The sequence below is a fragment of the Fistularia commersonii genome, chromosome 30, assembly GCF_037954325.1.
Source record: "Fistularia commersonii isolate RoL2024-O1a breed Wild chromosome 30, RoL_Fcom_v1.0, whole genome shotgun sequence".
Classification (NCBI taxonomy): Eukaryota; Metazoa; Chordata; class Actinopteri; order Syngnathiformes; family Fistulariidae; genus Fistularia; species Fistularia commersonii.
The window spans coordinates 992,537-1,558,011 of record NC_141313.1 but is presented as its reverse complement, the minus strand read 5'-3'; the positions used below and the strand labels follow the sequence as shown (position 1 = coordinate 1,558,011).

Sequence of the window (565,475 nt, the reverse complement as noted above, 5' to 3'; positions counted from 1 at the left end):
ACAGCGCATGGTAGATGTTCTGGAGATAGAGTCACGCTGAGATGGTTTGGACAGAAGTGGTTTGGTGAGGATCTGAGGTCGGAGCTGCCAAGCCGGAGGTCTGGAGAAGACCAGAGAGGAGATTTATGAATGGAGGACATGAAGTTAGTTGATGTGGGAGAAGATGCAGAGGAGAGGCAGATGATTGGCTGTGATGACCCCTGAGGAAAAGGAGAGTTCCTAGCTGCACCCTTTGAGGGGTCGGGTCAGATCAGGAGTGTTGCCCCTGACTTTGGGTCCAGGTAGTCCTTTTAATCACGGAGATGAGTTTCCTCTACCTCCTCCCTGGGTTTGACCTTCAGTTTGTCCCTTTTGGACTTTTGTCCAACTGTAATTCAGCCGGGTGCTTTTGCAACCCGTCTGCCAAGATTTTTCTTTGTTTGCTTCTCCTGGGTTTGCATCGAAATGTCATCCATCCCACATCTGTCCTGTTCGATTTGCACCTCCCTTCCTCGCATGGTGAAATATCTTGTAAGTTTGTAATACGTTTGAGTCGGGGACTAGAACAATTACTCGCATATTACTGATTCAGTAATATCAGTAATTCAGTACGCTCAGAGGCACAATCTCAAAAATTGCAACCAGACGTATCACTAATCAGTTCTGCCGCTGATGCATCGGCATGTACGATTTCCTCAGAGGTTTTCAAGAACCAGCCGTGCCACCAGGTGATTTGATACGTCTGATTCTTGGCTTACAGGCGCACCCGGATCTCATATCGACATTCTTTTGTAAATCAGTAAAAGAAGGCGATACGCTTCTTTTACTTGAAGGTGCATTTGTTGCTCGTATGCCAAAACGGGTGTGTCCGTATACCTAATTTGCTGATTTGACTTTTTTTTAGCCTCTCAAATGAGCCAAGAAATTACTAGAAGAGAAGTCATTAATGCAGAAAAAGGACCGTTTTTCATTAGCTCTTTTTCTGAGGAGGCCTCTCCAGGGTTGGACTGAGATCGCAAAGCGGCCACAAAAATCAGATAACTGATGGGTACATTGAAGGAACTTTCGGGCCGAGTGAAATGAAGAAATATACGCAGATATTTCCGACCCGACAGAAGAGTTATGGACGGTATTCTTGAAGTCATATTTTACATACCTGACTTCTTTGACAACGGTGGTTGTACGATGAAGTGGCAGAGAGGTGCAAGACATGTATGCAAGTTTTGAGACCTTGGTGAGTTGTGCCAGAGAAGTTCCTGGTGAAGGCGGGAGTGCATCTGGGGTCAGCTCTGAGTCCTTTCTGGTATGCTATGGTTAGATAGGAATCATCCCGGAGCACAACGTTTGCAGGTGAAGGAACATCTGGAGAGGGACGGAGACGAGATCAGCCGTGTCGTCTCAATTTAAGGACACTGAGGGGAAGGTAAGATGGAGGCAGGTGATTGGCGGTGACACCTGATGGGAGCAGCTCAAAGGAAAAGCAGATACCTTGCTTTTTTCATTGGATGGTTAAATTTCAGCCATTTTTACTTGTTTAAGTCTTTCTCGGTGTCTGCCTTTGTGTATGTCTTATGTCATGCTGCTTCCTTGACATTTACGTATCCTCACCTCAAATTGAAGGATGCTGCACGTCAGGTAATACCGCGGCCAGAAACTCCATGACCTAGTTTAGCCAGAAATGAGGTTAAGTGCTCCCTCAGGACCAGAGCAATAGTAGCCGGCTCAGACGATCAGTATTTGCAGCCAGCGCCGGATGAAACTATTTACAAACATTATCCTTGGGTGGTGAAGGCGCGCCGCTTCGGGAGGCAGGGCCGGCGCGAATATCGCGCTTTGGGTCGACGGCGGATCCAACTCATGAGCTGAAGTGCGGTTCGTTCACACCACGTAAACTTCGGAGTCCTCGCGAATACAGATATCGAAGAACGACTTGGCAGAGCAAAGGAACCGCACCGGAGGCCTAACCTTCACCGTGACAGCTGGTAATTGCTACCGGATGGGGTGTCCTAGCCATAAGCTGACTCCGTACCAAAACTTCTGGAAAGAGAAGGTCACACTCAGGCTGCATTTATGTTAGCGGCTGCACTCACGCTCTGTGACGGATTTCCGAGCTATGGCCAATTTTTCCCGGGGGTTTGCCAACTCACATTAGCTTTAGGAGAAACCCCACAACCCACATTTGGACTCTACACCGTCCTTTACACTTACGCCGATTGCAAGGTATGAATAAACTGCTAAATCCTTGCCTTTCCAGTGACGCGGCGCCGGCTTTGACAGGAAATACATCCCTCCGCTTCGATGCTTCAAGCTGGTGGACGTCCAAATGACATCAGAAGTGAAGCGGCTCCTAAGACATCTGGAGAAGGAAGCTACCTCGCAGATCGGTCACTTGTCCGGCGTCTCGCAAAGGTTGCCAAAGTAGCCTCGGCCATCTGTCAGCTGTTTTACGACCAAAGAAAAAGTAAAAATTAAAGATGAAGCGGAATTAATCGGATATAAATGAGCAATGTGCCCTTCTCGGTTTGGAAATCCATTCATTTTTGAATGCCCCCCTGGATGCCCTGCGGAACTCTCCAGAAAATACCTTGTATGTTCACGCAGCCCTTTGGACGGTGTCCAGCTGCGAACCTTGAGATGTGACTGAAGCTGCGCCGGTGAGTCAGACGGCTCACAAAAGGCACGGCTGTCACAAACGGCGAGCAGGTAGACGTATCGCCTCCGAACAGAAGATCTCACCCACATTAGCGCCATATCTGGCACCGCGGCGGCGCTCTGCGTCCGTAGGTGGACGCGCTGTTACTTAAAAACCCGCGGAATGCATGATTCACGGCGATGGCCGAAACATCATGTTTCACGTCAACGTTTACGCCGATTCAAAGTCGTGATCGAATCCTACGTGTCTACATTTTTCTTCAAGAAGTCACCACGGCTATGTAAGAGTGGCCCCGATCGAAGAAATGCTGAGAATGTGGACTCTGGTGTTTTTAACAAGTACGATAATAAATATTCTGCAGTGACTGGAATATTTTGTCCATCTGGGGATCCGCGGCGGAGTTTTTCCTCATATCATCCATTCTGCTGTCACTCGACCTTCAGCTTCTCCCTTGCAGGCCCTGCATTGTGAAACACACACACACACATTTGTGAAAATCAGCTGTACGCCAGAGAGAGCAGACCGTCCATTCACAGGGACAACAAGAAGTCCACCTCTCTTCTCGGTCAAATGCAGACGTGAATCTAAATCTAAATCTATCCCCCGTCAGTCGATTCCGGACCTCCTGCACCACAATCGAGCATACAAGTCACTTCTCCGCGACGGTGACCACCCAGTGCGGTTTTCGGCGGAGACCAGGCTTAATATCGACACCCCTCATGGACTTTAGGATTGTTCCACAGACCTGCTCCCCATTACTCCACTTTCCGTCTCATTAATGGACCTGCCACGTTCGGAGAATTGATTGATGACATCCTTGAGGACATGTTAGATGAATCGGTGTTTGTGTTCCCGCCTCGCCCTCCGAGGAGGCCCCAGAATATGTCAAGCATGCCGGTTTAGCGAGGAACTCGTTGAGATTCAGCTCCACATCAGGGCGAGGGTTCATTAAATGCAGCGAATGCAAGCCTCCGCCAAAGGAGCCGGACGAAACACGATGATGCCAGGATGGAGGCCGGAGTTGACCGGCCTGCTCCACAGGAACGGCTAATTTCTGCGGTTTGTTCATATTCAACATCGGTAAGGTCGTCATTGCCGCCACTTTGAGATCTCTTTGAGATCTGGTGGTTCAGGTTTTGCAGCCAACCCTTCTCAGTGTTCTGCAAACACAAGGAGCGACTCTTCGTGCCTTCTGTCGAGGTCGCCCGATCGCGTTTCCCCAGAATCCTCTTCCTTGTGTTGTAATCGTATAATCGTACTGTCGGCTCGGCTGAATTTGTCTCCGCCTGCTCCATCTGTGACCGTGGTGAGGCTTCTCCTTCCCATCTGCCAGAATGTCCGTGACCTTTCCCCGTCGCCCTTGGTCCCAGTCCAGGAAAACTAATGTGTGGTGGACCCAGGTCCGCCCAACACCCTCCTCGTCAACTCGGTGACTTTTCCATCGGTCGCTAAAGTTTCTCCGCCGCTTCTGTCCTTGACAAGGAGTTCCAAGTCACTGGATCCTGGACACTGCAGCCTCGAGGTCCCGCAGGTTCCCAACAATCGGTTTGGCGGATCCTCGATTATTAACCGGGACAAGTGGTATTCTTTACCCCCAACCCTCCAAAAGACTCCCTCAAGAGGGAACGCCGTTAACCTCCACGCTGGTCAACCTGAGTTCACCCACCCCCTGAAGGTGCACCCTACATGTACCCTACGTCTCCTAGCTCAAGCCGGTTGACACTAATCCTTCGGGCAAAAACCCCCTCCCTTCCCACAGCTCATCAAAAGCCGTCCTGTCCAAACACTACGCTGATTATGGGATGTCTTCAGGCGAGGTGAAGGTCCTGTGAATCTCTGAATAATCCCTCCTGCTTACTCTTGTTTGATCTTTCCTTCCCGACTGCATAGGAGGGAGGAGTTGCAGTGTTTCCCCGCAAAGGTCGATGAAGTCGGATTCGATCGAAATAGCGTCAGATCGCAACGAAGTGACACTTTCCGGGTCTGGGCGGCCTTCTGCCTCGAGCTGTCGGCCTGGACAAGAGTGTGAGGGACGGCACAAATGCTAACGGGACTATCTTTACTACCAACAGTAGCAGCTACGTGGATATTAGCGGACATGCTACAACCGTAATCTGTTGCCAAAACAACAATACAACTCGAGGTCTCCGGATCTTCTCCCGCCCTGTTGAGCCGCATTTTTGTAATAACGGTGCATTTTGTAATAAACGTCCAAAATGTGATCACTTTTTCATTTCATTTTGTAATAAACTGCCGCATTTTGTAATAAACTGCCCCGACGCATTTTGTAGTAAATTTTCCCGCATTATGTAATAAGTTATTACATTTTTAAAGATTAGGTAAAAAATGTACTTGCAACTTTTATATTCTCTCGGAAATGTAATAACAATTCTAAAGCATAGTTTATTTGTTTGTTAATTATATTTTATTTTACTTAAAAGTATTTGTAAAAGCTAGGCGTATTATTAGCATCACTGTATTGGCCTAGTAGCAGTACTTAGCAATTACTATCAGTACACTATTCAAAGGTTGCATTAACAGAGAATAGTCTATAAATTCCATGTTATTATTATGTAATAACAATTCTAAAACATAGTTTATTTGTTTGTTAATTGTATTTTATTTTACTTTAAAGTATTTGTAAAAGCTAGGCCTATTATAAGTATCACTGTATTAGCCGCATTTGGTAATATTCTATAAATTCCATGTTATTACATTTCCTAGAGAATAAAAAAGTCGCGAGTGCATTTTGTAATAATCTTCTCAAAATGTAATAACTTATTACATAATGCGGCAAAATTTATTACAAAATGCGTTGGAGCAGTTTATTACAAAATGCAACTCTATTACAAAATGAAAAAAAGTTATTACATTTTGGACGTTTATTACAAAATGCACCGTTATTACAAAATACGTCTCAACAAGCCCTGGCGCCTGATTGGTCGATCTCTACCAGGACACGTCGTCTTCTCCGACAAGTACATCTTTGCTAAATCCTTTTGTGAACTACCTCTAACAGTCAAAACTCAGACGTTTCAAGATTTCCACTAAAAGTTAACTTTCGGGAGCGTCTAAAACCACCAGTAGTTTCTCTTTAATCCAACTCTCGTCGGTTCCTTTGTGTTCTCCAAACCTGTGAGGCGTGAGTTGTTGGGAGGTCCGTGATTAGTTTTCTAATCCCTGGCTGTGCCATAGTGAATACTGAGTCACATCCCCTGCTTCCCCCCCTCCCGTGTGTGTGTGTGTGTGTGTGTGTGTGTGTGTGTGTGTGTGTGTGTGTGTTATGATGTCTCTGCTTGATTGCAAAAGTGTGCGAGTGCCAGACTCCTGCTGCTTTTGTTGACAACAGCTTTAAAACAAGTGCCCTTACTTTCACATAGAAATCAGATCATGTTTTCTGCATTGTCCATCTGTAGCTGTTTTTATAGATTATGTTATAAAAAAAAAAAAAACCCTTGTTTTAATTTTAGATTTGCACTTGTTTAATTAGAATCAGCTTTATTAGTCCTGTTTGCTTGCTGATACAAGGAACAATGAACCTTCTCATGTGGACCCACACAGGTTTAGTTTGAAAACTGAATATGGAACAAGCGAAGCTTAAAACCATACAATATATAATTTAATATTGCACACATGCAAAATCAAAATTCAAATGAAAAAGAACACATCAATGGCATTCATTTCTTAGATAAAAATGAAATAAAAATGGAATGCCTCTTTTTTTTTTCTTTTGCAGCCTTCTGAATTAAATTTCAACAGTAACATTTTTCCACAGGCTAATAATGAATGTAAAAATAAAACGACAGGCCAATTCACTAATATTATCTTTCCATGAAGGTGAAACCATTCAAGGAAAAAGTGCATCAAGAAAGTTTTAATTATCGCTCAGTTTGCAACGCACTTATCTGATCTCCTGTGTTTGTTTTTTCATTTTTCATAGGATTAGCACGGCGCTACTATTAGCATCAGGTTGCTATGACTACCGTCAACAGAAGAGCACGCTGGGATTTGTAGCATTAGCATTACATGCGCTGTAAGCTAGAACTTTATTTGGCCCGCGGGTCAGAGTTTGACACCAACTCAGACGGGTAACGTTGTAAAATGATCACCCAGGAAACCGCGACCCTTTTCTTAATTTCGATTTATTTGTCCGAAGTTAAATTCCTGAAGAAAAACACGACAGATGAGGTCTAATTTTCCTTTCGCGATCAGCGAGTCACATCCTTCGTGTTGCATCAAACTGTTCCTTCTAGGTCAAATGAATCTTCGGAAAGGCGATTCATCCTTCCGGGAAGATCTCTGAGCTCACACACACACACACACACACACACACACACACACACACGATGTAGGTGTGTGTGTGCAAAGGGAGGGGATAAATGCTGCGAGGCCGACCGGCTGTGAATCAAAAAATCAATTCCGGCTGCAGAAATCAAAACGGGCGGAGGAAAAATCCTTCGCCGCACCTTTCCGAGGCATCTCGGACGGTCGGCGAAAGACCCGGCGCATCTTCTTTCCGTGGAGGTCGAGGCTCCGCGAGACCCGCGGGGGTCCGACACACACCCGACTGTAGGATGTGAAAAGCAGGTACATGACTAGCATGACTAAAATATGAGCCTCAGCCTCAGTCTTGCGGTTGTTAGTGAATAATTCTGCCCGTCAACCTGTCAGTGTCAGTATGAATCATGTACACATGCGCGCACACACACACACACACACACACACACACACACACTGCTGCTGATTCAGCTCGTTCAGTACAAACAATGCTAAAGACGAGCGTACTTTAAGGAATTTAATCATCTCTGGCAGGAGTAAGTGAGCGCTGCATTGATATGCAGCTCCGGCCGGCTTCTGCGGCGCGTCTTAGCACGTCTGCGCCGCTGATCGGACGATGTGGATGCGTGGAAAACGTTAAAAGCGGTAGGACGCGCTCCCAAAGCTTAACCAGGGAGGTGGAAACGCTGTTTTTACGGCAGCTGCCCGCACAGTTTGGGTGGATTCATGATCTTATTGGTTGTTAAGACAGCTGTACATCAAGGGAACCCGCCTGGGAGGAATAATTAGCATAAATATGCTTTACTGTGTGTCTCATATTAGAATGTGTCGTTAAAAAAACATGAAAAATCATAATTTCTTTAAAAATTGAAATTATAAACACAAAACCCGCATAGCTTTTTTACTCGCGCAATGCACGCTGAGTTAATGATGTATTAATCTTGGCTTTTCGCTAGCGTTAGCTTTCACTCAATACGGCACACATGCTAATAATGCCGCATTGTGCGGCAAGAGAAGTGAAAGGAATGCTAAGCTACACAGCAACAAGGGAAGACATGAGTGGGAAATTGCTTGTGGACGGACGCATTTGACGCATTTAGCCGAGTTAAGGTAAACTGCTAAAAGAGCTCACGGCTCCTGCTAGCTTGAAACGTCACGCCTGCAGTTTGCTTTCACAAAAGGTTCTCACGAAACGACGCCGGACGTTCTCCTGCGACAACATTAGCAACCCGCTCCTGCAGAATTAGCGGTTCATCAGCACCAACATCCGATAACAAAAAATGGAACACCTGCCAACGCTTTCTCTCTGTTAGCATAGCAACACGCTCTGCGCGCACACCACCAATTTTTCCGACTTCCGCCTCTGGACGTCTTCTTCCTTTTTGTTTTAGCAGTTATTAGAACCCAAGAAGTCTCTTGAAGAAACGTCCTCAAGTGAAGAAATCCAAGTCCAGTTGCCACGACAAGAAGATTTCAAAGTATTCTCCACGACCCGCACGACCGGTCAAATTGTTTTGTTGCGGTCGTGCACGAATGAAAACACTAATGAATCGCACTACTAGGAAAATGTGATTAAATGTTCTTTTTATTACTTTCAGCGGGGCTACAGATGGAAATTAGCTTTCTGGCAAGAACGTAGTGAAACCATCTTTGCTCTATTTGAAGCTGTTGTTTTTGCGCAGCCTCGTCTGATTAATAAATAAATGAATGGAAGCGGCTGTGGAAGCTGTAAATCTATTTCTAAGCGCCGTCTCATTTTGTTACAACCGGCGACGACCGTGCCAATAATCTCCGCTCAAAACTAAACCCGTTCCCAGCGGGTCCTCGGATTTCGGGCAGCATTTTGTTATTTCATTTTGTTTTCTGATGGTCGTCCCGGCAGCACAGAAGCTTTTTGCCCCACATCCAAGACCATGGAAATGCTCTTCAGCTTTTTGCAGAGGTTTTTGAAAACCGTCTAGGAAATGTAATAACATGATGCATTATGGAGTAACAATTCGAAAGCATACTTTATTTGTTTGTTAATTGTGTTTTATTTTACTTTAAAGTATTTGTAAAAGCTGGGCCCATTATTAGTATCGCTGTATTAGCCTAGTAGCAGTACTTAGCAATTACGCCATTTTGTAATAATCTTCTAAACTTGCAACTTTTTAATTCTCTAGGAAATGTAATAACATGGAATTTATAGAATATTCTCTGTTAATGCAACCTTTGAATAGTGTACTAATTGCTAAGTACCGCTACGAGGCTAATACAGTGATACTTATAATAGGCCTAGCTTTTACAAATACTTTAAAGTAAAATAAAATACAATTAACAAATAAAGTATGCTTTAGAATTGTTATTACATAATGCACCATGTTATTACATTTCCGAGAGAATAAAAAAGTTGCAAGTGCATTTTGTAATAATCTTCTCAAAATGTAATAACTTATTACATAATGCGGAAACATTTATTACAAAATGCATTGGGGCAGTTAATTACAAAATGAAATGAAAAAGTTATTACATTTTTGGACGTTTATTACAAAATGCGGCTCAACACGCGGCTTAAACTACGACGCGGCTAGAATTTTTTATTATTTGTCTTTTTCATCTGCCGTGTCAAGAAAACTGGTATGTATTTCTAGCGGCTTATATTCAGGCGCGCCCAATAGTCTGGAAAATCGCTTGCTCTCGTCGCGTCTCCAGAGATTCTCCGGTGTCCGATTGGTTCATCTATCAAGCGACGAGTCACGGACCGACTAGAATAAACCGTCATTTCCGGACGATAAGCCGCGACTTTTTTCACGTAAACAACGATGCGGCTAATATATGGACTTTTTTGGGTGGGGGACGCTAACGAGCTTCTCGCCGCTAAAACGTCTATCCTCGTCACATCGGACCGATGAAATGACCGGGAAATTCGGAGTCCGTTCAACTCCGACACCGAAGAAGACGACTTTGACGGTTTCAGTGTGCAGGAGGAAGCCCGAGATAGCGATCGGCTAAACCAGGGGTCGGCAACCTTTAACACCCAAAGAGCCATTTGGACCCGGTTTCCTCGGAAAAGAAAACGCTGGGAGCCGCAATTACTTTTTGACGTCTAAAATAAAGGTACCGCTGTATATATTGCTTTTTATTACCTTTACACTTTGTATAAACAAGTGTGTAGCGTGTTGCTTCTGAAATTCACAAAGTATTACAGAGAAAATTAAATCTTATTTATGTAATGAACTCATTTTGAGCTTTGGGCTTTCAGAGCGTGTAGCGGAGCCTTGACCTGAATTTTAAAAATAAATCAGGAAAAAAAAAATCACTGTGTCAGTAAACAATTAAAAATAAATATTTGCAAAATATCTTCACAAATATTTATTTTACCTGGTTTATTGGACTTCTGCTCCTTGCACAGCATCTGCAAATCGGGACTTTACCGGCTGGCGGGTATACCGGCTTCCGCGAGTGTGACGTTATTTTGAGCGGCGAAAAATAATAAATATCATTTTATTCAATATTTCAAGATCACAATAATCTTCCAACTTAGAACTAAAGGTCAAAAAAAGGAATTAAACAAATGAAATACGCTTCAATTAAATATTTATAATTTATTTTCCCAAGCCACTCGGAGCCGTGAGTTGCCGACCCCTGGACTCGCCGGTGCGTCTTATATTCAGGTGCGCTCAATAGTCCAGAAATTACAGTAAATATCCCTTCGCCGGGGATCCAACTGGACGGACTCTCGTTCCACCAGCTGAGCGTGAATCAGTGCTGCTTCCTAAGTGGACACTTGGATTTCACACAAGTGTGTTGGACTTGGAGTTACATCGGTCTGCAGTCTGCAAGATACGATACAACGGCATCTTTTGCTCAGGGAGCCACTCGCTCCACTGGGGGTTCAAAAGAAAAAAAAACACTCCTCAGACTGGAGAATATTTGCATCCCAACATTCATAACAGAAGCGACCGGGGTTTTGCCGTGAGCGGGAATTCCTGGTAACGAGACCATTGGAGATTTGGATCTGAAGATCGGGGTTCATCCGGGAGGAAAAACAAGTTCCCTCAAGACAGCGATAAACAAAAACTAGTGACAAAATGAGTAAACATGGGCCGGTGGAAGGTCCACAATGGTCGGCGCTTGAATCGAATGCAGACCCTCGTGGGTTTGAAGCGAAGAACAAATGTTTCTCATTTATAGAGTTAAACATATTTCTCAAAAAAATACCAAAATTTCAACTCTTCTTCCTTTCCTTGAAGAGGTGTTTCTCCAGTCCCGCTTCCTCGAAATCATCAACTCCGGGGATTTATTCCAAGCAGATAATGCAGTCTAATTAAAGACACATTTAGCAAACGAACTAAAAGCTCAAACAACCGCACGCAGATTCAAATAATGAACGCGATCCGCTACATGTGGCGGTGAGAGTTCTTTTCAAAAACAAACCAAGCGGAGCTGGAAATGGTGCAGCGGGACGTCTGCAGGAGCATCGCCCGCCAAAACGGAGAGTTAATATTTCATGTTCCGGTTGCAGCCGTTGGCGTGCCTTCTGGTGCCCCGAGCACCTGCCCGTGCACCTCGCCGGACGGACTCGACAAGCTGAAGTAGCGGGGAAGAAGCTGTGAACTAACAGCTCCCTTTGTTGGCCATCATTAGAATAATAATACGAGTGAAAATATACAATTAAATGATGGCAGACAAGCGTTTGGAAGTGTTTCTAACTTCATGTCTTCTTTCACTCCATCCAACAAGTGGAACTGAGAAATACAAATGATCCCTAAATGTCCAGGAAGAGGAAAGCAGCAGGGTGTACATTTCAAAAACAACTTATTGAAAGACTTGAGCGAAAGCGACGTCTTTGGAAAACGCATGAAGACGAGCGATCGGAGGCGGCGGTTTGACAGACGGACCTTCAGCCTGGAGAACACCCCAAAATAATTAGTTACGAAGGCGTGGACATAACACGAGCGGTCACTGCAAGGATTATATCTTCTTCTCTTGGCTGTGGTCACCAGAGAATCCACCTTCTCCATCTAGCCCTATTCTCTGGATCCTCCTCCCTCACAACAACTCACTTCATATCCTCTCTCACATCTATAAATCTTCTTTATTCTCCTCTAGTCTACATGTGGCAACTCCAAGGCCCGCGGGCCAAATAAGGTCCGCCACATCATTTTACGTGGCCCATGAGAACATAGAATAAACTACATTTCCTCTAATTCATGCCGAGTGACGGCGTCCCGCCATTAGATCGCAGTGAATCCACATCAATGTCATTTTCAACAAGTGGAACTGAGTTAGCATTCCAGAAAGATAACAAATTGTACAAGGCGCTGAGCATACCATCGGGAGCAACTCTGGGTTTAGCATTTAGCCGGAGGACAGTTCAACAGGCGGGCATGAGGAGCCGGGAATCGAACCGCCGACCCTCCCACCGGTCGGCTCCGACCACTACCGAGTCGCACACAGATTTAATATCGATAAAGGGATCCACTGACTTGTATTGCGGGCAGAAAGGGCTCAAATCATTTCATCGCCACTGCTTATTCGTTTTAAATATTGTTGATATATCAGAGCCTTGGTTTCCTGTTAAAACAAAAGCCACATTGAACCTCTTTGACTTCATTATTTTGGAACATCAGAACTCCCCCGCAGTTGCATTAAACCGTTACACCAATATTTAGAAAAGGTCTCCTTTGAAGCGCGGTATAGTTACACCATCACTGGGATGCAGGGTTTTGATATATTAGGTCATGAATTAGCTTAATGAGACATCGGACATCACCCCTGCCTGGTTGTGTTTAGAAATCCCCGCGTCTCGAGACGTATTTCTTTTTAAAAGGGTATATTTTGAAGGGACCGAGTTTCTAAAAAAAAAAAAAAACTGTGTTTACAGGATTGCCTTCATTTGTCTTGGCGTGTCAGCGAGGAGGCCGAGCGTGTCCTTCATCATCCCCGCAGCCCCGACGCTTTAGACGTGCGTCTTCTCCTGCCTCCGGGCCGCCTCGCCGGTGCATTCGTGCAGCCTCGCCGAAGAGATGCATCGCCTGCTTCCAGGGTCTCTCTGCGGTCGGGACAACTGTGAGCATACAAGGGAGGGAGAAGGGAGGATTGCTGTGAGACGTCATGTATTACACAACCCCTCCAAGGGTGAATCAAACTCCAAATACAGTGCTTGTTGTCGTGTTGAGATGTGAAACTAATGTTTGAGAAGCAAAAAATGCTTGAGACTGAACTCAAGTCCCCTTGGCAGGAGTCTTTAGGCAAGGAAAGGGTCTGCAACATTTGGTGTGCGATACAATAACGTGAGTTAACATGTGTTTCTGCCCGGTGGTTTGTTTGATTGCTTGTTTTCATGCTAGTATTTATTCTGAATTTGGAATTGAACTGGGTTCGGCATCGTCACGAGTCACGTCCCTGCAGAGGCTCTCTGGGAGCGACTTGTATGCCCTATGTATGTTCATGCCAAGCTGAGGCGTTTCAGGAGCTGCTGTTTGACGGGGACGGTTTAAGTCGGGCTTGGTTAGCTTGTGAAGTGTCACAGCGCGGGCGGAGCATCTGCACCGATCTGCAGTCACTCCAGAGAAGATCTTCTTATCTATAAGACCCATTATAACCCACTTTTACTTTTGCAGTTCCTGTAACCCTTTCAGGAACTAGGCCTTTTTTTCCCAAGCATTTGTAAAAACTAGGACTTCACCTCCAAGAACCATCTTTGCGCCTCCGCAGGGTCTTTAAGGATCCATAGGATGTCATGACGTAGATGATCGGCGATATAGACCGCAGTGTCATTCAAAAAAAAACAAAAAACAATGGTGGTCACTGTTCAAATGTTTTCTTGTAGCAGCAGCAAGGAAAGAAGCAAAGAAGAGGTACAAGGTCTTGTGGCCTGCTTCACCACTGAGGGGCTTCCAGGGTTTGCAGGGGAACGTCAACATTTTGGCCAGAGTTAGCGAAATTAGCTAATGGGGTTGTTCACGCGTTGAAGTCCATGGTTATAATTCCCGTCATGCAGAACATAAAACGCAGTGACAGCTTCCACCTCCATATTGTCTGTTTTGTCTTTCTCCTCTGTTTTGGTTTTTGAGTGTAGAGCTCAAGGCGCAGGTCACACCAGCCCCTACTGAGGTTCCTCTGGAGGAAGCTACTTCCTTTCCCCAGCACGATACTCTGGACAGGAGCAACAGCAACACAACAAATCCTAGGTGGAGAAACTAACGTTGGCCATTTGGTGACCATGGAGGCCTTTCTGTTCTTGAGTCTGAATGGGTTTCCTCCGGGATCCTTCGTAGTCAAAGCACATGCAGGAGGTCATTTGGAGACCCTAAATTGCCCAGACAGAAGGGGGCAATAGTTGTATGTCTCTACAATTGGCCCTGCGACCGGTCCAGGGTGAACCCCGCTTCTCACCCTATGGTAGCTGGGGTTGACCCCGGCACGCCGGCGACCCTTTGGAGACCCTACATTGCCAAGACAGAGGGGGGCAATAGTTGTATGTCTCTACAATTGGCCCTGCGACCGGTCCAGGGTGAACCCCGCCTCTCACCCTATGGTAGCTGGGGTTGACCCCGGCACGCCGGCGACCCTGACTACAAGAAACAAAGAGCTGAGAAAGAATAAAACTCAGAAGGGAACATCTGCCACTGACACAGGGACCGTATGTATCCATGCAGTTCGCAGTGCAGTCACAGCGCAGCTCGGAGGAAAGTCAGAACCGAGAAAACGAAGCCACATCAAACACATCTGAGGCGATGGCGGCGCCTCTCCGAGGCCGGCTTTCAGCGGCCGATCGTGCAGTCGGGTGGTGACGCCGATAAGAAAATAAGCCGTGGGTCGGACGCCTCCTCCGAGTTCCTCGGAGCCCGACCGGCGCTCACCTCCTCATAAAGATACGCTCGCCAATCGGCTCAAAGTCGCTTCGACGCCCAGATAACGGGGTTACGACGGCAGTAATATCAACATGTGTCTTGAAAGTAAGCGTACAAGCACTGCAGTCGGAATATACTGCGGCGGGTTTACTGTCAGAGCCAGCCGGGAGCTACTGCTGTATTATGTATTAAAAAAAAAAAAAAGGAAGTTTGTGCAGACGTGGAATGAATTTGCCTCCAAATCTCAGGCGCCGTTCTACGGCTCGCATACTTTGTGCATTTAGAGGAGAAATGACAGCATCCTAAACCCAGAGAACGCCGCAGTCATAAAGCAGCAACATGGGAGGAGGTGGAGGAGGCGGCATAGCGACGTTTTCCCTGATCCCCCCCAAACCACCCCCAACCCCCCCGAGGGGAAGCTGCTCCGCACGCAGCATTGCAAAGTCATTCAATTATTTTCATCAGGTTCTCCAGCCTGGAGCGCCAAACCGCTAGCGGCGGCGCTGCGTTAGCGGTCACGTGACCGACGCGGGTTTCCATCCATTACATTATAAGGAAGAACGGCAGATGTGATGTTATTGCCTTCCGAAACTTCCAGGAGGTCCTCAGGTGGAAAATTTATCTGGGTTTTCTTTGTTTTCTGGATGATTAAAACAAAAAATCCTGCAGGATGGTGCTGGGGAACGCGTTCTCATGACAACATCCTTGTATTTGTGTGGTTTGAAACCTTCGCGTCTTCGTCAAACGGATGAATTGCATGTTTACTTCGTGTTTTACCGACAACTTTGCAAACAACGTAGCTATATTTCAAGGAGTGAGTTTTGCAAAAGGAATTGATTTGTTGGAAAATATCAAATAGCGGGTAATCCACACCGGTTGGGGACATTAGACGAGGCTAGGCACCTGTTAGCATGTGAAGGAACCAACCATGTTCGAGTATTTGAGCGCGATCAGGTGGTTTTGTTGGCTACCGACGCGACCGCGAGCCCCCGTCACCATCGACCAATCAGAGAAGGGGAGTCGGGACACAGGAAATCGCACCGGAAGACAAAAGCTATTGGAATTAGCTTTAAAAACGTCGTCGGCAAACGGAGGAAAGAGCAGCTCGCTGCGCTGACAACCACCACCCGTTGGGCGGCCATGTTTGTTTACAGTTTAAAGTCTTGAAGAAAAACGCAGCTAACGTGAACTCCAAGCGTGTCCGACATCGTCTGCAACAATGACGGAAGCTCTCGACGCGTCACCCGGCTTCCAGCGTCTGCAGGAGCGAGGATTTGAAGAAGACAAGCGAGGAAGTCTTGGCCCCCTCCTTCGTCACATATTGAGTCGGCGCTCTCAAACTTGCTAATCCCGCCGTATCCGGTCGCGCCGAGTGATCAAAGAGCATATTAACCGCCGAGAACCGTCAAACTGCTCGTCCTCTTTAAGCAGCAGAAGAAGCAGCAGACGTTTGACTTCCACTTCCTTTATGCATCGCAAACTCAATGCTTTTTTTTCGCCCCTCGCCAGATATAGGATTAGCTTCCCTCTGTCCATGAAATTGAGCAAGCAGGGTGACGGGGAGTCCTGCTGTACATCTGGCAGCGCTCGACGGGGGAAGAGGAAGATAATACGTGTCACGGACCAGAAGGAACTCTGCTAAATAGCGTCATGGCAAGACGCATCTACGCGTCAGAGTCTGGTTTCGCCGCTAGTGTCCGAGCAAGATTAGCATCCCGCGAACCTTGCACGAGCTTTAAGCGAAACGCAAGGGGAGTCTCCGTGGTCCAGAAACCAGCAGAGGTTTCTTCCGGTTCCTTCCACAGTTCAAAAACATGCGTTGGAGGCACGACTTCATCCAGACGCGTGAATGGGAGGATGTCTCTCGCAGGCAGGGGAGGCAGGAGAGGCCGTGCCTCACTTGGCAATCTCGGAAAGAGAAAAAATGTAAAATGAAAAAAAGAATGAGGTATTTTTTGCGTTTCACTTCACCAGCTTTTTATTCAGAACGGCTGGATTTTCACATTTACCGATCAAATACTGAGAAGAGACGTGCGGTGAGGCTGCCAACTACTGAGCCTCAATGACGGCTAACTGCTAGCATGCCTTGCACTAAGACAGGATTGCTGTCTCTCTGTATGTCCCCCCCAAAAAAATGTTTTACCACTGTTGCTCTATGAAAATCATTTCCAAGTTGTCAACATCTGCATGTGTGTTACAAGTTTCTTGTGCTGATCGATCATAAAACGTCTGCAAAGAGCCACTAAGTGAGGCAGGCCGTTCTCCTGCCTCATGGCTTGTGATTCAGCGCCTCACCAGCTACGAACCTCATCGCACGTCACTGCGCTACATGGACGGTCCGGGGCGAACCTCGCCTCGCGCCCAGCGGCTGTATCGAAAATGAAGGTATGAATCCTTGCTAGCAGCGAGCGTTGACTCCAAGCGGCGCTTCGATTTGTTTCCCGAGTGCTTTTCTGCACTTCACTTGCGATGAAAGGTGGCAGCTCAAATAAAACACAGAAGGTATTTTATATTTACGATGTTTATCTTGATTTTTAAATGCTACCTAGAGACTTCTCCGGTACACATTGCAATGTACCCTTAGGTTGTATCTGCAAACCCAGCGGGGTGAGAAAGGCACAACAACATCCATCAATTGCCGTTTTTGTCATTTTGAATCATTTTAAAAAAAATTGCATCATCATTTGAAAAGACTGCCGCTTTAAAAATCGATCCCATCGCAGCGGGTTTTCATTCATGCTGTCAGATTGCAATAAGAATACATGTTTGGCCCCCCTCCCCTCCCTTCAGCGGGTCGGGTGGTTTAACCCAACATGCAAAAGAAGCGCGCTTTCATTTCCACTTTTCTTCCAGGGACGAAAACGTATTTGGGGAGATTGAGAATGCTGATGAAGTCTCGGGGGAGGAAGCCCCGCGCCTTTGTTTTGGTGGAAGCGCGACGCGCAGGGTTTCTTTCCCGGCAGATATGAAATCGAGAAACAGGAAATGTGTAATAATTATGCCTTCCAAGCTGACGCCTTTTAATCCCGAACTGAAGAGGGAACATATGGGGATTACTATTGCCTCGCAGTCGCCGTGGCAACTTGAGAAGGAAGATAAAAATGAAAGACGGCGGGCTCGCCGGCTTGGAATTTTTTGTTTCTGCGATCGCTGGTGTCGGTCGCTCGCAAACGCCGAAGGGAAAGCGAGAAACGAAGCCTCGGCGGGGGAAAAAAAAAAACGTGATTTGTCGCGTTCTTGACAGGCGTCGCTCTCAAGGCCCGCCGGGGCCGAGAGGCGGCGCCGCAACCGAAACGCTCGTACAAGTGACCAGAGATGGCGGCGAAACCACAGCGGAAGGAAACGTAAAACACATTAACACACTTTTGATCCAAACGGGTGAAACTCCTGGCGGCTCTGCAACGTCAGCAAAGCTCAGTAGCTGCTTTCCGGTCCGCTTCACGCAAATAATGACTTTACAATCCCAGATCGAGGCAGTTCGCGAGGCTTCGTTACCCCCGCTTTGTTTTCACTATTCTAACAACAGCCGACGGAATCGAGGACTCCTCTGGGGTCGGAAACAACCGCGGAGGTTCTCGTTCTTCTTGTCGGGATCTTCTCATGGTGAAGACGCCTCCGGTTGTCACGACAAGAAGATCGACAAGAGCACCGGGAGCTACTGGAGGAGGACTTCAGGGTCCAGGGATGGACCCGCCAACCTCCCGCCCGGAGGGACGCCGACTCCACCGACTGTACCAAAGCCGCCCCCCATTAACGTCAAAGCTACTCGGCGAGAAGCGAAGAAGGTCTTCCGGAAAGAGGCGTCACGTGTAGCCTGACTACGACTGCTGCATTTTGGCGTGATCTTCCACCCCAGTCAGCTGAACGAGTCCTCACGTCACATGATGGAAGCTGGGCGGAAGGAAGTGTGAAAATTAGAGATGAATATCTTTGTGTTCTTAAGAAGGTCAAGGGAGGATTCGGGGAAATCCTCCGACGAGATGAGCTTGTGGATCCCATGGTTTGTTTGGTGACTTCTTCCATTCCCATGAGGATGAAGCTCTTCTGGAATTAAAGGTCGGGGAGAATCGGGGCAACGGAAAGTTGGCGGATCATGACCTTCGTATAACGCCAACACATTTCTAAATATATTTTAATTCTTCATCTCTGCCATTGAACCTGTAGCCTACCTGGACCCACATCTGGAGACTTACAAGCAGGAGGAACCCTGAGGAAACCCATCAGGATCCAACCAGGGACCTTCTTGCTGAGAAGAAGAAGCGCTAAACCGCTTCACCAGCACATTATTGAAGCTTCTAAAATACAGTCCGAGAACCGAGAACAAGTTCTTTCCGGTGGTGACATTTCATATTTTTGCAAAAAATTTGCCCAAGAAGGTACCGCCATCTTTTGGGACTCTCTTTTGCATCATTCGGGCTCCTCCTTCCAAGAGCTACCCGCCATCTGCAGGTCTTTATACGCCTCACCAGGAGTTCCACAGTGGGAACGGGAACACTTTTGCACTTCCACGTTGACCGCACCTTCCAGATTTCTAACGACTCGAAGGAAATAAAGCCGTGGAGAACTCCTGGCTGCTAGCACACTGATGCAACAATCGGCTCAAGAGACAAGAAAAGTCTTGTTTTGGTTTGAAAGGCCCCTTTATTGGGTCATAAAAAGGTTTTATTTCCATCAGGGTGGTCCTTCGAATGAACCGCCTACTTCACGCCGCCACTCATGAAAGAACATCCAACATGTTCTCTCTTTGCAAAATTTCTGGACGTTAAAGACAGGCTTTGGGCAGAAACCTCTTAACGCTTCCTCCGGCGGAGACGATAAACCGACAGCGAGTTTCAAAAATAAATTCCCCGTTGACCGCCGAGGCCAGGTGAAGATCATCCGGAGAGGCCGACATCTGAGGAACTGTCAGAATCTCACCGCTTGATCCCGACGCTTTCGCGGAACATGGGGAGAAGGGGAGGGCGGCGGCAGCAGGGGAAGTATTTTGTAATAAAAAGGGTCTTGCAGCTCTTTAAAATTCAAACCGGAGGCTCCTCTCTGGCTCTCCCAGTCCGACTCCTGCGGTTTTACAGATTGTTGTGCCGAGGTTGAGGAAGCAGCGCAGACGGAGCTCCTCGGTCACTGCAGAAAACTACTTGTGATGCTTTGCTCTTGGACGGGAACGGAATCCTGTCTCGGCAAACTTTTGAAAATTAAGAACCTGAAAGATCTGCGCCTAAGAAGAAAAAAAAGATGGTTTCACCTCGCGGCTCTTCGGAGGATTTACGCATCACTGATAGAGGATTCCTTCCTGCCAGATACAGACAAACCCTTTGCGCAAGTAACCAAGTGACTTGAAGAACTCCGACATGGCAACTCCTCCCTCCCCAAGGACACGTCTGTCGCTGAGGGAGCAGAGTATCTGCTGCAAGGAAGAAGGTCCCTCTGGAACTTCTCCAAGTGATCAGAAAAGTTTTGAAACCCCATGTCGGCAGAGCGGCAGTGGAGATGCAAAGCATACAAGTACTCCCAAAATTTTGCCGGAGGACGGTTAAAAAGGAAATTGACTTCTCCTCCAAAAACAATTTATCTCTGGGATTCCCCAAGGAGAAATCAAATGAAGTCCAGGAATTGTGCTTTGGGTTTGGTTAATTATGAAAAAGTGTCTGCTGCCAGAAAAGAAGCAGTCATTCATCCATCATCTAAACCACTCACCCTGCGCTCAGTGCACGGGTAGCCTATCCGCAAGGTCGTTGGGCGAGAGGTGGGGTTCACCCTGGAGGCATGCGACATACATGACAGAAAGCCTCTGCCACAAAAAAAGGTGATTATGGAGAAGCTCATGCTGAGAAACAAAAAAAAAAAACAACTTCTGGCCCATGGGTTTGGTTGGTGTTCAGAACCACCAGGAACCTTTGTTTAAACACGATGACAGTTTGACAGCTCACAGAATTAAAAGGACCCCCAGGGAAGGTCTTCACTCAGTCAGAGGACGTTCAGCTCCCATTCAACCCGGTCTTCTTGTATCAAAGGTATGCAAGTGTGAACTCGGGCCGTAAACACAAGGATTATGTCATGCAGCAAACGGGCGAGCGGGGATCATTTGTGATCCGTGCCCGCGGTCCACAAAAGGAAACTTATCCGTAACAAAAACATCTCTGCTGCTTTCAGCGGCATCTGCTATGTTACCATTTTAAAAGTCTTAACTATTTTAAGTGCTGCACTTGAGCTCAAATGGTCTGTGGAAACATCTCACATCCTGCATACCATCTGTACCCCCCCCCCCCCAAACCATTAGCTGGCCAGATAAGCAGGCAGGAGTTTATCTTGTAATTGTTGCAGCATGAAGTTCTAGATTTCACCAAGACGCCGGGGGACCTCTCGCCGGTCTGGCCCGCCGCCATCAGTGTACAAGTCTCGCCCCCCCCCCCCCCACCCCCCTCCAGATAAGCGAAGACGGTGATATCCTTAATGCATGGCTTGACTGAGTGAGCCTCATCCCGTATGGAAGGGGCCGGACAGAGTTTGCCAGAAGAGGTCAATCCACTGACATCTTTGGGGAACAGGAATTCAATAAAACGGTGTCAGAACGACATTTTTACAGCGTTAATAAGCGGCAGGACCAGAATGTGCCCGATGTACTCGACCCCTGAGCGGTAGGGAGTTCCTGCTGTTTTCTTTTTGGTACTCGCAGCAGTACAAGTCAAAGGCAGTGATTTTAGCCGGGACCCGCTGATCAGATGCAAATGGGTTTTTAGAAGAAATGCCTTTATCGTCACGTTCAGTTACACATAAAGCACAGCATCAGCAAAACCTCACCACTGCTTTTAACCCATCATGGATGAACCATGAGCAGAAGGCGACTGTAGGAGCAGCACCAGGGGAGCGGTTAGGAGTTCAGCTTCTTGCTCAGCAACACCTCGACGGGCCGGGAGCAACCGGGAACGTTCGTTTCCGAGGACGACCGCTCGAACCCCCTGCGCCACTCGTACTCTTGATATTCTTTTGCACATTTCCCCCTCCGAAATCGTCCAATAACAACACCGGCAGCAGACGGACGGGTCCAGGGCGCCTGGAGGTCTGACTATCTTTGCTCATTAGCTTCCCGGTCGCCGGCCTCCCGCGGGAGTCGGTGCCTCGTAGCCAACTCACAGTTCTCCGCGCCGGCGCTCCAGTAACCCTTGGAATATTAAAACCAAATGAAAATAAAATGCAATTTGCCTTTTTCTTAATGGTATATCTTGTTCAGAAGACAGCGCACCAGTAGTACCACAGTAATTCAGTTAAGAGTCTCTGTCTGGAAGTAAAACTGGTTTCTGGGCCGACAGCAGATCTGGAAACCAACGTGGCCTCTGAATTTGAAATAAAGCACAAGAAAGGTTGTCGTCTCCTCTTACTCGGTGTTATTTTAGTACGTGGCAGGTGTCGACGCAATTTTGGCCTTTTTTGTTGTAACAAAAATAATCCCTTCCATTAAATGGTCATAAAGCTGCAGACTCATTAAATAAAGTGTTATTAAAGAAAATGTCTTGGGGGGGGGGGGGGGCGGGGAAGATTAGTTATATTTTTAGTTAGAACACCATCACTGATCAACAGCAGCTCAAATAATTCAAAACACTGGAAAGATGAAAGCAGCAGCACACTGGCTGCACAAAAATAGTTGGAAAAAAAAAAGTCTTTTCATTACAGTAAAATTTTAGATGTCAAGTACATCCTTAAAAATGCACAACTTATTAAAAGCAAAAGCAATTAGAATTAGAAAGTGAGCCTTCATCCTCCCGGACAACAGAAGGCTGAAGGACAACATCTAATATGAAAGTTACAAACACGGAGAGAACATACCGTATTTTCCCAACCATAAGGCGAACTGTACTAAAAGGCGAAGTCTCAGTTATGTGTGCCATTACTGTATTTAACACACATATAAGGCGCACCTGATTATAAGGCGCACCTGATTATAAGGCGCGGGTTTTATATACAATCCACGCCAACACTTCCCTCTTAAATGTTCTCATGACGTCCTCTACTACGGCTTTTCATTGTAATCCGCTGGAAGTTTCTGCGCTACTGTAGTCCTGGAAATGTTCGATTTTCATTTCTTCCGCTAGCGTTACCGCTTTTAGTGGAACGCCGACCGTCCAAACGCTCCTCCCACTCGTTTTTTTGCACGAGTCTTTCGTCCAACTCAGGCCGCCTCGCCTTGCGTCCGTGGAAACTCAGCTGCTTCTTCTCGACCTGTCGTAGCTCGTTTTCCGGCTTCTTCCACTTGCAAACCGTCGATTCATTAACCTTAAATTCTCTCGCGGCTGCTCGATGTCCATGTTCCTTCGCGTAGCCGATGGCCTTCCGTTTAAACTGAGCTTCATAAGCGTGTCTCTTTGCCATTTTCAGGGTTGTTAAAACACCAATGTTCTGTATAACTCACATACCGGTTCTTTTATATACAATCAACGCCCACACTTCCCCCTTTAACGTTCTCATGGTGTTCTTAACTACGTCTGCCTTACAACAACAGACACAAGGCGCACTGCACTATAAGGCGCGCCGCACATTTTGAAGAAAACCTAAGACTTTTATGCGCGCCTTATAGTCGTGAAAATACAGTAAGCGTGTCACTGCAAGCATTATTTCTTCTTCTTTGGGCTTTTCCCTTTGGAGGTCAAAACAGAGAATCCACCTTCTCCATCCAACCCTATTCTCTGGATCCTCCTCTCTCACACCAACTACCTTCACATCCTCTCTCACGACGTCCGTAAATCCTCTTTGGCCTCCTTGAGACTACATGTGTCAAACTCAAGGCCTGCGGGCCAAATGTGGCCCGCAAGAACATCTGAAAGTAAGTAAGTCAAACACATGCATTGACCATAAACGACATTTACCACAATTCACACCGATCATGTTACCGTGAAGTGACGGCATCGCAGTGAATCCACATCAATGCCTTTTTAAGCAAGTAGAATTGAGAAATCTAAGTGATCCCTACATGTCCAGGAAGAGAAACGATGCTGCAGATGGAAGGCTGTTTCAAGAATGATGGGAAGGCCAGTACATGTTTGCACCTCAAGGAGAAACAGCGGTATGTCTCTTGTGTTACAAGGCAGCGTCGGTTGTCAAAGAGTATAATCTACTTCGGCATTTTGACACCAGACATGTATGCCAAAGTAAGCCTTCCAGAAGAACAACAAATTTTTAAAGATTTAAGAGCTAAACTCCGACTGCAGCGGAACGTGTTCACGAAAGCCGCGTCTAAAAACACCACAGCAGTGAAAGCTAGATTTATTGTGGCTGAAGAGTGGCTGTTACATGTGACCCTTTGAGGGCAACCATGATGCTGATGTGGCCCTCGGTCAAAATGAGTTTGACACCCCTGATCTAGACCTCTAATTCCACCATCCGTCTACCGATATATTCACTGTCCTCTATTCCTTACGCAACCATCTACCATGTTCCGTCCCTCTGATGGCCTCATTCCTGATCCTCTCCATCCTGGTCGCTCCCAAAGAGAACCTCGACATCTTCATCTCCACGACCTCCAGCTCTGCCTCCTGTGGTTTGGTCTTTGTCACTGTTTCCAGATCACACATCATGGCTGCTCTCACCACTGTCTCCTCCACCTTTCCTTTCCCTCTGGCTGATAGTCTTCTACCTCATAGAACCCCTGACACTTTTCTTCACCCATTCCAGCCTGCACTGCAAGCTCTATATACCAAAAGAAATGTTAAATGACAGAGTGGACCAAAGGGCTACACAGCCAACTGAATGGGTAACCAAGACTTTGCATTTGCACAAAGACGAATGTGGATGTTCATATTTTTTAAGCAGGAACCAACCCCAAAGTCTACACTTTCTACTTGCAGGGCTCAGCAAGTAGAAAGTGTAGCCTGACAACGGATCGCGGTTTCTCGGCACAGAAACAAACGCCTGCCCTCCAGATTCCTCCCTGGATCCCCGCTGGACGACCGGGCGACCGAAGCTCTCCTGCTTCGGAGTGTTTCACAGTTTCAAATGAGAAGGACTCCGTATGACCAGGACTCCCTTCCAGGCTACATTTGGACACATGCTGCAGTGGGAGCGTGCATGTGTTTGACTCTGCTGCCAAGACATTTAAAAACACCTCGGACAGAAAAAGCATTCCTCAGAGGGACCCCATACACCCGCTTTCCATTTCTTCAATGCTTCCATTGTGCATTTAAAAAACAAACAAGCATAGCAATGAGCTCAGGAGGGAAAAGAAAAGGGTTAATCCGCCGGTAGTGGGAACCACCGAGAGCGGAAACAACAACGGAGTGTTTGTACGGACCAACGAGGAGGTGGAGTTAGTGCTCGGAGACCCCGAACCACAAGGAAGGTCGGTTCCGACCCAGCCTGGGAGTCGGCCGATGTTGTTACGGTCGGCAAAGCTAATTTGGGCGCGCTAATTTGGTTTTGCTATCATGGCGTCATTTCGGTGCTTTCCAGGCCAGCGGTCGACAACCTGTGGCTCCCGCAAATTATTGAAATAAAATGTATTTTATTTCACTTGGTTCAGTTTTAAATTTTGAAGATTATGGCGATCTTGTAACATTTAAAAAAAAAAAAAAAAAAAAAAAAAGTGCCGCTCTTTCTGCAAACGCTGACATTTTTGGTTTGCTGCCGGTGGAAAATCCAAGTTCATAAATAAAAGAACTCAAATAGAGTATTTTGTTTAAAAGTAGCCTCCAACCCAACATCTTTTTATTTTTCCCCAGAGTTCAAAATGTTTTGTTGCATGTCATTTTGTTTTCTCAGGATTTGTTCATTGATTTAAAAAAAAAAAAAAACACACACATTTTGTTTCTACATAGCATAAAGGTAAAAAATAAAAATAAAAAAAAATTTTAAAAAATGCTGTTAATTCATTTTAAATTCCCGAAGGGTTGTGTGGCTCCCAACCTCTGCTCCGGAGGAACGCATTTAATTTTCAAACGTGATCGCAAACAGAAGTGAAAACAGAAAAGGAGTTCATTACCGGGTGCCGGTCAGAAGCTCGGGCGGGAGAACCGGCCGGATCGTCTCACGTCCCGGTGATGACCTCTGACCTCCCTGGTGTCTTCATACCGGCCCTGCAGGCGGTCGGGCTCAGCTGAGGAGGAGGAGCCGTGGAGAACTCTGGAGCTTCGGTATCTTCTTGTTCCTTCACCTTATCTTTGTCTAGTAAACAACCTGTGAAATCATCTGATCTTATGGAAACATGCATTCATCCACAAATCCGGCCAACTCAGGGTTTCAGGTGAACCTCCTTCTTGTGGACTTGAGATGGAAGCGCTAACGGCTACGCTAACCCCTCGTGTTGTCGCCGCATCCCCGCTCCGAGGTCGTGAAGAGGTCGTCCGCCGAGGCGCCGCTCGGGGACGGGAGCGGAAGTCATCTTTAAAAAACCCAATTTATTCATTTGACGGGATTATTTCAATCCCGTGCGCGCTCACGGCGAGTTCAGCCGTGGAGCGGGAGGGCGCTAGGAGGGCGCTAGTTGTTCTGCTCTGACCTCGGCCTGCAGAAGCCTGTTCAACCCGTCCTCTCCTGCCGGGTTCTACATCCGCTAATGGACGGCTATTAATTAGCGGCGTCCGATCGATAGAGCCGTTCGGCAGAAGAACCTCCACTTCGCTCCCCTGTAGAGACGTGAAATCTCCCGTCATCCGAGACGGACGATTAAATAAAAGATCGCGCGTACGCGGGGGAATTAGCAGCTAGCTCTGCGGCAAAAGGGGTTCCCTCGCCCGTTACACTGAAGTAAAGGAGGGGGAAAGAAAATTCAATTTCCGTCTCCGTTATTCATCATGGAGCAAACTGGGCTCCTGCGATCCCTGATGGATGAATGTAAAATCCACTTCGGGCGCCGAGGGTGACGTCGATTACGCGCGAGGAATAAATGAGACAACAGGAAGAAGGTGGTTTGGTTTTTGTTTTGTTTTTTTTTTTTGCCTTATATTTGCAACACAGGCAATGGCGTTTAATGCAACGGTCGTCACCGCCGTTGAGTCGGAGCGCTCGTATTGCTTGGTATACAGGAAGAACACGCGGCGTCACACATGACGAACGCAAACAGGCGGCAAAGACGGACAGAACCGGAGGGAGGCTGACGGACGGGGGTTTTCGGAGGGGAGTCGGGAGATGCATGATTTATTCCCTCCGTGACGCACCGACTGCATGCAGTGACACTGTGATCCTCGGAAACCATCGACAGAAAAGAGGAAAATCCTCCCTGCTTTTTCATGACGACGCTGTTTCGACGAGCACGGAAATACTCAACACCTTAAACCAAAAAAAAAAAAAAAAAGGAAGATCCTGCTTTGTTACAGCTTTGCTTAAACCATTTTTTTGCATATTTTAGCTGAAAATATGGAGTTTAAACGCTGAGATCCGGGAGCACGGACCGCTGGGGAAAAGGAGGCCGTTTGCAATATGACGGGAAGTAAATCCATTCCCGTTCAAACTGTCATGGAGGCCACAGGCAACGACACACACACACACACACACACACACACTTCCTGATTAAACCAGCGGGTGATACCTGCCTGAGAAGAGGGAGAGTCCTGTTCTCATTAATCTGAGCTTCGTCGGTGAACGCGTGTTGACCTTTACTGTGGTTACGTCGTTTCCGGTCTGTAACACGCTACTTATTTCACACGCTTTGAACACTGCGGCTAATTTATGGATTTTTTTTTATTTATGGATTTAGCGGCTTCACGCCGCTAAAACATTTAGCCCGGTCACATCGGACCGATGAAATTAGCGTGAAATTTCGAGGCGGTTCAAAATTCCGACACGGAGGAAGACGACGAACAATTTTAGTGCGCGGGAGGAAGACCAAGATAGCGATCGGCTAACAGCTAAAACATGTTTCTGTGTAAATATTTCATGTTACAACAGATTTATTTTGTTATTTTTTGCCGCCGCGGCTTATAATTCAGGTGCTCTCAACAGGCTGGAATTACAGTATGTTTCGCACTTTGGTGACTTTCAAGTTCTTCTCTGGCATATGATCTCAATACAACATAAGCTACGTAGCGCTAACAGGTGGTAAGAGCAGAATCGGGGCAGCGGTGGAACTTGGGGGGCTTCTGATGGGGCCGGGCTCGCCTCCAGCGACGCCGCCATAAGCTGAGTCTCTATTCAGAATATTTTTGAGTATTAAAGCTATCGTTGTAGAACTTCAGCTGTTAGCATGTAGCTGTTAGCGCTCCCGGACCTCAAAGCGGTCAAGGCAGAAGGCCTCCCGCGTCAAGCTAGGGGTGACCTGCTCTACAAGGCAATGAGATCTATCTTGACTCACAGAGAACTTGTTGAGCTTTTTAGAAATGTTTCCAAATGCATTTTGGATGGGATTAGCGCCTCTTGGGACAACAATAGCGTGAAACCTTAGAACGACGGCTTTTGTTTTCGGCGCGGCGGCTCTTTCCTCGCCCCGCTTTGAACGGTACGGAGACGCAAGAGAAAGCAGATCATTAGCATTTCACAACAATTCACTCGGCCCATTGACAAGGTGGTCAATCTGAAGGCAGATCCGGATTCCGACGTCACACGCCGCTGATTTTCTCGCTAAATCGTTATTTTAATTCCTTCGCGTGAGATGTAATTGCACTCGGCGACGCCGCCGTGCTCCCAGATGTCAGCAAACCCCGGGACACTTTAACCGTTCCGACGGCCCGATGTCTGTAAATAAGACGGAAGCTGCAATAGAGCAGAATGATCTTCTAACCGGCATCATGTCTTATACACATAAAACCAACATAGACATTATCTGCATAAGTATTTAGATGTCACATACTGTACATCACTGCCATGCATTGCATTTAGAGAATTCAGACCTCCGCGAACTGAAAAAAAAAAAAAAAAGAAAAAAAAAATAGAGAAAACTCCCATTTTTGTACACTAGTTGCATTTTGTCAAGAGCCTCCAGCGCGTCACGGCCCCGACAGACCAGGTAGTTTGGCTCTAAATTGACAGCACAGTGAGAACGAGCACCCTTATATCCTTCCTCCGCCGGCTTTCGCAGGATTATCTGGAAACGGCCGAAGCCTTTCCGACGTTGAGCTTCGAGTCGATTCCCCGCTGCCGCTGCCGACCCCGACCGTAAAAACGGTTTAGCTCCTCTTTAGGTCCGCGGATCGTCGTACTGGTTTGATTGTATAAATCGGCAAACAACCAAAGAGCAGGCCTCCGGGTCGGTATTCCGGGTCGTGGAGGATCTGCGGAGAAACGCGGTAGCTTCGTTTCCAACCAGAGCTCCGTTCCTTTGAGAAGATTTGAAACCAAAACAAAAACACTTCAGTTTTTAAAATCCCAGGGAACCGGTTACTCCCGGAGCGTCCCGAAGCCGAAGTCGTCACTGGAAGGGGCCGGAGCCGAAGCTCCTGTCCCACTGAGAACTCTGCTGCCCTAATCGGTCCAGGAGTTTGTCCACCGAGTCCTCCTTGTTCTCCAGCTTCAAGTACCGCCTCCCGCCGCCGAGGTCCAGCCGAGGCCAGCTGCCGCGAGTCTGCTCCTCGACGGGATCCGCAACCTGGCCGGGGATGTCGACGTGGACCCTTGAGGGAGGGTGTCTCCCGGCGACGTCCTGCTGAGGCGTACGCCCGTCCTCTGCGGAGATGTGGACGCTCTCCTCCGGACGCCGGACGGTCCGGGCTACGTAAGGGTTAGTCCTGTAGCTCATACTGTGGCAGCGCCTGGGCTGAGCGGCGGAGATGTCCACCTCGTCCACCTCCAGGGTGGACATGGAGCAAGCGGACACCAGGCAGTCGCTTAGCGTCACAAGGGGGACGGGCCGGGAGTCCGGGTCGGGTTCCCGTTCCGCGGCGAGCTCGGCGTCGACGTCCGTCCGGCTGGAGTTGCACGACCCGGAGTGTACGGAAGGAGGCGTCTGCGACTCTTGATGGTGGAGGGCTTCCGTGCGGAGGACGGTTTGCCGGTAGATGCGCTCGGCGCCGCTCTTCCGGTCGCCGGCCCGTCCGGTCTGGAGCAGCGGCTCGGAGCTGGCCAGCTGCGGCACACATAAGATGTTGAGGTGCGCCGCCGGTAAACTGCCCACCCACTGATAGTGTCTCGCCATGGAGTTGGCCACCGCCATGTCTTTGAGGTCGGCCGAGGGCACGGCGGCCGACACCGAGCAGATGACGCTGCGCATCTGCGCGAGCAGCATCTGAGTCTCGCGGTCCCTGTTCTCGTAAAGGACCGTGTTGGCGCAGATCAGGATGAAGAGCCCCACGCCCATGATCACCGGACCCAGCAGCTTCATCCGATCGCTGTGAATGAGAGCGGAGGTGGACAGGAGGCCCTTGGCGCGAAGACTCCACCCCGTCTGGGACTCGGCGATACGTTTCCCCTCGCCGCCGCCCAAGATGGAGGACCCCGTCATCCGGTAGGGCCAGTATCCCGCCACGGCCAGAGCGGTGCCCACCACCACCACCAGGACTCCCAGCACCAGGAAGGCTCCGGGCACCGAGCGGATGCGGAGCTTGCCTCGTATCACCCGGTCCTTCTTCTTCCGGCCCCGTAAGGTGAACCGGCTCTTCCGCTGCCGGGAGGGCGAGGACGGCGCTACGCCTCGGGACTTTTGAGATCTCATAGCGCAGGTCGGCGCGGCGATTCTGATCCTGGTCACGGTCGGTGCTGCGGGAGGAGAAGCATTTCAGAGTAAGTACGAATAACGCGTACATATCATACCCGGATCTGAACGAGGGTCAACGCAGTTGGACACATCAGGAGATCCAATCACGGGGAACTCTTGCTTGTGTAACAAAATCTGGGGAACGCGGTTTACATTTCTGTGGCAACGGGGAAGCAGAAGAAAACAAGGTAGGAGGTGCAGAGGATGGACGCCCTGCTCAGCACTTTACCCACGGTGGTCAAACCCCAGCCGGCAGAAGGACAGAACTTTCAACGTCAGTGCCGCTCGAAATGGGATCGGATTCAAGTGTGAACTATCAGTTCAAAGAGGGGTATTTGTTGAACTGTCGAAATCTAGGAGTTTGTCTTTGCTCAAGCTAATCGTCGACAAAGCGATCCGTTTTGCCATCGTCTCAGTAAAAATGTCCCGAGGCGTCACTAACATGACTGAACGCTCCGCCGATCCAAGAAACTTTTGTTGGCCGGAACGTTCACTCATCATTCATGTGTTCATTCTGGAAGCTGCTTGTCCTGCGGCCGCGGTCTGGTCGGGGTTGGAACCTATCCCGGGTCGAAGACGTTTCATTTCACACCAGATGCCTCGGTGAGCGTGACGTCGCTGCGAATCTGGCATTTACAAATGTCCCTGAGATTTATTGTGAACCGAGGCTCGGATGCCGCCAAGTCATCCACGGCGGCCGGATACAGAAGCGGGCATCTGGCTTTGAGCGGGAGTCGGTCGTAGATACGGTCGAATAGTTTCCTCTTGACGTGCGACGGCTCATTTATTCTCCCGTTCGACCGCAACAAACGTTGTCAAATGTCGCCGCCCGCAGGTACTTCAACGTTAGCATGCTAGCTTAGCGATACTAGCGGACGGCGCAGAGTTCGCTTACCGGTTCCATTTCAAGCAAACACGGTGACATTAGCGGCACGTGGACCGAGGCCATGTCGCCTTCCTGTTCTGTTCCTCGGTAGCGCTAAAGCATACCTAAAGCATACCTAAAGCATACCCGCTGCGTTTGGGTACGCTCCTACGCAAGGAAATTTGCCGGGCCGCTAAGTTGCATGTTATTAGCATACTACACCCACCTCAGGTGTACTCGTGTCGCCCATTTGTCAGCGGCTGTTTATAGGGACGAGTCAACGCTAATCGCCGGGGAGAGTCATAACTCCTCTAAATACCCCCTTCCTCGGCTAATAAATCCAACCCGGTCCAAACAAAGCGGGGGAAACATTTGCACTTGTGCCGTTCTTCTCCCTTCCTGCCGGCTCATGAACACAGCAAAGCGAAACAAAAAAAAAAACATCACGAGTGTTTGGTTCTGAGAGGAACGGCGGCTGTAAGAAGTTTACCTCACCGCTCAAATGTTCCTCCCTCTGCTTTGTGTAAATATTCATCCGTGGAGAGCCGAGGGCGCAGGCACATCGTATTTGTGTTCTTTGGAACAGACGACAAACAGCTCTCGGTTGTCTTAACCTTATTTGGAAGGCGACAAACCGGCGGACGATCCGCGCTCACCTGGGAAATCATTCATTGATTCACTGTGGACACGGCTAGCTCGCCGTCAGGGGTCACAGGGGTGAGCAGGAGCTGGACACGTATTGAAGACATACAACTGTTCATTTACCCTGCGGAGGTTCTGAGTCATCAGGCATTCTTGTCCAAATCTTCATGTCGAGGCAACCGGACTTGAATTTCTTCACTTGAGGAGGTCTCCACCTTCATCCCAGAAATTCAAATCCGGTTGCCTCGACAAGAAGATCCGGACAAGAACGTGCATTCGTTCATTCATTCACACCTCAGGTACGGAAGGGGTCCTCGGACCTGCACCGGTACGCAAAGAAAATCTTTCTTGGTACAAATGATAGTTTTTACTGTCGCGCCATTTCACACGTCGGCCACCACAAGCTGGCCCTCGGAAAAAAAACGAGCCGGAAACAAGAATCAAAAAGAAAGCGGCGTCTAAAGGACGATATCAAGATTCCTACCTAACTTACGGCTTCACCGCAACAGGTGATGGACACCAAAACGAGACGACAGAGTCGGAGGGTCGCTGAGTCCCGTCGCCCCCAGATGGGACCGTCTGGCAGCGGGGAAACGATATAAAGTCTCATCGTTGTGTTCAGATTCAACACTGACAAAAGTTTTTGTTCTTTGAGCCTCCGTGCCTCTTAACTGGTCCGCGGAAACGTTTTCAAGCATCAAACCGGTCCCTTCCCGTTGGGATGTTTTCGCCGCTGCACCGGCGTTGGGCTCCGTTTACTGGTTCAATGCTCTGGATTGAAGGAGTCCTGGCAGGACTTTATCACAAACTACACAGGAGCAGGTCAGTGAGGCTACCTGCTAGCTATGACAACCCATTTTGTATTTTATGATCGCAGGGAAGCCAAAATCCATAACCACTAAATCTTGAGTTTTATACGAATCATTACTAAAACTTCTACCATCGACCAAACATTTATGCTCTTCCGGTTTCTGCATAGGTGAAATACAAAGCGGAGAAAACATCCGATGGGGAGATTTGATTTGTCGGACCATTCCGACAGCACAGAGGATCCAGACTTGTATGTTCAAGTATCTGTCGTAGCACAAGTGCAAAATATCCTGTATGTTCGATGACGAGCCACGGTTCTGTTCACAGATCTGAGCCGGCCTCGGTCATTTCAGTCTGTTTTCTTTTCTACGTAACATCCGCGGCCGCACCTTGACAACTCACGGGATTGTGTCAAGAGGTAAGCGCTATTTTTCTTTACCCTTTCCTGCCACAAAGAACTTCCGGACCCAAAATGGTAAATGGTCTCCGCTCATTGAGCACTTTCACACCCTGCGGTTTCAAAGCGCTAGCTAGATAGCATTCACCCGGTCCGACACACAGCAAGGAGCTCGGCGGTCCATCAGGAGCAACTTGGGGTTTTCTTGCCCGAGGACACTTTGAATTTTCAACCGCCGACTTTCTGATTGGAGAAGAGAGAAAAAATGGCCACAGAAACTCCCGTTCCAACAAGTGAGGCTCAGATTATGCGGACAAGATCTCCGAGGGACTCGTATGCTTTCTCCTTTTGGTTTTGTTACATGAAGAAAAACAGTCCAGTTTCTTCTACGGAACTGAAACAAGAACATGAAATGCAGAGGTTCAATCCAAATAATCTGAACTATGGGATTAGACCTTTTTGGAGGCCGGAGTTCGGACCGTCGTCCGGGAGATTCAAAAATGTAAACTTTGGTAATTGAGGGAAAATATCCGATCAGGACGGCGACAGATTTCATAAAATGAAGCTCGATTCGATTGATTTTTACGGAACGATGTTCGCAGACGACACCGCGATGTGCAGCGAGAGCAGGGAGCAGAAGGAGGAGAACCTAGAGAGGTGGAGGTATGACCTGGGAGTGGAGATGAAGAAGGTGGACTTTAGGGTATCAAGGGTCAACAGACCAGAGCAATGATGGAGATGTATGAAAAGGGTTAGAAGGAAAGGGGTAGAAGACGGAGGTGAAGAGCAGCCATGGTGTCTGGTTTGGAGACACTGAGGGGAAGACAGGAGGTAGAGATGGAGATGTGGAGGTTCCTCTTTGGGACTGAGGAGGATGGAGAGGATCAGGAAGGAGTCCATCAGCGGGACAGTACATGTCAGATGCTCTGGAGAGAAAGTCACACTGAGATGGTTTGGAAACAGAGAAAGGAGGGAGAAGATCTGGGTAGAAGGATGCTGAGGGCTGAGGAGGTCTAGAAGAAGACCAGAAAGGAGGTTGATGGATGGAGGGGAGGAGGACATGAAGGGTTGGATGGGGGCAGATGATTGGCTGCAGCCCCTGCAGGGAGCAGGGTAGATGTGTCCTGACAGGAGAACATTCAAAACCGAGGTTCAGACCAGAACCCTCCGGTGACGAGTCAGCCATCAAAACTACCGGGTCCCTCGAGATCTTTCCAGAAGACTCCTGATCCTGAGCCACGACAAAAAGCCGTAGATGTCCTGACCGGACAGAGGAGAACCAGCGCCGCTGCTTCCACGGAGAGCAGTATCTCCTGGAGTTCCGACCATCACCTCTGCTCCTTCCAAAGACTGTGAAAGTGTCGAGCTCCGGTGTGACGTTCAAACAGTGGAGAAGAACTTCCACCCACATGGACGCGGAGGATTCCTTCAGGTCCTCCTGCACAGAACTTCACGTAGGACCGATGGAAGCCTGCAGATCTTCTCTGCTGCAGGAGGATCCTCTGCACCTCGGGAGGGAGAAGACTGGAAAGGAGATGTTGGAGCCACAAGTGCAAGCATCTCCTCCGCGGGGACGAGGGAGGGGGAGAAGATCCACGGGGCGTGGATCTGCGCGGATCGTGGGTAGGAAGGGCGGATTTAGAAAGAAAATAAAAAATATATATATATGAATTACCCGAGTGGAGGTCAGCGGTGGAATCTCGCCGCGTGGAGCTCCGAGTCAGACGAGGTTCCGCGTCCACGCTGCGCGTCCATGGAGCCGCGGCGGTGAGGAGGCTGCAGCCCGGACGGACGCGCTCAACTTCCCCGGGCGGAGATCCGGCGCCCCGGCGGAGGGCGGCGGAGGGCGGCCGCCGCCGGAAACTGTTGCAGCTGCTCGGAGCCGCTCGGGAGACGCATGAGAGCCGAGGCGTGGCGTGGCGTGGAGTGCGTGGGTGCAGGAAAGGTCCCCGCTTCCAACTTCAGCTCCTCCTTCTCCTTGTCCTCCAGCCGAGAGTCTGCAGCCTCGGTCCGCCCGACGCGCCAGCAGAGCCCGGCTTTTCAAAATAAGAGCCGGCAGGAACACCTGTGCAGGACCAGAGCTGGAAACCCATCGGTGGGAGCAGATGAATCCGGGTTCCAGATGTCCAAGAGCATTGGATGTTCTCCGGTAGGGATCTTCTACCTCCAACCCTGCAGACGAGATGTTCCGAAGTTCTCCATCAGGCTGTGAGGGCTTGCAGGTGGTTCATCCTCAGTAGGTCTTATGAGGAGATGGAGGTGAAGAAAGAGGAGGAGCATCTCTTCAGGTCAGGACTCCATGGTCCACCATGAAGACCTGAGTGTCCACATTCTGGACGGAGCGACCTTCACACACACACACACACACACACACAGGTTGAAAATGAATATAATAGTCAAGTTTGTGTTCCTCAGCAGCAGAGGAGCAGATGTGTCCCTCAGTGTTCCTCAGGATGGTGGAGGACATGGAGATGAGCTGGTGTTCTGTTTTTCTCTGTTCTGGAAGAATCCCTCGCCCACTCAAGTAAGGAGTGGATGCCTGAGGTGTTTTACGAATCCATGTTTTTATAACCTATAAAAGAAAAACACCGGAGTAAAATATGATTATTGTATATTTTCATTGTTGTTTGTCTCCATGTGGCCTTGTGATTGACAGGTGAGGCTCCCAGGTGAGCCCCGCCTCCCGTCCAATCACAGCTGGGATAGACTCCGCCTCCCCTGCAGGAGAAGCAGAATAAAAACATTATATTTTCAATTTTTTTTTTTGGTTTGTTTGTATCACTATAACACATTTCTACAAAAAAAAAAAAAAAAAAAAAAAAAATTGTGATAAATTTTCATAGCAAAATTGCATTTTATATCACTCAGCAGTTCAGATTAAACTCTCCCATATGAAATCCTTGAATAAGTCCATCACGATGAAGTGCAAAGCAGTATATTTGAATAAAAACATTTTTAATTAATAAGAAAATCCATGAGTGATAGCTACGTCAACATCAAGCACCGCTCTGCTCCTGCCTGGTGAACCATCTCGTCACCACCTGGAGGGTCAACATGTTTAAAACTGGAAGGACATTTTCATACAGCCTGAAACTGTTAACAATATAACAGAAAAAAACTGTTATCGGTTGCATTTCAGCTGCACACACACACACACACACACATTTGTTTTTCTTGCTTTATTTATATCAACATGAACATTTGAAAGCGTTATCAAAATCGAATTCACCTCTAATTGTACAAGCCGATCCACAGACAGTGAATCATTTAAAGAAAAACCACACAACTACCTTCCAAACATCCACTGCAGCTCCGCTCAGGAGCTCCTGGTCTGAGGAAGCCTGCGAGAAGCCTCCAGAGCCAAGAAGCAGGAGCCGCTCTTTGTCTCCACCTAGTGGACAACCGTGCAGCTGCAGCTGGAGGGATGACTGGCTGAAACCGACTGCTAATTTGAGTAAAACTACAATAAAAATAACATTAATAAGGCTACAAATTACATCTTGAGACCAAATAAGCAAAGCGGTGTATTAAATCTGCAAGAGTAGTCAATTTTTAAAAAGAAAAATGCATCAGTAGAAGGTGTAGATGTGTGCTTACAAGCTCCGGGTATTCGTGCCGCAGAAACAACAGCTGAATAAGGCGGTCATGATGTCACACGGGGTTTTTTAACGAAAACTATTTTATATTTGACATTCTCGTCCTGCGGACGAGATCCGGAGGGGAACAGAATGAACGACCCGGAGCCTTTAGGTCCTGTGAACACAGCGCCGATATATATATATATATATATATAATAATCACTAATGCGCAGTTTGAGTATTGTCATTTTCTTGTCATATTTACAATAAAAAAAAACTGAATTTGGATCATTTTGGATCACTTTGATTCTGTTATAATCGCATCAAGGTATAGTTTTCTTTTTATTGCCTTCGATAAAATAAGCGTCTGTTTTAAGATCGAGGAGAAAACCCACACGGTCGTAATGCGGTTTACATCAAGGATGTTGATGATAGAACGGTGTAGAATCTTACTAAATATAAAATACCCAGGGGTGTCACTATATCCTAATGGATTGTGTTAAAAATTTTATTGTTCATTATGACCCCGAATAACTGAAAAGTTCAACTATCTGAAATAAAAAGAAAGGACGCATCCAGTTCCGCGGCGCGCGGCCGCGCTCGTTCCCAACGCTAAATAATGACGACGTTTTCCTTTGTGTCCTTAAAAAGCAAAAACAGAAGTCAGTGGGTCCTGCCGGCTCTCAGCAGCAGATGGGGTCGGGCAGGCTGGACAGCCTCAGGTCCTGCTCTGCGCTAAAGTCCTCCGACTGCCAGTGAGAGTCCATGAAAGCGTCGTACAGTTCCTCGCTCAGCTCCATGTATTTCTTGTTGGTCTCGTAGATGTCCAGTTCTGGGCTGGGATCTGTAACACACACACACGAGTTACCGGCATGTAACGACCCCGGTCATGCCATCGCCGTTTGTCGACTGCCTGATAGCGTGAAATCCTTGGTTCGGGGATTAGTTTCACAAGGAGGCGCACAAAGCACACTGCATCTTGTCACCAGGAACAAATCAGGAACACAATACAGCGGAATACAATATTCCTTCAGCCGTCCCCACACTGGGGGAATTTCAAAAACCCCTTAAACAGTGATTTTGTGACTCTGTCACATGTGATCCACCTTTATGTCGCTCTCATCTGGGTAAGAATGTTCACTATATTTCAACCGGACAAGAAATAATATCAATTTCCCCTGCCAGCGGTGAGAATACTGCGGTCGGCCACGGCACGGCGCTCCACGGCAAGCGCGACGTTAATTAGACATCTGCCATTTCACACAGAATGAGGAAAAGAAAGCGAGCGACGAACCTTCCAGGCCGTCGTCCTCCAGGTCGTCGATTTCCTGAAAGAGAGGAGGCCACGTGTGAGCGGTCCGTGACTTACGAACTGATATTTGGAGGGCCGTCTGCGAGCGGGCTCAGAAGTCACCTGCTGCTGCGGGGGGGCGTATTGGGAGTAATCATACTGCCCGTAGTTGTAGCCGTAGTTGGCCGCCGTTTGGTCGTAGCCCCAGGAAGAGTAGTAGCCCTGGTAGGCCTGTTGGTACTGGTTGTACTGGTCGTAGGTGGGAGCGTACGTGGTGGCGGCGGTGCTGGACGGCCAGGACTTGGCTTCTGTCTGCTGGGGCCGGTTCCTCAAACTGCGCGGGCAAGCAAAAGACGCGTTAAGAATGACGACGTGCTCGCGCGGCCTGGTATTTTCCGGGCTCTGGGCGCAAACTCACTTGTTGGCGGCCAGGCTCAGCCTCAGGGGTTTGCTGCCCAGGCCCACGGCCCCCTGACACTCGTCCAGAGCCCGCTTCTGCAGCCGCTCGTCCGGGAACTGGACGAATCCGCAGCCCCTGAAAGCAAAAAAAAATTGCACCTGATGCACGAGGTTAACCCGAAGCTGTGACCGGCGGCCTCGGTGTTTCAGTAAAGAAAGGTTTCATTTCTGCCTTAGACCCCGAACGGCATCAGCAGAGGCAGTGAAGACGGGGAAAATGCCGTGACAACTCACTTGGAGTTGCCCATGCTGTCCAGCACCACCTTGCCCCCTCTACATGTAGGGTAGCGATTGTAGAAGAACTCGTAAAGCATCCCGTCGTCCACCTCCGGTGTGAGGTCTCCCACGAACAGAGAGTACATCTGACTGCAGACACACGGGACGAGGCGAGAAACCCCCTGTGGATTCGGTCTGATTCTGGGAGCGGTTTAACATTTCCAGGTGACAAACTACTTACCCGGTTTCCTGTTTTCCAAACGTAGCTCGGTTCAACTTGAATCTCGTGGGCTGGGAAAGACATTTCATGCCGTCAGTATCATGAGTTAACATCCATTACAATCACCTTTTTTTTCTAATACAAGAACGTTTTGAAGAAAACTATCAGTACACTGTAAACTCCGGACTATAGAGCGCACATTTCTATCAACCGCACCAGAAAGGCCTTAATTTCTCAAAAAACGACAGTGCGCCTCATACATGGATCAATATTGAGCCGCAAGAGGTCTCGCAACTACAGGAAGCAGCCGCCGACTCCATTTTCTCCCATAGAAGAAGTAGCGCACGGCGGATGCTGGGATATATGACTGCACAAAGCGTGCATTTTTATTTTCATTTGTGTGTGCATGTGTGTGTGTGTGTGTGACGCGCGCATCGCCGAAGTCGCAGCGGTAAAAACGATAAAGGGGAATTCCAGTCCTACCACTTGTGTGTATAAAGACCCCTAAATGGCACCTTTCAAGGCCCACGCTTACATTGCAGAGTTTAAACTGAAGGCGATCAGTCACGCAGTAGAACACGAATAGAGCAGCAGCGACAGAATCCAACATTAACAAATCAATGGTGCGGAAGTGGAGGAAGCAATAAGATGACCTGCGCCAAGTAAAGAAGACTAAACAGTTTCTGAGGAAACAAAGCGGGACGGCTGCAGTTAGAGGACAAACTTGAACAGAGAGCAGCAAGTAGAAGCGTCACCACGGTCACTATTCAAATGAAGGCAACAGCGCAGCATGCAAACTTAACACCAATGAATTTAGAGGCGCTCCTTCTCGGTGCTTTCATTTTATGAAACGCTTTGAAATGTGACAAATGGAGTTGGAAATACACTGTTTTCAACGAAGGCAGTGCAAATACCAGTAAGAGCGACCGGTACGTACGGTACCGTATTGTGAATGCACTAACTTCTTTTGGGAGTGAATGGAGTTGTCAGAACTTTGGTTTGTATTCTATTAATAAAGTCTGACTGACTTATCGGAGTGTTTTGTTGACATTCCCTTCAGGCCAGCTTCATGTAGTGGATGCATAACGCAACCCCAGCCACTACTGTAGCTTCTATTATATGCCCCTTATAATGTGGTGCACCTTATATGATTTTTTTTTTTTTAAATAGCCAATTCATTGAAGGTGTGCCTTATAATCCGGAGCGTCTTCTGGTGTGGAAAATAAGGCAATTTTTAAAAGAAAAAATAAAATTATACATAAATAAGCCGCATTTGTCTATAGGTTTCGGAAGTCCCGGTTGAAACATGGGCTTTTAACACAACAAGATGTTACAGGTATATATTTTTGGGAAAACTCTGAATGAAATGAATGATGGTATCATCTTCAACTACCCATACACAATGTAAATGCTTTTTTTCAGAACATCAAATATATTTCTGCACATCTTTTTCATGATTTGGGTGTGTGCAAAAAGCACAAAATGGCTGATCTGAAGAATTATTGTAAACTGGTTCGCTGAAAGGAAGCTACCGTAATTACACTATAAAAATCCATTAATTGGCTGCATGGTTGTAAAAGCTGCATTTCTTACAGCGTGTGAAACAGTGGCGGTTTAGATGCTGGAATTACAGTATATTAAACAGACGTTTTCCTCATCTTGACATTAACCTCCTCTCAGTAACCCGGCGTTAGTGTGACTGTTCTCCTACCGGGTTGGCTCCTGGTAAGGCTTTGCCGTTGATCTTTCGAAGACACCTCTCAGCTGTGGCCTCATCTGTCATCTCCACAAAGCAGTACCCCAGAGCGCCCCTAGTTGATGAAACACGGTTCAACTCAGCACAACACACCTCAAATTAGGTATCAACGGGAAGAGGCTGTTCTCACCCAGTCATCTTGTTGCGGATGATGCGCACACTAACAACCTGCTCGCCCATGGTGGAGAACGCTCTGGTAATGAACTTCTCGTCCATGTAGGCATCGAGCTGCGGCAGAAACACAGTAAATACAAGGCTGACCTTCCGCTTGGTAAACATCCAGGCTTCTCAGAAGCTTTATACTGTCTGGAGAATGTCATAAAGTGTATGCAGCATTCTGCATCCAGTCTGGTTCGGAAAGACATCCAAAAAGGCTCCCAAAAACGTAAAGGAAAAGGAAAGGCTCCCAAGTGGCTGTCGGGAAATGAAATGCTTAAAATTAAACAGATTCAAAGAATATATAACATTTGAAAAATCCAATATAGTATATCTGTTCTAATCACATTTTATATCAGCTATTCTTTACCTTCTAAATGTTAGGAAACTAGCGGAGCAATGTATCGGCATACATTTCCATCAAGAAGCAAACATTTGAACAGTTTATATTTGGTTTGGGAGAAAAAGGTCGTGTACAGCTCATCACATACACCAATATTCAGCGTTTACTTACTTTTCAGTGATCACCCGGGGGGGCTTGTAAACCACTATCAACCGTTTTTTACAAACATTTTCCCACTTAATATAGACAAACTGTGAGGTTGTTGAGGAAATAACCTCAGGATTGTAGGACTTTAAAATATTGTCAGTTCAACCAACAGTTGTTTGAGGCCTTCTGCTCTCGCTGACAGGAAGTGGGGTAAAATGAATAATCAACTGCTTTTCTACCCGATTTCGGATGTCTATAGGTCAAAATGCTCAGTTTAATGCTACTAGAGGCCTTTTAAAGTTATTAAAATTAAAGATCGGTTGCACATATATGGTATCAATGAATGAATAAATGTGTTATTATGTGCGAGTGTTCAACGGCAGGTAAGTGACTTTATAAGGTCGAAAGACCATCACCTTCTGTGGGATGTTTACGTATTTGAAATATAATAAATGTAGATTTTGAACAAATAAAAAGCAAAATGATTATAAAATGGCTGGATTACATTAGGCAGATGGACTAATACTTCAATGAAACGTCACAAATACACGTAACGGCCGATGAGTTCATGAGTAACTTTGAAAATAAACACTCATTGCCATTTCTAAAGACTACCTGGGGACACTTTTGTACACGTTAACCTCGAAAACTGTCGTCAAATTAATATAAAATGTGAATATATCGAGTTCTTCATGTTCCTCGGCAGTTTGTCCCGCTATTGAAAAGAGCAGGCTAGCTAGCCTTCTTTCAGATTAGCATCGATACCACGAGCGAAGGCTAGCTAACTACAACGCACAGATCCGACTAAAAACCACAAGAAATATATTAAATAACTCACATTTCCCATCCATAGTGTGCTCATTGTAACACCCGGCGTGCGAATGTTCAACAATAAACTTCGAAGATGGGCTAAAACGCGACTTCACCATGTGAGCCGCATGCTAACAACGCGAGGCCCACAGGCGGGAGTGCGCGTGTGTGTGTGTGTGTGTGGTGGGGACGTCCTTGCGTAATGACCTCATGTGATCAACGTCGGTACGTAAGTGCGTCACACGGTGGCGCTTTCCATGGTTCTTTCGAGAAAATTGACATGTTGTATTGCTCAAAATCATTATTTTGAAACATTATACGCACTACACGAATTAAAAACAGTGACTTCTATGCGCTGTTTATGTGATTCATCTTACTCTGAGCTGTCTGGCTTCCTCCGATTGTCCAAAAACATGCAGAAGATTAGTTGGCGGCCTTTAATTGTGCAGATGTGTGAATAACAGGGTGAATGGTTGTTTCTCTCCAGAAGATGTGTGAATGTGGGAGTGATTAGTTGTATGCCTCTATATGATGCATGAATGACAGGGTGAACGGCTCTTAACGCCACCTGTCGGCCAATGACAGCTTGGATAGATTGGCTGCAGCCCTCCTGCAGCCCTGCATGCAGAATAAACATTTTAGATGGTGAGTGAATGAACAAATGAATGTCAACAATACCAATATGGTGAACATGCCTCTGGAAATTGGCATCCAAATTCGACAGGGACTCAACAGTTTTGTTCACTTGTTTCAGATAATATTATCATACATCAACAAGATACCAGAGACATTGATTTTCCTATTAACCGGAATTACCTTTCATATGATTTTCTACAAACGGAGTAGCGCTGCAATAGGAGCTAATAAAAGTAATTCCACTCTTTGCTAATTTCATGTGAAGTGCTCAGAACTCCAGTCCATCTGGTTTCAGGCATGCAAATTATTTCTAGGATAAAACCTCAGCCTAGATTGACTCCAAACACTCCACGGAGGGCAAATGAGACAGCCAAGTCTTAAAATATCATAAAATATCATCCGGAAGACGCCAGGGCTCCACACCAGTATCATATATTGTACTGTAATGGCACAAGAGGGTACTGCAAATGCAATAAACATGCATAAATCATGATGTTGTAATGTATTGCGGGAGGGGAGAGGCTAAATATGACGATACAGTCATTTGGGACAGAGACAGAAGGCTCTCAGGAAATACAGAATCTCCTGTTTACGTTGTTTCTTTTAATGCTTTCCAGTGAACAACAAACCGCATCCCCGTGGAGGGGGGAGTCAATTTAGCTCAGTTTAATAGCGTCCGGAAATTCAGAATTTCAAATGGATACAAGCAGGAGGGGGCAGATACAACGTTGTTATTTTGTATATAGCCCATTCAAGCTTTGGTAGGCCACGTGTTTTTCTACCGTGATGAGCGCCAGAACAGACTGCCGAGAAGAGAATGGAGCATGAAGTGGAAAAAAAAAACAAAAAACAAAACAGAAACTCAAGCCGGCAGATCTTTCCTGCTTCGATGAGAAGATTAGATGGGAGGAAACCACCTTCAGCCCTTTATGAAACATATTCTCAATGCAATAAAGAGGAAGACAGTACTCGCTCCAACAGATTAGCTAGTATTTATACTTCATATACAGGATCGTAAGGCTTGGTACATTCAGGACTCAGCATTTTACAGACCAGAGAAATCCATCGTTCGAGGTGGTACTTCACATGTTTCCATCTCCTTGGACCGTTAGAAGAGCCGCTCTTATGTTGGGATGCTGAGCAGTCTGTTACGGGTACAGTGTATAAAGAGTATCTTTAAAGCTGCACTAATCAATGTGTGAAAAACAATCAATAATGATATGCTAATGTCGTTTGTACCGACCCACCGAGAGCACGGTCGAGCTTCTCAGCTCGTGATGTTTTGGATGTTTTAGACACGGTCTGTCCATAATGACACACACACACACACACACACACAACTCCAAAATAACAGTAACTCCTCCATACATGTTTAACAATGTCAGATAAGGGTCTCCAGCCACCAATCGCTGTGATTCAAATCAAGAATATGTCCAGATCACGCACAAATAAAACAATTCAAGTGAAAATAACGAAAAGGCGGGATGAGAGACAAGATTTGTGCAGGTTGATGACACAGACAACTGTGTTCAGAGACAGAGCCACCATTCATTTTCCTAAAAAGCTGCTCAGCATCTCGTTTTTTTCAGTAAGTGGACAGGTGGGATTCAATCTTGCAGCTCTCCCTGCCTTTCAAAATGCTCTCAGACAAAACATGCAGGTTAATTCCACAGGTTGGACACCGGGAATGTCTCATGTCTCTTCTCCTGTTCGACCCTTCTGATTGATCTAGTCAACGCATAGGATACGTTCTTTCCACATCACTGAAAATACCAACTAAAATCCTACATTCCCAGATGTGCTAATGTAAGCGAGATGGTTGTTTTATTCACCAATCATGAGAACACAACGTACGGCTGGATTCTTGGAGAGCCTGCGCGAGGGACAGGTGCCGAACTAACTGCTTGGGTAACCTGGCGATCAGGGTCGAAAAAGGCAACATCACAAGTCATATATAAAGTGTGCAGAGAACCATTTTAGAGATTGATTAACTTCCCTTCAAACCGTAGGAGCTACACCTTCACTGCCTCTGAATGAGAGGCGTTGAATTCCGAGGACGCGGACAAACGACGCAGAAAAACACCGGGATGCCGTCATATGAAGGAATAGTTAAAAGCAAGTCCGCTGCCTAGATGTGCAATGAAAAAGTAAATGCTTTGTCGAAGAGCAGCTGCAGAAATGACCCCACCCCACCCAGACTTGCGGTAACCCTGACAACCAAACTCCCGATACAAACGGCAAAACCAACCCGGACGTAGAAGACAAAGTGAGATAAAGGTTGTACAGTGTGAAGGAGTGTGTAACATGTTGTGCAGTTGGACATCTGGAGGACAGCATGGACACAGCAGACAGTTTAGAAGTCTAGATCCTAGACCCGGGGGAAAAAAAAGGGGATGAGGATGACGAGGTATATGAGGCTGCTGGGTCCAAATGCTCCTCACGCTCACGCACACTCCGTTCTCAGTCCATCTTCTCCTTGTGAACCAGCTTAGGAGCGTCAACAAAGTCCTGGCCGTTAAACAGGATGATGGTGGCTGTAATTGCACTGGCGGCCCCCCAGAACATCACGTAAGCCAGGGTCTCCGTCCAAGTTTCACCTGGAAATCCATAAGCACTGAGTTGCGGGACAAAGAATGAACGAGTACTACTTCAAAAAAATAAAAATCAATACCGCGCATCCAGGAAATGTTATCACATCCAATGCCGACATAAAGTTAGTAGATTATTGGCCACTCAAAACACCAAAGGGGAAACCTGTCCAAGCAACTTCGTGAAACTACATAGCGTGGTTCTTCTGTTACTCTCGTGTTATTTTCATTATTTTTGTTGTAGGTTACCTTATTTTTATGCTTCGTTATTGTTGTTCGGTTATCTTATTTTAGGCTTCATTGTTGTTACATTACCTTATTATGTTACGTTGTTTTCGGTGATCATATTGTTATGCTAAATTGTTAGTTATTATTGTTATTTATTATTGTTGTTTGTCTTATTTTTATATTACATTGTTTTGTTGTTAGGTGATCTTATTGCTATGCTACATTGATGTTATTGTTAGGTTAACTTATTGTTATGTTAGACTGTTGTTGGGTTACCTTATTGCTATGCTACACTGTTTTGTGGTTGTTAGGTGATCTCATTGCCATGCTACATTGATGTTGTTAGGTTACCTTATTGCTATGCTACATTGATGTTATTGTTAGGTTACCTTGTTGTGTTACACTGTTATTGTTGGGTTACCTTATTGCCATAATACGTTGATGTTAATTTTAGGTCACCTTGTTGTTGTGTTACACTGTTGTTGTTGTTTGGTTACCTTATTGCTATGCTACATTGTTTTCGTTGTTGTTAGGCTACCTTATTGTTATGTCACACTGTTGATGTTAGGTTACCTTATTGTTATGTTACACTGTTGTTGTTGGGTTACCTTATTGCTATGCTACATTGTTTTGTTGTTGTTAGGTGATCTTATTGCTATGCTACATTGATGTTGTTAGGTTACCTTATTGCTATGCTACACTGATGTTATTGTAAGGTTATCTTGTTGTGTTACACTGTTATTGTTAGATTACCTTATTGCTATGCTACATTGATGCTATTGTTAGATTACCTTGTTGTTATGTTACACTGTTGTTATTTGATCTTATTACCATGCTACATTTAAGTTATAATGCGATCACATCCTGCTTTGTTGTATTAAATTGTTACCTATTATGTTTGAAGGCGCTGTTAAACTACCATGTACCTATGTTGCGATTTAACTTAACAACATGATGTTATTATGACATTATTTCAATCATTCTCACTGATATCGTTGCAGTACATTGTTATCTCATGTTACTACACTGTTATTGCATTAACTGGTTTCTAGTTCCTGCAAAATAGACAGAGCAGCTATGCTACGTGTAGGACTTACCAGCCATGAGAAGACACACGATGCACATTGAAAAAGCTACAACCATGATGATGGGCAGCTGCGAAACACAACCAAAGTCACACATTAGTGTCCGACTCCCTGCTGCTCCTGATTCAAACAAAAGAAGACGCTGCTGGACTGACCGTGAGAAACTTCCAGTCCTTCTGCACGCGGAGAGGACTGGAGGACTCGCTCTCGTCAACGGTGAAGTTGCCCAGAAACAGGTCGATGGAGTCCTGAATTTGCCACACAGACCAAAGGATTCTCAATGACGCTGTTAGAAAAGCTGCCTTGAGTAAAATGATCCAAACTGTGGATTCCTACATTGTGTTTCCAGCTCATCATGTCATATAGCGCTGGAAAAACTGTTACTGTGTTACACACATAGATAGATGCCGTGGATAATTTAAGTTTGGCTTTTTTTTTTTTTTTTCTTTTTTCATAAATAAATGAAGGACTTAAATAGACATTGAGTATTTAGCTTAAAAGTAATCTTCAACCCAATGTCTTTTTTCCAAATATTTTGTTGCATGCAGAAATGTAATTTTGTTTTCTCTGCAGTATTTAATTGATTTAAAAAAATGCAACATAAATTGTGTTTATACATAGCATAAAGGCAAAAAAATAACGTTACGTGTCGTGTTGATTCGTTTTAAATTTCAAAATGATTGTGTGGCTCCTGGTGATTTCTTTACTGTTGGGAAACGGGTCCAAATGGAGTGGTAAAGGTTGCCGACCCCTGGTCCAAACGGTTCCAGTTTAGTTGTTAAACTTGAATTTAAATACATGTAAAAGCCTCCCTCTTGCATTTGAATAAAATAAATCAGACACAAAAAACAACAACAAAATAATCTGAAAAAATGGGAAAATGTCATCTTTTTTTTTATATTTTCTAACTGATCAGTGAGTCCCTGTCGATTATTTAAAAATAATTTCTTGCTTAATTTTTGTTGCTTTGGCGAGATATTTTTGAAGATTCTTGGTCATATTTTGGATTTTTGTTTTTTGTTTTTTTTTAATTCCCCCGCCCTTTTTCAGAAACATCATACTTGTCTGAAGCCATCAGAGAAGTTGTTTTTGTAGTAGCGGATCATGGAGTTCCAGCCGTCCATCAGCAGCCCCCAGCGGGTCCTCTTCCCCGTCCTGATCGAGGACAAAAAGACTTCCGTGAAAAAGCAGGACGGACAATTAATACCCTGACGACGCCGACGGCGCGGTGATTCCCCGGGACGACGCGGGTTAGTGAGCTGATGTGACGGCGTGAGGCGTTTTTGTACCTTGTGAAGTCTGTTTTCAAAGCTCCAGTTCCTGCGTACTGCACAGCACATGCATTGGCATTGTCAGCCCATGCTGGTTAGACGCACACACACACACACACAAAGACACACACAGAAGAGTTAGGGCACGCGCTCACACCGACACACCCCCAGGCTACAGTTATGTTGGATTCTAATCACGCGGGTCAAGCTGATGACCTGGTATTGGCGTTACCATTTTTATAGATCTTCTCAAAGTCGGCCTGCTCCTCCATCCTCTGGCCCGCATTCAGAACCCCCATCCTCTGACGACACATTAGCAGAAACACAGTATTCAGCGCGCAATTTTATCCTTTTAAGCAAGCAGGAATTACTCTAATATTCTGTATAAACATTTGCTAAGTCTCTGGAAACTTTCTTTTGGGTGTTAAGACACATCGTAACCAGTACTCGTCTGCAACGACCTGGAGACTTGGAGGTTCTTGCTAGAGTTCTGCACAGGAACCCCAGTTGACTGAATATATGAATGATTTTCTGCTTCCACTGCTTCCTTCTCTCACGCATCCTCAACTTTAGGAACACAAGACCGAAAATGGAACGGATTTAACATCCACCGAATGTAAGACGATCTGAATGTAGCAAGCGCAACATGCATTAGCTTGACGGATCTTCTCGTCTGAGAGTGAAAATGAATATGGGAATCCTGTAAATAGTATTAATTCTGGTTGGCGATGATGTCATAAATATAAACTTCTCAGTATATTTCGGACGTTTAGCGATGTGACGGTAAGAGACGGTTGAGTATCGACTCTCAGACCGACCTGGAGCTGGGACTGCAGGGAGCGTCGGGCCAGAAGGCTCTGGATCACGTTGGTCCGATCCAGGCAATCCATGCAGTTGCTGCGGAAAACCCCCTTCTGCTGGACCAGCGCCTTCCCGTCCGAGTTGACCATGAAATAACTGCAGACAGAGAGCACGCTCAGACGACACCTTCACGGCTAGCGTCGCCGCGCCGGAATCCGGCCGCCGCTCGGACACCTGTACTCGTCCTGCGTCTCCGCCACGGCGTCCACCAGGATCTGGAGACGATCCCACCTCATGTGGCTGCACTCCTTGTGGAAGTCGAAGGCGATGTAACTGAGGACCAAGGAGACAAGGGGACCGTCAGGGACATCAGGCATTGAGGTGGGATAAAGTCAAGGTTTCTGCTGGTAAAAAGCAGTTTGCTGGTTTCTTGGGCGGAAAGTTGGCTTTCTTCGGCGACCTAAACTAAAACGGTACCCCGTCCAAATGCTGCGGCTCGTAAATCTGTGCCGATTTCAGCGAATCGCTGTGAATTCTTACCACTTTGCACTGTAGTGATGGGAATTCCGGCTCTTTTTAGAGAGCCGGCTCTTACGACTCGGCTCAATAAAAAGAACCGGCTTTTTTTTCAGCTCCCAAACGGCTCTTCAGATTTTTTTGTTGCTTTAATCGACATATTACCAATAAAAATGTAACATTATGCACAAAATGAATTAATAATTAATAAAAAAAATGTATTATACTACTATATTATAATAGCCTTTATTTTTTCGCTCTACAGTGAAATTTTGACTAATTTAAACTTTTAACTTTTTTATACTGAGCAACTTTAAAGTCAAGGAACACAGAATCCCTGAAAAACACGCAACTCAACAAAATGTAAATTAAAAATATTTACTTTTCAAGTGCAACAACAAATGAACTATGAAATACAAGAATTAACTTTTAGCTTTTTTATACATAACAAATTTAAAGTGAAACATAGGATCCTTGAAAAACACATGAAATATAAATTAAAATATTTACAGATCTACAAAAAATAAATTATAAAATACAAAACAATTTTAGCTTTTTATACACTCAACAAATTTAAAGTCAAACAACAACACAGAATCCCAGAAAAAAAAAAATGCAAAACAACAAAATAAAATAATTAAAAATAAATTAGAAATATTAACTCTTCAGTGCTATAATTAACTATAAAATACAAGAACTTTTAATTATTTACCCATCAACTTTTAACCAATTCAGACTGAAAAAACACAGAACTCCTGAAAAACGCGCAAAAAATATAAATAATATAAATAATAATAATAATTAATTATTTATAATATAAATAATAATAACAAAAAGAAAAAGATCAGAAGTCTCTACTAAAGATTGGATTTAGAAACACCAAGTACAGACACAGAGACGACACCACCCGTATTGACCAATCACGGGCGCCTTCAAGAGAACAAAAAGCGTCTCTGATTGGTGGGGAGCCAGCTCCTGATTGGTGGGGAGCCGGCTGCCCACCAATCAGGAGCCGGCTCCTGTGTTCACTTCGAAGAGCCGGCTCATAAAGCCGCTACGTTCGCCAACGACACATCACTTCTGCACTGCAACACTATGACATGCATAAAGAGGGCAAACTGAATCTTTATATCGTTTCGGCCAGCAGATTCAAATGATTGATTAATTTGATCAGAAGGCCGAGAACTCAAACTAATCACTCGTCCGAGCGAAACCCAACGACGGCCATAAACTGCTTGATATATGTCAGCATTTTCAAGACGGATAACCGCATGTTATCCATCTTTCCATGCCGAAACATCGTGGCTCATCCGGAAGGCATTGTTTTTCTCGTTTTTATAAACAAGTATCTTTCTTTGATGGTTCGACATCACTTTCAAGTCTGAAAAACAGTAATAATTCTTGTGTTTCCCTCCCGAGCGGCTGCTCCTTCTCATCGGTTATTAGATTTGACGGTTCAGGACGAAGATCGTTGATTTCTCCACTCCGACTTCCCAGCCAAAGAAATAAAAACAACAATGAGCTACTGCTTTGGCCGACAGCAGGGGGTTCTTTGCTAATTTCTAGATTTTTTCCGGGGGGAATAACGAGCTTCACGCCGCCAAAACATTTAGCCTGGTCACATCAGACCGATGACATGAGCATGAAATTCGGAGGCCGTTCAATTCCGACACCGAAGAAGACGACTTTGACGGTTTTGGAAGAAGGAGACACCCATCGGCTGGAGGAGGACAAAGCGTGGATGGAAAATGGATGCATGGATGGACTTTTCCTTGTATTTTTTATCATTCCTCTATTTCATCAGAAGTGTTAAGAAAAAGCTTTTCCAGTATGTATTTGTTGATGTTACCGGTATATATTTAAATAGAAGTTAGCCTGCGGCTAATAGACAAGTGCGGTCTATATATGTACACATGTATTTATTTTGTTATTTTTAAATTTGAAACGTTTTTCTCACATCATATAGAGCTATCCAACCATTCTTGCTGTCATGTAGAGACAGCCAACTCATTCAATCGTCGTATAAAGAGCTAGAGCGGCACAGGCAAACTACGGCCCGCGGGCCATATGTGGCACGTTGGGCTTTTTGACCCGGCCTGCCGAAACTTGAAATTAGATAAAATTATATCTAATTTATTGAACCTTTTTTCTGAAATACCCACGTTCCTCATGTGGTGTGTTACTTTTTATGTCACTTTTTCGCTTTGCCCGTAATCCTTCTGTAAAAATGAGCGGATCAAGGGACCAAAAAGCGAACGGGGGGAGTGCCGAGTATTTAAAAAGGACTGGACGAAAAAATATGTCTGATACGGCGAGAAAACTACGGCGGTTTTTCAAAGAATACGACATCCGCCGTCAGTTCGCCACAAAGCACGCTAACTATGCTAGTGAGCGGTCAACGCAAGAACAGGCAGCTGAAGCTAGTTTTATGCTGGCCTTCAAATTAGCGGTTAGCCATGTTTGTAAACCTCCAGAGGACGACAACGGAAACAAAAAGAGTCAACGGTTGAAAAGAGAGTTCATTATCAAGACGCTTACTTGATCATCCCGCTGTTCATACCAGACACCATCTTGGCAAACGCCTGCTCCAGGGGCTTTTCCGAACCCTTCTGATTCACCTGGACACAAAGAACACACACACACACATTGGCATCTTCGTGAATTTTGCTAATTTAATAACGAAAACACAAAACTCACCAGGTTGAGGAGTGTTTGCTTCCCGTAGATGAGGAGCTGCGAGTCGAAATGCCTCTGGAATCCGTCCATCTAAACCAAGTTTTCAAGTTATTACTGTCAGATTGTCGGCGGCAAAGACCGACCGCAGGTCCGCTCTTACGTGATGCGTTGTTTTGCTGATTTTCGGTTTGGGCTTGTATTTGAGGTTGGGTCTCTGACTCCAGTAAAACGGCATGGAGCCTCGGGTCTGCCGGGGGGGGGAAAAAGAAATAAAAAACGATGAAATCTCTCATTTTTGGGACGCGGTGAAACCCAGGTTTGCACGTTTCACTTGCCTGGACAAAAGAAGCCTTGGCTCCCTCGTACAAAACGATCTGCTCCGTCTCCACGAAGTTGGCGGCGTGGCCCTCGGAGTCGATGCCTGCAGAGCACAGGGAGCGTTCGTCATTCACGCCGACCAGTTAGAACACGATTCCAAGAGGAAAAAGGCTAAACTCACACCAGTTAGTCACAGAGTCAGACAATCGTTCACTGCTGATTATATCAATACGCAACAAACACTAAAAATACTGTGGGGAAAAATTCCTGCAAATTCGAGTGAGAAGGACGAATAATATAATAATATAATAATAAAAATAATAAATAAAAAAAACATAATAAAATAAATAAAAAACAAATAATAAAATAAAAAAATAATAAAAATGGACGAGGCAACAAAAAAACAACACATAATTGGCTAATTTGTAAAATTGTGAAATAAATAATGAAAGCAAAGGGGAAGATGTCATCTCGCGGATAAGCTAAATTCAATATCTTTTCGCATTAAAAAATAAATGTGTACTTATTTTCGCTGTGCTAATAACTTCTTTGCATTTCATTTAACATTTTCCATCTGCGCATTTGTTATCTTAATAACAATAATAATTAGAATTATAAGTCTGTGAATGTTCTCAGTCCTGTTCTAAGAGAATTTCTAAGAATAAGTAGTTGTTTACAATCTGACCATTGAGTGTTATTTATATAGGAATTAATTAACTATAGCTGTGTGAGTCATTCAAAATAGCTTTTAAATAATGGGGAAGATTTCTAAAAATAAGAAAATAAAAAAATCAACTTCACTGAGTCTTTAGGGACTCATACATCAATTTTTATACATTTTCATCCATAATTCAGTTTCCATGACTAATATTAGCACTCAGATATTTGATATTATACTAACATGCTACTGTTAATTGGAGTTTGGAAATCCGGTCTTTCAATGGGGATGCGGTTTCACACACACACACACACACACACACACACACACACACACACACACACACACACACACACACACACACACACACACACACACACACACACACACACACACCTCTGACATAGTATCTGACTCCGGCCCGGAAGCAGCTTCTTCTGGATATGAGGATCCACTCAAAGATTTTCCCGTTGATACGACACGGTTTAATGACAATGACTGTCGGACGTCAAGGGAAATCCTTTCCTGATGGGTTTATATATCGCACAAAAAAATAACGCATCTCCAAAATCAGTTTGGGTGGAAAGGATACAGCCGTGGATGATCGGCAGCGCAAACCTGTGGAGCTGCGGGGGGATATTAGCACAATTAAATCAAAAACGGTAAATGGACGCCGGTTAAAAGGGAATGGCGTCTGTGTTTACCTCTGGCTCGGAGGCCAGTTCCCTCAGAAGGTTTCCGTTCCACACGAACCGCTGATCCGCCTGGAGGCACGGCAAACAAGGGGATTCGCTCGGATAAATGAATAATCAATCAGGATTTTAGCCGCGACAAACCAGCACTGTTTAACACCGTACAAAACAATAGATGATTCAAGTATGCTAATATCCGCGCGCTCACCCTCTCCAGCAGGCTCATCTCGTGGAAATCCGGGCTGGTGTTTGCAAGCCTCTGCAGGGTGTGCGTCAGGTCGAAGTCGGTGCAGAAGTAGAAGCCGTCGGTGGTCAGCACGTTGTTGATCATGGCAAGGAAGGCCTTGTTTTCTTGGGTCTTTACAATGACAGAGAGCAACGTATTTCACAAATTGCAAGGGAAAGGGAATTGCTCAGGAAGTTTGATGCTATCATGCGCCAGTGATATGCGGTCAGGGGAGGCAGGAGAGGCCGTGCCTCACCTGCCAACCTTGGCAAGACAGAAAGGTAAAATTTCAAACGTATTGATCAGTGATTTGCAGTATAAAGGGTATTTTTCATTTAACTTTACCAGTTTTAGATTGTTTTTCTTCTTAAAAATGGCTGGATTTTCACATTTCTGTTCAAATACTGATTCGTGCTATGAGGCTGCCGACTGTTGAGCCTCAGTGACGGCTGGCTGCTAGCATGCGCTGCACTAAGACCGGATTACTGTCTCCCTGTATGTTGCTATCAAAATGCCTCAACATTTTTGCTAGATGAATTACATTTGCAATTTGTCAAAACCTGCTTGTGTGTTACTAGTTTCTTGTGCTGAGCGACCATAAAGCAGCGGCGAAGAGCCACTAAGTGAGGCACGCAGTTCTCCTGCCTCATGGTAGGGGGCGCTCATGATTCCAGGGATTCTTCTTGCGACTCCTCGGCTGCAGAACCCTCACCAGCCATAAACCTCACTGAGCGTCACTGACGTGCACATTAGCATTAGCATAAACAATCACGCTTATAGTAAGACCAGGATCTAAATATTCTTTCCTCTGCGACGCTTTACACAAGGAAGGTGGAAAAACAGCGTTTCTCCGTGCGGCATTTGCAGGGGTTTTGGTTTGGATCAAATTTTGAGTAAAAAAAAAAACAGTAATTGCAGCCACCTCATTCATCAGCTTGCTAATGGTTTGAAATATCTCTTAAAAAAAACGCACAGCGCACGCAGCTGGGGGACGCCAATGAATGGCGTGCTTTCGGAGCTTTGCGCCCGCTGAGCTAATAGGATCTGACCGCAAAGCTAGTTAGCGGAGGGCGAAGGCCGGTCTTCGACCTCCATCGCTCTCCTAACTCACACCATCTGCTTTCTCGCACCGCTTACACAACCGTCCATTGTTTCTGCAGACTTTCCCTGTGAAACATATAATTTGTCCCTTTCAGCTGAAACAAAAGCAGCGGCGGATGAATAACAAACTATCTGCCAGGCTGACATTTCAGATGGAACACAACAGGATTCCAGTGTGCAAACAATGACGGAGTCTTTAAATGAATATCCTTAAATAAGCTTCTTTTAATTTGCAATTCCTCTGCAACTGCGTCACAGTTATAAATCAGTAAGCTCAACGGTAATTCAATTTTTAAAGATCCAACAAACAAAATGGGATCAGTTCAAAGACTTAAATCTGGTATTTCCCATATTTGGACCGGGAGCAAGTCTAGAAATCACTGCAGGACCGAGAAATCGATTTGAAATCCCAATATCGGTGCATCATCCGAAATTCTCACGAAGAACGTGGAGAAACATTTACTGAAATGACTCGGTTGTTGAAGACAAAATTAGAGCTTCAAATGCTAAAGCGTAGCTCTTGTAATTGGATCAGCGTTTTAAAATTTCATGAGCGGGATTAGAAAACAAGCAGATGACGCACATGTCACGACTGCTCCGATGTTAAATTGATAACTTCATATATTACTAACAGGGGGGAGACGGAACATGATACGTCCCTTAAAATCAATATAAAATGAATGAGTGAATTCCTACAGTTCCATATTTGCAAGGATGTAAGTGACGGAAAACGAGCAAACCAGTAGGTGAACCTCTTCAGGAGGAGCTCCAGTGAACACCTCAGGAGGTCTTTCCTACCGCAGAGAATCTTAAAATCTTAAAATCTTCAAAATAAAAAATTAAAAATATCACCCACTTACTGTAAATTGTAATAATTTATCCGTATATATGATCATAACTGTGCGATATTTCATGATAGATACATGTACAATATTTTTCATACTCTTATGCACTCCTTATCTTTCACTTGTTACTTAAGACACTTTATAGTTTATTTGTATTTCTTACTCTCCCTATTTCTCTTTTTTTTTACTGTTTATACAATTTCCTACTATTATTTATTATTGTTATATTTTTCTTTTAACTCTGGCACAACAATTTCCTTCAGGATAAATAAAGTTGTTCTTATTCTGAAACAAACTGCACCATTTGCTCGATTCTCAGAAAAATTTAAAAACAACGAATTAAAATTAGCATTAAAATGATATTTTTCCCCTCCGAAAAAGTCCCACGGATGATTAAATTATGATTTTAATTATCAAATTGATTTGAAAATCGTAGATCGTCTAAAAAAATAAATTAAAAAACGTGAAATCGTCACATGGTATCAGGATCTCCGCCTGGACCAAGCAGTTCAGATCGATATTTTTTGGATCCTAAAGTCTCCTTGGTAGCGATTCCACCCCTAAATATGATCAAACTCATGCTTGCTTCGATTGTTTGGCACTACCCTGTCCGGTGACACTACATCTTCACCGTCTTCACGCCCCTGACCTGGATCTCCGACAGGTGCAGCACCGTCTTCTTATAGGAGATGATGTCGAAGTCCACGGCCTTCCAGACGGCGTGACCGAGCAGGCTGCCCACGTTCCTCTTCCTGGTGATGACGATCAGGTACATGCCTGCGTGGACAAAGCGCCGTCAGGGGGTTTGACGGGGTTTTTGTGTCGCCGCGGGGTTGAAGCACCTACCAGCGACCAGGCGGATGGTTCCCATGATGCCACAGATGGGCCTGGTGACGGCAGAAGGAGACACAACCTTCTTCCCTGAGAAGATACCGCGGGATTAGACCACATGAGTACTCCCTGTCGGCGTCTTGGGTCAGAAGATGTTTTAGCATTTCGGTCACGTTTTCACTTAAAAATATACCGTCATTTCCGGACTTTGAGCCTCTGGAGCTCAAGACGATACGATAAAAGTTAGGTTGGGTTTCGTCTTTTTTATCTCGAAAGGTACCGTAATTTCCAGACGATAAGCCAAGACTTTGGGGGGGGCTAACGAGCTTCACGCTGCTAAAACATTTCTCCTCGTCACATCAGACCGATGAAATGACCGGGAGATTCTGAGTCCGTTCAACTCAGACACCGAAGAAGACGACTTTGACGGTTTTAGTGGAGGAGGAAGCCCGAGATAGTGATTGGCTAGCCGGTGCGGCTTATATTGAGGTGCGCCCTATAGTCCAGAAATGACTGTAAATGTCCTACATGTGAGATATAAAACACAAATAACAGTCATCGCTGATTTGGAATTTGTGGCAAATGTTTCGTGTGAGAAGCTTGGGTGATGCATTCTGTAAGACCTCCATTCATGTAGATGTTTCTGTTCCTCTACCTGTGAGGGTCATCTCGTTGGAGACCCTGTCAATGACCAGGACGGCGTCGGCCCCTTCATCGCAGGCCTCGATGAAGAACTTCTCTGGGGTCGTGTGCCTGGGAGACAACAAGGTGATGTTTTCATTCCACCACTGCGGACGACTTGAGAGGGAACTTCTAAGTGTCTTCTCCGTCCCTGCTCTGTCCATGTCCAAACCATCTCAGTGTGACTTTATCTCCAGGACATCTACCATGTGCTGTCTCTACTGATGGACTCCTTCCTGATCCTCTCCATCATCCTCGCGCCCAAAGAGGAACCTCAGCATCTTCATCTCTGCTGCCTCCAGCTCCACCTCCTATCTTCTCCTCTATCCACACCAAGTGCCACATTCGTTGAAGCTGTCCCGTCACCTGGAAGATCTCCCTGACCACCAAGAGCCTTATTCAACACCTCCCTGAAGACCACACAACTCTGCTCCCTCTTCATCTTCCACCAGTTTGTCCACTGCTCTGCCTTTGTCCTCTTCATCTTCCTTGTCCCATTGTCTCATATTCCGTCATCTATACAAGATGTAGTCTACATGTGTGGTCCTACCTCTTCTCTTATGAGCTTCCCTATGTTCCTGCATCATCTGGCGACAAAGTGTCTTCCCCACAGCCATCTCCATCCTTTTTGCAAAGACTACCACCACCTGTCCCTTTGTGGTCGTATCCTGGAGATCAATCGTGCCCATCATTTCTTCACCACCTCTATTTCCTGCACCAACATGTCCACTGAAGTCTGCACCAATTACCACTCCCTGCTTCACTTCATCTGACTAATCCAGAGGGTCTCCTTCTCCTCGAGGTCCCATCCCACCCGTGGGGCGCATCGAGCATCACACCTTCAGTTTCATTTTCAGGCTCAGTCTATCTGACACTTCCCTGCTAGATGATAACTACCGCTTCATTTCTCTTCCAATTCATGCCAGGATAGAAAAGCAAATCCTGCTCCTTCGAGCTTCTGGCCTTGCCACCTTTCCACCGAGTCTCCTGGACACAAAGTATCTCCAACTTCCTTCTCTGCATCATGTCAAGCAACTCCACCTCCTCTTCTTCTTTGACCCATAGTAGCCCAAAGTTCACCGATACCCAGGAAGTCAGTGTTTCCCGACCACATTAGTATGCCACGAGAGATTATCAGGTGTGTCGTGGAAAAATGCCCACTTTGGCCTGATTGGTCCAAAAATGATTCATTCCATGGAAATAAAGTGTCTTGGTACGTCCATCTATGTGGGCAGCGTGCAGTGACAGGCAACAGGAAGTGAGGAGACCTGCAGCTGCTCAGACGGCAGAGGAATTAGCCATGCTTCGAATGAGACAGCGGCAGCGCACGTCATATTTCATTAAATAACATTTGAAAAGGAAAGTCCATTCTGAGCAGCGATCAGAAGAACGTAAAAAAACGGGAGTTCAAGACGATACAATGAAAGTTAGATTCGGTTCCTGCGAGTGTGTCAGCTTTGCGTTCGACCAAACAGGGCCAGATTTCACACGGAGTAAGTAAATCGAGATGACAGTTTAATTGTATTTCATTAAAAGCGTTTGTGACATATTTATTTGGCGTTGTCCCCTGCGGCGTAAACAACGATGCGGCTAATTTAGGGGATTTTTGTGCTAACGAGCTTCACTTCGCCAAAACATCCAGCCTCGTCACATCGCCCCGACGAAATGAACGTGATATTATGAGGCCGTTCAACAAGATGGAGCAGGACAAAGCCAGGATAGAAAATGGATGGATGGACTTTCCCTTGTGTTTTTTATTATTCATCTTTTTCATCAGCCAGTGTTCAAAAAAAACAAAAAACAAAAATTCCAGTAGGTATTTGTGGATGTTACCGGTATGCATTTAATTCAACGTTTAAAAAAAAAAAAAAAATCTGTATAAATATCTGATGTTAAAATGTGGACACCTGCGGCTTCTGGACAAGTGTGGCCTGGATATGGACACATAAACGCTGCTCAAAAAAATAAAGGGAACACTAATATAACACTTCCTAGATGTGAATGTATGAAATATTCTTATGAAATAGTTTGTTTTTTATATCGTTGAATTTGCTGACAACAAAATCACACCAAAATGATCAATGGAAATCAAATGTATGAAGCCCTGGAGGTCTGGACTGCAAATAAAAGTGTGAAAACAAACGACAGGCCGACCAAACGTTGATGTAACGTCTTTAAAACAAGTCAAAATGAGTCCGTGTTGCTTCCTGAGTGGACAGTTTGATTTCACACAAGTGTGATTGAATTTAAATTACAATGTGTTGTTTAAATGTTCCCTCTATTTTTTGGAGCAGTATATTTATTTAGGTATTTTCAGCCGGTGCGGCTTATATTCAGGTGCGCTCAATAGTCCAGAAATTACGGTAAAATATGTGAATTTGTGTCAAAATCTTCTTCTCTTGGCAACTGGACTTGAATTTCTTCACTTGAAGACGCCTTCAAGTTGGTTGAACACGAACGTCTTCAAGTGAAGAACTGTGGAAGCCTCTCGGACGAGGAGGGAAAGATCTGCAAGTGCAGAAAATCAAGTCCAGTTGCCAAAACAAGGACATACCGACGAGAATTCACCGTGACCTGGAGGACTGAGAACCTTCACGGACAGGTAAAATATGTGCCGTGGCTCAAAAAAGCAAAAAATCCATGCACAGGTTTATTTCTGCTCTTCCTGACACAAATATGGACAGAAAGTAAGAGTCCAGCCCCTGGCAGCCCTTCTGAGTATGCTTGGAAAATATCCATTTCAGCGCCTTATTTCCCCTTGACTTGAAGCTGCTCCCTGCGGAGGAATGTTTAACTTTGATTTCACCACCTCCACCCTCTCCTAAAATAAAATAAAAAACATGACAAGCAAGAAAGAAGTACAAGGCAAAGCGACACTCCCAAGAGTTTGTTGTGCTGCTGGCTAGCATCCAGACATTGAGCTGAGCTGCTCCGGAGATGTTTGAAGGGTCAAAATAACACGTGTTGAAAGACAGCAAAAGGGCGAGGAACCACCGAGACATGGTGGATAAAACGTCAGAGCAGCAGAAATATCGCTAACTAGAAAAGTGCAACTATCGTTTGCATAAAAGGGACATGGAATATCAGAAGAATCATCAACCTGGAGATGCAGGGGTGTTGTCCTTGCAGAGCAGCGTGCAAAGGACACGGTTCAGCAAGGGCATTCATTATTACTACTACTTCTTTCTTCTTCTACCTTCTTCTACCTTCTTCTTCTTCTTCCTTCTTTTACCTTCTCTTCAAAACTTCTTCCTCTTCTACCTTCTTCTTCTTCTTCTTCTTCTTCTACCTTCTTCTTCCTTGTTCTACCTTCTTTTACCTTCTCTTCAAAACTTCTTCTTCTTCTACCACCTTCTTCTACCTTCTACCACCTTCTTCTACCTTCTACCACCTTCTTCTACCTTCTACCTTCTTCTTCTACCGTCTTCTTCTTCTTCTCTACCTTCTTCTTCTTCTTCCTTCTTCTTCCCCTTCTTCTGCCTCCTTCTTCTGCCACCTTCTTCTACCTTCTTCTGCCATCTTCTTCTTCCTTCTTCTACATTCTTCTTCTACATTCTTCTTCTACATTCTTCTACCACCTTCTACCTTCTTCTTCTTCTTCTACCTTCTTCTTCTACCATCTTCTTCTACCGTCTTCTCCCATCTTCTACCTTCTTTTACCTTCTTCTACCTTTTACCTTCTCTCCAAAACATCTACCATGTGTCGTCCCTCTGATGGACTCATTCCTGATCCTCTCCATCCTGGTCACTCCTGCTTGGATACTTTTGAGAAAATGCTGCTCTAGCACTTAGCTTGCGGACCAGTGTCACTGATATGTCTGATGGGTCTTCAAAAATCGGGAAAAACCAATGCATCTCTAAATTCCTGTGGTGGTAACTGGACTTGGATCCAAGTACACTGTGCTGGGATCAACACCAAGATGGACCAGGACCTTCTGAACCCTCCAAACAACCAGGAAATATCCACCGCTAGAACAGGTTTCAATCCTTTGTCTGGCTTTACCTTTTCACATTCCAGTCCAGGCAATCCCACAAAAGTTGCTCGTTTGTCCCCGACGAACGATATAGCTGTTAGCATAGCATTAGACCTAGTTTGTGCCCATCAACTCTTACATTTACATAACAAGCCACCATAACCTGGACCCGCGAAAAACCCTGGCAGTTATCTTAGGAAACTCCCCACAGGCCATTAGAACAGAAGACGCCTCCGGGGTGAGAAACATCTACAAGTGAAGAAATTCAAGTTGGATGACTGAGAACCTCCACAAACAGGCTAAAGTAGACAGTGAAGTCAAGCGGTGGTGATGATGGCGTCACCAGACTAACACGCAGATGGAAAAAAAAGACCTTGGCGACGGATAAAGCAATCTCTGGTTTGGCCCAAATGTTCAGCCACACAAGCGGGCTATTGTTGAATAATCCACCGCGTTTCCACAAAGCAGGTGTAGCAACGCATTTCAAGGGTAAACATGCCATTTCAACCGATGAGTTGATCTTAAACCCTACTTATATATGTTTTATTTATTCATATGTTCTTATCGCTATGTATTTATTTCTGTTCATCTCATCTTTTTTTATTGACTTCACCGTGCGGATCACGCGGTTTCCTCCGCGATCAATAAAGTATTTCTGATAAAGCATCATTGATTAATCAGCAGAACTGTTTCAATAGGATAAAAAAAAACTACTCCTTCCTTTGTCACTTTTCATCCTTTTTTATGTAAACTGATAAGAATCTTTTCCCTTTTTTTGCAAATCAATTAACTCACTGACATTTTTCAACTGAATTTCTGATCGGTGTCACTAACTTTCAACGCAGCTTTTTGACTGAAAACAACATTTCAAGTCATTTCAAGGTAGTTTTCAGCCCATTCCAAATACACTGAATCTAATTTGTAACATCTCCTAAATCCAGAGCATGTTTCTGTATCAAAAAACATGGCAGCATCCATGTCACGTGTCAAACTCTAGGCCCGCGGGCAAAATGTGGCCCGCCGCGTCATTTTATGTGGCCCGCGATAACGTCTCAAAATAAAACGTCTTTTGTGTGGGTTGTCAACGTATGCTAAAGTATGCTAAAGTAAGCCTTCCAGAAAAACAACAAATTGTCCGAGGATTAAAAGCCAAAGTCTGCGACGGTGAAAGCTAGCTTTATCGTGATTAAAGAAAAATCGCACAAGCTTATTCTGCTTTTCCGCTCCTTTAAATTGGGACAAAAAAGGTTCGAAAAAAAACAAATTCAGAGTTATTTAACATTAACAAGTTACAGATGCCTCGGCGTGACACGCTAATTAGAGAGGCGTCCCTGTGGGCCTCACAAGATAAATGTGATGATCATGAGATGACTTCTATTTGCCAGCATTTACATTCTCCAAATCTTTCTCGCCGCTTGCATTTTAATTTGAAATACCGCCGACAAAAGCTGTCTTAGGTTATGTAAAAGAAGTATTGATTCAGTTTGTAACCCTGTACTTGTGATTGTAAAATGTGCAAACAGATTTATTTTAAAGCATACGATAATCTGTGTTTGTGATTTATCTGAAAGTTGAATGAGAAAATGCATAAGCATGATTCAAAAAATGAATGAGCTGAAAATCAGCAAAATTCAAGGAATTCAGAAGGTAGAAATTGGGAAGAATCCTTTTTCCAGATCTTCTCTGTAATTACCGGTGGATCGGTAAATCGGTCTTGAACCCAACAGGCCGCTTTTTAAGTCTCTGAAATTCTAAGAATTTCTTGGGGAGTTGAGATCAACAAAAGCTCTTTTTTTTTTTTTCCCCTCCCCGCTCGTGCAACCGGGGCTTACAGAGCAGTCTACTTTTTGAATTCACGTTAGAAACTGACGTCTCTGTTCTCGCCTGCCTCGTAATGAGCTTTCACCGCCAAGACGGCGTCAAAGCACGGCGCGAAATATAGCAAACGGTAAAAGAAATGCAGATGCAGACCCTCAGCGCGGCTGTGTATGAGTCATTACAAGGAAATAGCAATTACAGTGATGCGGAAAAAAGAGGCTACGCATCCCCGGGGGGGGGTTTCAGTGAAAATCTGGTGGAGGTCAACAGCGGGTCATCGGCTGCAGTGAGCACACTCACCCAAATCCGACCTCTTCAAAACACCCAATGGATGTTTACATGGTATAATGTGACATTTTGCAATGTGTGCAAAACATGCACAGATATGACTTTCTACAACACGACCATTGTGGAAGTAGATGCATGAACATGGAATATGAATGCTGTAGGAGCTTCAGAGGAACTAGTATGTGGAAATGTTGAGTGACTCGCCACTTTCCCTGCAGTTGCAACACCTTTCACCTGGAGTCAAACAGTTTGTTATTTAAGAGAATAAACAGAATTAATGTCATTGTGCATCCAAACCAAAGAGATATACTAGCTTCTGGTAGGGTACCATCAACATGAGTGGGAGCAGCTGCTAGCTTCAGAACTGTCTCCCTGTTCCCACCGCAATAAAAACCTAAAGCACACTGTCTGGGAACAACTACGATGAATCCTTGTCTTCCTGAAACATCTAAAACCCCGCTGGAGTCACAAAAAAAACCCTCAGAATCCACGAAAGAGGAGAGAAACTTAGCTAATTCCTGCTCGACCAGCCGAGCCAGTCAGCGAACTTCGGCCGCCGGCTTTCTTCCGGCCATGACACCGCCCTCCCCTTCTCCCGGATCCCTTTTGCGTGTCCCCGACAGTATTTAAAAAACAAAATCAAGGAGGGTAAAAGAGACTTGATATGTTATTTGTACTTACAAATTGTATCTCTCATAGGCGGTCGCCATCTTCGGTCCGTCTACTCGACCTTAGTGACGACAGCGGCGCGAATGACAGCTCGAGCGGGTTGCCAGATAAAAATAATGCGGCCGTTTAAAAAGTTTATTCGCAAAAAAGCGGATTTTACTTCCAATCTGGCGCCCACAAAAGGCGTGGCGCTGGCCTGAGTTGTAGTTTTTGTAGTTCTTGCACTTTGGGATCTGGGAAAAGTTAAACGTGGAAAACGTGCACCCATCTTTACTTATATTTATGTATGTATTTATTTATTTTCTCTGATAGTGAATTTTTTTTTTTTTATTTGTTTTGTTTGTTTATGTATGCATTTATTTATTTTCTCTGATAGTTATTTTATTTAATTTGTTTTGTTTATTTATGTAAGCATTTATTTATTTTCTCTGATAGTTGATTTAATTTGTTTGTTTGATTGATTATTTATTTGTTTGTTTATTTGCTTACCTACTTACTTATGTATTTATTTTCTCTGATAGTTTTTTTTTGTTTATTTATGTGTGCATTTATTTATTTTCTCTGATAGTTGATTTAATTTGTTTTAATTTGTTTGTTTGTTTGTTTGTTTGATTATTTATTTGTTTGTTTATTTACTTACCTACTTACTTACTTATGTATCTTCATGGATAGTTAAGTGATTTTAATGGCTGAGTCATAGATGCTAACCAAAATTCTAATGTAAATACTTTAAAGTTCAAGATACGAAGAACTTATTGTCATGTCCGTGGAGGTTCTCAGTCATACAGATCATGGGGAATTCTTGTCAAAATTTTCTTGTCATTTCTTCAAAAGAAGAAATTGAACTCCAGTTCCCAAAACATGAAGATTTTGATAAGAATTGTTTATCCTCATGTGCACAATCTGGAAACGTGTTTTCCTGTACAATGAAGCTCTTACTTTGTCGTCAGAGCTGCATAAATGAATTGTAATAAATATACTGTCATAGCCCGATGTAACAGTGCAGGGAAACACAAACAGTGCTTGGAAATGTAAGCATGCACAGAAATGTTAACAGCATTTGGCAATGTAAACAGTGTTGGCAAGATGTGCAAGTTAGAGTTGAGTCCAAGTTTGAATTTGTAACTCACAAAGTGCAGGTTTGCACAATTGAATGGACAATTTCATTTTATTTTATTTTTTTTTGTATTTCGATAGCTTTTTTTCCCCGTAATATTTATGTTTATGTAAAACATAAATAGACTAACATGGCCGGATCATGACCAAAAATATCAGAATCAGAGAGCTTTTATTGTCACTGAATATTGCTGTCTCAACTGAATTGTTAGTGCTACTCCTGTGGTACAACACATACTTAAAAATATAAAAGAAAGAACGAAGAAAAAAAGTTTCATATTATAAGATATGTAGAAAAGCCTACAAGAAAGTTATAACATATTGTGTGAAAAAATATGGTGGTGCTTGTACTGCACTGGAAAGTGTCTAGACAACATGAAGGAAAATAGAAGGATCTTGTTTTCAAATAAAATCGTATAACTGCAAAAGTAACAATAAGAGTAGAACAGAGGAAAACAAATGTACAACTTAAGAGGCAAAAATACATAAATATATATAAATCGATTGGTTTTTGATCCGGATAATTTTGGTGGATTTATAAGGTGCCTACATTAAAATAAACATATAAGACTATCAATATCAATTTTGTTAATGCGGTTGAAAACGTAATTACTTTTTCCAACATGACGTAATTTAAACCCCTCTTTCCCCCATTTTTGACAGTTTTTTTCCAACCTCAAACACCGCTTTAATTAATTTGGAACAGGCACTTCTTTGGACACCTATTTTTTTTATTTGAAGGACCCCTACAAATAAGACGCGCCTTGTCACTTCCGGTCTTTTCTTCGCAGCCTTGCTCGGCAGAAGTCATGCCGACACGCAGGACAACCGTCTTCACCTATTTTCGCGTCCCACGGCATATTAAAGAAGGTAATTATTCCGGTACGTGTTCAATACATCCATTAAAACCCCTCCATTCTTCTTTTGGCCGCGTCTTGGTTCCCGTGGGGTGAATAACACGAGTGTCGCGGGATGGAACACGTGGATTAGCAACATGTGGTCGGGGGTAGAAGAGCAACCAGCTGAGAACTTTTTGTGGCCCCTCAGAACCTGGAGGGTGAAGGCCAAAGACCTGGACTCCTCTGGAGAAAGACACCACTGGCTGCGTGGACGAAGTGAGCCAGAATTGCCATGTTTGCTGCAAAATGATAAACGGTAAGCCGCAGAAAATTCTCGATTTCAGTTCATGGTTGCATCATTCTCATTATGGTAATCCTAGTAGTATCTAAGCGTTCAGAAGTTCAAATTGTATTAAAATGAAAGATATTCAAGTTCTAGGCAATATATCTCAGCATTTCCATGCCAATCATTCATCTAAAAATCACATTTCCGGTATCATGAACCAGCCTTGCTATACATTTTCGTCTTGCATTTGATGTTTCTGACTCCTCAGTATGAAACCTTTTTTACCTGACAGACATGTGTATCTTCTTCCAAAGATCTAGCATGCTGTGGGTGCAACATCTCCACAAGAACTGACCGGATTGATCGGTAGATGAATGTCCATAGCCGATAAAAGATGGTGAGTGCTGGAACTAGTATTTCCCTAGTTCACTAGTCACAGTGCTTGTTTTTAAATATATTCCATCCTTTATCACATGAATACAATCACGCATTTTGTTGCTGCAGAAACATCTTGAAGGGTAAACTCGTGCTTTTCTTGGATTTCCTAAACTAACTGTTAATAACCAGGAAAAACACTTGAGCAAGTCAAAACCTACAAAACAAATTGATAAGGGATTGATTACGGTACTTTGTAGCTTTCGGTTCAGAAGGAACAGTGGCGCAAATCATGTGGAGTGATGATTCATAGACTAGAGTCTCTGAATAATGCATGAAGCTGTTTCACAGTGTACTGACCACATGATGACCGAAAACTCACACAGCCAACAACCTCAGCATTCATCTTTGTATTAGACCTTGTTTATGATTTTGCACTGTCTTTCTTCAGGCATTGAAGAGGTGACATGCTGCTGCTGCGGCTGGATTTGACGGTACGTGTGTGTGTGATATCACATTTGTGTTCAACATGTGGAGTGATGATTCATAGACTAGAGTCTCTGATGTAGGCGTGAAGTTATCTTTCGAGGACTGACCACACGTCACTGAAACCCATTCAATGCAAATCACGGCTAAAACGCAATCTCTTCAAAAAGTCTTTTGAAAGACTCAAATCAAATTCCGCAATAGGATGATTTTTAGGAATTGGCTCATTTACATAAAGTCAATTAAACCAAAATATGGCTGAGATAACTGTCATGGCCAACTTCAATTCAAGACAATGTTTCATATTAAAAATAGTAAAACTGCACTTTGTCCTGGATGCTGCAGTGTACGTAATCCAAACCAGCCCTGGTTTGTAATGTAAACATCCATTTACAAGCCTGAGTTGCAGTCTGCAGGAGACGAGGCTCGGCAGAATTTGAAAAACACGTGATTGCTTAAATGGGTTTCTAAATCTTGAACATGCTACCTGCCTTTTCCCAAACCTGAGTTAATCCCTGGACTGTCTTTTTGTCCAGGTCGCCGCAGGGAGCAGATCACTTCCAGCCAAGTAAGTATTGGATCACGTTGGACATCTGGGGTTTAGAACGTGTTGATGATGATTCATTTATTCGGTTCGACTGAAGATCATGAAGTCTTACTCGCAGCGCACTGAGACACAGCGCCTGCGCCTTCTTCTGGTCTCGACCTGCTCGGAACAAATACTGACACGCTTGTTTGTCGCGTCAGGTGACCGGAGATCCAGGGAGACGCGCTGGAAGTCGAAGCCATCTCGGGTGAGCAGTGAAGCGACAGGGAATCCATTCAGTTCTAAAAGCGGTTTTGTAACTGGTGGTGTAACATTAACTCTTGTTTCCATGCAGCTTTGTCCACCCTGTTGCCGTGTCTGGATATCAGGACTGGAGGAAGAGGCCATCTGCCGGTCTTTTACACATGAAGAAACCCTTTACTGTGAATATGGAAGTTTCTAATAAAGGTTTACTGCATATGATGTAATGGGTGATTCTTTGTAGATCCATCTGCACATTTATAAATGACCTGGGGTTCTTATCTTAAAACCCATAATTGAATTCAAACTCAACAAAAGAATTCATCCAACCTTTGTGAATATTGGCTGCTCCTGCTCTTTCTTAAGATAAATATTTGAGGACTTATATTCCCAATAAGTTCACTTAGAACTAAAAGTATGGAAAGGAAATCAATAATAACCGTGAATCTTTGTCTTCACTTTGAGACTTTTTCAGTAGACTGTTATCGCAAGCTTCCAATAACAGTTTCCTCATGACCTGGAGGGCTTATTCTGGTTTCACATAACACTTGGAGAGCTCGCTTTTCATGTGCACATCTCTAAATGCCTGAGTCACAATCATTACAGACGAGTAATTGGAAATGCATGACGTTTAAACAGCAAATAAATGCACTGTCTGCAGGAAAAGGGGTTTATTTTTTAAACTAGTTATGCATTATATATTAGGATTATGGAAACCAAAACCCAAGGAGCAAATTGAGGGCACACGGATTAACATAGCAACCCTGAGAGGTCCAACATCTGTAAATAATTATCAAAACAAAACTACAAAGTGTAAATAAATTAAATAAGGGGAGAAGAAATCAAATTTGGTGCGATGCACTCGGCATTTATACAATAAACCAAAAATGAGCTGCACTACACCTTGAGGGAGGGAGGGGTGGCAACCTTCTCCATCAAACCCTATTTCTGCATCCCCCCCTCTCATACCTAATACCTTCATATCCTCATCAAGTTAATTATAAACATAAAATGCCTCACCACACACATTCAGGTAACTGGATACCAGACTAGCAAAACGGATTAATGCGCCATAAATATCTGTCTAAACTCCAGGAGACAAGAGACCGAGGGCCCGATTTATGAAAGGTCACAGTCGGGAGCTGCCTCTTCAGGGAGTTCCCTCTGCTGGGAATGTCCTTCTCAGTTTACTGCCTACTGCAGGGACTCTCCTACTGATCTGTGGACTAGAGAATCTCTTGACAAGCCTCCCTTCTAAATGAAAATGTTCTCATTTGATATTTGCAATTCAATTTTCTTACCTTACTGCTGTTTGATGTGCTGAGAGAGAGGAACTCTGGAAGTCTGGAGTGGCCGAGAAGTATGTTGGAATGGTGCAGGACATGTATGCTCGCTGTGAGACTGTGATTAGGTGTGCTGTAGGTGTAACATAAAAATTCAAGAGGTAAAGACACTGGTTCAAGCAAGTTGGAATGGGTGGAGAAAAGTGTCAGATAGAAGATTATAAGCCAGAAAGAAAGGAAAGGTGGCGGAGACAGAGGTGAGATGGTATCCAAACAGTGACAATGACCAAAAGATAGGAGGCAGACCTGGAGGCCACAGAGATGAAGATGTTGTGGTTCTTTTTGGGGGTGACCAGGATGGAGAGGACCAGGAATGAATCCATCTGTCCACCCCAACACTCCGAACCCCCGGCTTCCAAACCAACCGGTCTTGGCTCTTCTCGGTCTCGGCTCCTCGGTGGTGGAACTAACTCCCGGAAAAGGTCAGAACCGCGGGGTCGCTGCCCATCTTCCGCTGCGAGCTGAAAACGTACCTCTTCACCAAACACTACCCCACTAACCGCATGTAGCCCCCCCCCAAAAAAAAAAAAACAAAAACAAGAAATGAAGGTATGTTTGTACAGTATATGGTTTTGAGATGGCTGTTTGGCAGAGTGGCGACTTCTGAATGACGACTACTGGTACTTTGGATCTTCGGTTATTGAATTGCAATTTTTGTAAGTCGCATTGAATAAAAGCGTCTGCTTAAAGACTGGAATGTAATGTAATGTGTGGATGTAGCGAGAGACGATACAGAGAACAGGGTTAGAAGGTTGATTCACTGTGGAGACCCCTGAGGGGAAAAGCCCAAAGGAAGAAAAGACTGCTGTTTGATGTACCCTGCTGCTATTCCAACTTATTTTCCCCCAACTTATTAATAAAGTAATCTATGTGTGTATATATGTATATATTTATCTATCTATCCTACTTTAATAATTGTTAAGAATCTCCTCCTCTTCCTTTGTTTGGGAGACGCGCTTTTATTTTGAAAGGGTGACTGAACGACTTCCGGTTTCCCGGCGCTTGACGGAAGCCCTGGCTCGGACCTGACAGCGCCACTTCCCCCCCGGCAGTCCGCGGCTGATGCTCCACGGAGCCCGACTGTCGCTCCGCTTCCTCGGCTTCAACTGCTCCTTTTGTTTGTTTGTGTTTTTGTTTTGGAGGGGGAGGGATCCGAGAGCCGAATCCCACCGGGTTCATGACTCGGAGCGACGGATACCCCGAACTGGGTCCGGAGAAGCGAACGCTTGGCTTCCCGAAGCTAACAGCCGCTAGCTAGGCGGATCCGGCGCTAGCTAACGTCGGCTAAGGTGATCCTCCCAAATTGTTCGTCACGTTGGTAAACGTACAACGAAAACCCTCACGAAACATTCATATTTATCTTGTAAATGTAAGCGAAGCTCGGTGATAACAGTCCGGGTCGGTTGTTTGCTGGGCGGGGGTCCGAACAAACCGTCCCCGTCAGCGGCGGAGGTGGGAGAGCAGGTCGGCGTTAGCTAACTGGCGGGGATGTTGACGTGGAAAAGGGGGAGGATTCGAGGGATTCAACAAAATGTAAATTCCTCTTTTTTTCTTTATAGGTAAACACTCCAAGACGAGTTGTTTGGGGAGATAAAAAAAACCAATAAATCCTGGATGTGAGGAGTCTTGAGCCACCTAACTTCGGTGATGTGGATCTGCTGAGAGCAACCTGGAGGCTCCGGATGTTGCCCCGATGAAGCCGTGCAGGCCTGGTGGTTCCTCAGCAAGGTTCTGGGGATTGTAATGGTCTTTTCTCCTCCACTCACACACAAACAGGCTCACACAGGTGTGTCTGGTTTGTTTAACCTTCCCCAGTCCTTGTAAAACTCCCCATACATGCTTTCCCAGTAAGCCAGCTGAAAGCCGAGGAGCCGACGACCTGCCGATTTGACCCCGAGGCCTGCAGGAGAGGTGGCATGGCGGCTGCCGTGGGCCGAGCCTGGGGCTGGCTTCGCTCCTGGGGAGCCCGGCCTGCGCCGCAGGAGACCGCAACGGTGTTCATGCCGGGCGAGGATTACGGCCCCGGGAAGTCCGGCGGGTTAAAAGGGTGGGCCTCGTGGCTCTGGGGCGGCTGGAGGCGTCGAAGCCATCCCATGGAGGAATTCTGGGAGGCGCAGGAGAGGCTCCAGCCGGCGGAAGTGGAAGATCTAACGGCGGGGAAGCAGGAAGTGGTTCCCAGATGGTGGAGCAGATATCTTCCCACGCCGTACTTACCTTGGAAGACAGCAGCCAGCAGACCGAGACAACGGAGATGCGACGCCGACGGGGACTTCTCAGACTACGGGACCCCACCTCCCTCCCCCACGCCTCCGTCTCAGATCAAATCCCCTTTCCGGTTCTTCGTGCACGGCTGGAACGTGGAAATCCTCCCCGAGCATCACGAGATCTGTTTCAACTTCCTGCGCCATCTGTTCGACCTCTTCGTGGTGGGCTTCCTGTGGACCGTGTCCCCTCCCGTCAAGCTCGTCCTGGAGGTGTTTGGGATCCAGGGAGCCCTGAGGCTCTGGCTGCACGGCATGGCCATGTTCTTCGTCTCCACCGCGGGAATGGGCGGACTCCTCTGGCTGATCCAGGAGTACCTCCCGGAGTTCGCGTTGATCTACGGCATCGTGCAGGCAATCGTCATCTCCATCAGCGTGAAGCAGAGCGTGCTCCTCGGCGGCGTGCGGGTAAAGGAAGAAGAGGAGGAGGAGGAGGAGGAGGAAGACAAGAAGGAGGCCGCTGGAGTGAGAGACTGTCAGGCCGGTCTGGGAGACAAGGAGAAGCTGCTGCATGTCAAGGGCAGGATGAAGACAAGCTAAGTTTTTAGGTGAGTGCCTTCCCTCTTTCTGTGAAAGTCAAATACAAACCCACTCACTCCATCAGATCACCATCCATTCTAAATATAAAAATCGGGCGTAGGTATTAAATAATATATCATGCGACATTTCAATTGCGATCATTCCACCAAGGAGCTCCACTGAACGCCGCAGGTCTTTCCTACCTGAGGCTATCAGACTTTTTAATTCCTCTTCCTTCAGCCGCAGGGAATCTTCAATCTTTGTAGTTACTGCTAACAATTAAGACAATTCATAGTTCATTATATTTCTTATTCTTCCTCCTTTCTACTATTATCTATTACTGTTATGTTTTTTGTACTTGAAACTCTGGCACAACAATTTCCTTCGGGATTAATAAAATTGTTCTCATCTCATTCTGTCACTCCGGAAATGCAAATTCACATTCTAAGAACTGCACAAAGGCAAAAATGATCGTTTTCTATTTTCACATCCGATGAAATCATTTTTTAACATGTCTTTTACAGTCAGCGGTGCTCCTTCGTGCTAACACACAAACAGGCATGGCGCTATTCTGAATGTGTAACACCAGTGTGAAATTGTGTGTGTGTGTGTGTGTGTGTGTTTGGGGTGTGAAGCTGAAACCGGTGCGGGAGGAGAGTCGTGGATAACCGTGTTTATCGGCCCGAGGCCTGCGGTCGGCGTCAGTAACTGGAGCTCTTGTGTTCTGATCAGCTTCACAAACCACAGATGGTGGAGCTGTGAAGATGCAATCCTGTTGAAATGTTTACCGACTAACTATGGCTGGGTAAAAGTCAGCCAGCCTCTTCGGGGTCGCCGTACATGCCGGTGTGTTTCTCCAGCCGCTCCCAAACCCAGATACATGCTTGCCTTTTGTTAATTTACTCTCATGATTCATTCGCTTTTTTTTTTTTTTTTTTTTTTTTCTTCGTTGCTTTAACATCATCGAAACTATTCTCCGGGTAAATGTAAAGTCACCTCTTAGATCCAACGCAAACGCTCGTGTGGTTGATTTAGTTGTGCACGTGTGTTGTCGCCCTCAGGTGGCGCCGCCCCGGACCGACCGGCAGCCGCTTCACTCCACGTTACATGAACAAATTCAGTCCAGTCGTCACTTTACCGTCAACGATCGGAGCTCATCCCGGACTGGATGGAGATGGCTGCAGAAGATCCTCCGAGCGAGGAGTAACTTCCAGGAAACCTTGATGGACCGAGGAGGAGGACGCAAAGGGAGGCGTCTTAATGTTGGAACTATGTTTGTTGTTTTTGTTTCTGGTTGTAAATCCTGCTTCTAAGACACTCCCTGGGTTTATTACCCCGTCTGTCGTCAGTCGGGATGTTTCGGGCAAAGAGGAAACCGATGCTTTCAAGACAAGTCACTGCGCTCACGATAACTGATCCGGTATGATGTTCCACGCCGTTCGAAAAGGGCTGAATCCGCGCTCGAAGCGGCGGGTCGGCGAGAAGAAAGCTGAGGTGTTTTGTGGTAGATTTGTGAGATGACGTTCAGATGGATGATCGTCGGCCGAAACCTGCGGTGTTTCCTGATTGAAAAGTCCAATCCGGTGGCAGGCGGGTCATTTTTTTCACTTTAAGGCTTAGAAATGTACTTTTCTAACCACGTGCCACATTGCAGCGCATATATTGTAAATTTTCTCCCGAGCTCGTGGATGGTTTTACTGATGTATGATGTTTGGTCGAGATTCAAACTCATTCCTTTTTTTTTTTTTCCTGCGTTTGTTTTGTTTCAAATGTCTGTAAAATCTCTAAATGTTCGATTGGGGGATTGTCGCTCGCTCTCACAGACGAGCTCCGCTTTTTACCTTAAAAGCTACGATTGCTGTCGAGTTTCCGTTGCAGTTCAGAGACCACGTCATGTAGAAAAGTCAGAGGAGTTTGTCAAATCCAGCCACGTGGAAGCGGCGTGTTTCCTCAGGGCAGGACGTGAGGGAGGAGCCGAGGTATGTTCTGGGCGGCCGTCACACCCGTTCTCCGTCGGTTCGGCCCAAAACTCCCATTCCAGACGAACCCAAACACACGTTAGCTGTTAGCATTAGTGCTCACGTTCCACCTGCAGGGTTTGTTCAGTGTCAAGAGCAGGTTTATTCCCCCTGATGTGACAGCTTTTATTTATATATGGCTAGACTGGGAAATATGTGCATCTATCTGTAACTAGGAGGGCGTGTCTGAGGCGCTTCTCAGATTCACATGGATCACGATCTGCGGTTCAGGATAAGGTTTTGTTTTTTCACAGTAAAACCACTTGTTTTCAAAATCAGGGAAAATGTGCAGGAGGATGGGGGGGAGTGGCAAATACCCACCTTTTTGAAAATCCCAACGGATCCTGAGCCAAAATATATATATATTTGTTAGAAAATGTAGAGAAATTGGTCAGCAGACATCTAGGAAGTTGCATGAAAATGAGCAGAGCTCAGCTTTTAGATCTGTGAAATGAAACACGCCCATTAGATGTGTTCACATCGTGATTTACCTGTTAGAAATGTGTGTGTGACCCGGCCCTGCGACCGACACGCCAGACTTTATATTTAGGTAACATAGTCGTCGCTGGTCTGTCTAGATATTGAATTAACTGCCACATCGAAGCAGCGGCGTCTGTACGCGACTGTATTTTTTGCCTTATGCACATCGGTGCCACGTCGTCGTCCAAGTGTGTACTGGGAACGTTTCCCCCGGGTGACCCCTTCCATCCAAAAGCACAAAACCCCCCCCGAAGAGCAGACGTGCCGTTTTTTTTTTTTTTTTTTATTTTTCTTCCTTCTTTTTTAGTGTGTGTTTCACCAGCATGTTTTGCACGTAGCAATTTTGGTGGCGCCGCGGTCCCTCCAGCACATTGCGAGAATATAACACTCCCACAGGTTGGAAGATATTCACAAAATCACTCCAGCAGTTGGGATTTGTGCGCATGATTGTGTTGGACGGTAATAATCCCACCGCCGAGGCGAAAACACTCCCGTGTTCTCAGGATTGCGACGCGTGTCTCTCGAATGAAACCGGAGATTATTTTCAGACCTTCGCCAGACGATTATGAAAAAACAAATTGGACAATTTCATCGTGAATGTAGGAAGAAGTGTCACACCAAACCGCTAACTATTGCCTTTTATTCAACACTAATGTGGAGGTTTTCTTATAAACTGATGATTCCTATTTTTATATGATCACGTGAAACACACACAGGTAGAATTCGAGGTAAATACCTGATACTATATATTCTATGAATGGCCACTTTAAACTCCCCTCCGAGGTCACATGGTTGTTTGTGAAATAAAGGAGGTTGTTTGCTTAGATTGTCTTGTCTTATTTCCACCGAAATTAACTGAAGATTTAATTGTAAAGAAGAAAATGGACAGTTTTAAATGGTATATCTGGTTGTGTGTGTGTGTGTGTGTGTGTGACGTCATTGTAGAGTGAAACAATAACACCTGCGAGTCACAGTTCAAAACTTTAATCGACATTAAATTTCTCTGGTTTTGATGAACAGTATATACAGAAGTGCGTTACCACGACGACGACAATGTACATGTGTGTCACTTGAGTGTGAGACCGAAGACGGTGCCGCACGCCGACGCCTCAGCGATGTTAAAGCTAGGGGGGGGAAGGGGGGCGGTCATGCACCCCGGCCCGGGGGACCCCTTTCCACCCAGGGGACCCCTCTCCACCCGGGGACCCCTCTCCGCCTGCACCCCAAAGTAAGACCGCTTCCTTGCGGGTCGTCTTGACCTCGACGTCTTTCTGTAGAAAAACAGCTTCTTCCTTGCAGCTCTGCACGGGCAGATCTTCTCAGGTTATTCTCTCCTGACTTTTTACAGACGTGTTTGTTTCAAACTCAAATTTCCTGGTGTTTCTAGGCAGCGCCGTTCCTAATTTTAGACCTCCGGAACCCTTTGAATTAAGATTTTGAAGGAAAATGCTTCTAAATATCTCGTCATCAATCTTTTTTTTCATGTTTCTAGGTAATTTCCTGCAAATAGGCCTTTTTTTTTCCCATCTCAGAAATGTCACGGTTTTCTTTTCAGGTCATAAATCCGCTGAGCGAGGTGCTGTGAGAACATTTAAAACCCTGCGCTGCTTCGCGTCTTTCCACGAAGCTCTCCTCAGTCCCACGCCTCCCACCCTTCTCTCGGATTGTCCGGTGGAAATGGAAACAAAAGATTATAACGTTAAAAAGATACCAAGGGAGTAACAACCAGTATATTCAGAAGTCAGTACACCAACTTTAAGTCAAGATGGAGCACAGAGTGATTTGATTCGTGCGGCTCCAGAGGTCAACATCGAGAGCTAAACGTCCACGGAGGAACCCGACGAACCGCCGCGACGCCGTTAGAAACCCCCAACATTTCAAAAACCGCCCACGGGAGGAGGATCCCAACGCTCGCAGCAAAGCAGATCCCCTCCAGGACCTGGACCCGGATCAGCCGTGAGCGTTATCACTCCAAACATGACGTGTGTTAATACTCTCAAAGAACCCGGTTGTTCTGTGCCCGCAGATCGGAAAGGTCGGCTCCGAGCGGAGACGGGGATGCACTCAGGTGTGTTCGGACCAAAACGAGCCGTTTGAACAATAAATAAATAGATAAATAAATAGAAGTATATCGATAACCTCTGCGGGGCGGCGACCGACTACATTCTGGGCCGGGCGGTTCGTGGCGCTCTCAATGGATGGATAAATTATGTCAGAGCGAACGGGAATACAGAATCCGCACACTCGAGGGTTGCGAGCTGGAATACGAACATTTCCACTTCTGAACGTGCACATTTCATTTGTTTGGCAGTTCAAGAGAACAAGTAATGGATCCGCGGGTCGGTTGCTGCTGCAGAAAGATCCACGTCTGCATTTTACGTCTCAAACCACCATTATGTCACAAGGTAAATCTGACCCTTCTCTAACGTGGGTGGAAACCCCCTGCCCATCTTTCCGGTTCCCCGTCCTCCGCGTTTTGATCCGAACACACCTTCAGACCCGGGACAGACTTGCTTTTTCACGCCGGGACGGTTCACCAAACACAAACCCAGAGGAAACGCAAAAAAAAAAAAAAAATAAAAAAAATAAAACCAGTCTGGACGTCAAATTTACAATTAAAAGCTGAAAATAAATTAGAAAATAAAAACATCGCCATACTATATTGCTGAATTAGGTGTATTTTACACGGACTTTACTACGGCTCCCGACGTCCACACGGCGACCCCGAGCTGCTGGAGGCGGCCGACGCAACCAGTTTGATTTTTGCGTCCGCCTCCTTTTACAACCGGCTGCACGGTTAGACGCACGTGTGGTGATTAGTAATCCTATTTATTGATCCGTTTAAACATATGGAAGAATAAAAGAACCATTTTAAGACCCTGCTGTATGTTCATGTAAGGAAAAGTTCATTTAAAATGGTCTTATTCTGTAGCTTGGGGGTAAATCGGACTTAGTTTGCCCTGAGGAGGAAAAAAGCACGACCGTATGATTAAGTGGAATAATTTAAAAAGAAAAAAAACACAGAGAAAAAACACACGGGACAGGTAGAACTAATGGGGAAAAATAAGGAAATCATTTTCTGCTAATATCTAAGAAAAAATGGTTTATTCTTTTACACAAATCCAAATCTAATCTAGGATTGATTTTTGCTTTTCATGTTATTCTTTCACTCATTTCTCTGACCTTATCACATATTATCTTTTGAGCTGTATTGTAATTTTATTTCTGTGTACAACATTAACCTGGTTTCTCATGCCCTATGTTTAATTCTAATAGCCATTGTTGCGGTTGTGAAGCAGACTAGTCCTTTAAAAACAGCTGTATTAAAAGGTGGCTTCTGGTTTATTCAAATGCGTGTGTGAAACTCAAGAGTTTTATCAAAATGCTGCAAGAAATGACTTATTTTAAAATTTGGAAGAAGGGCTTCCGTGGATTTGTGTGTCCGTGGACACAAAACGTCATTCGGAAGCGTGATCTTTTGGAAAAAAGGTCAGATCGGAGAAGCTGAAACGTTCCTGCAAAGTGGCGTCGTGTTGAAACTTCCTCCCCGCGGGGCGAATAAAGGCACATTCTAGTCAACCTCATCCTGATAGTGATACTGAAAGAGGGGGCGAGTTAACGTTTTGTTTTTTGTTTTTTTTTTTGTTCCTCCTGTATCTCCTAGGTCTCGGATCCGCAGCATGCTTTGCCGAATGTATCCACGGGAGGCCGTGTTTTTTGGGGTCTCGTCCAGCAGCGGGGGGGCGCCGGCGGAGCGGCGTCAGGCCAGTGTGAGCGACAGCGACGGAGCTAAACTAAAACAAAGAGTGCAGGCTTGTAGGATGTATTTGTTGTGATGAGGAACCCCCGGCCTCCACCCATCCCGACCCCGACCCCGACCAGACCTCTGCCGGTGCAGCGATCACTAGTGCGCGTGGGACCTTCCGGAGTTTGGGGGCCCCGCGGTGCCGCCGCCCCCCTTCTGTCCGTGATCCCTCCGGCCGTGTCCGAGGATGCAGTTGGCGCTGCCGCAGCCCTCGTCGTCCTCGTCCCCTTCGCTCTCCGACGACGACTCGCCGAACTGCCGCGGCTTCTCGTAGACGCAGCAGCCTGCAACGACAAGCCCGGTCAGGCTGACGGCGTCGCCGAGGTGGACGCGTGCAGAGACGGACGCCAGGTGAGAGTCCCGTTCCAAAACTCATTTGTTCATCTGCGGTATATAAGCCGCGACTCCTGGTACGCTTTGAAACGACGATGCGACTGATTTCTTCTTCTTCTTCTTTCAGCTTTTCCCTTCAGGTGTTTCCACAGCGAGTCCACTTTCTCCATCTAACCCTATTCTCTGGATCCTCTCTCTCACACCAACTACCTTCATATCTTCTCTCACGACGTCCATAAATCTTCTCTTTGGTCTTCCTCCAGACCTCCTGCCTGGCAGCTCCAACTCCAGCATCCGTCTACCAATATATTCTCTATCCCTCCTCTGTCCATGACCCAACCATCTCCGTCTGGCTTCTCTGACCTTCTCTCCAAAACATCTAGCATGTGCTGTTCCTCTGTTCCTGATCCTCTCCATCCTGGTCACTCCCAAAGAGAACCTCAACATCTTCATCTCTGCAACCTCTAGTTCTGCCTGCTGTCTTTTGGTCATTGGAACAGTTTCTAGTCCAAACATCATCGCTGGTCTCACCACTGTCTTGTACACCTTTCCTTTTATTCTGGCTGATGTTCTTCTATCTCTTGGTACCCCTGACACTTTTCTCCACCCATTCCAACCTGCTTGGACCGTCTCTTCACCTCTTCTCCACACTCTCCTACGCTCTGGACTGTTGACCCCCAGTACCTGAAATCCTCCAGCTTCTTGATCTCCACTCCCTGTAGCCTCACCGCTCCACCCGAGTTCCTCTCATTCACACACATATATTCTGTCTTGCTGCGACTAACTTTCATTCCTCTCCTTTCCAGAGCATACCTCCACCTCTCTAGATGTTTCTCTACCTGCTGTCTGCTCTCACTGCAGATCACAATGTCATCCGCAAACATCATGGTCCATGGGGATTCCTGTCTATTCCTGTCAGCCTGTCCATCACCTGATATATGGATTTTTTTTTTTTTTTTTTGCGCTTATGCTATTCATGCCGCCAAATCAAATTAAAAAGCGACCAGCTGTAGTGGGACAAAGGCGGGATAGAAAATGGATGGACTTTTCCTCGTCTTATATATTATTTATCTTTATCATCAGCCGTGTTACAGCCACTGTTGTGTTTCCAGTATGTATTTGTGGATGCAACCGGTATGTATTTAATTAAAAGTGTTAATATATCATGTTACAACATGGACACCTGTGCTTTATAGACAAATATGGCCTATGAATATACAATTATTTAGTTATTTTCAGCCGGCGCGGCTTGTATTCATGTGCGTTAAATAGTCCAGAAATCACAGTACTTTGACCAGGGTTTCTGTTGTATCGACTGACCTCATTTAATGCATTTTAATGCCGCTTTAAGCAAATGTATGGCCGCGTCCGACCGCAGATACGTTCATTTCAAACAACGTCAATCATTTGCCGGAACAGATTCGGCACGATAGCCTGACAATGGGTTTCAGTCGGTGTGCGATTATTAGTGCAGATTTCCTAGTTTGCTTTATCTCTGGTGCTGTGAGGCTGTAAGAAATAGCTCATTGAAGGCTTCGGCTTCTCAATAATTACTGAGCATCACATTTCTAAAGATCATTAAATCTTTAAAATAAATAAATTGCAAATAACTTTTGCCCTCCATCAAGTGTATTTACATTTTTAATGCCTCTTGACACTGAATGTAATGATTTTAATGCCATTTAATTTCTGCAAAATCTATTCAACAGCTTTTATTGCTTTTTAATGATCGGCAGAAACCCTGTTTGATACGTCGACGCATCGATATATTTGAAATGTGCTTTTGGGGTTGGATTCTCACAGCGAGCCGTAAGACACACACGGGTTCCGGTTATCAAACAAAACGAGAAGGGGATTAAGAATCCGCTCTTTTAGACGTCCTGTTGCAGAAGATAATCTCGGATTTAAACACAACTTAGCAGGGGATCCACAAAATCTGCGAGAAATGCCTTTCCTGATTTCCGTGACTGTGTAAGCGCACAAATTAACCGCAAATAATCCTTTGCCTTTGACATTATGTCAAAAACATTGGCTAAATCTACAACTCAACGATATGCCGAAAATTAAACAAGCAGGTTAAAAAAATGCAACTTTTTAAAGCATTTGATAACTAAAATGGTGCATTTTTAAATATGAGGCAGAACTCACACTTTGAGGACCTCCTGCCCAGGTGTTCGTTGTCCACCGTGTCGCTTGACCACTCCACCTTCTTCTCAGTCTTCCTTTTCCTCAGCTTGATGGTCAGGCTGCGTCCTTCCTGAGACACACACACACACACACACACACACACACACACACACACACACACACACACACACACACACAGTGACAATTATTTGGGGGTGATTTCCCTCCCCTTTCTTTTTAGCAACAATTGTTTCCATTTTGATGCCTCTTTGGTCCATTCATACAAATTTCCCAATTTCAAATTTTATTTTAGACAAATATTTAGCTGTATGAGCTTATTTTCCATTTGCAGCTTGTTGCCACATCTTGGGGTTATTTTTCATAAAAAACTCTTTGAATCATTTTTTTCTTTATCCGGGTCATTTATCAGATGTTTTTGTAAGACACCAGCAAGATGAAGTTCTGGTTTATGACAGTTTTTTTTAATTTATGTTATTGTACTTGAGGTTATCTTACTTATTTAAATAAAATAGCGAAATTGAAGTATTTTACTGCACATTTTCAGTTTCTGTCCCCTGAGCCAACATAAACTACATGTCATTTTAAGGGGATTCATTTTAAGGGGCACCACAAGCTGATTTTCACTCAGAGCGATGTCACGACCTGCTAATTTCACTAAATATCACAATTCCCTGACTCTTGTCGGGTTTTAGAGTGACTAATCTTCTATTTACAGCATGCATTTTCTTGTGATTGTGCTGCAGCAGAGCAGGATCGTGGTCTGTGGAAACACGCATCACATCCACCGTGCAGGGTGTCATCGAGTCCGTTATCCAACCGTCGGTGACAGCCAGAGGAGCGGCTCCGCGTCAGCCTGCCTCCTTGCAACCGGTGCACGACACAGACAGCCGTCAAAAGCCGCTAAAAACGGTAAAAACCTACATCTAACGGACCCGCCTCGACTACACCTGACCCTGCCAGTGTGCAGCGGGGCCTTGTCTCTGCACCGCAAGCAGCTTAAAGAGCTTGTACGTGACCGTCAGTTAATCGCCCCCACCCAAACAAATAAAAATAAAGCTACCGGAGCTACCGGACGCCCTTCCCCCCGCCCTCCGGTTACCTGTTGGGGCGGCGGCGGCGTGCTGGTCTGCACGGTCTCCGTTATCGTCTCACTTGACGTCCCAGGAACCTCAGCCATCCCCGCAAGCTGCTGCTGCTGCTGCTGCTGCTGCTGCTGCTAAAGCTAAAGCTAACGCTAACGCTAGTTAGCTTTTTAAAGATGCGCGGGGGAGGGAAAGAACGCAGTCCGCCGGCGGCGTCACAAACCAGCGATGCCCGATTTCGGGTTCCCTGAATTCGCAGCGAGGGTCCGAACGAGAGGGGTTTGGCCGGGGGATGAGATGTTGTGCCCTCCGATGGGATGTGGCCAGCGCAGGGAGTCAAGGTGCAACATGAGTTAGCTAAACCCAAAGCGGAAGTGGGGTGTTTTTATGACGCTTACAGCGGGGACTCTCACTGATGTAAATAGCGGCGCCTTTCTTTCACAAACCCGTAACTTTATCAACATAGTGAAAAAAAACGTTCATATATTTATCAGCTATTTTTGAAAAATATTATTTTATTTTTAGATGTATTATTTTGAAACGCAGGCAGGATGTTTTACTTGTTTTCGCTGTCGCGGGGAAGCTATTTCCGGACGGACCACTTGCACTTCCGGTCCGTCACATTTAGTGGTCCGTCAACAAACAGCGTCCCTGACAGGTAAACCCTTCTTATAATGTCAACAAAAAACGCGCTTTTAAACGAAACAAATGACATTTAAATGAAACAAACGCAGCGCTTTATATGATCGAGTCATGTGCGGAAGAGTGATGGGTGACATCGGATAAATGTAAGCAGGTTCCGGGTCGTGTTTTGAGTCCTCGGCGTGGTGAAGCTACTGTAAGTGAGAACCGGAGTGTGGATCTTCACCGAGGTGTTTGTCCCCCTAAAGCCCGGCCGAATGCGCCTGCAGGCCGGCGTCCAGGATGTGGAGAGCAGGCCGGGGCCTCGGCGTGAGGCTGCCAGCTTGCGGAGGTCCCTTCAGGCTGTCCTCATCCTCCTCCTCTGCACAGCGGGGCCAAGCAGAGAAGCTGAGGCGCAGGAAAGAAAGGGATAAAGGCATCCTGTCAACGCCTCAAAGTGTGAGTCAACAAGAAATAAGTATTTTTCTCTCTTTTTAACGGCATGGTGGAAGGCAGGGGTCTCCCAAGCTTTCTCCCACGGAGAGGAACTACTCACGCTTTGCAGACTTTAGTTTTCCCCCCCCCTGCCCATTTTGGTTTGTTTATTTTATTCTTGTCATTGTCACACTATTTGTATTGTCATTTAGTTTTGGTTGTCTGTTTTTCACCCTTGTCCATTCTTATCCCTGACGCTCTGCTGTCTATTAGTTCCTGGGTGTCTTTGCTATCTTTTGTCCTCTAACTGTCATCTTTATTTTTGACATTTTAACTGTTATATTGCTGTGACAAAAGAATTTAGATTAAAGTTCAAGCTTATCTTACCCCCTTTTTGCAGCCCAAACAAGCTCAATAAGCGTTGCAAAATGTCAACGTCCGTGTGTCACATTTTGTATCAAAACATCATGAAGGAGTTGACAGACTTGTTACTCTGGAATGAAAACCATTTGTGCCAGTTCCTGCTGATTTACTGCATCTGAAGACACCACACACACACACACACACACACACACACACACACACACACACAGATTCGACTTTTCCTTTGCAAACAACACCTTTGAGTGCAGAGAAAGTTTCTCCCCAGTAAAACTCAAACGTTTCCAATTCTGCGATATCTCTGAAGTAGACGTTGATCATTTACGTAACTCGCTCGGGAAATATCTCGAAACTTTATCTGGACAGAATCTGGAAAAATCACTTAACTATTACCTGATCTAGAAATGACTTGACATAATTAACCATATACATTCTGTTCATTTATTTATTCTTTTCGCAGCCGCTGCTTCTGGTTCGATGCACCTGCACGTGTAATATCTAGATATTCCCTGAAAATCAACAAGAATATAATTTTTTTTCCACAGAGAAATATTTAAAATCGGGTGTTTTTTGTTTCTCAGGCCGCTGAGGCTTCTGGGGTGAAGTGGAGCGAGAGGGAGAAGATCCTGTACTCTGCGCCAACCCTTCCCGGCGAAAAGAAAGGTGTGTAACGTCCCGCCGCCGCTTTATCGACACGCCAAAAAACTTCACGGATCTTCTGTCCGCCTTGCAGACACCGCCCTGCCGTTCCCCTCCTCCTACAGCCCAGAGTTCGTGGAGTCGTCCTGGTACCAGTGGTGGGAGAAGGAAGGTTTCTTCAGCCCGGAGCAACATGTGAGATCTCTCAACGTCACGATGGGCCCGTTGCTCCCGAGTCGTATTTTATCTTCTAGATCAGCGGTCGGGGACGAAATATCTCTTCCGGTGACGCCGTATGGCTCCCATAAAATTCCAAATAAAAAAAAAACAAAACTGTTTGGAGCTGATTTTTAAAACACTTGTGATATTTCTTCATGATACTGTCATTTTAAAGTAAACAGAAATTCGATTTGAAGGTAAATTTCACGGGTCACCCGTCGCTCGGGTCGGGAACCGACGGCTTCCGAGCACGTCTGGGTCGTTGTGAAGGTGAAGAAATTAATTTTATCAGAGAGCCAACTAGTTTGTCCTTGTAACAGAAAAGATGGCGAAAAGTAAAAAAAAAAAGACGACGATTACCGTGATTAATAATCATTTTTAAAATCATGATTTTCCAGGCTGCGTGGATAAAGGAATGTCTAATATGCAGTGATAAAACCGCATCGATGAAACGGTCAAATACCAGAGGTCGCATTAAAAGTAATACATATTTGATTTATTATACGTTAAAAACACTGTATGGCTCTCAATGAAATACATTTAGAAATATTTGTCAAAAATATTGGAGCTTCTTCCTCCCAGCCAGAAGGTTCTCCAGGTTCCTCCACAGTCCAAACACATGCAGGAGGTTCTCTGGAGACCCTACATTGCCCAGAAACACGAATGATTGTATGTCTCTACATGACTTGTGGATGAGAAGGTGAATGGTTGCATATCTTGATATAACGCGCCAATGGGAGGGTGAACGTTTCCATCCGGGATCCCGGCCTGCATGCAGAAGGAGGAACATTCGAAAATACCGGAAAGCGTAGTTTGTTTTTCTTTCTTTTTTCAGTCACGTATGTCGTGAAGGAGTGAAACTAAGCCTCTGTTTTTCGCCGCCGCCTCGTCTTTCAGGAGAAGTGCGACCACGCGAAGGACGAGACCTTCTCCCTGTGCATCCCTCCGCCCAACGTGACGGGGACGCTGCACCTCGGACACGCCCTCACCGTCGCCGTCCAGGACGCCCTCGTTCGACGGTATAACCTCTCCCGTCCGTGACGCCGAGCGCGTGGCGTGACGGTAACACGCAACGCCCGTTGTCGTTTTCCCCCAGGAAACGGATGCAGGGCCACCGGGTGCTCTGGGTGCCCGGCTGTGACCACGCAGGCATCGCAACGCAGGCAAGACACACATATCCATTTATATATATATATATATATATATATATATATATACTGCTCAAAAAAATAAAGGGAACACTTAAAAAACACATCCTAGATCTAAATGAATGAAATATTCTTATGAAATACTTTGCTCTTTACACAGTTGAATGTGCTGACAACAAAATCACACCAAAATGATCAATGGAAATCAATTGTATCAACCCATGGAGGTCTGGATTAGGAATCACACTCCAAATTAAAGTGTAAAAACAAACTCCAGGCTGATCCAACTTTGATGTAATGTCCTTAAAACAAGTCAAAATGAATGTGTGTTGCTTCCTGAGTGGACACTATGATTTCACACAAGTGGGATTGACTTGGAGTTACATTGTGTTGTTCAAGTGTTCCCTTTATTTTTTTGAGCAGTATATATACACAGTAAAGCCTTATTTTTCGCGGGGGTTACGTTCCAAAAAGAACCCGTGATAGGCAAAATCTGTGAAGTAGAAACCTTTTTTTTTTTTTTTTTTTACAATTATTAGACAATTAAATACTCTATTATACATTGAAAAGAAAGAACAAACCATTTTACAGGCTCAATCATTTGTTTCACAAATAAAAGTACTGTACTTTAGAAACGTGTTTTTCAACAAATAACTTCTGTACTGTCAAATAATAATTTTAATCATCAATGTGAACAGAAGGCTTCAAATAGCAGAGATTAGCTCCGCCCACCGCGACTTGAGTAATTGGATTAAACGGGAGAAAATTAATAATGATTGTGAAAAAAATTGCGGACAGTTGCAACCCTTTTTTCATCCTTATTAAAACTTATCGCCGCTGTCGTCCTTATGTTTTTTTCTTCCTTCTTTAGGGAACGAACGGAAGATTCATTCATTCCGTAATGCCGACCTACAGCCGCATAGCTTTTAGCTTCCCTTAGCATGTCCAGAAGTTTAACTTTATCTGCCATAGATAGCATCTTCCGCTGCCTTTTGGGCCCTTTTGTCGCTCCAGAGCGTTTTGTCAACATTATGGGTTTTAGAGAAACTCGAAACTGCGAGAGAATTTGCACATATGTCATGTAAATTTGTCAAGCTGTTTTACGTACGTGTACATATTAAACTGCAACGTTATTGACGCACAGGTAGAGAAGAAGAGGAGTGACTTTTTAGCCAATCAGAATGCAGAACACAATGCACCATGCAAAGCCGCGAAGTAGTGAAACCGTGAAAAGTAAACCGCGTTATAGCGAGGGATCACTGTATATATATTTATTCTCAACAAATACACATGAAATTCATATTATTTCATGATAATTATGTTGATAATACCCCAGTTTTCAAGTGACAGCTTGTTTAAATTCAGATTATTGCCTGTCATTTAATGCAAACGCTCTCTTTTGCAGTTATATGCAGTGTGTGTGTGTGTGTGTGTGTGCGTGTGCGTGTGTGTGTGTGTGTGTGTGCGTGTGCGTGTGCGTGTGTGTGCAAATAGTCGTAATAGAAAACAGTAAGCAAGTCAGGATTTAGCCACAAATGAAAAACAACAGAAAAAAAAAACAAAATATCAAAAAAATACAAAGGAGAAACAAAGAAATGGCTGGTGCAGGGATTGTATTGTGTCTCTAAACGTTATTTTTCGGATAGTTGACCTTCAAACAAGGCTTGGTTTGCTGCAGACGGTGGTGGAGAGGAACCTGCTGAGGAAGAAGGGGAAGCTCAGGCAGGACTTCACCAGGGAGGAGTTCCTGCAGGAGGTCTGGACGTGGAAGGAGGAGTGAGTCTTCCTCGCTGATCTTGACCCGTTGTGCGTTTATATATATGTGTGTGTGTGTGTGTGTGTGAGGTTTGCCGTTTACCTTGTGTGTGTCCAGGAAAGGAGAGGAGATCTACCACCAGCTGAGGAGGCTTGGAGCGTCTCTGGACTGGAGCAGAGCCTGTTTCACCATGGATCCAGTGAGACGTCCACCTTGACCTTCTACACCTTCACACAGAATTATTCTTTACAATATTAATACAATTCATGTGTTGTATCAAACACCTATTTTTTTGCTTATTTCTCTTTTGCGTTTTTTCAGAAATAACGCGAGAATAAATAAATAAATGAGCAATAATAATATTACATTACATTACATTTGGCAGATGCTTTTATCCAAAGCGACTTACAATAGAGGACATAAGCACTGCAAATAACACTTGCAAATACAAGATGCACAGGAAATATACAGAACAGTAAGCTGGGGTTAGTTTATTTTATTTTATTTATTTTTTTAGACAAAAACGTACACATAAGTACACACACACACACACACTGCATAGCCTAACTTGGTGCCTCACCTGATCTGGGGCGTCAGCGCAGTAAAAAGTCCTGAAAGAGAAACGTTTTTACCTGTTTCTTGAAGGTTGAGAGAGATGATGCTAGTCTTGTTGCTTCCGGAAGTTTGTTCCACCACTGAGGTAGTAGAACTGAGAACCTGAGATGGCTTAGAGCGAGCAGAAGGTGCTGCTAGTAGGTTTGTATTAGAGGAACGCAGCTCTCTGCCCGGATCATAAGGTCTTATGTTTAATAAGTAAATTAGCTGTTAGCTAGCTAGCTTAAAGTCAGTAAAGTTAAAAGTCAAAAAATAAGAAACGAGGGAAAATAAAAGAACGACATGTTGAAACGAGACTTTAACCAAAATTGAAGTTTTTTTCCGGGGAAACGGAGGAGTGGCAGCAAGAAGATCTGACCTCGGGGATTCAAGTGGAACCATGCAGACGTCTTCAAGAGTCCAAACTCCAGGAAATATTCATCAGATAACTTACCTTCTCCCGTGTGTGTGTGTGTGTGTGTGTGTGTGTGTGAAGGGCTTCAGTCACGCGGTGACGGAGGCCTTTGTGCGTCTGCATGACGCCGACCTGATCTACCGCTCCGAGGCTCTGGTGAACTGGAGCTGCGCCCTGGAGTCGGCCATCTCCGACATCGAGGTGAGACTCCTGAGAACCAAAATAATATTTTACTTTGCAGGAATATCATTATTATTTGTTTTTTTTTTTTTTTTCATGAAACTGTCCAATAAAATCAAATTTGTATTTTTTTGGTCAGCTTTTATTGAATGAATAATTCTGTTACATTTATTTTTATTTTCCACTGCAAAAAATATATTTTGATTATTAAAGTTCCACTTTTTTGTGTCATTATTACACTTGTGAAAACTTAAAAACTTTCTGAAATCAATTCGTCTTTTTCAACTGCAGTCGCTGTAAATTAATGTGTCTCAAAGTAAAATAAATGTACCGGTAGTTAAAAAAACCTTGATCACATCCAGTACAAACAGTATGTTTTCAGTTTTTATTCAATGAATTATTCTGTACATAAAATTGTGCTAATTTCCCAATAAATCCCACTGCTAAATATATCATTTGATTATATTTCCACTTTTATGTGTTATTATTTCATTAATAAAAATTAACAAAAAACTCTTTATCATGTACATTTTTTCAATTTTTATTCAATGAATTATTCTGTACATAAAATTATACTAATTTCCCAATAAATCCCACTGCTAGATATATAATTTGATTATATTTCCACTTTTACGTGTTATTAGTCCATTAATAAAGATTAACAAAAACCTCTTTATCACATACATTTTGTCAGTTTTTATTCAATGAATTATTCCGTACATTACTGTAGATACTGTAAATACTGTTTTCAATAAATCCCACTGCTAAATATATATTTTGATTATATTTCCACTTGCATGCGTAATTATTCCTCGAGTAAAAACTTAAAAAACACTTCTTGATTACATGAATTCATCTTTTTCAACTGACGTCACTACAAATGAATTTGCTTCAAAGTAAAATAAATTTAGTCTAAAAAAAACTCTTTATCACATACATACAGTATGTTTTTAATTTTTTATGGTTTTGATTGATATCATTTCGATCTGAATTGATTTTTCTGTGCTTGGAATTATACTCATTTCCCAATAAATCCAACTGCTAAATTCAGATTGTGATTGTATTTCCAATTTTTTGTTTTATTTTTCCACCGGTAAGAACTTAAAAAAACAATTGTCATACACGTTTTTTATTGTTTCTATTGAATTAATGGTTTTGTACATAAGCGTATTCTTGTTTCCCAATAAATCCCACTACTAAATATAAATTTGATTATATTTCCACAATTTTTTGTGTTATTATTCCACTCACAAAACTTTATCACATGAATTCATCTCTTCCAACTGCAAATAAATGTCCTTTAAGAAATTTAAATAAATTATTTCTCACCAGAATAATCATCTTATTAGGAGATGCACGACAAATCCGAAGCTTTGGACGTTGGAATGCTACAAAAACCCTGATTCCAGTGTTGCATCTTCTTGTAGCTTCCCCTGCAGATGTCGACCGATCGGTGACGTGTGTGTGTGTGTGTGTGTGTGTGTGTCAGGTGGACATGAAGGAGCTCCCTGGCAGTTCCATGCTGTCGGTTCCTGGTTATGAGGATAAAGTTGAGTTTGGAACCCTGGTGACCTTCTCGTATCCCGTGGACGGTCAGGGTGAGTTTCTCCGTCCCGTCCAGAAGGTGATGGATTCTCTGCTTCTCCTTTCCATTCACGCCGGTTGTGTTTGTCTCCCGCCGGGCGAAGGAGGCGAAGTTGCCGTTTCCACCACCCGTCCCGAGACCATGCTGGGCGACGTAGCCATCGCCGTCCATCCAGAAGATCCTCGATACAAGGCGAGCGGCGGTAGATGTTCTGCATGCGTCCTCCAGGGAGGAGCCAAATATTTCCAACATCTAATACAGGGGTGTCAAACTCAAATTCCCAGAGGGCCAAAATTTAAAAAAAGAACATTGTCGAGGGCCAGACCAATTTTTTTTTATTAATTTATTTATGTTTTTATTATCTTTAAGATACAGTAAACTACTGTATTAACCATCCTAATATATTACAATTGAATTTTTGCTTAAATACTGAAACCAGAACAGGTTTAAAAAAATAATAAAAACAAAAACTGAAAAAAAATATCAGGCTTCTATATCTTTAACTTTATTCATTTTAATTGTAACCTAAATCTTTTCATCACAGACCATCAAGGCCAACACCTAAAAAAAAATATCTCTTTCAACTTTGAACAGACCATCCCATCAGTAAATAAAATAATATTTATCTATAAATTGTTAAAACTGACAAGAAGGACTGGTATAATACTGGTGAAATAATAATCATAATTAAATAATAAAAAATCAAAAACGGCCACATAAAACCCAGCGCTTGACGCGTTCCATGTTTAGCGCCTTTAGCGGTACGTGCGCTGTATAACGGGCCGGCGGGCCAGATGTGATACATATTTGAAATCATCTCGCGGGCCAAATATAATTGTAGTGCGGGCCAAAAGTGGCCCGCGGGCCTGAGTTTGACATGTCTGATCTAATATCTGGTTTCTTTTGCAAAGAAACAAAAACGAGGCAATGGTAGCAAACAAAGTCGTAGCATTTTTCTTCTTATTATTCACAAGACGAGGAATGGCCAAAAAAAAAAAAAAAACTTTCCTGCGCGGACGATAGTTTTCTTCATTTCCGCTTGCAGGGTTAAATTCTATTATTATCGTGAGGCTAAACTCAACGCTAACAGCGGCTTTGTCGGATGTTCAAACAGATTTAAAAAAACACCTGAAAGAATCATTAAGCTGATTATCACCCTCTCCCTGAAGTATTATTAAATAGAAGAGTCCGATAATTGTCCAACAGCGGGAAAGTTTCAACCGCCCACAGCAGAAAGTGGACCGTGCAAGAAAATCAGAAATAGCAAAACTAAAAATAAACAAGAAATAGCGTTAGCGATATATGTATAAGATAAGAAATACTTCATTGAAATTCTTTTGTCACAGCAGCGCAACAATGACAATAATCAATAAATATGAGTATAAATATGGAGACATTTAAAAGATAGCAAAAGACATCCCTAAAAAAAAAGATAGCGAAATGAACAGGGGTAAAAATAGACGTCAGAATGGGGAAAAAAAACAATAGCAAAGGTGAGAATAGACAACTAAAGCGATAACGTTACGACAAGGTTAAGAAGGGAAACAGAATTTCTTAAACAGTGAGGCTCTTTTAACGGGTTGCAACTAAACAATATATAACAGTATCTTCATGGGTCTCCACAGTGAACCTCTCCATCTAACCCCCTTTTCTCTGGATACTCCTTTTTTCACACCAGCTAACTTCATTTCCTTTTTGACGACATCCATTAATCATCTCTTTGGTCTTCTTCTGGACCTCCTACCTGGCAGCTCCACCTTCAGCAACCTTCTACTCAGATCTTCACCATGTTTTGGACATGAACAGAAGACTGTTCATGTCCAAAACATCTCAGTCATCACTTTGGTCTCGGTCATACATGTCCTGCACCCCTGTGACAAATTCTTCTTTTCCTTTGGGCTTTTCCCCTCAGGGTCTCCACAGCGAATCCACCTTCTCCATCTAAGCCTATACTCCGGATCCTCCTCTCTCGCACCAACTACCTTCATATCCTCTCTCACAACGTCCATCAATCTCCTCTTTGGTCTTCCTCTGGAACTCCAATTCCAGCATCCGTCTACCAATATACTCACCATCCCAACCATCTCAGTCTTTGTCCAGAACATCTAACATGAGCCGTCCCTCTGATGGACTCATTCCTGATCCTCTCCATCCTGGAAAAGAGAACTTCAACATCTTCATCTCTGCGACCTCCAGCTCTGCCTCCTGTCTTTGGGTCATTGTCACTGTTTCTAGATCAGGGGTGTCAAACTCATTTTCACCGAGTTCCACATCAGCATCATGGTTGCCCTCAAAGGGCCACGTCTAACAGCTACTCCTCAGCCACAATCAAGCTAGCTTTCACTGCTGCAGTGGTTTTGATGCGGCTTTCCTGAATATGTTCTGCTGCCGTAGTAGTTTGGCTTTTATTTCTTGGACAATTTGTTGTTTTTCTGGAAGCCTAACTTTGGCATACATGTTTGGTGTCAACATGTAGACATAGATTGTACTCTTTGACAACCGACGCTGCCTCATAACACAAAAGACATACTGCTTTTTCTCCTTGAAGCACAAACATGTACTGGCCTTCCCATCTTTCTTGAAACTTCCATCTGCATCAACTTTTCTCTTCCTGGACATTTTAGGAATCCTTTGGATTTCTCAATTCCACTTGTTGGAAATGATGTGAGTTCACTGCGATCTAATGGTGGGAAATGTAGTTCATGGTCAATGCACTATTTGAAGGTATTCTCGCGGGCCATATAAGATAAAGTGGCGGGCCACGTTTGGCCCGCGAGCCTCGAGTTTGACCCGTGCTCGAGTGCATTTTCATGACCTCTTTTCCAGACAACTTAGAAACAGTACATTGTAATATTTGTTCTCGTTCCGGATGATGGAAATGGCACTTCCTGAGTGGCGTCTGTCCTTGCAGGACCTCCACGGAAAGCGTTGCCGCCACCCGTTCGTCGACAGGCTGCTGCCCATCGTCACGGACGCGTCGGTGGACATGGAGCTGGGAACAGGTGACCCTCGACCTCCCGCTCGCTCCGGAGCGCCGACCCACCTCCCGCCGCCGCCGCCGTCGGCGTTGAAACCTCCGCTTTGGATCGCAGGCGCCGTGAAGGTCACCCCGGCTCACGACCACGCCGACTTCCTGTTGTCTCAGAGACACTCGCTGCCGGCGCTCAGCGTGATCGGCGGCGACGGGAGGATGACGGCGCTGTGCGGACGCTGGCTGGAGGTACGAAGACATCTCCGTTTTTCTATTTTGTAGTTTTAATCCGATTCTGAAATTGAAATCATGAAAAACGTTTTTTTTTTTTTTTTTTGATAATCCGATAATTTTTTGATAATACAATAACAATGGTTTGTTATTGTTATTTTCCTGTTCACAGGCTTTGAATTTAGAAGTTCAAACTGAGCATTTAATAGTGAAAAATATATAATTTTTCAAACGTTCCTATATATATTTCATCATTTTTTTTCCAGACTGACTTTTTCTCCATTTCTTGTGGTATTCGAATATGGAAAACAGAGTGGAATATGGAAAACTTGAGGATCTGAATCAAACTTTTTAGATTTGTGTTAAAAAATTGTGAATAGTGAATAATATGTAATTTTTCAAATGTTCCTATATATGTTTAATCTTTTTTTCCAGACTAAATTTTTCCCCATTTCTTGCGGTATCCAAATATGGAAAACAGAGTAAAAACTTTTTAGATTTGTGTTAAAACATTATGAATACTGAATAATGATTAATATATAATTTTTCAAATCTTCCTCTATGTGTTTAACCTTTTTTTTCCCCAGACTAAATTTTTCCCCATTTCTTGTGGTATTCAAATATGGAAAACGGCGTAAAAACTTTTTAGATTTATGTTAAGACGTTGCCATGAAACATTTCATAAAATAGTTGATTTGCATTTAATGTTAATGACTCAAAGAATGTCACATTTTCACCTCGCCAAATATGGACCTCTTTGCAAAGACTCTGGAGCCTCCTGGCCTTGAGGATCTGGATCAGACGTGGGCAAACTACGGCCCGCGGGCCTTTTACGGCACGTCGAGCTTTTCAATCCGGCCGGCCAAACTTGAAATTTTGTTATTTAAACCTCATTCTTTTACCTTTTCCTTGAAATACGTGCTTTCCCCCAGTAGATGGTGCACTCCGAGACACGGTTGGAGTGCGGCGTTTCGCTTTGCGCTTTGAACGCTTCTGTAAAAGTTAGCGGATCAAGGAAAAGGGAAAATGAACAGCGAGTGCCGAGCGTTTAATAAGGACAACAAAATATTTTTTTTCATCGCAGTCCGATCGACGGCTGTGTGCCTGAAACGCCAAGAAACCGTTGCGGTTTTGTAAGAATACAATGTCAGCCATCGCTTTGACACGAAGCATGCTAGCTATGCTAATAAGCGGTCGCCGCAAGAACGAAGGCTACGGCTAATTTAAGAATGTTCACCGACAAGCTGCGATGCTCGAGTCCAGTAACAAGGCAAGTTTTATGCTAGCGTTCAAAGTAGCGATTAGCCATGTTTTCCTCAGGGGGGGACGGCGGCGTATAAGATGCTGTCCCTGTTTTGCTAGACCTTCATATTTGATGAAGGTCTAGCAAAGGTCATTGCCAAACAAACCGAAATGTCCAAAAATAAAATACGTCACCGATCCCTTGTTTTTAAAAAACAGAGTGACATCTTTTAGCTCTTAGCTGATCGCTATCTTGTTCCTCCTCCTGCGCACTAAAACCACTAAAATCGTCTTCTCCCGTGTCGGATTTGAACGGCCTCAGAATTTCACGCTCATTTCATCGGTCCGATGTGAGGTGAACCTCGTGAGCCCAAAAACAAATTTATAAATCGGCCGCATCGTTGTTGAAGCCGCAGTGTCGTAGTCCAGAAATGACGGGAAATATTTTTCCACTATATTTTGATCCCAGATAAAAATAGGTCACAGTTCAAGTGTGTGTTGCAAAATAAAAATTCCGCGAGTGCAGTCGGAGATGTGAAACCGGAGTATTTTCCCTTCACACGGGGACTTTCTGCGCACAGATATAATGAATTACTTTCAAACGGACGGGTTTATTTCTTATTTACGTCTTTGCTGACTCGCTCAGTGACGCTCGGGATGCGAGGCGTCGCTCAGAGCCGGGCGTCTGCTGCTGTGTTTGCAGGGAGTGAAGCGTTTCCACGCCAGGCAGCAGGTGTTGGACGCCCTGGTGGAGAAGCAGCTGTTCAGAGGGAAGAAAGACCACGCCATGATGCTGCCCGTCTGCAGGTAGAAAGCAGGACCTCCAGAAGAAGCACCGAAATAGCCGGATGATTATTTGGCAACGCGCAAATTAACTGATCTGGCTTATGTCGTTACAAACAGGCAAAATTCGCCAATTATCGCTGTGAAGAATCTCTATTTTCTCTGGCGGAAAGTTGAGTATCCAATTCTTCGTGAGACAGTTTGTCATCAGCCGCTGATATTTTACATCCCGGGGAAATAATCAGATGATCGATTTTTAGTGAAGATGAATTTGAGTTAAATGTTGCTCCCTGCAGAGCCCGAGAGGAGCCCCGAATCACCCGCCAACCCGTAAATCAGAAAGAAGGAGTGGTAATAAATAGGTACCAGTGGTCCAGAGCAACGGAGCAGGAGAGTTTTATGAGGAAATATAAATTCTTGGATGCAGAGTTTGGAAACCATTTGCAAAGCTCAGATGTCATCTCTGTTCATCTCGGGTGCAGCATCAGGAGGAATCATACCGCAAGTCGTCTTCTTCTTCTCCTTTGGGCTTTTCCCCTTCTCTTTGGTCTTCTTCTAGACCTCCTGCCTGGTATCTCCACCTTCAGCAACCTTCTACTCAGATCTTCACCGTGGTTTGGATATGAGCAGAAGACTGTTCATGTCCAAAACATCTCAGTCATCACTTTGGTCTCGGTCATACATGTCCTGCACCCCTGTGACAAATTCTTCTTTTCCTTTGGGCTTTTCCCTTCAGGGGTCTCCACAGCAGATCCACTTTCTCCATCAAACCCTATTCTCTGGATCCTCCTCTCACACCAACTCACTTCATATCCTCTCTCACGACGTCCATCAATCTTCTCTTTGGTCTTCATCTAGACCCCCAATTCCAGCATCCGTCCACCAATATATTCACTATCCCAACCATCTCAGTCTATGTCCAGAACACCCACCATGTGCCGTCCCTCTGATGGACTCATTCCTGATCTTCTCCATCCTGGTCGCCCCCAAAGAGAACTTCTTCATCTCTGTGATGTCCTACTCTGCCTCCTGTCTTTTGGTCATTGTCTCCATTTCTAGACCATCTCACCACCGTCCCCTCCACCTTTCCTTTCATTCTGGCTGATAGTCTACTATCTGACACTTTCCTCCACCCATTCCAACCTGCTTGAAGCCATCGCTTCACCTCTTTTCCCCACTGTCTGTTTCCTCCAACTTCTTGATCTCCACTCCCTGTAGCCTCACCGTTCCACCCGAGTTCCTCTCATTCACACACATATATTCTGTCTTGCTGCGACAAACCTTCATTCCTCTCCTTTCCAGAGCATACCTCCACCTCTCTAGATGTTCCTCACCTTGTTCCCTGCTCTCACAACAGATCACAATGTCATCTGCAAACATCATGGTCCATGGAGATCCCTGTCTAACCTCATCTGTCAGCCTGTCCATCACCACTGCGAACAAGAAGGGTTCCCTGATGAAGAATCATACCAACATATTATATCTATTATAATTTGGACTCCAAAGAAGCCGCTTAGAAGTGTAGAAGGAGCAGAGTGTGTCGTGCCGTTTGAACCCGGGTGTGTTTTCGGCGCTCACTCCCTGCGTCTCGTGCTAAGCTAACCCGGCCGCTCTGCTCCTCAGCCGCTCCGGAGACGTCATCGAGCCCCTCCTGAAGCAGCAGTGGTTCGTTCGCTGTAAAGAAATGGCCCGGAAGGCCATCCAGGTAACCATGGCAACCGAGAGGGGGGGGGTTCAACACGCCGTCGAATTGGCAGGGATGATTTAAATCTAGAAAAAATGTCCGTGTGCGTGGAAAGGAGTCGATTACTGTTAATTTATTAGCTAATTTGACAACTCGACTAGACTGCGGAATAAGCAGCGCAGATCAAGGTTGAGTGAATAAATTTGTCCTTTTTGGAAATTGATTCCCACAAAAAAAATATGCAAGATTTGACTTCAGAATTGTGTAAATTTAACAATTAATTACCTCAAAATCTGCACAAATTCACCTGCAAATATGGACTGAATCAAAATAGTCTTTTTTTTTTTTTTTTTTTTTTTTTCTTTAATTACAATTTATTTTTTTCCGGAGAATTAGGAACAGCATTACATTTTTTTTTTTTTTCTCCAAAATAAAGGAGTGATGTTCCATAAAGCTCCCTCTGTCCCGAAACCTGGTATGAATTATTATTAATGAATTGTTTAAATAATGAGTGTGTGTGTGTGTGTGTGTGTGTGTGTGTGTGTCAGGCGGTGGATGAAGGTCATCTGGAAATCATCCCTCCCTTCCACACCAAGACGTGGCGGTCTTGGCTCTCCAACATCAGGTATCCCGCTGCGACCTTTGACCCCGATAGCGTCCATATTTGGGGAACAACGGCGACCCGTGTGCGTCGGCGGCGGCGCGACGCCGCGGGTGAAGTCACGCCGCCGAGACGATGAAGGAGTCCTGTGTGGTCGACAATGCGCGTCTTGTTTTTGTCCGCAGCGACTGGTGTATCTCCAGGCAGCTGTGGTGGGGTCATCAGATCCCGGCGTACAGAGTGGCGCTCGCCGCCGATCCGAGCCTCGGGCCCGTACGTACATCCACGCCATTTCTTCTTCTCGTCTTCGACCCGAACGTCCGTGTGACGCGCCGGCGGGTGTTTTCTGTTTTGCAGGACGCGTGGGTTTGCGGGCGGGACGAGGACGAGGCCCGACGAAGAGCCGCCGTCGCTTACGGCGTGAAACCCGAGGCCGTGAGCCTGACTCGCGGTGAATGCTGCCTCCTCGTTCGCGGTTCGAAGGGAAGCCTTCAAGGCGTCGCAGCTACTCGTCGATACGCCGCTGCCGCTCGTATCGATCGATCGATATGTCTCCGGCGTAAATCTCGTTTTCTCTTTGGCCGCTACCGTCGGGGGTCGCCGCGGCCAATCACCTACCTCCATCCGAGCATGTCCTCCAACCGTAAACCTCCTCCCTGGTCCTCCTCTCGCCCTCCTGCCCGGCCTCTCAATCAGTTATACGACCTTTCGAAATGCTAAATGTATTGAATATTTTTCAGGAAGCAGAGCTGGAGGTCGCAGAGAAGAAGATGTAGAGGTTCTCTTTGGGACGGCACATGTTAGATGTTCTGGACATTGGGAGATGGTTGGGATGGTGGATATATTGGTAGACGGATGCTGGAATTGGAGGTCTAGAGGAAGACCAACGAGAAGATGTGTGGACGTGGTGAGAGAGGAGGATCCAGGGAATAGGGTTAGACGGAGAAGGTGGATTCACTGTGGAGACCCCTGAAGGGAAAACCCCAAAGGTAAAAAGAAGAATTTGTCACAGGGGTGCAGGACATGTATGACCAAGACCTAAGTGATGACTGAGATGGTTTGGACATGAACGCACCTCTGTTCATGTCCAAACCATAGTGAAGATCTGGGTAGAAGGTTGCTGAAGGTGGAGCTGCCAGGTAGGAGGTCTAGAAGAAGACCAAAGAGAAGATGGATGGACGTCGTGACAGAGGATATGAAGTTACCTGGTGTGAAAAAGGAGTATCCTGAGAATAGGGTTAGATGGAGAAGGTGGATTCGCTGTGGAGACCTTTAAAAGGAAAAGTCGAAAGGAAAAAAAGAATTTGTCACAGGGGTGCAGGACATGTATGACTTAGTCAAAGTGATGACTGAGATGGTTTGGACACGAATACTCTTCTGTTCATGTCCAAACCGTCGTGAAGATCTGGGTAGAAGGTTGCTGGAGGTGGAGCTGCCAGGCAGGAGGTCTAGAGGAAGAGCAAAGAGAGGGGGATCCAGGGAATAGGGTTTGATGGAGATGATGGATTTGCTGTGGAGACCCCTGAAGGGAAAAGCCCAAAGGAAAAGAAGAAATCTAAAACGTTTCTCAAATTTCTGAACGTTTTCCTTCACGTATTCACTTTATGATTAACAGTCGGGGTTTCATTCCTGAAAAACAGCAGGTTTTTACTCAATGATCAATTCCTGTCAAAATCCATTTCAGGTTTCTTCAGTTGGAATTTGTACAATTTGACCTCACAGAATACTTCCTATGATCCGGTCACAGCGGTTTTCCATGGCAGCTCCTCTTAAAATCTTAAAATCAGGTCAATCGGCTGAGAGAAACCGCAAATCTCCTGTCAGTCTTTGAGTGAAGATGCCTCCAAGAGAAGCGGTTTTAAGCCACGTCCCTTGGAAGATAGTCGATCTAAGAAAGGATCTGATTGTGTTGCAGACCCCGACGTCCTGGACACCTGGTTCTCCTCAGGCCTCTTTCCCTTCGCCATGCTGGGCTGGCCCGAGCAGGTAGCCCCCTTCTCCTCCTCCAGCATCCCCATCCAGCACCCCAACTGTAACCGTAAACCCCGGTTCCTCTTCCGCAGACCCCCGATCTTCAGCGCTTCTACCCCAACTCCATCCTGGAGACGGGCAGCGACTTGATCTTCTTCTGGGTGGCGAGGATGGTGATGCTGGGCTCGGCGTTGACGGGACAGCTGCCCTTCAAGCAGGTACGCCGAGCAAATCCCGTGTTGTGGGCCGCCATGTCATTTTATGTGGGCCGCAAGAACATCTAAAAATGTCTGGAGATTCTCAGTTATCCAGATGATGGTGAATTCTGGTCTACATCGACTCGTCTTGGCAACTGGAGTTGAGTTTCTTCACTTGAAGATGTTTCACCCTCATCCAAGAGGCTTCTTCACTTCTCATGACCTGTGGGGAGTTTCTGAATTTAACTGTTATGTAATATTTGGAAACGTCCAGTTGCCAAGACGAGAAGCTTTTGACAAGAATTCAACGTCTTAAACAAGTCAAACACATGTATTGACCATAAACTGCATTTCCCACAAGTCATGCCGATCATGTTACCCAAGAAGTGACGGCTTCTTCAATGCGGTTTTCAACAAGCACAATTGAGAAATACAAATAATCCCTTAATGTCCAGGAGGAAACACGAGAAAGATGGGAAGGCCAATACATGTTTGTGCTTCAAGGATAAACAGCGGTATGTCTTTTGTGTTACAAGTCAGGGTTGGTTGTCAAAGAGTACAATCTACATCTGCATGTTGACACCAAACATGTATGCCAAAGTTTGCCTTCCAGAAAAACAACAAGTCGTCCAAGATTTAAAAGCCAAACTCCGATTTCAGCAGAACATGTTCACGAAAGATGCATCCAAAAACGCCACAGCAGTGAAAGCTAACTTTAGCTGAATAAAGCTAGCTTGAAGCTAGCGGCTGAAGAGTGGCTGTTTCATGTGACCCTTTGAGGGCAACCGTGATGCAAATGAGTTTTGCACGCCTGACATGTAAAAACTCACTCCAGTCAGTGACTGCGCTACTTCACATTGCACATTAGCTCATTATTTCCCGAGAAGCCCGTTAGCCCTTAAAAATCCATAAGTTAGCCACGTCCTCGTTTAAGGTGCAATGTGAAAAAAGTAGCGTCTCATAATCCGGAAAGTACGGTACTCCTGTATGTAGGCAAAGACATTTTATGTATTTATTCCTTCGATTTATTAGTTGAACACTTTATACTTTAACATTTGAGTTTTTATTTTATTTTTTTTTCACGCTTTATTTTTAGCTTGTCACCGTCTGGTCCTTGTATGTTTTGCCGCTGCAGTTGCTAAACAATTTCCCAATCATGGGATCATTCAAGTACATCTCTTGTAAACGTCCGTCCTGAAGGTGCTGCTTCACTCCCTGGTGAGGGACAAGCACGGCAGGAAGATGAGCAAATCCCTGGGGAACGTCATCGACCCTCTGGATGTGATACAAGGAGTCTCCCTGGAGGTCAGTGCCTGTTTTCGGGGTGCGCGAGATGGTTTCTCCAGGGGGGAAACTCACTCCGTGTTCCTCCAGAGGCTTCAGGAGAAAGTAACGGAGGGGAACCTGGACCCGAGGGAGCGGCGGGTCGCCATGGAGGCTCAGGTCAGCTGCCGCCGGTTTCAGACAAAAACATGCTCATCTCTTACCTGCCCGCCGCTTCCGCTTCCCCTTCCAGAGGAAGGACTTCCCCCGTGGGATCCCTCAGTGTGGAACCGACGCGCTGAGGTTCGCGCTCTGCTCCCACAAGATGCAAGGTGAGCTTACGGGCTTTACGGGAAATAATGAGCTAATGTGCCATGTGAAGTAGCGCAGTCACTGACTGGAGTGAGTTTTTACATGTCAGGCGTGCAAAACTCATTTGCATCACGGTTGCCCTCAAAGGGTCACATGAAACAGCCACTCTTCAGCCGCTAGCTTCAAGCTAGCTTTATTCAGCTAAAGCTAGCTTTCACTGCTGTGGCGTTTTTGGATGCACCTTTCGTGAACATGTTCTGCTGAAATCGGAGTTTGGCTTTTAAATCTTGGACAACTTGTTGTTTTTCTGGAAGGCAAACTTTGGCATACATGTTTGGTGTCAACATGCAGATGTAGCTTGTACTCTTTGACAACCAACGCTGAATTGTACCACAAAAGACATACCGAGAACATCCCGTCCTTTCCCCGTCCAGGAGACGACATCAGCTTGTCCGTCTCCCAGGTCCTCAGCTCCAGACACTTCTGCAACAAGATGTGGCAGACGCTCAGGTTCACCCTGGCCGTGCTGGAGGGACGCTCGGCGCCGCCGGCGGCGCTGGAGGAGGTAACGCCGTCCGGAGAGAACGTCAGGACGCCACCTGAGCTTCTCACATGTTTGATCCAAGTCAGTGTTATTGTTTATTTCTCCGCATGCTCTGGACATGCAGAGGACGGACATCCCGTGATGACATGAAATGAGCGAAATAAAATGATAATAAGAGTGCAGATTAACATTTTTAAGACCACTTAAAATACAAATAGTTGCAAATCCAGTCATGATAAGATAAGATAAGGGAAAGTCCTTTGTCACAGAAGCACAACAGCTAGAATAAGAATAAATAACTTTATTTATCCCGAAGGAAATTGTTGTGCCAGAGTGACAAGAAAAATATAACAGTAATAAATAATAGTAGAAAATTTTATAAAGAGAAAAAAAAAAAACTTTTTGAGAAGGGAAAAAAAACATAATTCTAATGCTAATTTTAATTCATTGTTTTTACATTTGTATGAAAATCGTGCAAATTGTGCCGTTTGTTTAAGAATAAGAACAACTTTATTTATCCTGAAGGAAATTGTTGTGCCAGAGTTGCAAGAAAAATATAACAATAATATATAATAGTAGAAAATTGTGTAAATAGCAAAAAAAACTTTTGAAAGGGGGAAAAATTATAATTTTAATGCTAATTTTAATTTGTTGTTTTTAGATTTGTCTGAAAATTGTACAAATTGTGCCGTATGTTTAAGAATAAGTACAACTTTATTTATCCTGAAGGAAATTGTTGTGCCAGAGTTATAAGAAAAATATAACAATAATAAATAATAGTAGAAAATTGTGTAAATCGCAAAAAAAAAAATTTGAGAGGGGAAAAAAAAACATCATTTTAATGCTAATTTTAATTCATTGTTTTTAGATTTGTCTGAAAATCGTACAAATTGTGCCGTTTGTTTAAGAATAAGAACAACTTTATTTATCCTGAAGGAAATTGTCGTGTCAGTTACAAGAAAAATATAACAATAATAAATAATAGTAGAAAATTGTGTAAACAGCAAAAAAAAAATTTTTTAGAGGGGAAAAAATATCATTCTAATGCTAATTTTAATTTGTTGTTTTCAAATTTGTCTGAAAATCGTGCAAATTGTGCTGTTTGTTTAAGAATAAGAACAACTTTATTTATCCTGAAGAAAATTGTCGTGCCAGAGTTACAAGAAAAATATAACAATAATAAATAATAGTAGAAAATTGTGTAAGTAGCAAAAAAAAAATTTGAAAGGGGGAAAAAACATAATTCTAATGCGAATTTTAATTAGAAATAAACTATAAAGTGTCTTAAGTGTCTTAAGGAAGTAAGAGTATGAAAAAATATTGTACATGTAACTGTTATGAAATATTGCACAATTATTAACACATATACCAATAAATTATTACAATTTACAGTAAGTGGGTGATTTTTTTTTTTTATAAGGTTTTAAGATTTTAATATTCCCTGCGGCTGAAGGGGGAGGAATTAAAAAGTCTGATAGCCTCAGGTAGGAAAGACCTCGACGTCGGTGTGGCATGCAGGGAGTGATAAACACAATGTCAAAAAATAAAAACAGTAAAATAAACATAAATGTAAATAGAGAGACAGAAGACAGAGGATAGCAAGACATCCACGAATAAACGGACAATAATAACGGACAACTTAAAGGGTGAAAAAAAAACGCAATAAATAGAGCCACGAGCGCAGCAACCGAATAAAATGAACAATAAGAATTAGAAATAAGAATAAGAAAAAGGATGTGTGTGTTGCTGCGGTGCAGACGCTCCCGGTGAGCAGCCTGGACCGCTGGATCTGCTCCAGGCTCCTCAGCACCGTCGCCCAGAGCGAGCGCTCCTTCCAGAAGCACCAGCTCCACGCCGTCACGGCCGCCCTGCACTCCTTCTGGGTCCACAGCCTGTGTGACGTCTACATGGTGAGACAACCGCTATGGGATACAATATACAAATATTCATTATAAATATACTGCTGAAAAAAATAAAGGGAACACTTGAACAACACAATGTAACTCCAAGTCAATCCCACTTGTGTGAAATCATAGTGTCCACTCAGGAAGCAACACACATTCATTTGGACTTGTTTTAAGGACATTACATCAAAGTTGGATCAGCCTGGAGTTTGTTTTTACACTTTAATTTGGAGTGTGATTCCTAATCCAGACCTCCGTGGGTTGATACAATTGATTTCCATGGATCATTTTTGTGTGATTTTGTTGTCAGCACATTCAACTGTGTGAAGAGCAAAGTATTTCATAAGAATATTTCATTCATTTAGATCTAGGATGTGTTTTTTAAGTGTTCCCTTTATTTTTTTGAGCAGTGTATATAGGATTTTTCTTTTTTTTTTTTTTTTTTTTTTGTTTCAAACTGCCTCATTTTATTTTCTCTCAATTCCCATTGGCCAACGGATGCTCCGAGTCTTGGCTATTTCACCCGAGTGACAGCTAATGTGGAGCTCAGGCTGTAAAATTATAGTCAGAATTGATTTTTCATTTCCGGCGTCGCAAAAGAGTTTTTTTTTCTGCGAGGGACGGGTTTTATTTTATTTCAGTTCTTTGGGGAAATTTTTGTCAAACGACCCTTGCGTCTTTTTGGATTATGTCTTGGGTTATATTAAACAAAACAATAAAATAAATAATAATGAAATAATAAAAAATAAAATAAAATTATATATATGTATAAATCCAAATATTATATTTTTTTAATATATAATATATATAAATATGATTATTCTTTTCCAGTCACATCATTTTTTCTTTTTTTTTTCTCTCAGTTCCCATTTCCCAATAGATTCTCCAAGTCACTGTCATTTCACCCAAGTGATAGCTAATACTATATAATCATAGTAATAATGAGTTATTAATTTCCATTTGCTCTCTATTTTGGTTTGGAATTGAGCTTTTTTGGCCACGTTTCTTATAAATCCCTGCTAATCTAAGACAGAAGAAGCTCACTTGGATTCCAATGCAGGCAGACTTTATCTCAGATGACGTCTCCTGCATGAGGAAGGGAACATGTTTGTCCTGCTCTTCTGCTTTCAGGAGTGTTTAAAGCCTCTTCTGGACGACACGCCCGACGTCCAGGTGTCCGTCGACGTCCTCTTCCACTGCGTGTCGGCGTCCCTCGCCCTCCTCGCTCCCTTCATGCCGTTCCTCACCGAGGAGTTGTGGCAAAGACTGCAGCCTTTCAGAGGAGGGGGTTCGGCGTCCGGCTCGCTGTGCGTGCAGCCGTACCCCTGCGCAACCCAGCTGGTACGACAACTCACACCTTTTTGTTCGTTTGAAATCAATGATTCCCGCAGGAGACGGCAAGAAACGAAAGGACATCGAAGCTCCGGAGGGTTTTCGGCAAGTAACGTGTACTCACTTTGTTAGGTACGCCATGCTAGTAACGGGTTGGACCCCCTTTTGCCTTCAGAACTGCCTCAGTTCTTGGTGGCATAGATTCAACAAGGTGCTGGAAGCATTCCTCAGAGTTTGGTCCATATCGACGTGATGGCATCACATTTGTCGGCTGCACATCCATGATGCCAATCTCCCGTTCCACCACATCCCAAAGATGCTCTATTGGATTGAGATCTGGTGACTGTGGAGGCCATTTGAGTCCAGTGAACTCATTGTCATGTTCAAGAAACCGGTCTGAGATGATTCCAGCTTTATGACATGGTGCATTATCCTGCTGAAAGTAGCCGTCAGAGGTTGGGTACATTGAGGTCATAAAGGCATGGACCTGGTCAGCAACAATACTCAGGTAGGTTCCATCGTTGCAACGATGCTCCATTGGTACCAAGGGGCCCAAAGAGTGCCAAGAAAATATTCCCCACACCGTTACACCTCCACCACCAGCCTGAACCGTTGATACAAGGCAGGATGGATCCATGCTTTCATGTTGTTGATGCCAAATTCTGACCCGACCGTCCGAATGTCGCGGCAGAAATCGAGACTCGTCAGACCAGGCGACGTTTTTCCAAACCTCTATTGTCCAATTTCGATGAGCTCGTGCAAATTGTAGCCTCGGTTTCGGCGTGGCCTTCTGCTGCCGTAGCCCATCTGCCTCAGAGTTGGACGTCCTGTGCGTTCAGAGATGCTCTTCTGCCCACCTTGGTTTTAACGGGTGGTTATTTGAGTCACTGTTGCCTTTCTATCAGCTGGAACCAGTCTGGCCGTTCTCCTCTGACCTCTGGCATCAACAAGGCATTTCCGCCCACAGAACTGCCGCTCGCTGGATATTTCTTCTTTTTCGGACCATTCTCTGTAAACCCTAGAGATGGTTGTGCGTGAAAATCCCAGTAGATCAGCGGTTTCTGAAATACTCAGACCAGCCCTTCTGGCACCAACAACCATGCCACGTTCAAAGTCACTCCAATCACCTTTCTTCCCCAAACTGATGCTCGGTTTGAACTGCAGGAGATCGTCTTGACCACGTCTACATGCCTAAATGCACTGAGTTGCCGCCATGTGATTGGCTGATTAGAAATTAAGTGTTAACGAGCAGTTGGACAGGTGTACCTAATAAAGTGGCTGGCGAGTGTATACCGTTACATCTCAAACCCCACAAAGAACGGTGCACCCCAAGGACAAAACAACCGAAGAAGATGGAGAACGTGGTGTCTGCCGAGGATCGTTGTGATGACGTCTACATTGGAGAGACAGAACAACCTCCGCCACAGCTTCAAGACAGGACGCCACGGTCCTTGAAGGACAGCAACGTTAGTGTTCTGGACGAGAAGACGGACGGTTCAAGAGAGGAGTCAAAGAAGCCATCTTTGGCAAAACGGAAAAAACATCTGTGACCAGAGGAGGAGGCCTCAGACACGACCTTCCACCTAAAACACCGTTCTGGGTTCAACACCGAGACGGAGCAGGAGCTTCTGGACCCTCCAGACCACCAGAACCAGCCCAGGTCACTTCCTCCTGGGCCTCAGTTCTTGAGATCCAACGGGTTTCACTCTTTTGTCTGGAATTTTTTGGGGCTATTTTTTTGGGTCCCCTAGTGTGTTGAGATGTTTTTGAGCAAGACGCTGAACCCCGAACTGATGGACGCCAGCCCACCGCTCACGGTTCATCCATGATGGGTTAAAGGCAGAAAAGTTATTTCCCCATGAGGGATTAATAAAATATAAATTATCCAGGTAATCCCCAAAAGTTGCTCTTTTGTCCCCGAGGAACGTCATCTCCTTGTTAGCATCACAACCCCCTCAGAACTTGATTCTGCCCAGCAACCATTTACATAACAAGACACAATAACCTAAACGTGCCCAAAACCCTGAGAAACTCCCCACAGGCCACTAGATCTGAAGAAGCCTCTTGGATGAGGGCTGAAACATCTTCAAGTGAAGAAATTCAAGTACAGCTGCCAAGACAAGAAGATTTCGACAAGACTTCCCCATGACCTGGATGACTGAGCACCTCCACAGATATCCCAGTGGACTTTTAAAAACAAGGTTGTTCCGTAGTCGCCCACCTAAAACAGACTCCCTGAAGGTTCTCGGACAGCTCCGAGCGATCCATCGTGATGGAAATCACCGGGATGGAATTGAGTTGGATAATCATCGATTCGTCCCGCAAGAGTATTGCACTGTTACAAGAGGCGGTAAAAGGTTTTATGGAGGTTTTCTGGCACCTCAACAGCAGCTTCCAGCCTCTGCCAGCAAACACTCCTGCTGTTTTCATGACCCGTGTTGATTTTCAGGCGGCAAAAATGTCCATTTTTTTTCTCCCCCACCGTCTGTCAGGCTCACTGGCATTTCCCCGACGAAGAACGGGACTTCCCGTTTGTCCAGGACGTTGTCCGGGTCGCCCGCTCCCTCCGAGCTCAGTGCGGCATCACCAAAGACAAGCCTGCCAGTGAGTGACCGCCGAGATCACGGGTCAAACTCGAGGCCCGCGGACCAAATGTGGCCCGCGAGAACGTCTTAAAAGGTCTGATTGTCTTAGAATAAATGAGTCAAACGTGTGCATTGACCATAAACTACATTTCCCACAATTCATGCAGATCATGTTACCCGTGAAGTGACGGCGTCCCGCCATTAGATCGCAGTGTATCCACATCAACAGGTGGAATTGAGAAATCCAAATGATCCTTAATTGAAGTCCATGTTTTTGCTTCATGGAGAAAAAGCGGTATGTCTTTTGTGTTATGAGGTAGCATCGGTTGTCAAAGAGTACAATCTATGTCTACATGTTGACACCAAACATGTATGCCAAAGTTAGGCTTCCAGAAAAACAACAAATTGTCCAAGAAATAAAAGCCAAACTACTACGGCAGCAGAACGTGTTCAGGAAAGCCGCATCCAAAACCACTGCAGATGTGAAAGCTAGCTTTCTTGTGGCTGAGGAGTAGCTGTTAGACGTGGCCCTTTGAGGGCAACCATGATGCTGATGTGGCCCTCGGGGAAAATGAGTTTGACACCCCTGATCTAGAAACAGTGACAATGACCCAAAGACAGGAGGCAGAGCTGGAGGTCGCAGAGATGAAGATGTTGAAGTTCTCTTTACCAGGATGGAGAGGATCGTGAATGAGTACACCAAACATTTTGACACCAAACACGTATGCCAAAGTTCGCCTTCCAGAAAATGAACAAGTTGTCCCAAGATTTAAAAGCCAGTTCCGATGGCAGCAGAACGTGTTCTCGAAAGCCACATCCAAAAGCGCTGCAGCAGTGAAAGCTAGCTTTATTTCGTCTGAAGAAATCACCCGAGCTTGAAAATCTTTTGCAGATGTTGCATTTTTTGGAGCAGTGCACCCTGAAGCTCTGTGAGCAGGTGTTTCCTGCCCAGATACAGACTTTTAAAAATGTCAGTTTATCAAGAAACACCATCGCAGACCGAGTTGCAGAGATAGCAGGAAACCTGGCAACAGAACTGGACAAAGAGACGTACAGCTACATTTATTTGACATTACATTCGGTTACATTTATGCTGTTACCATAAGATGTGGCCCTTTGAGGGCAACCATTATGCTGATGTGGCCTTGCATATCATGAAGAGCAGGCTTGATGCGTGGGAATCACCGGTAAGTACTTGGGGTCAACAGTCCAGAGTGAAAGGGAGTCTGGAAAAGAGTTAAAGGAATGGGTGGAGAGAAGTGTCAGGGGTGCGAAGAGATAGAAGACTATCAGCCAGAAGGAAAGGTGGTGAGATGGTCTGCAAATAGTGACAATGACCGAGACGCAGGAAGCAGAGCTGGAGGCCGAAGAGATGAAGATGTTGAGGTTCTCTTGGTGGGAGTGACCAGGATGAAGGGGATCAGGGATGAGTCCATCAGAGGGACGGGACATGGTAGATGTTCTGGACGTAGACTGAGATGGTTGGGATAGTGAATGGATTGGTAGATGAATGCTGGAATTGGAGGTCTAGAGCAGAGGTGTCAAACTCATTTTCACCGAAGGCCACATCAGCATCATGGTTGCCCTCAAAGGGTCACATGTAACAGCCACTCTTCAGCCGCTAGCTTCAAGCTAGCTTTATTCAGCTAAAGCTAGCTTTCACTGCTGTGGCATTTTTGGATGTGCCTTTCGTGAACACGTTCTTCTGCCATCGGAGTTTGGCCTTTAATTCTTTGACAACTTGTTGTTTTTCTGGAAGGCAAACTTTGGCATACATGTTTGGTGTCAAAATGCAGACGCAGATTGCAGACTCTTTGACAACCGACGCTGCCTCATAACACAAAAGACATACCGCTTTCGCTCCTTGAAGCACAAACATGTAAAACAGCCTTCTATCTGCATCAACGTTTCTCTTCCTGGACATTTCGGGACCATTTGTATTTTTCAATTCCACTTGTTGAAAACAGCATCGATGTGAATTCACTGCGATCTCAACATGATCGGCTTGAATTGTGGGAAATGTAGTTTATGGTCAATGCACACGTTTGATTTGTTTATTCTCAGACATTCTCGGGCTAGATAGACGCCCAAAGGAGATGAGGATATGATTATTCCCGCATTTTTCTTTCAAAATAGTCCAAAGGCTTGTCTTCTGGAATGCAGGGTGTTTGGTCTCTAAGTGGCAAAGCAGTTTTGAAGGCTTCATTGCCTCATTGGTGAGCCGGTTGCCGCATATTACAAACAAATTTCCACTGTGGGGATCAATAAAGTATTGTCTTATTTTGCAGTGCGGGCTCGGTGCGTGGGAATCACCTGTCACGATAAATCCATATTTTCAGTAGGTCTCCTGGTATTGGCTGTTAAATGCAGCTTTCTTTTTCTAAGTGGTCATTGGTTCTTCTTCTGTCTCCTCACTGGGGTTTTTTCCCCTTTGCAAAGAAACTTTCTAAAGACGTATGTTTTTTTTAAAACCCATTTTGCTAGCTTGTGGGTTTAATATTAGCATTAACGTGAACAAGCGTCTTGACAAGACGGAGTGAACAGAGAAAATTTGGTCTTTTATCAAAGTAAAACATCAGTTGGACTCGGATAATAAATGGAAATAATGGAAGTTAGTTACTCTTTGTGTTCGGACCGGTACCAAACCGCCCGCGGACCGTTAGCGGCCCGCGACCCGGACGTTTGCCACCCCTCGTGTCTTTAAGTGGAAGGGCTTCAGTCGTGGGTGTTTTCCTGTGTTTTCAGTGTGGGTGGAGTGTTCTCCCGCTCAGGCCCGCACCCTCCTCCGCTTCCACTCGCCGACTCGGACCCTGAGCCGAGTCTCCGACCTCCACGTCTTCTGCCCCGAAGGCGCCGAGGGTCCGGGCGTCCACGACGGCCCTCCTTCGCCTCCTCCGCCCGCCGGCGGCATCGTGGGCGTGGTGGATCACACCTGTCGGCTTCGCCTGCTCGTCCAGGTACGTCCTCTGCTAGAAAGACCGCTTTCTTATTGTGTGTTCAGCTGTTGATGAAATAACAACCGCTCCGCTGGTGTTGGTCGGTAAGATCTCAGAAATCCTACGCTCCTGAACGCACCGCGGCTAGTTTTTCCCTTGTTGACTTTCTTCATGTTCACTTGTTTCCCTTGTTTATTTCTGTGTGTGAGTGACAGTAGGTGAGTTTAATTATGTTATAAGAACAACTTTATTTATCCCGAAGGAAATTGTTGTGCCAAAGTTTCAAGTAAAACATAACAATAGTAAATAATAGTAGGTAACAATAAAAGTTGAATGCTAACATTATGTTAATTGTTATTGCTAATCCGTGCGGGGACTGATGCTAGTTCTACTGTTGTGTTTACCAGCATCAATGTATTACTGTTGTGCTACACTGTTTATATGCTTATCTATTTTATCCTTCTTGTTGTCTCTGTCCTTTTAATTGTCTCTTCTATTGATTTATTGTTATTGTTGCGCTGCTGTGACAAATGGATTTCCACTATGGGGATCTATAAAGTATTATCTTAGGCTTATCAGCTGATCACAAGCCCCTTGTGAAGGAGTTGTTTGTTATATGATCCATATAATGTCATTGTTTATGGAAATACCGTCCTTTATTATCCTCTTTCTGGAGAATGTGTAGGATTATACTGCTGTATTGTTATTACTGACAGCAGCAGTAAATCCATCTAAAAGTGAGGATCATTCTCAAAATCAGCGGTTATACGACTAAATATTAGATATATTATTAGTTTTATCGAGTACGTATTTGCGTTTGTAATGAAAAATGCAGACGCTGGTATTTTTTCGAGCTGCCTGATATCATTTTTACCTTCATTTACTGTAAAGTAATTTAAAAAAATCATTTTTTTTTCTTCATGTTTTGATGTAAAATTGTGTTCCCAATGATGTGAAACCATTCTCAAAAACAGCAGTTATACAACTAAATATTAGATATATTATTAGTTTTATTGAGTATTTGCGTTTGTAATGAAAAATGCAGACGCTGGTATTTTTTCGAGCTGCCCGATATCATTTTTACCTTCATTTACTGTAAAGGAATTAAAAATAAAAAAATTTTTCTTCATATTCTGATGTGATGTGAAACCATTCTCAAAAACAGCGGTTACACAACTAAATATTCGATATATTATTAGTTTTATTGAGTAAGTATTTGCGTTTGTAATTTAAAATGCAGACGCTGGTATTTTTTCGAGCTGCTCAATATCATTTTTACCTTCATTTACTGAAAAGGAATTAAAAAAAAATCTTTTTTTTCTTCATGTTTTGATGTAAAATAGTGTTCCCAATGAATGGAAATAAAAAATATAAGGATTTTGAGCTTTACTCATGTTTTTAAGAAAAAAATCACTATAATTTTGAACATTTTGAACATTTTGACCTCCTCCGTCAGGGCGGACCTGATGCTAGCGGACGCTTGGCCGAGCTGACCGGCCGCAGAGACAAGCTGCTGGCCAAGCTGGACCAGATGCTCTCCAGGATGCGATCGGACGATGATCTCGCCAAGGTCCCGGCTCACGTCCGCCAGCGGCTGCAGAGCAAGGTCCAACCGCACGTCCGATGTTTTTTTAAAACCGGTCACGAAGCGGGGAGAAAACGAACGCGATCGTCCTCTTTCTTGCGCAGATTTCAGCGTCGCAGATGGAGTTGAAGAACATCGAGGAGCAGCTGAAGGTCCGGCAGGGAACGGAAACGGCCGGGTCGTAGCGGCGGTAACCTTCGGACGAGGAGAAAAGTCCTCACCGATCAAGATCGTCACGTCACTGAAGCGTGTAATGATTCATGTAAAACGTGGGAAAAGTTGACTCAGGCATCATGGAAAAGAAAGTACTATATTCCAAAATATTCACCTTTTAAATGACCTTTAAGCGTTTCTTCTTCTGACTTTGGAGAAACTGTTTTTTTTTTTCCCCGATTCAAGCCAATCGTGATGTCGTAGAATAAATTATGAGCGGTGAATGTTGGTTGACTTGCATTCGTCTGCCGTTTCTTTCTCCTCACAAACCTTTTTCGCTCGGTTTTAATTTTCTCCCTGGCATCAGCGCCTTGGAAAGGTCCAGCTATTTAAGATTGTGACTTTTTAATTTCCTGCCGCTTTCCAATGTCCTTCAATCAGGGAATTTTCTCACGATTAAGATGAACAAAGGCGGCAGCGGTCAGCTCTTCCACGGATGCTGAGAGTGACCAGGATGGAGAGGATCAGGAATGAGTCCATCAGAGGAACGGCACATGGTAGATGTTCTGGACATAGACTGAGATGGTTGGGATGGTGAATATATTGGTAGACAGATGCTGGAATCTGAGGAAGACCAAAGAGAAGATCGATGGACATAGTGAGAGAGGAAGATCCAGAGAATAGGGTAAGTGGAGAAGGTGGAAAAGAACAATTTGTCACAGGGGTGCAGGACATGTATGACCAAGACCAAAGTGATGACTGAGATGGTTTGGCCATGAATACCCATCCGTTCATGTCCAAACCATGGTGAAGATCTGGGTAGAAAGTTGCTGAAGGTGTAGTTGCCACATAGGAGGTCTAGAGGAAGACAAAAGAGAAGATCCATGGACAAAGTGAGAGAGAAAGATCCAGAGAATAGGGTTAGATGGAGAAGGTGGAAAAGAAGAATTTGTCATAGGGGTGCAGGACATGTATGACCGAGACCAAAGTGACAACTGAGATGGTTTGGACATGAATACTCTTCTGTTCATGTCCAAACCCTGGTGATGATCTTGGTAGAAGGTTGCTGAAGGTGGAGCTGCCAGGTAGGAGGTCTAGAGGAAGAGCAAAGGTTTATGGACGTAGTGAGAGAGGTTATGAAGTGAGAGAGTAGGATGCAGAGAATAGGGATAGAAGGCAAAGGTTGGTGCTGTGGCAACCCCTGAAGGGAAAAGCCCAAAGGAGAAGAAGAAGTTGTTCAGATGAACATGTTTGGGGGGCCTGGATGGAGCCCGCAGGTCTCAGGCGGTCTTGATCCACCCCTGCGGACACATTAGCCAGCCGGAGTCTTCGGCTCGACTCGTGTCTTTTCGGCTTTAATCGCGTTAATAATCCGGAAGTGTAGTTTTGTGTACCCGAGTGAAAATGCCGTCAGCTGACACCCGACGAGCAGCTGGAGCGTGAGAAACCCCGGGACAAGGTGGGAACCACCCGTCACCACAACAACCCCGGCGACGGCGTGAATTTTTGCGTGAACGTCGGCTGCCGCCGCACCGCCGCCGCCGCCGCCGCGGGACATCGAGCCAGAGCCGGCGGGGAGGATGGGAGCCGGAGGCGGCGGAGCGGACAGCGGCGGAGCCGCGGAGCACCGACACTGAGATGTGCTGTGACTGCTACACCGCGGGGGCTAGCAGCTAGCTAACAGCCCGTCCGGCGCCGCGGCTTCCCGGCAACCTCCTCGCCTTTCCTCCCCCCCGCCCCCCGCTTCGCAATGAAAGGCGTTCCGGTTCCTTCGGTCCGGCGGGACAGAGGTGAGTGACCGGGTTAACGGCGTCACACCGGCCGGTTCCCCCGGGGTGGACCGGGAACCCCCCTCCTCCTCCCCTGCTAGCGCTAGCTAGCGAGCTAAGTGGCACGTCAGCGTACCGGGCTAGCTAAAGCCGCGGGGCTCCCTCCTCCCCTCCGGGGGAGCCTCTCCCGCACAAACCGGGCCGTTATTTACTTTATCCGTGCATTTCGAACAGTTACGACCGGGTTGGACCCGGTGGGAGAGCTGTGCGGACTGAACTCGGGTGGATTCGGTGGTTAGGAGGACACGGGGTTCGCGGAAGAGCCGGGGTCCCGGCTGCTCTCGCCGGCCGGGGGCAGGAGGGGGTTAACGGGGAGACGGTTTCACGTCGGTACGCTTTGTGTGGAGAACAGTTCCCTCCCACCGGGAACCCTCCCTCCGTGCTCACGGTCATCCTCCCCTTGTCTCACACACACACAACCCGAGCGACCGGGCGGCGTGACAGATCCACGACTCTCCCACGAAGCAGGTAAAGCAGGTCCTCACACCCCTTGCAGATGCTCCTCAGACCTCTCTGGTCACTTCTTCTCCATCTTCTTCTTGCTAACTCCCTTGGGAGTTTCATTCTCATACTTTTACTCCAGTTAACAGTGCTGCAGTGTGTGTGTGAGAGTGTGTGTGTTCATAAGAGTTGCAACATGTTCCACCTTTGCTCCTTACTGAGGTGGAATAAATCAATAGAGCCACCTGGGTTCAGTTCTTCCACAGTCAGGGTCCAACAGGCTGTAACACCATGTGTGTGTGTGTGTGTTAACTTTGAGTGGGTGTGTGTTCGCTGGTCGAACCCGCGGCCTCCACGCCGGGCACTCGGTGCTCATAACCTGCACGGGATTTGTGCAACAATCTTGAAGAAGAGGAGGACGGCGTGTTCCTGAAGACGTGAAGTTAGTCCATGTGTGAGGAGAGGGTTAGATGATTCGCCGTGGAGACCCTGGAGGGAGAAGAAGACTCGTAACGACCCGGTGATTTATGTATTCACGTCGCTCCCGTTCCACTCGTGATTTAGATTCCCCTCCGCTTTTATCCGTCCACCCATTCTAGATCTATTAACCTTTTTACAGTTGGGTTTTATATTTCCAATCCGAGTGAAACGCAGAGGCGCGAGGACGTGTTTGAATTAGCATTTAATCGTGGAAAAGTGCTCCAGACGTTCGGGGGGGGACGTGAGAATCCGTTTAAGGTGAAAAGTAATAAGCGCAGAGCTTTTTCCCTGTAGTCAAATAAGCGTTACAAGCTTTACAAGATTATTACGTGTCTATATTTATCGTCAATAATTGGTTAAGCTTCCTTAGCGCAGAGGAGTTAGCGTGACCTCGGCGGCGCTCCACCTGGTGCTTCTCATCAGAACGCCAACGTTAGCGGGAGTTTATTTGACGAGAGAGTTCGCCGGAAGCGTCGTCCGAGTTCGACCGAGTTCGTTTGCCCGTCGGACATTCGGCTCTCGGCGAAGTCCCGGCGATTTTCCTGCCTGAAACGAGACCGTGATCAAATGCATCTTAAGGGATTCGTTTGTCTTCAGGGCCGCTCGCAGGAATCCCCTGCATTCTGAAGCCGTCGCTCAACAAAAGTGTTAAAGACGTGTGACTCGCAGCCGCTGACTTCACTTCTAATCATGCAATTTCAACAATTAGACATCTATTTAGATAATTACACCTATTTCTCCCTGTTGCTTATTTGAAGAGGTCTTTGCTCCTGTTGATCCCTTGCCGATACTCTACGTATCTTGGAAACTGATTTTTTTTGAATCCCACAGAAACCGGTATTGTTATTGTTTTTTGTTTGTTTTTTCATTGACACGCAGAGCATCAACCACAAGTCTAATTTAATTGCGTCGCCATGCAGACGTTCACTTTCTCTCCATTTTTCTATTGAATACTGTTTCGGAGTGATCATTCTGCTGGTTAGTAGTACTTACAAATGGAAGTGTGTGTGAAAGAAAATGATGATTTTTGCACTTTTCTTGCTTATTGTCATGCGTGGATTTTAAAAATCGAATAGTTTGTTCCATCCAGCAGATTTCCACTAATTGATATCACTAACTGTGATGTAGGTTGAGGAGCTACAAAAGTGTGTATTCACATGGGGTGGAGGTGCGTGTGTGTGTGTGTGTGTGTGTGTGTGTGTTTTATATTGCGTAACGATGACTCACATCCTGGCATAATTTTTCACGTTGTGTCTGTTTTTGATTTGCATAAAGAAAACAAATAAACAAGAAAAACCGGAGTCGTGGAACAAGAGCGCCATTAAAAGGGTTCAAAGAGGGTGAAACATGTTCTGGTTTTTTGTTTCGATAGCAAGCGAAGAAAACAACACCGAAAGTGTATCGGTATGTAAATTTAAGATATTACTTTATTGATCACCAACGGGAAAATTTGTTTGTAACGTTGTTTTGTGGAAACTACTGTTTAAAGTCAGTTGTGTCATTATTTATTTCAGTCAGACACGATAAAAATAGTGACATAATGTGTTTTCTATCAAAAGAGTGGCGTTATTTTGTTAAAAACAATATTCAAAGTGATTCAATACATGAAAATGAGTGTGAAACAAATAATGTCATCGCCGGCTTCATGGATTTTACGTCAGTTTAAAAAAAAATGACGACTCGTCTGACAAAAGCCCATTATTTTCACCGTCATGCTTCCAAAACGATGGAACGATCCAAATTATAACCGGACTCTTATGCGATTCATTTGGGTTAATCTGACTTTTGAACAGATTTCTAAATTCAGCCGCAAAAACTGCTTTCGTGTTGTGCGGTTTGTCTGTTCTGTTTCGTCGCCGCAGGGATAATAAAGTGTTTGTGTCGGAGCTGGAGAGAGAGAGAGAAAGAAAGAGAGCCCATTCTGCCGGCCGTGGAGGGTTTTGATGGCCTCCCTGTATGAATCACAAGATGTAGCATCATAAATCGATGGCTCGCGCCGATCTCGCGTTCTTCAAACCTCCAGAAAACAGAACCGCCGCGCGGCACAAATAACAAACAACGTCCGAAAGGGACGGCGTTTGACACGGGATGCCGCTAATTGAAGTCGCGTCAGATGACTAGCGGCGTCGGCGTCGGCAGACCAGCTAGCCCGCGGGGATAAACGTCTCCGCAGAAGGCCGAGACAGAAAGAGTGGATTCTACGTACTTATTTCGAACCGCAATTTCCTTTTGGAGGCGTCCCGGATCGCGTTTTCAGAAAATACATTCGTTTCAGGCCACCTGACAATGGAAACGCAAGTATGCTGGAGACGGATATAGTAATAGTCTATGAAGTCATACAAGTATTGTGCTCGTCAGTGAGTCCAGAACAATTTCCTCCAAACTCGCATGGAAAAAGAAGCGTGAATTCTCCATTCAAGCGTCCGTAATTTGATTCGTTTGGTCTGATAACGATTTGAAAGTCTAAAAGAGCAGCTAGATGAAATGGCTTTATCTCCGTCCTCGTTGCTGGGGGTTAAACCATATCTTAGCAACGGAAATGTCTGTTCTGGCGCTGTGAATGCACAATGTGAGGCTGATGCAGAACTTTTGTGTTTTTTGTTTTTTTTTTGCAACATGTGACACTGAGCAGATTTTCACAGACGTGAATGGAAGCCCCTTCAACATTGCGAGCGGCTCATTTATACATCCATGGATACAGTCGCTACAGGAAAGAAATCGGTCAGCAGATGTAGCCGAAGCGGCTAGGTGGTCCCTAGCGTCCAAATGTAGCGTCCAAACAACAGCGTGTTCTTGAACTTTTAAGCTCGTCGCAACGCCGACCGGGCCGAATCTCCAAGTGAACTCATTGTTAGAAACCGTGTCCTCAACCGGAGATTTAGCCTTGTCGGTGGCGCTCAGTTTAGCGTCCATTGTTGGACGCCGCCGGTACCTCGCTCGCCGTTAGCCGACGGCAACGATCAAATCGGCCTTTGTTAAGCCGGTTGAATCAAGTCCGCTGTGTTTCACGGTTGTTTTGTATTTGTTTTGCAGTTGTAAGATGGTAGCATTGGCACGTTGTTGCGATTTGGAATATCATTGGAAACAGGCCTCGGGAGTCCCTTAATGTCTTCCACATTTAATGAGAGGTTTCCGCGAGCCGAGCTGACTTTGGTTTGTTTTCAAAGATGGAAAATGTGGAATTCTAGCCGAATCCTAATATCCAAGGGAATATTTAATATGGCGGTGAAGAAGGCTCTCCAAACTCTACCCTTTCGGCAACAAGTCGCTCGAGGCTTCGGACTGATCCAAACGTAACGATAATCACTTTATCGCAGTTGTTTTCAGTTAAAAGCATGGATGGCGCTAATATGGCGCAAATAACTTGTTTATATGAAAACTCCGTGGCATCACCTCCATGTCGGGGAGCTGGAGCTCACCAGTCGCGCCTCCATGCTCAAGTGACCGCCATCGGTGCGTGAGCGCTTTGTAATTTAAAACAGCAAGGTGTGAAAGCGCTATATTAGCGGTGACCTTTTAGCATTTTTGTGCTAAAGCAGCAGCTCCTTCCTTGGCAGAATAAGAGCTGGGAATTTTTTATCCAAGCACGTTATTTTGTCACAAATGTCAAAAGACGTCTTTTTTTGAGAACACAGTGTAACCGCATGTTGGCAAACTAAGCTAATAGTGGCAGACAGAGGAGCCAAACCTGGCACGTAGAAACTGTAAAGTGACTGCAAATGAATTTTGCAAACAAAAAGTGACTGTCTGGACACCTCAGACTTCCAGCTCCGTGCGAACGGGGCGGCAGGTTGAAATTAGCAGACGTACGTCAATGACTTTCCAACTCCCAAGGATGTGAAAATGAAAATCTTTCTCTGTCCTTGAACGACTCGGACGGAAAACATTGGGTTCACACTCCTCATTAAAATAACCTTCCAGCCATATTTGTTTTCTATCAGTGTGTGTCTGTAACACAGTGGCTTTTTCAAGTGCTAAATAGATTAGATGTTGGAGTGCACATGATAGAGGTATTGAAAAAGTAACTTCACTTGTTTGACCCCTTATAATGATTTCAGTTACTTTTTTCACACTTTTTTTGAACGCTCGAATTGTTTTGACCGTGAAATTCCGAAGCCGTTCAGTTCCGACATCGAAGAAGACGACTTTAACGGTTTTTAGAAAACCAGGCCAAAGCGGGGATAGAAAATGGAGGGACTTTTGCTTGTGTTATTTATTATTAATCTTTTTCATCAGCCGTGTTACAGCCACTGTTCGCGGGAGGGCAAAAAAAAAAAAAAGAAAAAAACATTTCCATTACATATTTGTTGATGTTACCGGTATGTATGGAATTAAAAGTAAAAAAAAAAAGTGTCAAAATCTCCCGTTACAACGTTTTAGCCGGCGCGGCTTATATTCAGGCGCGCTCTATAGTCCAGAAATGACGGTAAATTCAATCTAGAAAGACTGCAATTAAAAAGAATAACAGATAAACGATACTAATACTTTTCCTGCCCGGCTCGACAAGCAGCTTATCTTAAAGCTACGAGTGATATCTGCAACGCAGATGGTGATAGATGGGGATTTTAAAAAGGCAAACATTAGCTCAGCAGTATGGCCTTCGTCTGGTGTTGTTAAGCTATTTGAGAAAACTCTCGCGCCGGAAACGTCGAGAGATTAATATTCGGCTTCTGAGGCGGAAGCGATGGACGGACAACCGCAGGAAGGTTCTTCAGTTCACTGAGCCGCGAGCGGCGAGCTGAGGAGGTGAAACTTCTCCCGCAGATGAAATGGAGTTCAGTTCCCGCCAGAAGATTTGACGAGGATTAACCCGAGAACCTCCGTACAAATATATCGGGGTATCTCTCCGGACCTGTTTTAGGGGACCTGGAAAGGTGTTGAATGAATTCCGCCGTGGAAACAGCGGCGTCTTTAATGCATACATGCAGTAGTTGCGCCCTTTGGCGGAGAAATAGCTGTTTCTTCGGGTTAAAATGACCCGTTTTGTGGTTTCCTTTGCGTCGCTTTTTGAGCTCGGCGAACCCGAACACACTTCTACCGAGTCCTAAAATTCCCCCCCGTCGCTCGATAAAATATCGTCATGTGTCCTGTATTAGTATAGCAGGAGAGATTTGTGAATTTTTTTTAAATTTCCTGAATATTGCAAAAGACGCCAGAATATTCATCATCTATTCGCAAAAATACATAACAAAGGTGATGAAGAACAAGAATTATCCCCCGTAAGTTATCTGCAGAGATCAGTGAGGAAGTGTTTTCAAACCAAACTGCTGTGGCAACATATCAAAACATGAATATGTTACCATGGCGTTTATATGAAGTATGAATGTTTATACTTTAAACACACGTTTCAAAATGGTGTGTTTATTCAAAGTAAGTCATCCGGTCGAGTGCAGGGTCACGGATTTATACATGTCAAAAATAATAATATTGTTTTTATTTATTTTTTCTCCTGTTTTACGCTTGAAAGCGTGTGAATCCAGCGAGTGCGATCTCGCTGTGACAGCCTCATAAAAAAAAAAAAAAAAAAAAAAAAAATGAATTCGTCCAAAACCGGTTCGTCTTGTCCGTCACCTTTAGAGTGATTGAAAGAAATAAGAGTTTCCTGTTTGTCCTATTATCTGCTCTCAGAACAAGATAGTTCGACAGGAAAACACACAAGCTTGAAAAGCTGTGGTTTCTCGGGGTCACTTAGAAATAGATGAATAGATGAAACAAAAGCCCCGTTGAACTTTGACATGTTTTTTTTTTTTTTATTTTTGAAGAGCCGTTGGTCACGGCGAGAGCAGGACGTCCTGTCAGTCTCTGGAAAACTGCGATAAAGTCGACGTTTGTGGTTTGCGAGCCTCCAGAGATCCACGTCAGTGCGCATATAAATCCCCTCTGCTGACCTGGCATCCAACAGCTCACTGCCTTCGTCTGAAAAAAAAAAACAAAACAAAAAAAAAAAAACGATGGCTTTCCGTTCCCTGTTATTGGAAATGTGCTTCTGCTCGGACAAAAACAGAGCGGCGCCGCGAACCCGTATCGCCGTGGGTTGCAATGTGGGCGCGAGGCGAGGAGTCCAGCGGCTTCTACGCAACTTTAAAACAAAACAAACCAAAAAACAAAACGACGGTAAATGAAAAAAGTACCCCGACGTCGGAGCTCGTCCGTAAGATGGACGCTTCCCTCGGAACGTACCGGAAGAAAGACAAGTCAAGGTGAAGTTGCCCTCAGCGGGGATTCTTAGGGTCGAAGGGAGGGGAGATGACCTTTGACCTCTGAATGCCGTTTCGTTTTGAGGCCGTCGGATTGACTTTACTTGACGGTTCTTTGTCCTGTGCTTTCAAAAGAAGTTTGCGAAGAACTTCGTTGCCTCGGTGGCGTCGTTTTCTAATCATGCCGAAACTCCTCAAAGAAACGCCGCGCATCTCCCCGAATAAACACCCCTCGGTTTTATTTATGGATGCTGCTCCGACTGAATCTGCATGGAGAGGCTGCTTTAATTGGGGAGTTTCTCTTTCCTTCCAGACTTTGTATTCTCCCGGTTGATCTCTTTGTAAAATAACCAGCGTTGCTGTTGATTGAACGGGTGTTTATATTTGCTTGATAGCACCGGTGTCCTATTTTGTTGCCTGTCGATGTGATGTATCGCTTACACGATGTCGGGCGTTTCATCGAAAAACACGTTCTTGAACAAAACTAGCTCCATGTGAAGATGACCGACATAGATTTAAATAAAAACCAATAAAAATTCCATAAAAGACATGATTTTATATACTGTATTTTCCGGACTATAAGTCGCGTTTGTTTTCATAGTTTGTCCGGGGGTGCGACTTATACTCTGGAGCGACTTGTGTGTGAAATAATTGAGCTCTCTTGCGCTGATGTGTGTGTGTGTGTCTGCGTGTGTGTCTTTAATATAACAGTGATCGTCACACACACACGCCAACCAATCAAAATTCAGCGTAGCGGGTCATGGCAGAAGTGTGTTGTGAAAAAAGATGCTACCAGCGACTTCTGTACCGATGAAAATCGATCATTTCAACATTGGCGGTAACTTCTAAAAACAACTGAGAAGGGCTGAACAAAAATGGCACCGAAAAGAAAATCATATTCTGCAGGTTACAAGCCGGAAGGAGTGAAATATGAAGCCGGAAACGGCGATCGAGCAGCGGAAAGAAAGTTTGAAGTTAGTGAGAAACTTGTAAGGGACTGGCGGAAAGCGGAGGTTACTCTTACTGAAGTGAAGGAAGCTAAAAAAGCTAATCGCGGGCTAAAAGCTAGCTGGCCACGGCTAGAGGAAGGACATGGAGAGGCTTGTCAACAGGACAGTTGCGTCTTCACACCAGGTAGTTGCCAAGGAGATGAATAGAAATGACTTTGCGGGAGGAACTTCCTGGTGTTACGGCTTCATGCAACGCCATCGCCTCCCTATCAGAACAAGGACGCCGTCCTGTCGGGATCCAGAAAGGCTGGAATAATTGGAACTGCAAGTGACGATGACTCTGACGTAGCGACGTAGCGGTAGATGAGGAAGCGGCGCGTTTGTCTACCTTCGGAGTTGTTCAGAAGTGACACCGAAGAAGAAGATTTCGTTGGATTTAGTGCTTAAGAGTGACACTGATTGTTTGGTTGTAGCATGTGCTATATGCTATCGTTATTTGAATGACTCTTAGCATAATATGTTACGTTAGCATAGCCTAGCAGGCACGTTCTCAGTTCGTTGTTTATGCGTCATACAGGCTATACTTGTTCAGCCTGTTGTCCTTTATTCTATTCTCATTCTAAATTGCCTTTCAAGATGAAATATCTATTCTTGGAGTTGGATTTTATTCAATAAATTTCCCCCCCAAAAATGCGACTTATACTCCAGTGCGACTTCTATATGTTTTTTTCTTCTTTATTATGCATTTTATGGCTGGTGCGACTTGTACTCCGTAGCGACGTGTAGTCCAGAAAATACGGTATTTTTGAAACGGCGAAATGGAATTATGAAAAAAAAAAAATATAGAAACATACCGCTACTCTCGATCTAAGAGTTTGATTTAATGATTGCACTTATTCATCGATTCCGCTCAACGTAGCCTAGCAGCTACGTGAGGCCACTTCCTCTCCAACAGATCACGAGGTGTGGTCCTTCCAGAATGCCTTTTGGAAGAGTTTAGTAGTGCTGAAAAAATGTTATATTCGATGATTATTTTTCTACCGCAGTCATTTTCCCATTGAGATTTCAGTTTCGAGCTAAAACCAACGACAGCGATGCAGCTTCGGGACTCGGTAAGAACTGGCATCCCCGAGCTTGCGTCTGGAAACTGTGATCCTTGTAATTAGAAACAAATGATCAGTTATGGGTCGGATTCGGAGCTTTTCCCGCTCTTCCTCGACCTACCCTGCAACCCCGTTCTGTCATTTGTTTATTTGAACCATTCAGAGCCGGTCGGACAAAAAGAAGCTTTTTGTTCTCGCCGTTTTCTGATGTCCCGACGAAGCGCGTTCGTGTCGGTGATTATTTGTTTTCTCGTCTTTGTTTTCAGGATGATGGCCGAAGGATAACATCTACGCTCTCGATCCCTCGACCCAAAGTGACCCCCCGCTTTCCCGCTCCTTCCCCCCCCCCTCCGTCGTCTGCATCCACGCAGACTTCATCCGGGATTTCATGGAGTTGAAGCCTTCTTCTGTAAGATCGCGTGGAGTTTTTTTCACCTCGCCGCTTCTCCTCCCGACGGACGACCTTAAAGTTGAAATGATGTGATCGGAGAGCCGCTTCCTGTCCATCCAAGCTACCCTCTCGGGGCTACATCCGCGGACCCTCGCCCTTTTTACCGTCTCCGAAACCCCCGCTCGACCCCCGACCCGTGTCATTAGGCCATGGTTCGAAAGAAAGGTTCTCTTATACTATGCGGTGCTTTTCTGTTTGTCGCCTGGAACGCTTTGCTTCTTCTGTACCTTTGGGGCCGCCCGCCCATCGGCCGCCCGGGAGAAGGCGGCGGAGCCGAACCGGGAGGAAACGAGGAGTGGGGCGTCGCCGGGGCGAAGGGGAGCCGAGTCAACCTCGCCGGGGAGGTGATCCGGCTGGCGGAGGAGGTGGAAGTTCAGCTGGAAACTCAGAAAAAGCTACTGAAGCAGATCGAGAGCCACAGGGCGGTGTGGGCGCGGCAGAAGGACGTCGGCAAGAGGGAAACGGACGATGCCAAACAAGCCGAGGTTGTCCGGCGGCACGAGACGGATGAAACCTTCGGACGGACGCAGCAGCCCGTCGTGACGGAAGCGCCGGAGATTAAACGGACGGACGCGGAAGGCGCCGCCGCCGCCGCGGCGGAGGACGACAAACCCTTCACCTCAGCCGCGAGCCCCGGAGTCGTCATCCCCATCCTCGTCATCGCCTGCGACCGGGTGACCGTCAAGAGGAGCCTCGACAAGCTCATCCAGTACCGTCCCTCCCCGGAGCTCTATCCCATAATAGTCAGCCAGGACTGCGGCCACGCCGAGACGGCCCGCGTGATCGGCTCGTACGGAGAGCAGGTGACGCACATCAGCCAGCCGGACCTGTCCGACATCAGGGTTCGGCCGGAGCACAGGAAGTTCCAGGGCTACTATAAAATCGCCCGGCATTACCGCTGGGCTCTGAACCAGGTGTTCCACACCTTCTCCCAGTCCACCGTCGTCATCGTGGAGGACGACCTGGAGGTGAGCGCCGTCCCGCCGATTCGGAGATGTTCCTTCTCGCCGGGTTATTTTAGCAGCGGCGGGAAAAGTTACCGCATCGTACCATGTGGTAATTTTGAGAAAGATCGCTAAAAGCACGATAAAAGAGATCTCGACGCGACTATTCATAGATTTATGAGCAAAAGCGAGACGCAAACTGGGCCAGATGCATTTTTTAGAAGTTGGATGAATTGGAAAAAATGCGGGCACTTACGAAACAATGCGTTCCAAATCTGCCTCTTAATAACAAGGTGGGACATGAATGGCATTAATAAAGTTTAGAAAAGCGTAGGGGAGAAAATGAAACGCCAGAAGAAATGCGGTGGAGTTTGAAAATCAAAGACAGAAAAGCGAACGGTTGGACCAAAAAAAGAAAAAAAAAAAAAAGCGGTCGGACTCACACTTTACGACAAACTTTACCGAGTCTAACTGGGTTTTTCCGCAGAGATGACGTCCCGCTGTTTAACGCAGTGTTTCCTAACCACCGTGGAAAAACGCCCACTTTCACCCGATCGGTCCGAAAATGATTTATCCGACGTAAATAATAAACTCGTTAACAAATGTTTTTGACATATTTATGTGGTGGTGTGATTTTTCGAATGTAAAATATGTGCCGTGGCTCAAAAAAGGTTGGGAAACACTGTTTTAACGGACCGTCTTCTCTCGGACTCGTCCAACCGTTCCCCTCCAGCTCAGGGCTGTTTGGTAGCGAGCAGATAAATCCGGTGTTCCCTTCCGTCGAAGCGTCCAGTTGTAACAAGAGGCTAAAGATGCGTAGAAATCATGACACCTCATCTTCCTTATTCCATTATACGCTGCTCCAAAAAATAAAGGGAACACTTAAAAAACACATCCTAGATCTAAATGAATGAAATATTCTTATGAAATACTTTGCTCTTTACACAGTTGAATGTGCTGACAACAAAATCACACCAAAACGATCGATGGAAATCAATTGTATCAACCCATGGAGGTCTGGATTAGGAATCACACTCAACATTAAAGTGTAAAAACAAACTCCAGGCTGATCCAACTTTGATGTAATGTCCTTAAAACAAGTCAAAATGAATGTGTGTTGCTTCCTGAGTGGACACTATGATTTCACACAAGTGTGATTGACTTGGAGTTACATTGTGTTGTTCAAGTGTTCCCTTTATATTTTTGAGCAGTATATTTAAATCGAGGAGTCCCCTGGAACTGTTTTTATGTTTCAAAGCTTGAAGGAGAGAAAAAAATCCAAAAGCGAAAATAAAAATGTCTTTAAATTCTCCTTTCGGCTTCTGCGTGGAGTCGCGGCCCGCGGGCGTCCCTTCGTTCCCGTGTTCTTCAGAATCGCCACGGCAAATCGCGATGTTCCGGACACCCGATAGCGAACCCTGGCTTCGCTCTGCGGCCATATTTGGTCGCCGCGGCGCTCGCGAGCCAGCATGTGTTGGCGATTATACCCCCGCCGACGGGTCGGGTTCCATACACTTTGCGTGGTGCGGTGATCCTCGCTTGGATTCAAAGGTGAGTCCACGCCGTGAGGTTTTTTTTTTTTTTTTGACTCACGGCTGAGCTGACAGTTCCGTAATCTCAGGCTTGGCGTCGGCCCGCGGGTTTCCACTCAGAACTGCGCCACCAGGAAGAGGGTAACAAGGCGCCGCCGTTGGGTTTTCCACTTTCGCGGTCCGACGCGGGACCCTCGACCCGCCCTGGATTCCTCTACCTCTGCCTACAAATGCACATCCGGGTGGCCGGAGGCGGGAGGCCTTCAAATAAAACCCAGCTGTTGGTCGACGCGCTCGCCGGCAGACACAAAGACATGATGGAGCGGCTTATTCTCTGGCTTCTGGGAAGTGGGAATTACCAGAGGCCCTGCCGCTGCGCGCTAATATATACCCAAACTGCAGCCGATGCCAAAACTTTACCGTCCATTTGTCTAATGAGGTAAAGTTCTCGGTCCTAAAACGGTTTTTTAATCGGTGGTCGGTATTTCTAAGCGGTATTTACGCAATGTTAAAAAAAAAAAAAAAAAGGCTGGATTCTCCTCACGTCCCTCCTGCTTCCCCGGCATCTGCTGCCTTTTAGTGATAAAGTTAAAGAAAAAGGGAAAACAGATGGCAAGAAGTTCCTCCCAGCAGCGGCTCGAAGGTTAATTCGGCGTCCGTGCCTCGTGACGCCGGTTTATACCGACGTTTCGTCGCGTTTTTGTCGAGTTGTCGTGCGGCGCGGCGCGGCAGGGAGGCTTCCAACGTTCAGCTTCTTCATCCGTAGACGGAGTTGAAGCCGATGAAGACGGAACGCTACATTTACTGACGTGGCCAAAAACCCCGGGCCAAAGCTCAGATCGATGAAGGTGGAGATTTATCTTGTAGAAGGGAACAAGAGGAAGTTACGTTTCTGTGGAGATCCCCCTCGTCTAACTCGTGATGAGCACGATTAGATGTAGAAATTGAATTTTTAGATTTCACAAGAATGAAAGACAAAATGCGATTACGACCGTATCGTCCCCTTATTAGAGATGCACGACGGTCCGAAAGTGAGACGCTACGTGACGACGAACGAAACTGAACTAGAGGGGAATATGTAAAATATGCGAAAGTGGAAACCGCCGCCATGTCTTACGTGTCCCAAACCGGCGGTGACCAAAGTCCGGGCCGCGGGCCGATACCGGTACGTGGGCGGTTTGGTGCCGGACGCACAGAAAGAATAAATAACAATTTGTTATCCGAGTCGGCACGATGTTTTATTTTGGAAAATTCTCTCGGCTCTTGACGCTTCACATTAATGGAGATAATAATATCAAACCCGCGAGCTAGCAAAATGAAAATATTGTCTGTGGAAAAAAAAGCCGGTCCGTGACGCAGTTATAAAAACTAAAATTCATTTCAAAAAATCCTGCGATATTGTTTTTTTTTCTTTTTTTCCCCCCACTCACGCCTCCCGAGCGCCAAGATTTGGGTCGAATTATTTCATAAAACGTTCAACACGGAAACAGAAGCTCGCCGTCACACCTCTTACGTATCCAAAGGCTTCATACCTGATGTTTGGATTCACCAAATGAAATTCCAAAGTATGATTTTCTTGTCGAGATGTGAGAATAACAGTTTCACGGACGTAAAAACCACCTCTAAACGCGCCTCTCGTCTTGCTCTGCCAAGTTCCTCGTCGGGGTCGACGCATTGAGCCGATAACTGGATCGTCCTCGCCGGCTTTTGGCAGAAAGGCTGTTTACCTCGGGCTTCGCTGACGGATAAGGAAACCGTCCGAGTCAACATGTGGTTGGTAAAAGTGTCTGTGCAGCAGGAAAGAAGTTCCAGGAAATTCAATCAGCATCTTGGAGCAGAAAGCCGGGCCTATAAATCAGCAATTATTTTGCAAGTCAGAGGGGAAAATATGTGTTTGCTTGGGAACCTGACTGTTCTTCGCTTGTTCCCCTTTTTAATCATCGACAAGGCAAACGATGTTTTTCTGTTTTTCATTTTTTGGGCGGGGCGAACTTCCTCTACAACAGCGGTTCTTAACCTTGTCGGAGGTACCGAACCCCACCTGTTTTACATGCGCATTCACCGAACCCTTCTTTACTGGATGGAGGATCGGTTCGTCGATGGGTACAAAGAACAGGCGGAGTAGCCTTTTCATGGAATCTGGCTCCCTTCACCTTGAATCCAGCAAGCGCTATGTTCTTGTAGTTCCCGTCTCCATGCAGCTGAAGGAAGCCTTCCCTTAGTTTTGCCGGTGCCGGACTAGAATTGCTCATCTTGTCTTTGCAAATCATGCGGTTAGGACATCGATTCCAATCGCGTTCCGTCATACGTGTGAATCCGTATTGTACGTGTTCTTCCGACCGCTTTCTTTTTTTGCCCGACATAATTAGTATGAAGGGATTCAAATATTAAGAAAGAAATCACATGACGTACCATCACGACAGTCACAAGTTACTACAACTGAGCGCGCCAAAATCCCTGCAGCACGGACAGGCTAAGCTATGTAGCGTGATCGCCTGCGGCCGGTGATGTCATCACCAATGCGTGTCTTGACCTCCGCCGAACCCCTGGGGTTCGATCCAACCCAGGTTAAGAACCGCTGCTCTACAAGTTGTCGGTCTAAACCCAAAGCTAAAGTGCAAATTACCGTACGTGAGACGGTATCGCTTTCCGTTCTCGTCTCGGCCGTGCTCCGTCGCTTTTGTCCGATCCACCTTTCCGAATTCCGTTTTATCTCGTGTCAAATGCGGTGAATCGTCCTTGGCGTTGACAACCGGGAGAAGCCCCCGCGCTCCTTATCCGCCGCGGATACGAGGAGCGTCGGATGTTTTGTCGATTCCTCCCGTAATCGCCTCTCCTCTCTTGTTTAGGTGGCGCCGGACTTTTTCGAGTATTTCCGAGCCCTGTATCCGATCCTGCGCTCCGACCCGACGCTGTGGTGTGTTTCCGCCTGGAACGATAACGGCAGAGACGCCCTGGTGGACCCGGGGAAAGCGGAGCTCCTCTACCGGACGGACTTCTTCCCCGGCCTGGGTTGGATGCTGCTCAAGGAGATGTGGGAGGAACTGGAGCCCAAATGGCCTTCCGCCTTCTGGGACGACTGGATGCGTCAGCCGGAGCAGCGCAAGGAGCGCTCGTGCATCCGTCCGGAGATCTCTAGGACCATAACCTTTGGCCGAAAAGGCGTCAGTTTAGGTCAATTCTTTGACCAATATTTGCGCTACATTAAGCTCAACACTGAATTTGTGCCTTTTACCAAACAGGATTTGTCTTACCTGCTAAAAGAGAACTACGATGAGAAGTTTGTCAAAGAAGTTTACAGCGCCCCGCCGGTCAAGATCGAAGACCTGCAGCAGGGCGGCGTTCTTAGAGGGGCGGGTCCGTTCCGGGTGCAGTACTCCAGCCGGGACAGTTTTAAAGTCCTCTCCAGGAACCTGGGGGCCATGGACGACTTGAAGTCGGGAGTCCCGCGCACCGGCTACAGGGGCGTGGTGAGTTTCTTGTACCGAGGTCGCAGGGTGTTCTTGGCTCCGCCGGAGGGCTGGACGCGCTACGACACCAGCTGGAGCTGAGGCGCTCCGGGGGTCCGTTCGGAGGAAACGCCGGATTTCTGAGCGCCGGCGCGTGAAGAAGCGTTTAAATGAAGGCGCCGGTTCGGGGTCGGAGTGGAAAGGAAGGAAACCGTGAACACAGATCGTGGCAGCGTGCCTTGCTTTCCGGGCCAATTTGGTTTGGTGTCTTTTTTTTTTTTTTTCTTTTTATTTCTCGGTTTCGGTTGTTTTTTTTTTAATCTTTTGAATATCTGGCCGACTGTGAGATGGCATCCAGACATTTGCAACAGCTGTACATAGCGTTTGGTCGTCGACAGGAAGCGTCACGTTTCGGTGTCGGTGGTGATGCGCCCGCCGTGTCGTCGTGAAACGAGAGAAGGGTTGAAAGCCGGTCGACACGCGGCGGGTGTCGCCGTGACTGTCGGAGGAAGGTTTCTTCTGCTTCCTCCGTGACCTTCTCACAACTTCTCCAACCCACCGAGTGAAACCAGAACAAAAGGGGAACGCGCCGTTACGTAAACCACGACCGCGGTCGAAATATCCCGAGTTAAACTTCACCAGAACCCGTGTCGGAGATGTGGCTCAGTGGCTAAAATGATTATTTTATGTTTTTTTCCCCCCAAAGGATGCACCGGTTGTAGTTCTGCTTTTGAGGAACGGTGCTTAAAATACCCTTTCAGTTGATCTCGTCTTTAATTTTTAACAGTATTCCTCATCATCAGCCACGGTTTTCGTGCCTGTGAAACAAAAGAATTCGCAGGAAGCGTCGTCGGGGAGTTTGTTCCCCCGCCTCCGTCTCGGGCTCGTGCACATCCGACACATTCGATTTGATTTGACGCCCGTCTGGAGCCCCTGCGCCAGGACTTTATATCATCCCAGTAGGTTTAAAGTCTCCACCCCTTTTTCATATCAGAGAGGAATAAACAAACGAAAAGCTTTTCGAAGCCGCTCGGCCACAATCTGTGCGCAGGCGTTTTGTAAGATTTGGGTTAACTTGGTGGTTAGTTGTGGACCTGCCAGGTCCCTCATCGTGCAGAAGGCCGGTTCCAAGCTGGACGACCGGAGCGCGTAAAACCAGAGACAACGCGGATCGAAATTCAGCGGCTTTAGGTGGCAAAGTTGCGGACGGAGGCGGGAGGTTCCCGGGCTGTTTTCCGTCGCCGTCGACGGAAGACGGAGCCGGCGATTAACCCTCGGCGGAGCGATGGGCCGCGTTTCCATCGCTGACCAAAGCCAGACATTTTTCAAAATGGATACTAATAAAATATCCGTGTCTCGTATGCAAAGGCCGTTCCATTGCAGCGTCGTTCGGCAGGTTGGTGTGGCCGCGTCCTTCCACGCTGAGTATCCGCTTTCTACTTCTTAGATGGTCCAAAACCTCACGTTGCATCATTGTTAAACAAAAAATGAGATCTGGAGCTTGATATCGGCCACTGGCTCGTACGTCCATGATGAACCAAAGCGGAGGTGACCGCCAGGTTTCGCTCCTCCCGAGTTCTCTTTAGCTGTTTTCCCCAAACGGGAAGAGAACCGTCGCTACTGTGCAGCCGGCGGAAGGCCCCGGATCCTCGCCGCTCCCTGACAGGTGCAGTTTTTGAGACCGTAAGCTTTTAAAAAGCATATTTTTCTTTGCTTCGCTCCCCGTTCGAGTAAAATCCATTAGAAATGGATAAAACCGGTGTGTCTCGCCCCCGATCTCACGGGGCTCGGCGATGGCCAGTTTCACATGTACTCTGTAAAAAATATCAGAAAAGTAACAAATGATATTAATTTTGAATTAATCTTGAAATAATCACCTGAAGATGTTGAGCTAGATTGCGTAACGGTGAGCAGAAGTTGCGATGGCCGAGGCGTACGACGGGAAAACGTGGTCGGAAAACTTGGAAGGAGAACGTCGTCCCAACAGGAGAAAAACAAGTATTTAGAATCGAGCCGATGTTTTACGGCTGCCGACACATCAGGTGCGAGATAATCATTTAGTCTGGAGGCCGAGGCCGACTCCATCTCATCGCCTTTCTTTCTTTTGAATCGTTTTCTTTTGGAAAAAGAAAAATCTCCACCCGCCGACGCTCCGTTTCGCAAGAACCCGCTCGCGGCACCCGAGAGTTGTGTCGTCGATTTTTTTGTGGAGACGAGGATGAAACAGTGGTGTGCATTTTTGAAGTGATATTTACAGTGTTTGCTTTGCCGGGCCCGACGCAAGCATGACCTCCAGACCATCCCGACTGCTTTGGTCGCTTGGGTTTGTTGAAAAACCAATGATTGTCCGATTGATCGTGAAGCCAGAAGGATTATCACTGTACTGTATTTGGCTTCAGGAGATTCTCTGTACGGTGATGTGAAACCACTGCCTGATGTGTTTATAACTTTAATACGTGACAAATAAAAATCAACTATTTTGATATTTGCTCACTTGCTGAAGGAGTACCTCTTTTCTTGGCTCGCCTCCCGGTGGCGCCCAATCAGAAACACCCGCGTGACGGAAGGAAATTGGCGATTGAGGGAAAATCAAAATGATCAGAACAAACAAACTTGTAAGAGGGATTATAAGATGAAACCTCGGCGACACGGTGGCGAACACTTCCACCTCACAGCAAGAAGGTCCCTGCTTGGATTCCCACTGGGGGGCTTTTTGTGTGGAGACTGTAAATTGTCCAGACATGTAGCTCAGATGGTGAATGGTGTTATGTCTCTACATGTGGCCCTGTGATGGAGCGGTCCAGGGTGAACCCTGACATTATCGGCAGCAATAACTACGCCATCATCTGCTGATACTGACACAGTGAAGGACAGAAACAGCCTTATGATCCCAAAGACAAAATAAATTGACCTCGATTTTTTTTTTTTTTTTTTTCATCTTATTTTTTTCAAAATTATGGAGTAGGAGATGCAGTTGAAAATTAAATGCACTTCGCTCAATAAAAGTGAAATGAAAGTTCAGCAGCGGAAAAGCGTGTCTCATCTGCCAGCTTCCTCTCAGCCGTCCTGTTGGATTCCTGCTCCTCTTCCTGTTTCATAAACACGGCAGATTTCTCGTCCAGAGACAGAGGCTTGTAAACGTCTGGGAAACATCCGAGCCGATCCACCGCGTAAGCACTCTCAAGTCAACGTTAATACTTTTTGTCTCAACCAAAGGGACTGGTTTATAATCTCATTATATGTCAATCAAATCAAGATCTAACTAATTGGACCAGGAAGCCGTTCATAATCTGATCCTACACAAAGAAACATGCATCGTCAATAATCATCAAAAGTAAAATAGGAAACTGACAATTATGTAAAGAGTTTTCAAGCGCACCAGCACAGACACACACGCACAGTCAGGGACAGATGTTTTTTGTACATATGATGGTCAAGAAGGGATATTAAACATCTGCAGGTAGTAACTTCATCTCTTCTCCCGAAGCCTCGGCCTCTCGATTCTTATACAACTGAAAAATTTAGAACGGCGACTCATTTCTTTTATGAATGTTGAAGTGTTATTGTATCACGTGGGTTGTTGCCATGTAAGTGTCAGCACCGCTGGTATAAAAAAAGGTATTTTTGCACGACCCCACTACCTCATCCGCCACTTTCTGTGCAATATTTATATTTATTTTGTATGTATATATTCTCCACCACACCTCACCTATGACCATTTTACTACCCACATCATGTTCACTGTTCACCCGCAGTGCAAATACCATTTCCTCATTCCCTGCACAAGGCATTTCTGTTTACAGTACAATACCGTATTTTGTATTCTAGTGTATATATTGTGCATAGTCTTTGTTCATTTTGCATATTCTGTGCAAGTGGGGATATGCTATTCTTCAACTATTAATATTCGCACACGTCCTCGCTCCTGGGGGACACCGAAGGGCTTCTGCAGATCATCTCAGACAAAGGTGGTCCAGACCTGATCTGCATGAGGAACCTCATCAGTCAGACATGTTTGTTTTGATTCTGAGCGCTGAGGTCACATGGGTGGTGACGTCACCGAAGCAGCCGAAGGACCCCGGCTTCCGTTTAGGTGGCCGTGGATCTGCCTGAGCCGATCTACCGGCGCCCGCTCGGGAAGTTCGTCTAGAAAAATTTCCGTTTGTCCGCCGAAACGGGACGTTCACAGCGAACAGGTGGGGATCCGTCGTCGTCCGAAAAACCCTTCTGGATTTTTTTAGCCCGAAGGAACTCTGGAAGTCACAGTACAAAGTTCTGACCGGGTCCCGTGGCTGCATGCTAAAAACTGCTAGCTAGCTAACGTGTCTGGTAGCTAACGGCAGCTAATTCACTGCTTTATATCGTCTGCTTTGTTTTGTTTGTCGCCAACCCCTTGAAGAAATATATCATTTTAATTAAAAAACAGGAAAAATGTTTAATTTCCAAACGGTGTTGTCAACTGTTACTGGTGTGTCACAGTAACTAACACACGTGTGGGCAGATCTTCCTCCTCTCAGAGGAGCGGCAGAAGATCTGCTTGCTGATGTTCTGCAGAACAACAGCAGGACAAAGCTGATCTTCTGAAAAGAAAGTGTTAAATCTAGTATTTTTCTGTATTTGGGTTACAGCGCATGGGTTAAGAACCCTGCACTTTGGTATCTTCAAGTTATTGGGTTCAGATTTTAAGACCAGTTTTATGAAGTTTTGGTTCCAAGCAGAGTCTGGTACACACGAAACCCTGAAAAAGACATTTATGTTTGGTTGCTGTGCGTTATGAAGGCATTTTACCCAAAATCAGCTTGTATTTACGTCAAGGTAAACACTGACATTTATTCACAATGGAAATATTTTGTATCCGATGAGGAAAAACATCTTCCACATGCTTTACAAACGAAAGGAAACGAGCGCTGCCGTGTGAAATTATAGGAAAAGCTCTCTTCTTTTTAAAGTAATCGAAACTTTGTCTTGGAATTGATGACGAAGCAATTCGCCTCTGTCTCTGCAGGGATGTCCTGTTTTTCTGGTGACCAGAATTTCTGCCCAGAATGTGGCAGCGTCCTTCCTCTCCCAGGCCTGCCGGACACAGTCCGCTGCCCTCGCTGCAGCTTCGTCATCCCTGTGTCAGGTATCTGCTGTCTGCAGAACAACATCCTTCATCCGTCCATCCGTCAACTGGATCAATCTATCCGTTGCCTATTTTTATCCTTGTTGGTCTCAGCCTATTCGCATCCTACTTATTTTTGCTTTATTTTTGTCATTAGTACTGTCACTGTTTATGTTCTTATCCTTGTTGTCGTTTTGGTTTGTCTATTTTCACCCTTGCTGGTTTTTTTTCCCCATTCTGTTGTCCATTCTTGAAAGTTAGTCGCAGCAAGACAGAATATATGTGTGTGAATGAGAGGAACTCGAGTGGAACGGTGAGGCTACAGGGAGTGGAGATCAAGAAGCTGGAGGATTTCAGGTACTTGGGGTCAACAGTCCAGAGCGTAGGAGAGTGTGGAGAAGAGGTGAAGAGACGGTCCAAGCAGGTTGGAATGGGTGGAGAAAAGTGTCAGGGGTACCAAGAGATAGAAGAACATCAGCCAGAATAAAAGGAAAGGTGTACAAGTCAGTGGTGAGACCAGCGATGATGTTTGGACTAGAAACTGTTCCAATGACCAAAAGACAGCAGGCAGAACTAGAGGTTGCAGAGATGAAGATGTTGAGGTTCTCTTTGGGAGTGACCAGGATGGAGAGGATCAGGAATGAGTCTATCAGAGGAACAGCACATGTTAGATGTTTTGGAGAGAAGGTCAGAGAAGCCAGACGGAGATGGTTGGGTCATGGACAGAGGAGGGATAGAGAATATATTGGTAGACGGATGCTGGAATTGGAGCTGCCAGGCAAGAGGTCTGGAGGAAGACCAAAGAGAAGGTTTATGGACGTAGTGAGAGAGGATATGAAGGTAGTTGGTGTGAGAGAGGAGGATCCAGAGAATAGGGTTAGATGGAGAAAGTGGACTCGCTGTGGCGACACCTGAAGGGAAAAGCCGAAAGAAGAATATTCTGTTGTCCATTCTTATCCTTAATGTTGTTGTTGTTTTCTGCTGTTTATTTGTGATTGTCTTTTGCTATCTTCTAATTGTCTCTCTATTCATATTTATTGAAACTCTAACTTTTATGCTGCTGTGACAAAAGAATTTCCCCTATGGGAATCAATAAAGTTTATCTTGTCTTTTTGACAGAACGACAGGGAAAACTTTTTTCAGATTAAATTATTTAACTTGCATGTCCAAAGTCCGGCTCGCGGGCCAAATGCAGCCCCTGCTCAAAATTCCACCGGCCCGCAACCTCTGTCGTAAAATCAATAATATCCAGCCGCCACGACTGTTGACCACAGTATGAAACAGTGTGCAATTAGCTTCTTTATATTTCACCAGAAGATGGCTGTAGACCTGCGGCCGCCCTCGCCGTGACCCTTGTCACAAAGGTCAAAGGTCATTGTGTGATCCTTTCCAGCCCGTTTAAAAAATGACATCTGTAACTTAGAAAAAAAAAATCGAAGTGGAAATTGGATTTTTTTTTTTTTTTACCGAAATACAAAACAACTGCGGGTGTTTTAAAGGACTTCAACGTCAAGCGGCAAAGGCAGATGAAACATGCTAACTACAACAAGCTAACTGGGAGCGAACAAAAAATTGAAACAACTTGAAGCTGCTCGAAATAGTCGATTTGCATTTAATGTTACTGGTTCGCAGAATGTCGGGCTGAACGGTCGACACGTTCTAACACATTCTCAGCTCACCAAATATGGGCCTCTTTGCAAAATGTTTTTCCTCCTTGATTCATTCATAAGTCCAATGATCTTAGATGACATTATTTTCTGCCATTTCAAAAGTTTCTTTCTTTTTTTTCTGATTTCTAGGTTATTTCAGAATTTTCCTCTGTGACTTCTTGTATTTCTCAGCGATTAGTTATTTTGAAGAGTTGGAAGTAATAAATAAATCATTTCAAACACTTTTTCAATTAACTATTTGTGTATTTTGGTACCGACAAGCAAAAACGCTGGTGAAATTTCATTTAGCATATTTTGATTTAAAAAAAAAAAAAAAATCATTGTCATCTTGGCAGTGTGAGTCACACATTTTGCTGATGTCGGAGTGTGTGTGTGTGTGTTATTGTGTAGAGTTCTGCGGGAAGGAGATCCGCTCCACAGTGGTATTTAACCCAGCCCAGCAGTCTGCTCTGACCCTGGACGAAATCGACACTTCGGAGCTGAAGGGTCCCGTGGTGAGACGCCGCTCGGGTCGCCGACCGCTCGCCGCCGCCGCCGCCGCCGCTCCTCTCGCGTTAATCACGTTGTGTCGCAGATCGACAGGCGCTGCTCTCGCTGCAACAAGGAGGGGATGGTCTACTACACCAGACAGATGAGATCTGCAGATGAAGGACAGACGGTTTTCTTCACCTGCATTCACTGCAGGTGACGTTCCTTCTCGCCCGTGTTTCGCCGTACGTTTCGGTTTTGCTCGTCTGCTGATGAGTCGTTTTTGTGTTTCAGGTATCAGGAGAAGGAAGACTCGTGAGAGCGGCTTCTCCTCACGGACGGTGGGATGTGTCTCCGCAAGGAGGCAGAGTTTTGTGGATATTCTGCTTTTTTCACAAGTTGTTGTACAGAATGTTATTGTTTCTATCCTGATATGTGTCACGGCTTCATGGAAATCCAGGGCATTTCTTTGCTTTTTATGCTCGTTTATTGATAATAATTAATAAAAAAAAACTCAACGAAATGCCTAATTATTTTCTCGATCGTGGGAAAATGCCGCCTTCAAATAAGCGGAGGAAAGACAATGAAATTAGCAAAAAAAAAACAAAAACAAAAAAAACATTGAAGTATCAAGGAAATTGGCAGAAATGAGAATGAAATCAAGAAATGGATCAGGAATAATTTACTTTCAAATCTCTAAATTGATCAGCTGATATAAGAACGTTGACCATAATGGTGCCCTTCCTTAACTATTCCATAAAATCTTGTTATAACCGGAACATTCACTTTCAAAACCTTTGAGAGATAAAATAGACTGAAACTTTTCAAACACAATTTTTTTTCCTTCGTAGTCTGAATGCACTTCTGCATGATGTCATATCACAACGTGATGTTTAGCAGGACAAGAATATATACAAGAAAATGATTTTTTTTTCTTCACGTCCTTAGATATCTTGTATATAATCACGATATTGATTGGTATTGTATGAGCAAAACTTTAGCAGGAACTTTTTTTATCTTTATTAACAGATCAAAAAGCCCTTGTATTTGACTGACAGGGCAGGATAAGATCCTACATCATTATAAGCCTAATATTGTGAACCTTATGGTGGTTTTATTGTCCCATCATATTATTATATTATATCGTTTAAAGTGAAACCGCATGATCCTTCTGAAATAAGATCCCCAGTGAGCCGAGCAGAAGCAGAACAGGAGAGGAGAGGAAGGGAGGACAGCTGACAGGAAGTTGATTTAAAGCACCTATAAATTAACTAATCAGTCTAATTCGTTGAGGATGTCGTGGATAGACTGCTAATTTAGATCTAACATTGATAATGTTTTCCTCCCAGGCAAAGTGAGACACGAAATGTACCTTTTCCAGTTTACTAAGCGCTATTTTCTCAGCAAGTATTTTCTATATTATAGGAAAATGTACTTTTGCAAGACATTAGATAAAACCTACAAGCAATTATTTAACGGATGTTGCATCAAGAAATGTACAAAAGAAAATCAATTAAAGAAAAACAAGATGTGCACAGCTCAGGCAGTTGAACTGACACCTGGCATCAGTGAAGCACAAGTCGCCGGTGATTTGTAGGCTCCTAAATTCTGCAGCTGACAGGAAGTTGACGCAGGGAAGAAAATATGAGAGACATTATTCTACCGCTTCAAGGATGGAGTCTAATTATCATCAGGGTGATTCAGGAGGACAAGGCACTGGAAATCCACTGAAAGAGTTGATGTTATCTTCATTAAAACCACTTAGAGAGAGGAATAGCATGGAAAACTCAGCATAAACCTTTATTTATCTGAACGGCCAGCAGGTGCTGCTGTTTATCTGAACGTCGAGCCGCATGAACTACTTTGCAATTAGTTGTTATGAACTGTCAGTCATATGTGTTCCCTTGTTGTCGCTGTTTATCTGTCGCTGCACCAGCCGCCTGCAGCCTGAGGTACATGAACCCGAGCAATAGCTAAGAATGATATCCACATGGGGGAAGTGCACCATTTATTGATGACAAATACTGAAAGAAAATGTGCAAATTTTTTTCCGGGAAAGAGAAAATGTACTGAAAACACAGAGAAGAAAAGCCCCCCCCTCCATCCAACCAGAATCCAACCAGAGACCTTGTCGCTGCGCTAACCTCTGCACCACCGTGCGGCATCGTATTGTTTATCCGTCCTAAATTTCTTGATCCTCGATCAATTACTAGTCACCTCCTAGAAATGCTTATGAATCATCCAATGTCATTGTATTTTCACTCAAGTCTCAAATATTCAGTGTTTATTTGTCATTCACAGAGTGGAAACGTGTTTCATTTTACGATGAAAAGCTTACTTTGCTGTCCACATTGCATTTGGATTTTGGCTTAAAACAGTCAAGTGAATTTGCCAGTAAATGGCAGCAACAAAGATTTTAGCCCCTCTTTTGGCCATTTTTCTCAACAGCAACCCAGCATGTTGCTCTGTCTACTGCACATTTTATATTTTATCAAACACACTGTGTCCAAGATAACATGAACGGTGTGAGCCGGGATGTTTCTGTTATATTTTCCACAGTTAATGTGTATGTTAGTATTGTTTATTTATGCTGCCATCAAAGATATAGTGGCGCACACCCTGCAGTTTCCACGCCTGGTCGCTAGGGGGCAGTAATGCGCTTGCGTGGAGAAAACAGGAAGAAGAAGAAGAAAAATCGACCAATGACGAGTCGCCTCGGAAGTCACATGATAGAGTAAAATGGCCGCCGAGTAAAGAGATGGAGAAAATTGTCCTGCATAAACAACAAACGAAAAAATGACATTATTTTGTGCTTTAACGTAATTTAACCGCGAGAAGTTCGTCGACAGCTCAACCCCGGGGTTCCGGTAAATAATCGCCGTCTTTACTTGTCGAAAAGTCGGTCTAAACCGCGGCGCTGCGTGAAGAAGCCGCGTCAATGAGCTAAATCATTCAACAGTGATTTAGCTTCTTTGGAAGAGGATGAAGGAGAAACGCTTTCTGTCGAATAAATCTTTTATATTATTCTCTGAAAAGGCTTTTGTATGAGCTATCATTGTTTCTGATTTGGAGAGAAGCATAAAATTTTAAACCGATCACTCACTGAGTCATTTCTCGTGCAGACAGACCAGCTACTGCGCTGCATAGCTTCATTTTTATACGGAATAGTGTGCATGTATATGTATATATTTACATATATTTCCCCTGTTTTTCAAAATATATCGTAAAGCTGAACACTGGTAATGCCAAATATCTGTGGCAAAAATGATGCAAGAACTTACTGTACATTAAGTGAAACATGGAAATAATAATAATGTAGCAAAGAACAGAAAATCAGCAGGAAGTTGTGTGCAAATCTAGAAATTATTAACTGACAGTTTCAGTGAAGTCTCAAAAGGATGGACAGTATAATGCACAACTCCGATTTAACTAAAACTCAACAAAGGAATCACTGGAAATGACCTTAACATCAAAAGACTCAGAACAAACACAAACAATCCCCTGGAAAGCCAGCAAGAGAAAACCCAAACATTAGCATAATAACAAATTCTTACAGTGAAGTAAACGATGATGAGTAACAAATGACCCGGACGTTATCGACACCCCGGGTCGTGATGCTGAGGTTTCTTCTATTTGTAATATGTCGTTCGGTTTGTTTCCAACTGGTGATGTGGCTTTTCCCCGTGTGTAGACGATGAAGCTTCGAGTCCAGCTGCAGTGCAAGAACCTGCACGAGTACCTCAGGGAACTGAGTCCAGAGCTTCTGGACCGGCTGTACAACCATCCTGCGACATGTCTGGCCGTCTACAGGTGAGACCGCCCGCTCCATATTTAGCATGATTCCTGCAGCGTGACCGATGTTTGCCTTCATGGATACATGCCTGTCGACCACGTGGTTAGCATGAAGCTAATATGTAAAGTTTACATATTCTTTAAATCAAGGTGATGCGTTCTCGGCGTTGAATTGACAGTAAGTGCAGCCGGCTTCTTTATTATTGAATGTTAATTCATTTACAGGTAAGATATACTTTATTGATCCCCGGAGGGGGAATTATTTTGTCTCAGCAGCTCAACAATGACAGAATCAATGAATATGAGTATAGAGGGAGACAATTAAACGATAGCGAAATACATCCACAAAGAAATAGACAGTAGAGTGAACAACAACAACAACAACAACAACAACAACAAGGATAAGAATAAGAATAGACAACAAATAGGGCGGTAAAAAAAACCCCATCAAGATTGAGAATACAGGACTGTCCCAGAAAAATTAGAATATTGTGTTAAAGTTCTTTGTCTTCTGTAATGCAATAACAAAAACCAAAAATGTCATACATTCTGGATTCATTACAAATCACCTGAAATATTGCAAGCCTTTTATTATTTTAATATCGCTGATTATGGCTTACATCTTAAGAAAACTCAAAATATTTGAATATGATGAAAAAGTAATTTTTGTTTTTTAAGATAAGATAAGATAAGAACAACTTTATTTATCCCGAAGGAAATTGTTGTGCCAGAGTTTCAAGCAAAAACATAACAATAATAGATAATAGTAGGAAGGAGGGAGAATCAGAAATACAATAAAATATAAATTGTCATGGTTAAGGCTATCAAGTGTTTTAGGGTCTTAAGTACAAAGATTTGAAGATTCCCTGCGGCTGCATTTTTGATTGCATTACAGAAGATAAAGAACTTTATCACGATATTCTAATTTTCTGAGACAGTCCTGTAGATGACCGAAACCACAACAACAAGGATAAGAACAAAAACACAGTGAAAATAACAATGACAAAAATAAAACACAATGCGAGTGGAGCGACACCAACAAGGATAAATAGGATTTCCGTCGTACACTCAGTTATGTAAAACTAAAAAAGTCCCCGAGCCCCTTTGCTTTGACACGAGGGCAATTTGTGGTCGACCGGGGATTTAGTTTCAACCGCTACGGTGCCATCGGAGGGTTTGATTCAGGCCGAATAATAACGCCGTGACTCCGGCCGCCTCCAGGGAGCTTCCCTCGCTGGCCAAGAACTTTGTGATGCGGATGCTGTTTCTCGACCAGCCGCTCCCGCAAGCCGCCGTGGCTCTGTGGGTTAAAAAAGACAGCCAGAAGTGAGTAATGATGTTTTCAACTCTTCATTAAGTCGCTCATTCTATGGCGTCAATAACCGAAACGTCGCCGTTGAGTAATTCTAATGATTTTCTAATGATCGTCGGCTCTTCCCCACAGGAACCATGACGAGTGTGTGTCGGTGCTGACAGGCCTGCGTCTCTGGCACAGCCAGCAGCTGCAGGGAGGCCTGCAGGGATTCACCCTAAACCCCGTGTTCAAAGAAAACCTGAGGATCGCACTGCTGGGCGGGTGAGCCGACGCTGCCGATAGCCGGATAGATCAAGATGAGTGAATAAATACCTCATTCTCCCGGTTTCTTTATGATTTTTAGGTCATTTCTTACTTGTTTCACACCCGGCATTTTTTCTGTTATTTTCGTGTTCCCTGTATTTTTTTTTGGAGCAGTGCACATAGCATGTACCGTTATTTCTGGACTATAGGGCGCACCTGATTATAAGCCTCAACCAGTACATTTTGAACGGAAAAAAACATTTTGTACATACATAAGCCGCACATGTCTATAAGCCCCCACGTTGAAACAGGAGATATTTACAAAGAAAGACGGTACGCAGAAAGAGTTTTCAAAGTTTAAATAATAGCTTAGCTTTAGCACAGCACAGCACTAACAGGGCTGGTTACAAAAAACATACCAGTAAAAGCCACAGAGAGCCGTCTTCTTCTTCCTCCTGTCTTCTTCCCGCTGCCGTTTCTCTTTCCAGCGTCTCACCATCGATTCATTTATGCCGAGTTTACGTGCAGCAGCTCAGTTTCCTTCTTTATCGGCCAGCTGGATTGCTTTCAACTTGAAAGCTGCGTCAAATGCATTTCTTCTTGCATTTTCCATGATGAGGGAATTTAGAGAATTTACAGAATATTCTCTGTTAATGCAACCTTTGACGAGTGTACTGATAGTAATTGCTAAGTACTGCTACGAGGCTAATACAGTGATAATAATAATAGGCCTAGCTTTTACAAATACTTTTAAGTAAAATTAAATACAATTAACAAACTTATGCTTGAGAATTGTTATTACATAATGCACCATGTTATTACATTTCCTAGAAAATAAAAACGTTGCAAGTGCATTTTGTAATAATGTTCTCAATATGTAATAACTTATTACATAACGCGGCAAAATTTATTACAAAATGCGTTGGGGGAGTTTATTACAAAATGCGGCTTTATTATAAAATGAAATGAAAAAGTTATTACATTTTGGACGTTTATTACAAAATGCACTGTTATTGCAAAATGCGTCTCAACAGGATCTGTTCCTGCTAACTTTATACACACACAAAGCACACAGTTACATTAAACTCGCGTCGGTCTCACTCTTACCCTTTCTGCTCGAGCCGCTAGAAAAAAAATGCATAAATTAGCCGCATCATTGAAAGCGTGTGACAAAAGTCGCGGCTTATAGTCCGGAAATTACGGTAACGCGTATGGATTTGAATGTAATTGCGGACCGGCTAAGATGATATTGAGAATGATAATAATAATAATAATGCATCCGAGAAGCGGCTCTACAAAAGAGTAATTAAGAGAACACAATCCACTCACACTCCAGTGTGTTGGAAATAAAAGCAGCTTCTTAAAATGCAAATCCTGAGAGCTCTTTCTGCGACGCAGACGCACGTTTCTCTCCGCCGTGAGAAATACATTTCACGAATAAAGCCAGCGTTAATCGATTCACCTACAACAAGGTAATAAAATGCGTTGACAAATGAAGAAACAAACCAAAAAAAACCTCCAGCCTTGAGGTTTTGAAAATGAATAACGGCTTCTACATCGATTCCAGCGGAGAAATGCCGATACAATTTAGAATCATTCAAAGTAGCAGAAACACACCGAGGTCTTGTTCCTTGCATAAATGCTGTTTGACCTTCCCTCCAGGGGGAAAGCGTGGGCCGACGAGGGCAGCACCCTGGGACCCGACCGCCACGCCAGGGACATCGACAGCCTGGACCGCTACGCCATGGAGCGCTGGGAGGTCATCCTGCACTTCATGGTGGGCTCCCCGAGCGCCGCCGTCAGCCAGGACCTGGCGCAGCTGCTCGTCCAGGCCGGACTCATGAAGAGGTCGGGATTCTCGAACGACAAACTCCGCGCGTTTACTCGCAAAAAAACGCTAACCAGCTAACGCTAACAGCTCACGAGTGAGCCGTCAGAAACGGGATGTGAATCCGGATCCTCCCGGCAGCACGGTCACAAATATTGACGCGAACCCTAAAAAGCTGCCGCGGGACCTTTTTAAATCAAAACGGGAGTGTGTTTTGTTCACACACACACACACACACAGCAGTTGTAGCAGTGGGCGTTGTCTGTTTGTGCATCAGTGAGGCCGGGGAGTCTCCGTACATCACCTCCGCTGGTTTCCAGTTCCTGCTGCTGGACACGGCCTCCCAGCTGTGGTACTTCACCCTGCAGTACCTGAAAACCGCCCAGGTATGGCCTCCGCCTCCTGAAAGACTAAAGAATACAGAAAACATTAATATTAGGATAGAAATGTTGATATACTGTATATCAGGGGTGTCCAAACTTCTTTGCAACGAAGGCCATTTATGGCGAGGTGATAATACGTGAGGCTCGAACGTTCTTTAAAGCATTAACATTAAATGCAAATGTACAGTTTTACCAAAATCCCTTTGACTTTTATATTTGAATAAAATGAGGAAAAAGTCTGTCTGGAGAAAAAAAAGAAACTTTCAGAAAGATGAAACCTACCTACGTTCCTTTGAAACATTAAGAATAAGAATAACTTTATTTATCCCGAAGGAAATTGTTGTGCCAGAGTTTCAAGTAAAACATAACAATAATAGATTATAGTAGGAAGGAGGGAGAATAAGAAATACAAATAAAATATAAAGTGTCAAAGTCAAGGCTATAAAGTTTTTTAAGGTCCTAAAACGGACAAACATTTAAATACATGTTCAACGTTCTGGCGGCGACCGCTCGCTAGCATAGCTAGCATGCTTAGCGATGGCCGACACTGTATTCTTTCAAAACCGCAACAGTTTCTTGGCGTTTCAAGCACACGGCCGTCGATCGGACTTCCGTGAAAAAATATTTCGGCCATATTTTATTGTCCGTCCGCTTTCCCTTTTCCTTGATTCGCTCACTTTTACAGAAGCGTTCAAAGGGCGAAGCAAAACGCCGCACTCCGACAGTGTCTCAGAGTGCACCATCTACTGGGGGAAAGCACATTTCTCAGGGAAAAGGTAAAACAATGAGGTTTAAATAACAAAATTTCAAGTTTGGCCGGCCGGATTGAAAAGCTCGACGTGCCGTAAAAGGCCCGCGGGCCGTAGTTTGCCCACGTCTGATCCAGATCCTCAAGGCCAGGAGGCTCCGGACTGCTTACTTTTCATGTCTTAACCGTGAACACAAATCTAAAGTTTTTACCCCGTTTTTCATATCTGAATACCCCAACAAAAAGTCCACCTGGAATAAGATTAAACATATATAGGTTCATTTGAAACATGACATATTATTCACTATCAAATGCTCAGTTTGAACGTCTAAATTCAAAACATGTGAACAGGAAAATACCACTAAGAGTGATATTTATTCAGAAGTACAAACCATTGAGTGCCGTATGAATCCATGTATTATCAAAACTGCAGTGTTTTTTGTCATTTCAATTTTAGACTCGAAAATTCGAAATAGAAAATCGGACCCAATTAGATTTTATGATTGATTTTTATTTGAACACGGGCCACATTTTACCCGCCGACCAGACTTTGGACATGTCTGATGTATATAATTCGGTGATGTATATAATATTGAATAAGAAAACGCAAGGATAAGTGTTACAGATAATGAATGAATCATTGAATTACATTGATTTGGCGAATCTTCGGCGAATTTCTTGTAAATTTAAAGTCTTAAGGGGTGTCGTTCCTCGAGAAGCCTCTTCATTGTATGAAATATGAAAATAGAATTATTGTGAAATGGCGTATTCTAGATGTTTGTGCTCATCCAGGTGATGGTGAATTCTTGTAGAAATCTTCTTTTCGTGGCAACCGGAAGTTCAAGTCCGGGAAATACAGTGAATATAATTAGGATTTTTTAAGTATCGCCGCAGTATTTCTGTCTTGAACCTTAAATAAGAAAACATTAGCAGGATCAGCGTTGCAGATAATGAATGAATCGTTGAATTTTCAGGCAATTTCTGGTAAATGTATTAGTTATATTTTGCTGATTTTATGTCTCATTCTTCTTAATATTCAGGCAATTTCTTGTAAATTTATTAGTAATATTTTGCTGATTTTATGTTTAATTCTTCTTAGTATTCAGGCAATTTCTGGTAAATTTATTAGTAATATTTTGCTGATTTTATGTCTCATTCTTCTTAATATTCAGGCAATTTCTGGTAAATGTATTAGTAATATTTTGTTGATTTTATGTTTAATTCTTCTTAATATTCAGGCAATTTCTGGTAAATGTATTAGTAATATTTTGCTGATTTTATGTCTCATTCTTCTTAATATTCAGGCAATTTCTGGTAAATTTATTAGTAATATTTTGCTGATTTTATGTTTAATTCTTAATATTCAGGCAATTTCTGGTAAATTTATTAGTAATATTTTGCTGATTTTATGTCTCATTCTTCTTAATATTCAGGCAATTTCTGGTAAATTTATTAGTAATATTTTGCTGATTTTATGTTTAATTCTTAATATTCAGGCAATTTCTTGTAAATTTATTAGTAATATTTTGCTGATTTTATGTTTAATTCTTAATATTCAGGCAATTTCTTGTAAATTTATTAGTAATATTTTGCTGATTTTATGTTTAATTCTTAATATTCAGGCAATTTCTGGTAAATTTATTAGTAATATTTTGTTGATTTTATGTTTAATTCTTCTTAATATTCAGGCAATTTCTGGTAAATTTATTAGTAATATTTTGCTGATTTTATGTTTAATTCTTCTTAATATTCAGGCAATTTCTGGTAAATGTATTAGTAATATTTTGCTGATTTTATGTCTCATTCTTCTTAATATTCAGGCAATTTCTGGTAAATTTATTAGTAATATTTTGCTGATTTTATGTTTAATTCTTAATATTCGGGCAATTTCTGGTAAATTTATTAGTAATATTTTGCTGATTTTATGTCTCATTCTTCTTAATATTCAGGCAATTTCTGGTAAATTTATTAGTAATATTTTGCTGATTTTATGTTTAATTCTTAATATTCAGGCAATTTCTTGTAAATTTATTAGTAATATTTTGCTGATTTTATGTTTAATTCTTAATATTCAGGCAATTTCTGGTAAATGTATTAGTAATATTTTGCTGATTTTATGTTTAATTCTTAATATTCAGGCAATTTCTTGTAAATTTATTAGTTATATTTTGCTGATTTTATGTTTAATTCTTAATATTCAGGCAATTTCTGGTAAATTTATTAGTAATATTTTGTTGATTTTATGTTTAATTCTTCTTAATATTCAGGCAATTTCTGGTAAATTTATTAGTAATATTTTGCTGATTTTATGTTTAATTCTTAATATTCAGGCAATTTCTGGTAAATTTATTAGTAATATTTTGCAGATTTTATGTTTAATTCTTAATATTCAGGCAATTTCTTGATTTTCTTTTTTTTTTTAATTTAATTTTTTTTTATTTTTCCCTGTAATCCTCGATGAAAACATCGCTGATAATCCCGTCACGTCTCTCAGCCGAGAGAAGCAAACCCTCCTTCTTCGTAACGGACGACGAACCTCGTCGCGATCGAGAAAGCGCCGCAGATTTCAGTCTTCAGAAGGTTAAAAATAAGACACGGGGGTGTTTTTTTGGAATATTGAAGAGCGAACGAGGCTGTAATTATCACTCCGAGCCTCTGCAGCCCGTCATTACCCTGATTAGCAGCCATTCAGCGGCAGCATCTAATCAGCAGCGGAGGAATCCTCCCAGACGTCTGGGTCACATCGATCCGGCGCGCCGAGCCTCCGCTCCCTCCCGGGACGGTTAACGGTTCCCGTCGGGCCGATCGATCGATCGATCGATGCGTCCCGAGACGGGAATCGGCGAAACCGAAGGAGGAATTAGACGAGCTTCGGACGCTCCTTTTGAAATCCAGTCAAACGCGAAGATCTCGAGAAGGTAGAAAATGTGATTTTTTTTTTTTTTTTTCCCCCCGCGGATGAGATGCGCGAGCCGGACGGGGACGGAGACGTCATTTTTAGTCTTATTAAATCATGATTCCCCGCCGCCTCTCGCTTTAGTCAGTTTCCTAGCAACCGGAGGAGACGACTGGAATGTGTGATGTCCGGTTTTGGGAGTGAGGGGAGCGTTAGGGTGGGGTAGGAACCGAAAACCCCTGGGTTTGGTTGGGAGACTCCAAAAATAGGAAATAACTAACTGGTTTTGGTTTCATTTGGTTCAAATTACAGAGAAATTAAGTTTCATCGGGCTTCTTTTTTTGGGATTAATTTGTACCATAATTTCCAGACTATTAAGCACACCTGAGTATAAGCTGCGCTTGCTAAAAACACAAAATAAATATATACTTTTTTAACTGTGTACAATGAATGAAGTGAGATACGAAAAACAGGAAAATAACAAACTGGTTTTGATTTAATTTGGTTCAAATTACAGAGAAATTAAGTTTCATCAGGCTCCTTTTTTTGGGATTAATTTGTACCATAATTTCCAGACTATTAAGCGCACCTGAAGCTGCGCTTGCTAAAAAAACAAAATAAATATATACTTTGTGAACAGTCAACATGAGTGAAGTGAGACGTGAAAAACAGGAATATAACAAACTGGTTTTTATTTAATTTGGTTCAAATGACAGAAAAAATCATCAAGTTTCACTGGGCTTCTTTTTTTGGGAATTATTTTGTAGCTTAATTTCCAGACTATTGAGCGCACTTTAAGCTGCGCCGGCTACAAATAACAAAATAAATATATACTTTGTTAACAGTCAACTTGAGTAACGTGAAATATTACAAACAGGAAAATAATCAAAATGGTTTTGATTTAATTTGGTTCAAATGACAGAGAAATTGTCAAGTTTCATTGGGCTTCTTTTTTTGGGGATTATTTTGTACCATAATTTCCAGACTATTGAGCGCACCTGAATATAAGCTGCGCCGGCCAAAAATTACTAAATGAATATATATATATATATATATGCTGCTCAAAAAAATAAAGGGAACCCAATGTAACTCCAAGTCAATCCCACTTGTGTGAAATCAAAGTTTCCACTCAGGAAGCAACACGGACTCATTTTGAGTCTTTTTAAGGACGTTTCATCAACGTTTGGTCGGCCTGTCGTGTGTTTTTACACTTTCATCTGGAATCCAGACCTCCAGGGCTTCATACATTTGATTTCCATTGATCATTTTGGTGTGATTTTGTTGTCAGCAGATTCAACGATATAAAAAACAAAGTATTTCATAAGAATATTTCATTCATTCACATTTAGGAAGTGTTATTTTAGAGTTCCCTTTGTTTTTTTGAACACACACGTTTAGTAGCTGCAGGCGTCCACGCAGTAACATGAGATATTTACACAGAAACATTTTTCTTGGTGTGTGTGTGTGTGTGTGCGTGTGTGTGTGTGTGTGGAGAGTAAAGTGCTCCATAAGTGGAGACCATTTCCAATTTTTTTTTTTTTTTTTTTGCAGTTTCTGCATTCTAATCATTTATTTAGCAAATTTGATACGTTTTTTTTTTTTTTTATTCATTTGATTCTTTCAATCTGAATAAAAAGAAGAAATGAATTCAAGATGAAATCCTTGGACTGGAAGGGAATATTTCAAACGTTTTCTTTTTTTCTGAGGGAGGATCGAAGCGCAAATGTTGATGAAATTATCCAGAAACCATTTCAAGAAATCTCTCCACACTTAGCAGGAGTTCACAGATGAGAAATAATGATTGGAAATGTAAAAAAAAAGTAAAAACTAATGTCTGATTCGATCCGAATTATTGCCAAATTCCATTTGAATGTCCTGCTGTGCGACTGATGCATTTTAACGAAGCACGTTTCCTTGCAGTCTCGAGGGATGGACCTGGTGGAGATCTTGTCCTTCTTATTCCAGCTCAGTTTCTCCACTTTGGGCAGAGTGAGTTCAGTGTGTGTGTGTGTGTGTGTGTGTGTGTGTGAGTTGTGATTGATCACATATTCCTTGTTGCCTCAGGATTACTCGGTGGAGGGCATGAGTGAATCATTGCTCACCTTCCTGCAGCACCTCCGGGAGTTCGGGCTGGTCTTCCAAAGGAAGGTAAGACTCACAGAAGCAGAGATTGTTATTTTTCCGTTTCCACGTCGACCCCCGGAGGAGACCAGATGTTTGCGTGTCGGGGAAACGAGCTCCCGAAAACTGGAAATGACTTAAAATGCGCGCTGGTGGGTTGCTGGGAAAGCACACAGGGATGCTGTTGTTCTCCACGCTGTCTATTTAATGACGTCTTATTTCTTCTTACTGTCTCTCTGTTTATATTTATATTCATATTTATTTATTTTTATTTTTTTTATTATTATTTCTGACATAACCGTGACAAAGAAATGTCCCCTATGGGGATCGATACATTTATTTTATCTTAAATATGATAGATAGTCAATGGATGAATGAAATGAGATTTACTTAAATGAGAAATGGTTGAAAAGTGACATACTAGCTAAAAAATACAAGTAAAATGAATCAATAAAATAAACTCTAAAGTGTAAAAGTATATCATATATATTTTTTTTAAAAAGTCCATATTTATAAATATACAGGAATAAATAATGAGCAAGTGTCAATGTGAAGTAGCACAGACAGTATAAATAAGTATAAATGTAATGTTTACTGTATGTGCACTATAAATGTACCGAAATGTAATTGTAGCTCTCGTCACAACACACACACACACACACACACACACACACGGATCGCCTCTTACTGGCATTTATTTTTCTTTCTTCTTCCTCCTTTCATGCCGCTGCAAATACTCAACAATATCAGCTCACATTGAAGAAACAGTGTCACACATTGAATATATAAACAAAGGCGTCGCAAATACAAAGAAAATACTTCATTAGCCGCTCGCTGTCAAGGAGCCGCCGTTTGCAATAAAAGAATTAATTACATCACAGGTACTAAAATATAAATACACCAAGAAATCACCCCGTTTTTAATCTTTTAACACACCTATTTAACATCATTTTAATCCAAATTATATATCAACATGAAATCATTTCACATAAATAACCGCACTTATATTATTGTAGGATAAATGTAACCACTCCTTAATGTTAAATAACTGAATTTATGACCCATGCTTCCCATCTTTCTTGAAACGGCTGCATCAACTTTTTTCCCCTCCTGGACATTTTAGGGATTATTTGGATTTCTCAATTCCACTTGTGTGGGAAATGTACTTTGACTTATTTATTTTAAGACAATCGGACCTTTTAAGACGATCTCGCGGGCCACATTTGGCCCGCAGGCCTTGAGTTTGTGGATCAGAGTGACTTCTTGTTGGGTTTTGGCAGGACGTAGGAAAGACTTCCTGTATCTTCCATGACGGACGACACTTTCTCAAGCCCTCGGTCTCAAAGTTCTCCAGCGCAGACGAAGCACAAGAATGTTCAAACCTCCGAACGTCAATATCGCTGCATCCGTTCCATCATGGCGTTAGAAAAACATCCAACCTGGATCCATGCAGCGATTCCCCGACTCGAAAATGGCCGCGTTTTCCCTTTCTTTCACCTCGATGGCATTTGAGCAGAAGTAAAATATGACGCGATTGTATTTATTTTACGAGCGACCATCTGCTCTGCACGTCAGCGCCTGGGAATTTATTTGGTTAAACGCCGCCATCGCCTCGCCGAGACTTCCGCTTCCAAATGTCCCTCCGATGTTTGCTTTCGGAGTTAACAGCAGATTAATGAGGAGGTTGATAATCATTGCGAATAGTTGGCAGCTTTAATGCCCCAGAATTATGGACGCGGATAGAAATAAAATGAAGGTAGTGAGATGATTGAAAGGCTGTGATAAGGATTCATTTTTCTTCTTTTCAGAGGAAGTCGAGGCGCTACTACCCGACCCGACTGGCCATCAGCCTGGCCGCGGGCGTCACCACCGGCTCTTCGTCCTCTTCCTCCTCCTTCAACTCGGGCGCCGCCGCCGCCACCGGGGAGTCCGGGTTCATCGTGGTGGAGACCAACTATCGGATCTACGCTTACACCAGTACGTCCCAAACACGGGTTCGGGGAAGAAGTTGTCGTCGGTGAGATGCGGTGACGGAGAGCATCGTATGTGCAGAGGCAGGAGACGTTTACGGGGATTCGGCGCGGGAAAGTCGCTCAAAGTGTAGCTTGAGTTATATTTAGCGACACAATATAGCATGAAGTGTGTTGCCGGTAAGCTAAGCTAAGCTAAGGAAAGAGCAACAAATCAAAACCTCCTACCAAACTGTCCACAAGATAAATACACTTTATCGTTTGCTATTTTCCGAGTACCTTTTTCTGATTTGGTAAGACGTGACAAAAGGGTCTGGAGCGGATTGATCACGTTTTATTTCATTTTAATGGGGAATTTTAATCTGGTCTATGAGCACATTGAGTTCGGAGCTCCGTCACAGAACCAATTCCACTCCTAAGTCAAGCTGTGACTGTTTGATATGCAAATGTAACATTTTGGATTTGATAGAGTAATACATTCAGTGATTTTAAGGTGTAGTTACATTTATTTGACATTATAGTTAGTTACCGTCATTTCCGGATGATAAGCAGAGACTTTTTTCACGTAAACAACGATGCGGCTAATATATGGACTTCGGGTGGGGGACGCTAACTAGCTTCACGCCGTTAAAACGTTTCTCCTCGTCACATCGGACCGATGAAATGACCGGGAAATTCTGAGTCCGTTCAACTCCGACACCGAAGAAGACGACTGTGACGGTTTTAGCGCGCAGGAGGAAGCCCGAGATAGCGATGGGCTAGCCGGTGCGGCTTATATGGAGGCGCGCCCAATAATCCGGAAATGACGGTACATTTATACTGTTAGCGCTACATGCGTCCCTTTGACATAATGCTGACGTGTCCGTCGGTGAAATGAGCGTGACTCCCCTGCGGGAGAACCACCGAATGGTGAAAATCACGCCTTTCACGTAACATTTCACTTTCCAGACTCGGAGCTCCAGATTGCGCTGGTCGCTCTCTTCAGCGAGATGTTGTACCGCTTCCCCAACGTGGTGGTGGCCCAGGTGACCCGGGAGTCGGTGCAGCAGGCCATCGCCAACGGCATCACGGCGCAGCAGGTACGAACGCGCCGCAGGAAGTTATTTCTTTTTAGTTTGAAAGGCGACGCATTCATTTATCGCCGATTTTAAGTTGGACCGTTCGTTTCTGCCGGTTTCTCGCTGAATTTCAAGTCGCTTCTCGCAGATGAGAGCTTCTCCCGCGCTGATTTTTGAGTCATTTCCTATCAATCGGGCGTTTTTTTCCCGGCTGACTCATCTATCGAGCTTAAATAGTTCATGAAAACCTCCCCCGTGTCTGCTTAAAAGATGCCTTATGCAAAAAATTCCATCTCATAGCCCAGGGGTCGGCAACCCTCAACACCCAAAGAGCCATTTGGACCCGGTTTCCTCGGAAAAGGAAACACCGGGAGCCGCTGTATATATTGCTTTTTATTACCCTTACACTTTGTTTAAACAAGTGTGTTGCTTCTGAAATTCACAAAGTATTACAGAGAAAATTACATTTTATTTATGTCATGAACTCATTTTGAGCTTTGGGCTTTCAGAGCGTTTAGCGGAGCCTTGACCTGAATTTTAGAAATAAATCGGGAAAAAAATCACTGTGTCAGTAAACAATAAAAAATAAATATTTGCAAAATATCTTCATAAATATTTATTTTACCTGGTTTATGGGACTTCTGCTCCTGAACTTCTGCGCACAGCATCTGCAAATCTGGACTTTGCCGGCTTCCGCCAGTGTGACGTTATTTTGAGCGGCGAAAAATAATAAATATCATTTTATTTAATATTTCAAGATCACAATAATCTTCCAACTTAGAACTAAAAGTTAAAAAAAGGAATTAACACAAATGAAATACACTTCAATTAAATATTTATCATTTATTTTCCCGAGCCGCGGGTTGCCGACCCCTGGGATAGACCGATATTATTGATGAGCAGCGATTTATAATTGAGTGTGATTTGTGTAACAAGTCACTCTCACCTTACAGTTAAATCAGTTCTGACCAAATTCAACACAAAGACTGAATTATTAAGTTTATTCAACCGTATCACTGATCCCGCAGTTGCGCGTCCTTCTTTTCACACGAAAATATAGAAAACGAAAGGTTTTCTATTCATTTTTGCCGACTCGACTCCCGATCAGACACCGTTTAGAAAACGGCAATAAAACCGGACGATTTTACCCTTGCGTTGATGATGCCGTCCCCTCCCCAGATCATCCACTTCCTGAGAACCCGGGCTCACCCCGTCATGCTCATGCAGGTACGGAAAAGATCGCAAACGAATATGTGAACTGTGTCGCCGGTTTGCGAGCGCCGCCGCTCTGCTTCCTCCCTCCAGACGCCCGTCCTGCCGCCGACCATCACCGACCAGATCAGGCTGTGGGAGCTGGAGAGAGATAGACTGCAGTTTACCGAAGGTGAGTCCTGTGTGTGTGTGTGTGTGTGTGTGTGTGTGTGTGTGTGTGGACCCAATCCAGTGGAGACTATTAGTGTTGTCGTTAAGCTAATTGCGGCTTGCAGCCGTATTTGTTGCAGTTGTTGTGATAATGGAAGTCACCCCACAGGTCTGACCCGAGGAAAGAAGCGGGGCTTTAATTAATGCTATTAATTAGCTCAGTTGTTGATCCTGCATCGAATCTAAAAGGCTCTGCCGCCGAAACTGGAAACCCAACGTACCGTCTGATGTCTTCAAAGTCGGGCCTTGTCAGACGGTCTGGAAAGAAACACATACTGTCATTTCCGGACGATACGCCGCGAATTTTTTCACGTAAACAACGTTGCGGCTAATATAGGGACTTTTTTGGGTGGGGGACGCTAACGAGCTTCACGCCGCTAAAACGTTTATCCTCGTCACATCGGAGCGATGAAATGACCGGGAAATTCTGAGTCCGTTCAACTCCGACACCGAAGAAGACGACTTTGACGGTTTTAGCGCGCAGGAGGAAGACCGAGATAGCGATCGGCTAAAACTGTTGTCAAAATGTCAAAAACAGTTTCGAACCAGTTGGAATGAAACCATTGTCTCAATTTACTTAGTGTGAAATCTAATATATCTAATATCTGTAGATTCGTCAAGTCGCAATGCAAATTTCCCACTGATGTGCAACTTTTTCAAAATACAAGACACGTCATCAAAATGTCTGAAAATGGTATTATTTGAGAGAACTGGCTATTTCTTTATCAATGCCAGAGCCGAGCATTTCTTCTCCAATGATTTTGCCGGCAGGTAGTATTAATGTTTTGCTGTTTGGATTTAGAGACGAGTTCAGCAACTTTCTAGCAGCTTCTACTGCTTTCTCACTCGTCTTGGTAGTTTTCAACAACGCTGCTTGTTTGTTTACGCAGATACAAGTACTTTTTATTTTAAAAAAGTATCCCGCAAAGCGTCACTAATCCCTCTGATACACAGACGCACAGGTTCATTCACCACCCGTCGCCATGGAATGGACACGCTGCCCACATAGACATAGGAAGACACATTATTTACGTTGGATAAATCATTTTCGGACCGATCGGGTGAAAGTGGGCATTTTTCCACGGCACACCTGATGATCTCTCACGGCGCAGCGGTTGGGAAACACTGATCTAGCCGGTGCGGCTCATATTGAGGTGCGCTCAATAGTCCAGGAATTACAGTACTTCTTTTCCTTTGGGTCGCTCCCTTTAAGGGCCACAGCCAATCACCTGCCTCCGTTTAACTCCCAGCCAATCACCCGCCTCTGTTTAACCCTCTCCTCTCACACCAACTAAAGTGCCGTCCAATGAGAAGCTCCGCCTCTTCATCGTCGTGGCAAAAACAAAAAAACACATAATTCCCAGGAAATGTGATTTGTTGATTTGAACAAACCTGGGATTCTCAATTGATTTGAGGTGGATTTTGAGCGATTTTTTTAGTGGCAGCGTGAAAAAAACGCCGTCTTCATGAGTGGCAGGCGACCTTTGACCCTTCGGTGTTTCCCTTCTTCACCTGCAGGGGTTCTTTACAACCAGTTCCTGTCCCAGGCCGACTTCGAGGTGCTGCGAGACCGAGCTCAGGTTCGATTCTGTTTCCTCTCTTCGGCTCTTTCATTGCTAAAATAATTGTTTCTTTTCTCTCGCACTTTTTATTTGCACATAAAAAGTGCTTTCCGTTTTCCTGTTTTTGCTCCCTCTCCTGAACATTGTGTCGCTCCTGTCTGAATCTTTTCATTTCAATGTCATATATGTTTACTGGAGGTGAAAACATTAATGTTAAATAAATCACTTTTTAGCCTTGTGTTGCAATAAAAACAACAAATCACACAAAAACACTGAATATAATCGTACAGTATCTTAATGGTAACATATTTAGAATATTCTTGAATTGTATTCAGCTTATTTCAGATTTTTTTTAAGACAAATATTTGTTCCTTTTTAAAATATAATAATATATAAAATATAATGTAAAAATATAGCACATAATACGGAATGATAAAATTAAAAAAACAGTAAAGATCAGGAGAAATAAATAAGAATAAAGTTAAATGTATGTAAAAATATATGCAACGTATATTTATGAGTATTTACAAGTACATGCAGTATTTATGTGTTATTCCACAGGAAACGGACGGAGAATTATTGCGCATTATTATACAATTAGCACAACAAAATCCCCGTCCGATATCAAACATTCCAGCCGTGTGTTGCGTTTTTTTCATATAAGCTCCGCAAACGTCACTCGATCCATTATATATGCATTGAAAATAAATATGTAGCAGCTTTTCCAGGCTCAGACGACCTTCGGCGAGGAGGACAAATAGTCGCCGCTCTTCTCGCGGTCCTCGGCCAAATGGTTACTCTTTCACGGTGACATTCGTGTAATTGCCGCGGGTCTGATATTTTCCGAGTCATTTCATTGAAATGAAACAGTTCGCCTTCGCAAAAGCAGCGGAAAATGATCCGCTGATCCTTTGCCCTCCTCCTCCTCCTCCTCCTCCTCCGTCTCCTTGACCTTTCCACTTCACCGCCGCTCTTTAATGACACTCGTCTCCAGATGGATTTGGCCTCCAAGATGATGAAGAAGGTGTCTTGTTTCTTGTTTTGTTTTTTTGTTCCCCCCCCCCCCCCCCCCCCCGGTGCAGGGTCTGGACTGTCTGATCTGGCAGGACGTGGCCCACAGGGTGATGGTGGTGACGCCGCAGGGTCACAGCGAGGTCAAGAGGTTCTGGAAGCGACAGAAGTCTCACACGTGACCGGGGATTCAGCAGTGGGGGGGGGAAAGGGGGGGGACGCCATTTCTTTTTGTATTTTCGTAAGAGCTGAACTCTGGTGTATTTTAGAATAAAGGGTGAAGTCGAGAAAAGGTTGACATTGTGTTTGTGTTGTTGGTTAATCACGAAGAGATCTGACGCCGTCTAACCCACAGCCAATCACCTGCCTCCGTCTAACCCACAACCAATCACCTGCCTTCGTCTAACCAACAGCCAATCACCCGCCGCTCTCTGACCTACAGCCAATCACTCGCCTCTGTCTAACTCACAGCCAATCACCCGCCTTCGTCTAACCAACAGCCAATCACCTGCCGCTCTCTAACCTACAGCCAATCAAATGCCTTCGTCTAACTCACAGCCAATCATCTGCCCCCGTCTAACCCACAGCCAATCATCTGCCCCCGTCTAACCCACAGCCAATCACCCGCCTTCATCCAACCTACAGCCAGTCACCTGCCTCCGTCTAACCCACAACCAATCACCTGCCTTCGTCGAACTCATAGCCAACCACCTGCCTTCGTCTAACCTACAGCCAATCACTCGCCTCTGTCTAACTCACAGCCAATCACCCGCCTTCGTCTAACCCACAGCCAATCACCCGCCTTCGTCTAACCAACAGCCAATCACCCGCCGCTTTCTAACCTACAGCCAATCAACCACCTTCGTCTAACCCACAACCAATCACCCGCCTTCGTCTAACCCACAGCCAATCACCCGCCTCTGTCTAACCCACAGCCAATCACCCGCCTTCATCCAACCTACAGCCAATCACCTGCCTCCGTCTAACCCACAACCAATCACCTGCCTTCGTCGAACTCATAGCCAACCACCTGCCTTCGTCTAACCAACAGCCAATCACCCGCCTTCGTCTAACCAACAGCCAATCACCCGCCGCTCTCTAACCTACAGCCAATCAACCGCCTTCGTCTAACTCACAGCCAATCATCTGCCCCTGTCTAACCCACAGCCAATCACTCGCCTGTCTAACCCACAGCCAATCACCCGCCTTCGTCTAACCAAAAGCCAATCACCCGCCGCTCTCTAACCTACAGCCAATCAACCGCCTTCGTCTAACTCACAGCCAATCATCTGCCCCCATCTAACCCACAACCAATCACCCGCCTCTGTCTAACCCACAACCAATCACCTGCCTTCGTCGAACTCATAGCCAACCACCTGCCTCCGTTTAACCCACAGCCAATCACCCGCCTCCTTTAACCCACAGCCAATTAAATGGAGGAAGGGCCGCTCTTTTAAAGGCCTCAGCCAATCACCCGCCTCTGTCTAACCTACAGCCTTTATTTAAAACACAAAGATCCTGCATTGCGACGCCGTTTCTACAACAGAAGAGGTGAAAACCTTTGAATACAACTGTGTTTAATGGCAGCAAACGTACCTGCAGTGACTCCGTGGAGCCTCACTGTTCATGGGAGTTACGTTCCAAGACCTCCTGCGACAAAACTGAACTTCCACAAAGTACAGACGTGATATTTGATGGTGTGAACAGATATTTTAACCCTTTATTGATGTTTTTTCATAGGAAACATCTTTCCAGGCAGTTGCTAGCGCTGCATTTTTAAGATTAAGAATAAGAATAAGAATAAGAACAACTTTATTTATCCCGAAGGAAATCGTTGCCGCCAGAGTTTCAAGTAAAAACATAACAATAATAGATAATAGTAGGAAGAAGGGAGAATAAGAAATACAAAGGAAACCATAAAGTGTCAAAGTCAAGGCTATAAAGTGTTTTAAGGTGTCAAAGTCAAGGCTATCATCTGGTTGAATATGGTTTTATAAACATGTGCATACACCTGGAGCCATACACACACACACACACACACACACTTTTATTTTTTGCATTTATGCTATGTACAAAGAATATGTGTTGCATTTTTCTTAAATCAGTCAATAGCTGCAGAGATAACGAAATGACATTTCTACATGCAACAAAAACATTTTGAATCCCAAAAAAAAGATGTTGGGTTGAACGTGACTTCTAAGCAAAATATTAATTAGCTTATTTTGAGTATTTATGAAAAAAGCCAAACTTAAAACGTTTTCTTTTTACTGACGCGTGCAGAAAGCGACAAATATATTTTCACCCGTTTTATTTTGATGCCGCAAGATAGCTATAATCTTCAAATTTAAAATGACATTTTAAAAACGAACAAACTAAAATAATACATATTTGAATTAAATATTCGTTGCCGACCCTTCCGTTACGTGAAGTGACTTTGCTAATCCAGCTTTGTGTTTGGCCCAAAAAATAGTTTTTAGTTCGGATTGGATTAAATGCAACTTTACTGTCGGGACACACGTATGTACACATGCAGGGCAAGAAAATGCAGTTTAGCATCTCATCACAAGCCCAAAAAAGCAGAAGGTGGTGATTTAGTAAATAAATTAACAGCATGAACACTGAATTTTTTGTCAATAATTTCCGAGTAGGATAGCTTTAATCATAAATGTACTTTTATATTCATGAAATCACATGAAATGTGCACTGAATGCTACCTAAACATTTTCAGTTCCACAAACGTCGAAAAATCTTAGAATTGCCTTCACTGTTGCAAGATGTTTGGTTGAAAATGAACCTGGAGGCTTTTCAATGATTTCCTGTTGAAGTTGTCACACTTTAAGCGTAGCTGACGCTGCACAAAATATCAAATGTCCCTCTTTCACACCGCGATAGCTAAGAGTCCGGTTTAGCGATTTCAGTGCTACATTGCTGTAAAAAGACTGAATTTATAAAAAATGCGGACACTCTAAAGGAAAAAAGATTGACATTGCTGTCGCCTGCGGGCCCAAAGGTTATCGCGTCTCATTCTATTATGCAAATCAGCCTTCAACTCCCATTTCCACTCGTGCCCAGCATCCATCACAGCAGGATCAGCGAACGAGCGGGGAGCTAATTACCTCTGGCTTCACTCGCCTGGGGATTTCTTTTGCTTCAGGACAGACCACATGTACACCGCTTGATCTTTTTTTTTTTTCCCCCCACAGCTGACAACCTTGTGGGGAAAACAAGTGGATGTGACGTTATGGACAATAAGCATCCATTGTACCAAGTTGTCGAACTCCTTTTCGACGTTATGGTTGCACTCAAAGCATGTAACTAAATGTAACCAAACGTAATGTAAAATAATGTTATTCATTCAAATCCAAAATGCTACATATGCATTTGCATTGATGTAAAAAAAATATATTTTTGCTAATTGCTTTGTTCTAAAACTAGCTTCCAGTGCTGCAGTGTTTTCGGATGCAGCTTTTGTGAACACATTCAGCTGCCATTGGAGTTTGGCTTTCTAGGACATTTTTGGACAATTTGTTGTCTTTCTGGAAGGCTAACTTTGGCATACATGTTTGGTGTCAAAATGCAGACGACGATTTTACCCTTTGACGACCGACGATGCCTCGTAACACAAGAAACACACCGCTTTTTCTCCTTGAAGCGCAAACATGTATTGGCCTTCCCAGCTTTCTTGAAACAGCTTTCCATCTGCATCAACTTTTCTCTTCCTGGACATTTAAGGATCCTTTGGATTTCTCAATGTCACTTGTTGAAAATGGCATTGATGCGGATTCACTGCGATCTAATGGTAACATGAATGCCATGAATTGTTGGAAACGCAGTTTATGGTCAATGCAAACGTATGACTTGTTTATTTTAAGACAATCATATCTTTTAAGATCTTCTCGCGGGCCATGTAAAATGATGTGGCGGGCCACTTCTGGCCCGCGGACCTTGAGTTTGACACATGTGGCCTACAGGAAACCCAGGTGTCCACTATTGATTAAATATTACTTTCCCTATTCAGATATTAGGTGTCAATCATAGCAGAAAAATCACTCCACTTTTCCTCTGCAGTCCTTAAACATTCAGTAGAATGGTTGAATTCAACTCGGAGTCAGATGTACAGTAGGTAAATCGCTCCAAGCAGGTTGGGTGTCGGTCGGTTCAGGACAACCCGATGAGAAGCTGTTGCTTCCATCCAGAAGTATTTGGTTCATCTGCGTTGTTCTACCTTCATCTGACGACCTCGCGGCCTCCTCGCCATCCCTCGGCGTTTGTTGCTGTCGGGGAAAATCTGCAAAGGTGTTTTTTTGGAGTAACCAGAAACTCCAAACCAGGAGTAAAGTTTGGGCAACTCATTTTTCTCCTTGGCTTTGCTTGTCTTGCATATCTGAGCCTTTGCTTTGCAGTCTGCGGTGCCTCGGCACGTTCGCACGTGGCCGAAATTCCTTCGTCGCGTGAAGGAATTGCAAAACTTTCAAGTTGACCCTGAGCCGGTGTATTCGCTGCAACCCCTCGTGGAGGATAAGGTAAAGAAAATGAATAAATAAAGGCGTAGATAGTCAATTTTTGCATAAACCAAGACACCTAAGGGAGGTTCTCATATTAATTACATGGGATGTCGTGACATTACCAAAAAAAAAGAAGAAACCTGTGTTTCGTGATATTTTCTGGTTTAGGAATCTCAGTGAAAGCTTCAATAAAAATGTGTCTTTTTATGATTAAATCTATTAAACTGAACTTCTTGCTAACTGCTAAATGCTAAGCTAAGAGCTAGGTTTAGCAAAGGGTGTCCATCCGGTAAACACCTGTCCTGGAGCGGAATTTTGGAGTTATCTGCAGTTATCTCAAAAGATACATAAATTTAAAAAAATTAAAAACTGTTTTGTTTACTATTTAGAGATCCCAAGATTATAGTATTTTATTATAAAATTTAACTCTCCAGCCGCCCCGATTATTAGGACGTACATCGGCCAAACTTCAGTCTCCACTCTCAGTGGGGGCGCCGTCTGATAACATAACCGGGCAAAAAAAAATAAAAGTAAAATAAACAAAACGTGTTTAAATACGTTTAAATAAAAAAGGGGGAAAGAATAAGTGGAAGTGCGGTGGTCGGTGATGGTGGCGTTGTTATCATGTGAACTACGGGCGGAACCGTAGCCGGGTTGTGTAGCCGCTAGCTAGCGCTAGCAAGAAGCAGCGGCGCCTCCGCCGAGCGCAGACCGGCTCTGCCTCCCCGGCCACCGGCCACCGGACGCCGACAACCACCGCTGGAAGTCGGTGGAAAAATCATACGGTTGCCCTGAAGCGGAGGGGGGAGAGTCAAGGCGGACGCCGGGACGGGGAATGGAGCCCGGGGCCTCGCGTGGAAGTCCGACCGGCGCGGGGTACCCAAGAGGGGCCGAACTGCGGGAGGAGACGCCGGGAGGAGAGGCGACAGCCGGGAGCGGCTTCGCTGCGAGGCGGGGAGGCGACGAGGCAGCGCCGGGGAGGGACGGGAGAACCGGCGTGGAGCTCGGCGGGGAGGGAGAGCAGGTTCAGCCCGCCGGGGAGGAGCAGGAGCGGGCGGCCAAGTATGAGGAGGAACTGGACCCGAGGATTCAGGTACGGAGCTCAGACGCGAACAACCGGGGCTTTCAACTGGTTTCACGGGAGCCCAGAGCGACCGAGATCCCGGGAGGCTCCATCCTCCGGGCGGCTCCATCCCCGGGAGGCTCCATCCCCCGGGCGGCTCCATCTCCGGGGCGGCCCGGGACGGAGCCGCGACCCGGGAACACATAAACGGATTGATTGTTTGGTTTTATCTCATTTGTATAAAATAAGAATAAGAATAAGAAGAACTTTATTTATTCTGAAGGAAATTGTTGTGCCAGAGTTTCAAGTAAAACATAACAATAATAAATAATAGGAGGAAATTGTATAAGCAGTAAAAAAAAAGGGGGGGGGGGATTAAGAAATACAAATAAAACTATTAAGTGTCAAAGTCAAGGCAATAAAGTGTTTTAAGGTCTTAAGTACAAAGATTTGAAGATTCCCTGCAGCTGAAGGAAGAGGAATTAAAAATAATAATAATTATAATAATAATAATTACTATTATTTTTATTGTAACAATAATACTACAGGCATGCATGTAAACAAAATGCAGATGAAGAGAAGCAATTAAAAATAGTAAAAGGGACGAAGTGGAAAAAATATGTGACGCTTTTGATACTTTTTTAATTGCTAGTTCTTTTTAAAATTGAATTCACAAATGTCTTCAGGGAACTTTAAGCTTGATTTTTATTTAATTATGTTGTGTTTTATTGTTGCTGCTAGTTTTGAATATTGGATTTTCAAATAGCTTCTGGCTGATTATGTATTTGACAAGGTGCCAAATGATGGCGATTTCCTATTCAAGGGAAATGGGAATTGAAGGGAATCTGTAAAGAACTCATGATCTGGAGTCCAGCAATAATTTTGTATAATAAAAAAAAGTCTACGAAACAATACAACAGTCGAACCTCATATTTAACGTTTAATCCTATCACTGCTTTGTGTCTCCAGGAGGAGCTGGAGCATCTCAATCAGGCCAGCGATGAGATCAACAAGCTGGAGCTGCAGCTGGACGTAAGAAATCCGTCCCGGCGAATATATCTCTAACTCTGCGTCCTGGCAGGGCTAAACGCATGTGTGTGTTTTGCAGGATGCCAGGTCCGGCTACAGGAGGATCCTCACCAACTCTGCCAGGAAGCTGAACACTCAAGGTTCCCAGCTTGGCGCCTGCATCGACAAAGCGAGACCTTACTACGAGGCACGGAGGCTGGCCAAGGAGGTGCGCTCCTGTCTTTTTTCAATCACCTGTGACGAAGCCTTAAAAATCATTACATCCACAATGGTGGGCGAGTTGAAGATGCGGAGGTTGTCTTTGGGAGTTAGGAGGACGGAGGGGATCAGGGAGGTTAGATGTTCTGGACCAGGGGTCGGCAACCCGTCTTTACACCGCGGCTCCGAGTGGCTTGGGAAAATATATCATAAATATTTAATTGAAGAATATTTCATTTGTGTTAATTCCTTTTTTTAACTTTTAGGTCTAAGTTTGAAGACGATTGTGATCTTGAAATATTAAATAAAATTATATTTATTATTTTTCGCCGCTCAAAATAACGTCACACTGGCGGAAGCCGGTTTTCCCGCCGGCCGGTAAAGTCCCGATTTGCAGATGCTGTGTGCAGAAGTTCAGGAGCAGAAGTCCCATAAACCAGGTAAAATAAATATTTATGAAGATATTTTGCAAATATTTATTTTTTATTGTTTACTGACACAGTGATTTTTTTCCCGATTTATTTTTAAAATTCAGGTCAAGGCTCCGCTAAACGCTCTGAAAGCCCAAAGCTCAAAATGAGTTCATTACATAAATAAAACTTAATTTTCTCCGTAATACTTTGTGAATTTCAGAAGCAACACACTACACACTTGTTTATACAAAGTGTAAAGGTAATAAAAAGCAATATACACAGCGGTACCTTTATTTTAGACGTCAAAAAGCAATTGCGGCTCCCAGTGTTTTCTTTTCCGAGTAAACCGGGTCCAAATGGCTCTTTGGGTGTTACGGGTTGCCGACCCCTGTTCTAGACCATCGTCATTTGCAACGCCGCCTCCGCTGTCTCCCGTTTAGCATCATATTTTCATGTTTATGCCGAGCATACATGAGCCTGAACTATTCCCAGTCCAATCGCAAAAGGTTCACTTTCACCCCGACCCAGCTAGCCCGTTAGCCACCGAGACATAAAGGGGATTTTGGAGACTGAAAAATGTGAACGTGTTCCTCCAAACACGTGTGCATCCAGTGAAATGCTTTTATTTTGCTATAAAAGGTCATTCCGATTAGTTAATTGCACCATTATGTTATCATAGAGAGTGTTAAGACCAGCTGCTCCATATGCCCTCAATACAGTACTTGGGAGGGAAAACATTGAGTTCATCTGCCGTAATCAACCGCTTAGATGAAATGATTTGTCCTTAATGAAGCTTCATTAATTGTTGGAAACTTTTAACCCTTGAATGAGAGGGCAGGAGCGGCAATCATGTTTAATCAGCACGGCGAAGAGTCATTTGAAACTGTAATTGAACAAATAAAAATCGCGTGAGGAAAGATCAGGGGTCTAATTGAAAGCAGTAAAGCAAATAATAGCCTATTAAGCTGAACCGTAATACAGCTGCAGTCACAAAGCCGGAGGAGAAAACAATGAAAAATTAGCAATATTTACTACATTATTTCATGCTACCTCAGGAAAAGCAGTCTTAAGTCTGTCAGCAGTCCAGTCGCTTAAACCTGTCGCCGCGCTTCCTCTGCGGGCGCTCAGCCTCCGAGTCGGCTGATTATTCCTGACTTTGAAACTATCCTGAACGGACACAGATGTTGCTCTCCAGGAGCGAAGCTCACCGAGTGTCCGTCATCTGGACGAGCGACAGAAGTATCTTTTCAAAGATACTTTGATAGTGTCAAACGTACGGGCTGCGGGCCGGTACCGGCCCACGAGGGGGTCCAATCCAGCCCGTGGAATAATTCTTCGATTTTTTTTGAAAACACTTTAAAATCATGATTTTTTTTTTTGAAGCCTTGTGTTGCCTCGCAGGTCAAAAGTGACCCACTTTCCAACTTGAGATTTTATGACTTTTCCTAAAGAGATCCCATAATTTGAAAAAGTGATACTTCTTTTTGGTTTATGTTTGCATGTGAGCTGTAAACCACTAGGGTACAAAGATTGTCTTAAGATAAGATAAGATCGACTTTATTTATCCCGAAGGAAATTGTTGTGCCAGAGTTTCAAGCAAAACATAACAATAATAGATAATAGTAGGAAGGAGGGAGAATAAGAAATACAATAAAATAATAAAAGTGTCAAGGTTAAGGCTATCGAGTGTTTTAAGCTCTTAAAAAGTACAAACATTTGAATATTCCCTTTGGCTTAAGGAAGAGGAATTAATGAGTAATTTCCTATGAGTCATTTTTGACCCCTAAGACAAGGGGAATAAACACAATGTTAAGATCGCGCAAGGGTTAAATAAAAATGCAGTTCCCATATTGTCTGCTAGGTTTGCACTGCTTTAGTCAGTGTTAGCAACATGTAGCAACACCATGTGACTCGCAACTTCCAGCAGATGGCAGCAATGTGGCTTCCGGGTCTGTAAATAGCGTTTTTACTTAATATTTGAAACGTAGCCCGACACTTTCAACAGCAAGAATTCCTCGTCAAAAAAGAGAACTGAGGCGTCGCGTTGTTATAATTGCACTTACTTTTCTTCATGAATCTATTGTTTTTTTTAAAGGAACAGTTCATTACATGGATCAGGGGTGGGCAAACTTTTTGGCTCATATCAAGATATGATACATATAAATAAAAAACGCATTTGCAAACTGTAGATATCAGACTCGTCTGATATTTGCTTTGAAAATGAAACCGGCTTGGTTTTGAGGGGTCTGACGTTGGCTTGCTTTTCATGCACAAACTGTTTTTTCCCTTTGTAGCTTCACGCGCACCTCGTTCATGTGTGTCAGTTTGTCCAGAGTAGAGGCTAAATCACAAAGACAATCATTCAGCTCAGGAAAATTCTCAAGTGTTCTTAAGTCGCTACAAAACTGAAATAATCTCCTGTTATCTCCCGCTCAAATATTCATAGATACAAACATGCAATCTTTTGCGGGCCGGATTAAAAACACCAACGGACCAGATGTGGCCCGCGGGCCGTAGTTTGCCCACCCCTGACATAGATTTTTATCTTTATCTTCTCTCCTTTGCACTAAAACAAAGGAAACATTTGGACTCAGTGTTACTTCCAGGTAATTACGCTCTGATTTTACCGGTCCGGTTCCGTATGTGGACCAGAATGAGTTTGACACCCCTGTTCTAAAAGATTGAAAACATTGTTTTCTTTATAATCCAGAGCTCTCCACACACACACACACACACACACACACACACTTGGCTGCAGATTATTGTTTTAATATTCTAGTATGATGATAACATTGTTATTATTATGTTGTTGTTGTTGTTGTTGCTTTGGAGAGAGACTGTGTTCCACTTGTCGAGTGGATTGGGCTGTAAAATGCACGAAGCGTATCCGTGAAGTGTAACGTCGGTGTGATTGAATGGAAGCATACGCCTGCAACGGGGCGTGGATGAGAAGAAAACAAGATCTGACAAGCAAAAATAAACCTCCAACGCACGTTTGTCTGACAGAAGACCTCCTGGAGACCTGGCGGAGGAGGCGAGAACAGGGCCTTTCTGTCATTTTCGACATTTCAAACGACCTCGCCGGTGGTCCGATGGCACCGTCGGGCGGATCAGCATCTGCCGGACGCAACTGAGACGGGAGCGGGAAAAGGAGAAAGGCGAGATGTTGCCGGAGCAACCAAACGCAAGCTCAAAACCAAGTCCAGGTTGAGCAACAAAGTTCTGGTGATTTGGCGAAGGTGGAGATGACTAGCGTCCGATTAGCAGGACATTCCCTCAACATCATGAAGAAGCCTTGCCGCGAAGCCGAGGTCAGACGGCTCGGAGAAGGTCAAAGAAGACCCTCGACTCGGAGCATCCCGGGGTTTCTTCCAGAACTTCGACTTTAGCGGGTGTCACGTCCTCCTCAGGACTCTGACGTCCCGGAGAAGAATTACAACTCCCGAGGACGAAAAGATCCGAGAAGCAAACTTTGTTCACGTCGAATCGGCACAAATATCGAATCCCCCGACCGGAACGAACGAGCGTCCGGTGAAGACGAGAAGGTTTGAGTGTGTTTGTCCTTCCAGGCCCAGCAGGAAACCCAGAAGGCGGCGCTGCGATACGAGCGGGCCGTGTCCATGCACACCGCCGCCAGGGAGATGGTCTACGTGGCCGAGCAGGGCCTTCTGGCCGACAGGAACACCATGGACCCCACCTGGCAGGAGATGCTCAACCACGCCACCGCCAAGGTAACCCCACCTGGACATTTAGAACAAGAAGCGGTTTTGTTTTCTTCTACGTTTGAATGTCGGACCAGACGGAAGATGTCGGTTGAGAAGCGCAGGAACTGAACGGAGCCTCCTAGGTGACCAGAGCTGTTTGTTGAAGTTTGATCTTCGAGATCCGATCTTGCGGTCGCTTCCATAAATGAGCTTCCAGGGTTTCAGGGTTCCTCCCACAGTCCAAACAGTCTTTCTACGAGAGGGTGAGTGGTGTCTACATGACGTGAACGTGTGTGTGAATGGTTGTAGGTCTCCATGTGGAGGAATGTTTTAATGTCTCGCATGACGTGTGAATGAGAGGGCGAATCGTCAAACATCCATGATTGTGAATGAGCGACTGCATGTTTTTCGTTTATCTCAGTGTTTCCCAACCGCTGTGCACATTAGCGTGCCGTGAGAGATCATCAGGTGTGCCGTGGAAAAATGCCCACTTTCACCCGATTGGTCGGAAAATTATTTATCCAACGTAATTAATGTGTCTTCCTATGTCTATGTGGGCAGCGTGTCCATTCCATGGCGACGGGAGGGGAATGAACCACTGCGTCTGTGTGTCAGAGGGATTAGCGACGCTTTGCGTGATACATTTTTAAAATAAAAAGTACCGTAATTTCTGGACTATTAAGCGCACCTCAATATAAGCCGCAGAAGCTAGCCGGTCGCTATCTAAGACCGGTTTTAGCGCACTAAAACCGTCAAAGTCGTCTTCTTCGGTGTCGGAGTTGAACGCACTCAGAATTTCCCGATCATTTCATCGGTCCGATGTGACGAGGATAAACGTTTTAGCATCGTGAGGCTAGTTAGCGTCCCCCACCCAAAAGTCCATATATTAGCCGCATCGTTGTTTACGTGGAAAAAAGTCGCGGCTCATCGTCCGGAAATGACGGTACTTGTATCTGCGTAAACAAACAGGCAGCGTTGTTGAAAACTACCGAGACGAGTGAGAAAGCAGTGAAAGCCGCTATAAAGTTGCTGAACTCGTCTCTAAATTCAAACAGCAAAACATTAATACTACCTGCCGGCTAAATCATTGGAGAAGAAATGCTCGGCTCTGGCGTTGATAAAGAAATAGCCAGTTCTCTCCAATCATACCATTTTCAGACATTTTGATGACGTGTCTTCAGACATGCTGGAAAAGTTGCACATCAGTGTGAAATTTGCATTGCAACTTGACGAATCTACAGATATTAGATATATTAGATTTCACACTAAGTAAATTGAGACTACGGTTTCATTCCAACTGGTTCGAAACTGTTTTTGACATATTTATTTGGGATTTTTCGAATGTAAAATATGCGCCGCGGCTCAAAAACGAACGAGACGACCTGCAGGAGAAGCGACGCAAACGTCGAACGAATGAACGAATCCGTGAAAATGAAACATCCGGTCGTTCGTCCGTCGCGCAAAAAACATCCGCGGTCCGAGGGGGGAAAAGTTTGTTCTGGAAGGGGATGATTGGCGGCCTCGCTTTCATTCAGTGTTAAACTTTTTAAAGGTCGCGGCGCTGCGGCGGCGGTGATGGATGGCGAGCGCAGAAGGTGGCTGCACAGTTCAGCTGCAGCCGCCGCTGCCGTCCCGTCCTCGGTGGGATGAAGGATACACAACGCCTCTCGCCATCCATCAGCCCCCGAGGGGAGAACTTCCACTTCATTACCACCTTTTTTTTTTTTCTTTTTGTCCACCTTCACGTCACCGTGATCCGTGAATGTTTCGACCGCCGCCCGCGTTGCGTTTGTCCGGTTTGACCGAAAAACTCACCTTCCTTCAAGATGCACATTTATTTTGTAAATAAATAGAAGCTCAATAGTTAATAATATTGAGGTTTTTTTTTCACATAAAAATGGTAGATTATAAGTTACTCTGCCCTACTCTGAAGAGAAATTCAATATTATTATCAATATTATTTATTATCATTTATTTATTATTTATTATCATTTATTTATGATTATATTAATATTACATTCAAGTATTGTCTAATGCTTTTTTATACCAAAAACCGGTTTTATGCATGAAAATGTTTCAGCATAAAAAACTTTTGTCACATAATTTAATCTGAATATGATTATATTAGGCAATTACAATAATTTTGCACTATCAAAAAATAATAATAAATAAGAAGGGTGTCATTTCATTAGCTAGCCGTTCACTGTAAATAATGCGTAGCCTGCGCGATGCTCATGTATCACCTGTCGCGATGAACCCGTAACTTAGCTTGGAATCTTGATATTTTCTCTAAAATGCAGCTTTGGCGCTTCTGCCGTCTCACAGTTCGCGGCAACTTTTGTTTCTGGCTGTTTTATTTTCCAAACGCTAGCTTGTGGCAGCCGATGCGTGAAATGGCGCGGCCTGATCTAGTTGTTATTAGCGGGCTAAACCCGGCTAGCTCGGTTCTAGATGTTAATGTTGCCATGGTAACCGATATTGCTTTTTGTTTGGCGTTTTCTCTGCCAGTTCTCCCGAGATTGCAGATTTAATCTTTATTTTCTTCTAACCACTCACCTTGTTTGTTTTTTTGGTAACATATTTTGGGCAATTTCATGCTGTTTCTTTCATGTTACTACCTTCATTACGTGAAGGTAATTTTGGAATTATTTTCAGATTTGTAAACAACAATGGAGTTGCGATTGGCTTTTTACTGTTTAAACGTGATTAGCAAAATAAGCAAAAATACTTGAGAAACGTATAAAATGTCAAAATGATAAAACGGCGACGGAGATTTTAAAGTAAAATAAAAATACTCCTTCACGGTTTTGATTGAAAAGTGGGAGAAGATTTTACACAAATTATGTCTGAATCTGTCCAAAACACACCCGAGCACCAACACACACACACTTGAATACGGCTGTTTTTACCAACACAGAGCGTCCGGTGTTTCCGGCATAATCGCCGCGACTCAACGTGCACGATCGTGCGACCGACATCAATCACACACTCGCCGTCGCCCGACGCTTAAACGTTCTGCGGGAAAATCTGCGTCCGACTCGCCGTCGCTTTCCATTAGGAAATAAAAAAAAAACCCCGCTACGCTCCGTGTTTTGGCTTTCAAGATAAAATTGTCAGCAATCTTTTTAATGCTTCAACACGTCCATAACGCTCGGCGACGCTTTAAAATCCGTCCGGCTTAAAACATCTTCTCCGCCCACTCGGCTTTTAAACAGCGTTTTCTCCCTGGCGGAGACGCTTTTCCAGCTCCTAAATATTTGTTGCTCCTTTGACTGATAAATTCCACGATTATTGCGAGAACCCTCCGGCCTCGGCAGCTTTCGGAGTTGATTTAGCCAAGTTATAAAAGTAAATATTATATTTACTAAGCTCTCCTCACGCCCGGTTTTGTCTCTAATATATTTCCCTTTCGGAGTTTGAACCTTGCAGCAGAGTCACAGAAGCGAGTGCACGATACCTAGTTGTATAAATAGTATACTTTTATCTATAAAATTGTGCATCTCTGCACAATGTTGTATCGTAAGAAAAGAAAAAGAAGAAATATGGATCAACTTGCAACAAATAATAACTTTATTAATGTAGCGCTTGGAGACTGAGACCTGTAAAAAAATAAAATAAGATAAAATAAAATAAAATAGCACTAAATATCTACCGAGGCTCAGGAGAGACGGGTGGCTTCAGTATCTCTAAATAATTCGAGTAGAAACCTACTCGCAGTCCCGCTTTCTTGCAACTAACTTGGTGTTCAAGGTACCTTAAAGGACTAACTGGATGGAAAATAATCCGTTTTAAAAGCGTACTTTATCTTCTAGCTCATCAAAGAGGATAAAAGATCGGGCTGAAGACAGAAACATGTATGTAATAGCGCTATTTCCACATTTTAGTCGGCCTGTTTTCCCAGGGTTACATTAGCGTTTCCTAGCATAACGGCGTTCGCTGGTTGACTGAAGCAGCTTCTACGAAGCGGGATGATCGTTGCCGATATTCGGCACGTTTTCGTTGAAATAACTCAAGAAGCGGCTTGTCGGCGTAATAGTGGCGTCATGTCTAATTGTCCGCCGGCAACATTTTTCGACCCGGTATTTCCTTCGTCTCACGGTGAAACCAAATGCTACGTACGCTTGGTCATATTTCCTCTTCTTAGCTTTCTTAGCTTGTCTCCTTTTCCATGGGTTTGTTCGTATCTCCTTCTTCTTCATCCAGTCGCACCTTTTTCATAGAATTAAACGTCTGGAATTGTTTGCTTTGGTGCCGTTGAACTTTACTTGTTGTCACTTGGATGTCGACAACGTTGCAAGAAAACGCGCCTCGCTTGCAAGTTACAAGCTTTACGTAAACATTGAGCTAAATACCGGTTTGTGACGTCCCCGACCTACAGCGTTTCCTCGGTACGTCGCCATCGCCCGTTCATTTCTTAAGAAAGTCTTGTTCCATCATTCAGATAGGCGGCGTTAAAAGAAAATTCGCAGCGGACGAATACGAGGAAGACGGCTTTGTTTACATTCGCCGGTCGAACGCCATGTTGGATCCTGCTGTGTTGGTTTTCTTTGTTTGTGTTGTTTTTTGGCCATTTTGGCTCGCGGGGTGAAGCCGACTCTTCCGCCGAAGGAAAGGAAAGCACCTTCTCGGAATCGGATGAAATAAAACGCTCGGAAAAAGGGCGAAAAACACGGACGAACATGGATAAAAAGCGTATATTTGAAAGGATCTGTTGACGAAGCGGCGCCGGATGGAAAGATTCTTAGCGCTTGTGCTGGAAGGTTGATGCGGTTTAAACCTTGCGCTAATTCGCGTAGCCTTCAGGCGCTAGCAGCGATGACAAAGCACCGAATTTTCTCAGCGGCGCGATGAGACGAGCCGGTGAAAATCACGTGAGTTTTGCGTCGCGGGAACAGAAATCCGACGTTATTCCGCTCTATATTTGCTAAAAAGGACTTCACCTGGAACACTTCCAAGAGCCAAGTTTAGCCAAACGTGGCTAATATTGCTATTCAATGCACATATTTTAGCAGCAAGCGCTAGTTATCATGAGATGATTGTGGTGTTCTTCAGGTGAACGAGGCGGAGGAGGAGCGTCTTCGCAGCGAGCGGGAGCACCAGCGGGTCACGCAGCTCTGCCAGGAGGCCGAGGCTCGAGTCCAGACGCTCCAGAAATCCCTCAAGAAGGTCATCCTGAAGTCCAAGCCTTACTTTGAACTGAAGGCTCAGTTCAACCACATTCTGGAGGTGTGTTTCTCAAACACAACGCACAAAAAAAAACACACACAGGTCGTCGTCGTTCCGGCGCGGGTGGTTCCGGAAAGGTCTTTTCTGCAGACGCTCCGGGTGGCATGTCGACGCAGAGCGTGCAGAACTTCGCAATCATGGCATCGCTCCGATGTGACGAGGCTGAATGAAGCTAAATAAGAATCCATACGTTAGCCGCGTCGTTGTTTTAGCCGCGGTCTGAGAAAAGTAGCGGAAATGAGATTCGAAGGAAAGGGTTTTCACCGACCGACAAACTTCACCTTCACGGTAACCTGAACGTAAGCTAGCTTCCTGCTCCCTGTCTTTCAGGAGCAGAAGGCTAAAGTGGTCCAGCTGGAGGAGCAAGTGTCTCGAGTGAAAACCCGTTACTCGGTGGCTCTCCGAAACCTGGAGCAGATCAGCGAGCAGATCCACAAGCAAAGAGGGCGCGTCCAGGCCGGCGGGTCGCGGCTCGCGGCTCGCGGCGGCCGCAGTTCCCCGATCGGCGCCGAGGCCGAGGCCCGGGCCGCCGCCGCCGCCGTCGCCGTCGCCGTCGCCGTCCAGGTGGTCGGATGCCACGGCGTGGAGAGCGACTGGGCGGACGGGGAAAGGACCAGGATGTGGGTGGAGCGGCACCGGGAGAGCGGCTGGGGTCAGAGGGAGCGGCAGGAGGCCGAGCGGGCCGCCTCCGACCGCATGTCCGTCATCAGCCTGCAGACCATCGCCTCCGACCTGGAGAAGTGCGACTCGGTGGAGCACCTGGGCGAGCTCAGCGACGGCGGGAGTACGCTGGGAGAGGAGTGGGACTGGACCAGGAGGAGCCCTCAGAGGTCGGTGGGAAGGCAGGGACCGGCCCCCAGACCCCCGGAGGGCCCGCCGCCGCCGCCGCCGCCGCCGCAAAACAAAGCTATCGGCGACGAAAAGCAGGAGATCTTCGTCAAGCAGCACCACCGGAGCGTGAGTCTATGATACCAGTCATGATCGAGAGGAAAAGCTCAGCATCCCAGAGGTGGAAGATCAGGCCCGGTTAGTTGGATGCAGCGCACTAATGAAGCCCTGCGTGACGGCGGCAGGCCGAGGAGAACCTGGACCTCCAGCGAAGGGAGGCTTGCAGAGCCTGCATGGAGCCTCTAGAATACAAATGATAGAAAACAAGCTAAATCTGAACTAACGCATCTGCTTCTGAACAACAAAATCAACTCTGATCAGTTTGTGATCTCAAAGTGACCAACCGCAGGAGGCGGCGAGCGGTAGACCGGTCTTTGGTTGGAGGTTAGCACGCTAGCACGTTAGCACGTGTCAAAATCTAGCTACCGCAGATGCAGGTTATCCTGGTCTTCCACCAGGCAGCTTGTTGAGATGAAATCCTGCCTTAAGGAAGAAGAGACGCCGTGGAAGGAAAACAAACCTTCTCCTTTTTGTCGTCGAAACGAGACTTCCGCCCAATGTACCCAACGAGGGTACGCTGATCTTCAGGGTCAATGAGCTCCAGATGTGGAAATGAGCGTCCGAACACCCGCGACAACACTGGTCTTATCTGTGTCGCTTTGCCGAGACGTCCGAGCATCGGCTTCTCGGCCGGTCCTTCCCGTCTCCGAAGCGTAATTGTTCCGCCCTCGTTCTTCTAGAAGAGTTCAGCGGTGACATGATCTTTTTTTGCTCCTTCAAAGGAGTGAACATCCTTTAAAAAAAGGGCTTTTAAATCGTTTTTGTCGAAGGGGTTTAATCCCGGAACGGCGACAAACCGCTAGCATTTAGATTTGAGCCGTACTCGACCGAGTGCTTCCGTGGACGGTGCAGTCCTGGTGCAGATATGGACCCATCGTGATCAGAAGTAGGCTTGAACCCTTGGAGGACCAGCCACGCCCACATGGATGTGGTGGAAGCACCTTTCAGGAACGTGAAGCGCTTCCAGAGGCGGCTTTACGGCGCATCTTAGCATGCTAGCACCTGAAACCAGATCCATGGAAGCACGAGGGCGGCGACGTCCCGACCCGTAGTTTGCCAAAATATTAACAATAATCTTAATCAACTGCGTAATGTGAGATGAAATGATTGTTGCCGTTATTTAATGCAAACTTGTGAACTCTCCCAGCCTTAATATATAAATATAGTATATATCTTGTTTGTCGTACGTCTATAGAAATGTAATATACGCCGGAATCCACCGCTCGCCGCGGTCGGCTAGCGTTTCGCTGGAAATCGCACAGACGGGCATGAAAACGGATGAAAAATAAGTCGACTCGTCGAGTTTCTGAGGACCATGGAAGGAAAAACCCTCTGAATAACAAGCGCCTGTTTGCCTTCCATCACATTAACCGATATTCCAAAATTTGTTCATTACAACATCAGTGCTTTCGCGCTTTCGGTTTCGGAATAAACCGACGTTCCGAGGAGATTTACTCGAGAACGGAAGCGAATCATATTTGAAAAACATAAGATACCGCATTCAAATCAATCCCCCATTTCTGTTGAGCGTCTCTTTGCTAGTTCTGGAGCAACACATCTTCCTGACGGATCGCGCCGGGGGGGAATCCCAGCTTCTCAACAGGCTCGTGCTGCCGAATATCGATCCGGGGTCGACTAATTTATACCCCGAACCTGCTGGCGGGCCCCGCTTTTAAAGTCAGGCTTTCACAGAAGTCGTAGAAAATAAACAAGACGCTTACGACGTGCACAGTAAATCATCTCGTACGCCGAAGTGGCGTCCAGAGTCCATCGCCGTGTCGTCCCGACGAAACATTTACCCGGAAGAAGTCAGGAAATCAAGCGCGACTTGATTGAAAAGTTGTTTTCCTTCCTTCTTCTATCCCAGATTAAACCCAGCTATTGTTAAAGCTAGCTAGCGAGCTAGCTAGATGCTAGTAAACAAGTTCATCCAGTTAATTCATGAAAACAAAAGGCCACAAGCCAAGCGTACGTTCGTGTTTTCGGTCGCTTCAGCCGGCGTTCGCCTCCTTCAGAGGTTTCTGTTCCCCCTCCAACCCCGGCCTCCATCAGACACGGCGTGCTAAAAGTGCTAGCCGGGCCTGCTAGCCTGTTCTGAATGCCAACGCATTGTTCCGTTCAAAACGGATATCCATTAATGACCCTTTGTTCTCCGTGCCGCTCGCTGTGGCTTCCCGAAAGACAGCGTTGCGACTTATTATTAGCGGACGGGTGAAAAACAAGAAATAAATAGCATGTTAGCTTACAGATCATTTCCTTCAAATCAGGTTCCTGCTTTAAATTCCGCCGTTTAGAGTGCGTTTATGACTCAGAGACCAGATAAACTGTGGCCTGGAGAGCAGCGTCTCCTGGGAGATCTTTGGAAAAAAAAAGTCCTGCTGACCGACGAGCTCCTGGGCTGGAGGTGAAATCGGACCGAGCTAATTCGTCGCTAATTCGTCGCTAATTCGTCCACGCGTTCTTTTGCACTTTGTGACTTTGGATCGTATTTGACGGGCGCAATAAATCCAGCGGCTTTACGAAGGTTGTGAACTAAACTATACCTTTATTCAAGTGCCATTTTGTTGGAAAGCTCGTTTAAAATAAAGACTTTCAGTATTAAACTTCCTTTACTGAGTTTTATTTTTCTAAGCTAGCAGCAGATTTGCATTTTTTTTTTCCCGTTTTCAGGAGTTCTTCCAAGTTGCACGCCTTCAGGCGGAGGCCTAAAGGTCCGTTTTGTCCACGATTGTTTTTTTTCGTCAATGACATTAATATTTCGTCCCGGCTTTTCGGAGTCCGTCTTTTTCTTTTTTTCCCCGGAGAAAATAATCTGAGGATAAAACCAGGATGTTACTCAACAGCGTAAGAATTGACTCACTATTACAGGAGTCGAGTCCTAATTGGTTGAGAATAAGCCGTCGCGCTAAAACCTTCTTTTTTTTTTTTTTTTTCTCCTAAGTTATTATCCACAGTTTTCTGAGAAACACATTAAAACCACTTTGTTCGGCAAGAGGCCAATTTTGTTAGAAGTCTGTTAAAAGCAGAGCCTTTTCTCTCATCAGACCACATTATTATTGTCATCATGTCTGGAAAACAATAAGTGCTTTCTGACTCGTGAAGCTGCCGCTCTTCAGCATCTTCATCTTCTCTTCAGAATCTTCTCCAGATGTTCCGACCGGCTCCCGTTTTCGGCCGATAGACTTTCCTTCGTATATTTTAATTAGCAGCGGCGTAAACATATGTGGAGAAGATCTCCATTTCCTTCTGATCTGATCATCTTTGGAAACCAACTTAGGTTCTCCATCCATAAAGCTCCTCTCCGGTCTTCCTCCAGACCTTCTCCATCTAGATCTTCTCCATCCTTCCACCTTCAGTGTCCAGACAGCCTCAGTCTGACTTCAGAACATCTGATCCCGAGGCCTCCACATCTTCACCTCTTCTGCTTCCGATCTTCTGCTCGCCGTCTCCAAGCCAGTGACACCATGGCTGCTCTTCACCTCCATCTCCTCCATCGTTCCTTTCATAGTCTTTTATCACCCCTGACTTTTCTTCACCAGTCTCCTCCACCATCTTCATCTCCACTCCCTGTGACCAAACCTTCGTTCCTCTCGTCTCCAGAGCATACCTCCACCCCTCGAGATGCCCCTCCAAACCTTCTCCCTGCTTCCACTACAGATCACAATGTCATCTGCAAACATCATCACGGTCCATGGAGATCCTGATGCCTCCACATCTCCACCTCATTACGTGACATCACATTCCAGTTTTTTAGCAGACGCTTTTGTCCAAATAAAATTGCAAATCAATAACCGAAGATCCAAAGTACCAGAAGTTGTTATTCAGAAGTCACCACTCTGCTAAACAACCATCTCAAAACCACATACATTCATTTCTTCGTTTTTTTGGGGGGGTCTAAGAGTGATCTAGGGTAGTGCTTGGTGAAGAGGTACGTTTTCAGATCACGGCAGAAGACGGGAAGCGACCCCGATGTTCTGGTTGGATCTGCAGCCGGGGGCTCGGAGTGACGGGGTGGACGGTCGCCCGGAGGTGGCGGATCGGAGGGGACGGGTAGGGACATGTGGCTCCACCAGAACCTGGAGATAAGACGTGGCCGACCCATTGGTGAGCACCAGGGTCTTGAGCTTGATGCGGGCGTCTACCAGGAGCCTTGAAGGGACATAAGGAGGGGAGTTCTTTTGGAGACTGGGGATGGTTGAACACCAGGCGTTGTTCTGAAGAAGCTCCAGACGCCTGATGGAGGGAGTTGCAGTCGTCCAGACCAGAGATGACCAGAGCCTGGATGAGTATCTGCACCGTATCCTCTGTGAGGAATCTGCGGATCTTCTTGATGTTGTGAAGGAGGAATCTGCAGGAACGTGCGACTCCCTGAGAACGATAGTCTTGGTCGTCCTTATCACGGTGTCGTCCATGGTGACGACCGGGTCTTTATGTGGACAACCTTTCCTCAGGAGAAGGAGCAGCTCAGTCTTGTCCAGGTTGAGCTTCAGGTGGTTGGTCGCCATCCGATCTGAGATGTCGGACAGGCGAGCTGCACTTCGGGTTCACCTCTCCTGCTTCCAGTCTTCTTCTCGGTGTCTCCAAGCCAGACCCCATGGCTGCTCCTCACCTTCACCGGTCCTTTCATACTCTTTCATCACCCCTGACATTTTTCTCCACCCGTCTTTTCACTTCTTCTCCACCCTCTGCAGGTGTCACCGAGGGTACTTCAAACCCTCCATCGTCTTCGTCCGTCTTGTCGCAGCTCACCTTCATCCCCTCCTTTCCAGAGCATACCTCCGCCTCTCCAGATGTTCCTCCAGCGGCTCCCTGCTCTCACGACATCACGGTGTCATCTGCAAACATGGTGATTCCTGTCTGAGCTCGTCCGTCCATCGGACCGAGTCCAGAAGAAGTCCTTCAACTTTCCGCAGGGGCGGAATATTTTTAACAGGAGGACAGACGTGCCAAGGTTCTTCACCGAGTTCATGCAGACAAAAAGCCGGTTTTGCAATTCACAAGGGGGAGGCGGCGGAATGAGACAGATAAGGAGGAAGGAACAGGTGAGAGATAATGAAGAAACAAGTGAAGGGCAGAGGACATCAGAAGGAACACTTGTAACGGGATTAGAAATGAAGGCAGAGGAGCTCAGAGGCCGGAGGAGGAGACCGAGCTGCAGACTTCAGACGGAAAAGATGAGAATTAAAAAGAAAAGTCCAAACCAAGTGGAATGGAGAAGGGATTACTTGACGGCAAGAAGGTTTTAGCGGGGATTCTGAACGTTCTCGGCTCCTTTCTGGAGCCTATCTGGACGCGTTTGGACGTACGGTTGATGGTAGGACTCCAGGACTTCTGGACAAAGCCGAAGATACTGAGAAATACTGGAAATAATCACGATTTTAATCCAATCAGAATCAGAATACTCAGAATCAGAATAAAATTGCTTTTTGCTGAAGAATCAAAATAAAACTTGGCGATTAAAAAAATAAAATAAAAAAACAAACAAAAAAAAAAAAAACAGTAAAGATCCAAATAAATAAATAAAAATAAAGTTCAAGGTATGTAAAAATATAAAAAATAAAACTACATGTAACGTCTATCTTCTTTGTCTTCATGTCAAAACCGTCTCAGTCATACATGTCCTGCACCCCAAATTCTTCTTCTCCTTTGGGCTTTTCCCTTCAGGGGTCTCCACAGCGAATCGACCTTCTCCATCTAACCCTATTCTCTGGATCCTCCTCTCTCACTCCAGCCACCTTCATACCCTCTGTCACGACGTCCATCCATCTTCTCTTTGGTCTTCCTCTGGACCTCCTGTCTGGCAGCTCCATCCTCAGCAACCTTCTACCCAGATCTTCACCATGGTTTGGACATGAACAGAAGAGCGTTCATGTCCAAACCATCTCATGTATGACCGTCTCGGTCATACATGTCCTGCACCCCTGTGTCAAATTCTTCTTTTCCTTTGGGCTTTTCCTTTCCAAGGTCTCCACAGCGAATCCTCCATCTAATCATATTCTCTGGATCCTCCTCTCTCACTCCAGCTACCTTCACATCCTCTCTCACGATGTCTATCCATCTTCTCTTTGGTCTTCCTCTAGACCTCCTGCCTGGCAGCTCCACCCTCAGCAACCTTCTACCATGGTTTGGACATGAACAGAAGAGTGTTCATGTCCAAACCATCTCATCTATGACTGTCTCGGTCATACATGTCCTGCACCCCTGTGTCAAATTCTTCTTTTCCTTTGGGCTTTTAGTAACAATTTAGTTAATTAAATTGAATCGACAATTTCCTTCGGGATAAATAAAGTTGTTCTCATCTCATCTCATCTTTTCCCTTCCGAGGCGTCCACAGTACATCCACCTTCTCCATCTAACCCTATTCTCTGGATCCTCCTCTCTCACACCAACTACCTTCATATCCTCTCTCACTACCATCTTTCTGTGGGAATGAGAGGGTGAATAATCAAAAATCTATGATTGTTCCTGAGTGAGTGAATGTTTGTTGTCTCTCATGACGTATGAATGAGAGGCTGAACGGTTGCATGGCCTTCAATGACATCTGAACCAAAGGATGGAAAGTTCTAGGTTTCTACTGATGTATGAATGAGAGGCTGAACGGTCGACAGCCGGGAATAAATGAATGAATGCACCTTTTCTAGCTTGTAACTTTTAGATCCACAAATAAAAAAAAACATCGTCGCCTCTATGTGTGTGTGTGTGTGTGTGTGTGTGGTTCACTGCAAGCTAACCCCGTCACGTTGGTCTTGTCGGATTCCGCTGTCAGTTGCGATTTGTCTCGGAGACGTTCCCGTCATCCAGGTCAGCGGCGGAGGTAATTATTCCGCTGGGAGGAGCAGGAATCAGGGAGGGGAGTGTTCGCTGAGCGCCTCGGTTGCAGGCGAGACCGGAACGGGCCGGCGGAGGTGGTTTTTAGCCTCCGCGGCGTTGGTTCTGCGCTACAGGGGCGCCGCCGCCGCGTCAAAACGACGGGAAAACATTTAGCTTCGTCTCAAAAACGTTGATTCAAAGCCGCCGGCGTCCGCTGGGCTGACCGGTGTCACAGTGTGTGTGTGTGTGTCGTAAAAGGAAATGGTGTTTTTTTTGGTCGATACACACCTCCCCCCCCCCCCCCTCCGGATGCTAACGCTAGCGGTGAATTATGAGCTGCTATAAAAACCTTGTCCCTTTACAAATGTAAACACATTCATCCTGTACCTTTACTTTTACTTTATTAACTTTATTACAGAGGAGAAGCTTCACTTCCAGGACGTCCCTGAACGCCTCAGCAAAGGTAAAATAGTAAAAGGCGTAAATTATAAATACAGACTTACAACTGTTCCCTCATTCATTCTGGACAATTTCATAATAATAATAATAATAATAATAATACGTTTTATTTAAGCGCGTCTTACTTGACACTCAAGGATGCCGTACAGACACAAATACAAAAAAAAAAAAAAAAAAGAAAAACAGTAAAAATGAAAGCAATAAAAGTGACAGAGGTTTAAAAAAAAAAAATATATATATATATATATATATGTTTTTTTAATATGCATATATATGCATATTTTTTACATTTACATTGTACATTTACATTTACATTTATATGCATTTATTTACATTTATGTACATACATTTATGTACATATATATATATATGTATATATATATGTACAAAAAGTAAAGGGAAACTAAAACAATTAACTCCATGTCAGTCACACTTTTGTGAAATCAAACAAAACTGATTCGTTTGCTTTTGTTTTAAAGACATCAATTCAACCTGTCATGTGTTTTTACTTTCTTTCTTTCTTATATTATTATTTTTTCTGACATTTATCTTTATTTATTTCAATTATTTATAATTTCTTCTCAGTAGAAGCTAACAGGAGATGTAAAGAACAAAGTATTTAATCATAATTTCATTCATTCAGATCCAGGATGTGTTATTTTAAGTGTATATATTCACACGTATGGATATACAAGTAAATTAAATACATCCATTTATGCAAAGTTAAATATATATTTAGAGCTAGTGAGGAATTTATTCTAAAAAAAAAAAAAATTATAAATAAATTTAAATTTCCCCTCTGTGGGACGATGATATTCTGTTCCATATACATGCAGAAATAAATGAATAAATAAGTTAAAAGCGATTAAGGATCTCCAGCCGACCTTCTCCATGAGTTTGGACTAAACTAATAATAAAATAGTATGAAATAAAAGTTTGCAGAAGATGTGCAGATGGACCTCCTTGCAGGTGGACAGAACTTTGAGACGCCTGGAAGAAGAAGATGAGGCGGGAGCTGTGGAGGATCCAGGAAGATCTGAGCCGACGTCCACCTGAGGAGGTGACGAGACACAGCTGAGCCTCATCAGGAGAACCGATCAGACCTCCTGGATGGGACGTATCTTCTGAGGTGGAACATCTCCCGTGAGGTAGGACTTCCAGGTTTTTTTGAATCTCTGTGAGTGAATTTGAGGTTCAAGCGGCTGCGCGTCGTCAGTAGACGCATGTCTGGACCTTCTGGAGGTTTCTGGAGGAGATAAAACCTCCAAAAGGAGGAGATTTGCAAGACTTTGCTTCAAATCTTGGTTCATCTCCACCTTTCTTGAGGAACACTCTTATTTCAGACCTGCTTCAGGCTGGTATCTCCCAAGGTTTACTGGTGGTTGACGGAGTTGAGAGCAGGTCGAGGTGTCCAACAAAATAATAAGAACTTGGTGTTCTTGGTGGGGTTTCTCATCGGATGATCAGAGCGGCGACCGGAGAAGGTCAGTCCTGTATCTTCAAACCTCCAAACTTCACAAAGTGCTCCTACTCAGCGAGGAGGAGGTCCAAGCGCTTCTCCTCAGAGGGGCTTCACATCTACATTTTGGTCCCAGAATTAGCTAACGGCTAACGCGGTTCCTCATCCGATGGGTCCAAGGGTTGCTCTCCTTGTCTTCTTCTTCTTCTGGTGGTTTGTTTTTGAGCGTGGACCTGAAGGTGCAGCTCCCTGAAGCTGGTCTGGTCCTTCACTGCCAACGGGAATGCTAAATTTAAAGGTTCCCCAGGAGGAGGCTACTTCCTGGAACCAAAGTCCAGCCTTTCTGAAAGCAGCGATTGATCCTCCGTCTTCTTCTTCTTCTTCTCTGAAAGTTGACTTCATCTCGCAAAGGGCAGAACTGTTCATTTCATCTGAATGTTGACTTTGATTGAAAATGTCAGAAAACGCCTCGGCGCCGCGCTTTTCATTCTGTCGCTGTCATCTCGCTTTAAGCCCGACCCATTTAAAGCCGGAACGTGATTCACGAGCGCCTCGGTACCTGAGAGGGAGCGCCGACTCCGCCGGCGAAGGTTAATGGCCAGAAAAATAGAGCGCGAACAAACAATTATCTTCCACTCCCAGGCACGGGTTATTCGGCGGAGATGTAAATATACGTCGACGGCGCGGCGAGGAGTCGGGGAGGACGGAGGATGTGATAATTGACTGTGACGCCGCGCGAGAGGGAAAAGGGCAAGTTGAGATGGAGAGAAATCGGCCGTGGGCTGAGGTTTGACGGCCGGAGAGGCTGAAGACGACGGGATGTCGAGGAACGCCGAGGGAGATGGACGGCGGCGCCGGGACGGCATGTTCCTCCCCGAACTCGGCGGCGCCGGTCGACCCTGATGAACGTTCCTGGTTCGGTGATCGGTTCCTCCCAGCCTGTTGAAGTGTTGTTGAGCGGGACATTGAAGCCCTGAGTGCTACGCTAGCTGGCTGCCAACTGCTCATGGTTCATCCATGGTGGGTTGAATGCAGAGAGGAATTTCCAGCAAGTGATTAATAAAGTACAATAAAATTAAAAAGGATAAATAATCCGGTTTCTAATGCTTCCTCTTCTCCTTGGGGCCAATCCATCTTCTTCATCTAACCCTATTCTCTCTCACATCAACTATCTTCATATCCTCTCTCACGACGTCCATCCATCTTCTCTTTGGTCTTCCTCTAGACCTCCTGCCCGGTAGCTCCACCTTCAGCAACCTTCTACCCAGATCTTCACCATGATTTGGACATGAACAAAGGAGTGTTGATGTCTAAACCATCTTAATCATCACTTTGTGTCGGTCATACATGTCCTGCACCCCTGTGACAAATTTTTCTTCCCCTTTGGACTTTTCCCTTCCGAGGTCTCCACAGCCAATCTACCTTCTCCATCTAACCCTATTCTCTGGATCCTCCTCTCTCACATCAACTACCCTCATATCCTCTCTCATGACATCCATCAGTCTTCTCTTTGGTCTTCCTCTAGACTTCCTGCCTGGCAGCTCCACCTTCAGCAACCTTCTACCCAGATCTTCACCATGGTTCAGACATGACCAAAGGAGTGTTCATGTCTAAACCATCTTAATCATCACTTTGTGTCGGTCATACATGTCCTGCACCCCTGTACAAATTCTTCTTTTCCTTTGGGCTTTTCCCTTCAGGGGTCTCTCACCACGTCCAGCCATCCTCTCTTTGGTCTTCCTCTGGACCTCCAATTCCAGCATCCGTCTACCAATATATTCGCTATCCAAACCATCTCAGTCTATGTCCAGAACATTAAACTTGTGCCGTCCCTCTGGACTCATTCCTGATCCTCTCCATCCTGGTTACTCCCAAAGAGAACTTCTTCATCTCTGTGACCTCCAGCTCTGCCTCCTGCCTTTTGGTCGTTGTCACTGCTTGTAGACCATCTCACCACCGTCTCCTCCACCTCTCCTTTCCTTCTGGCTGATGTTCATCTATCTCTTCGTACCCCAGACACTTTTCTCCACCCGTTCCAACCTGCTTGAACCTGTTTCTTTACCAATATTCCGGTTTGTAATTGCAGCATGGAAATGGCACGGGGAGAAGTGACGCCAGGAGGGGTTGCAGATATCTTAAAGGGTATTTAACGTGGCGAGGAAGCAGCAATCGGGGGAACAGGTGACCCCAAAATGCAAATGTGGCCATTATGGACTGGACGGGGGTGGGGTCAGCACCAGGTGAGGGGTTCCCCTCGCAGAGAGTTTGGGAGTGAATGCTTACTGACTTTAAACAACCCTAATATCTGGACTATTGAGACTATTGAGCGCACCTGAATATAAGCCACGGCGGCTAAAAATAACAAAATAAATGGATGTGTACATATATAGGCCACAGGTGTTCATATTGTAGCATGAGATATTTACACAGAAACATCGTAATTAAATACATAGATGACATGTGACGTCAAACGGACGAACGGCATGAGGAGTTACGGTGGAAGCAGTCGGTGGAGCGTCAGGCCGACGGACCGGTCGCTGTCAAAAGAACGACAAGACCCAAAATACTTCCTCCTTTGAGATCAGAGAAGACAAGACACCGCGAGCCGACATTGCGAATGTGTTTTCTGCAGATTCTGCAGATGTGTTCGTGCCGAAGGGAACCTCATTCTCCTTCTGTTTCCTTGCTGGTCCCACAAACCCCACGTTGATGTGCAGAAGCTCTCATCAGAGAGTTCCATATTTGGAGTTGTTTGTGGCGATGAACCAAAGGGACGTAGCCTAAGCATACGTGTCATGATGTTCTCATGGTGTCCCTCAGGGTAGGTCCAGGCACCCGCAGGACAGTTCCACAAATATTTTGTCGACGTTGTCAATCATCTCCCCGTTGAGCACAGATGGGAGCATACACGAGTACTCTACCCTTCTTCAATCATGACTCAGCCCTTTTCCAAGCTGGAGGTGTTTTAAGTTGTGTCAGTCTGGGTTTGGGTGACGGCCCATCTCTGTCTGCAGAATCAGGGTCGCCCAAGTTCTCCTGGCAGCTTGAAAGGTCCCGGGATCATCGGAATCAGACGGTTTCTTCTGTGCTGGTAAGGGCGAGACCTCTGGAAATAATGGAGCGGATTTTCGAGGAGTTGTATGCTCATGTGATTTCTAATCAGGAGGTATCTGACAAAGGGAGGCCTTGTATCTCCCATCATCAGGTCTACAACATTGTCCGATTAGGACAGAGACGCTGCACAGAGGAAGGTTCCTCGTTGGATTCCCACTGGAGAGCCTTTCTGTGTGGAGTCTCCATGATCTCCTCCGGGTTCCTCAGACATGTGAATGGCTGTACGTCTATTTATGTATGAACCGGGCCTCTCGGCCAATGAAAGGTTTGGCCGTTTGCTTGTTTCCTCCCGACAAAGCTCTCAGGAGACTTTTGCTTCTGGATCCTTTTGTTTTTTTAAGCGCTAGCTTGTGGTAGCCGATGTGTGAAATGGCGCGACAGAGTTAAGTACGGCAGTAAGGCGAAGGCGGGAACAGACGTTTTGCAAAACAAGATCCAGAAGGTCAAACCAAAAAACATGTCATCCCCACCAAGGAAGATTTTCTTTGCGGAGTGGTACCGGTCGGGGCCCCCTGCCGGAGATGATGAATGATTTGTTTCCAAATCCACAGAATAGTGTTTTTACGAACAGCGCTGCGCATATCCTTTCTGCTAACTGGAACCGGTGGGGGGAGACTCCTCAAAAGTACCAGAGTGAAGAGTCTCTGTGCTTCATCTCCAACCAGCCGTAGAGAAACGAGGTGTCTTCTAACCAGGAGCTAATGGAGCGAACACCGGCTGCCGAGGGGAGACGTATTAAATTCTGAAGTGCAAGGTCTGCTTCCCTTCCCCACTTGCAAATATGGTCCCTTTTCTTTTCCCAGTGAGGTTTTGTTCAGAGTTGGCCTGTTTTAGGGGGGGGAAGGTGAAACCCGATCAAAATCAGTCGCATCCTGCTTTAAATAGGAACTCATCCTTCCGCCTTTTGTGATATTTGGAGTTCAGCGAAGCTCCGGAAGGCCATCCGGAGTTGAAGCTGTTCATCCAACACCCGGTCCTTCGTCCGGATGTTGACTTACTTGCACTCCGAAATGCATAAACTTCACGATGAAGGGCCGTGCGTGGCAGATTTCAGACATACGCAGATATTAGAAATCCTTATCGAAGTGCCTTGGGGTGCAAAAATCCCCTGAACAAGTGGTTTTGTAATTATTTCACCAAAGGGTATAAACGTATCCCGCCCGTCAGGCTGCCAACATGAGAACCCATACCGGCCGGTCGGATTCCTCCGGAGCATCCGAAATTAGCATAACAAGGTCCTCTGAAGGGTCGCCTCGGTGACCCTCACCCTAATAAGGCACCTTTAGGTTGAAGGAGTCTCTCTTTCGGATAAAATCAGCTCGAATGACTTGCACGGTTTTTCCCATCAGGTGACCGAGACTTGTATGCCCGAACATCTGCTCTGTCCCGGCCGAGGTGAGCCCAGATCTGCATCCTCACCAGCCCTTCAGGGGTTAAGGTAGCAGAGGCTTCCTCGGCATCTGTCTCGGCACGTCATCCCGGTATGCTGCTTTCTTTGGTGGAGGTCAGGGTCCAACCAAGGTCACGAGGACTCCACGGTTGAGGTCTTAAGGCACGGCTAACGGCAAGGCGCAGGAAGTAGAGCCATCGTCCTTGGAACCGAACATTCCTGGTTTGATCCCCGGCTCCTCCTAGTTTGTCAAAGTGTTGTTGAGCAGGATGTTGAACCCTTACCTGCTCCCCTGGCGTCACTCCTCAGCTGCCTTCCCGTCACGGTGCATCCATGATGGGTCAAATTTAGTTAATCGATGTAGAACTCTGCGACAATGAAGGCATGTCTTGCTTTCTTCTTCCTAACTGGAGACTTGCTGGTTCCTTCTTCCTTTTCCACCCCTTCCCCCCGCGGTCAGTCGGCCGCGAGGATCCGATGTAGCGTTTTTCTGAATCGTGAAGTAATTTGTCCTTGTCAACGCGTGCGTCTTTTCCCCATATTAAAAGCGCTGTTGTTTGGCCACATAAAGACTCCGCTACTGATGTATAAAAATAATTGGCGGAGCTATTTCAATGCCCAGACTTCAACATATCCTTGTAGGGATGGAATTTTAATTAATTCCAATTGCTCTATTATTTCTTTGGCAGGGACCGGACGGTGACGACGCAGCCTCGGAAATAGGCTGCGAGTCTCCCGCAGTAATGGAGCCGAGATTGCTGTTCTGAGTTTAACTCAGCGGGATGAAATGCCGGACGTGTTGAGAATGCCTGCCGCCCGAAACACCGAATTTATATTCTCGCTCTCTCCGTATATGTCCCGATAAGTGTAGATGTTCATGAAGATGCGGTTCCCAACCAAAAACTGCACTTGAGATGAACTTCTGCCACTCTGGAGCGCTTGTTCCCAATGTTGAAGATGCGCCTCCTGCTGTGGTACCTTGGATGACCTTTTTTTTTTGGTGCAAATAAGGATCCAACACAAAGTTGAGCTCGAGTGGAGTAAACTTGAAATACTTCCATCGGAGGCCGTCGTTGGCCTCCATCGTGGAGGTCAAGGACTTCCCTTATGCCAGACCTTCTGTACATGTGACTCCACTCTTGTTCTTCTTGTTGGAGAACGGTATGCTCCTTTGCCCCTTTTTAACTGGCTCATGAAGACCATTGACATACCAAGAGTGGAAGCCGCATCTCCTCGTCTCCTTCCTTTGCTCCTTGTCTTTCGTCCTCCATCCCCCTGGAAAATGTCCAGCGTTCCACCACCCCTGAGAACTTCCACTTCCATCACTCCTTGCAAGCTCTGGCTGCGGTGGACCTCCAAGACGGTCCCCTCGTCTCCTTTCCGTGAAGGTCCCCGAGGCCTCGGCTGATCATCCAGATCCCCCATCTTCTGCCCGTTGTCCTTCTCTTCTTCTGACCTGGTGTTTCTCTAATTCCATCTCTTTGCTGGTCCCTCAGAGTCCAGGAGCTTCTCTGAGACTTTTCCCTCAAGGAGACCAGAGAGGAGGTTTATGGACGGAGGGAAAGAGGACGGAAAAGCGACTCCCCAAAGTCGGAGTCCATCGCGACATAAACGAGCTTCCGAGGAACGAAAACAAACAAATGCCGACGGCGGCGCTCTGAACCAATTAATCACCACGGCAACCAGGAAACGGCGCGCCGAGGCAGCGCTTTGAATCCGCCAGAGGAGGAATATATGAAATTTCAAGAGCGGGACATCAATCCGGAATCTGCGAATCGCCGGGCGAAGACGTTGGAGACGCAACCGAGGGAAGTTCAAGACGACGTGCGGCTCCATGTTTTTATAAAGCGTATCTTTATAGAGACGGTAAAAACATCCGGAAGCCAAACAACAGAATCATAAAATGCTACCGAGCGTCACAAACCTCTCTTGTCAAAGAGCAAACTAAAATACAGCTCAGATGGGGGTCGTAATAAACTCCAACCGAAATTTTAGAAGACAATAAAGTCCGACATAGAAATTGTTTTAAAAAGGACATTTGTCATCAAATTAAAAAAAAATAAAAATGAGAGAGTGAATAGCGATGGTTCCCCAACCTTTTTCAGACCAAAAACCAGTTTTATGGACGTGTTTTAAGCGCAGGGGCTCAAATAAATTTAATCTGAACACAACCACTACACTTTATATCAGGCAATTACAATCATTTTGTAAAAAAAAAAAAAAAAAAAAAAAAAGAATCAAAATTTTCATAGCTAGCATAGGGTTTCATAGCTTCATTAGCTCACCGTTCAATGCAAATAATGCCTAGCATCAGGGTTAGCAGCTTTAGCATCACCCGTAGCCATGAACCCGTATCTTAGGTAGGAATCTTTATTTTCTTTTAAATGTAGCTTTCTTTTTGCCGGCAGTTCGCGGCGCTTCTGCAGGCTCTGGCGACTTTTGTTTACGTCTCGTTTTTCTTTTTCAAGCGCTAGCTCGTGGTCGCCGATGTGAGAAACAGTGCGGCAGGAAGGCGAAAGCGGGAACAGTCGTCGCGCAAAATAAGATCCGGAAGGTCGAATGAAAGAACATCATTTGTACCAAGAAAGATTTTCCTGGCATCGAATGATCTGTGGAACGGTACCGATCCGGGGGGACCAGAGGTTGTGGGGGTTCCTGTGATACAGGACCTCCTCTCAGCCTCCAGACTGCAGGAGAAGCAGTGGAGATAATGAGTGAACTCCATTCCCGACATATTTCGGACAGCTTTATTTTCCTCCTACTCGCTGTTGGTCTTTATCATTATCCTCGTCATCATCGCAGTCATGGCCGCCGTTACCCTGCACCTCTTGAGTCCTGATCCCCCTCCAGGCGCTCCTGCTGCTCAAATTTGTCCTCATGATTAGCCTTCTTTGGTTATCATTATCGTAACCTTGTGCTCCGCTAATGCTAACCGGCCCCCAAGTCGGTTAACGCTCCTTCTACGGAACGTGGAGTTTCTGAGGGTGCAGCACCAACATAGAGCTTCATTAGCGCTCAGAGGTTGGGGTCTCCTTGCTATTAGCCTCTCTGCTGGCGGTATGCCCGTAGTTGCGTGGGGTGTAATCCGGTATTGACACAAGAAGCGGGAAAGCTTAGTTTCAAGTGAGGAACCCGACACGAGGATGGGAGCTACAAAAATTAGGTATCATCCCTTTCTTTTTTCACAGTTTCAACAGCACATCCGGCTAATCCGTTGGAGGCGAGCCGCCGTGTAGAAATGAGGGATTCCCTTCTTTGACGTGAACTCTTTGAAAAGCTCCCTCGAGGAAGTGCCAATATCGGTCACTTGGATAGCTCTAAGCTTCAGAGAGCTCAATCATATAGCTTTTCAGAGCTCGCGGACCATAGGGACGTTTGCTACGGGAAAAGCCTCCTCTTGAGCTTCTCGGCACTCCTGTGCGCCGCCTGTTGTGCTATATTTTATAGAAGCGGACAATGCCGTGGAAAGATAGTGTATAAAGCGACACATTCCCAAAACTGGAGGCCCAAATAGGTGATACCTTGAAAAGGACACTTACTGCACTTCGGATGAACCTAGCTTCTGCCGCTCTTAAGTGCTTGCTCCCAATTTTGAAGATGCGCCTCTTCTGTTGTACCCTGGATTTTAAATGTGATTTGAGTAGACGGGAACACGGGGAAGGCTTTGCAAAAGATTGTCAACCATGCATTGAAGCATCTCTGGCCTGGATGCAAACACAAGCTGGCCGACTCGGCGCTCCCTTGAGTGGGTGTTTATGGTTACACACAGTTTGGAGTTCTCATCCAGAAGCAATTTCTGATATGCAGGACTCGGTCCAACTGTGCTGATGTTCTACCGGCTGCCAATGTCGCAAAGTGGTGCGACCCCGTCAGCCCTCAAGTGTCTTGGCAATTTGTCGCCCGCCTCACTGTGCTTCTACTTTGGCTTTCCTGGCACTGGGCACATTGTGTGGTTTGTAAACTTACAGCTTCACTGCGGTACCCCTACACAGCTTCATACTTTGTAAGTATATCTCTTATTCTCTGTCATGTTGTTACAAATGTGGTCACTGAAACTCCCGGCTTGAAATGCTGGACGGTAATTGCAGGCACGGGGTTGCGATGCCCCTTGAACGCATCATCATTTTGCTCATGTTTGTTCCGTGAGGGTTCTGGGTCGGCTTTTCTGCACGCCAACCTCCACGTCTTTCGTCGGGGGTGACGTTTGCGAGTCGCTTCTCTTGGAGGCCACAAACAACTTCATGCATTTCGTGCTATCGGTGCTACTCCCGTGGCTTCCTGCACATCATCAATCCTGGCGTGATCTAACCATGTGAGGCCGAGTGTCCACCGAAGCATGTACATCTCCGCTGCATGCGATGCCCGTTCATGTTTGACGAGCCATATAGGGGCAACCAGGCGTACAACACACTTGTAGAGCCTTGTCTCCATGGAGGTGTTCGGAGGGACTCTGGTGACCTTGCTGTGGTTACCATGTGCCCGGGCATCTGGGAGGGAGTCGCCGGGCTTTTAAACCGGTTCGCCCGATAAAGGTCCCGGTTGCCGAACGTGGCGATTTGTTCCGTCCTTTGGATGTCCATCAGCGGAGCATTTCGCAGCACGGCCAGGGTGCGAGACTTGTATGTTTTAGCCTTGCCTACAATGAGAACTAACCATTTCCCGCTTGCACCTGCATCTCCACCGCTCTGCTCATTATTATCCTACCTTTTACAGTAATCTCCAACCCGTTCCCTCTTCACCGTCACCATCATCCTCTTGGTCATTTCCCCCGGAGGTATTTTTAAACCAAAGAAAATACTCGAACCTTCTGCTCAGCAGGAACTCCCCGGGCTTGTTCTGTAACCAAGTCCTTTGCTTCCTGAATGACGCAAGTGTAATGCCAAAAAAAAAAAACATTTCCCCTTTTTTTTTCCCAAAAGTGTTTCTCACCTCGAGTGTAGCTGTGAAGCCCGGGGAGTCGTAAGCAGCGACGTATCCAACCAAACATTCACAGCAGGACGTCTTTCCATTTCTTATGTGCCAGAAACACCTGGGAAGGGTCTTACGACATCTGCGGTCATCACACCGTCAAGCCGAAGACGCCGTTGAAGTGCTGGAGGACCGACGCTCCTCGTCCGCCGGTTCGCCCAGATGCTGCGCGACTCGGAGAAGAATCGCTGTCCGAGAAGGAGTCTTTAAATTTCCGTTAAACTCGCTCTTCTCTCCCTGACATTGGCAAAGGCCCGTCCTCTCCCCAAACCCCTTCAAGATCAATTTAACTGATAATGGCTCGGGGCCACGGGGGGGGATAATGGCGGCTATTTGTTTTTAATCTGGGCCATAGAAGCAGGCAGGTTAATGGGATTTTCCACACATTGGAGAAAACGGCCCGGCGCTCCATCTATTCTCCGGCTCCTCTCGGCCGTCTCGTCTTTACAACTGATAAAGCGGATTTTGCCGGCGGCGGCCGGACGGCTGTATTACGGCCGAGCGGGGAGCGAATACATCACGCCGGAGGTCGCGACTATTTATCTACCGGCGCGCCGTCCGTCCATCTGTCTTCTCGTTAACCAATCGGAGGTCTGATTCGTCAGAAGCTCCCGCCGAGGCACTTAAACCCCCCCGTCGTCTTTCTTTATCTGGCGTTCTTCTCATTAAAGGTCATTGTGGAGGAAAGCTCAAGCGGACGTGACCTTTTCATGAAATGCGCGGTTTTACGAACGGCTTTTAGTAATTCTATTTTTTTTTTTTTTTTTTTGGGTGGGGGATTTTTTGATAAATTTTGAATATTTGTCTTTTGTGGACAAGTAAAGTTATCCAAAAATATTCGTCATTTTTTGCTACCTTTTTTTTCCCCTATTGCTGTAAATAAACTCAATCCTGATTAAAAAAAAAATCATGGGATTAATTAATCACCACTGATTAATTAATCCCATTTTTTTTTTTTATTTGTCATTTTTTGCTGGCTCTTTTTCCCAATTGCTGTAAATAAGCTCAATCCTGATTTAAAAAAAATATATAATAGGATTAATTAATTACAACTGATTAATTAATCCCATGATTTTTTTTTATTTGTCATATTTTGCAGGATTTTTTTCCCCCTAGTGCTGTAAATAAACTCAATCCTGATTTAAAAAAAATCATGGGATTAATTAATCACGACTAATTAATCAATATAGTCAGGGGACAAATTTTTTTTTGATTTTTTATCTCTATCGAGAAACATTAAAAAAATGGAAATATTGATAAAAATTATTAAATTCAAATCAGCAAAGAATTTCCAAAATTCGACAAGCGCTCGGATAGAAAATGATCCCTCAGAATTATAAAAAAGAACATTTTAATCGCTTTTAATCAAAATGGGAAATCGCCTCCAAAGTAAAAAAAATAAAAAAATCCAGCAAAAAAGCAAGAAATTTTATTATAATTCACAAAAAAAAAAAAAAAAAAAAAAAATCAAGAGTCCCGGCTGGGGATTCCTGAGGAATTGAAAAAGAAAATCAAATTTAAAAAAAAAAAATCCACTTTTTGGAGACATACCAATTTATCAGCCACTAACATTGAAGTCACAGAGAAGTGTGTGTGTGTGTGTGTGTGTGTGTGTGAGAGACAGATAGCTTAGCTTGATATGTCTTATTTCTCTGGAGCTCCATTCCATTCTGGTCCGGCGGTGAAGTCTTTTATGACTATTTGTTCCAGCCCTTCATCCTGCTGTCGCGGCAACATATGTGGGCCGAGCTGCCAAATGAAAGTCCCATCACACATGAGTTTGTTGGCGCCGGAGTCGAATCAAAGTCTCAGAGGTGTGTGAAGCTCGCACTCAGGATGTGAAACCGCACCGCGTCGGTGGACACGGAGGTTCGTTTTTTAATTCGAGCTGCAAAGTTATCAGCGCTGGAATTACAGCATGATGTCGACGCGCAGGATAATCACCGGCAGCGGCCGGGAAAGAGCAAGAGGCTCGTTTGATGTGTTGACGTGAGCTTCGGAGGAGCGATAATGGAGTTATGTCCAATTTCCCTTCAGATGAACGCATGCGCAAAAGAAGCTTGTGCGCCACGTGGACGGAGGTCGCCTCGGAACCGCTGAGCAACAAAATGAGCATACAAGTGAAGTGCCATACTGTAGACTAGGGTTCAGAACAAGGAGCGCAAGAAGGTCCAACCCCTTTGCGTCTTTGGGACCGAACATTCCCGGTTCAATTTCTGACTCCTCCTAGTGCGTCGAAGTGTTGTTGAGCTAACCGGCTAGCTAACCGCTCCCCTAGCGCTAGCGGACGGCAGGCTACTGTTCGCGGTTCATCCATGATGGGTCCATTGCAGAGAAGGAACTTCCCCACGAGGGATTAATAAAGGATACATTATGTATTTATTTCTTCTTTTAAATGAGGCTACGTGCCGCCTCGAGTAGCTTCAGCACTTCCTTTGTTGGAAGCATCTGCTGAGTCCGAAACAGGAAGTGGTAGACGCGAGGTGGACAAAGGTAGTGCAAAACTGTCTGGTTTCTCTTCCTAGCGAGGACCTTCAGTTGCCCCGTCCGAGATCATCTCAGACCGAGATCACCCGAGGTGCAGGTTCAGGTGCCGGACGATAAAAGCTAGCTAAGAATTAGCCGCGCTAGGAGCACATCAAACCGTCTGCTAGCAAGATCTCTCCAGCGATCACTGTAAAGCACCAGGTTTAGCGGAGAACGGATGAAGGCCATCGGGTTGCCGCCTCCGTGGTTAAGAACATCTAGCTGACCAAAGGGAGCACGAAGCAAAACATCTGCTACCTTCTCGTATCCTCAGAGGTGGACCAATAAGCAGCAAACACTTGGACCTTCCATCTGAAGACACCTTTTTGGGGCGATACAAAATGCGACTGCTTGTTCACACCTTCACGGGGAATGAGTCCGTTCCATCGAGGAAAGCCTGAGGAGGCCAGTCGTTCTTCTCACCGGTCACTGAACCGGTGAACCAAGCCTGCTGAGATGTTCTGAGCGTCCATCCATCCATCCATCCATCTTCTGCCTCTTGTCTAGACTTCTCTCTTGCAGCTCTTCTTGGGGAGCTCCAAGGCGTCTCCTGAGCTCCTCCCGGACAATCGATCTTCTCTGAGGGCACCTTGAGGAGCAAACTGGACTTGTATGCTCGGGTTCTTCTGTCGGCGACCTTCAGCTCGTGACCATCTCAGCTTCTTCTTCGGTCCATCTCCAGCTCCGAGATACTTGACCTCCTGAACATCTTCTCAAACGGCTCCGCTGAAGCTCTCTGGAAAGCCGCCTGCGTGGAGACCATCTATCGAAGTATTGATCAGTATCGATATGTTGTGCAGAATGAAAACAATCACCACTCGATCAATAATGTTTCTTTTTTTTCCACGCACACATTCATGCGTTACCGTGTTTTCCCGCACCGTCAGCCCCTCCCTTCCCCATATCGATCGATATCTATCGATCCTGCGTGGCGTGACGTGCGTGGCGTGCGTGGCGTGGCGTGGCCTCTCATCGACACGCCTCCACCTGAGCGCTCTTTTCCTTTTTTTTTCCCAGCGGACCTTGAATGCAGCATCGCAGGCTGCATCCCACGGTGACGTCACCAGAGAGAGAGAGAGAGAGGTGTGGATGGAGCTCCACAGTGCGCGCGGCTGCTCGTCCACGCACGGAGCCGCGATTCCCCGCGCGGCGTGGACAGGATTAATCCACGCCGGAGCTCTGCGGACTATTTGTCTCCAGGACGCACTTTTTCTTCTTCTTCTTGTCTCCTCGCTGCGGACGTGCACGCCGTGTCCGTGCGTCGGCGGGAGCCGTGCGTGTGAGTATGACTCGAGCGGCGTGCCCGTTCACGCTGAACTTTGCCATCGCCGTGCGTGATGCGGCGCCACATCCGACGTGCGTCGGGGAGTTTGTGGGGGGGCGGCGTGCACGATGCGCGTGTCCGCACATCCATCACGCATTGATGCATTGACACCCCACGCCACGCGCCGTTTGCACGTGCGCTCCCCGTGTGTCGCGCCCCCCCCCCCCCCAGCTCCACGCAAGCGGGATTGTCAGCGAAGTCTCGCGGGCGCGAGCGCGCGTGTTTGAAGTTAACGTGACGAGAGTGGGGATGTCCTCACGCGAGGACGGTGTGGGTGCGCGCGCGTGTGTGTGTGTGTGTGTGCGCGCGCGTCTTCCAGCGCAGAGCTTGATTCCCGCTGCTGTTCCCACGCACAGGAAACCCTCGTGCACGGGGACCAGGTCACAGGTCCGTGGGCTCCTTGGGGAAACACTTGTCACGTTCTCAGCAGTGACTTCGGATCTCCATGTTTGGAGCTGAACCTTCTGCAGAGCTTCTGGAGGAGACACCTCTGGTCCCGGCCTGCACTTCCAGCTGTGGCCACTAGGGGGCGCGAAAGCGTGTAAAGGTGTGTGTGTGTGCGCGTGGAGTGTGTGTGCGTGAAAATGTAACAAGATTTAGATTTGGAGGGGTTCACCCTCAGCGGCCAATCACAGGGCTGCGTGGAGAAGGAGCTCATTCACCCTCTCATTCGTGCGTCACATAGAAAAAATACAATATTCACCCTTTCATTCATAAATAACAGGCAAAATATTCACCCTCTTATTCACACGTCGAATAGAAAGTCAGCAATTCACCCTCTCATTTGCATTTTATGTAGAAAAAATACAATATTCACCCTCTCATTTGTATTTTATGTAGAAAAAATACAATATTCACCCTCTCATTTGTATTTTATGTAGAAAAAAATACAATATTCACCCTCTCATTTGTATTTTATGTAGAAAAAATACAATATTCACCCTCTCATTTGTATTTTATGTAGAAAAAAATACAATATTCACCCTCTCATTTGTATTTTATGTAGAAAAAATACAATATTCACCCTCTCATTCACAAATATCAACATTATTTTCACCCTCTCATTCACACGTCATGCAGAAAAAATACAATATTCACCCTCTGATTCACTTTTAACGGCAACATCATTTTCACCCTTTCATTAACACATCGAATAGAAAGTTAGCAATTCACCCTCTCATTTGCATGTCAGAAATTCATAAAATCATCCTCTCATTCTCAAATAACCGGCAAAATATTCACCCTCTCATTCACACGTCTAATAGAAAGTCAGCAATTCACCCTCTCATTCACAAAAAATAGGAATAATTTTCACCCTTTAATTCCCACGTTATATATATAGAAGTAAGGAATTCACCCTCTCATTCACATGTCACATAGAGACATACAACATTCACCCTCTCATTCGCTAATATCGACATCATTTTCACCCTCTCATTTGCATTTTATATAGAAAAAAATACAACATTCACCCTCTCATTCATAAATAATGGTGACATCATTTTCACCTTCTCATTCTTAGCTCTTATAGAAAATATACAACATTCACCCTCTCATTCACACGTCATATAGAAAATTTATCAATTCACCCTCTCATTAGCATGTCTTATTGGGGGTCAATCATTCACCCTCATTCACATGTCATATAGAAAAATATATAAAAATATAAAATATAAAAAACATCATTTTCAGAAAAAGATATAGAAAAATATAGAAAAAAATACATTATAGATATAGAAAAAATACAACATTCGCCCTCTTATTCTCAAATAATAGACATGATATTCACCCTGTCATTCACATGTCATACAGAAAAAATATACAAAAATGTAATATATAAAAATTCACCCTATCATTCACAAATAATGAGAATATCATTTTCATATAGAAAAAATATAAAAAAATATAGAAAAAATACAGCATTCACCCTCTTATTCACAAATAATAGACATAATATTCACCCTCTCATTCACATGTCATAGAAAAAATATATAAAATTATAAAATATAAAAAAATTCACCCTCTCATTCACGAATATTGGCAACACCATTTTCATACAGGAAAAAATATAGAAAAAATATTAAAAAATATAGAAAAAATATAAAAGAACATAGAAAAAATACAACATTCACCCTCTTATTCACAAATTGACATAATTTTCACCCTCTCATTCACACGTCATATAGAAAAAATATATAAAATTATAAAATATAAAAAAATCACCCTCTCATTCACGAATAATAGCAACATCATTTTCATACAGGAAAAAAATATCGAAAAATATTAAAAAAAATACAACATTCACCCTCTCATTCACACGTCATATAGAAAAAGTATATAAAAATATAACGTATAAAAAAATTCACGAATGGCAACCTTATTTTCATTTAGAAAAAATATAGAAAAAAATATAGAAAAATATAGAAATGATACATTATAGCTATATAGAAAAAAATACAATATTCACCCTGTCATTGACACGTCACATAGAAATTCCCCCTCTCATCCAGGTCCAGGTTTCCGTGGCGATCACGGAGCTGAGATGTTTTCTGTAAAGCTTCTGAAGGTCTCCTCGATGACCGAGCGAATGAGGTTCTCCGAGGAGCCGGGCCAGGAGGTGCAGGCCAAGGAAGGAGTTACCTTCTAGTGCCAGAAGGTCTGAAAAGGCCTTCCTCCGGAGGTGGAGATGTTGAAGAACTCAGGATTGTCTTCACTGAGATCCTAAAGATGGTCCCTCACGAAGCACGTTTGTGTGTGTGTGTGTGTGTGTGTGTGTGTGATCCTCTACCGAAGCTCTCAGTGTTTTAGATCTTTGGTTGTGGTCTGGTCTCCTCCTCTGGGTCTCCATCTCTAGTCTTCATCTGGACCTCCAACCTCAGCATCCTTCTATCCAGATCTTCTCCACATCCAAACCATCTCAGTCTGACTTTATCCAACATGTGATGGACTCCTTCCTGAGAACCTCCACATCTTGGTCTCCAGCTTGCCGCCTCCAGCTCTGCCTCCTGTCTTTTCCATCTTCTCCATCTTTGGTTGTATCTCAGCAGCTTCAGTAACATCGCAGAGCTTCAGGGAACGTCTTAATAATTCTTTGGAGGAACTTCCCACAGCTCCAAGAACCTTTTCAGCAAGGAGGAGGCTTCTGGGTGGTTTGGGACAGCAGAGGAACCAGAGACCTTCAGCTCCTCGAACCATCTTAGCTCCTCCTCCCAAGAGGCAGGCTCTCGGTCTGCTTCCGTGGAGGGTTCGTGGAGAACATGAACACTGCGAGATCTTCGCTCTCCATCTAGTCTACATCGTCTTCTTCTTCTTCTGAGGTTTGTTTTGGAGGTGGAGCTCCAGCTTTTTCTAGAATCTCGTGTTTGTCGATGGTGTCCATCTTCCTGGTGGACCCGCTGGAGATAGAACCCCTGAGAACCCGGACGTTCAGGCAAAACCTCTGGTGACACCTCCGGAGAACCTCCATTCTCGATCTGACCCGGATCTCCAGCCTGCGTGGAAGCAGAAACATCTGGACGGCGGCGTTTTCTTCTCCAAGCGTTCGAACCGTGTCGGGTTTTATCTCCGCTTGGACGGAAACTCGCCGCTTCTCCGTCCGGACCGGCCTCTCCAACGCTGCGGAAACACACCAGCACGGCGCAGCCTGCCGCCTACCAATAAGCCCTGTGTGTGTGTGTGTGTGTGTGTGTGTGTGTGTGTGTGTGTGGTGTAACATTGTTAGCTGGCATATATTTGCCTCTCATTTCCATTTTCCCGCGGAGACGTTTGGCAGACGGAGTTACGAGGCAGCAGGTAGGGGGCGTCATTGTCTGGCCCAAGGACACATGGTGCTTGTCAGGATCAAACCTGACACTCTGTGTGTGTGTGTGTGTGTGTGTGTGTGTGTGTGTGTGTGTGTGTGTGTGAGGGGGGTGGACTATGAAAAATCTGTGCAGTGGAAATGAAATGCCTTGTAATACTTATCCCCCACACCGACACCCTGCCTCCACTGGAGCAGATTATCTCTGTGCTGGAGGAGTGTGTGTGTGTGTGTGTGTGTGTGTGTGTGTGTGTGTGTGTGTGTGTGTGTGTGTGTGTATGTGAGACCATTCACGCGCGCCCAGCAGCGATGCATCGTGACCGAACAGCGTTGCGATTAAGAATCGTTGACTGCCGATGGGTTGATGTGAAGGTGCAGCCGGTCTGAGGCTCTTCAGGTTGGAGGTCCTGCCGTGACCTTTGACCTCACCCGAGGTCAAAGGTCACGTCAGCAGCGAAAGATAAAACCTCTCCCATGTGTAGTTTCATTCTTGTCGAATTGACCATGACGGAGTGTGTGTTTCCGTCAAGGAGCTGGATTGATTTTGGGTGTCTGATCTTCATTCATTCACTCATTCATTCTTGATATTACTTATCCTGAAGTTTTGAGGGGCGGAGCCTGTCCCAACTGTGATTGGCTGAGATATTGGCTGTCTGTTATTGGCTGTCTCCATTTGAGCTGTGAATGAGTGAGTGAATGTCAGCGTGCTTAGCTAAGACACATGAATGAGAGGGTGAATGTTAGCATGCTTAGCTCAGACACATGAATGAGAGGGTGAATGTTGCTTAGCTCAGACACATGAATGAGAGGGTGAATGTCAGCATGCTTAGCTAAGACACATGAATGAGAGGGTGAATGTTAGCATGCTTAGCTCAGACACATGAATGAGAGGGTGAATGTCAGCATGCTTAGCTCAGACACATGAATGAGAGGGTGAATGTTGCTTAGCTAAGACACATGAATGAGAGGGTGAATGTTAGCATGCTTAGCTCAGACACATGAATGAGAGGGTGAATGTCAGCATGCTTAGCTCAGACACATGAATGAGAGGGTGAATGTTGCTTAGCTAAGACACATGAATGAGAGGGTGAATGTTAGCATGCTTAGCTCAGACACATGAATGAGAGGGTGAATGTCAGCATGCTTAGCTCAGACACATGAATGAGAGGGTGAATGTTGCTTAGCTAAGACACATGAATGAGAGGGTGAATGTTAGCATGCTTAGCTCAGACACATGAATGAGAGGGTGAATGTCAGCATGCTTAGCTCAGACACATGAATGAGAGGGTGAATGTTGCTTAGCTAAGACACATGAATGAGAGGGTGAATGTTAGCATGCTTAGCTAAGACACATGAATGAGAGGGTGAATGTCAGCATGCTTAGCTCAGACACATGAATGAGAGGGTGAATGTTGCTTAGCTAAGACACATGAATGAGAGGGTGAATGTTAGCATGCTTAGCTCAGACACATGAATGAGAGGGTGAATGTCAGCATGCTTAGCTAAGACACATGAATGAGAGGGTGAATGTCAGCATGCTTAGCTCAGACACATGAATGAGAGGGTGAATGTTAGCATGCTTAGCTCAGACACATGAATGAGAGGGTGAATGTCAGCATGCTTAGCTCAGACACATGAATGAGAGGGTGAATGTTGCTTAGCTAAGACACATGAATGAGAGGGTGAATGTTAGCATGCTTAGCTCAGACACATGAATGAGAGGGTGAATGTCAGCATGCTTAGCTCAGACACATGAATGAGAGGGTGAATGTTGCTTAGCTAAGACACATGAATGAGAGGGTGAATGTTAGCATGCTTAGCTCAGACACATGAATGAGAGGGTGAATGTCAGCATGCTTAGCTCAGACACATGAATGAGAGGGTGAATGTTGCTTAGCTAAGACACATGAATGAGAGGGTGAATGTTAGCATGCTTAGCTAAGACACATGAATGAGAGGGTGAATGTCAGCATGCTTAGCTCAGACACATGAATGAGAGGGTGAATGTTGCTTAGCTAAGACACATGAATGAGAGGGTGAATGTTAGCATGCTTAGCTCAGACACATGAATGAGAGGGTGAATGTCAGCATGCTTAGCTAAGACACATGAATGAGAGGGTGAATGTCAGCATGCTTAGCTAAGACACATGAATGAGAGGGTGAATGTTAGCATGCTTAGCTCAGACACATGAATGAGAGGGTGAATGTTAGCATGCTTAGCTAAGACACATGAATGAGAGGGTGAATGTTAGCATGCTTAGCTCAGACACATGAATGAGAGGGTGAATGTTAGCATGCTTAGCTCAGACACATGAATGAGAGTGTGAACGTTACCTTGCTTCTATGTCACATGAGTGAGAGGGTGAATGTTAGCATGCTTAGCTAAGACACATGAATGAGAGGGTGAATGTCAGCATGCTAAGCTAGGACACATGAGTGAGAGGGTGAATGTTAGCACGCTTAGCTAAGACACATGAATGAGAGGGTGAATGTTAGCATGCTAAGCTAGGACACATGAGTGAGAGGGTGAATGTTAGCATGCTTTGCTAAGACACACGAAAGGGTGAATGTTAGCATGCTTAGCTAAGACACATGAAAGGGTGAATGGTTGTCCAATGGCAGCTGTGCTGCAGTGCAGGACGAGCTGTGTAATGAATGAATGAGTGAATTCATATTTCCTGTACTGTCATTTTTGGACTATTGAGCGCACATGAATATGAGCCGCACCGGCTAAAAATAAGTAAATAAATGTATGTGTACATATGTAGGCCGCACTTGTCTATGATCTGCAGGTGTCCAGGTTCTAACATGAGATATTTACACTTTTAATTAAATACATACCACTAACATCCACCAATACGTACTGGAAATACTTTTCTTCCAAACAGCGGCTGTTGAAAAAGATGAATAATAAATAACACAATCCATCCATTTTCTATCTTCTTCTTCCTCCTGCGCACTAAAACCGTTAAACTTGTCTTCTTCAGCGTCGGAATTGAACGGCCTCAGAATTTCACGCTCGTTCCTTCGGTTTGATGTCACCAGGCTAAATGTTTTAGCGGCGTGAAGCTCGTTTGACCCCCAAAAAAATCCATAAATGAGCCGCAGTGTTGAAAGCATGCAAAAAAAAAAGTAGCGTCTCCATGATTAATTCTCCCAGAAGTCCCTTTTTTTTTTTTTTTGTATTTTTGTACCTCAACTTGGGGGGAAAACGGACGTCTTTCATTTGAACGTCATCGGACGGACGTCCGTCGAGCGTCTCCGTCAGCTTCGCTCTTCGCCAAGATGACTAATGATGACGGTGGGATAATAGCGGATGAAGGATTCGATCTGGACGGCCGGCGAACGAACATCGCGGACAGACGAGTGGCAAATGTGCAGAAAATATTTGGCGGCGGCGGGCGCCAGCTCCGAGCGGCCAATGGAGGCCTGGCGTCGGTCCCGGCAGGAAGTGACGGCGGCCATCAGAGGCCCGACACAGATACCAACCCTCGGCGGCCGACGCGCTTTCCTCCCGTTTATCTTCTAGATTTCGACGGATTTACGGGGATGAAGGGATTAGTTTTGACTTCAAACACCCCGTATTTGAACTTCCACGGTCGTGTGTGTGTGTGTGTGTGTGTGTGTGTGTCCTTCTATCGGAGTCTTAGTGGGATAGACTTCCCGCCGGCTTCTGAAGCCACCGTCTGCTCCTCAAAGGTGTCTAACCTCCAAAATAAAGTCCTTGCAGGGATTCTGTCTGTCGAACTGACGTTTCTATCCTGAGGATCAGCAGGAAGCAGTCAGAAGATTGGATTCCCACTGGTGTGTGTGGGGTCTCCATGTTCCTCATGTTCCTCAGGGTTCCTTCCGGGTTCCTCAAACAAACCTCTCTGGAGACGCCGAATCGTCCAGATGTGTGTGAAAGCCCTCTGTGAAAGTATTTCTAAAATGTCCTCGCGCTTCTTTTCGAGCTCCTTCTGATCTTCACACATCACGTTGGTCTTCAGCGGCACCACGTTTTAATTACCGGACCAAAGCCTCACTTCTGCTGCGGGTTAAAAGAAAAAAAAAAAAAAAGAGTGTATATATCCACCTAGATATTAGCTTGTAGCAGCAGGTTGTTCCTATTAGTGGCAAAATGGCTTCTTCGGTTTCAAATCATCCTGGTTTTCAAGCTGAGAAGGTTCATGGATCCTGAAAGGTGACTTTTTCCAACCACTGGGCATCAGGATCTGGAGCAGATCTCTTTGAGATGCTCTCCGGAGACGAGCGAGCGCACTGTCAGGCTCCACCAAGGCGGCTTCTGCCTCCACCGCTTCATACTGGTAGCGCTAACAGATACATGCTAGTAGCTAAAATGGTACAATGATAATTCTAGCATTTATAAAAGTAATGACAATGGTGGATGCGCCACATCGGTGCGGTCACAAACACACACCGATAGCAGGCGCTACAGGTTTAGCATGGGAAATAATACACTTCTCATGCTAACATACAGGTTTGCTATCACAAGCGGTGGAAACAACAGTTTACAGCGATTATGTGAGATTTAAATTGAGTTCTTCTTCCTGTGCTGGACCATCCTTGTCACTTGTGGAGAAGATAGCAGCATTTACCCTCTTGAGTATCGTTTGAGGAAGTCTGGAGTGGCAGAGAAGTATGTTAGACTGGTGCAGGACATGTATGCTTTCTGTGAGACAGTGCTCAGGTGTGCTGTAGGGGTAACAGAGAAGGTCAAGGTGGAGGTGGGACTCCATCAGAGATCAGTTCTGAGCCCCTTCTTGTTTGCAGTGATGATGGACAGGCTGACAGATGAGGTCAGACAGGAATCCCCATGGACCATGATGTTTGCAGATGACATTGTGATCTGTAGTGATAGCAGAGAACAGGCGGAGAAACATCTAGAGAGGTGGAGGTATGCTCTGGAAAGGAGAAGATTGAAGGTTAGTTGCAGCAAGAGAGAGTTAATGTGTGTGAATGAGAGGAACTCGGGTGGAACGGTGAGGCTACAGGGAGTGGAGATCAAGAAGCTGGAGGATTTCAAGTATTTGGGGTCAACAGTCCAGAGAGTAGAAGAGTGTGGAGAAAAGATAAAGAAGTAGGTTTTACCAGCCTGGAATAGATGAAGAAAAGTGTCAGGGGGACAATGAGATAGAAGAACTTCAGCTGGAATGAAGGGAAAGGTGGTGAGATGGTCGTCACAGAGATGAAGATGTCAAGGTTCTCTTTGGGAGTGACCAGGATGGAGAGGATCAGGAAGGAGTCCATCAGAGGGATGGCACATGGTAGATGTTCTGGACATAGACTGATGGTTGGGATAGTGAATATATTGATAGACAGATGCTGGAGTTGGAGGTCTAGAGGAAGACCATAGAGAAGACTGATGGACGTCGTGACAGAGGAGAATCCAGAGAATAAGGTTGGATGGAGAAGGTGGATTCGCTGTGGAGATCAGAACAATACACGGCGTCTTAAAGTTATTGTGATATAATTGTGAGATGAAACGCAGCCGTGAGTTGAATACAATCCTCACCTCCGGCGAGAACGTATGGACACACACGGCTGCAGCGCCGACGCCTCGCCTCTAATGGCGTTTTTATGCCGCTCTGAGCGTCTTGCTGTGTGGAAACCGACGTTGCAGCTCCGTTCTCCTGCTCTAAAGCCTAATATCTGTGAGTGGAAATGGACTCAAGTCACAGCCCTGCTGTTCTTCACCGCTAAATATGCAGCCGAGCTTCGGGTGTCGCGGCGGGCGGTTTCCAAATCTAGGAAGGGATTGTTATTTTATCCTGTTTCTGCCGGGGAATATTCTCGCCGTATCCTTGTCAGATGGTTGAAGACCTTCTTCCTACTGCCTCCTGGTCTCTAAGCAGGTGGACGCCTGCTGGGGTCTCCTGCTTTGTCCCGGTCATACATGTCCTGCACCCCTGTGACAACTTCTTCTTTCCTTCGGTCTTTTCCCTTCAGGGGTCGTCGACCCGGCTCACGACATCCATAAATCTTCTCTTTGACCTCCAATTCCAGCATCCGTCTACAAATATACTCACTATCCCAACCATCTCAGTCGACAGCCGATACCTTAAATCCAAACAATGCCCTTTTTGGGTTGATTTAACAAAAAGTTTCCAACAAAAACCTCAAGTTTATGAACATTTTCTAAATATCAGCACCAAAGACAAAAAGCACCAATTGAAAATAAGGAGAAAAAAGGATAAATTGCACTTTTGTTTACAAAAGGGAAACGGAAATAGAAATAGAAATGGTTGAGAGTACCGTAATTTCCGGACTATTGGGCGCGCCTCAATATAAGCCGCACTGGCTAGCCGATCGCTATCTTTAGCTTCCTCCTGCGCATTAAAACCGTCAAAGTCGTCTTCTTCGGTGTCGGAGTTGAACGGACTCAGAATTTCCCGGTCATTTCATCGGTCCGATGTGACCAGGATAAACGTTTTAGCGGCGTAAAGCTAGTTAGCGTCCCCCACCCAAAAAAGTCCATATATTAGCCCCATCGTTGTTACGTGAAAAAAGTCGCGGCTTATCGTCCGAAAATTACGGTAATCAATCACCCCAGAAAGACCTGGGATCTGTGGAAAATTAGCTAAAAGAGGAACAAAAATAGAGTCGCCTGTTTGTGATTTTCCGAACCTCAACCGAGGGCGGCGCCGCTACATGAAGTTAGCGAGCGGCCGCGTTAGCCCTGTTAGATCCGTTAGCCCTGTTGGCGGGCTCTTAACGGGAACCGAGTGAGGGACCGTCAGGAGACGGGGAAATCAACCAATGGCGAGAGGCAAAGGTTCTGCCGCGCCGCCGGCTGCAGGAGGCGTCACGCAACATTAGGTGCATTAATACGCCGTACAAGTAGCTGTAAAACGCCGCGGAAAAGGCGCCGGGGACAAATCAGCTCCCCTGTCCGGGCTCGGCGGGAAACAAATGCAGCATCAGCATCGGCTCGGCCCGGACGGACGTATCGCTTCGCTGATATCATCGGACCTCAAGTCATTGACGTGCCTTCTCGCTGATAGGAAAAGGTCCTTTTAGATGCTAGCAGCGCCCGAGTCCCTCGCCCAGAGCTGCACGGGCCGGACGGCACATAAATAGCACAAATGAGTCCAAAACGCTTCTAAAGAAACAGAAGGAAACTGTCGTCTTGGGCGCAAGACGGCGCATTTCTTCTGCGATGATTTTGCCGGCAGGTGGTATTCATGTTTTGGATTTAGCCACGAGCTAAGCGGTTTCGTCGCTAGCTTCCACGTTTTCTTCAGTCTGTTGACGCAGATGAACGAAATAGTCCGTGTTGTTATCTGGAAGTGAAGGCTGTCCAGTTTGGAGACGACGGACCGAGACACGTTATTTGAGTTGAATGAATCATTTTTGAACCAATCAGGTGAAGCTGATGATCTCCACACCAACGTGGTGGGAAACACTTCATTAGATGCATTAGATGCTAAAGGGGTCGCGGCCTCAAGGGGGAACCACAAAAAAATTCACCTTAAAATTGAAATGCCCCCTCCAGCTACATTGATACCTCCTTATTTTTTGTATTTATATATAATGTTTTAAATTTCATTGATTTTTTTTTCATTTTTTTAGATTAAAAAACGTTTTTTTTTTTTTTTTTACTTTTTGAAAATTAAAATATTATATTATTTTATTATACATATTATAATAAATAATAATATTATATTTTTATATAATATAATATAATATAATATTTTTAACTTTTAAGTTTTATTTATTTTTTTAAGCATGTAAATTTAGCGCTGTGTCATCTTATGAATGAAAGACCATGCTAAAATCAATACTATTGATATTTTTTGTATGTGTGAATAAATAAACATAAACACATCAAAGGGTGAACATAGTTACAGGACAGAAAAATAATTAAAAAAAAAAAATCATAAAAATGAGAAAACCCCTCAAAACCCCCTAAAATTTGGTACAGGTGGTTTAAAATTTTTTTAAAAATCCTGTGATAATTTCACTTCTAATGTGTTGGACGCCATTGTGCGGGAGCCATGTTGAAGGTTAACGCTCAAGTCATCCTCAGCGTTTGACTTCCACGCCGCCACAAGCCAAAATTCGGATAATTTCTATAATAACTGCTGTGAAAGCGTGCGAAAAGCAAATCCCCCAAATCTGTGAAATGTATCTGTTGATGTGGATCTTTTGAGATTTCCACGTGGACGTGGACCGACGTCTGGAAAAATATTGTAGAGTAAATTTGATATACCGTATTTTTGGACAATACGTCGCTGCGGATTATAAGTCGTAGCAGCCAAAAATGCATAATAAAGAACGAAAAAACATATAAGTCGCACTGGAGTATAAGTCGCATTTTTCGGGGGAAATTTATTTGATAAAATCCAACTCCAAGAATAGATATTTCATCTTGAAAGGCAATCTAGAATGAGAATAGAATAAAGGACAACAGGCTGAACAAGTATAGCCTATATGACGCATAAACAACGAACTGAGAACGTGCCTGCTAGGCTATGCTAACGTAACATATTATGCTAAAAGTCATTCAAATAACGATAGCATATAGCACATGCTACAACCAAACAATCAGTGTCACTCCTAAGCACTAAATCCAACGAAATCTTCTTCTTCGGTGTCACTTCTGAACAACTCCGAAGGTAGACAAACGCGCCGCTTCCTCATCTACCGCTACGTCGCTACGTCAGAGTCATCGTCACTTGCAGTTCCAATTATTCCAGCCTTTCTGGATCCCGACAGGACGGCGTCCTTGTTCTGATAGGGAGGCGATGGCGTTGCATGAAGCCGTAACACCAGGAAGTTCCTCCCGCAAAGTCATTTCTATTCATCTCCTTGGCAACTACCTGGTGTGAAGACGCAACTGTCCTGTTGACAAGCCTCTCCATGTCCTTCCTCTAGCCGTGGCCAGCTAGCTTTTAGCCCGCGATTTGCTTTTTTAGCTTCCTTCACTTCAGTAAGAGTAACCTCCGCTTTCCGCCAGTCCCTTACAAGTTTCTCACTAACTTCAAACTTTCTTTCCGCTGCTCGATCGCCGTTTCCGGCTTCATATTTCACTCCTTCCGGCTTGTAACCTGCAGAATATGATTTTCTTTTCGGTGCCATTTTTGTTCAGCCCTTTTCAGTTGTTTTTAGAAGTTACCGCCAATGTTGAAATGATCGATTTTCATCGGTACAGAAGTCGCTGGTAGCATCTTTTTTCACAACACACTTCTGCCATGACCCGCTACGCTGAATTTTGATTGGTTGGCGTGTGTGTGTGACGATCACTGTTATATTAAAGACACACACGCAGACACACACACACACATCAGCGCAAGAGAGCTCAATTATTTCACACACAAGCCGCTCCAGAGTATAAGTCGCACCCCCGGACAAACTATGAAAACAAACGCGACTTATAGTCAAAAAAATACGGTAAATCCGTTTTGTTTGGAGCAGACGGGGACAGTAGCCCTGAGTTTTGACTGACAGGAAGCCGCGTCGCTTTTTCCACGCGGCTGCTCGTGGAAAAAGCCGAAGGCGGCGTGAAATGTAGCGGAGGTGGCAACTCATAACACCGGGAGAAAAAAAAAAAACAGCCTCCAAACATCTAAACATTGATCTCCTCTGTCTCGACGACGCCGTGAGCGAAGGGGAAGTCCTAAAACAGACGGGGAGGAAATAAAAAAAGGAGCGCTTTGATTGATATCACACACACACACACACACACACACACACGTTGTTAATCTAGTGTGAAACAAGCGGAAGCCAACTTTACATGGAGGATTTATCTTAAGGAGAGGAATAATCTGCAATAGGAGAATCTTCCTGTATTGATAATGTAATAAATCCCCTTTTTGGACGTTTGGATTTCCTTTCCGAGGCAATAAAATCAGCTCCTTTTTGATTAAACACCCGAAGATCTTTTGTTTTTTTTTATTTGTGACGAGATAGAAAGTTTTTGCCGTACGCACAGATGCACAGTGTGAACACACACTTCCAACACACACACACCAAAGCTCAGCCATCTGTTCCTTAATTACCTGGACGCCGATTTGCATGATGGCTTTACGGTTCCTCCCACGAGGTCGCCGAGAAACCAAACGCGGATCTTCATGGGCGGAGGGAAGGAGCGGAAACAGCCGAGGCGTGAGGTTCCACGGGTCGGAGCTTCTCGCGGTTTTGTTTGCAGATGTTTGCTGGACCTCAGGTGTTTCTGCAGCTCCATAGGAGCTCAGCGGTGGAGCTCCTGAACCACATGATGCTTCTTGAAGGATAAGAAGCGACGTTTTTTGAAAACCGGGTCGCCGCTCAGATGTTTCCTCGGAGGCGTTTCCACGGCGCGCGGATGAACTTCTACATTTTGGGCGAAATAAGTTGGAAAACCGGGTTCTTTGTTGGTGAAGAAGATAAAAACTCTTCAAGCGTCTGAGTTTTATTCTTTCAATCAAAATCAGAAAAATCTTATTTGTCTCCGAGGGGAAATTGGGGGTCATATATATATTTGTGAATGTGTATATCTTACATATATACATAAATGTGTGTGTGTGTGTGTGTATATATACATATATATGTGTATATTTATGTGTTTATGTATATACATATACAGGATTGTCTCAGAAAATTAGAATATTGTGATAAAGTTCTTTATCTTCTGTAATGCAATTAGAAAAACAAAAATGTCATATATTCTGGATTCATTACAAATCAACTGAAATAGTGCAAGACTTTTATTATTTTAATATTGCAGATTATGGCTTACATCTTAAGAAAACTCAAAAATCCTGTCTAAAATATTAGAATATCATGAAAAAGTAATTTTTGCTTTTTTTAATTGCATTACAGAAGATAAAGAACTTCATCACAATATTCTAATTTTCTGGGACGGCCCTGTATATGTGTGTATATGTTACATATATACATGTATATATATATATATACACACACACACACTATATATAGACACTATATATACATACGCACTTATGTGTATATATATGTGTATGTATATATGTATATATGCGTGTGTGTCCATATGTGTATATATATACATATATACATCTATATTTGTGTACATATATATATATATATAGAGAGAGAGAAATACATATAATATATCTATTATTTATATATTCCATGTGGTTATACAGGACTGTCCCAGAAAATTAGAATATTGTGATAAAGTTCTTTTTCTTCTGTAATGCAATTAAAAAAAAGAAAATGACTTTTTCATGATATTCTAATATTTTGAGACAGTATTTTTGAGTTCTTAAGCTGTAAGCCATAATCAGCAATATTAAAATAATAAAATACTTGCAATATTTCAGTTGATATGTAATGAATCCAGAATGTATGACATTTTTGTTTTTGTAATTGCATTACAGAAGATAAAGAACTTTATCACAATATTCTAATTTTCTGAGATGGTCCTGTATATGTATATACATATATATATATATACACATATAATACATATTTATACATATTATACGTATATATTATACGCAGCGGATTTGTGAGTGATAATGCACTTATCCGCGGTTAGTGTGGGCCTTTATTCATGCAAATATAAACATTAAAAGAAAAAAAGGTAAGATAGCAGGTTACAAATGGCTGATATGCAAGCAAACACGGTACGGTTGTACGGCGGAAACGGTGTTTCACTTTACGACAGAGCCCTTGGAACGTACACATATATATATATGTATGTACGTATATATTTGTAAATATAACTTCTACAGCTTCTACATCCGTTTTCTCCGTGTGGTCGTCTTCTTCGGTTGATTTTGAGTGTGGATCTGAAGGTCCCTCCCTGTTCCGTCTGAAAGCGTCTATCTTTGTGGAAATGTACTCATGAATAGTGTCGTATGAGTATCGATACACGTATTGATCTCGAGGAGGCCTGTCTCGCTGCACGTGCTGCAGTGTTGGACACGTGATCATAACCTCATGTGTAATCAATCACCGTGAGGCCACAGAGTGGGGGTTTGTAGCTATTATTTATGACACACTGAGTGTTTCCGTCTCACTGTAGCCTTTGTTGTTTTTTTATCTGCTGACAAAGGAGTCGCAATTCTCTGACGTGAGACGAGCCGACCGATCGCATCCCGGGGACGGTCCATTGTGAGACCCTTTGCTGACACTCCTCGTCTTGTAAAAGCATACAAGTCTTCACCCTCTCCTTCACATGTCATCTAGGAACATGCAACCGTTCACTCCGAAACTCCTTGTTTTGTAAAAGCATACAAGTCTTCACCCTCTCCTTCACATGTCGTCTAGGAACATGCAACCATTCACTCCGAAACTCCTCATCTTGTAAAAGCATACAAGTCTTCATCTTCTCCTTCACATGTCATCTAGGAACATGCAACCGTTCACTCCGAAACTCCTCGTTTTGTAAAAGCATACAAGTCTTCACCCTTTCCTTCACATGTCGTCTAGGAACATGCAACCGTTCACTCCGAAACTCCTCATCTTGTAAAAGCATACAAGTCTTAATCTTCTCCTTCACATGTCATCTAAAAACATGCAACCGTTCACTCCGACACTCCTCGCCTTGTAAAAGCATACAAGTCTTCACCCTCTCCTTCACATGTCATCGAGGAACTTGTTACCGTTCACTTGCTCGTTCACCAGGTACCTTCTGGCTGACATGTTTGCGCTCTTATTTTGCAGAAATGTGGAATTGTCACCGACCTGTGACTCAAATTCTTCCATCTCGTGTCTCCGAATGGACTCGGAGGTCGTGTTTGCACCCCTGTTATGCTGATGTTGCGGTCCAGTCCGACGTCCCAAAGAAAAAAAGTTTACCTTAGCGAGTTTTCTCGGTGACACAGCTGCATACTCCGGAAAAGGCCGGAGTCTCATTTTCGCGTCGAGGGGTTTAATTTAGAAAACCCCTGACTGAGAGTATACGGACTTTCTGCTGCGGGCAGCCGGAGTGCTGACGTGAGTCAGCGTTTGTCTGCAGAGAGAGAGAAAGAAACCGTGGACTTGGTGATCAAGGACATGAATAGTCAGACGCAGCAGGGGGACGACCGGCTCCGAGCCACCGAGCGGATTAAATATCGTATTTGTTGTTCTTCCTGCCTTGGAGTACCAGAGCAGTGCCATCTTGGGCACTGCAATGTTGTCCAAGATGGCACTATTGTCCACTGCATCCAGCAGTGCTGCAGACCCTTCTTCTGGACCAGGGGGTCGGCAGCCCGCGGCTCCCTGTGGAGTATTTAATTAAGATGTATTTTATTTTGGTTCTTTCATTTTTAAAATGTTGTTTTAAATTTGAAGGTGATGGCCATATTGTAACATTGAAATAAAACGTGCTAATTTCTGCACGCAGAGGTAGGACGGCGCTTTTGGTTTGCTGCCGGTTAATTTAAGTTTGGCTTTTTCTTTTTTTTTTTTTTTTTTTTTTACAAATACAGCAGCCCCTAAAGATAGGAATTTAATTGGTTCCAGAAGTAGGTTTATTTAAAAAAAAAAAAAATAGAAAACAAATCCATTCATTCCAACCCTCTGGAAAAAACACACAAAATAAGTATATTATTCTAGGAAAACCCTGAAAAAGAAGAATATCAATACACATGTACACCACTTTTGTGCTTCCTTGTTGTTTGGTGCTTCATTTCCACTGAAAGTATCTTCTTTCTGGCTTCGCCACTTGCTTTCTTAGGGCCCGTGATGATTATTAAACAAAAAACAAGCACAAAGATCCAAAATGATGCCACACAAGCGATAGGAACTCCACACCAGACATGCGTCCTGTACCAACGACCCAAGGGATGCTGGAAGCTGCGAGGTGTTCCTCAAGGCAAGAGCATGACATTATTTTGGAATTCAAGGATACAGTCACCTCGAATCATACTTCGTATCTTAAAAATTGAAGTATCTTAAGGTGCCGCTGTACAAGAAGAACTCCAATAAACTTGAGTATTTTGCTTCAAAGTAACCGACCCCTTCTTCTAGACCGCCGTCTCAGGCTAGCATGTAGCCTAAGTGCACATGTATGTCTTGAAGAAGACAAACGTTGCCTCTGGATGACGCATCTCTGTTCCGTCGCTATTTGCCGAATACGATACGTCTGTGGAGGTTCTCGGTCATCCAGGATCTTCTCGCCTTGAATTTCTCCGCTTGGAGACGTTTCAGCCCTCAACCCCGGGTCTTCTTCAGGAATGGGATGAGGTTGCCGCGATGAGAAGATCTGGACAAGAATGCAACTGGCCTTTGGTTTGTCTCCTTGCAGACCTTCCTCCTCTTTGTTCCAGAGGTTCTTCACTTCTAAAACTGCAGGGAAACTTCTTGGGGCGATGGTTGGCTCAGGTGGTTTGCTGTGTTGGTGTGCTGAAGATCCCCCTCCCCTGTTCAGTGAAGGCCTCTCCAGACGTTCTTTCAGTTTCATTTCGTCTTTTTCAAGGCCTTCCGCTGACTGAGGAAGACGGTGACATCTAGAAAATGTCTCACTGTACACCGGGTGCCAGGGAACTCCAGAAACACCGTAGTGCACGTTCCAGATTGAAGGTTGACGCTGCGATTTAGTGGTGAACCAAAACACGAGACACATCCTGTTTACTAACGTGTGACCTACGACAATGGAGAGGAATCGAGTACTCGATTCGCAGCTGTCATGGTCTGACCGCCCACGCAAGACGGCCATTTAACATTAGCGCACGTGACTGCTTTCAAAGTGTTCTCCGTGGCAACGGTGGTGTTTTCAAATCTTGCTTATGGACCGATGACGAGGAGGTGGGGTTATTGCTTGGAGTGAACCGGGACTACAAGGCAGGTAGACTCCAGGTAGACTGGGAGTCGTGGCAATTCGAGTACTCTTTAGTACTCCAAGGTACTCTGAAATACTCCGGAGTACTCCAGGGCACTCCGGAGTACTCTGGAGTCGGCCATTGACTGCAGGTTTTCATGAAGACGGAGGTGTTTGCAGGTCTTTCTCTGTCCGTCCAGAATGCAACAGAGGCTTTTGGTGTTTTCACCTGAGGAAGGCGAGAGCAGAAGGAGGTTGATGATCCACAACCCAGTTCTCTGACGTTCAGACCAAAGTTTCTGATGATTTGAAATTCAAAAATGGAGCTTCTCTCCGACGTCTCCATCTCCGGGGCTCGTCCGGCACACCTGGCTTCGCTGTTTCCGTCTAGATAAGCAGCGTGAGTCATTTACCGTTTGGAACTGAGGCCGGCAGGTCTGTTGTTGTTTTCCTTCGATGGAGACGCTCAGAACACACCGCCTGCAGAAAGAAAGATTGCGAGATTTAAAGTTTCTGCCTTCTGCGCAAGTCTCACTTTGAGCAAACAGAAGTCGTCTTTTCCGTAACAATCGATCGTCTCCAGTTTCACCGTGTCGCCCTTCAGCATCACGGTCCTGACTTTTCCAAGCTGGAAGCCACGATTAGTCACCTCCTGACAGGAGAGAGAACCTTCCCATGTTCTCGCTTTCATTTAACTTCTTCTGTCCTCTGGCTGCCGTCCTCCTGCGCTCCGCAGGGACACCGAACTCGAGCTAGTTGTGGGGATGAGACCCAAAAGCTCCCAACTTTTTTCTGGGAACCCATGGATGTTTGTGTCTTTAAGGGTGAATCTGAATGATCCACCAACAAGTTAACATCGCCTTGTTGTCCTTGGAGGTTCTCGATCATCCAGGTCACGGCAGATTCTTGTTCTCTTTGGACATGAAGAACCGAATAAACCTTCAGGCTCTCGGCTCAGAGCCGAAGAAGCCTCAGGGATGAGGGCTGAAACGTCTTCAAGTGAAGGAGTTCAAGTCCGGTTGCCACGACGAGAAGATCTCGACAAGAATCGGCCATGTTGTTATTAAACGTTTAATGTCGCCGCCTTCGGTCCTCTTACGCCATGGACGCTCCTGTCCTCCCAGGAGACGGTGGATGAGGTTGTCCACTACCATCAGATGTCGCTTACGTACTTTGAGATTCACGGCCACCTTGAAGGACCTTGTCTCATTCTGAAACGCTCATCTCAAACTCCTGAGAGGGACTCCCTGGTTCCCCTCCGGAGACCTTCTCGTCCGCGATCTTCTCCGACCTCCTGCCATGACGGGGGCGGTTAAAGATCCTCTTTGCTCGACACCAGTGGTGATCCCAGGATAGGAGGAAGGGATGGGCGCTGATATTTTTCCTCCTCCTCTGTGGCTCCTCAGAGCGTCATCCATCAAAATGATTGTGGAAGCGTCCGACACGAGTATGTCATCGTTTTCACTTTTCATAAACCTTTAAGTGCCATGTGAAGCAAATGCAATCTTGTGGCCTTCAAGGACTTGGCGCCTTCGGCCGCTTCGACGGCATGTTCTCGTCTCGACTTGGCGCCTTCGGCCTTCGGCCGCTTCGACGGCATGTTCTCGTCTCGGGATGCTAGCATGATGTCTTTGCCTCTTGGCCGTCTCAAGGCTAATCTGCACGCAGGCTACCTACGTAAACGGGTGTTTCAAAGGTCGTCGAGCATCACTTCCCCTGCGTGGTTTACGCCGCCATCGTTGTTAAGCTACGGGTCCACAAGGGGGCAGCGCGGAGCTCGGAGTTCACTTCGCCACAAACGATGGTGGCAATAACGTCCGATAACGGACACAGAATTCTTCTCCCTGGCTTTGCAACACCTTGTTGTCTTCTTGCTGAAATCCTCATGTCGTTCCAACTGGACTTGAATTTCTTCACTTGAAGATGTTTCAGCCCCTGATCTGAGAGGCGTCTTCAGCTCTGAAGGACTGAAAAATCCTCAAGTCCAGTTACCGCGACGAGAAGATTTCTACAAGAATTTTACCTCAACCCCGGTTGACCGAGAACCTCCACAGACACTTGGTGGTCTTCTTCCCCTTCTGTGTTCCTTAGGCTGGTCCCACTCGAGCATACAACTCTGCCCCCTCCATGACTTCTGGTGGCACTGCTCCGTTTGCTGCGTTTCAGCAATGCGTCCGCGAGCTCCCCGAAGACGTACAGAATTACCTTGGAAATGAAATCAGAGGACGGTTGGGAGACGCCGTCCGTTTGCAGATTTCTCGTTAAGCATAAATGAGCTTTTAAAGGTGCAACTATGCGATTACCCCGGTCTCCTGCAAGGAAAAAATACCACAAACGCGCAAGCTAGAGTTTTAACTTAAAAAAAAAAAAAAGTCAACAGAATCAATGTGAAAAACATCTTAAAGTCTTCCCGAGGATTTTGCACCTGAGTGAACAAATCTCTTCCTGCCAGCAATATAAACAAACAAGAAGTCACACACTCGCGCACGCCGAAGTAGATAAAACAGACGGAATACATGTGAAGATGCATTCAGGTGCAGGGATTCATCGTGTGTTACTTTTAAAAAAAATCAACAAAAAGTCCTGTTTCCCTTCGTTTGACTCTGAATATACGAGCCGGTTAAATGCCCCTGCACTCAATCGGTCCATTAAGGCGATGACGGTTGCGTCGACAAACAAACGAGCCGAAGCGCAGCTAGCGCGTAATGCATCGCAGATTGATCCGCGGAGGCGTGAACTCCTCTCGACCCCGTAGGTTTGCGCTGAGCTTTCACGGATAATCACACTAATTCGGATGTTTGATCCGAGTGAGATTTGACAGCCGCTTCCCGCTCGCAGACCCTCCCCTGAACGGCTTCTGCTCAGAACTCCAGGAAGCCCACAGAGTCGAGGGGCTTTTGCTTTGCGCCGAGGCGGCGCCTTCTCAAGAAACCGTGTAACCGGTGTTTACAAAGGCAAACACGGAGCAGGTCGGGGCGCCCGATACGTCCATCCCCATCTCCCGGTTGTCGTTGTTCGCGGAGCCCTGTCTTCCAGAATAAACTCCTCCGCACAATGTAAATAAAAAAAAAAACTCAACCGTGAGCCGCAGAGTACACTGCAGCACGGGTAACGTGGCCAACGTAATTTCAGGATAATTGAGCGCACCTGAATATTAGCCGCACCGGCTAAAAATAACTAAATAAATGCATATGCACGTATAGAGGCCGCACTTGTCGATAAGTTGCAGGTGTCCACGTGGTAACATGAGATATTCACACTTTTAATTAAATACATACCGGTAACATCCACTTATACATACTGGAAATGCGACACAAGAATGAGAAGGTGAATGTTAGCATGCTTCTATATGTAATATAAATGAGAGGGGTGAATGTTAGCATGCTTAGATAAGACACATGAATGACAGGGTGAATGTTAGCATGCTAAGCTAAGACACATGAATGAGAGGGTGAGTTGATGTGTGTCTCTTAGGTATGAGTGAGAGGGTGAATGTTAGCATGCTTAGATAAGACACGTGAATGACAGGGTGAATGTTAGCATGCTTAGCTAAGACACATGAATGAGAGGGTGAACGTTAGCTTGCTTCTATATGTCACATCAATGACAGGGTGAATGTTAGCATGCTTAGCTAAGAGACATGAATGGGAGGGTGAATGTTAGCATGCTTAGCTAAGACACATGAATGAGAGGCTGAACGTTAGCTTGCTTCTATATGTCACATGAATGAGAGGGTGAACGTTAGCTTGCTTCTATATTTCAAATCAATGAGAGGGTGAATGTTAGCATGCTTAGCTAAGACACATGCATGAGAGGGTGAATATTAGCATGCTTAGCTAAGACACATGAATGGGAGGGTGAACGCTAGCATGCTTAGCTAAGACACATGAATGAGAGGGTGAATGTTAGCATGCTTAGCTCAGACACACGAAAGGCTGAATGGTTGTCCAATGGCAGCTGTGCTGCAGTGCAGGACGAGCTGTGTAATGAATGAATGAGTGAATTAATATTTCCTGTACTGTCATTTTTGGACTATTGAGCGCACATGAATATGAGCTGCACCGGCTAAAAATAAGTAAATAAATGTATGTGTACATATGTAGGCCGCACTTGTCTATGAGCCGAAGGTGTCCAGGTTCTAACATGAGATATTTACACTTTTAATTAAATACATACCGCTAACATCCACTAATATATACTGGAAGTACTTTTTTTCCGAACAGCAGCTGTTGAAAAAGATGAATAATAAATAACACAATCCACCCATTTTCTATCCCCAATTTTGTCCTCTACCAGCTAACTGCTAGCTTGTTCTTCCTCCTGCACACTAAAAACGTTAAAGTCGTCTTCTTCGGTGTCGGAATTGAACGGCCTCAGAATTTCACGCTCATTTCATCGGCCCGATGCGACAAGGCTAATGTTTAACTAGCATGAAGCTCGTTAGCCCCCAAAAAATCCATATGGATTTTCTTCATGACGCCCGGACACCCGGTCCAGGCAGCTGGTACTGGACGCATGTCTGGCGTGGAGTTCCTATCTCTTGTGCAGCGTCATTTTATATCTTTCTGCTTTTTTTTTTAATAATCATCACGGGCCCTAAGAAAGCGAGCGGCGAACCCAGAACGAAGATGCTTTCTGTGGAAATGAAGCATGAAATAATAGCGAAGCACGACGGTGGTGCCCATATCGCTGGTGGGAATGAATTAATTTGTTTTTTGTTATTTGAAATGGGGAAAATTGAAAAAAAATTAACATACAAATCCACTTCTGGAAGAAATTAAATTTGTATCTTAAGGGACCACTGCTTATATATATATATATATATATATACACACACACATATATATATTACATATATGTAAATATATACGTATATATACATGCATATATGTAGATATATATGTATGTATACATATAAACATATGTATATACGTATGTGTGTATATATATCTATATATATGCATGTATATGTATATATATACAGGATTGTCTCAGAAAATTTGAATATTGTGATAAAGTTGTTTATCTTCTGTAATGCAATTACAAAAACAAAAAAAGTCATACATTCTGGATTCATTATAAATCAACTGAAATATTGCAAGCTTTTTATTATGTAGATATTGCTGATTATGGCTTATATCTTAAGAAAACTCAAAAATTCAAAGTATTTGAATCTCATGAAAAAGTAATTTTTGGTTTTTTTTATTGCATTACAGATGATAAAGAACTTTATCACAATATTCTAATTTTCTGAGCCAGTCCTGTATAATGGGATATTTTTAACTGAATTAAAAGCAGTTTTGCATCCAGCAAGTGCAAACTAACTATACTTTCATGTGTCGGAAATCACATTTACGCCAAAAGTTTCCAAAGAAACGACACAAACGAAAGAAAGCGAATGTAAGACGATCCAACATGGCGTTCAACCGGCACGAGACGACACATCTTTTCTCATAAAACGCCGCAGACGTTTTCTATGCAGATTAGCTCTGCAAACTCTGCACGTCGGAATGATGGAACTATAACTTTCTAGATCAAATTTACGAAACCCGGCAGCGCCGTCGCTGGAGGACGTCGTAAACCCAGGAGCGACCGATTATACAGCTTTTTATTTGGACCGACTCGGACGCTCGATAAACGAGGATTACGACACAAAGGAGATGTAACCGAATCGCCGTCACTGCATAAATGTCTCTTTTAAGCAGATACGCGGCCGTATGTTTCCATATCCGGGCCTCTCGGCCAATCAGCATCCAGGAATCCGCCGCACAATACCACCTGAAATGTTCTGCAAAACAAATATCTGTCACGCTTGTAATTACATTTATATCTCTCTGCTGGAAGTAATACCACTTTGGCAGCTAGCCGCGCGGCTAGCTCCGCAGCTAGCCCGTACGGCCGCGCCTCCTAGCATAACACGAACATCTCAAGGCGTTTTTTCTGACTCTCTCTTCTTGCTATGAAAGGGATCCGTGTTTCCTTGCGTTTCCTTAAATCCGTCTGCGTTATTTGTGCAGTTATTTGCGCGGCAGCTGCGCCTGGAGTTAGCGTAGCTTGTGTTTTTACGACAACAGATGCACCGCGAGTACTGTACGCGGCGTACGTTTATTTATTGCAGAGCATTTCTAGTCGAGCTTGTTTTTTTTTGTCTATTTTCTCATGCTGAACAGATGATTCCGGTGGGGGAACAAAAGGCTTTGCAGAGCGGCATGGGGGCAAACCTTGTATGACAAGCCGACGAGAAGCCCTGCACCGCGGCGGGTGGCGGCCATTTGTAGCAACGCAGAAGATAACGCTTTGTGGAAAGAAAAAATAAAAAAAACGATCTGGGAAAAACTTCCTCGATCGCCGCAAACGTCCACTAGACGTTGCTCCTAATTACATTTGAAACAGCCGGCGGTTGAAAACAGCCCGCGAAAGCTTTGATACGGTTAAATCAAGAGGAAGCGGCGTTATGAAACAATAAAGTCTTTATAAAATATTCATAATTCCGCTTTTCTGGCTCGTGGGAGGAGGCCGGGTCCGCGCCGGACTCGTCGCCAGTCCGGATGCGACCAATCGCAGAACCGTCCGACCGTTCACCCTCTCGTTTTGCGTCACCGAGCTGTTTTTTTTTTTCTGTTTCCCACCAGGAGAGATCAGACAGGTTTGCTGAACGACCGCCGAAACGCCAGAAGGATATTAAAGTTGCCGCCGTGGAGCGAAACTAAGAACTTGACTCCTAATAAGACTTTGCGCTTCACTGGTTTCCACCGGCAGCACGGCGGCGCAGAGGTTAGCGCTGTTAGCACGGTTAGCGCGTTAGTGCGTGGGGTTCCTCAGGGTTCTCCGGGTTCCTCCCACATGCTGGAGGTTCGGTGGAGACCCCGGATTATTGACCTTCAACCCTGACCGCAGGTCAAGCGGCGTAAATGATGAATGAATGAATGAATGAATGAATGAATGAATATCTCGCAGGATGAATCCAATTCCGCTGTCTATTTACTCGTGTTTTCTTTTTTTTTTTTGTCTTGCGATCTTCTGTCTTCTGCCTTTCTATTTTTATTTATATTGATATTTATTTCCTTTTTTTGTTGACATTATTACTGTTAAACTGCTGTGACATTTCAAAGTTGAATTTCAAAGTTGCATGCCGACATTTATTGAAAAAAATCTTCCTCCAGATAGAATAATGATCCCAAATACGCTCTGCTTGAAACACAAATATAGAACAAGCAAAGCTTAATGCTATACGATATATAAATTTATATGACACACACGCTAAATCGAAATTCTGTTGAAAAAATCACATCAATGGCATTCATTTCTTCAATAAAATAAAATATAAAAATAATTTTAAAAAAGGAAAAAAAAAATAGAAAAATAAAAACAAATATACAGTATATATGTATGTATAAATGTATTATTATACAGGAAAGGAAATCAATAAATATAAATAAAATTTGAAAAAGGGGAAAAAAAAAGAAATTTAAGAAAAGGAAAAGAAAAATAGAAAAATAAAAACAAATCTATATATGTATGTATAAGTATATTACTATACAGGAAAGGAAACCTTTAATTGTAAATATAATTTAAAAAAAAGGGGAAAAAATAGAAAAATAAAAACAAATATACAGTATATATGTATGTATAAATATATTACTATACAGGAAAGGAAATCTATAAATATAAATTATATTTAAAAAAAGGGAAAAAAAATAGAAAAATGAAAAAAAAAATTAAAAACAAAAAGAAATATATATGTATGTATAAATATATTACTATAAAGGAAAGGAAATCTATAAATATAAATAAAATTAAAAAAAAAACGGAAAAGAATAGAAAAATGAAAAAAAAATAGAAAAAAAAATCAAATCTGTATATGTATGTATAAATATATTACTATACAGGAAAGGAAATCTTTAATCTATCAATATAAATAAAATTAAAAAAAAAAAATGGAAAAGAATAGAAAAATGGAAAAAAAAGGAAAAAAATTGAAAAAAAAATCAAATCTATATATGTACGTATAGATATATTACTATACAGGAAAGGAAATCTATAATCCATCAATATAAATAAAATAAAATGAAAAAACGGAAAAGAATAGAAAAATGGAAAAAAAATGAAAAAAAATAGAAAAAAAAATCAAATCTATATATGTATGTATAAATATATTACTATACAGGAAAGGAAATCTATAAATATAAATAAAATTTAAAAAAAAACGGAAAAGAATAGAAAAATGAAAAAAAAGGAAAAAAAAAATTGAAAAAAAAATCAAATCTGTATATGTATGTATAATTATATTACTGTACAGGACAGGAAATCTATAAATATAAATAAAATTTAAAAAAAAACGGAAAAGAATAGAAAAATGAAAAAAAAAGGAAAAAAAAATAGAAAAAAAAAAATCAAATCTGTATATGTATGTAAGGAAATCTACCCACAGGGACGAAAAGCCAAATCATGCTAGCGGGTCTAATTGTGTGTCGTGGGATTATTTCAGGCCCGGCAGATTAGAGCTAAATCCCGACTTAATCTCGGAGCTCGGAGTCCCTCGGCGGAGGAAAAGGCGAAGGTGTTTCCACGTTTCTTTCCGTCCGTGAGCCTCAGCTGTTTGCTGGTACTCGAGGAGATAAAGACCTCCGACCTCCGACCTGCTCCCACGCCACCGGCCGCCATGACGGAAAAAAAAAAACCAAATCCGTCGGAGTGTTTCTGCTTCCCGGCAGCGACCTCAGACCTGCGGACGGGAGCCGTGGTTATTTTCTCCTCCTCTGTGACCCGACAGCGGAGATGATGGCGAGAACGTAGATCCACCTGGTCCGGCTTCTTCTTCGCCGGGTGTGTTTCGCCATTTTGAAGGCCAGACGGAACGCTGAGAGCTTCACGTGGAGGATGGGATGTTTTTCAGAGAGGAAATCTGCATTCTAATTAATGCTAATTACGCCGCGGCGGCGGCGGCGGTGGGCTTTTGCAGCTGTGTGAGGTCCTGAAGCTCCGCCTCCGAGGTCCAACCAGTCACATCTCACAGAAAGATACGCAAGAGTTCATCCGTTCATTGACATGATGTGGCGAGACCATCCTAGACAAGACTGAGCTGCTCTTCCTCCTGGAGAAAAGGTCGTCCTGTTGACGACACCGTGGTGAGGACGACCACGACTGCGAGAAACCTGGTTGTGGTCCTAGACGACCAACTGTTGTTCTCAGGGAGTCCAACGTTCCTGCAGATTCCTCCTTCCCAACATCAAGAAGATGTCCTCTCAGAGGATACGGCGCAGATACTCATCCAAGCTCTGGTCATCTCTGGTCTGGACGACTGCAACTCCCTCCATCAGGCCTCTGGAGCTTCTTCAGAACAACGCCTGGTGTCCAACCGACCCACATTCTCCCACAGAACTCCCCTTCTTATGTCCCTTCTTGATGCCGCCCACATCAAGTCCAAGCCCCCGGTGCTCACCAATGGGTTGGCCCTTCTTATCTCCAGGGTATGCTTAAGCTACATGTCCCTACCCGTCCCCTCCGATCTGGCACCTCTTGGCGACCGTCCACCCCGTCACTCCGAGCCCCGTCTCGGCTCCTCGACGGTGGAACCAACTCCCGGAAAAGGTCAGAACGGCGAGGTGGCTTCCCATCTTCTGTTGGATCTGAAAACATACCTCTTCACCAAGCACTACCCTACTAATCACACTTAGCCTCCAGATGAAGATGAACGCTGAGCCGAATGTATTTACGTATCTGCTTCTGATGGCTCTTTGGTTGAGAGTCACTTCACGCTTCCGACTACTGGTGCTTCGGATCTTCGATGACTGAATTGCTCTTCTCGTAAGTCGCTTTGGATAAAAGCGTCTGCCAAATGACTGGAATGTAACAATTATTCACTCACAAATTCACATTTCTAGACACCCGCAACCGTTCACCCTCTCATTCACACGTCCAGCATTCAATCAATCCTCTCCTCCGGTGTTTGTTTACTTTTTGCTCTCATCCGGAGTTTTCCGTGAACCTCCTCCGTCGGAGGATAATCCCGTATTCCCGGTGTTGTGTTGATTATTTTTGCCGCGAGGTGTTTCTGTGCACCAAGCTCTTGTTGACGTAGCTTTTCTTGCGTCCGCTTCTGGATTTTAGCGTCCGCCGCCTCAGTCCAGCGGTGGACCGCCGGAGGAAAATCAATTCTTCCGTTGATTGAAAGTATAGGAGTATTTTTTTCCCCTGCAAAATGTCCGTCAGAGATAATGGGATGTGAATATATTTTCATATTTCGGGGAGGTGATCGCCGCCGCCGCCGCAGGGGAAGGCGTGGCGGAATGAGTGACGCGTTTCTGTTTCCAATTACCATCCTGGCATTTTTTTGAAATTGTATTTTTATTTCCGGGTCTGTTTTATCGACATTGACGCCTCATACCGGTGATGTTTGATTCATTCCGCCACCGAGCTCGTGACTCAGTTCGCTCGTAGATCGAATAAAATGTCCCCGTTTAAATGAAACGCGATTAATCCGTTCCACTTCCTGGTTTGGTTGCGTGTTTTACTGTAATAATGAGTAAAAAATAAAACAAGAGGTAATAAATGTATTCATTTTGAAGATGGGATGTAGGTTGGGTGGAGGAGTTTTTCAGTTGTCGCCCTATCCTTAGCTTAGCTTACTGGCTGCACACTTGATGCTACAATGCTATGCTACATTTTACGTCTCAACACCATTTGTGGACGGAGTGAAGACGCAACTCTTTTCAAAACCGACCTGCTTTGAATCGACTTCTTCTCTTTACGGACGAGTCGACCACACGCACTCCTCGTTTCTCTCTGGGCTAGCTGGCTAGCTAGCTAGCTAGCGGCAGCGTGTCCCGCCATCTTTAAACCCCACTTTCAGTGATTCTCCGTTCCCTCTGGTCTTGTCTGGAGACCCGGAACCAAACCAGATGATCGTGGAGGTCTGGTTTGGAACGTAGCCGCTTGGCTAACGTAGCTTTTTTTTGTTTGTTTTTAAACATGTTGCTAGACGTTGATAGCCTTAACTTTGACTCTTTATATTCGAGCCCCACGTCGGGCGGCTAATTTGGCGGCGCACGAAGTAGAGCCCTCGTCCTTGGTTGGATTCAAGATGCTGAACCCCAAACTGCCCTGGCGTGGCCGGGCTAATCCATGATGGGCTCATTAATAAAGTATAAATTATAAACAATCACTGGCGATGGTCTTGTTGCTGGAGAGGTGACCTCGGAAGGTTCCTCACCTGCCGTGGAGATGGTGAGGAAGTGGAGCGGGAAGTGGTTTAATTACAGCCGGGGGAAAAAAAAAACTGATTCCCTTGTAGTTTTCAGTGAAGAGCTGCCAACACACACCAAAGCAGGGGTCTGAAATCACATCCCTGTGTGTGTGTGTGTGTGTGTGTGTGTGTGTGTGTGTGTGTGTGTGTGTGTGTGTGCAAGCTGCCGCTGGCGTGACGCCACTGCCTGGAACTCACGGTTGCTACGCTCTCGTCACGGATCACCTGCCCGCCGCCTCCTGGCATCCCGGAAAAAGAAACCCCGGCAGCGGGAGCCAGTTAGCATCAACGGTTAGCGTCCATAGTTAGCGTCAACCATTAGCGTCCACGGTTAGCGCTCCCGCCTCGCAGCCAGGGTGTCCACGTTTGGATTCTGCTGGGGTTCTTCAGGGTTCCTCAGGGTTCTCCGTGTTCCTCCAACCAATTTTACAGGACACACTGCGCTCAAAAGTCTGTCCAAATGTTTTAGTGCCACTTTGGCGAGCGACCGAGCCGCTCCGCTGGATTGGTTGTCGGAGCGTTCCCACCTGATGCTAGTACGTCGTGCTAATGTGGGTTCTCGGTTGAATACAGGGTGCATCTAACCCTATTCTCCATATCCTCCTCTCTCACACCAACTACCTTCACATTCTCTCTCACTACGTCCATAAATCTTCTCTTTGGTCTTCCTCCAGACCTCTTGCCTGGCAGCTCCAATTCCAGCATCCGTCTACCAATATATTCTCTATCTCTTCTCTGTCCATGACCCAACCATCTCAGTCTGGCTTCTCTGACCTTCTCTCCAAAACATCGAACATGTGCCGTTCCTCTGATAGACTCATTCCTGATCCTCTCCATCCTGGTCACTCCCAAAAAGAACCTCAACATCTTCATCTCTGCAACCTCTAGTTCTGCCTGCTGTCTTTTGGTCATTGGAACAGTTTCTAGTCCAAACATCATCGCTGGTCTCACCAGTGTCTCCTCCACCTTTCCTTTCATTCTGGCTGATGTTCTTCTATCTCTTAGTACCCCTGACACTTTTCTCCACCCATTCCAACCTGCTTGGACCGTCTCTTCACCTCTTTTCCACACTCTCCTACGCTCTGGACTGTTGACCCCAAGTCCGTGGAATCCTCCAGCTTCTTGATCTCCACTCCCTGTAGCCTCACCATTCCACCCGAGTTCCTCTCATTCACACACATATATTCTGTCTTGCTGCGACTAACTTTCATACCTCCACCTTTCTTCTCCTACTACAGATCACAATGTCATCCGCAAACATCATGGTCCATGGAGATTCCTGTCTAACCTCATCTGTCAGCCTGCCCATCACCATTGCGAACAAGAAGGGGCTCAGAGCTGATCCCTGATGGAGTCCCACCTCCACCTTGAACTTCTCTGTTACCCCTACAGCACATCGCACCACTGTCTCACAGCGAGCATACATGTCCTGCACCAGTCTAACATACTTCTCTGCCACTCCAGACTTCCTCATACAATACCAGAGCTCCTCTCTTGGCACCCTGTCATATGCTTTCTCTAGGTCTACAAAAACACAATGCAGCTCCCGCTGGCCTTCTCTGTACTTTTCTATTAGCATTCTCAACGCAAATACTGCATCTGTAGTACTCTTCCTAGACATGAAGCCATACTGCTGTTCACAAATGCTGACTTCTGCTCTCATGCGCCTTACAATGCGGTGCACCTTTGGTATGAGAATAGACCCGTTCTCTGCTATTGTACCTTATATTGCGGTACCTTTTGAGACGCAAAATACGGTATGCGTGAACGAGAGAGTGAATGTTGCCCTGTGGCGTGGACCGGCCCGGGTCCAACCCCGCCTCTCGCCCTTTGACCCCAGATATAGGGTCAGCATCGACCCGAACTGCAGGATAAGCAGCGTGGAGAATGAATGAGTGAGTGGACGAGTATTTTTCTGGACGAACGTGCCGACTGGAGACGGGATCTCATGAACTGCTGCGCCGTTAGCTTTCCCTCCGCTTTAGCTTTTTAACATTTATTTTGACTGCGATTTCAATAATTCATTGCAAATTTCACAGAAAATAGATTTCACGGCTCACGTAAAAAAAATACTTGTATGATTAAGTGATAATATATTTAAAATTTATGTATATTTGATAAAGTGATAGCGGCTAACGGCGCCGCTCGCTATCAGCTAATCAGACCTGCGGCGCCATTGAGGAGCAGCCGGTCGTCACGGCGCCCGTTAATTACAACCTCGGCTTCACACCCGGGCGTGACGGCGGGAAGCCTCTCGCTCCAAACGTTATTTATCCATTGTTTGGGTCGCTATCCAGCAGATATCGGCGGCGTCTCCCGCGAGCACCGACCGAGACGCCGGTTTCAATTGGAAAAACTCACGGCTGCAGATCGAAAATCTGCTGCTCGTGCTTCCAAGTGTACCGTTATTTAATAATATATACAATAATGAATAACAATAACATCAGATATTTACACAGAAACATTTCTTTATACTTTTACTTAAATACAAATATGTGGTGGAAATGCATTTTTCGTCGTGATGGTCCACTCTAAAGGTCCCTATTGGTTCAGTGACAGTGTGGTTACCATGGCGCCCAAGAACCCGTGTCCTCCGATTGGTCTTTTTTTTTTTTATTCTTCTCAGACGGTTCATAGAAATCTGGAAATAGAGAAGCTCCCGCTAAACATCACCTCTGGAAAGTGCTGCTCTTCATGGGTCCAGAAGCAGAAAGCATGATGTCTCCTAGTGGATGTTCTCAGCCGATCCCCCTCTAGATGACACCACAAGACTTTCACGTGAAGACATAAGTCTTTATTTCTGGGAGATTTAAATCACTCCTGACCTTAGGTGACCTCAGGTGACCTAAGGTAGCCTCGGATGACCTCAGGTGGCTAGAGGTAGCCTCAGGTGACCTCAGGTAGCCTCAGGTGACCTCACATGGGCACAGGTAGCCTCAGGTGGCTAGAGATAGCCTCAGGTGACCTCAGGTAGCCTCAGGTGACCACAGGTGACCTCAGGTAGCCTCAGGGGACCACAGGTAGCCTCAGGTAGCCTCAGGGGACCACAGGTAGCCTCAGGTGACCTCAGGTAGCCTCAGGTGACCACAGGTGACCTCAGGTAGCCTCAGGTGACCTCAGGTAGCCTCAGGTGACCTCAGGTAGCCTCAGGGGACCACAGGTGGGCACAGAAGCTCCTCAGTTCTGCTAATAGCCTCTCAGAACCAGTTAATCCCGGACCTCAACCCGACCTTCTCTATGAAGGATCATCACACACACTTTTGGGCCGATTATATTTCACGCTGACCCTCGTCCACCTCATGTCTTTGGTGGAGGTTCTGCGGGGAACGAGGACGTTCAAGGTCTGGGTATTTCAGAACAGCACATTACTAATAATATCAAGCTTTAAGAACACGAGTGCAGGAGAGAAAACATGGAGGTCAGAACGTCCTCCTCGCAGCCAGAAGGTCCCTGGTTGGAAGAGAGGGTGAACAGTCGCTTGTTTCTACATGAAAATGCAAATGAACAAGTGAATGGTTGCTAGTGTGTGTGTGTGTGTGTGTGTGTGTGTGCAGTTATGTTAGCGTCAGCTAAAATGCTGAGTCGTCCTCCCTTCGGTCTGGTCACGTCGCGCCGTCTGTGCTAACGCCTGATTCACAATCACTCAGTTTTGGCGGAGTGAAACTTGACATTTTGGATTCTGAAGATTTATCTTGGCTGAGAAGGCCAGGCGGGAGATAAAACCAGCGGGCCGGAGGTGCTGGAGCTGAATATTTAGCAGCGGGACTTTGTATGCCGAGGGGGAGGAAACGGCGAGCTCCCTCACCAGTCCGTTAGTCCATCTCAGTCATACATGTCCTGCACCCCAGTGACAAATTCTTCCTTTCTTTGGGCTTTTCCCTTCAGGTGTCGCCACAGCAAGTCCACTTTCTCCATCTCACCCTATTCTCTGGATCCTCCTCTCTCACACCAACTACCTTCATATCTTCTCTCACTACGTCCATAAATCTTCTCTTTGGTCTTCCTCCAGACCCCCTGCCTGGCAGCTCCACCTTCAGCAACCTTCTACCCAGATCTTCACCATGAACACTCCTTTGTTCATGTCCAAACCATCTTAATCATCGATTTGTCTCGGTCATACATGTCCTGCACCCCTGTGACAAATTTTTCTTTTCCTTTGGTCTTTTCCCTTCAGGTGTCGGCACAGCGAGTCCACTGTCTCCATCTAACCCTATTCTCTGGATCCTCCTCTCTCACACCAACTACCTTCATATCTTCTCTCACTATGTCCATAAACCTTCTCTTTGGTCTTCCTCCAGACCTCTTGCCTGGCAGCTCCAATTCCAGCATCCGTCTACCAATATATTCACTCTCTTCTCTGTCCATGACCCAACCATCTCAGTCTGGCTTCTCTGACCTTCTCTCCAAAACATCTAACGTGTGCCGTTCCTCTGATAGACTCATTCCTGATCCTCTCCATCCTGGTCACTCCCAAAGAGAACCTCAACATCTTCATCTCTGCAACCTCTAGTTCTGCCTGCTGTCTTTTGGTCATTGGAACAGTTTCTAGTCCAAACATCATCTCTGGTCTCACCACTGTCTTGTACACCTTTCCTTTCCTTCTGGCTGATGTTCTTCTATCTCTTGGTACCCCTGACACTTTTCTCCACCCATTCCAACCTGCTTGGACCGTCTCTTCACCTCTTTTCCGCACTCTCCTACGCTCTGGACTGTTGACCCCAAGTACCTGAAATCCTCCAGCTTCTTGATCTCCACTCCCTGTAGCCTCACCGTTCCACCCGAGTTCCTCTCATTCACACACATATATTCTGTCTTGCTGCGACTAACTTTCATTCCTCTCCCTTCCAGAGCATACCTCCGCCAAAGCGCTTGGGAAATAAAGACGGTTTATTTTACGTCCAGCGGCGCCTCTCTTTTGGTGGTAGTGAAGTTCCAAGTAGATATTTGATGGTATTTACAGATCTTGAAAGTGGTTTTCTTTTCGGTCCACCGAGCCGGTTTCGTCGCGGCGATCTTGCGACAGCTTTTTGAGGCGTTTGTTGTCGCTCTCTTCGAGTTCTTCCTCCGAACGGCGGTCGTGAAGCCGTTGGTTTTGTCAGGAGACACGTATTTTATAAAATTAATTTTTGTTTCATGTTTTTCTTTTTTTCGGGCTAGAATAAGGCTATTTCGTCCCAAAAAAAAAAAAAAACACAAAAAAAGAGCCAAAAATGCAAGAAACGAATTACAAGCAAACTTTTCGAGCAAACTTTTCCTTAGATGCTTTTAAAGTGAATAATCATGTGGTTTTTTTTTGTTTGTTTTTTTTGCACCTCTAGTAAGATATATCATGCCATATTAACATTTTGGTATCTTAACATTATCTTGACAATTTTTGAGTCCAGACCCTGGAAAAGGATACTTTTTTCACATATGTACAGATGTGGAAACTAAAATATGCAGTTTTTCATGGAAGGAAGAATTAGAAAAACAGAGCAAAACATAACAAACAGAAAATATGGAAAGATACCGAGAGACAAGGTTTAATATCCAAGTGTGCAAAGCGTGTTTATCCAGAATAATAATATATGCAAACAAACAACTGTTTGACTCTTATTTCAAATTTACGCTTTTTTTATGAACTTTTTTTTTTCTCATTTGTTTTGGATTTGATTTTTTTTCCAATTTTTTTTTAATTTCTGCATTCTGATCATGCTTTTTTTTTTTAAAAAAAAAAAATATCTTTTTTTCTACTTTTTTTAGATTAAATTTTTTCATTTTCCTTTTAAATTTCTGCATTCTAACCACGCTTTTTTTTTTATAAAAAAAACTATTTTTTTAGATTTGAATTTTTCATTTTTTTTTAATTTCTGCAGTCTGACCTCAATTTTTAAAAAAAAAAGGAAATTTTTTTTCTAATTTTTTTAGATTTGATTTTTTCATTTTCTTTTTAAATTTCTGCATTCTAACCACGCTTTTTTTTTTTATAAAAAAAAGGGGGAAAAAATTCTAATTTTTTTAGATTTGAATTTTTATTTTTATTTTTTTTTAATTTCTGCATTCTAACCATGCTTTTTTCTTTTTTTTTTAAAAAAAAAGGGAAAAAAAACAATTTTTTTTCCGATTTGAATTTTTTTTTTTTTTTTTATTTCTGCATTCTGACCTGCACTGTAAACAATAAAAACATGAAAATCCGCATTTGTAGGTGAAAGGTCGCATGGATCCCTTCCCCCCCCTTTCTCCTCCGAGCAGAAGGTGGACGTGAGCTGGACGTCACCACCATCTCCACCGCGCTCAACCTTCTCCGTCTCGTCCCTTCTTCCGCCGCGTTACTCAACACGTAACCTTCAAGACATCGATCATCAACGCTTTCCTCGCGGATCCTTCCGGCGTTCAGCCACTTTTCTTCACAAATGTGCCGAGTCACCGTTGATCACACTCATTGATAGGAGGAGGCGACGTTCCGATGGAAACAATGGAGCGCCAGATGATGACGTGCCGTCGGCTGAACATTCATCACCCTGACATCGGCCTCGCCTCGCCTGATTCCATTTCCAAAACGCCTCCTCGGAAAAAAACGTCGACCGGCTCCGTCGTATGAAGATCCGAAAAAAAAAGAAAAAAAAATCGCCGTCACGCCGAGCCGGCGGAGTGTTTACGGCGGAAACCCAAATTTAATCCATTTCTTTCCACCTGTCTTTTAATGCAAATCGCTGATATCCCTTCCTCTCTCCACACACACACACACACACACACACACACACACACACACACGTCTACAACCAGGAGTGAAGCTCTGGAGCTTTTCCCACCACATTTCCATAGAAAAAAAAAACAAACAAACCAAAACATGCACATTTGCACAAGAACATGAATGCATTTTAACACACACACGTCCTCTCCAGCCTCGGATGTGTGTGTGTGTGTGTGTGTGTGTGTGTGGTTTCTCAGCCCTCATCAGGATTCAGCTTCAGTCCGGTCTCGGTTTTGTTGACGGGAGATTAACCCGGATCAGGACGTGGAACTTCTCGGTGCGTGAGGAGGTGAAGGTCATCTGAGAACCAGAAGAGTTTAAATCAACATTATGTACAACATAATCAATAATACACATTAATAAATATTTTATATTTAATATAAAAAAATAATGACAACATTTTTTCATTAATAAATATTCAAAAAAAATAAAAAAATAAATATGAATGTAAATACCTAAATAAATAACAAAAAATATAGATAATTATTTAAAATAGCGTATGACTTTTTTTTCACCTCCTTGCACAGCTGCTGCTGCCTCGCTGAACAAAACAAAGGATTATATTTAATCCTGATTGGCTGAAAAGAGAGAGTCATTAGGAAGGACAACCTCTGCGTGTGTGTGTGTGTGTGTGTGTGTGTGTGAAGATGTGGAGGTGCTTTTTTGGAGTGAATGGATTTGAGTCAGCACGTGGTAGATGTTCTGCAGATAAAGGCACACGGAGATGTTTGGACAGAGAAGGGGGGAGAAGATCCAGGTGGAAGGATGCTGGAGTTGGAGGTCCAGAGGAAGTCCAGAGAGGAGGTTTATGGGTGGAGTGGAGAAGGGCTGGAAGTAAGAGGGTTAGAGGGAGTGAGATGATTGACCGTGGACATAGTATGTGCATAGAAAGTATGATTTGTCTTTGTTTCGGCCAAAAAGATGACTTCATTAAAAGGGTTCTGGAGAATAAAAACAGAAAAACAGATGTCCCAGAGAGGGTTCTGATGGTCACCAGGATGGGAGGAAACCAACCATGATTGCAAGGCAGGTTCTCTGATTGCAGCGAGAGCCAATGTTGTCCAAGCTAGGACTTATAATTTGAGTATGTTCAGCGGTTGGGTTTATGGGTATGTTGGGATACTCTCGGGTACTCTAAGGTACACTTTGGTACACGAAGGTACGCTGGGAAATTCTAGGGTACTCTAAGGTACACTTGGGTACTCTAAGGTATACTTGGGTACACTAAGGTGCGCTGAGATACTCTAGGGTACTGTAGGGTACACCTGGGTACACTAAGGTACACTTGGGTACACTAAAGTGCACTGGGATACTCTAGGGTACTGTAAGGTACACCTGAGTACACTAAGGTACACTTGTGTACACTAAAGTACACTGGGATACTCTAGGGTTCTCTGGGGCACACCTGGGTATACTAAGGTACACTTGGGTACACCAAGGTGCACTGGGATACTCTAGGGGACTCGAAGGTACGCTGGGGTACATTAGGGGACGCCAGGGTACACAAGAGTAGCTGCACCACCCAGTATGGAGGTTTGTCCGACAAACAGAGTTTGCCTTTTCGGTTACTACGCGACACTTTCAGGAAATGTCGTCAGTATCTCCAGGCCTAAATTGCGAGGGCGAGATGTAAACATTAGAAATCCGCTGAGCGTTTGGTTCCAGAAGCAGGATGTTTTACATTCAGCTGGGAAAAAAAGGAAAAGCAGCCATTAAAACAAGACATCAGTGCACTCGAGATCCTGACCAGCCTTGGATCAGACTCGGCCTGACGGGAGGAGAAAACACTCTTAGACAAGACGGGAAACCTTAAAAGATGGCTTTCCGGTGATAAAACACTGAGTACGGTACATCTGGACAAATTCAAACTCTGGAGACACCATTAAGTCCTCCTTGAGGGACCACTTGTCATCTCCGCTGGCTATCAGACACAGTGTGATCCCATCATGTGACCAGAGGCCGGGGTAGTGGTGGTGGTGGAGTCGGGGGCGGGAGGGCGCCCAGCCCGAGACCTCCATCACAAACAAGATGTTCAGCTGATGTGTATCACATTCCCCGCGGGTTTCCTGCTCCGCCGCTGTCAGTAAATGTACTTCTAACCGGGACTCTTGATTAACTGTGCGATTCGGCGGCTGCTACCTTTTCCAGAGCGGAGAAATGAACCGTGCACCTTTTCGTTTGTCTGAAGGACTAGTCTGGAGAACACTCTGCTCTCACCACGGTGTTCGAGGTCAGCAGGAAGTTAGCCTTTGGAGCTAAAAGTTGCCGTGCGCTATGCTAAACCGACGGTGTCATCGGCGCGTAGCGTCCGTCCGTACAAAAGGTTACATATTAGCCTTTATCACCACAGGCATGCTAAACGCTAAATACAACCCGGCACCTCGGACCCCATAAAGCACTTTAATGTCCTCGAACGGCGCTGTCTTTTTCTAACCCCTTGCCATTCGGAGAGGCGTTGCCACGGTAACCTGTTTTACCATCTCATTTCCGAACAAAGCGACGTTTTTCAACAGGGCAGCCAGAGCCGCCGCTACCCGGCCGTCGCCGACGGAAGGTCGCGGACGCATCAGGAACCCCGCCGATGTTGTACCTGCCTGTCAGTGCCGTCCCCGACGGCGCCGCTAAGCTTCCAGACACCCGACAACCACGTTTGAATAAGAATCAACCGGGCCGCGGTGGATACATGACAGCGACGTGCGGTGAGGATGCTAGCTTGGGAGCTACTGACTCTTTCAAGGTTAGATTTACAAATACTGGACCGTGTTTTGCGGACTATAAGGCGCGCTGCGTTATAAGGCGCATGATAAATCTTACGGTTTATGAAGGGAAACTAAACAGTCTGTTTGGTTGAACTTTAGTCACCTCACTCACTCCGACACTGTTAAAGTAGGTTAAGGGAGGTAAGCGTACTATGTACTCTTCTCTGATTGGTTTACAGTTGGCCGCGATAGTGGACATCTGAAGTTAGCGCGAGGTTGGAACCGCTTTCTATTCCAGCACGACATCATGAATTATCTAACGTGGCCTGAAGTTGCACCCCGTATTCAACCGAGAGCGTGTTAGCGTGTTAGCGTGTTAGCACGACGTCCTCGTATCGGGTGGGAACGCTCCAACAACCAATCAAGCGGAGCGGCTTGGTCGCTTTCCAAAGTGGCACTAAAACATTTGGACAGATGTTTGAGCGCACTGTGCTCCATAAAATTGGTTGGAGGTCAGGAAGCACAACAAGAATTCATACATTAGGCACCGGATTAGAAGGCTCATGGATGATTTTGGAGAAAATGTAAGAGTTTTAAGAGCGACAAATTCAACAGAGTAGCAAACATTGACCTTTGACCCACTGGCTGCTTGCTAATTGTCTACTGGTTGTGTTTTCTATCCCTTCCCAGCATTCTTTCCACACCTGAAGGTAGAGTACATATTTGGCCAAAGCAGAATGTCTCATGCGTGGTCTTACCTCCACTCGGAAATGAAATCCGCCGGCCTATCCTTCCGGATGCAGCCTCAATGGCTTTATTTCTTTTAGTTTTAAAAGAGATTCTTGCAAGGGAGGATTTTGGCCGAACGCTACATTCTGGACGTACCGCTGTGTTTGAAAAGAGCGTGTTATTTTCCGTCCCGACGTTTGAAGCAAATCATTGAGCTCCGGCGTTGGTCTTCCATTATTTATCGCTTCCAGTTTTGATTGAAAGTCCAGTTTTTTAACTCATATATAATCTGCCCTTTACGCAATCAAAAAAAATCGAAGCAAACGGATCCGTCGCAGTGCACTTGACTTTCTGTACGTGACTCTTTTTCAGCTAGCATATTACCCACAATACTTTTTGTCTGTAATACGTGAAGTAGAACGATAGCAGCACACAATAGCTCGCTAATGCTAATGCTAACGCTATGTCCAGCGTGGTATGTGGTGAGCTTCCGTTTCTTGCAGGTGCTTGTATTCGTTTCCGTTGGTAAATCAGAGAAAGTAAAGCTCGCTAATGCTAATGCTAACGCTAACGCTATGTCCAGCTAGCTGTCCATCATCCGATGACAGTCAGGGGTTTCCAAAGGGTCGAGGAAAAAAATGAGACGCTGAAAGACCTGAGTCTCCTGAGAAAGAGACTTCCTTATTTACTGTATCTGTTTTTAGTCCAGTCTAGTTGCTATTTGACGCACTTTTAGTCTGTTTTCTCCTTCGGTCGGTGGAATTAAAGCCCGATTTTGATCGGAAAAACCCGACGGACATTGTTAAAGAGGCAAAACGAACTCACCGTCACCTGGACGACTGAGAACCTCCACACACCGGCTGATTTGTACTTTGACTCGATCAGTGTTTCGTGTGATTGGTGTCAAAAATACAGCAAGGTTTTAGAGCCGACCTTATTTATTGACGTGTCGCTGACGTTCTTTCTCTTCTTGCCGGTGCTTGTACTCGTTCCTGTCGCTAAATCAGCAAAAATAACGGCTTCTCCCATGAGAGCCCCTTGCTAACGCTAACACCAACGCCAACGCTATGTCAAGCTAGCTGTCTGTCCTTTCCACATCGACACATCTTTGTCCCTCAGGATGGTACAGATGGTCGACTCAGCCGTGTCGTAGTAACACCAACACCGCGCTCACCTTTAGCTAGCATTTCCTTCAGATCAACTTCTCCTTAGCACCATCAGCTAATGGCGCTATCACCATCACTATCATCAGCACCCACGACTTCTATAGGAGGCGTTATGAGGCTAGCTTACTGAAAAAACAGGTTGCGACCTGAGAACTCAGCAAAGAACCGTGTAAACAAAGCGGAGTAGCACGCTACAACTGCCGCTAAGCTACATTCTTTTAGATTTGGATGGAAAACTTGTTTGTGGAGCAGCTGGAACCTGGAGCAGCTCCTGGGCGGCGACGCTCCTCAAACCCATGTTGTGTTATTTAAGCGCCGATAAAGTGGCGTCCGACGGGACCAGAGCAGAAGGTCGGACGTTGGTGTTAGACGTTCTGGAGATGATGCACGAAATGTGTCAGATGATGCTGGTGGTCAGATGATGGTGTGACGTCTCACCTTCTGCTGGCCTCCAGGAGGCTCCATCACCTTCTTCTCAATGGTTCCACCAAGTACAACATCATCATGTTCTGTCAGCTTCCAAAAAGTAGTGAAAGAGTGAATTCTGGAAAAAAAAAAATTCTACTCCACGGTGTGTGAGCCTTTCTCGTGTGTGTGTGTGTGTGTGTGTGTGTGTGTGTGTGTGTGTGTGTGTGTGTGTGTGGGTACAAGTGTGTTATCAAACAATCTGACAGGAAGTGGTGTCTGGTGGTGTTTCAGCTCATCAAAGCTGTGACAGTAACCGGCCGAAACACCAGCAGTCAGAACACCCCCACGTAAGAGTGTGTGTGTGTGTGTGTGTGTGTGTGTGTGTGTGTGATTGGTTGCCTAGCAACAGCACAACTTCAAGCTTCCCTTCTAGTCAGGGGAGGATACTGCCTTCTGCAGTGTGTCACCTGTCACTGACTGCATATTAGAGTATTAGAGACACACTAAGAGGGTGTGTGTGTGTGTGTGTGTGTGTGTGTGTGTGTGTGTTGATGATAGCGGCTTCATCCCTCTCCACATGAAAGCATCAAATTGCAGGTTCCCCTCACAGATTGTCAAATAGAGCCTCGCGCATTTGTTGCAAAGGAGAAGGAAGCTGCTGTAAACATCAGCTCCATCAGAGGACGGCTGATGGACGGACCTTCTCTCCAGCCGTGGAGATCTTCTCTGGTGTCTGCACGGGTTCCTCAGGGTTCCTCCACGCCGTCCAAACAGGTGCAGGAGGTTCCCTTCAATGTTCAGATATTTGCACCAGAAGGTGTGGCTGGTGTTCTCCAGGAGAACCTTGGTAGCTGCCGAGCTCTGAGTCGCCCCAAAACCGAGCTCAGGTTGTTGTGCAGCAAAAGGCGGCTGTATTTCAGCGCACGTCACATCAGTCGGTCCTGCGGCGGCGGCGGCGGCGGCGGCGGCGGCGGCGGCGGCGGCGGCTTCCCTCCCCGCCTCTGGAATCTTCTTTGTACCGGCTTGAAGAAAAATGAAACGCTCCAGCTTTATCCCCCGCCCGCCCGCCCGCCACCGAGGTTCCAATAAATAATCACCCTCTTCAATCGGCCTGCAATTACGCCTCTTCAAAAGGGAGAGCGTGCACGTGTGCGCGCACGAGTGTGTGTGTGTGTGTGTGTGATGCAGTAAATCCTCCAGAGGGACGGCGCCGTGTGGGATTTCACGGCTTCATTATTCACCTTTCATTAGATATGGATGAAAATGGGTCCGGATTGAGGCTATTGATTTTTTTTCTTTTAACGAGTCCTCGTCCTCGTCCGGGGACGCTACGAGTTTCACGTCCGCGTTTTCATTCGTTATCTAAGTCCGCTGTCATTGGGTCGTCGTGGCACCAGGACGCCGACTCCGATGAGGAGTTTCCCGATTGGGTTACGGTGGCTTGTTATGGAAAAGTAAGAGTTGACCGGTGGAAATGAGGTCTAATGCTATGCTAATAGACGTGTTGCTTGTTCGGGACCAAAAGAGCAACTTTTTTGGGATTATGTGGACTGGAATGTGAAAAGGTAAAGCCAAACAAAGGAGCGTAACAACCATCTTAGCTTCTGCCCATCAACTCTTATAATTTAAAGACCGAGCCACCAGAACCTGGAGCCGCCCAAAACTCTGGGAAACTCCTCGCAGGTCACTGGACGTGAAGAAGACTCTGGTCTGAGGCCCGAAACGTCCATAAGTGAAGAAATTCAAGTAAATTCACTGTCAACTGGACGACTGAGAACCTTTATTTGTGGCAAAAATGCAGAAATTTGAAGGTCATCTTACTTTTTGTTGCCTTTCTGGTGAGCTTCCGTTTCTTGCGTGTGCTTGTATTCGTTTCTGTTGATAAATCTGTTGATAAAAGTAAAGCTTGCTAATGCTAATGCTAACGCTATGTCCAGCTAGCTGTCTGTCATGCGATGACAGTCAGGGGTTTCCAAAGGGTCGAGGAAAAAAGTGAGACGCTGAAAGAGCTGAGTCTCCTGAGAAAGAGACTTCCTTGTCTACGGTATCTCTGTTTTTAGTCCAGTTTAGTTGCTATTTGACGCACTTTTTCTCCTTCGCTTGGTGGAATAAAACCCCTGATTTTGATCGGAAAAACCCAACGGACATTGTTAAAGAGGCAAAGCAAACTCACCGTCACCTGGGCGACTGAGAACCTCCACAGACCGGCTGATTTGTACTTTGACTCGATCAGTGTTTCTTGTGATTGGTGTCAAAAATACAGCAAGGTTTTAGAGCCGACCTTATTTATTGACGTGTCGCTGACGTTCTTTCTCTTCTTGCCGGTGCTTGTACTCGTTCCTGTCGCTAAATCAGCAAAAATAACGGCTTCTCCCATGAGAGCCCCTTGCTAACGCTAACACCAACGCCAACGCTATGTCAAGCTAGCTGTCTGTCCTTTCCACATCGACACATCTTTGTTCTTCAGGATGGTACAGATGGTCGACTCAGCCGTTTCGTAGTAACACCAACACCGCGCTCACCTTTAGCTAGCATTTCCTTCTTCAGATCAACTTCTCCTTAGCACCATCAGCTAATGGCGCTATCACCATCACTATCATCAGCACCCATGACTTCTTTAGGAGGCGTATTGAGGCTAGCTTACTGAAAAAACAGGTTGCAACGGGAGAGCACAGCAAAGAACCGTGTAAACAAAGCGGAGTAGCACGCTACAACTGCCGCTAAGCTACATCATTCAGAATTGGATGGAAAACTCTTGTTTGTGGGCCGATTTGTTGGCGTTCAGGGAACCAACTGATGATCTGATGGCCTCCGAGAGGTGATGTTTCCCCTGCTTCGGGTAGAAACCTCCTCCTGCGGAGGCTGGAACGGCGAGCGCCGTTCTTTGAAAGCCCCGTTTTTAAAGCAAATAGAGAAAATCTGTTGTTGTAAATATATCATTGGGAGTGTCTGGGTGTCTGCCTCCAGTCCATCCTGCTCCGGTGGACCAGAAAAATGAATCTGGAGCTCCGGTAAGCCGGCGGAGGATCAGGGGCTGGAGTTGGCGGCCGATTCCTCCCCGAGCGTTGATCCACTTCCAGGCCTCCTCTCTCGCTGAAACCCAATTACCGCATCCTGTTTTCTGGCACGGATAAATCTAAACCGGCGTCGTCCCGGTCGTCTGCGAGCGAGCCGGAGCTTCGCCTCCGAACGCTCCGTCCTCTCCGCCAATCACGGGGCCACGTGGGGTCATTCTGCGTCAGGTGGACGCCGGCTAACGGCGTGTTCCCTCGGGCTAATCAGCCGTTAGCCGCGCATTTTCAGCACTAACGGCTAACGAGGCTTCAGCTTCTTCAGGTCTGACGGCCTGTGGGGAGTTTCCCATTATAACTGCCAGGGTTTTGGTGATTTGTTATTTAGCATCATACGCTGCGGCTTAAACAACGACGCGGATGATTTATGGATTTTTTTGGGGGCTGGATGGACTTTTCCTTGTCTTATTTATCATTCATCTTTTTCATCAGCCGGGTTACAGCCACAGTTTGGAAAAAAAAGCCTTTCCAGTACGTATTTGTGGGGATTAGCGCTATGGATTTAATTACAAGTGTGTAAATATCTCATGCTACTGCGGCCCATATATGTTTACATTTAGTTATTTAGTTATTTTTAGCTGGTGCGGCTTATATTCAGGTGTGCTCAATATTCCGGAAAATACGGTCAATGTAAGAGTTGATGGACTGAAACTAGGTCCAATGCTATGCTAATGGTAGTTGCTATGCTAATAAAGGTTGTTATGCTATAGGGTGTTGTTTTGCTAAAGGGGGCTGTTAGGCCAATAGAGTTGCTATGCTGATGGAGTTGTTATGCTAATGGGTTGTTATGCTAATGGGAGTTGTTATGCTAATGTGGGTCGTTATGCTAATGGTGTATCATTCATTAGGACAAAATAGCAACGTTTGTGGGATTACCTGGATGTGAAGAGGAGCTGCAGCCTCTGCTGAACAAAGCAGTGACACCTGTTGGATCTCATGGAGGCTCAGACCTGGTCTGGTTCTGGTGCTGGATCTTTCCCGGTCGTTCTGAGGGTGCAGAAGATCCCGGTGCGTCTTGGTATTGATCCCAGTGTCTGAGGCCTCCTTCACTGTTTGGAGACGATATTTCTGTTTTGACAAAGATGGCTTCTTTGACTCCTCTCTGGACCGTGGCGTCCTGTCCTGAAGCTGCAGCAGAAGTTGTTCAGTCTCTCCGGTTGATCATCACAATAATCCTCGTCACGTTCTCCATCTTCTGCAAGTCCAGTTCGAAGCTATTTCCATTGCGTGTGTGGAAGTACCTTACATTGCTGTGGTAGCTACCAAAACAAAAAAGGTTACCGCTCTGTGGCGCTTTGTTGTGCTAACGGCTATCCGCTAACAGCTGTGCTTGTGTCTCTGCAGGTGGAAGGATGCTGCTGCCGTTCCTGCTGCTCGTCTCATCGACGTCGCTAGCCGCGTCCGCCTACAACACGTCTGCCGGTATGCTAGCGCCGTTAGCTGTGCACGGATTCACGGATCACAATCACACACCTCTGAAGACGGCAGCTAAGGGAAAATTAGCCGGGGTTGCGGCCAAATAGCTTCTTGTTGTCTTGTTCGAAACGTATCGCTAATTCGCCGGTTCATTCGTTCAATATGTATGTAGTTTTGCTAGTTTTGCTTGATGCTAGTTTTGTCGCGCTACCACAAACTAGCCCTTTGACACGAAACAAAAGCGAGCTTTTTTTCTGGAAAGAAAAGGAGCAAACGATGAGACCGCAGAAGCGTCGCAGCAAAAAGAAAGCTGCAATTAAAAGAAAATATCAGGTGATACAGAAGCTACACATTATTAGCGCTTAGCGGCTAGCTCATGAAGCTACGAACGCACTTGATCGTTGGAAGATCCTTTTCCCGTCGCAGCGGCGATGAGCTTCACTTTGCCGAGCTTCCTGAAGGTCCGAGGTTCTCCTGCCGTTTCTTACGCAAACGTTCCTCCTCTGCAGCTGCGTCCACCGTGAAGCGTTTATTAATAGCCCGGGGATTTTTTATGATTTTTTATTCGCTTTAATCGGCGAATCTGAAAGTGGCATGAGTCACTCGCCGTGGCGCCGACCCGTTTAATTTTCACCCCGATCATTTCACGCTATCTGATCACGCGTGTTAAGCTCCAGTTCTTCCTCCCACGCCAAGTCTGGCTCCGTCTTCCTCGAACGGACAATCGTTTTTTTTTTTTTTTTTTTTTTTTTTTTCCGCTGGCAGTTGACAGCTTGGAGAGAGACGACTATTTTTTTTTTCCCTGCCTGTTACATCCGAAGCAATTAAATCATCCGACTGTTTAAACCCGCGGACGTAGTGATGACGGAAGACTTTTCTCGAGGTTTCACTTCTTGAGTTTAAACATGTCTGAAGAATCGAATCTAGTGCAGTGGTTAGCGGTTAGCGATTAGCAGTTAGCGGTTAGCTCACAGCATGGAGGTCCTTGCTTGGATTTCCACAGGGAGCTGTACCCGGGGGGAGTCTCCATGCTCTCCACGTGCATGGGGTTCCTCGGGGTTCTCCGGGTTCCTCCCACAGTCCAAACCCATGCAGGAGGTTCATGGACACCCTGAAGTGACCAGATGTGTGAATGAGAGCGCGAACAGTTGAATGTCCCAACATGACATGTGAACGAGTGAATGGTTGGATGTCCATGTTGTCCCTGTGTCTGCTGGGGTTCCTCAGGGTTCTCCGGGTTCCTCCCGCAGCCCAAACACCTGCAGGAGGTCCAGCAGAGACCCTGAGCTGTCTAGAGGTGTGAAGAAGAGGATGAACGGTTGTTTGTCTCCAAATATAATTATTTGCAATGATAAATTGACGATGGTGCGACAGTTAGCGGTTAGCTCACAGCTAGAAGGTCCCATGTGGAGTCTCCATGTTCTCCATATCTGCGTGGGGTTCCTCCAGGTTCCTCCCACGGTCCACACACATGCAGGAGGTTCAGCATTTGGCCCGCGGGCCGTACGCCTGCCTTTTGCTGTCCAGATTCAAGCATGAGGATTTTTAATTGTCGTCGCACAGACACAGTGAAATTTTGTGATAAGAGCTCCCGGCTCGGCGCATGTCGTTTAAAAAAAAACAAAAAACTGTATAAGAATTTTACAGAAATATATTTATTTATTTTCAAAATAATATTTTATAGATATTTTTATGAAAATATATTTTCAATTTTTTTTAATTAGACAGATATGTTTATTTTTTATCTGGACCCCCGACTCCGCTTTCATGCAAAAGGAGGCCCAAAAAAGCATCGAGCGCATAAAAATTAACATACTTTTCTGACACCTGACATTTCTGGCTGAAATATTCTTTAAAATATTTTTAAATATTTAAGAATATTTTATAAAATATTTTTAAATATTTAAAAATAAAATATTATATAAAATTGTTATCAAAATTATTAATTGTTATTATTTTTTATAAAAAATTATAATTTTTTTTATAAAATATTTTTAAATATTTAAAAATATTTTCTACATGAAGTTTTTCCAAGACAACAAATTTGAGTTTTCATTGCCTGTCATGAAATAAATATTGTAATTTTTCCAGCTGGACCTGAAAATATATTCAATATGTTAGATACACGTTATATAAATATGCTATACATGTTAAATGTATAATATACATTGAACAAACACCAGTTTTGGCAGATTAATTGCATGAAATAGCATCAGCAGTGAAGCTCCTGCATGTGTTCGCACTGTAAACATATATATGTTTAAAGAAACAATGAACGATGCTCATTTAACAGCGTGTAAATATTCGGCATTAAATCACCCGTTTATCCGAGGAGCTTCTGAAAGCCGCCGAGGCCTCCGGAGGTCCTCCTGCAGAGACGCCTTCCGGAAGCCGACCCGAGCGGCGGTTCGTCACGCTCGGCTGGCGAGAGCGTGCAGGTGAAGAGGAGCGCTTGGTATTCCGCCGCCGTCCCCCCCCCCCCCCTCGCCGTCGCATCACTCGGTCTCCGAGCGTGAAATTGCCGCCACAGCTCTTGAGGCTCGTTGCGGACAAGCGCTATTTCCCCGCCTCTTAACAGCGGGAGTTTTGCGGGGGGGGGCGACAGCGGCGCGACTCGGCCCCGCGTTTAAAAAACCAATCTGCATGTGTCTGCCGCCGCAGAGGGTAATGACTATTTGCTGGAAAGCCATAGTGCTTATTACCGGGCGTCTGCAGCCGAGCTCCCGCTCCGACGCTAATGCCTGGAGGCAGATGTCAGATCGCCGTAACGCGCACATAAACCTGCCGTCACATTAGCAAGACGCGGGCGGCGTCCGTTAGTCATGGGAGTCACGTCCCGCGGTCTTTCCCTTCATCTGCGCATCAGAGTAGCCTCGTATCTCCTCGTTTTTGGACGCCGAGCTCCTCTTCTTCCGTGGATGCGTCTTCTGTTGTCCACCTCCTCGTTAGCGCTAGGTGCTAGGCCCTGGTCGTGCTTCCCCTCCTGAGGGACATCAGAGTAGCCTCGCATCTCCTTGTTTTGGTTGCCGAGCTCCTCTTCTTCCGTTGACGTGTCTTCTGTAGTCCGCCTCCTTGTTAGCGCTAGGCTAACCCTGGTCATGCTACCACAGGCTTCCCCCCCTGAGGGACATCAGAGTAGCCTCGTATCTCCTCGTTTTGGTTGCCGAGCTCCTCTTCTTCTGTGGAAGCATTTTCCGTGATCCACTCTCTTGTTAGGGTTAGCCTAGTGCTAACCCTGGTCATGCTACCTCTCCTGAGGGACATCAGAGTAACCTCACATCTCCTCGTTTTGGTTGCCGAGCTCCTCTTCTTCCGTGGATGCGTCCTCTGTAGTCCACCTCCTTGTTAGCACTAGGCTAACCCTGGCCATGCTACCACAGGCTTCCCCTCCTGAGAGACATCAGAGTAACCTCATGTCTTCCTCACGGTGGAGGTCCACATCGAGCTAGGCTTCCCTCCGGGTTCCGCGCTGGCATGGGTGGAGCTTCTCCGAGGGAAAGCGCCATCGGTTTCTATCTCAGCCGGTCACCAAGCTCCTCCTCTTCTGTGGAAGCATCTTCCGTAGTCCACCTCTTTGTTAGCACTAGGCTAACCCCTGGTCATGCTACCACAGGCTTCCCCTCCTGAGGAACATCAGAGTAGCCTCGCATCTCCTCGTCTTGGTCGCTGAGTTCCTTTTCTTCGGGGGATGCCCTTTCTTCCGTAGTCCACCTCCTCGTTAGCGCTAGGCTAACCTTTGTCATGCTTCCCCTCCTGAGGGACATCAGAGTAACCTCACATCTTCCTCACGGTGGAGGCCCACATCGAGCCGGGCTTCCCTTCAGGATTCCCCGCCAGCATGGGTGGAGCTTCTCCGAGGGAAAGCGCCATCGGACGACTGCGTTGCCGTTTGGCGCCATATTTGCGCTGCGTTAGCCGTAGCATGAAGTGTTTCTGCAGAGGGAGAAGCGGAGATGTGTGATGTTTTGAGAGTGGAAGGAGGAAGTCTGATGCCCGGAGGCAGATGTCAGATCGCCGTAACGCAAACATAACCTGTTGTCACATTAGCGAGATGCAGCCGCCTCTCCGCGGGTGGCGTCCGTTAGCTTTGTGAGTCACGTCCCGCGGTCTTTCCCTTCATCGGTGCATCAGATTAACCTCACATCTCCTCGTCCACCTCCTCGTTAGCGCTAGGCTAACCCTGGTCATCCTACCACAGGCTTCCCCTCCTGAGGGACATCAGAGTAACCTCGCATCTCCTTGTTTTGGCCGCCGAGCTCCTCTTCTTCCGTGGATGCGTCTTCCGTAGTCCACCTCCTCGTTAGCGCTAGGCTAACCCTGGTCATGCTACAAGAGGACCCCCTCCTGAGGGACGTCCCTTCACAGTGGAGGCCCACAATGAGCCGTGCTTCCCTCCGAGGTTCCGCGCCGGCATCGCCACATTTACGCTATGCTAGCTTTAGCAAGTGTTTCTACTGCACCTTGGTTGAACTTTAGCTGGAACGACGGGCTGCGGACGGAGAGCAGATCATCATCCAACACCGTCGTTGGACGTGAACAACGGACTCATTCATAATTTCACAGAAAGAGTCGCGGGGCGTTTGGTCTGGAGGCCGTGAGCCACGCCTTCCCAGAACTCCCAGCATGTAATAGATTACTGACGGTGGCGCTGCAGAGCGAGGGGGCGGACCTTCTGGATGGAGGTCACTCCCCGTCGACTTCAAAGCTTCCCTGACCTCCTCATCAAAGCTTCCTCGCTCTCCTCTGTTTCGCTTCGTTTCTTTTTTTTTTTTTTTCCCTCCCGGGAATGGATTTTTTTTTTCATTTTCTCTCCCCGAACTGTTTAAGACGGCAGGAAAGCGGCACAATCCCGGCGAAGGCGGAGCCGTAACGACTCTCTCAGACGCATGGAAGCTCCCGGAGGCTAAATCATTCACGTCTCCGGAATCGCAGAGCCTGTTTTCCATCTGCTCTCCGTCCGGGGTTTCTGGTTTCCCAAAAAACAAATTCCTTTCTAATCTCTCCTCGCGCCTCTTCGTTAGCGCTGAGCTAGCCCTTCTTCATGCTACCACAAGCTTCCCCTCTGGAGGGATGTCCTCCAATCTGCGCTCACGTCATCTCATCAGAGTCACCTCGCATTAATGCTACGCTAGCTTTAGCGTAAAGTGTTTCCGCAGAGGGAAGAGCGGAGATGTTCGATGCTCGGAGGTGAAAGGAGGACGTCCTGGTGAAGTCGTGAACCTGGATGAACGCAAAGGTGGCGTCACGCTAGAAGTCCGGCTCTGCTTGCCAGAATATCTTTAGCGAAAAGCCGAGTTAGCTTCTCCCGGCCTTTCCGAGGGATGTCTCGTCGGTTAGCGAATATTATCTGGCAAAGCGCGACCCATCTGGGTTGGTTGAGTTGGTGGACCTTCTCATCAGCAGGTTGGCGGTTCCATTCACCGGTGAATCGGTGAACGCTAACGCCTTGAAACCGCAAGCACGACGTTAGCGTCCGTCTCTTCTTGCGAGCAGGTTTCTTCCATCAGAAGAAGCTTTTAGCGCCTCGGGTCGACTTTTTTCCAGGTCTATTAAAGACGTGCCGCATCACCAGCATCCGTCGAGGCGAGCGGCGCCTCTGGGTGCAGAACAACAAGCGGGACGCGTTTCTCCGTTCGCTAACGAAGGCAGTCGGCGACGTTTGCTCCTTCGCCGCCGCCGGCGTCTCATTCTACATAACCAAAAACATCATCAATTCGAGTGGGGAAGTAAATGGTTTTCCGTGAGAGGAACCTGCGTCTCGTCGTCTCTAGATTCCTCCGAAAGCTTTCGCCCGCGAGCGAAACATCAGAATCCAACGTCCGTCGCCGTCATCGTTTTTTATTTTCCCTTTTCAAATATTTATCCCTCTCCTCACACGCCGTCACTGATTCTGTTGTCACAGATTAACAAGGTCATTAGCTACCTGCTGCCACCCGCTGATACGGCTGCGCTTTTAATTGCTATGCCAGCCGCTACAATGCCGGCGCGGTCGCTCCACAATGGGAAGATATTTGTAGCGGGTAAATCTTTTTTTTTTTTTTTTGGAGCAATTAAGCAGAATTGCAAAACATCCCTCAGCACACCTGGTGGCGAGCGCCACCGACCGCTGAGTTTTCCTGCTAACAGCTCGTTTCAGCTACATGAACAGTAAATATTCACATTAGTGCATCGACAGTGGTGCGGCTGTTAGCGGTTAGCTCACAGCTAGCAGGTCCCTGCTTGGATTCCCCCAGGGAAGGTCCGCGTTCTCCATATCTGCATGGGGTTTCTTCCCCACACATGCAGAAGGTGCAGTGGAGATCCTGAAGCGTCCAGACGTGTGAATGGCAGGATGAATGGTTGTACGTCTCCATATGTAAATATTCGCTATAATCAATGGGCAATGGTGATGCGGTTAGCGGTTAGCTCACAGTCAGGAGGCCTTTCTGTGTGGAGTCTCTATGTTCTCCACATGTCTGAAGGTTCCACAGGGTTCTCCAGGTTCCTCCCACAGGCCAAAAACAATGGAGACCCTCCATTGTCCAGATGTGTGAATGAGAGGATGAACGGTTGATTCTCCCAACATGACGTGATTGAGTGGATGGTTGGATGTTCATGTTCTCCCCGTGTCTGCGTGGGGTTCCTCTGGGTTCTCCGGGTTCCTCCCACAGCCCAAGCACATGCAGGAGGTCCAGTGGAGACCCTGAAGTGTCCAGACGTGTGAATGAGAGGATGAGTGGTAGTAGGTCTCAATATGTAAATACTCGCGATAATCAATTGACAATGGCGATTAGCGATTAGCGGTTAGCGGTTAGCGGTTAGCGGTTAGCGGTTAGCGGTTAGCGGTGGAGTGGAGTATCAATGTTCTCCACATGTCTGCATGGGCTTCTTCAGGGTTCTCCAGGTTCCTCTCACAGTCCAAACACCTGCAGGAGGATTATTGGAGACCCTGAAGTGTCCAGACTTGTGAATGAGAAGATGAGTGGTAGTAGGTCTCCATACGTAAAGATTCGCAATAATAATAATGGTGCAACGGTTAGCGATTAGCAGTTAGCAGTTAGCTCGCAGCCCGAAGGTCCCTATTCGGATTCCCACAGGACGCCGTTCTGCATGGAGGCTCCACGCTCTCCACATACATGGGGTTCCTCAAGGTTCTCCAGGTTCCTCCCACAGTCCAAACACCTGCAGGAGCTACATCGGAGACCCCGAAGTGTCCAGACGTGTGAATGAGAGGCTGAACGGCGGTTCTTGTCCACGTGTGGTCCATGTGTGGAATCAGACCGCAGAGATAGGCTCCGCCCCCTGCCCCGCGGTGTTCGAGGTGACGAATGAACAGCGGCAGGAAGTGGCGTCCCGGCCGAACCCGAGCGGAGACGAACAGTCGGGGGGAGTTTGGCTTCCAGTCCTAATTAAGTCAAACTGTAAACAGAAACTTTAATTTAGCGGTGAAGCCGCGGCGGCGCCTGGAGCTCCTTCTAATCCCCTGATAAAGAGCCTGAAAAACACAAAGGCTGTAAACAACACGCTCCCTTCCAAACCCAAACTAATATTTGTCACCTTCTGCGACTGGAGAAGGTCCAGGAGGTCCAACAAGGTGGCGATGGACCTGCTGGAGAGCAGAACCCTGTGCAGAGAAGGAAAATTAAGGAGGGGCGCTAGAAGGTCCCTGGTTTGATCGTCCACGTATCTGCATGGGGTTCCTCAGGGTTCCTCAGGCAGGAGGTGCAGATACTGAGGAGAAGATAGAAAGTGGAGATGGAGATGTGGAGGTTCCTCTGTGGGAGTGAGAAGGATCAAGAAGGAGTCCATCAGAGGGACAGAGCATGGTAGATGTTCCGGAGAGAAAGTCACACTGAGATGGTTCGGACCTGGACAGAGGAGAAGATCTGGCTTGAAGGATGCTGAAGGTGGAGGAGATCCACAGCTTTATGGACGGAGGAGAAGATGAAGTTTGTCTGTGTGAGAGAAGGGGGGAGATGGAGGCAGATGATTGGCGGTGGAGACCCCAGAAGGGAGCAGCCCAGAGGAGCAGAAGATGCAGAACTAGATCTTCCAACCCTCAGCTGAAGCACCGTAACCTCATTCTGGGTGGAAGAGTTTTCCTCCTGGATGGAGATCAGCCCACCTGTGCTTCCGTGGAGGGTTGGTGGGGAGGTGTACCTCAGAGCAAGAAGAAGAAAGTGTGTGTGTGTGTGTGTGTGTGTGTGTGTGTGTGTGTGTGTGTGTGTGTGTGTGTGTGTGTGTGTGTGTGTGAGCAGCATGTCTTTGATGAGCGTCCTACCAGGAGAACCTGAGGGAGGAGCTGAAGATCCACCTCCGTCTCTTTCAGGCTGCGCCATCATCCGTCCGCCCAGAGATGGAGGGATTCGATACAGAGGCCTGACACAGGAGCAGGTAACACACACACACACACACACACACACACACACACACACACACACACACATTTTAGTGGTGCAAAACAGGATTGCATTCATTCATTCATTCATCCAATAATTCAATCATTCATCAACATGTTCATTCATTCATTCATTCATTCATTCATTCATCCACCAATCCATCCACCAATCTGTTAGTTCATTCATTCATTCATCAATATATTCATTCATTCATTCATTCATTCATTCATTCATCAATCATCCACCAATCTGTTAGTTCATTCATTCATTCATTCATCAATATATTCATTCTTTCATTCATTCATTCATTCATTCATCCACCAATCTGTTAGTTCATTCATTCACCAATCTGTTCATTAATTACTTAATTAATTCGTCAACATATTCATTCATTCATTCATCTATCAATCCATCCACCCATCTGTAAGTTCATTTATTCATCCACCAATCTGCCATTCACTCATTCATTCATTCATTCATCCACAAATCCATTCATTCATTCATCAACATGTTCATTCAGTCATTCATCAATATATTCATTCATCCATCCATTCATTCATTCATCAATCCATCCACTAATCTGTTCATTCATTCATCCATTCATTCATTCATTCATCCATCAGTCCATCCACCCATCTGTAAGTTCATTTATTCATCCTCCAATCTGCCCATTCATTCATTCATTCATTCATGAATCCATTCATTCATTCATCAACATGTTCATTCATTCATCAATATATTCATTCATCCATCCATTCATTCATTCATCCATTCATTCATTCATTCATCAATCCATCCACTAATCTGTTCATTCATTCATTCATCAATATATTAATTCATTCATCCATCTATTCATTCATTCATTCATCAATCCATCCACTAATCCGTTCATTCATTCATTCATCAATATATTAATTCATTCATTCATTCATCCACCAATCTGCCCATTCATTCATTCATTCATTTATCCATCCATTCATTCATTCATCAACATGTTCATTCATTCTTTCATCAATATATTCATTCATCCATCCATTCATTCATCAATCCATCCACTAATCTATTCATTCATTCATTCATTCATTCATTCAGCGACAGCCAGATTGGCCTCTCCTTCACGAACGTCTGAGAGTCCTATCAGAGCAACACATTCATCCGTTCATTCAAATCCAACTCTTCACGCTTTTTTCAGGCTCTTCTATTTGACTTTTATTTGACTTATTTGATTTGATTTTCTCTCTTTACAATTAAAAGCCCAGAAAGAGCTTTATAAATCTGCTGGAGTGTTATTATGGTCTGTTCGTTCATTCATTCATTCATTGTCTACGTCCCTTAGCCTGAGCAAACATTGTCGTTTACAGATATTAAAATATATAAAAAAAAAAAAAAATGACGTCAATAAATAATAAGTTCAAATTGATCAGCAAGATTAACTCAGGAACTGAACATATAAAACACTTTAACCTACAAAACAAAAATGAATAAAACAATTTGGCTGTTTTTTTTTCATCAAAATAATGATAATAATTAAATAGATAGATAGATAAATAGATAAATAGATATTATCTATTCTAATTAAAATATTATTGTTGTTATTTTTATTTGTATTATCTTTATTATTATTATCATTATTATTATTATTATTTTTATTATTATTATGTGTTTGTGAGGCTGGTCCAGGTCGAACTCCACCTGTCTCTCGTCTAATTATTATACTAATTATTTTTAATGACAAATATAATTATTATAAATACATGTAATAATCATTATTATTATTATGTGTTCCTGAGGCTGGTCCAGGTTGAACACACACCTCTCATCCAACTATAATAATGATAATTATAATTATTAGTTATTATTATTATGTGTTATATATCATGTCTGAGGCTGAGGTTGAACTCCAGCCGCCTCTCGTCCAATGACGTGCTTTTAAATATCCTAATTCTAATAAGAATCATGATGTTTGGTGCGTGTGTGTGTGTGTGTGTGTGTGTGTGCGCAGATCCGCAGCGTGCAGGTCCTCCCGGTGGACTATGAGATCGAGTACATCTGCAGGGGCAGCAGGGTGATCGTGGGGCCGAAGGTCAGGAAGTGTTTGCCGGACGGACGCTGGACGGACCTGAACCTGCAGAGCAGATGCTGTGAGTTCCAGCCTCGGCTGAAAATACCATGTAACATATAAATATAGAAATAAAATATAGATAAAATATTAATAAATGTATAAAAATGTAATGTGAAAAAAAGAAGTAAATGGTTCTGTTGATCAGTGATTTGCACTATTAATTAAATACAAGTAACAAAATAAATATATGCATACACATATAGGCCATAATTTTCTATAGATAAATATAAACTAAATAAGGATATAAAGTATGAATAAGATATTAATAAAAGTGAAAAATGTAATGTGAAAAAAAGAATTAAATGGTTCTGTTGATCAGTGATTTGCACTATTAATTAAATACAAGTAAATATTAATACAAGTAACAAAATTAATATATGCATACAAATATAGGCCATAATTTTCTATAGATAAATATAAACTAAATAAGGATATAAAGTATGAATAAGATATTAATAAAAGTGAAAAATGTAATGTGAAAAAAAGAATTAAATGGTTCTGTTGATCAGTGATTTGCACTATTAATTAAATACAAGTAAATATTAATACAAGTAACAAAATAAATATATGCATACACATATAGGCCATAATTTTCTATAGATAAATATAAACTAAATAAGGATATAAAGTATGAATAAGATATTAATAAAAGTGAAAAATGTAATGTGAAAAAAAGAATTAAATGGTTCTGTTGATCAGTGATTTGCACTATAAATGGAATATTAATAAAAGTAACAAAGTAAATATATGCCTATAAAAAAGGCCATAATTTTCTATACATAAATATAAACAAACTAAGGATATAAAATATAAATAAGATATTAATAGAAGTTAAAAAAATGTAATGGTGAAAAAGACTTCAATGGTTCTATTGATCAGTGATTTGCACAATAAATTAAATATTAATAAAAGTAACAAAATAAATACATGCATACAAATGTAGGCCATAATTTTCTATAGATAAATATAAACTAAATAAGGATATAAAATATAAATAAGACATTAATAGAGGTTAAAAAAATGTAATGGGAAAAAAGAATTCAATGCTTCTATTGATCAGTGATTTGCACTATAAATTAGATACTAATAAAGTAAACTATATGAATATTTGCATACATATATAGGGGACACTTTTCTAAAAATAAATATCAATATATGAATACCAATGAAAATAACTCAATAAATCTATTTGTAGATAAATATAGGCGATACTTTTCTATAAATAAATATAAATAAAATATTAATAAAAGTAAATACATAAATCTATGCGTATATATATAGGCCACACTTGTCTATAAATAAATATAAATAAAAGTAAATAAAATATAAATATGAAATCTTTATAAAAATAACCAAATAAAGCTATGTGTACACAAATAAGCGACACCTTTCTATCAATAGATATAAATAAAAGTAAATAAAATATAGATATAAAATATAAGTTAAATATTAATAAAAGTAACAAAATAAATCTATGCGTACATATATAGGCCATAATTTTCTATAAATGAATATAGATAAAATATGGATATAAAATATAAATAAGATATTAATAAAAGAAACATGATAAATCAATTTGTACATATACAGGCCACACTGTCTATAAGCCGCAGGAGTCCACTATATTTACACACTTTTAATGAAATACGTACCAATAACATCCACAAATATGTACTAAAATGCTTTTTCTTAACACGTCTGATGAAAAAGATGAATTATAAATAAGAAAAGGAAAAGTTCATCCATCCATCCATTTTCTATAAGAATAAGAACAACTTCATTTATCCCGAAGGAAATTGTTGTGTCAGAGTTGCAATAATAAATAATAGTAGAAAAATTGTATAAACAGTAAAAAATGAGAGAAAAAGGGAGAATAAGAAATACAAATAAACAATAAAGTGTCTCAAGTAACAAGTGAAAACTATAACTATCCCTGCTTTGTCCTGCTTTCCCTGAACCGTTAAAGTCGTCTTCTTCGCCGTCGGAATCGAACGGCGTTTCCTCGTCCCGATGCGACCGGGATAAATGTTTTGTTGGCGTGAAGCTCGTTAGTCCAAAAAAAAAAATCCACATATTAGCAGCATCGTCGTTCAAGCTACCGGGAAAAGAAAAACCCGGTGGACAAACCGTCCCCGGACCCTGAGTTTGACTGAAAGCTACAGTGGGACAAAAAAGTATTTAGTCAACCACCATTTGTCCAAGTTCTCCCATTCAAAGATGAGAAAGGCCTTTCATTTTCATCTTAGGTACGCTTTAATTATGAGAGACAGAACGGGGGGGAAAGGATCCAGGCAATCACGATGAATTCATTGGTGAATTCCTCCGAAAAATGAGTCTTTGGTCGCCGACCAACAAGCAGGATTTCTGGCTCTCACAGACCTGGAGCTTCTTCTTCAAGAGGCTCCTCGTTACCTGGATCAACGCCACCTGTTTGAACGTTAACGGTATAAAAGACACCTGTGTGCAACCTCAAACAGTCACACTCTGGACGCCACTTTGGCCAAACCCAAGAGCTGGCAAAGGACACCAGAACCCAAACTGTAGACCTGCACCAGGCTGGGAAGAAAGACTGAGTCTGCAGTAGGTAAGCAGCTTGGGGTGAACAACTGAACCACGGGAGCGTTTATTAGAAAATGGAAAGCATACAAGTGCACTGATAATCTCCCTCCATCTGGGGCTCCATGCAAGATCTCACCCCTTGGGGTCAACATGGTCACAAGAACGCTGAGCAAAAATCCCAGAACCATGTGGGAGGATCTGGTGAATGAGCTGCAGAGACCAAAGTAATGAAGGCTACCATCAGTAGCACTACGCTGCCAGGGACTCAAATCCTAAAGCGTCAGACGTGTCCCCTTGCTTAAGAGAGTACATGTCCGGGCCCATCTGAGGTTTGCTTTGGACGATCCAGAAAGGATCCTCCAAACTCAACTTGTGTTTGGAGGAGAAAGAATGCTGAGTTGCATCCAAATTACATGATGTGAAGCACGGCGGTGGAGACCTCATGCTTTGGGGCTGTTTTTCTGCAAAGGGACCGGGACCACTGACCCTTGCAAAGGATGAACGTGGCCAAGTTTCGTGTAGATGCCTTCTTTCAGCATGACAAGGATCCCAAACATACCACCTGAGCAGTGGAGTGCCTTTTGTAAGAGGCATTTCAAGAGCCTGGAGTGGCCCAGCCGGTCTCCGGGTCTCAACCCTGTAGAAAATCTTTGGAAAGTCTGTGTTGCCAAGCGACAGCCCCAAAACCTCACTGCTCTAGAGGAGATCTGCATGGAAGAATGGGACAAAACACCAGCGCCTGGTGAAAACATTTGACCTCATTTCCAACAAAGTGTATATAAGAAAGTTTTGATGACCTTTTGTTCTTGACCAAATACTTTTTTTCCATCGTAACTTACAAATAAATTCTTTAAATATCAGACCACGTGCTTTCGTCTCCTACTTGAAGTGTACCTATGATGAAAATTGCAGGCCTCCTTTAAGTGGGAGAACTTGCACAATTGGTGACTAAATACTTTTTTTTTTTTTTTTTTTTTTGCCCCACTGTAGTCTTTAGATGTGAGATGATAGATTTCCACAGGTCTTTAGATGTCAGGTGTACACATCCAGAAATAACTCTGCGACGAGAACCTTTCGCTTCCATGAGCCTCAAAACCTCACCTCGGTCTTCCATACGTATGCCTCTGCTGCCCCCTGGCGGCGATACCGCCGCTAACCTAGCGTCTCCTGTGTTTGTCAGTGCTGCTGTGTCCTCGGGTGTGGACGTCGCTGGAGAACGGGCGTGTCTGGTCCCAACCTCCGGGGCCGGCGGTGGAGGGGACGGTGCTGCAGTACAGCTGCCTGCCCGGCTTCATCCTGATGGGACGCAACTCCACGCACTGCAACAAGATGGGCAAGTGGGACACCCCCAAACCAGTATGCCATTGTGAGTCTTCTACTCGCCCAGAAGTTTGTGTTATTTGTTCACGATCTTGTCCGACGGGCGTCTCGTGTCCACGGTGCTTCTAAAACATTGCGTCCACAGACTCCATTATTTGATTTCCTAAACCAAATCAAGTTCAAAGTGTCCTGATATGTGAACAAGAGAATCTCCTCTTGACAATCCTCCCCTTAAAATTAGATTTTTCCCATTACATTTATTTAAATTTTCTTGCCTTGCTGTTTGATATGCTTAGAGAGGAGCTCTGGTATTGTATAAGGAAGTCTGGAGTGATAGAGGTATGTTAGACTAGTGCAGGACATGTATGCTCGCTGTGAGACAGTGCCGAGGTGTGCTGTAGGTGTAACAGAAGTTCAAGGTGGAGGTGGGACTCCATCAGGGATCAGCTCTGAGCCCCTTCTTGTTTGCAGTGATGATGGACAGGCTGACAGATGAGGTTAGACAGGAATCCCCATGGACCAAGATGTTTGCAGATGACATTGTGATCTGCAGTGAGAGCAGACAACAGGTAGAGGAACATCTAGAGAGGTGGAGGTATGCTCTGGAAAGGAGAGGAATGAAGGTTAGTCGCAGCAAGACAGAATATATGTGTGTGAATGAGAGGAACTCGGGTGGAACGGTGAGGCTACAGGGAGTGGAGATCAAGAAGCTGGAGGATTTCAGGTATTGAAGGTCAACAGCCCAGAGCGTAGGAGAGTGTGGGAAAAGAGGTGAAGAGACGGTCCAAGCAGGTTGGAATGGGTGGAGAGAAATGTCAGATAGAAGACTAGCAGCCAGAATTAAAAGAAAGGTGGAGGAGACGGTGGTGAGTTGGTCTCCAAACAATGACCGAAAGACGGGAGGCAGAGCTGGAGGTTGCAGAGATGAAGATGTTGAGGTTCTCTTTGGGAGTGACCAGGATGGAGAGGATCAGGAATGAGTCCATCAGAGGAACAGCTCATGTTAGATGTTCTGGACAGAAACTGAGATGGTTGGGATGGTGAATACATTGGTAGACGGATGCTGGAATTGGGGGTCTAGATGAAGACCAAAGAGAAGATTGATGGATGTCACGAAAGAGGATATGAAGTGAGTTGGTGTGAGAGAGGAGGATCTAGAGAATAGGGTTAGATGGAGAAGGTTGATTTGCTGTGGAGACCCTTGAAGGGAAAAGCCCAGAGGAGAATTTGCCCAAAGAAGAATTTGTCAAAGGGGTGCAGGACATGTATGACTGAGATGGTTTGGACATGAACACTCCTCTGGTGAAGTGGACCATGGTGAAGATCTGGGTAGGTTTCTGAAGGTGGAGCTGTCGGGCAGGAGGTCGTGAGAAAGACCGAAGAGAAGATGGATGGACGTCGTGAGATAAGAAGGTAGTTGGTGTGAGAAAGGAGGATCCAGAGAACAGAGTTAGATGGAGAAGGTGGATTCGCTTTGGAGACCCCTGAAGGGAAAAGCCGAAAGAAGAAGAAGAAGAAGAAGAAGGAGTCCCTTTTGTACGTGGAGTGAACACTGCTGGCATTGAGTTGTCCAGAACATAAAAGAGGAGGCTTAACAGATAATGATCCAAGTCCGTTGCAGGACCTTGAGATGTTTAGTGGGCGTGGGAGCATCAGTGTCTCAGAGAGAAGTGGAAAAGGACCGGGTGATTTTCAGAAAATAGAAGGGCAACAGAAAAGGATCCAACACAAAACAGTCTGTTTTACTTTGTCGTTTTACAGCTAAAGTGATATTGTAGTAACACCTTCTGGCCACTAGATGACAGTGACACACCAAGAAAACACACTCTTTGGCACTTTTTCATAGAATAATGCTGATGGTTCTTGGTAGGAACTGAACATCTTTGTCACGCACAGCAGATGGAGCTGCTCCCTTATGCTATTACTGTCTTAACTATTCCACTTTTAACTTTCAAATTCAGATTTTAAGAAGAACTCTTAGCTGTAGTTCTCGGAGTAGCGAACTCAGGCTCCTTCAAGCGTCTGCTGGCACTGTTGACTCTGCGCTGATGTGGATCATGGACTTCTTTACGTCACCTCCTCTTCCCCTCTGGGCTTTTCCCTTCCGGGTCTCCACAGTGAATCCACCTCCATCTAACCCTATTCTCTGGATCCTCCTCTCTCACACACAAACTACCTTCATATCTTCTCTCACGACGTCCATCAATCTTCTCTTCGGTCTTCCTCTGGACCTCCTGTCTGGCAGCTCCACCCCCAGCAACCTTCTACCCAGATCTTCACCATGGTTTAGACATTAACAGAGGAGTTTTCATGTCCAAACCATCTTAGTCATACATGTCCTGCACCCCAGTGACAAATTCTTCCTTTCTTTGGGCTTTTCCCCTTCAGGGGTCTCCACAGCCGATCCACCTTCTCCATCTAACCCTATTCTCTGGATCCTTCTCTCTCACACCAACTACCTTCATATCCTCTCTCACGACATCCATCAATCTTCTCGGTCCTCCTCTCGACCTCCAATTCCAGCATCCATACATCTCTAGAGCAAACAGCATGGCTCCTCTCACCACTGTGTTGTCCGTTACTTCAAAATATTGCGAATAACCTTGATAGATGAAGGTGAAGCGATCACAAAAGCCTGGCCTCACCAGGCGGGGAACGGGGAAGTTGCATTTCTGATCCCAAAGGTCTTCAAACACTGTGTGAAACCTCATCACGGATCAGTTTAAGTGACAGGGCTAACGGAAGCCCGGAGAGTCGGGAGGAGATCGGAGAGCCATTTCAAGATGGGCTTCTTGTATCTGGTCAGGAAGGGGTCAAAAAAGTGGACATGGAGTGTAGCGTTTTCTCCTTTATGCTAAAGCTAAGGAAAAATTTGGACTTCTAGGTAATTACGCAATGATTTTACTGCTCTTGACACCAAATGAGGCCGTAAGTGACCCCAGACCAAGGCACCCAAACAGAGTTTGGAGATGTGAGCTTCTGCTGAGTAGCATTGTAGTCCCTGGTATCCAACCCAGGGCGTAGCACAGGGACGCCGAGGTTCTCGCCTCTTCTGGATCACCTAATGACCAATGACATCACCGTGCTAGCGGTGACCCGAGGAGGTATCGCCCAATTTAACGCTTTCTCTTCTGTGTCTGTCTTGTTTTACTGCCAAAGACGACCGGAACTACAAAGGTAAGCAACGTAGCGCTCGAGACGTCCCGCGTCGGTTAGCATGGCGCATGTTCCCATCAGACCCCGACCACCTTCGGGACGCTGACGATTGTTGCTGCCGAGTGCCCGTTTGAAAACGACTCCCCTTTCCTCGTGTATGTTAGCATGCCGTCCACGCCGCCGCCGCCGCCGTCCTCTCGGTTCACGACAATTCATGTTTCCTATTTGGGTGGAAAGGTGGTGCTCAGGGTGGCGTCTTCGCCTCTTGCCATTTTCCGGGATCCTCCAGACGTCCAGCAACTCGGGGCTGGTTGATTGGACACTCTGCGTTGCCGGGACGAGTAAATGAATGAGTGAATTGTGACATGCTTGAATTTCTTACAGACTTGTGAATGAGTGAGTCGTTCTCAGTCATTCGGGTCGTGGTGAATTCTTGTCGTAATCGTCTCGTCATGGCGACCGAACTTGGGTTTCGTCACTTGAAGGCGTTTCAGCTCCTCATCCCAGAGGCTTCTTCTGTTCTAATGACTTGTCCGGAGTTTCCTGATGTAAGCACCCCAACCCTGCATAAACGGAGGAGTTGACCTGCAGAAACCAGGCTTAACTGGGTTGTTATGCTAATGGTGGTTGCTATGCTAATGGGGTTATTGTTCGTTGGGGACAAAATAGCATCTTTTGCGGGATGACCTGGTTTGGAATGTGAAAAGGTGAAGGTAAACAAAGCGGGGAAACCTGTTGGATCTCAGGTGGAAGTTACCAGGTCTGGTTCTGGCCTACGGACATCGCTGTCTTGTGGACCGAAGAGTCCTGAAGTGGTGTCCCTCCTGTGTTGGGCCACCCGTTTGTGCAGAGCCATTAGCATAACAACCGTCCTTGCACCCGATTTCCGCGGCTCAACTCCGTTCCATTTATAACCACCGTGGCCTGGAGACGCCCAAAACCCCGGCAGGTATATTTGGAAACTCAACTCCCCATCGGAGTCCCAGAGGCCTCTGGGCTGAAACGCCTTCAAGGGAACAAATTCAAGTCCAGTGGCCTCGACAAGAAGGTTTGGACAAGAAAACAGGAAGTAGTGGTTTAGTCTCTGACGAGTGAACGGATGCCGGTCCTGCCGGCACCACTAGGCCGCAGTGTTGTTCCGTATCTCGGGATGTTTCGGAGCCTCTCCTGCGTCCGCCCTTCTCTGGAAGTCATTTCCAAAGGAGGCGGTCCACCTGTCAGACGCTTTCACGCTCAGGAAGGAAAAAGACCCCCGACGTCTCCTGCTAAATTTACCGACTCCTTAAACGTCCTCTTCTAGTCAGAACCGTCCCTTCTTCTGCTGGGTAGAACTTGAGGTGCTGGTTGGACGGCTTAGCGGTTAGCGCTTCCGTTAGCCTCGCGGCTAGAAGGTCCCCGGTTGGATTCCCGTAGAGGACCGTGTGGATCCTCCATGTTCTCCCTGTGTCTGCTGGGGTTCCTCAGGGTTCTCCGGGTTCCTCCTGCACTCCAAACACAAGCAGGAGGTTCAGTGGAGACCCTCGGATCGTCCAGATTTGCTAACGGTTGAACCCAATAATCAATCTCCAATAATGGAGATAATCAACGGATGAATAAACGAATGTTTCCCTCCTGATGCCAGTGTGTCGTCAAGGAAGGTGTTATTTTTTTCCACTATATAATCTAAATCACAGATAAATCTCTGCGCCGTGATAGCGAACGCAATCGCACAACTGTGTGTGTGTGTGAGATAAAGACGTTTGACTAGAGCAATGCTTGGAGTGTGTCTTCGCTTCAGCACACTAGCATGTCGTCATGGAGATAAGCTGGTGTGTGTGATGGTGTTCTAGAGTGTGTCAGAGATGTTCAGGTGAGCAGCTCGGTGACGTCGGGGGGGTCTTAGGCTGAGCCGACATATGCAGAGTGTGTGTGTGTGTGTGTGTGTGTGTGTGTGTGTGTGTGTGTGTGTGTGTGAGGAACACAGGAAGAGACATTGATTTGTGTCTCATCTCGGTGGCGGAGGGTCGGGTTGTTGCTCCTTCAGTCATTGAATGAATGAATAAATATTCCAAAATGGTGCATTTATGCTCAATTTCTAAATCTGAATATTACCTCTATTGTTACTATTATTTAAGCAGCGTAAATAATCATGATATATTTCCCATGTGAATGAAAAGGTGAATTTTTGTCTGTCTCTAATGTGTGAATGAGAGGATGAATTTTGTTTGTCTCAATTTAATGTGTGAATGAGAGGCTGAATGGTTTTGTCTCTGGGTTGTGAATGAAATGGTGATTTTGTTTGTCTCTATTCAATGTGTGAATGAGAGGGTGAATTTTGTTTTTCTCTAATGTGTGAATGAAATTGTGAATTTTGTCTGTCTCTATATGTGAATGAGAGGGTGAATGGTTGCATGTCTCTATGTGACGTGTGAATGAGATGGTGAATTTTTTCTCTAATTTATGAATGAAAGGGTGAAATTTTTTGACTCTACTTGATGTGTGAATAAAATGGTGAATTGTCTGTCTCTATATGTGAATGAGAGGGTGAATGGTTGCATGTCTCTATGACATGTGAATTAGAGGGTGAATTTTGTTTGTCTCTATTAAATGTGAGAATGAAATGGTGAATTTTCATTTGACTATTTGTGAATGAGAGGGTGACTTTTTTTGTCTCTTATGTGAAAGACAAAACCATTCACCCTCTTCAATGTGACGTGTGAATGAAAGGGTGAATTGTTAGTTTACATTGAGTGTTTGAATGAAAGGGTGAATTGTTGTCAGTCTACACTGAGTGTGTGAATGAGAGGGTGAATGTTTGTATCCGAACATGGCAACGCTTCTCGACCAATCACAGCACAGCAACCCCCCCCCCTTCCCACAGAGCAACTTAAGAATGAATAAGTGAATGTTCATTAACCCCCTTTCTCATGCAAAAAATGGATATTAATGTTTTTTTTTTCGCACGGCGTCGCGGTGCGTTCAATGACCTTCCGTTATTCGTGACGCCGGAAGCGAGTGATTAAAAATAAAAGTTGCACGTTTGTTTCACCTGCCTGATTAAAACAGTAGGTTATATTTTGTTTCATTTGTTTTATTTATCTTAAAAGATACCTTTTTTTTTTTTTCAGGAAATTAACTTGATTGTTTTCGGCGCGGCGAGAAAAAAGCGGCGCCGAAATTAGCATTAAATCATCCAGAATAATGAAATAAAAACGATTAAGAATCAACGCAATTGACCTTGAAATAATCTGCATGGAATTTATCTAAACGTTCTCCACATATCTACGCCGGGTTCCTCAGGGTTCTCCTGAATCCAAAACCGTGGAGGATCTTCATCCACCCCAAACCGCGCGGACGTGCGCGTTGTTAATTCAATTTAAAAAAAAAAGAAAAATCCCCCTGAACGATCCTAAAATGAGTCAAATGTGGCTTTTCTGAAAGACTTGGCCAAACATCTGCTCTCATATCCAGATGTTCCTCCTGGTCCTCAGACGCTTACCGGCTGGTCCACGTTAATGCTGGATTTATTGAAGGCCTGGAGCTGCAGCAGACGTTAGCATCTTTATTTTATTCTTCTCATTGCTGTTGTTGTTTAGTTTTGGTCTATTTTCATCCTTACTATCTTTTTTTTTCCTTTATGTTGTCCATCCTGATGATGTTGTTGTTCTCTCTGGTTTCTATTTATGTTATGGATGCCTTTCACATTTTCTAAATGTTTCTCATATTTATATTCACATTTATTGATACTTATAACTGTTACGCTGCTGTGAAAAAAGAATTTCCCCGATTGGGATCGATAAAGTTTCTCTTGAAATAACTCAATAAATCTGTGTACATATATTGGCCTCACTTGTCCATAAATAAATATAAATGAAAAAATAAAAAGTAAATAAAATATTAATAAAAATATCTGAATTAGTCTGTGTACATATACAGGCCACACTTGTCTATAAATAAAAAAATGTATGAATAAAATCTTAATTAAAACAACAAAATAAATCTGTGTATATATATATATATATATATATATATATATATAGGCCACGCTTGTCTATAAATGAATGTAAATAAAATGTAAATATAACAAAGAAATAAAATATTAATAACTAAATAAGTCTTTATGTACATAAATAGGCCGCACTTGTCAATAAATAAAAGTATATAAAATAATAACTAAATTAGCCTATGTGTACGTATATAGGCCACACTTGTCATAAATAAAAAAATATATAAATATAAATAAAATCTTGAAACAAAATAAATCTGTGTGCATATATATATAGGCCACGCTTGTCTATAAATGAATATAAATAAAAGTAAATAAAATATAAATATAACAAAGAAATAAAATATTAATAACTAAATAGATCTATGTGTACATAAATAGGCCGCATTTGTCACTAAATAAAAGTAAATAAAATATAAAATATTAATAAAATAACTAAATTAGCCTATGTGTACATATATAAGCCCCACTTGTCTAAGTAAAAAAAAATATCGATATAAATAAAATCTGAATTAAAACAAAATAAATCTGTGTGTGTACATATACATATATATATATATAGATTTAGGCCAAGCTTGTCTATAAATAAAAGTAAATAAAATGTAGATATAACAAAGAAATAAAATATTAATAACTAAATAAACCTGTGTCCATAAGTAAGCTGCATTTGTCACTAAATAAAAGTAAATAAAATATCAATAAATATAACTAAATAAATCTATGTGTACATATACAGGCTACACCAGCCTATAAGCCGCAGGCGTCCAAGATATTTACACACTTTTAATTAAATACGTATCGGTGACATCCACGTACTGGAAATGCTTTTTCTTAACACGTCTGATGAAAAAGATGAATAATAAATAAGAAAAGGAAAAGTTCATCCATCCATCCCTGCTTTTTCCTACTGTGTCCTGACCTTCCAAAGCCTCAGAATTTCACGCTTGTTTCATTGATCTGATGTGACCGGGCTAAATCTTTTTGCGGCGCGAAGCATGTTAGCTCAAAAAAAACATAAATTAGCCGAATGGTTGTTTGAGGCATGTGGAAAAAGTAGCGTTTTACAATCCCGGAAATGACGGTAGATAATCTAACTTCCTCTTCCTGAAGAGCAGAAGGAGCATCTTCTGCTCCAGAGAAACACCTTCTGGCCATATCGTCGCTTCAACCGTCAAACGTGACACACATCGTGTTCGTCCAGACGAGTCCGAAACCTGGAATTAGCCACTTGAGGCCGGAGTGTGTTGCGTCGTCGGCAACGACGCAGAGGTGTGTGTTTACATGTTCTGCCTGTCGGGAAACACACACCTCATGTATTTTACAGCGAGCGAGCAGCGTGGAAAAGGGTTGCAGCGCTAGCTTGGCGCGGTGTGTGTGTGTGTGTGTGTGTGTGTGTGTGTGTGTGTGTGTGTGTGTGTGTGTGTGTGTGTGTGCTTCACCCCTTAAGGGAGGAGCAGGAAATCCTCTTGAATCCCCGCTCGGAGTAACCGGTTGGCGGTCCAATCCCCGAGGCAGGCGATCCGCCATGCTCACAGTTAGCTTGTTGAAGTTAGCAGTTTGCCTTTTGATGTTGAATTCCTCAAAAGCAGACAAAGTCATATTAGACACACACGGTTGTTTCGTGTTTCAGTGGAAAAATAATCCAATTTCAGCTTCTCCTGAAATCGGCGGCCCTCGCTGTCAAGGTTCCTTTTTGTCAGTTACAATCGCCATTTTTGAAACGGGCCGGAAAGGGTCACACGATGCCCTTTGACCCTCGTGACAAGGGGTCAAACTTTGGCATAGTGAAAGTCTGGTCACAGGTCGGCTGCCATCTTCTGGTGAGATATAAAATAGTTCAGACAGGAGCTCTGGTATTGTATGAAGAAGTCTGGAGTGGCAGAGAAGTATGTCAGACTGGTGCAGGACATGTATGCTCGCTGTGAGACAGTTGTGCGGTGTGCTGTAGGGGTAACAGAGAAGTTCAAAGTGGAGGTGGGACTCCATCAGGGATCAGCTCTGAGCCCCTTCTTGTTTGCAGTGATGATGGACAGGCTGACAGATGAGGTTAGACAGGAATCTCCATGGACCATGATGACATTGTGATCTGTTGTGAGAGCAGAGAACAAGTAGAGAAACATCTAGAGAGGTGGAGGTATGCTCTGGAAATGAGACGATGTAAGGTTAGTTGCAGCAAGACAGAATATATGTGTGTGAATGAGAGGAACTCCGGTGGAATGGTGAGGCTACAGGGAGTGGAGATCAAGAAGCTGGAGGATTTGAGGTACTTGGGGTCAACAGTCCAGAGAGCAGAAGAGTGTGGAAAAGAGATAAAGTGACGGGTTCAAGTAGGCTTGAATGGATGAAAAAAAGTGTCAGGGATACAAAGAGATAGAAGAACATCAGTCAGAAGGAAAGGACAGGTGGAGGAGACGGTGGTGAGATGGTCTGCAAACAGAGACAATGACCAAAAGACAGGAGGCAGAGCAGGAGGTTGCAGAGATGAAGATGTCGAGGTTCTCTTTGGGAGCGACCAGGGTGGAGAGGATCAGGAATGAGTCCATCAGAGGAATGGCTCATGTTTTACGTTCTGGACATGGACTGAGATGGTCGGGATAGTGAATACATTGGTAGACGGATGCTGGAATTGGAGGTCTGGAAGAAGACTAAAGAGAAGATCGATGGACGTCGTGAGAGAGTATTTGAAGGTAGTTGGTGTGAGAGAGGAGGATCCAGAGAACAGGGTTAGATGGAGAAGGTGGATTCCCTTTGGATACTCCTGAAGGGAACAGCTCAAAAGAAAAGAAGAATTGGTCACAGGGGTACAGGACATGTATGACCGAGACAAAGTGACGATTAAGATGGTTTGGACATGAACACTCCTCTGTTCATGTCCAAACCATGGTGACGCTCTGGGTAGAAGGTTTCTGGGTGTGGAGCTGCCAGGTAGGAAGTCTAGAGGAAGACCAAAGAGAAGATGGATGGACGTCATGAGAGAGGATATGAAGGTAGTTTGTGTGAGAGAGGACACAGAGAATAGGGTTAGATGGAGAAAGTGGATTGGCTGTGGAAACTCCTGAAGGGAAAAGCCCAAAGGAGAAGAACAGCATTGTGTTTCGTACTGTGGTCAACAGTCTGGCAGCTGCAAAGTACTGATTCTCCAACAGAGGCTTCGGACCGCTGGAAATATGAACAAGGGCCACATTTGGCTCGCGGGCCGGACTTTGCCTTTTGTTGTATAGATTCATGAAACATGACGGGAAATATTTCAAGCTTTTATTTCTGTATGATCCGGACTTCATGCAGCAATTCATGCAAAAGGAGGCCCAATGAATTATGTGGCGCATAGAAATGAACTTACTTTTCTTAAACCTAACATTTCTGGCCAAAATATCCTTTATTTCTTTTATCAAATTTTCCGGGACAATGATTGTGGTTTTTCATCGTCCGTCAAGACATGAAATAAATATTCCAATTTTTCCATCTGTACCTGAAAATATATATTTAACAAACACCAGTTTTGCAAATTAAAATGCACAAATACCAACAAAATATCTCGGAAATTTTGAGTAAAAGCGGGCTTGTAAGGAAACACGCGACTCGTGTATTTTACACGTAAGCAGCATGAAGGCGTGGAAGTGGATTACCATCCCGTTACATTGGCATGGAAAATGATCCGTGTGTGTGTGTGTGTGTGTGTGTGTTTTGACAAATTTTGATGACAAATGAATTGCATCGTGAACAATGCAGGTACATGATGTCGAACTTCCGTGCAGTAGCGGTCTGGATGAACATGTAGCCTAGCCGCAGTGTGAAGAAGGTCCACGGAGCGTCCTTGCAAAGAGGCTCCGGAGCTCCGGCGCCGATGTCATTTCAGAGGCTATCTGAGGCTAACAGATGCTATCTTAGCTAGATGCTAGGGAGCCATGCTAATGCACACCCTGAGCACGGATGTATAATGGAACAGAGCTTCCATTACCTCCATGTGAGAAACACCTCGGTCACATCACGGTACAAGGAAAGGTTGAATGGCAGCTTCCCCAAACAGCTTGGAAACATTAAAAACAGTAACATTTTGATGTTTTCATTTGAATTTCTGCGCTGGAATTCAGCAACATCACGTTGACAAAACATGGAGTGAACTTCAACCCGCCATCTGATCAACAGCTAATTATAGGATTATTGGAAAGAAAGTTAGCATCATTTCTGGACTATTAGGCGCGCCTGAATATAAGCCGCACCTGCTAACAAGAACTAAATGAATCTGTGTACATATATAATGAAATACATCGCGGTAACATCCACCAATACTGGCAATGCTTTTTTTTCTGAACGCTGGTTGTAACACGGCTGATGAAAAAGATGAATAATAAATAAGACAAGGAAAAGTCCATCCCCGCTTTGTCCTCTTGTTCTTCCTTCTGCTCACTGAAACCGTTAAAGTCGTCTTCCTCGGTGTCGGAACGACCTCAGAATTTCACGTTTCATCGATCCGATGTTACCTGGCTAAATGTTTCGGCGACGTGTAGCTCGTTAGCTCCCCTAAAAAAATCCATAAATCAGCCGCATCGTTGTTGAAAGCGTGGGGGAAAAAAAAGAAGCGGGAAATACGGTGCTCAGAAAGAAGGAAAATATCTAAACAAAGCTGGAATGAAAGCGCCAAAAGGTGTCCGAAGCAAATGAATGGGCTTCATGTCGACTCAAACGGAAAAGTAAAACATTTATGCAAAAAAACGGCAAAGCTGAAACTCCACATGACGTGTCCTTGTGTGGAGGGGGTGGATTCTCCTGCAGAAGATGCTTAGATGGAGGGAGAAGACACAGCGGTGGAGATGAGATGGGGAGGAGGAGGGGTTCGAAGTGATCGATAGAATGTTAAATCGAATCGTGCCACGATGGAAAGTCACTATTACCGGACGTGTTTGCGAAGAACCTTCATTCTGCGCCGGCTGCATCGTCCAGGTCAGCAGATAAGCGACCGCTGCTGCGTCGGCAGGAAGAGCCGGTGAAGCCGCAGAGTTTAAATGTGTTATGACAGGAATAAAGTTGAGATGCTCAACAAAAAAAAAAGTCCAGCGTGTTTCTCTCCGCGGACCTTGGACAGTTAGCGGAGGTTCTTTGGGTGATGCTCAGAGCTTCTGCAGCAGGTACAGGGAGTGGAAAGGTGATGAGCCTCACAATGAAGCTAGGTTTAGAGGAGCGGCACCACAGATGCCAGGTTTTGCTTTGAGAGTGCTGATGGAGAAGGTCAGTGAAGGTCAGGAGCTTCGTTGTGTCTTTGTGGGTTTCATAAAAGTGTGCAGCGGGAGTTGCAAAGAAGTATGTTAGACTGGTGCGGGACATGTATGCCCGCTGCAGTCGGAGTTTCAGGTGGGCTCCAGGTGCACCTGGGACCGATCAAGGACTGCTCCTGGTCCCGTTCTTGTTGCTGCGGTGATGGACAGGCTGTCGGAGAAGGTCAGACATGGATCTCCATGCTTGAAGGTGACATTGCAATCCATGGAGGAACAACTCGAGAGGTGGAGGTATGCTCCAGGAGGTGAGCCACAGTAAGACCGAATACATGTCTGTGAGGAAGAGGAATGCAAGGGAAGGAGTTGAGGAAGGTGTAGGAGTTCAGATGTTTTGGGTCAACTGCTGGAGAAGACTGTCACAGGGTTATCCATGACAGAAGACCACCAGCAAGGGTCAAGAGAAAGGTGTACATCTTCTGGACGGTCAGACGGTGGTGGCTCTGACCAGAAGACGGGAGGAGGAGGTCGAGATGAAGACGCTGAGTGGACAGGATGAGCACTTCAGGAGCACTTCAGAAGAACGGCCCGGGTCAATCGTGGAGAACCTAGAGAAACCCGGATCTTCACCCTTTTGTTAAGAGCACATCTAATGACATCGAACGTCAGTCTTACATACTCCCGTCTCAAAGTATCTCCCCGCTTTGGTCCCGACCCGAGCAGCTCCTTTCGTTGTTCAGAAGTGTCTGGTATGACCCGAGCAGCTTGTCAGGTAAGCGTCTGATGCAGCGGAGTGTTTGCCCGCTGTCCCGCACCCCCGAGTTGTTATTAATGCTATGATTTATTGGTCCGTCAAACGCGTTGCCTCTCATCGCGCTGAGACGGCGGAGGTTGAGCGCAGGTTAAGTGCCTCGCCTGAGGGCAGAACACTCGAGGTCTGAGTTGAATGCCAATGTCCGGAGTTGCCTCGGGTTCTCGGCACACCGCAGCTCCGCTCCGACCTTAGCATGCCGAGATTACGCGAGATCTACGCTTGCTATGCGAAAACGCACCGAAGACAAAGCAAAGCTGTGTTCGGGATCAAGTGGTAGCTTGTGGTGGAGTTCTTGATGGGACGGCACCCGTATGGAGACCTGAAGGGGGCCTTCGCTTTTCAGTTGCTGGAGCAGATGTTCCTCCTGGGTGCCATCACTGTGAATGTGGAGTCCAGTGTGAAGCGTGATCTCAGCAGGGACCATGTGTGTGAATGAGAGGAACTCTGGTGGAACGGTGAGGCTGCAGGGAGTGGAGATCAAGATGGTGGAGGAGTTCAAGTACTCAGGGTCAACAGTCCAGATTGTAGGAGAGTGTGGAAAAGAGATAAAGAAGCTGGTCCAAAGAGGTTGGAATGGGTGGAGAAAAGTGTCAGGGGTACCAAGAGATAGAAGACGAGCAGCCTGAATGAAAGGAAAGGTGGAGGAGATGGTGGTGAGATGATCTACAAACAGACAATGACCCAAAGGCAGGAGGCAGAACTAGAGGTTGCAGAGATGAAGATGTCGAGGTTCTCTTTGGGAGCGACCAGGATGGAGATGATCAGGAAGGAGTCCATCAGAGGGCACGTGGTAGATGTTCTGGACAGAGACTGAGATGGTCGGGATGGTGAATGGATTGGTCGACAGGTGCTGGAATTGGAGGTCTTGAGGAGACCAAAGAGAAGATTGATGGACGTCGTGAGTTGGTGTGAGAGAGGAGGAACGAGAGAAAACAGGGTTGGATGGAGAAGGTGGATTTGCTGTAGAGACCCCTGAAGGGAAAAGCCCAAAGGAGAAGAAGAATTTGTCATAGGGGTGCAGGACATGTATGACTGAGATGTTTGGACATTTGAACATGAACACTCCTCTGGTGAAGAGGACCATGGAGAAGATCCGAGTAGCTTTCTGAAGGTGGAGCTGCCGGGCAGGAGGTCCTGAGAAAGACCAAAGAGAAGATGGATGGACGTCGTGAGATATGAAGGTAGTTGGTATGGAGATTGCAAATGGCAAAAATAGGATTGTAGGGTTAGCAGTGACTCACGGATAAAAATGGGATTTTCGTTGCTTCGCCTCCGAGTTGGAGAAAAGAACCAATGAGAAGATCCGAGCGTTTAGCGAGAGGCCGGACTGTTGAATACATCACTGCCTTTCTGTGCCGGAACTGCTTTTTAATGAATACAGGAATTAGCTGGAAAAAGCTCGGCCCAAATTTAGCCTCCGATCACTTTGCAGATATCTTATATCAGTAACGACCTGACACTTTTTCCTCCTGCAGAACTTTTAAACCCCGTCCTCCTGGTGCTTTGCTTAAATCCAGTATTTCATCTTCACCCTCCCAGAAGGTGTCGGCCAAACGGGAATCGCAAGGACGGAAACCGAAGCGTCCCCGTTTCACGCCCGGCATGGCAACATGTTGCAGTTCGTCCGGTATAATCACGTCTTACGAAGCGGGACATTTAATCTGTCCGACCATCAGGTCAGGAATTGGGTTTTTCTCAACGAAGCGAAGCTCTCTAAACCAGGGGGCGGCAACCTTTAACATCCAAAGAGCCATTTGGACCCGGATTCCTCGGAAAAGAAAACACCGGGAGCCGCAATTACTTTTTGACGTCTAAAATAAAGGTACCGCTGTATATATTGCTTTTTATTACCTTTACGCTTTGTATAAACAAGTGTGTTGCTTCTGAAATTCACAAAGTATTACGGAGAAAATTACATTTTATTTATGTCATGAACTCATTTTGAGCTTTGGGCTTTCAGAGCGTGTAGCGGAGCCTTGACCTGAATATTAAAAATAAATCGGGAAAAAAATCACTGCGTCAGTAAACAATAAAAAATAAATATTTGCAAAATATCTCCATAAATATTTATTTTACCTGGTTTATGGGACTTCTGCTCCTGAACTTCTGCGCACAGCATCTGCAAATCTGGACTTTACCGGCTTCCGCGAGTGTGACGTTATTTTGAGCGGCGAAAAATAATAATTTGATTTAATATTTCAAGATCACAATAATCTTCCAACTTAGAACTAAAAGTTAAAAAAAAGGAATTAACACAAATGAAATACACTTCAATTGAATATTTAAAATTTATTTTCCGGAGCCGCGGGTTGCCGACCCCTGGTCTAGAAGAACCTTCACTGACCGCCTTCACTGCGAGATGCTGGTCTGCAGCTTCTGCCTCCACCCGGCGGGCAAATGTGAAGCGCTTGGATGAACGTCTGACTGTGATTGCAGTCAACTAGCCGCGGCGTGAAGGCTGAAAACAAGTCAAAGGTTCATCGCCGATCGCCAAGTGAAGTCGAGATGAAAAGCGCAAATCAAGGGAAACCTTTGGGTGAATCTTGAACCTGCGGTGTTTTCCGCGAACCCTTCGGCTGCACGAGGACGTGTTTGACCTCGTTGATGTCCACGACGGTCCAGGATGTTCTGGCCTCAAACCTCAAAGCGCTTGAGATTGTAGCTGAAGATGTGGAGGACGGAGGTGATCGGGAACGAGTCCACTTGCTAGACGTTCTGGAGTCGGACTCTGATAGTTTGGAGACCTGGCCGGAGGAGGGGTGGTTGACGATCCGAGTAGAAGGATACTGAAGTTGGAACCTGACCAGGAGGTTGCAGAGGAGAGGGTTAGATGTTCGGCTAAACAGCAGGAGAAGCTGAAGAGATGTTTACCTGGCCTTTAGCGGGCGGTGGGAGTTCATACCGCACCTGTACTTCTGCACCTGAACTGAGTTCCCTCCGGCATCCGTCGCGTTTTTTGGACTCTTTGACGAATTCACAGCGCATTTGTTAATATTGCATGTGTTTCCAAAGCCCCAGATTCCCTCCAGGCTCCGTTTGCATTATTACCTAATCTGGTGGATGTAGCTCCGGGGCCCTTCCTCTCCCCATTGTGTTGGTCTATAAGCCGCTTCCCTGGCAGCTTTTACTCTCCAGCTGTGAACGTCTCCGCTCGCTCCCGCATCTCATCGAACCATATGGAAGCGCAGGAAATCCTCCTCGTGATACTTTCTCTGTTAACATTTCAGCTTTGGCTCAAAGCAAAAAAATCCCCCGGAGAAAAGACTCTCACAACCCGCCCGGAAAAAAAACCGGGGAGCTCACACATCCAAGATGTTATATTTGTGTTTGTTAAACCGGGCTCACGATGCCAAGCGTCGCTTCCTTCTCGGGTTTTTGAGGACGTCGAGCCGGCGCGCGACGCTCTGATTCATGTAACCAAAGAAAAGCCATTACCGATGATCATTACCTCCAACAAGATGTTTCTGCTAACTTTTCCATTAGCTGAGTCATTCCCGTAGAGTCGTTCCATTTGTGCAGGAGGGAGTCAGTGACCCCCCCGATTCTGCAGAAGCAGATCGACATTCTGGGAGGCTTTCTCTCCGACCGGGGTACAGATGTTTCTTCACTCGGAACTTTAAATTGATTCGCAGCGAAGCTCCCCCCACCCCCGAGCATACAAGTAGTGCGGCAAAAAGGGGGTCATGCCGACCGTCCACGCAGGACACTCCGCGACTTACTCATCCTCTTGTCACAACTATGGCGAGGCACGAAAGTGGATTGGCGTATGTCTTTGGACCGTAAGCGGCGCTTACGTATCCTCCGTCTTCTCCTCGGGTTAGCATTTTTCTCTTGTAATTGTTAGGCTACCTCGGGGCGCATGGCGATTCCTTACGTTTCCCTAGTGCTCGGTATGCTCATCGCACACAGGTTTCCAACTCGGTCTGCTTCTCAACTTGCTTCCTGCGAAGCGTGAATCGGAGGAGCGGGCCAATGATGCTTTGGTCCACTGTGGTGGAGACAGAGCTGATCCAGAAGGCGATGCTCTCAACTTTTCACCGCGTTTATGCTCCAATTCATGCTCCTCTTTTGGTCGCAAAGTTTAAGGCCGTGAGCGAGAGAGCGAGGACGGAGATGAATTTGCTCGCCCTGTCAGTCAGACTCAGCCTCGGAGACGGGGTGAGTTGCAGGGGCATCTAGGAGACGCCGCTGGTCCTTTGAGTCCAGAGTAGCTCCTTGCGCTGTGAAAGAATGCTTCACATCGGTGGTGTTAGGGGTGTTTCAAGAACATTTCTTAGGGATCTTTCATTCATTCGTCATCCTGCCCTCGGGTTGGAGGGCAACCCAGCTGTGATTGGCCGAGTGGCTGGTTCACCCCGGATCCATCGCGCATCCACATACGGGCATACAAGTATGCACCCTCTTCCTCATGCACCTGGGGAATTTTGAGCCTCCAGTGAGTCTCAGCAGTCCCAGCGGTTGTGCGAGAGGCGGCGTTCGCCCGGGACCAGTCCATCACAGGACCGTCGATATCTAGTATTTTCCGTGCTCCTTGTTGGATACGCCCACTATGTCCTGCGAATCACTCTGACCCTGTTTCAGGGTCACAGCCATCCCTTGATGTCGTCCCGGTTCCGCAGATCACAATCCCAATCCCCAGCAATTGACATCCTGATTCCTTTTTCCCCTTGACATCAATGAGTGGAGTTTAATCTACTTTAAACGGAGGCTGGACGTGCTATTTCCTACTTTGACATCACTCCGCCTCTTGTTTTTTTCTGAAACAAGGCCACGAGACAAGTGCATCTGGGTCCAGGGCACTGACCGACTGACTCGACGGGACTCTCCGAGCTCGTGCCGCGCCCAAAAAAAGCGGCATCGGAAACGAACGGATCGATGTTCTATGCATCATTTTGAAAATCTAGCCGCGCCGCATCGGTCCCGGCGCGCAGGACACGCGGTATGGATAATGGATGAATGAATCACCTCATGCACCTCAACACCAGGAGCGGTGAGCAATGCATGGCGCTGTTGCTGACGATGACAAATGTATGACAACCTAAACCGCCGGCTCTTCCCTGTCTGGACGCCGCAAAATCGAAATCGCCCGTCATCCTTGGTTTTATTCGTTTATTTCCTATCCCGCGGCCCGTAGGGAGGGAGAAGAGGAAGCGGTACGAGGACGGTTCGGAGGGACAGAAGGCGTAAACAGCAGGTGTAGTCAAGCTGCTCGTATTTCACACTCCAGTTCAGCAGAGCAGATTGCGGGGGTTGTCGGAGGGGGTTATCGTACAGGCTGCAAAACAACGCTAACTTCGACCTAAAAAGAAGAATCTTCGGCTAACGGCGTCACCCGGTGTTGTGATTTCGCCCCGTCTTCCACCGCCGCCTTCGGTGAGAAGCGGCGCTAACGGTGTTTCTATGCCAACTAACACGATTTGAAGGCAAATCGAGCAAACGTGTCCGGAGGCCGAAACCCTAAAAGGATTTACCGCTCTGCTCCGGAGAGAAAAGGGCGAGTAAAGACGGGGGAAACAATGAGGCCGGCGTAAGTGAGGCCTCGCTCTCCAGCACAACTTGCTCAACCTACTTCCTTTGCTTGGTGACACAGGTCAGCTCTGAATAATGAACCAGATAGTCCACCTATGGTTCGACGAGGAACGTACGCTTCAGCTAAAGAGGTCGCGCTTACATGTGGCGAAGCTCGGCTCTTCATGTTTCTGGATCGGGAGCGGTCAGCGGGTCAGTGTTCTTGCCCGACGGCACTAGCTAAGCTTGGAAGAGCTTGACGGCCAGGGATCTTCGGTTCTGAGACGGAGCTCCGACCCATCCGTTCGCTACACCGCCCTCCATCTTGCCCTCTTTGTCGCGGGTGTTCACCCCAGATCCTTCGCAGGTCCACATACGAGCATACAAGTATGCACCCCCTTCCTCATACATCCGGGCTGTCCAGAGCCTCCAGTGAGTCTCGTATTTTTGGACTGTGGGAGGAACCTGGAGGGACTCCACGAGGCCCTCAGATGGAATCCATCTGAGCGACCTTCTTGCTAACCGCCGCTCAACCCCTACCCCACATGCTTCCCCGCGATGTTTACATTTCCGCATGATCGTTCATCAGGTAAAGCCGGCTCAGGTGGCGGCTTGTTGAGCACACACTCGGTTAAACACGATTCATGAAATAAGCTTCGCAGACGTTCGTCTTTGGTCCGGATGACGAGTTCCAAGCAGGAGGGATGTCTTTTCAGGGTACGGAGAGGAAATGAGTGTACGCTGGTGATGTGTCCTTTAGGATTGGATGAATCTTGATGGATGGCCACCTCATTGCTGCACACCTGTCACACACACACACACACACACACACACAGAAAGGACAGTGGCAGTAACCAGGGGGGAGGATGCAGCAGCGTAAATACATCAGGAAGGCATAAACCCAAGAAATCTCTGGAGAAATCAAACCCCGAGCTTGTTTTCCCCCCGATAAGTGTCGTATTATCGCGACTCGTAGTTCTCAACGCTCATTTTTCTAGGGGGGCGGAAATACAACATTTCCAGGAGTCACTCGTTTCGTAAATTGATTTTTTTTTTTTTTTTTTTGCAGCTCTTCCTTGATAATATCGCAAGTCTCTAAGCGAATCACTTCTAATTAAACCCGCTAAGTAACTCATCAATTTCAGTCATCTGGAAAACAAGCGTAACCCTCCGCGAGTTTTTACGTCTGGTTGCAAAAAAAAGTTCAAGCTGCTCAGAGTTTGTTTTCCTCCCATAGAAACGAGCTGCTCACAATTCTAACATCGGCTTTACATCTTTATCAAAATGCCGAGCTGGAAAATGAAATTGTTTGCTTTCATTTCTTTACGGACACCGAAGGGAAAATCAGGATTTTTTTTTTTTTTGTAGGGTTGGTTAGCGCTTCTGTTAGCGAACCAAAACCAAAAATGAGAGTTAATCTGTAAACTAGTGTCTGCAGCGCTTTACCAAAAACTCTACACTGATCTGAATCATTTTTGCATTTTGACCGGCACTGCTCACCGTGCAGGGAAAAAAAATACAAATAAGAAGGGAAAAATGCACCAAAAATACAAAAACTATCCCAAAAAAACACACAAAGAAAACAAAAGCACAGGAAAAATATCCCCAAAAAATATGATAAAAACAAAAAACACAAAAAAATGGGAAAAAATACACAAAAAAAAACCAAAAAACTAAGTAATACAAAAAAACACTGAAAAATACATAAAGAAGGAAAAATACACAAAAAACACACAAAATCATAGGAAAAATGAACTAAAAAACAAACAGGAAAAATACCCAAAAAACAAATAATACCCACAAAAAATTCAAAACACAGGAAAAATACACCAAAAAAACAAGAAAAAATACACAAAAACACAAGAAAAATACACAGAAAAATGCAGGAAAATTACACAAAAAAACAAGAAAAAATACAACAAAAAAAAACACACACAAAAACAAAGGAAATCCACAAAAAATTCACAAAAAAACACAGAAAAATACACACAAATGCATAGGAAAAATACACCAAAAAATTGGAAAAAATACACAAAAAAACAAAAAATACACAGAAAAAAATTAAGTAATACAAAAAAACACTGGAAAAATACATAAAGAAGGAAAAATACACAAAACACAGAAAAAACATGCAAAACCATAGGAAAAATGAACTAAAAAACAAACAGGAAAAATTCCCAAAAAACAAATAATACCCACAAAAAATTCAAATCAACACAGGAAAAATACACAAAAAAAAACAAGAATACACAAAAACACAAGAAAAATACACAAAAAAACACAGAAAAATTACACAAAAAAACAAGAAAAAATGCAAAAAAAACAAGACGCAAAAAGAAAGGAAATACAAAAAAAGCACAAAAAAATTCACAAAAAATACACAAAAAATACACAAAAAATACACGAAAAATACACGAAAAACACAGAAAAATACACACAAATGCATAGGAAAAATACACAAAAAAAAAACAAAAAATACACAAAAAAAAATTAAGTAATACAAAAAACCACCGGAAAAATACATAAAAAAGGAAAAATATACAAAAAACACAGAAAAAACACGCAAAATCATAGGACAAATGAACTAAAAAACAAACAGGAAAAATACCCCCCAAAAAAACAAGAAAAAATACACAACAACACAAGAAAAATACACAAAAAACACAGGAAAATTACACAAAAAACAAGAAAAAAATACAACAAGGAAATACACAAAAAATGCACAAAAAAACACACAAAAAATTACACGAAAAACACAAAAATGGTCGAAGCAAAATGCAAAAATGCAATTTGGGTATTTGGTTTAAACAACTCTGAACGATTCATGGGAGCGACAGCCCGGGGGTGGAAACGACTCACCAGGTTGTTGATCGGCAGCATCCCGTGAGGTCAGACGCCGGCTTTACAAGCACCTTTCCTTAATTCATCCGGTATTTTCTAAACCTTTTATCCGTCGCCTCGAACCGGATCACCGGGAATTAAACTTCCCTTCCCCTGGACCCGCGACCTCCCCCCGCCTCGTCCCGATCCGGATCAAACCGGAGACGCGCGCGGAATCTTAACCTGAGAATTAGAATTCAGCGACCGTCGGCGTTTGAACAAAACGCCCCCCGAGGACCCCGTTAGATAACGACCTCCCCCCCCTTTGCGGCGCGGCGACCAATCACGATGACAGCCGTGTGACGGGGACACGGCACGGAACTAATAAGACACATGTTTGTGACGGCGACGAGCGGGAAAACGCAGACGCAGCCATGCACGTGTAATGTATGCGGACGGCGTGGGCGCAGGAGAGCAAACACTCGGCCCGGACGCTGCCGCGGATCGCCGCGGGACGACACATCGGACGCTTTATTTGTTTTTGCCATTTTTTTTGCGCTGAGTCGCTCGATTTATTCGGCGGCTCCCCTTTATTTGGCAGGTCCGCGGTTAGATTCCCACAGCTTCCGTGTGGACGTTCTCCAGGGTTCTCCAGGGTTCCTCCTGACATGATTGAGTGAATCTTGGTACTTCCCTTTTGGGGACAGTTTCAGGGTGAACCCCACCTATGACCCCCGAGGATGCATGAAGGAATGAATGAGTAGTTTTTCTTGTTTTTTGTGCATTTGTGTTTCTACAATTTCTGCGTTTTTGTGCATTTTTTCTGCGTTTTTTTGTATATATTTTCTGCCTTTTTTGGATATTTTTTCTGCATTTTTTGGATATTTTTTCTGCAATTTTTTGTTTATTTCTTTCCGTGTTTTTTGTGTAGTTTTTTCTGTTTTTCTGTGTATTTGTGTTCTTACCATTTCTGCATTTTTGTGTATTTTTTCTGCGTTTTTTTGTATATTTTTCCTGCATTTTTTTGTATATTTTTTCTGCATTTTTTGTATATTTTTTCTGCGTTTTTTGTGTAGTTTTTTCTGTTTTTCTGTGTAATTGTGTTTCTACCATTTCTGCATTTTTGAGCATTTTTTCTGCATTTTTTGTATATTTTTTCTGCATTTTGGTGCATTTTTTTTTGGTGTATTGTGTATTTTTTGTGTTTTTTCTGTATTTGTGTCTCTACCATTTCTGCATTTTAGTGTATTCATTTCTGTTTTTTGTGAATTTTGTCTGTTTTTGTGTGTTTGTGTTTCTGCTATTTTTGTGTCTTCTGTATATTTGTGTTCTTACCATTTCTGCATTTTTGTATATTTTTTCTGCGTTTTTTGTATATTTTTTCTGCATTTTTTGTATATTTTTTCTGCGTTTTTTGTGTATTTTTTCTGTTTTTCTGCAGATTTGTGTTTCGGCCATTTCTGTGTTTTTTTCCCTCCTTATTTGTATTTTTTTCACAGAATGAATGAATGAATGAATGAATGCAAATGGATAACAGCTTGGTGAGAAAGTCACCACTGAACGTTTTTAAAAAGAAAAGACACAAACACACACAGCACATCTTCTTATATTTCTTTAACACTCTTGGTTGTGTTGGAAGCGAGGTGTTCCTCCCTCAGACCTTCACAGCTCAGGTGAAGAACCAGAGCGAAGGGAAGGAAGTGCATACATGCAACTATCACTCCCGCGTTCACTCATTGGAGACATACGACCATTCACCCTTTCATTCACACATCATATATATATATATATATACATACATATAGAATAAAACCATTCAGCCTTTCATTGTCATGTCATTTAGAGACATACAAGTATCGCCCCCTTCTTCATGCATTGAAGACATAAACTCATTCACCCTTTCATCCCATGTCATATATATAGCACAAAATCATTCACCCTTTCATTCAAATGTCATAGAGACATACAACTATCGCCCCCTTCTTCACCCACAGAGACATACGATCATTAACCCTTCATTGACACGTCATAGAGACATACGACTATCACTCCCCCAGTCACCCATTAGAGACATCCAACCATTCACCCTTTCATTCACAGATCATATATATACATATTTATAGAAAAAAAACATTCACTCTTTCATTCTCATGTCATTTAGAGACATACAAGTATCGCCCCCTTCTTCACCCATAGTAGAGACATAGGACTGTTCACCCCTTCATTGGCACGTCATAGAGTTAAAACCACTCACCCTCTTGGTCACACATCATATAGAAGCATACGACAAATCATCCTTTCAATTGCAGGTTGTAAATGCAGACACACACACACACACGCACACACACACATTGACGGGTAGGGATAGAGATTGTTTGCTCGCTCGCTCAGGAGTGAAAGGATGAGGCGTTCATCCGTGAAGCAGATCCCTGCAGAGGCCTTCATGTGTTTTCCTTTTAATTCAAACGCTTTCATTACCGAAACACGTTCGAGCCGCAGCTGAGCGGCTTCAACCCTTCATGGCACCACATGAAGTTTCCATCCCAGAAGATCCTTGGAAGGGGGGTTCGGGTGCGGAGCGGCCGAGACATCGTTGTTATTTTTAAACACCGAGACGTTTAAAAAAGCAGCGGGAGGGAGCAGGGGAAGAATAGGGATGCTTAAGCGGCGGTCTTGGTAGGACTCCAGGAGCTGCGGGCTGGATCTGATATTCACGGCCTCTCAGCTGCACACACTCGCGGGGCTGTTTCTAAAATAAAGCGACACGAGGGAAGCATCCAGCGCCCCGGTTTCAATCCCCGCCAGACGACGCATTCTACTTTATTAGTCATTCCAGTTAATGCGCCGCCCCCGGCAGGGGAACGCCGCCCTGGTGACAGACGGCGAGGGAAGGTAGAATAGAGTCGTTATACTATGAAAATAAAACCGTGACAACGCGTGGGTATCGGTATCATCGTGACGCGAGGGGAATGAGACGCCATAAAACACCGGTTTCGCCGAAATAGAAGTCCGACCGCCGCGGAGTCGACTTGTAACGGCGCTTAAAGGAAGTACTTTTCATGCAATCACCGATTACTCTGCAAATATTGTGGGTATTCTGCTTAAAGTTATATTTTTCATCACCGCTGAAGTCAGTGTGTCCCGGTGAGGTGCAATCAGGGGAGGCGCGAGAAGCCGTGCCTCACTTGCCAATCTTGGAAAGAAAAAAAATGTCAAATGTAAAAAAAAAGATGGAATGATTATATTTATGAGTAGCAACAGGGAGTTTGGAAGAGGTAAAGAAACGGGATCTAGCAGGTAGTAAAAGTATTGATAGACGGATGCTTGAATTTGAGGTCTAGAGGAAGACCAAAGAGAAGATGTATGGACGTCGTGAGAGAGGATGTGAAGGTAGTTGGTGAGAGAGAGGAGGATCCAGAGCAGAGGGTGAGATGGAGAAGGTGGATTCACTGTGGAGTCACCTGAAGGGAAAAGCCCAAAGGAAAAGAAGAATTTGTCACAGGGGTGCAGGACATGTATGACCGAGACGAAGTGATGATTAAGATGGTTCGGACATGAACACTCCTCGGTTCATGTCCAAACCATGGTGAAGATCTAGGAAGAAAGTTCCTGAAGGTGGAGCTGCCAGGCAGGAAGTCTAGAGGAAGACCAAAGAGAAGCTTGAGGGATGTTTTGAGAGAGGATATGAAGGTAGTTGGTCTGAGAGAGAAGGATCCAGAGAACAGGGTTAGATGGAGAAGGCGGATTCGCTGTGGAGACCCCTGTGGATATTCGCTGTGGACTGAGATGGTTGGGATAGTGAATATATTGATAGAAGGATGCTGGAATTGGGGGTCTAGAGGAAGAGCAAAGAGAGGATCGATGGACGTCATGAGAGAGGATATGAAGGTAGTTGGTGTGAGAGAGGAGGATCCAGAGAATAGGGTTAGATGGAGAAGGTGGATTCGCTGTGGAATCACCTGAAGGGAAAAGCCCAAAGGAAAAGAAGAATTTGTCTCATGGGTGCAGGACATGTATGACCGAGACAAAGTGATGATTAAGATGGATTGGACATGAACACTCCTCTGTTCATGTCTAAACTGTGGTGGAGATCTGAGTAGAAGGTTCCTGAAGGTGGAGCTGCCAGGCAGGAGGTCTGGAGGAAGACCAAAGAGAAGATGTATGGACGTCGTGAGAGAGCATATGAAGGGAGTTTGTGTGAGAGAGGAGGATCCAGAGAATAGGGTGAGATGGACAAGGTGGATTCGCTGTGGAGACCCTGAAGGGAAAAGCCCAAAGGAGAAGACGATGACTTATCAGTGATTTGCTCTATAAAGGTATTTTTCATTTAACGTCACCAGTTTGACATTGTTTTTTATCCAAAATGACAGGATTTTCACATTTACTGTTCAAATTCCCAGTAGAGACCTGAGGTGAGGCTGAGGACTTTTAAGCCTCAACGTAGACTATGCACTGCTCTGCACTAAGACCGGACTGCTGTCTCTCTCTGAATGTCAGTATTAAAATGTTTAAATACTTTTGCTACATGAACTACGTTTTCATTTTGTCAACAACAGATGTGTGTTACTAGTTTCTTGTGCTGAGCGATCATAAAACGGCCGCTAAGAGCCACGAGGTGAGGCAGGCAGGTCTCCTGCCTCATGGTAGGGGGAGCTCTTCCTCTAAAGCTTCTTTTTTGGGTGAGTTAGCTCCTTGTGGGGTTCGTATGTTTGTAAATCCGATTGCGATGAATCCATCAACAATTCCCTCAACCTCACAGGTTCATCCTGAGCAGACCCATAGATGTTCAAACATACATGCACTGATGGACCGAAGCCGTGCACGTTCACGGATGGCGACGCTTCCATCTCAACCCTGACGTCAAAATTTAAGCTCTTACGTTTTTGCTGGCGTGCATTTCTTCAGGGAGTCATCAGGGAACGCCTTATTTATAATAATATGATAATAATTTGTAATTAGCCCTCGGAGGTGGAAGACTAGCGTTGTTTAGCTTAAAGTAAAGATAATTCAGAGTTAGAAAACTTTTTGGATCCCGGCGACCCCTTTAATGTTCTGGACAGAAATAAATAAAAATACATAAAAAAAGACGAGATGATAAAGATAATGAAATATAAGTGGTGTCAGAGATGAAGGTAGATTAGATCCAAGAGCCAAATTGATGGCTAATATAAAAAAGAACAGGACTTCCTGTTAGCTGAAAGCTAACTAGCTTCACCCTGCGAGGTGATGCTGGAGATTCACGCCTTGCAGATCCGTCTCGGCGGACCGAAGACCCGCGGCGGCACCAGCGGGAAATAATCATGAAGATAAATCTTACTTCTATGATATTAGCGTGTTTGACACACACACACACACACACACGTATACAAAGCCAGAGAGGTTTCTATTTGTCTGATAAGCTCTTTTTTTGGTGTCAGTGGCAAAGAGGTCACTGTGTATGTGTGTGTGTGTGTGTGTGTGTGTGTATGTGTGTGTGTGTGTGTGCGCGCTGACGTGCCTTGTGTGTTGGAGTGGGTTAATAAGCATCTCCTGTGCTTTCGTGCACCGAGCGCTCGCCGCCGTCCTTGTAGCAACAACATGTCTTCTGTGGTTGCGTTGGGAAGCCGACCTTCTGCAACCGACCTTCTGAAAGGTACGGATGGATGGATGGAGGGATGGAGGGATGGAGGGATGGAGGGATGGATGGAGGACGGGAAGAACAGAGGGAGAGACGACAGGAAGTCGCTGCTGCGGTGTTTGGTTTAATTTCTCAAATCCACATGACGGTTTACGCTCGCTTGATTTTTTTATTTTAAATTACAAATGACACAAAAATGCCGTCGAGTCTCGTTCTCAGCATGAAGGTTCACGGAGGAACCTCCTCCTCCTCCTCCTCCTCCTCCTTCTTCTTCTACTCTTATCACAACATTGCAGAGAAGAAGAGTAACAGAGCAGAAAAACCCTGCGAGAGATTATCTCTGAGTTGACCAGCATTTAGTCCAGGGGTGTCAAACGTACGGCTCGCGGGCCGATATCGGACCGCCGGGGGGTCCGATCCGGCCCGTGGGATAATTCTACAATTCATAAAAACTCATTAAAATCGTTAAATAGTTCTTTAGATACAAATGCAGTTCCTGTATTGTCTGCTAGGGTTGCACTGCGCTAGTCAGTGTTAGCAACACGGTACAAACACCATGTGACTCACAGCTTACAGCAGGTGGCAGCAATGCAGCTTCCGGGTCTGTAAATAACGTTTTTGCTTCTTGTTAGAAGAAACGTGTTCACTTTTGTCGTTGTTAAAAAAGGGTAAAGTGGACAAGGAGTGCAGGGTTTCCCAAAAAAAAAGGACCATTTCTTATTTGTTGGTTGAGGTTAATAAGAAACTTGTATGCTCGATGTGGATGTGGAGAGTTTCAGTGCCGCTATGAAGCTAGAACTTTCAACTGTTGTTGAAATTACACTTTTCTTCATGAATCTCAGGTTGTTCATCATGTATTTTTTTCATGACAGAAAGATTTTCATCGTTTATCTGTTCTCCTTTAAAAACAAAAGAAACATTCGGACTTCGAGTTACTTCTTGTGTCTGGTCTGGTCCCGCTTGGTATCAAATGAGGCCGTATGTTCGGAGCGCTTGGTCCTCCTGGCCAGAAGGTCCCTGCTTGGACCTCCACTGAGGAACTTCCTGCTTGGGAAGGAGGTTCCAAAGGAGGTTCATCGACGATCTTGAACGTCCGGTTCCCCCTTCCGTGACAAATAAAATACGGATTTGTTACGGAAAGGGACAAACAGTCGCTAATGGATACGAGGCCGGCATCCGTCCCGGAGGTCTGGGGACGCGAGCCGAGCCGTCCAATCAGAGGAGAGGAGCGAACGCCTCGGGCGGGAGGAAGGAAAAACAGGAGGGAATTAATTTAAACAGCCTTATTTGATTCTGGATATGTTGTTAAAGCGCTAATGTGGCTGCACATCCGACGGCCCAGAATCACGCAAGGGTGTTACTTCCGGATCCGTGCCGTCCGCAAGACGAAATGAAGGGGAAGGTCGAGCCGCGACGGTGATGGGAGGAAGCGAAGATGACGAGCGAAGGGTCGGCGTCGGCCACGACTGCGCCGATGTTTAATTAAACGCAAAATGGCTCGGCCACCATCAGGGAGAGACGGTAATGAAGGAATGTGTAAATGTAGGAGGCTGCAGGGGAGGAGGAGCGGCGGGATTCATTACCGCGCCATACAATGTTTTACTCTAATCATCTTCTTCTGCTTCTCCTTTGGGCTTTTCCCTTCTGCATGGGGAATCCACCTTCTCCATCTAACCCTGTTCTCTGGATCCTCCTCTCTCACACCAACTACCTTCATGTCCTCTTTCACAACGTCCATCAATCTTCTCTTTGGTCTTCTTCGAGACCTCCTGCCTGGCAGCTCCACCTTCAGCAACCTTCCACCCAGATCTTTACCATGGATTGGACATGAACAGAGGAGTGTTCATGTCCAATGCATCTTAATCATCACTTTTTTGCGGTCATACATGTCCTGCACCCCTGGGACAAATTCTTCTTTTCCTTTGGGCTTTTCCCTTCAGGGGTCTCCACAGCAAATCCACCTTCTCCATCTAACCCTGTTCTCTGGATCCTCCTCTCTCACACCAACTCACTTCATATCCTCTCTTATGACATCCATCGATCTTCTCTTTGGTCTTCCTCTAGACCTCCAATTCCAGCATTTGTCTATCAATATATTCACTATCCCAACCATCTCAGTCTGTGTCAGCATCTTCATCTCTGCGACCTCCTGATCTGCTTCCTGTCTTTTGGTCATTGTCACAGTTTGTAGAGCATCTCACCACTGTCTCCTCCACCTTTCCTTTCCTTCTGGCTGCTAGTCTTCTATCCTCTCCCATTCCAACCTGCCTCAACCTGTTTTCCTACAATGTCTTTACTCTAAAGTGCTTTGCTACATGAAAAGGCCGGAAAGGTGGCTTCCGTGGAGGGAAGGCAGCTGAAAGGTCACTTGGAGAATGAACTCGAGCCGTATTCAAATCCATTCCCAAGGAAAAATAAGACGCTACACCTGGAGAGGGAGGGTTGGGGAGGCTCTGCTTCCCCATTATAGTTTGACGTTAGGAAGGAAGAAATTCAACCGATTGTACATCAGGAGCCACGGAGGCTCATCAGATTTTTTAAAGATACATTGTGGTATCATACAGCCATGCTATATGCTCTATAAACTGTGACAAACGACAGGAGGCAGAGATGAAGATGTCAAGGTTCTCTTTGGGGGTGACCAGGATGGAGAGGATCAGGAATGAGTCCATCAGAGGGACGGCACATGCTAGATGTTCTGGACATAGACTGAGATGGTTGGGATAGTGAATATATTGGTAGAAGGATGCTGGAATTGGAGGTCTATTGGAAGACCAAAGAGAAGATTGATGGACGTCATAAGAGAGGATATGAAGGTAGTTGGTGTGAGAGAGGAGGATCCAGAGAACAGGGTTAGATGGGGAAGGTGGATTGGCTGTGGAGACACCTGAAGGAAAAAGCCCAAAGGAATAGACAAATTTGTCACAGGGGTGCAGGACATGTATGACCGAGACCAAAGTGATAACTGAGATGGTTCTGACGTGAATATTTTTCTGTTCATGTCCAAACCATGGTAAAGATCTGGGTAGAAGGTTGCTGAAGGTGGAGCTGCCAGGCAGGAGGTCGTGAGGAAGACCAAAGAGAAGATTGATGGACGTCGTGAGAGAAGATATGAAGTGAGTTGGTGTGAGAGAGGAAGGTCCAGAGAATAGGGTTTGATGGAGAAGGTGGATTCGCTGTGGGGACCCCTGAAGGGAAAACCCCAAAGAAAAAACGAATTTGTCACAGGGGTGCAGGACATGTATGACCGAGACCAAAGTGATGACTGAGATGGTTCGGACATGAATATTTTTCTGTTCATGTCCCAACCATGGTGGAGCTGCCAGGCAGGAGGTCATGAGGAAGATGTCGTGAGAGGGGATATGAAGTGAGTTGGAGAAGAAGGAGTAGTAGAAGAAGACCGTAGTATCGTTGGTGTAGAGATGTTGGGGATGCAGCCGCCGTGTGCGAATGAGGCCTCTGGAGCCGGAGATCCTTCACTCCCAGAGTCCTGCTCTGGTGGATCTGACCTTTAGGGATCAGAAAACTCCCTCGGCTCGTTCAAGTGTCTCATTTCCATCCGGCACGAATGAAATCCGTTTCCTTCCTCGCTCTGCGCCGAGCAGGTTCTGGTTCCTTCGCGTAACTTCTTACACAAACAAGCCACATCTCCACGGTTTCATGCAGGAAACACACTCGGACATTCCCCTCCGCACACCCTTTTCTCATAAGACACGTTTTCTGACAGGTTCCCATGGAAACCTCCTCCAGCTGGGTTGAGTAAACCGTTTATTTCTCCACAAAACGTCCAAAAAAGTGCAGTTTCACCGATGGCTGGTTTTGCGTTGCAAATTCAAAGTGGTGTGTGAGAGAGAGAGAGGGAGAAAGCGAGCATCCCTCCTCCTCCTCCTCCTCCTCTTCATCCTCTTCCTCCTCCTCCTCACTCGTTCCCACTCGCCGCAGTCCGCGCCAAGCTTCTCCCCGCCGCGCATCCCGCTCCTCTTCCACGGATCGCACAGTCCTGCAGGAGAGCCGCTCTCCGAACCTTTCCGAATCTCTCCGAACCTTTCCGAACCTTTCCGAACCGCTCCGAGTCGCTCCGAACCTCCGGCGGGTTCATCGGCAGCCTCGACGCCGCTCGGAGAGGAAGAAGAGAAGGAGGAGGAACCGCGTGTGGATGTTTGCTGGCGTGCGTGAGGAGGAGGAGGAAGAAGAAGAAGAGGTGGAGAAGGTGGTGGAGGAGGAGGAGGAGGAGGAGGAGGAGGAGGAGCGGTCACTGCGACGTTTCCACCGTTTGCACGGGAGTTTGGTTCCGGCACCTCGGACAGCGACCGACCGCGGGAGTTGGGTGGGAGCGGGAGGGAGCGGGGGCCCCTGGAGCCCCGCGCCCGGCCACAGAGCCGCCTCCTCCGGATAAGATGAGCAGAAAGGGTCGGAGTTCGAACCCCGGTTCCTGAGCTGAGGAGGATCCCGACTTTCCTCGGGAAAAAGTGACTTCCCCCACCCGCCATGGCGCGTCCTCTTCCCGCCGCGCTCCTCATCCTCCTCCTGTTGTGTCGCTCCTGTCCGGCTCTAGGCAAGAAGAAGCTCTACATCGGAGCTCTGTTCCCCATGAGCGGCGGCTGGCCCGGCGGCCAGGCCTGCCTCCCCGCCGCACGCATGGCGCTGCAGCTGGTCAACGAGAGGAGCGACATCCTGCCGGACTACGAGCTGGAGCTGATCCACTACGACAGCATGGTGAGTGAGAGGCGTGCACGGGGATGGTATCGGCGTTCATTCACGCCCGACCCCCCTTTTTTTTTTTTTTTTTTTTTTTTTGTTGTTGTTGAAGGGGATGTTAGTTCATGCAAATAGTTTGTGAGAAGAAGTAGAAGGTAAAAACATGGAGTGGAGTTAAGCTTTCTGTGCAAAAACATTTCCAGCTGCAGGTGAGAGCGCTCATTGGATTCCCCCCCCCCCAACAACGCTCCAGATTTTTGCTTATTTACCATTATTGATGATCCACACACACACACACACACACACATGCCATTCACCTCGTGGAGTCGTAAGTCAGCAGCTGGCGTGGAAGTTTGAGCGCGCAGTTCATTCAGTTCCCGGAGAAAATCAGCCTTTCGTGATTCACATTTCAGTATTTGTTCACCCAGAGCTGTTTCTGTGTGTGTGTGTGTGTGTGTGTGTGTGTGTGTGTGAGATCACTCCCCCGCTCTCCTCAATCACATGGTCCGACCATCATCCAGAGAGCCGGCCTTCTCTTCAGATGCAGTGTTCTGCTCATGAGATGGATCCAAGCCCACCAGAAATGTTCTTCAAACTGTGTGGTGGCGTCACAACTGCATGTGTGTGTGTGTGTGTGTGTGTGTGTGTGTGTGTCACTGATACTGTCCTAATGGCCTGCTCTCAACCTCCATGACCTCCTGCGGCGCGTCGTGTTCAGGGAAACAGCAGAGCAGAACCTTCAGCAGGACATTCATCCATTCATTCATCCTTTCATGGTTCAAGCAGCCGCTGAATCTCTGCCACCCGATTGGATGAGAGAGCAGGTGCTAGCGATGCTAGCAATGCTAGCAATGTCGGTGGTTGAGTTACCGTATCTGACGCAGTGGTTCTGAACCTTGTTGGAGGTTCTGAACCCCCACACTTTCATGCACCGGACCCTTATTTATTGGAAAAATAAAATGTAATTTTCGTCAAATCCAAGACGACGGTATATGTTTTACCAAGCGAGCATCAACAGCGCCGTGTTCAAACAACGAAAACAGCAAAACATGACTTTCACATAAAAAAGTTTTCACCTTTAGTTTTGCTGCTAAAATAGAATTGCTCAACTTGGTATCACATATCATGCAGTTAGAACGCGTGTATTCATGCGAATGTGTGTGTGTGTGTGTGTGTGTGAGACGTCTGTCATCCCATATTGTACGTTGAGTTCCAGTGACTTAAAATCTGCTCTGCTAGAATTAGCATCGTAGCTTAGCACGACTGCTAATTCTGTTTCGTATTTGCATCCATTCATCGGTTCTTTCAGCACTTTCCCGGGTGTTATCGTGCGAGAAGCGACCGTTCACTCGTTCGTTCACGTCCCAGGAGAAGGAGGCACCTCCGTTAGCGGTCAGGCTAACGGCAGAGCTAACGTTCGATAGCCGATCGCCGCGGACAGAAAAGTCGTTTTTAAGTTTTAAACGAAACGATAACCAGATATCGATCCGATCTCGGCCTCTGCTGAGCCGCAGTAGCACCTAGCATGTAGCATGTAGCATGTAGCACCTAGCTTACTTTCACCAGTCGTCTTGACGGTGATTCACTCATTCACTCATTCATTCATTCATGCACGCCGGAGGCAGCGACGTGCATCAGAAACATTGTTTTCACTGGAACGCAGACGTGCACGGGCTGAAATATGTATGCACTTATATACATTATGTATCTCCGTGCACATATGAGTGCATATGGAAATATAGAATGGATGAGAAGCGATCTGGAAACAAAAATAATGATTAATGGATACAAGTATTACCTTTAATACATAATAATCATTATGATAAATAAGACAATATGTAGTTTTCAACCAGAAAATCCACAGGAACTGGGAAGAAAGGCAAACAGCTCCCCTCAATGAATGGAAATAAATTAAAATTAAATCAAATAAAAATGGAATAAAACAAATCTACAATTGAATTGAATACAAAAAATGTATATAAAATTAAATGACATAAAAAACAATAAAATAAAATAAAATACTATTGAATAGAGTAAAATAATATAAAATGATATGAAATAAAATACAATACAATCAAGTTGAATTAACTTATATTAAATTAAATTAAATTAAATTGATTAAATCCAACCATCCGCATCAGCAAACAAACCAAGCACATAATCATTAAGTAAATACATAAAATATAAATAAAATGATAAAAAAAATCAATAAATTGTGCAACCCCTTATTTTTAGCGTTGGGAGTTTGATCCCAAACGTTTTGAAACTGTTTTATCAGCAGCGTCCGGCTGGAAGGTGAGAAGAACCAAGACCTTTACTTCCCCTAAAGTTATCTCAACCCCTCGCAGTTATTTCATGGCCACGAGATACGTGTGTCACACAAACACACACACACACACACACACACACACACACACACACACACACACACAGCTCTGAGCCTCCTGGAAGGATCCGGAGGTTTCTGTCAGATTCAGCCGGATTAGGATTTATTACTCACTCCTGAGACTTTTCTCATCTTCTCTCATCCCGCCCGAGCCTCTCTGAGCACTTTGCGGATTCACTGCCACACACACACACACACACACACACACACACACACACACACACACACACACACACTCGTGGACTAACATGTTAGCATGACCTCATGTACGCACACATTCATTCAAGGAAAAGCACACACACGTATAGAATGGCACATAAGCATGGCTTTACGTGCACAAATACACGTATGCGCGTGCAAGTTCACACTCGTACATGAAGAAACACACACACACACACACACACACACACGACAATGTGACTTCATGTGCACAATTACAAGTGTGCGCGTTGTCCTTCACACTCGAGCACAAGGAAAAACTAACACACACACACACACACACACACAGCTGTAAAATAAGCATGACTTTAGGTGCACGAATGCGGGGATGCACATACCCGTTCACACTCGTGCACAAGGAAAAACACACACACACACACACACACACACACACACACACACACACACACACACACACACACACACAGTAAACAAACAGTCTGATGCACAGTGACGCGCAAAAAGCAGGACTCTGATTGGCTGGAGCTGCTCTATTTTGGCTCCCGACTTCAAACACCTGGTGTGTGTGTGTGTGTGTGTGTGTGTGTGTGTGTGTGTGTGTGTGTGTGTGTGTGTGTGTGTGGTTGTAAGGGGGTCAGTGTGAAATGCAGATTGGCATGACAACAGTAACCTTGACAACTTCACTTCAAACACGTGGATTTGGCAGGTCAGAGACTTCGATCCTGCACAGAGAGCAGGAGGTGGACCAATCACAGACGTCCTTACATCCTTCCTTCCCTCCATCACTCCATCCACCCTTCTTTCCATCCCTCCATCCCTCCATCCATCCCTCCCTCCATCCCTCCATCCCTCCATCCATCCCTCCATCCATCCCTCCATCCCTCCATCCATCCCTCCATCCATCCCTCCATCCCTCCATCCCTCCATCCATCCCTCCATCCATCCATCCCTCCATCCATCCATCCCTCCATCCATCCCTCCATCCATCCCTCCATCCCTCCATCCCTCCATCCATCCCTCCATCCCTCCATCCACCCTTCTTTCCATCCCTCCATCCATCATCCATCCATCCCTCCATCCACCCTTCTTTCCATCCCTCCATCCCTCCATCCATCCCTCCATCCCTCCAGCCATCCCTCCATCCCTCCATCCATCCCTCCATCCATCCCTCCATCCCTCCATCCCTCCATCCCTCCATCCACCCTTCTTTCCATCCCTCCATCCATCCCTCCATCCCTCCATCCATCCCTCCATCCCTCCATCCCTCCATCCACCCTTCTTTTCATCCCTCCATCCATCATCCATCCATCCCTCCATCCCTCCATCCACCCTTCTTTTCATCCCTCCATCCATCATCCATCCATCCCTCCATCCCTCCATCCACCCTTCTTTCCATCCCTCCATCCATCATCCCTCCGTCCCTCCATCCCTCCATCCACCCTTCTTTCCATCCCTCCATCCACCCTTCTTTTCATCCCTCCATCCCTCCATCCACCCTTCTTTCCATCCCTCCATCCATCCCTCCATCCATCCCTCCATCTCTCCATCCCTCCATCCACCCTTCTTTCCATCCCTCCATCCATCCCTCCATCTCTCCATCCCTCCATCCACCCTTCTTTCCATCCCTCCATCCATCATCCATCCATCCCTCCATCCCTCCATCCACCCTTCTTTCCATCCCTCCATCCATCCCTCCATCCATCCCTCCATCCACTCTTCTTTCCATCCCTCCATCCCTCCATCCCTCCATCCCCCCGCTATGCTAGCAGAGTTCTCTGCTCTTCTGGATCCCTGCTGATCTTCTCCCAGCATCCCGGCATCATCATCACACGCTGCTGCGCCACAAACGCGCTACAACCCCCTCGACACACACACGTACACACACACACACACACACACACACGTACACACACACGTACACACACACACACACACACACACTCGTGTCATCAGGTGGCAAACCGAGCAGAAAATTCCCCTCTCTTTTTCTGGGAATCTGGAAAAAGTAAAAAAAAAAAGATGATTAAATATCGTCCCCAGAGGCTTGGAGGAAGGAGTGTGTGTGTGTGTGTGTGTGTGTGTGTTTGTGAGTGTGAGTGTGAGTGTGTGTGTGTGTGTGTTTGTGAGTGTGAGTGTGAGTGTGTGTGTGTGTGTGTGTGTGTGTGGTGTGTGTGGTGCATGTGTATGTGTGTGTGTGTGTGTGGTGTATGTGGTGCGTGTGGTGTGTGCATGTGTATGTGTGGTGTGGTGTGTGTGTGTGCGTGTGTCTGTGATGTGATGTGTGTGTGTGTGTGTGTGTGTGTGTGTGTGTGTGTGGTGTGTGCGTGTCTATGTGATGTGTGTGTGTGTGTGCGGTGTGTTTGTTCCTATGTGTGTGTGTGTGTGTGTGTGTGTGTGTGTGTGTGTGTGTGTGTGTGTGTGTGTGTGTGATGCAGGCAGACAGTTACATCGTCCCCTGAGTCCAAGTGTCAATCAGCACTGATCCGTCTCAACTCATCAACTGGATGAAGACCATCAGGTTCTTGAGATGTTCCTCATGCCTTTGGTTTGTTCTGTTGATGGAGATCAGCATTCACTCATTCATTCTTTCACTCTCCAGTGAAGCTCCTGCTTGTTTAAGGACGGTGTGAGGAACCCTGTGCATGGAGACTCCACTCACGAAGATCTTCATAAAAGATCCATTTGATCTTCTATTGCTGCCTGGAATCGTCCAGAGTCTTGATCTGCAGCGGGAGGCCGGGACCTTCATGGCTCCACCCCCAAATCCACCATCATTTATGGTGGCCTTATTTAACTTCTTAAATGGTCTTGACTTGTATCGTGCGCTCGCGGACCATTCGGCTCCTTCTTCTCCACATCCGACCCGCTCTCGGCGCCACTTATATGAAGTCCCTAACTTGCTTCTGTAGGAGCACAGAAGAAGTCAAGCTAGATGTTTTGGTTTGTCAGGTGTGTTGTTCCGCCTGGTATTGTAAGAGGAAGTCTGGAGTGGCAGAGAAGTATGTTAGACTGGTGCAGGACATGTATGCTCGCTGTGAGACAGTGCTTAGGTGTGCTGTAGGTGTAACAGAAGTTCAAGGTGGAGGTGGGACTCCATCAGGGATCAGCTCTGAGCCCCTTCTTGTTCGCAATGGTGATGGACAGGCTGACAGATGAGGTTAGACAGGAATCTCCATGGACCATGATGTTTGCAGATGACACTGTGATGTGTAGTGAGAGCAGAAAACACGTAGAGGAACATCTCGAGAGGTGGAGGTATGCTCTGGAAAGGAGAGGAATGAAGGTTTGTCACAGCAAGACAGAATATATGTGTGTGAATGAGAGGAACTCGGGTGGAACGGTGAGGCTACAGGGAGTGGAGATCAAGAAGTTGGAGGATTTCAGATACTTAGGGTCAACAGTCCAGAGCGTAGGAGAGTGTGGAAAAGAGGTGAAGAGACGGTCCAAGCAGGTTGGAATGGGTGGAGAAAAGGGTCAGGGATATGAAGAGATAGAGGAACATCAGCCAGAAGGAAAGGAAAGGTGGAGGAGACGGTGGTGAGATGGTCTACAAACACTGGCAATGACCAAAAGACAGGAGGCAGAGCTGGAGATGGCAGAGATGAAGATGTTGAGGTTCTCTTTGGGAGTGACCAGGATGGAGAGGATCAGGAATGAGTCCATCAGAGGGACGACACATGGTAGATAAGGTGGAGAAAGGAGGTGGATCAGAAGGTGGATGTGCTGTGGAGACCCCTGAGGGTAAAACCCCAAAGGAGAAGAAGAAGACAATGTTTTGTTCCTCCACCTTCAGAAGGAATCCACATTTGCTTGTTTTGGTTTTTCACTGATTTTCAGGCAATATGTTGCGGATTAGTAGGCATGAACGTCTCTATCAGTGATTTCAGAGGGATTTCTCCAGAGAGGAAGGAGGAGAGAGAGAATAAATGGGGGCAGAAAGAGTCAAGCAGAAGGAGGACGGGAGGAAAAAAAATAGGAGAACTTTGCTTACGTCCCCCTTGGGAGTCGGGATCTACTGTTACAGCTGGTACCGCCAGCTGCCCGCGGCCTCAGCATCCCAGGCTTGAGTTGGATTCAGCTTATTATATACCGTCAGAGCAGCTGCACACACACACACACACACACACACACAGTGTGATGATGCATTGACAGCAAGAGATGAAGAATTCATTTCTGTATTTCTGGGAAGTGAAGCGTAAGTGAAGCTCTTAAAGCTTACATGCTTAAATCCCCAGAGCAGGACCTTGAGCTTCAACCAGATCTTCTTGCAAAGATCTCCTTTGGGCCTTCATGGATGACGGAGGCAGATGGTGACGTGGACCTCAATGAGGAGACACTTTGAGGATTAGATGGGATGCGGCGGAGATGTACGTTGTCACGGTGGACAATTGGTGGAACTACAAATATGTTGGTTGGACTACACAGACCTACACTCAGGAAGGTGCAGCCATAACTCTCTTTGTCTCGGTCATACATGTCCTGCCCCACATGTGACATTCTTCTTCTCCTTTGGCCTTTTCCCTTCAGGTGTCTCCACGGTGAATCCACCTTCTCCATCTAACCCTATTCTCTGGATCCTCCTCTCTCTCACCAAATAACTTCATAACCTCTCTCACAACGTCCATAAATCTTCTCCTCTCCACCCTGGTCACTCCCAAAGAGAACCTTGACATCTTGATCTCTGCAACCTCCAGCTCTGCCTTCTGTCTTTCAGTCATTGTCAATGTTTGCAGACCATCTCACCACTGTCTCCTCCACAGTGTCTCCACAGTGTCTCCTCCTTCTGGCTGATGGTCTTCTATCTTATCGTCCCACTGACACTTTCGCCATAAATCCCTGGGTATGTTTAGAAAACAACCCGCTTGCTGAAGCTAAAGTGATGAATTTGGTTTAGTAATATGGAATTAGCTGAATGCTAACCCAGACGCTAGCTGTGGCATTTCTCAAGAGACATTTGAAGGCCCCCTTAACGTGGAGAACTTCTGTGTTCCGTGAGGAGACCGGCCGGAAGAGAAGGAACCCAGAAGGGTTCGGCGGAAGTAGATCCGAGTGTCACCAGCATAGAGGGAGGGTGAGAAAGTCGATATTTGAACCGGGTCAGAAGAAGCATGGATGGATGGGATCGAGCTAATGGTGCAAAAAGTGGTGAGGAAGGCGGGTTTTGCTTTGGGGCTGGACAGCATCTGAGCAGGCTTCTGTCCACCCTGGACCATCCATCGTGTCCGGGCAGATGTAGCTTCGGTGACATGCTGCTGTCTGACGGTTCCTCCCCAACTCTTGATTTCTACACGTCTTCTTCGTATTTATTGCACACTTTTTATCCGAAGTCTTACAGATATGGTTGGGTTTTCAGAATTTCCCTCGGGGATGAATAAATTATCTAAATATATATCTATTTGTAGTCTGGCAGAAGCTCGAATGCTCTTTCTTCTGTCGGAGGTGAGCGAGACCCTCTGAGCTCCTCAAGTTTCAACAAATGCTGACTGACTCCACCGGCGTTATCGGTAAATCCCCGTCTCACACAACGCATTTTTCCAGCTCAGAGCCAAACAAGATGAAATTTTTCTTTCCTACATAAACACCGTCTTCTGTTGTGCTCACAGTGACCAAGCGAGAGAAAGAATGAACATGAACAGTTTCATTGTGTTTGCAATTAATCAGTGAATCCATGAATGCTTGCGCCTCAGAAGGGGAGGTGTTGCTTTTTGTTTGGTTTTCCTTCGTGTGTGATCTCGGGGGGCTTCGCAGGCGTGTGGCCGAACACAGCTAATGGCACCGTACCGCAAGGAGACGTGGGGGCAGGTGTTGTATGCTCAAGTGTGAGCATACAAGGAAGGCAAAGGAACGTAGAAGACCAAGGCATCGGTAGAACCAGGGAGCCATTTTATTAACAGCTGCGCAGACTTCCTCTTTCTTAGAACCTACTTTATCAGCAGCTCCTCTCCCGTCGCCATCTTTGCTATTGTCCGAAATGGACTTCGGAACTCGGGAGTGTATTCTGCGTTGCCCTCTAATGCAGGGGTGCACGCATTTTTCCAGCGCGCAAGCTCCTTATCAAATGTCCGAGGCAAAATGATCTACCGACTATAAAAAAGCAAAACGTACATTTATTTATGAATAAATTGAGAATTCTTTCTATGTTCAATATATGTTGGTGTACCTTTGATAACTGCATGACCTCATATCGCACATGTTGCACATACAACAGTGACCTTAGGGATGTATAATCCAGGCAGAAGCTACTGCTAACCAGCCTCAAGCACGCTTCCAAATGATGATTGTAGTTTTTATTTCCGACAATGTCGCTCCATGTTTCGCTTCTTGGATAAAGTGACAGGAGACCGACAAAGAGCATTTCAAAAATTACATCGCACAAACTCCGGTGTCGTGCCGGATTACAACGTTGTTCCAACCTCACGCTAACGTCAGGTGTCCGCTATCGCTGGCAACCATAAACCAATCAGAGAAGAGTCCATAGTACGCTTCCCTCCGACATTTTTTGTAACAGCGGTACGTTCTGTGCTTCGACACAACATCACTGAGGATCCCCAAAAACGGCACCCGCTAAGAGACGCACTTATGAAGCGGAATTCAAACCCAAGGCCATCAGTCAGGCAGAAGATGATGGGAGGAGAGCAGCCGCCAAAGAATTCAACATGAATGAATCAATGGTGCCGAAGTGCAGGAAGTGAGCAGATGAACCGCGCCAGCTAGAGAAGACCAGCAGGGTTTCAGAGGGAACAAAGCAAGATGGTCTCAGTTCTTCTTCTTCTTCTTCTTCTTTGGGCTTTTCCCTTCAGGTGTCTCCACAGCGAGTCCACTTTCTCCATCTAACCCTATTCTCTGGATCCTCCTCTCTCACACCAACTACCTTCATATCCTCTCTCACTACGTCCATAAACCTTCTCTTTGGTCTTCCTCCAGACCTCTTGCCTGGCAGCTCCAATTCCAGCATCCGTCTACCAATATATTCACTATCCCTCCTCTGTCCATGACCCAACCATCTCCGTCTGGCTTCTCTGACCTTCTCTCCAAAACATCTAACATGTGCTGTTCCTCTGATAGACTCATTCCTGATCCTCTCCATCCTGGTCACTCCCAAAGAGAACCTCAACATCTTCATCTCTGCAACCTCTAGTTCTGCCTGCTGTCTTTTGGTCATTGGAACAGTTTCTAGTCCAAACATCATCGCTGGTCTCACCACTGTCTTGTACACCTTTCCTTTCCTTCTGGCTGATGTTCTTCTATCTCTTGGTACCCCTGACACTTTTCTCCACCCATTCCAACCTGCTTGGACCGTCTCTTCACCTCTTTTCCACACTCTCCTACGCTCTGGACTGTTGACCCTAAGTACCTGAAATCCTCCAGCTTCTTGATCTCCACTCCCTGTAGCCTCACCGTTCCACCCGAGTTCCTCTCGTTCACACACATATATTCTGTCTTGCTGCGACTCACTTTCATTCCTCTCCTTTCCAGAGCATACCTCCACCTCTCTAGATGTTCCTCTACCTGTTGTCTGCTCTTACTACAGATCACAATGTCATCCGCAAACAGAGATGGTCACAGTTAGAGAACAAAATTAAACAGTGGATTATTGAAGGATTGAATGAATTGAAGAAGTTCAACCAAACTGACTTTTGTTTGGCTTCATTCACCGTATGTTTCATCATGTGCCTTCTACCGCGAGGCACCTTACGTCTTAAAGTGGACACCTTATCATCCGGTGCGCCTTCTGGTCCCCAAAAAACGGTATGCGTGCTTAAAAAAAGCGTTGAGGAAGCGGTGAATACCTGCAATATCAGTGTCTGATCTGCAAGCAGGTCCCTGTAGAACAAATAGAACAAGGTCTCTTTCCCGTCTCCAGTTGTATCTGCTTGCATCCGGCATGATGTGGGCTTTAAGAACAACCCATCGAGTGAACTTCGAACTCTGTGGCCCGTGGCCTCGGACAAAAAGTAATCGAACCGGAAAATGGGATGTGTTTATCATGTTTGACGCGGCGCCGACTGCACTCCGGTGTAAATTTGCTCTGCCCTCGCTGAGAGAACAACCCGGCATGAACCGGTGATCTCAAGCCCGGGTTGTAAAAACAAAGGTGCGGGGATTATTTGCGATCCCATCGTTGTTTCATAGATATTTGATTTGGAAACCGTATGGCTTTCAGCACCGAACGAATCGTGTTGTACCACTTGATACGTAGGTGGAAAAAAAAAAAAAGAAAACACGCAGAATCTCCATCCCTCCCTTTTCCACCTGACCGATGGTCACCGCGCCTTCGCCATTATCATTTAAATAGCTTCTTGATTTTTCATTGACTCTCATCTGTAAATGGAAAGCGAGGAGCGCCATTTGTACCGCGCAGATCCAGATAATGGGACCCGACTGCTGGGTAAATGTTTTCTCCCGGCACACTGGCGGGAAAAAAAATGAACTGTCTGCATCCTCAGACGTGGCTGTCAGGACCGGCGGCGGAGGTGACCTTGGAACGTGCCTCACCTTGCCCCTCCTTCGCTCTCCGCCGGGACTCAGCTCAAGCTATCAAAGCGAACAAAGACGCGTCGGCATCTGCAAACGCGTCCTGTCGCCGCGCGTTTTTGCGTCTCGGACAATCGGCAATCTTCCCATAACACAGCTTATCGCGATCCGCCGACTCACTCCAAAACTCCTAATGGATACCTCCCTCCCCGTGACTTGTATGCACGTACCATAGGACTGATGGTAAATCAATAAACTGATGCTGGAAAATGTTTACAACAAGCGTCTGGTGCACCAGAGATGACCTCAAGATGGATGGCGCTTGGTATTGGGTGATAAATGTCGTGTTGTGGCGGCCGCTAAGGGGCGTGGCCTCTCACCCCACTGGACTGGGAGCAGGGGGCAGGGTTGACGTCAGGGGTATTATGGTCCACTGGAGTTCACTTCGTTTGGTGTTGGTGTTTGAGGAATAAATTCAGAACTCTTCTTCGTCTCGGTAATCTTTCCTTTCCACGCCACAGCTTGTTAGATTAGTGCACCTCGCCTTTTACCCACTCTGTCATTGGGTAAAAGGCGGGGTTCACTCCAGACAGGGAAACATCTAGAGATCAGAAATGTTCACCGATGGTCCCTGTTTCCTCTGTGTCCACAGTGCGACCCGGGCGAGGCCACCAAGCTGCTGTACGACCTCCTGTACACCGAGCCCATCAAGATCGTGCTGATGCCGGGCTGCAGCTCCGTCTCCACGCTGGTGGCCGAGGCGGCGCGCATGTGGAACCTCATCGTGGTAAGAGGGCTTGACCAGGATCTTCTCTGGGTAACAAAGCGCATGTGAAAGAATAACTGGTGAGGAGAAAGTTGCTGACATTTACATCCAGCAGCTGCATCATGGAGTCAGAAGGTCGGACACTTGTCCACCAAAATCCAACGTATAGAATACAAAATCTATCTTATTGGGCGCTGTTTAAATTCTAGGCAAAGCTGGCGAGTGTCATGGACATCCAGGTTCAGCGCAGTGGAGATCAGATGATTCCATCCTGCACTTTGCAAATTGTTTCATCCATCCACCTTCTGCCTCTTTATCCTGGATGGGGTCTCAGGAGACCCAGACTCGAGTTGTTCCCTCGCCAGCTCAGAGACACAGGGTCTTCTCAAGGGGCTCAAACATCTCACCGGTGAGGTGTCCAGAGGGTATCCTGACCAGATCCCCGAGCCTCCTCATCTGGCTCTCCTGGGTGGCCAAGCTCCTCACCCTAGTTCTAGAGAGCCCCCAAACTCACTCGCTAGCTCCGTGATCCAGTCCTTTCGGTCCCCACCGGCACCTTGTGGTAGCGTAGATCCATGGGTACATCCTTCTTCACCACGACGGACCAACGCCAATTCCTCATCACCGCTGACGTTGCGCTGACCTTCTTGAAAACCCGAATGGATCCAAGGAGGTCCCATCACAATCCAGCATCCAGCAGCTTCTTCTTCTTAGACCAAGGACGTTGTTTTGTTCCGACAAATAGTCATGATCATTTCCAGCTACCTCAGTGTACCCTAGAACGGTGTGGTCGGGAAAAGGGGCTGCCAATGTTCCTTGGAATTGAATTTTACACGGCGGGGAGACGCCGAGCCAACGCTAGTTTCCCAGGAGAATCCGTCCGCCCGGCACCGAGGACGGGGGCGAGAACGGAAAGCTGAATCATTCAGTCATTCATGCATCGCCAGAGGTTTCACTCCGCTAAATCAGGGAATTTAACCAGAAGGACGAGGCGGTGCCGCGCTGAGCAGGGATGTCAAACAGGGAGAAGGTACCATACATTATTCAAGGCCATCATTAGGAGTTAATTCCTTATTCATTTCAAAAGGACCCTCTTGGGTGAGGTGAAATTTATTGTCAAAGAGCCCCTCAAGGCATGCAGTGTGGCGCAGGAAGACTCTTTGCTTATAGTCCCGTCGTGTTTTTGTTACTTCTGGATGTAAAGCACAAAATTGACCCCAGTCCCTTCCCACCTGGGTGTCTGTCCATCAGGGGTTCACCCTGATTCTTCAGCATGGGAGCCGTTCAGCAATGTGTTGTATGGGTCTACATTAGCAGAGGTGCAGTAACCATGAAGTGGATTAAATCCAGGTGAACATCTTCCAACATCTGCCTCCAAGTCATCCAGCTTCCTCTTCAGATCCGTCCAGTAAGATCAAGTCTTTGAGTGTCAGGTTCTTCTGTGGAGCAGGTGAAGGTTGAGTCCGGACACCCGGATAGACATTGGGAAAACATCCTGTGCACCAAGTTCCTCCCCTTGATCAAGGTGAGAAGGTAGATGGGAGGATGACCGAGGGTAGCCTCATAGATGCCGCTCATAGGGAGACCTCTGGGGTTGAGCTCCATGATGCGGAGGAGAGAAGATCTCCGGCAGTCCCAGACCGACATCCAAGAAGCTACAACTCTTTGTGGACCGGCAGGAGATCTCCACCCAGAAGAGAGAGTTCCATCGAATCCAATACCGAGACATCGGGATGAAGATCCGGGGAGGTTCTGCCGTTCAGCCTCTGTTGATGTTAATCAGATCGGCAATTCATTTCGCGGTTAATCAATAAATCAATAATGAGGTGCAGGTGTCCTCAGGGTCTCCCGGAAAGCATTTGTAGATAATTACGACCATTATTGACCGAGAGGTGCAGAAGAGAAGAAGTCCTCATCTTCATCTCTGCAGGCTTCTCCAGGCTACCTTCCATTCTGGTGCGTTGCAACCTTCTTGCACACCTTTCTCCATCTCTTCTCCACCTTCTGACCCAGACGGCTGTTGACTGAGCGCGTCTGTGAAGACCTTCAGAGGAAACGCTGGTATCCATGGTCCATGAATGTTTCATGGTGAGACGGGACCGTGATATTTAAGAGGCTAAATATCTAAAAAGGACATTATGAATTAATGTCCGAGCCGTGAGTCCGCAGAGGCGGAGTTATTCGCCGGCGCCCCAGATTCAGATTCTTCTCCAGGTTAAGTCTTCTCCACATTTACAGAGATCCTTTTTTTGTATCTTGTAGATACACAAGGTCAGAGTGAACTTGTCGAAACCGATTAGCCGTGAATGGAACCGCGGCGCTCGATGGGAAGAGGAAAATACTCTGGCCGGCGGTCCTTTAGAACCATGAAGGTGTCTGATGCGTCTACTGATTTCAAACCACGACTTGGGTTTTCACAAGACGGTACTTGAAATAGCACCTCAGACTTATATTCCAGCTCTCGTGAAATATTAAACATGACGTGGAAAGGATAGAGGCAGCATGGTGGCGCGGCGGTTCGCACTTCCTCCTCACAGCAAGACGGATTCCTGTTGGAGTCTCCACCTTCTCCTTGTGTCTGCATTTCCTTTAGGTTCTCCAGGTTCAGTGGAGACCCCTAAATTGTCCAGATGTGTCAATGTTCATATGTCTCTCTATGACCTGTGAATGAGAGCATACATGTATGGGTACCCGATAAGTCGTACAGATAATGGATGAATGGATGCAGAGACGTTAATCTTGAGTGGATTGGCTCAATCACCCAGGTCACCTAAGTACTCTTGTCCATCATGACTCATCAGTCAACATGATCTCCTCGCTCAAAGTTCAGGCACCTTGAGGTGCTCGTCCTTCTCCGAACCGCCAATTCACCGCTTCCTTGTTGAAGGCGGTGCGCTTCCGCTCCCCGGCAGCCGGTTCCACAAGTCGACTCCAATTTGACCCCCCGGCAAGCATTTACATCTTCAGTGTAGCCTGGCGGAGGGCCGATCGTCTCGTTCGTTTCCATTAAGCTCCACAAACATCTGCTTCCTGGTGCAGGACGATTTGGACACTGAGCCTTGTTAAAGTGGTTGTCTCGGTTAAAGAGCCCAGCGGAGCGTTCGGCCGACGGATCGATGGCGCCGGAGGGCGGCCGGCGAGGGGTCGCGAGAAGCTGCCGAGACGCCCCGCCTTGGGAAACTAAAAAAAAAAAAAGTTTCAAGACGCACCCCTTCATTTTTCAACCGCGCTGGTATTTCAGTGTTGGAAAGAGCTTCTCCTGCGAGACGGCGGCGCCACGCTTCTTTGTCCACCTCGGCCATATTTCAGGGTGACTCGGAGTGGGTTGCCTAAAGTGAATCAGCGAGAATTCATCGAGCTCCTTCGTCCTTATTTTCCCCTCCTGGGCTTTTGTGCCGCGAGTCAACTGTCGCTCTGCGAGTAGCGGCGCATTGGCATTCGGTCGGTATTCATGTTTCCGTCTGTTTGGATTCACATTTTTTTGTTGTTTTTTTTATTCCTCCCGCCGTTCCAAATCGCACGGCGGGGTAATTGAAGAGTCCGGGTTTTTTTCCCGAGCCGCGATAAAGGAAGTAATGGCCTTTCTTTGTGGTCCTGCGATGAGCCGGGCTCCGGCGCCGCCCCTCCACGGAAGTGACAATGAATGGATTCCGCCTTCGTAATCACTTTTATTTCATACGTCTATTTCTTTTTTTTTTTTTTTTTCCACTCCTCGCGCATTCACTCGATTGATTCCAGAAAGCGCGAGTTAAAAACCACCGGCGGAGGGAAAGCGGTCGATTGTTGAGAAGCGAATTATTTAAGAATGGATAGTGAATTAAAGTGGCAAGAAATGACCCGAAAAAGAGTCCGCATTTATAAAGGAATCAGAAATAGGCTTCGTTAACCAGACATGAACACCACAGGGACTGAATCCTCATTTCACAAACTTTATTCCTATCATTTTTTCATGTTGGTGTAACATCCACTCTTCCTCTCCGTGATTTAGCTAATCTGTCATGAATGCCTGGATGCAAAAGCAACCGGACTCCACAAGTGCGGTTTAAATGAAGGTTTAATAACTCTGAGAACTGTTCTGTTAGGCCTAGAAAAGCATACGACAGGGTGCCAAGAGAGGACCTCTGGTGTTGTATGAGAAAGTCTGGAGTGGTAGAGAAGTAAGTTAGACTGGTGCAGGACATGTATGCTTGCTGTGAAACAGTGGTGGGGTGTGCTGTAGGGGCAGAGAAGTTCAGGGTGGAGGTGGGACTCCATCAGGGATCAGCTCTGAGCCCCCTCTTGTTCGCAGTGGTGATAGACAGGCTGACAGATGAGGTTCGACAGGAATCTCCATGGACCATGATGTTTGCAGATGACACTGTGATCTGTAGTGAGAGCAGGGAACAGGTGGAGGTATGCTCTGGAAAGGAGAGGGATGAAGGTTAGTCGCAGCAAGACAGCATATAGCTGTGTGAAGAAGAAGTAAAGACATAGGTCCAAGCAGGTTGGAATGGGTGGAGAAAAGTGTCAGGGGGACTATGAGATCGAAGACTATCAGCCAGAAGGAGAGGAAAGGTGGAGGAGACAGTGATGAGATGGTCTACAAACGGTGATAATGACCCAAAGACAGTAGCCAGACCTGGAGGTCGCAGAGATGAAGATATTAAGGTTCTCTTTACCAGGATGGAGAGGATCAGGAATGAGTCCATCGGAGGGATGGCTCATGTTAGATGTTCTGGACAAAGACAGTGAAGGTTGGGATGGTGAATATATTGTCAGACGAATGCTGGGATTGGGGGTCTAGAGGAAGACCAAAGAGAAGATTGATGGACGTCGTGAGAGAAGATATGAAGTGAGTTGGTGTGAGAGAGGAGGATCCAGAGAATAAGGTTAGATGGAGAAGGTGGATTCGCTGTGGAGACCCTGAAGGGAAAAGCCCAAAGGAAAAGAAGAATGTGTCACATGGGGGCAGGACATGTATGACCTATACCAAAGTGATGACTGAGATGGTTTGGACATGAGCACTCTTCTGTTCATGTCCAAACCATGGTGAAGGTCTGGGTAGAAGGTTGCTGAAGGAAACTTTTGTTTGATGGAATTCTTCTGAAAAGGGGGGCATGTAGCATAATTAGCATATTGATATTAGCGCTTCCACCTCACAGCCAGAAGGTTGGATTCCCACAAGAGGCTTTTCTGCGTGGCATCGCCATGTTCTCCTTTGTCTGCTCAGGGTTCCTCGGGGTCCTGCAGGTTCCTCCCACAGTCCAAACACATGCAGGAGGTCCAGACGATAAACGTTATCAATACGGGCTGAATGAATGACATGTCCCTGCGTTGTCATGACAACAAGCTTCCGTTTCTGGTTCCTTTCCCGTTCGCAGTTGTCGTACGGCTCCAGCTCCCCCGCCTTGTCCAACCGCCAACGCTTCCCCACCTTCTTCCGCACCCACCCGTCGGCAACGCTGCACAACCCCACCCGCGTGCAGCTCTTCCAGAAGTGGAAGTGGACCAAGATCGCCACCATCCAGCAAACCACCGAGGTCTTCACGTCGGTGAGTCACGTGAAAAAGCAAGAATACATATTTCCTGCACCTCCCCTTCACCATCCGGGTCTCACTCCTTCGCTAATTTGCTTCTTCATTCGCAATTTGTCGGTATCGTCTAATTTGCCCCTTCACCGGAGTCTGCGCTGCCATTTGCCTCTTGTCACAGCTCCTCTCCGGCTCGCTGTTCTATTACCCTTCCTGTCCTCGGCATCCTAATAACGTCTGCGTGTCTCCTTGCTTGACAGACGCTGGATGATCTAGAGGAGAGGGTGAAGGAGGCGGGAATCGAAATCAGCGTCCGTCAAAGCTTTCTGACCGACCCCGCCGTGGCTGTCAAAAACCTCAAGGTGCGTTCGCCGCGCCGCCGTCTGAAAATAGCCGCCGTCAGCCGGCGCCTGGCAACGGAGCTTCCCTGCGTCCGCAGCATCAGTCGGGAACCGTGGAAAGGTCTGATGACAGAATGGACCCGAGCTGCCGCTCTTCAATAAGGAGAAGATAATCACGGCTTTTAAAAATTTGGATCCATAACGGCGGAAGGATGTTGTGATTGTCGTCATGAGTTTGTTTGTGACAAACAGCGTTTTTAAGAAGGTAGACTTCCTGAATCAAGCATACCGTTGTGCCTATATCGAACCCAGCGGAGGAAGAGGGACTTTTCTTCAGCATCTTCTCACGTAATTACCGTAATTTCCGGACTATCGAGCGCCCCTGAATAGCCGGACCAGCTAAAAATAACTAACTAAATCCATGTGCACATATTTAGGCCGCGGGTGTCCGCCTGGTACATTGAGACATTTACACAGAAACATTTTTTTAACATGATGTGAAAATGATAGGGTCAGCATGCTGGTGCAGCGAGAAGGATTCCAGCTGGAGGTCTCTGTGTTGAGTCTCCACATTCTCCTTGTGTCTGCATGTCCTTCAGGCTCTCCGGGTTCCTCACATCGTCCAAAAACACGCCGAGACCCTAAAATTGTCCAGACGTGTTCGTAGTCAATGTCTCTTTTTGACCTGTGAATGAGAGCATACAAGTACGGGTACCGGATAAGTTGTATAGATATTGGATGAATGAATGCAGAGAAGTTAATCTTGAGTTTGGCAGGTTGGCTCGATCACCAAGGTAACCTAAGTACCATATTTTCTGGATTTTTGAGCGCACCTGAATACAAGCTGCACCGGCGAAAAATAGCTAAATAAATGTATATGTACATATAAAGGCCACACTTGTCTATAAGCTGCAGGTGTCCACCTTGATATCTATACACTGTTAATAAAATACATATCGGCATCATCCACAAATACGCACCGGAAAGTCCTTTTGTTTCCGAACAGGCCGATGAAAAAGATGAACCATAAAAAACAAGAGGGAAACTCCATCCATCTATTTTCTATTCCCGCTTTGTCCTCCTCCAGCGGATCACTATCTTGGCCTTCCTCCCGCGCACTAAAACCGTTAAAGTCGTCTTCTTCGCTGTCAGAATTGAACGTCCCCGGAATTTCACGCTCATTTCATCTGTCCGATGTGACGAGGCTAAATGTTTTAGCGGCGTGAAGCTCGCTCACCCCAGAAAATCCATAAATCAGCCGCATCGTTGTTCAAGCCGCAGTTTTCAAAGCGCGTGAGTAAAGTAGCGGCTAATAGTCCGGAAATTACGGTACCCGTTATGACGTATTTTAATGATTATTAGCCTCCTAATTCCACTAAGAGGACGTAACAGTTGGTCATTCTACTGCTTTCTGACTTTTGCAAACTTGTTAGCGCCCTCCTGTACTAGCAAAGCCCCTGGCACCAAAGCCGAGCATACCCAAAGAAGACTGGTTTCACAATTAAATGTAGTTATAGACAGAAGTGTAGAAGTGTAGTAAGGGGACAGAAGTGATGATAACGACATGCCGGTCAAAGCATCCATTTTCTTCCGTGACATGTATCTGGGTGCTGATCAGTGCCTTTGTTTTAAGGGATGGTGACTCACAGCTTCAGATGGTAACTAAAAGACCAGCTCGCCAGAACCTCCGTCTTGGCCTTCCGCCCCTTCCCTCTTCGCGCACATACCTTTTAGCATGACCTTGCGAAACAACCCTGCCGTGTTTCAGCGCGAAGGTTAATTAGCCGCTGCTCCAGAAACCATGGCAACCGCGTGGACGTCACCAGTAGCGAGCTTCTACCGCGCTTTCGGTGGATGTAGCTTTTCCGTCCAGCCTGTTGCGTGACCCTTGTTTGCTCTCTCTCCCTTTCAGCGCCAAGATGCGAGGATTATTGTCGGCCTGTTCTACGAGACGGAAGCCAGGAAGGTCTTCTGCGAGGTAATTTGTTTTTCTCTTCTGATACCGGGGCTTCGAATTTGATTTTATTGGGTAAACTCCTCGTCGGGCAATCGGTGGCTGAAGGGACAGGGTCGCATGCGCGCAATTGCAATCAAGTGGTGATTGCTACAGGTTTCATCAGCCGGGTCGGGTGTTTGAAGCGTGTCTTGAAGGCCCAGAAGGTCCCGGCGGGAAAAGGCATCCCGGCAACACGCTATAGCTCTCCAGGAAGCCTTGAACAGAAGGTACCTTTATGGAGTCTGAACCTTCACCTGAAGGAGCGGTGGGTTCTTCTCAAGGTTTCCCCCGGACGTCTACGCTCCTCACCCCATCTGTTAGGCTACCCTGCAGGGGAAGTATCTGACCTCCTTCTTTCTCTCTGGACCCAGAGGTCATGACCAGAGTTGGGACGTGGATGGAATGGTAGCTTAAGAGCTTTGCTTTCCTTCCTTGCTTAATTCTTCATAATGGATTGATTAACATACACATCAACGCCACTGATGCACGTGTCCAGAACCGTCCGAGACCCCAGGATACTTACTTCAACCTCTCCAAGGAGTCCTTCCCTTCCAATCCAGGAGGGACAAGCCATCGATTTCTCAGACCGAGCCGAGTCTCCTCTGATTTGGAGCTGCAGAGTTTCTTTTTTCCTGCTCCGCAGCTGCACTCTGTGCCGGCCTCTGCAGAAAACCTTACCTTGCAATCTCCTCCCTTCCAACTCCACCGACCAATTCCATCTATGGACTTCACGACAGGAGGCGGAACCGCAGGGCAGCGTTTGCGGCACCTAGCAAAGCCTGTTTCGGACCTCCCGAGGTTTTCTTAATGCACCGTCAAAAAGGCGAAAGAGCCCATCAGAGCTCGGCACCTTCGGCATCTCGGACTTGGACGCCGCTTAAAGAGCTGTTCGGACCCTCAGAAGAAAACAGCGGGAGCCACGAAACCCTTTTGACATCTAAAATGAAGATAACGCTAGTCCCCTTTATGCTATGGATAAAGAAATAAAATAAAAAAACTGAAATCGATGAACTGCTACCAAGAAGATGAAATTCTATTTCTGCAAGCATTTTGAACTCCGAAACAAGGGGGAAAAAAAAAAAGTCCGCTGTCACCTCAAATAAAAAAAGGTCTATTTCCCCAAACGCTGCAAAATTTATATATATTTGCAAATGAAATAGGCGATTAAAATCTGCACCTCACGGCTGTAAAAGCGAGACAAATGGCGTCGCCGGCGGGCGCCGCTCATCGGAGGATGAGGCGCATAATTTGAGCGACAAGATATTAAACATTCATTTTAATGTTACAAGATCGCCATCAACTTCAAATTTAGAATCGCGATTTAAAAACAAGCTAATTCAAATTAAATTAAAACTCATTATCTATTTCCCGAGGCCGCGGCGAAGCGAGCGGCTCCTGCCGATGAACCACCAGCCCACGTCTGCATTCGGACACCAAACACCGGTGAGGTGCAGTCGGGGGAGGCAGGACAAGGCCGTGCCTCACTTGCAGATGTCGGAAAGGAAAAAAATTTAAAATGAAACAAAGAATGTAATGGTTATATATATCAGTGATTTGCACTATGAAGGTATTTTTTCATTTCACTTCACCAGTTAAAATGGCCGGATTGTCACATTTAGTGTTTAAATACTGAGGAGAGACGTGAGGTGAGGCAGCCGACTGTTGAGCCTCACCGTAGTAGTGACGTGTCGTTGGCGAACATAACGGCTCTATGAGCGGCTCTCCAGTAAACGACGGGAGCTGACTCCTGATTGGTGGGCCGACTCCCCACCAATCAGGAGCCGGCTCCCGTCGAGACGCTTTTTTATCTCTTGAAGGCGCACGTGATTGGTCAATACGGGTGGTGTCGTCTCTGTGGCTTCACTTGGTGTTTCTAAATCCCAATCTTCAGTAGAGGCTGCTGATCTTTTTATTTTTGTTTTACAGATTTTAATTTATATTTTTTGCGTGTTTTTCAGGAGTTCTGTGTTGTTTCAGTCTGAATTGATTAAAAGTTGATGGGTAAATAGTTAAAAGTTCTTGTATTTTATAGTTTATTAATAGCACTGAAGAGTTAATATTTATAATTTATTTTTAATTTCTAATTATTCTATTTTGTTGTTTTTGCATTTTTTTTCAGGGATTCCGTGTTGTTCGACTTTAAATTTGTTGAGTGTATAAAAAGCTAAAATGGTTTTGTATTTTATAATTTGTTTTTTGTAGATTTATATTTCGTGTGTTTTTCAGGGATCCTGTGTTTCACTTTAAATTTGTTACGTATAAAAAACTAAAAGTTTATTCTTTTATTTCATAGTTTATTTGTTGTTGCACTGAAAAGTAAATATTTTTAATTTACATTTTGTTGAGTCGTGTGTTTTTCAGGGATCCTGTGTTGCTTGACTTTAAAGTTGCTCAGTATAAAAAAGTTAAAAGTTTGAATTAGTCAAAAGTTCACTGTAGAGCGAAAAAATAAAGGCTATTATAATATAGTAGTATAATACATTTTTTTATGAATCATTAATTCATTTTGTGCATAATGTTACATTATTATTGGTAATATGTCGATTAAAGCAACAAAAAAAAATCTAAAGAGCCGTTTGGGAGCTGAAAGAGCCGGTTCTCTAAAAAGAGCTGGAATTCCCATCACTGCAACGTAGACTGACTGCTAGCATGATCTGCACTAAGACAGTATCGCCGACGCCTTGTATGTCGCTATTAAAATGTCGAAACACTTTTGCTGGATGAACTACATTGCTAATGTATCAACAACCGCATGTGTGTTTGTAGCTTCTTGCGCTGATCGATCAGAAAACGGCCGCCGAGCGCCGCTAAGTGAGGCACGCCGTCCTCCTGCCTCATGGTAGCGGGCGCTCCTGATTCCAGGCATTCTTCTTGTGACCCCTCGGCTGCAGAATACAGCGAGGACAAGCTCGAGTTGGTGAATAATAAGCTGCTCTGTAGGGTTCATAAGTTTGTAAATCTGATTGTGATGGCGTCAGACACGTATGCCAAAGTTAGCCTTCCAGAAAAAACATCAAATTGTCCAAGAATTAAAAGCCAAAATGTTACAAATGCACAAATTCAATGCAAATGCATTTGTAATGAGGAATAAATTCAGTTATTTAACATTAAGGAGTCGTTCCATGTGGCCCTTTGAGGACAATCATGATGCTGAAAATGAGTTTGACACATGTGCCCAAAACAATGACTCACTATGGGTGGCATGTGTCAAACTCAAGGCCTGTGGGCCAATCGTGGCCCGCCACATCATTTTATGTGGCCGTGAGAAGGTCTTAAAAGCTCTGGTAGTCTTAAAATAAATAAGTCAAACGCGTGGATTGTGCTTTAAGGAGGAAAAGCGGTGTTTCTTTTGTGTTGTAAGGCGGCGTCGGTTGTCAAAGTACAATCTACGTCAGCATTCTGACACCTATGCTAAAGTTAGCCTTCCAGAAAATCTACATTTTTATTTGTTTTTTTTTCACTTTTATTATGTTTTTCTCTACACCAACAACGGATTCATATCATGATTAAAAAAAATAAAAAAATAAAAAATATAATAATATAAAATAATAATATAAAATATATATAAAATAAAATGTAATAAAATATAATAAATAATATAATATAATGAATGATATAATAATATAATACAATAATATAAAATATAATAATTATTGTTTTATATTATTTTATAATAATATAAATATAAAACTCATCAGGATTTTTGTTGGAAATCCAAGTAAAAACTAGTTAACATTATTTATGTACATTTTTACACATGTAATATTTGGGATTTGAATGAAAAATAAATTCAGTTATTTATCATTAAGGAGTATTTACATTTCTTTTACATTAAGTATACTGTTACCGCGCTAATGGTTTTATTTCAGCTTATTTCAGACGACACAAAACAAAATGAGGAAATTGAGGTAAAAGTAAGTTTCCAGCTGGCGAACGCGCCTTTGAGTTGGCGGCGAATCGCTTTACATCGGCAAATATTTCCCGCCAGTGTTTTTCCTCTCTAAGGATTCAAGGATTCGAGACTTTTTACCGTCGTTACACAAAACGAAATTTAGAGATTGCGACTCTCAGGTTGGGTGGAATCAGAATCCGAATACTTTATGGATCCCAGGGGGGGAAGTTGATTTCGCTGAAAGCTGCTGCTGCTACAGAGTCAAGTGGGGAAGAATCAAAATAGAACTCTGTATAAAAATTAAAACTATGATAGCGAATAATTAAAATAAAATAAAAAGAGCGGTAAAGATCGAAAGAAATGAATAAAAATAAGGTTAAGGTTGTCATACAGTTAAACATTCATTACTTAGAAGACAACGAATCTGTCGCACATAAACAACTGTGAAAAGCAACAAAACGGCGATAGCAGCTCTCTGGGTTTAAGAAGACAGAAAAAAATATAAGACCAAAAATATATTTTCAAAATAAATCAGTAAAAAAATACTAAAAATATTTTTTGAAAAATATTTTAGAAAAAAAATTAAATAATATATAAAAAAATACCTAATGAATACATATATAAATTGTATGAGGAAGTCTGGAGTGGCAGAGAAGTATGTTAGACTGGTGCCGGACATGTATGCTCGCTGTGAGACAGCACGGTGTGCTGTAGGGGTAACAGAGATGTTCAAGGTGGAGGTGGGACTCCATCAGGGATCAGCTCTGAGACCCTTCTTGTTTGCAGTGATGATGGACAGGCTGACAGATGAGGTTAGACAGGAATCCCCATGGACCATGATGTTTGCGGATGACATTGTGAAGCCAAACAAAAGTCAGTTTGGTTGAACTTCTTCAATTCATTCAATCCTTCAATAACCCACTGTTTAATTTTGTTCTCTAACTGTGACCATCTCTGTTTGCGGATGACATTGTGATCTGTAGTGAGAGCAGACAACAGGTAGAGGAACATCTAGAGAGGTGGAGGTATGCTCCGGAAAGGAGAGGAATGAAAGCTAGTCGCAGCAAGACAGAATATATGTGTGTGAACGAGAGGAACTCGGGTGGAACGGTGAGGCTACAGGGAGTGGAGATCAAGAAGCTGGAGGATTTCAGGTACTTAGGGTCAACAGTCCAGAGCGTAGGAGAGTGTGGAAAAGAGGTGAAGAGACGGTCCAAGCAGGTTGGAATGGGTGGAGAAAAGTGTCAGTGGTACAAAGAGATAGAAGAACATCAGCCAGAATAAAAGGAAAGGTGTACAAGACAGTGGTGAGACCAGCGATGATGTTTGGACTAGAAACTGTTCCAATGACCAAAAGACAGCAGGCAGAACTAGAGGTTGCAGAGATGAAGATGTTGAGGTTCTCTTTGGGAGTGACCAGGATGGAGAGGATCAGGAATGAGTCTATCAGAGGAACGGCACACGTTAGATGTTTTGGAGAGAAGGTCAGAGAAGCCAGACTGAGATGGTTGGGTCATGGACAGAGGAGGGATAGAGAATATATTGGTAGATGGATGCTGGAATTGGAGCTGCCAGGCAGGAGGTCTGGAGGAAGACCAAAGAGAAGGTTTATGGACGTAGTGAGAGAAGATATGAAGGTAGTTGGTGTGAGAGAGGAGGATCCAGAGAATAGGGTTAGATGGAGAAGATTGACTCGCTGTGGAGACACCTGAAGGGAAAAGCCGAAAGAAGAAGAATACATATATAAATATCCTGAAAGAAAAAACTGTACTTTACGTGAGCGTTCGAAACGTGGATTCTGAAGCAGGAATGCGTCGTAGAAGCGCTCGTCCAGTCGGCGAAGAAACGGAGAACCTTCCAGTGAAAAGGTCTGAGCTCGGTATCTGAAAATCCTCACGCCTTGAAAGCGTCCTCAAGGTCATCGCCGTCTTTTAACGTCCAGTCGGAGCCTCAAGCGAGGCCATGCATGTTAAAATGTCCAGCCGATAGAAATGAGAAGCAGGTTTTCAGACGCTTCTCCCTGCCGTTCGCCGTCGAATACTATCACAACCGTGCAGCAGGTCTGGGATTTATTATCCCGGGGACGCAGGAGGTCGAAAACGTCCCCCTCGAAAATTGAAGTTTTCCGTCGCCCCGCAGGTGTACAAGGAGAAGCTGTTCGGGAAGAAGCACGTCTGGTTCCTCATCGGCTGGTACGCCGACAACTGGTTCAAGATAAAGGACCCGTCCATCAACTGCACGGTGGAGCAAATGACGGAGGCCGTGGAAGGTCACGTGACCACCGAGATCGTCATGCTCAACCCGGAGACGGTGCGAGGAGCCTCCAACCTGGTAGGACGCAAATTTAAAATGAATTAACGCGGCTTTTTTTTTTTTTGTTTGTTTTTGTCGGCCTTTTTCTGCTGTAGAGAAACTAAATATGTGTTGCGTTGATTTAAATCAGGGGTTTCAAGTGGGCCGGACCATTAAAATGGTAGCATTCTTAGCAATAAATAACCAAAATATCATGTCTTTCCTCTGTTTTGGTGTAAAGAAGTACAAGGACATGAAGGGAAATCTTGGAATTTAATGAATAATCCTTTTACAAAATATTTCATGAACACCTTATATTTCCTCTGCAAAAACGTGTAATTTACTTTTATCATTCACATGTTTGCAACTGATCCCGCTGATCGTACAAAGGCACAAAACTTTCACAAGACTTGTATGCTTCAAATACCCGAGTGTCCACATAAGGAGGAAAATATTGAAAAATATAGTAACGCACTTGGAGATTAAATGAGACTTATAAAGAAAGGGATTTTTAAACCATTTACACATATAAAATCTAAATTGAATCCCCGCCTACACCTTACAAACTAAAAAGAGTGCTATTAAATGTGTAAGGAAGAAAGATTTCACCTGTAAATGTGTAAACTTCATCCATGAAACATGCAAACACACACAATACATACTGAAAATGCATGGAGTTGCATGAACAGTAGAATTCCAACATACTAGTTTGTAGGGAAGCTGGTGACTGACATTAAATTGCACATTTTCGTTAGCAATTAGCTCGCTGGTTTTTACCGCTGCAGCACTGATTTCTCAGCTCTGGGTGAAAGTGGACGCTGTTTCCTCAGACCGGCCAGTGATTGGTTGATCTTATCTCTTCTCAGTTTCTTTGCAAGCTGTCATATTTTTGATGAGTCTCGTAGCGGCGCCGTATATTATATTCCTTAAATACCGAAACTTGTTGCAAACGCGCCGAGCACAAAGGTTTCCCGTGCGTCTCCGTAAATAAATAGGATCTAGTCCGTTTTTCTTTGAAAATTCTACACTCTTTAACTACTTTTCTGTTTTGATAACGACATTTTGGCTAATCCAAGACAACAGGGTGGAAACAACATGCTAACAAGCAGCAGGTGGTGCATTGCTAACCTCTGCTGATTGGTCCGTCTCAGTGATGCGGATTGTCGTCTACTCTGACCGGAATAGTGCGCCCCCTAGTGGCAAATTCTGGAATTGCACGCAATTCAAAAAATTAAATCCTTGTCTTTTATGCATTTTTTCACTTTCAAATTATCCAGCGAGCCGGTTCTGAAATGACATTTCTGCAAGAAGCAAAACATGTTGAGCTCGTTGGGTTGAAGGTGACTTTAAAGCAAAATACTCAAAGTCCTTCTCGTACAGCCGCCCCTTCAGATAAAAAATCACTTTAAATGTATTTTTTAAGATACGAAACGCGATTTGAGCCAATTTCATCCTTGAAATACGAGAGCGAGAAAATCAAAACTCGATGCGCCAAGCGAGCTTCCAAAATACTCCAATGCTCACCTTGAAGAACGCCATCATTTTAGATCTTTGTGCTTATTTTTTTAAATAATCTTCACCATAAGAAAGAAAGCCCAGAAAGAAGATGCTTTCTGTGGAAAGGAAGCAGGAAATAATAGCAAATAATGTGTATTGATATCCTTCTTTTTCAGGATTTTTCTATATTAATATAATTATTTTGTAAGTTTTTTGGGGGGGGGTTTGTGGAGCAATTTATTTGTTTTCTGTTATTTTAAATATGAACAATTTATTTAAAATAAGAAAAAAATCAACCTACAAACCAACTTCTGGAAGGAATTAAATTTATCTGGATTTATGAAGAAAAAAAAAAAAAGGCAAAATGAAATTATCGCCCCCTCTCGAAAAATCACATTTTTTTTTTTTAGATTTTTTAAGATCACCAAAAATCTTCAAATATAGATTCTCTTTGGGACGCAGGAGGACGGCGAGGATCAGGGACGGTAAAGATCTGGGTAGGAGGATGCTGAGGTTGGAGCCTCCAGGCAGGAGGTCTGGATGAAGAGGAGATGGTTAGACGGAGGCAGATGATTGGTCGTGGAAAATGGGAAGTTTCACTTCCTCATTTGTCCTTGTGGACTGAGTTTCGGTCTTGGGCTTTCAGAGACTCCAAGCCTACAAGGTGAGATGTTGGGGTGTCAATTAAGGATGGTACTTTTGTGGATCTTTAAGCAAACGCGCTGCGTCTCCTGTGAAACCTCCCGAAGGTCAGCTGTCAGAAGGAACCCGAGCGATTCGGAAGAGACTCCCCGAAGCTACCGAGGCGACGGCGAGACACCGCTAGATTTAACAGCCCGGATGTGCGAAGGGTGACCTTTTCCCGGACGGACACATCTCCGTCGGTACCTTGCTTTATCACGTCGGTCCTTCTGTCTGTTCCCGCCGAGCAAAAGGACAGCGTCGACAAGAAGGTCCGGAGGAAGCAGCAAAGGGAGCGTGGATTCCTCTGCTAGCCTCAGAGGTACATCAGCAGGAGATGGCTCACAAAGGCGGCGCCATACTTAGCGGCATCACTGCTGGATGTCACAAAGAAAACGGTATGCTTTCGATCTGGTTGGGCGAACGGAGAAAACTTCTATGAGCTGATGATCTTTTGATGCGGGATATGAGGCCCACAAGACATCGCAGGAAGGCGCGGTGATGCTTGGAATGCAGGGAACGCCTTCTGACCGACAGCGAGGTGTGCCGTACGCCGGGCTGCTGATGCCTCGTTGGGCAAACGGTGCTCGAGTAAACCCTCCAGAGGTTTGTTTTGTGACCACAATTCCAGAATTGAAAGAAAAGGGTACTCATTTCCCGAAATTCCCAAATAGATGAACCTCTTTTTTGCGATCGAGCCTCGAACGGCCTCTTCTGCTAAATGGATGGAGTTGTATCATCGTGTACGCTGATGAGAGCATACAAGTACTAGTACCAGTGACTGCGCTGGTAGGTGCTCTGCAGAGAAGCCCAAGGGGTTCTGGTGATCCTTACCACTCGCCGCAGGCGTCTGCGGTCCAGAAAGGCGGTGCTGCCATACCACGCGGTGATCCAGCTGGTCAGGATACTATCTTAGGTGACATGCCAAACTTCCTCAGGAAGTACAGCTGCCATTGAGCCCTTCTGACCGTCCAGGTGGTGTTGAGGGACCAGGTGAGGTCCCCCCTTATGTGGACACTCGGGTATTTGAAGCATACAAGTCTTGCTACCACGGTGACAGCCGTGCTGGAAGGGGGCGGTCGGCGAAGGGTGGCGGTTCGACATGTCAAATCCGCCATCGCGTCCTGGACTGTCGTCAGATGTGTCTCTCAGCAACAGGAACCAGTGTGACACCATCAAACGCCTTCTGTTCTTCTCTGAAGCCTCTCCAGAGGCTGTCATTTTCTGATTCTTGAAAAAACATCTTTGATGTCTTGTCAGTTTTTTTTTTACATGTTTTTGCTGCCGGCAGCGGGTAAACAAGAAAAGTGTCGGATGGTTGGAGCTACAAGTGCGAGGACAAATCTGCAGCTAGAGAAGCAAAGGAATGAGTTGATGAGTGAGTTGAAAGCGGCGTGGAACTCCCCGCTTCTCGTCCCAACAGCTTCTTCTTCTTGTTCCTCGATGTAAGCTGTTCTCTTTCTACAACCCAAAGTGCTCAGTTGAAACTGCACATCTAGATTTTGAGCACAGTTGCCTACCAGTTTTAATGTCTAAACTCTTATTTGGCCTCCCGAGGCCTCCGCCAGAACTGGGTTTTGGAAACATTGATGGTGAAGACACGAGTGTCCACCGGAACAAGAGCAGTGAAATGCTAGAATGCCCATCGTACTGGCTAATTTTTACGTTGTTTCTTTTGGAATGCTGTTGGGATCCAGTACCTACAGGTACTTGTACTACATTGTCCAAAGGATCTGTGCAAGTGGACTTTATCAACTCTTCAAATAACCACTACTTTAGCCGATGTGTTCCGCCCATAGACTTCGGTATTCACCTAAAATCTAATCAATACCAGATGCAGACTCCAGCAGACACTTCGAGGAGGTTCCTCCTCTCATACCAGAGGCATCTTCAGGTCTAACCGGCTGTGAGCAGTGTAGCTTCTGGGGTCGGGGGTCGGCCTACACCGGAAGGGTTCCTTATGTTCGTGAGTTTGTTGTTTGGCAGCGACTGCCCTGCCGCCAAAGACTCACTAATGCATTTGGTAAAACAGTTTCTTGGACTGGGCCGAGGCCCGGCAGCGGGTCACAATCCAGCTCCACTTCCAAGAACTCGTACCTTTGTTTCCCAAACAGCTCCCTGCAGCCTTAGAACCCAAAGAAGTCCTCAAGGACAGAAACCCAGTCCGGTTACCAAGGACTTCCTTCATTTCCTTCGGGATCAACTCTACAAGGACCTGGACAACCTTCACAGATGCGCCGGTTGACCGTTTAACGCCGCATGCAGCTACTTGTGACTATTTACACAACGGGCAGACCACCACGTCCATATTTTCCTGATAAACAAAGCGCTCTTCCCGTTAATCTGGATTTATCCACCGCTAAAAACAGCCTCGGGTGATGTCGCTTGTGATTCCAGGCGACGTCCCATCAAGTCGTTAAGCACCAAACCGTTCGCGGTGAAGTTGCTTCCTGGTTAAGAGCTGCTCTTCGCTGATCTGGGAAGACTTTGGCCTCGGACACGAGTCCGCACGTTAGCCTCGACGGCCCGCGAGCCGCTCAGCCGCCGCGAAGCGAAGCCGTAAACAAGGCCAATTACGATTTCGGAAGTCGTCAAATAGCAGGCGGCGTCTTCATTTGTTTCCCTTTAGCGAGATTATTTTATTCGCCCGGAAACGCGTTGATCTTTTACTGCAGTGAGACACCGAATGCTGAATCATCCGTCGGGCGGCCAGGATTTACTGCCGTCACAGATGATGAGGACTCATCCCGTCCACTTAGCGGAGCCGGGGAAAAGAGAGACGCCACCGGGCTCATGATGGACGGGAAGCACCTCCGACAGGACCAGCCGGCGCTCGCCGCAAATGAGAATGACCTCCAGGATGGTTTTAATGGCGGAAATAAAAGGATCTGCAGAAAATCAACTTTTGCAGCGGCGCTGTAGTTTGAGCAGAACAGTCGTTTTCCAGGGTATTTTGGCCGCTCGCAAGTGGCAGCTCTTATGTAGCTTGAAATTCTCCTTTTTTTTTTTTTTTTTTTATTCTTATTTTGTGGCAAAGTTAACCATTTTTAGGTTCCTTTTCAAAGTATCTCATATCTTTCACAATTTTCAGTTTTTTAAATTTACATCTTAAAATTTCAAATGCTGTAAATAATAATAATAATTATTATTATTATCATTGTTTTTATTATCATTATCATAATCATCATCATTATTATCATTATTATTATCATTATATTATCATTATCATTATTATCATTATTATTATTATTATTATATTATCATTATCATTATTATTATTATTATCATTATTATTATTTTACCATGTTATTATCATATTATTGCAAGTATTGTTGATAATAGTGATGATACTAGCAATGATAATCATAATAATATAATAACTATTATTATTATTGCTGTTTGTAACAATAATGGCAATTATAATTATAATTATAATATAATAATATAAAGATAATAATAAAATAAAAATAATGGTCCTCAGCTGGATTGGTGCAGGGGGTCTTTCAGTGATGTTATAATAATAATTATTATTGTTATTTTTATCACATTCTTGCTATTATTAACAACAACGATAACAATAATAATGAAGATAATAATAAAATAAAAATAGAGGTCCTGAGCTGGATACATGCAGTGGGGTTTTGTGTATTTACATATGATTTATATGTATTTATATTTGATCTGTGAATGAGAAAATGAGCAGTTGGATGTTTTTATTGGATGTAAGAATGAGAAGGTGAATGTTCGGATGTTTAATTTGTGTTTGTATGATTTGTGTCTGCAGCCCCTTTGCAACCGTGGCCGCTAAATGGTAGAAAGGACGACAATACAAGAATTATTATTATTAGCAGCATTAGCATTAGCGCTGGCAGTATTGATGTCGTTATTGTGATTTTGTTTCTAATCGCCGTGGAGCGTCAGAAAAAGAAAAGCCTTCCTCTTCACGGCTCAGCACGACTGAGAGGGGAGTTTATTCCTGAAAAGACTTTTTAAACGACGGCGGCGGCAATTACCTTCCCCGAGCTCCTCTGGGACTCACCTGACGCCGCGCACGAACGTGCATTCGGCGCGATTTGAGCGAGGAGAGTTGGCGAGGGAGCCGATCAGAGGAATCGGGCAGATGGGGCCTTTTATGCCATTTGGACGTTTTCCTCCGAGGAACGTTTTATGTAACACTTTTCTGGATCGGAGCAAAGAACGGACGCCTGCGTTTAAAGAGGACGGATCCGACTTCCGCGGAGCTTCGGCCACGATCGTCTCGTTTAGCCCTCGGCTAGGCTAATGAAAACAAAATGAGTCTTGCAAGATCTTCTTTGAAGATCTCATCAGACTGAGTTAACCACATTTAGATGGTTCACAGATGACCCCGGCATCGCATTTTAAACTCTCTCTATCAAGGGAAGTCTATCAGCCATAGTTTGTGGCTCATTTGCAAATTGAAATTCAATGCAGGCTAGCTAGCAAACAGAAAACGCGCACATCAGTCGGAAATACTTCTAAAGATTCTGCAGGTCTGCGAAGATCTGGATGAACCCCGCCGATGCAGGATTGTCTGCTGACCGCAATCGGTCGGGCTGCTCCGGAGTGGATTTAAAAAATTAAACAAAGACTCAAACCTCCTTTTAGCATCGTCATTAGCATCAGGCTACCGCGGAGCGAGCCGCTCCTCTGCTGCCACTACCACCAATTTGGAAAAGGGATCACATGGTCACCGTGAAAACTTCCCACACGTTATCAGAAGGTAAAAAAAGGCAGTTAAATTGAAAAATATAGATTTTGAAAGCTCAAGGTCCAAATCATCTTGTCTTCTTGGCAAACTTGAGCTTCTTCACTTGAACGTCTTCATGTGAAGAAATTCAAGAGGCTTCTTCAGCTCTGATGACCTGTGAGGAGTTTCCAAATATAACCGCAAGGTTTTTGGGCGTGTCTAGAGTGGATCTGCAGAAGCTAGCTGTAAGGGAGGGTCGCTATGCTAACAGGACTGTCATTGGTTGGAACAAAAGAGCAACTCAGTGGGATTACCTGGATCAGAATGTGAAAGGTGAAGCTAAACAGAAGCGTGAAACCTGTTGGATCCCACCAACTGAGGCTGGTGTGGATGTTTCCGGGGGTGCAGAAGGTCCTGGTCCATCTCTGAACAAAGACCCTCCACAAACATACAATGCCGTACTGGGATCCATAACAAGACGTATTTGCACAAACTGACCTGACCCAAACCCCATCTGCATCTTTTGTTCCAACCAACAACACCTAGCTTACACCTAGCTTACACCTGGCTTCTGCAGATCAACTCCATTGTTTACACAACAAGCCACCATAAGCTAAACCCGGCGGTTCTATCGGGAAACTCTCCACAGGTCATTAGAAGTGAAGAAGCCTCCAGGATGACGGGCTGAAACATCTTCCAGTGAAGAAATTCAAGTCCAGTTGCCGAGACGAGAAGAATCCGACAAGAGTTCACCACGAACCGGATGACTGAGAACCTCCAGGGACCTTAGGAAAGCTAGTTTTTCACCCTAACGTAATGGATCAGGATAAACGGGACGGATGATGAGTGAATGAATGAATGAATGAATGAACGAACAAACTTGAGATTGCGCGGACACGTCTTCACCAAAATGGATGTTCGGTCTCCCGCGGCGTGTCCGAAGTATGGATCCGACCCCGTGTTCCTCCCCTGGAAGTTGTTTATGCTCAGTGTTCCATCCCATAATTTCACCTGACAATAGTTTTAATACGATGCGGCGGGATATACCGAGTCCGGCAGAGACGGCGGCTGTCACAGGATAACAGATTGCGGCAGGACATTCGGCCATTCGCGGTTGCGCCGCGGCTCCGGTTCATCCTCGCCTCAGGATCTATTTCCCCCTGAAGACTCCAGAACAGCCACGCCGGGAAGATAAATGCATGTTTGCCTTTCGGCGTATCTAACGCACCTGCCCGGCGCTCCCGTCGTGGATCATTACGCCGAGCCTTTCGCTCCCAAAGAGCCGGGCCATCGTTCAGCGCCGCTAATTGATACTTATTAATGTAACGACGTGTCACAACATATGAACCCGTAATGAGGGCTAATTGTAAATATGGAAATGCGTCATCCGTCACGCAGACGATGACCGCGAGTGGATGCCCGAAGTGACCCGTGAATGCGAGGGTGTCCGGGAGGAACGGCCGCCGCTTCTGCCGCGTGGTTCGCTTTGAGATTCCCAGTTGGGCATCGGATTCATTTGGCTCGATGACGCTTTGGAAGTCGGCGAAGGTGCAAAATGGACCTTGTTCGGGAGGTCCTTGGCGTCGGCAGGATTAAATAAAAGTCATACGATTCACAAGGAAGTGACCGGCCCGTGGACTTGCGCGATAATTGCGATGCATCAGGCTTTAATTACCGCCCGCTACTTCTTTTCATCATAGCGCTAACTATTAGCAACAACAATCTGAGTCCCGGACTGTGAAACAGGTGTCCCCGATCCTGCGTCAATAAGCTACATCACCCGCGACCTCCCTGTGGACGCTGCCCTTCCCCCAAAAGTCAGCTTTTCCCGCCGCCTCGGACTATCTGATGGTAAATAATTGATGGAATGACTGAGCGCTAAAGGGTCGGCGTGCCGGAGGTGCCCGGTCGATCGTGTCCGACCTGATGAGTTTGTTTTTGAGGGCGGCAAGGAGAGGGCGAAAGGGACGGAGCTTGTTTTCGTGCAATCGATTCTCGGCTCTTGTGCGATAAAGTTCATTCACTCTCCTCCGGAGACGTTAACATTTATCTCCAAATACCTCTTCCATCGGGAGTCCTACAAATAAAATTTTTGAGGATCATAAATGAGCTGTTAAAGCGTCACAAGAGTCGACCCCTTCGCTTTCAGCACGGTCCTGAGCTCCTAGCCGCTTCTGGCTAGCCGCCTCTGACTAGCCGCTTCTGGCTAGCCATCCTGTTTTGGCAGCTCCAACCTCAGCCTCGTCTCCATCCTCCTCCCGTGAGGCGGACGTTTAAAATGAAACTACTTTGACGTCGCCGCAAATAAGACAAAGCGTCCTGTGGATGCATCGGGTCGTGAGCATTAAATTGAAAGAAGCTCATCAGCAGTAGGGAAAGAAATATATCACGCCCCGGAGCCGTGATCTACAGAGGAGACATCAAATCACATCCATAAATCGGTCACGACGTACAGATTTAGGAGGATCTCGCCTGGCTGGAGGTTGCAGTCCAATAATATCAGGACCGTAAAGTGACACCAGTTATGAATCCAGTCGTTATCGTCTAAAGTACTGAAGAATCACAAAGGCATACAAGTCCAGCTCCTAACGGAGAGGGTGCAGCACGTTGTAGTCGGTGTCCGGTAGCTACCCGGCGCCTGAAGGGCCGACCCGCGACCGGAACCCGGAAGTCCGAGCGTTGCTCGGGCGATGTGACGTGAACAGGTTGTCATGGAAACCAACGGAGGGATACAATACCGTCTTTCCGTCGCAGGAAAAGCACATTTCTATTTTTACGGATACCATAAATAACCCTCCCGCGTCAATCGGTCGTCGGAGCAGCTCTGCTTTAAGTTCACCTCCCATCCTTCTCGTCGGATACCAAACACATGGGCCGTCGTCATGGGGATTACCTCGGTAACTCGTTCCACTGCCGAGGAGTACGAAGATACGAGTCCACGTTTGTTCCCTGGCTTGCAACTTGTTGTTTTTTTTATGTATTTTGCATGCAAAACACCAAGAGCGGAGTAGCTCGCTGCAGCTCATTAGCATTCCGGGGAGCTCGGCTCCTTCTAATCAAATGTTTATAGTGTTTTGTTAACACCGCAGACGGAATCCTGCAAGAAGTGCACTCATGAAAGCGGCAACGGCCACATGTCTATCCCCCCTGAAAAAAAGGATGCGAGAGTAAAGTGTTTATCGTTCAACAAATCGCGCTGTTTTTCAAAGGTTCACTTCCAGTGTGATTACAAAAGTGCTCGAAATGAAATTGAACGCCGGCTAAATCGCTGCCTGGTGGCAAAATACGAGCTGCGTCTTCTGTGGCGTTGAGCGGAAGATTTAAAAAATGATGTGAACATCTCCGGTTGGTTCTCCAGACCTCCCAGGAGTTCCTGTCCCAGCTGATGTCCAAGCTCGGAGGCAAGAACCCCGAGGAGACGGGGGGGTTCCAGGAGGCGCCGCTGGCCTACGATGCGGTTTGGGCCCTGGCGCTGGCCCTCAACAAGACCGTGGGGCCTCTGAAGGCCAAAGGTCACCGTCTGGAGGACTTCAACTACAACAACAGGGACATCACGGCAGAGATCTACAGAGCCCTCAACACCAGCTCCTTCGAAGGCGTGTCGGTGAGCGGCGTCGACGTTTTTGAAGGAGCGAAATATAACCTCCGAAATATAATCGCCCACGTCCGTGTAGACGTCCTTGTGAAAAAACTATGTCTTTAGCAGTTAGCGGAAGCGCGTAGCTCCTTTCCAAAGGATTTATAATCGTCCGAATTGTAATAAATCTATGGCGGGACCCTTTCTTTTATTTATAACTACCAATCGATGGAGTCCAAACGATTGCAGAGGTGCTAATGATTTATCGGAGCCTCTGAGCGGATCTCTGCTTTTTGTTCCAGGGCCACGTCGTGTTCGACGCTCAAGGTTCTCGAATGGCCTGGACCCTCATCGAGCAGCTTCAAGGTACCGCCGCTTTACAACACAAACGTGCTAGACGTGCTAATACATGCACGCGTGCTAATTAAGGAACGCCAGACTTGAAATTCTTCACTCGAAGACGTTCCCAGAACTGAAGAAGCCTTCGAGTTAAGAAATTCAATTCACGGCGAGACGATTCCGACAAGAATTCCCCACAAACTGGACGCCTGAGAGCCTCCGCAGACAAAAAGAACACTAGTTTCGGGCTGAATTCCACTCCTAAGGCACGACGTGACGCGATTTTCGCCCTAAGTGGGAACTCACACGGTAATAAGCTTTCCATCTCAATAACGAAACCGTCGCGGCGCTTCGTAATCTGCTTCATAGAGCAGATCCTTTTTAGCGCCGATGAAAAAGGCGACGGTTGTGCGACTTAGCAAGCCTCGCTAACGCCCGATGTTCATCGCTGTTTAGCCCATTTCCTAGCGTCTTCTTATATTTCACTTTGCCGGCTTTCCTTTCCTTCGAAAGCGCCGCCATAAAAAGAGGCCAACTTACAAAATAAGGGAAAAAAGTTGCCAAAAACAAATCCAAAGAAACGAAATCCAAGATGGCGTCCGACCGGCGAACGTAAACAAAGCCGACTTCCTTGTATTCGCCGACTGCAAATTCGTTTAAACGTTTCAAATGCAATCCGTCGGAACGATTGGCGATATTTTCTCAATACATTCACAGGAGAATGAAACGTAACCAGGTTTGTGTGTGTGTGTGTGTGTGTGTGTTGTATGTTCATCAGCACACACACACTTTTAGGTTCTGTACATCCCTCAGGCTTCACCAACATGTTGCCGGAGTAAAATGTTAATCATTCCTTGAATATTTCATGGAGCAGAGCTTCTGTCACCCCTCCTCCCACACACACACACACACACACACACACACACACACACACACACACACACACACACACTATGCTTCACCAAATCAGGCACGCAATCTGCCAGTTTCTCCTCCACGATGGACTAAGATCATCCTCGATGAGGATTTTTTGGGGGCGCAGCATTTAGCATAGCGGTTAGCGCAGCAGTTAGCATAGCGGTTAGCGGCAGCACCCCGGTTGGTGTCCCACGGTGAGCTTTTCTGCGTGGAGCCTCCATGTTCTCCTCGTGTCTGAGTGCTTTTTCTACATCATCTGGACGTTTTAGCTTCTCCTAATGAGACCTAAATGGCCGAGAGGGTTTTCAGAGAGAGAATATTTTATTTTTAAATAATAAATGCACGGACAGGGAGGCGAGATTCCCCGAGAGGCTCCGCCTCCTCGGCGTCCGGGCATCGGAGAGGGTCGGATTAATTTCACTGGGCGACAAACTCGTTCCCTGGAATATCGGCGAGTCTTAAAAAGAGAAGACGCTGCTCTTTAAGGAGTGAATGATGGTTTGTTGATCAGTCACGCCGAGAAGCTCTGCAGCCGCTGTGTTTTCCTCTCAGATTTATATTCCCTTTTAATTAGCCGAGAACAAGGCTCAGCACTTTGCTGAAGGGCTAGCTGAGCGCTAACGGACTCCAGAGCTTCATTCATTCACTCATCATTGGGAAAAAGGCAGGGTTCATCCTGGACAGCTCCATCTCAGGGTCACAAGTGCTGGAGAGGCTTCACAACGTTCAGCCGCTCATACACACAACATACAACACTCACCCGCTCATACACACAACATACAACACTCACCCGCTCATCTACATGCCATATAGACAAACAGCCATTAACCCTGTCATTTACATGTTACAAAAACATACGACCATTCATGCTTTTATTTACATGTCACAAAAACATACAACTGTTCACGCTATCATTTACATGTCACAAAAACATACAATATTCACCCTCTCATTCATACAACATACAACCATTCACCCTGTCATTTACATGTCACAAAAACATACAACCAATCATGCTTTTATTTACATGACACAAAAACATACAACATTCACCCTGTCATTTACATGTTACAAAAACATACGACCATTCATGCTTTTATTTACATGTCACAAAAACAAAGAACGTTCACCCTGTCATTTACATGTCACAAAAACATACAACCATTCATGCAATCATTTAAATGTCACGAAAAACATACAACCGTTCATGCTTTTATTTACATGACACAAAAACATACAACATTCACCCTTTCATTCATACAACATACAACCATTCACCCTGTCATTTACATGTATGGACGACAGGGTGAATGTTTGTATGTGTGTGTGACAACACTCACCCAGTCATTCATGTATCTGGACGGTTGTGTGTCAGGTGAAGCTCCCGCATGTGTTTGGACTTTTCTCCAGGTGAGGAACCTGCTCGGGTCTGGTCAGCACAGAAGGTGCTGGTTTGGCGGTGGATGGCGTGGTTTGGCGTGAGGGACTCCCAGGGAGTCGTCTCGAGGCGTCCGCAGGACCTTCAGGGACTGTTAGCGGGGAAACATGGACGTAGCTCGCGGGGCTAGGTGACCACATGAGGACGTAGGAGAACCCGGCACAGGGAATCGGAGAAGAAGCTCGGGCTCCAGCCTCCGTTTCAGACGACCGATCGACATCCAAGGGTCGCGGCAGTGCAAGCGTCGTCGTGGCGATGTAGCCGCTAACCCTCCGCCTAGCCGCGAGCTAGCCTAGCGGGGAACGAAGCTGTGAAGTTCCCAAGCAGTCGCTGTTTCCCAACCTCTACCTTCTTTTCCTTCTGGCAGGAGGGAGCTACAAGAAGATTGGATACTACGACAGCACCAAAGGCAATCTGTCCTGGTACGGGAATGACAAATGGATCGGTGAGGAACATCCATCATCCTCCGCCCCTTTATTTTTCCCTCCATCACCGTCCCTCACACTCCCCCTACCTTCTAATCTCCTGTTTTCTCTGACCCCGCCGCCCCGAAACCCCCTCCTCTCCCCTTAATTTCGCCGCCCGACACGCAAAGTCATCTGTTTTTCAAATTGTATTTATCGCCGCGGCGGCGGCGGCGGCGGCGGCGGCGCTCGCTCCTCCGACTGTTCCAAAGGGGCAATAAAATAAAGGGAAGCTGGCAGGCTAAAACAAAATGGAAGAACGCAATAATGGGATTGGGGCCCCGTGACCTTGACTTGACGAGTGTGTGTGTGTGTGTGTGTGTGTGTGTGTGTGTGTGTGAGCTCATGGCGATAAGCAAACATCTGGGTAATTCCCAGAGCGCGAGGAGGTGCGACCAGTCCGACGTAGAGAAAGATGGAGGACGTGGTGATGCTGGACGGGAGGAGGACCTTCACGCGTCCTCACCTCCTGGTGGAGGTCGTATGTTGGAGGTCCCGCAGACACGTTCTGCACACGCGTGTTTCTAGGCGGCTCATCTTCATACGACATGTGAATGAAAGGGTGGATGGTTGAATTTCTGTGTTTAGAGTGTGAATGAATGAGTGACTGGCGGTTTGTTTCCATGCGGGGGAAACGATTTACGTCTGTGTGTGAGATGAACGAGTGAATGAAAAGGAAAATGTTTCTATATGACGCATGAATGAAAGGGTGAATATTTCTATATAACGTGTTAATGTTCCTATATAATGTCTGAATGAAAGGGTGAATATAATCTATATGATGCATGAATGTTCCTAAATCACAGGTGAATGAAAGGATTAATATTTCAATATGACGAGTGAATATTTCTATATGACGGATGAGTGAAAGGGTGAATGTTTCTATATAACGTGTTAATGTTTCTACATGACGTGAATGAGAGGGTGAATGTTTCTATATGATGCATGAATGTTTCTATGTGGCGTGTAAATGTTTCTATATGATGTGCGAATGAAAGGGTGAATGTTTCTATTCGATGCATGAATGTTTCTTTATGACCTCTGTGTTTGTGCCATTTTCCATTTTTTTGTAATTTAGTCTCAGATTTGGATATAATATTATTTAAATTATATTTTGGTCATTGTTGATTATAGCATCATTATTTATAATTACTTTGTTGTATTTAATTTTGCTTTTTCGTTGAGTCCATGCTTATTCATGGCACATGTATTCGTGTTTATGTTAACCAGATCAGGTTCGGAGCGCTGAGCTATGATGTGATTAGTTCATGTGTGTATAAAGGTGAAACTGTTTCGATACCCGTCAGATTCAGTCAAGAACACACTGTTTTCTACCGTCGTCAACAGTAAACACACGTAGAGACTCGTTCTTTCCGTCTTAGAGTGGTTAAATGAGTAAATACTTTGGCAAATACTTAATATAACATGTGAATGTTTCTATATGATGCATGAATGAAAGGATGAATGTTCCTATGTGATGCATGAATGTTTCTTTATGACGCGTGAATGAAATGGTGAATTTTCTATATAACCTCTGAATGTTTCTATATGATGCATGAATGAAAAAGAAAATGTTTCTATGTGACATATCAATGAAAGGATGAATGTTTCTATTTGACGTGTGAATGAAAGGGTGAATATTTCTATATAATATATGAATGTTTCTCTATGACGTGTTAATGTTTCTACATGACGCATGAATGAAAGGATGAATGTTCCTATATGACATGTAAATGTTTCTTTTTGACCTGTGAATGTTTCTATGTGCCACTTGAATGAAGGATTACTGTTTCTATATGATGCATGAATGTTTCTTTATGACGCGTGAATGAAAGGGTGAATGTTTCTATTTGACGTGTGAATGAAAGGGTGAATATTTCTCAATAATGTACGAATGTTTCTACACGACTTATGAATGTTTCTATATGACATATCAATGAGAGGGTGAATGTTTCTTTATGACGCGCGAATGGTTGAATGTCTCTTCGTGACGTGTGAATGAATGAGTGAATGGCTGTTTGTGGCGTGTGAATGTTTCTCCGTGGGTGAACGACATCATGTCCATCCGGTGTGTGAATGAGAGGGTGACTTGTCGCACGTCTGGATATGAAGGAGCGATCGGCCGCATGTCGCGAGGTGAACCGGAGGGCGAACGGCGGCGTGTTTCGATGCGACGTGTGAACGAGAGGGCGAATGTCTGCAGGTCGAGCCGCGGCTCTGGAACCGAACGAATCCTCACTCTTTGAGTCGCCGTCGTTGCGAAGGTGCGGAGGTGAAAACGTCCGCCGCCTGTTTCTGTAAAACCCGAGCGATCCCTCCGTCCGCGGCGTCCCGTGACTCGCCGGGCGACAGATGGCGAACGTCTCATGCCGCGCCGTTCGACGCCGGAAAAGCCGGTGATGTAAGAGCTGCTAAAAAAACAAACGATAGCGCGTCGTCGCGGTAACACTCTGATACACAACGAGCCTTGTAGAACCTTCCGGAGAAAACATCCGGGCGTCGGACCTCCAGGATGGCGGCGCGCCGCAGATCTTTGATTAACACCTTATCGCGGAATCGACTTAAACCCTCTTATAGCGGAAACCTTAATTAGCACGTCGCTAACGCGGCCGCATCATCCTGGGAAGCCGTGATCTTCAGCGGGGACGCTTCACAACCCAAACAACCCGAGCAGCTCTGTTGACATTTCAGCTGTGAAGGGCGTGACGTCACTCTTATCTGCGGGAGCTGGAGGCTGCCGTGTGTGTGTGTGTGTGTGTGTGTGTGTGTGTCTGTGTGTGTGTGTGTGTGTGTGTGAGACGGTGCCAAAAACGCTTGTGTTTCCAAGCCAACAGACAGCAAGGTCAGCCGAGCGTTGGTCTGACAAGGCTTGAGGGAGGTTTGATGTGGACGCCACCTCCAGACGTCTTCGGACGCTGGCGTCTGCGTCCCGCGGCCGTGCTGCCGACGTCCTCCACGGACCTTCAAGGTGACCACGTCGGTTCCTCCCGGAGAGAAGGACGGACCAGAAGACGAAGGAAGGAATGGAGAAGAAATAACACCGACTGTCAGATTGTGTTTCTACGGCGCCGCTTTCTGAAGCAGCTTCTCTTAAAAACATCTCCAGAAACATGACGCTCCTCCAGGAGCAGCGATGGGCGGCCTTCTGCCTCGACACACACACACACACACACACACACACACATGCCGCAAGTGTGTGTGGCGTAAAGTTTACGACCCCGCGTCGTTCCTCGGAGATTCGGCTCGATTTTACTCGTCTCCTCTCGCTTCCCGCCGCTCGCAGGCAACCGCCTCCCTCATTCCTCCCGTCTCCACGGCAACCGCTGCTGCATCGCCGCCTCCCGTGCGTCGCCGTGGAAACCGTTATGGGGGGCCAGTCGCCATGGTAACACACCGTCCCGATTCCACCATCAAGGGCAGGGAGAGGTTTTTTTAGTGTTGGAGAACACATTTTCCCAAAGGACACCGGCTTGCAGACACACACACACACACACACACACACACACACACACACACACACACGCACACTTTTTCTCTCCCTCATCAACACTTGTGCACAGGCATCTGCCTCCAGCAAGCAACCACTTACATGGGCTCACGCACACACACACACACACACAAACACACACACACAGCTTTGAGTAATGACTCTGAGCACTTTGCTTTATTGACGACGCATTTCATTTGCTTAAAAAGCACCTGGAAACGGGACAAACGCTGAGAAACCCTCGTGATCCTGACGTTTGAAATGAAAAGTGAGCGTCTCGGACGCGTTAAACGTGGCCCTCTCCCGCCCGCAACACTCCAAAAACATGCAGTTCCTCAGCAGGTTCACAAGACGTGCGAACGCTTGCGAGCCTCCATGAGACCTTTCGATGACAGGATGAACCGTCAACTATGTTTAAATGGCGCGTGAATGACAGGCTGGATGGATTTACATCCGAACGGGACGTGAATGAGAGGCTGAACGACAAAACGTGTCATCATGAGGTGCGAACGACAGGGTGAATAGTTTTCCATCCCTGTGTATCTGATGACAGGATGAATGTTTTTCATTCCCATCTGATGTGTGAATGACAGGGTGAACGGTCTCGGTGTGACATGTGAATGGGAGGCTGTACGGCTAAATATGTTTTATACGTGGCGTGAATGAGAGGGTGAATGGTTGTGTGTCTCTACGGAGGAGCCTGTCCAGCCTCAACATACAGGGTGAATGAATGAATGAACGAATGAATGAACGAACAAACAAATGAATGAATGAATGAGCAAATGAACGGATGGACAAATGAATGAATGAATGAATGAACGAATGAACGAACAAATGAATGAATGAATGAATGAATGAACGAACAAATGAATGAATGAACGAACGAACGAATGAATGAATGAACGAATGAACAAACGAATAAACGAATGAGTGAATGATCGAATGAACAAATGAACGAATGAACGAACGGACGAACGAACGAATGAACGAATGAAAGAAAGAACGAATGAATGAAAGAATGAATGAATGAATGAATGAATGAAAGAATGAATGAATGAATGAAAGAACAAACGAACGAATGAATGAATGAAAGAACAAACAAATGAACAAACGAATGAATGAATGAATGAAAGAACAAATGAACTAACGAATGAATGAATGAGTGAATGAATGAATGAACGAACGAATGAATGAATGAGTGAATGATCGAATGAACAAATGAACGAATGAACGAACGGACGAACGAATGAACGAATGAAAGAAAGAACAAATGAACGAAAGAATGAATGAATGAATGAACGAATGAAAGAATGAATGAATGAATGAAAGAACAAATGAACGAATGAATGAATGAAAGAACAAACGAACGAACGAACGAATGAATGACCAAATGAATGAATGAATCTTCCAAGTCTTGCAGGACGACTGATAAAATAACGAGCAGCCGTTTTGTCATCGCCGTCTCGCCGTTCCCTTCGCTAATTTGACTGATTGGGGTTTTTGATCCGCCGCGTCGCTCTCGTCTGGAGGTTTATTCAAATGAAGCCGTGCAAAGCGGCCCGTCGCCGCCGCCGCCGCCGCCGTTTGGCCGGGAAAGCGTGTCTCTGATGTGGCTCTGAAAATAGACGCCTCGCGAGCAGGTTCCTGCAGAGACGCCGGCGAGGGCAGATGTTCGGGAGCAGAAGCTTCGCTTCCGCCGCCTGAATTAAACACCCAAGTTACCCAACACAGTTAATAATTAAGTCAATACATTTCTTATTTAATCATAATTTTTGCAGCTTTTTATATTTTGGGCTTTTTAAAAACTAAATCATTTAAAATGCAGAAGTCACGTCTCACTTGCTTGAACTGATTTTAGGTGGAATACTTCCCATTAAAATTATTTATAGTTTCGGTTATGTTGTCTGTGTGTGTGTGTGTGTGTGTGTGTGTGTGTGTTACTATGCAATTCTTTTCTGGCATGTTCCTCGCTCCGCTGGCCCCACCTGAAGGGTCAGTGGTCCTCGGCGCCCCGTCGCTCAAGGTAAAGTCCTTCTGGGAGCGGCGGCGGTGGAGGTTTGAAGGTCCTGGTCTTCTTAAGCTAAGCGCTAGCAGGTGCTAGCCGCCGCACGTAGACTCCAGGTGGCTTCCAGGTCATCTTCTCCTCCGAGCGGGAACTCGCCGACTGAATCTCGGCTCGCGGACGGCGGAAACAGGAACCGCCGGGAAGCTAACGTTTGCCGTGACAATGCGACCCGTTACATGCCGAGGGGTGGTTGTGCGTTTCGGTACCCAAATTTCTAAGCCGCACCGGCTAGCCGATCGCTATCTCGCGCTAAAACCGTCAACGTCGTCTTCATCGGTGTCGGAGTTGAAGGGACTCGGAATTTCCCGGTTATTTCACCAGTCCGATGTGACGAGGATAGATATTTTAGCACCGTGAAGCTTGTTAGCTCCCCCCAAATAATCCACATATTAGCCGAATCGTTGTTTAAGTGAAAAAAGTCGTGGGTTATCGTCCAGAAATGACGGTAATTGACTGTTTTTCCCTGTTGGTCGCGGCCGGAGCGCTGGAAAGATACATTCCAGGAGGCAAAGACTTTCTATCGTCGTTTTTGCACTTAAAAAATACCCGCTACGTCTTCATAGCATCCGCATACTTTCCTTCCCGACAGGAACCGAACAAAATTGGACGCTCATTCCAATCTTCTTTTCTGGTTTTCCTGATTTTTGGCCATGTTTTTGTCGCACCGTCTACACTTCCTGTTTTGGAACGCGCTCGTGGCCTGGAAGTGGGTTTATTGAAGTGAAACCAGGGAAAAAGTGTCTTCTACGCCTTCCATTGGTGTCAAATATCAAAGATATTTGAGGTTTATCTTAGTTTTGGGGGGAAGTAACGAGAGTTTGCTTCCGCGTCGGGGAAGTTGGTACTTCAGCTTTTATGTCTTTGAACGAATGCATGCGGACACGAGTCACGCCGTGTATTTATAAAGTGCAAAAACCAGGATAGAAGGTCCTAGAACGTTTCTTCCTTCCGTATTAAAGGGCGGCGCCGGCCAGGAACCGACACGGAACCGCAATCCGTTACCAAAAACGCCCGGGGACGAAACGGGCCTCATCGGCCGGAGATAAAAATCAGAGGACGGGATGTTGCCGTGGTTACGGCGCGGGATCCGGGGATAATCAAATAAAATTTCGATGTACTTTTCGGAGCGTCTTCGGGCGCCGGTCGCTATTAGCATAGCATTGAAGCGGCTCCGGCTTCCAGCGAGAAGGTTGTGAAGTGACGCACAAACACATCCAGAGCCGCGTCTCAGATGGGAAACATAATCCTCTTTTCCGCCGCGTGACTTCGCTTGACTCGTCGCACTTTTTTTCGGCGGCGGGATTTGCTTCCGCCGACGGGTCGTGGAGGAGCCGGACGGGACGCGGAGATGTTTGTCGGATTGAAGGGTTTAAATTTGAGGGCGATCGGAGAGGAAATGCGAAATGAAGTGCTTGGAATTTGTATTTTCATGTGATTTCTGGTGGAAACTTCTCTTATCTCCGGGCGTCAGAGGTCTCCACAGCCAATCATCTGCTCCGGTCCTCGTCCCCTCATCTGCAGACCTCCTCTCTGGTCTTATCTAGACCTCCACCTTCAGCATCCGTCCATCCAGATCTTCTCCATCCCTCCTCTGTCCAGGACTTTATGTCCAGAACCTGTGTTGGTCCTCTACATCCTCTTCACTCCCAAAGAGGAACCTCCACATCTCCATCGAAGGAGACCGGGGAGGAGGTCGGTGGACGGAGGGAAAGAAGACATGAAGTTAGGCGGTGTGAGACGAGAAGGTTAGACGGAGGCAGGTGGTTGGCTGTGGAGGAGAAGAAGAAGAAGAAGAAGAAGAAGAAGAAGAAGAAGAAGAAGAAGAAGAAGAAGAAGAAGAAGAAGAAGAAGAAGAAGAAGAAGAAGAAGAAGAAGAAGAAGAAGAAGAAGAAGAAGAAGAAGAAGAAGAAGAAGAAGAAGAACTCCTCTGTCAGTTTGAAGCGGATGATGAGCTTTACAGGAGACCAGATCTCCTTCGTGATGAAGTTCTACCACAGTGTGACTTCCTTGATGGAGACCAGACTCCGTCAGAGCCGGACGCTCGATCTTCACGGCTCCTGTCCGGTGCTCCGCGTCTTTCGGATGTTCTGCCAGATGTCCGTCAAAGTGAGCTAGTTGAAGGACGTGAAGGTGTCAGGAAGGCGAGGAGTCGTAGATGTTCGTTCTGAAGGAGCTGGAATCACTGCGTCCACGAAGAGGTCGTGAGGTCGGATGAAGTTCTGATTCGGGTGGTTCCTCCATGTCTGATCCGTTCATTATCTGCACTGCCTCTCCTGCACCGGAGGCGAGGTCCTTTCCATCTTCATGTCCCGCCGTCTCAAGACATCCAACCATTCACTCATTCATTCAAGAGTGAGATGTCGCAGCGTTCACCCTCTCATTCCTACGTCCTCTGGAGGCAGCCGTCCTTTCACTCGTTTATTGTCCTGTAAAAACATTCACTCATTCATTTCGAGACACCCAAGCATTCACATGTCATGTGGGGACATGAAACCATTCACCCTCTCATTCACGCATTCAGATGTAAAAGCATTCATCCTCTCATTCACACATCATACTGGGACAGCTGACCATTCACTCATTCATTCACATGTCATATAGGGACATGCAACCATTCACTCATTCATTCACATGTCAAATAGAGTCATGCAACCATTCATTCACTCATTCATTCACATGTCATATAGGGACATGCAACCATTCACTCATTCATTCATATGTCAAATAGAGTCATGCAACCATTCATTCACTCATTCATTCACATGTCATATAGGGACATGCAACCATTCATTCATTCATTCATTCATTCACATGTCATAAAGGGACATGCAACCATTCATTCATTCATTCACATGTCATATAGGGACATGCAACCATTCATTCATTCACACATCGTACGGAGATGGATCGTATTCACCCTCTCGTTCAAGTCATATTGAGACATGAAACCATTCACTCATTCATTCAGGAGTCATCCAGGGACATTCAAGCATTCGCCCTCTCATTCACACGTCATGCAGGGACATGAAACCATTCACTCCCTCATTCACGCATTCAGATGTAAAAGCATTCGCCCTCTCATTCACACATCATACTGAGACAGCTGACCATTCACTCATTCATTCACATGTCATATAGGGACATGCAACCATTCACTCATTCATTCACATGTCAAATAGAGTCATGCAACCATTCATTCACTCATTCATTCACATGTCATATAGGGACATGCAACCATTCATTCATTCACACATCGTACGGAGATGGATTGTATTCACCTTCTCGTTCGCGTCATATTGATACATGCAACCTTTCACTCATTCATTCAGGAGTCATCCAGGGACATTCAAGCATTCACCCTCTCATTCACACATCATACCGAGACAGTTGACCATTCACTCATTCATTCACATGTCATATAGGGACATGCAACCATTCACTTATTCATTCATACTGAGATGTAGGAGCATTCATCCTCTCATTTCCGCATGTTATGGAGACAGCTGACATTCATTCACTCATCCACGCATCATATTGAGATGTGCCTTATCGCTCATTCATTGTCCTGCCATATAGAGACTCATTCACTCATTCTTTCAGGAGTCATCCAGGGACATCCAAGCATTCACCCTCTCATTCACACGTCAATATGCGGGATTATTCACCCCCTCATTTGCATGTCCGATAAGGTATAAACCATTCACTCAGTCATTCACACGTCATACCGAGACGTGAGAACGTTCACCCTCTCGTTCACACGTCTTATAGAGACGTCCAGACGTTCACTCACTCATTCAGGCATCGTGTTGAGGGGTCACATGACCGTTCACCCTGTCATTGGTGTGAGTTCGGAAATTTAGTAAAAACCACGATTTGTCGTTTATTAGCACGGGTTTCCAGATAAAAGCTCTGGCAGCGTCGCTGCTGATAAAGGCGGTTCCATTGCGGCAGATTAGAAATAATAAAAAAGCCGCTCCACTTTTAAAATAAACATTAACGGTCGTTCCCACGGCGACGCTTCGGCGTCTTTTCCGGAGCGAAATGGATTTTTCAATCATGCACGGCGGCGGCAGGTGAACGCAGCGAAGCAGGAAGTGCAGCTCGCCGATCGGGATCTTCATCCGAAAATAAAACGACGGAATTGTTGCTGAATGATAATCGGCGCGGCGGATCGGCCGCTACTTCCTGTCTGATTGCTCTTTAACTCCGCCCCCTTTCCAGGCTCGGGACCCCCCGCCGACCAGACGGTGGTCATCGAGGAGTTCCGCTACCTCTCCCAGAAGCTCTTCGTGTCCGTGTCCGTGTTCGCCGGGCTGGGAATCCTGCTCGGGATCATCTGCCTCACCTTCAACATCTACAACGGCAGTGTCAGGTACGGCGCCCCCTGGTGGCCACGGGCGGAACTGCACGTAGAGCGGTTATCCAGACTCTTTGCTCGTGTGTCAGAGTTAAACGTCCCCGTCAAAATGACTTGAAATGCTATTTAGTTCCCGTACAAGTATCCGGATTTGGTTTTTAAATGTAAGAAAGAGGAAAGAAGGTGGTTTTATGAGGTGCATTCATCTTGGAGATGGACGGAGGAGGTTTCATTTGTTGCTCTATCCTCAGATTAGCTTACCGGCTACACACGTAATGCTACAATGCTATGCTAAATGCTCCATTTTATGTATAAACTCTATTTATGGACGTCGCAAAGCCGCTCCGTCACCCGATGTTCCCTCGAAGCTGCAAATGAATAGATTTATCACATTTTTATTCTGTACCATTTCGCTGTGTAACTCTGTGAGTGACAGGTGACCAACCAATCATACGATACGATGCAATCACGCTACGTAGCCAATCACGGCATTGACGGTACTTACACACGTGCTCTGCACAAACACGCTATATAACAATAATAGCAGTGCGGCGGAGTTAAGTGATGCTAATGCTAACATGCTAATCGGTGTTAGCATGCTAACACATGGCAAAACTAGTGGGCAGTGAATGTGAACTGCCGTTTTTATCTCCCGGAATACGAAGATACATGAAATGTTTACTTCTGTGTGAGCCGCAGTTTCGCTCTCCAACAATTCATGAAACATAATCCAGCGGTCGTTGTAAAATCCAGATTCCAGAATGTGATCCGTCCACTCACCAAACCGAAGTTAAAGAGATGCGGTTCTTTTAAGTCGGAACGGCGGTCGGATTACGTGCAAATAGAAGAACGAGCGATGAAACTGGGTGAGATTTTTTTTCTTTTTCGAGTGAGAAACGTCGGCTCTGCAGAACATGCAGCGAAGCTAAGGTAGCAGTTGCGAAGCTAACGTTGTCTGTATGCACAGACGTGGAAAATTAGCGGGAACATGGCCGTCAGCGCGTCTCACCAACTTCTCCATATCTTCATGAAGTCACCACACTCAGAAGTCAAGGTTCCTCTGGACGATTTCATATTGTTGCTTCACAGTCGGGCGTCTCGGCGCTGCAGCGGTTAGCGCTTCCTCTTCCCGGCTAGAAGCCTCTTGTCTGCGCAGGGTTCCTCAGGGTTCTCCAGGCTCTCCAGGAGGTTCACTGGAGACCTCTGACAAAAAGGTGGACTAGAAAACAAACCTCCGCTTGGACGTCTGGGAATCAGAGAGGACAGAATGAGATGATTTGGACGCTCGGAGAGGAGAGAAGGTGAGGAGAAGGACGTCTCGAGGGGAGGACCGGACAGGAGATTCATGGACGCGATGGAGACGCCAGCAGATGATCTGCCGGGGCGACTCTTGATTTAATGGCGGAGCTGGAAGGAGATGCAGAAGAACCTGAGGAAGCAGATGATTGGTGTGCAGCTCGCTAACAAAGACGTGTTGTGACTCCAAAGCCTCTCTTTATCAGCCTCTCCTGAACAAAACCCTACCTTTGACATGACAGATCTAATCTACACTACAAACATCACCGCGCGCGCGCGTGTGTGTGTGTGTGTGTGTGTGTGTGTGTGTGTGTGTGTGTGTGTGTGTGAGATAAAAACACGCCTGGAAGCTAGTCAATCCTGCTGACGGACAGCTAATATCCTTGCTGACAGTCCGTCTCTGACAGCACCGTTCCAGTGAGCAGCTCCGTCAACGTATTTGTATGGGTAGAGGTGTGTGTGTGTGTGTGTGTGTGTGTGTGTGTGTGTGTGTGTGTGTGTGTGTGTTTCCCACCACCCTGACTCCGAACACGGGATGGTTTCCAAGCAGGTTCGTGTTTCTGCGGAGGTCCTCGGTCATCCGAGTCGTGGAGAATTCTTGTCAGGATCTTCTTGTCGCGGCGACTGGACTTGGATTTCTTCACTTGAAGATGTTTCTGCGAGAACCTGATGGAGCAGGAGGATGAAATTAAATTAAATTAATACTGAGCTTAAGAGGAGCTCGCTGATGGTTGTCTCCAGTCGTCCCCAAAGCGAGATCCATTCTCATTCCCTAGCCCAGAAGTTGCTAATGCTATGCTAATGAGGGTTGTTATGCTAACGGACTTGTCCTTCATTGGAGACGAAGGTGCAACTTTTGTGGGATACGTGGATTGGAACGTGAAAAAGGTGAATCCTGTTGGATCTGATGGACTGAGGTTCAGGTGGAAGTTAGCAGGTCTGGTCCTGGTGGTGGATCTCTCCTGGCGGTCTTGAAGGTGCAGAAGGTCCCGCTCCGTCTCGGTGTTGAGGCCTCCTCCTCTGTTCACAGATGGTTTCTCCGCTTTGACAAAGATGGCTTCTTTGACTCTGGAACCGTCCATCTTCTCCAGCCAGGAGATGGACCTTGCTGTCCTTCAGGTGGAGATGGAAGGTGGCGTCCTGTCCTGAAGCAGTGGTGGAGGTTGTCTGGTCTCCAATGTAGACGTCATCACAATAATCCACCGCAGACACCACGGTCTCCGTCTTCTGCCCGAGTGTCTTGTTCTTGAGGTGCACCTGCTTTTAGGGGGTTGAGATGTAGCACCATACTGTGTTTGCTCTTTGAGATCTTCCAGACGTCCACCAAACAGTTGCTACCGCTTGTTTTCCATTCACATAAGACGTTTTTTTTGTTTTTGTGCTCCAGCATCGTATTGATTCCGTTGTAACCAAACGTGATCTTCTACCGGGATCCTAAAACGAAGAAGGTGTCGGTCTCTCCTTCCTCAGATACATCCAGAACTCCCAGCCGTACCTGAACAACATGACCGCCGTCGGCTGCATGATGGCCCTGGCCGCCATCTTCCCGCTGGGCATCGACGGCCTGCACGTCCACAGGAAGCAGTTCCCCGTCGTCTGCCAGGTGCAAATCTTCAGTTTAGATGAAGTTTAAGCTCCCAAAATGTAAACGAGGTGTAATCGATTCACGTGTCATGTGAGAAGTTGAGCAGTTTCGGTTTTAAATCGAATACGTCGTCTAAATGAACGCGATAAACGTATTTAAAAACCAATAACCTTAATCTTGGAATCTTAAGAATTAAAATCGGCAAAATGACCAAACCATAAATTACATTTCCATTTTCAAGATATTCATTAATAAAGCATGAATCGTCTCATTGAGAACAAAAAGAATCGGACTTTTCGGTGTTGGATCGGAGCTCTGAATCCGACGCGGCGCCGATTCAGAAGGTCGCTTCCGAAAGGCCGTCGATGGCGTGGATGACCGGCTCTGTTTTTTCCCCCGCAAGTTCCGGCTGTGGCTGCTGGGCCTCGGCTTCAGCCTGGCGTACGGAAGCATGTTCACCAAGATCTGGTGGGTCCACACCGTCTTCACCAAGAAGGACGAGAAGAAGGACAGGAGGAAGGTAACTGATGTCACCGTACGAGAAATCCACCGTCCGCCGGTGGAATTTAGTCATACGACCATTCACGTGTTAAATCTCGGCGTACCAATTCATTTCCTGACTATTAGGCGCGCCTGAATATAAGCCGCAGGGGCTCAAAATAACTGAATGTGTTTACATATATAGGCTACACTTGTCTTCGCCACAGGTGTCCACCTTGTTACATGAGATATTTACTCACTTAATTAAATACATATCGGTAACATCCACAAATACTTGAAATGTTTTTTTCCCTCCAAACAGTGGCTGTAACACGGCTGACGAAAAAGATGATAATGAATCAGACGAGGAGAAATCCATCCATTCATTTTCTATCCCCGCTTTGTCCTATTCCAGCTGATGGCTACCAATTTCACGCTCATTTTATTCGTTAGCATTTCGTTAGCCCCCGAAAATCCATAAATTAACCGTATCGTTGTTTATCCACAGTGTTCAAAGTAGGGGGGGCGGAGCTTATAGTCTGGAAATTCTGGTAACTCCTTCTTTGACTCCATTCGCAAACCGAAGTATTCCCAAACCCAAACGGTTTTTCCGGTTGAAATCAGCGTAAACCCCACTGGTTCGTCCTCCGGCCCCAAAAACATGCTGAACTCTTTGGAAACTATTTTCTTTATGGGTTTACTTGTGGCAAATATACTGAAAGGATTTAAAGCGAACCTACATTATCGCTGTTTGTCCGGTTGTCTTTCTCTTCTGGCCGGTGCTGGTTCTCGTTCCTGTCGCTAAACCAGTAGAAGTAAGAGCCCCTTGCTAATGCTAACGCTAGCTGTCTGTCGTACATCCGAACAACAATCACTTTCCTTCGTTCACATCGGCACATCTTCAGGATGGTGGACTTAGCCGTGTCGTAGTAACACCGACACCGCGCTCACCTTTAGCTAGCGTTTCCTTCTTCAAATCCACTGTAATTCTTAACATCTTCTTAGCACCGCTATCATTAGCACCCACGACTTCTTTAGGAGCCGTAATGAGGCTAGCTTACCGAAAAAACAAGCGTTATGACAGGAGAGCACAACAATGAACCATGTAAACAAGGTGGAGTGGCATGCTACAACTGCTGCTACGCTACAACGCCAAAGACCGTGAGCGTGTTTTAGTGTACCGGAACTCGGTTCGGGGTCCGAAATGTTGGGGTGGAACCCCGAGGAACCCCGCGCAGGAAGGCCTCCTGTGGGAATCCAACCTGGCAAAAGTTCAAGCCTGGTATTTGGAAGTCCTTTAGAGAGTTCTGCGCATCCTTAGCCTTGACATTCCTCATTGGCGGGCAGCTAAGTCAACCCGCTAACGTGTCCAGAAGAAGGTCATGGCGGCGCCGTCCCGCCTCCTGTGTCTGCAGGCGAAGCGCTGATGTGGGACATCTTTAAGGCGACAGCTGGAAATCCTCCCCCCGGCGGCGCAACACGAGCCTCCGCTGAATATGCATGAAGGTCTTCAGCTGGAGAGAAAATCCCATCAGTCGGGATTATTTTGTGGAGGGTCTCTGTCAGAATCGATCCCGCTCACTTCGCCGGGTCTCCTCAACAAGGACCAGAAACTAAGCCAGCTCTAAAGGAGGAGATTTGGGAGTCCTCGATGTGTAGAAATAACAGTATATGATTAAAAATGAATGGGAAGGGGGGGTTAAATGCTAAAATAAATTCATAAATATTCATTTTAATAAGTAAACTATGAAGTGTTTCACAAATTACAACATTAATTTTGCATTCGTCTCATTAAGTTCATGAATATCCATGGATTAATAATCAGATATAAAGTTAGAATTTCCTCCGGTAGAGTTAACAAAAATATAAAGGCAAATTAACGAACCAATAAAGTCAATCTAGCATTTATGTATAAATTCTCCCTTTTCAACATCATTCAATGAGAACCTTTTTATTTCATCTTTTTGCAGAAGCTAATCAATAAGCTCTTTAGGTGTGCAGATGCTGGAAGCATCTCGGGTTTTGGTCAATTATTTTCGCAAATACCTGAGAGGGTTTCCGTCGGTGCAGCGATTAGCTTCACAGCTAGGAGCTCCCTGGTCGTCTACATGCCATGGAGGCGTGTAGCTCTCGCTAACGTAGCGGAGGCGCTAGCTTGTGTGCGGTCGACTCCGAGCAGCACGCCGTGCTAATCCGGCCCAGAGCGCTTGGATGGTTTCTGCTGTCTGAGCGGAGTTCAGGCTTTGTAACAAAACAGGAGAATAAAAACACCACAGCTGTAAGTAGGACAGATAGTCTATTTAAAGTGGATAAGGGCTGAGGTGACGGTGCAGAAGGCCAAGCCGCAAACGCTGACAAAGGACTGATAGAGCCAATTCAGACCGTGGATAAACAACGTGGATCTTTGTTTTGCCGATAAAGAATCGGATCCCACTGCCGTTTTCATCTCCCGGAATACGAAGATACATGAAATGTTTACTTCTGTGTGAGCCGGAGTTTCGCTCTCCGACGATTCATGAAACATAATCCAGCGCTCGTTGTAAAATCCAGATTCCCTTTTTCCATTTTTTGCCATGTGAAGATGTGGAGTCGTCACAAGACTCAGACAAGACGAACGTCTTCTAGGGGAAGGGAATAGTCCGAACCGTTGGAAGGGATAGAGCGGTACCAAGAAGTGGATCTGGGATGGAACTCCTGGAGGTGCGTTGGGTTGTCCTCTTCCCTGGAGTTGCTCAAGGTGAAAGGAGTCAGGCAGGTGTACGGACACTCGCCAGGTCCTTGCTGAAGACAAGTGCTGGAGTTTTCCCTGCTAAATGAAGGATCACGTAGGGGGGAAGGTCTGATACTTGTTGGCTTGTAACTCCTCGTAGACCTTGTGAACCCAAATGGTCAGTGCTGGTGAACTAGGAGGTCCTGATCCCGATCCCGAGGTCCTCAACTCGCACCTCCCAAGTTTTTTTTCCCAAACCAGCATTTTTTGCACCGGCAATAAAGGAGGCTGTCAAAAGAAAGGAGAATCCTCCTTCTAATGTGATGAAGAAGGAGCAGAGCCAAAGGCTGAAGCTCTCAATGTACTTCTTCTACTACTACTACTACTACTAATAATAATGATAATACCTTTATTTATGAAATGCTTTTCCATGGGGTCAGAGGTCATCTTGGAGTCGCTGTGTCTTCCTGTCAGAAGGAGCCAGGAGGTGAGGATGACACCTGATAGGAGGCCTCGAGGATGCTGAGATAGACCGTGCGCCCCACCTGGCGTGGGAAAGCCTTGAGTCCACCCAGACGTGACCCGACAAATTTGCAACAAAGCTTCAAGATTTTCTTAAAATCTCGTAAGACAAATAACTCAAAACTCCGTTCAGGAGCATACAAGTATTGCCCTCACATTCACTACCAGCAAATCTGCTCTCGTCCCAGTCTGAATTTGTGAAAATATCAAGTGTCAGCGCCCGAGCGCGGACCCTCGGGTCCCCCGTCACGGCGCGCCGCTCGGAGCGCAGATTAAATTGACTCCGCTTCGTGATGGATCATTGTTTTCTCATTCGGCTCAGGCTCCTCTATTTATGGCTTCGTAAATCCCTCCTTCACAAAATCAAAAAGAGGGGAGATTACGCACCCATCATCTCCCTCTGTCCCGGCAGCACCTGGAGCCGTGGAAACTTTACTCCACCGTTGGCGTTCTGCTGGCCATCGACATCCTGTCCCTCATGATCTGGCAGATCGTGGACCCTTTGCACATCACCGTGGAGGTAGGAAGCAGTCATTAGGAACATGTACACTCACCCCAGCAGCGATCGCAAGCTGTTATTAATACGCGCCGATTGATTTCCAACTCCGTCGGAGCTGGCAAGTGACAAAGTCATTATTCAAGTACGCCCGGAAAGCAGGAAGTGGCTTCAAATTGAAAAACAGCCGCCGTTAGCAACCGGCACGAGCCGCGCAGCTTTAATACGCAATTAACATTTGTGATCCCGCAGCGGAGCGTTCCTGGTAGCGATCAAATAATCCTCAACGCGTGCTTGGCTATGACTTCAAGATGTTTAAAGGTGCTAGCAGAAAGCTATGAGAAGCTGACCTCTGGCTAGCAGGGGCCGTGACACACGGCTGGGATAGCCTACTACAGGGGTGTCAAACATACGGCTCGCTGGATAATTTGAAAGTGAAAAAAATGCATAAAAGACGGATTTAATTTTTTTATTAAATGTAATTCCAGAATTCCCCGCTAGGGGGCGCACTGTTTTGGTCAGAGTAGAGGACAATCCGCATCACTGAGACGGACCAATCAGCAGAGGTTAGCAATGCACCACCTGCTGCTTGTTAGCATGTTGTTTCCACCCTGTTTTCTTGGATTAGCCAAAATGTCGTTATCAAAACAGAAAAGTAGTTAAAGAGTGTCGAATTTTCAAAGAAAAATGGACTACGTCCTATTTATTTACGGAGACGCACGGGAAACCTTTGTGCTCGGTGCGTTTGCAACAAGTTTCGGTATTTAAGGAATATAATATACGGCGCCGCTACGAGACTCATCAGAGCGAAAAATATGACAGCTTGCAAAGAAACTGAGAAGAGATAAGATCGACCAATCACTGGCAGGTCTGAGGAAACAGCGTCCACTTTCACCCAGAGATGAGAAATCAGTGCAGCAGCGGTAAAAGCCAGCGAGCTAATTGCTAACAAAAATGTGCAATTTAACGTTAGTCACCAGCTTCACTACAAACGAGTATGTTGGAATTCAACTGTTCATGCAACTCCATACATGTTCAGTATGTGTTGTATGTGTTTGCATGTTTCATGGATGAAGTTTACACATTTACAGGTGAACACTTTCTTCTTTACACATTTAATCGCACCCTTTTTAGTTTGTAAGGTGTAGGCAGGGATTCAATTTAGATTTTATATGCACATGTGGAAATGGTTTAAAAATCCCTTTCTTTATAAGTCTCATTTAATCTTAAAGTGCATTACTATATTTTTCAATACCAATTACTTATTAAAGTTTTGTGCCTTTGCAAGATCAGTGGGATCACATGATCACATGATCGCAATGCAAACATGTGAATGATAAAAGTAAATTGCACTTTTGTCGAAGGAAATATGAGGTGTTTCATGAAATGTTTTGTAAAAGGATTGTTCATTCAATTCCAAAATTTTCCTCATGTCCTTGTACTTCTTTACACCAAAACAGAGGAAAGACATGATATTTTGGTTATTTATTGCTGAGTTTGCTATCATTTAAATGGTCCGACCCACTTGACATCTATGTGGCCTCCATGAGAAATGAGTTTGACACCCCTGGCCTACTAGATAGCTCCAACATGCAAACGGATGCTAACAGGAGTGAAAACATGTCTGGGAAGTCGTGCTTAGATACCACTTGAGAAAACCCACTTGATTACTTTCCAACCACATCCACCATGTTCTCGCTCGAGCGATTGTTGCTGTCATACATTATGTAAGTCCTTTGTTGCTTCATCCGCGAGTCGACGCTCCTCTGTTTGTGGGCAGAAATTCACCAGGGAGGCTCCCAAAGGAGATCTGGATGTGTTGATTCAACCGCTACTGGAGCACTGCAGCTCGGAGAAGATGAACACCTGGCTGGGTACGTTAAACACCGACTACATCTGCACCCGATCTCCAAGCGAACTCCCGCCGGCGGGGAGCTGATAATGACGCGAGCAATGGGTGGTGTTCCTCCTCAGGCGTGGTCTACGGCTACAAAGGCCTGCTGCTGCTGCTCGGCATCTTCCTGGCTTATGAGACCAAGTCCATCTCCACGGAGAAGATCAACGACCACCGAGCCGTGGGCATGGCCATCTACAATGTCGCTGTGAGTTTGTCCCGACCGAACCGAACCCCCCGCTGCACAAACGTTCGATGAACCGTCTCAGCGAGCATACAACTACTGATCCAGAGTTTCACAGGGGATCTTTGGAATCTTGCTTTGGACCAGTGAAATGTTTTGTTTACCCCTAGCGAGTAAATAGCTAGTGTGCTAAAAGGTGCAAATTGCGCATACCACAGCACTATGGTAAGATTTAGCTGTTTGCTAACGCTCGTGGGATTAGCAGCTAATGTAAACATCAACCATTTGGCGTTGGGGTCCACTCACTTGCACACTTGGGAGCCACCTGGGAACATCAGTGGGAGTTTGACGAAACAGTTAGCAAGAAAAGACTATCTGAAAAGCATTCAGGAGTAGAGGGTATCTAGCGTCACGCTGTGGAGGCCGAGGCTGCTGTGCTAGCTGCTAAAATTCATCCATTCATTACCAGTTCCGCTAATCCCAGCTGGGCCAAATATCCAGACATACAACAATCCGGACGCAAGTAGAACACGGAGACTGTCTTGACTCGAGGTGAACACGCCAAACACCCGGGGTTTAAATTTACTTTGTAAATCCAATGCAGAGACGTCGCGTTCGTCGCCGAGGAGACTCATAAAAGAAAAACACGCCGTTGCGAAGACGGAAAAGCTGCGCCTGAAAAGGACGACCCTGGAAAACAAATGAAGCGTTACGTCCTCGCAAACTGACTGCTGCCGTTTTAAATAACATTTAGGAGAGGACGTAATGGACCGCCGGCGTTCGCTTTCCCTCGGCCAGATACGGGGGGACGGGACACGTGTCTCCATTTGCAGATAAGGGCTCTTTAGCGAGGACGCTAATGTAGGTCGTTGCTCAGCATCCGTCTGGCGGTGAGGGTGACGGAGGCTTCGCCGCTTGACGCTAATAAAACCTGATACCACAAGCAGCTGCGTGGAGAGAAGACTCCCGTCCACAGCCAGAGAGAAGACCTGCTCCGGTTTGTTAACGTCTCAGGAAGCGTCAGGAAACATCTCCTTTTATTGGAACATTACCGCAAACGCAGTGGACCTGAGATCTAGGATTAACTAATCGGGTCAGGCGTCGGTGAGTCGCGTGCCTTCGCGGCTGGACTTCACCTCCGGCGGTGCGGCGTCTCCTTTGGCGTCTCCTCCCTTGTTTCACGCTTCGCTGGAATTTTAAAAAAACAAAAACCCATCTCACCTCCAGCCCAGTTTGTCAGCTGGAAGAAGGTCGGCGCCGGCCATCGGTATGCCCGCTGAGCGGGGACATCCAAGACGGCAGGCTTGCGGCGTGTCCTTCCACGTCCCGGACGGCGACGCCGACCGTGTCCTCGGCGGACATGTTGGTGGCCCCGTCGACTCGTCTGGCCGCCGGAACGTGCACGAATCCGAAAAGGTCCGCGTGCACTTAGAATTGGGATATGGTTACCGCTGCAGCAACCAGATTCGGAGATTATTCCACTCAATCCATACATTTTTCCTACATAGGACTTTTACGCTGTTCTTTTCTATCGATGCAGAACCTCATATCCAAACCTCAGCATTTGGAGATTTCTGCACATATTCATTCATTTTGTAAAATAATATCAATATGCAGTGCACGCTTCGTATAGCCTGTGCACCTCGGGCTATATGCTAGCTTAGTAAGCCAAGTTTAGATTTCTTTTTCCAATATTTTTATGTTTATAGTTTATTTTTATTTCTAATTCTGCCTTTTTCTTTTTATTATCTGTTACTGTCATATTTTCTGTAACTCTGGCACAACCATTTCTTTCGGGATTAATAAAGTTGTTCTTATCTTATCTTATTTTGGTGATCTGCTGGTGCAGGACATGTATGCCAGCAAGTTCAAGGTGGAGGTGGGACTTCAGCTCTGAGACCCTTCTTGTGATGGACAGATGAGGTTATATAGGAATCTCCATGGATCATGATGTTTGCAGGTGACATTGTGGTTTGTCGTGAGAGCAGGGAACATGTGTAGGAACATCTAAAGAGGTGGAGGTATGCTTTGCAAAGGAGAGGGAAGAAGGTTAGTCACAGCAAGACAGAGTATATGTGTGTGAATGAGAGGAACTCAGGTGGAACGGTGAGGCTACAGGGAGTGGAGATCAAGAAGCTGGAGATTTCAAGTACTCGAGGTCAGAGTGTAGGAGTCTGGGGTACGAAGAGATAGAAGACTATAAGCCAGAAGGAAAGGACAATTTGTGACAATGACCAAAAGACAGGAGCTGGAGGTCGCAGAGATGAAGATGTGGAGCTTCTCTTTGGGAGCGACCAGGATGGATCAGGAATGAGTCCACCAGAGGGACGACACATGGTAGATGTTCTGGAGAGACTCATGGACGTGGTGAGAGAGGAGGATCCAGAGAAGAGGGTTAGATGGAGAAGGTGGATCCCCTGTGGAGACCCTGAAGGGAAAAGCCAAAGGGAGAAGATCAAGTCGCGTCTGCAGGCTCCATCATTATTCCCCAATGTTTTGCCTTTTTTGTAACACGTCCACGGAGGTTAGATTTAATTGTTATTCCATAAATAAGTTTGTTGATGACAGTCAGAGGCATCGCCATGCAACCCTCTTCTCACACCAACCATCTCTTCCTTACCTTCTCCTCCATCCATAAAGCTCCTCCAGATCTCTAACCTCAGCATCCTTCCTCCACCCCTCCTGGGTCCAGGTCCAAAACATCTCAGTGTGACTTTATCTCCAGAACATCAACCATGTGCCGAAAAAAGACATCATTATTTGAATATATACATCATTGAAATAACACACACACACACACACACACACACACACTCGGAGTGGCTTTTTTAATCAGGAGCATCTCCATCACAGCTGATTTCATTCAACCCTCATAATCTAATTCATCCTGGAGGATTATCCATTACACACGGAGCGTTTAAGCCTAAACTGCGTGGGGCCAAAATGCAAATCTGCACCAGAGAAATTAAAAAATGGGAAAAAAAAATAAAATAAAAAACAGAAAAATATCTGCGCGTGTTTGAACTCCTGCTCCAGCTTCGGTTTGTTTTGGGAACAAAAGCGGCCCGCTGGATTTGCGCTCTGTGTAAACAAAGGGGTTTGACGTTTGATGCGGCAGACGTTTGTTTACGGCTTCCGCTACAAACGGCGCTGCGGCCGAGGGACCCGAAAAAAACGTTTACGGCGAGTATTCTGGGAAAACCGAGTGATTTTCTGTCGGGGAGGAGAAATGGCTGCGCGCAGAGGAGAAAAATCGGTGTAATAACGGCGTTATTTACTGCTAAATATACACACGGGTGGAAATCCGGGATTAAAACTTCGACAGATCTGAAAGAACAAAATGATTCGGCACCGAGGCCGTGGCTAATGCTAATGCTAACGCTACTTGTTACATCGCATCGTCACAAAACGTATCATGTTTTTAATACAGTAATTGCTAATGCTAACGCCACTTGTTACGTCGCATCGTCACAAAACGTGTCATGTTTTTTAATACAGTAATTGCTAATGCTAACGTTACTTGTTACGTCGCATCGTCACAAAACGTATCATGTTTTTTAATACAGTAATTGCTAATGCTAACGTTACTTGTTACGTCGCATCGTCACAAAACGTATCATGTTTTTAATACAGTAATTGCTAATGTTAACGCTAATTGTTACGTCGCATCGTCACAAAACGTATCATGTTTTTTAATACAGTAATTGCTAATGCTAACGCTACTTGTTACGTCGCATCGTCACAAAACGTATCATGTTTTTTAATACAGTAATTGCTAATGTTAACGCTACTTGTTACGTCGCATCGTCACAAAACGTATCATGTTTTTTAATACAGTAATTGCTAATGCTAACGCTACTTGTTACGTCGCATCGTCACAAAACGTATCATGTTTTTTAATACAGTAATTGCTAATGCTAACGCTACTTGTTACGTCGCATCATCACAAAACGTATCATGTTTTTTAATACAGTAATTGCTAATGCTAACGCTACTTGTTATGTCGCATCGTCACAAAACGTATCATGTTTTTAATACAGTAATTGCTAATGCTAACGCTACTTGTTACGTCGCATCGTCACAAAATGTATCATGTTTTTAATACAGTATTGCTAATGCTAACGCTAGTTGTTACGTCGCATCATCACAAAATGTATCATGTTTTTAATACAGTAATTGCTAATGCTAACGCTACTTGTTACGTCGCATCATCACAAAACGTATCATGTTTTTTAATACAGTAATTTTGGAACAGTGAACCTGCTATGATCCTTTGAATAAAAATTTTTTTTTTTAAAAATCCAGTGGTTAAAATAAAATAGCGATTAATAAAAATAAAGTAAAACCGGTAAAGAAATTAAATGTACGTAAAAAAATATGCAACGTATTTACATGTGTATTTACAAGTACATGTACAGCGGTCCCTTAAGATACAAATATAGTTCCTTCCAGAAGTGGATTTCACATTCGCAACGTTCACCAAAAATAAATGAAGAATAATGTGATTCAAAAAATTTTCAACCGGTTATACCCTTTCGTCCAGGAAAGCTAGAAACGGCGACCCAAGGCAGCGCCTTGAGCCTCAGGTACCTTCCCATCCAACATGGCGGCGAGCGACATGCCCTTTGTTGTGGAGCTTACAGTCCCGTGGGAGGACGGACACTGGCGAGACATTGGCGAGACATTGGCGAGACATTGGCGGTATGCCGATTTAGCAGCTGAAGCGGAGGGACGAGGCTGGAAAGTGAAGGTGAGGCCAGTGGAGGTGGGCTACAGGGGCTCTGTAGCCAGTTCCACCAGAAGGCGACTAAGGAAGATCTGGAGGACGGAGGGCAATGGAGGAGTTTGGCACTGTAGCGGAAGGGAGCGCTTACTCGACTCACACCAGGTCCGACCAGCCTCAAGCTCGCCAGAAAGCGTCTACCAACCAGTCCTGTGAATGAGTTGTGTTATTAGCTGCGATGCTATTGGATGCTAACATCCGGCCCCGGCGCAGAAGTACCGGAAAGTTTGGGGAAACGTCGCTGCCCATAAATGAAAGATGTTTAACGTTATCGACCGAACCCGGGCCTCAGCGGGAGCGTCGGGAGCGTCGGTATCAGCCGGCAGGTTATAAAGACTTATGAAGTCGTGGTTCTTTAGCCCGCCGTGGGTCCATCCATCACCCGCCGCTCCCGCCATCGGACACCATCCACCTCCAGAGGCCCGTTGCGCCAAAACACGGCGTTATTAAAACAGAAGCCGCTCCTGACGGACCTCTAAGAACCCGAAGTTACACTTGGCGCTCGTCCTCGGAGCTCCAGATTGCCGTGGAGCGTCCCGTCTCCAGATGAATGATGGCGGTTCCCTCCCCGCCCATTCTCTTCCCTCCGCCGTCCCGACGGCTCACAAATGCTATTTGCTGCGGCGAGATGACCGAAATGAATTGGACGAGTCGCAGTGTGTGTGTGTGTGAGTGTGTGTGTTAATAATGACGGCACAGAAAACAAGGCTCTCCAGCCTTCTGGACTGACGATTGATGAATGTTTATTGATTTCCGGCGCTGCATCGCCGGCTCTCCAACCTGTAATTCATCCCCACCTGCTATTTTTCTCTTCCGCCTCGCCTGCATTTAGCTTGATTTTACCCAAAAACAGCCTCCGTTAACACGTTGAACGCACGATCCCGACGGTCCGGCCAGAGACGAGCTGGTCTTTTGGGTTTTCGTACCTCGAGAGGCGTGTTTTATCGTCCGTGCGGGAGGTTAATCGGAAACATCTGAACCTCGCCGCGTCCCTCGGTAGGCTTAATGGCTTGTCGTTAAACGACGCGGGGATGCTAATCCACGCATTGGTGATTTTGTGATTGGATTATCGCAGGGTTCTATAATCCGGGTGGCCTCAGAGGTCCAACGCCGGGACGGTTCAGACTTTAAGATGTTGTTGCTTGCTCTTATCCGTCTGGCTGGGTGAAGCCTCCCTGCCTGGAGGTGCACTGACCTCCTGTCTTCTGTCTGCGGCTTGTATTGATTCTTCAAAGCAAAGCTGAGGAGCCTCTGGTTCGCCGACTGCACCTCGGAGTTCTGTTGTTGATGAAGGTCCCGGTTGAATTCACACGGTGTGGACTCTCCATGTGCCTCCATGGGGTTCCCCACGCGTTCTCCAGGTTCCTACCACAGTCCAAAAGCAAGCAGGAAGTTCATTGGAGAACTCTAAGCCTAACCTGACGGCAGTAGAGACAAGCTTTCTAAATAGCCTTGCGGTATGCTCGATAGTTACAATGACCCAAAGACAGGAGAAAGAACTGGAGGTTGCAGAGATGAAGATGTGGAGCTTCTCTTTGGGAGTGACAGGATGGCGAGGATCAGGAATGAGACATAGACTGAGACTGAGTTGGGTCATGCACAGAGGAGGGATAGTGAATATCTTGGTTGACGGATGCTGGAATTAGAGGTCTAGAGGAAGACCAAAGAGAAGACTGATGGACATAGTGAGAGAGGAGGATCCAGAGAATAGGGTTAGATGGAGAAGGTGGATGCACTTTGGAGACTCCAGAAGGGAAAACCCCAAAGGAAAAGAAAAAAGTTGTCACAGGGGTGCAGGACATGTATGTCCGAGACAAAGAGATAACCGAGATGGTTTGGACATGAAGGCTCTTCTGTTCATGTCCAAGCATGAAGATCTGGGTCGAAGGTTGCTGAAGGTGGAGCTGCCAGGTAGAAGGTCTGGAGGAAGACCAAAGAGAAGACGTATGAACGTCGAGAGAGAGGAAATGAAGGAGGATACAGAGAATAGGGTTAGATGGAGAAGGTGGATTCACTGTGGAGTCCCTTGAAGGGAAAAGCCCAAAGGAGAAGAAGAAGGAGGAGAGTTCCCTCAGATTTGTAGTAGACAGAGGAAGAGACGACCTTAGGAGTAGGTAAACATGGCGCCAGCTAGGTTCATGTCCGGTGGACCAAAGAGCGTATCTTCTGACACACTTAGGTATCCTCAGATATGCTAATTTGATGGCTGCGCGGCGGCTAGCACTTCACAGAGAAGATGGATTCGCTGCGGAGACCCCTGAAGGGAAAAGCCAGAGGCAAAAGAAGAAGAAGATCAAACCTGTGGATCGTCCACCGTCGAGAATAATACTGGCATAAGGACGCGGCTTCGGCTCATATACCAGATAGCTCGGACCAGTTACGATTTAAGGCACAAGATTTTAAGCCACCAGAAAAAGCTCCGTTCTTTTTGCTGATTCAATTGAAGATTTCAACCAAGACACCCAGTGGAAGCAGATCCATCTATGACTTGTGCTTTGGCTCTTCTGGCCGAGCCGTCTCATTGGTCATGTGACATTTAGCGAAGTTACATGGTTACTTAATGGGTCATCACTAGCTTGGAGATACAGATGAACAACATATAACCAAGCCTCTCCCAGCCGCCTCTCCGTACAGGAAAAATGATGAAACCGACCCCGTATTCTCACAGGAACTTTCGCTCTAGTTTGTCCGTCTTCCAAAATAGCTGCTAATTCCCGGGAGCTGTGGCGAGGAGGCATGAAACAAGAAAGAATCCTCCTCAAAGTGCATGTTGTTTTGAAGTCCGGGGACGTGATTTCATCGGCTCTTTCTGTCGACCTGTACGGGAGGCTGTCGGCGCCTCCGGGATTTCGACAAGAAAGCGGCAATAAGCTCACTGGTCACGGGGATTGTTTTTATATAAGCTACGGGTCAAAGCTACGCAACTCCTGAGGGAGCCGGCTCTCGGTCACGTGGTCGATACTACCCAAGGAGTTGGACGCCGACGTCTGTGAACTTCTGAGGCGTCCGGGAAGTGGTTCACGCAGACGGCAATATGTGGTACGAGTGCCTGAAGGTTCTCAGCCGCCCTGCCGGGTCATTTTCAAGTCTTATCTTAATGGGACTTTGAGAAATTGGAGTTTTCGTCCGTCCTGACAAACTGTGGGGAGCGAGCATACCGTGCTCTGGCTGGGGAAGGGTACTGGTCTAGGCCAGGGGTCGGCAACCCATCTTTACACTGCGGCTCCGAGTGGCTTGGGAAAAAAATGATAAATATTTAATTGAAGTGTATTTCATTTGTGTTCATTCCTTTTTTTAACTCTAAGTTCTAAGTTGGAAGATTATTGTGATCTTGAAATATTAAATAAAATTATGGTCATTATTTTTTTGGCGCTCAAAATAACGCCACACTCGCGGAAGCCGGTAAAGTCCCGATTTGCAGAAGTCCCATAAACCAGGTAAAATATATATTTATGAAGATATTTTGCAAATATTTATTTTTTATTGTTTACTGACACAGTGATTTTTTTCCCGATTTATTTCTAAAATTCAGGTCAAGGCTCCGCTACACGCTCTGAAAGCCCAAAGCTCAAAATGAGTTCATTACATAAATAAAATTTAATTTTCTCCGTAATACTTTGTGAATTTCAGAAGCAACACACTACACACTTGTTTATACAAAGTGTAAAGGTAATAAAAAGCAATATATACAGTGGTACCTTTATTTTAGATGTCAAAAAGTAATCGCGGCTCCCAGTGTTTTCTTTTGCGAGGAAACCGGGTCCAAATGTCTCTTCGGGTGTTAAAGGTTGCCGACCCCTGGTTTAGGCCGACTGCGGTTCTTTATGCTCATGTACCCGTCGCTAGTTAGCGCTTGGGCCAAAGGTAAGAACTCAGCTAGCTCACCTAGCTTGCCTAGCTATGTAAACAGCTGATCATAAGGCTAAAGGTTGGATTCCTGGAAGTGGTGTGTGTCGTCCCCAGCTGTTACCCATAACTGAAACCCAAAAAGACGCCTCTTGACGCCTCCTTTCCTGTGTCCCCTCAGGTTTTATGTATGATCACCGCCCCGGTCACCATGATCCTGTCCTCCCAGCAGGACGCCTCCTTTGCCTTTGCCTCCTTGGCCATCGTCTTCTCGGTCTACATCACGCTGGTGGTTCTGTTCGTTCCCAAGGTAAGAACGGCTCGTCTGCACCGCACGCTCAGCGCGACGGTTCACCAAAGTCCAATTGTTATCTTCATGCAAGGCATTAGCGCTCAGCTTTCAATGGATGGTTCAAAGTTTGTAAAAGGAGTTTGCCAAAGCAACCGGCGCCTGGCTTTGCACGGTGAGAAAATCTTTCTCGATACAAATGATGTTTTTGTTCATTCGACCTTCCGGACCGTTCCCGCCTTCGCCGCGCTTCACTCCGTCTCGCCGTTTCACGCATCAGCTAACACAAGCTAGCCCTCGGAAAAAAACAGCCGGACACATTTTCTTGCATAAAACCGGTTCACAAAAAGTTGGGACTCCTGGTGTAAAAGACCTGGAGTCAGTTTCCTGTGGAGACAAAATGATGAACTTCATTTTTGTCCATAAATATTCCGTTTAAATCTATGAAAGGCGACGAAACTCCAGCATCATCGATCAGGTGATGTCATCTCCCGCCGCCTTCCCATTGGCTATTGGGTCTAAAAAGTGACAACTCCTGTTAGGACGCAGTCAGTGGATCAGCAAACATCTACGACAGCAGGTGGTGCTAGACATCCATGACACCTGGCGGGACTCCACACTCGTTCCTTCATTTTCTAAAAACAAAAGTACTCTTGAGGAACCCGTACAACGTTTTAGAATTCACACGCAAGTGAAGGCGCAGTAGTTGCTCTTCATTCCCCATCCACCAGCAGATGAACGACTTCTGAACACCTCATGTTTCACCCGAGAAAGTCTAAAAATTGTAGCTATTACTCAGTCTGGGCTTAGACGAAGACTAGACAAAGAATATTCCGCATAATCATAACGTTGTGCCGACCGACTCCTGGAAGTGATGAATGCTTCCGCAGGAAAAGAGGGGAAACTCGCTCGTCGGCAATTTCATCGTCATCACGTAGAGGTTCGGTCTCAGAACGCTGACGGGGATTAGTAGATTGGGTATGGACTCCGGGAGCAGCCGTGAACCATACGGAGCGACAAATATTCCAAACCGTCGCCCAACGCCTGGCAAATCCAGGTTCTCCGGTGACCCCCGGTTAGGGGACCCATGTTCCAAAAGAGTCCCGTAAGGTCTACAGAGGTCTGCCCAAAGTACACCAACCCCGATGTTGCCGAGGCTCCAGGAGGACGTGCCCGGCACCTTCGTACCAGCAAGGGGTTCCTCCGTCGTCCATCATCGGGGTTCGTCCGATCGCACAACAGTACAAAAGCAGATTCCAGTAGGCGTCGGAGGGAACATCTGCAGGCGCTAAGTGTTCCCATCAATCGCGTCCTTGGGAGAAAATCAGCCATCAAATAAACGCCGCTGGCGTCCGAGCAGCTCCGAGATCTTCGGCGGTCGATGGACGGAAGTACACTGAGTAGCAGAAGGATCTGAAGACCCTTTGACGACCCGAGATTTTATTCAACGGTAGTTTTATGTCTCCCGCGTGTTCGGGATCGATACCGTCAACATTTGTACAAAAATCCGACGAGGAGCTCGACGCGTGAATCTGTCTTTGCCAACATTTCCAAATAAGGAAATAACGGGTTTACTCGGCGGCGTATCCTCTTATGAGACCTCTAGTTTGGTGACGGAGGTTTCGGATCTGTCTCTCATTTCACTTTTGATAGAATGAATGTCATATTTTCCAAAATATACTGGAGTTCAGCAAAAGTCAACAGAAACAAGTATGTTAGGAGGTACATTGTCGGTTTCCCGGCGTTGTCCTGGTTTTGTCAAAAGCGGCGATTCCCCCTGTGCTTCTGGCTTTCAGGAAAGAGCTTCGTGTCGAAAATGAGGACGTACGACCCGAAAAAAAAAAAGAATAAACATGTGACGCTTTAAAAAGTCATATTTGACATTTCCTGCATTTATAAAACCACAGCTTCGTTTTAGGAAGGAAGTGCAGTTCCAGTTTGTTTTTGACGTTCAGAGATCTTTTATTACATCTCTTTCAAGTCTTCATGAACTTTCCCTGATGAGGATCCTTTTATTTTGCTTTTGTTTGTATTTTGTTTTAATAAATCATCTGCAGTTATCTAACGCTTCCTCCTGTCGGTTCAGCCCGTCAATCCCCTTCTTTTGTCTGGCAGAACACTGCGATACAAAGGTCAAAGGTCAAATTCTTGGGGTTGGTTAGCAAGTTGTTTGGTTTTGTACGAATAAGATGTCGTTATAAACGCCACAACGTCGCCTACAAAACCTTCTGACCACGGCTTCAAACCTCAAACGTGCTCGGGTCCAGAAAACACGAGGATCGACACTTTAGGGGAAAAAAAGAAGCAGGTGAAAAAGTTGTGTAAGTCATAAAGTTGAGAACTCACCCCGAGGACGTCGCATCTGGTGAGATCAATAATGTTGTGTTTACCCTTCCAGGCAAGCGGGTCCGATCGAATAACTTGATATTTATTGTTTTTTTACCCCGAGCGGGAGGATTGTGAGCAGAACATCCGAGATACGGCAGGAAAACAACACAAACTGGCGCATTTTGCGGACCGTAAGATGCAACGCGCTATGAGGCGCGTGATAAAACCGCAAAACAAAACAGTCAGTTTAGTCGAACTTTATTTATCTCATTTATCTCCCTTTGTTCCCTCGGAAACTGTTTGGTCTTCTTCTCGCCGCGATTTTCCGCTCCACTTCGGTACCGTTGATTCATTGCCAATTTTTCGGGGGTCCTCAGAAGCGTCGGCGGTAAGAGTACGACACTCACCGGACACTTTATTAGGTACACCTGTCCAACTGCTCGTTAACACTTAATTTCTAATCAGCCAATCACATGGCGGCAACTCAGTGCATTTAGGCATGTAGACGTGGTCAAGACAATCTCCTGCAGTTCAAACCGAGCATCAGTCTGGGGAAGAAAGGTGATTGGAGTGACTTTGAACGTGGCATGGTTGTTGGTGCCAGAAGGGCTGGTCTGAGTATTTCAGAAACCGCTGATCTACTGGGATTTTCACGCACAGCCATCTCTAGGGTTTACAGAGAATGGTCTGAAAAAGAAGAAATATCCAGTGAGTGGCAGTTCTGTGGGCGGAAATGCCGTGTTGATGCCAGAGGTCAGAGGAGAATGGCCAGATTGTTTCCAGCTGATAGAAAGGCAACAGTGACTCAAATAACCACCCGTTCCAACCAAGGTGGGCAGAAGAGCATCTCTGAACGCACAGGATGTCCAACTCTGAGGCAGATGGGCTACGGCAGCAGAAGACCACGCCGAAACCGAGGCTACAATTTGCACGAGCTCATCGAAATTGGACAATAGAAGATTGGAAAAACGTCGCCCGGTCTGACGAGTCTCGATTTCTGCCGCGACATTCGGACGGTCGGGTCAGAATTTGGCATCAACAACATGAAAGCATGGATCCATCCTGCCTTGTATCAGCGGTTCAGGCTGGTGGTGGAGGTGCGGGGAATATTTTCTGGCACTCTTTGGGCCCCTTGGTACCAATGGAGCATCGTTGCAACGCCACAGCCTACCTGAGTATTGCTGCTGACCACGTCCATCCCTCTATGACCTCAATGTACCCAACCTCTGATGACTACTTTCAGCAGGATAATGCGCCATGTCATAAAGCTGGAATCATCTCAGACCGGTTTCTTGAACATGACAATGAGTTCACTGGACTCAAATGGCCTCCACAGTCACCAGATCTCAATCCAATAGAGCATCTTTGGGATGTGGTGGAACGGGAGATTGGCATCATGGATGTTCAGCCGACAAATGTGATGCCATCACGTCGATATGGACCAAACTCTGAGGAATGCTTCCAGCACCTTGTTGAATCTATGCCACCAAGAATTGAGGCAGTTCTGAAGGCAAAAGGGGGTCCAAGCCGTTACTAGCATGGCGTACCTAACAAAGTGTCCGGTGAGTGTACGTACTCTATAGTTGCCAGCGACAGCGTACACCTTGTATTCCAGCACTACATAATTAGTTTTCAACCGAGGACCAACTTTCAACCAAGGGAACGCTCCAAAAATCAACCCAAAGTCGCGCCAAAACATTTGGACGGATGTTTGAGCGCGGGGTGTATGCGCAAGAAGAATTCATACATAAGGTGACGGATTATAAGGCACACGGAGGGTTTTGGAGAAAATTTAAGGATTTTAAATGCGACTTATAGTGCGGAAAATACGGTATTCACGGAAAGGGAGCCAAACGCCTTTTGGGCCAAGATACATGTACAGCTGACCTCGATAACGACAACCGTGGAATATGACAAAACGCAAAAGGGAAGTTCAAAAGATGAACTGAAATCGGAGAGTGAGAAACAGAACAAAGGTTATATTTCTAAATCACCCAATAAATAAAAAAAACAATAATTCCAGCAGAAGCAAATTCTGAAAGTCCACTTTCCAGCAAAGGAAGCTGATAAGTTACCAAACAAGTATCCAGATGTTTACTTGGGATTAAATACAGGGAAGACGTTTCAGAACCGAAGGGGGTTCAATCCAACACGATATCCAGCCTCAGAACTTCAGCCGGCGTGAAGTTTCCAGGTTTGTAACCACAAAGCTGACATATTTCATCGGCGTCACGGTTCAGCGACGAGCCGCGGCCGAGAGCCGAGCAAACTGAACCGTGACAATCCGGTATCTCCCGCCCGGACTTCGCTGCGCCGCCGATCTAATTAAATCGGCTTCGGGTGCCGAAGCTCGGGTCTCTCCGAGACGGCCGTCTTCTCATTCCTCTCGGCACGGGTCAAAGCACAACTTCTGGTTTAAGGTTGAATCCTCAGCTTCTCCTTGCGCCGAAAGTACTTGTTCAAGCTCTGTATCCGCCCATCCAAAGAGGGCCTCCTTAAATGTCGTCCGCTACGTCGCCTGATCCAGATAGTTCCTGGTTTCTCACCCCTTCACCAGTTTTTTGGTGGATAGTATTTTTCAACAACTTATAACTGAACCTTTTATCTTGACTTTCCTGCTATCGGCGCTGTCGTACCTCGACGAATTCCCGCCTACTTTGTTTGCCAAAAAGTTCCTTGTATGTGAAGAGCAGGCGTTCCTCAAAGCAGAAGGTTGGCTGTTGGATTCCAGGCCGTTCCTGTCCACGTCCAGAAGTTTCCTTGGGCGAGACACTGAACCCCGGTGCTTCTGACGGCCTGGTTAGCATCTTGCGTGGCAGCTCACGCCTTAGGTGGTCTCATCTTCTCGAGTGTCACATTGAGATCCATCACCCGTCAACCGTATCCTAAATTCTGACGTGTTCTGCACGCCGCCGCTTCGTGAAGTCCATCTTCTGCCTTTCCGCCGGCCTTTCCAGGTCTCGTTCCTGATAATTCCATCACGATGGTAATCTTGATGCTCTTCATTCCATGGAAGTCGATGTTCTACCTCCGTCACCGTGTGTGGGTTACAGATGAGGCGACTGATCACGAGGGGCGAGTGGCAGTCGGACACCCAGGAGACCATGAAGACCGGCTCGTCCACCAACAACAACGACGAAGAGAAATCCCGACAGCTGGAGCGCGAGAACAAGGAGCTGCAGAAGATCATCCAGGAAGTAAGCAGGGTTCTCCTTCCTTCCTTCTTTTCATTTTGAAAAGGTCTTAGAAGATGCCAAACACTTAGGTCAGGAGAGGCTTTTGGGGGGGTTCTTCACAGGTTCTCTCGGCAGGCTGGGAGCTAAGAGCATACAAGTTCCAAAGAGCATACAAGTTCCAAAGAGCATACAAGTTCCAAAAAACATACAAGTTCCAAAGAGCATACAAGTTCCAAAGAGCATACAAGTTCCAAAGAGCATACAAGTTCCAAAGAGCATACAAGTTCCAAAGAGCATACATGTTCCAAGGAGCATACATGTTCCAAGGAGCAGAGCATACAAGTTCCAAAGCTATTTTGAACCAACAGGGTAATTTCCTTCTCCAGAAAGGAAAATCAATATTTTTTTTTCCCTGGTGTGTTGTAGAACGATCACATATGAATAAAAATCCTTTGTTTCACCAACGCCGCACCTCAGTCACCTGAGTTTGCACAAAATAGATCCTAAACTCCATGACATGCAGCTGCACAGCCTCCCTGGTGTCCAAGTCCTTTTTGTGGAATTTTACGGTATTGTTTATCTAATCCTTGTAACCGTCTCTATTGAGTGGATTCCCACAGGAGGTCCTTCTGTTTGGAGTCTTCATGTTCTCCTGCATCTGCGAGGGGTTCCTCCAGGTTCATCCCACAGTCCAAAAAGACGCAAGAGGTTCATTGGAGACTCTAAACTGTCCAGACGAGTGAGAGGGTGAATGGTCGGTCCAGGGCGAACCCCACCAAAAAGAAATGAACGAATGTGTCTACTTTTTCACATCTCAGAGACGTGAAGATGGTTTTTAATGCAGATAAGACTCCCATTTTCCAAAAAATCAAGAGCAAGCCATTTTTTTTTTACAGATACAGATTTGAAAATATCTGTTTTATTTCCTTTATAAGTTATAAGAGCAAGTGTGAGTCTGAGTCAACGAAGCGTAGCAAGACACTGGATGGGCGGCGTAGAAGCTAATAAGACGAACCAGAACTCCTCACTGTCCGCCGGCCGGCCTTTTCTTTGTCCAGAAGCCCATCGGCTACGAAGCTGTTTGGCCGGAATGCAAATTCAGATTTAACAGTTACATCCAGGCGGTGTCGGTCGGTGTTTTTCCTCCTGATCATTTCTGTCCGCGGCTGAAAAGCCAGACTTCTTGCGCTTCCTGCCAACACATCCGGCAGCTTCCTCTCATCCAGAAGCAGCGGTGAAGACAAGATTTCCTCCTCCGGCTCAGATAGCGCGATTTCATAGCAATCAGGAACAGAACTATGCCAAGTTGGACGCGGTAGAAGATTGCACTTCGCCTCGTCTTTCAGCGAGACAGACTTTCAGGAAGGACTTGGGATCTTGCCATGGAAATGCAACATCTGGAATAATTGTGGTACATATATTCATTCACTCGTAGCCTATCCGAGCCGTGATTGGGCGGGAGGCGGGGTTTGCCGTGGATTGGTCGATCACGGGGCCTCGTGGAGAGACATGCGACCCTTCACCCTCTCATTCACACGCCGTATAAAGACATGGAACCATCCACTCGCTCATTCACACGTCATGCAGAAGCATACAAGTATGGCCCCCGGGAGAATGCGGAGACATACATCATCCATATGTCTGGACGATGTCGGGTCTCCAATGTGGTTTCCTGCTTGTGTTTGGGCTGGAGAACCTGGAGGAACCCCATGCAGACACCTTGAGAACATGGGGACTCCACCCAGAAAGGCAGGGACCTTCTGGCTGCAAGGTGAAGGCTAGTCCACTTGTAAATGGTTCCCTGACTGATGGGTGTTTAGCAGGCTGTGAGCAGAGTTGTATGTTCCCTGCAGAAGGAGGAGCGGGTGTCGGAGTTGAGGAACCAGCTGTCCGAGCGCCAGGCCCTGCGGTCCAGGAGAAGGGCCTCCACCCTCACCAACCAGAACCACAGCTCCCCCTCGCTCGCCATCCCTCACAGCGACCCTCGGGCCCTGGCCCCGCCGCCGGGGTACCCCGCCCCCGCCTCCGACCTCCACGCCGTTCCTCCGTCCTTCGCCAACTCGTCCAGCCTCTACCAGCCGGACAGCAAGATCAGCCGCAACAACTGCCACGCCAGCCGCCTGCAGCTGCTCTACAAGTGAGTCCTTGGCCGCGAAGGCGCGGCGAAGGAGCGCCGGTGCAAAGAGGCCCCGGTGACGAGTCCCATTTTCACTCGCGTCGCTTTGCACAAAAACGCCCGTCCCCTTTTTCCCTCCAGGAGAAAACGAAAAACGTGTGAACGTGACTTTATATTTGACTCGTACGCCACCAGGGGTTTGAGGAAATGCTCCATGTTGACCATTTGCTATGTCTCAGCTGCTCTTTGACTGGACCGTGCTCTTTAAGACGATCTGCAAAAATCCCGAGACAAAGGGAACGTTGTCTTTCGCCGGTCGGTGCAGGAACCTCGGATGGATCCCGGCTCAATGTGGACGCCCTTCTGCCTCGACCGGTTGGGGTAGAAAGAGAGGGCAGAGTATGGAGGTCGGGAGATTCGGGCACTGGTGGCGGTATACCGCTAATATCGGTCGCGCTAACAATGCTAACATCCGAAATGACGGAAAGCGCTTCATAAATTGTTATTATGACAGGATGTCGATGCATCCATGCTCCTCACTGTTCAGTTTTCTGACTCGTGGCCCAAAACGACTACCGTAAGCGACCCAGGACAAAAACAATAGCTTGAGCTAACGCGTGGATGCACAAACTGTAGATGCTAAGCTGCGTTAGCGTCTCGGTCTTCGGGTGTCTTCTGAAGAGGGTGGACTTCTACAAATAGTCAAGATGGTCGAGCGTTTTTTGATAGCGATACCTCAGTGATGACCTCCTTGTGTGTTAGCTAGCGGTCGAGAAGCCCGATGAAGACGCACCTCGCGAGAACTCGACTCCCCGACAAAATGTGTCATCGTGGCTCTTCCTGTTTCGTGTTCGGAGGTGGGTTTTTATTGTCCCGTTCTCTTTATGCGCTGCCGTTTATAGGTCTCTGTTGAAAGAGACACCAAGTTGCTGTACATGCTGTGTGCTAACGCTAACGCCTCATCGCCGTGGGTGTTCTCGCTGTCCCTTCCGAGGTCCCGGGTCGAAAACGGGTCCGTCTGTCGGCCTTCATATTGCCATGTTTTCGCTGATCGACAGCCACGTTTCTGCCGGAAAGTCAATACAAGAAAAAAGGCGGTTCTGAAATAGCATCCGTGCACCCAAACGGGCAGAAGAGGACCTTCTGGCTTTCCCTGTTTGGTCCGAGTTGAAGAAACACCAAAGAGAACGAGATTGTAAACGACTGAGCACCTGCGCCGGGAACTCCCGCCGGGAATTCAATTCGTCCATCCGTCTTCTGCCCCATCCAAAGTCCGAAGGGGGCGGCAGCCAGAGCAGAGACGCCCAGACTTCCCTCCCCGGCCATGTAGTCCAGCTCTTCTGGGGGATCCCAAGGCGTTCCCAGGCCACCCTGGAGACGTATGCTCTCCAGGGTGGCCTGGGTCTTCCCCGTGGTCTCCTCCCTAGATGGACATCTCCTCCCTGACCAGATGCTGAGCCACCTCATCTGGCTCATCTCTACGTGGAGAAGGGGCGACTCCACTCCGAGCTCCTCTTGGATGGTCCAACTTCTCACCCTTTCTCTGAGGGAGAGTCCGGCCACCTCGTGGTGAAAACTCATTTCGGCCGCTTGTATCCGCGGATCTCGTTCTTTGGATCACTTCCCAGTTGGGAAGGTACCGTAGCTCCACTGGTAAATTGAGAACTTCGCCTTCTGGCTCAGTTCCTTCTTCACCACCACAGAGAGTCCGGCAGAGAGTCCACAACACTGCAGACGCTGCATCTCCCGCTCGGGAACAAAAAACCCGAGATACTGGAACTCCTCCGCTTGCGGCAGGACCTCTTCCCCGACCCGGAGTGGACACTCCACCCGTCTTGACCTCGAGGTGCGAACCCGGAGATCACGGACCGATGAAGCCGACAGAACCACATCATCTGATCCCCTCGAGGTCCTGGCTGCACCAAGACATTCTGTCCATAAAAGTTGTGGACATTTCAAACCACAACCGGACCTGAAACGCGCTCCTCGGAGTCCGTTCGCGTCGTCCGCCTCTGCTGCGTTTCTACGAAGCGACGGTCCTTCAAGATGAAACATGTTCGATGTTCTGGAGATGAAGTCAAGGCTGAGATGTTTGGGATGTGGACAGAGGAGGGATGGTGCAGAAGTAGTGAAAGCAAGTGGAAGAATTAGAGACGTCTGCAGTTTATGGTTTTATGAAATCAGGAATCATCCCCTGAGGCCGTCAGATGTGCTCCTTTAAAAGATCACCCAAGTGTTTGTCCGGTAAAGTCAAACGTTCTCGCTTCTTCTGTGACTGTAAATCAGTGTTCTGTCAAGATCACGTCGGCTTCGGCTTCGGTCGACTCCAGACTCGTACTCAACGCCGTAAATCGAGATCGCAGCGAGACGCCAAACTGCACTTCCTGGGCAGGTGTCTGGTTTCGAGTGACTCGGTCGCTCTTCCCGGTCCGCGGTAGCTGGTTTTACAAACCCGACCAACCGTTTTACAAATCTGCCGCTTCCTGGATCCAAACCTGCCGCGGCCTCCCCTCCTCTTACTATGCAGACGTTTCCAAACATTCTCCATCACACAACCGTGGTGAATCTCCTCATACCGAGATGTTTCGGGGGGCAGAGGAGGAGTTTAACGCCAGGGTACCGACATCATCTGCTAGCAAAGGCAGCGAACGGGCTTTCAAACGGCTCATTCACCTGGAAACGGTAGCTTAGCTTAGCTTAGCTTAGCGGTCCGGGGCATCTCCGAAGAGCGTAGGCGAGTTTTAACTCTTATCCTTATCGTGTTTCTGGAGTACCGTTTTAATCTTCGCTGGGAAGACGAGGTTTTTTTTGACAAACAAGGGCACGTGTTGCTAGAAGGGACGTTCAACAGGAGAAAAAATATCTATCTCAGCATCGTGTTTCCCCCCGAGTGTAAATATCTCCTCCATGTTTGTCCGTGAGGACGTTGGATCGTGACCATGTGAGTGAACCGCCGACTGTACATAGAAGAGAATAAATCTGTAAATAATGATTTCATCTGCTGATACAGGCTGTATTCCTGGTGTTACAGTATTGAAAGTATATTTCTACATTTGCTGTCCCATCCGTCGGAGGAGATCATTTTGACTGCGAACTGTCTTAACCTGACAAATAAACTAGTTGTTTTTCTCAGAGCGTGTCTTCTGGCGTCTGTGAACCTCCTGGAGGTGGTTGTCATCGGACCTTCGAGGCGCCGGCGTCTGTTTGGTAACTTCACGCTGTCTTTGGGTGTTATTTGGCGCTGCAGAAGGAGGAGCTTCGGTATGCTTGGTGCGACGGGACCTTAGAATTTAAAGAGGTCACTAGAAGCATCGTTTTCAAACTCAGGAACATCTCCAAGATCTCCGCTCAATGTGGGCGACCTTCTGCCTCGACCAGCCAGAGTAGAGGAAGAGTACTAGAAGGTCAGGGAGGGAGAAGGAAAGCAAGACGAAAGCAAGTGGTCTAGAACGACCAATACCAGGAGCGCTAACAGCAACATGCTAATAGCCAAAATGAAAACTTTATTACTCATAAAAAAAAAAAGATGAGCAACGGTGGACGAGTGGTGAGATGGTGCGATAGATACGGAACTCGTGGGATAAGAAAACCCAGGAAAACTTACGGTATAAATGTAGGTAAGCACAGAATACTCATAGAAATGAGTTTGTAATCGGTGTTTTTAAACGACGGTAGATCATCTTGCATCTGACGCGAGTGTCGTCCAAGACTTTTTTTTTTTTTTTTCCTCCGGAGGTCAAAACTTGAAATCAAATTCACTTTCCTCTCAAACGTTGAAATGAAAGATGAAAACGATAAATACCAACTGGGGTGACGTTGTTCCACAGTAAACAGAGTGTGGGCTGTGGGGGGTTTACAGTGTTGGCGGGGAGTTACCCTTTCTTTTTCCTTCCAACTCAACTTTTGAGGAAATGGAAACTTTCTCTCCACATCAAGTGGACCGAGAAGCGAAAGCACGCAACTTCATGGTTTTGGTATGTGATGCAAGTTTTGAGCTACAAATATCCAGGGTGACTGGGTTCGTCGCCAGGCGTGCTCACCGGCCTGTTAGCAATAAGCTAACAGGCCGTCATGTGGCATTTTTCGAGCCGCCGATGACCTTCTGGTCGCTCTCTCTGCTTTTCGGGGTCGAGTATTCGCACCGAGCTCGCCATTGGACGCATCCGCCGATTCTCTTTCCTTGAGTCGAGTTGAACCCGGACTCCGTGAAATGTTTTTCGCCGCCTCGCTAGCCCAATCCCTTGGACGAACCTTCCGAGCTGCCCTTCGGCCTCCCGAGGCCACGATTGTCGGAAACACGCTGACTTTCTCCTTCTTCCACGGCGGCCGGTCTCACATTTTCCCCTGGTGACGACGTCACAGCAGAATACATCTACGGCGAGAAGGAGAAGCCAATTTATTTCCTTTTATGGTATTTTCTTATTCAACATACAAGCATACGAGTCTGGCGACCGGTACCTCTAAAGGCATACAAAATTTGCGATGCTGCGATTGTGGACCAACTGGACCGACCAGCTGTTTTGCTCTGATGGCGTGAAGCTCTTTAATAGCTGTGAGAAACAGAAGTGCACGACATGATAGTATTGGTTTCCTGCTCAAATCCAACCACAGTTTCCCCTAACCACCTCTTCATGCTGTGACACCAATGTACAACAAATGTACAAATGCCAAAAGACCAGGATTTTTATATATTTTTTTCAACGTCAGCTCATCTCCAGGCATCCGAAGTCCGTTGAAGCCTTTGGTCGCGGCTTCCGAGACGTCCTAAAACCATTTTTCAATCTCGGGCGAACGTAGAAAGCAGGAAGAACTCTGGTTTTACGTCAGGTGTAAATCAGGTCAGGTGAAGTGACAGTAAAAGAGGTCATGGTACACGTTGGTTGGTGAGATAAGCCTCCCGCTGATTTGCGTAGCGGGTTTTATCATTCTGGCAACGTAGTCGGAATGACTCGGGACACTTTTCAAGCTCCTTTCGTTCATTGACGTATTTATTTATTTTACCAAACAACTGGCATCGTATAAACATTCGTCGTCGATACAAATAGCTGTAAAAAAAAAAAGCATAAATAATTTTAAATAAGGCAATAATTTATCAGGTTTTCGTTGCATAGAACGTACGGCCATGAAATAAAATAAATAATTCCATAAATATTTCTCACAAATAAATAAACCAAAATAAATAGAATACAGCGCGATGATAAATATGTACTTCCGTCGATATTTAAAAAAAAAAAAAAAAGAAATAGCACCGTAACTGTATTGCGTAGTCCAGTACATCAAAAGGTACTGCAAGAGCAGCATACACAGCACTGTAAGTACATAGTACGTAATATTCGCTACGGCGATAGCTTAGCATCGACGCCGACCGACGATTCGCGTCGTCACAGCATCGGCGGAAACGCCGTCGTCCGTTCCGTCAAAACACCGATTCACATTCACGGAAACAAACGTCCGCCGTCGCCCGGCCTCACAAGGCCAACGCGCCGAAAAAGGTCCGGCCGTGGCCGTCCTCCACGCTGGCCAGGGGGCTCGTCACGGTCCTCAGCCGGTCCCCTCGATCCAACTGGAACACGGCGCCGGTGTTCAAGGTGGCGTACCAGCCCTGGTCCTTGGAAACGCCGCCGGGCAGCTTCTGGCAGGCCGTGTGCAAAGAGTGCAGGATGGGGTTGTACAACAGTTCACTGACAGCCAAGGACTGGAGCTCCACGATGTGGCTCAGGTGGACCACCGGATAGTTGCCCGAGGTGGCGGCACCGGGGCTGCTGCAGTTGATCCTGAAGGACACTTGGCTGTAGACAAAGTAGAGGCCTTTGCGCGGGATGACGATCTCGTTGTCCTTTAGCGTCAAATCCCCTTGCGAATGGGCCGTGTCCACGCTCCACTCCGCCGAGGACTCCAAGGCGCTGTTGTATCTTCCTGCAGGGAGAGGGAAGAGCTTTTCTTTGGCAAAACCAGCGCCCAGGAACGTGCAAGAGAAACCGGAGAAACATCTTGTGCAACTCAGAGAAGCTGATGAGCATCTCCTCTATGTTTGAAAACTCCCGATCGCCAAGACCCGCTTTCACAAAACCTCGTCGGGAGTTTTTACCTTCCAGATAGATGGAGTCGCCACGTCCGGAAAGTTGCCGCAAGGTGTGATGAAGATCTGCGAGCGCAAGAAAAGAAGCAGATGAGGAGATGATGCTTTTCTGACCTGATTGGCCCATCGGCTCATTTCCAGAATCCCCAACTTTTGGGCGATTCCTTTTGGTCTGGTATTCTTTGGCGGTCAGAGCCAACGGTATGTCCTTCAAACCGAAAAATCCAAATATGAGAGCTCTCACCGAAGGTCTCCTTCTCCCGCTGAGGTTTCTTTGGAGAGAACAGAAGGACAAAGAGAGCGTCAGATCATCCGGATTGACGACGAGGTACGTTTCTCGCCGCAAAGCATCGTAGCCTCACCTCGTTGCGGGCGCTGACGACAAAGAAGACGGCGGCGGCGAAGGCCAGGCAGATCATCAGGGTCGCCGCCACCCTAGCGGCGCCGCCGGCTTTAACTCTGCCGGGCGTATGCTCGCCGGTCGGCGTTTCCCCGCCGGCGCAGATCGGCACTTTGCATTCTCCTTCCATGGTGCTAGAACTTCCAGGAGTTGGTCGGTCTTCCCTCAGCTTCAGCCGATCGGGTTTGTTGACTGTCGTCCGGACGGCTCTTTTTAAGAGGAGTCTCTCTCAGGGGGCGGAAACTCCACTGATGTCATTCAATGTCAGCAAGTAGAGTTTTGACAAGGAAGAGGAGCTTCCACCTCCAACACCCACGCAGCTCGGCCACGCAGAAGCACATGTTTCTACCTGCTGCGTTGCCCAACCCTGCAACTACCCTCAAACCCCCAGAAGCTCAGCAAAAACGTCCAAAAACTGAACGAGTTGCACAATTTTTGGAGGTTCGTTTGAAAATCGTCTCCAGAGGAAGTGGACCTTTACGTTTCAACATTAATGACACTTCTTGTCGGGGCAGCTGGACTTGAAGATCTTTCACGATATAAATATATCAATAATTAGAAGAATAACTTTATTTATCCCGAAGGAAATTGTTGTGCCAGAGTTTCAAGTAAAACATAACAATAATAAACTATAGTAGGAAATTGTGTAAACACTATAAACAAGGGTGGAGAATAAGAAATACAAATAAAACTATAAAGTGTCAAAGTAACAAGTCAAGGCTATAAAGTGTCTTAAGCTCTTAAGTACAAACATTTAGAGATAATAATAATAATAATGATGATGATAATAATAATGATAATAATAATAATAATAATAATAATAATAATAATAATAATAATAATATGATAATAATAATGGCGATAAATCATTTAATTTGTATTATTATTATTGATGTTATTGTTGTTGGTGGTGGTTATTAATGCAATTATATGATATACATAAATCATTTTTTATTATCTAATGTGTGACGATGATAGATTATTCTGATATTTCACATTTCAAAGTTGTTATATTTGTAGTAGCTCATAGTAATCTCATTTAAATGTGTGTGTGTGTGTGTATGTGTGTGTGTGTGTGTAAACCCATGTCATTCTGTATATATGTACAGGACTGTCTCAGAAAATTTGAAAATTGTGAATTAAAACAACAAAAATTACTTTTTCATAATATTCTAATATTTTGAGACAGGATTTTTGAGTTTTCTTAAGATGTAAGCCATAATCAGCAATATTAAAATAATAAAAGGCTTGCAATATTTCACTTGATTTGTAATGAATCCAGAATATATGACATTTTTGTTTTTGTAATTGCATTACAGAAGATAAAGAACTTTATCACAATATTCTAATTTTCTGAGACGGTCTTGTATATGTATGATATATGAGAATGAGAATGAGAACAACTTTATTTATCCCGAAGGAAATTATTGAGTAAATTCAATTAACTAAATTGTTACTAAAGCAAGAAGAAGAAAAGAAAAATAGAAGTAGAGAATTTAGGAAAAAAATAAAAATAAAATGAAATAAATAAATAAAAATAATAAATAAAAATAATAAACAAAAAAATATAGATGTAATATATATATATATGTATAATATATATAGAATAAATATTTTGTTCCTATGTTTGTGCCATCTCTCTCTATATAATGTAACTAGTTGTTATGAAGAATTATTTTCCCTGTGATCAATAATCAATCAATCTATCTATTGATACAAAATGTTGAATGAATGAAACAAGCATATATTGAAACACACGCAGAAAAACCTCACACACACACACACACACACACACTATAAGGTGGAAAGAGATTTCCAAAACTATACAAACAGATTTTCCCTCACGCACACACACTTGCACACACACACACACACACACTTGCACACACAGACTCCAGTTAAAGCAGCAGAGGTGATTGGAGTGTTTGGGCCACCGGCCGTCCTCCAGGGTTGCCGGCCCGCCGGCCTCGGTGCCAGTCTGACCTGCCGGGCCGGTCGAACACCTCCGAGGTACCTGCCATGAGTAAACGGCGGCGGCGGCGAGCTCGCTGCTCGCTGCTTGCTGCTCGCTGCCGCAAAAAAACATCATTTCCCTGTCATCGAGTCACTTCCCTTTTGTCCAAAAAAGGTCTGAGTATAAAAGCAAGACCATTGCGTGTGTGTGTGTGTGTGTGTGTGTGTGTGACTTGAAATTCTCTATGTAGGAAAAAGCTTGTGTTAAAAACACGCTCTCCGATCACACGTGTTTAAACAGTAAATTCAGTTTGGCGTCAGAACCTTTAAATACCTTCAAATCCGCCACCTTAAGAAATCTGACTGCAAAAGATGAGTTTTGTTTTTTAACCGTGACTGAAATGGCAGCGAGGCGTGTGAGATGATGTAAAATAAAACACGCATCAAATGATGCAACTTTCCCATGAAATAGATCTCATGGGGTTTAGTGACGAGTTGAACAAGGTCCTGTAGTTAATCCAGGAAAAAAATATACATAATATAATGTATTATAATAGCAGGATAAGCAGTAGCAGATGGCTGGCTGGATGGATAATATCATATTATATTGTGTTATAGCTCATTGTGTTATGTTAAATATTATAATATTGTATCTTATTTTATTATATTATATGACATGATATAATATCATATAATATTTTATTATAGCTTATTATATTATGTTACATACTATAATATTGTATTGTATTTTATTTTATTATATGACATGATATAATATCATATAATATTGTATTATGGTTTATTATATATTTTGTTCGATAATATGATATTTGTATTGTATTTTATTATATATTATGAAATGATATAATATAATGTAATATTTTTTTATAGCTCATTATATTATGTTAAGAAATAGAATAAGACAACTTTATTTATCCCGAAGGAAATTGTTGTGCCAGAGTTCAAGTAAAACATAACAATAATAAATAATAGTAGGAAATTGAATAAAAAACAACAAAAATAAAGATAAGGGGGGGAATAATAAGAAATACAAAAAAAACTATAATGCAATGACAATAAAAAGCTATTGTATTGTTATATATACGTATATATATATCCATATATAACTATAAAATTATAAAGTGTCAAAGTCAAGGCTATAAAGTGTTTTAAGGTCTTACATAATATAATATTGTATTGTATTTTATTATATTATATGACATGATATAATATCATATAATATTTATTATACCTCATTATATTATGTTACATAATATAATATTGTATTGTATTTTATTTTATTATATGACATGAAATAATATCACATAATATTGTAATGTATAATATTGTATGATATTGTAGGATATTAAATTTTATATTATATTATATTATACTATATTATAGAAAATTATACTATAGAATATAATAGAATGATATTATGATAACATATCATATCTTATCATATAAATCCTTGTTTTGGTTGTGTATTCTCACCCTTGCTGTCTTTTTTTTTCATTTTTTTCATTCTGTTGTTTATTCTTATCCTTGTTGATGTTCGCTCTGCTATCTATTTATTATTGGATGCCTTTTGCCATCTTTTAATCATCTCTCTATTTATATTCATACCCACATTTAGTGATACTGTGACTATTGCGCCGTCGTGACCAAAGAATTACCCCTCTGGGGTTCGATAAAGTCTTATCTTATAATATAAGTGGAAAACCAAGCCTTCTATCAAAATGTAAAATCTCTTTTCAGAGGAAACCAATGAAAACATCGGTGTCACCCAGGTAACCCGACCGTATCAAGCCTGTTAATCATCGATGGCTAATATCATCTTAATCACCAGACATGATATTGAAATACCCGAGGGACGGCTGAGGGTGCAGTCATCCACAAAACCCCGCAGAAGCATCGGTTGGAAATGAACAGGATGTGAGTGGAGTTTCACTTCCTTTGTTTCCACCTGGTACAAAAGAGGAATATCCACTGCTGCAGAGATCTGTGAAGAACTACATATCAACGGTGGCCTTTCGTGCAGTCGGGGTGAAACGTTCAACGTCGCCCCTGCTTTACAAGAAGGGCAGGGAAATGCAAACAGACGTGCATGAGTGTTGTAGTGCTAGATATTTAGAGGACATGTTTTGGAATGAGAACGGTGAGGCCACAGGGAGTGGAGGACTTTAAGTACTCTGGGTCAACAAGTGGAGAAGAGGTGAAGAAATGAGTCCAAGCAGGTTGGAACAGGTGGAGAAAAGTGTCAGGGGTGGGAAGCGAAAGAGGAACATCAGCCAGAAGGAAAGGGAAGGTGGAGGAGACAGTGGGGAGATGGTCTACAAATACTGACGGTGGTCAGAAGACAGGAGGCAGAGCTGGAGGTTGCAGAGATGAAGATGCTGAGGTTCTCTTTGGGAGTGACCAAGATGGAGAGGATCGGGAAGAAGTCCATTAGAGGGACGGCACATGGTAGATGTTCTGGACATAGACTGAGATGGTTGGGATGGTGAATATATTAGTAGACGGATGCTGGCATTGGAGGTCCAGAGGAAGACCAATAAGAAGATTGATGGATGTCGTGAGTTGCTGTGAGAGAGGAGGATCCAGAGAATAGGGTTAGATGGAGAAGGTGGATTCGCTGTGGAGACCCCTGAAGAGAAAAGCCCAAAAGAAAAGAAGAATTTGTCACAGGGGTGCAGGACATGTATGACCGATACCAAAATGATGACTGAGATGGTTTGGACATGAGCACTCTTCTGTTCATGTCCAAACCATGGTGAAGATCTGGGTAGAAGGTTGCTGAAGGTGGAGCTGCCATGTAGGAGGTCTAGAGGAAGACCAAAGAGAAGATTGATGGATGTCGTGAGTTGGTGTGAGAGGAGGATCCAGAGAATAGGGTTGGATGGAGAAGGTGGATTCGCTGTGGAGACCCCTGAAGGGAAAAGCCAGAGGAGTAGAAGAATTTGTCACAGGGGTGCAGGACATGTATGACCGATACCAAAATGATGACTGAGATGGTTTGGACATGAGCACTCTTCTGTTCATGTCCAAACCATGGTGAAGATCTGGGTAGAAGGTTGCTGAAGGTGGAGCTGCCATGTAGGAGGTCAAGAGGAAGACCAAAGAGAAGATGGATGGATGTCGTGAGTTGGTGTGAGAGGAGGATCCAGAGAATAGGGTTGGATGGAGAAGGTGGATTCGCTGTGGAGACCCCTGAAGGGAAAAGCCAGAGGAGTAGAAGAATTTGTCACAGGGGTGCAGGACATGTATGACCAAGACCAAGTGATCACGGAGATGGTTTGGACATGAACATTCCTGTGGTCATTTTTAGACCATGGTTGCTGATGATGGAGCTGCCAGGCAGGAGGTCTAGAGGAAGACCAAATAAGATTTATAGAAGTCGTGAGAGAGGATATGAACTTATGAAGGAGTCATGAGGATATGAAGGAGAAGAAGGAGGAGTGTTCCCTCCGATTTGTAGTAGATGGAGGAAGAGGCGACCTTAGGAATGGCGTGGTCACATGGTAAACATGGAACCAGTGAGGTTCATGTCCGGTGGACCAAAGCGCGTACCTTCTGACACACTTTGGTATCTTTGTGCATCGGGACTCTTCAGCTATGCGACTCTGATGGCTGGTGGTAAGCACATCGCCGAGAAGGTTCCCCAGGTCTACCTGGGGTTCCTTCAAGTTCTCCAAACATCCAAACACATGCTGGAGGCTCATAACATCTAATCCTAATCATATTTTCTATTCCCAGGGCAACTAATGAAAGAAGAACCCCAACATCTGGTCCTGGTCCAAGCACATCCTTTGACAACAGTGCCCGGCGGATAATCTGACAGGTGGCCGGCTCTGTATCTTTCTTTGCATAAATGGGCTAAACTAGCAAAATCATCAAGAATGCTGCAGGGATTATGAAGACGTGACGCTCCCCGGTTGACTACTGCAGAAAAACAATATGATATAGTCATATTTTTTTTAAATAACACGCAAAATGAGATCATCGTTTGTTTGAAACGACCTAAAAAACGGGACTAAAAACCCTCCGATGACAGAATGAACTCCCTTTAAATCTTTAGATCAGGGGGTCAAACTCGCTTTCAGCAAGGGCCACATCAGCACCATGGTTGCCCTCAAAGGGCCACATGGAGCCGAAACAGTATAAACGTAACTAAATGTAATGTAAAATAAAAGTAACTACTCCTTAATGATAAATAACTCTGAATTTATTGCTCATTCAAATTCTCGGACAACTTGTTTTTCTGGAAGGCTAACTTTGGCATACATGTTTGGTGTCAAAATGCAGACGTAGATTGTACCCTTTGACGACCAACGCCGGCTCATAACACTTTTTCTCCTTGAAGTACAAACATTTATTGGCCTTCCCATCTTTCTTGAAACATCAGCGTTTCTCTTCCTGGACATTTGGATTTCCCAATTCCACTTGTTGAAAATGACATCGAGCTAATGGGCGTGAATTGTGGGAAAGTTTATGTTCAATGGACGTGTTTGACTTGTTTATTTTAAGACAATCAGAGAGATTCGTCTTCGAGAGAGAAGATCAGGAAGGAGTCCCTGGGTGAGGCAAGGTGGTAGATGTTCTGGAGATAAAGTCAGGCTACAATGGGTTGGATATGGACAAAGGAGAAGGTCCAGATGGAAGGATGCTGTGGTTGGAGGTCTGGAGAAGACCAGAGAGGAGGTTTGTGCACGGAGAAGAAGGACAGGACAGGAAAGAAGTTGCTGTGAGAGAGGAAGGTGAGATGGAGGTAATCACCTGGAGAAAGAGAGATTGGATTTTTATTTGACTTGCTGTAAATGTCCAAGGGTTCGGGAATCTCAGTTTTCACGGCCGTATCAGAAGGTTCATCCGGCCGAGCCCAGGAGCGAGGGGGAAGCGAAGGGGAAGCGAAGGGGAAGCGAAACGGGAGGCAGGAGGTGACGACGCCTCCAGTTTTGATATGTCGGTTTTGATATGACTTCGAACAGGATGTTCAAATGAATGTGCAGTGGTTTCCGCTGATTGCAGAGCTTGAACCGCCGTATCACTGCATCGCTCTACAAGTAGCTTCACTACCCTGCTTGTGGCTGACGAGCAGCAAACAACAACACACCTTCAAATACTTACTGGCAAATACTTCACCTCGCTGCTACTCCTCTGCTCTGTTAGCTCTGCGGCTAACATTAGCCTCGCCGGCATCCTTTGCGCGGCTGGTTGTTGCAAGTGATATCCGAGGGTAACTCTGTTGACTCCAGAGTCTGGACTGCAGGATGTCAGGAGGTGTAGTCCCTGGAACCAGATGGGGTTATTTTATTCATGAAGCGTTTTCCAGGCAATAAGAGGACACCGTCATTCATTCATTCATTCTCTACACCGCTAATCCAGGCTGGCTTTGTTCCCAGCCAATCACAGGACCTCATGTTGAGACGTACCCCCATTCATCCTCTCATTCATATATCATGCAAAGACATACAAGTCTGGCCCCCGGGAGAATGTAGAGGCATACAACCATTCACTCCCTCATTCACATCATGTATATAGAAATGTGTTTATACACACACACAACTATTCACTCCCTTATTAAAGAGACAAACAATATATTTAATATAAATACATACAACCATTCACTTGCTCATTCACATCATTTAACTTTTTTTTAAGATGGCACTGAAAGACTGCAGCCTCTCGCCGTAGCTCTTATCTTATATATAAATGCATATACGTACAACTATACACTCCCGCATTCATGACATATATATATATATATATATATAGAATAGAATAGCTTTTCATTGTCATTGCATTAAAAATCACAACAAAGTTGTAAAAAAAGTATATATAAGTATATATACATTAAACAGTTTACTCCCTCATTTCTGCCATATATATCAATGTGTAAACTTGCAACTATTCATTCCCTTATTTATGTAATATATATATATATATATACACACACAACCATTCACATCATGCACATATAAATATGTTGACAATCAACCATTCACTCTCTCATTCACGTCATAAATAAAAATATATATATACAAGCATTCATGTGTCACATAGAGACGTTTCCAATGAGAGATTTGATATAAATTTATGTATAGATTTATCTAAATGTACATACATGCAACCATTCACTCCCTGATTCACGTCACATATATAACTTTATATAAATATATAGCTACAAGTTCAGCGCCTCATTCATAGACATACAACCCTTAAAATCTGTCATTTCCAATGAGAGGTTGAATGGACGCTCGCTCTGGGCTAGAACATTTTTAGCTAGAACATGTGAGGAACCCGGAGAACCCTGAGGAACCCCACATGGAGAACATGGAGACTCCACACCCAGAGGCCTTCTCCGGGACCTTCTAGCACCGACCGCTACATTAGCGCGTCGTTCCAGAAATGTACTGTAAATAAGTCCACAACTATTCCGGTGACTTATTTCTAGAACATACCAAAGAACAAGTCCTATCATGACAGCGTCAGTGGAAGGAAGCCCTCTGGTTCTTCTCGGCCGTACAGAACGGGGTTCCGCAGGTGCGCAGAACGAGTTTTAAAAAGATTTGTAACGGACATGTTGTTACCCGCTCCGTCTGCTCCGTCCCGCGAGGACAGACTCGGCAGACGTTTTCCCGCAAACCGTCCGAAATTCATCTTCACCGAAGAAGTCGCCGGGAGCGTCTCGCGCCGCTCGCCGTGACGTCTCGGGAACCGGGTGGCTTTGAGTGGGAGGTTTCGGGTTGATGAGTCGATAAAGGGGGTGTTTTCGGCAGCAATTTGGGGAAACCCCTCATATTTTCCAAGAACGTCTTCATCCAGCTCAGGTTATTTATATTTCAGGTATCTAACAGTAATAGCCGATGGTCTCTTTGATGGAGGTTTTTTCCTTCTGGTTTCAGTATCAATGTTCGACCTTCTGAAATCAACCAGCAGCTTCAGCGGAAATGGCGGCTCCCCAGCAGGCCTGCAGGAAACAGTCGGGGTACCTTCAGTACATTTGTCTGACCTTTGCTTGCATTCCATGCATAAACCGGTTTTTGCCTTGTAGCATCACATCCAGCTCATTCATGTGCGTCAGTACATCCACAGTAAAGGCTAAATCACAAAGCCAATCCGTGTCATTCAGCTCAGGAAAAATCTGAAATAAGCCCCCAAATTCATTGATCCAATCATTCACATCAAGCATGAATTCTATACCGATGTTTGGCCGCCCGGATTAAGAGGACTGGCGGGCCAAATCTGGCCCGCGGGCCGTAGTTTGCCCGACCCTGCTCCAGATGTTTCCCTGATTGGCTGGTCCAGGGGGAACCTCTGCTCTCGGCCAATGACAGCTGAGACACCACCACCACCCTGAGCCAAGGATAAGCAGCGTAGAGATTGAATGAATGAATGAATGAATGAATGGATGGATGAATGGATGGATGGATGGATGGCAGGAACCTCCAGGCGGTGGAGGCGACTGCGTCCAGCAGTAAACCACCAACCAGGAACTGAAAATGCAAGCAATTCCTGAGAACTCTGACTGAGACGGTATTGTTAATGTGACATATACGGCGGTAAATATAGCAAACGGAAAAATAAGAAAACCCCAGATTACCGTGAGTCGTCTCCCGCCGCCCCGAGGCGATTGCAACATGTGTGTTTTCTGTGCGAGCGCTAATGTTTAGCCTGGTCCGGTCGGTGAGTCACTGCAGGGAAAACTTAGCTGTTAAAAGACACTTGGCACAATGTGTTGCACTGTCATGAAGTGTGTGTGTGTGTGTGTGTGTGTGTGTGTAGGGGGGTGTTGTGAATTTCTTCTATTCACTCTAAACATCCATATATACCATTATTTCCGGAGTATAAGCCGCTACTGTTTCCGGTTTAAACAACGATGCAGCTAATTTATGGATTTTTTAAGCTTCGCGCCGTCGAAACGTTTAGATTCTGAGGCCGTTCAAATACGACAGCGAAGAGGACGACTTTTAATGGTTTTAGTGCGCAGTAGGGAGGGACACAGCGGGGTTAGAAAGTAGATGGATTGTCTTATTTATTATTCATCTTTTTCATCAGACGTGTTAAAAAAAAGCATTTCCAGCACACATTTGTGGATGTATTTCATTAAACCTGTGTAAATATCGTGGACACCGGCGGCTTATAGACATACATATGTACACATATATTGATTTAGTTGTTTTTATTACTATCTTATTTATTTATTTTAGATTTCTATTTGATTTATTTTTGTTGCTATTTATTTATTTATCCACAAGTACGGCCGATATATTTACACATATATTGATTTAGTTGTTTTCATTGTTATTTTATCTATTTATCTTAGATTTCTATTAGATTTATTGATATTTATTTGCAGCCTATTTATGTACACACATGTTGATTTAGTTGTTTTTATTGATATTTTATTTATTTATTTTAGATTTCTTTTAGATTTATTTCTATTTATATATCTTTATTTATCCGCAAGTGCGGCCTATATATGTACACATATATTGATTTAGTTGTTTTTATTGATATCTTATTAGATTTATTTTTATTTATATTTCTTTATTCATCCACAAGTGCAGCCCATATATTTACACATATATTGATTTAGTTGTTTTTATTGTTATTTTATCTATTTATTTTAGATTTCTATTTGGCTTATTTTCATTTCTATGTATTTATTTATCGACAAGTGCGGCCTACATATGTAAACATACATTTATTTAGTTGGTTTTATTGATATTTTATTCATGTATTTTAGATTTTTTTATTAGATTTTCTTTATTTTTATTTATATTTCTTTATTTATCCACAAGTGCGACCTATATATGTACACATATATTGATTTAGTTGTTTTTATCGATATTTTATAAGATTAATTTTTATTTCTATTTATTTATTTATCCACAACTGCGGTCTATATATGTACACATGTATTGATTTAGTTGTTTTTATTAATATTTCATTTATTTATTTTAGCTTTCTATTTGATTTATTTTTATTTATATTTCTTTATTTATCGACAAGCGCAGCCTATACGTGTACACATATATTTATTTAGTTGTTTTTAATTCATATTTTATTCATTCATTTTAGCTTTCTAGCTTTCTATCGCTCAAATCCAAACTGTTGATTTGTGCAATATTTCATTTCATACCAGCTACACTACAATTTTTCCTTTTATCATACTATTGTGCACTCCTTACCTCACTTGTTACTTAGACACTTATAGTTTTATCACTTGTTTACTAAGACACTTTATAGTTTCACTGAGACACTTTATAGTTTATAGTTTATTTTATTTCTAATTCTGCCTTTTTCTTTTTATTATTTATTACTGTTATATTTTATGTAACTCTGGCACAACAATTTCCTTCGGGATTAATTAAGTTGTTCTTATCTTATCTTATCTTATCTTATCTTATCTTATCTTATCTTGTCTCCACGTTTGCTTTGCAGGGAAAGAAACGGTGCAACCTTGTCTTTCAGTTTGAGCGAGCAGAACCTGCTGTGGAAGGTCTCCCAAGCATCTTCTATCCATCCATCCATTCATCCATCCATTTATTCAGTCGTTCATTTGGACCTGAGGCAACCATTCACTCCCATTCAAACATCTGTCCAGCTTAGGGTCTCCATGAGGCTCCTGCATGTCCTCGGACCTCCTGGAGGAAACCCATGCAACATATATCTTTTTTTAAAACACAACCGTTAACCATGTGTTTGGACGGCGGGAGGAACCCGGAGAACCCTGAGGAACCCCGTGGAGACAGAAGCACCTTCTCATTGGCTCCTCCTGTCCATCCAGTAGGTCCATGTTCACGTCGGGCTTTTCCCCTCAGACGTGCAGCCTGATGATGATGATGATGATTCTATCCATATATGGAAGTGAAGAGCGACATCTCTGCAACTCTGAGAGCTGGACGCAAGGAGGACAGAAACATGGAATTTACACAAGGAAGCACGTGATGATGAGGAGTGTGATTAAGATCTGTGCTCTTGAGTGTGTGTGTGTGTGTGTGTGTGTGTGTAAAGGGCGAGCCACCACATGTGATTCACAACATCGTCACTGTGTCCTCCTCCAGCCAAAACACAATTAGCTCCTAATCCCAAGACGAGATCATCTGAGACGTGTGTGAAGACTTCGCTTCCATCATCTAAACCGACGTGACTTCATCATGTTGTTCATTCAAGACAACGTGCACCAGCGCGTTAGACGTGCACGGAGCTGCTGCAGCTGACGAACTGTAACTTTCACTTTTGCATTCACAGCAGCCCGGCGGCGCAGAGCTTCGCGTTTCCATTTGCAGCCGGGGAACCCTGGATGGATTCCCTCAGGGTTCCCCGGGTTCCTCCCATCGTCCAAACACATGCAGGAGGTCCACCGGAGACCTTGCATTCTCCAGATGCGTGAAGGCTGCAGGGTCAACAGTGCACATGGTGAATGAATGAATGAATGAATGAATGAATGAATGAATGAGCTTCTCCTCCTTTGGGCTTTTCCCCTCTGGGTTCTTCACAGTGAATCCACCTTCTCCATCTAACCCTATTCTCTGGATTCTCCTCTCTCTCATGATGTCCATCCATCTTCTCTTTGGTCCTCTTCGAGACCTCCTGGCTGAAAGCTCCTCCTTCAGCAACCTTCTACCCAGATCTTCACCATGTTTTAGACATGAGGAGTGTTTATGTCCAAACCATCTCAGCCATCACTTTGTCTCAGTCATACATGTCCTGCACCCCTGTGACAAATTCCTCTTTTCCTTTGGTCAGGTGTCTCCACAGCGAATCCACCTTCTCCATCTAACCCTATTCTCTGGATCCTCCTCTCTCACACCAACTACCTTCATATCTTCTCTTTGGTCTTCCTCTAGACCTCCAAGTCTACCAATATATTCACTATCCCAAACATCTCCAATGTGCTGTTCCTCTGATGGACTCATTCCTGATCCTCTCCATCCTGGTCACTCCCAGAGAAAACCTCAGCATCTTCATCTCACCATCTCCTCCACCTTTCCTTTCCTTCTGGCAGATGGTCTTCTAGTATGAATGAACGAGCTGCCCGATGTTCTTCCCTTCTGATGTCCCTGTAAAGATCTGATCCACTCGGAACCCTTTTCAGTGAAAACAAATTATCTGAACATCCGTCATTAGTATTTTTCATGAAACTTCAGGCGCTGTAATTTTCAGCATGAAGAAAACGCTTCTATATGTAATATCACCCCTGCAGAATATTCTCCTGTCCATAAATAGATAAAATAAAAACGCGTAAAGTCATCAAACAGGCGATGAATTTGAGTGTTTTGTTTTTTTAATTCAGTTTGAAAGATCAGAAACCTCCTGCAAAGGCTGCTGATCCTCCAGCAGGCCTCACAGTTTGTGAACTTCCAGCACCACCATGTGGAGACCAAGAGCTGCAGCGTCCTCCAGGCGCCGTGGAGCGGCAACCATATTTACAAGTGTAAAAACTCAAAAGGGTTTCTCGTTCCTGATCGTCTCATTTTTTTACATAACCGAAAACAATGTATGGTCTTTACTTTATTTCTGTATGAAGTCCACGCGCATAGACTTCTCCACAAACACTGCTACTTTTTGTTTTCTTTTATTTATCTTGTATATTTTATCTTGCGTTGCTTTTCGAGGGACTCACATGTGCCCCCTTCAGGTGAGGCACAGTATCGTCTGCCTCACCTCATCATTTTTCACGACAGTTTCTTTTCTGATCCGCAAGAATAATTGTATCACACACTTACACAGCTTGTAGCAGCTGGTGGTGTATATAATAACATAATAAAGCTTTCTACAAACATTCTTTAGGCGACATGCTGGGAAACAGAAGCTATGATGCGTAATGCAGCCCAGTTCGAGACGGACCGCGAGTGCAGAGGTGAGCCCGGCTGCCGCACCTTGGTAGATTCACCGATTTCTTCTTGAGAGCATTTAAAAAAAACATTGCAATCATACAGAAAACATAATTACGAATCAGATCAGTGGAAAAATGTATCGTACATTACCATTGTTTCGTTTGTTTTTTTCATGATGACAGATGAGGCAGCGCCTCACCTGCCTCCCCTGACTACCGTAGATACAAAGTACCGCAAAATACCCGACTGTCTCTCGGAAAATGAGTTTTCCAGAATTACCGTAATGAGAGGATGACGCCTCGACACGTCAGCCTCGAAGTGACGCTTCCTTCCCCTCCGGGGCAGGTTGCAGCTGGTTGGGCTCTTTGTGCGCCGGTTCCTGGCGGGTGGAGCAGCTTCTCGATGCCAAGACCATCCTCGACACACACCGCTGAAGCGTCTGCTGCGCCGGGAGCGGTGCATCCCTGCGTGGCCTGCAGGGACGCCGCTGCAGGCGGTGAAGTCTGAAGGAGGTCAGGGCCTCGTGACTCAGGGGCGGGAAACCCCGCCGTCATCTCGCGGACCGGTTCTGGGCGCGGTTGCCGTGACATCTGCATGGCCGTCATCCACGACGCTCGCCGGAAGCTCCTGGGGAGCCAGAACTGGAAAGACCGTGTTATTGTGGCCCCTGGATTACTTCACGCGTGCCGTCGTGGATCTGAGCGGCTGCAAAACGCCGGATGAGATTCTACTCATTTCTGGACATTTACTGGCTTCAGGACAGACGTGCACGGCTCAGGGTTCGGTTAGATCAGAGGTGCAAAGAGGGATGAGGACCTGCTGGGACCTGATGCTCTGCAGATCATTTCTTCAAGTTATTATTGCAGCAGGAGCAGTATAATATGGTACAAAATATTTTATCTTACTTTGTATGAGTATTCCTAAAAACAATACCACAATACATTTTATTTAATATCATGTACAAACAAAAAATATTTTAACAAACACTAATGACACAAAATGTTTTATTTTATTTCGTATGAGTATTCCTAAGAACAATACCACAATACATTTTATCCAATATCATGTACACACAAAAAATATTAAGACAAATATAAAATATGATGCAAAATATTTTATTTTACTTCGTATGAGTATTCCAAAAACAATATTACAATACATTTTATTTAATGACATGCACAACCTAAAAATATTCCAACAAGGACAAAGTATTTTATTTTATTTTGTATGGGTATTCCTGAACACAGTATGACAATACATTTTATTTAACATAATGTACAAACAAAAAAAAATTCAACAAATACAAAATATATACAAAATATCTTATTTTACTTTGTATGAGTATTCCTGAAAACAATATTACAATACATTTTATGTAATGTCATGAACAAACAAAAAATATTTCAACAAATACAAAATATTTTATTTCGTATGAGTATTCCTAAAAACAATATTCGAAAACACTTTATTTAATATCATGTACAAACAAAAAACATTTTTACAAATACAAAATATGATGCAAAATATTTTATTTTATTTTATTTCGTATGAGTATTCCTAAAAAACAATATTACAATACATTTTATTTAATATCATGTACAAACAAAAATATTTCAACAAATACAAAATATGTTATTTATTTATTTATTTCGAATTATTTATACATGCAATAAAATTTAATTTACCTCAACATTTGAGTCTATTATAATTTATAAAGATATTTATATATATTTTAAAAATGACCCTTTTAAAAAATGACCTGAAAATCAAGCACGCTCATCATTAGCAAATTGCAGAGGAAGCGCTTTTGTGCAGCGAAGCGTTTACTTTATCTGGTTTTGTTAAAATCTTAAAAATTAAAAAACAATTATCCTGAAAATTAAATTTAAATCTTATTTTTGTCTGCAGGAGATCTTTTCGCAGACACAACGCGTCTGAGCCTGAACACTTTACCGTAAACACGGATAAAACGCTCCCCCAAATTTTACGCCACATCTTAGCCAAGCTTAATAGCCGGCCAGGAAATAATATGTGGGAGTTTTAATTAAAAATACGTCTTTTTAGGTGTCTTTCGAACACAACTTTGTAGTTTTTCAACAGTTTTACTGCGCCTTCCGGGCTGCCGGTAATTGTCGGTCTCCTGTTTTTCGGTCATTGCGGTAGATGTTGCCGGGAGGGACCCGAACACACAATGGAGCGGGGAGACTAACGTGAACACCAGGTGCCTTTCCCCGCACTAACATCGTTACTTAAAGCCTTTTTAATCGCACCGATACAATGACAGAGTTATTTCTTGCTGCTCTAGAAACAAGCCAACTGTCGCTTGCGAAAGATTCGCCTCGGTGTTGCTAGCGAACTACATTAGCAAGCTAACTAGCTGCTAGCCGGTAGCCGCTAGCCGGTAGCCGCTAGCCGGTAGCCGCTAGCCGGTAGCCGCTAGCTGCTAGCCGCTAGCCGGTAGCTGCTAGCTTGTAGCTGCTAACGGCTAGCCCCGCACCTGCTCCAGCTCCGCCGCACCGCCCGTTAAACTCGCTAGCATGGAGTTTCCCTTCGACATCAATCAGTTGTTTTGCGAGAGGGTCTCCGTTTTGGACCAGACCCTCGTTGCGGGGCGTAAATCGGCAGGAAGGTAAGTAGGGGTGGGTCTGTTTTAATGATGGAGCGCTAAAGGGGGTGGGGGGGGATCCATGCCCTGCAGCACTCTGCAAGGGAGAAAGTGTCATGCTGAAATAACTTGCATTCTTGGTCATTCATTGCATTATTTTAACAAATTTCCTTACAATTATACGTGACACTAATCAAAGTCTGGCTCACTGTTATACCCATTGCTGACTGCACTAGTAGAAGGATGGTGTTCACCCGTCAGAAACCACTTTAAACCTTGCAGAACTGCTTTAAAATAGTCATGCAGTGATTTGCTGTACTCGCTTTGCAACTTGGACTTGTTTTGTATCTTCAGACCGGATCTCCAGGCTCACATAGCCACTGTCATCGATGATCTCGGAAGAGCCTCTGCAAAGGTGAGCAAAGGTTACCTTCCGAACGAATCCCCCCCGACTTTGGAGCAAAATCTCTCCTCTCCGCCGAGTTCTTCTGTCTGAACTTCCAGGTCAGATAAGCAAACATGGGTCGGTGGCGTGACGTGTTCTCACTGCGGTGTTTTCGCTCCGATCCGTGTTGAACGGGGTTCATTATGTGAAGTGTCGGGAATCTAAATGAAGGAGCAGACAGACAAACCACTCTATTCTCTGGAATCCCAGAGCTCGATGAGGAACGTCATGGTCGGCATCTCCTCACTGTCTCACCCAGTAACAGGCAAACTAATCCGGCCCGCCCAACTTTACATTTTATAGAATTAAATCTCATTATTACCGACGTTCCTCATCCACACTGACATTTGTCGTAGTGTGGCGTGTTACTCTTTATGTCACTTTTGCCATTTGAATCCTTCTGTAAATACGAGTGGATCGTGGAAGCAGAAGCCGTCAGTGGGAATGCAGAGTGCTTAATAAGAACCGGACGACAACATTTTTTGATTTACAGACTTTGCAAAAGTTTCCCACGGACAAACCATGATTACAGAGTCGAGAACCGAGGCAAGTTTTATGCTGGGCTTCAAATTAGCCATGTTCGTAAACCTCCAGAGGACGACACGTAAGACGCTGACGGCGTTTTATTCGACCTACAAACACCAACAAAGCCTGTCGCAGATCCAGTTTATTCCACCTGTCACGTTCACTGCTCATAAAAATAAAGGGAACACTAAAATAACGCATCCTAGATCTGAATTCATGAAATATTCTAATTAAATACTTTGTTCTCTACATCGCTGAATGTGCCGACAATAAAATCCCACAAAAATGATCAATAGGACTCTGATGTATGAACCCATGGAGGTCTGGAATAAGATAAGATAAGAACAACTTTATTTATCCCGAAGGTAATTGTTGTGCCAGAGTTTCAAGCAAAACAACAATAATAGATAATAGGAAGGAGGGAGGCTAAGAAATACAATCAAATATAAAGTGTCAATGCAAATGAAAGTGTAAAAACTCACGACGGGCTGATGCCGTGTCTTCAAAACGAGTCCAGATGAATCAGTGTTGTTTCCTAAGAGGACACTTTGACTCCACACAAGTGTCTGACTGGCTTGGAGTTACGTTGTGTTGTTTAAGTGTTCCTTTTAGATTTTTGGAGCAGTAGTTCAAACAAATACTCCATCTGTTCCTGGTCCGGACCCGCTGGAAAACTTTCGAACCCCTTTCAGCCGGCGAGTCAAAAAGTTTGCCGGCTCCTGGTCTCACCTTTCCAACGTCTGAAGAAGATCTCCTGTTTTTAGGCCCAGCAGCTCAGCGCTCCTGTAACCAGTGCTTCCAAGCTGCAGTCGCAGCGCCATCAGCTCTACCTGCTGAAGGACGGCGAGCGGAACGGGTAGGTCTCGCTTCTTCTGCAAAACACCTTATTTTTTTTAAGCTCTCCATGTTTTCTGGCCTCGAAGAACCCGAACGGAAAGCCGGTTTAATAAAAGCTGCGCCTCCTTCTCGCCCCGCAGAGGACGAGGTGTCGCGGTGGGATTTATCAAGGTCGGCTACAAGAAGTTATTCCTGCTCGTGAGTCTCCGTCATTTATTTTAATTCTTTTCCCGCCGCGTTTGCCGATCCCGATGCCGCAGCCGCGTTTTTCCCCGCAGGACCAACAAGGCGCGCACATCGAGGCCGAGCCGCCGTGCATCCTGGATTTCTACATCGCCGAGAACCTGCAGAGGCACGGCTACGGGCTGGAGCTGTTTGACTTCATGCTGCAGGTGAAGCTGAGAGACATTTATTTTATTTTTGTGTGAGAGGAGCAGGAAGAAAAACATCTGGTCGTCCTGCACCATTTCAATGCTGTTGTTTGCCGTCCAAAAATGTACATTTCATAGTTTACATTTGATTTGTCAACGAAGACGGTGCCAATATTAGCATTAGCTGATGGAGTTTTATAGATCAAATCTGCAAGTTTTTTTCAATACTGGCAGCACTTTGACGGAGCGATACGTAAATGATTTGTTGACGAGTAGCGCTTTTTATAACCCTTATCCTGATAGCCGCTGTGGAAAGCAGCTTTTCAGCCGGGCGTAATCTGGATAAATCAATGCATTGTCAGTCAAAGTAAACAAAATGAGAGCCTGAAGAGAATAAGATGGTTAAAGTCGCCTTTATAACGTCCTATTGTTAATATATTATTTTTCAGCCACTTGTTGACTATTTGTGTTAAACTGCTGTCCTAATTTATACAGCATGTCTTTCAACAAGAAACCGCCTTTGTTTGAACATCCCTGTAATTAAAGGGGTGTTACTGAAAACACAGGTGACCACCGAGCTGCTTCGGTCTAATTTAGTTCCTAATGTTGGTATCTTCTGTTTGCAGATGACATTGTGATCTGTAGCGAGAGCAGGGAACAGGTTAGAGGTGGAGGTATGCTCTGGAAAGGAGAGGAATGAAGGTTAGTCGCAGCGAGACAGAATATATGTGTGTGAATGAGAGGAACTCGGGTGAAACCGAGTGAGGCTGCAGGGAATGGAGATCAAGAAGCTGGAGGATTTCAGGTACGTGGTGGTCAAAAGTCCAGAGCACAGGAGAGTCTGGAGAAGAGGTGAAGAGACGGGTTCAAGCAGGCTGGAAATGGTGGAGAAAAAGTAGAATAGATTTATAAATGTTTTAAAAATGAACCTGTTAAAAAAAATGACCTGAAGCCCTGTATTAGAGAATTAGAAAGAAAGCGCTTGTGTGCAAATATGTGTTTTATTGAGCTTCTCTTTGGGTGTGACCAGGATGGAGAGGATCAGGAAGGAGTCCATCAGAGGGACGGCACATGGTAGATGATCTGGACAGAGACTGAGATGGTTGGGATAGTGAATATATTGGGAGACGGATACTGGAATTGGAGGTCTCGAGGAATACGAGAAAAAATTGATGGACATTGTGAGTTGGTGAGAGAGAAGAGGATCCAGAGAATAAGGTTAGATGGAGAAAGTGGATTTGCTTTGGAGAAGAAGAATTTGTCACAGGGGTGCAGGACATGTATGACCAAGACAAAGTGATGACGGAGATGGTTTGGACGAGAACACTCCTCTGGTCATGTCCAAACCATGGTGAAGATCTTGGTAGAAGGTTGCTGAAGGTGGAGCTGCCATGTAGGAGGTCTAGAGGACGACCAAAGAGAAGATGTATGGACGTCGTGAGAGAGCATATGAAGGGAGTTGGTGTGAGAGGAGGATCTAGAGAATAGGGTGAGATGGAGAGGGTGGATTCACTGTGGAGACCCCTGAAGGGAAAAGCCCAAAGGAGAAGAAGAGTTTGTCACAGGGGTGCAGGACATGTATGACCGAGACAAGGTGATGATTAAGATGGTTTGGACGAGAACACTCCTCTGTTCATGTCATGAAGACTAATGCTGGTATCATCAGACAAATCAGGCATGATGTGGGTGGGCCGGATCAGCGTGGACGTTTCTCCGTGCATCCTCTGGCCAGCCTCTCGACCGGGGCCGGACATTTCACAAGTTTTGACCCATTTTTACTCAGACGTCATTATTTTGGCTCTGGTTAAAGCAGTTTACAGGAGAGCCTTTTTATTTCCCGCTCGGCCAGAGGGACACAGCCAGACCATGTCCTTCACTGGGCCTGTAGAACTCTGTGTTCTGGTCCGTGAATGAACGTACCGTTTAAAAACGGGAGGACTTTGAAGGGGCCGTCGAGGTCGGCCATCTTTGACCCGAAGTCCAAATGTTTCATTTGTTTCAGTGTAAAGGAGAACAGATAAGTGATACAATTCTATGTAATGAACTGTTCGGGCTGAGCTTCATGAATGAAAGTAAGTGCAATTTCAACAACACTATGTCTCAGTTCTCCGTGCATTTTGTTGTGTTTTTCACCACAACGAGTCTCATAGCGGCACTGAAACTGGCTGCATGCACACCCACCATACAGGTTTCTTATTAACCTCAACCAACAAATGAGAAGTGACCCATTTTTCTTGGAAAACTCAACCCTCCATGTCCACTTTTCTTTTTTTTTGATAACGATATCTCGGTGATGAGGGTGTCGGGTCCAACAGAAAAGCTCACACATCTCTAACAATAATTAAAAATGTTATTTACAGACCCGGAAGCCACATTGCTGCCCTCTGCTGTAAGCTGTGAGTCACATGGTGTTGCACCCCTAGCAGACAATATAGGAACTGCATATTTTAAAAAGTACTTCCTGATTTTTATGCATTTTTTTCAAATTGTAGATTTATTCCACAGGCTGGATAGAACCCCTCGGAGGGCGGTACATTTGAAATTCCCGATCTAAAACTCTCCTGTGTGTTTTCCACTCCAGCACAAGAACCTGGAGCCGGTTCTGATGGCCTTCGACCGACCCTCGCCCAAGTTTCTGTCTTTCCTGGCCAAGCATTACTGCCTGACCCAGAGCGTTCCTCAGGTAAGGCCTGCTGGGAAATGCGATACAGTATACTCTTGTTTTTCACGGGGGTTACGTTCCAAAAAGAACCCGTAATAGGCAAAATCCGTGAAGTAGAAACCTTTATTTTTTTTTTACAATTATCATACAATTAATGCAGTCATTAATCCACAGAGCTAATCGAGACTCCATCCTTACCACGGTCTTGTTGTGGACAGTTGCAACCCTTTTTGCATCCTTATTAAAACTTATCGCTGCCGTCGTCCTCATGTTTTTTTCTTCCTTCTTTACGGAACAAACGGAAGATTCATTCATTCCGTAATGCCGACCTGCAGCCGCATAGCTTTTAGCTTCCCTTAGCATGTCCAGAAGTTTAACTTTATTTGCCATAGATAGCATCTTCCGCTGCCTTTTGGGCCCTGCAAGGTGCTTTTGTCGTGTTTTGTCAACATTATGGGTTTTAGAGAAACTCGAAATTGCAAGAGAATTTGCGCGTACGTCACGTAAATTTGTCAAGCTGTTTTACGTACGTGTACATATTAAACTGCAACGTTATTGACGCACAGGTAGAGAAGAAGAGGAGTGACTTTTTAGCCAATCAGAATGCAGAACACAATGCACCATGCAAATCCGTGAAGAAGCGAAACCGTGAAAAGTAAACTCCGTTATAGCGAGGGATCGCTGTATTTCACATCTCCGGTCCTTTTTATTCCCCCGACGTTATAAATGGATCTTTAATAAAGTTTTATCAGTAAACTTTGCATTCTCCCTTTTTCCAGGTTAATAACTTTGTTGTGTTCGAGGGCTTCTTCGTCAACCGATCAGGTAGGAGTTTCACTTCTCGGCTTTCCCTCTTTGTCGGGAGGGAGGGAGTCCTCGTCGGTGAAATGATGGAAACGAGAGGGGAAAAAAAAAAAATCAACAACCAGCCCTCGTTTCTTTTAAAATGCGTGAGAAGGAGCACCCGTCCCGGAGTGCTCGTCTGCTTTTCTTTCCAAAATCTTTTTATTTTATTTTTTGTTTTGTTTCACCAAACTCTTCCAGGCTCGCTTTCCGCTCCTCTGACGGATCAGGGGATGTACGGCTTTTTGTAAGGATTTCCTTTCTTTTTCTCATTCGCTCCCGGCATCTCATTCCCTCTCCTCCTCTATTGCATCCATCCCTCCTGCACCAGATTCACATGCAAGGTTTATTTCCTCCCCGCCCTTCACCGTTTTCCACTCCGATAAATGTCCTGCATTATGTCACCTTCGAAACCCGCTCCTCCTCTGGAACGTCCTGTTGTTTTTATTTAGCAACGCTTTGCATATTTACCTATAAAGTTGCGCGATGATTTGACGCAATTGGGGGGGAAAAAAGAAATGTGAAAATTGTGACGTAGGAAGGTGTCCGGAATTGCAAGAATGGTGCGAAAGCGAATGAGCTTGCAGGCTCGAAATTGGCAAACAGGCCGTTTTAATTGTTCTTATTTTGTTTCCGCGTTCCACTCAAACAGATAGCAGAGGAAAGCATGTCCTTGCTTGTTTGTGTTCAATGAAGGAGTTGATGAAGAGATCTAGACGTGACGCCGTGGTTTTCCAAATGCCGCCGCGGCGTTAAAAGCCGAGGAGCAGCGATGGCGAGCGCGGCGATCGGGGTCGGCAACCTTTTCCATTCAAAGAGCCATTTGGACCCGTTTCTTCCACAGTAAAGAAAACACTAGAAAACACACGACCCTTTTAGAAATTTAAAAATGAATTAACACGGCATAAAGGACCATCTCAGAAAATTAGAATATTGTGATAAAGTTCTTTATCTTCTGTAATGCAATTACAAAAACAAAATTGTCATATATTCTGGATTCATTACAAATCAACTGAAATATTGCAAGACTTTTAGTATTTTAATATTGCTGATTATGGCTTACATCTTAAGAAAACTCAAAAATCCTATCTCAAAATATTAGAATATCATGAAAAAGTAATTTTGTTTTTTTTTTAAATTGCATTACAGAAGATAAAGAACTTTATCACAATATTCAAATTTTCTGAGACAGTCCTGTATAACGTTTGTTTTGTTTTTTTTTTGCCTTTATGCGATGTACAAACAAAATGTGATGCTTTTTTTTTTTTTAATCAATGAACAACTTCAGAAAAAAACAAAAGACATTTCTGCATGCAGCAAAACATTTTGAGCTCTTAAAAAAAAACATTTGGTCAAAGGTTATGTTTATATGAGTCCTGCTTGTTTTTATGAAGAAAAAAAAAAAAATTAAATGATTCACCTTAAATTAACTGGCGCGTGCAGTTGCTAATTAACTATATTTTAACACGTTTTATTTAGATGTTACAAGACCCTAATTTAAAATGACATTTTAAAAATGAAAGAACTAAAATAAAATACAATTTAATGAAATATTGTTTTTAAATAATTATCTTCAAAAGTCACAGGGAGCCGCATCAGAGGGGTCAAAGAGCCGCGGGTCGCCGACCCCTGGCGTAGATCTTTCCAGAATCAGATCTGAGTTTCAGCCCTGCGAGGATCTGGAGTTGGAGGCGCGAGCGACTCCCTCTTTCCAGACCCGAATCTGACGGCGCTCTCCTCCACAGCGGCCCAGCTGAGAAAGGTTCCCCTCAAAAAGCCCGACGGAGAGATCAAGCCCTACTCTTTGATGGAGAGAGAAGGTGAGCGGATCTGCACACTTTCCAGTGTTTCCAGATGTCCACCGTCTCCCGGGAAACAGTAAACCCTTGTTTTTCACGGGGGTTTCGTTCCAAAAAGAACCCGTGATAGGCAAAATCTGTGAAGTAGAAACCTTTTTTTTTTTTTTTTTACAATTATTATACAATTAAATACTCTATTATACATTGAAAAGAAAGAACAAACCATTTTACAGGCTCAATCATTTGCTTCACAAATAAAAGTACTGTACTTTAGAAACGTTTTTTTCAACATATAACTTCTGTACTGTCAAATAATAATTTTAATCATCAATGTGAACAGAAGGCTTCAAATGGCGGAGATTAGCTCCGCCTACTGCGACCCGAGGAATTGGATTAAACGGGATAAAATTGAAAATGATTATGAAAAAAATTGCGGACAGTTGCAACCCTTTTTGCATCCTTATTAAAACTTATCGCCGCTGTCGTCCTTCTGTTTTTTTCTTCCTTCTTTACAGAACGAACGGAAGATTCATTCATTCCGTAATGCCGACCTGCAGCCGCATAGCTTTTAGCTTCCCTTAGCATGTCCAGAAGTTTAACTTTATCTGCCATAGATAGCATCTTCCGCTGCCTTTTGGGCCCTTTTGTCGCTCCAGAGCGTTTTATCAACATTATGGGTTTTAGAGAAACTCGAAATTGCAAGAGAATTTGCGCGTACGTCATGTAAATTTGTCAAGCTGTTTTCCGTACGTGTACATATTAAACCGCAACGTTATTGACGCACAGGTAGAGAAGAAGAGGAGTGACTTTTTAGCCAATCAGAATGCAGAACACAATGAAAGATGCAAATCCGTGAAGCAGCGAAACCGTGAAAAGTAAACTCCGTTATAGCGAGGGATCACTGTATAGGCAAAAAAAAAACAAACATTATACAGGACTTTCTCAGAAAATAAGAATATTGTGGTTAAAGTTATTTATCTTCTGTGATGCAATAAAAAAAAACAAAATTACTTTTTTCATGATATTCTAATATTTTGAGATAGGATTTTTGAGTTTTCTTAAGATGTAAGCCATAATCAGCAATATTAAAATAATAAAAGTCTTGCAATATTTCAGTTGATTTGTAATGAATCTAGAATGTATGATTTTTTTTTTTTGTAATTGCATTACAGAAGATAAAGAACTTTATCACAATGTTTACATTATGTTTACACACAGTTGTGTTCAAAATAATAGCAGTGTTGTTAAAAATGTGGGTAAAGCTCAAAATCCTTCTAATATTTTTATTTCCATTCACTCTGCACATTATAATTTACATGAAAGCATCAATGAAAAAGTAGCAATGTTTAATTTACAGAAAATGAAGAAAAAGTGGTTGTGGGCTGTTCAAAAAAATGGCAGTGTCTGAATATTTCATAACAAACTCAAATGTTAACTCCATGAACTGAAAGAACATTAAGGTTTAGCGTTTCTGTGATTCACAAAACTAATATTTAGTTGCATAACCACTTTTTGAGAACTGCTTCACATCTGTGTTGCATGGAGTCAACCAACTGAGGCTTGAATTAAGTGTTTGGGACAGTTTTCTTCTGTAAATAAATTCAAATTCTGCTACTTTTTTCTCAATGATTTCATGTAAAATATAATGTGCAGTGTTCCCAGTGAATGGAAATAAAAATATAAGAAGGATTTTGAGCTTTACCTCCATTTTTAACAACACTGCTATTGTTTTGAACACAACTGTATATAACTGTATACACAACTGTATATGATTAAATACATACCAGTAACATCCACAAATGTAGACTGGAAATGCATTTTTTCTGAACAGTGGCTGAAACGGCTGATGAAAAAGATGAATAATAAATAAGACAAGGAAAAGTCCATTCATTCATCCAGTTTTTTTATCCCGCTTAGTCCTCCAGCTGATCGCTAGCTTGGTCTTCCTCCTGCGCACTAAAACCACTAAAATTGTATTTTTTGGCGTCGGCATTGAACGTCCTCACAATTTCACGCTGGTTTCATCGATCCGATGCGAAAGGGCTATAAATGTTTTGCGTGAAGCTCGTTGTTTAAGCCGCAGTTTTGAAAGCGTGTGGGGAAAAAGTAGCGGCTTATCGACCTGGAAATGACGGCATCTGCCGTGTCCGCGACATTTGTTTAACTCTTAACTCACAACCTACAGCAGATGGCAGCAACCTTGCTTCTGTGCCTGAAAATAATATTTTTACTTTTTGCTAGAAATGCACCTCCTTTTCTGTCGGCCCCGACTCCCTCGTCAGCAAGATGTCGTCGTCAAAAAGGAGAAAAGAAGTCACGGAGTTTCGGGTTTTCCAAGGAAAATGGACCACTTCTTATTTGTTGGTTGAGGTTAATAAGAAACCTGGGGCAAGATTCGGTGTCGCTATGAGACTCAAATACAACAAAATGCACGGAGAACTGAGTCGACAGAACTTAGGCGAGGTGTTGTTGACATTGCACTTACTTTTCTCCATGTTTTTTTTTAAAGGAACCGTTCATGACATAGAAAGATTTTTATAATTTAGATGTTCTTTACACTTAAACAAGGGAAACATTTGGACTTAGTGTTACTTCCAGGTAAGAAGTCACAGGATAATAAATAAGCCCACATTTAGGCAGGTGGCAGGTGTTCTATGCAGATTTGATGATTGAAAGATGGAAAGGACATGTTGAAAATGTTTAAAAATACACATAGTTCTTGTTGTATTTGTTTTATTTATTAGAAATTAGTTTAGGAATCTGCCAGGAACCCACACACATGCTTCCAAAACGGGAAAGAAGTAGCGTTTTGAGAGTCGTAGATGTGATGAATGGATTGTCAAGAATGGACTTTCCCTTGCAATTCCCTCCTCAGTGGTCCGGCAGGAGCAGAGGACTCTCCCCTGGCCGTTTGCCCCCCATTCCCCCCGGCGGTTGGTATCCTCCCAGTTCTCGCACTCCCTCAGCGTGGGCTCCTCCCCCACCAGGGCGCCCCTGCGAGCCGCCACAGTGGCCCCCGGGGGCCACCGAGACCTGGGTCCCCGCTCCCCCCTGATGGAGCGCTGCCGGGCAAAACGCACCAGGTAAGGCTTCGGCCCAGGGAGCCGCGGGAGGGTGGGAGGCCTGCCGTCATTTCCGGAATAGAGGCCCTGAACCTGAATGGAAGCCGCTAGGTGAGGCAGGCAGTTCTCCTGCCTCATGGTAGGGGGCGCTGCAGAATACAGTGACAGCAAGCTACAGTTAGCATGTCAAGTGCAGCCATCCATTTATTTTTTTGAAGATGGAAGATGACATATCCAAATGTACTGTCATTTCCGGACTGTCAAGCGCACCTGGATAGAAGCAGCACCGGCTAAAAAGAACAAATAACAAAGATCCACCATCTTCCGTTCTTCTTCCGATTCAGGAACAAGCAGGATGGTAGTTAGAATACCTTTTTCATGTGCTTCATGTGTTGCCTTTTCACCGGCGCATGCATTCAGAGATGGATAAATACCATCATTTCTGGACTTGCACCTGAATATAAGCCGCACCGCCTAAGAATAAATTGATCCGTGTACATATACAGGCCTTATCAAGACAGAAGATATGTGTGTGAATGAGAGGAACTCGGGTGGAACGGTGAGGCTACAGGGAGGGGAGATCAAGAAGCTGGAGGATTTCAGGTATTGAAGGTCAACAGTCCAGAGCGTAGGAGAGTGTGGAAAAGAGGTGAAGAGACGGTCCAAGCAGGTTGGAATGGGTGGAGAAAAGTGTCAGGGGTACCAAGAGATAGAAGAACATCAGCCAGAAGGAAAGGAAAGGTGTACAAGACAGTGGTGAGACCAGCGATGATGTTTGGACTAGAAACTGTTCCAATGACCAAAAGACAGCAGGCAGAACTAGAGGTTGCAGAGATGAAGATGTTGAGGTTCTCTTTGGGAGTGACCAGGATGGAGAGGATCAGGAATGAGTCTATCAGAGGGACGGCACATGTTCGATGTTTTGGAGAGAAGGTCAGAGAAGCCAGACTGAGATGGTTGGGTCATGGACAGAGGAGGGATAGAGAATATATTGGTAGACGGATGCTGGAATTGGAGCTGCCAGGCAGGAGGTCTGGAGGAAGACCAAAGAGAAGGTTTATGGACGTCGTGAGAGAAGATATGAAGGTAGTTGGTGTGAGAGAAGAGGATCCAGAGAATAGGGTTAGATGGAGAAAGTGGACTCGCTGTGGAGACACCTGAAGGGAAAAGTCGAAAGAAGAAGAAGAAGACATATATAGGCCGCACTTGTCTATAAGCCGCAGGTATCAACGTTTTAACATGAGATATTTACACTTTTAATTAAATGACAACATTTGTAGTAACATCCAGACATACAGATGTTACGCATACATCCACTTTGTCCTCCAGCCGATGGCTATCTTGGCCTTCCTCCTGCGCACTAAAACCGTTCGTTTTCATCCGTGTTGGAATTGAACGGCCTCAGAATTTAAGACAATTATTATATATATGTTTTATATATATATATATATATATATATATATATGTGTGTGTGTGTGTATAATATATATATTGTATTATAACTATTGATTTCCATAGGGGTAATTCTTTTGTCACAGCAGCTAGCTGTTACAGTGTCAATAAATATGAATGTAAATAGAAAGATAGCAAAAGACATCCACAAATAGACAGCAGAGTGAACAAGAATAGAAACAGTGACGATAACAATAACAAAAATGAACAGGATGTGAATGGACTGAGACCAAGAAGGATAAAAATAGCCAACTTCACGCTCCTTTCATCGCCCCGATGCGACCAGGCCAAATGTTTTGGCGGCGTGACGCTTCTTAACCCCAAAAAAATCCATAAATTAGCCGCATCGTTGTTGAAGCCGCCGTGTTCAACGCATGATATAGTCCCGGAAATGACGCTATCTGCCGTGTCCACCCGCCGACGTAAACAAAACGGGTCGGTAATCGCTTTGCTTTAAAAGGATCGGCGAGAACGCACTCTCTGCACGTTCATCTTCGGAGCGTTCTGATTGGACGACACGGAGAGGTCCGGTTTAAGCCGAGATAAACGCCGCCCGTGCAGGGAGGGCGGATGTTTGTTAATCTTCTCAGCCAGACAGAACCGGGGAGAGGACAAATATTTACCGGATTCTGGATAAACACGCCGAACAGGCATGTTGTACTTGAAACACTCAGATAATTGTTTCGCTTTGATTCAGAATCCAATGTGAAGAACTGCACTTTTCAAGCACAGCATGATTTAAAGAGCTTGGACTCGGTTCCAGAGTCACCGTCTGCAGGCTCCTCATTTTAAGGGAACATGGCAATATATATGTGTGTGTGTGTGTGTGTGTGTGTGTGTAATATTACCCAGCAGTGGGTGGGCAGGGCTTCCTCTCCTGGAGGCTCTGGTAGCTTTGTGTTCTTGGGGGACAAAGCGATGTTTTCCTGCTCCGCCCGGCGTTCCTCCTGTTAGCATTAGCTCTCCTGCTAACGTCCAAACACTGTCTTTCTCTTCTTCCCTCTCTCTCTCTCTCTCTTTCCCTTATCCTTTATTTATTTGCTCACCCCATTTATCCCACCGATTCATTGTGCCTGTCGTTTTCCTCACCTCGACCAATCAATGGCCTCGGTAGTTCCCTTAATAGATCTCAGCTGGGTTTCCATTGACCGTCTCCTCCTCTGGAAGGGGTCGCGCCGATGGACGGCCGTCGACGGCTAAAAGAAGTTGCGGCCTTTTTTTTTAAAAATGTTGTTATTGTCTCTTCCCAGCAGAGGGGCGTGATGTGTTCTTGCCTTTTATAAAAATCCATTAAATCCTCTCAAACCGCACGCGCGGCTTTTTATTTATATTTTCTTCGTAGCAACCGAGAGGCTTTGAGTTTAATAGTGATAACATTGAGAATTCTGCCTGTGGAGGTTCTCAGTTGTCCAGGTGGTGGTGGAGTCTTGTCGTAATCTTCTCGTCGTGGCGACTGCACTCCTTCACCTGAAGACGTTCCAGCCCTCGTCACGGAAGCTTCTTCACCTCCAACAACCTGCTGGGAGTTTCCAAATATAAGTGCCAGGATTTTGGGCGGCTCGAGGTGATGGAGGCTTCTTGTGTTAATGGAAGAGCTGATCTGCAGAAGCTAGGTGTGACGGGGCTGCTATGCTAAGGGTTGTTATGCTAATGAGTTGTAATGCTAAAGGGCTGTTATGCTAATGGGGTTATTATGCAAACAGAGTTATGCTAACGGGGACTGTTATGCTAATGAGGTTGTTGTGCTAACAGAGTTATGCTAATGACGACTGTTATGCTAACGGAGGTATTGTTTGTCGGGGACAAAAGACCAAATTTTGTGGGATGACCTGGATTCTGATGTGAAACATTGAAGGTAAACAAAGGAGTGAAACCTGTTGGATCTCATGGACTGAAGTTACCAGGTCTGGTTCTGGAGGTGGATCTTTCTGGATCTTCCTGGTTGTTTGGAGGGTGCAGAAGGTCCTTGATCCCAGTAGGGCGTTTGTGAAAGGTCTTGTCTGAGGCCCCCTCCTCGGTTCAGAGATGGTTTTTCTGTTTTTTCATTGACACAACAAGCCACCGTAACCTAGAGCCGCCCAAAACCCTGGCAGTTCTTTTGGGAAACTCCCCACAGGTCACCGCAGCTGAAGAAGCCTCCGGGATGAGAAATAAAACATCTCCAAGTGAAGAAACTCGAGTCCAGTTGCCACGACGAGAAGCTCTGGACAAGAAGCGAGAATTGTAAGCTGATAAATGTTCACCGTCCGTTGCACCGCTCCAGTCTCCGAGGGGAAACACTTCTTGTAAAACACACTTTGTACCGCTGTTGGAACAGTGACGTGGAACTGCCTTAAGGTTTCCAAATAAATCCAGTCATGACGACCAATGGCTCTTTCACATCTCATTGATTGATGATCAATACATCGAGTCACCCCCCCCCCCCTCCCCCTTCAAATGCCCTGATTTTTATCACATGAGTACCTTCACATCATTTATTTACTTTTCATGCTTTTGATTTTACTCCCAGACCATGTTTATATTATTTACCCCCCACATCTCTTGTTGCTTCGGTTTGGTTCTGTTTTGTAACTCTTTCCCCTCCTCTGTTGTCCTCCACTGTCCACCTCCACTATCGTGCTGCTTCCTCTCTCTCTTTTTCTGTCTGTCCGTCTGTCTTCTCCCCGCTCTGGATGTTTCCCAGCAGCCAGGAGGGTTTGCTCGCCCGCGGCAGCCTCTACAGTCGCCACATGGACGTCGGGGCCGCGGAGCTGCTGCACCGACGCCTGACAGGTGAGCTTCCTGCACCCGGCCGCAGCAGTCTGCAGAAGTCTTCAGATAAAGATACGACTTGTTGATCCCCATCGGGGAAATTCGTTTGTGACAGCAGCGGACTGGAGACGCTGGTGAGAGCAGCCATGCTGTATGCTCTACAAACACAATGACCAAAAGTCAAGAGGCAGAGCTGGAGGTTGTAGAGTTGAAGATGTGGAGGTTCTCTTTGGGTGTGACCAGGATGGAGAGGATCAGGAGTCCCATCAGAGGGACGGCACATGGTAGATGTTCTGGACATAGACTGAGATGGTTGGGATAGTGAATATATTGGTAGACTTGGAGGTCTAGAGGAAGACCGAAGAGAAGATATGAAGGTAGTTGGTGTGAGAGAGGAAGATCCAGAGAATAGGGTTAGATGGAAAAGGTGGAATCACTGTGGAGACCCCTGAAGGGAAAAGCTCAAAGGAAAAGAAGAATTTGTCACAGGGGTGCAGGACATGTATGACTGAGACAAAGTGATGACTGAGATGGTTTAGACATGAACACTCCTCTGGTCATGCCTAAAACATGGTGAAGATCTGGGTAGAAGGTTGCTGAAGGTGGAGCTGCCAGCCAGGAGGTCTAGAGGAAGACCAAAGAGATGATAGATGGACGTCGTGAAAGAGGATATGAAGGTAGTCGTTGTTAGAGAGGAGGATCCGGAGAATAGGTTTAGATGGAGAAAGTGGATTCGCTGTGGAGACCTTTCCCTGAAGGGAATAGCCCAAAGGAAAAGAAGAATTTGTCGCCGGGGTGCAGGACATGTATGACCGCAACAAAGTGATGACTGGGATGGTTTGGACCAGAACACTCCTGTTCTGGGCCAAACCATGGGGAAGATCTGGGTAGAAGGTGGAGCTGCCAGGCAGGAGGTCCAGAGGGAGACCAAAGAGAAGATTTATGGGTGTCGTGAGAGAGGAGGATCCAGAGAAAAGGGTTGGATGAAGAAAGTGGATTAGCTGTGGAGAAGTTGTCACAGGGGTGCAGGACATGTATGACCGAGACAAAGTGATGACTGAGATGGTTTGGACATGAATGCTCCTCTGTTCATTTCCAAGCCCTGGTGAAGATCTGGGTCGAAGGTTGCTGAAGGTGGCTCTGCCAGGTAAAACGAGGATTCAGAGAATAGGGTAAGATAGAGAAGGTGGATTTGGTCTTGAGACCCCTGAAGGGAAAAGCCCAAAGGAGAAGAAGAATCTAAATGTATAAATATAAATATGTGTGTAAATGTACTTGTGTGTAATAATTCCATTGTCTTTTGTGCAATAACCCTGATTTTTACACAGAAATACAACATGTAATCATACACAGCGGCCTCTTAGGATACCGATCACTTTGTATACAATTTTTTTTTTTTAAGTTACGAAGCGCAATTCAAGCCAATTACATCCATGAAATACAAAGAAAATTCACAATACGAATACAAATAAAGTTTTCGCTGATTCTGATTCTCCCCGTCAGGCCTGGACGCCGCCTGGACCGTCAACCCCCCGCGACACGCCGACACACACCCAAGCAGGTACTCGCACAGCTACGCCACCGTTTGTTGTGTAGCGCTTGCAGACTTGGACCTGTAAGCCTAAACATCTACCGAGGCTGGGAGAGAGGTGAGACTTAGGTGTCTCACAAAAGCCGTAGAAAACGTAAAAAAAATGAGTTGAACATTTGACAAATTTATTGACTAATACCAGAAATTATTCAGTCCTTAGTCCCAAAATAAATTCCCAAAGGGATCCAATATCATCAACCCATTATATTATGATACAAGCACATTTATTACTCATAAACTTACTCCTCAATGTAAAGAAAATATATTGCATGAATCAAACAATAAAGTATACTTTTTTTTAACTTAAGAAAGAAATTATGATGTCATCACTTTTAAAAATCATTTCAATAATATTACAACAAGTTCACATTCCTAGGAATTGCATTTCCTTCTAACTTGTATAAAATATACATATAAAGCAAACCGTTAACGCTCGGCTTAAACCGAAATTGAGCAAAATATACCGTATTTTGACGACTATAAGGCGCAAATAAAAGTCTTAGATTTTCTTCCAAATGTGCGGCGCGCCCTCTAGTGCAGTGCGCTCTGTGTGTGTTGTTGTTGTTGTAAGGTGGACGTAGTAGAGGACACCATGAGAACGTTAAAGGGGGAAGTGTGGGCGTTGGTTGTATATAAAAGAACGGTTGTTTGCGTCATGCAGAACATTGTTGTTTTAACAACCCTTAACACATCGAAACATCGCTCGGGCTAACGTGTCCGCCGGCGCTGTTGTTCCAGCTTTCGCAAAAGCCGGCATCATTTCCGAGGAAAGCGACTCTGACAGTGAAGAAAGTGAACCCGGCATGTTTGACGGAGATTTAGCGCAGCTGTTCAAATCAGAAACAGAGGATGAGGACTTCCGTGGGTTCGACTGATGATGATTGCCGGTGAAAAAATGTGAATACCAAACGCAGTTAAGCTCCCGCTCTGTTTTTAAATGCGCACACTTGTATGCTTGTGTGTGTGTTGTTGTTGTAAGGCGGACGTAGTAGAGGACACCATGAGAACGTTAAAGGGGGAAAGTTGGGCGTGGATTATGTATAAAACCTGCGCCTTATAATCAGGTGCGCCTTATAATCAGGTGCGCCTTATGTATGGGTTAAATACAGTGATGGCACACATCACTGAGACTGCGCCTTATAGTCGTGAAAATACGCTAAGTGCCAGGTTCCAGAGCATTGGCTAACCAGACAAACACAATGATTCAGGATGTACCAGAGTGGATTACAACATCAAGGCTAACTGACAACTCATAACACAATCGTCAACATCTACTATAGGAGTCCTTCTGGTCCACAAGCTAAAGGTTAACCTCCCTGCGTGGCTAGCAAAGGACGATTTAGCAAAGGACAAAAAGTTCTCAATACGATAAAACTGTCACCGTCTCGAAAAGTAACTTAAAAGACTAAGTGGATGGAAAATAAACCGATTTAAAGTCTACTCTTATCATTTATTCGTTTTTATTCAAGAGCAGGGAGCTCGATGAGTCCTGTTGAAATGGCGGGCTGAAGAGGTAGAAGAAGAACCTAGCTGATCCCTGTTCTCCAGGCGTCATCGTGCTCCATCTAATTCCAATATTACTATATTTTAGCAGCTCTATTTTCTTTCGGGCTACTAAACGTGTGCCGGTCGTTCGAACTCGGCACTCGGAGAAGTTTGATCCATAAATGCCTGCCTTGCTGCATCATATCAGACCTTCTCATGACCTTCTCAACACCAGGTCTCCTTCCGCAGGTCCTCCTCCGCCCCGCTCTCACTGCCGTTCCTGTCTGAGAAGGACGACGTCCGCAGGAGGACGGCCGTGGGCGGCGTGCACGTCTCCAGGCGTCCACTAGGAGACTTCACGAAGTTCAGGTTGGACGGTGACGGCGAGCCGGACGTCTGGTCCTGGACCGTAGGGGACGGGCGCTTCACCGCCAAGTGGGTGAAACACAAGCAGGAGTGCAGGGGCACGTGTCCATGGTGAGGAACCGGACCCTCCTTCAGCTCCAAGACCTCGGCCGGCGCCGAAGGTCCGTCGCGCAGAAGGTCCACCTTAGATCCCGCACCTTCTCGTGGAACCAGGACGCTCCGATTGCTGTGAGGACACTTTTTTAGGACGTTCCAGGAACCTGAGGGGACCAGGAGGTGTTTGCTGAACATGCAGGTGTGAGGAGCTTTCTGCTCCTGAGACCATGAGAAGATGAGAGAAGATGAGCAGAAGAAGAGTTGTGATCAGGACTTCTCCTGGACATGGCAGCTTCACTCAGAAGGATTTGCCTTTTTGCAAATAAATCTTTATTTACATGACGGATGTTTGCAACCTTCTTAGGACAAACTGAACACACAACCTCCGAGGGGTCGTGGATCAATCGATCGATCAAAGGATGGACAGATGGGTTGATCATAGGATAGATCAATGGATGGATGGATCAATGGATAGATGGATCCATCAATGGATGGATGGATGGATTGATCATAGGATCGATCAAAGGATGGATTGATTAATGGATGGATCGAAGGATGGATGGATAGATCGATCAAAGGATGGATGGATCAATCAATGGATGGATGGATCGATCAAAGGATGGTTGGATTGATCAGTGGATGGATGGATTGATCAAAGGATGGATCGATCAAAGGATGGTTGGATTGATCAATGGATGATGGATTGATCATAGAATCGATCAACGGATGGATCACGTTGATCAATGGATGGATTGATCAATCAAAGGATGGTTGGATCGATCAAAGGATGGATGGATTGATCAATGGATGGATCGATCAAAGTATCGATCGATCGATGGATGGATAGATTGAGCAATCCATCGATGGATCAATCCATCCATCCTTTTGGATTCCAGCTGTGAACTGTGTTGCAGAGAAGAATCACACCACATATTTTTGACCTTTTCCAGGTTTGAGGGCTCGTTCTTGCAGAACCTGTTCTTTCCTTTGTGTCAGCAGAAGAAGCATCTGAACATCTGAGCATCTGAGCAGAGTCACCGGCCTTGAGGGACCAAGCGGAGAAGACGGCATGTGACAAAAGCACATAGTTTTACGGGTCAAACGGAATGGTTGGCGAACGGTTGCACGTCTCAGTACGGCTCCCTCTGATTGGCCCAGAAAATGAACACATGATTTGGGTTTTTGGGTCCTGTCAGATGCTGGAGGTCTTCAGCTGTTCAGGAAGCATCTACAACCTCATGACTGAAGGTCGACGGCGGGTTCGGCTGGTCCTGTCCTCTGGAAATTCACGGTGTGAAATCTTTTTTTTTTTTGTTGCTAAACTTTGCATTTGTGTGAAGAAGCCTTTAGCTTAGCTTTAACATCCGATCAAAGATACGACTCGGAACCGGCGAAGCTGCTTCCTGGGTGAGCTAGCAGGGAATGCTAATAAACGTTAGCATGCGTCAGAGGAGAGCCAACTCTTGAGTTTCCACTTGGGAGCTGGTTGTTTATGAGTTGGCCCTGACATTAGGATCTGAGGAGGCTGCATCTCCGCTCCCTCTGGACGCCACTGACTCCGGGGAGTCGCTCCTCAGATCTCATGGCGTGAGAAGCAAAAGCCCCCTGAGATCTTCTTCTCCACGCCGTCTCCTCCACCGCCTCCTGGAAAACTTGAGACAGAAACCCGAGCGGTTAAAGCGAAAAAGGACACTGAATCATTCGACCGGGCTCTTATTCGTTTATTTTGGATGCGGTCATAACTTCGCTCTGAGTCCAGGTTTTGGCGGTCGTGGACTCGTGAACCAAAACCAGCTGAAATAATGAGGTCACCTTCTGGGTTCATCTGCAGGTCAGACACGTCCGGGTCCCGCCTTCAGATTCAGGTCCAATATTTGTAGGATCTGGTCGTCGGTGCGTTTTATTCCTCGTGTTCAAGCAGGAATTCATATTGAAGTATGACATTTACTGTGTAGTTAACATTAACGCGCAAAAAAAAAGATTTATTACGACCCGATGGAAATATTCAAACTAATCCGGACGCGTGACCTGGAACGGGAGGAACACAGTGACAATTTGTTTGAAGAGAAGAAAATTTCATAAATAAGAAGAAATTAAAGAAAGCCTTTGCTCTCATCAATTGGATTCCTAAATTTCAAGCTGCGATTGTTTTTTTTTACTTAATTATTTGAGACATTTTGCGTGCACCCGACCTTAAGAGTCCACGTTGTGAGGCCCAAAGGAGGCAAAGCACAAGAAGTGAGTCATGCTAAGCTAACATCCTGAGTTCTTCTCCCCTGGACAGGATCCAGATTCTTAACATCTCGCGCTCCCAAAACAGAAGAAGAAAAGGAAAGCAAAGGTTTGCATCTTTTCTAATAATCCGAGTTAAATCGTCTTTTGGCTCAGAGATCATCCGGGCCACCAGGGGGCGCTAGTCGGCGTCCTGAAGCAGAGCGAGGTAGATGTTGGACTGGAGGAAACGGGGGTAGCAGTCCGTGTCCAGCAGCGAGTAGATGCGTTTCTGGGCGTGGGACAGCGAGGCGTGGGACGGGGCCTGCAGCAGCTGCAGGGTCAGCTCCCTGGTCTTGCTGTCCAGGTTCACCTGGAACGAGAAGACATTCTGGAGAGACCTTCTCGCGCCGTTAGCTAGCGTCGGCTGGAACGTTACATCCGTCCCCTTACTTTATAACCCGGAAATCGCCGGCCGGTTTCCGGGTTATAAAGCCTTCGTGGGCGTCCGTGGCGGGAAGTGTTTCCCCAACCCTCCGCTGATGCAGTCCTTAAAAAGTGTCGGGTTTGCGGTCCGAACCTCCTCTGCCCTGAAACTAAAGGCACTCCGGGGAACTATACTGCTCAAAAAAATAAAGGGAACACTTGAACAACACAATGTAACTCCAAGTCAATCCCACTTGTGTGAAATCATAGTGTCCACTCAGGAAGCAACACACATTCATTTGGACTTGTTTTAAGGACATTACATCAAAGTTGGATCAGCCTGGAGTTTGTTTTTACACTTTAATTTGGAGTGTGATTCCTAATCCAGACCTCCATGGGTTGATACAATTGATTTCCATCGATCATTTTGGTGTGATTTTGTTGTCAGCACATTCAACTGTGTGAAGAGCAAAGTATTTCATAAGAATATTTCATTCATTTGGATCTAGGATGTGTTTTTTAAGTGTTCCCTTTATGTTTTTTTGAGCAGTGTGTTTGTTCCCACTTGGCCAAAATAACAACTTTTAAGAGTAATTCTCACCCGGAAACATCTTTCAGATCAATAACGTCGAGCTCTGGAGGACGTCTTGTGGTGAAACTGCTTGTGGTCGGTGACGCCACCGTTTGACCCGCAAGTTGGGCAAGTTTCCGAATTTGGGCAAGACTTTGCGCGGAAAAGGTGCGCGTTTTGATGTGGACGTGTCAAGGCGGCGTGTTGCCGTACCTCCCGCGGGGAGCCGGGCAGGATGTAGGTGTTGCAGATGTCCTTGGCTCGCCTCTGGAGGTTGAAGTTGTTGGAGGACTGCCGGTACTGCTCGCAGGCTCGGTAGAACTGCAGGTTCTCCTCGCTGAACTCGGAGCGCAGGAACGCCCCGAACACGGTCACGCCGGCTGCGGGAAGAAGACAAGAAGTGATTTTGCGCGGAGGCCCCTCGGCGGAGGACGTTCCTCGGGAGTCCGGCGACTCCATCTTGCACATCTGGGGTTCCTCAGTCACGCCTCGCTTCGCTTCTCTTAATTTACCCCAAATGACTCGCAGATTTCTGAGACACTCCTTGTGGATTTCCAAAAGTTATCCGTTGACTCCCTGCCAGGACTTCTCTCCTACGAGTCCATCTTTGCTCCTTCTGCATGGAGAAGAGGCTCTCTGGGAGTCGTCGCCCTCCACGCTTACATTCTCCAGCCTTGGTTATTACCTTCATCCCTCTTTCAAACACTCGGATGGATGTTGTGAAGATGATCCTCATTTGTCTCCTCGGTCATGCGGTTCCAGGCCAATAAGGTACCGAACGTCTGACTGGAGCATTCCTCACCTCCTGGCTCTCCTCCACGAGGTTATCGCCTATCGAGCGCCTCCATCCGTCTCCTGCTTCATGTGTCGAGGGAGAAAGTTCCCGATGGGCCGTGACGCCGGTTCTCCGTCAAAAGACTGATGGCTTCTCGCGGCACCTCGAGTCCAGAGGCCAGAGGCCTCTTGTAGATGTCTTTGCGTCCGTTCTGAGGTCCGACGGGAGCTCTTCTGCTCGTTGAATGTTCCAGATAAAGAAAGTCCCGTGTCGTTCTTCCGGCATCCGTCCTCCGGACACGTTCCTTACACGTTCCTTACAACCTCCTGGGTCTTCATCGGTACGAGTCACGTGGACCGCATTTTTCACCTTCGACACCTTCAGAAAGCGTGACGAAGCGTAGCGAAGCATCCCGCCTACCGACCGGATCGCATTCCGCCCAGTATGGCGGATCCTTCCGGCTTCTTCCGCTCGCCGTGGTTCATTCCAGACACGCTAATCTACCATTAGCTCGCTTTGCTCAAACGACCGCGCAAGAAGCTAAAACGCTTGCAGACGTCCGAATCTGCATCCCTGCGGGTGTTTCGTGCGGCCGACGCGCCCTGGAATCAGTCGCTCATTGCAATTTCACCGTGACGGAATAACAAGATAAATATCAGCATGGGAAGCAGGAGCTTTCCGGGGGCGAAGTGGACTTTTCTCCTCAGCGAAATGGTTTTCCACCGCTATTTAGGGAGTTATTGGAGTTTGTTGGGCAGATGGTTTGTCGCCGGCGGTTTAAGGGTCTGGAAAGAGACGATCACGAAGGGGAAATTAGGGAAACGATCCGTGGGTTTGGTCAAGAAATAGGAAATAAAGGAGGTTTCGTTACACTTGAGCAAAGATGCTCCACGTTCCACTGGTTTGCAGGCGATCCCTCTTGAACTTTTTGTGAAACAGCGATTTATTTCTATCTCTATCGGATAGAGATTCTATCAATGTGAGCTTCATTAAAGCAAACAGAACCGGGTGAGTGCAGGATTTAGCGCCGGTCTTTAGCGGCCCCCCCCACCCGCAGATACTCTCTCCTGGATCTCCGCGGTTCAAGACTCTGCAAATGGCTTTATTTCCATCCACCTCGAGGAAGAAGAGGATCTGAAAATATGCCATTAAAACCCACAGCAAAGCCGCCTGATAGAATGGATCGGCGAGCCTCGGGACGGGAGCGCTCAGGCCGTCCCCTCCGGGGGGGAACCGACTCGGGCGCCGGATCCCGCAAAGCTTCTGCAGCTCGCAGATAAAAAGGACATTCCCCCGCAGAAGCGTCCGCGCTTTTTTTTTTTGGGAAGCGTAAAAGAAGCGAGGCGTATTCTGGGAAACCGGCGACGACGCCCGAAGATAGACGAGCCGCAGCAGACGGCGGTAAAAGGCTACTTTGGCATCGACCTGCTTTCCAGACTCTGAATCACCGCCTTGTTGTTTATCGCGCTATCAGATATTTGTATTTTTCCCCCTAAAGGCTGCAAACTCTCTCTGGGAGCAGAGGCGTCGGCGCCGGGAAGGATTTCAAGCGGAAACTCCCTGACATCAGATCCTCCTGATAAAACTTTCCATCGCCGTCGTGTGAAACCTCCTCCTCCTCCTCCTCCTCCTCCTCCTCCCTCCGAGGAGAACGGCTTCGACATGGAAAAAAAGGTTTGTTTCCCCGCCCTCAGAATCAGAATTTCAATGAATGAAACTCGCTTCCGGTGCGCGCCGGACTCCCTGTGCTTGCAGGTGATTGGAAACACTTCCAGAAATTTCCAATAAAAATAGCCGCAACCTCAACAAGTGCAATCCCTTTCGGCAGGGGATCGCAGGAGAACGCCAGAGATTTGTCTTGAATATTTTCCTGCAGCTTTCCTCAGAGCTTCCTATCTCCACCTCACACACACACACACACACACGTGCGTCGACATGGCTTGGGCAACACGCCGCTCCCGCCCGGGGAGGCGCTCGGCCTTTCGCTGCCGAACCAAAGTCATGGGAGTCAAAAGGAGGCGTTGTGGATCTGCAGGCCGGAAGCTCCCGCCGGGGTCGGATCTGCCCTTAGAAACTCGGAAACTCCTTCTGCAGGGAGTGGACGGCGTTACTCCGCCGGCACTCATTAACCTGCTGAGCCAAGCGTCCGCTTTATGGAAGAACCCGGAGTAAAGTCCAGGCCGGCCGCGATTGAATGAGTCCAAAATTCATCAAAAACCCGGCGCTCGGGATCGTCTGCGAACAGAGACGACGGGTCAAAACGCCGCTTCGAAATCACTCGGACGGCGGTCGACGACCCCCCCGAGCGACCTTCAGCTCGGGCAGCGGGAGGAGATGCAGGAGAAACCTCCATCACCGACATCCAGCTCCGCAAGAAAAGGACGGCGACTCGCCGCCTCGATCCGCGCAATCGGGAAGACGGACCGAATCTTCTCGCCGCCGCGTACCGACCTCTGACCTCCTGCGTGTCGGGAGCGCCGGCTCACCGTGGCTGTCCAGCAGAGCGTTGAGAGACTCGGCCCAGCTCTCCAGCTCCTCCCTGCTGATCCGGCTCCTCCTGTTCATGCCCACCTGGCTCCACTGCCGCATGAAGCGCAGACGGGACCTCCTCTTGGAGACGCTGGAGGCCGGGAGAAGACGTCAAACCTTCCAAAATGTCGTCTTTTGGACCGAAACGGCGCGCCGGCTCACCTGTCCTGGTGGTCGGCGGCGGACAGGTTGGAGGTGGATGAATGCGGGCTCTGGAAGGGAAGCGACAACATCAGACTGGTGAGTCTGAGGAGAAATTTAACTGTCGTGTTTTCTGGTGGAAATCATCGACGCCGCTCGCCTGGAAGACAAAGATCGGGGCAAAGGATCTTTCCCCATCTTGCCGACCGCTGATGACTTCCTCCACTTTAGAGAAGAAGCTGTTAGGGAGGGATCTTTTGACGCGCTAATTTCCTGAATTACATTTCAGAGTGAGTTTTAAATAATTGATTATTTCATTCTGCTCCTTCTTTCAGTCACTGGCAGCCGCCGCAGGAGGAGGAGGAGGCGGTTCTGCCCCGACCGGGAACCTCCTCGGCATGAAAAGATGAAAAAAAACGACTTGAATACCATCTTCAAATTGAGATTTCATCGAGGTCGTTCCAAGGCGTCGTATACGATTCTTTTTTAATTCGTTTTAGCTGAAATATATCCAATGCATCTGAGTTATAACACCTCGGATGAGGGTTTTTTTTTTTTTTTCTCCGTCGGCACGTCTATTAATCCACGCAGTTGTACTTAAGACCTTAAAACACTTGATAGCCTGAACATTGACAATTTACATTTCATTGTATTTCTTATTCTCCCTCCTTCCTACTATTATCTATTACTGTTATGTTTTTGCTTGAAACTCTGGCACAACAATTTCCTTCGGGATAAATAAAGTCGTTCTCATCTCAATTTACCCGAAAATACGCGAGGAAACCGACTGAGACGGCAGACGAACCGATGAATTCTTCCTGTTTGCGCAGGAATCCCTCACCTGTCCGAACAGACTCTTGAGGTGCAGCTTTGCGGCGGCGAGCTTCTGCCGGTGCCGATGCTCGAATTTGGAGACGGCCGGGCCGGAGGCGGCGGTGGGGGAGGCCGGCCCGTCCTTCTCCGCGCCGTCGGCGCCGCCCTGCGCGGCCGGGGCCAGCTGGCTGTCGCTGTAGGCCTTGTAGCCCTCGCCGATCGCGCACACCGCCAGGTGGTCCTGCTCCGCCTTGCCCACCAGGTCCTTCAGGTTCTCGGCGCTCACGCTGTGCTCCTTTATCAACTCCCCGACCCTCTGTTCGGGCTCCTGGATGACGGGCAGAAGCTCGGCCGGATCCGCCTCCGGGTCGTTCGCTTCCGAACGGGACGCGTAGACGCCGGCCCCCCGCTTGGGCTCGTAGTCCGCGGCGCTCAGGGCCACCCGCCTCCACGGGAGGAGGTCCAGGTCCAGGAGGGAGCCCTCGGAGCTGAATCTACGCATGGCGGCGGGACGGGGAGCCGCGGCACGTCAGTCAAGCCTGCAGAGAGCAGAGAGATCACCGTCAGACAACCTGCTGCAACACAGACTCTCCGTGGATTCACGGTTTTATTTCTTTTGAACACGAAAACATGGGAAAATAGAACATGCCAAACTACACTGCTCAAAAAAATAAAGGGAACACTTAAAAAACACATCCTAGATCTAAATGAATGAAATATTCTTATGAAATACTTTGCTCTTTACACAGTTGAATGTGCTGACGACAAAATCACACAAAAATGATCAATGGAAATCAATTGTATCAATCCATGGAGGTCTGGATTAGGAATCACACTCAACATTAAAGTGTAAAAACAAACTCCAGGCTGATCCAACTTTGATGTAATGTCCTTAAAACAAGTCCAAATGAATCTGTGTTGCTTCCTGAGTGGACACTATGATTTCACACAAGTGGGATTGACTTGGAGTTACATTGTGTTGTTCAAGTGTTCCCTTTATTTTTTTGAGCAGTATATTTCCCTCGGATATGAGGAACAGCTATTTGTCTTAACAATGTACGTCAGACACGGCGTCACACGAAAATAAAACTATTCTATATTTCCCTCGTGAATTTACACTCTTGTTGGTTTTTTTTTTTATTGCACCGTTTCTGGTCGACTTCCTGATTTTCACATTCATTGCCGTGTCCATGTGGCTTTATTTCATGAGCCCCTGATTCATGGCCCGTCTCTTGTTGATTTGACATTATTTCCTGCTGGTTTTATTGCCTAGTAGGTTTTAAGGGGACGTAAAACAGTCGCAGAGGTTCATTTCCTGGAAACTCTGGAAAAAGAAAGGTGTAATAGACTATTTAAAACAAGTTTGGGGCGTTCACTGGACTCCGAGCCGCTGCAGCTTGGACTCAGGACAAGAAACTAATTATTATAAACAGAATAAATGAATCGTTGGTCCAGTTCTGTGGTTTGGAAAGGTTAGGAAGGTGCAGGCTGTCGGAGGAAACACAAGGATCCGTTTAACAACTGTTCTATTATGAGTCGGGGGAAAAAACTGCATCACAGAATTAATGATCTGTGCATTTCTGGATTTCTTTTTTTTTTTTAAACACTGAAGGAGGAAAAAATGAGCGGGTAAAAAAAGAATCTCGACATTTATGAACTGAAAAAAAAATCAATTTTAGTTTTTATCTTGAATCGCTAGGAAACGGATACCAAATTATTTATCCTATTTTGTTATTATTATCATTCCCTCGGTCACTGTACGTCGTTTATGTGTGTGTGTGTGTGTGTGTGTGTGTGTGTGTCACAGTTACGGATAAACAACTTTTGGTTTATTTGCCACATCTTTTCACGATTGCAAAACGGAGACAAGAAAAGCAGCTGATCGTCTGCAGCTGAACATCTACGACACACTTTCTCCGCGTGGATTCAGACCTCTGTATGTGTGTGTGGGTGTGTGTGTGTGTTCACCTCTTTCCCCCAGCTGCACCTTGGTCCCTGCTGTCCTCCGGATCTCGGCGGCGACATGTGCCGGTCCCTCGTCCCCGCACGTCCCCGCACACGACAATTCTGCAACGGTAAAAACACGCAAATATCAAGTTCCGCAAAGTTCGTCCCGACACTTGTGTGTGTGTGTGTGTCGCCGTCCTCCTTCGCGCCGCCGCCACACCTTCACCCTGTCTCAACTTGCTGGAGTGGTTCGTGTACACGCCCACGCACAAGCAACGCACTATGTATGTGTGTGTGTGTGTGTGTGTGTGTGTGTGTGTGTGTGTGTGTGTGTGTGTGTGTGTGTGTGTGTGTGTGTGTGTGTGTGTGTGTGTCCCGGTGCAGCTGCAGAATTGCAACACTAATATCATAAGGCAACCACAAAGATCGTCTATTACCTCTCACTCTGTCGGAAAAACCAGATCCGAAATCCACCGCCGCGTCTTATGAAGTGACGCCGACCGAATCGTTCGTTCGCCTCTTTATTTTGAAAAGAGAAAAAAAATCGAAATAGGATATTTTGTTCGACTAATAAAGCATTGCGCCCGAAGATTTTTACAAGTTATAAAACGGCGGGGCTTCGGGAAAAGAGAGCTGGATAGCAAAAGCGCTCAGGCACGAAACGGCCACCCCTCGCCTGCGTCACCGGGGTCCTGTGATGTCGCCCTGTTTTATTTAGGGAAAATTAAGTTAGTTAGCCGACTTGAATACGCTAAAGCTCGGCGCCCGAAATCGTATCTGCACGACCGGGCTGTTGACTTCGCGGCACGGCCATCAAAATAAAGAGCAAGAGGTCGAATTGGATTCGAGACGGACGCGGGCAACGGTCTCCCCCGCAGGAGATTCACTAGCTAGCATCGTTAGCTTCCCGTTGACTAGGATAAGCTAACGGTAGCTAGCCGGCTCACAGGCGAATAACCACAGCAGAAGCTAAAAGGTGCTGCCCGACTATGACAAATCACTATTAATTCCTTTCATAAATGTACAAAATAATACAAATCTTACTTTTCGAACGAAGTTGTTTATGTCTCAAATTTATGTGTCATAGCTGGAGTGAGCATTAGCTGCTAAGCTCCCCAGCTAGGGTTGCTAACGTTAAGCTAATGTGTCTGTTTTCAAACACACAGGGCTAAACATGGCTGAAGCAGGAAGCATGATTGAGGTGACAGTGAAGACTCTGGATTCTCAGAGCAGAACCTACAAAGTGAGAGGAGAGGTGAGTGTATGCTCTGACCCTGGTCCTAGTCACACACACACACACACACACACACACACACACACAGTGCTGTTGCTTGACAGGTGTCATGCATTGTCTTCTTCCTCCAGCTGACAGTGAAGCAGTTCAAGGAGCACATCGCCTCCTCAGTGGAGATCCCTGTGGACAAGCAGAGGCTCATCTACCAGGGCCGCGTGCTGCAGGATGACAGGACTTTAACGGAGTACAGTAAGTAGACACACACACACACACACACACATCACATACTCAGAAGCCACAGCCCGAGTCCTTGCTGCGTGGGTACGCAGGTTGCATAAAAAAACGACTTCCAGGAGTTTAGCAACAGTTTTCAAATCTGTTACCGCATTGATTCTGCAGGTGTCGATGCATTCTGTTACTACGTTTCACAGTACTTGTCACGCTGTGATGGTTTTGTTTTTTTTTAAGATGATATACAAGGGTGGAACGGCGAGGCTACAGGGAGGGGAGATCAAGAAGCTGGAGGATTTCAGGTACTTAGGGTCAGTAGTCCAGAGAGTAGGAGAGTGTGGAAAAGAGGTGAAGAGACGGGTCCAAGCAGGTTGGAATGGGTGGAGAAAAGTGTCAGGGGTACCAAGAGATAGAAGACTATTGTCCAGAATAAAAGGAAAGGTGTACAAGACAGTGGTGAGACCAGCGATGATGTTTGGACTAGAAACTGTTCCAATGACCAAAAGACAGCAGGCAGAACTAGAGGTTGCAGAGATGAAGATGTTGAGGTTCTCTTTGGGAGTGACCAGGATGGAGAGGATCAGGAATGAGTCTATCAGAGGAACGGCACACGTTAGATGTTTTGGAGAGATGGTCAGAGAAGCCAGACGGAGATGGTTGGGTCATGGACAGAGGAGGGATAGAGAATATATTGGTAGACGGATGCTGGAATTGGAGCTGCCAGGCAAGAGGTCTGGAGGAAGACCAAAGAGAAGGTTTATGGACGTAGTGAGAGAAGATATGAAGGTAGTTGGTGTGAGAGAGGAGGATCCAGAGAATAGGGTTAGATGGAGAAAGTGGACTCGCTGTGGCGACACCTGAAGGGAAAAGCCGAAAGAAGAAGATGAAGAAGAAGAAGATACAAGGACGAACACTGATATTCTGCCTCACCCGTGTTCAAAAATCTCATTCATTCAGTCGACCTCAACGCTCGTACAAGGAGTCTTCATTTTAAAATGAATTTGACTCTGAAAGGTGACCTGAGGTTACCAGGGGAATCAGTCCCTTTTTGAAACAGATATTCACGGCATCAACATGTCCTCAGCTTAAATTCTCAAAATGATTTTGTATTTCAAGCTGGTGAAATGTTTGACCCTTTAGCAGCCTTTCTCTTTCCCTACAAGGTGCGCTAACCTGTCCAATCGAAATGTGCCGATTTCCACCGATGGTGTATTTTCATAATGTTCTTATATTGTCGCATATGTTGTTACTGCCCATTGTACGGTTGGTAAAGTTCAACAAAGATGAAGTTCTACATTCTAAAACTATTGTACAATTTAGTTCGCGTTGTGTGTAATCAGTCTACTATGAAGTATTTCTCGTAGCAGCTGAAGAGCCACGAGCTTTTATTTTGCTGGAGAAAGTGAGAAATCAAGGTTTTCTTTGTGTCTCAGACGTGGACGGGAAGGTCATCCACCTGGTGGAGCGTGCCCCGCCTCAGACGTGCATGTCCGGCTCGGGGGGGGCCGGAGTGTCCGGCGAAGGCGGGTCGGAGACCGGCGGCTCCACGCACACCTCCGCCGCCCCCCAGGGCGCGCCGCACGATCGCAACGGCAACAGCTACGTGATGCTGGGGACGTTCAACCTGCCCGTGAACATCATGGAACCTCAGCAGATACAGGTGGTGCAGTTGAAATCACAACGCAGCAGGCACAATGTCAGGGTGTCAGGCCGGTGACGTTTGTTTTGCAGATGTCCGTGCAGCAGATAATGGGCGGAGTGGAGGCCGGGAGGAACCCCAGGGTCAGCACCAGCTCCGGGGTAAAGCCTCCCCCTCGTCGCCGTTTCGCAGCCCCGCGTCTCGCTCTTCCTCGCCGAGCTGAAATGTGTCTTGTCTGCGCAGAGCAACGGCTCGCTAGACGTGCAGATCAACCTGGACCACTCGGTGCAGAGCGAGCCCAGGATGAGGCTGCAGCTGGCAGAGACCCTGCTTCGAAACGCTCGCTCCCTCATCCACCGGCTGGAGGTACATTTTCCGTGCCGAGATCTTCCACGAAGGAAGCAAATCTGGGGTTGCCCAGGAGGAAGACAGTTGGCCGCAACTTGAAACCTCACTAGAAATACAGATAGTTTGATCTTTGTGAGTTCACATTTTTTAAAGCTCTTACCAACATGTTTGGTAAAAGCGCAATCAGGCCAGTTACCCAAAGCTTCAACACTTTTGTGCACCCACACACACACACACACACACACACACACGTAGGAAACTTGAAAGCTGTGTGTGTGAGGCAAATTCCCAGCGGAAGGTGAAAGGAAACTTTCTTTATTCCCGACCAGTCTTCTGGCTCCTCGGATGTTTTGTGTTTTCACAGTGACACGTTGTTGTTGTTGTCGCAGGGTGTGTCCGTCGACAGTAGCTCCTCCCAGGCGGAACCTCAGTCCTCCTCATCTTCATCATCATCCCCGACACCATCGTCCTCCTCGTCCAGAGGAGCCTCCCAGCCAATGGACACCAGCTCTCTACCTGCTGCATCGTCTTCCACCACCACGCAGACCGAGGAGCCGCACAGCGCCGGGCCCAAGTGAGTCGGGCCTCTGCAAAGGCATGAAGGAAATTACAAACACGCACGACGTTTAAATGCTTTACTTCAAATAATGAATCCGCAGACAAAATTCCAACCCCCTGCATCTCACCAAATCACAATTGAATGTCATTCTCAATTCCAAAACTTCCAAAACAAACCTTTATGTACTGTTAGCCGCTGTTCGTGACTCAGCTCCGCAGTCACGCTCCCACCAATCTGGCGCCATCCAGATCTATGAGGTGGACAGGCTGTTTCACTGGCGTCACTGTCCCTCCACCGATGAGCCTATTCTTCCTCATACACTCACCACCAAACTATGACTAATATTGGTCTTCAGCTATTAAACAGTGGCTTGAAGATGATGACGATGAGAAGTAGCGGGGATTCATTTGTCACTCACATCTTTCCCAAGTCATGGATTTTCATTAAAAACCGAAGCGAGCACAATTCTAGAGCCGCAGCCGACGCTTTGACGCTCACGCCTCCCGTCATCTGTGTTTTGGCCGCAGCCACCCGAGTCCAGCAGAGTTTGTGGAGGTTCTCTCCGAGGTCAGGAGGGTGGAGGAGAGGCTACGTCCCTTCATTGAGAGGACCCACTCCATCCTCGGGGCAGCCACGTCTGCAGACTACAACAACAACGTAAGCGCTGAAAAAGGAAAAACTCATTATGGCGTCCTTCTCACTCCTCTGGTTTAATCCTGGTCTCTAAAATCATCTCTGTGTGACAGTCGGTTAAAAATACAACAGCTGATCGATGTCATGACGATGCCATTCATCAAAGATGGATCCGTTCCTAGCTGTAGCTACGTCGCTCTGTGCTCGGTGCACGTCCGAAGACGCCGCGAATTGTGGCTTTGAGCTGGTTTGAGAAGTAGCGTCGTCGTTTGAGTGAACTATTCCTTTCATAACCGCTAAATTCAGCAGCGGCTGAAGAAACCTGATGCAGAAAAATCAGAACATTCACGCAAAGAGGCCACATCCTTAGCGTGATCGCTACTCTGGAATACAATCTGTGATGAGCGGAGTCGGTCCCGGAGAGAGTCGACCAATCCAAAGACAGAGTTAAGCACTAGCTTAGTGTGTTTTTAGCCGGATGTATAAATCTTTTGTCACACCTGCCGTCTATCCGGCGGATTCATTGTCTTCAGCTCACGTTAGCTTTGTGAACGCGGCGCTCAAGCCTGCTAAAATGTCGCAAAATGAAAGCGTGGCAACCGAAGTAGCATCTCGTCAAAACGTCAAACAAAAATATCCCAAAAAAACATTTTCAGATCGTAGCATTCCCTGCATAATTGAGTGAAAAACTTAGTTCTAGGGGGAAAAAAAGGTTAATCATTCAGAGGCTGTTAGTTTCCTCGTCTGAACTTTCACAGACCCAGGAGCGGGAGGAGGATCAGCGCACCCTCAACCTGGTGGGGGAAACTCTGCGTCTCCTCGGCAACACCTTGGTCATCCTGGGTGACCTGCGCTGTAACCTGACGACTCCTCCGCCACGTCACCTTTACGTGGTCCGCCCCATGAGTCAGTATCCCCACCCCATGATGCTGCAGGCCGGCTTGCCTCACATGCCCCTTCCGGTAAGTCTAAATGCGTTAATGTCAGCGTCGGAGGACTGTTAAACCACGCCCGGGGCCTTGTTCGAGCGCGACAGTCATTTGTGGGTGGTACGAGGGCTGTGGAATTCATTTAAATGAAGTGTTATCTGGATGGGAAGGTCATTCCAAAACACCATTTTTTTTTTTTCCTCATTATATTACTGTCGTTTGGCAGACGCTTTTATCCGAAGCGACTTACCAACAGTGCAATTCAGTCACCAAAGCACCGAAGGACCAGTCGTCGGAAATCTGAAGTGACCACTCAACAAATAGCCTTTTCAGAACCATATTCATGCATACATTCATTTCATTGTTTTGTTTTTTTGTTTTTGTTTTGTTTTTTTCCGTGGGGGCTTTTTCCTCCCAGATAAGTCATGGGCGTGTCTTAGCTCCGTTCCATGAATGCACTGACTGTGTGTCGCTAACGCAGAGAACAAGTTCTTTTTCTGTTACCATAATAGCGGTAAAACCAGTTGGGCTGTTGCTTAAAATACACTGGAAACCTACAGGAATAACCCAGCTGGAGTTCAGGTCCAAGCATAGTTTTATGAGCGTGTTGTAACCGCATCAAAATATATCCTTGACGTCAGTGAGCATATTTAAAATTTCCCGAACCAAGTTTAACTGAAAAGCATTTGGAATCGTTTCAAATAATTGTACATGTTTTGCTCCACGTCGCCATTCATAACAAGGGACGGAGCGAACGGGGGAATAACACACTTATTCAACATCAGTCAGACTCCACAGCATCTCCACACCAGGAGGTCTGGACCAGGACACACTCACTTTGTTTATATTAGTTCCCGTTTGTGTTTGCGTCATACGAGTTCCTCTGATGGACCAGGACACACTCACACACTCACTTTGTTTATATTAGTTCCCGTTTGTGTTTGCTTCGTACGAGTTCCTCTGATGGACCGCGGTACCTAAAGCCTTCCACAGTTATCTCCTCAGCGCGCTGGATCGATGGCAGTTGGATATTTTGCGTCACTGGTGCCCAGTGGTTTGCTTAAGTGACTGGAATGACAAATGATGGTGGAGAGACATTCGTGGTAATTGAAGCTCCAAAGCTCTTTCCTCCATAGGATGCATCACACACACACACACACATCAATTCCCTTGACTGGAGGTCTCTTACAGCTCATAGCCAAAGGGTATTGACGGTCATCGTCGACGCGGTGACCCATAGCAATCTCATGACTGATTACACAGGAAACACAAGCTAAGCTACCCACACACTTCAAACACTTTATACAATAGAAGCGCACGTCCGTCAATCAAGCAGACTTATTTTGTATAGCGCTTGTCATACGATTTTAAAAAACACCGCTTGACGCACTCGACGCAATAAAAGCAAGGAAAACAAAACGGAAGCAGAACCCGAAGCGGCCGCCCACAGACGCCTTCTGTCACACTGGGCGGAGGGCCGCCGTCTTTAGTTAACTTTTAGCTGCGTGCCGTTCCGCAGCCCTGGACCCGTTTAGTTTTAACTTTAGGAATTCATAAAGGGCCTCTGTTTGAAGACATTAGATTCTGGATGCCTCTAAAGCAGGGGGTGTCAAACGTACGGCACGCGGGCCGGTATCAGCCCACCAGGGGGTCCAGTCCGGCCCATGGAACAAATCTGCAATTTGAAAAAGTACATAAAATTCATGAACTACTTTATCAAAATAAAAATGTTACTCTTGGGTAATTATGCGATGATTTTACCGAGCCGGCCCCCTTCACATCAAATGAGGTCGTAGGTTTGACACCTCTGCTCTAAAGCAAGTCTTGATAAATAAAAACGACCAAGACAATTTTAGAGCTTTATAATCAGTTTAACGTGAGCTCTGGACCAGGAAAGAGGAGCGGTAACTATGGACACACTTTAGCAAATGAGTTAAGACGATCACAACCATTCTTGAGTTATGTGTCTTTTTCCGTGGTACTTCATTCTGAGCCGGAAACCACCCCCAGGCTGTGAAATCAGAGGTTCCCCCTGTGTTGTCAGGAGACGCAGTGACGTAAAGCTGCATATCATCAGCATATCTGTGAATATCTCTGCCATGATTTCAAAAACAAGTGGAGCTGAAGTTGAGCCCTCGGAGACGACAGCGTTTTAATTTATGGCTTGAAGAGGAATGCAACATGAAAGTTACAAAGCGGTCTCTTGTTTGCTAAAATGGGATTTAAAGCAGAGGAATCAGGACCAGATGTACAGATTGGGCTTTGGAGTCTATTTACGGTGCTCCGCGGTCAACTCCGTCAAAAGCTGCATTGATGTCCAATCGTCTCATGTTCCTCAAGATTACACCTGAGGTCATTGGCAGCCCGAACCAGAGACGTCTCAGCTCTATGATTGGCTGCGAAACCAGACGGACAGGTTTTCATGGATATTTGAAAGATAAAATCATTCAACTGATCTTAAAAGCAATCGTACTAAAAATGGCAGGGAAAACACACATCCAAAGGGGAGTCTTTGACAATAGTTGAGAAATGAAATGTTGAGGGGAAAAAAAAACACAAGATTTGTGAGACGATCGGAGGTTGAAAGTGGGATCTGAGAACGGTTCGGGCTGCTGCTGATGTGAAAAGCCCTGCATGTGTGTCGTGTTGCAGATCAGCTGTTCACCCACGACGCCTACCTTCGCTTTTATTCCCATTTCTGCTCCGTTTCGCTACATTTTTAAGAACACAAACTGCTCCTAAAGTCGTCGCCAGTCTTCAAACCGGCCAGTCAGTCATTATGATGCGCAGCTTAGCTTCAAAATAACATTTCGTCGCCCGTTGGCTCCTGCTGTTTGGTAAATTAAAAAAAAAAAGAAAACAAAACAAAAACACTGACTCCCACAGAGTTCAGCTGAAGGTCAGATGGAAAGATAAAGTTTTATCCTTATGAACATCCGTCTTGAAGGACGTGTCCGCTAAAGAGTCCTGTTACAACCCTTTAACAGCGCATTTGCTCTTGTGCCCGGGAGATGAAACCATGTAAACCATGAGCTGAAAAGCATCGCTTCCCTCTGCAAACATCTGCATCTTCAGGTACACAGGACGGCTAGCGTTGAGCCTCAGGTGCTACGGTCGCACCTCTGAGCCACACCGTCCTGGACGCACTTTCTTTAGGATGCTTGATAATTCTGCGTGTCGCCGATTCATTTCACCGTGGACGTGCGGCGCATGTGTCGTGACATAACCCGCCTCATCCTCGTCCTCAGATCAACTTGGGCACCACCGTCACCATGACGTCCAACGGCAGCGCCGCCGCAGACGCGCAACGCCAACCCCCGCAGGCCGCCGGCCAATCGGAGGAGCCGGCCGCTGGCCAAGCCGTGCCTCCTCAGGCCAACGGGGCCGGTCATCACCAGCCGCAGGCGGGGCCCCGCGTCATCCGGATCACGCATCAAACCATGGAGCCGGTGGTCATGATGCAGATGAACATTGACGGTGCGTGTGTGTGTGTGTGTGCGTGTGTTGCACTGTACGACATTCAAACCGACCGCCTGTCTGGAAAGCAGTGTAATATAACAATAACAGGAGACATGATATTAAAATCAGAGCCAATAAAGATATCAGACAAAGGAAATTAAAAGTAAAGGCCAGGTATGCTCTGCGGCGAAGGTAAACAATAGCCTGGCTGATCTCAAAGGAAACATGGTATTACTAATATTATACAATACTACATATTGACATGTTTGATAGAAGAGACACTTCCTCTTGCGCGCTTTATTTATTGCTTAAATCTAGTCTTTATTCACCATGCGATTATATATTCCCGTGTAAACAACAGGCGATTCTGTGAAAGCGCAGGACAAGACAATGCAAAAGAATAAGAATAAGAACAACTTTTATTTATCCCGAAGGAAATTGTTGTGCCAGAGTATCAAGTAAATCATAACAATATTAAAGAACAGTAGGAAATTGTATTAACAGTATAAAAAATAAAAAAAAGGGGGGGGGGTAAGAAATACAAATAAAATATATATACATATACATATATATATAAAATGGCCTTTGTTGGAAGCAGATCCAGTATTTAAGCACATACTGTTTTTGTCGACACAAAAAAAAAGATACACCAAAGTGTGTTAAATCTGGTCTATCGATGAAAATATGTTGTTGTTGTTGTTCTTTCCTCATGACCATTTTGGGTGCTTTGTCCAACAGGTGAATCAGCCGCCGGCTCTCAGGCTCCAGGACAACCTGGTAAGTGCTGGTCTATGATGGAATTGTGTTGCCATGGTGATACCGTGGTCACCTCCCAACCCTGTCTTGGCGCTACTCGACAAAAACGTCCTGCACCTCAGCAGAGGAACAATTACTCTGCATGCAGCGCGTCTGATAACGGCTTTCTCGGCTTTTCTGCTAGACTGATAATCCATCTATTCTCTGGTGTTCAGAGATTATATCTGTTTGTTGTCGTAGCAACTAATCTCATTGAATCTTTGTGCGTATTGTTTTCCTACTGGTTCAACGTGTTTTTGTTTTTTTTAATCATCTCTCATAAATTGTATGAGAGCCATGCTCTGTAAATAATGAACAATTTCAAAATTGAATTATCAAGCTCAAAAAACTTACTACTTGTCCCTTTTTTTATTATACCTAGTTAATACATAACATAAGAAAACCCGACTGTTCCATCACAACTTCTGTATGATGATCCTTTTAATTTTTGTGCAAATCTCCAGCTCCGCCACTTTGTTTTTCACTCATGCAAAGGTTATCTGTGGGTAACAGCAGAAGAAACAACTAGAACATCTCGTTCTTGTAAGTTTCTATCCGCTTGGATAACAGAAATCCTTTAGCAAACAAGACTAGTTTGACGTCACCCCCTTGCACCACGCTGCCAGGGGATAACTGGTTTTGCAAAGCGAAGACATTTGTAACTACCATGGAAACACCCTAGTGGTGCCAAGACATGCGACGTGTTTTTCCCCGAAAGTCAACTCGTCCTGTTCTCCCCTCCTCTGTACAGTTAAAATATCATGGATATGATCGCATGGTTTGGTTTTATTTCATCGAAACCGATGTATTTCTCAGCCTAATGACCTTGAACTGGCGCGCGGTGATGTTTCCTCAAGCAGAATTTGAATAAAAATAGTAAAGAGCTCCTCTCTTGCGTGCAGGCGCAGCCCCGGTCCACTTCCCGGCTCTGCCTCCGGAGTTCATGCAGGCCATCGTGCACCAGATCTCCCATCAAGCTGCATCCATGGCCGCCGCCGCCTCCGCGGGCCAGCCGGCCGCCGCCGCCGCCGGGCCCGAGCCCCTGCATCCGGCTCAGGCCAGGGTGGTCATCACCAGGCCGTCCCTCTCCCCCCGCCTCCCTCAGCCCGTGGGGACCAGAGGCGCCACCATCAACCTGAGGGCTACGGTTCCCCCAGCAGACCAGCAGTCCGGACAGGTGAGCTTCCTCCGCGGGTCTGAGGGGAAACTCCAGGCGTCAGCTCGCTAACCCGCCTCTCGTGTGGCCCCTGGTGGCAGGGGATCCCCCTGGCCCCCTCCTCTCTGACCCAGATGATCAGCGGCCTGGTTGGACAGCTCCTGATGCCGGGGCAGCAAGGTCAGACCCGGCTCTCCTTACTGCTTTTTTTCCAAAAAGCAGTGAAGTCAGTCTTCTGAGACCGTACGCGTTGAGACGGTCGCTCCTTCTCCGCCAGGTGACCCCGGCTCTCAAATCTTCTCCGCCCCGCCCGACGTCGCCGCCGCCGCCGCCGCATCCGTCCCGGCGACCTCGGCCAACACCTCCGGACAGACCACCACTCACACCACCAGCACCGCCTCGGTGGGCCAGCCGGCGGACGGCGCCCCGGAGGGCAATCTGGCTCACTTCCTGAGCTCCCTGCTGGGCGGGAGCTCGGCTCCAGGAGGCCCCTGGTCCGGAGCCGCCCCCTCCATTACGGTGACTCTGCCCGGGGTGTCGCCCGGCGTAATCCAGGGCGGGGCCGACCTCGCAACGGTTTGTTTACACGGCAGAACAGAGTTCAGCACACAAGAACAATAAGAAGAAGAATAACCCGTCTGTGCACGACATGCAGTCAAAGTCAAATCCGTTTCAAAAGGAAAAGGGAGAACGTGACACACATTTGATTCTGAAGGAACAGAAGATATTTGCAGCAGGTCCCTTGTTGTCGTTAATTCCAGAACTCGGGCTGCTCTTCTTCACGCACTGAAATGAGCTCCATCTTATAGGATTAGGACCAAACTCCCATAACCTTTGGCCTCTTAAATGACAAGAGATGAGATCTACTTTATTGACCCCAGGATTGGGATATTATGTCATGTTCTTGAAATCTGTAAATTTGTAAGCAGAACTAAATTTTGTAGGGACTCCTTTCTCGAGGCACCCGTAAGGTTTACACACCAAATACACCCCAAAATCTTAAATAGACAAAGTCGGATACGTCGAAAGGATATAAGCATTCCAAAAAATATGGACTTATTTGTACTATTTTTCTTTTGACGTGTATAATAAGAATAAGAATAAGAACAACTTTATTAATCCCGAAGGAAATTGCTGTGCCAGAGTTACAGAAAATATAACAGTAATAAATAATAAAAGAAAGGCAGAATTAGAAATAAAAATAAACTATAAAGTGTCTCAGTGAAACTCTAAAGTGTCTTAGTAAGCAGTGATAAAACTATAAGTGTCTTAGTAACAAGTGAGGTAAGGAGTGCACAATAGTATGATAGAAGGGAACATTGTAGTGTAGCTGTTATGAGACTACAATGTTCCCTTCTACAATGTTCCCTAATATGTGTTTTGTTGCCGTCCAGCCCCCTCCTCCTCCTCCTCCTCCGCCTCCTCCTCCTCCTCCTCCTCCCGGCCCCGCGGAGGCCGAAGCCCCTCCGCCCGCCGGCCCGGCCGCTCCTCAGGCCGGCGGCGCGGCCGGCAGGGACTCTCTGAGCCCGGAGCTGTTCACGGGCATCGTGCAGGGCGTGCTGTCCACCATGATGAGCTCGCTGGGGGCGCAGCAGGGCAACGGGGAGACCATCGCCCAGTTCATCCAGAGGCTGTCCCAGACCGGCAACCTCTTCACCCCCGGCTCCGGGGACGCAGTGGGTACGTCCGGGCAGGAAACCCCGGCGGCGTCCGGTCGGACACTGAAAGTTGTCTTCTTGACAGGGTTCTTCGGGGACCTGCTGTCCCTGGTCTGTCAGAGCTTCTCCATGGTGGACATGGTGCTGCTGCTCCACGGCAACGCCCAGCCCCTGAGCCGTATCCAGCCCCAGCTCACCGACTTCTTCACCCAGCACTTCCTGCAGGGCCAGGAGCCGTCCGACTACAACATCGCCGTAAGTCAGATCTGGAGGAGACAAGTGGTATCAACCGGTTTTTGTCCCGGTCACACGGGTGTTTCCAGCTCGGGGGGCGCAGCAATAGATTGATTTAAGGCTTCTTCGGGGATTCTCGTGTTTCCAAAATGATAACCGGCGGATGATTTTTCGCTTGCAGACGATAGCCGACGAGCTGTGCGACGGTCTGGAGATGTACTTCGCGGAGAGCTTTGTAAGACACACACACACACACACACACACAAAAGCCATGATAGCGTGCCGCCGTCCGTCTGACGGAGCTGTGTGCTGTTCCCAGGCCACGGTGCCGGTGCGAGACGGAGTGGACATCGTTCACACCAATCTGTCCTTCCTGAGGTGGCAGTTGATGCAGATCGCCAAGCACATCCTGCGCTGCACTGGTACGTCCATCTACACGTGTTTGCAAACGCAGCTACTTGTCGTACAGCTGTGATTTCTATACAGCTGGACCTCGACTTACAAGTGCAGCAACTTAGGTTTTTGATTGGAGCCCGGATCTGAATTAGGAACAAGCGGGATGAGCCTTTGACTTCCACGTGTCCGTCAAGTGGCGTTTTAAGACAGCGGGATGCGCCGCTCGCCTCTAGCTAGCCCAGTGAAAATCATGCAAAAATACAAGCGAGGTGTGCGTGTCGTGGACTCGTCCGTGATGACGAGAAGCGGTGAGAAACGGTGACGGAGAGCACAGCGGGAATGTAGACGGACGAGGCGTCGGAAGAGATAAGATAATAATGCTTTATTGATCCCCAGAGGGGAAATTGGTTGGTCACGGCAGTGCAACAATAACAATAAATATGAATATAAATAAGAGGCTAAAATTAGATAAGCAGGATGAGAATGGAATGAAGAGTCGTTAAAAGCCGGTCAGGGACGGTTTCATGGTTTTTAAAAAGAGGAGCACCTTCAATCCATTTATAAATGGAGTTTGAGCATAAAGTGTAGCAAAGTCACATTTAGCAACACATTGTAGCATTAAGTGTGTAGCTGGTAAGCTAAGCTAAGGATAGAGCAGCTAATGAAAAACTCCTCCATCCATTACATAATAAAACCAATGTCTTTCTTTACGTTCTCTTTTATTATGCATTATTATCTTCATACATTATTTGTTATTTCTTAAGTACATTGATCATGTTTAAAAACAAGTGGTCTGGAACAGATTAATCATGTTAAAATTTATTTTAATGGGGAAATTGAGCAAATTGAGCTTAACCGCAGAAGCAATTCAACTCCTAATTCAAGGTATCGATGCATTTAAAATTTATTTTTTTTCGCATCCTCATAAATGATGCCACATTGCTCGCCCTCGTCCTGACGATAATTTTAATTCACAAAAATCCGTTGCATTTTTCATCAAATCATATCTTACATGTTCTGTTTTTTTCTGCCTATCTTTCTGGCTAACCATATATTAAGCGACACAAGATAAAACCCCGTATCCTCTGCCGTCCCTGCAGATCACACCTTTGGGCCCCGGCTGCTGCTGCTCTGCACGCAGGGCCTCTTCGAGTACCTGGCCCTCAATCTGTTCTGCTTGCGGGGCGAGCAGAGGGCCCTCACCGCCGTCATCAACCACCGCATCGTGAGTAGCCTGCCTCGTTACGCCTCCTGTATCTTTGCGAACACGCCGCTTCCCCTTCCCACGCGTGGTTTCCGCGTTCTCTCAGAGGAGGATGTCGGCGGAGGTGAACCCCAGCCTGGTCAACTGGCTGACCAGCATGATGTCCATGAGGCTGCAGGTCATTCTGGAGCACAACCCTGTCACCGAGGAGCAAATCCAGCGCTACATCATCCCCACGCAGGTCCCAACAAAACCCTCGCTTATGATTGACTCACTGCCCAATATTGTATTTTACTCCATTATACTCACAATGAAACCGAAACTAGAAGGACTGTAAGGATGTGTGTTCACTTGCTCTCTACGTGGAGGCTTGGGATCTGAATCTCAGACGTTAGACCAGAAGCGTTCATGCTACATTAGGTTAAATTACAAGAGAGATGAAGGTTGGAACCCTTGATGGAGCTCAGTGCTCCTGCTGTTTCAGGCTCAGATGAACCTGCAGATGGGCTACACGGCAGATCAGCCACCTGAGGGTCAAAGCGTGGAGGTAAAGCTTATTTTTCCTCCTTCTTCTGTCAATAGTGAGCATTTTGAGGAAAACACAGGCAACACCCACAGCCCTAAAGAACAACATCTCTGATCCGTGGCTGTTTCGTCTAGCTAGCAGCTTCAGAGCTTCACGATAGTGTACGATCGGGATGCATTTGTGCAGCGTTTACCTGCTCTGAAGAAAGGCTTTTAAAGAGTAAACTTCATTTACCGCGTCCGCAGATGGAGGAGGGCTTATCTCCAGCTCCGGCAGACGAGGCCATGGCGTCGTCGGCCGACCGGGTGGAGAGGGCCGTGTCTCTGGGCGACACCACGCAAACTTCGGGGGACGCCCGGCACCCCGCCGCGGCGCCGGCCTCCCGGGCCGACCTGGGCCCTGAGGTGGAGCCCTGGGCCGCCTCGGTGCCGCCAGTAAGGACTCGCCTCACCCGTTCACAACCCGCTTTAAATATGATGACATGAAGGCTGTGCCAATCTGACACGGGAGACGCACACATCATGATCATTTTCCAGAACGCCACGCTTTGCCGTCTTTTAAATTTAATTGTATTAAGTGGTCACCCAGTTCGCTACTTGTAGAAACCTGGGAGGAGAAAGGAGTCAGAATAACCATGGACACAAGTGGGCGCTGTTTACTGCTTTATTTATTTTTTTGGCACCCGCTGCTCACCAAAGCTCTCCAACCACTTTAAAATATACTATAATGTGACCATTCTTGAAACGGTTAAACCAGGGGTCGGCAACCTTTAACACCCAAAGAGCCATTTGGACCCGGTTTCCTCAGAAAAGAAAACACTGGGAGCCGCAATTACTTTTTGACCTCTAAAATAAAGGTACCACTGTATATATTGCTTTTTATTACCTTTACACTTTGTATAAAAAAGTGTGAGGTGTGTTGCCTCTGAAAGTCACAAAGTATTACGGAAAAAATTACATTTTATTTATGTAATGAACTCATTTTGAGCTTTGGGCTTTCAAAGCGTTTCGCGGAGCCTTGACCTTAATTTTAAAAATAAATCGGGAAAAAATCACTGTCAGTAAACAATTAAAAATAAATATTTGCAAAATATCTTCATAAATATTCATTTTACCTGGTTTATGGGACTTCTGCTCCTTCTGCTTCTGCGCACAGCATCTGCACATCGGGACTTTACCGGCTGGCGGACATACCGGCTTCCGCCAGTGTGACGTTATTTTGAGCGGCAAAAAATAATAAATATAATTTCATTTAATATTTGAAGATCACAATAATCTTCCAACTTAGAACTAAAAGTTAAAAAAAGGAATGAACACAAATAAAATACACCTCAATTCAATATTTATCATTTATTTTCCCAAGCCACTCGGAGCCGCAGTGTAAAGATGGAAGAGCGGCGGGTTGCCGACCCCTGGGTAAAAGTCAAATAAGAGAAATAAATTTAGGAAAATTTTAAAATGAAATAAGGATGAAAAATCAAAATTGTAGCCCGCAACGAAAGAGCGAAGCTGAAGAGGGCTAACAGGAGTGTGTTTCAGGAGTGGGTTCCCATCATCAGACACGACATGCTGTCTCAGAGGAAGATCAAGGCTCAGCCGCCGCTGTCCGACGCCTACCTGCACGGGATGCCGGCCAAGAGGAGGAAGGTGAGCTCCGGCTCCTGTGACCGCCTCGGCCGTGGAATTGCGTATTCTTCACGCGGTTTGCATGTCTCCCCCCCCAGATGACCCAGTGCGAGGGGCCGCACCTGTCGCTGTCCGACGCCGTGAGTCGAGCCGCTCGCTCGGCCGGCGTGCTGCCCGCCACGGCCTCCAGCAGCCTGCAGGGGGAGCTGGAGAGGCCGGAGCTGCAGGAGGCGTACGCATCCCAGGTGGACAATGACCTTCAGACGCATCATGTTTGCTACTTGACATGGAGATAATCATACATGCTTTTATATGAGATGTGTATTTAAGCTTTAACAAGAGAAGACTTGTGTGATTAACAGCAATGGGGAGGAAAGGAGACCCTTCATAGGCAATGTTCTTGTTACTTCCCCTTCAGCATGCTCCCTTTAGGGGTCTCCTCAGCCAATCACCTGCCTCCATCTAGCCCACAGCCAATCATCTGCCTCCATCTAGCCCACAGCCAATCCCCTGCCTCAATCTAGACCGCAGCCAATCCCCTGCCTCCATCTAGACCGCAGCCAATCCCCTGCCTCAATCTAGAACGCAGCCAATCCCCTGCCTCCATCTAGACTGCAGCCAATCCCCTGCCTCCATCTAGCCCTCAGCCAATCATCTGCACCCATCTAACTTCCTGTCCTCTTCCCCTCCATCCATAAACCTCTCTGGTGTATGTGGAGGTTCTCGGCCATCCAGGTCAATTCTTGTTGAAATCTTCTTGTCGTTTCTTCCGTCATCCATGACATGAATTGCTTCACTTGAAGAACATTTTGACAAGAACTCCTCTCTGCTCTTCCTCCTGTCCTTCTGCATGGCAACATCCTCCAGCAACCCCAATCTTCACCACCCTTCCTCTGTCCACATCCAAACCATCTCAGTGTTCCCTCTCTCTCAGCTTCTGCGCAGTATGGATGCTAAAGCTAGTGAGCTAAAAGCAGCTCCTGCTGTATTCTGGGAAATGTAGTTCTGTCCTCATGTGAGGACAGTCTTGTGTCAATGTGTCTCCTGTCCCTCCAGGTCAAGAGCGACATCAAGGAGCGCGTGAGGGACGACCCGGACTACAACGCCCAGCGCTTCCCCAACACACACCGGGCTTTCTCCATGGACAACTCCTAATCCGACAACCCTTCCCCCCACCCCCCCGCCCCCCCCACGACGCAGCGCGGGTCACGTGACCGCCCGCCGCCGCCGCCACCGGACTCCTTCTCTTCCGCCCCCGAGTGACACAGTCACCGCAGACTGTCGCACCGCCGCGCTGCAGGAGAAGCGAGCCAGATGAGTTTCCTCCTACCAGAACATTCCCTTTTGCTTTGTGAGAACCCTCCCCGCCGGGCGCGCACAAAACTTCCAAACGCCGAGAGGAAACTCGTATTGGAGAGCTTCCCCGAATCCTTAGGCGGTACGAGCGAAGCGGCTCCCGAAATCTCCAAACGTTGTCTTCCTGTTTCCTCTTTGCCAAAATAAAACCGGGCGTAGTTGCGCGGAGAAGGGGGAGAGGTTTCGGGGGGGGTTTGGCGTCGACGACACGGAGACGTACGTAAAAAAACACCAGAAATGTTGACGGCCTCAAGCTACGGCATAGATTAGCATTCACCGTCCTCCCGTCACGCTCATTTGATGTCCATTCTTCTTTCTTCTGACTCCTTAGATCATTTTTAATTAATTTATTCCTCGCTGGTTTTATGTACATTTTCGTGGATGTCTGTCGCTCATGTTTCGATGCCAGACAAAGTCGTGAGCGCTTTTGTCTGTCAGACACACTGAAGTTATTTTTCTCGGCTCCGTCTGGAAGGTCCAGCAGGTCTTGGACTCCCTGCTCTTCGTGAGGCGTTCTAGAAGTAAAGCAGACATGAAGCTGTAAATATCGACCCCGGCTCCGGGACCAAAGCATTTAGTTGATGATGTAAATGTTGATTTTTCAAATCGACGCCGTCGTGGTCGGAGACCCGCCGTGATGTGAAACCGGCTGTAACCATGTAAACCAGAGGCCGGCGTTTTATCTTGACAGAAGTGAAATGGGAAGAAGCGCTTCGTGATTTCTTTTGTAGCACCTTGAAAAAAGTTCTAGCTGCGCATTAAAAACCGCAGAAACGTCATGTGATGCCGACCTGAACCGAGACGTCTTTATTTTTAATAGTTTCAGCGTTTTATCGATCATATTTTTCAGCTCGTCCGGAAGCGTTTCAACGGCCTCGTAGTTAATTTCGACACAAAGTACGGTTTAGTAATCTGTACCGGGTTTTAGGGACGATGGGGACGTTGGATTTGGGTTGATCGTTTCTTCAAATCCACTTTTGACGTCAAACAAACCAAATATAAACGTCAGAAAATGTTTGAACGCTTTGTTCTTCATTCCATGTCGGTCGTTTGGGTTCAATCGACCAGCCGGTCCGAGGAAATGGTCTCTCTCTCTTTCTTACCGTCCATCACCGCTGGACCAGCAACCAATGAGAGGGCAGGAATGCATCGTCCAATCAGAGATGGGATGCGTGCAGCGGGACGAACGCCGCACCCAGATGTTGAGGAAGCTGCAAAGAATGAAGGACCGCGTCGTGTCAGATCTTTTTCAGGAGTCCAGCTCAAACCTGCTCCGCTTGAGACCGTCAGACTGGCCGGGGGTCAGAGGTCAGAGGTCAGAGGTCAAGTCCAGTCTGCAGGCTCACCAATCAACTTTAACAATCTTATATTTGATGTTCTCGTCGAGTTAGGAAACGCCGACCGCAGCAACGGCGGGCTGTGATCACACCGTGCGGTGTTTGTGTTCCCAGCCAGCCGGACCTTCTCTGAACATCTGGAGCCTTCAGCTCGTGGTTCCCTGACGCGTTTGTTCGTCAGACGTCCCAACAATTGGCGGAGAACTTGCGGAGCCTCCATGTCAGCTCCGTCGATTCAAGGAGACGGTGACGATGCATTTCCGTTCCACGTTAACACGCGATTCTAAACGTGCACTGCGGATTTGGGTGGTTTCACATCGGTGTGTGTTGTCTTTTTCTTCATCTTCAGAGCACCTCAGACACAGGCGGGATTTATTGGCTACAATAAAAAATAAACAGTGAAAAAGAGGAGTTAAATACAGCCGGTCCGTCTGCTGGGCTGCTCCAGGGACCTGCTGCGTGAGGAACACTCACACTGATGCAATGTCGCTTAAATCGACGTAGATGCCACCTAAATTCTCATTCTCAGAATGCTTCCAGAATTCTAATCACCGAGTGTTTTGTCCGGACGAAACAGAGGAACGGCCTAAATAAAGGCAGCAAGACCGAGAATAAACACATCAGGGAAGCCCCGAGCTGCTGCAGAAACCACTGGACGCATGAAGACGACAAACAAAAGAACATCAACATGCCTTATGGTGCTGGTGTTACAGACGAGCTCTGAAGGTTGTACTGCAAACACCTCATACCGCGACATCTCAAACCCCAAGAACGAAACACTGAGGATTACTGTGATGACGTCCACATCGGAGAGACCAAACCACCTCCGCACAAACAGATAACCTGACACAGGAGAGCCACTACAGGACGGGACAGGACCGCCTAAAGGACAAGAGTCCTTCTTTTGAAGACCGCTATGTCTGTATACTGACTGGAGAAGACGATGGATGCAGGACAATCCCACCAGATGCAGAGACCATGTTGATTTCTGCAGAGAAACTAACTGATATCTGCATCTCTCCAGTCCCACTCATTTTACCAAGACTGTAAATAACTTTCAAAAATCTGAGTGACTTCTGGCAGTTTCTTAAGAGCCAGACTGCAACATCTCGCAAAATTCTAATATCCCTCCTTTGTCTTCTACGCAACGGGAGGAACTCAGGACACTGGCGGATGTTTTCATTTGCCTTTATTCACACAGCTGTTGCGGCAGAACGAGTGGAAACAGGAGCCACAGCTACGGTTGCATGCAGGGTCGGCTAAAAACTAGAGACCTGACGTTGAATAGAAGCTGCAGTGTGGGAGGGTTCATCTGGAGACACGGGTGTTTGACAAGTGAATGAAATCCTCCTCTAAGAGTCCCAGTCCTCCATCATCCAGGCACCTCTTTGCGCTCACAAAAACACCAAAAGGCGAGCGCGCAGATGATCGTCCAGAGCTCGTGAACGGTCAGACGGTCGGTCCGTCTGCAGTTTCTCCGTGTCCATCTTTAAGGCCTGCTTTGGGGCCAAAGGTGCTTTAAGAACATTACATGAAAAAGTCTCTACCGTCAACACATGGGCTTCTAGCGACGGGTAGGTCACAGGATTTTCTGATTCAACCGACTCTTTCACCATTCAGACGCTCCGTGGACGCAGACGGGGCCTGAGAACGCCGGTCCAGACGTCTGCGACTCTCCTGTGACTTCACTGCGGTCAAAAGGGTGAGAAGGATTAGCTGAGGACGTTCCTTTGTGTCCTCATGTCTCCTCACGACGCCCCGTCTTCCTTCTCATGGACGACCAGCTCTGCAGACACACGGCGGTACCTCGCCTCCAGGAGGCGTCCAGTCACGACGATGGTAAACAACCACGTTTTGGGATTAGAACGTTAAATGTGATCTGACTGAACGAGCAGCTAGATGATCTGCAGGAAGAGCAGCACTGGGGTGTGTGTGTGTGTGTGTGTGTGTCGGCATGCGAGCTGCCAGACCGAAGGGGACTTTAAGAAACTGTTCATTATTTAAAGAAACACCGTTCTTCCCTCTAATATCGTGATCCTTTACATTCAGGACTAAACTTTCCGCACTTTTCCATCGTCTCCTTGAACCCGCTCACCGATCGAATGTTACATTTCTGGTTGTTTCTGGGCAACAAACTAGGATTGATCCTTTGCTGACGGTCAGGTGATCAATCCCGTCAGTCTGGGGTCATTTTCAGATCTTTAACTCAACATTATCTAAACAGGAAGTGAAAAAAATCACAGATTGACTCAATGATGAACGTGCTTCTGCAGTTAGCTGATCAATCGGTCCTGGATGTAAACGTTAAAGATAACGTACAATAACGTGATCGATGTGAATGCAGCGCTGGACGCACCTTCTGGATATCTTCTATTAACCGTTCAATGTCTTCTCTAGTTTCCAGAACACTCAACTTTTCCTTGAAGGTGGTTTTTGCTTCATGTGGATTTTGCATCTGATGAAATGTTTTCTATGAATTGCAGGTTTCAGCATGCAAGGTTCTTCTGGACATATCTGGTTGTTCATTCCGTGTGTGTGTGTGTGTGTGTGTGTGTGTGCGTGTGTGTGCGTACAGTGACACCAGCTGAAACACGATGATGAGCAGTTTGAACAATCACAAGTGTTTATGAGGCTCCCCCCTCTGGCTGCTGCTCCACGTGGTCATCTCGAACGATGAGCGGGTGGACGTGGACCTTCTGGACCGTTCTTGCTCCACGGCGCCCCCCTGTGGTCAGTCTCTGGTCTGGCGAAGGGAGGACAGGAGGAGGGGCAGGAGGTTGAGGGCCGGCCGGTTCTCCTGGAAGCCCAGAGCCACCAGAGCCCCGGCCAGGAGGGAGGTGGCCCGAGGCAGGACGGGCGGCCGGGCCGGGATGACCTGCAACACCAACAGCGGGTCAGCGGGACAACACCAACACCTCCGTGAAGCTCCTCACACACACACACACACACTCCCGAGGAGCGGAGGACCTGGATTTTAGATCTTCAGCTAGGACCGGCGCTTCACCGCCTTCCACCTCCAGAAACTCTGGTCACAACGCGAGTCCATATAGAGACGGAGGTTCAACCCACAATGGAAACCACCTTCTGATCAGAAGGGAGTGTGAAACAGCTGAAAGGCCACCAATCATTCTGGAAACTCTCTCACACACACACACACACACACACACACTAGTCCGACTCATTTCTGGTATTGTGTCTGACGCTGCAGAAAAGGGGAATAAAAAGTCCCTTTTAACTGTTAGTATTCTGATGTTTCCGTGTTTAATTTCAGGGGAAAAAAAGCATAACTTCACCATCAGTGAGCAGAAGAGGCGTTGAGACTTTGCTTGTGAGAAATGGTGTAAATATTATCTATTGTTTTTGCAGACTGGTGCGGGTGCACATCGAGTAGGTTTGACAGCCAATCAGCCAATCACACACACACACACACACACACACACACACACTTGGAACTAACTGTCCATATCGTCTCTACACATGTACCTTATTTTTCCAGGCGTCAGTGAATGCTCACCTTTTCAACCTTGTGACAGTGGATGAGGCCGTCCTGGGCGACGGAGAAAGTGGAGAAAGCGTCGTAGGACCTGAAACGGAGCACACGTCCACTGTTAGGAACCACCTGGAACCCAGGAGGTCAGTGTGAAGACCCCGTCTTTGGTCGCTTCGATGCTGCGACCGTAAGTTCTGAATGATTCCTCTCGTCCGACCTGTACAGGTGAGATTTGTCTTTGCGGTAGAAGCGGAGGACCAGGGTGTGGAAGGGGAGGCCGCGTAGCCTCCAGCGAGCCTTGACCGTCCCGTCCTCCATGTGCTTGGTCAGCTTGAGGACCTCCAGGTGGACGTCGGCGTAGTAACACATGCACAGGAGGCGCCAGAGCGACAGAGTGAGCTGGTAGACCACACGGCCTCTGCAGACACAACCCAGGAGGAACGTCTCAGGAGGTGAGGCCCACAAGACACGTCTGACATGAAGGTGCACACCGACCTGGTCTTGGTGTTGAGGAGTCCGTTGATGAACTCCACGTCCTTGGAGTAGATGGTGTAGTCGTGGCTCTTCAAGAAGAAATTCGGGAGCTGAAAAACAGGGAACACGTGTTGAAATGAGAGAGAATAACTTTATTAATCCCGAAGGAAATTGTGCCAGAGTTTCAAGTAAAAACATAACAGTAATAGATAATAGTGGAAAGGAGGAAGAATAAGAAATATAATGAAATATAAATTGTCTTAGCTGTTAGCAGTAACTACAAAGATTGAAGATTCCCTGTGGCTGAGGGAAGAGGAATTAAAAAGTCTGATAGCCTCAGGTAGGAAAGACCTCCTGTGGCGTTCAGTGGAGCTCTTTGGAACGGCGAGACGTCCGGGGCGGAGGCGGGCCTCCATCCAACGACGGTTCTTACCTCCACCCTCAGCTTTTCAAACGCCGCAGCTAGCTTCTCCTCCCCCTCCCAGTCTGACTGAGCCCCCTCCCCCTGGACCTTCTCCGGCCGGCTGCACAGCGAGGCCGGGTGCAGGAGAGGCAGGAGGCCCGGCCCGGCCCGAGACGCCCGGTCCGTCCCAGGGCTGTGGAAGCAGTAGAAGCGGGAGCCCTCGGTGAACGGCGCCGGGCAGCTCTCCACCTCGAACAGGCTCCGGAAGCAGCCGTGCTCTCGGAGCGCCGGCGCGCCGGGGTCGGAGCCGTGGACGGAGATGTCGTCCTCTCTTCTGCCGTCCACGGTGGTCAGCGGGAACCAGAGCTCCGCTCCGGCGCCGCCGAGGAGCTCCGACAGTTTATCCCGGCTGAGAAGGCGGATCTCCTCCAGGGTGTGCAGGCCGCCGGGCTCGCCCTGCCGCACCATCACGCACACGTCGACCGACTCTTCCCAGTGCTCCCCGTAGCAGGCGGCCTTCTGCCCGCCGTGGCTGAACGGGTGAGACAGGACCGGCTGCTTAAAGCTCTGATAGCGCAGGCTGTTGGGCGGCGCCAGGGCCCACGACGCGCTGCTCAGGGAGCGCGCGGGGGGAATCCATTGCAAATCCATGGCCTGAAAGAGCGAGGAGAACCCCGGTGAGCTGACGCCGTCCGCCACCCGACGTGAACCGAGACGCGCGGCCGTACCTGAGTCCAGCTGCGCTTCCGGAAGGGTTGCCTTCTGCTGTGGCTGCGGACGCAACCCACCCAGAAGGCAACGCCCCCTCTGCTCACAGCCATTCAGCACAGGAGCACGGGGGAGGGGGGGCCACCCCGGTCACAGGCCGACCATCACCAGGGGCACGGGGGAAGGTGACGACAGGCTTCCAATCGTCTATTTATGGAAAGATCTCCGCTGCAGCCGGGGCTTCTTCTTCTCCTCCTCCTCCTCCTGCTTCTACACCAGGGGAGGAGCAAACGCAAGAGAGAGCAATGTCTCAGTTTATGAGACCCTTAAACTGCCCACTGTGGGCTGGACGAGTGCACGCCACACAGGGTGTGTCACAGCTTTTCCTTTCACAGCACGCAGACACACACACACACACACTTCCTGTGGGACATCACAGCTTTACCCTGAGAGGTGTGTGTGTAAATGTGGTGGATGGAAATCAGCTTGGACATCACAGAAGCGTGTTTACTCTTTGAGACACCTCAGCTAGCCATGGTTACGTCATAGTTTTCTAACTCTGTGTGTGTGTGTGTGTGTGTGAGGGACAGGAGTGCTTTACTCCATTTCAGCTCCAGCTTCATTGTGCCAAGTAAGAGGTTGCTAACACATGATGCTAATACTAGCAGTATTAAATGGCTAATAGCATTACCACGGCTTTAACCCACTGCTATATTTGTAAATGACAGGCATACAAAGTTTAAAATAAATTTGTCAATGTTTGTATACTAGATTAGCGTGAAATAAGAATCTTACTGGCGGACCGAGGCGTCACGTGCACTCCGGTGTGAGATGTACACCATTGCATCACCAATTTTTTGTAGCGCTTTAATTAAAGCCATCCAGATTTTCCAAAAAAATGTACTTCACGCTATGCTAGAAACATTAGCTATGGGATTGGTCAACCAAAACAAAAGATCTGACGGTATCTCAGGACATCTGTGTGGACATCGCAGAGCCCACCTCCTCGTAAAGTTACTTTAATATCACTGACAAAAGGAAAGACCATCTTGTCTGGACATTTTATAGTTCTGCTGGCTCAGGAGCTGAGGTTGTTGTCCCTCAAGCAGCTTCTAATCTGAAAACCTCACGCACACGTGCACTGCAAACATTCAATTATCCTGTTAGAAGGATGTGTGGAAACGTATGAGGGAAAGCCAGACGAACTATTAGATCATCTGTAAGCAAGGCTTTGTGCAATAGATTGAACGTGTGTGTGTTGCAGTTCACCAAAATCTCCTCTGCAGAAGAAATGTTATCTATACAAAAAAGAAATAAGATATTTTTCAAATGGGTTCTTCTGATCAAGTCAGAGCAGACACGGTAAGCCGTGATAAAGGAGCGGCTGCAATGACCTCGGGGTTCGCGACGTCAAAGGGGAAACGGTTGGACGATGCAGGGACGGAGTAAAGAGAAATTAACGAGAATTAACAAGTAATGACGGGGCGGGCTGAGGAGGGAACAGCGACGTTCCAATGATGCATCACAACATCCAGAAACCAGAGTCTCTGGTGCTGAAAAGGATTCTAGAGCAGCAGACAAAAGTCAATGGAAAGTCAGAATAGGTAGTTTAGCGCAGACTTGTGTCCCACCCCCAACAGGGGCTTTTAAGCGACTCCCTTCGTCGAGCACATGATTTTCACTCGACCACACGTTTAGAATCAGAGACCTTGGTGACGGCCCAGATTGAATCAACCGGGCCTGAACTCGCTGCGTGCCTGTCAGGGAGGTGGTGGGCTTCCACCTTGAGCTGTTGGGTCACAATAAGATAATTTCAAACAGCTTAGGTTCTTGCGTGCACAGGTGTGGTGGTTTGTGAGTGACCTGTCATGCTTTGCTATCTGTAAACAAATAAGAGCATCAGGAGATGAACAGCAGCAGCAGCAGGGAGGCTCTGCTGTCTGACCGTGCTGCGTTCAATGACAACAACCCGGTGCTTCTCTTAGTAACATGGCAACCCTCATCGAGATTGGAGGGTAAATCGCTGATGAGTATTGGGTGGCAAAGACGGGCCGACGTGGAAAAAACACTCTAAATCGATTGCTGGGCCATCATTGCAAAGCAATAATGCAGTTCGCCTCCGCCCCCTTCGACATTAGCTTGCTTGACATCGCACAAGCACTTTGTGTGTTCATTTGAAACCATACGCGTGTTCTGTTTCCAACGATATCAATGAATATCTTCCACTTGAGCCTATTTTAGCCGAATGATCACTTAATGTATAAATATCCGATGCTACAGCTGCAATTTAACACGTTGACATTGCTTCCGCTCACAGTGACAGTCACGAAACTACTAGGCTAGGCTAGGCTAGGCTAACCAGCTAGCTAACCGGCTTGCCGACCGTCCCAGTCTTGTTACCTTTTAACGACGATAATGCAGCGAGGTCTTCGTGGCTGTAGCGGTTCCCCAGACGAGTTTTATGCACTTTTCTGCCCGACGTTAACCGCAGATGATGAGTTAGTCAGCATTATCCGCCTAACTTACACAAGTGTCATTCCAGACTCTGTGCCCTTGCCTGGCCAAACACGCCTGTCGCTGTCAGGCGGAGTGGTGCGTTCACGGCCGTGGGACAAATGACCACTACCCCAATTATTATCAGCATTATTATTATTTCGATTTGTTTTACGTCATTTCTTGTTATTATCACATCATCTATCGATAATTTATTCCCAATGTCTTGATTATTTGCTTGAAAACGCGGCTATTTCTTCTGCATTTTAAGTTTTATTTGTCTTTTATCCAAGGATTAAATGCACATCCTATCCATTTTTTTTTACAGGCAGCTCCGCTGTTAAAATGCTCTCGTCATTATCGCTTTCTGCTGTGAATAAATGTTGCCGAAGCCAACTTTGATGCTGATGTGCAAAAAAACTACCAGGAAACTACCAGAGTTACCAAATGAATCAACAAGTGATTGCTACATGCATCATGTACCACAGCATGTTTCATGGCCTCGTAACTAACAATCTCTTTGTTTCTCTTTCCCTCCCTCTCTGTCTCTTTATATGGCAAAAGGCAATGGGAATCTAAGACGGTAGTAACCCCTCATCTGTGCCAACAAAGAAAAGCAGCTCCTTGGTTAGTGTTCCGACATCTGCAAGTGGTCTCTGCAAGTGATGCATGCCAGGGCAAGGGTGAGCCATGACGAGCTCCTCAGTGACCAACCAGCCAACATACATCGAAGCAAGATTGCCCTTAGAAATCATAGATGATGAGTAAAGTCCTTAGGGATAGAAAATATTACCCCCCCCCCCCCCCCCCCCCCCAAAGAGAAGAGAACTGGAGGTCATGAAACAGAGGCAACAACTGACTCTCAGAGGGTAAGGGAGCGATGCCTAGGATGTGCAATATAAAGTGCCTGGAGCAACTGAAGCGAAGAGAATGAATAAACGGCTATTTAATTTCGATTCTGCCCCCCCAAAAATCCCCAAGATGTCAAGATCCAGTCTGATCAGATGATAAAAACTAGCTGCAGTTCTACCTTTCACCAGCAGAGGGCGCTGCGATACCGGAAGTCTAAGAAAACAACGGAAAATGTCGCGAGAATAAACTTTCTCGCTCACCCGGCATCCGCATCGTCTCACCGTTGGGCCGCATGACATATGTACTGTGGGCGCCCATCTAGCAATAATAGTTTCACAAACCCTCAGAAACAAAATGCCAAAGAAAGCGAAGGGAGAAGCAGAGTGGGTGGACGATGAAGTCGCTCCAGCTGCAGGTCAGTGACAAGTTTGTCGGTAATTCGACTGTATAGCGTTAATAGTTAGCATTAGTGTTGCTAGCAGTAGCTGATGCGAAATCTCTATTGAAAAAACACAAATTTTAAGGTCGCACCTCTGATTGATAGCTGGTGTATCCTGTCATAAACAAGTAAACGCATTTAAATGATTCCAAATGTAATTTGGGTCATTTGCATTAAGAACGATACGGGCAGCGCTTTAATTTTTTTTTTTACATTTAATTCTGTTTGTTCCGATGTCAGATGGGGCCTTCAATGCTAATCAAAACATCAAAATACGAATGATGTTAGCAAATGCCACTGGTTTCAGGTCAACTTTGTTGCTAGAGCTAGTCACAAAAGAGTTATACGACTGAAAAGTGGGGGCATAAAAATGATCACCAGATTTAATCTCTGTCATCATCCCAAGACTTCCTACTCGAACTTTCTGTTTTCCCTGCGATGTCATTTATTTTTAAAGTAACAATCCCTGCCAGGTTGGTGCTTTCTGCCCTCTGACACATAGCACTGTAAGCTAACATTAGCTTTTCAAAGTGATGCAATGCAAGTGCAATTCGTGAACTCCTATCTCACTTTCAAAGACTTTTGTATTCATTCCCCGTCCTGTGTTGTTTTTCACCGGGTGTGAGAAGTATAAGCATTGAAGTACGTGTGGGGAGAAGCATTGTCAGGTTGAAATGCTGAATCTTTAGGATTGGGGAATGCTCATTCACAGAATAATAAATAGGCCTTTATTGCCATTGCAGAGCACCAGCTGTGCAGGAAGACCACGTTTGGTTTCCAGCTCAGTATAGAATGAAAGACCGTATACAAGGGAACTGTAGATCAGAGTGTAACATAGATTATGTCTAACCTATGGAGGTAGAATAGATCAGGCATCCTGAATATAAGCTAAAGAAAGTCAGGATTCCTGTGTTGATAAAGCTGCTTTGTTCCACAAGGTGTCATTTTCTGACTAAAACCCAACTCTAAAAAAAAAAAACATGGTTAATTTTTCTGATTTTTTTTTACTACTGCTAGATGTTTCCCTTTTGCAAAAATTCTACTCACATCTGCAATCAGGAGATGCTTTGAAGACATTTGTCCAACATTTAATTCAAGTAGGGTTTGATCTTTCCTGTTACATGCAAGTATAATGTGCTCTCCTGATTTCTGTGGATGAAGGCGGCCATGAAGTTAGATGGTGATTAGTTGTGGGTTATATGAGGACCGTTGATTGGCCGTGGCCACCCAGAAGGTCAAAGGAGGCGAAGCGCTCTCCTGCTTTCATTTTCACACAGAACTTATATTTTGATTCTGGTTTATTTCAGCAGAAAAAACTGTGAAGAAGGGAAAAAAAGACAAGAAGGGCAAGAAGAGTGTGAGTACCAACCCTGTGATGACCCTGTTGTCGGCCGCTGTGTCTGCAGGTGCACGTCATCTAACTGGCACCATTTGTTTTTTTCTTAGTTCTTTGAGGAAATCGCCACTGATGCCAAACCTGAGAAGGAAGAGGAGGTCGTTGTGAAAGACACGCAAGGAAAACAGGTGAAAGATTATAAATTTGTCTTCTTAAAGCTTATTAAACTGATTTTATATGCTTGGATTTGGCTTGGTTATATTTCTCTGATTATTGTGTAAACAATGGCTATTATATTTTCTTATTAAGATATGTTATCCTAGCAGAGACACTCAGGTACATAAATCCAAATCCCACTTTAGTGTTTTTAGCCCTGCCTGGTTCTGAGTCTATCACAGATCCACAAGGCGGTGAACGCTTGTGACATTTCGTCTTGTCATCGTTTCCATCCAGCCCAACAAAAAGAAGAAGGACCGGCGGAAAGCAAAAGGTGGCGACGCAGATGAGGACGATGAGGACGTGATGCTAAAGCTGAAGAAACTCTCCATGCTGGAGAGTGACGAGGAGGAGGAGGAGCCTGGTAGGAAAAGTCTGGATTTAATAAAGAGTCTTATCTTAAACATTTGTGCCTGCTTTGTCACTCACTGACCTTGACTTCTTTCACAGTTGTCGCCCCGAGCAAAGGAACGAAGAAGACCAAGGTTTGTTGGTCCCACTTTATTCCGGCACATTCCCCCCCCCCCTACACACACACACACACACACACACACACACACACACACACACCGTGACTCCCGTCACTCAAACATGACACCTCTTCGTGTCTCTCAGGGGGTGAACAGCTTCGCCGCCCTCATTCAGAGCCAGAGTGAAGAGGAGGATTCGGAAGAGGAGAAACCAGAGAAAAAGGTACCGTCATTTCCAGACTATTGGGCGCACCTGAATAGAAATAACTAAATAAATGTATGTGTACATATATAGGTCGCACTTGTGTATAAGCCACAGGTGTCAGCGTTGTAACATGAGATATTTACACTTTTAACTAAATATATACCGGTAACATCCACAAATACGTACCGGAAATGCTTTTTTTTCCGAACAGTGGCTGTAACACGGCTGATGAAAAGAATAAATAGGAATAAGAATAAGAACAACTTTATTCATCCCGAAGGAAATTGTTGTGCCAGAGTTTCAAGTAAAACATAACAATAAGAAATAATAGTAGGAAATTGTATAAACAGTAAAAAAAAAAGGGGGGGGGGGGGGGACAATAAATACAAATAAAACTATAAAGTGTCAAAGTCAAGGCTATAAAGTGTTTTAAGGTCTTAAAAAGGTGGATGATAAATAAGACAGGGAAAAGTTCATCCTACATCCATCCATTTTTTTATCCCCGCTTTGTCCTGCTCCAGCTGACCGCTGTCTCAGTCTTCCTCCTGCGCACTAAAACTGTTAAAAGTTGTCTCCTTCGCTGTCGGAATTGAACATCCTCAGAATTTCACACTCATTTCATCGGTCTGATGTGACCAGGCTAAATGTTTTTGCGACGTGAAGCTTGTTAGCCCAAGAAAATCCTTATATTAGCCGCATCCGTGTGTAAGCTGCCGTGTTCAAAGCGTGTGGAAAAAGTAATCTTATAGTCCAGAAATGACAGTATCCTGCTCAGCCTGCATGGTTGTCCTGTGAAGCCAAACCCACAGCACCCTCTTGTGACGTAATCAACATCATATTCAACATCAGCCTCGCCCCGGGATATGTAAAATGTTTTTAAAATCTCTGTATAAGTATGCAGCCTTGTTCCCTTGGTTTTTCCTTGATAAAATACAGCGATCCCTCGCTATAACACGGTTTCGCTGCTTCACGGATTTGCATGGTGCATCGTGTTCTGCATTCTGATTGGCTAAAAGTCACTCCGCTTCTTCTCTCTATCAATAACGTTGCAGTTTAATATGTACACGTACGTAAAACAGCTTGACAAATTTACATGACGTACGTGCAAATTCTCTCGCAATTTCGAGTTTCTCTAAAACCCATAATGTTGACAAAACGCTCTGGAGCGACAAAAGGGCCCAAAAGGCAGCGGAAGATGCTATCTATGGCAGATAAAGTTAAACTTCTGGACATGCTAAGGGAAGCTAAAAGCTATGCGGCTGCAGGTCGGCATTACGGAATGAATGAATCTTCTGTTCGTTCTGTAAAGAAGGAAGAAAAAAACAGAAGGACGACAGCAGCGATAAGTTTTAATAAGGATGCAAAAAGGGTTGCAACTGTCCGCAATTTTTTTCGTAATGATTTTTAATTTTCTCCCGTTTAATCCAATTCCTCGGGTCACGGTGGGCGGAGCTAATCTCCACAATTTGAAGCCTTCTGTTCACATTGATGATTAAAATTATTATTTGACAGTACAGTACAGAAGTTATATGTTGAAAAAAACGTTTCTAAAGTACAGTACTTTTATTTGTGAAACAAATGATTGAGCCTGTAAAATGGTTTGTTCTTTCTTTTCAATGTATAATAGAGTATTTAATTGTATAATAATTTTGCCTATCACGGGTTCTTTTTGGAACGTAACCCCCGCGAAAAACAAGGGTTTACTGTATAGCATGAAAACTTTCTGGAGGGCTTTCCTGCTCCTCCGCCTCAAACCGGAGAATTATTCAAATGCGAGCGCTCACCGAGTTTTCAACAAGGCCTTTCTCCGACCCGTGTTGTCATGACAACATCGCATAGTTCGACCGCAACAGCAGCACCGGTGCTGAATGAGCAGTTTGAGCGGCTGGTGTTCCAGCCGGAGGTCCGTCCTGTCAGCTCAGCTCGAACCCTCTGCTTCCAGAAGAAGCCTTTATCAACCTTTTCTGTCTGAACTTCAAGTCAAGATGTGCCATGATATGTATATTTATCCATATTATGTTCCTTGGTGGCTTCAAAACTCATCTCAGTTGATGATCTCATGAAGAAAATGATATTTAATGTTGCTGCTGTCAGATGAAATGATAATATGAATTCTCATGTTATCAAACATGAGATTTCTAGCCTCATTGTGTTATTGTTAATTCACCAACATGGAATTGTAATATCTTCTGTTTTTTCAATCTGTAGTTTTGTTTGTTTTGTTTCAACCTGTCCACATCTGCTCTTTGAGCCAAAGTGTCATTTAATTCAATCAGAAGGAAACACCAATTGTGCCTTTTTAATACGACAAGTAAAGTTATATTGGATACTTTTAGTGCATTTTACTTATTTTCTTCTTGAACAGTGCTGTAATGTTTATTCAGGATGACAGAAACAGGAAAGCTCGAACTACTAATCTTTGTTTTTGCATCAATAGTGCCTTTCTCTCCCTGGGACAGTTTTCCGTCACAAAACCCTGGGCTGTTTAAATCCAGCACAGATATATGTAGAATGGACGCCTGGAGAAGTTTGTTACCTTTTCTTCTAAATCTGGTGTTTCTGTGCTTGTGTGTGTGTGTGTGTGTTGCAGGATGTTGACACGGGCAAAAAGAAGGACAAGTCAAAGCCCAGGAAGACAAAGGTGGGTGTCAGAAGACGTGTCTCCTCTTTCTCTCAGTTATCCTGGTCACTAGTTGTCTGTTGACTTCTCACGCCAAGCTGTTCCAGGTCACCAGGTCTTCTCCTGAACCACACACACATTCCCCAGATACGGAGCTTCCATAACGAGACATTGTCGTCTGTGAATCTGTCAGGATGAGCCCGAGGAGGCGGAGAAGAACGACGTTCCAGAAAAGGATTCCAAGAAAGCTAAAAAGCCCGAGACCAAGGCGTCCAAGGTGAGTGCAGCCGCTTGCCGACGGACCGACGGCGAGTGTGTACGTGCACAGAGTGTGTACGTGCACCGAACGCCAGCACCTTCACAGCTCCCTCAGTATCTCAGAACAAGGTTTTGGAAACGCCTCCTCCCCCATTATGGTCTGTATCTCAGAGGCTCGGTTCCTTCCGGAGCACCACGGCTTCATGGGCATTGAGACGGTGCGAAGGTCTGATATTTCCCCTGTGGATGTTTTAGTTCCCGAAGGTTTTGCCCAAAAGTTTCCAGCTTAAACGGCTGCGTGAAGATCCTTCAGAACATCTGGTGGGCCTTCATGGCTGGTCCTCTGCATGCTTTTGTCCTAATGGATGGAGATTATATATATATATGGATGGATCTGTTTGCACAGAAAGCCAGCGAGGAAGACGATGAAGACAACGAGGAGGAGGAGGAGGAGGAAGAGGAGAACAACAGCGACGGTGACATGATGATGGTATGTTTCCGGCCCGGGGTGTCGGTGGCGTCCACGCGGTGGTTAATGGGTGAGATAACGGAGTTCTCCGCCCGTCAGAGCGCCGAGGACGTGATTGCCGAGCAGGCCAAGAAGCAGGACGACCCCTTTGCCAACCTGAGCAAAAAGGAGAAGAAGAAGAAGAAGAAACAAGTAATCCCTCCCCGCTCTTGCTATCTGAAGACACCGACACCTCAGGCCGATTTCTGACTGAACATGTGATCGCAGATGGAGTACGAGCGCCAGGTGGCCAGCGTCCGTGCACAGAACGCCCTGGAGGGCGATTTCTCCATCTCCCAGGCTGAAATGTCCTCCAGACAGGCCATGCTGGAGAACGCCTCCGACATCAAGGTTAGCTCTCGGTCTTCTCCCGCCGCCGACGGCGCCGCCTGACAAAACGTTGGGACGTTTCACCCCCTGCCTGAAATGTGTGTTCTACAGCTGGAGAGGTTCAGCATCTCCGCTCACGGGAAGGAACTCTTCGTCAACGCCGACCTTCTGATCGTGGCGGGGAGAAGATACGGTTTGGTCGGACCGAACGGGTAAACGGCGGCGAAACCTGCTATGAATTCCCGCTCACAACAATGTTGTTTTTTAATTATTTGCATGTGACTGACCTGATCTCTGATTCGTCTCCTAGGAAAGGAAAAACCACATTACTGAAGCACATCGCTAACAGAGCTCTCAGTATCCCCCCGAATATTGACGTGCTGCTGTGTGAACAGGGTGAGTCACTGTGTGTGTGTGTGTGTGTGTGTGTGTGTGTGTGTGTGTGTGTGTGCCTGTCTCACTCTGTCCAATGGGTGTTTGCAGAGGTGGTGGCTGACGACACACCGGCAGTGCAAGCTGTGCTGAAGGCCGACACTCGGCGTCTGAAGCTCCTGGAGGAGGAGAGGCAGCTGCAGGCCCGGCTGGAGAAGGGAGAGGACAGCGTGGCCGAGAGGCTGGAGAAGGTCTACGAAGAGCTGAGGGTCATCGGAGCGGCGGCGGCCGAAGCCAAGGCCCGCAGGATCTTGGCTGGTCTGTCTTTTACCCCGGAGATGCAGAACAGACCCACCAAAAGGTTCTCTGGAGGTTGGAGGATGAGAGTCTCCCTTGCCAGGTGAAGCCCTCCTCCTCCTCCTCCTCCTCCTCCCCCCTGGTCCTGCACCCTGAAGCTCCACGCTGACTCTCAGGTGTCTCACCACAGAGCTCTGTTCATGGAGCCCACGCTGCTGATGCTGGACGAACCCACCAACCACCTCGACCTGAACGCCGTCATCTGGCTCAACAAGTACGGAGGCATAGAGGAGAGCATCCAGGACGCAGTGAAACATCTGCCTGCCTCCATGGTGTGTTACCCCGCGAGGGATTTTCTCCACGTTCTTAAAGCCTCGTGCATTTGTTGTTCCTCAGCTACCTTCAGGGCTGGAAGAAGACCCTCCTCATCGTGTCTCACGACCAAAGTTTCCTGGACGACGTGTGTACGGACATCATCCACTTGGACAACCAGAAGCTCTACTATTACAGAGGAAACTACCGTAAGCGTCCTGGCAGTGACTCCAGAGAGACCCTGGAGGCCTCGCTTTCTGGAGCATCCTCTCTTCTCTCTTTCCAGTGACCTTCAAGAAGATGTACGTGCAGAAGCAGAAAGAACTGCAGAAACAGTACGACAAGCAGGAGAAGAAGCTCAAGGAGCTGAAGGCCGGCGGGAAGTCCACCAAGCAGGCTGTGAGTAGGACGGAGATCGTCCCAATGATCGGACCCGCGGACGATTCCTGCATGTACCGGAATTTACGGACCGTTAGCCGCTACTTTTTTCACACGCTTTGAACGCTGCCGCTTAAACGGTGATGGTTCATTTATGAGTTTCACGTAGACGGTGCAGAACACGCGTGTGGTTCACACACGGGACATTGAGAGCGACACCTAAAGAGACTTAAGCGTGTGAAACGGAGGACTTTTCTTTAACTCCCACACGAAAGACAACAACGTCGGTGTGTTTAGTGGCAGGATAAAGACGAACAGAGCAATCAATGACTTTTCCTGGTAGGCCGCAGTATTTTTTAGTTTTTTCAACCTGACGTGTTACACACACTGTTTAGGGGGGGGGGAAAAAAACCTATGGTACGTATTTAATTAAAAGTTAAATTATCTTTCTGTAAAAATGTCTCATGTCACAAATGGACACTTGCAGCTAAAGACAAGTGTGTCCTTTTTTTTTTTTTTTTTTCAATTTTTCATTTCAAATGTAGTGATTGAAGCAATAGTTTGAAAATTATATGCACGCAAGTATCGTCTGCAGATACGATGTTTGATTGTAGCCAATGATGAGAACTAGATGTTGGCCGGCCTCATAAAACCCGGACGGACATTGGATTCATCTCCCTTTAACATTTGAGGCCGAACTCACGCGAACGTGTCCCCGCAGGAGAAGCAGACGAAGGAAGCCCTGACCAGGAAGCAGCAGAAGGGCAAGAAGAAGGGAGGTCAGGAGGAGGAGAGCCAGGAGGCCACGGAGCTCCTGAAGAGGCCAAAAGAATACACCGTCAAGTTCACCTTCCCCGACCCTCCCCCGCTGTCGCCCCCCATCCTGGGCCTCCACAGTGAGTCTCCGTCCTCCGGGACAGAAAACCGTCATGACTTCTCCTTCAAGCTTCATTCATCTCTTGCCGGAGGTTGATAACCCACCTGTCGGGATATTTTAGACCAGACTTTTCAAACTAAAATCTGCTTTCTACCAGTAAAGGAACGTGTTTGGAAATGGGGAAAGGTATTGAAGGCGATGGATAAAAATAGATGAACGCAGTGGAAGTGGGAAAAGTCCACAATGTCTGAAATGGAAACACCTTTGAGGAAAGAAGGTCGGTTATTGAGCGGCCTTTGGAAGCTCCTTAAATCCGTAGAGTCGATGAACGGCGGTGTTTGGAGGTGTTCGCTCCTACGCTGCCTGAAGTTCCGACAGACTTGGGGTTGATGGAAAAGCTGATTTGTAAACGGCGGTGACCTCAGAAAGCCGGATCAAACCCGATATTCCCTCGCACTCGGTGAAAACGCTCCGTGCCGCCGCCTTCAGCCGCTTCCCTCTGTCCTCACCCAGGTGTGGACTTCAGCTACGACAGCCACAAACCTCTCTTCAAGAACGTAGACTTCGGAATCGACATGGACTCCAGGAGTGAGTCACAGCCACGTCTCACTTCTCACGCTGATCCAGCCGAGCTTTTCACGCATGTTCACTTCTGACTAGATGTTCACCTCCCCCTGCAGTTTGTATAGTTGGACCCAACGGCGTGGGGAAAAGCACCCTGCTGCTGCTGCTCACCGGGAAAATAAACCCTGTATGTATGCAACGCCGGGATGCACCGAAACTGTCCTCCTGAATGTCACCGGACCAATGTGGACTTCTTTGTTTTCCAGACTAAAGGTGAAATGAGGAAGAACCATCGTTTGGTAAGCAGATCCAGGGCGCCGTCACATCGGTGGATTTATTGGGCGGCTTCTGAGGACTGACTGTGTGTGGAATCTTTGTGGCAGAAAGTGGGCTTCTTCAACCAGCAGTACGCCGACCAGCTCAACATGGAGGAGACCGCCACCGAGTACCTGATGAGGAACTTCAACCTGCCCTACCAAGACGGCAGGAAGTGTCTGGGACGCTTCGGCCTGGAGAGCCACGCGCACACCATCCAGATCTCCAAGCTGTCGGGTTCGTACGCGGAGCGCCGTCTACCACGGAAAATTTGTCGCTCCCGTCAGGCCATGTTCCTCGGCGCTCATAGGTGTAGCTCCCTGTCCTGAAGACCACGCTGTGCTCGTCCCTCAGGTGGTCAGAAGGCCAGAGTCGTGTTCGCCGAACTCTCCTGTCGTCAGCCAGATGTCCTGATCCTGGTGAGACGCACTGATGTCACCCAACGTTGTTGTTCTCTCTGCCGCCATTCTAATTTCTTTTGCTATTTTCTATTCCTATTTATTGACACTTATGCTGCTGTGAAAAAAGAATTTCCCCTATGGGGATCAATAAAGTTCATCTAAACCCGGCCGTGCTTCCCCGACCTGAGCCGTTCACTTGTATCTTGCAGGATGAGCCCACCAACAACCTGGACATCGAGTCCATCGACGCTTTATCCGAGGCCATCAACGAATACAAGGGAGGTGAGTGGAAAGAGGCATTGAAGAACCCGACCTTGTCTGGTCCCTTCAAATACGTGGAACCTTTGGCCCGTCGGAGCAAACCCATGGGACGAGCGATTCGCGAAAATACTGAGATTATCAGAAACCCTGATTTGAAGCGCCCGACGTTTCCCGCAGCAAGCTAACCGCTAGCCTCTTCATCCCCAGCCGTGATCATCGTGAGTCACGACGCTCGGCTCATCACCGAGACCCAGTGCCAGCTGTGGGTGGTGGAGGACTTCTCCATCAACCAGATCGACGGAGACTTTGACGACTACAAGCGGGAAGTGCTCGAGGCTCTGGGAGAAACCATGGTCAACAAGGTCAACCCGTGATCCGGAACGTGATCCAGAACGGCCCGCGTGCGCGATGGACTGAGACTGCAATCATGAGTCAAACACATCCAATGATACCATCCCTTTCTATAAATATAGAAGATATTGAATTATGCTCTCAAGCTGAAAAATAAAGTCTGTTTTTCAAACTTGGCATTTTGCATTTTATTCGCAGGATTTGGGGAGTAAAAGGTTTGGTTAGCAGTGCGCGTTGAGCTCTACTTCAGGTAATTCTTGTAGATTTTCTTCACTTTAGCCACTTCCTCCTGGTCAGGCGTTAGCGCTCCGTACCACGTGTACCAGCTCTCCCCAGAGGTCAGGGACGGGGAGGGGGCGGTGCAGCCCACCGCATCGTGGCAGTTGGAGTAGTCCTCTCCCTGAAAGTCCACTCGTGGGATCTGGAACGGCAGCAAACCTGCAACACGTCAAGAATCGATGACTGACGGGACTTCTGAAGATAAGTGTCCGATTTGCACGATAACAGCGGCAGATGGTGTTTGAGTGAAGTGTAATCCACGGAAGTGTTGACGCTCACAGGGAGGGAACTGGGTGCAGATTGGTTTGGCAAGAACCAAATTATGTCTTAAATGTGTCTAAGGATGTTGTTCCATTGAATCTGAAATTTCAAAAGTACTTTTGGTTCGAAATTACATTTCCGTTGATGACACTTGTGTTCCTGAGCAGAGGCGAGCGTTTCACTGTTTCTAAGTCGCTAACTGGTTTAGCATTGGTTCGGCCGTCAAAGTTTGGGACTCTGAAAATGTAATTCTATATTTGTCACCCCAAAGTTTGAAAACCCTTGTAGCTCTACGTAGTTAGACTCCAGCAGAACGTACCGTGGTCTCTTGCTGTATTGACGGCCTCGTTCAGCTTCTTCTGCTGCTTCATGCACACACCTGGGAACAAATGGCGACGTCGGTCACCTGGACGACCCCGGATCTCCGCGGGGTTCACACCCTACTATGGGGGAGACACGGGCACCTACCGGTCCGAGTGGGATCGTACACCATCATGGTGTGAGGGCTGACGAACTGCTGCAGCAGCTTCACGTTCTACCAGAGGAGACGAGACGCCGCATCAACGCACGGCTCGGAAACCATTTCTTAATTATGTTACCAACAACTTTTGGAGATCTTCTTGTCATGGCGATTAAAATTCAGAACCTCCCCACAGGCCATGAGACCCGAGGGAGCCTCTGGAATGTGGGGTTGCACGTCTTCAAGACCAGTTGCCACGACAAGAAGATTTCTACCAGAATACGGGAGTACGGAGGTTCTACGTAACTCCTTCAAAAGCTACTTAGATGACAAATGTCGTCGTATTGTGAAATTTCTGCCATTACCTGATAATGGATGATGATGTTTTGGTCTCGGCAGATGGGACAAGGGTTTCCGCAGATCTTGTCTCCTCTCTAAGAAGCAGAAGCAATGTTTAGAGACAGCTGTCAGCTTATATGGAGCGATCACAATCCAACACCGGAAGAAACACTTGCTATGCATGTCTTGTGTGTCTTCTGGGGGGGGATCCCTCCTTTGTGGTTCCTCCTGTAACCCGTCCACACCGGTTCGGTCCCGTATCGCTCTACGTATTCTGCAGAGGGGACATCGTCAGGAATCCAAACTAGCAAAGAGGCTCAGAATAGCCGCTCGGGATACCTTCGCTCTCCAGGTATTCCCAGGGTCGATCCTTGTACCGAGACAGAGTCTCTGCCGCCCGGGAGGCGTCTGCGTCCAGCAGGGACTCGGCTGAGCAGAAGGAGCGTCTCTGAGGGCTCCAGGCGGGGACGACGGGGACGACGGGGACACTTCTGACCGCCAGCCGCTGGAGACACACCTGAAGAGCACAGAGTTTACAGTTACATTGGCGAGCGGCGGCTGCCTACGAGCGAAAGAGCTTGTTTGCATGATAGACCCGTGGTTTCCTCCGGGTTCTCCAGGCTTCCACCCAGACGTGTAAACGGTTGTATGTCCATAGAACCATCATCCTGGGAAGCAAACAATTCCCGGTTCCATGTGTGTCGAAGTGTTGTTGTTGAGCAGATCATGGTCTAACCCAGTGTTTCCCAACCACTGTGCCGAGAGAGATCATCAGGTGTGCCGTGGGAAAATGCCCACTTTCACCTGATCGGTCCGAGAATTATTTATCCAACGTAAATAATGTGTCTTCCTATGTCTATGTGGGCAGCGTGTCCATTCCATGGCAACGGGTAGTGAATGAACCTGTGCGTCTGTGTATCAGAGGGATTAGTGACGCTTTGCGTGATACATTTTTAAAATAAAAAGTACTTGTATCTGCGTAAACAAACAAGCAGCGTTGTTGAAAACTACCAAGACGAGTGAGAAAGCAGTGAAAGCCGCTATAAAGTTGCTGAACTCGTCTCTAAATCAAAACAGCCACACATTAATACTACCTGCCGGCAAAATCATTGTAGAAGAAATGCTCGGCTCTGGCGTTGATAAAGAAATAGCCAGTTCTCTCAAATAATACCATTTTCAGACTTATTGATGACATGTCTTCGGACATTGCAGAAAAGTGTTCTGAAAAAGTTGCACATCAGTGGGAAATTTGCATTGCAACTTGACGAATCTACAGATATTAGATATATTAGATTTCACACTAAGTAAATTGAGACTACGGTTTCATTCTAATTCGTTAAAAACTGTTTTTTGACATATTTATTTGGAGGTGTGTCGTGTGATTTTTCCAATGTAAAACATGTGCCGTGGCTCAAAAAAGGTTGGGAAACACTGATCTAACCCATCATGGATGAACCAGAAGATAAATTAAATATCAGGCCCTGTGATTGATGGACAAGCGGCCCAGAATGTTGCTCGAATTAGATGAATAAATGAATGTCAGTCAAGAACTTGAAAGTTATTCCCAGGAATGTGTCAATCTTGATGACACATTAGCACCAGATGCTAGCAGGCTGTTACCCAAACATGACTGTCATGAGGACGGAAGCCGGCAGTCACAGCCATACTGTTCGTTATTAGGAACACAAGGTAGAAGTAGTACAGTAAATACGATGGTTATAAGTACTAAATCGCACCATTTCAGATATGAATTTAAAGTAGGACGTTTATTCCAAGTTATAATAAATGTCCGTATCAAAGCTAAGCCGGAAGCTAGCTTCCTGTGTTTCACTCCTAAACCGGAAGTGGGGCCTCCGTGTACGGTAGTACCTGGAGCCGCGGCGCCGGACGGAGGGCGAGGGGTGAGCCGCGGCACAGCACCTTGGCGACGCTTCTCACGGAGGCTGCCATCTTTCCTCTCCTGTCTTCTTCTATGGCTTATTCCTCTCCTCCTCTCTTCTTCGTTAACTTTTTTCCCCAACGTATTTTTTTTGTCTTTCCGGTTCACTACCGCCTCCGTGCGTCCAGTTTCAACCAGTACGGGTGCTCGCTAGCGCCCTCTAGTGGCCACATTCTGAAGCGCAGCTATTGACGTGTTCGGGTTTCTTTGGTCCATTTAATGAATTCATTATCTAATCAATAAATCACTCGGACACATCTGTATCTATATATCCTCCTGCCTGGGAGCTCTAATTCCAGCATCCGTCCACCGATTCGCTCACTATCCCTCCTCTCTTCATGACGTAACCATCTCAGTCTATGTCCAAAACATCTACCATGTGTCGTCCCTCTGATGGCCTCATTCCTGATCCTCTCCATCCTGTCTTTTGGTCATTGTCACTGTATCTAGTCCATACAGCATGGCTGCCCTCACCACTGTCTCCTCCACCTTTCCTTTCATTCTGGCTGATAGCCTTCTATATTTTCAAACCACTGACATTTTTCTCCACCCGTTCCAACCTGCTTGAACCCGTCTCTTCACCTCTTTTCCACACTCTCCAATCCCTGGGCTGTTGACCCTGAGCACTCGAAATCCTCCAACTTGATCTCCACTCCCTGTAGCCTCACCGTTCCACCCGGGTTCCTCTCATTCACACACATATATTCTGTCTTGCTGCGACTAACTTTCATTCCTCTCCTTTCCAGAGCATACCTCCACCTCTCTAGATGTTCCTCTACCTGTCCTCTGCTCTCACTACAGATCACAATGTCATCTGCAAACATCATGGTCCCTTGAGATTCCTGTCTTATCTCATCTGCCAGCCTATCCATCACAATTGCGTGATGGATAGGCTCAGAGCTGATCCCTGATGGAGTCCCACCTCCACCTTGAACTTCTCTGTTACCCCTACAGCACACCGTACCAGTGTCTCACAGCTAGCATACATGTCCTGCACCAGTCTAACATACTTCTCTGCCACTCCAGACTTCCTCATACAATACCAGAGCTCCTCTCTTGGCACCCTGTCATATGTCTTTTGTAGGTCTACAAAAACACAATGCAGCTCCCTCTGGCCTTCTCTGTACTTCTCTATTAGCATTCTCAATGCAAATACTGCATCTGTAGTACTCTTCCTAGGCATGAAGCCATACTGCTGTTCACAAATGCTGACTTCTGCTCTCAGTCTAGTTTCCACTACTCTTTCCCATAACTTCATTGTATGGCTCATCAACTTTATCCCTCTGTAGTTGCCACAATTCTGCACATCCCCTTTATTCTTAAAAATAGGCACCATCACATTGTGTCTCCATTCTTCAGGCATCTTCTCACTCTCTAAGATCCTGTTGAATAATCTAGTCAGAAAATCTACCGCTGCCTTTCCTAGACACTTCCACAAGTATCAACTGCCTTTCCACTCTTCATCCTCTTCAATGTCTTCCTCACTTCACTTTTACTAATCTCTGCTAATTCGTTTCTACAATAGTCACGTCTTCTACCTTTGCCTCTCTTTTATTTTCCACAGTCATCAGCTCTTCAAAGTACTCTTTCCATCTTCCCATCACTCTTCTAGCATCTGTCAATACATTTCCCTCTCTGTCCTTTATCACCCGGACCTGTTGTACATCCTTTCCATCTTTATCTCTCTGTTTCGCCAACCTGTATAGATCATTCTCACCCTCCTTTCTATCCAACCGAGCATACAAGTCATCGTACACCCTTTGTTTTGCCTTTGCTGCCCTTGCCTTGCTACTCCCTCTACTCCTGTCCAATGTTCCCTCTTATTTTTCATATATCTGTGCATATCGACAATCTCGCTGAGCACACTGAGGACCACTGTGAGCAACATTGGATGTGCACGCTTTGGCCACACATCAGAATCACACGTAGGATCATACCTTCTATTATGTCCATGTTATTCCTTCAGAAAACTCGCTTGCTGCTTTAGCTTCGCTGCATGTTTTGCAGAGCAACCTTTCTCACACGAAAAAGAAAAAAATCTCATCCAGTTTCACCGCTGGTTCTTCTATGCGCACGTACTCCGACAGCCGTTCCAACTTAAAAGAACCACATTTTTTTTTTACTTTGTTTTGGTGAGTAGACGGATCACATTCACAGCTCGTTTTGCCATGATAAGGTGTTAGCATGTTAGCATTAGCGTCACTTAACTCCGCCACAACGTTATTATTGTTATATCGCGTGTATGGGCAGAACACGTGCGCAAGTACCCTCATTGCCGTGTTTGGCTGCGTAGCGTGATTACATCGTATCATATGATTGTCTAGACACCTGTCACTCACTGAGTTACACAGCAAAATGATACAGAAAAAAATTGTGATAAATCTAATTCATCGGCAGTGCGCTCACTGCGCCGGATGGGTTTTCTTGTGCGCTGAGAGTGTGCGAGCAGTGCGCAATTTCGCAGTTGCGCAGCTTAGAGGGAACATTGCTTCTGTCTGTTCTCTTCAGTCCTCTCAGCGTCCCACTTCTTCTTCGCTAACCGCTTTCTCTGTATAAACTCCTGCTCTTCCTCATTCCACCACCAAGTCTCCTTATCTACTTTCCTTCCAGATGACACACCAAGTACTCTTCTACCTGTCTCCCTGATAACACTAGCTGTTGTTGTCCAATCATCTGGAAGCTCACCCTGACCACCCAGACCCTTTCTCAACTCCTCCCTGAAAACCATGCAACACTCCTCGTTTTTCAGCTTCCACCACTTTGTCCTCTGCTCTGCCTTTGTCCTCTTCATCTTCCTTGTCACCAGAGTCATCCTACAAACCACCATCCTATGCTGTCTGGCTACACTCTCACCTACAACTACTTTGCAGTCACTGATCTCTTTCAGGGTACCTCGTCTATACAAGATGTAGTCTACCTGCGTGCTCCTACCTCCGCTCTTATAAGTTACCCTATGTTCCTGTTTTTTCTGGAAAAAGGTGTTCACTACAGCCATTTCCATCCTTTTTGCAAAATCTACCACCATCTGTCCCTCTGCATTCCTATCCTGGATACCAAATCTGCCCATCACTTCTTCATCCCCTCTATTGCCTTCACCGACATGTCCATTGAAGTCTGCACCAATGACCACTCTCTCATTTCTGGGAATATTCTGCATCACTTCATCTAACTCATTCCAGAACTTCTCCTTCTCTTCAGATTCACATCCCACCTGTGGTTCATAGCCACTAACAACATTGAGCATCACACCTTCAATTTGCAGTTTCAGACTCATAAGTCTATCTGACATTCTTTTCACCTCTAGGACGTTCCTTACGAACTCCTCTTTCAAGATAACGCCTACTCCATTTCTCCTCTTGTCAGTACCATAATAGTACAACTTAAAGCTGCTCCTAAGCTTCTAGCCTTACTACCTTCCCACCTGGTCTCCTGGACACACAGTATATCCACCTTCCTTCTCTGCATCATGTCCACCAACTCTCTACCTTTTCCTGTCATAGTCCCAATATTCAAAGTCCCTCCTCTCAGTCCCAGACTCTTGCCTTTCCTCCTCTCTCTCTGCTTCCGAACATGCCTTCCTCCTCTGCTTCTCTGACCCACAGTAGCCCAGTTTTCACTGGTTCCCTGTAGGTCATCAGTAGCAATGGCGGTAGTTGTTAACCCGGTCCTCGACCGATCCAGTTTGATCTGGTTACTATGGTTGATTCACATGTTTGGTTTGGGGAAAAGTTTTATGCCAGATGCCCTTCCTGACGCAACCCTCTGCATTTATCCGAGCTTGGGACCGGCTCTGGGAGACCCTGGCTTGGGGAAACACCGGCCAGTGTCGCCCTGAGGCTGCATTTACTTTTACAAAGTTACAAAGTGTTATTATTTATCTAGAATTAAAGTAGGGTTGACTTGACTGATGCACCAACTTTTTCTTAATACCAGTAGATCAATACAACCTGTAATGCACATTTAAAAAAAAAAAAAAATCATTATCATACCTTTATCACGAATCTTTGAGCAAAGATTTTTTGTCATTTTGTTGAAATAATGTCAGTTCTTTCCATGAGAAGAGTACGAAGAAACAAAAATGTACAAATGAAAGTGCAAAATTCAAACAATGACCAGATTCACTTTTCAGAATTGGCATTTTTCTCTCACTGAGAGAGGATCCTTCATAAATCTATTCAGCCAGAAGCAGGATCGAATGATTTAAACTACTAGGTAAGACAGAACCATGTCTACGGAGGTTTTCATTCATCCAGGTCACAGTTAATTCCGCTTGAAATCCTTTTTCCCACAACTTCACTGGAAGAAACTCAAAGTTCAGTTGCCATTGAAAGATTTGAGACAGAAACATGTCACCTCGAAGAGATTATATTCACCATGATTAAAAAAACAAATAACAAAAGCCTTTGGACTTTAAAACTTAACTTCTCTTGTAGTCATTCCCATACTCAAATTCAAAAAACTTCATTTATTTCCAATAGTCAGACTTCACTGTCATTTACAGTATCGTGTAAATCATGTCATAGATTCTCCATACGTGAAAAGACTTTTGTTTATTATAGCCCTGGAGTTCGAGGACATCATTTTACTTGCAGATTAAAAAACAGATTCTCTGTTTCTTTGACACTGGCATGTTTGCAAAAACCTTGTGATTGTTGATCTTGTTGTAGGAGCACAAAGTATTATTCAATCTTCCCAACAGCACTTGCAACTTCTCGTAATGTCCCTCAAAGGCATGATGCGTTGTCATGTGGCCGCTGCCTTTTATTACCCGGAAAATAAGGTCTTCTGTCTGAGTCACCCCATGTTTGATGCTTCTTTTGCAAATATGTCTGCCCTTTGACTCCAGCTGTGCTAGTGTGGGCTGAAAGGCATACAAAGGTGACTTTTGACCCTTTTCAAACTTGTGCATCCCAATGTCACTGTTGCAACCAATGTTTATGTTGACGTCCAGTCATTGCAGGTGAATGTGTTGCAACAGCATCCTGTTTGTGCCATAGTGACCCCATTAGTATGTTGAAACTGCATGAAACAGTGTGTTTGTGTATGTGTGTGGGTGTGTTTGTGTACTATTATAGTGCCCTCTACAGGGAGTCTGCAATGTTAAACCTGAAAAAACTGGGGGGATTTCTACATTTCACAAAAGAAGACAACGGAAGTTGGGCAAGCATACTGTCTGTGATTTCCCTGTTCACAGGAACATTCTTATTATAACAAAGCAGGATGTTATATATTCAAAGCCAGCGGCAACTGATGTATTTGCATATGACAGAAATAGCCAGGAGAAAAAATAGGTTAATTTATGACATGAAAAATAAAATATTAACTGTATTCTGCCGTTTAGGCTATGTGTCAGCCATCTTTTGGAAATAATAGACATGACAGAACGTTTTATAATGTTAAGTTCTCGAGATGTTAAAAACGATGTTAAAACTTTTATTCTGGTCAAAGGTTATCAACACAATCAGCTTTTAACTTTAAAAGTGGTTTCGTGAAATTCCCACTGGTTTTCTGGAAAAACCACGCCACATGGAAACATTGTTCCGGAAGTGTACGCCCCTTCCAAAGCCACGTGACTCTGCGAAGGGCATAGCTTGTAGGATTTGTATTTACTGCTTTGATTCCATTGTGAGTTGGTTTTTTTAACGAACACGTTTTGATTTCTACATTTGTCATATATATTTTTGGTGTTCGGCTAACGTATGGTTGAAGATTTAGGAATAAATCCCTTTTTTAAGAAATGTTTGGAGACAATGGTTTGCGCCAACGTCCCCCCCTCCCTCCCCCGCCTACGTCACACGTCAGTGAGCCGGTCTGACCAATCACAGCGCTTCAATGTGAGAACAAAGCGCCTTTCCGAGAAAAGTAGTGGTTTCCGGCACTCTGACTGGTCGCCATTTTGAAAAAAAGACTACTTCGCAAAAAAATGCTTCGAATAGTATATAAAACACAATATTAGCAATGAAAATCGTCGTGTTTATTTTGCTACTAGTGTCCAGTGAAAAATATATCGATTATCTATTTGAATTTGAGGCGTGCCACTGGGTTACCGGCTTTTTCTTCCGTCATCCGCCATTATGTCCTTGAACAGTGGAGAGGGCCTGCTGGCCGCCATTTTGTACGCCCGTTGAAAAAAAATGGGAAAAACGTCAGCTGTGACGTAAAAAACGTCACGGGGTATAAAAAGGAAGTCCCTCCTCCCTGAGCTCATTCCTGGATTTGGTCAAAGGTAAGTGAAGTTACCAATACCACGCTCGCGGTTCGTTATTCTTTTTAAAATACAAAGGCAAATTAAAGCTGGATATTTCCATTAAATCAACATATACGTTCTAGATAAAGAAGAACAACTAATATTTAAACATAGAGAATCGAAATTAAATGTGATCTCTTGTGTGTTTTTCAGATGTGAAAGTGCTTTGCCGAAGATCGAACCGTCGAGGACTTCGAAACAACAACTTTAAATTCAAATTTTTTTTCTTCAAGTAATGGACATTCGATTTACTATTTTTGCCTCAAGTTTGTTCCAGAAGGAAAGGCTAACCTTTAGCTACCACAGCCCCACCCATAAGAAGTTTTTCAGTTGGTATTAAAACCATGAAGGTTGACGATATATAATTTATGAAATAAGAGAAATAAGTGCCCGAAAAGCACACTATATACCAGAGACGCTGGGGACCTATAGTACTAATAGTAAGTGATTTCGGAATAATGTTGAAAAGTAAGTCGTAGCACCGAACGTTAGCCTGGTGCTCGGCTAAAGCCAATTCGATGATAACCGTGTTTTAGTTAATGAGCTCACACAGGAAAGTGGACGGAGGCACCCAAGGCTCCGTTTCTTCGTGTGTGAGACGGAACGGCTTTGTTAACAAATAAACCTGTTTTTCTTTTTAAGTAACCTAGCAAGAAAAATTGTTTGGAATAACTATAAGCAATCTATTCATAAAGATTGCCGTATTTGTTGGAGGCAAGCATGAGGTCATGATATCGGACTATCCCGCCTGTTGTTTTGTAGGGGCTGCTCCACGGAAAGCCAAAAATCCCACCGCAATCTACACATAAAGATTGCGCCGTGTTCGGCGTGGACGTCCCGCAATTGTCGGTGCTAACTAGCTCTGGGCTGCCCGCTCCCCGCACTCGCCAATCTGGATAAAGATTGCGGGACGATCCGAGCCAAGTGGTCTTTCGAAGCACAATCAATCGGGGGATTTGACAAATAATGGTGGACTAGTTCTCGCTTCTTCTCCCCCATCGGAGCGACATGGGAGTTCTATTTCCTCTCTTTTTTGTCTTTTAAATTTAGCTTTTTTTTATATGTTTTTGGTTTTTCGATTTTCCTAATCCGGTGAAATAACAGCCGAGGTGCCCGTCGTCCAGAGCGCTCGTCGCTTTGTTTTCTTTTTTTCCTCCTCCCCCTCCTGTAGCCATTGTTGTTTTTCTTTTTTGTGTAGCTTCTGGGTCGAGCGTCGTGGAAGTGTTTTCCGTGTGGGTGGAGGAGGGGAGGGCGCTGGGCGGCCGGCCGCCCTTCCCCCCGCCGTGACGTGCACGGCCGCGGTAACACAGCGCGGATTCAGTGGCCTTATGTAACCAAGGGCACTTCACAAAGACGCCTTCGCGTCCGCTCTTCTTTAATGGCACTGACGTCTTAGACAACTAAGAAGTTGCACAACTGCCATAACATTGTTGTTTTTTCCCTTTCTTACATTTGTTGTGTACTAATCAGACATAATAACACCATTACTCGACTGTGTTGAAAATGTTCTTTTCCCCCTCCTCCGGACCAGGTCGCAGGGCCTTGTTTTGTGTACATGTGTAACAATTGTGACATTTGCAGGCATTTGGTTATTTGCAGTGTTGTGGAGGTCTGAGACTCCTATATAAAACTTCTCCTACAACAGTTACACGGGTAAGACCTAACTGATTCCTCAACATCATGACATTTGCAATGAAACTGATTATGGACTGGCGCTGTTTGTTCATGAATTGGCACAGAGGAGTGCATCCGAATGCATAAACACGGAGGGGGTAGAGTTGCATGCCTACCGAGTTCGAGCCAATCATTTTTAGGTTTTTCGGTAGATCTTTGGACATAATTCACTTTGCGGGGTGCATAAGGGCGCTTAATCTCACGATTGGATTTTTTGTTTGTTTAATTGATACTATCTTTCCAACGACATACAGGGTTCCTAGAATTTATTCAATTATCTTAACTTTGGAGTGACAAGGGTCTAATTCTACAATGGATATGTTTTTTTTAATATCCCCTTGTTTAGTGTATGTGAGATTAGATCTTTTCTTTAATTTGATCACGTTCTAGCTTTGATTACTTGCAATGAAGAGTATGTACTTTGCCGCTTTTGAATAATATATTTGATTCTTACTCTCACACTTGTAGAATACGAAACCCCTCTCCGTATAGCGCCAAAATGTTACTTACATAGAATGCTAACATAAGAATATTATCTATCTTATTATTGGGGCCAAAAATGATCTTGAAGGGTTGCAGGCAATTAATGTAAATGTGTGTTTGCTCTCTACGCTATGAAATACCAAAGGCCAACAGACATTGTTTTGATTGTCTGGTCACGTTGGGCTTTTCAAGAACCCAATGATTGTTTCCAGACGTCCCCTTTAGTCGCACCTTGGTGTCGTGGTCTGTCCGATGTGACTTTCCACTAACAGATCAGTGAATTGCTAGAGCCGTGTGTAATCCCACGCTGAGCGCAGCCTCAGTGTGTAAAGTGGCCTGTAGATGGCGGCAGGTGTCCTGACGTTCAGCCCTGCTGCTGCAGAGAAAGTGTCAGGCCACCGTAGTCCAACCCAGCAGCCCTCAACCCTGACCCTTCAAGCCAAGACGATCATTTACAAAACTTTCTGTCCCGATTTCAAACATCCCGTAATCCTAAGTTTCTTTGAGCCACGGTTAATTTGTACCTTATTTAATTTTCTTTAAAAGATTCGACAGTAATGGTTTAATAAGGCTTCTCCAAAGTCTTGTTTCTGTTCACATTCTTTGTGTGCACAAATGTGTTTTTACTGTGATAGACATGTGCTATTAAAAACGATAAAATCATTTTCATTAACTTTTTCTTGCAAATTTTTCTCTGCTATATGTCTAAACAACATTTTTGCTTAATTACTTGGCACATAAAAGACACGCAAAAGTAATAATGTGCTACACAATAAAGGGCAGAGACACATTTTTCTCCTCTTATTTTAAGAGTCTTAAGTTAAAATGGAATCGGGGGAACTTGAAATGCACATTTTCCCAATTTTATTTGATAAACGCACACCTATGAATATAAGTCAGTTTATGTAACTTAGTTTAAGTTCAAGCCTGAGCTGGAAAAAGACAACGCGGCCTCACGCTGATGTGGACCTGTCAGGCGGAGCGCTGTGACTGCAGGTCCCACAGAGGAGAGGCTGTCCAGCCTGAGAGCCTGCTGTCCCGGCGGGAACCCAAACCAAGCATCTCCAGTATGAGGCGGCTCACTGGAGCCGTGGGTGCGGGACAGGAGGAGCTCCGTGTAGCCTGAAGATTGATCAATCTTTCATGTAGACCTACTCAGTAGCTCCAACTGCCGCCTCTATGCGTGAACACCTTTTAGCCAAATCCATCTCGTTCTGTTTTGTAAGCGGCTGTAGTTGGGCGGCGGGATGAACACCCCGGAACTTCACGGCCGGTTTGTGAACGGGACGGTGAACTTAATCAATAAAACATAAGTTGTTCTAAATGAGGTTACTTGTGTACTTGACGGTCAAGTTTGTGTTTGTCCCTCAGCCTTGGAAATGATTCGTGGACATGAGTTGTCCAGATGTGTGTCTAAGAGAGACCCGGGTTTGTCTGTGGTTCCGTGGAGCTCCCTAAAATACTCAGGCGGATAATCCTTCCTCGACTTCATGCTTGCCCACTAGCAGAAAATGAAAGTGCTTTGCAAACACTAAACATAGGTGTGTGCTGTAACTCCCATGTATTGACCTTCCGATCTGTGTGCGCGTGTGTGTTTTCTCCAGACATGGCCGTGGGACCCGTGGACCCCCGGGACATCCTGAAGGGAGTGGAGGCGCTGCTGGGGAAGGACGGCGAGCTCCGCAGCCTGGAGGGCGTCCCCAAAGTGTTCAGGTGAGGGAGCAACGTCCCGCTCAGGACAGCCCTCGGCTACGCTTTACAAATATGAAATGTATAACCCGAGTTCAATCGGTCATCTTGGTTTTATTTAATATCGACTACGCAGTTTGATGAAAGCCTCCACCAAGATGGTCAGCCGATGCATGTACCTGAACATCCTGCTCCAAACCAAGTCACACGACATCCTCAACAGGTAAGCCTCACTTTCTATAAGCATCGCATCGGTGCCTTGATGCGCAGGAGCGTTTACCCAGCAGTAGGAATATTTTTAGGTTACACACCCTACTCTTACGTGCTCGCCAGACAATCGCCAGACAATTGTTATCACGTGCCATAGAGGTGCAACAGGTTTGTGTTGAAACCAGTTAGTGATGGAATGTTCATTTGGTCTCAGATAAGAAATAAAATAACTTCCTACCTTTTAAAACTTGGTAACCGAAAGCATGAATCAAAAACAGATTTTACAAAGTTTCAGTTGTATACACTCGTACTGATTGTTAAAATGTTTCAAGAATTTTTGAGTCTTTCCTCAAAACAACCATCCAATTAGTAAACATGTTTTCATTAACCTCCAATCAAATCTCCCATCTTATTGTTTTACCTCACCTGAATAAACGTGTGCATGGCGAAGGGGAAGCGGCGAGGTCAGCGTCCCGCTGTGACGGCTGCGTCGCACCCGGTGATATCACCGCCGGGAGCATCAGCCTCTTCACCCCTGCGACGCACCTCTGTCTAGAGGAATCAGATTATATGTCTGTAAACACTCCCAAGTTAACCAGAAATCCTTGTGTGCCTCCCAAGTGCTTGTATACAAACAACCGCTAAAAGTATTTCAACAAAGTCTGAATATTAGCCTGTTAGCTTTCGTCTGCTCGGAAATAATGCAGTTCCCCGTCACCGTACGCTCCCAACCCGGAGTTGTTTTCATCTCGAACAGCAAACTCGTGTTTCATACTTGTGTCTTCTTTGAATATGTGAGGAACACCTCCCTCGCTGTCCCAGGCGTGCGTGGTTTCAGCGCTCATCCTCCTTCCTCCAGGTTTATTCGTGTCGGGGGCTACAGGCTGCTCAACTCCTGGCTCACCCACTCCAAGACCACTAACAACAGCCCCCTGCTGCAGCTCATCCTCCGCACGCTGCAGAAGCTCCCGCTCACAGTGGACCACCTCAAACAGGTACGGACTTCCCCAACCGCCATCAGACAAACCTTCCTCCTCCGGTGCCAGAAGGTGTAACGGGCTGTTTTCTCGTTCCCCAGAACAACACTGCCAAGCTGGTGAAGCAGCTGAGCAAGAGTGCAGAGACCGAAGGTCAGCCCGCTCGCACGCATCGCATTGTTTGTATAAACGGGTCTCTGTTCATACTCGGCATTCGTAACGTTAACTTCTGACCGCAGAGCTGAGGAAGCTGGCGTCGGTGCTCGTGGACGGCTGGATGGCCACCATCCGATCCCAGAGCGTGTCCGGCAGCGGCAACTCTCCAGCAGGTACGTGCACGGCGACCCCCCGGGTACGAGTTCCCCGCCTGGTGTCGGCCGTCTGTAAAGCGGCGGGTTTGTCCATCTTGCAGACAAGAAGAAGAAGAGGGAGGAGAGCAAGGTGCCTCTGCGGGAAGTGAAGGAGAAGAGCGGAGATGAGGAGAAGAAGAAGGAGAAGCCCAAAGCTCACGCTCCGAGCCACGCCAAGATTCGCTCCATCGGTAACCCGCGCAACCTGCCACGTATTTTTTATGTTTTTTTTTTTTTCAATTTGTAAAACCGGAGCAAATCTAAATGTTGGTATCTCACAGGGTTAGAGATGGACAACCCCACTCCCACCCCTGCTAAGAAGACCCCCACTGCTCCTCAGCTGGGGGACAAATACAACATCAAGCCTCCAGTCCTCAAGAGGCCCGGGTACTTTGCCTTCTCGGTCGCAGCTTCCCCTCACTTTTGTCCTCTGTAGAAGGCGGCATAACACACTCCACCTTCTCTGCCTCTGCTCTGCAGCTCCGGTCTGTCTGATGCTCCTCCTCAGGAGAAGAAATACAAACCTCTGAACACGCCTTCCAACTCCACCAAGGAAATCAAAGTCAAGATTATCCCTGCACAACGTGAGTGTGAACGCACAAAATCTCCTCCGAAATAAGAAATCGGCCAGTTTGAAATGCAAATGTTATTGCCGTCATCTGCTGAAAGTGTTGCTGCAAAAATACCCCACGAGCCGCCGATCAGTTCTCCTTTATTTAATTTACAAAATGAAACTAGCAGTAAACGGTCAAAATCCCAGTAAAACGATGGATTGTAAAAAACGTCTAATAATGTCAATCGCCGTCGCTCGCGTCTCTGCCGGTCCTCGGCTGCAGCCATGGAGTGCACGGGATTCCTGGACGCGCTGAACTCTGCGCCGGTGCCGGGAATCAAGATCAAGAAGAAGAAACCGAGCGCCGGCGGCCCGGCTAACGTGAAGGCCGTCTCTCCAACCTCCAACAAGGTGAGCGGTGTGGTTCTCCCATGTTCTTCTGTGGGCGTTCGATCGACGACGCGTCCAGAGCGAAAATATCACGAAGTCATTTTGTCCCGAGACGTCACCGGACGCGTCCGTTCACACCCTCGTCTTTGTCCAGGCGAGTCCCTTCGACAGCAAACCCTCGGCGTATTCCTCATCGTCCGCCAAGCCCTCGTCTCCAGAAACGTCTGCGTCCGCCACTCCGGTGGATGAGAACCAGGAGCCGGAGCAGCCGGGGACGCCCGTGCCCTCCGAGGACCCCGATCCCTCCGAGCACGGTAAGCGCGGCGCCGGGTGGCTTTCCCGTGTTTTTTCCGCCGGCGTGAAGCCGTGAGAGCTCACGCCCCGTTGTTGGCCGTCGCAGGAGAGAAGCCCAACGCCCTGGCGGAACCTCGGGGCGAAGAGGAGGGCCTGACCAAGAAGGGCAAGAAGAAGAAGACGGTGCACTGGGCCGAGGAGGAACACCTCAAGCACTACTTCTTCTTTGACCTGGACGAGACCGAAAGAGGTGCGCGACCCGCCGCTCCTCCTGCCTGCCGGCCTCGCGTGAGCGTTCAGGAGAAATCTAACCCGTCTTCTGTTCAAACTCCAGTCAACGTCAACAAGATCAAAGATTTCGGCGAAGCCGCCAAGCGGGAGCTGATGATGGACAGGCAGACGTTCGAGATGGCTCGCCGCCTCTCCCACGACACCATGGAGGAGAGGGTCCCCTGGTCGCCCCCGCGGCCGCTGACGCTGGCCGGCAGCCTGGTCATCCCCGGAGCCAACAGCACGGAGAAGCTGACCCAGAGGGACCGAGAGATGGGGATCCTGCAGGAGATCTTCCTGAGCAAAGAGAGGTGAGGCCGCCGCCGGCGTCCCGACGCAGCTCCACCCACCTCTCCTCGGGCGCTGACGTTTCACCTTTTCCTATTTCCAGCGTCCCCGACAGCCCCCACGAGCCGGACCCGGAGCCCTACGAGCCCATGCCCCCCCGTCTAATTCCACTGGATGAGGTACGTACACACACTTAGACCGTCACACACACACACTCCCGTTACCTCCTGTTCAGTGGAGCAAGCGCCTATCTCACTATGTGCGTCCTGCTCCCGGTGCAGGACCTGACCATGATGGATGACGGCTACGCCGAGCCCATGGACACCTCGGGCCCGCCGGGCGCCGGCTTGGCCCCGAACGAGAGCTCCAAGCTGCCGCCGGTCCTCGCCAACCTCATGGTCAACCTGAACAACAGCTCGCGGAGTCCTCAGGCCTCCAACACCGGCAACAATCCCTCGGCGCCCGCCGTCAATGTGCAAGAACTGCTTTCGTCCATCATGGTAAGCATCCCGCTGAGGCGCCGGGTCACCCAGCGGCTTCGAAAATACCGGCGCCAACCAAAAACAACCGAACGTCGACCGCGTCGGATACTTACCTTCTACCCGTTCCTCCAGGGTGCCACTGGAAACCAGTCTACCGAAGACCTGATCAAGCAGCCCGACTTCTCGGACAAGATCAAACAGCTACTGGGGTCCCTGCAGCAGACCCAGAACCAGAACCAGGGCGGACCCCCGCCAGGTACGCCGGTCCCGTCCCGTCCCCGAGCCTCCGCCGAACCCGTCGGAGATCTTCGGTCTTCTAACCCCGTGTTTCTGTCCTCCAGTAGCCCAGGGCCTGCTGGGCAACGGCCCGCACATGAACAACATGAACAACGTCAACAACATGAACATGCACATGCAGATGCCCATGAACAGCGGCTACCCGCCCAACAACCCCCCCGGCAACTCCCGCTTCAACCACCCCCCGCCCCCCCACAACCACGGGCCGCCCTTCAACCCGGGCGGCGGCCCGCGCATGATGGGGCCGCCGCCGGGCCAGGGCCGCGGGGACAACGGCAACTACTGGGGGGAAGAATCCATGAGGGGGGGCCCCCACCGGGGAGGCCACTTCCACCGGGGCGGCAGAGGCAGGGGGGGGGACCCCGGGTTCCGAGGCCGAGGACGGGGCGGACCCAGAGGAGGACACAACAACATGAACGGTACGTCTCCAGACGCGAGCGAAAAGACTTATTTTTCAGATTTCCATCAAGACGAAAAGCGCGCGGTGTGATTCTCCAAACGTGAGTTGTAATCCCGTGTGTTTCTCCGTCTCCAGACATGTCCAAACGTCCGGTCTGCCGCCATTTCATGATGAAGGGAAGCTGCAGGTACGAGAGCAACTGCGCTTTCTACCACCCCGGGGTCAACGGGCCGCCGCTGCCCCCCAACCATCCGGCTCACAACCAGCACCCGCAGCACGGACACTAGGCGGCGCCGCCGCGCTCCCGAGCGGCGAGCGTCCGGCCGCCGCGGGGCGACCTCGGCCGCAGAGGAAACAAAAGACTCCAGCTGTGAACGGACCTCCCGTGGACCTGATGGTTTTTATCCTGATCATTTTTAACCAGCCTCCACATCTGCAGCTCGCTGCCCCTCTGGACGGTCGCTCCTCACACAACAAGCATGGCCAGCCAGTTGTCAGCAGAATGTCCTCATTCCTTCTTATCCTCCGTGGTCGGTAGATCCCGTGCAGTCGGGTTGTTTCACTGCGTCCGCCTGACACGAGAAGCACCAGATAATAGGATATGAAAATAGGAGATAAATGCACTTTATAAAGAAAGGCGAAGGACTCTGAATGGACTGATCAAGATGCTTTATGTCTGATCATGGAGAGCCGTCAACATGAGCTCTACTGACTCAAAGAAGCCCGGTTGTTGTTGTTGTTGTTTTTTCTTTTTGTTTTTTTTTTTTTCCCGCTTGGTTTTGAATGTGAAGAAGCTTCTCGAGGTGATGTGTGTGTAAGAGTGTGTGCGTGTAGCGTGACAATCCTGAGCATCTAACATAACACGGTCTCGTTAGAAGTGCATCCTTCAGTCAGCGGCCCACCGACCCGGACGGGTTTCAACTACAGTGTTAAGAGTCAGATGAACGATGGTCAACTATTTTGATTGTTTTCCGTGAAAACAGTGACCTTTTTGTCTCTTGTGGGACTGTAAGAATGTACTATGTGGGTTTTTTTTTTTTTTTTTTTTCGTCGCTCCCTCCATGTATTCTTTTTTTTATTTTGATAAAATGTCAAGAACAGTGGCCCATTTTTTTTTTTTTTACAACATAATTTTTTTTTTCCTTTCTTTTTTTTGTCCGTATGATTCTTGTGTTTATGAATACAAAATACATTTTGGAAATGGTCATATTTTCATTTACTTTGTACACAATAAATGTCAAAAATAGATTTGATTTAGTGTTGTTTTATTTGAAAGGGCACAGGGAAGAAAAGGACAAAATGCTATGTAAGCTATATGCTAATATAATAATATTAAGTATTTAATATGTGATATAACCATAAGCCTTTACAAAATACTCCTGATTTAGTTCATTGGTGCTGTACAATTGTAAAAATGAAATTCAGTCGGGTCTGAAATGAGAAAAGATCTTTTAAGTATTTGAACAGAAAGTAGTATCTTGGCGTAATATCCCTTAAACTCTGCTCTTTGAGAGGGTTACATTTGAGGTAAGTATTTAATTATAAATCTAAGTACTTCACCATTCATTTGCTGTGCAACTGTTCCTCTGGGGTTGACGGTTGACAGATGTACGTCTCCCTGGCAACGCACTTTTTCTTCTCCCAGGACTCCAAGGTGATCTCAGGCCCAACAGGATATGTTACTCCCTCACTATGTTCTTGGTTGACCACAGTGACTCTTCCTAGGTGGACACACTTGGACCAAGCTGAGCAGGAGGTGCCCAGAAGGCCTCCTTACCAGATGTCCAAACCACCTCAGCTGGCTGCTTTTGCAGTGGATCTACTGTGAGCTTCCACCAGATGGAAGCACTCTAAGGTATCTCTAAGGCCGAGTCCAACCACCCTGTGTGGAAAAATCCTTACGGCCACCGCAGGTGAGACTTTGGACATTGACGGTATACTTAAGAAAGCCTTGCTTTCTGGCCCAGCTCCTTCTTCCCCAGGACTGGTCAGTGCAGGGCTTGTGAATGCTGACTCTTCGCTTTTGACTCGGTGGCAAAGTGCTCCAGAGCTTGCTGGGGGTCACTTGGAGATAACGCCAACAAGACCAAATTGTCGGTAAAAAGCAGAGAAGGAATAAAGAGGTTGCACTCTTTCCCACAACTGCACCTTGAGATCCTGTCCATGAATATCTCAGACCGAATCTGTGAGGAAGCGGCAACCCTGGTCGAGCCCAGCGTCCTCCTGAAGCATGTCTGACATTGTGCTAAGAATGCTAATAGTTACAGCCATGTGACTCCATACTCCTGTAACAGCTGCCTCAGAACACTCCATGGGACATGTTCGTATGCCTTCTCCAAAGCACAAGGAAATCTACAAGGAACACCTGCGAAACACATGGAGAGGACAAGGTTGCTCCAAAAACAACCCTCAGGAACCTTACGTGATTGAAGACCTGGTCCACTGTTCCAAGTCCAGGTTGAACTCTGCATTCTCTTGGTTTGGTTGGAGAACCCTTTGAAGAACCCTTGCGTAGACTTTGCTCAGGAAGCTGAGCAGCATGATCCTTCTATAGTTGGAACACGCCTTCCGGTCCCACATCCAGATGAATCTTATCCACATTTGTTGCCTTGCCACTTCTTGACTGCCTGGTTGGTCTCCATGACTGCCTCATGGAGGCCATGTCAGTTGTTCAAGAGTTCCTCAGAGTGCTCTTTCCACCATTCAAGACTGTCCCCTATCAAGGTTAACAAGTCTCTACCCATGCTGTCGACAACTTAGGCCAAGCTTTGTTACCCTTTTCCCAGGTCATCCGACCCTTTTCCAGAAAGACCACAAGGGCAACCAAATATTCTTCTCCAAATTCCTCCCAGCCCTGAGTTTCAGCCTTTTTAACAACTGGTTGCAGCCCTTCTGGTCTGAGCCAGTCATGCTGGAAAGGCCTCCCTCTTCTGCCAATCCATGCCTTGCAAAGATCTCCAATGACAAAAGACCGTTTGGATCCAGCAGACCATTCCTGCTTATCATCCCTCCAGGTTTCTCAGTCATGGTCCAAGTGACCAATGACGTCTCCCAGTAGATGGAGTTGGAATCCGACCAGGACACCTTCCTGTAAAACCAAGAAGGCTGGATACTTGAAACAAAGTGTTTAGTGCATAAATGCGAGCAACCATCAGAGTACTTCTTCCCTCCTCACTGTCTCCAAGGAGACAACCTTCTTGTTGGGTGGAGAGCGGCACCACTGCCTGATACCTCTCACTCTTACCAACTCCAGAAAGTCCAACTGCCTTCCGAATGGTCCGAAAGCCAGTTTAACCGATGGACAGATGGCACATGTAGGCCTCCACCTTTTGTCTGCTGCCCGAAGATACAGCGCCCAACTGCGTTCCCGTGATGACCCAACAGGGTGATGACTCCACGTTGCACTTTGGGCCGAGCCTCATCGGACCTCCATTGGACCTCGGCGTGGCCACCAGGTTCTCACTGATGCGGACGCTGCCCCGTCAACCCGGTCAGGGTGACGTGTCTTCTTGCTTTCTGTTTCTGAGTTTCCTCAGGTGGTTCTTGATCTGGACCCTCACCTTGGACCACTACCAGGGGAGGCCTTACCAGCGTCCGAAGCCCAGGACAACAGCGGTGGCATGTGGTACCCAATCAGAGAGAAGATACGTGGCTGAACAAACCCTCAAAAGAACATGTACTCATGCTGTGCTTTGTCAACCTTTAGCATCCCGGCCGATGTGACTGCGTTTACCACGTAAACGGTGAGCTAAAGGCTATCCGAGGCAATCATTTGGCACATTCCTAGCGCTTGCGTGTGTTCGTGTTTGCGTGTGTGCAGGAAGTTGACGTTAGATCCGTGTTTCCAAGGCAGGGCTCGGCGCAGCTGGCGAGTGCGAGGTGTCGTTAGGAGCGGCCTTTAACCCGGCCCTTTTGTACAAATATTGACCCGGTGCTGTGACAACATGCAAAGAAAAGGGGCTCCGGGAAGGACACCTCAGCATTCAGCCGCTCCACATCCTGGTCCCGGCCGACGCCGCGTTACAGGGATTATTTAGATAGCGCTTCACATTCCCGATGTGCTTTTCCACTTTCTCCTTGTGAAGAAAAAGAGCGATTTTCAATATGTTTATTCTTGCTGATTTCAGCAGTTTTCCAAACCTGTTTTCAGATCAGAGAATTTATGATGAAAGTTGGTTTTTTTAGAACAATATTAAAGTTTCTGGGTAAATCCAGCTAACTCAGGTTAGCATAGGCTTTCTGATGCTGCAGTAAATACGTTATTAACATCTATTTATACCAATATATATCATATCTAGCCATTACTATTATTATTATATTATCATAATACTATTATATTATATTATATTATCCCATCCTCGTCGACATGATTTTTTTTAGCTAAGACAATTCATATTTCATATTTCATTGTATTTCTTATTCTTCCTCCTTTCTACTATTATCTATTACTGTTATGTTTTTTTACTTGAAACTCTGGCACAACAATTTTCTTCGGGATTAATAAAGTTGTTCTCATCTCATTAATAATAATAATATGATTTTTTTCATTAATTTTACTACGACTACAAATATTAATTATAATTTATTTTTTCCCTTTAAAATTGAATTTGAAAACAAACCAACTTATTTAAATCACATGAATATAATGAATAAATTAGTTGTAATAGTTGTCAACAGTTAAATGAGAATTAAAGCGTTTGATAAAACCGCAGATAAATCCAGAACGAGTTACTTTGGAATGAATCTTGATGTCTTTCCTCGCGATGGAGATCTTTCCTCTCCGCGGCCGATCTGAACAGGTCCGACCAGCTTCCTGCCGCCGTTGGAGGATGTGGATCCACGATCAGACGGCGGCGGCGGCTCGAAGGTAAACATGCCAATTTCAACAAGCAACACATTAGTCCATCAATCAATGACTCCTGAACACGTTCTGCTGCCATCCGAGTTTGGCTTTTAATTCTTGGACAACTTGTTGTTTTTCCGGAGGTCTAACTTTGGCATACATGTCTGGTGTCAAAATGCAGACGTAGGTTGTACCCTTTGAACACGTTTGGCTTATTTATTTTAAGACAATCAGTTCTTTTAAGACGTTCTTGCGGGCCACTAAAATGATGTGGCGGGCCACTATTGGCCCGCTGCCTTGAATTTGACACATGTAGATTAGAGGGAGTCAGTGTTTAGGGCACATGTGTCCAACTCACTTTCACCGAGGGCCACATCAGCATCATGGTTACCGGTAACAGTATAAATGGGACTAAATGTAATGTAAAATAAATGTAACGACTCCTTCATGTTAAACAACTGAATTTATTAATCAATCAAATCCACAATGTTACAAATGCATTTGCATTGAAGATTTTGGTTTTTAATTCTTGGACAATTTGTGGTTTTTCTGGAAGGCTAACTTTGGCATACATGTTTGGTGTCAATAGATTGTACTCTCTGACAACTAACTCTCCCTCGTAACACAAAAGACGCACCGCTTTTTCTCCTTGAAGCGCAAACATGTATTGGCCTTCCCATCTTTTTTGAAACTTCCATCTGCAACTTGAGTTTGACACATGTGACCTACAAGATTAAACCGGAAAAACACGGATCGCTCAAATGTGCAAAACTATTAGAAGCTATTCAGGGAGGTTCCTCATTCTTATGGGTCGGGTTTGAGTGTGTGTGTGTGTGTGTGTGTGTGTGTGTGTGTGTGTGTGTGTGTGTGTGTGTGTGTGTGTGTGTGTGTGTGTGTGTGTGTGTGTGTGTGTGCGTGTCTGGAGTCCCTTAGAGGCATATCAGGTAGCCTGGAGGTCTGAAAGCTACAGGAACAAAGCAGCCATTGATGTGGTGGCCCCACTGATCCCTGACCCTGATCCTTATCTGGACCCAAATTCTGATCCTTTTTCTGATCTTGATCCCGATCCTGACCAAAATCTGGACTCTGATCCTGACCCAGACCCTGATCCTGACCTCGACCCCAATCTGGACCCCGATCCTGATCCTGATTCAGACCCAAATCCTAATACTGATCCCAATCCTGATGCCAATCCAGACCCTGATCCTAATCCTGATCCCGATCCTTATCCTGATCCGGACCCAAATCCTGATCCTGATAGCAATCCTGACGCCAATCTGGAGCCAAATCTGGACCCAGATCCTGATCCGGACCCTGATCCAGACCCAAATCCTGATCCTGATCCAGATCCAAATCCTGATCCTGATCACAATACTGACACTGATCCTGATCCTGATCTTGATCTTGATCCTTATCCTGATCCAGACACAAATCCTGATCCTGGTGCCAATCCGGACCCAAATCCTGATCCTGAACTGGACCCCAATGGGGACCCTGAGTATCTTCATATGACGTGAATGAGAGGGTGAATGTAGGATAAGCAGGATGGAGAACTAACGAATGAATGAATGAACAAATGAATGAATGAATGAAAGACTGAGTGAATGAATGAATGAATAAATGAATGAATGAATAAATGAATAAATGAATGAACAAAGGAATGAATGAACAAAGGAATGAATGAACAAACAAATGAATAAATGAATGAGTGAATGAACGAACGAACAAATGAATGATCGAATGAATGAATGTATGAATGAATGAATGAAAGACTGAGTGAATCAATGAATGAATGAGTGAATGAACGAATGAACGAACGAACGAACAAATGAATGAATGAGTGAATGAATGAATGATTGAATGAAAGACTGAGTGAATGAATGAACGAATGAACGAACGAACGAACAAATGAATGAATGAGTGAATGATTGAATGAATGACTGAAAGACTGAGTGAATGAATGACTGATTGAATGAATAAATGAATGAATGAACAAATGAACGAACAAAGGAAATAATGAACGAACGAAATAATGAACAAATGAACAAATGAACGAATGAATGAATGAATGAATGAATGAATGAATGTGTGCAACTCATGGTGAAGTTGAGCGTCTCCTCCCGGCAGGTTCTTCCCTCCTGAGGTCCAACCAATCAGGCGCAGCCCCGTCATCGCCAGCTTTTCTTCTTCCGTTTGTTTCTTCTGAAGTTGCCGCCGAGATTCTCACCGCTTTGCAACTCCGTCAGCAAACCGGACGTCATCATTTCAAAATGACAAACTCCTACAAGAAGACCTCCGGGGACCTCATGTCCCTCTTCTAGAACATTTCAGTCGTTCAGGAAGTGCTCAGATCTCCAGGTTCCTTCCTCTCAGCTCTGGTGCTCCTCGACCCCCCCGGCTCCCTCGGCCTTCCTGAAGGTCTGACGACAGCAGCCGGAGGGTGGCGGGGGGGCGGAGGGGGCGGAGCCGGCCGGGGCTTAAATAGCAGCCAGGTGAGGCGTGGAGGTGCAGAAGAACAACCTTCTCTCCAGGTGAGGATCTCGGCGCCGCCCACCTTCTCCTCCGGCTTGCGTCCGCGGGGCTTGAAACTGAACTTCTAGCTAAGAGCTGTTGTCCTGAACCCGAACTTCTGGTTCAGAGTTGTAGTTCTGAATGTGCAGCGGGGGTTTGCAAGCTGATGTGAAAGCGGGAGCGTCTGCTTTCACTTGATGTTCCTGAGATCTTCTCTAAGGGTACCTCCTGTCCGTCTCCCGGCAGCTTGTCAAGATGTCCAAAGCTACGCTGTCGGTTCTGCTGGCCCTGGTCGCCATGACCTCCGCTCTGGGGAAGTACATCCCGAAGACGGGCAAGAGGATCCCGCAGACCATGTCCAGAGGTGAGTGACCCGCAGGAGATCCACCAGATGAACCAACGCCGTCACCTGGACGGACGAGCCGGAGACGGCTGGATTTTCTTTTGTCCCCAAAAGATGAGTTTGAAAATAAATGCGGGCCGACAATAAACGGCTTTACAAACCGGACGTGGCTCGGACGGCGATCCGGAAAAGCGTTGCGAGATGTTCCCGTGTCCTCCTCCCGCCTCCAGGATGGGGCGACCAGCTGATCTGGGCCCAGACGTACGAGGAGGCCCTGTACTGGTCCCGGTCCAGGAACAAGCCCCTGATGGTGCTCTTCCACCTGGAGGACTGTCCTCACAGCCAGGGTACGACTTCCTCCTTCCTCCTCCGCGGCGTCTCGAAGCTCCCGAACCCTGAACCCTAACGGCTCCTCCCCCTGCAGCCCTCAGGAAGGTCTTCGCCGAAGACGTGGACATCCAGAGGACCTTAGACGAGGACTTCATCATCCTCAACCTGGTGGTAGGCCAGCACCCCAAAGGGGACGCCACGAGTACTGCCAGTACTACTAGGATTACTAATGCTACTAGGACTAGTAATACTGCCACTAGTACTACTAGGACCACTAATACTACCACTAGGACTACCAATGGTACTAGGACTACTAATGCTACTAGGACTACTAATACTGCCACTAGTACTTCTAATACTTCCAGGACTACTAATACTGCCACAAGTACAACTAGTACTACTAATACTACCACTAGGACTACTAATCCTACCACTAGGACTACTAATACTACTAGGAGTACTTATACTGCCATAAGTACGACTAGTACTACTAATACTGCCACCAGTACTACTTATACTACTAGGACTACTAATACTGCCACAAGTACTACCAATACTACTAGGACTACTAATGCTACTAGGACTACTAATACTGCCACTAGTACTTCTAATACTTCCAGGACTACTAATACTGCCACAAGTGCAACTAGTACTACTAATACTACCACTAGGACTACTAATCCTACCACTAGGACTACTAATACTACTAGGAGTACTTAAACTGCCATAAGTACGACTAGTACTACTAGGACTACTAATACTACCACCAGGACTACGAATACTGCCACTAGTACGACTAGTACTACTAATACTACTAGGACTACTAATACTGCCACTACTATGACTAGTACTACTACTAGTACCATTAATACTACCACAACTACTACTCATAGTACTGCTTGTATAAGTTCTACAGCTACTATGACTCTTACCACTACTACCATCACTACTACTATGACAACTACTACTACTACTACTACTACTGCGACAACTACTACAACCACTACCAGTTTAACAAAGATTCAAAGACTATTAGTACCACTTCTACCACCACTACAAATAGTAGTACTACGATTACTACAACAACCACTACTACAACTGCTATTACTACTACAACAGCAGTAATAATGACACTAATCCTAGTCCTAATCCAGATAGTACGGGTAGTTGACACTACTACTACTACTTCTACTACTACCACTGCTACCGTCACAACAAATACTACTACTACTACAACCAGTACTACAGGAGTGTGTGGAGGAGAAGGTGTCCAGGGGTTTGTTTGTGTTCCACCTGAGTGAAGGAGTGAATGTTGTGTTTCTGAATAACGTGTGAATGAGAGGGTGAACGTCTGTGAAGCCGCCTCTCGGCCAATCAGAGCTGAGATGCACCCCGAAGTGATAGACAATCAATGAAGGAATCAATCAATCAATCAATCAATCAATCAATCAATGAAGGAACGCTCATTTTCTGTTATCCTTGCTGTGACACCAGTTGAGACATACCAATGGCTTCAATGGGCTCCAGGTATGTGTGTGTGTGTGTGTGTGTGTGTGTGTGTGTGTGTGTGTGTGTGTGTGTGTGTGTGTGTGAAGTGGGTTTGGCAAAGCAAACATGCCTCTGATTGGAGCAAACAGAGAGTTAAAGTGTAACCCGGTTGTGGTTATCGTGGATGAGCTCCTCTGCAGTTTCCACCTGCAAACATCTGCTCTTCTGAGGCCGCGATTGATGGAATCACAAGAACGTTATGAATCGAACATTCCGTGTGTTTGCTTCTCGACGCCAGTACGAGACCACGGACAACCATCTGTCCCCGGACGGAGAGTACGTCCCCAGGATGCTCTTCGTGGGTAAGAGCCGTCGATCCGATCGCCTTCGGGAAAATCGAGAGTTTCCTCCCGCTGGACCTTCTCGCGCCCGCTAACGGCGGCCGCCCGCTTCCCCGCAGATCCCTCCATGACGGTCCGGGCCGACATCACCGGCCGCTACGCCAACCGCATGTACGCCTACGAGCCAAGCGACCTCAAACTCCGTAAGAAACGCTCGCGGACGCCTTTTCTCCTCCGCGCCGGAGACGCCGAACCCTGAAGGCCTCTTTCCCGTCTCTCCCGTCTCCTTCTAGTGTTGAACAACATGAAAAAGGCCAAGAAGCTCCTGAAGTCGGAGCTGTGATCGGCGGGGCGGCGGACGCTCCTGACCTGCTGCGGTTTGCTCGCGGAGAACCAAGCACTGGAATTTGTCTTCACTTTCTCTTCCAACGTTCCCCTGAACCTCCTCCCAGGTCTTCACTGTTGTTACCGTTGAGTGTCTTTTAATAAATACTGAACTGCTCACACGGCCGAGATCTTTTCTGGACACCTGGTCCACCTTCTCCTCTCCATCACAAAGAAACGTGGACTCGTTCGCACTCGGTCGAGAAGATGATGACTTTATCGGTCAGCGGATCCAAGAGGTCGTCAATAAAGTTCATTTGAAGGTAGACTCGGGAGTCGTGCGGTCAGGAGGCCACATGGGGCCCTTTGGACGTTCCTGTCTGGTCCAGGGGAGGTCAAGAGGAACACGAACGATGAAACCTTCTCGTCGTGGCAACCGGACTTGGATTTCTTCGCTTCTCGTCCGAAAGACGTCTCCAGAACTCAAGGGCGAAACGTCTTCAAGTGAAGGAATTTAAGGTTTCCAGAAGAATTCACCGGGAACCTCCTCCACTTGAAGACGTCTCAGCCCTCGTCCCAGTTCTGATGACCTGCAGGGAGTTTCCAAATGATCTAGATCAGGGTGTCCAACTCATTTGAGCTCAGGGGAACAACACAGGGGAAAATCTATTCTGAAATCGGTAAAATCGTGACAAATGAACTACTGTTATTGATCAATTCGCTCCTCAAACCTGGTATTTTTTAACTTTGCAAGCCGGATTAAACCTGTTCATGGTTTAATCCGGTTTAATCATCCACCCCTGGTCTGGATTATGGTGGCTTGTTATGTAAATGGAAGAGTTGATGGGCACAAACTAGGGTTGTTAAGGCTGGTTGTTGCTGGTTGGGGACAAAGAAGCAACTTTTCGGTCAGAATCACCGGAAACAATAACAAAACATGTCCAAGTTACACAAGCGAGTTCCTTTTCTGTCGTCGTCGGTTCGGTTTTTCGTACGACTCTTTATAGCAAGTCAACTTCCGCTCCTGGTCCGAGTACCGATTCATCTCCGTCATGTGGTTTTTGCGTGGCAGTCTTGGACCAGGATCAGGGACCTGGAATGAAGTGCATCCAGGAATCACAATATGTCGGTTGTTCATCCTGAAATGCGATCCGTGAGAGGAGGTTTGACGGGGGGAAGGGCGGGAAATGTGCCGGGTTGTAAAGATCTGAATGGTTGTGTTTATCGGCGGTGCGTGTTTTGTGAGACGAGCGTTCGGAGATGTTTTCCCGTTGCCGTGGTTACAAAGGGCGCCGCTATTGTCGCCTGCGAATGAATGCAGCAGGAGAGACGGTTAGCGGGTCGCGCTCGGTGACTCGCCGCCAAAACAGAAGGTCGGGAAAGAGGTGGGGATGGAGATGTGGAACATGAGGAGCAGCTTCAGGACTTCAGGAGGACCTTCAGGAGGACCTTCAGGAGGACCTTCAGGAGGACCTTCAGGAGAATACAGCCGTCTTAGATTTCTGTCCTCTGAGTTTTAAGGTTCATTTTGTAAGAGTTTAGCGTCCAGGCTGGCGTGTGATTAGGCAGCTCCGCCTCAAACCTGCTTCAACCTCACCTACTAGTACTGCCACTAGTACTACTAGTACTACTAATACTTCTAGGACTACTAATACTGCCACAAGTACAACTAGTACTACTAGGACTACAAATACTACTCGGACTACTAATACTACCACTAGGACTACTAATACTAATAGGACTTCTAATACTACCGCCAGAATTACCAATGCTACTAGGACTGCTAATACTGCTACTAGTACTACTAATACTACTAGGACTACTAATACTGCCATGAGTACTACCAATACTACTAGGACTACTAATACTACTAGGACAACTAATACTGCTACTAGTACTACTAATACTTCTTGGACTATTAATACTTCCACAAGTACAACTAGTACTACTAATACTACCACTAGGACTACTAATACTTCTAGGACTATTTATACTGCCACAAGTACTACTGGTACTACTAGGACTACTAATGCTGCCACTAGTACTCCTAATACCACTCGGACTACTTATACTGCCACTACTATGACTAGTACTACTACTACTACTACTAGTACCACTAATACTACCACTGCTACCTCTCATACTACTGCTTGTATTAGTTCTACAACTGCTATGACTCTTACCACTACTACCATTACTACTACTACTACTACTACTACTACTACTGTGACAACTACTACAACCACTACCAGTTTAAAAAAGAGTCAAAGACTTTTAGTACCACTTCTACCACCACTACAAATAGTAGTACTACGATTACTACAACAACCACTACTACAACTGCTATTACTACAACAACAGCAGTAATAATGACACTAATCCCAGTCCTAATCCAGATAGTACGGGTAGTTGACACGACGAGTACTACTACTACTACTACCACTGCTACCATCACAACAAATACTACTACTACCAGTACTGCACGAGCAGTCGTGTGCTTTACGTTGCCATGGTTGCAGAGTGGATGCAAACATCCACCAGACGGCAGGGTTGAGTTTAGTTCTGGTTCAGGATCGAGCGCAGAAACACTTCTGGCCATGAAAGACGTGACGGCATGGAGACGGACGATTCTTCTCCCCGGTTAGATCGCTGCCATGTTGTCTTCTTCTTCTTCTTGTTCCTCTTGCCGGTTCCACCTGAGCATACAACGTCACTCCGTTTGCTGGCTTTGGCAATCATAAGTCCTGCTAGATGCCTCCTACTGTCGTATTTAGTCTCCTGGAGTCGCCTCCTTTGAGGACTTCCTCCTTGATGATGTTGGTTCCCAACAGGACACTTGAAGGATCCTCCTGAGGCTTCTCTGGTGGAACGAGTTTAGTTGTTTTAACATGTGGCCATCCAGACATGTTGTCTTGATGGAGTGGTGAAGCTGGATGGTAGTCAACTGCAGCTTCAACCAGGGTCTCCAACCAAGGATTACGTGCTTTCGAGGTCGGTTGCCGAGGACCGATGTTGATCCGCGATGGAACCTCAATGGCTCCGACCTGCGTGGTCTTTGTCCTTTCGCTGCAGATGTTCAGGCAAACCGCTTCACCTTCTTGTCTTGATCCATGGACGAGTGAAGCGTTCTGCTTGTGAGGCAACATCTTCAGTGAAGTCCAAGTCCTCCGGCTCATTCCAACCTCCAGACCAGCAGGAGGCGACGTTTCTCCCAATGTCTGATAAAGAGAACCGGATGCCGAGTCTGAGGTAGCCTATCGATTAGCCGCCCGCTTGAGTGAAGGGGTGAATGTGGATGAACCCTCAGGACGATGCTGAGGAGTGAGAAGACCTCCCTGATTCCACGGTGACTTCTCAGGAGTCCAGGCAAGAAAACGCCCAATGAACCAGTGAGTGTCTCTTCCAGTAGTATTTTATTATCGATTTACAGTACAAAGCTCATATCTGCACGGCACTCATGCAATAGACCAAATACACCACAGCACACAGCTGGCAGCAAGACACACACACACACACACACACACACACACACACACGCTATCCTTGAGTCCTCTCGTGAAGTAGCAACCGTTGACCAATTTGGACCGACTGTTTTTTTTACATTGAAAAAACGAGAGGCGCTCGGAATCGAGATCAGGCAGCTGCATAAATACTCTTTGAACGAACAGCAAACAGTCGGAGACGGTGATTCCAGTGTAAAGACCGTTGGTCTCCAGTGCGAGGAGGCGTTCCCTGCACGGGCCTTCGGCCCTGAGAGATGCTCCGGGAGGAGAGCGGTCACTTCCACGGCGACGGGCTTCCCGAACACCAAGCACATCACATGAAAATCAATATCGGTGCGGCGATTAGTGGAAAACACGCAGGTCGGTCTCGTATCTACAGGTGAAGCCCAGAGGGGAGTGAAGTGGGGGAAGCGGAGGTCCGTGGAAGTGGGAGTGCAGAAGGTCCGACCCGGCGCCGGCTCACAGGAAAGCGCTGGGGTTTGCCCGCGGGTCCTTCTGGTTCCTGTAGCGGTACGTCAGCCACACGCCTAGAATCTGACACCGCAACAAGGTCACAGTCAGCAACTGCAGCACTGGTTTGGCTAACAGCTAGCGCTAGATCAGTGGTTCTTCACCTTGTCGGAGGTACTGAACCCCACCTGTTTACATGCGCATTCACCGAACCCTTCTTTATTGGATGGAGGATCGTTTCGTCGATGGGTACAAAGAACAGGCAGAGGAGCCTTTTCATGGAATCTGGCTCCCTTCACCTTGAATCCAGCAAGCGCTATGTTCTTGTAGCTCCCATCTCCATGCAGCTGAAGGAAGCCTTCCCTTAGTTTTGCCGGTGCCGGACTAGAATTGCTCATCTTGTCTTTGCAAATCATGCCGTTAGGACATCGATTCCAATCGCGTTCCGTCATACGTGTGAATCCGTATTGTACGTGTTCTTCCGACCGCTTTCTTTTTTTGCCCGACATAATTAGTATGAAGGGATTAAAATATTAAGAAAGAAATCACATGACGTACCATCACGACAGTCACAAGTTACTACAACTGAGCGCGCCAAAATCCCCGCAGCACGGATAGGCCGAGCTATGTAGCGTGATCACCTGCGGCCGGTGATGTCATCACCAATGTGTGTCTTGACCTCCGCCGAACCCCTGAGACCGACCCGCCGAACCCCTGGGGTTCGATCCAACCCAGGTTAAGAACCACTGCACTAGCGCTAGCGGTGCTACTCATTCAGCTACCTCTTCTAGCACGATTATAGCGGCCGATGCTAAAAAGCATCCTTGTCGGCCGCACTAGCGCGCTGGTCGTACTGAGCGTGCTTTCGGGGTGCGTGGAGTTTCTCCAAGGCTCACCTCGGTGAAGCTGAAGAAGAGCCCGATGCCGCCGACGAAGCGCAGAACTTCTCCGGCGTGCACCTGGATCTTGTCTGCGCAGGGCGAACACGAGTGGTTGGGGAAACAAGCCTAGGAGAGACGACACCGGAGAGGAAGTCAGCCAGGAAGGCGGGAGTTTCCCGTTGTTTTGAAGTCAGACGACTCATGACTCTTTCCACGTAGAGCAGGTTTGGACCAGCACTCTTCAAGATGATCTGCAGAAACCCAACGTTCACCCGGCAAGGAAACACTCCTTATATCTGGCAGAAACATCGGACGGAATCCAGCTGGGCGGCCTTCTGCCTCCACCGGTCAGGAGAGAGACAGGGAGCATCTACTACTACTACTACCACTACCACTACCACTACTACTACATCAACTAGTGCTAACGGCTACATGCTAATAGCTGAAATGCAATAACAGCCTCCTGGGAACCTTCAGAGAGCCTGATGCCTCCAGACCAGTGTTTCCCAACCTTTTCTGAGCCGCAGCACATATTTTACATTAGAAAAATCACACGGCACACCACCAAATAAATATGTCAAAAATATTTTTTAACGAAGTGGAATGAAACCGTAGTCTCAATTTACTTAGTGTGAAATCTAATATATCTAATATCTGTAGATTTGTCAAGTTGCAATGCAAAGATCCCACTGATGTGCAACTTTTCCAGAATGTCTGAAGACACGTCATCAATATGTCTGAAAATTGTATTATTGGAGAGAACTGGCTATTTCTTTATCAACGCCAGAGCCGAGCATTTCTTCTACAATGATTTTTCCGGCAGGTCGTGTTAATGTTTTGCTGTTTGGATTTAGAGACGAGTTCAGCAACTTTATAGCGGCTTTCACTGCTTTCTCACTCGTCTTGGTAGTTTTCAACAACGCTGCCTGTTTGTTTACGCAGATACAAGTACTTTTTATTTTAAAAATGTATCACGCAAAGCGTCACTAATCCCTCTGATACACAGATGCACAGGTTCATTCACTACCCGTTGCCATGGAATGGACACGCTGCCCACATAGACATAGGAAGACACATTATTAACGTTGGATAAATAATTTTCGGACCAATCGGGTGAAAGTGGGCATTTTTCCACGGCACACCTGATGATCTCTCTCGGCACAGCGGTTGGGAAACACTGGTCTAGAGAGGATATGAGGTTGCTGAGATGCGTGGATGAAGGTACATGAGTGCAGACGGAGCAGAGAGAGGGGGATCCCTCAGCAGAGGACGCCAACGGCAGCATAGCTAGGGGCTAAGCTAATGCTAAGCTAATGCTAACTATAAGGAGAAACTTTCGGCTTTCGAATGGAGAAAGAGTGGAACCCACTGCGTCACAGGTGGCGTTGAGGTCCACCTGCTTGAACCCGCAGCAGTTGAGGCTCTTCTCCACGTCTCTCTGGGTGCTGTTGGAGTTATTCCAGCCCACCTCCAGCAGCTGATCCTGAGGAGACACGGAACACGAACCGTCATGTCCACGGGGCCGGCGGAGGAGCACGGACGTGATCTTCATCTGGTCCTCCTCTTTGTGATTCCAGTGGGACCACGTGGGAGAAGACCAGGTCCCTCACCTGCTGCTCCCTGTTGATGGCCAGACAAGCGCAAGAGACGGAGAACTGTACGATGAACACCATGAAGAGTACGATCATGTACTGAGCTCATCTGTCAAGGAACAAGTACAGGACACACACACACACACACACACACACACACACACCGCTGACAGCGGCTGTCACTGAAGCCCTGCAGACGGGCTGAACACCAGATCTGTTTGCGTCAAGGTGGATGTGGAGCAGCTTCAGTCATCTGATTTCCCGAGTGAAACTGGATGCTCAGGAGCTCATTAACCCCCCGCCAACACACACACACACACACACACACACACACACACACACACACACACACACCAGACACAAACACACACGCACACACACGCATGCACGCTTGCATAGCAGATGGATTTTCCATAACATCAACAGGTTGTCAGTCACAAACAATATATCCATGAAAATATGTAGTTTATATACATTTCCTGATAATAACAAGGTTATGTAAGAGGCTACTGATAATTTATATTTCTTTAATATATTTTTAATTATTTTTAATAATCAAATATATGGATCTATATTCCTGCTTTTCAGATACAATGTATATTTTAAATAAAAACTAACGGGCGCAGATCTCAACATGCAGCTCCCATTTCGGCCACAAGGGGGCGCCCCTGAGCAGTCATTTGCCAGTATATCACGATTTTCTTTTCAAAAGGACACACACACACACACACCCACCCACACACACACACACAAGCGAACAAACAAACACACACACACACACACACACACACAGAATGTAAAAGTTTAGCCACAAAACACTTGCAAGATTAACTGTCTAATAAGAGAGGATTTATTGGCAGGGCTTTCCTTCCCAAGGGTTTGGAGTGAACACACTTCCCCTCTGCAGGTTCACTCGTGCGTCTCCAGACTGCGGGTGCAAAGGATACGAAGAAGAGGAGGACCTGGTGGTGCTTCATGGCCCCGATCAGGCCGGCCAGGGCCACGACGAACAGGAAGACCCCGACCCCGATGACCCCGCCGACCACCTGGAAGCTGGAGACCAGGCCGAACCACTTGCCCCACGCCGCGATGCCGATCATCAGCAGGCTCACCAGCTGTAGACACACACACACACACACACACACACACACTGTTTATTGTCCTGTGCATAAATCTGAGCTTTTATGGATTTTTTTTTATTAATTTTAATAGAATTGGTTATAAGTCCACTGTTTTTACCTGAACAGTCTTCAGCTTGGAAGGAACAAAAACATCTGGGAAAGATGTTCATCAAATCGATGATTTATGCAGCTGAAAGTTCTTATTGTTATACGACAGTCAAACTCCTCAGTTTATATATTATATTCATATATAACTGTATAAAACAGATTGTATGGTTATTTCGCTTTTATTAAAGGGGCAGTTACACAACATCACAAAATCATTATTATTTACCTTCTTAAAATAAGTTATTAAGTTGTTTTTTTGGAAAACATAAAAACTGATACATATGTTGAATAAGGAGTTGATTGAGGAAAAAAAACATTTTTGGCAAAAAAGACCTTTTTTGAGAAGGGCGATATAATATAATATAATATAATATACAATATATATTGTCATATAATAAATATAATATTGCGTATAATATAATATACTATAATATAATATAATATAATAAAATATATACTGAAATATAATAATATAATATTGTGTATAATATAATATAATTTAATATAATATAATGTATGTAAATAATATAATGATTTCTGCCCCAAATGACTTCCTTTAGTCAGAATAATAATCATAAAAATAATAATGATTATATAAAAATAAATACATGTGTGTATTTATATCATAAAAATGTTCTGTGTGTGTGTGTCACACTGGATCCTCTTGTGATCTATTCTAAAACGCCTCCAGCGACGAATTCAAAGGCCTTTGCGGTCCAATCAATAACTTTGTTTCCCGTCAAAGACTTTTGCTGCGACCGTCGCTGAAACAGAGGAGCTTTTCTTTCTTCCAGGTCTGAAACCTGCCGTACCTCTGCCCCGCCAACTTATCACGCGGAGATAAAACTCCGTTATCGCCTTCGGACGTTCCCAGGGGTCAACGTGCACGGGGCCGCGATGCCAAGTCACAACAAGCCACCTTTGACCCCGAGAAAACCCGTGAGTCTCCCTGTGAACCTCTTCACTTCTTCATCAGCCCCCCACCACACCCCTTATAAAAAGGTATGATGCAGAGTCTGCACGCCGTGCACACAAGTCACTTCTCAAAGAATCACATGATGCATCGTGTAAAATCCATTAAAATCCACAAATTCCTTTCCATTTGGGGCTTTATATTGATCCTGAATGTGCAAAATTAACACTCACACATTAATAGATGCGTAATTACTCTGTAAGCGGATATTCTAAACCAATAAGCTTCTATTGAAATCCATCTAAATGTGTGTGTGTGTGTGTGTGTGTGTGTGTGTTATCGCGGATGGAGACAGGACGTCCTCTGTAGAACCACACAATGACAGCTGGCAGGAAAAGGCAGGGTTTTTCCGCCGCGTTAACAACCCAGATCCAGTGCATTGCTTAATAATGGATAGTGTGTGTGTGTGCGTGTGTGTGTGTGTGTGTGTGTGTGTGTGTGTCCGGTCCATATGCTGCAGGGAGAACTCACCACGTAGAGGATGTTGAGGGCGCACAGCGCCTGCTTGGAGCAGGTGAATCCCGCGCAGCCCATCCTGATCGATCCGTCGGTCGATGATGGAGCTCGGCGGGGAAATCCAAGCCGCGCTGCGGAGGAGGGACGGAGGAGGGACGGAGGAGGGACGAGGGAGGAATCCGGACAGCCGGACGGAAGCGCCGCTTTCCGGGTAGAATGACGGCCAGCGGCTGCGGCGCGGACCTGGAGGGAAGCGGAGGGCGAAGCGTCAAGCTAGAGCTGTTCCACGAGCTGGTGACGGAAGTCATATGTTTTGGCTTCAAAATAAAAGCATGTGATGTTATTTACTACATAAAAATAACACTTTACTGGCTGTCAACATTTCAAATATTTACACAGATAAAACGTAAATATAATTGGACATGAATGCACCCCTGAAAGCTCTCAGCGGTTTGGAAAATGTGATAATTTGACGATGTAGCAATTCAATTTCCGGTAGAAACTGGAAAACTATTTGACTTGACACTGTCCAAGCATATGACTCGTTGAGGGGCGGAGCTCGTTAGTATCGCGACATCTGATTGGCTGCAGGAGGTCCGCTTGTTTACTCAGGAAATGGGGTGAAAGCCGTTTCCAGCCGCAGAAACGCAGTGCGGGTCATCGCTAAGGTCATCTCTGCAAGCGCAAAATAAGATTTATTAGAGAAAACAATTCACTCAGGGCTCCTTCTCTAGGTTTTTATTGTGACCGGGGATTTATATACAAATAAATTGCATATTATTGATGCTAATAGCAATGATTGCAGCTTCCCAATTACATTTTCTATTATTATTAATGTATGAATGTATGTGTCTAATTATTCTTTCATTATGCATGTACGGGTGTATGTGGACATATATATATTCTTGTCAAAATCTTCTTGTGTTCAGTTCTGAAGAAGCCTCTGGGATGAGCTGTGGAAGGTCTTCAGGTGAAGAAATTCAAGTCCAGCTACCAAAACAAGAAGATTGAGACAGTAATTCACCATGACCTGGATGACTGAGAACCTCCACAGGTGTGTTCACCTGAAAATCTTTCAGCCCTCATCCCAAAGGCTTCATCAGTTATGTATATATATTTATTTCCTTCTTTTAATATCTATTTATTTATTTGGTTGTTTTCTGAAAAATATGTAGTTAAATATATGATATGGCCCTGAGTGACCGGAACACAAATCTTGAATTTCTTGTTTTCTTTATTTTTTTATTAATTGCATTATTCATTACATCATTGATTTATTTCTTGCGTGTTTTTTTTTTAATTTGTTTCTCTATATCTTTCATCATTTCTGTGTCTTATTTCTTTACATGTTTATTTATTTACATATTTAGTTGTACATACATATTCATTCATTTAGATATCTTTCTATCCCGTTATTTATTTTTTTATTTACTTCTTCCATTATTTTTTTTATCCTTTTATTTTCTAGAAAATGTACAAGTGAAACGAAAGATTTGTTGCTGATATATTTTGTTTTTATTTATTACGTTTATTTTAGTTAAAAATATTTTCAGTTAGTTTTATTTAATACATTCTCGTTAATTTCATCATATTAGTTTTTATTAATATCGCAACTTCTTTATTTCATTTTTTACTTTTTCATTATCTAATTATTGACTAATATATTTCTTTATCTTTATCTCACTGTTAACTCTATTCGTCTGGGCTACCTCATCATCTATTTATGGCATGCCACAGTATATCTATTTTTTATTTATCCTCCATGAATTATTCCATTAATTCGTCATTAATTTAATTACTTAATTATTTGACTTATTATTTATTCATTTTTTTATTGAATCCTTACCTCTGGTTACCGTTCATATTTTGCCATCTGAATATTGAATCGAAATCTATGAAAAATATGTAATAATCGAGTACCATTTTAACACTTCAATATTAACAATTTATTTTCTTTTAAGAAGCCTGATCAATGAGAAAATGTCCATTAATTAATGTTAATGTGGTGACTGAATGAGTGAACGACAGGTATCAGTGCACCCTCTATTGGCAGAAACAACAACATGCAGAACAGGAGTGGATTATATTTTCCAGAGAATTCTTCTTTAATGTTGAGATGAATATGTTAATTCAAAGTTCTATAAGCATCTACTTATATTGAATTAAACGTAAGATACTGGGCCTGGTGGATGGGACTTATTGATGATAACCACAAATTTTGATATTTAGTCGAGGATATTAGGAAAAAAAAACGTTAAATTTACCTACGAGACCCCTGTCTCTTAAACATAGTGAAGTAAAAATACTCACTTACGAATGTGTTGTAGAATGTGTGGGACTAACATTTAAAACAGAAAGGAAGGACATGAAACATGACATAAACACGTACATAAATACAAATATACACATACAGACATATATACATACAAACATATATACACAAAAATACATTCATACACATACAATATACACACATACATACTTATATACATACATATATACATATATGCAAACACATATACATACACACAAACATACATAATACATCCATATATACATATATGCAAACACAGACATATACGTACATACATATATCTATACACACACATACATTCATACACATACCTACATAGATATATATACTCACACATACATACATACATACACAAACAAACATATATTCACACCTACATATTCACAGGTGAACATACATACATAGATATATATATATATACATACATATATTCATATACATATCTACATAGATACATACTCAGATACATACATACATAAATTCACACATACATAGATACCTACATACACACACATACAGACATTCATACACATACCTATATAGATATATACTCACACATAAATACATACATTTGACATACATACATACATACATACGTCCATACACATACATATACACATACAGACATACATATATATATATACACACATACATACACAAACATGTATTCATACACATACCTACATAGATATATACTCACACATACATACATACATACAATCACACACATACTCACATACTGACATACATACATAAATACATACAGAGATACATATATACATTCATACATACATACATACACATATATTCACAGACATACATACATACACATATATTTATACATACATACATACAAACACACATATATACATAGAGTCATAAAAACACACATACCTACCTATAAACATACATAAATATACATACATTCATATACATACCCACGTATATACATACGCCCGTACATATATATTCACACATACATACATACACACACACATACATTACATACATACATACATACATACTCACACACATACATACATACATACACACATACATGCTACAAAAAACATATTCATACACATACCCACATAGATATATACTCACACATACATACACAAACATATATTCGTACATACACACATACATACACACTTACATACATACATACATATATACTTACATACAGTACATAGCTCATAACTACTGGTTCAGTCATAACTTCATATTCATTTCCTCGCTTTCTGAGAAGTAAAAGTTTTGTTTTTCCCTTTCAAGTGTGAGTGTGGCTGACAATATTTGCAAAACGTGTTAATCAGTTCTTTCTTTATGTTTTATTGTTCAAAATATCTTACAATAGCTTGTACATTTTCTGCTAAACTTTTGTATCTATACACACAAACAAACATTTGACCAATCAGTTTGGCACAGGAAATGACGTATTTCATTTTTTCTACTTTCAGACCGAGGTTATAAAATAGGGGGCGTGGCCAACGAATGACCGGAAGTGGAGTCCAGCTCGGCTAGAGTGGGACGCCAACTACGGGCAGACAAACACATTTAAACGTTTTTCCTGATGAAATTGCTGCAATTTCATGAAAGAGTAACTGGTCTACAAACCAAATTCCTCAGAGAGGTAGTGAAATTTGTAACCGTCATTTTGTTTCATTCAAAGGTGAGACGTCGGCGGGCAGCAGGTAAGAGGTTACTAGCATTAGCGTCGAGCTTCTTTGCTATCCCTGGTCAGATCAGTTAAATGGAAATGCTGTAATCGCTGAAGTTGCGTTGTGCAGCAGTCTGTAGTCAAAAACCTTTCTGAAGTATTTGCATGTTAGTCTGCATTTTGACAAAAACATTCCCAGTTTCCATTTTGATGTGTAGTGGGAGCAGGGAACAAGCAGAGGTTTGGAAGTTTGCTGCAAAAAGACAGAATACATGAGTGTAAGTATGAGGGTGTGGAAGAGGATATTTATGGATGAATTGAACGAGGACATGACGTTAGTTGGTATGAGAAAAAGGAATGCAGGGAAGAGATGAATGCAGATGGTTTTTGCTGATGATGAGAGGAAAACAGAGTTCCCAGAAAGTGTTAGATGATATAATAACAAACTTAATCTCCCCAACATTTGCCACTCAATCCTGTTAAATCATTCTTTCTTGTCGATCAGACCTGTAAAACAGACAGTTCATCTAAATCTAATCTTTGTAGTTGACAGTTAAGACACTTTATATTTCATTGTATTTCTTATTCTTCCTCCTTCCTACTATTATCTATTACTGTTACGTTTTTGCTTGAAACTCTGGCACACCAATTTCCTTCGAGATAAATAAAGTTGTTCTCATTCTCATTTCTCATTCATTCTCATAAACCATGCTGTGACGGTCTTAAGTTAGTCAGTTCTGTTGCTCGTCTGCAGGGTCATGGGATATTGTTTTTTCCAAGCAATATGAATGGCAACATTTACAATGATAAAAAAAAAAAAAACAGTTACTCAGGGTTAGGGTAGGATGAAAAGGAAAGTATGTGTTCTATCTCCCGTCCACACATGAATTTTAGAGATAATTTCAATAATCAAATTGGCACCTGAATTGATTAATTTCATCGTTTTTAGTTTTCTGAATGAAGTCTAGAAATAAGGCCAACATTAACTGTTAACATTTTTAAAACCCATTTAAAATAGCTCCCAGGTGGTCATTGAATGTTGTTCAATCGGTCCTATAACATCTGCTGCGATCTCCTCGAGCTCCGACACGGCCCAAACACGACTCGCTGAATTGATGTCTGCTGAAGGTCTACTCCGATCAGTTTAGAAGAAACCAACCTATGTTCTTGTCTATCGTAACAATATCTTTTATTTTATTTTCACTGTACTGATGTATGAATTAAAATTTGATCCCACAGGTGGGTTTTAAAAGGTAAAGCCCAGCTCACATCACGCTGGACACAAAGACCCTACCGATATGGCCTTTTCCCACGGACGCTTCAAGGGTTGAAGAAGCTGCCCTCTCTTTCACTCAAACCTGGCCTTGGCCAGAAATAGCAATGAGCTATTGCCCATAGTTCTCAGAGCTCTGGAGATACAGATTCCAAATTTCTCCACCCACCTCTCACGTGCATAAATGTAGATGTCCTTTAAGGCCATTTACGGATATTGAATTGGTTAGTGACGGTTTCTCCTACGATGCTCCATCATAAGAAACTTGACACACTGAACTGCATTAATAATTTAAAGCTAAGCATCATGTTAGGGATGCTACAGTTTTCTTTCTCTGGGTCTTTAAAGCCAACAACAACAAGCTCAGGGGCTGTTGTTAGCACTGTTACGTTCACTGTACTTTCTGTGCCCCCTCCCAGTGCCTAATCTGAAGCCAAAGCGCAAATTCACCCCATACCCACCTATGTGAACTATCCTCCGAAAGGGCTTACAGCTTGTTCAACTCCGATAGTTTGGTGTGTATTCGTGTGTGGACGACAACCAAGCCGGAGCTGCACATCAATAGCAGCCTTTGCTGTGTCCAACCTCAACGTTGAATAAAGTTCCTTTTTCATCATTTTGGATCCTGTGTTATATCTATTTTTCTGTATTTTTGTGTTATATATCTATGTATATGCAATATTCAGAACTGTGCAATATTTCATTTCATAACAGCTACACTACAATTTTTCCTTTTATCATACTATTGTGCACCCCTTACCTCACTTGTTACTAAGACACTTATAGTTTTATAGTTTTATCACTTGTTTACTAAGACACTTGTTTCACTGAGACACTCTTTATTTTTATTTCTAATTCTGCCTTTTTCTTTTTATTGTTATATTTTCTGTAACTCTGGCACAACAATTTCCTTCGGGATTCATAAAGTTGTTCTTATCTTATGTAAATGAAAAAATAAACATGTTTCCTTTTCTATCTGGGGCACTCACTCTTACACCCCCGCCTCCGCGGGTGGCGAGGGGTGGCTGGCGCCCATCTCTCAGCCTATAGGGCCACCCTGGATTGCACAGGGCCACTCATTCCTAGGGACACTTTACAGTCGCCAATTAACTTAAATGCATGCTTTTGGCCGGTGGGAGGAAGGGAAGAACCCACGCGGACACGGGGAGAACATGCCAACTCCACACAGATGACAACTACTCACAGTGGTTGATGTGGGGCTTGAACCCGAGTTGCTTTGCTGTGAGGCAACAGCTCTAACCGCTGCGCCACCGAGCCGCCCAACCATGAACTGTGCGGATGTTATATTTGTCTTTAAATCCAGCTCAAAGTATTGTTTAAGAATAGTACATTCAGTCAGATCTTGTATGTGTTATTTTACTGATCCCTTTATTTTTTGAACAGTGTATATGTGTGTGAATATGACCTGAGTTCTAGTAATGTTGTAAAATAAACTGATAAATGTAACTTATTTTGGTTCCAGTGATTCATTTGGATGTTTGTTGAACATAGACAGATAATAGCCAATGTGACTGAGTGAATAACTCAAACCTGCAAGTCATGACTCATGACCCACACATCCGAAACAAGCATGTCAGTATCACATCCCCCACATGAAATTCTATAAGCAAACAAGTTTTGTTTAACATTCCATCTAATTTTATTGCACCTAACAATTGACTCGTGAACACTGAAAAGGACATGTCAGACGGCCTTTTGCTTCTCCATGGGTTGGTTCTCCTCTCGCGTAGTGTCAGAGATGGTCATGTATATACATACATATACATAAATACTTGTCCTGTTTGTTGTGAAGATGAGCAAGGAGTGCACCCACACTTTAGGCATATTGAAAAATCTTCTCCTTTGGGCTTTTCCCTTCAGGGGTCTCCACAGCAAATTCACCTTTTCCATCTAACCCTGTTCTCTGTATCCTCTCTCACACTAACTACATTCATATCCACTCTCACTACATCCATAAATCTTCTCTTTGGTCTCACTCTAGACCTCCAATTCCAGCATCCGTCTACAAATATATCCTCTGTCCCTCCTCTGTACATGACAGCACCATCTCAGTAATGGAGAAATAAGTAAGTAAAATAAAAGACATGCGCACAGCCATACATACATATATACTTGTTACTCTGTCAGTTTTACAACTGGTTTGGATACAGGTTCTTTCTGATTCCTCAGGAGAAAACTGCAACATCACAAACAGAAAGCAAAAAAACAAAACAATATATAATAATTTATCCTTTATTAGTCCCCGTGGGGAAATTCGTTCTCTGTGACGTTAGAGGTTCATACATACAGAGCAACATACATACTTATGTAGATACATACATACAAAGATACATACATACATACATTCATTCACACATATTCACATACATACATACATATATACATACATACAATCACACACATACATACATACTTACAAACTGACAGACATACATATATACATACATATACACATATTCACCTACATGAACACACACACATACATACATACCTACCTCCATACATAAATATATACATACATTCATATACATACCCGCTTATATACATATGCCCACGCACATACATTCACACATACATACATACATTTACACATACATACATACATTCATAAACACATATTAACATACATACATACATACACACATATTCCCATACATACATTTACACATACATACATACATGCATACATACATTCATACATACACACATATTAACATACATACATACACACACATACATACATACTTACATACACACACACATACATACACACAGACAAACATTCATACACATACCTATATAGATATATACTCACTCATACATTAATACATACATAAACACATACATACAAACATACACGTATATATATATATATATATATATACAGACATACATAAATACATACATACATACGTACCTACCTACATACATAGATATATACATACATACAATCACACATATACATACATACTGACATACATAAATACATAAATAGAATCACACACATACATGAATACAAAAATACATACTTACATTTAAACATATATACATAGTTACACACATACATACATACAATCACACACATACTTACATACTGATATACATACATACAGAGGTACATATATACATACATAGTTACATGCATTCAAAGATACATACATTCATACACATATATTCAGACGGATACATACACATATGTATATACATACATACATACATACATTTATACATACATATAACCACACACAATAAATACACACATACTGACATACATACATACATACATACATACACATACCCACGTATATACATACTTCCACACATACATTCACACATACATACATACAAACGTACATACATACATATATACATTTAAACATACACACATACATACATACATACATACATACATACATACACACATATTCACAAATGCATACACAAATATATACATAAATACATACATACATACATACAAACAATCACACACATACATAAATACTTACATACTGACATACAACATACTTACATACATACATACATTTAAAGATCCATACAAACATACATACATACACACACATATACATATACACATACATACATACATAAAATCATACATATACATACATACTGATAAACATACATACATACATATAATCACACACATACATACATAAATACATACTTACATTTAAACATATTTATATACATACACATAAAAACATATACTCACATACTGACATACATACATACATACATACAATCACACACATACTTACATACATACATACATACACACATATACAGACCCACGTATATACATACTCCCACACATACATAAATATATACATACAAACATACATACATACATACATTTACACATACATATATACATACATAACTACATATATACATACATACAAATATATTGACATATATACATACACCTATATATACATAAATACATACATACATACAATCACACACATACATAGATACTTACATACTGACATACAACATTCATACACACATGTACAGACCCACGTATATACATACTCCCACACATAATTCACACATACATACATATATACATACAAACATACATACATTTACACATACACACATGCATACATACATATATACATACATACATACACACATATTCACAAACATACATACACCTTTATATACACAATCACACACATACATACATACATTAATTCATACACACATATTCACATACATACATACAAACACATATATAAATACATACATGCATTTAATCACACACATATATACATACTTACATACTGACATACATACATACAAAGATACATAAATTCATACATACATACATCCATACATATATACATACATACACACATATTCACATACATACATACACACACATATCCATACTCACATAAACAGACACACACACATAAACAAATACACACATACATACAAACAGCATACATACATATACATACACACACATAAATATATATACATACACATATGCATACAAGCAGAATACATGCATACATACATGGATACATATATACATACATTATATACATACACACATACATACACAAATATACATCCATACATATGAACAATTTCACACATGTCCACTCATACATACATAAACACATAAATACACACACAAACACACAAACTAAAATACACACACACATATATATGTAACTATGTAACTCTCATACATACAATAATGCATATACAAACATACTCATACATACAAAAAATATACATACATACATATATAGACACACATATATATGCATAGGGACATACAAATACGCATATGTAAATACATACATATATACATATATACATTACATACATACACACACAAATATACATACACACAGAAATACATACTCACACACATATATATAAACACACAAACGCACACACACATAAATACACACCTACATGCATACAAACAGAATATATAAATAAATACATAGAACATACATTCATACATTATATACATACACACATACATACACAGACATACATACACACACATAAATACATACACAAACATATATATTTATACACATACCTACATAGATATATTCCCACACATACATACAAACATGTATACATACATATACATACACATATACATTCATACATACACAAGCATACATACATGCATATAAACATATGTATACGTACATTCATGAACATACCTACAAACCAAAAAATATGCATAGGTAAATAAATACATATATATATACATATGTCTGCGTACATCCATAAAAACCTTAATGTATACATTACATACATACACACATACATATATACATACATTCAATCACACACATACATACATACACACATATTCACATACATACATACACACATACCTACCTCCATACATACATAAATATATACATACATTCACATACATACCCACGTATATACATACGCCCAAACACATGCATTCACACATCCATATATACAAAAATACATACATCCATACATAGAAACATAACAACATACATACATGCATATCTGCTCACACACACACAAACGTACATACATTTACACACACACACACATACATACATACATTCATTTCTATACATACATCTTCTTCTTTCGGCTTTTCCCGTCAGGTGTCGCCACAGCGAGTCAACTTTCTCCATCTAACCCTATTCTCTGTATCTTCCTCTCTCACACCAATACCTTCATATCTTCTCTCACTACGTCCATAAATCTATACATACATACATACATACATAAAAACATACACACAGGAACACACACACACATACAAACACACACATACATACATACAAACATACATGAATATACACACATACATACATACATACATACACGCATACATACATACATACATACATATATTCATACACACATATTCAAATACATAAATACATACATACGTACATACATACAATCAAACACATACTTACAAACTGATATACATACATACGGAGGTACATACATACATACTTAGATACATGCATTCAAAGATACCTACACACATATTCACATACATACATACATACATATATATATATACATACATACATTCATTTCTATACATACATACATAATTACATACACACAGGAACACACACACACACATATATATATACACACATACATACATTCATACACGCATATTCATATACATACATACATACATACATACAATCAAACACATACTTACATACTGATATCCATACATACAGAGGTACATACATACATACAAAGATACATACATTCATACATACATACATACACACATATCCACATACATACATACACATATACCTATCTCATACATACATAAATATATACATACATTCATATACATACCCACATATATACATACACCAGCACACATGCATTCACACATACATACATACACATATACATACATACATACATACAAACATACATACAAACATACATACAAACATAACAACATACATACATGCATATCTACTCACACACATACAAACATACATACATTTTCATACACATACATACATACATACATTCATTTCTATACATACATACATGCATAAATACATACATACATATACACATACATACATTTATAAATACATACACACAGGAACACACACACACATACATACACATACATGCACATATACACTCACCAGCCACTTTATTAGGTACACCATGCTAGTAACGGTTTGGACCCCCTTTTGCCTTCAGAACTGCCTCAATTCTTGGTGGCATAGATTCAAAACGGTGCTGGAAGCATTCCTCAGAGTTTGGTCCATATTGACATGATGGCATCACACAGTTGGCGCAGATTTGTCGGCTGCACATCCATGATGCCAATCTCCCGTTCCACCACATCCCAAAGATGCTCTATTGGATTGAGATCTGGTGACTGTGGAGGCCATTTGAGTCCAGTGAACTCATTGTCATGTTCAAGAAACCAGTCTGAGATGATTCCAGCTTTATGACATGGCGCATTATCCTGCTGAAAGTAGTCATCAGAGGTTGGGTACATTGAGATCATAAAGGGATGGACGTGGTCAGCAGCAATACTCAGGTAGGCTGTGGCGTTGCAACGATGCTCCATTGGTACCAAGGGGCCCAAAGAGTGCCAAGAAAATATTCCCCACACCGTTACACCGCCACCACCAGCCTGAACCGCTGATACAAGGCAGGATGGATCCATGCTTTCATGTTGTTGATGCCAAATTCTGACTCTACCATCTGAATGTTGCGGCAAAAATCGAGACTCATCAGACCAGGCGACGTTTTTCCAAACCTCTATTGTCCAATTTCGATGAGCTTGTGCAAATTGTAGCTTCAGTTTCCTGTTCTTAGCTGAAAAGAGTGGCACCTGGCGTGGCCTTCTGCTGCCGTAGCCCATCTGCCTCAGAGTTGGACGTCCTGTGCGTTCAGAGATGCTCTTCTGCCCACCTTGGTTGGAACGGGTGGTTATTTGAGTCACTGTTGCCTTTCTATCAGCTGGAACCAGTCTGGCCATTCTCCTCTGACCTCTGGCATCAACAAGGCATTTCCGCCCACAGAACTGCCGCTCACTGGATATTTCTTCTTTTTCAGACCATTCTCTGTAAACCCTAGAGATGGTTGTGTGTGAAAATCCCAGTAGATCAGCGGTTTCTGAAATACTCAGACCAGCCCCTCTGGCACCAACAACCATGCCACGTTCAAAGTCACTCCAATCACCTTTCTTCCCCGGACCGATGCTCGGTTTGAACTGCAGGAGATTGTCTTGACCACGTCTACATGCCTAAATGCACTGAGTTGCCGCCATGTGATTGGCTGATTAGAAATTAAGTGTTAACAAGCAGTTGGACAGGTGTACCTAATAAAGTGGCTGGTGAATGTACATACTTACAATCACACAAATACATACATACTGACATAAATAAAAACATAAATACAATCACACACATACATAAATACATACGTACATCTAAACATATATACATACATACATACATATATACATACATACATACATACAATCACAAACATACTTATATACTTACATACATACATACAATCACACACATACTTACATACTGATATACATACATACAGAGGTACATATATACATACATAGTTAAATGCATTCAAAGATACATATATACATACATTTGTACATACATACAATCACACAATAAATACATACATACTTACATCCTGACATACATACGAAGATACATACATACATACACATACACACGTATATACATACTTCCACACATACATTCACACATACATACATATATACATACAAACTTGCATACATCCATATATACATTTACACATACACACATATTCACAAATGCATACACCAATATATACATAAATACATACATACATAAATACTTACATACTGACATACAACATACATACATACATTTAAATATACATACAAACATACATACACACATACATTAATTCATACACACACACATCTATATATACATACATACATACATACTGACAAACATACATACATACATACATAAATACATACTTACATTTACACAAATATACATACATGCACACAAAAAACTTATATACTTACATACTGACATACATACATACATACATATACATATATACAGACCCACGTATATACATACTCCCACACATATATACATATATAAATACAAATATCGAACATCCATACATACATTTACACATACACACATACATACATACATATATACAAACATACACACATATTCACATACATACATACACCTATATATACATAATCACACACATACATACATACATACATTTAAAGATACATATATGAATACATTAAGTCATACACACATATTCACATACATACATACATACACACATACATAAATACATACATACAAAGATACATTCATTCATACATACATATATACATACACACACATGTCCATACTCATAAACACACAGACAGACATAAACAAATACACACATACATACAAACAGCATACATACATACATATACATAAACACACATACATATATACATACAAACATACATACACAAATATACATCCATACATATAAACATTTTCACACATATACACTCACACATACATACATAAACACATCAATACACACACAAACATACATACTAAAATACACACACGCATATATATGTAACTACATAACTCTCATACATACAATAATACACATACACACATACTCATACATACAAATAATAAATATACATACATACATATATAGACACACATATATAGGGACATATATATATATATATATATATATATATACGCACAAACGCACACACATATAAATACACACATACATGCACACAAACAGAATACATAAATAAATACATAGAACATACATTCATACATTATATACATACACAAACATACATACACACATATAAATACATACACAAACATATATATTATACACATACCTACATAGATATATTCCCACACATACATACGAACAAACATGTATACATACATATACATATACATTCATACATACACAAACATACATACATGCATATAAACATATGTATACATACATTCATGAACATACCTACAAACCTAAAAATATGCATATGTAAATATATATATATGCATGTGTACATCCATAACAACTTTAATGTATACATTACATACATACATATATACATACATTCAATCACACACATACATACATACACACATATTCACATACATACATACACACATACCTACCTCTATACATACATAAATATATACATACATTCACATACATACCCACGTATATACATACACCCACACACATGCATTCAAACATACATACATATGAACATACATACATCCATACATAGAAATAACATACATACATGCATATCTGCTCACACACACACACACACAAACGTAAATACATTTACACACACACACATACACACATACAAACATTCATTTCTATACATACATACATTCATTTCTATACATACATCTTCTTCTTTCGGCTTTTCCCGTCAGGTGTCGCCACAGCGAGTCAACTTTCTTCATCTAACCCTATTCTCTGTATCTTCCTCTCTCACACCAATACCTTCATATCCTCTCTCACTACGTCCATAAATCTATACATACATACATACATATATAAATACATACATACATACATTTCTATACATACATACATACATACATAAATACATACACACAGGAACACACACATACATACATACATACACACTCATACATACACACATGCATACATACATACATACATACTTACATATAAACATATATACATACATACACACGTGCATGCATACATACATACAATCAAACACATACTTATAAACTGATATACATACATACATACATACATACTTAGATACATGCATTCAAAGATACATACATACACACATATTCACATACATACATACATATATATACATACATATATAAACACATATACACACACATACATGCATACATACATTCATACATACAAAGGTACATACATACATACTTAGGTACATGCATTCAAAGATACATACATTCATACACACATATTCACATACAAACATACACATATATAAATATATACATACATACAGACATTCACACATATTCACAGACATACATACAATCAAACACATACTTACATACTGATGTACATACATAGAGAGGTACATACATACATACGTAGACACATGCATTCAAAGACACATACATACATACATACATAAATACATACATTCATACACACATATTCACAGACACACATACATTTACATACATACATACATACATACGGTCACACACATACATATATTCATACATACATACGTACATACTGACATACATACATACATACACACATATACATATCCACATATATAATACTCCCACACACATACATTCACACATACATATATACATACAAATATACATACATACATACAAAAATCACAACATACATGCATGCATATATACTCACATACATACAAACATTTACACATACATAAATAAATACATACATACATACACACATATTCACATATATACATACACCTATATTTACATAAATACAGACATACATACAATCACACACATACATACATACTTTCATACTAACATACATATACATACATATATACATTCATACATACATAAACATACATACATGTATATAAACATATATATACATACTTTCGTGAACATACCAACAAACCTTAAAATATGCATATGTAAAAACATATATATATGCATACGTACATCCATACAAACTTAAATGTATACATTACATACATACATACATACATACTTTAATTAATACACACATATTCACATAGATACATACACACACAAATATATATACATACATACATACATAGAAACATACACACAGATATCCATACTCACAAAAACACATACATATATAAACACACGCACACACATAAACAAATACACACAAATTACTCCCCCATACAAAAATACACACAAACATACAAACACACACCCTCACACACACACAGACAGAAACATACATACACACACATAAATACTTACGCAAACATACATATATACATACATACATATACAAACATACATACATGCATATAAACATATATATACATACATTCATGAACATGCCTATAAACCTAAAAATATGCATATGAAAATACATATATATATATGCATACGTACATCCATACATACTTAAAAGTATACATTACATACATACACAAATACACAAACATACATGCATACATACATAAATATATTTATATTTATATACAAATACATATAAACATACATATATAAACAAACACATATACATACATATATAAATACATACACTTATATATACTCTCACAAATATATACATACATAGATACATAAAGATATATATACACAAGCATACATCAACGTATACATACACTTATAGATATATGCACACATATATACTTACATACTTACAAACACACATGGATGTATACATAGATACACGCATTGGTACATTCACACTCAGACACATGTATGTATTTACAAATACAAACAAACATATTCATACATAAATAACTACACACACACATATACAAATACTTACACACATATTAAAACGCATACATACATACATATATATATAGGCATATGTACATATATACACATACATACATATATATATAGATATAAATACATACATAGACACACATACATAAAAGCATTTACTTACATAAATGCAAACACACACATACATACATATACACACACATAAATACATACATACATACATACACTCACATATACATACATACATACATACATACATACATATATTCATATATATACACACATTCATATATATGCATATGTACATACATACATATATATACATTACATACACACACATACATACACAAACATATGTCCATACTTATAAACATTTACATACAATCGTATATTTATATACACAGACATTCATATATATATATGCATATGTACATACATATATATATACATACATACATCCATACTTATCAACATTTACATTCATGCATATATTTATATAACACACATACATATTTATGCATATGTATATACATATATACATACATTGCATACATACTTAACATATACATACATACATAAATGCATTCATTCATCCATCCATACATACATACATACATACATACATACAAACATACAAACAAATGAACGCACATGCCTAAGCCTTGCTCCAGACAAGGGTTTAGGTATGCGTGTGAATTACAGCTCTTTAATACATAGCTGCCTCTCTTTCAAGGCACCAAAAGTAATCAGACAATTGAGTCAGAAGGCTGCAAAATAACAAGAGTGCATGGGCCCTTTCATCGGAAAACTGATACCAGTGAAGCAGTTAAAAGATCTGGAGTTGATTCCAGGGGTGGCCTTTGCATTTGGAAACTGTTGCTGTGAACAAACAACACGTGGTCAAAGGAGCTCTCAATGGAGGTGAAACAGACCATCCTGAGTCTGAAAAAAAAGAATTCCATCGGGGGGATAGCAGAAATGTTAGGATTGGGCAAATCAACAGTTTGGTACATTCTGAGAGGAAAAAGAATGCGCTGGTCAGCTAGGGAACTTCAAAAAGGCCTGGACGTCCACGGAAGACAACAGAGGTGGACGATCACAGAATCCTTTCCACGGTGAAGAAAAACCCCTTCACAACATCCACTGAAGTGAAGAACACTCCAGGAAGTAGGTGTATCGGTATCTAAGTCTACCATAAAGAGAGTCAATACAAAGGATTCACCACAAGATGTAAACCATTCATCAGCCCCAAAAATAGAAAGGCCAGAACTGAGTTTGCCAGAAAACACCTGAAGAAGCCAGCCCAGTTCTGGAACAGCATTCTTTGGATAGATGAGCGTAAGATAAACCTGTACCAGAATGATGGGAAGAAGGAAGTTTGGAGAAGAAGTAGAACAGCTCATGATCCACAGCACACCACGTCTTCTGTAAAACATGGGGGCAGTGTGGTGGCATGGCTTCCACTTGTATCTATTGATGATGTGACAAAAGACAGAAGCAGACGGATTGTAGTTGTTTCACGTCAAATCAAACCTGGTGGCATGCAGAGCACGAATCATGAAGATTGTGTCACTGTCCAAATAGTTCTGCGACTAACTGTAAATCTATCAATCAATTGAAAAACTAGTTGCCTGCTGGCGTCTCCAAATATTTCCAACTCTGGCTGATCATGGCTTTTTGTCTCTGTCAAGGCTTGTCTAATTGGCACAGGTGTGGCTACCTGGGCCATTTAACCCCTCGTATGCCACAAAAGGTGCACAAGTCTGCCAGCAGATGTCACCACCATGAACAACAAAATAATGGCTCCTACAGTGACAGTCACCTGCCTCACATTTCCTCCTTCTGTGGAGAAGGAAGAGACAAGGAATGCGATGGATGGTTGGTCTGCTGCAGGAGACTGATCCTGACAAGTTCTGCGGTCTGAAGTGGGTGAAGGTTGAACCCTCAGGTGTCCATCTAAAACCAAGCACAAGGTGAAGTTTGGGTGGAACTGGGTGAAGGACAAAGGTGAAAAAATCCGCATGGATGTGAAGGCCCTGAACAAGCTGTCCGCTACATCACAAGTTTATCATTTGAAAAAGCACATTGTGGTGACGAAGAGCTTCCACGCTGTTTGTGCGGTGCATCTTGGTAAATCAAATAGTCTAGTATCTGAAGTCTTGTGTCAGTCAGATGTTCTGACGTTCATGCAGTCACACGCCGGAGATTTGGCCTTTCTGACCAAACCGAGGGAGAACTTGCAGTCAGTGCATGGTACAGCATTGGACTGAGGAGAAAGGACAACACACAGCGGTGGCAGCAGAAGTTCACAGTCAAATGCTGACAATGAAATGAAACGAAAGCAGAGTTTTCCTCATTCCAGCTTCGCTCCCAAAAATTGCACTCCGAGTGATCCGACGGACCGTCGGCCGTCCAAGGGCTGCTTGTCTCTACTGCCTTCTGAGAACAGCACCCAAGGAGGACATCATTTCCAGTTTGGATCCTAGGTAGACCTTAGTTCTGCTCCTTCAAGCAGCCCCTGACAGAGCTTATTTGGACCGCTTGATGAACCGATCTGCGGCCTCAGAATGACATGCGGCACTTTCTTCTGGTTTTATGTCAGTCAGCTCATTTCACAGTAATTACAAAGATTGCAATCAAGTTCTGCTTAATCGTTTAGCATGTTTTACAGCCTTATCAAACACAAATAAAGACCATAAAGCCAAATCCCAATAAATCTACCTGTGGGATGTGATCACTTAGACCATATGTTTCAAAGTGAACGTCATCTTTCGGAACCGCTGACTGTCCTCAGGAGCGTCTCCTGTACATTGGAAAAAGTCAACGGTGATGATCCTTGGCCTTGATGGTGATGATGATGATGAAGATTTGAAATCCTCAACCTCTCCTGGTGCCGATGCAAGGATCAGAGGTCAGTCAGCATCATCCACTAGAGCCGGGGTCGGCAACCCGCGGCTCTTTCATCTTTACACTACGGCTTGGGAAAATAAATTATAAATATGTAATTGAAGCGTATTTCATTTGTGTTAATTCCTTATTTTAACTTTTAGTTCTAAGTTGGAAGATTTTTGTGATCTTGAAATGTTAAATAAAATTATAGTTATTATTTTTCGCCGCGCAAAATAACGTCACACTGGCGGAAGCCGGTATACCCGCCAGCCGGTAAAGTCCCAATTTGCAGATGCTGTGCGCAGAAGTTCAGGAGCAGAAGTCCCATAAACCAGGTAAAATAAATATTTATGAAGATATTTTGCAAATATTTATTTTTTATTGTTTACTGACACAGTGATTTTTTCCCGATTTATTTTTAAAATTCAGGTCAAGGCTCCGCTACACGCTCTGAAAGCCCAAAGCTCAAAATGAGTTCATTACATAAATAAAATTAAATTTTCTATGTAATACTTTGTGAATTTCAGAAGCAACACACTACACACTTGTTTATACAAAGTGTAAAGGTAATTAAAAGCAATTTATACCGTGGTACCTTTATTTCAGACGTCAAAAAGTAATTGCGGCTCCCAGTGTTTTCTTTTCCGAGGAAACCGGGTCCAAATGGCTCTTTGGATGTTACGGGTTGCCGACCCCTGGACTAGAATATTTGACAAGAGAAACACTTAGTTTTAAGTTACGCAAACTATTTGCTTTCTTCTGCACAAACACAAAAGGCTCATCTTGGACTGCAGGCGTGTACTTTAGGTAAACCTGAAACAGCAATCCCGCAATGAACTTCCACTTCTGAAGCATTTCAAGACTCAGGTTCTGTTAAGAGTGCTGATTATTTTGTGCTTTGGTGATGATGTTGTGTGTTCTACCCTGGATAATTCTTGAAATGTTCGCTCAGCACCAGGATCCACCAGGCAGTCTCAACAAGCATGGGGGGTCTAGCGACACTTTGTGGTCAAACTTCAGAATCCAGTCTATCTCGCCACTCTAATCTCACAATCGATGACATAAATTGACCAAAATGTGGGGATTTAAACTTCCAACAAACTACTTGAAACACTACGAAAATAAAAATTATTTTCAGAGGAAATACAAAGTTACCCTCCAGGAAAATGCGGTATTACACAAAAAAGGAGGTTAAAAGTCATTCTTCTAATTATTATTATCATCGTCAACTGAGATGACAATTGAAGCACAATTATTATACTTATGATGAATATTAAACACTGTAATCGATTTTTTTACAGTCGTATTAAGTTCGAAAACGTGGTTCTCCATGGCTTATTTCTTTCGTAACTCCTCATGAACGCGAACTCCTCTCAGTTTGTCAGTGATATTCGGTAACTGGCTTCTTGCGAACCTACGGGATATGCTAGCACTCAGAGCTAGCCGCCGCTAGCCAACGGACGTGCTAACAGTCAGAGCTAGGCGTCGCTAGTCAATGGACGAGCTAACAGTCAGCGCTAGCCGTTGCTACCCTACGTATGTGCGAGCACTCAGAGCTAGCCGCCACTAGTCAACGGACGTGCTAACACTCAGAGCTAACCGTTGCTACCCTACGTATGTGCGTGCACTCAGAGCTAGCCGCCTCTAGCCAACGGACGTGCTAACTACGTGTGAGCGAGCACTCAGAGCTAGCCGCCTCTAGCCAACGGACATGCTAACAGTCAGAGCTAACCGTTGCCACCCTACGTATGTGCTAACACTCAGAGCTAGCCGCCGCTAGTCAACGGACGTGCTAACACTCAGAGCTAGTCGTCCCCGCTAGCCTACGGACGTGCTAACACTTAAAGCTAGCCGCTGCTAGCGCGTCGTCATGACGTTTCCCAGGATCCAGCGGGCGGACGCACTCCTCCGCGCAGTACCAACCTGGCTCGGTAAGAGAAACCGAAAACACTCCGCTGAACCTCCGGCGCCTGCCGACCGGTCCCGTCCGCCGGGTTAGAGTCGTTTGGATCCACGGCGACGAGCCAAAAGCGGATATACGACGCCGTCATGGTCGGTTGACGCGGAGCAACAGGTTGACAAGCAGGTAAAGTCCTCCGCGGGTTCGAGGGGGAAAACGCCGGGGGACTACTTCTTCCCCGGCCCGGTCCAAACAGCTGGGGTTCGGGGTCGAGGGAGCGGAAGAACACACGGGAGAAGGTGGTTCTCCGTCAGCTGGATTATCATCCAGATATAAGTAGTAGAAGAACCAGAACTGGGATTACACCTGCTCCACAGGTGAGGCTCACAGAAATGGTCCTGGGAAAGTTCTGCTCCCTTCATTTGGTGTTTTCTGGGAGGGTCACACACACACACACACACACACACGCACACACACGCACACGTATATATATCTTTGTGACATGAGATGAACCAGGCCAGACTTTGGAACAAAATGTTCACAGATATGTATCTATAGTCTTCTTTCGGCTTTTCCCTTCAGGGGTCGCCATCAACTTTCTCCATCTGACCTTATTCTCTGGATCCTCCTCTTTCACACCAACTACCTTCATATCCTCTCACTATGTCCATAAAGCTTCTCTTTGGTCTTCCTCCAGACCTCTTGCCTGGCAGCTCCAGTTCACAGATATGTATACAGAGGAAATAATTCAGTATTTTCCCACGTGTGATGTCATCCTCCTTTAGTTATGAGATGTTTTCACGGAGGAACAATCGTCCGTCTCTCTGCGAGCAGAATTACAGGAACTGTGTGTGTGGTGAAGATCAGCTCTTTAACCAGAACATGCCCCGGAGAGCTTATGGAGGAGATGTGTCATACTCAGTACTTATTGAACCTTCTGGACAGATGTCACTAATGGATGTCCAGATGTCTTTAATAACATCTGCAGTCAGAGGAGGTGGTCAGGTGTGCACATCTGCCCCAGGTTCCGGCATAGAAGGCGGGTTTGTTCTCCACACATCTTCTCCCATCTTCTGCGGGGTTCTGGTGTGTGTTTTGGGTCCAACCCAGTCGAGAACCAACTGTCCGGAGGGCAGGAGAAGACAGCTGCTTTGAAGCTGTCCATTAGGAAGGTTCTCACAATTGTTCTCATTTCCACGTTTATAATTCCTGTTAGTGCTTGAAGATCTGAAGACCTTCAGCCGGAAGGTCAGAGCACGGCAGCTCAGCTATGAACGGCGTCAGATCCTCTTCAGTATTCAGCCGTCGCCTCCAGCCGCTCTCCTGGGGTCACCAGACAAGAGGCTGGTTCAAAGCTCAGCCTTCAGCCTACGCAGATACTCAAGTCCTGAACAGGAGATAATCAGGTTGGTGAGAGCTCAGCAGATGCAGAGGGGGAAGGGAGGGCTGATGTTTTTGGTGACTCATGGGTTCATGGTCCTTTTTTTTGAAGATAGATGAGCACATGACAGGTCAGCTGAGTCACCAAGTCGGCCGACGTAGACTAACACCTGGTCTGCTCGCAGGCTCGTCGCCCCTGGGCTTCCTGCCTCGGACATGGACCTCAAGCTTGTGTTTGAAGCCTTGGAGACGGTGTGTGAAGACATCATCTCCGCCTTCTGCGAGCCGTCTGACTTCCCGCACGGAGCCGTGGCCCAGCGCCTGGTCACATGTATGCAGAAGGTCCGTGAGCACAGCCGGGCCCTGGAGCCGGTGGTGGCCAGCTTCACCGCCGTCTATCACCATTACGACTTCGACGCGCAAACGCCCGGCAACGGTTACCGCACGCTGGTCAAGGTAGGCAGATAGCCTAGTGTCGTTTCTGAGTTCTAGTTCCTTCTAGATCTTTTTGCAAGTGTCCAAAGCTGAGAGAAGTGGGCTAGAAGTCTACTCCAGTTCCTGAGGTGAACACGCTGTGGTTTGCCCCGTGACAAGATGTCTGTGGTTGCTCCACTGTTTTCCAGGTACTTCAGTCCTGCCTTTTGCACATCGTTCACAAGGGTCGCTACGTGGCCTCCAACCACAGCGGGGCCTTCTTCAGGGCCGACCACAACGCCTCGGAGATGGAGGCGTACTGCAGCGCCCTCTGCCAGCTGCGAGCCCTGCTCTACCTTGCCCAGCAGCTCATCGGAGACAACCAGTGTGGCCAGCTGTTCTCCCTGCACGACGGGAACCTGAGCCGCAGGTTCGTGCAGGAGTACAGCTCCATGCACAAAGCCTGCTTCTATGGCCGCTGCCTGGGCTTCCAGGTCAGCTTGCAAACCCCTGCGGCACATTCAGAACTACAACGCTGAACCAGAAGTTCGGGTTCAGGACAACAGCTCTGAGCTAGAAGTTCAGGTTCAAGACTACAACTCTGAACCAGAAGTTCAGTTTCAAGACTACAACTCTTAGCCAGAAGTTCAGGACTATAACTCTTAGCTAGAATTCAGGTTCAGGACTACAACTCTTAGCTAGAAGTTCAGGTTCAAGACTACAACTCTGAACCAGAAGTTCAGGTTCAAGACTACAACTCTTAGCCAGAAGTTCAGTTTCAAGACTACAACTCTTAGCTAGAAGTTCAGGTTCAAGACTACAGCTCTGAATCAGAAGTTCAGTTTCAAGACTACAGTTCTTAGCCAGAAGTTCAGGACTATAACTCTTAGCTAGAAGTTCAGGTTCAAGACTACAACTCTTAGCCAGAAGTTCAGTTTCAAGACTACAACTCTTAGCTAGAAGTTCAGGTTCAAGACTACGACTCTGAACCAGAAGTTCAGGTTCAAGACTACAGCTCTCTGAACCTGACGTTCAGTTTCAAGACTATAACTCTTAGCCAGAAGTTCAGGTTCAGGACCACAGCTCAGACCCATAAGTTCAGTCTCAGGACTACAACCCTTGACCAGGTCAGGTCATACACTCCCCTCCTCTAGTGTTTAAAGGTGAATCCAAACTGCATTGCCAACAACTGGAGATGCAAGGAAATGTTTATCTTCTATCTTGGCTCATGGTTTGACTCAAACCCAACTGTCCGTTGCTGTGCCAGTAGAGTGTAGAGGTTCAGCTGGAGAGTCAGAAGGTGTCAGGACTGCTGGGTCCGTATGTCACACCTGAGGTTCTCTTTGAAGGAACTCTTCTGGTTGAACTTGTGTCTCTGTTTTCGCAGTTCTCCCCAGCTCTTCGTCCATTCCTCCAGACCGTAGTTATCAGCATGATTTCATACGGAGAGACGTACGGTAAACAGCAGTCTGGCCTGGGTGAGTCCTCCTCCAGCCAGGTGCCACCACCATGAAGATGATGGCGAAAGTCTGATTTGGTCCGTCGTCTTCTCTGTTGAAGGGATGGCGGCGCTCTCGCTCCTCACATCAGGCAAATATGTCATGGATCCAGAGCTGCGCGGCGCCGAGTTTGAGCGGATCACCCAGAACCTGGACCTGCAGTTTTGGAAATCCTTCTGGAACCTGACGGAGTCCGGATTGATCACAGTAGGCGGGGTCGGGTCTTCTGGGGCTTCTGAGCCTGGTCACCCGTGTGTGTCTGATTCTTCTCTGCTGGACCTCCATTCTGTGCCAAGGGTTTCAGCAGAATGGCCTCCAACGCGGTTCAGGTGAACCTCACTCTGACGGCGCCCCCTGTCAGCCTGCGCCTCCCCCTGGCCTCAGACCCCAGCCTGTTCACCACCGTGTCCCCCCCGCTGGCCCACTGGGGCCCGGGGCCGGTCCACATGCGCCTGATCTCCTACGACGTTCGAGAAGGGCAGGTGAGGAGCCTCCGAGGCAGCTGACGTGTTCTCCAAACCGCTTGAGATGCAGAAAAGACCCTTGACTGGACCTTCTCACGTTGCCACCCCCTCCTTGTCTCCAGGACAGCCCGGAGCTGTCGGCTCTCTCTGGGACCGACTCGCCCCCCCTGGCCGCCTCTCAGCGCCCCTGGGTGCAGAAGCAGCCTCCGTCTCCATGGCTGCTCGTCCACTTCCACGGAGGCGGCTTTGTGGCCCAAACGTCCAAATCCCACGAGGTGGGGAGCGGAAGAACGCCGGCAGAGGGTTCGGCTCTTTTCGTTCCCGTCCTTCATTACCCGGTGGTCATCGCGCCTCTCCTGGTTTCAGAACTACCTGCGCAGCTGGTCCAAGGAGCTGGGCGTCCCCGTCCTCTCGGTGGACTACTCCCTCTCTCCGGAGGCGCCCTTCCCCCGAGCTCTGGAGGAGTGCTTCTACGCCTACTGCTGGGCGCTCGACAACTGCCACCTGCTGGGTCAGTGCTTCTCGCTGTCCGGCCGTTGAGGACCTTGAGGCTGCTTTGAGGTTCTAGAACTCCTGGAACCAGAACCAGCACGGGTATGCCCGGACGTCGTTCTCACGGCTTCGTCCTGTCGATCCCAGGTTCTACAGCGGAGCGGGTGTGTCTGGCAGGAGACAGTGCCGGGGGGAACCTCTGCATCACCGTGTCCATGAAGGCCATGTCGACCGGCATCCGAGTCCCGGACGGGATCATGGCCGCCTACCCCGCCGCCTTGTTGACAACGGACGCCTCGCCTTCCCGCCTGCTCACCCTCATCGACCCTCTGCTACCCCTGGGTGTCCTTGCAAAGTGCCTCAATGCCTATGCAGGTATGTGGGTGTGTGTGTGTGCTTTACTCCCCGCCTGGTTTATCACAAGGGAACAGAAAACACAACATTTGTGGCCAAACCCTGAGGATGAGGGTGGAAGATCAGCAGATTGTTGTCTCACAAGCGGCGAAGCCGGGGGTGAACTCCAGGTCCGAGAACCCCGGAAATGGGGTAGTCGTAAGACCAGGAGCAGAAGATTAACCACAGCTTCATGAAGAACACCTACTCCAGCCTCGGGGCGAGCTGGCTCGGGCGCTAGAGCGGTCGTCTTGGTACCCGGGGGTTCCGGAGCGAGACCCTGCAGCCGATCTCCACAGAGCTACCCGAGTTCTCCTGTTCCTGCCAGAACATCCCATGATTTCTCCCTAGCTCCTCGGAGGTGTGGAGAGATCTGACCCTTCCTTCTTCTCGTCGCAGGTGCCGACACCCAGAGCGTGCAGCGTGCGGTGGGCGGAGCCAACCTGAGCTCCCTGGGCAGAGACACCGCCATGGTGCTCAGCGACCTCACCCAGGGGGCCTCCAACTGGATCCAGTCCCTGCTGGACCCCATGAGGCCCATGGGGGCGGCGCGCTCTTCCACCGCGCAAAGAAGTTCCTCCAGGGCAGATCGCCGGCCGCTGAGCCTCCACTCGCCTAACCCTGACGGCGTCCTGAACTACCCCGGGGGTTTCGAGCCCCTGCGCTCGGAGTGCCTGGCCTTGGTCCACTCCACGTCCTGCCCCATCATCAGGAACCCCTTTGTGTCTCCGCTCCTGGCTCCTGCAGGCCTGCTGAAAGGCCTGCCGCCTGTCCACATCGTGGTGAGAGAGGGGGCGGGGGTAGTCTAGATGGTTCACTTCAATGTGCCTGGAGGCAGCTGGACCTCCTCGGGGTTCTTGAAGGCGTCTGAGATCTGCGAGAACCTCGAGCAAGACCAGCTGCCAGTGTCAGGTTTGCAGAGGTTCTAGAAAGAAACTTCACCTTCTGCTGCTTCCATGGTACTTCAGATAAGATGAAGTCGTGCTCATTAGCTTTGCGATGAAACGCAAAGAAAGCGCCGCGCCTGGTATCTCCACGGGGTTTCCCGCTCACCTGCTCCTCTCAGGGTTCTTCTCAGTCTGTCCTCAAAGACCGAAGCTGTCTTTTGTGACTGAAAGGTCTATGTCTCAGCCGGTCAGGCTCAGGTGATAGACCTCCGAACGTTCACAGCAGCCTGTCGTCCCCCATGTCTCCTCAGGCCTCTGCTCTGGACGCCCTGCTGGACGACTCGGTGACCTTCGCCAAGAAGCTGCGGGATGCGGGCCAGCCCGTGAGCCTGACGGTGGTGGAAGATCTCCCTCACGGCTTCCTCAGCCTGTCGCAGCTCTCCAAAGACACCGAGGTGGCCGCGGAAATCTGCATCCAGAAAATCAGGCAGGTGTTCCAGCAAGAAGCTGTTCTCTGAAGCCACCTTGAAATCTGTTTCCGCACAAGCTTATCTTCAGGAGGAGATGAAGCCACTCGTTCTTGCACTTTGACTTTTGCCTCCCGATGTTCTCAGTACTCCACGTCAGCAAAATGAATGTGGACCTGAAGTGCCTTAATGTTTTCCTAATTTCTTGTTTCTCACCTGGAGCTGTCCTCCATAAACCAGCGTGGAAGTTCTCCTCCTTTTCTTTCTCTGTGGTTGTCGCGTTTGAATCGGACGTGCGATCTGGTTTACCCGGGTTCTTCCTGTTTACAAGAAGGAACCCCTGACCTTCTACTGACCAGCAGGGGGTGGACAGAAGGTCCTCCCCCTTTGCGTTTAATCAACTGCTGTGCCGTTTCACACCTGTAATAAAGTGGAGAGACAAAGCTTGCCTGGAGTGTCGCTGTTATTTGAGCATGCGGTGAGGGAACATGGTATCTGCTCCGGCAGGTGGACCCCACGACCCTGCTCTCCTCCGCCTACACACCTGCTCCATCACAAGCTTTCCAGACTATTAAATAAACATCTCATCATGTGTGCGCCGCCCCATCGGCTGGATCTTCAGGACCCCTCCGCGCGATCAACCCGACGGAGGTCATCTACCACACCTTGACGTTTCTCAACGCTGTTTGCTCTTCGGGCAGTTGTCTGGGTTCCCAGACTCGTATATGTGTTTCTGGCAGCGGTTCAAGGCACCGGAGAACCTCCTGCACCTCCTCCACCATCACCAGGTGTTGGTGACGTGGTCGGGCTGGGGTTTAAATCTGAGGAGGGGGCCAAAGCCATCCGCCCGTCTGCAGCGACCCACACAGAAGCAGCCATGATCCTCCTCCTCCTGGTTCTGGTGGCGAGCGAAGGTGAGTTAGCCGGAGTTCACATTGACCCTCTGGGGTCTTCATGGCCTGGTCACAGCAGACATCTCCGTTTCGGTCCTCCGAGCAGCTGCCCTTGGCTATGATAAGATCGTGGGCGGCTACGAGTGCCGGCCTCACTCCGTCCCTTGGCAGGTGTCCCTCAACAACGGTTGGCACTTCTGCGGAGGAACCCTGATCAGCGAGCGCTGGGTGGTCAGCGCCGCACACTGCTTCAAGTAAGAAGGCCCGCCTCGGAAGACCTCCCTCCGCTCCTCAGCTTCTCAGCCCGTCGGCCTTCGTGTTTGGCAGGGAGGAGGACATCGAGCTGCGCTTGGGCGAACACCATCTACGCTACAAGGACGGACCCGAGCAGTTCATCGCCCCGGCCGTCGTCATTCGCCACCCCGAGTATGACCGCTACACCATCAACAACGACATCATGCTGATCAAACTGGCCGAGCCGGCCAAGTTGGACCAGTACGTTCACCCCGTGGACCTGCCCAGCAGCTGTGCTCCTGCAGGAAGCCGCTGCCTGGTGTCCGGCTGGGGAGCAACCCAGAGTCCCTGTAAGTCCTGATGGTGCTGCTGCTGGACCAACCTAGCCAGGAAGGGTGGTCAGGGTCTCACGCCTGTGTGTATGTGTGTGTGTGTGTGTGTGTGTGTGCGGTCCAGTCGGTTGTCTGAAATGTCTGAACTGCCTGGACCTCCCCATCCTGTCCCAGGACGACTGTGAGCGTTCCTACCCCAACAGGATCACGTCCTCCATGTTCTGCGCCGGGTTCCTGGAGGGGGGGAAGGATTCCTGCCAGGTACCTGAAGGCAAACGTACAAACACTGGAGAGATCTAAAGAGCCTGGTGTTGCCAGTGAGAGTAATGTCTCCACGTTCTCCGTCAGGGAGACTCCGGGGGCCCCCTGGTGTGCAACGGGGAGCTACAGGGCGTGGTATCCTGGGGCTGGGGCTGTGCGGAGGAAAATCGTCCCGGGGTTTACGCCAAGGTTGGTGTTCCACCTGCAGGCAAACTCCTGGGAAAACCCCATAATTGGCAGAAACAACACCCGACGTTGTCACGCTACTGAATCATCAAGTTCATCAACACACCTCCAATTGATATAATTATTGTGACAAACTGCGTCCACCAGCTCCGATTTCCTCACGGTGTGTCGCTTCTCCTGTCCAGGTCTGCCACTTCACCGACTGGATCCGCGCCATGATGAAGGCCCATTGAGGCGTCAGCGTCTTCACCGTGTTCTGGTCCGTGTTTCAGTTACGTCTGCAGAATCTGCGAAAACGCCTGCATTCAACTCAACTTTCCTCCGCCTTTTTTTTTCTTCAAATATGCACAGATGATATTGTCCTAATGATTGCCCATACCGTGCTCCTCTTATACCCCTATTAAATCATTTGCATTAAAAACAAACAAAAAAATCTCATTTCATTATTTATTCCTTACTGTGTGAGCACCGTGGCAGTACCCCTCCGGTCCGGTAGGTGGCGCTAGTGTGCCAGATTCACCTCTGATAAGGCGAGGCGAAAAGGGACGTCGAGGAAGAGATGAAGACGAAGGCGACCATGTTGATTTAAAGGAAGAAGAAACACAATAGAGGCGATTTATTTCAAGTAAAAGATTCACGTATTAAAACGAACCCCAAACGGGACTCATCGGTAAAGAGCGAAGTGTATATCCGTCGTAAAATGTCAGAAAACTAAGGTGGGTATCCGGCGTCGCCGGAGCCGAGAAAAACAGCCGACTTGTCCGGAGCACTGTAGCTTTAAAGCTAACGTTAGCTTCGGGACTTATTTGTGCTAAACTAGCCTCGAAGCTAGCGGGTTTGCTAATCGAGCTACGCAAGCTAACGTTAATAGCCCGTGATGTAGCGGACATCGCGAGAATTGTGTATGAGTTAATAATTTTAAAGTCAATATTTGTAACACACGAAGACTATTAAGTCGCGAAATCAGGGTTGGTTAGACTGCATCGATCGTAGCGGCCTTTGGGGTTAACGTTAGCTAGCTTAGCGCTCACACCGATCTGTTGTTTTGACTCGGATTTAGCTGTTCTGAAGCCTTCGCTGACGTCCAGCTGGGCTCCGGGCAAGAAAAAGCCCTGGAAAACTTAAAACCTCGGAGTTTTACGATTAATTGTTATTTCGTCGCCTCGCTGAACGTAATCCGCGGATTAAAGTAAAATTGTGTTCATGAAAATCGCATTTGATTGTACAAGCCCATACGCGCAAGCACGGTAAACAAATCTGTTTGCTGCTCGATAATCGATGCATGAAATCGATTTGGGACCCCGAGGCTCTGCTGTTTTGACATCTCAACACTTTGGGAGGTTAATCGGCCTGCCGAGGGCGTCACACCTGGACAGCTCACTTGCATAATTAACTGCTTAAGCCTGAGGTGTCCTGGCCCCCAAACGTCTCATCGAAGGAAAGCTGAAACCGATTCTGTCTTCAGAACATACCAACAATAACTGAGTAGGTGTTCACCGTGAGTCACGGAGGACTCGTCTGTATTTGTTCACCGTGGCTGCTTCTCGTGGACACGCACGGATTTCCGTGCACCATGCGTTATTTGAAGCTGACTAATCCCCATGAGGAGAGACCTTCGTTCTCTGAAATGGCAAACACTACTTAATGCTCTGCAGGTTTCAACATTTTATGTTTCGTAAAGCTGGGAAGTTTGAGTGCAACTTCATGGTGAATCTGATGAACAGATTATTGATTGAATGTTGTTTTCATTTTTGCTCTGATGGACAAGGAAGTCATGACATCACCTGCGGGATGTTTTGTTAGCAAACATTTTCATTTCCTGATTGAGCAATCGGGTCTCTGCCAATGGATCGAGCGTCCCTCTAATCCCAAGGTTTGCCCTCGTGCCCAAGTGTCCTTGGCCCAGGTTGCCCCCCGATGGGCAGTTAGCATCTCGTAGCTCTGCTGCCATCCCCCTGCAAATGGTCTTAAAGCGGAGACTGTTTACAAATTAAAATAGAAACAGCAAACGCTTTAATTTATCCGATTAGTTCGGTTACCGTCGCGATTCTCCCGTCGGGTGACTTTCTCTCAAGTTGGCCCTGACCCCTTCTTTGGATCCGTTTGTAGGTGAGACGTTTGAGGTGTCGGCGGACCGAGGAGGAAGCACGTCGATCAGGGCTCCTGCAGCGAACACATCCAGCCGTAGACCTGCGGCGTCCAGGGAGAAGGTCGAGCGGCCGGAGCAGGAGGGACACACACTGTGGACTACAAGCGAGGGGGCGAGGGGGCTCTTCGGCTCGGGACGAGAAAACCCCTCGTATGCTTCAGGATTCCTGTTTGCTTTTTTAACACGAGGAAGTGGCATTTTCCCACGCGGTGCAGCAAAACAGGACAACAGTATAGACTTTCTAAGTTTGAGGAAACATTTGTATAAAGTTGGACATTTTGTTCTTCAGAGTGACAGGGATATTGAGCAACATTTCTGGACTGAAGGGTAAGCAGGGAATACTGCTCAATCTAGACTCAATCTTTGAAGAGGTTTTCCCCGGGTTGAGATTGCCTTAGTTGTTCTATTTCAGGACTTGAAGCGCTTTGATGCTTGTCCACGTATAATTTTTCTATACTGTGGGCAGGTGTATTCATGCAGATTTCTCTTCTTTTGAAGAGCAGGTGTACAGATATGATGTTTGTGCTGGTACGTCAGTCACTCTGTTGTTGAAGGGGACCGAGCTGCACGTACCTGTGTATATGTAAATACTATGAATTGACTTCTGTCCTCAAAGCTTCGGACTGAGAAGAATAGAGAATATTGTTTGTTAATGCTTTATGCTTTTTTTTTTTTTAACTTTTGAAGAGACTTTTTTTTTTTTTTTAAGAGAAAATCCTAAGACTTAAAAAAAAAAAAATCTTACTTTGGAGAAGAAAAATGGCGATGGCGCGGACAGAAAGTGTAGGCCCTCTGGTGGTGGGACTGAACAAGCAGAACGGGCAGCTCAGAGGACAGAATAAACCCGCTCCAGTCCAGCAGGGACCCACAACGCAAGGGAAGGCCCTGGGGGGGCCCCCGAAAGGAGGCGGCGCTTTGCAAGAGGCCGGCGGCATTAAGTTCGGAGATGACTGGAAGAAGAGCCTGAAGCTCCCGCCCAAAGACAACAGGGTCAAGACCTCGGTGAGTGGACCGTGGGTATGAGTTCAGACCTGCTGTGGAGGCCGCTCAGAGGACAGGACAGCTCCATAGAGGGGTTTACCGTCCACTTTGAGGTCACCTGGTCTCGGTCTTCTCGGTGTATCCGAATGTGGCCGAGCTCCCCTCTAAACATGGACGCCGCCGTCGGATCTTACCTCAAGGTCTGAGCCGGGTCCTGCTCTCGGTGTCCGGAGGTTCCTCCGCATCTAACCGTCTGCTTGTCTTCCAGGACGTGACGGCCACGAAGGGCAACGAGTTTGAAGATTATTGCCTCAAACGAGAGCTCCTAATGGGCATTTTTGAGATGGGGTGGGAGAAACCATCTCCTATCCAGGTACCGTGAAGAAGTCCTTGCGTTTCAGTTTGTTGACGTCGTAGCCTCCAGGGCGGGTGGGGGTCCGGGGATAAATTTGGGTGGGAAGCAGAACCTGTCTTTGGCCAGTTGGTTTGTGAGCGCATATGAGTGTAAACCAAACCTCGGTGTGACGCCTGGTAGGGTGAGGACATCCTGATATTCAAGTGTCTCCTTCCAGGAGGAGAGCATCCCCATCGCCCTGTCTGGAAGGGACATCTTGGCTCGGGCAAAAAACGGAACAGGAAAGAGCGGCGCCTATCTCATTCCCATGCTGGAGAGGATCGACCTGAAGAAGGACCATATCCAGGGTGAGGACTTCCTGCCTCTTACCTCCTTGAACCTTCACTGAAGTCCAAATCCGGTGACTTCTCTGGAGTGTCAGGAGCTCAGCTTCCCGTCACATAGCTGCAGTTTAACGTTTGAAACCGTGTCCCCAGCCATGGTCATGGTGCCCACCCGTGAGCTGGCTCTGCAGGTGAGCCAGATCTGCATCCAGATCAGCAAACATCTCGGGGGAGTCAAAGTCATGGCCACGACCGGAGGAACCAACCTGAGAGACGACATCATGCGCCTGGATGAGACCGGTGAGGACTCCACCGGACCCTCGGCTTGTTCTTCTGCGATTCTGTCTCGTGTGTCGTCTTCAGTGCGGGCAGATGTTCCTCTGCTTCCGGTGAAGGTTCCCTCACGCTGTCGGATGTTCTTTCTGTTCCGTTCCAGTTCACGTGGTCATCGCCACGCCCGGGAGGATCCTGGACCTGATAAAGAAAGGCGTCGCAAAGGTGGATCGAGTCCAGATGATGGTGATGGACGAGGTAAATGTCATCGGGGGCTTTGAGACGTCGGGGTCGCTCCACCTGTAGATGTTTGGTCTCATCCGTGGAAACGTGTCTCCCCACAGGCAGATAAGCTGCTGTCTCAGGACTTCGTGGTGCTCATCGAGGACATCATCAGCTTCCTGGCCAAGAATCGACAGATCCTGCTCTATTCTGCTACCTTCCCCATCAGCGTGCAGAAGTTCATGGTGAGTGGCCTGGAATCACAAACTCACAGACCATCTCATGAACATGCGGTCATCTGGGTCCAGCTCCAGTCGCGGAAGGCTCTTTTCAGTGTCTCCTATAAATGACACACTTCCCATCCAAGCCCCGTTGCTGCTAGTCTTCTACTCCTTCTCTCTGTGTGTCCTGCAGGCCAAGCACCTCCAGAAACCCTACGAGATCAACCTGATGGAGGAGTTGACTCTGAAGGGCATCACTCAGTATTACGCCTATGTCACAGAGAGACAGAAGGTCCACTGCCTCAACACGCTCTTCTCAAGGGTGAGTATCTCCAAGCCTCCACAGGACCACTGATGGGCCAAAAGCTGTGGCCCGGTGTTTCGGACACTGAAGGTCTGGCCGTTTCTCCTCCAGCTTCAGATCAACCAGTCCATCATCTTCTGTAATTCCACTCAGAGGGTGGAACTTCTGGCCAAAAAAATCACCCAGTTGGGCTACTCCTGCTTCTACATCCATGCCAAGATGATGCAGGTCAGAGTCTGCCGCTCTCAACTCGGAGCTGGAGGTGGAGGTGCAGGCTGAGGTGGTGGGACCACCCGCCCCACTCACCTTCTGATACGTGTCCTCTTTTGAAGATGATGTTCTTGTCGATTTCCAGGAATACAGGAACCGCGTGTTCCACGACTTCAGAAACGGACTCTGCAGAAACCTGGTCTGCACCGGTGAGTCGGAGCGGCTGGAGAGAAGGCCCTGAATGTCTTCTGGGTGGACCAGCAGCACCGATGACCTTGTGTTTTTCTGAACCCCCCCCAGATCTGTTCACCCGGGGTATCGACATCCAGGCGGTCAACGTGGTCATTAACTTCGACTTCCCCAAGAATGCAGAGACGTACCTCCATCGTATTGGAAGATCAGGTGCGTTCTTCTGCCCCTGGAGATGCTCTCCACCTCCTCCCTGGATGTTAAGGGCAGCTAATGTAGTTGGATTTGCTAGAACTAAGGCGGCGCTGCTTGTTAAAGTCCCCCACCTTCACACTCTGGGTAAGGAGTGTGAAGCAGCTTCAGGGCAGGAAGGGTCAGAACGTTGAGGTTCAGCAAAGGCGGACTGAAATGTCACTCCTCCCTTCCATCCCTGTCCTGCTCGACCCCAACCGGTGGAGGCAGAAGGTCGTCCGCATGGAGCTGGCGTCTGCCGGAGGTTCCTGCCTGGTAAAAGGCAGTGTTTCCTCACAGCTTTCTCCACGTGCTTCGCTCCTGGTGGAAGGTTGGGTTTGCGTAGGTCATCGTAGAGCGATTCGGACTTGATCTTCAAGGAAAGGGTCAGGAAACCTCCGGGTTGGGATCCTGGGCCGCGGAACCGACCTCTGACCCGTCTGGATTTCCTCAGGGAGGTTCGGTCACCTCGGCCTGGCCATCAACCTGATCACTTCTGAGGACCGCTTCAACCTGAAGGCCATCGAAGACCAGCTGGTGACCGACATCAAGCCCATCCCCAGCAGCATCGACAAGAGCCTGTACGTGGCAGAGTTCCACTCGGCCGGCGGAGACGGGGGCGACCGCGAGGAGAAACCAGGACCACAGGAAAGCACCTAAAGCAGGTGAGGCGGGTCAAGGTTGCGGTGGGCTGCGGACCAGAGGAGCGGCCGACCGGGACCGTGGTAACCGAAGCGTCTTCTCTCCAGGACCGGAGGACACCAGGCTTTTGCACAGACGTCAACGCTTGCACTCGAGCTTCAGGCAACCGTCTCCCTCTTCTCACCTGTCCTCCGAGCCCCTCCTCTGGACGGAGGCTCCTCCGTCTCCTCCCCTATTTCCCCTCCGCCGGAAAATCAAGCCGTGTTGTTTTGCATCAAGCCCGGCTCTCCCGGGGGTTCATCCGCCCCTTCCTCCCTCGGCCCGGTGTGTTTCAAGCCCACGCCGGATCATCTCTGGACCCGAGCAGCGTGTTCCCCTCCGGCGCCGACATCTAATGTCCGAACGCCGGCCGCCGTTCTGTCCACCTCCTCTGCTGTTGCCACTTAAGTGCCTTACTCACCGCCCCCCCCCCCCTCCACTCCCCGAGCAGTCACTCATTCACAGCCTGCTGGCTGGTGTCAGGCAGCAGAGAAGGAGCACAATAACCCCTCCAGTCATTTTAGATCCAGAGGACAAACATCCTGAACGTGAAGCTTCATCCCAGTGTGAACATTCGCAATAAAAAGGGCAGCTTTATCTACCCACCCACGACCCCCCCCTCGACCCCCGGGTAGTTTCTTTAGGGGTGTGAAGCCGTGAGCCTCAGACCCGCCCCAGGTCTCCAGGCTGCTTTCATTCCAGGTCGCATCCTGGCCCTCCGGCCGTGGCCTCCTGGGGGTCCGAAGGAGCCGTCTGGTGGCTGCAGACACACACCGGGCCGACGGCCCCAGGCCCCAAGGCCCCAAGGCCCCAAGGCCCCAAGGCCGCGCCCTCCCGGGTCTTTTTGGTGCAAAACAACACTCTGGCTTTCCCCTCCTTCGCTTTCCCCGTCACTTCTCCGGTTCGTCACCTGCGGAACCGTGGAACCTGCTGGTTTTTTTTTTTTTTTTTTTTTTTTTTGGTTTCAAAATCGGACACCCGGCGGCGACCGACACCTGTGAACGCGTCGCCGCCGGCTGTCCGACTCTGCCGCTGCCGCCGAGCGTTAGAAAGAGCTCTTGAAGACGGGGAGCAGAATCTGCTCCTCCCGGCAGGAGCCCGACAGGCTCCAGCGGCGGCCGAGGCTGTGTTTTTGTTTGCGGGCACAGATGGACGGCATCCCTCTGACGGCAGGGGGGCTTCTGTCTCTGAAAGCAGAACTGTAGCATCTTTGAACAGGCAGCTGTGACTTCACGTCCTCCCTTCCAGAGCGTCACTGAGAAGAAGAAGAAGAAGAAAAAAAAACAAGAAAAAATGAGAAAAAAAAAAAAAAGAGTATTTTTGCTTTTTAAGAGTTATTTTTGAAGTTTCCTAAAGCAGTCCGGCTGGGGGTGGAGGGCGGGGGCTCTGAGCTGGGGCTTCTCTCCAGACATCTCCAGCGGCTCCTCTGAAGCACCTGAAGCCTCCTGTGAGACCCGGCTCCTCCGAGGTCCACCTCAGACCAGGACCCTCAGCAGGGCCCCCCGCATCGCATCCGTGGGGACTCGGCAGCTCCTCCGCCTCCCCACAGGGGGGCGCTCTTTACACCAGCCGCTAGGAATCTCCAGGAAAGGAAACGGTGAACTGTTTACGCTCGTCGTTTACGATCTACAAGAGAAAAACAGAAGAACTTTGCTTCTTGGGCCGAGGAAGAGGAGGAGCCATCGGCCGCTCTGGTCACATCGGAGCAAAACCAAAAACACAACTGTGTGTGTGTGTGTGTGTGTGTGTGTGTGTGTGTGTGTGTGTGTGTGTGTGTGTGTGTGTGTGTGTGTGTGTGTGTGTGTGTGTGTGTGTGTGTGTGTGTGTGTGTGTGTGTGTGTGTGTGTGTGAGAGAGATGGAGAGAGATGTGGCTGTGTCAATGTCAAACTGCTTGTGTGGATGGAGAAGAACATGAAACCAGTAGTTATGGGTGTGTGAACTTGAGTGTGTGTGAGAGAGAGAGTATGAGACTTTAGTGTGTGTGAGTGTGAGAGAGAGAAGGCGTAAGCTGTTTTTGCAACTGTGGCAGAGGATCTCTGTCCGGATCCGGGTGGTGGAGCTCCAGCTGGCCTGAGGGGAGGATGAAGATCACGTCAGTCGTGTCCCAGGACGTTCTTCCTCAGGAGGAGGCTGGAGCTCCACTTGGCCGGATCCAGATGTTTAGTTTTTGTCCCTCAGACCTGATTTCAGATGTCTTCAGTATCAGGATGGGTGTTTACATTTGTCAGGGAACTTTGTTTTTTGTTTTTTTTTGTCCTCCCCCACCTCTCCTCCTCCTCCTCCTCCAGGATGGAGTTTGAGTCTGCTGGGCTCCTCCTCTCCTCCATCTCCCCGTGTCATTCCATCGTCTCCTCCATCTCCCAGCTAACATTCAAACTGTTTACCTAAAAAGAGTTAAAAAAAAAAAAGTGCTGGTTCTCTGATTTGATTGACAGCACCGACGGAGACTCACTTGCACCCCCCCTCGATTTCAATTAGAAAGATTTGAACTCGCGACCCCGTCTCTCCACACAAAGTGGATTCTGATATTCCCCATTGGCTTCCAGTAAATTCACCTCTTTCGGGTGCAGTCGTATTTCCCCTCCATCGCCACAGGCGGGAGAGGCAGCACGACTCACCAGGACCTGTCGGAGCTCCAGCTCCTGCAGACCTGCAGTCTGCAGACCACCATCTGGAGGAACCCGTTCCTCGTCTGCAGCTTTTGTGGGCCCGATCGCAGTCATTACATCACTGATGGCTCCTGTCTTCATCCTCGCCGGCTCATCAAACCTCATCCTCGCTGGTTGGGAGAAGATGCTCCTCGCAGAGTTGGTCCTGGTAGCAGCGGCGACTCGTCTTCTCGCTCTGCCCTCCGCTGTTGTAATGTGGAAATACAAGCAGGTGTTACCAAATTCAATAAATTCAAATGAAATTCAGCTGCTGACTCATCCTTGACTCCTACAGTAGATACTCCTCCGGTCTCTGGAGGTTTATTTACAACCCCATGATGATCATAAATTCGGGTTCTCTGCTATGATGGCTCCTCAACGGAAAGGCCTCTGAGATGATGTGCACCTGGTCTGGAGGCTTCTCGCCTGTGCTCACCCGCTACACCTGACAGGACAGCACAGCTGCTGTGACGAGCAGAGAACACACGGGGACGCTGTGTAACCCTTTAGACCGGAGGTTCTGACTGACCTTGAGGGTCGTTTTAGCTTTACACAATCATTCAAGTCGAATTATTATTCGACTTAAATTATTGGAATACATTTCCATGACTTGATCGATATACTGACGTATAAAAGCCGCTGCACTAAAATCAATGCCCGCTCCATAGGATGAGTCTATTTTGAACCGGTACTGATATCAAACTGCTCCCAATAGTTCTTTCAGGTCTTTATCGGCAATCATTTTCCAAATGAAACGGTGAAAATCGATTTTCAAGCCAAAGTTGTAAACAAAGTCCTGATAGGCTGTGATCCACAAGCCCCACCCCCTTTACTGTCCGTTAGCCAATCATGTTCGAGAAAGAGTGCCCATGTCAGTGTCAATCAACGCATTGGCCAATCCGTTGACCAATCGGGAAGGCGCTCGCCGGGAAGGCGGGACGTCCTTTCGGCCGTCACTCTTGTCTTCTTCGTTGGTGCGGCTGGGTTTCAGCTTCCGGTTGGATCGTCCCCGAGAAATTACAACGTGAGTCTCCCGTTCCGTTAATCCGCCGGATCGTCGGCAGGTTAATGGGCACTTCCTCGCCGGGAGCATCTGTCGGATTGGCTCCGGGTTTGGGCGGGCGGGAGGTCCGGGAGCTACTGGGCTCAGGCTCGGGCTAGAGCTAGCTAGCTAACTGCCGGGCAGTCCCGGCATTCATTCTGCAGTCCGGGCTCTGAACGGTGCTTTGTGATCATCGATCGATCAATGTGATCAGTTGGTTGTTTTCCCCTGAACTCTTAGTTTAGGAGCGGCGACTCAATTTAAGGTTAAAGGGACATTTGGCTCCGTGTGGCCCCGCTGACCGCCTATGACGCGCCGGTCAGCCGCTTCATAGTGACGGGGGTATCTATGCCGTGGTGTCGATATATCGACCAAGACTCTACTCATTTGGGTATCGGTTCCTCTTATAAAGTATCGATACAACGTAGTAAACGCGATAAAAAATGCAGGTATCACTTCCGAGCCTTTTAGGGCAACGCACTGGGGTTTTAATGCTGAGCGCCCCCCCGGGAGCATCTAATTGAGTCGTCCATTGACGTCATGTGACCGGAAGCGCAGCGCGTAGTCTGAGTGTCCAAGTATTACATATTTGGCATTGGTGTTTATTTTGCTAACTAAAGTTATAAAATGAATAGTATTTGTTAAGGGTTAACTTTAACTGCATTATTTTAATTGGAAACACGATCCGTGTTGATGGTATCGATGAAATACGCCAAAAGTCATCTGCGTGGAATCATAAAAGTGGTCTAATAATAATAATAATACATACGATTTGTATAGCGCTTTGCAAGGTACACAAAGACGCTTTACACGGCCACGCTGTCATGACCTCCACGGGCGCAGTGGGGTATCTTCCGATCGCTGGGATGTAGATTAGTGTCCTTCACCTAAACACGTCTGTTTGCTTGATGAGGCCAAAGGCTTTCATTTCCTGTTTGGAGAACATCACCTTGTTGTTGGAGCCACCAGCTGGTCCTGAACCCCCGTCCCCTTGGACCTCTTCTCCTCAGAATGGGGAGTGTTCTGGCTGCCAGCTCCCCCAGCCCGCCGCCGCCCGCCCCCGGGTTGACGGTGCCGCCGGGCTTCGGCATTCCCCCGGTGTCCACGGTCCTCCCGCCGGCAGGGAAGATCTCCGAAGAGCACCAGGAGGCGGAGAACCCTCTGCCCAATCCTGGAACGTTTGACGAGTGTCACCGCAAGTGCAAAGGTAAGTTCTCCCCAGATGGTGAGGAGACATCGGCGCCGACCTTCTGACTCTCAAGGTCAAGCAGACCTCCTGTAGTTGTGAGCGTGGAGCACCAGGCCGGGTTTTTGGAAGATCTCGATCCTTAGTTTCAGAGCGAACTCCTCTCCTTCATCACACCTCCTCAGCATCTTGAGCATTTAGGTTGAAATCCTCCAGTGACAGATCTGCTGCTCCTCTGATCCAAGTACATCAGACCAGACTTCCATCTCCTCCTCTCCTCCTCAGAGGTTTTCCCCATGCAGATGGAAGGCGTCCGGCTCGTCGTCAACAAAGGCCTTAGCAACCACTTCCAGGTTGGTGAAGGCGGCGTGACGTCGGCGCCGTACCTTGGACCCGATGGTCCGGTCCGTCTGAACGTCCGGTCGTCCTCACTGTCAGGTTGTCTCCTTCCAGGTGAACCACACGGTTCTTCTGAGCACGCTGGGCGAGTCCAGCTACCGGTTCGGCGCCACCTACGTGGGCGCCAAGCAGACGGGCCCGGCCGAGGTGGGTCACGTGACTCTTCTCCGTGACGGTTTGAACCGCGGCTGAGATGTTTCCCCTCGCCCTCAGTTCTTCCCGGTCATGGTGGGCGACTTGGACAACAGCGGCAGCCTGAACGCCCAGGTGATCCACCAGCTCACCAACCGGATACGATCCAAAGTGGCCTTCCAGGTGAAGCTCCGCCCACCGCCGACCTCCGGCCCGCTCCGGTCCAGGCCGCTGACGCCGGACGTCTCAATGTCTCCAGACGCAGCAGCAGAAGTTCGTCCACTGGCAGGCCGACGCCGAGTTCCGCGGCGAGGACTTCACCGCCACCGTCACCCTGGGCAACCCCGACGTGCTCCTCGGCTCCGGTAGGCCGGCGCCGCTGATCCCGCCGCCGCGGTCCGGAAGGTTCTGACGCAGACCGTGTATCCCCTCCAGGGATCTTGGTGACCCACTACCTGCAGTCCGTGACGGCGGCGCTGGCTTTGGGGGCGGAGCTTGTCTACCACCGCCGGCCGGGGGAGGAGGGCGCCGTCATGTCGCTGGTGGGCAGGTACACAGGTGAGGCTCTGGAGGGGCGGCGAGTCCGGGTCGGCGGAAGCTCAGCCGCCTTGACCACGTGACCTCCTCCCGCAGGCGCCAACTACATCGCCACGGTGACCATGGGCTCGGCCGGCGCCCACGCCTCCTACTACCACAGGGCCAACGAGCAGGTAGATCTTCTCCGTCTACAACAGTTGTTTAACGAGTGCCGGGTATCTGGAATGAGATGGATGAAGAGCATCTTCTGGAACCCTGGAGGGACCGTCTGGGTGGGAGCGGCTTCCGAATCAGGGTCCACCAGGAGGTCCGGTCACCTTCTGGAGAATCCAGCAGCCGGGACGTGGGCTTGGACTCCTCGGTTGTGAGTTCGGTGTGACCTCCTGTGTCTCCTGCAGCTCCAGTTGGGCGTGGAGTTCGAGGCCAGCTCCCGGATGCAGGACACCAGCGTTTCCTTCGGCTACCAGCTGGACGTCCCCAAAGCCAACCTTCTGTTTAAAGGTAGGTTTCACGTCCACCTTCCCTTCCGTTGGTCCTCCCAGCAAACCCGGACCGAAGCTCTCCGTGTTCCGCAGGTTCCGTGGACAGTAACTGGGTGGTCGGCGCCACCCTGGAGAAGAAACTTCTGCCGCTGCCGCTCTCGCTGGTCCTCTGCTCCTTCCTCAACCACCACAAGAACAAGTTCCAGTGTGGCTTCGGGGTCACCGTCGGCTAGAAGCCCCCCGGGGCCGGTCGGCCTGCCGGTGGACTCGGGGAACGGACGGGCAGACAAGAACTTCCACCTCAAACAGACTCAATCATCTTGTCCTCAGTTCTCCAGCCGCTCGTGTCCACATACAATGAATGAAACCCGAGCGGAGGTGGAGACGGTTCCTCCTCTGCTCTTCATCTTGGTCCTGCTTGTTTTGCTGTGAAGTCTCTAGGTTGCAGCTGGAATGTCCTGTTTTGTATTTGCTGCCAGGAGAACTCCTCCTTCTTCTCCTCCTCCTCCTCACATCCATGTGTTTCCTGTAAATACTTCCTGCGAACCTCCAATATCATTTCCTACAAACACCTGCAGCTTCATGTCGTGTGTTGTTGGGGTGGGTCACATCTCTGAAGGTGAAGGACGGAGGTCCTGCTGCCTTCAGGTGGCTCCCTGGTGGGATGTGGCGAGCAGGAAACAGGAGGAACCTGAAGGCACCGCGGCCGTCCTGGTCTGGACCTTTTCTGAGGTGAATGAGAGCTGGACCTGGAGGTCTTGGTTGCTTTCATCTCAGTCGGGGTCTCTCGGTCCATCACCATCAAGAGTTCTTCTCATCTCCTCAGGGTGAAGAGGCGTCTGGTCCTCGTCCAGCAGGACCTTCAGCTCCAGGCTCCTCTGCAGCAGGACCTCCCTCACCTTTGGATCAGATGAATTTGTAATAAATACTGAATTTCTGATCCGCATGTTTGATGAAGCTGAAGGTCTCGTTCCTCCTGCTCATGGAAGTACGTCGGTAGAGAAGAACCTGCAGAGAAACTACCACAAGTGTGTGATTAGAGAAGTGTGTGAGATGTTGAAGCACTGACAGCTCGGCTGCTGGACTTCAACCCGCAGACTCACATCCTAATGAAGATCTGAGTCAGAACCTCCAGACCAGACAGGTTGGACCTCCTGGTTTCATCTCAGAAACCATCGAGGTGGTTCAGCAGAGTCGGAGATGAAGGTCCTGCTGCTTCTCGTCGTCCTTCTGACCTGGTGAGAACATCTTCAGTCTGTTCCTCTGGACATGGGGCCTGTCCAGGTTCTCCCAGGAGACCCGGCATTTGAAGGTCCACGTAGAGAAAGATCTGACCACTGCCAGCGTGAACCTGGAGCCATCCATCCATCCATCCATCCATCCATCCATCCAGGACCTCCAGGGGTTCTGCAGACTCCTGGAGAACCTCCATATGATCCTCTGATGAGGTGGCGAGACAGAAGTCAGAGGTCATGTGACGTCAGTTGGGCGTATTTCGGTCAGGGTCTGAAAGCCACCGTCTGACCTCCAGACTGCTCCGACGTGTCCTGGAGGAGCAGGCGACCTTCGACCTTCGACCTCTGAGCGGCGCCGTCATCCGCTGGCGTGCGACCAGCTGATGTCATCACGCCGTTCCTCGTGCGCCAGATGGACCGGCGGTGGACCTGCAGGAACCGGGTCGGGCTCGGGTCCTGAGACCCCTGCCGGGAAGGGGGTTCTCCGGTCTGGTTCTTCTCCGGCACGGGGTCTCGGGCCGCCGCCCTCGTGCTCCTCAAGCGTGGAGCTTCAGGAACACGAAGCCATAAAAGGTGAGGGTGCAGAGAGACCTTCGGACGCGCGGCGGCCATCCAACCAGTATTTATTGGACCCGATCAATGTCTCCTGAGCTCTATAAATACTGAGGGACGTCCAGAAGGTCCACAGCTCTGGATCTCAGAGGTGAGCTCCTGCATGTTCTTCGCTTTAACCAACCCTGTGTCCCATGTTGACCTCAAAGTGTCCTCCAAACACGGAGCTCAGCTGAGATGCTCTCTTTCCAGGTGACCCGCTGATCATCATGAAGGTCTTCGCAGCGGTTCTGGTGCTGGCGGTGGTCTCAGGTGAGTTCTCCTCCAGGCCGGAGCCTCCGGGTGAAGACCTGGTGGCTCCAGCAAGCCGACCTCCTTCTTCTCCTCCGTCTCCTCCAGGCTGCCAGGCCAGGGTCATCGCTCTGTCGGACGTCAGCGAGGCCTGGGCCGACACGCTGTCCTACGTGGAGGACTCCCTGTCGGGGGTGAACCTGAAGGTGGACAGGATGATGGACATCAGCGGGTCCGAGATCATCACGGAACTGGAGTGAGTGACCCGTCTTCTCCCGGTGGACCCAGGAGGTCCATCAGGTCCTCCTACTTCTACCAGAAATACTTTTACTCCACTCGGAGTAATTTACTGCAGGTTTAGCACACAGTGAGGACACACACACACACACACACACACAAACCGACCTAAGAGTGTGTAGACACCCGAGAAGTGAACCTGCTCTGACCTTCTCCCTCCGTCCTGCTGCAGCCGCCTGGTCCAGGAGGTGTCTTCGGAGCTCCTCAGGTATAAGGAGGACCTGTTGACCGGCGGAGTCCCGTATGCCGAGGAGGCCACCAGGCGTCTGACCAGGGACCTCCGCTGGCTGGGCGACAGACTGCGGGAGCACCTGAAGAACACCAGCCAGCAGGTGGACAAGTACAGCCAGGAGCTGCAGGCCATCGTGGATCAGACGCTGGTGGAGGTCCGAGCCCGGATGGTCACCTACAGCCGCAAGCTGAAGAAGCGCCTGAGCAGGGACCTCGCCGAGATGGGGAGGTAGGAGCTCTGATTCTGGGGGACATCTCCTGATGACCATCTTCAACCTCGCTCTTCATTTTCTCATCTTCTACACTGCTTAGAGCGTTGCAGGGATGTGACGTGCAACCGTTCATCCTCTCGTTCACATATTTTATAAATACGCGAAACAATTCATTCACACGTTACATTAATGAAAATTCCAGTTAAAAATGTCTTCCTGAGGTTCTGGTGGACTTTCAGCAGGTTTCCTTATCCGTGCACGTCATCTCAAGCCCTGTCCTCCCTCAGGCAAGTCAGCACCTACCTGGAGGAGATCCAGTCCCGCTCCTACGATCACATGGAGGACGCGAGGTCACGCGTGGAGCCCTACCTGGCCCGGGTTCAGGACAACATCCAGGGGAAGATTACGACCCTGACTGACATGGTGGGGTCACCGATGGAGCAGATGAAGGACTCCATCCAGACCACCGGCGAGGGCGTGAAGAGGTGGATGGAGGACACGTCCGATGGGGCGATGACCTCCCTGCAGCTGATGATCCGAGACCTCGACGGCTGGTTTCAGCCCTACTTCTCCATGATCAGCGACAACCTGTAAACCGTTTAAACGCTTGTATTTGTCTCCTGAATAAAAGCTCCTCAGAGATGATTCCAGTCTGAAGTTCTGCTGGTCGCTGCTATGGGGTGCAATTCCACCCCGTGCCGCTAGGGGGCGCAATCACCCCATTTGTCATTCTCTTAGCGAATCAAATTGCACCGGGACAACCACGTGGGGGGGTGGCGGTGCGCACGTGGGGCCGCGGCGCGGTGAAGCCAACCTACCTCGTTACGTCACTTCCAACACCCAATCGCATTCGTCCGCTCGCTCCGCCTCCGCGAATCGGGAGGCAGGGGCGGGTCACCTGACTCGGCTCGGTGTTTTTGCTCATCCAACATGGCCCCCGGCCGTCTCCGCGTCGGAAGCGTCTAACGGGACTCTGCAGCCGCCGGTTCCCGCCGCGATGGCCAGCGTCTGCCGGGAGGTGGTGACGCTGCAGCTCGGCCACTACGCCAACTTCGTCGGGACGCACTGGTGGAACCTCCAGGTGAGAAGGAAGGGGATGAGAAGGGGGCGAGGCTAACATGCTAGCTAGCCGTGCGTGTGCAGGAGAGCCGCGGAGACTTTGGGAGAAGCTGGCTCCGGAGAACCACGGAGGTGGAGAATCTCGATGTTCTCCGCCTCTGGTTCCACATTAACACCCGGCGAACCCGCTGTCACCGAGGACCGGAAACGCCGAGTCATCTCCGCCGTGTACGAACCGGACCGGAAACACAAGCCGCCCAGACCGGAGGTCCAGCGGTGGGCGATACCAACAGCTCGACGATACCATTTCTTTATAGTTCTCCTTCATCGATACAACTACGGGAAAATCATGTTATGAGCGTAGATACTCCCAAAAAATAATAGATAATAAAATAGATTTGAGTAAGTATTAATAGAAGTCATCTAGCAGAATTGTCCTGAGGTAAACATGGTAATGGAGGCCTGTCAGCTGTGCAGGATTCTGATGGCAGGGGGGTAAAACCAGTCCTGAAGTAGTTTCACATGGAGGTCAGCGCTCCTGCAGACTCTGACGATGCTCTGCAGAGGCCTTTGCAGTCCAGCGAGGCGGTGCTGTCGTGCCATACGGTGATGCAGCTGGTTAGGATGCTCTCCACAATACAGCCGTAGAAGTTGCTGTGGACTTCGGCGACATGCCAAACCTCCTCAGAAAGTACATCTGCTTGTTGAACCCTCTTAACCATCTCACACCGGGTGAGCTCCTGTTGTTGACCTTTTCGTTATCCATTGTCACGGTAACCGCCGTGTCCCCAGGATGCGTCCCTGCCGTACGACGCCGACGCTCCGCCGGGGGAGGTCCACAGCGACGCCGTGTTTCGTGAGGGCCAGACGGCGGCGGGCGCCACCACCTACACGCCACGCCTCATCGCCATGGACCTGAAAGGTACTGACGGCGGCGGGAGACCAGGAGACCCGGCCCTCGCCTGAACCTGTGCTCTTATCGCAGGAAGTCTGCGGACGTTACGACAGGAAGGAAGTCTGTATGACTCGGACGGAGACGCCGCCGCCGTCACCTGGTGAGCACGGCATCTTCTCATAAGTCCTGTGAACCTGGGACGGCGTCTGATGGAGACCTGCTCTGCTCCTTCTGGCAGGGAGGGGAACTTGATGACGCACCGGGAAAGTCCTCCGCCCAAGAACCCCTTCCTGGAGGACCTGGACCGGCTGGAGGTGAGTATGGAGGCTGAGATCATCAGATCTCCTCCAGGCCCCGTGAAGATGATTCCTCTCTGTCTCCTCAGAAGGGGGACATTCTGGCGGAGATGGACTTTCCCTCCAACTCAGAGCCTCCATGTTCAGGTGGGTGGAGACTCACCTTCAACCCAGCGTCTGGGTGGAGGTCCCGTCCTGGGTTTCTTCTCATCCACTGCACACCAGATTTATTTCTGGTTGAAGGGTCTCCAGTGATGGTCGGACTCCACCAGAGCTGCCATTTGCAACCTTCACGGTCAGAACTTCTGAGTGCAACCAGGGTGTTGAGATCTGCTTTGGAGGCCTCAGGATGGGGGTCTCTGCTCTTCAGGGTCAGGAGATCTGAGATCAGTGGTCAGAAGGATGAAGATCTCCAGTTAGCAGTTGATCTCAAGGACCAGCTCATGGATACAGGAGGCCAAAATGAGTTTCCTCCTGGAGATAGGGTGAGGAGCTCAGAGCAGAGCTGCTGCTTCTCCACATCTAGAGGAACCGGGCGAGGTGGATGCGTCCGTTCAGGACAGGACAGGTCCACGTCCCATGGTTTTCAATTCATCCAGGTCTGATCACGCACTCGGGGGGAGAATCAGAGTAGGTTTCTTCACAAAGTCCGGTCAGATGTTTCTTCTAATGAACGTGAGAAGATACCTTGACGTCACGGCGTTCGAACTGGCCTCGGTTGCGAAGTGACCCTGAAGAGTTTTTCTCCGGCAGGTTCTGGAGCCGTGGAGTCTGTGAACCGTCAGCTGGCCCGGGTCCGGCGGAGCTACCGCCTGGAGGGCAGCGTGAAGGTCTGGTCCGACTTTCTCAGGATCCACCTGCACCCTCGCACCATCTCCGTCATCCACCAGTACAACCACGACGGGTAACCTTCCACCTTCTTCTCCCTGCGGCTGAATGATCAGTATTAAAAGCCACGTGCCAGATGTTCTGAGATGTTCTGACCTGCGGTGGTGGCTCTGCTCCTGTGCTTCAGGGAGGCCCACCGCCTGGAGGCCTTCGGCCAGGGGGAGGCGCTCCTGCGGGGCTCGGTGCTGGAGGACCTGGAGGACCGGCTGCACTTCTTTGTGGAGGAGTGTGACTACCTGCAGGTCGGTCCGCTCGCCTTCGTCTGCGAGGGACGACTTGACCGAGGCGGACTTTACTCAGGTGCGTCTTCTCCCAGGGGTTCCAGGTCCTGTGCGACCTGACGGACGGCTTCGCCGGGCTGGGGTCGAAGGTCACGGAGCTGCTCCAGGACGCCTACGGAGGGCGGGGCATCCTCACCTGGGGAGTGGCACCTGTCAGTCAAGCAACCTCTGTGAGTCTCCTCAGTAGATCCTTCTAGAAGATCAGCAGTCCGTGGATGAGCATCTAGTGTTTGTCGGACAGCGTTGTGTAACATCTCAACATGGCCATCATCTTCAGAACCCAGTGAAGGACCTGTACCAGCTGTTGAACTGCACCTTGGGGATGGTCCACCTGGCCCGACACAGTTCCTTCTTCTGCCCGCTGACGCTGCGCGGAGGACTGGGCCGACGACCCGGACCTCCGGTGGACCTTCCCTACCTCCGCTACGACGTAGGTCTTTGCTCTTCACCTTCACAAGTGATCGGATGGACTGGAAAGCCCGGTGAGCTTGAAGGCCTGGTTCTGATTCAGCAGTTCCTGCACCGGGCGTCATCAGAACCTGGCTCAGAAGATCCAGCGATTCCGCCGGTTTGATTCATTCACTTCTGATTAAAGTCCCACAAGATCTGCTCTCTTACTGTTGACGTTCTCCTCGGCAGCCCTCGCTGTGGTACCACTCCAGCTCGGTTCTGGCTCTGGCCCTGGACGCGCTCACCGTGCCGTACAGGCTGAGGACCAACAGCGCCCCCATGTGGCAGGTGGCCGACTCCCTGACGGTGTCGGGCAGAAAGGTGACCCCACGGCCTTCGAGCGAACATGCCGACGGTCAGACCTCCTGCGCGTTGAGACGGACCGGTGGTGAAACGTCCGATGTCTGCCTCTACCTCCAGGTGGTTTCTGCTTACGGCGCCGTCCCTTTTCCCACCAATCACGGCGGCTCTCTGCCCGACGCCTTGGCTTCCTGTGCAGACGCCCTTCCTTGGAGACCCTTCTCAGCCTGTCCAGAAGCGGCTGACGGGCGATGCTACGGCCAGTGGGTCACCCTGAAGGGCTTCGAAGGCCGGAGGCTCACCAGGTAACTGCCAGAGGTTCTAGTCCACCCTGAAGATGGGGGTGGTTGGTCGCACCTGAGGGCTGAGGTTCCTCTATCCAAGGGGAGTCATTAAAACTCAGGAGCGACAATTCCACAATGTCCAGCAGCCGAAAAAGCATTTCCTTTAAAAGAAAAATAACACGCCTTGTGGTGGCGAGAAAAACCTTCAGTAAATCCACTCCGTCACTGGTCGCTCAGAGGTCAGGATGAAGACGGTCCTTCTCAACGCCTGTCTGAAACCTTGACTCTTCCAACAGCTCGTTGCCTCCTGGGACGCAGCCGCCCACGCCCCTGCACAGCCTCCGCCGCGGGGAGGACGTCCTGGCCTCCTACATCGGATCCTTCTATCCCGCATCACCGCTGTAAGTCCCTCCACCAGCCTCTAGAAGGTACCTGGTAGGTCAGGACTCACCTGGATTTGTGACAACTTCCGGAAAGAACCGAAAGCCTGCCGGTTGGTTTGGATCTGATATCTCCTGTCAGGCTCTGGTGGACCTTCAGGTTCCTGCCCAGGAACGTGTCTGAGATGAAACCGGTCTACATCACATTGTTCTCCTGGTCCTCAGGGCTCTGCAGCTGGTCTCCAGTCCCAGCAAGCTGACGTCGCCGTTCCCTCAGATCTTCCCTCCTGTCGCCTGGGGCAACCAGCTTCATCCGGGACGTAAGTGTGCCGTCCAGTGTGGTCTCTTCGGAGAAGGTGGGACGGACGGATGACGAGCGTGGTTCTGCCTGCAGCCCCGGCCCCGGGGCCCTCCTCCGTGGCAGTCCTGACCGCCCTGCAGTCTTCTCCGGCCCTGGAGCACTTGCTCTCGGAGACGCACCGCTCCGCCGCCGCTCTGGACGTCCGGCGAGTCGCCTCCAGCTTCCTGTCCCAGGGTCCAGAGCTGGCCGACTACCAGGAGGCCCTGGAGCAGCTGCGCCTGTTGGCCCGGTGTTACCGTGACGACAGCGGGGGGGCGATGCGCTCTTCATCGTCCGAAGACGACGACTGACCCTGGACCTCCGCCTCTCCAAACAGGATCAACCTTGGTTTTTCTCCTCAGTCGCACGGTGGTTTGCATCTCCATGGTAACAGACATACTGCGATCCACAGCGGGTGAAGACGCGTCTCCTCCCACTGGTCCATTAAAGCACTGAATTACTTTAGTGTGTGGAGTTCTTGAACCCGGAGCCAAGAAGAGCTTCTTCTGAGACCTGCACCGGTGGCTTCAACACCACGACCAGGAGGAGGGAACGCATCGATCCATCTCTCCTCGCAGCACCGACCGTTCCACCTCAGCGTTGAACCAGGATGCACAGAGTCCAGTTTCTCCTGGAAGGAACCTAATCTGGTTGCACCGCGTTAAGATTTCTGAGCTGGACCCGGTCTTTACGGTAGATACCTGGTTCTCCTGCACCTTCAAACTCCTAAGGACTGTAGACGGGACTTTCATGGCACACTTTGTGGGTGTTGCCTTGCCGATGTTTGTGTGTGAAGGAGTGTAATAAACAATTTTCTACTCTTTTTACGTCCGGCGGTCCTGAGTTTCCTCAAACCGACCTCACAGAAACACAACTCAAGAACAGGCATTTTAATCTGAAATAAACGGTACAAGGATTTCACAAAGGTGAAATGTCAAACATCTTCCCACCTGGCACACAAACAGTGTCTACATCTGATTTAAAAAAAAAAAAAAAAAAAATAGAAAAGAAAGGCTAAAACAGACGGCACATGAACTTATAAAACTGAGACTTCACCCTGTCATCGGACAAACACCTGGTCGAACTGCTCTGAACAAAGGGCCGTGAGGGTAAAACCAAAGAAATGAGAAGCTTGTGCATAAAAGACGCTGCGCGCGAGTGCCTGGTTTCTACAGCTATTTATCAAAAACTGGAGGGGCGGCGGGGAGGTGGAGGTGGAGGTGGAGGGGAATGTGGACGAAGGGCGGGGAGACACGAGGACGAGGGTCACGATCGACAGTCCAAACCCAGAACTAGGAGCGGGAGCGAGAACGGGAGCGGGATTTAGAGCGGGACTCGGAGCGGGAGGCGGATCTCGAACGGGAGCGGGCCTTAGCGGGGGAGGGGGACCTGGATTTGGACTTTGATTTAGACCTGGCTCTAGATTTGGATTCATCCGGGGAGCGGGAACGCGAGCGGGAGCCGCGCTCGGGTTCTCCGCCCTCGTCGTCGCTTTTGGCGGGCTCGCGGCCCTTGGAGACAGACTTCCTGGAGCGGGAGCGCGAGCGGGAACGGGAGCGAGAGCGGGACCTGGAGCGGGAGTCGTCCTTCTTGCCTTTCTTCCCGTCTTTCTTGCTCTTCTTGCTTTTGGGGCTGCGGCTTCTGCTGAGGTCTTTGCTCTTCTGAGCTCCGTTGCTGCGCTCCTCTTCCTCCTTCTTGCTCTTGCTCTTATTCTTCTTGCTGCGAGAGCGGCTGCGGGAGCGAGAGCCGGCTCTGCAAGGAAACGGCAGATCGGTGAGACTCCGGAGGACGACCGCCCTGCGCCGAAGAGCGAAAACCCGGGCCCGGTCGGCGGACGCGCTCACCTGGAGCGAGAGCGCGAGCGGCTGCTGCTCTCGCTGTGACTGCGACTCTTGCGAGATCTGCGGCTCCTGGATCGAGACCTGGCGTGGACGAGGTCGGCGTTTAGTATCGAGGCGTTACGGCGGCGGCGGCTCACCTCCGAAACCCCCAACTCCAAACCTACCTGGAGCGACTCTGACTGCGAGAGTAGGAGCGACGGCGCCTGGCGCCCGGACGGTCCTCGATCAGACGGATCTTTCTGCCGTTCACCTCGGTGCCGTCCAGCTTCTCCAGAGCTCGCTTCATGTCCGAGTACAGACGGAACTCAATCACCCCCTCGTTCCTCCTGCCCTTGTGTGTGTCGGCGTAAGTCACCTCCCCCGCCTGCCTCATGTAGTCCTTTGAGAAGAAGAGCAGAGCCATCAGCCGGACGCCATCGAACGAGCGCCGTCTCCGGCCGCTCGGACCGGACGACGACGCCAGAGAGGGGCAGCGCTGAGGTGTGAACACCATTCCCCCGCGGGTCCGCTGCAGACCGCTACGCTCGCGGCGGCTCGGATAGTTACCTTCAAGTCCTGCCAGCTGCAGCGGCTAGACAGATTTTCAACAATGAGGCGATAATCGGTCCTTATGGGCGGACCGTATCTGTCCCTTCCCCATCGTCCGTATCCACCTTTGAAGGCAACAAGGAAAGGAGAGGAATGAGCACCGCGAAGCAACGGAGATGATGCAATCATTCTAAACTCCAAGCTACTCTCTAGCAAATGTAACTGTATTATTGTCTTGGGAAAAATCAAAGGGGAAAATAAAGTTGAAAAGTCTTACGAAAAGAAAAGATTAAAAAGGCAGTCATTATTTAAACCCTATCAAAGGACTATGGCCTATTCAAATGCGCTTACAGTCTCTAGGCCTATGTCTCTAAGTAAGAAAGAAAAGGCAAATTCATAATCATAACTGACTGTGGACGTACTTACGGTGAACTACAGTAAGTTTCTAAGCTAGCCTATCTATTGAAAAAAAAAAGCAAAAGGAAAAGAAAATTAAAGCAATTGACTTTTACAAAACATGTTCTTGTCAGGCACCTATAAGAGCTGAACCCACATCTGTTCCTAACCCCATGGCATCCTCACCACCCGGCCTGGGCCTAATGGGAAAAGCGGTCTTCATTCACAATGGCTCCCTTTTTTGGTCTGCCCAGGGGCCCAGAATGGTCAAACCACACTCTTGGAAAGGGGGGACACCATGGCCAGCAATAGGGGCAGGCAGTCAGCAAAGGACTCTTTCAATTAAAACATTGAGGTTCTTTGTTAAATCTTTACCTTTAAATTGACAATCAGTTTAAAATCAAATAAAAAAATGGATGAAACATCAGTTACAAATATATTTAACAATCTTACAGTATTCAAGTAAACATGTACTCTCCCTCCAGCAGGGAGCCCTTCCCCCATCACATTTTCCAATGCATCAAATGGAAACTCCAGATTTCACTCCTCGGTGGCTCCGATGCACGCGGATCAAACCGAGGGCCGGAGGCGCTTCTTCCCAACTGTGCTTCTCAGGTGCCGCCGAGCGCTCGGGCTGGAGGTCGATCGCTTTTATTCGGCGTCGCGGACCTGCGCGGCTGAATGAGTTTGTTCGTTTATTTGCGATGGGGATGCAGAACCCACCTGTCTGTGAGTTCGGGATTCCTCAGCGTTGGTGTGTGAACTCCTAGAAAGGATCAATCCATCCCAAACAGTAATGACCTCGCTCTAACAGGAGGATCCGAGGCCTCCGGGGGTGACGCTCTCCTTTTTCCGACCTGATGCCGTTAAACTGGACGTGCTTTCCTGTGACATCTTCGGGTCGGTTGAGAAAATAAGTGTGTACTGTCGATCTGGGGTAACTTTGACCGTCAAAACATTAGATCGTCTCCTAGTTAGCAATGTTTGGCTTCTCTATTACACGGTCATCTGGATGGGGTTTCTCATGCCTGCAAAAGCACACATAGGACAGACGCGCAACTATTTCTTCAGAATAGCGTGTTCTGGTGGCCCAAAATAATCCACAGCCAGGGTGGGACTCCACCTTCGCCCACGATGGCTGGATTATCTCGGGTTTGCAAACACGACTTTCCGAAGAACTGTTGCAAACTCCAGGCCCTCTTGCCTCCAGAAGGAGGGCGGTGTTTGACGTGCATCGGCCACCAAGGAGGTACTCAAATTTAGAGCCCTTTAAGTTTACAAGAGCGATTGTCGTGATGAAGGAGATTCCCTCAAAAACATCAACATGAAAAGGCGGGGATCACCCCTGCAGACTTACTCCTTCCGCCGCCGCCGCCGCCTCCCCCGCCGCCATAGCCTCCGTCGCGGCGGGGCCCCTTTGTGTGCTCCACAATCACCCTCTCCCCACAAAGCTCTTTGCCGTTCAGGTCGTACACGGCATCGTCTGCGTCGCGGGGGTCGTCGAATTCGACGAACCCGTACCTTCACAGGGGAGAGAGGCAGAAGTGAGAGCGCTGACTCGGTCCCGTTAGCATCTTCACACATGGGACGGGTTTCGAAAGCTAACATCCGGGTGACACACGCAGCACGGCGGTGACTTTGCCACGTCTAACGCGGCTAGCGGTAGCTTGTTCAACCAACCGCTCGCTATCACATCGCCGACGACGGAGAAGAGAAAGCAGGAAACAAAGTAAAATAAACAAACAAGAAGGTGGAACATAACGGCCGACCAACATGGCGGCTCCATTTTCTCCATTTTGGACATTTTAGCCATTAGCGACGTTAGCAGGCCGCGCCCGCCACGGCGCACTAGGCCGCGGCTGCAGCTAGCTTCGCTGCGCCTCGACGCCAGCTCGACAAACGGACACCGACGACGTTACCCGTTCTTCAGGTCGACTTCCAGAATCTTCCCGTAGCCCTTGAAGAACCTCTCCACGTCCTTCTCCCTGGCCCGGTAGCTCAACCTCCCGATGTACACCCTCGACATGATGCGGCCTTAGCTAGCAACCGAAGTCCGGGCGCGAGCGCGTCAAGGCAAGCCAAAGCGGGGCGAGGGAGCGACGCGCGCGCTCGTTTCACACAATAGGCCGAGGGGAAGAAAGGGGGCGTGGCTTCGCGGAGACCGGAAGTAGGGTCGGAACAATAGAAGACGATTATTATTATGGTTATTGACGATTTTGAATGATATAAAAATTCTTAAAACTTAAGGAAAAATCCAAAAACCAAAAAATACACACCTTGATGTCTGATATTTCTTGTGAACCACCAAGTTAAATATATGTTATATTCCGCTTGCAAGTTTTTTTTTTCAAATTAATTAATTAATTAATTAATTTATTTATTTGTTTGTTTGTTATTTTATTTATCTATTTATTAATTATTTTCGTTTAATTTCTTTTTGGACTATCATGAAACATTTCTTACAAAACTTTAAAAAAATATATATATATAGATAGATAGATGATCATTGTTTGTATTATCGTTCAAGCTGTTTATAAATCGCCACCGAGACAGCGCTTTTCCGATTATTTGTACTACTTATTCTTCCGATAAATTTACCCGATTGTTGCTTTTTTTTTTTTTTTCTTTTTAGAACCTGTAGCCAGTCTTCAGGCGTTTTGGCCAATTAACGAGTGAAAATAAATATAAGTGGAGTGCTTTTTTTGGAGGGGGAAAAAAAAGAAGACTTTACACGGTTAATAACTTTAGCAAACCGTTATTAGGATTCAGTGAACGCCCCTCCCCCTTAAATGAAGGGGCGTGGCCAGTGTGACGTCACGCCCGAGTGGGCGCCGCCAGTGTGAACGGTGCACGCGGGGGGGACCTTTTTCAAATCGGCGCCGGGGGTGGAAGTGAGCGGATCTCCGGTCTCGGTTGAGCCCGGTTCGTCTGCGGTGCGGTGCGGTGCCTCCTGGCCTGCGGGAACCACGCCCGTGTGGGGGTTCCTCTCCATGGGTGCAAGTGGACGGGACCGCGTTGGAGGGGAATAGCGGTGCAGGGGGAGGGGATTAGCTCAGACAGTTAGCCTGAAGCAACAGGTCCGCTCGCTGCGCCGCTCATGGAGGGGACGACCTTCTCCGAATACTCCCTGGTCGACTTCATCTTCTCCGTCATCGGGGTGTGCACCTTCCTGTTCGATTGGGCCTCGGACGTCTGGGTGGCCACCGAGTTCTACCGCCGCGGGGATCTCCTCTGGTTCGGTTCCCTGGTGGTCCTCATGGTCCTGTCGTCCGCCCTGGTCCAGATGTTCAGCTGGTTCTGGTTTAAGTACGACCGAGAACTTCCGAGCTTCAGGAGCCAAGGCGGGGAGGACAGGGGGCTCTTCGGAGACAGAGTGGGACTTTCCTGCTTGCTGCACGTCCTGCAGCTGGGCTTCCTCTGCAGGTGAGCTGCGTGAGTCAATATTTGGATGGAACCAGACGGGTGGCTCTTCTGGAGCTCACAGCCCCAGGAGAGCCTGCTGCCGGGAACCTTTCCCATGTTCCCGAGCGTTCCGGCTCCAGGAATGTTCCGGGTACAAACCGGTTAGCGCTCAGACCAGCAACCGTGTAACAGGCGCCGACAGCTGTCACGGCCGTGAACATCTGGCGGGTCACGGACGAAATCTCCTCCAATCGTCTTTTGCAGGCACATCCTCGCCATCCGGCAGGGGTTCAGGGTTTGGTGGCGGAGGGAGCGAGGGTCCGAGTACGCCGTCTACCTGACCCACGACATCAGCATGCTGCGGCTGATCGAGACCTTCAGCGAGAGCGCTCCCCAGCTCGCCCTGATGATCTACGTGGTCCTGCAAAGCCATCAGGCCAGAAGCATCCAGTGTGAGTTCCTCCGACCCGCGTCAGATGGCGCGACGCTTCCGCTTCCTCTCGTCGCCCAAACAGTTGACCGACTTCTCCTCGCAGATGTGAGCATCGCCGCCTCCACCACCTCCATCGCCTGGATGGTGGTGGACTTCCACCGCTCCCTGCGCTCCTTCCTCCCGGAGAAGGAGAAGCAGGGATGGTGTTCCTCCTTGGTCTACTTCCTGTGGAACCTGCTTTTGATCGCCCCGCGGGTCACCACCCTGGCCCTCTTCGCCTCCGTCCTGTCGGCGTACGTCGGCGCTCACTTCCTGGCGCTCTGGACGGCTTTCCTCATCTGGGCGTGGCGTCAGAGGACCGACTTCATGGACAGCGACAGCGGTGAATGGCTTTACCGCGCCACCGTGGGCCTCATCTGGTACTTCAGCTGGTTCAACGTGGCCGACGGGCAGACGCGAGGCAGGAGCGTCATCTACCACACCTTCATCGCCGCCGACGAATGCATCCTGCTGGCGACGTGGTGGAGCTACAGGGACGCGGCCCTGACGGCGTCCTACGCCCCCGCCTTGCTCCTCACGCTGCCCCTCACCTACACCTTGGGGCTTCTTCTCAAAGCTCTGTACTACAGCTGCTTCCACCCCACGCTGTGCCGGCCCGCCGCCCCGGAGGCGACGCCGTCCTACGACGAGCCCGACGCTAGACTCGCCCGTCCAGACTCCTCGGCGTATCTCAACTCAAGGATGGCGCGCTTCGCCAAAAGCTTCTACTCCTGACAGGAGGAACACCTCAAGACAACTCCCACTCAATGGTGTCCTCTGAATGTTCTTGTATTTTTTTTTCGTGGGTGTTCGCACAGGTTCCTTTAACCCTCTGTTTCCACCTCCTGCCATTAAAGAGGCTCGCGAGTCTCCTCTGGAATGTCTGGAATGAGTTTCCATCCCACGTGTGTCGATTTTCTGAAGGCCAAAGGGGGGCGACGTCTGATTGGGACGATGTGGCTTTAAGAAAGATCTGTCACCGTGTCTGGGAGGAGCTTGAGGTCTTGCGAACTTTGGTTCCTCTGTCAACATTCTTGTGATAGCATGTAGCCGCTCAGGATGAGGGTGTTCAAGTTCTCCTCCCTGGACTTCTTCTTGGTCATCTTGGGCCTGCTTCTCCTGGTGGGTGACGTTGGCCTGGACATCTGGGCGGGGGTGAGCTTCTACCAGGAGAAGGACTACGTGAGCTTGGGTTTCCTGCTGCTTTTCCTGCTGGGCTCCTCCGTGCTGGTCCAGACCTTCAGCTGGCTCTGGTACAGCTATGACGGTTTCCAGGGTGTGACCAAGGTGGAGAGGTCACTGAGCCCCCGGCATCTCAAGCTTCTCCACTTCCTCCAGCTCGGAATCTACCTCAGGTTTGTCTTTCCTGTGCCTCGGGTCGCTTTCGCTTCTGGCCGCTGGAGCCGGAAACCGGTTGATGTTCTCATGTCAAGTGAGTCACCGGCTGGCCGGTGTCCCAGCAACGGCGAGAAGAATGGAGTCGGGATGTTTGTTCCATGTTCTCACACATCCTGCCATGTTTTCCCCTCAGGCATGCAGGTGTGGTGGAGCTCTCCACCGGCTGCTCCCATGAGAAGACGGAGAATCAGGAGAACTACGCCGTCTACCTGACCCACGACGTCAGCATGCTGCGGCTCCTGGAGGCGTTTGCAGAAAGCTGTCCTCAGCTGGTCCTCATGCTGGTCATCATGATCCGGCTGGGCGACACCAGGCCGTGGACAGGTACCTTCACGGGCCGGACGGGCCTCCAAATAGAATCCAGTCATCCAGCAGGACACGTGGGACATCTGATCGGTGGGGGAGGAGGTCTGAGATGGTTTGTGGATCCATGGGTTCAAGTCTGATAAGAATTAGAATAACTTTATTTATCTCGAAGGACATTGTGCCAGAGTTACAAGAAAAAGATAACAATAATAAATAATAGTAGAAAATTGTATAAACAGTAAAAAAAAGGGTAAATAAGAACTACAAATAAACTAAAGTGTCTTAAGCACCAAGTGAAAGATGAGGAGTGCAGAAGAGTATGAATAAATATTGAACATGTAGCTGTTATGAAGTGAAATATTGCACAGTTGTGAACAGATATTCATATAAATTATTACAATTTACAGTAAGTGGGTGAGAGATTTCTTTTTTTTTTTTAAGATTTAAGATGTTGAGATTCCCTGCGGCTGAAGGGAGAGGAATTAAATCAACTCTTTCTACTCAAGACCTTAAAACACTTGATAGCCTTAACCTTGACAATTTATATTCCATTATACACTGCTCAAAAAAATTCAGGGAACACTTAAAAAACACATCCTAGATCTAAATGAATGAAATATTCTTATGAAATACTTTGCTCTTTACACAGTTGAATGTGCCGACAACAAAATCACACAAAAATGATCAGTGGAAATCAATAGTATCAACCCATGGAGGTCTGGATTAGGAATCACACTCAAAATGAAAGTGTAAAAACAAACTCCAGGCTGATCCAACTTTGATGGAATGTCCTTGAAACAAGTCCAAATGAATGTGTGTTGCTTCCTGAGTGGACACTATGATTTCACACAAGTGGGATGGACTTGGAGTTCCATTGTGTTGTTCAAGTGTTCCCTTTGTTTTTTTGAGCAGTATATTTGATTGTATTTCTTATCCTACTATTATCTATTACTGTTATGTTTCTGCTTGAAACTCTGGCACAACAATTTCCTTCAGGATAAATAAAGTTGTTCTCATCTCATTAAAAAGTACCAGATGAGGGTTTCAGATGTTTCCTGGATCCAAGATGAGCCCTCCTGTCCAGAACCTCCACACGTCAGACCGTACTTTGCATTTTGAGTCTGGTTTTTAGGAAAAGACTCTGAAGGTTGTTTGAAGAAGTCCTCTCGTCTTCCTCAGTGATGAAGGCGTTGGCGTCGGCGTCGGCCATCGCCCTGAGCGTGACCATGTACCACCGCTCGCTGCGCTCCTTCCTGCCTGACAAGATGAAGCAGAAGGTGACGTCCTCGCTGATGTTCTTCTCGTGGAACCTGCTGCTGATCTCCGCCCGGGTCTTCTCCCTCGCCCTCTTCGCCTCGGCGCTGCCCTGCTTCATCTTCTCCCACTTCCTGAGCTCCTGGCTGGTGCTGTTCTTCTTCGCCTGGAGGTCCCGGACCGACTTCATGCAGAGCGCCGGAGGAGAGTGGCTGTTCCGAGCCACCGTGGGCCTCATCTGGTACTTCAGCTGGTTCAACGTGAGCGAAGGGAGGACCAGGACGAGGACCGCCTTCTACCACGGCTGGATGCTGCTGGATGTCCTCCTCCTCTCCGGCCTGTGGTGCTGGCGGACCCTCGCAGAAGAAAACCACCCGACCGCCCTGTACGTCGCACTGATCGCCGGCGTCGACGTCGTAGTCTACCTTCTGGGTCTGGTCCTCAAGATCCTCTATTACGAGTACCACCACCCGAACCTCCGGCAGGACGAGCTGCTGGGGCAGGACACGTGGGACGTGCCGGACGGCCTCCTGGACCCCGTCACAGATACTGTAGACCCCGAGAGCCCGAGTGTCATGATGCGGAGCGGCGGCCCGGGGCCTCCAACACCTGCTCCTGGAAACCACAACCAAAGAATGAGGAAGCTGGCCAAGAACTTCTACGCCTGATGGAGTCACCTGACCAGCAGCGAGACTTGTGGTCGGGGTCACGCCGGTGGCGTCCGCCCTGGCGTCCCTCTTCTCGAGGCCTCACGGGGAACGGCGCCGTGATGAGGTTCCTCCTTTCTCCAGACGGTGTTTGTGGAAGGAGCCCTCTGGACCAGAACCTTCAAGACTGGCCTTAGCTTAGCTTATTTAATATATTTGTTAGCTGTTTTGATATTAAATCGTCTTCGTGGGTGGAGGCAGAATGAATAAATGTGGATTTATAAACGAATGGAGCTCAGTGTGATGGGTCACCAGGTGGACCAGGTGGAGTATCTTCATCCCCATGAAAAGGCTTGAGGCAGAAGAAGTGGAACCATCAGGTTTATTTACAAAGACCTCCAGACCCACGGAGGTCCTGGGGGTCTCATTCCAGCTCCCGACAGCCACGCAGGGAAACAGATTACTGAAATTAAATTAGCTTTGATTACTCGGACAGTTTACGGGATCACATTCAGGTTCTGGAGACGGCCTCCAGAACCGTCCCGGGTTCTCGGAGATGAGATGGAGCGCGGAGTCGGCAGATGTTTGAAAGGGGCGGCGACGAGCTGCACTCGAAACACTCATGCAAACAAAACAGGAAGCCGCCGCCCTCTGGAGAACAAACTCAAAGATAGCAAACGAGACGAAGGAGAACGCGTGTTCTCCAGCCTCGCCGTCCTCCAACCAGGCCAGGAGGGCGAGGCTGTTCTTCTCCGGACGGCTGAGATCTTCTGAACCGGCTGGAGACGGGAAGTCCACCTCTGCTCGGAGAATAAGACCAGGCGGGTACACGGATTACACTCGTCTTATTCCCTCGCAGATTAGCAGGATTAAAAAGGCACAGTAGAAACAGGAAGTCTCACTGGCGTTGACATCTCACACACACACACACACACACACACACACACACACACACACACCTTTGGGTATGATTCATGGGCAGATAAAAACATTGCACCCTCGCCCCCCTGTCACATGACCGTGGGACAGCCAATCACACCAGGGGGCGTGGCCTCCTCGTTTCAGGGCCGCTCGGTGAGATCTTTGGGATCTGCTGCTCCTCTGGAGGCGTCAGATCTTCTCCTAGGAGAAGACAGGATCAGCCCGGTGGAGACCCAGGTTCCGGGGGCTGTCCATCAGGGTCACGTGACCATCCGAAACCCCCGGTGTGATTCCAAGGACACTTGGGACGGTGTGTTCAGGACCAGCGGTCCTCAGATCATCTCCTCACCAACCACTACCCTGCTTCTGACAGCTCTCAAGTTTTTCTCCACGGGCTTAAACCAAGTTCAGGAACCCAACGACCTCCTACGCTGAGATGAATTCTCTGTCGCTTGCGGGTGAAACTCCTCCCACCTCCACCTACAGGTGGCCGATGTCTAACTGGGACATCTTCAAGTTCAGATGTTCCGGTAGACTCTGCAGACGGTACTTTCGTCCAGGGGCGAAGGGCCGAGGCAGTGGTCTGGAGGGGTTTGACCTCTGACCCGGTTCCTCAGAGGCTACCTGGAGGCTTCACAGCACAAAGACGGAGGTTCTGACAGGAGGACAGAGCAAGGCCGCCGAGGAGGTCCTGGTCCACCGCGGAACTCACGGGGATCGAGAGGAACGTCTCTTTCAACCGGAACCCGAGACTTTCAGGAGATCAATGTTCAGCGAGGGCGCTTTTAGATGCTTAAAGGAACATGAGATAGAGAAACAAAACAAGACGTCTTCCCTTTGGAGTCCACATCAGTGCCAGTTTTAGCCATGTTAGCATTAGCTGCCGAAGAGGTGGGAGCGCCGGGCGCAGGAGGACCTCAGCTCCCACCAGAAGTCCACCTCTGTACAGTTGCTATGGGTCAGTCCCACTGTCAGTCTGAAAGCACCGCCCCCTTACAAGAAGTCCAGTTCCAGCGCTTGGTGCAGGGACACCAGGTCACCGTGGGTGGAGATCCTCCAGAACGGCATGTTGTGCTACACGGAGCAGAGAGAAGAGACATCTGGCGTGACGGTGGAAGTACCAGGCGAGGAGCCAGAGAAGGAACCTCGACAGACCTGCTTGGCGGCGAACTCCTCGTCTCGGCCATCGCCGATCACCACGTACGTCACCTTCTTCCCGAAGCGAGACACGATCCTCTCGAAGCAGCTCTCCTTGCCTGTGAGGAGACAGGAAGCGGCGTGAGCTCGGAGAACCTCCAGGAACCACGCGGGTGTGACGGCGAGCACCTATTTTGGTGGCGCTGTAGATGTTCTCGATGGGGAAAACATCTCCCAGACCGTAGAGCAGGACTTTGGCCAGAGCCGGGACCAGCTGGGTGGTGGTGACCAGAACGTTCATGCACTTCCCCCTGGTGGTGGAGCAGAGCAGGACACACGGGTCAGACGTTCAGCGTCCCGATGCTTCTGATGTTTGGAAACGTCTCTGACCAGCTCCTCGGGCTGTTCTTCTCACCTGGACTGGATGAGGAGCAGAGACTTCAGCGCCGTGTTGAGCCAGGAATCGGTCACGTTCTCGATCTCAGACTGGAGCCTCAGCAGCAGGTCCCTCTTCATCGGACTTAACAGACCTGAAAGAGAACGGGACCTTCTAGAACCTCCACCCGGCCGAGGGCTGAAGATCAGCGGTATCAGGAGATGATGTCGGGACCGGAGGAGGCCCCATTTCTTCTGCTTGTGGAGTGTCAGAGCAGGCGGGTGGTGCTCACCTCCGACGTTCCCTTTGTAGCTGTTGTAGATCTCTTTTAGTCGGCGGTAGCGGAACGCCAGCTTGCGCATCCACTCCACGCCGCCCTGGACTCCTGTGGCGGCCCCAGAAGATCCACCTCCACCTCCTCCTCCTCCTCCTCCACTGGGGCCGTTGAAACCATCCGCCAAGAAGTTGTAGTTACTAAAAGATGAGACGTGAACGTTAGACTTCTGCGACCAAGTGAAAGGTAGGAGTGTGCGAAGAGCAAGAGACGGAACCTCAGGTCCTGTCCGTTGTCATCAGAAGCCACATCTTCAACATGGACTTGATCACACTCCTTTAAAACAAAAGTATAGTCAAAGGTAAAGCAGATGGTATCTGGGCAGCTTCGTGGAGCAGCTGTGTCGTTGAGACGAGTTTTCTGTCCAGAGCTGGAGGGGTTCTACAGAACTCCATCCAGTCCAGAAGATGCTCAGGGCGAACCCTACCTCCAGGTCATTGAAGAAGAGGTGGGTGTCGGCCAGCTCGAAGATGAACTCCTCCATCTGCAGGCCCAGGTTTAGCACCGTGGCCGGGTCCTGGACACACACACACACACACACACACACACACCACCGTCCGGTCAGGAGGCCTTTCTTCAAAACACACTGCACTACAACCAACCAACCTTGCCAAACTTCTGAGCATAGGAGCCTGTGAGCAGTGAGTGGAAGATGATGATGGTCTCATCCAGGTCCCACAGGAAGATACGCTGGAAAAGAAGAACAGAATCAGGTTTCCCTCACAGTATCAAGAAGACCATGACTCTGGTCTCTGCAGGACTACGCCAACACACTTCACCGCGGAGCTGCCACGCAAGGCTCAAGTATACCATCGGAAGCCACCTTGGGGTCAGTGTCTTGCTGAGTTAACACAAGTTCGGAATTGAACCACCAACCTACCGGCTGAGCTCTGGTGACTAGACTTGGTTTCAGTAGCTACTGCATTTGAGGTGGCTTCAACTCACTTCATACTAGATGGCTTTTGCCCATTCACACACAGATGGCAGCAGAGGTACCACGCAAGGCGCTAAGCATACCATCGGGAACCAGTTGGGGCTCAGTGTCTTGCCCGAGGATACACAAGTTGGGGACTGATCTACCAACCAACCGACTGAGCTTTGGTGACTAGACTTGGTTGAGGTGGCTCCAACGCGCTTCACACTAGTTGGCATACGCTCATTTGCCTGTTCAAGCACAGAAGGCAGGAAAGCTGCCATACAAGACACTCAGCAAACCATCGGGAGTCACTTGGAGTCCAATGTGTTGGCCAAGGACACAAGTTTGGAAACAAACCACCAACCTACCAGCTGAGCTCTGGTGACTAGACTTGATTTCACTGACTAACGCACTTCATGCTAGATGAAGGCACTCAGCATACCATCGGGAGCCACTTGAGGTTCAGCGTCTTGCCCGAGGACACACAAGTTTGGAGTCGCATCACCGACCCAATGGCTGAGCAATGGTGACTAGACTTGGTTTCATTGACTAATTCGTCGGCGTTGTCATCGTTACCTCCAGGTCACTGTCGGCGGGCGGGGAGCTGTCCCCCTTCTTGCCTTTCCCTTTGGCTTTGCCCACCGAGTTCCGGCGGCCCACCTCATCCTGGTCTCTGGCCCCGGCAGGAAGGGCGGCGCCCGCTGGGAGGCTCTCGGGTGGGGACGCATCTGAAGAGGGAGGAGGACGTCAGCGGCTAACATGGAGTTTGTCCAGGTCAAGAAGATACTTAGCTCACCCCTCGGGGGCAGGCCGGCCGAGGCGGCCTCCTCCGACTTTACGGCCGAGTACCCGGCCCCTCCGACGGCGGCCCCGTGGTCGTCGGCGCTGGGCAGCCCGGTGGGCACGTAGCTGGGGGGCAAGGCGTAGTACTGGGAGAACTGGCTCGGGCCCAGAGAGCTGTAGCTGCTGAACTCCTGCATGGACCACAAACCACGGTCAACACTCAGCGGGGCGATCTCCACCATAGTGGTGGGGTGGTCACATGACATCCTGCTGCTAACCTGGTTGGCTGTGGTGGTGGCGGGGGCGGTGGCGGCGGCGGCCGTGGCGGGCGGTATGCTGGAGTACACGCTGGACGTGGTGAAGCTGGAGCCTGGAAAAGGAAGAGCAGAGGCGCCCCGGTGAAGTCGGGTCTCCGAGGAGGCGGGCGGGACCAGAGGAAGTCGGCGGAGCTACGCTGCTAAACAAAAAATTTTCCCCGGAGGGGGTGGAAGACGTCCTGCGAGGCAGTGACGGTGCAGCTTGCCTTGGCTGGGGTATGAGTAGTGCAGCTGGCTTGGCTGGGTGGAGGTATAGGCGGTGCTGAAGCTGAGAAACCCAGGCTGGCCACCAGAGGGCACCTCTGGCAGCCCTGTCTCTGATTTAATGCCTGGCCACATAGCACCTGAAGAGGAAGGAGAGCATGGAAGCAGAAGGAGAGGCAGCGAGAGGAAGGGGGTGAGGGGTCATTAGGGTGGGGGCAGAGTTACAGAAAAATCCAGTCAGCAGAGACAAGAGCAAACTGATTCCACAGCGCCAAAGCACAGCAAGGTGTGGAAAGCAAAAGTGGAGGTGCAGCTGGCTTTTTTAGTGAGCAGACAGAGCTGGAGGCTACAAGTTTGGGGGGACGGGCACCAACCGAAGGGGGGGAGGCCGTACGTCTGCCCCGTCTGCGGGAAGGCCGAGTACACGGTGGACTGGGCCAGGGGAGGAAAGGCCACCTGACTGGTGTAGGACGTGACGGCGGGGCTGGAGGAGCAGAGAACATCAGAGCGTCGGGTCAACAACGGGTCGATTCAGCCCTCGGTGCCTCCAGGGGCGTACAGGAGGACCTCACCTGCTTCCTGGATACACCTGCTGGGTGAACTCAGGGGAGGCCGCCGAGTCCGAGGCTGCGGAGACAACAAGGGTGAGTCACAGGGGTGTCTTCTTCACACGGGCGGAAGGAGATCAGCTCCTACCAGAATGGGGGTAGGAGTTCATGGAGTCGGTGCAGGGCTGCGGCGCCGACCCTCCCCCGCCCTCCGACCGGTCCTGGTCTCCTGCCGGCACAGTCGGGCCGTCAGTATGTTAAAGCGGCGGTGCCGCCAGGTTCCTCGGTGCTTCTCCACTCACCTTGTTCCAGCTGGCTGGAGGACAGGGAGTAGGAACCTCCCTGGTCTGAGGACCTCAGGCCGGCCCCGGGGCTGGACCCTCCCTCCAGACGACTGCGCACAGAGAAGACGTGATTGACCTCAAACCTCTCACCTGGACCAGTGTTCCCCGTCAGATGTTCTGAACCGTAACAAGCCCCAGTAGAATTCTCTTCCAGGTTGCAAACATCAGACAGTCTGGAGGACGGAGGAGACGGACCTGTGCTCCTTCTCCAGGCCGCCGTCCAGCTGGAGCTTGGCTTTCTTCGCCTGTTCCAACACACAGAGGGTGCATCTGTGAACGGAGCTCTACAGAACATCTATCCATGAGAAGACACCTTCCATCAGGCCGCTGTTACTGTCAGGCCAGGAGCCTCCTCTTCCTCAGAACCCCGGAGATCAATAATCAATAACCGACCCCCCCCCCCACGTGGACGCCATGCAGACTCACCGGCAGCTCCGGCGAGTCGTCCATCTCTGCAGCAGAGCGGGCCGACATGTCTGCTCTCTGTCTACTCTGTGAGCCTGGAGAGCTGGTCGGGACCCTGCTTCACACACACACACACACACACTTAAGGTTAAGGTGTTTTGTGTCCACAGAAGCTCCAATGATAAAGTCTGACATGGTTATCTAACCAGCAGAGAGGTGGAGGCCTTCACCAGACGGGAAGAGGACAGTAAACAGGAAGTGGACAGAAAATGGACCCTCGAAAGGAGACAGTAAACAGGAAGTGAACAGGACACAGAACCTAGGAAGTGGACAGGAAACAGGAAGTGGACAGGAAACAACAAGTGGACAGTAAACAGAAAGTGGACAGGAAACAGGAAGTGGACAGGAAGCAGGAAGTGGACAGTAAACAGAAAGTGGATGGGAAACAGGAAGTGGACAGGAAACAGGAAGAGGACAGTAAACGGGAAGTGGACAGTAAACAGAAAGTGGATGGGAAACAGGAAGTGGACAGGAAACAGGAAGAGGACAGGAAACAGGAAGTGGACAGAAAATGGACCCTTGAAAATAGACAGTTAACAGGAAGTGGACAGGAAACAGGAAGAGGACAGTAAACAGGAAGTGGACAGAAAATGGACCCTTGAAAATAGACAGTTAAAAGGAAGTGGACAGGAAACAACTTAGGAAGGGGACAGGAAACAGGAAGTGGACAATAAACACACCAGAGGAAGTGGACAATGAACAGGCCGCACTGCAAAATGAAAACCAACGTACTGAATTGAAGACGCTCATGTGTTCAATGAGGTAATTAAACAATGGATGTCACATTGAACAGTAAGAAATGACACCTTATTTTGACAACTACAAATAAAATGGGTTATGGGATGTATGGATGATATCCACCACCTGATGACCACCAGTTTAGCCTTGAAGGGATCTCAAACAGCCTGAAGAAAAGGGGCACCTGGTGATTTTATTATTATTGCAGATTTCCCGCAATTGTGTTCTAATTTCAGGGTGGAAATTGACAACGATCATCAGCGGGGAACCGGACTTTATCTCTGTTCCTCCGAGCTACAGCCTCCCCATGACCGAGAACCACGGACCTGCTCCGGGCTTCAAGCCCGCGAACCGTCGCTGCTTAGCGGGGCAGCCCAACCCCTTCTTCGGGCAAATTTCGGACCACCAGAACGGGAACCAGCAAATAAATCGCCCGGGGAGGGAATCTCCCCGACGGGGAACTCTGTCACCTGGCTTGTTCCCGGACAGCGGGCTAATTCCTGGACAGCGGGCTAGTTCCCGGACACCGAGCTAATTCCCGGACACCGGGCTAGTTCCCGGACACCGCCCGCCTACCGGAGCGAACACACCGACCTCGGAGCTTCGGGTGACCGGGCCCCGGGAGCCAGACATGAGCAACCGAGCCGGAGGAGGGAACCCGGGCAGCGACGGCGTCCGGACTCCATCATTTACACGCCGCCCAACAACGTCGTTCGCTAGCTCCACAACCTTGCTAGCTAGCGCAGGACGTTTAGCCCCGGACCGACAGCGGTTTCCGCGGGGAGGATCGGGAGCCCGCCGGGACCCCCGGCCGATGACCGCTAGCTGCGGCCGGGTCATGGAAGTTTCCCCCCCCCCTCCTCCAGTGAATAGTCGGGCCCGGCAGCGGGTCCCGAAATGGCAGCGCCTTCTGCCGCCGCTGCAACTGCGACAAGCGTAAACAGCTAACGAACGGAAAAACGAACGGATCCGCGACGCAACTCGCAGGAAAAGCCCGTCCTTACCATCGAAGACGTGAAATGAGATGTTTTCAGCGGGAGTTCCTCCGCTCCACCATGTAGAGCTTTGTCTGTTGATAGGGAGCACTATTTTGCAGGAAGTTTAGGGCGCTCGGCCTACCGCGCATGCGCAAAGCCTTGACGCCTGGGCGCCTCGGCCTCCGGTGAGGACCTGGGTCACCTGTTGGAGTCCAGCTGACAAACACCACTCTGGAGGGATATTCTCCACGTTTAAGTTGGTTTCTGGTTAATTCTTGCAAATATTGTTCATTTTTCAAGACAACGGTGAAGGTAAAACAGTACGTTTTTTTTTTTTTAATTTATAAGGCGCCGAATCCTAACGGCGTTGTCCCATGACTTACCGTGCAGAGCAGGTCTGGCCCACGCTATTTAAGATGATCTGTAGAAATTCAACACCAGCCACAAGGAATTACAACCTTTTACCAGATATATGTCAGCTGCCTGACATATCTGGTGCTGCCTCAAGCAGAGGACCATATCATGCGATCCACCGCAGCTGCATACAGAGGTGAGAACGTAAACAAACAAGGTGACCATTTTCACATATTAAGACGTTTTAATTTAAATTCTGACACGGGATTACAGTTCAGTGTTTCGACAGATTATGTATTTTCATACGGTAGCGGCGCTTTGTAAATAAATACACACAAAAAAAAAAAAATACAAAAGAGAGCGTGAACGCTTCCAAATATGGAAGAAGATCTGGAACTGTGTGGTGCCTTCTTCGTTCCCAGCAGGCTGGAGGATCCACCTCCACATGCATGGAGTGACCTTCTTCCTTCATCCTAAGCTACAGCTCACTCCCGCCGAAGCCCGTCAGGAGTAAAATCTCTTCTCAAGAGACGACCAGTTTTATTATTGCACTTTCCAGAACCCGGTTCTGGTGCCGACGGCGGAAACCACCCGCTCTACCTGCTGGTTCCAAGTTAACAAAGCACTTATTCAGATGCTGATCCCGGTTTGGGGCGTGCAGGGAGTCCAGATATGTACAAAGATGCTGACAGGCACGAGGCATTCGCTGACCCCTCCACCACGCGAGTCTAGTCTAACAGATTCGATATGCGGCGCGTGCAGTCGGAATCAAACTCTCCCGATCAATGGGGATTATTAGATATCGGTCAATACAGTGGGGGATCGATGGGAGCTGGAAGTAAAGTGGCATTCAGGAAATACTTATACATGGACTAAAACATAATATCTCTCTCTCTGTGTTTATATACATAAATATATATATTAGTTTTAAAAGTAGTTTTTTGCAATCCTTCATCAAATAGATATGTAGCAGATTTCATCCGCACAGTTCAGCGGCAGTTGGACCGGCAACCACAAGGACTCGCGCTACACCGAGTGCTACGCGCTGTGCTACAGTACTACGACCCCTTCTGGAGAAGATACGAGCTCTCAGAGATATGGAGAGTAACTCAGCAGGTTTGACCTTTGACCTCTCGGTTTGTTCCAGCGCAAATGGCGTGAGAACAAAGCGACGGGAGCGGAGAAGGCGGCCGAGGAGGATCCGGCGTCTCGGGCCCGGCGGTCACATGAAGGAGTGGCCCGCCGGGGGCCCGTAGGAGAAGCCGGGAAAAGCCCCCGCCGCCTCTTTGACGCTGCTGGTCACGGTGGGCGTGTCGGAGCAGAGGGACGAGGACACGGGCAGGTGGGTGAACTCCGGGTCGAAGTGGCGCAGGTCGGTGGGGCCGCTCTGGAGAACAGGAGGGGTTACAGGAGTTAGATCCGGACGCTTCGTCCCAGAGGACCTCGGGTGTCTGACGCAGGGGTGGGAAACCTGCCTGAGGCTTTGGAAAATAATCCACCGGCGTTTAATTAAAATGGATATTATTTGGGTTGGCTTGTTTTTGAAATGTCATCTCAATATAACGTGTTAAAGTAGTTTCGTCGCTCGGTCTCCACGCGCCGGTAAAAGGACGACATCACACACAGAAAGAGGGCGGCATGTTTGGTTTTGCTGCCAGTTGATCATTTTTTTTTTTGTTTGGTTTTTATAAATGCAAGAAGGACTCCAGTAGACATGGAGTATTTTGCTTGAAAGTAACCTTCAACCCAAGTCTTTTTTCTTTTCCAAAATGTTTTGTTGCGTGGAGAAATGGAAGTGTGTTTTCTCTGCGGCTGTTCACAGATTTAAAAAATAAGGCAATAATGCCAATAAGGTCAACACTTATAGCCTTGACTTTGACACTTTATAGTTTTATATGTATTTCTTATTCTCCCTCCTTCCTACTATTATTTATCATTGTTATGTTTTACTTGAAACTCCGGCACAACAATTTCCTTCGGGATAAATAAAGTTGCTCTTATTCTTAACATAACATATTTTGTTTACTCATAGCATAAAGGCTAAGTAGAATGGGGTCATTTTTGTTTGTTTTAAACTCCAAAAGGGTGGCGTGGCTCTCGGTGTTTCCTTTAGCGGTAAAGGTCGCCGACCCCTGGACGAGCGCTTGGACCTACCACTGACGGGACGAACGGAGGCGTGATCTTCTTGGCCATCAGGTCTTCCCAGTTGATCGGGGAGAAGAAGGAGTGGTACTTGAGTTCCAGCTGGAAGGAACAGAGACGGTCGAGGTCACGGAGGCTTCACGTGTTCCCTTCAGGAGATCCGGCGGATCACTTACGAAGTCGTCCTTGGCCCCCAGCCTCTTGGTGCGCTCCTTCTGCAGGAGCCCCTCCAGAAGCTCCCGGCCGGAGTTGGACACGTTGGGTTTGAGAGCGGGAGCCTTGTGCAGGATGTTGTTGTACATCTCCGCCGTGTTGCGGCTGTAAAACGGAGGCTTCGAGAGGATACAACAGAAGAACTTTAGTTCTCCCGAAGGATCCAGGAACAGGAGGGATGGATCTTCGCATCTGCGTCGTACTCACCAGACCGTAGAGCATCTCGTAGAGCACGGAGCCCAGGCACCACCAGTCCACGGTGCGATCGTACGCTTGCTTCTGGAGCACCTCGGGGGCCAGATACTGCGAGGAGCAGAGAAGAAACCGTCAGGGTGAACGTCCCCGTTCCTCCAGGAGGTGGACGCGCCGGCGTCAGGATCCGACCCGTACCTCCGGCGTCCCGCAGAACGTGGTCGTCGTCCCGTTGGCCTCCACGCCTTCTTTGCACAGGCCGAAGTCGGTCAGGACGATGTGGCCCTGCGAGTCCAGAAGGATGTTCTCGGGCTTCAGATCCCTGTTGGATCCAGAGGTTTGATCAGATCCCAGCTCGGTGTCTGCAGGCGACCACCAGGGGGCGCCGCAGGGCAGCTTTACCTGTAGACGATGTGCAGGGAGTGGAGGTAGCCTAGCGCGCTGGCTATCTCGGCGGCGTAGAACCGGGCTCTGGGCTCCAGGAACATCCGCTCTCTCTGGAGATGGTAGAAGAGCTGGGGGGGGCAGAAGCAGGTGATGAGTCAGAAGCTCCTGGTCTCGTTGCCCCGGAGACGTTGGCAACCTGTCCGTCTGCGGTTTACCTCTCCGCCATTGACGTAGTCCAACACAAAGTAGAGTTTGTCGGTGGTCTGGAAGGAGTAGTGCAGCCCCACCAGGAAGGGATGCTTGATGTTCTTCATCAGGACGCTGCGCTCGGCCATGATGTGCTTTTGCTGGCGAGGAGGCAGAAGACCAGGCGGTTAGAATCGGAACCGGGGAAAGACCCGTTTCTGCCGAAGGCGAACTCCCAACCCACGGACCTCCTTCTTCTTCAGGATGATTTTCTTCTGGAGCACTTTGACCGCGAAGTACTTGGCGGACTCCTTGTGTCGAGCCAGCAGGACCTGCGGCCAACGGAGAAGGTCAGCGCCGCGGAACCGCGGAGAACGGACCCGACAGGAACCTGCACCGGCCGCGGGGTTACCTTCCCAAAGCTGCCTTTGCCGATGATCTTGAGGTAGTCAAAATCACAGGGCTTGATCCTGAGGAGGAGGAAGAGTCACATGATTACATCTCCACGTCCGACCAGACGCCGGCCGCAGATGTTCTCAGATCATCAGGAACTCACTGCGAGTCCTCGGCCAGGGACGCCCGGGAGCTGAGGCGCATCTGAAAGACAGGAGGTCCGGAGTTACGAGGGCCTTTCGAGGGGAACCCGGTCCCCGGATCGGGAGGAGGTCTGCTCACCAGGCTCTCGGGGAGAGGATCCTCCTCCACTTCCTCGTTCTGGTTTTCGTCGATCTTCAGGAAGTTGTTGACCTCGACGCTGGAGGAAGGAAAAAAAGCAACAGATTTTGGGACGTGGGTTGGAGAGATGGGTCGAGTCCACCTCGGCCCCCGCGGAGAACCCGCCCGGTTCTCCTCCACGTAACGGGGAATAATCGAATTACACTTGTATCTTCCGTGTCCCTCAGAAGGTCCAATCACTTGTACCTTCTGAGGGACAAGGGGATTTGCAGGGAAGGTGATTAGGCAGTTAGTCCTCTCTGGGTCGCCGTGAGAAGACTATTCTTACACCGGCTTCCGAGACAGGATTAGATCTTTCACAGAACGTCCTGCCAACCTCGGGTCGGGTGAACCGGACCGGAACCGGAACCGGGAGAAGATACTCACTGCTGGCAGATGTGAGGCGTGGACACCAGCTTCTGGATGAAGTCGTTCAGACCCATCTTCCTCTCCTTGATGAAGGCTGGGGGGGGGAAGCGGAGGCGGCAGGTGAAGCATCACACACGCACTGTCACGCACGACACATGACACGGACATTTCGTCTGGCGGGAGAGCCGTAATCCCGCAGCGTGAGAGTCCCGGATGTCCCGTCGCGGGACGGATTTGCGCGGCGGCGCACGGAGGGCTTAGCGGTTACGCAACCGCGGGAGGTCGGTCTGAGTCACCGACCCGTCCGCGTCCGCGTCCGCGTCCACGTCCACGTCGCGGATGGAGACACCGACCGGTGTGCCCACGCAGGGGGGGGTTCAATCAATCGATAATCGATCCGGTGGTGATCGGCGCTCACCGGTGAGAACGGCCACGATCCCGCGCATCTTGCAGTAGGTCAGGTCGCATCCCGCCTGAGTCACGGCCATCGTTCCGGTTCCGGTTCTGGTTCTGGTTCTGGTCCTGGTTCTGGTGCAGGGGGTCCCTGTGGCGTCGTTGTTTCCCGTTGCTTCTCCCGCACGCCGTCCGGTGCGCGTCCGTTCCGACCCGCGGCTGCCGGAGCGCCAACCAGCGGCCGCTCTTTATAGATACCACGTGGTACCGACGGCCACGCCCCCTTTACATCACCCGTAACCACGGTAACCAGCCCGGGCCGTGACGTCACGGGATTCCGCAGTGCCATTCTTCTGCTGCGGGAGATGACAAGGAGGAGGTCCTCCTCTTCTCTCCAGCACCTCGGACAAACAAAGGAACCACTTCCGGTCCAGAAGGTTTGAAAAGCCAGCGTGGGATGGAGACTCAAACATCAGACCGGCACCGGAGCTCCATCAGAACCCCATCTTCACTCCACCAGAACCTCATCCCAACTCCATCTTAACTCCACCAGATGTGTTGTGGAGAGCATCTTAACCTTCTGCGTCACCATAGGGTCACCATAGGGTCACCATAAAGACAGCGGAGAAGATCACCAGAACCCCTTTGGTTCAAACTCCTGAACATCTGCCAGGAGTCCACCAGCGTGTTCTACCTCAGGACCTCCAGATGCACCTGATGGTTCACTTCTCCGCACGCTTTGAATCGAGGATCAGGAACCCGTCCGGACTCCACGTCGGCGTGAAGACCCCCCCCCCCCAGATGTTTCCAGATGGTTTCTCCTGCCCGCCACCCAGGGTGACTTTGACACTTATGTAAATCCAGAGCGGCGAGCGATGACATCGTGATGATGTAATCTGGGGGCGGGGCTCCAGCTGTCACCGCCGTGGTCCAGTGACCCCGCGGGTTACGTAACCCCGGCGTGATGCGGCTCCTGGTCCAGAGGACGTGGACCACCGATAGACTGGTCCAGGTCTTGCTTGACCCCCACCTTCTCTGTCAGTCACGGAGGAGAACCTCCTCCCTTCGTGGAGATGAGGTGTTCGTCACGGGTCGGGGTGGAGAGGAACCTGCAGCTTCAGGTCATATCGTGGAATGAAAAGCGTGAAGCTTCAGATCTGGTTCCATGAAACCTGACCTCCTCGCCCAGATCCCCCACGCCTCCTCTGAATTATTCAGGTGGATCTCCGCGGGGTATCGTGTGCACCCAGTCCACCGGGAGCAGGGAAGTTCTCCTCCAACTTGGATTTTGGTGGAGGTCTCTGATCGCTGGCCCCCAGTTTCAGAGATCAGAAGATCAGATGTTCCGCTCCTTCGATCAGCCGCTACTTCGATTCTTCCGTGTTGTCACGGCGATGGCAACCCACAGCTCTCCACTGGCCTGGAGATGCTGGTCCAGGAGTTGGTCCTCAGACTGCCTCAGACGGTCCAATCCTACCACCGAGGTCTGACACCTTCTCATGGATTCCACCACGGACTCTCGTCATCCAGACGTGAACCTCCACCTTGTCTCCAGAGGCTCGTCTTCTGGAGGTCTTAGGACCTTCTCCCAGAAGCCGACCTCCTCCATCTCTGCTCGTGGTGTCGATGGAGTCCAGGGAGGGGAGGAAGCTCCTCCCTCAGGTGGAGGAGACCTTTAGAACCTGTCAAAGTCTCAAATGCTGGAGCTTCAGCACAAACAAGGGCCGAACCAGAAGATGCGAAAGGAGAAGCAGCTTCACGGGAGCGAGAAGGAGAAGCTCTCAGAGAAGTGAAGGACCTCATACCTATGAAGGACTTCTTGCCGGGCTTCATCTCCTCTGCCGGAGAAGATCCAGGTGACCAAATCCAACTCCCCCGTCACCGCAGAAGGTCCAGAAGGTCAAATCCAAGTCCTGCAGCTCCGGCTGGAAACCTTCAGGAGTCAAAGGCAGACTGACCTTCTGCCTCCTCAGGTTCTTCCTGGAACGGCTCTGACCAATCAGATGAAACTGTGTGTGTGGTGCCCCACACACACACACACACACACACACCTGGTGCGCCAAACAAAAGCCGGTGTCTGGTTACGGCTCCCTCTGGGACACCTGGTCTCCACCGCAGGGGAACCACCTGGGCGACACGGCGAGAAGATGGCCGGTTCCAACCTTCTGATTGGCCGAGCCCTCGGCCCCCCCAAGACCTTCA

General features: G+C 46.2%; 32 protein-coding genes, 3 long non-coding RNA genes and 1 other non-coding gene across 67 annotated transcripts; 24 read left to right on the top strand and 12 right to left on the bottom strand.

Moving 5' to 3' along the window:
• Positions 1 to 28,865: 28,865 nt before the first annotated feature.
• tmem200b (transmembrane protein 200B) lies at positions 28,866 to 35,150 on the bottom strand. Its single transcript, XM_086177758.1, has 2 exons — positions 34,745 to 35,150; positions 28,866 to 30,357 (listed from the first exon to the last, which is right to left on the bottom strand). Exon 2 carries the CDS (start codon positions 30,311 to 30,313, stop codon positions 29,075 to 29,077), a length of 1,239 nt encoding a protein of 412 aa, XP_086033884.1. The 5' UTR covers positions 30,314 to 30,357; positions 34,745 to 35,150; the 3' UTR covers positions 28,866 to 29,074.
• Positions 35,151 to 36,233: 1,083 nt separating this feature from the next.
• On the bottom strand, positions 36,234 to 42,233 carry LOC147216014 (tRNA selenocysteine 1-associated protein 1-like). Of its 3 annotated transcripts, XM_086178234.1 has the most exons (9): positions 42,074 to 42,233; positions 40,720 to 40,817; positions 40,545 to 40,644; positions 38,855 to 38,904; positions 38,632 to 38,763; positions 38,357 to 38,473; positions 38,062 to 38,272; positions 37,942 to 37,975; positions 36,234 to 37,491 (listed from the first exon to the last, which is right to left on the bottom strand). In XM_086178234.1, the coding sequence occupies exons 1-9, from the start codon at positions 42,095 to 42,097 to the stop codon at positions 37,331 to 37,333; spliced, it is 927 nt and encodes a 308-aa protein (XP_086034360.1). In that variant the 5' UTR covers positions 42,098 to 42,233; the 3' UTR covers positions 36,234 to 37,330. The 3 variants fall into 3 exon arrangements, with proteins under 3 accessions (XP_086034360.1, XP_086034361.1, XP_086034363.1); XM_086178235.1 differs by lacking the exon at positions 38,632 to 38,763; XM_086178237.1 differs by lacking the exon at positions 42,074 to 42,233 and having other exon boundaries at positions 40,545 to 40,616.
• Positions 42,234 to 42,971: 738 nt separating this feature from the next.
• Positions 42,972 to 64,018, bottom strand: sacm1la (SAC1 like phosphatidylinositide phosphatase a). The gene is made up of 20 exons (XM_086178057.1): positions 63,960 to 64,018; positions 57,173 to 57,270; positions 56,533 to 56,607; positions 56,336 to 56,463; positions 53,723 to 53,872; positions 53,527 to 53,586; positions 53,415 to 53,448; positions 53,219 to 53,320; positions 52,182 to 52,267; positions 52,007 to 52,093; positions 51,868 to 51,936; positions 51,709 to 51,788; positions 48,889 to 48,987; positions 48,672 to 48,810; positions 48,086 to 48,155; positions 47,872 to 47,944; positions 47,644 to 47,737; positions 46,738 to 46,830; positions 46,595 to 46,652; positions 42,972 to 45,278 (listed from the first exon to the last, which is right to left on the bottom strand). Exons 1-20 carry the CDS (start codon positions 63,986 to 63,988, stop codon positions 45,142 to 45,144), a joined length of 1,761 nt encoding a protein of 586 aa, XP_086034183.1. The 5' UTR covers positions 63,989 to 64,018; the 3' UTR covers positions 42,972 to 45,141.
• A 1,829-nt stretch (positions 64,019 to 65,847) lies between these two features.
• LOC147216011 (uncharacterized) lies at positions 65,848 to 68,053 on the top strand. 2 transcript variants are annotated; one of them, XR_015109146.1, is made up of 7 exons: positions 65,848 to 65,933; positions 66,111 to 66,218; positions 66,503 to 66,585; positions 67,015 to 67,057; positions 67,586 to 67,617; positions 67,797 to 67,843; positions 67,931 to 68,053. It is a non-coding gene; the product is annotated as an uncharacterized LOC147216011 (long non-coding RNA). The 2 variants fall into 2 exon arrangements; XR_015109147.1 differs by having other exon boundaries at positions 65,854 to 65,945.
• LOC147216012 (small nucleolar RNA SNORD52) lies at positions 67,096 to 67,161 on the top strand. Its single transcript, XR_015109190.1, has one exon. It is a non-coding gene; the product is annotated as a small nucleolar RNA SNORD52 (small nucleolar RNA).
• A 2,150-nt stretch (positions 68,054 to 70,203) lies between the features above and the next one.
• c30h6orf47 (chromosome 30 C6orf47 homolog) lies at positions 70,204 to 77,048 on the top strand. Its single transcript, XM_086177606.1, has 3 exons — positions 70,204 to 70,468; positions 70,739 to 71,988; positions 73,021 to 77,048. Exon 2 carries the CDS (start codon positions 71,096 to 71,098, stop codon positions 71,978 to 71,980), a length of 885 nt encoding a protein of 294 aa, XP_086033732.1. The 5' UTR covers positions 70,204 to 70,468; positions 70,739 to 71,095; the 3' UTR covers positions 71,981 to 71,988; positions 73,021 to 77,048.
• ppp1r11 (protein phosphatase 1, regulatory (inhibitor) subunit 11) lies at positions 75,426 to 82,183 on the bottom strand. The gene is made up of 3 exons (XM_086177607.1): positions 81,843 to 82,183; positions 80,744 to 80,852; positions 75,426 to 78,546 (listed from the first exon to the last, which is right to left on the bottom strand). Exons 1-3 carry the CDS (start codon positions 81,918 to 81,920, stop codon positions 78,362 to 78,364), a joined length of 372 nt encoding a protein of 123 aa, XP_086033733.1. The 5' UTR covers positions 81,921 to 82,183; the 3' UTR covers positions 75,426 to 78,361.
• Positions 82,184 to 82,434: 251 nt separating this feature from the next.
• Positions 82,435 to 112,371, top strand: vars2 (valyl-tRNA synthetase 2, mitochondrial). Of its 3 annotated transcripts, none has more exons than XM_086177802.1 (30): positions 82,435 to 82,483; positions 82,716 to 82,905; positions 83,844 to 83,925; positions 83,996 to 84,096; positions 85,018 to 85,139; positions 85,217 to 85,283; positions 86,947 to 87,044; positions 87,142 to 87,223; positions 88,115 to 88,234; positions 89,703 to 89,811; positions 89,902 to 89,990; positions 92,710 to 92,800; positions 92,891 to 93,018; positions 94,946 to 95,049; positions 96,649 to 96,730; positions 97,258 to 97,334; positions 97,496 to 97,583; positions 97,668 to 97,761; positions 99,226 to 99,296; positions 99,374 to 99,499; positions 100,679 to 100,783; positions 100,853 to 100,921; positions 100,995 to 101,073; positions 101,488 to 101,618; positions 103,355 to 103,507; positions 104,633 to 104,842; positions 107,326 to 107,437; positions 110,164 to 110,375; positions 111,811 to 111,960; positions 112,044 to 112,371. In XM_086177802.1, exons 2-30 carry the CDS (start codon positions 82,750 to 82,752, stop codon positions 112,122 to 112,124), a joined length of 3,189 nt encoding a protein of 1,062 aa, XP_086033928.1. In that variant the 5' UTR covers positions 82,435 to 82,483; positions 82,716 to 82,749; the 3' UTR covers positions 112,125 to 112,371. The 3 variants fall into 3 exon arrangements, 2 of the variants coding, with proteins under 2 accessions (XP_086033928.1, XP_086033929.1); XM_086177803.1 differs by lacking the exon at positions 82,435 to 82,483 and adding an exon at positions 82,522 to 82,613; XR_015109126.1 differs by lacking the exon at positions 107,326 to 107,437.
• A 1,097-nt stretch (positions 112,372 to 113,468) lies between these two features.
• Positions 113,469 to 131,961, top strand: mgat1b (alpha-1,3-mannosyl-glycoprotein 2-beta-N-acetylglucosaminyltransferase b). 3 transcript variants are annotated; one of them, XM_086177630.1, is made up of 3 exons: positions 113,469 to 113,882; positions 123,359 to 124,511; positions 128,869 to 131,961. In XM_086177630.1, the coding sequence occupies exons 2-3, from the start codon at positions 123,693 to 123,695 to the stop codon at positions 129,568 to 129,570; spliced, it is 1,521 nt and encodes a 506-aa protein (XP_086033756.1). In that variant the 5' UTR covers positions 113,469 to 113,882; positions 123,359 to 123,692; the 3' UTR covers positions 129,571 to 131,961. The 3 variants fall into 3 exon arrangements, with proteins under 3 accessions (XP_086033756.1, XP_086033757.1, XP_086033758.1); XM_086177631.1 differs by lacking the exon at positions 113,469 to 113,882 and adding an exon at positions 114,281 to 114,389; XM_086177632.1 differs by lacking the exon at positions 113,469 to 113,882 and adding an exon at positions 116,227 to 116,246.
• A 1,564-nt stretch (positions 131,962 to 133,525) lies between these two features.
• polr1h (RNA polymerase I subunit H) lies at positions 133,526 to 137,227 on the top strand. The gene is made up of 5 exons (XM_086177856.1): positions 133,526 to 133,664; positions 134,474 to 134,593; positions 136,633 to 136,736; positions 136,817 to 136,926; positions 137,005 to 137,227. Exons 2-5 carry the CDS (start codon positions 134,476 to 134,478, stop codon positions 137,027 to 137,029), a joined length of 357 nt encoding a protein of 118 aa, XP_086033982.1. The 5' UTR covers positions 133,526 to 133,664; positions 134,474 to 134,475; the 3' UTR covers positions 137,030 to 137,227.
• A 2,213-nt stretch (positions 137,228 to 139,440) lies between these two features.
• Positions 139,441 to 157,355, top strand: gtf2h4 (general transcription factor IIH, polypeptide 4). 2 transcript variants are annotated; one of them, XR_015109137.1, is made up of 14 exons: positions 139,441 to 139,577; positions 140,402 to 140,520; positions 141,724 to 141,828; positions 141,947 to 142,078; positions 143,723 to 143,908; positions 144,166 to 144,274; positions 149,836 to 149,904; positions 149,980 to 150,055; positions 151,926 to 152,013; positions 152,955 to 153,085; positions 154,244 to 154,291; positions 154,370 to 154,448; positions 156,005 to 156,066; positions 157,131 to 157,355. XR_015109137.1 is itself a non-coding variant. In XM_086177933.1 (14 exons), the coding sequence occupies exons 2-14, from the start codon at positions 140,405 to 140,407 to the stop codon at positions 157,239 to 157,241; spliced, it is 1,401 nt and encodes a 466-aa protein (XP_086034059.1). In that variant the 5' UTR covers positions 139,441 to 139,577; positions 140,402 to 140,404; the 3' UTR covers positions 157,242 to 157,355. The 2 variants fall into 2 exon arrangements, 1 of the variants encoding a protein (XP_086034059.1); XM_086177933.1 differs by having other exon boundaries at positions 149,980 to 150,063; positions 151,845 to 152,013.
• A 4,860-nt stretch (positions 157,356 to 162,215) lies between these two features.
• sh3bp5lb (SH3-binding domain protein 5-like, b) lies at positions 162,216 to 176,748 on the top strand. The gene is made up of 6 exons (XM_086177824.1): positions 162,216 to 162,657; positions 163,597 to 163,659; positions 163,736 to 163,864; positions 167,837 to 167,998; positions 173,024 to 173,197; positions 173,528 to 176,748. Exons 1-6 carry the CDS (start codon positions 162,400 to 162,402, stop codon positions 174,164 to 174,166), a joined length of 1,425 nt encoding a protein of 474 aa, XP_086033950.1. The 5' UTR covers positions 162,216 to 162,399; the 3' UTR covers positions 174,167 to 176,748.
• A 19,285-nt stretch (positions 176,749 to 196,033) lies between these two features.
• Positions 196,034 to 366,567, top strand: gabbr1b (gamma-aminobutyric acid (GABA) B receptor, 1b). Of its 2 annotated transcripts, none has more exons than XM_086177738.1 (24): positions 196,034 to 196,150; positions 242,103 to 242,180; positions 250,483 to 250,547; positions 252,555 to 252,693; positions 256,414 to 256,599; positions 259,713 to 259,730; positions 288,219 to 288,379; positions 300,055 to 300,189; positions 305,529 to 305,699; positions 305,939 to 306,040; positions 307,932 to 307,997; positions 314,047 to 314,238; positions 324,444 to 324,689; positions 324,965 to 325,028; positions 327,725 to 327,802; positions 337,595 to 337,745; positions 340,497 to 340,629; positions 341,015 to 341,131; positions 344,736 to 344,843; positions 346,600 to 346,693; positions 346,794 to 346,921; positions 355,708 to 355,836; positions 361,197 to 361,340; positions 363,173 to 366,567. In XM_086177738.1, the coding sequence occupies exons 2-24, from the start codon at positions 242,111 to 242,113 to the stop codon at positions 363,458 to 363,460; spliced, it is 2,985 nt and encodes a 994-aa protein (XP_086033864.1). In that variant the 5' UTR covers positions 196,034 to 196,150; positions 242,103 to 242,110; the 3' UTR covers positions 363,461 to 366,567. The 2 variants fall into 2 exon arrangements, with proteins under 2 accessions (XP_086033864.1, XP_086033865.1); XM_086177739.1 differs by lacking the exon at positions 196,034 to 196,150 and adding an exon at positions 235,399 to 235,422.
• Positions 366,568 to 368,810: 2,243 nt separating this feature from the next.
• tnfa (tumor necrosis factor a (TNF superfamily, member 2)) lies at positions 368,811 to 370,072 on the bottom strand. The gene is made up of 4 exons (XM_086177755.1): positions 369,877 to 370,072; positions 369,759 to 369,786; positions 369,524 to 369,580; positions 368,811 to 369,351 (listed from the first exon to the last, which is right to left on the bottom strand). The coding sequence occupies exons 1-4, from the start codon at positions 370,042 to 370,044 to the stop codon at positions 368,903 to 368,905; spliced, it is 702 nt and encodes a 233-aa protein (XP_086033881.1). The 5' UTR covers positions 370,045 to 370,072; the 3' UTR covers positions 368,811 to 368,902.
• A 15,806-nt stretch (positions 370,073 to 385,878) lies between these two features.
• atat1 (alpha tubulin acetyltransferase 1) lies at positions 385,879 to 404,945 on the top strand. Of its 5 annotated transcripts, none has more exons than XM_086177732.1 (13): positions 385,888 to 386,342; positions 386,673 to 386,733; positions 388,053 to 388,144; positions 388,266 to 388,323; positions 388,404 to 388,517; positions 391,078 to 391,179; positions 391,938 to 391,983; positions 392,203 to 392,248; positions 393,747 to 393,821; positions 396,676 to 396,883; positions 401,001 to 401,086; positions 402,569 to 402,626; positions 404,391 to 404,559. In XM_086177732.1, exons 1-13 carry the CDS (start codon positions 386,251 to 386,253, stop codon positions 404,427 to 404,429), a joined length of 1,077 nt encoding a protein of 358 aa, XP_086033858.1. In that variant the 5' UTR covers positions 385,888 to 386,250; the 3' UTR covers positions 404,430 to 404,559. The 5 variants fall into 5 exon arrangements, with proteins under 5 accessions (XP_086033860.1, XP_086033858.1, XP_086033857.1 ...); XM_086177731.1 differs by having other exon boundaries at positions 400,998 to 401,086; XM_086177730.1 differs by lacking the exon at positions 392,203 to 392,248 and having other exon boundaries at positions 404,391 to 404,945.
• Positions 404,946 to 405,370: 425 nt separating this feature from the next.
• Positions 405,371 to 412,104, top strand: LOC147216000 (uncharacterized). The gene is made up of 3 exons (XR_015109119.1): positions 405,371 to 405,894; positions 410,085 to 410,260; positions 411,592 to 412,104. It is a non-coding gene; the product is annotated as an uncharacterized LOC147216000 (long non-coding RNA).
• On the bottom strand, positions 406,308 to 414,472 carry LOC147215999 (uncharacterized). Of its 3 annotated transcripts, none has more exons than XM_086177737.1 (7): positions 414,454 to 414,472; positions 414,038 to 414,136; positions 412,098 to 412,608; positions 411,278 to 411,327; positions 411,073 to 411,206; positions 408,025 to 408,191; positions 406,308 to 407,187 (listed from the first exon to the last, which is right to left on the bottom strand). In XM_086177737.1, the coding sequence occupies exons 3-7, from the start codon at positions 412,569 to 412,571 to the stop codon at positions 407,017 to 407,019; spliced, it is 996 nt and encodes a 331-aa protein (XP_086033863.1). In that variant the 5' UTR covers positions 412,572 to 412,608; positions 414,038 to 414,136; positions 414,454 to 414,472; the 3' UTR covers positions 406,308 to 407,016. The 3 variants fall into 3 exon arrangements, with proteins under 3 accessions (XP_086033863.1, XP_086033861.1, XP_086033862.1); XM_086177735.1 differs by lacking the exon at positions 414,454 to 414,472 and adding an exon at positions 414,243 to 414,261; XM_086177736.1 differs by lacking the exon at positions 414,454 to 414,472 and adding an exon at positions 414,237 to 414,255.
• A 260-nt stretch (positions 414,473 to 414,732) lies between these two features.
• Positions 414,733 to 431,893, top strand: bag6l (BCL2 associated athanogene 6, like). Its single transcript, XM_086178314.1, has 25 exons — positions 414,733 to 414,992; positions 415,183 to 415,271; positions 415,382 to 415,499; positions 416,915 to 417,141; positions 417,213 to 417,281; positions 417,364 to 417,486; positions 417,858 to 418,042; positions 418,555 to 418,684; positions 419,419 to 419,622; positions 422,838 to 423,066; positions 423,787 to 423,825; positions 424,746 to 425,020; positions 425,101 to 425,179; positions 425,277 to 425,575; positions 426,394 to 426,679; positions 426,743 to 426,912; positions 427,073 to 427,126; positions 427,211 to 427,313; positions 428,388 to 428,512; positions 428,598 to 428,732; positions 428,976 to 429,038; positions 429,263 to 429,451; positions 430,556 to 430,663; positions 430,741 to 430,887; positions 431,699 to 431,893. Exons 2-25 carry the CDS (start codon positions 415,191 to 415,193, stop codon positions 431,795 to 431,797), a joined length of 3,537 nt encoding a protein of 1,178 aa, XP_086034440.1. The 5' UTR covers positions 414,733 to 414,992; positions 415,183 to 415,190; the 3' UTR covers positions 431,798 to 431,893.
• Positions 431,894 to 434,509: 2,616 nt separating this feature from the next.
• Positions 434,510 to 440,986, bottom strand: c30h6orf136 (chromosome 30 C6orf136 homolog). Its single transcript, XM_086178317.1, has 7 exons — positions 440,811 to 440,986; positions 438,431 to 438,680; positions 437,733 to 438,356; positions 437,321 to 437,409; positions 437,043 to 437,243; positions 436,850 to 436,919; positions 434,510 to 436,210 (listed from the first exon to the last, which is right to left on the bottom strand). Exons 2-7 carry the CDS (start codon positions 438,521 to 438,523, stop codon positions 436,067 to 436,069), a joined length of 1,221 nt encoding a protein of 406 aa, XP_086034443.1. The 5' UTR covers positions 438,524 to 438,680; positions 440,811 to 440,986; the 3' UTR covers positions 434,510 to 436,066.
• A 1,017-nt stretch (positions 440,987 to 442,003) lies between these two features.
• On the top strand, positions 442,004 to 452,438 carry abcf1 (ATP-binding cassette, sub-family F (GCN20), member 1). Of its 2 annotated transcripts, none has more exons than XM_086178316.1 (25): positions 442,004 to 442,170; positions 443,505 to 443,551; positions 443,641 to 443,718; positions 443,984 to 444,110; positions 444,197 to 444,231; positions 444,362 to 444,439; positions 447,012 to 447,062; positions 447,235 to 447,318; positions 447,706 to 447,789; positions 447,868 to 447,960; positions 448,036 to 448,158; positions 448,249 to 448,349; positions 448,448 to 448,533; positions 448,621 to 448,909; positions 448,997 to 449,080; positions 449,203 to 449,327; positions 449,405 to 449,517; positions 450,218 to 450,392; positions 450,887 to 450,961; positions 451,054 to 451,124; positions 451,204 to 451,236; positions 451,321 to 451,489; positions 451,607 to 451,671; positions 451,863 to 451,935; positions 452,122 to 452,438. In XM_086178316.1, the coding sequence occupies exons 1-25, from the start codon at positions 442,110 to 442,112 to the stop codon at positions 452,286 to 452,288; spliced, it is 2,487 nt and encodes an 828-aa protein (XP_086034442.1). In that variant the 5' UTR covers positions 442,004 to 442,109; the 3' UTR covers positions 452,289 to 452,438. The 2 variants fall into 2 exon arrangements, with proteins under 2 accessions (XP_086034442.1, XP_086034441.1); XM_086178315.1 differs by having other exon boundaries at positions 442,005 to 442,170; positions 443,502 to 443,551.
• A 1-nt stretch (position 452,439) lies between these two features.
• On the bottom strand, positions 452,440 to 455,638 carry mrps18b (mitochondrial ribosomal protein S18B). The gene is made up of 7 exons (XM_086178319.1): positions 455,474 to 455,638; positions 453,944 to 454,121; positions 453,781 to 453,878; positions 453,631 to 453,699; positions 453,274 to 453,340; positions 453,125 to 453,184; positions 452,440 to 452,703 (listed from the first exon to the last, which is right to left on the bottom strand). The coding sequence occupies exons 1-7, from the start codon at positions 455,552 to 455,554 to the stop codon at positions 452,507 to 452,509; spliced, it is 750 nt and encodes a 249-aa protein (XP_086034445.1). The 5' UTR covers positions 455,555 to 455,638; the 3' UTR covers positions 452,440 to 452,506.
• Positions 455,639 to 462,084: 6,446 nt separating this feature from the next.
• Positions 462,085 to 471,391, top strand: ppp1r10 (protein phosphatase 1, regulatory subunit 10). 4 transcript variants are annotated; one of them, XM_086177977.1, is made up of 18 exons: positions 462,085 to 462,230; positions 465,552 to 465,660; positions 465,773 to 465,859; positions 466,706 to 466,841; positions 466,925 to 466,976; positions 467,063 to 467,152; positions 467,236 to 467,364; positions 467,455 to 467,560; positions 467,654 to 467,757; positions 468,010 to 468,137; positions 468,271 to 468,430; positions 468,517 to 468,660; positions 468,745 to 468,991; positions 469,072 to 469,147; positions 469,250 to 469,468; positions 469,583 to 469,706; positions 469,792 to 470,166; positions 470,283 to 471,391. In XM_086177977.1, exons 2-18 carry the CDS (start codon positions 465,554 to 465,556, stop codon positions 470,432 to 470,434), a joined length of 2,436 nt encoding a protein of 811 aa, XP_086034103.1. In that variant the 5' UTR covers positions 462,085 to 462,230; positions 465,552 to 465,553; the 3' UTR covers positions 470,435 to 471,391. The 4 variants fall into 4 exon arrangements, with proteins under 4 accessions (XP_086034103.1, XP_086034102.1, XP_086034100.1 ...); XM_086177976.1 differs by having other exon boundaries at positions 466,646 to 466,841; positions 469,795 to 470,166; XM_086177974.1 differs by having other exon boundaries at positions 466,646 to 466,841.
• A 6,119-nt stretch (positions 471,392 to 477,510) lies between these two features.
• agr2 (anterior gradient 2) lies at positions 477,511 to 480,501 on the top strand. The gene is made up of 7 exons (XM_086177950.1): positions 477,511 to 477,521; positions 477,748 to 477,865; positions 478,075 to 478,191; positions 478,269 to 478,345; positions 479,961 to 480,024; positions 480,123 to 480,206; positions 480,297 to 480,501. The coding sequence occupies exons 2-7, from the start codon at positions 477,757 to 477,759 to the stop codon at positions 480,344 to 480,346; spliced, it is 501 nt and encodes a 166-aa protein (XP_086034076.1). The 5' UTR covers positions 477,511 to 477,521; positions 477,748 to 477,756; the 3' UTR covers positions 480,347 to 480,501.
• A 3,222-nt stretch (positions 480,502 to 483,723) lies between these two features.
• On the bottom strand, positions 483,724 to 489,728 carry tspan13b (tetraspanin 13b). The gene is made up of 6 exons (XM_086178313.1): positions 489,427 to 489,728; positions 487,701 to 487,868; positions 486,772 to 486,852; positions 486,531 to 486,644; positions 485,177 to 485,287; positions 483,724 to 484,364 (listed from the first exon to the last, which is right to left on the bottom strand). The coding sequence occupies exons 1-6, from the start codon at positions 489,487 to 489,489 to the stop codon at positions 484,290 to 484,292; spliced, it is 612 nt and encodes a 203-aa protein (XP_086034439.1). The 5' UTR covers positions 489,490 to 489,728; the 3' UTR covers positions 483,724 to 484,289.
• Positions 489,711 to 496,122, top strand: LOC147215991 (uncharacterized). Its single transcript, XR_015109168.1, has 3 exons — positions 489,711 to 490,079; positions 490,341 to 490,465; positions 493,189 to 496,122. It is a non-coding gene; the product is annotated as an uncharacterized LOC147215991 (long non-coding RNA).
• A 14,938-nt stretch (positions 496,123 to 511,060) lies between these two features.
• Positions 511,061 to 518,296, top strand: lipea (lipase, hormone-sensitive a). Of its 4 annotated transcripts, none has more exons than XM_086178305.1 (13): positions 511,061 to 511,591; positions 512,777 to 512,966; positions 513,126 to 513,396; positions 513,564 to 513,848; positions 514,742 to 514,832; positions 514,915 to 515,060; positions 515,150 to 515,335; positions 515,440 to 515,592; positions 515,684 to 515,828; positions 515,957 to 516,184; positions 516,602 to 516,984; positions 517,401 to 517,576; positions 518,064 to 518,296. In XM_086178305.1, exons 1-13 carry the CDS (start codon positions 511,531 to 511,533, stop codon positions 518,224 to 518,226), a joined length of 2,478 nt encoding a protein of 825 aa, XP_086034431.1. In that variant the 5' UTR covers positions 511,061 to 511,530; the 3' UTR covers positions 518,227 to 518,296. The 4 variants fall into 4 exon arrangements, with proteins under 4 accessions (XP_086034431.1, XP_086034433.1, XP_086034434.1 ...); XM_086178308.1 differs by lacking the exon at positions 511,061 to 511,591 and adding an exon at positions 511,606 to 511,746; XM_086178309.1 differs by lacking the exon at positions 511,061 to 511,591 and adding an exon at positions 511,818 to 511,937.
• On the top strand, positions 518,285 to 519,850 carry LOC147215989 (trypsin-2-like). 2 transcript variants are annotated; one of them, XM_086178312.1, is made up of 6 exons: positions 518,285 to 518,470; positions 518,556 to 518,703; positions 518,777 to 519,033; positions 519,140 to 519,276; positions 519,364 to 519,465; positions 519,648 to 519,850. In XM_086178312.1, the coding sequence occupies exons 1-6, from the start codon at positions 518,434 to 518,436 to the stop codon at positions 519,693 to 519,695; spliced, it is 729 nt and encodes a 242-aa protein (XP_086034438.1). In that variant the 5' UTR covers positions 518,285 to 518,433; the 3' UTR covers positions 519,696 to 519,850. The 2 variants fall into 2 exon arrangements, with proteins under 2 accessions (XP_086034438.1, XP_086034437.1); XM_086178311.1 differs by lacking the exon at positions 519,648 to 519,850 and having other exon boundaries at positions 519,364 to 519,560.
• A 144-nt stretch (positions 519,851 to 519,994) lies between these two features.
• Positions 519,995 to 528,517, top strand: LOC147215988 (putative ATP-dependent RNA helicase ddx6). Its single transcript, XM_086178310.1, has 13 exons — positions 519,995 to 520,178; positions 521,572 to 522,613; positions 522,861 to 522,965; positions 523,165 to 523,294; positions 523,424 to 523,570; positions 523,707 to 523,801; positions 523,888 to 524,010; positions 524,180 to 524,308; positions 524,402 to 524,518; positions 524,646 to 524,709; positions 524,801 to 524,902; positions 525,375 to 525,585; positions 525,670 to 528,517. Exons 2-12 carry the CDS (start codon positions 522,371 to 522,373, stop codon positions 525,578 to 525,580), a joined length of 1,461 nt encoding a protein of 486 aa, XP_086034436.1. The 5' UTR covers positions 519,995 to 520,178; positions 521,572 to 522,370; the 3' UTR covers positions 525,581 to 525,585; positions 525,670 to 528,517.
• Positions 528,518 to 529,188: 671 nt separating this feature from the next.
• On the top strand, positions 529,189 to 532,974 carry LOC147215987 (mitochondrial import receptor subunit TOM40 homolog). Its single transcript, XM_086178302.1, has 10 exons — positions 529,189 to 529,274; positions 530,303 to 530,499; positions 530,764 to 530,831; positions 530,932 to 531,024; positions 531,091 to 531,192; positions 531,269 to 531,374; positions 531,445 to 531,567; positions 531,643 to 531,719; positions 531,945 to 532,047; positions 532,122 to 532,974. The coding sequence occupies exons 2-10, from the start codon at positions 530,304 to 530,306 to the stop codon at positions 532,259 to 532,261; spliced, it is 1,008 nt and encodes a 335-aa protein (XP_086034428.1). The 5' UTR covers positions 529,189 to 529,274; position 530,303; the 3' UTR covers positions 532,262 to 532,974.
• Positions 532,975 to 533,831: 857 nt separating this feature from the next.
• LOC147215986 (uncharacterized) lies at positions 533,832 to 535,491 on the top strand. 2 transcript variants are annotated; one of them, XM_086178303.1, is made up of 5 exons: positions 533,832 to 533,966; positions 534,068 to 534,127; positions 534,215 to 534,362; positions 534,576 to 534,863; positions 535,134 to 535,491. In XM_086178303.1, exons 2-5 carry the CDS (start codon positions 534,085 to 534,087, stop codon positions 535,438 to 535,440), a joined length of 786 nt encoding a protein of 261 aa, XP_086034429.1. In that variant the 5' UTR covers positions 533,832 to 533,966; positions 534,068 to 534,084; the 3' UTR covers positions 535,441 to 535,491. The 2 variants fall into 2 exon arrangements, with proteins under 2 accessions (XP_086034429.1, XP_086034430.1); XM_086178304.1 differs by lacking the exon at positions 533,832 to 533,966 and having other exon boundaries at positions 534,012 to 534,127.
• A 245-nt stretch (positions 535,492 to 535,736) lies between these two features.
• On the top strand, positions 535,737 to 540,844 carry msto1 (misato mitochondrial distribution and morphology regulator 1). Of its 2 annotated transcripts, none has more exons than XM_086178296.1 (14): positions 535,737 to 535,927; positions 536,698 to 536,827; positions 536,891 to 536,960; positions 537,039 to 537,114; positions 537,186 to 537,243; positions 537,850 to 538,000; positions 538,112 to 538,226; positions 538,301 to 538,435; positions 538,543 to 538,695; positions 538,905 to 539,036; positions 539,136 to 539,320; positions 539,596 to 539,700; positions 539,905 to 539,999; positions 540,074 to 540,844. In XM_086178296.1, the coding sequence occupies exons 1-14, from the start codon at positions 535,844 to 535,846 to the stop codon at positions 540,328 to 540,330; spliced, it is 1,746 nt and encodes a 581-aa protein (XP_086034422.1). In that variant the 5' UTR covers positions 535,737 to 535,843; the 3' UTR covers positions 540,331 to 540,844. The 2 variants fall into 2 exon arrangements, with proteins under 2 accessions (XP_086034422.1, XP_086034421.1); XM_086178295.1 differs by having other exon boundaries at positions 535,747 to 536,596.
• A 50-nt stretch (positions 540,845 to 540,894) lies between these two features.
• On the bottom strand, positions 540,895 to 544,900 carry srsf4 (serine and arginine rich splicing factor 4). Of its 2 annotated transcripts, none has more exons than XM_086178300.1 (6): positions 544,704 to 544,900; positions 544,142 to 544,305; positions 542,407 to 542,513; positions 542,025 to 542,239; positions 541,864 to 541,941; positions 540,895 to 541,771 (listed from the first exon to the last, which is right to left on the bottom strand). In XM_086178300.1, the coding sequence occupies exons 1-6, from the start codon at positions 544,808 to 544,810 to the stop codon at positions 541,312 to 541,314; spliced, it is 1,131 nt and encodes a 376-aa protein (XP_086034426.1). In that variant the 5' UTR covers positions 544,811 to 544,900; the 3' UTR covers positions 540,895 to 541,311. The 2 variants fall into 2 exon arrangements, with proteins under 2 accessions (XP_086034426.1, XP_086034427.1); XM_086178301.1 differs by lacking the exon at positions 544,704 to 544,900 and adding an exon at positions 542,923 to 543,119 and having other exon boundaries at positions 544,142 to 544,281.
• A 759-nt stretch (positions 544,901 to 545,659) lies between these two features.
• On the top strand, positions 545,660 to 547,555 carry xkr8.3 (XK related 8, tandem duplicate 3). Of its 2 annotated transcripts, XM_086178298.1 has the most exons (3): positions 545,660 to 546,207; positions 546,451 to 546,638; positions 546,723 to 547,555. In XM_086178298.1, exons 1-3 carry the CDS (start codon positions 545,882 to 545,884, stop codon positions 547,391 to 547,393), a joined length of 1,185 nt encoding a protein of 394 aa, XP_086034424.1. In that variant the 5' UTR covers positions 545,660 to 545,881; the 3' UTR covers positions 547,394 to 547,555. The 2 variants fall into 2 exon arrangements, with proteins under 2 accessions (XP_086034424.1, XP_086034423.1); XM_086178297.1 differs by having other exon boundaries at positions 546,451 to 547,555.
• LOC147215982 (XK-related protein 8-like) lies at positions 546,723 to 550,548 on the top strand. The gene is made up of 3 exons (XM_086178299.1): positions 546,723 to 548,013; positions 548,190 to 548,380; positions 549,542 to 550,548. Exons 1-3 carry the CDS (start codon positions 547,718 to 547,720, stop codon positions 550,282 to 550,284), a joined length of 1,230 nt encoding a protein of 409 aa, XP_086034425.1. The 5' UTR covers positions 546,723 to 547,717; the 3' UTR covers positions 550,285 to 550,548.
• An 80-nt stretch (positions 550,549 to 550,628) lies between these two features.
• Positions 550,629 to 558,462, bottom strand: eya3 (EYA transcriptional coactivator and phosphatase 3). 5 transcript variants are annotated; one of them, XM_086178292.1, is made up of 19 exons: positions 558,351 to 558,462; positions 556,570 to 556,666; positions 556,339 to 556,388; positions 556,102 to 556,193; positions 555,948 to 556,028; positions 555,824 to 555,878; positions 555,626 to 555,735; positions 555,254 to 555,391; positions 555,009 to 555,100; positions 554,744 to 554,921; positions 554,524 to 554,675; positions 553,638 to 553,721; positions 553,459 to 553,548; positions 553,249 to 553,307; positions 552,990 to 553,171; positions 552,737 to 552,851; positions 552,511 to 552,632; positions 552,340 to 552,440; positions 550,629 to 552,258 (listed from the first exon to the last, which is right to left on the bottom strand). In XM_086178292.1, exons 2-19 carry the CDS (start codon positions 556,615 to 556,617, stop codon positions 552,178 to 552,180), a joined length of 1,830 nt encoding a protein of 609 aa, XP_086034418.1. In that variant the 5' UTR covers positions 556,618 to 556,666; positions 558,351 to 558,462; the 3' UTR covers positions 550,629 to 552,177. The 5 variants fall into 5 exon arrangements, with proteins under 5 accessions (XP_086034418.1, XP_086034417.1, XP_086034415.1 ...); XM_086178291.1 differs by having other exon boundaries at positions 556,570 to 556,663; positions 558,351 to 558,461; XM_086178289.1 differs by lacking the exon at positions 558,351 to 558,462 and adding an exon at positions 557,941 to 558,183 and having other exon boundaries at positions 556,570 to 556,663.
• Positions 558,463 to 558,901: 439 nt separating this feature from the next.
• LOC147215980 (serine/threonine-protein kinase Sgk1) lies at positions 558,902 to 563,511 on the bottom strand. Its single transcript, XM_086177948.1, has 13 exons — positions 563,299 to 563,511; positions 562,899 to 562,974; positions 562,473 to 562,551; positions 562,354 to 562,394; positions 562,210 to 562,267; positions 562,046 to 562,129; positions 561,827 to 561,958; positions 561,627 to 561,739; positions 561,423 to 561,546; positions 561,240 to 561,335; positions 560,996 to 561,151; positions 560,832 to 560,921; positions 558,902 to 560,064 (listed from the first exon to the last, which is right to left on the bottom strand). Exons 1-13 carry the CDS (start codon positions 563,366 to 563,368, stop codon positions 559,900 to 559,902), a joined length of 1,284 nt encoding a protein of 427 aa, XP_086034074.1. The 5' UTR covers positions 563,369 to 563,511; the 3' UTR covers positions 558,902 to 559,899.
• Between the last annotated feature and the right edge of the window lie 1,964 nt (positions 563,512 to 565,475).

Coding starts and splice junctions, on each gene's coding strand:
- LOC147215988 (XM_086178310.1), top strand. CDS start 522,371: ATGGCGATGGCGCGGACAGAAAGTGTAGGCCCTCTGGTGGTGGGACTG. Junction 522,614..522,860: donor ACAACAGGGTCAAGACCTCG/GTGAGTGGACCG, acceptor CTTGTCTTCCAG/GACGTGACGGCCACGAAGGG. Junction 524,011..524,179: donor TCAGCGTGCAGAAGTTCATG/GTGAGTGGCCTG, acceptor TGTGTCCTGCAG/GCCAAGCACCTCCAGAAACC.
- tnfa (XM_086177755.1), bottom strand. CDS start 370,044: ATGGAAGGAGAATGCAAAGTGCCGATCTGCGCCGGCGGGGAAACGCCG. Junction 369,581..369,758: donor GCGGGAGAAGGAGACCTTCG/GTGAGAGCTCTC, acceptor TTGCGCTCGCAG/ATCTTCATCACACCTTGCGG. Junction 369,352..369,523: donor CGACTCCATCTATCTGGAAG/GTAAAAACTCCC, acceptor CTCTCCCTGCAG/GAAGATACAACAGCGCCTTG.
- sacm1la (XM_086178057.1), bottom strand. CDS start 63,988: ATGGCGACCGCCTATGAGAGATACAATTT. Junction 51,937..52,006: donor TCAGCAAAACAACGCATCAC/GTAAGAGCGGAC, acceptor AACTTGGTTTAG/ATGGACGGATTCCAGAGGCA. Junction 46,831..47,643: donor TCTCTGATGGCTTCAGACAA/GTATGATGTTTC, acceptor TGGCAAATTCAG/GACTCCATCGACCTGTTTCT.
- xkr8.3 (XM_086178297.1), top strand. CDS start 545,882: ATGGAGGGGACGACCTTCTCCGAATACTCCCTGGTCGACTTCATCTTC. Junction 546,208..546,450: donor CAGCTGGGCTTCCTCTGCAG/GTGAGCTGCGTG, acceptor CGTCTTTTGCAG/GCACATCCTCGCCATCCGGC.
- gtf2h4 (XM_086177933.1), top strand. CDS start 140,405: ATGAAGCTTCGAGTCCAGCTGCAGTGCAAGAACCTGCACGAGTACCTC. Junction 141,829..141,946: donor GTTAAAAAAGACAGCCAGAA/GTGAGTAATGAT, acceptor TCTTCCCCACAG/GAACCATGACGAGTGTGTGT. Junction 142,079..143,722: donor AGGATCGCACTGCTGGGCGG/GTGAGCCGACGC, acceptor CCTTCCCTCCAG/GGGGAAAGCGTGGGCCGACG.
- vars2 (XM_086177802.1), top strand. CDS start 82,750: ATGTGGAGAGCAGGCCGGGGCCTCGGCGTGAGGCTGCCAGCTTGCGGA. Junction 101,619..103,354: donor CGCCGGCGGCGCTGGAGGAG/GTAACGCCGTCC, acceptor GCTGCGGTGCAG/ACGCTCCCGGTGAGCAGCCT. Junction 111,961..112,043: donor GCCAGCGGCTGCAGAGCAAG/GTCCAACCGCAC, acceptor TTTCTTGCGCAG/ATTTCAGCGTCGCAGATGGA.
- sh3bp5lb (XM_086177824.1), top strand. CDS start 162,400: ATGGAGCCCGGGGCCTCGCGTGGAAGTCCGACCGGCGCGGGGTACCCA. Junction 163,660..163,735: donor AGCTGGAGCTGCAGCTGGAC/GTAAGAAATCCG, acceptor TGTGTTTTGCAG/GATGCCAGGTCCGGCTACAG. Junction 173,198..173,527: donor AGTTCAACCACATTCTGGAG/GTGTGTTTCTCA, acceptor CCTGTCTTTCAG/GAGCAGAAGGCTAAAGTGGT.
- atat1 (XM_086177729.1), top strand. CDS start 386,251: ATGGAGTTTCCCTTCGACATCAATCAGTTGTTTTGCGAGAGGGTCTCC. Junction 388,145..388,265: donor AAGGACGGCGAGCGGAACGG/GTAGGTCTCGCT, acceptor CTCGCCCCGCAG/AGGACGAGGTGTCGCGGTGG. Junction 391,180..391,937: donor TGACCCAGAGCGTTCCTCAG/GTAAGGCCTGCT, acceptor CCCTTTTTCCAG/GTTAATAACTTTGTTGTGTT.
- LOC147215989 (XM_086178311.1), top strand. CDS start 518,434: ATGATCCTCCTCCTCCTGGTTCTGGTGGCGAGCGAAG. Junction 518,704..518,776: donor AGCGCCGCACACTGCTTCAA/GTAAGAAGGCCC, acceptor CGTGTTTGGCAG/GGAGGAGGACATCGAGCTGC. Junction 519,034..519,139: donor GGGAGCAACCCAGAGTCCCT/GTAAGTCCTGAT, acceptor TGTGCGGTCCAG/TCGGTTGTCTGAAATGTCTG.
- ppp1r10 (XM_086177974.1), top strand. CDS start 465,554: ATGGCCGTGGGACCCGTGGACCCCCGGGACATCCTGAAGGGAGTGGAG. Junction 467,365..467,454: donor CGCCAAGATTCGCTCCATCG/GTAACCCGCGCA, acceptor GGTATCTCACAG/GGTTAGAGATGGACAACCCC. Junction 467,561..467,653: donor CCAGTCCTCAAGAGGCCCGG/GTACTTTGCCTT, acceptor TCTGCTCTGCAG/CTCCGGTCTGTCTGATGCTC.
- bag6l (XM_086178314.1), top strand. CDS start 415,191: ATGGCTGAAGCAGGAAGCATGATTGAGGTGACAGTGAAGACTCTGGAT. Junction 427,127..427,210: donor TGTACTTCGCGGAGAGCTTT/GTAAGACACACA, acceptor TGCTGTTCCCAG/GCCACGGTGCCGGTGCGAGA. Junction 430,664..430,740: donor TGCCGGCCAAGAGGAGGAAG/GTGAGCTCCGGC, acceptor CTCCCCCCCCAG/ATGACCCAGTGCGAGGGGCC.
- LOC147215986 (XM_086178303.1), top strand. CDS start 534,085: ATGAAGGTCTTCGCAGCGGTTCTGGTGCTGGCGGTGGTCTCAG. Junction 534,363..534,575: donor GAGATCATCACGGAACTGGA/GTGAGTGACCCG, acceptor GTCCTGCTGCAG/CCGCCTGGTCCAGGAGGTGT. Junction 534,864..535,133: donor GACCTCGCCGAGATGGGGAG/GTAGGAGCTCTG, acceptor GTCCTCCCTCAG/GCAAGTCAGCACCTACCTGG.
- tspan13b (XM_086178313.1), bottom strand. CDS start 489,489: ATGGGCTGCGCGGGATTCACCTGCTCCAAGCAGGCGCTGTGCGCCCTC. Junction 485,288..486,530: donor TCAACGCCACCTGTGACGCA/GTGGGTTCCACT, acceptor CGTCTCTCCTAG/GCTTGTTTCCCCAACCACTC. Junction 484,365..485,176: donor TCTTCTTCAGCTTCACCGAG/GTGAGCCTTGGA, acceptor TTGCGGTGTCAG/ATTCTAGGCGTGTGGCTGAC.
- LOC147215987 (XM_086178302.1), top strand. CDS start 530,304: ATGGGGAGTGTTCTGGCTGCCAGCTCCCCCAGCCCGCCGCCGCCCGCC. Junction 531,375..531,444: donor CGACGTGCTCCTCGGCTCCG/GTAGGCCGGCGC, acceptor TATCCCCTCCAG/GGATCTTGGTGACCCACTAC. Junction 532,048..532,121: donor AGCCAACCTTCTGTTTAAAG/GTAGGTTTCACG, acceptor CGTGTTCCGCAG/GTTCCGTGGACAGTAACTGG.
- LOC147215999 (XM_086177737.1), bottom strand. CDS start 412,571: ATGCGTAGATTCAGCTCCGAGGGCTCCCTCCTGGACCTGGACCTCCTC. Junction 411,328..412,097: donor TCAAGAGTCTGTTCGGACAG/GTGAGGGATTCC, acceptor CTTCCCTTCCAG/AGCCCGCATTCATCCACCTC. Junction 408,192..411,072: donor CGCTCTGCTGGACAGCCACG/GTGAGCCGGCGC, acceptor TTCTTCCCGCAG/CCGGCGTGACCGTGTTCGGG.
- eya3 (XM_086178289.1), bottom strand. CDS start 558,035: ATGATGGAGTCCGGACGCCGTCGCTGCCCGGGTTCCCTCCTCCGGCTC. Junction 555,879..555,947: donor GAACTCCTACCCCCATTCTG/GTAGGAGCTGAT, acceptor TTGTCTCCGCAG/CCTCGGACTCGGCGGCCTCC. Junction 552,633..552,736: donor CTGCTCCTCATCCAGTCCAG/GTGAGAAGAACA, acceptor CTCCACCACCAG/GGGGAAGTGCATGAACGTTC.
- gabbr1b (XM_086177738.1), top strand. CDS start 242,111: ATGCTGCTGCCGTTCCTGCTGCTCGTCTCATCGACGTCGCTAGCCGCG. Junction 314,239..324,443: donor TGCGAGGAGCCTCCAACCTG/GTAGGACGCAAA, acceptor TTGGTTCTCCAG/ACCTCCCAGGAGTTCCTGTC. Junction 361,341..363,172: donor TGCAGAAGATCATCCAGGAA/GTAAGCAGGGTT, acceptor TGTTCCCTGCAG/AAGGAGGAGCGGGTGTCGGA.
- LOC147215982 (XM_086178299.1), top strand. CDS start 547,718: ATGAGGGTGTTCAAGTTCTCCTCCCTGGACTTCTTCTTGGTCATCTTG. Junction 548,014..548,189: donor CAGCTCGGAATCTACCTCAG/GTTTGTCTTTCC, acceptor TTTTCCCCTCAG/GCATGCAGGTGTGGTGGAGC. Junction 548,381..549,541: donor CGACACCAGGCCGTGGACAG/GTACCTTCACGG, acceptor CGTCTTCCTCAG/TGATGAAGGCGTTGGCGTCG.
- agr2 (XM_086177950.1), top strand. CDS start 477,757: ATGTCCAAAGCTACGCTGTCGGTTCTGCTGGCCCTGGTCGCCATGACC. Junction 477,866..478,074: donor CCCGCAGACCATGTCCAGAG/GTGAGTGACCCG, acceptor TCCCGCCTCCAG/GATGGGGCGACCAGCTGATC. Junction 478,192..478,268: donor GGACTGTCCTCACAGCCAGG/GTACGACTTCCT, acceptor CTCCCCCTGCAG/CCCTCAGGAAGGTCTTCGCC.
- abcf1 (XM_086178315.1), top strand. CDS start 442,110: ATGCCAAAGAAAGCGAAGGGAGAAGCAGAGTGGGTGGACGATGAAGTC. Junction 444,440..447,011: donor AGGAGAAACCAGAGAAAAAG/GTACCGTCATTT, acceptor TGTGTGTTGCAG/GATGTTGACACGGGCAAAAA. Junction 450,393..450,886: donor CCCCATCCTGGGCCTCCACA/GTGAGTCTCCGT, acceptor GTCCTCACCCAG/GTGTGGACTTCAGCTACGAC.
- c30h6orf136 (XM_086178317.1), bottom strand. CDS start 438,523: ATGGCTGTGAGCAGAGGGGGCGTTGCCTTCTGGGTGGGTTGCGTCCGC. Junction 437,244..437,320: donor CTCCTCAACACCAAGACCAG/GTCGGTGTGCAC, acceptor TTGTGTCTGCAG/AGGCCGTGTGGTCTACCAGC. Junction 436,211..436,849: donor ACTGTCACAAGGTTGAAAAG/GTGAGCATTCAC, acceptor TTGGTGTTGCAG/GTCATCCCGGCCCGGCCGCC.
- c30h6orf47 (XM_086177606.1), top strand. CDS start 71,096: ATGGCGGCTGCCGTGGGCCGAGCCTGGGGCTGGCTTCGCTCCTGGGGA.
- tmem200b (XM_086177758.1), bottom strand. CDS start 30,313: ATGAGATCTCAAAAGTCCCGAGGCGTAGCGCCGTCCTCGCCCTCCCGG.
- mgat1b (XM_086177630.1), top strand. CDS start 123,693: ATGGTTCGAAAGAAAGGTTCTCTTATACTATGCGGTGCTTTTCTGTTT. Junction 124,512..128,868: donor TCGTGGAGGACGACCTGGAG/GTGAGCGCCGTC, acceptor TCTCTTGTTTAG/GTGGCGCCGGACTTTTTCGA.
- msto1 (XM_086178296.1), top strand. CDS start 535,844: ATGGCCAGCGTCTGCCGGGAGGTGGTGACGCTGCAGCTCGGCCACTAC. Junction 536,828..536,890: donor CATCGCCATGGACCTGAAAG/GTACTGACGGCG, acceptor CTCTTATCGCAG/GAAGTCTGCGGACGTTACGA. Junction 539,701..539,904: donor TTCTATCCCGCATCACCGCT/GTAAGTCCCTCC, acceptor CCTGGTCCTCAG/GGCTCTGCAGCTGGTCTCCA.
- srsf4 (XM_086178300.1), bottom strand. CDS start 544,810: ATGTCGAGGGTGTACATCGGGAGGTTGAGCTACCGGGCCAGGGAGAAG. Junction 542,514..544,141: donor CGGCGGCGGCGGCGGAAGGA/GTAAGTCTGCAG, acceptor TTGCCTTCAAAG/GTGGATACGGACGATGGGGA. Junction 541,772..541,863: donor CGCTCGCGCTCTCGCTCCAG/GTGAGCGCGTCC, acceptor GTTTCCTTGCAG/AGCCGGCTCTCGCTCCCGCA.
- LOC147216014 (XM_086178234.1), bottom strand. CDS start 42,097: ATGAGCACACTATGGATGGGAAAT. Junction 40,818..42,073: donor GCACACTATGGATGGGAAAT/GTGAGTTATTTA, acceptor TTTCTGCCGCAG/CTCGATGCCTACATGGACGA. Junction 40,645..40,719: donor ATCCGCAACAAGATGACTGG/GTGAGAACAGCC, acceptor TTCATCAACTAG/GGGCGCTCTGGGGTACTGCT.
- LOC147215980 (XM_086177948.1), bottom strand. CDS start 563,368: ATGGCCGTGACTCAGGCGGGATGCGACCTGACCTACTGCAAGATGCGC. Junction 562,975..563,298: donor GATCGTGGCCGTTCTCACCG/GTGAGCGCCGAT, acceptor TCCCCCCCCCAG/CCTTCATCAAGGAGAGGAAG. Junction 560,922..560,995: donor TGGGGGCCAAGGACGACTTC/GTAAGTGATCCG, acceptor TGTTCCTTCCAG/CTGGAACTCAAGTACCACTC.
- polr1h (XM_086177856.1), top strand. CDS start 134,476: ATGTCCTGTTTTTCTGGTGACCAGAATTTCTGCCCAGAATGTGGCAGC. Junction 134,594..136,632: donor CTTCGTCATCCCTGTGTCAG/GTATCTGCTGTC, acceptor GTTATTGTGTAG/AGTTCTGCGGGAAGGAGATC. Junction 136,737..136,816: donor CGGAGCTGAAGGGTCCCGTG/GTGAGACGCCGC, acceptor GTTGTGTCGCAG/ATCGACAGGCGCTGCTCTCG.
- mrps18b (XM_086178319.1), bottom strand. CDS start 455,554: ATGGCAGCCTCCGTGAGAAGCGTCGCCAAGGTGCTGTGCCGCGGCTCA. Junction 453,700..453,780: donor AGACACACAAGACATGCATA/GCAAGTGTTTCT, acceptor TCTGCTTCTTAG/AGAGGAGACAAGATCTGCGG. Junction 453,341..453,630: donor ACATCATCATCCATTATCAG/GTAATGGCAGAA, acceptor CTCCTCTGGTAG/AACGTGAAGCTGCTGCAGCA.
- ppp1r11 (XM_086177607.1), bottom strand. CDS start 81,920: ATGGCTGAGGTTCCTGGGACGTCAAGTGAGACGATAACGGAGACCGTG. Junction 80,853..81,842: donor CGCCGCCGCCGCCCCAACAG/GTAACCGGAGGG, acceptor TGTGTGTCTCAG/GAAGGACGCAGCCTGACCAT. Junction 78,547..80,743: donor GGGCAGGAGGTCCTCAAAGT/GTGAGTTCTGCC, acceptor TTGTCGTTGCAG/GCTGCTGCGTCTACGAGAAG.
- lipea (XM_086178305.1), top strand. CDS start 511,531: ATGACGTTTCCCAGGATCCAGCGGGCGGACGCACTCCTCCGCGCAGTA. Junction 514,833..514,914: donor TAAACAGCAGTCTGGCCTGG/GTGAGTCCTCCT, acceptor TCTCTGTTGAAG/GGATGGCGGCGCTCTCGCTC. Junction 516,985..517,400: donor TGCCGCCTGTCCACATCGTG/GTGAGAGAGGGG, acceptor ATGTCTCCTCAG/GCCTCTGCTCTGGACGCCCT.